At 47.3% G+C, this 576,716-nt stretch overlaps 7 protein-coding genes and 2 long non-coding RNA genes across 21 annotated transcripts; 5 read left to right on the top strand and 4 right to left on the bottom strand.

Moving 5' to 3' along the window:
* Positions 1–26,251: 26,251 nt before the first annotated feature.
* On the top strand, positions 26,252–35,447 carry TAGAP (T cell activation RhoGTPase activating protein). 2 transcript variants are annotated; one of them, XM_024552229.4, is made up of 10 exons: positions 26,252–26,370; positions 26,979–27,055; positions 27,144–27,197; positions 27,516–27,582; positions 28,896–29,062; positions 29,742–29,903; positions 30,413–30,522; positions 31,923–32,118; positions 32,683–32,800; positions 33,400–35,447. In XM_024552229.4, the coding sequence occupies exons 2-10, from the start codon at positions 27,029–27,031 to the stop codon at positions 34,653–34,655; spliced, it is 2,157 nt and encodes a 718-aa protein (XP_024407997.2). In that variant the 5' UTR covers positions 26,252–26,370; positions 26,979–27,028; the 3' UTR covers positions 34,656–35,447. The 2 variants fall into 2 exon arrangements, with proteins under 2 accessions (XP_024407997.2, XP_045044886.2); XM_045188951.3 differs by having other exon boundaries at positions 26,979–27,059.
* A 16,909-nt stretch (positions 35,448–52,356) lies between these two features.
* RSPH3 (radial spoke head 3) lies at positions 52,357–70,334 on the top strand. The gene is made up of 10 exons (XM_071219629.1): positions 52,357–52,404; positions 52,480–52,796; positions 56,326–56,413; positions 61,775–61,916; positions 63,502–63,647; positions 64,847–65,050; positions 66,794–66,956; positions 68,707–68,793; positions 69,178–69,483; positions 69,845–70,334. Exons 1-9 carry the CDS (start codon positions 52,357–52,359, stop codon positions 69,450–69,452), a joined length of 1,470 nt encoding a protein of 489 aa, XP_071075730.1. The 3' UTR covers positions 69,453–69,483; positions 69,845–70,334.
* Positions 70,335–147,626: 77,292 nt separating this feature from the next.
* On the bottom strand, positions 147,627–161,674 carry LOC123478863 (uncharacterized). 3 transcript variants are annotated; one of them, XR_006654259.2, is made up of 4 exons: positions 161,487–161,674; positions 160,031–160,233; positions 156,170–156,341; positions 147,627–150,017 (listed from the first exon to the last, which is right to left on the bottom strand). It is a non-coding gene; the product is annotated as an uncharacterized lncRNA (long non-coding RNA). The 3 variants fall into 3 exon arrangements; XR_008425535.1 differs by lacking the exon at positions 147,627–150,017 and adding an exon at positions 152,023–152,087; XR_006654261.2 differs by lacking the exon at positions 147,627–150,017 and adding an exon at positions 154,636–154,947.
* LOC123478866 (uncharacterized) lies at positions 153,415–158,217 on the top strand. The gene is made up of 4 exons (XR_006654263.2): positions 153,415–153,613; positions 155,708–155,924; positions 157,121–157,185; positions 157,290–158,217. It is a non-coding gene; the product is annotated as an uncharacterized lncRNA (long non-coding RNA).
* Positions 161,675–163,228: 1,554 nt separating the features above from the next.
* EZR (ezrin) lies at positions 163,229–208,630 on the top strand. Of its 2 annotated transcripts, none has more exons than XM_053913860.1 (14): positions 163,229–163,379; positions 164,236–164,328; positions 186,550–186,633; positions 190,385–190,480; positions 191,397–191,671; positions 192,303–192,386; positions 192,501–192,647; positions 200,081–200,177; positions 204,581–204,744; positions 205,007–205,137; positions 205,624–205,784; positions 206,110–206,202; positions 207,657–207,908; positions 208,083–208,630. In XM_053913860.1, exons 2-14 carry the CDS (start codon positions 164,317–164,319, stop codon positions 208,245–208,247), a joined length of 1,761 nt encoding a protein of 586 aa, XP_053769835.1. In that variant the 5' UTR covers positions 163,229–163,379; positions 164,236–164,316; the 3' UTR covers positions 208,248–208,630. The 2 variants fall into 2 exon arrangements, with proteins under 2 accessions (XP_053769835.1, XP_053769837.1); XM_053913862.2 differs by having other exon boundaries at positions 163,343–163,485.
* Positions 208,631–209,616: 986 nt separating this feature from the next.
* SYTL3 (synaptotagmin like 3) lies at positions 209,617–281,185 on the bottom strand. 3 transcript variants are annotated; one of them, XM_045188943.3, is made up of 17 exons: positions 281,068–281,185; positions 263,687–263,956; positions 261,829–262,445; positions 259,877–260,095; positions 248,942–249,006; positions 236,430–236,481; positions 234,782–234,851; positions 233,281–233,359; positions 231,050–231,174; positions 226,749–226,883; positions 223,112–223,290; positions 218,116–218,218; positions 215,914–216,084; positions 213,666–213,771; positions 212,696–212,801; positions 211,001–211,206; positions 209,617–210,041 (listed from the first exon to the last, which is right to left on the bottom strand). In XM_045188943.3, the coding sequence occupies exons 3-17, from the start codon at positions 261,936–261,938 to the stop codon at positions 209,932–209,934; spliced, it is 1,836 nt and encodes a 611-aa protein (XP_045044878.2). In that variant the 5' UTR covers positions 261,939–262,445; positions 263,687–263,956; positions 281,068–281,185; the 3' UTR covers positions 209,617–209,931. The 3 variants fall into 3 exon arrangements, with proteins under 3 accessions (XP_045044878.2, XP_045044877.2, XP_045044879.2); XM_045188942.3 differs by lacking the exon at positions 281,068–281,185 and adding an exon at positions 271,189–271,502; XM_045188944.3 differs by lacking the exon at positions 281,068–281,185 and adding an exon at positions 271,189–271,502 and having other exon boundaries at positions 226,749–226,880.
* DYNLT1 (dynein light chain Tctex-type 1) lies at positions 279,936–286,476 on the top strand. 2 transcript variants are annotated; one of them, XM_024552004.3, is made up of 5 exons: positions 279,936–280,045; positions 282,295–282,336; positions 285,163–285,286; positions 285,680–285,757; positions 286,045–286,476. In XM_024552004.3, the coding sequence occupies exons 1-5, from the start codon at positions 280,019–280,021 to the stop codon at positions 286,113–286,115; spliced, it is 342 nt and encodes a 113-aa protein (XP_024407772.1). In that variant the 5' UTR covers positions 279,936–280,018; the 3' UTR covers positions 286,116–286,476. The 2 variants fall into 2 exon arrangements, with proteins under 2 accessions (XP_024407772.1, XP_045044882.2); XM_045188947.2 differs by having other exon boundaries at positions 285,680–285,865.
* Positions 286,477–287,316: 840 nt separating this feature from the next.
* Positions 287,317–343,525, bottom strand: TMEM181 (transmembrane protein 181). Of its 3 annotated transcripts, none has more exons than XM_024552002.4 (17): positions 343,388–343,525; positions 322,382–322,485; positions 318,600–318,655; positions 316,817–316,907; positions 315,459–315,580; positions 311,819–311,929; positions 300,929–301,009; positions 299,419–299,518; positions 298,856–298,986; positions 298,564–298,655; positions 297,563–297,620; positions 295,213–295,315; positions 294,579–294,630; positions 292,680–292,762; positions 291,554–291,643; positions 290,669–290,735; positions 287,317–290,287 (listed from the first exon to the last, which is right to left on the bottom strand). In XM_024552002.4, the coding sequence occupies exons 1-17, from the start codon at positions 343,519–343,521 to the stop codon at positions 290,209–290,211; spliced, it is 1,554 nt and encodes a 517-aa protein (XP_024407770.3). In that variant the 5' UTR covers positions 343,522–343,525; the 3' UTR covers positions 287,317–290,208. The 3 variants fall into 3 exon arrangements, with proteins under 3 accessions (XP_024407770.3, XP_053769838.1, XP_071075758.1); XM_053913863.1 differs by lacking the exon at positions 343,388–343,525 and adding an exon at positions 333,713–333,864; XM_071219657.1 differs by lacking the exons at positions 287,317–290,287; positions 290,669–290,735; positions 343,388–343,525 and adding exons at positions 291,341–291,450; positions 333,713–333,864.
* A 12,790-nt stretch (positions 343,526–356,315) lies between these two features.
* Positions 356,316–559,247, bottom strand: TULP4 (TUB like protein 4). 4 transcript variants are annotated; one of them, XM_053914303.2, is made up of 16 exons: positions 559,118–559,168; positions 538,842–538,906; positions 501,985–504,175; positions 429,783–429,911; positions 418,499–418,660; positions 404,368–404,548; positions 402,694–402,828; positions 394,084–394,250; positions 384,384–384,608; positions 383,110–383,344; positions 376,742–376,886; positions 372,407–372,551; positions 371,308–371,401; positions 367,915–368,058; positions 362,772–365,269; positions 356,316–361,268 (listed from the first exon to the last, which is right to left on the bottom strand). In XM_053914303.2, exons 3-16 carry the CDS (start codon positions 502,234–502,236, stop codon positions 361,152–361,154), a joined length of 4,629 nt encoding a protein of 1,542 aa, XP_053770278.1. In that variant the 5' UTR covers positions 502,237–504,175; positions 538,842–538,906; positions 559,118–559,168; the 3' UTR covers positions 356,316–361,151. The 4 variants fall into 4 exon arrangements, with proteins under 4 accessions (XP_053770278.1, XP_053770279.1, XP_053770281.1 ...); XM_053914304.1 differs by lacking the exon at positions 538,842–538,906 and having other exon boundaries at positions 559,118–559,247; XM_053914306.2 differs by lacking the exons at positions 538,842–538,906; positions 559,118–559,168 and adding an exon at positions 557,590–557,749.
* Between the last annotated feature and the right edge of the window lie 17,469 nt (positions 559,248–576,716).

Genomic DNA, 576,716 nt, shown 5'->3' with positions numbered 1-576,716 from the left:
ATTAAAACTGAATCTGCCGTCTTTTCCCGGTGGGCAATGGCGTTACCCGCAGAAAAGACAAAGAAGCGATCTGGGGTTGAAGACCTGGGTTTCCATCTCGACACTGCTCTTCCTCGGCTTTCAGATTTTAGCAAAGGCCTTCCGGCTGCCTTGTTTCCTCACGAGAGCACCTCCTTGCCCGGTTGGGGCCCGGATTAAGTAAGATACTATTTATAAAGCCCACCGTGCGAACTCTCACATGGCGCACACGTGCCGATCCTTTCATACGGGTTATGTATGTTAGGTTCACATTGTGGTGTCTAAATGTGGGTTTACAGGAAAACCAACAAGAGTCCCAAGAATGGTCACAGACTCGATAGGTTTCCAGGTTTAAACAATAAGGTTATGGCCAGAAAACAGCCAAATGCCAGCAGTCATAGAGTTCAAGGATGAAAAGACTAAGAAGACAGAAAAGGAGAGAGGCATGGGGACACAAGAAAGGATGTGAGGGGAGGAAGTGATAAAGGGAGAGAGGGCACAAGCGAGAGAAAGGCAGGGGGGGGAAGCCAGCCTTCCCAGGTGGAAGACAGGAATGTGAGGGGTCGGGGCTGGGCCACCAGACGGCTTTTATACAAGAAGGGAATAAGTTCTTTCCCGCCTCAGGTTCCTTGCATTTGCCGCTCCCTTTCTCTGGAACATTCTTCCTGCCTCAGCCAACCCCACCAAAACCACCATTCTATCACCAAGTCCCCAGCTTTCGGCCCATCACCTTTGCAGGGTCTCCTCTGCCACCTTAGTTAGCTGTTGTCACGGGAAGGAATGAGTGAGTGAACGGCAGGAGGAAGATGCACGAGCAAAAGTGTAGGATGTTGAATTTCGGGTGTTTTACACACACTACTGTGATCAGTATTTTATTTTAGTTTTTTACTTTTAAACAAAGTGACAGATATCTCCACAAATAATTAACAATTCAAATACCCATAGATTTTTTAAATACAGGGTGGGGCAAAAGTGCATTTACAGTTGTTCCTATGGAAAATAATATAATAATTAATAAACAAGACAAGCATAGATGCTGCATTTTGCATACTCACAGCTGTAAACCCACTTTCGCCCCACCCCTTTTGTAGAGTCTGATATAATGTTTTTCTCTCCAGAGGCCCCAGTAGAGGTAGAGACTTTGTTTATTCGCTGACACCCAGCCCAGTTTCTGACACATAGTAAGCCCTCACCCAATACTGACTGAACAGAGGACAGTGAGACCAGTCTCAGCAAAGCTTCGGAGAGCTTCCGCCCCAGCCAGGCGCTGTGTCACTGCCGCGCTAGCTGTGCTTCCAGAGCACTGAAGCGCTGACGCCAATGTCGGGAGGCGGGTGACAGTGGGAGAAGCGGCAGGCAGATGCTCTGTTCCCGGTCACAGTCCTGAGCCACCCTGTGTGCGGCCAGGCGCAAAGCACAGCTCTGTGTCAACAGTGTGAACATCGCTTTCCTTTCTTCAGATGACCTTGAACGCTTTAAGGAATCACAGTGTACATTGATTCAAATTATTAATACTAAACTTTGTTTCTTCAAGTCTGACATTCAGACACCATGGTATATACATTTTCTCTATTGAATTCTCTAGTGTGCTTTTATTTGTTTGTTTGTTTTGCTTGTAAATGGAAAGGAAAAAGACAGAAGAAAAACACACAGGGGCATGGACAGAGCTTCTCCATAATCAGCAACAAAAGCCACAGTTGCCTTGCACGAAGATGTGACGCATTTCTGGAAAACATAATAAATGACACTCCACCAAAATAGGTCTCACCAAAATTTGTCCTTCCCATGTTTGTTTTTTGTTTTTAGTTATCATTTCTCTTTCCCTTCCACAACCCCTAAAGAATTTCTCTACTGGGTTCTTAACTCCTAAGTGGTTCTTTGCAAATTTGAAATCTCTGGGAGAGCTACAGTTTTGAGTTCATGGAACCCAATTCTTCCTTTCTAACAGAACCTTAATTGTGTTCGGCTGCCCGCTCCTCCCCCCAGCCCATGTTTGCACGAGGAACGGGAACTGCCTTTAGTCTGACTGGGGTGAACTTGACGGAGCCAAGGCCGATCCCTCCTCCCTGCAGCTGACGGGCCCAGGAATACACATGTGGGCGTGTGGTTCCATTCTCATTAATGAGATGCCAGATGAGGCATCTGGTCAAAAATGCCTCTAGATGCTCTACTAGAAGCTTCTGGGAAGGACCAGACTGCTCCATAGGAATATTCCCACAAGCAGTAACATCCCATGGAAAGCAATTCTTTGTAAAACTCAGTTCAGAATCCAAATCACCTTAAAAAACCAAAGGGGCAGTGAGCAAACATAAATGGGAAGAACTGGACACAATAAAACATTCCGAACAGATTCTAAATACGTTCAAAGCATAAGAAAAGAGCATGGGGCAGGGAGGGGAGGGGATAAATTAACCTCTCCCCAAAACTCACACAAAAATCGTACAAATTAAAGAAAAAGCATGGAAATGAAGTCGCAATAGGTGGGTTTAATAGAAAGTTACCTACAGTTGAAGAGGAGATGAGTGAATTAGAGTACAGAACTAAGGAAGTCACCTAAAGTGTAGTTCCGAAAGCCGAAGTGTGAAGGAGGAAGGACACAAGAGTAGAATGAGAAGGGCCAGGATGTATCTGAAAAGCATTCAAAATAAGAAAAGAGAAAGATGGAGAGGCAGTGTTCAAGAGACAATGTCTGAACTTTTTCCCAGAAGGGAGGAAAAACTGACTCTTCAAACTGTGTAAGTAGAATCTAGGGCAGTGGAGATAAAAGCACCATGGCACTGGGTGGTAACACTGCAGGATATCAAAGGTAAAAAATAAAAATCTGAAAGTTTTCTAAACTGAAAACAGACAAACTACAGAAGAATAATAATTAACCTGACAGTGGATTTCTAAGAAGCAATAATAAATGCCAGAGGTCGTGAGTAATACTTTTTCGGTACCAGGGGAAATAATTGTCATCACAGCAATCTAAAGTCTAGCAAATTCAACGTTAAAGTTTAATTCAAAGTTAAAAGCTAAATAAAGACTAAGAGAGTTGAGAGCCCACAGAGTGTTGCTGAAAAAATTTACTAAAAAGTGTATTTCCCCAAGAAAAAGCATACTGAATCCAAGAGGAGTGAGGGAACTTTATCCCTAAAAACAACGATGGCCAAAGAAATCAGTTCAATGAGCTGCCGAATCTAAGTAGTGACTGAGTATTGCTTAAATCAGGATGGAGCTGGTATAATAGATAACAATATTACAAAAGATGAAAGAGTTCAGAAGTTAAACCATTCTTGATGTGTTCAAGAAGCAAATAGAAATATAAATCACCTCTAGAAAAACAAAAGGTCAAATTAGTCATGTCACAAAGGAATGGATAGCTTCTAAAATAACAAACATAGAATGTATGCTTTCCAAACAGTAGGAGGGGAAAATAAGGAGGTAAAAGAAAATTTGATCAATTCACATGAGGCAGAAAGGGAGGGGAAAAGGAGAGCTAAAAAGAGGCAATTTTCTCAAATTCAGTCACAGTCCCAACCAAATATTGTGTTACCTAAAGACCAAATTGCAAGTTAATCTCCAACAATTCCCATTCAAAGTCATAAAGAGAAGGGGGAAAGGGGGGAATATGCAAATATGAATGTACACGTGTGCGCACACACAAAGAGCACGTGAGGAAGTGCACCCTTCCCTCCAGCGAGTGGGTGACATGCAACTTCCTCCCTCACTGCCCCCTCGGTGCCTCCTTGGTCCTCAGCCTGGGCTTCCATTGTTCATGTTCTGGATCTGATGCACCGACTCGACCCTCTGTGCCGAAGGGGTCCGAATCCTCAGTGGTCCTCGGTGTCTTTGCTGTCTTGGCTGTAGTTTTCAGTGGGCATGGAAGTACTACGGACAGCCCAGCAAATCCTCTGGGTCCCCCCCGCCCAACAAGCAAATGCCCTCTTGGGAACAGAATGCCCTACCCAGCCCGTGGGATCATGGCGGTACTCACACTGCGGCCACGCAAGACATCGGACATAAGACACGTGGATTTTTCCCACTAACCCAGCAATTTCTTCCACACCAGCCGGGTATCCTATAGTTCAATTCAACTGTGACACTCACTGGGGTTAGTGCAGACCCCGCGGGGGAGGGTTCAGTCCCACAAGACTGCCCCCACTCAGGTGTCAATCCCAAGTCTCAGGTTGCCACCTGTGCTGTAAGTCGGGTTTCCAGTGACCCCCGCCTCAGTTTTGATCATTTGCTTAAAGAGCTCACAAAACTCAGGGAAACACTGACTTACATTCACCAGTTTATTATGTGATAAAGGGTACAGGTGAAGATGTACCTAGAGCGAGACCCCGGAAGGGTCCCAAGCACAGGAGCTTCTGTGCCTGTGGAGTTGGGGCGGGTCACCTTCCTGGGACACGAATGTGTTCACCCACCTGTGAACTTTCCGGACCCCGTGCTTTTGAGATTTTAATGGCGGCATCATCACTTAGGCCATCATAATAACCTCTAGCCCCTCCCCCTTCCCAGAGGATGGCAGGGGAGGGGGGGAGGCTGAAAACACCATGTCTGAATCAAGGCTAGTCTTTCTGGTGACCAGTCCCCATCCAGGAACCCACAGAGGGTCTCCTCATTAAAAGAAAAGACACCCCTATCACCCAGGAAGCCCCACGGGATTCAGGATCTAAGCCCTGGGGTCAAAGACCAAATGTTAGAGTAAAAGATGCTCCTGAGTGCTCGTATCACTTAGGAAATTGCACAGACTTGGGAGCTCCGTGCCAGGAACTGGGGGAGAGACCAAGACGGATACTTCCTATGATTTCACAGGTAACCCCCTTCTTCTCCTTCGGGTTCCGGGGAGTGAGGAGCCCCGGCTGGTCAACTGGCGGTCCCAACTGGCAGTCCCGAATGCAGTCGCAACAGTCAACTGCCAGTTCCATGGAACCACTCAGGTCCCCTGGGAAGCATTCCTTCCTTATAAGCCACAATCTCCTAGAAGAGCTTCAGTTTGGGGCAACAGGAAGCAAAAATTCTAGAAGTGTGCTATTAGGTATAAGCATGAGATTCTTGACCCATGAACACTGACTGGCTAAGGCCCAAACGGCCATTTCGATGAAACCCCAGGACCCAGCCAGACCCCATTTATTCAAGTGGGGATGGTGAACCCACTTTACTTTTACCTATTTTCCCCTCCCAGCTCCACAGGCATTTCCTGCCCCCTGCCTCCGTTGTTTAATCAGCCTCACCTAGGGAAAACTTGTGAATAATCTACTTTTTCAAGGAGGTCTCCCTAGCCCAAGGGAATGCCAGCCTTGGCCTGTCTACATTTCTTAACCTCTTCCAAGGCAGCATAGCCGTCCAGCTGCCGCCTTCTCTTGGCAGACGGAGGACACCCCGTTGCACAACCCCCTGTTCTGGGGGTGAGAAAAGTATCTCCCAGAATAGCAATGCAGTGCTTTCCACGAGCATGTGAGAGCCCTTCCTGAGGCGCTGAGCTGTCTCTCAGCTGAAGACACAACACAGACTGAGTCAACTCCACATGGTGTCATAACTTCCCTGGAGTGAGGCAAGATGGCAGGCGCTTCAGCGAGCACAGCATCACCAACCCCACCCACCAGGGGGACCGTCACCCCGGGAAAGGCCCCATGCTGCTCCTTCCCCTGACCCAGGCCTTCCAGGTCCCTCCACTGGGCCACACGATTTAATGACCACACAGGACGTGTAGCTACAGAAGAGGGAGACAGTTTTCTTTGTCACTTCTGGCCCCCGCATCACTGCTTTATAGTCATACTTCATAGCCTGTGTTTTCATCTTCTGTCTTGGCAGAGACAGAAACTAAGTCAAAACCAAAAAAGGGCAAGAGCTGATTTGGGGGGATCAGCACCCCATCCTATTCTCCCAGAAGAGAAAACACTGACCACTTCTTGATTTTTTTTTTTTTTACCTGAACAAAACACATGGCATCTTGCTGGGTTGGAGTGTCTTTTGTCTTATTGTCAACTAAGTTTGAAGAAAAGGGAGAAATTATGTATTTGGCTTGTAGTTTGCACAGCCACCTAGAGACAAACCAAAATAACACAAACAAACACAAAATAGCCCAGGCAGCCGCTCCCTGGAGAAGGTGGTTGGCAGAAGTCTATCGCGAAGATCATAAAACACAGTGGCTGGTGTGGGCAGGCAGGGAGTGGGAGAAGAGAGAGCTACTGTTGAGCATCAAGAGCATTTCTCTTTTAATCCTCACCCAAGGACATTATTTTTTTTATTCCTTTTAGAGAGAGAGGAAGGGGGAGCAAGGGAGAGAAACATCGATTGGTTACCTCCCATTTGCACCCTGACTGGGGATTGAACCCACAACCTGGGTGCATGCCCTGACCAAGAGTCAAACCTGCAAAGGAGCATATTTTTACATGTATAAAGTTATAGAAGGATGGGGTTGTCTGTGGAGTTTGACTTTTAAAACACCCAGCCTCTCTTATTGCTCCTGACAGGCCACAGGCAGAGGGGAGGAATGTGTTACTTACAAAGGGTGCCCAGGCGTCAACCCAGCTCTCTTGAAAACAAAAATGTGCTAGGAGCAGGGGTGGCAGAGGCGGGGGCAGACAGTGCTGAAGACAGCTGTTCTGGCCAAGTCTGGGCCCCGAAGCACTGCAGCTCCCACAACGAGAGATTTGGAAGAAGACTCAGATGGCTGTTTGCTTCCAAAGAATAGTCCGTGCTCGCTCGGAGTGGGTGACCTGCAGGAGCACGAATCTGCACAATGATGAGAACCGTAGAAAACTGCGTGGCCACTTCTTCCTCAGTGCCTGAACTAGGGACGCTGCTGGCCACTGGTCCTAAATCTCAGCAGTCTGAATAACTGAGGGGCTGAGGGGGCCATGCGAGAGAAAAACCAAATCCCACCACAGTCCTTCTTTATTATCTCAAGCAAAAACTTGTGGTTGCAAACATACACACTTACAGCTGATAGGTCAGCCTGCCCTGCAGAGTAACTGGACTTTTTTCCAGAAGGCCAGAGAATCCCTTTCGATAATCTTTGGAAAAACTGAGTGAATTTCTCTGATGATCTGCCCCTATCCTCTCTCTCGCCCTCAACCACCTCTTCCTACATGCCAACCGGGGGTCTTCCCACCCTCCTGGTGCCACCAAAATCTGCTGTTGTACATCAGAGCTGCCGTGTGTTTCTGGGATGCTGGAGATGTTTGGAAAATCGGCTAAGGCTAAATGATCTTTGTGAGTCCCTTGTTTTGCACTTGCTATTTATCCCGTTCCTCTTCCTCAGCTCAGATCTGCTAGTCCAGATAAAGCGATTCTCTTCCTCTGTCAGAGGATCCCGAGGGCCTCGCCCCATCCCTGGCTCCTAATAGTTCACTCCCGGCCATGGTTGTTTGCCGTCCACAGTTCTCATGTTGAATTGAAGGAACTGAGAGCCCAGGAGTTAAGGGCTGTCTTGGTTCCGGGGTGAATATTTCCTGCATGGTCAGAATTTGTTTCCCCTGCTTTATAATAATCACCTTGTGGGACACGGTGGTGGCCACTAAGATGGAAAGGGGAACTTTCAAGTTCGTCCCTGTCAAAAAAACTGTTCCACCACCGGTGTGTACTCATCAGGCTTCTCTCTCTCTCTCTTTTTTTATGGAAGGTACTGGGGTGACACTGGTTAATAAAAGCATACAGGTTTCCAGTATCCAGCTTTATAACATCCTCTGCACACTGCATTGCACACTCACCCTCTCCCCCACCAAAGGCAGGTCTCTTTCCACCGACACCGCTCTCCCCTTTGCCCTCTTCCCGCCTTCCCCACCCACCCCGCCACTTTCCCTCTGGCCATCACCATACTGTTCTCGGTGCCTGTGAGGTTTTTTGGTTTGTTTAATCCCTTCACCTTTTCCACCCAGCACCCCTCCCCTCTGACAGCTGTTAGTCTCCTCTCAGTGGCTATGAATCTGTTTCTATTTTGTTTGTTAGTTTACTTTATTCATTAGATTCCACACATAAGTGAAATCAGATAGTATTTGTCTTCCTCTGGCTGACTTATGTCACTTAGCATAATGCTCTCCAGGTCCATCCGTGCTGTTGCAAAGGGCATGGCCAAGTAGTATTCCATTGTGTAAATGCATTGCAGCTTTTTTATCCACTTACGTCCTGATGGGCACTTGGGTTGCTTCCAAATCTTGGCTACTGTTAATAACAGTGAACGCAGGGGTGCGTGTATTTTTTCGATTCGTGTTTCAGGTTTCTTCAGGTATATCCCCAGAAATGGAACTGCTGGGTCATAAGGCAGGTCCAGTTCTCCTTTTTTGAGGAATTCACCATTCAGGTTGCCTAATCCGTAGTGATTCTTCCATAAATCTTTCTTTTTATTAAGTGCCCCCACCTGCCTGGCCTTGTGCTTTTCTTTTGATCGATCACATTATGCTTTTTCTTCACACCTACAATGAAGCTGGGCATCTCTTAACCATGAGGTCAGGGGGCTGTCCTTTGGCTGATTTTTGATGCTTTCAAAGAAAAGTAATAGTGAGGACAATCAGCTTCATTTATTGTTTTTATTATTGCTTTTATTATTAAAACACTTGGCCACTGAGTAAGTCATTGCATAAGGTGGGGACTGGGTAGGGACGGTCCCTCCTCAGCTCTCTCAAGGAAGCTGTACCCCTGGCGCTATGCCAAATCTCACACCCCAGTCCATTCTCCACTTGGAACTGGGAACCTGGTAGAAATCTCCAGGCATCTGTGCCAGGGGGGGACAGCTTCTTTCTGACGTGCATGCTTGCCGGTCCAGAAATGCTGGCTAGTGCTAGTCCTTTGCTCCTGGACAGGGTGTGGGTTCTGAAATGACGGCTCCTCAGAGGACAGCTGTGGATAGAAAAGGCAACAAGACCAAGCTTCTACACTGAGGCTGCTCGGGGACTCACGGGGTGTGGGAGGGGATGGGGGGCTGGCTTCCCTTGGAGCGCTGCTGCTGTGCATCAGAGTCAAAGAGAGCTGACAAGCAACATCCTTGTTCGCTTTTACCCAGGGCTGGCAGGAGCTGCAGGGGCCAACAAAAGCTGCCTCCCTCCGACTGAGCGGCTGTCTCCTGTGACAAAGAAGAAGAGCAGGGTGGGACTAAAAACGGGGACCTCATCGTCCATCGAGGAAATGTTCTCATCATCACGATGGCCTCTAGCCCATGTGTCCCCAGGTTTCTGTGAGCGCCCCCACTCTCAGTTGTGGGTTTGTGACACTGCAATCCTGACCCTCCTTTAAGTCGAGACTGTCCTCACCCAAGAAGCAGTGTGCGAAGCTGCCTTCTCCAGAGTCGACCGGGGAGGGTCTGCGTTACCATTAGCAGAGGGCTGCCTCGGAGTCTGTTTTTTGCTTTTTCCTGCATTTTATACCAATGAGTTACTTTTAAACAAATAAAAGAAGTAGCTTGGGAGCAAAGATAAGAAAGCAAACAGTTGATTTTGGGTAATTCACTACCGATTCCAGGGCTCAGACTAACTAGGAGTCTTACTTCCTTATAAAGTGTTTATGATACAAACAACAGCATTTCCTTTCCTTAGAGCGCGCCCGTGGGCCCACAACCCAGGGAGTGAGTCTGTCGCCCTGGACGGTCAGCACAGGAGCGAGACGAGGCTGCTCCCTATCCTGATCCCCCAGGAGAAGAGGCGGAGTGTTATTCTAACCGTTCCTTCCTTACTATGGGAATGCTTGTCCACGTCAGCTGTGCCATAGGGACAAAAACTCCACACAGGACAGCTCTTCAATGTAAGGCAAGCAGGTAACGTCGATGTAGGTCTATTTGTCTCCATCATTCTCTGCCCCACTGCCCTGCATAACCCATCCACATCCCCCTCCAGCCCACCACTTGCTGTTGGCCCAGCAGGCTGTCTACCCTCCCCATCCAGACCCCTGTGCTCTCGGGGGGGCTGCAGGAGCGGTCTGAGTGAGCCCCACAGGGTCAGGGCTCTCACGTCACCTCCCACCTCAGGCACTTGGAGTCCGATGGTCGCCCTCTGCAAACATGCTTTAACTGAAAACGGAAAATGCTGAAGGAATTCCAGCCCCTCTGGAGAAACCTTGTACCGTGGTACCTCAGTACTCATCATTAATTTGTCCAGAACTCGTGATGAGTGCCGAGACAAACGAGTACCTAGCGAGCGATGGGTGATGAAGCGTTTCTCTCTTGCTGGGCAGTGGCGTGACTCATACAAGTCCTAGCGAGTGCAAGGAGCCCTGAGGAAGTGCCGAGTGCTGGAACATTTTTTTCCCATCAAAATGTGACAAGTACCAGGTTTGACAAGGTCTGAGGCCGACGGGTGCCGAAGTATGGCTGACCGTGGGCGCCTCTCAGTGCGTTTCATCATCCATATCCATCCTGCCTGGACAGTCACGCTGACTCTGGGTCTCCCAGGCTGGGACTCTCTGAGGGCGTTCGGAAATGGCCTGGAATCTGAACCCAGGGAGACGGACTCAGCATCCCACACGGGCCTCTTCCTGCCGATTTTCCTTGGGCACATGGCCTCGCGTTTCTGAGCCTGGCCTTCCTCCCCTGATGCCTGGTGTACAGAATTCCGAGGAGGAAGAGATGAGCTGTGGGCACACGTAGTTTTGAGGAGCGAGGAGGGAGGCCGCACCACTTCCGAGCGCTTCGCCATACAAGAGGTGGCGCATTGTTTTTTTCTTGGAGGGGAAAATCCAGGTCATTGAAGGTGGGCTTCATGGCCAAGGTGGTTGACAAGGTTAGAATTGTCCCCCGAAGTTTCTGATTTCAGTCTCTGAAGGGAGACTTCAGAAACTTTTCAACAACCTCCCTACCTCCTTCAAATTGTTCTGGAAAACCACTTGCTGGCAACACAGGGATGGCAGTTTTGTGGAGTAAGCGCACTCACACACCTGCAGAAATGGGCCGGGAAGAGGGTTGCCTCTGCAGCGGGGGGAGGCCCGACGGACACCCTGGGTACTGACACGCGCACTGAGCACCACCCTGCGGAGCCAGGTCCTGCGAAGTCATAGCCACAGATTCGAGTCTCGGGAGGAAGCACTGGCGTTGTGTCACCTTCCTTTGCTTGCTGCAGTATTCCACAAGCGTGGTCCACCCTTCGCCCTTGCGGGAGGTAACTGCGGTCCGACAGACTTCTTAGGGCCAGCTCCCCACACGAGGCAGGGCCCAAAACTCATGTTTGTGGCACACTCCGCTGGCGGAGAAGTCTTAGGATAACATAGTAACACCAGCCAACAGTTACTCAGTGCTCAGTACGTGCCCGGAACCGTTCTGAGAGCTTCACACACAAGCCACGCACTTCCTTTCTGACACAGGCGGCCTGGTGTCATGTGAGGTAAGAGCCTTTGAACTGGGCGTCACCAACAGATTTTCTTTTTCCAGAACGGCTTCCTCTAAATCACAGAAAAACCGTTTCTCTTACTAAACTTGGAAGTCCCAGCCCATCCAATGCCAGGTGACCAGGGGATCCTGTGGTGTCACGCTGGGCCAGGGTAGGGTGCCCAAGAATGGCCGTGACCCTTGACTAGTTCCTTCAGCGTGGTCCCTGGGATATCACGAAATCATGTAACCGCTCTACTCGGTTTGCCCCAACGAATTCCGTTTGTAACGTCAGTAGCGGCCCACTGGCACATGCAACGCTTCTTTCTACGAAAAGGACCTTCCAGGCGCCGTGCCGCTGTGAGGATTCATGCGCGTGACCCTCCCAGCACAGAGCCCGCCACCTAACAGAGCTCGACAAGAGCCGAGCTCTTTCCACCAGTGACATAGAAGGACATTCCAGCGCAGGCAAAGGCTTGATGGGGATGCTGGTGACCTGGGAACACCAGGGTGTATGTCACTCAGGCCGCCACAACAGAGTACCGGAGCCCAGGGACTCAAACAACAGAGATTCATTGTTTCACAGTTCTGGAGACTTGAAGTTCAAGATCAAGGTGTCAGCAGGACCGGTTCCTTCTGAGGGCGGAGGGAGACCTGTCCCGGGCCTCTCTGTCTGCGTTGCAGTCTCCACATGGCCTTCCCTGCGTGCATGCCTCAGTGTCCCCATTTTCCCTTCTTATACGGACCCCAGTCATACCTGAGGCCCACCCTGGGGACCCCACTTTAGCTGGGTTACCCCTGTAAATATATGATCTCCAAAAAAGGCCATAAACCCTAGGGGGCAGCGAGGGGGGCAATTCAACCCATAACCAGGAGGTTGGTATCAGTGGACAGCCAGGGGAGAGTTTAGGCTGAGGGGCCAGGGGTGGGGGGAAGCAGGCAGAATAAAGATGAGACAAAATGATCCTAAAAAGCTAGTTGGAGACCAGACCCTTAAGGGCTTTAAATGATCTTCACTGAACACCATTATATCATCAGTGCTGACCTATGGAAATTCAGAGATAAGGAAGTCACGGCCCGACTCTAACCAGCTGCTAGCCCGGTGAAGATAGGCCTTGGAGAGATCACTTGAAAAATGGGCAATGCAAGCCAAGGAGGACAGTGGGAAGCAGAGGGGATGCAGCCCCTCCACCAGGCTGCCTGCAGGGTACTGGAGCACTGAGGACACCCCGCCATCCTGAAGTGACGAAGGGGCCTCACGCTTGGGCCACCCCCCATGGAGGGGAAGAGCCTCCAGGGAGGCCAAGCTTTCCTCCGAGCTATCACAGCCAAGTCCGGCGCTGCAGCACTCCGCACTCCCAGCCCTCCGCCGGCCCTGCAGGCCCTGTGAGAGCCTCGGCACCGCAGAAGGTGTAGCGAGAGACCTGGGGGTAACCGAGCTGGGGTTGGTGGGGGAAGATGCCCGTGCATGTGAGAAGTAAAACCCGGAGTCAGACTTGATGGGTCTCAAGGGAAAGTCGGATGCAGGCTAAGACAGTCCAGAGAAAGGCAGGGGCATAGTCTGCTGAGGCTGCCGCGACAAATCCCCACAAACCTGCTGGCTTGAAACAACAGATGTGTATTCTCCCACTGTTCTAGGGGCCAGCATCCGGAAACCGGGGTGTCTGAGGGGTTGACTCTGTCTGGAGGCTCCAAGGCAGAGCCCGTGCCAGGCTGCATCCTCGCTGTCTCGGCACCAGTGATCCTTCGCGGTGCTCCTGGCTCGTTGTCGCATCCACCCCACTTCTGCCTCCATGCTCACAGGGCTTCCCCTCGTGTGTGTCTTCTTGCCCTTATAAGGACACCCTTCTCATAAAGACACCCTACTCTGGGCCGAGCTCCTCTCAAAGTCCTCAGCTTAATCACATGTGCAAAGACTATTTGCAAATGAGGTGCCCTTCACAGGTACAGGTGGTTAGAACTTAGACATATATTTTGGGGTGACACAATTCAGCCCAGTACTGTCAGGCAACCTCAGCCTGGAAGAAGGAGGGGTGGACTTGGATGGGGAATAGGGGCATCTGCATGGGCTTTGCAGGGAGAGGCAGGATCGGGCCTTTGGAGAGGAGTGGAAAGGGCATAAAACCACCGTTCACACACAGAGGACCCCAACCTGGTCATTGGAGGGGGATGGGCTGGAGTTTGCCTCTGAGGGTCCCTTCCTTGCCCTTCCATAGTTACCCCCATCCTGACCGTTGTCATTGCCATGCCCAACACTGAGTTCAGCCATGTGACAGAAATGTTGAGTGAGGAGCTCCCCTCTCCCCCATTCCCAGCTCGGCCTCGCCCCGAGTGGCTTCGCTCCCTTACCGACGTTGTACTCAGTCAAAAGTATCCACGGAATCCAGCATGAGCCAGGAATAAGCATCTGCCTGCACCTCACCTCCACTGGGTACTTAGAGAGCATAAGGTATTGTTTGTATTAAGAAAATAGACCCTGGTGTCTTAAGGAAGAACCCACAACTGTTCCAAGGGGGTTTAAGGAAAAGGGAGTACTCATTCCCACCCCCCAGGTGTGTGGTAAGGAGCTCATTTGATAAAGTCTGACATGCCAAACGGAGAGCTCAGCCTGTAGGAAGAGCCACCCATGGAAGAAAGGCAAAGCCCAGAAGAGTTTGGGAGACTCTTTTGGACTCTCATGTGTGTGTGTCTCTTCATGAGAAAGGAATGAGAACAGCAGCCCAGGAGAAGGCCCGGGAAGTACAAGGATGGAGAGGCGGGCATGACCTCACCCAGACAGAGCTCACATGTCAGCCTGAGGGACTTCTGCTCTGTCCCAGGGCTAACAGGAAGCTGTGGGGAGGTCAAGGTTTAGTGCCCAGTTAAAGTAAAAACAAAGGATTCACAATTCTTCGGTGCCTTCGGGCAGGGTCAGTAACGGATGCATCCCACAGCCCGGCTTCTACCCCTTCCAGAGACGTCCAGGACTAGGTGGTACACAGCGCTCTCTGGTTGGAGACAGCTTTTTTTTTTTTTTGGCCACCACAAGGAAAGTTGATTTAGAAAGCTGTGTTTGCAAGATGAGCCATCAGACCTTGCTATCAAGACTGTCCTTTTCAACCAATCGTTTAGCTGCTACTCATTTTGTTACCCACTTGTGCTCTTACTGTTAAAAATTTGCTAGTTTCTTCTTTAAAGCCCACACTGAGTCAGACTGAGTTAACTCTGCCGTGGGCATTTCCATCGCTCACACCGAGCTTCTCAGCAGCAGCCGGAGGTGGGGCTTTTTGGCAAATGCTGTTTATCCATCTTTGAAATGAGACATTCACTGCAAGCAGATTGAAAAGGAAATTCCTGGAAAAGCTTTTTTTTTTTTTTTTTTTTCAATAATAGGCTTTGCGTTGTTTTGTCACTTGCCTATAACTTTCTGGAAAATTCTACTTTGGGCTGAATTTTCTCATTTTTGTTTTCAGTATAAATTTTTTTTTTTAATTAATGGAAAGTTCAAGGGGAAAAAATCCCTTTGGTGGCATTTGAGTTATGAGAATATGAAAAAATAAACTTTCCAATTAAAAGAAATCTTTGGCCTGTTTTTAAAAAATCAAAACCTTTGCATCTGAGGACTTTGGCAGACTGTACCTAAGCAGCGGTCCTCAGCATTGTCTTCACATTGGAACTCCTGAGGGCTTTAGAGGACACAGATGCCTGGACGCAAATATTCCAGAGAAATTGGCCTGGCCCTGCCAGGGCCTTGGGGGCAGGGAGCCCTGAAAGCCCTGGAGGGTCCCAAGTTCCAGCAGCACTGAGAACCGCAGTCCTGGAACACAGCCACGCCTCCAATCCCAAAAAAGGATGCAGAGGGCTGGAGGTTGCAGAAGGGGAAACTAATTCTTACTTGGGGATAGTTTTCTTCCAGTTCAGAGAGCAGTAGTTGTGCTCATTACTATGAAACACGTCCAGCTGTGAGAGAGACGGGAAGGAACTTCAGCTGCAAAGCCTTGGCTACGTGCTTCCCATACATGCAGATGCCCCCTCACCACTACTCAAGTGTCCCCAGCACATCCCTTCCTGTTGTGGGGAGAGGTTGGCTCCTCGATGCCAACCTAACAGGAATCCCTCTGTCCGGCTCAAACCAGGCATTTCTCTTCTTGCTCACAGGCATCAGGAAGCAAGAGGGAGGCCCTGGGAGCCTGGCATTTCCCGGCGCTGCACCCGCCTTCTCCCTCTGCTGGGGTCACCTCCTGAGCCCTTGTGAAAGTGTTCTGTACAACTGCTCAAGTGGGGCGGCTCGGGGAGACTTGTCCCCTCTGGGCACACCGCTCGTGTGACTTCTGGGATGGAGCACAGAGGAAACAAGGTGTGGGAAACACCTTCTCCCCTCCCAGTCAGTCCCCCAAACTGGAGCAGGACCAGCTTCCTCCTCCCTCCTCCCTCCTCCAGACTCTGACTCCGAGGCAACACCCGGGTGAGCCCAACCACAGATGCGCTGCCATCTGACCACCTTGGTCACTGTGAGCTGCGAAGCCATGGCTACATGCTTCACGCACACCGACGGCTCCTGTGGGGCTTCGTTTCTTCCGCAGTGATAACTGGATGCCCCGCATGCCAGCCAACATGAAGAGAATATCGATTTTAAGAAGACGCAGCCCCTGCCCTCACAGAGAGACAGAGAAGCGAATCACCACCCCCGACATCCCCAGGGCCTTGCTACCAGACTCGCGTGAGCGTCCGGGCCCCTGAAAGTCACAGGAAAGGGTTTGATCACCGTGAAATGTAAGTGTGTTGCTTGTAAGACAGCTGCAAAATTTCATGCCAGATCAAATCACCACAGGGTACACTCCCCTGTAGACAAGCACTGGTGGGCAATTTGTAATAAATGAGGGACTGACACTCCACCAGTTCTCTCTCTCGTCTTCAACGTGTGAATCAGGAAAAGGCCTCCGTTGTTGTGTTAGCAGCAGAGCCCCAGAGGCCTGTGAGGGGCCTCAGGCAGGCTCCCTGGGAAGAGGCTGGAGGATGCTCCTCTACTCTTGACAGTCGCACCCGTGCCACACAAGAGACTCAGGGACCCTGTGTGATGGTGCGCCCCAGACAGGGCTCCTCGGGGGGAGGGGGGGGAAGAGTAGTTCCCCCATTGAGAAAGATCAGTACAGGAAATATTTACATACTTTACTCTTCAGTGAGCTCTGAGTAAAATGTGTACGTCTTTATGTCTAGGGCTCTTGGCTGAGACACTGCAAGCTCCCTAACCCTTCCTTCTTTGACATCTTTTCAGCCCCGTCAGGACTAAAACAGACGAGCAATCGAACACGTGGAAAGTGTGCAGGAAGGCAAACGAACTGCAAAACTGAAACCCACAGGACGAAGATGTCCTGTCTGGGGCTCCTGTGGGACGTGGGGAGCCTCCACCCCATCTCCTCGCAGTGACTCCGTGTCTAAGGATATGAAGTTTCCATCGGGCCACTCCTGTGGACAATTCCAGTTGTAGGATCGAGATGCAGCATCGTCTCTCCATGTGTTCCTGGATAGGCTTCAACTCCTTCTCTCTTCCCACCACCAGCAGGAGGGCGGCCCCTCCTGCAGAGCTGGCTCCAGCCCTGTGGGGGGGGAGCTGCGGGCAGTTGCTGCAGGCAGCCGTCCAGAGAGCTCCGCCATGGAAGATGGGCAAAGGTCTGCTGGACTCACTGAGGAAAAGGTTCCTCAGGCACGAGCACTGAAGAGATTCTCCAACACAATCTGTTGTGTTTGTAAATTAATACATGTTGTCGGATTTGAGCAAACACCCTCAATCCCGCTCTCAGATTTCCTAGTTATCTGCAGAATTCCCCTTCTGTTAAGAAATGTTTTACATGTGTATCTGACATCCTGGCTTTTTATCTGAAATGCCTCCATCTACAGAAAATGGGAACTAAGTGGCTTCCATTTAAGGAAGCCCCATCTGCCTATATCACATTAAGGAGGGTTTTAAAAGGAGAAGGTAGAAAAGAACCGCCAAAAAATGTAATTTCCGCTTGGACGATTATTTCTGAATAGGAACTTGAGCAACCTCACTTGAGAGGGTAGGGTTTGTGCCCCCGTGAACTTTCCCAGCGGGGCATGAACTGGTGCCTGCCCCGGTAACCTGGCTGGCTGGGAGAAGCCCACAGTGGCTGAGACTGCACTCAGCTGTGCGCTCACCCCAGCCCTCCAGACGTCCGCGGGACTCCGACTCCGGGCTCTCCCGGTCTTCACCTTCAGTGACCTGGACGTGAGCACATGCCACTGCGACACCTGCCTTCCTCTCCTGTTTCTCCGTATCTGCAGGTTTTGACATGCGATGCGGAGCAAGACTAACCCCCTGACAGAGGCACAGATGCAGGCATACTTCCTGTCAGTGGAAAATGAAAATATATATGCCTATATAATTGTTTCATGGTACCTTAGGATGTGACTGTGTTTTCAGAGGCCTTAGGTAGGATGATGGAGTTAAAACGAGTCCATTAGGATGGTGCTAATGCAGCGTGGCTGGTGTGGGCACACAGAGAGACCCGAGGGGCACTCACGCACAGAGGAAAGACCATGGGAGGACACACGGAGAAGGTGGTCCTCTGCCAGCCAAGGACAGAGGCTGTAGGAGAAACCAAACCTGCAGACACCTTGACCCTGGACTTTACCCTGGACTCTAGAGCTGCGAAAATTTTGTTCTGTTGTTTAAGCTACCCCGTTGTTGGTATGGAGTTATGGTGGCCCTGGTGAATGGTGTGGGGGGGTGTAAACGTGAGAAGGTGATGAAATCTGAACGGCTAGTTACAAGGCAAAGCCTTCTCATTTAATTAATTCTAGATGCTGAATTACATGAACACATTGCCGAGGAGAAGCCCTTTGCTAGGTTGTTGGGTGAAAGGCCCCACTCCTCCCTGATCCGTTCTTCGATTCGCAGAACATTTGTATGGGAGCATGGACTCCCCTCCTTAGCACTGAGGAACCACAGGGCACTCCACCAGAGCTGGATCTGAATTCCCACCCTTAGGAGCGAGACGCGCACGCAGTCAGCAGCTGGTCACTGGGAACGCTGAAGGGCGGGCTAGGAACACAGTACAGGCTCCCTGAGTCTGGGAACTGTGTCCTTGTTCCAGTCGCCCACCACGCAGTAAAGCACCTTTCCCGCTGTAGGGTCTCAGAAACCACCCATTGACTGAGTGAGTACGAATAATTTCAGAACTCAGTTTACAGAAGTCCGCCCCCCCCTCCCACTCAACTGCTGGAGCCCTCAAAGAAAGTCGTTCTTTTCTGGAATTTGTGAATGTCCTACTCAAAGTTTTGGATGCCCTGCCCCTCAGTTTTGCACCTGAAAATTACTTCATACTGAATTTGTGTCCATAGGTGCTGATTTTGGAAAGCTTCTACCACTGATTGGTTTTTATTTTACATCTCTACAGTCTACGTTCAACGTCATCGTCGTGAACGCACCAAAAAACCGCACTGGGCCTCACCGTGAGCAATACTGTACCAGCAGCTCACCGAACTGCTTTAAAATAAAGACTCTAACTGAGGAAGATATTAAGTCAGTGGTTTTAAAAACATTCAGTACTGTCCTCGCGGCACATGTGAGAAAGTCACAGGAATGATGATGGAGCTGTCTGTTTCGGGCGCCCAGTTCTGAGAGACAACCAGCCCAAAACACAGTCTCATAAAACAGCAACTTCTGATTTCCCCGATTCTACTGGCTGAGCAGCTTCTCTGCTGGTTTTACTTGGGCTCCCTTGGGTGACAATGTTGAGCTAGAGTGTCGCCAAGGTCTGGGAGTGGACACCTGGCCTCTCCTCCACACAGCCTCTCAGCTCCCATACGGCCGTCTCAGGGCCACATTCAAGGTAGCAACAGAGGAAGGCCCAGAACTCACATGACGTCCCTTTCACTGCAATCTACCGGTCAAAGCAAGTCACGAAACCAGCCCGGCTTCAAGGAGTGGGGAAGTGGACTCCACCTTTCCATGGGAGCAAAGGATTTCTGCTCTGTTGACTCAGCCCCAAGACTGCAGCAGATCCAAAGTCACGACAACTCTCCCCCTTTGTGTGTGAGCCAACGGAGTGTTCCAACCGGTGCTCATCTACGGAAGGAAAGCGAGCCCCAGACTCCCACCTTGGTCAGGAACGCACCTGCTGCTAAGAGTGCAGGGGTCTACAGTTATAGAATTAAGAGATGTTTGCCCAGGAAGCTATTGCTGAGATCGTCGGTTCTCAGGTTTGGCTGCATATTGAAGTTCTCTGTGGGCTTTTCAAACCTGCTGATGTCTGAAACCCATCCCCAGTGATTACAGTTTCACTGGTGTAGGCTGTGGTCTGGGGATTGGGAATTTTTAAAGCTCCCCAGGGATTCTGATGTGTAGCAGAGTGTGCAAAGCGCTGGTGCTTACACTTGAAACTGCCTTTCCTCCTTAGGCGAGAAAGATTCCACTAGCACTTAATTATCCTGTCACTGGTGATGTGGAAGTGAAAGGACAACGTTGCACGCAGGGGCGTGCACACACATGCGGCTTGTTCTGATCGATAACGATAAAGAAACCTCGGCTTCGAGTGCTTGGCGATTTGCAGAAGTATCTCATGTGGAGAACAAATTCTTGATGAGGAATAGACACACCTGCGGGCAAACGGTTGGCGCCACGGTCCGCAAACGAGCCCGGGGAACTTGTGGTCCATTTGGTTTCCTCAGCCCAGGGCCACTGGAAGTGAGTCACCGACAGGGGAATACCACATTTATTTGTAAAAAAAATCAAATAAAATTAGCCAGGCCTGTTTCGTTAGACCGTGGGGCTGTAACGGAGCTGAGCACTGCCCGCCTGATCTCCGTTGGGCTCCCTAGGAAAGGTGCTTGGGATTCTTCGAAGACAGAAGTTTGCACTCAACTTTCCTGCTGGGAAGACGTCATGGAGCACAGTGCTCAGGAGCAGATATACCGTCCAGGTATCTGATAAAAGCAGAAGCAGGACCTCTGGCTGGGGGTTGTCATTTTACTCATTCTTAAAAATGAGCGTTGGTGAACTTCCTACTGTGGCTCCGGGCCTCGTCTTGGGGTGCCAGCATGAACTTCTCCATTGTCAGGGCTGCAGGCTGATCTTGGGGGCAGAGCATTTGTGGGAAAGCCAGCCAAGTGCTAAGACTGTAGAATAACCCAGTGATTCTAAAAATAGCACTAGGACATCCCCATGCCCAGGATGCAGGAGTAAAATGTGTTAACTCTCCACTTCTTCGGGGCACCTGAGCAGAAATCTTTCCAAGGTGGTCCCAGAGCACTTGGGCCTGGGCTCTTGTCAGGAATGCGCAGTGCTAGGCTGCTGCCAGGCCTGCTGACATGGAGCTCTGGGGATGAGGCGCACCCCTGGGTCTCTGGGAGCCCTGCGGCTGAGGCTGCTGAGTGCACCTGGACGACAGGTTGGAAAGGCCATTGATTGCCCTTTGCGATTCACTGAGGAGCTCGCAGAGAATGCTCCACAGGGACACGGCTTTGGGCTCAGTGTTGGGGTCTGCAGGTGTAAAATCTAAGAAAGTACAAGAATTTGTGATGTGTACGTCTCGTAATGCCTGGCATTCGGCATAATGGTTTATGGCCCAGAGGCAGGAGGGGAAGCTTGTGATTGTTTGTCCTGTAGGTAGGGCCCAGGAGTAGTAGGCGCAAAGGCAGACAGGGCCTGCTGCCTTCTGCCCCACACCGGAGGGGAGGGCTGAGCAGCTGTGAATATCAATTCTGGGTACAGACGGCCAGACGTTCTTGCACAGCCCAGCACTCATTTTTCCTCACTCTCTCAGCCCACGTCACTCACTCACTTTCTCTATAGGAGGCTATATGGGGCTTTCCCAGAATCATCTCTTTACCTTGACCCCCATCCCAAGTCTTTCTACACAGAAGATAACAGAAGCTTTACGCCATAGCCCGGGACTGGTCCTGGGGTCTCAGTCAGAACCAGTCTGGACTAGTGTCTCAGAAAAGCTCTCATTACCAGGAAAAAAAATCACTCCACAGTACCAGTCACTAAGGGGTAAGGAACGTGCTGAGTGGTTGGTGGTGGAACCTGAACTAAAAAGTGCAAATGAGATCAAGCCACCCAATGAACACAGTCCCCAGTCACCAACGAGCCTGTTCAGGCCAGGCTGGAGTGGGGATGGAGACCCTTCCTGCCCCGTGTCCCTGTGGGAGCTGCGTGAATGCTGGCCTTGCTGCCCATCTGAGGCCACACCACCCGAGCACCCAGTGCCCCAGAGCCAGAGCCACCTTCTGAGGCCACGCCTAGGAGGTTTGCTCAGGAGACACCAAATAAGGCACAGCATCTGAGAAAGGCCCACATGCATTCAAAATGACAAATACTTTTCTAAAATTTAAACTGGGAGGGAAAAACTCTGCATAATTTTTTTCATACATGAAAAAAGTACTCAGTAGAATTTTTTAAAAAGTAAACTAGAGGAAAGATTTCCTTAAAAGCCATTTAAAAAGCATGAGGCTAACTAAACATTTTTCCATAGTTTCTACTTTCTCGTTCAGATTTTTTTGTTTTTTGGCAAATGCCACACATGAATTTTGTAGACTGCTAACAAAGAACCTCAGTTTTCATAATTTTGTCCTAAAAAATCTGCTGAATTATATTGTAGTTAACTGATTTTAAGGGATACTTTTTGACGCAGTGTTTTATGTGCATGTGCAAAATTTTGGGCCAAAAAAACATGAGAAAGGAAGGAATCTTTAGTTCTTAAAGTGAGAGATGTGAGTTGGCACATTGCCCCCGACACTGTGGTCCTTTGACCATCGATTTACAGATTCTAATCACCTAATCTCAGGATGTCCTATTTCCAATTCTTCATCTTGATCTCAGTAGTGGGGAAGGCCGTTTAAAAGAACATTTTGTTCTAGCCTTTCTAATTCTCAAGGCAGCTTTCTGAAAACACAGAACTCTTCAAGTATTATTTTCTGCAATTTTGTATTTGGCTATTTTGTGTTCCAATACAAAGATAAATTAATTATCTCAAAGATCAGAGAGGCAGGTTTTAATATGCCCCGCTGCAGAGATGCAGGTGTTTGTGGGTACAGGGGATAATAACTCTGGGGGACACAAGGACACTGCAGTGTTTCAGGGGTGCTGTGGTCCCGGCAAACCCGGAGAAGTTCAGGTGACCCTCACGCAATGGCATGAGTTGGAGTTTGGCTGCAGGACAGCCCCTGTCCTTCCGGGAAGAAAGAAATGGCCTTCAAGGACGTGGACTGGACTTACTGTGCCCCAGACTGAGCCCCCGCCTGCCCCTGCCTGGGGCAGCCTCTGTGAGCCCTGTGCCCGGAGAGTTGGAAAGCTGTTTCAGCCCTCCCCCACACACCCAGAGACTTCCCTTGGAATTTCTCAGAGGAGAGGCAGGCGAGGAGTTTTACTGCTAATTCTCTAGGACCAACGTCACCATATAAAAAGGGTTTGGCCGATTCCCGAATCCCACGTCTGATCGGAGGACTGGTCAGGACAGCAGCGAGTTCATGGCACAGTTGACACTATTGTCCCCTCAGTGCTTTATACTAAGCCCTGGTTTCCAGGCCTCTGCCTGCACCCAGCCTGGGCATGGGACACAGAGGTCCCAGCCCCGGGCGGCAGGAGGAGCTAGAGGATCCAAGATGGGAACAACAGGGGCTTTCCTCCTCCATGAAGAGGGTGGGGCTTAAGGCCTTGGACAGAGGAGGCAGGGAGACAGGCAGGCGTGGCTGTGGCTCCAGGTCACCGGCAGAAGGCACTGGCCTGGACTCATGATGCTGAGACCTGTTGTCTCAAGCCGCTCTCAGGTGAGGCCTCCTTACTTCGGGCCAAACTAGGGAATCCAAGGGCTGAATCCTAAGGCGCTGGTATTAATGTAAGTCTGCTGATCACGTGGGCAAGGATGGAGGTCCTCCTCCCCATCCATGTCACCCCAATGACATGTGCCTGCTGCCCCACTGCCCCACCGTAGTGTCAAACGCTCCTGCTGTTGTCCAGGAAACGGCACCCAAGCGTGCTCTGTCCCCACCACTCCAGGCCACAGTGGGAGCCACGTGCCGGCCACACAGCACTAAGGATGGGCACTGTCCCCTCAGTCAGCCACCAGGGCAGCTGCTGAGGGTGGCTGTCCACCAGTTTCAAAACTTACTTCCTGATTAGGCGATAACTGTCCAGCTCTCCCAGGGGCGCCAAGGAGGGGACTTCCCTCAAGGACTTCCCATCAGCGGGTTCTCTACAAGAACAGCCCAAAGGCATTCCTGCTTTAAAAAACAACTGAGCCCTAACTGACTCCTTTCCATTGTGTTTGCAAATGACTTCCAAGCCCAGAGAGCTCGGCACCTCCCTCCCTTGCTAAAGCGGGGCGTGGTAAGTTGAAAGAAGAATACGCACCAGTGGAAAATGCTAACCTGTCCCGGTGACAGGTTTGTAGGTCATGAACCTTTGCCCTCTGTATTTCTTAACGGTGATGTAAATGGTATTCTATGTATTGTTATTAATGAAACTGAAGTTTCAGGACCTTGCCTCTAAGGGTCAAAAAAAAAGAAGGATAAAAAACTAGATTAGAGGGAAGTTTTAATTCAATATAATTGATAGCATTTTCATTTTAATCATGTTTTCAAGATGTCCAAAGTTACCACATCATTAACAAACATATAACCTATTACTCTACTTTTCAAAAGGGTTGTTACTGAAATGAATGCTATGTCTCTTTCTTGTTCCATTTTATGAGAAATTTAAAGGCATGAACCTCTACCTGAGAAAAATAACTAGCCCCTAACAACAATCACATCTCACTTAAAAGTTCAAAAAATTTTAGAATTACATATCCAACGGGAAGTGGCCCGTTTCTTATATATGACTGACTTCCTCATTCTTCCATCTGTCGACGGCTGAATTTATAGTAAGGGACGTTATCCCCAGAGGAACTGAGAAGTGAAGTGACCCCCACGAAGAACCCAAGACTCAGACTCGAGCAGATGGTAGAGGACGCCTTGGTGCCGCTGCCCCGGGAAAGGCTGCAGGTGGCAGGGCGGCGGACTCAGTGCGAAGAAAGGCCTCTTCCTTCGCCCCCAGGCACGTGCGACTGGACCATCAGACCTCATATCGTGAATGTGATTTTCACTGAAAATGGCCACAGTGAGTCCAGCTGAAGTAACAAGGAAATGACACACAGCGAGTGTGTAGAATTCAGTCAGAGGTTCTCAAACGTTTTGGTTTCAGAAACCCTTTTTACAAAATTATTGCCAACTCTAAAGAGCTTAACTTATGTAAGTGATAGCTACCAATGTGTACCTTGGGAAACACTAAAAGTGAGCAGATTTTAACACTAAATAGCACACGAGTGTGCGTTCCTGCAGCATCAGAGCCTCCCGCATGGGCAGCCCTGAAAAGCCCCACTCTATGATCTTGTGAGAACAGTTTAAAAAGGCGAAGAGCACCTCACGTTATTACTAAGGTCGTTATGACCCCGTGGACCCTCCAGAAAGGGTCTCAGGGACCTCCAGGCTCCCAGAATGCACTTGGGGAACTGCTGCTATAGAACAAACCTGTGGGCATTTGAAAGCTCCTTCGAGGGCTCCCCAGCTTGAGCTTGTCAGGAGCAGAGGCAGCAGCGACAGGCCCAGGGTCTTCCCACCTGTCACCCACTAGAGAACAGTTACTTTTTTTCTTCATATTTTAGTTACCAGTGTTCTAGACACATGACCTTCCTTTGAATATAGAAGTCCATGGAAAAAAATAAGCAGTTTTTAAATCACTGGTTGAATGTTTATGGTGGGGGACAGCACATGACAGAAAGAAAAACCCCGAAGGATTAGAGAAAATATAGTCTTCATTTTAAAAAAAAAAGGGAAATATTTCGATTGAAGATTGATGTTTTGGTTGTAAGAGCAGCATAAACAGTAAGTTTCTTAGAAGACCCCCAAAAGCATATCAGATGAAAAACGATTCATGAAATACGTATCAGCCGAGAGCATATTATAGTGACACATACACAGGAATGTTTACAGGTCGATGCATTTATTCGGAAACGACTTACTGAGTTCCCCCTGCATGCCCGGTCCAGCTAGATTGCTTCCCTGTTTCTGCGCTTTACAGACAGACGTGCGCTTTGGGGTCTGGCTGCTTCTGCACAGTGTCATTTTGCGAGGCCCAGCCCCACTGTTGAATGTATTTTGGGACCACACCTTCTTTGTGCTACGAAACACTCCCCTGTGTGGATACGTGACCGTCTATGTGTCCGTTCTACTGTCAGGGTATTCGAATCATTTCAGAGAGAGAGCCTTTCAGCCACGGGAAAGACCAGAGACGCTCTAGTATCCAGAAGGAGGGAGCCACAGGTGAAATTCACCATCCCCTTTCTCCTTGAACTTGGTCTGATCAAAGGAAGTTTTTGTTTTCCTCCCTTGTCGGCATGAACACTGTTCTGTGAATTCAGTGTTCATTCTGATGAGGAGTTAGGGACAGAGAAGAGGTTCCTATGACGACAAGTGCTCTGGGGGACTCTCCTCCTAGTTCCCAAGGAAACAGACCTGGCTTTGGGGGATGGCCATTTCTCCAAGGCACGTCTTGAGTGTCCTGGAGGGACAACATCCCACACTCAGAGAGTGACAAAGGTAGTAGATGGTGGGTGCAAAGGGAGATGGCATTCAAACAGGATACAGAAAAGGGGGGCAGCTGAAATTACCACTTTAGAAATAAAGTGATGTTTACACCCAGAATAACCCCACTTCTAGTCACACACCCCACCTGTGACATTAGTCAGAGCCTTCACCTGTAGCCACACGTCATCTTTTCCACCCTAGTAGTTTACAGATTTTTTTTCCTTTGAAATGGAAGGAGAAAAAAAGTGAAGAATCAGAGCTGCCCTAAAAGGAATGAGGAAGCGGGTGCTCTCCAGTGTCTGGCTCAGCCTGGGGGACAGCCCATGATGCGCTTTCCGGCCCGTCGGTTCTGAGTTTCCACCCCCTCACTTATAACGCAGAACACGTGAAGTCAGAGCAGTCCAGCTCCTGCTCTCCGCCGGTGGGTCAGCAGGAGCTGTGTCGGGCTGCTTCTCCCGCTTCCCACGCCTCCCGGAGGCAAAGGCACGCTGGCTGGAGGTCCTCCCGGGGTAAGTACCATAAACTCACAAGACAGGCACGTCAGTGGCTAGCAGGTCCTTGGTCTTTCAGCTCAGATCCGAAAGGAAACAGCTGCACCACGGAATATGCAACAGGGTTATAAAGATTCTGAACATGGGAAGCTTTGCTTCAAGGTGAAGCTTGTACTTGGGGGGCACAGGAATTCTGTGAATGTTCTCTTTGGTTTGAGTCTACCGTAAGGTGCATCCTGGGAGTGAGCTTTTCCCTTGTCAGGTTGGATGAGCAATGTCACGAGAAGCTCTTAATGTATTGCCTGGTACATAGTGAGCTCTCCGACCCTCCCCCCCCCAAGATGTTAGCTGTTATCATACTTGTTTTTCAAATTATCTCTTGATACAGAAATGTAATAAATGCATTACAAAATTTGGCATGGTGACGATATCAGGTTTAGCTAAGAAATGTGTGTTCAGAGGCTATTCTTAATAGTGTAAGACATCTGGAAACAGACAACTGTACTTTAAATGAAAACGTTTCTACCAAATAGTTTCAAACTTTGTGTTCTGGCAAAGTGGCACTGAAATTGGCTGGCTTATCGTGTATGTCCCTCCTAACTCTTCCCTGTGTGCTTTCTCCGTAGGCAGAGCCAAGGCCACACGGGAGTGAGATTCATCGCTGGCCAAAGTTCTCATGAAGCTGATAAGCAGCTGCAATGCCGTAGGTACCCCTTTCTCCTGTAGTTATGAATTCCTGTTTCCTAGACTCAAGTCAAATGGTTGCCTAACTTAATTTTTTTTTCTTTTAGTCAAAAACACTAAATGCCAGTAATATGGAGACATTAATTGAATGTCAATCAGAGGTAAGAAGGCAATTTTTTAAGAAGTTTTTTATCTGCACTGGGAGACGGTGGAAAACTTTCTGTTTAGTTGAATATTGTTTGGCTGATTTAATTTTTAGAGTAGAAAATTAATATCATAAATGCAGCATATTAAACACATCATGAGGAATCTATATGAAACAATCAAGACTTTGCTATGGATTGTAGAAGCTAGAAAAAAATCAGTGGACTCTCTTGACTAATTTTGAACATGAATAAAGTGTTACATGTGTATTTTATAGGGAAAGCCTGGTAGGTTTCTTCACTCATTATTTTTAACAAAAATAAACATATTTTTAGGGTGACATCAAGGAACATCCTCTGTTGGCATCATGCGAGAGTGAAGACGGCATTTGCCAGCTAATTGGTGAGTTTTGAAAACATACTGGTCTTTTATGTAAGTGCTAACAACGAATGTTCTTGGTTTGCAAAACCACAGGACATCACTCTACTAGGAATTTTTTTTAGTGTTCTTTTAAAGACCGCAGAACATTAACACTTACATGGCAGGCCGGCTCCAGCTTCCTAGGGCAGCAGAGTGCTCAGACGGGGCAAGCCCTCCCTGCAGCCACCCCCAGCTCTCCCCGGGGTTCTTCCGGGGGTGACAGGCCTCCCCGCTGTGGATGCTTTGACAGCGGAAGCATGCATACACACGAAGAACACAATGCCTTTTCCATTTTTTTCCTTTTCTAGTGGAAAGTGACTCTAACAGCCCATATAGCTGTCTCTGCTGATATCAAATTCCAAAGAACCCACGGTTCACTTTTCATTTTTCTCACAGTGCTTTCAATATAACGTAACCCTGACCCAATGCTCCTGAACTAGGAGGACAAGCCACTTCTCTACCCGTCTGCTTCCATTTACCAGTATAAAATGTGTAGAAACATATGCCAATGCATTCAGAAAATATAGGTTTTATAATTAGGGGGAAAAGGAGAAGGAAGGAGCAAAAGAAAAAGAAGGAAAACTGTGAGAGGCAGTATTGATTGCACACACGTCTTCGGGATTTTGCAGAGATAGAGTATCCTGGTAAGGTTCACTGATCATCTCCAATTGCCAAGCCTAGGCTCAGGCCTTCCTGCAGCACTGTGATCTCCCCAGGCTGAGGCTGAAACCCCAGAGGTGACTGCAGACAAGCTGAGTGATGTAGCTCCCTCTAGTGGCCAGTTGGTGCCAGTGTGACTGCAGAGGTTTAACAGCCAGCCCCAGCTAAGTGGCTTCAAAACGATCCTGTTGAGCAAGTCACTTCCTCTCCTCCTAAGTTCTGTTTTCTTCACTAGTCAAAGGAACAAATTAAAATAATATATTTAACATCAAAGATGTCCACCACGGTTATGAAGGTCAATATGTTAGGATGGTTGTTTTGACCTGCACAGTGAGGCCAATTTTCTGCAGCAGACATCTGGTGAAGGGCAAAACAGGAAAGGTGGAGACTTTGAAGAACTGTGGTGTTGTTGTTTAGGGGCTGGTTGCCCTGGTAACAATGTGGTTGTTTCTAGGTTGATTCTTTGGAGATTAAGAGGCACACCCTTTGCTTTCTCAGTTTTTTCAAAAGTATTTCCCCCACAGGGCACACCAGAGAGGACGTTATGTGACTGACAATACCCCCTGGTCTCACGGGACCTTTGTTTGTTAATATTTTAACTTAAATTTGCTCCTTGCCTTGTTCTCTCTCTGTAGAAGTTAAGAAGAGGAAGAAGGTGCTCTCCTGGCCCTTTCTCATGAGAAGGCTTTCTCCTTCATCAGATTTCTCTGGGGCTTCAGAGCCAGAATTGAAAACATCACTCTTTGATCAGCCCTTGTCCGTCATCTGCAGTGACGACGACACACTCCCCAGACCCATTCAGGTCAGCACACATTTGCTTGTAAACCTACCGGAGTTTTCTGCCAGATGTGAAAAGGCCTTGGGTAGTCCGAGTGCCATCCTCTGGCTGAACACGCTGAGGCCAGTCGTTAGCGTTGCCCCTTTTAGAAATGGCGTCCCCACCTACGAGTGCAGCCAGGACGACACCTGGCTGCCGACGTTCTAGAAATCAGTTCTATTTGCCCAGGAGCTCAGATCGATGGTCACTCTATCCTTGACTTCATAGAGTTAAGAATGCTGAAAACGTGTGGCTTCTGCAAAATCAACAGACCCAGACACAGGGTAGCATAAGCAATCAGAAATCCACTGTTTATATGGAATGATTTGCAAGGAGGGGGGCCCGACATAATTTTAGAATGTTGAAAAGTAGATCTTTCACAAGTTACCTCCTCTTAGAAAAATGGCAGGGTTGACGAAGGCATTTGTTAGGAACTAGACCACAAGGAAAGACTGGCATTGACGGTCACTTGTTCAGACTAACTTAGTGTCATGGAGAACTAATTCCTAGGGAGAGGATATTTTGTGACAGGTAGAGTTAGCTGCTGTTCCTATGCACTTAGTTCTCTTTCTCCTACCTAAACGTGGATTTCAGTGTACTGGGAGCAAAGTGTGTCTTCGCACCAAGGGTAACCATTTCCTATTCGCCCGCCTTTTCCTTATAGGATATTCTTGCTATTCTGTGCCTCAAAGGCCCTTCCACCGAAGGGATATTCAGGAAAGCAGCCAATGAGAAAGCCCGCAAAGAGCTCAAGGAAGAGCTCAACTCGGGGGGTGTGGTGGAGCTGCAAAGCCTCCCTGTGCACCTCCTGGCTGCCGTCTTTAAGGTGAGTTCACAGTGCTGGCACCAAGGAACCTGCCAATGGGCTCTAACGTATTAGCTCTCCGGATATGGGAAATGGGCTTTCTCTCTGCAAATCAAAGTAAACTGATCTCGGAGTTTAACTTTTATAGTTAAGCCTCTTCTTTGTTTATATAAACATCTGTGTTTCTGTGGTCCCAGATTCCAGCAGAAAGCGAGGCATTCAGTATCCCCACAATTTTGATGAGAAAGGCACTCGGGTTGTCCCGTGGCCAAGTGCACATCCCTGAGTCTGGTGGCCCTTTGGATGGTGACCTTACTGTGCCTATTACTAGGAAGTTGCTGAGAGACGATGAGAGAGAAAAAGAGAGAGAGAGAGAGGGATCCCCACAGTGAATCAAATGCAGGAAGGAGGGGACACGGCCCGTGGCAGGATGGGCACAGAATCCCTGAGAGGGAACCAAGTTGAGGTAAAGAGGCCAGCACCCCATACGACACAGAGAGGCCAAACTGTGCCCTTCCTTCCTCCTCCAGGACTTCCTCAGAGGCATCCCACGGAAGCTGCTGTCCTGGGACCTGTTTGAGGAGTGGATGGGTGCCCTGGAGATGCAGGATGAGGAGCACAGGATTGAGGCCCTGAAACGGTGAGTGGTCACGGCCGCTGCCGGGGGCCTGGCCCACGCGGCTGCATCTGGGCATTCACTACATAATGGTCAGCTTGTTTCGTGAAATCTGGAACGACCAGGGGATCGGAGTGGAACTGTGCACCTACCCCCAGAATAAAAATCAGGAGTTAGCCTGGACATTTACAAAGAGTGTTTTAGCCAAATGAACAGCAATGCTTTTCCAAAAGGTTGAACGTGAGCTTCTGTAGAAATCACAGGAGGTGGGAGAGTCTAAAACCATAAGTCATTCAAGAAGGTGTGAGACCGAATCACAGACGAAAGTTTCCGAACAGGCCAGACAGCCAGGTGTGGGAATTGGAGGTTATCCTTCACCCCCATAGAACGGTGTCCCGCAAGGCAGCCACCTCCCATGAAACATCCCTTAAAGTACAGTAGAACAAATCTGGAAGGGATTATTTTGTTCATAAAATTCCACAACACATTTCACATTCTTATAATTAACCAAAATAACAACTACATCAAACAAATCCCAGTCACAGCAAAAATAATTAAATGAAAGTGTGACCCGTTAGTGACCAGAGAATCTCAAATGCCTAACTTTAAAATATCAGCACTTTTGTTGATCCTGTGAAAGTGCACCTATATATTAGGAATATCCCACATGGCTGAATATTTTTAACAAAATATTGAATATTTATAGAATTGAAGGCATTCAAGTGTTCCAAAATGAAAATTATTTTCTACCTAAAGACATAAAGCTCTTTCAGAACAATAACTTCTTATGAAAAATGAAAATGATTCATATATTAGTCACCATTTCATTTTTTGAAAATGTAAAGCTTTAAAAATCAAATTTACTATTTGTTAGTAACAATGTTGCCATTTAAATACTGCCTTGGCTGCAGTTATGAACATGCCTTATAAACGGATTTCTTCTCCGTAAGGATTTCTCAGAATGGTACAAAAATGCCTCATCTCTGTTTAATGATCGCAGTTCAGAAAAAGGCAAATGTTTGTGTTTAAAAAAAAAACAGTCTCGCAGTATGAGACACAAAAACGCAGCCTACATGGCTGAATGATTCCTCAGCAAAACAGTTTTCAAAATGTTAACCTACGGTACTTATGGCAGGAGTTAATGCTTCCTAACCTAAGATCTACATAAATTTTAAAAAGTGGTGTTATTTAGTGTCCTGATTATAAAGACCAGTTTCTTATGTTGTCACATGTTGTGGTTCACCAGTTTCATTCCATGTCAGTTGCCACTGGAAGTGTCTGAATATTTCACAATGTTACTTGTGAAAAGTCACCTTCCTCATTTTAAAGGAAGTCTGGGTTAGCCGGAAAGTTTCAGCTTGCTCCACTGAAACCAGAACAACCAGCCGCCTCCTCTAAACTCTCCTCCCTGCACTCGATTCCAGGGTGGCCGACAAGCTGCCTCGGCCCAACCTCCTGCTTCTCAGGCACCTGGTCTCCGTGCTGCACCTGATCAGCAAGAACTCTGAGGTCAGCAAGATGGACGCCAGCAACCTCGCCATCTGCGTCGGGCCCAACATGCTGACCCGGGAGAACGACCAAACCCTGTCCTTTGAAGCCCAGAGAGACTTGAACAATAAGGTTTGTTCCTGTCCATTTCTGAGACACTCTCAGTGCACGATCACACTGCCTGTCTGCAAGGCGCAGGGATGGAACACCGCCACATCCCTCTGACTCAAGGGCACAGCAAAAATATGCGATCAGAACTTTCCATCACGTTCCACTCTTGAACGCAGGCCGTTAACGAAGCTGAGTCCACGCCCTCTGTCAGCCTGCAGCACAGAGCATGGGGCGGCTCATTTTTTCACCCCTGTCTCTCGGGACACAAGAGTCCTTTCATTTTTGTCCCTTGTGCCTCCCGCCGCCAGTCCAACCACTGATTTGAGAAGCTCCTTGCTTAAGGGAAAAAGAACTTTGTTACTTTAAAGCAAAAGTTTTTTAATTCTCAAAGGAAAAAACACGTCTCAAAAATAACTTTAAGATAGATGATTGTTACTAAATTTTTTGTATGGTCTTTTCAGACACACAAAATCTCTTCCGCTCCCTGGGGCACCTGCCAAACAGTTGACTCCCACCAAGTTGCCCCTCCCTTTAAGAAAAATAAAGATGTGTTGAAGCTGACAATCCGCTCATTTGTCCCCACAGGTTAAGGCTTTGGTGGAGTTCCTCATCGATAACTGCTTTGAAATCTTTGGGGAGATCATTCCAGCGCATTCCAGTGTCGCTTCTGAGGACTCCCTGGAGCACATCGACAGCAGTTCAGGTACAGAACGCGCGGTCCACTTCTGAGGATTACACCCCATTGGGACGTAAAGTGCCTCTGGTGTTTGGAGTGGCAGCTGCCTTCACAGACCACCTGACACAGTGGACTGTCTGTAGGGAGGTCGTTAAACACAAACACTTTGCTCTCAAATCTTCCTGCAATCTCCCCCCAGGCTGCAGACGGGCCTTCAGGCTGAGCCTGGAACTTTCCCCTCCCTGCTCAAAGTCTTAAAGAAGTGCTCATTTTGCTGAGTTCACTTTAGCTAGAAGGCTGGGGTAGTAAACGTTTGTTTCCACTAATGGGATGTAGGTCCATTAAAATGGAAATGGATCCAATAAAAGACCCATTCAAAGGATCCATTTTTAAATTTAAGATCAATACATTTTTGGTGAAATGCTGTTTTCTCTCTCTCTCATCTCAATATAGTGGATTTTGAAAAAAACAGAAATTTAATGTGGCCAATAACTTTCATTTCCAACCCCAAAGTAGCTCCACCCACTTACCTGGCACCACACCTGACATAGGTGGGGAGAACTGCACTAAAGTTCATTTCTAAAAGAATCGGAACAGAAAGCTCAATTGCCCTTTAACTTCTGCAGACACGTCGACCCTGCAGAATGACTCGGCCTATGACAGCAACGACCCCGACGCGGACCCCGGCAGTGCCATTGGCTCTCCAGGCAGGCCGCCCGCAGTGCCCTCGGAGCCCAGAGGCCTGCAGCGCCCCTGGCAGCCAGGCTGGGAGCCCACGGTCAGCACTGTGACCAGACTGAAGAGCAGCCTCAGTGAGCCGGACAGGAGGTACTCAGAGCCCAGCATGGTGTCCCTGCAGGGGCACCTTGGGAGCCCGAGGACTACCCCGAAACTGACACGGAGCGAGGATGACTTCAGCCGGGCCCGGTCAGCCTCTCGTCCGGAAAGTGAGGACGCCGAGGACCCATTCCCAGAGGAGGTGTTTCCTGCAGTGGAAGGCAGAAACCAGGGGCCACAGGACCTGATGGTGAAGAACTCAGCTCAGGGGTTGGGGTTGCCACGGGGACTGGCGCCCAAAGCCCCCTCCAGTGGCTCTCTGGACGCATCTCTGGACAGCTCACCCGTGGCTTCCCCTTCCAGTCCCAAAAGAAACTTCTTCACCCGCCATCAGTCTTTTACAAAGGCTGATAAAAGTAAGCCCAGCAGAGAAATCAAAAAGCACTCCATGTCGTTCTCCTTTGCCTCTCACAAGAAAGGGCTGAGCCGGACCCCCAGCTCGACCTCTGTCAAGTCCAAAGGCTTCTCCAGGGACCCAGCAGGGAAAGACTTCAAAAAAGAAAGCCAGCTTGCTGGGCGAATCATCCAGGAGAGCTTGTCTGAGGCCCACAGCCAGACAGCTCTAGACTTCAGCTCGAGGACCTTCACCCTGTCCGTGGAGGACATATTCCACCTGGTGGACCGGAGACACCCGGGAAGCCCACCGTCCTACGAGGAGGCTGTGCGGGGCCAGGCCCTGGGCCTCACCGCCTGTGGGAGCCAGACAGTCGGCAATATGAGGGCCAGGATGCTCAGCCTGGACGCTGGGCTGCCACCTCACCGACCTTCTCCCCACGGAGGGGACTCGGGAAATCTGTGTGGTCAAGAGCCACTTGCTGGGCACAGACTCCCCCCCAGGACTGGGAGTTGGAAAGAGAGCAGAGCTGTCCATGCTTCTGGGGAAACGATAGGACAAGCGACTGGCATTGGGAGGCCCGAGCTGCCCCGGCTCAGAACTGTGTCCCCGTCCAGGCAGAAGAGTAAGTGGGAGTTCCTGGCGCAGCGGTGCAGCCAGCTGGTCTTTGAGGCCGACCAACTGCCATATGCCAGAGAATCCTACATTTAGGAAGGCAGGCCGACCCCATGACACGGTCGGGGGGTCTCTGTGGTGCGTGGCTGCACGCAGAACTGCTCTCAGACTCTGTTTTCAGAAAGTCGAGAATAAGCTCCCTTCGAGAAGGTGTGTAGAGCCCTCCTCAGAGAGGGCAGCTGCCCAGCGGCCCTCGGGTGGGGTCTGTGTGCACCTGGGTCTGTGCCACAGATCGCAGACAGGCGAAGTGTGTTCCACCCAGGGCACTAAGTGCAAAGGTGCCTGCGTAAATACGTGTACATATTTGTTTGTGAACTTGGGGGAAACTGCATTGCTCTTCTCTGCCTCCTGGGGCATTTGTCTACCGGTTAGTGTTTAAAAGTAATGTTTTCTTGTCTTCACGTTGTCTCAAATGGCAGACCGACTTTCATGTTTTCCACAAGCTCCACTTAAGGGGAAAAGGTATCAAATCTCTGTCAGAAGTTGACTAAGCCGCAGTCTGATAACTAAGCGCCACAGGAAGAAGAGAGAAACAGACTGCAAGCAACAGCGTTCAGGGTCCGGAGTGATTATGGGCATCACGAACGCCGGGCAAAGAGAAGGCCGGCATGGGCAAAGTGCTTCAGTGGGCCCTTCGATCATCCGACCGGTCCTTGGGGTGGACGAGAGAACATGCGTTACGTCGGTATCACCTGTTCTGTAGCACTCTGGGTTCCCTTGTTGTTCAGTGGTGTCTTCGCCAGTGGGGTGGAGGAAACCACTTTCTACGCATTGGGTTGTACATGAAACATCAATGTAATCTCACTACAATAAATTGCCTGCCTTTTGCAAAGTAAAAATGTTCATTCTTTACCAACACGTTGCTTCCTTTCCCTCGGTCCACAGAAGCCCAGCAAGAAAGTCATTCACACGTTGGTTCTTTCCACGAGCACGTACAGCGTATGTGTATTTGTTATTCTAGACTAACAGGCAGAGCTGAGGATCTCGCGTTTAGGAAAAGAGAGAATCCCTGTGGTTCAGATGTTTGCAAAACCATAAAAATGTACCTGCTTTAAGCCATTTTTCCAGCAAATGGTCACTCAGAGGCCAGAAAATTTAGTACATAAAGCAAGAGAATGGGCATATATAATATATAACAGCAAATATAATATTTCCTGTTTTTTATGAATTAATATTTTTGTACTTTAAAAACCTTATTTCTATAGTGTTCCATTTGCTTGCTTATTAGCAAAAATAATGATAGAATGTTTCCCATATTTTAGAACTTTAATGCCCAATGGTTAAGGTATTTATTGAGCTCTTGGAGACACTTAGAGATTTTCCTTATTTTATCAACTTCTTTCGTAAAATGCTGTGTGTTTTTGATTTGCGAAAGAAATATTTCTTGTGCTGGCTACCAGATGGTGAAGACCTACTTTTTCAGAGGTGATTATTAACAATGTAACACAAAGTTAAAAATGTCGTAACTCAGATCGCTCCAGGCAGCAGGTTCAGACCCCAAAAAATCACTAAAAATACTTACCAACTAAGCACCTCCGCTAATGTATACATTTCAAGGGCAGACACTCTCCCTCTGACCGCTAACTTATGAAAAGCAGTCCTTTTCCAGAGTTGGATACTAGTAGTAACGGTTACAGTTTTCAGTACCTTCCATGTGGCCAGACTGTACTAAGTATTTCAGGGCCGAAAAGGAAATGTTCCACCAGGTTTTTAGCAACATCTCACTGAGAACCTGCGAATTCTCACCAATACGTGAGTAAGACCATGTGCAGGAAGCCTTTGATCTATGCCACCCTGCCATTGACCTGACGTCCACGTGACCCAACGCAAACCACGAAAACCCTGCCCCAAATGTCCTTATTTTAAAAAAGCAGGGGCAGGCTGGCAGTCTCCTCCCCACGACAGGAAAGTAGGACAGTTTGCCGGCCCGCGTCCGTGCACGTCTTGCAGTCAAGCAAATGTCGTCGTTGTTACGGGGTTTGAACAGTGGAGAAAAGGCGTTTCAGATGCCACAGCGTGGTCTTCCCACTTCTCTCCACAGCCCCACGGGCTTGAAAACAGGATTGCCCAGCCCTTGCCCAGCGAGGGAGTCAGCCACGGCTGCCGGAACAAGCGCCTTAAACAGCAGAAATGTGCTGACTCCGGTTTCAGAGGCTGGAACTGAAACCGAGGTGTCGGCAGGGCGGGTTCCTTCTGCGGGCCGTGGGGGAAGGGTCTGTCCCAGACGCCTCCCCTGGGCTGGAACGCGGTTGTCTCTCTATGTGTATCTGTCCCCGAAGTTCCCTTTCTTACAGGGACACCAGTCACATTGGACTGGGGCCCACTCCAGTGACCTCATTTTACCTCTTTAAAGTCACATTGTGAGCTACAAGGAGTTAGGACTTCAACAAATAAATCTGCAGGGGGTGGGGGCAGGGAGGGTAGGTGACACGGTTGAGCCCACGACACTGCATTTCATGGGACAGTGCCCTTAATGGTGACAGGATCACACCGACAATTTTTCAGACTTTGCCATGAACAGAGGGCCGCGCTTCAGTGAGAACTGGATGACACTGGAATGACACTTCAGTCAAGGACCAGGAGCACCAGAGTTCTGTCCCCCAGGGACCCCCTCAGGGCCATAAGTCACAAATGGGACCATCACCAAGGGACCCAACACCAATGCCAGGTGTATGGTAAAACCAGGCGGGAAGTCAAGGACTAAGGAGAGGCTTCCACCTAAATTCAGGTCTGACCCCCCAGCCTCCGAGCCCCTGACCCTCCCCAGGCCCCCCGCATTGCCTGCCTGGGCCTACCTGGCTTAGGAGACCCTGGCCCCTCTTACCAAGCGAGAAATGGGAAGCACGTCCAGTGAAGCTGCCCATTTGGTAAACATCCAGCGTTCGACATCCTGGGATCTGACAGACAGTTTCTTCCTCTTGGGGAAGGTAAGACATTTTCTCTGCTCCTATAAAGAGGGGGAGGGGTGGGTTGCCCCATACCATGGCCAGCATCCCACATGATATTCTGTGACACACTGTGACTACCTGCGTGACACGCTGCACCCACCCCCACCTGGCACCACCCAGGACTGTGTGCAGAAATGCTGACATGTGGATGTAACCAAGGTGAGGTGTTGGTGCCAGAGCTGAGCAAAAACTGTAGTCCCTCCAGAGCCCACACTAAGCAAGGACAACACAGATGGGACTCCGGGCTCCCTGGACTTGTCGTGCTGATAAAACAAATCAGTGAATGGCCACAGCGCTTCCCATGGCCATGGAGGAGAAGGTCCAAAGGGCGACAAATACTGTCGATCCTAAGGCTCGATTAAAAAAATAAACTCCGGCTGAATTTTTCTGATTGTCATTGCCCTGGAAGGACCAGCACCTGCCTTCCTCCTCAAGGGGCAAGGAGACGGAAACGCACATCAGGTGGGATCTCACATAGTTTGAGCTTTTCCATTGAATTATGTAAGAGCTTAACTCTCTCTCTCTCTCTCTCTCTCTCTGCAAAGGGCGGTTTACTGAGGAATCAGAGTGCAAACATTTCACTCGAGATAGAAACAAATCACTTTCTGGCCATAGTTTAACTGTAGCCTAAGACCTTGCATTGTGTCCCCTCCTGGGTACAAATTACGTGTGGAGCAGGAGAGGCCACTGGGATGAAGGGCTGCCCTGCTCCTGGCAGGGGCTATGGGGAAGGGTGCGGTGAGGCACACAAAGGATGCAGGACGGTGACGTCTCTGTAGGAAAAGAAAGTCAGGGTGTCGGCACAAGAAGGAGATGAGACCCAAATTCACGGGACCTGAGTCCACACCCTACACGTGATACCGTGGGTCAGGTGCCCAACTGCCTGAGCCTCCGTTCCTGCTTCCATACCATGGGGGAAATTGTAACCCCGCACCAGGGCTGGCCTGGTGGGCCCCTGGCATCCTCGGGCCCCTGCTTCTTCCACGACCAGGGCCAGCCGACACACGCTTAGAAGGGCCCAGTGCCGGGGTTAATACTCTGCTGCTATAACACATTTTCACTTTGTGCTGCCCCCTGCAAATTATGTAACTATCGTGTTCATGCTACCTAGCCTTCTAGTCCAGCATCCTCTCTGTGAGCATGAGTCTCTTCCTCCAGCCTTGCCTCCAAATTCCAGGCAGGAACCTTCTTGCTCAATCAATAACTTTGACCTCCATCCCAGCAGCCAGACTTAGTCACATGGCTACCCTTACCTGCTGAGGAGTCTAGGAAATACAATGTTTTCATCAGTACATCGCCTCCCCCAAACAAAACCAATTAGTAAGAGAAAAGGGAACAATGATAGGGAGGAGGACTTTTAGCCCTTCACACAAAAATCAAGTAAAAGAGATCATGGGTATGGTAGAACACATACTAATGTAGTTCCTTTAATGATAGAAAGAAGGATAAAGCACAGATTGTCTATTCAGTGTAAAAGACAATGGAAAATGTAGACTATGATATCAGATATATAAAGATAAGGCAGATAATATAAAGATAAAGCAGATAATAATCTTGAAGTATTTCAATGATTCATATGCACAGTGTGAGAATTTTATAATTATGTAAGAGTAGTTTTCAGTAAAATCAATTAACAAATGACCTCCTACAATGTGAAAGATACTGTACTTGCATAAGGAAGTTATAATCTAGTAAATAAGACACCTTTGAAGGCAAAGGTAAGTTCAAGACAAGTGGTGATGATGTGAAGAGAGCAGTAGAAATGATTTCTTCATGGTGGAATTAAATTTAAGAAGTTTTTCCAACCTAAAGGAGCTTCTATATAAAATTCCAGGGTCGGTAAAGAACAAGTTCCACCAGAGGCATGAGACGGTCCAGGGCGGGCGTACATTTGGTTGATTAAACTGCCTCACCATTCAAAAGGAAATAGATAAGACTTTTTTCCCTCCATCTTTGCTGAAAAAGGTATTTCTTACCCAAAAGTGTTTTGGAGACTACAAAATATTACATAACTGTTAAAAAGTGAGATGTTCCTCTCTTCAAAACAAACTTAGATCTTGTTACTTTCCTACCAAAGATCTCCAAGGGCTTCGTAATGCCATTTTTATCGAGTCTAAAATTCTTTGCCAGCCACTTACCATTCAAGGCCCACCTTAACCTAGCCCCATCCTAGCTAACCTAACTTATTTTTTTCCTAACTCTCAACTAGCTTTCTACATAAATCATGATGATGGTAACAGCTAACACCACCTTTCAGAACCTGAGATACAGCTGAAGCTGCATTCAGATGAAAATTTATGTGCCCATATTACCAATTTTCAACTGGTGTGCCACAAGAATTTTTAAAACATGCTATACCCAGCTACTTAGTCAGGGGCACTGATTCCATTCCCCTTAGGTTGTCAAATTTAAAAAATGACAACAGCCAACACAACAATAGCCCTCCAGTGGTGACGAATGAAAATTATACCTATTTTTTGTCAGATCAGCAAAAAATATATTTTGTGTTGTGCCACAGAACTTTAGTAATTAGTTTACATGTGCCATGAGTAAAACATCACTGCCTTATTTGATTCTATTAATAAACAAAAATAAAAATGAATGAATTTAGCATACTGCTCATGAAGTTAGGAGAGGAATAATAAAAATAAAGTTGAAATTAATAATTTCAAAACAAAAAGGAAAACTTATTAATAAAATCAAAGCTGGCTCTGTGAAAACAAACTCCTGCCTAATGTAGGCAAGGAAAAGAGAGAAATCGAGACCACACGGCACAAGAAATGATCATGGAAATTCACAGCAGAAACTGAAAGTCAAAGGACACCTTTGCTCAATTCCATGCAAATGCACTTGGAAATGTGAATGAGATGATCAGTTCTCTAGAAAAGTATAATTTACCCACCTAGTTCCAGAAGAAGGAGAAAATCTAAATGCGTGTATGTCTGCAAGAAACAGAGGAAGTCACCCGAGAGCCAGCCAAACCCTCCCCAGACCGCCAAGTGGGTGGGTTCTCAGGGATGTCTCCCATCTTTAAAGCGCAGGCTGTTCCAACGCCGTGCCACCTCCCTGGAACAAAGGAAAGCTTATAAGTTATGTTTTTAAGGCAAGTATAATACTGCTGCTGAAACACAGCAACAATTCCACACATACAGAAAGTGAAATTACGGGTCAATTTTATGGATATCAGTGTAAAACCCTAAATAAAACATCAGTAGGTGGAACATATGAAGACCAACTGCAGTTAGTACAGGAATACAAGTGTGAGTCAACGTAGGGCATTTACTAACGAAACCCATCATTTCAGTAGAAATTGTAGGGAAATAGAATCAGCTCTGCACATCCTAAAAGGCACCTGTCAAAATTTAACCCCAAGTACTAAGGTTCTTTTTTAAATCTTTAGTGAAATAGAACTCAGTAAATATGATGCCCTGGCCGGGTGGCCCAGTCTGTTGGAGCATCGTCCCGCACACCAAAATGTTTTGGGTACCACCCCTGGTCAGGGGCACGGAGGAAACCAATCGTTGTTTCTCTCTCACATTGCTCTCTCTCCCAGCGAGGATAAAAAAAAATACAATAACGAAAATTTAAAAAATAAGAAATGTGGATATTTTTAAAAAGATATCAATCTCCAATCAAAAGGCAACATGGGACTTGATGAGGAAACCCTAGAGACTCCCCCTGAAGTCAACAAAAAGTCAGGTTGGCACTATTTCCATTTATTATCCAACATTTTCAATTTCTCTTCTGAAATTTCCTAGCTTCTCCTTTACGGGAGCATTTTTGTTCATCCTACTGAGCATAATTAATTATAATTTGCTTTAAAATTGTTGCCTGACAGTTTCATCATTTCAGTCATCTCAGGGTGATTTCTATTGATTGTCTTCTCTCTTGAAAATATGTAGCCTTTTCCTGGTTCTTTATATTTTCAACAGGCTGGGATTGTACCCTGGACACTGGGAAGGTTATGTAGTCAAGACCCTGAATTCTGTCATATCGATGCCCCTGGTTATTTCATTTCAACACGCAGTCGACCTGGTCAGATTCAGCCTGCCCACGCTGTCTCACCTGTGGCAGGCGGCAACTCAGCTCTCAGGCCACACCTCTTCACCTCAGCTGCAAGCTGCCATGAGTCTGCCTTGTGCGTGTGTGGTCAGTGGGTCAGCGAGACTTGGGTGGAGTTCAAGCACAGAATTTAGGCCACCCCTTCTCAGGGTAGTCCCTCACTTTCTCATTGTCACAATGGCCCCAGGGTCCCCCTTCGGATTCCTTAGGCCAAAAATAGGACAGGCCTTCCATTGGGGTTGTGCACACACACACACACACACACACACTTTGCAACCAGGGCCTGTTCTTTGGCCAGAGCTGAAAACCAGGAACTCCCACCCTCCTCCAAGACTCAGCCCCCTCTGCCTGCTCTCGGTCCCTCTCCCCACGCCTTAGGTAGTTGTTTTTTGGTAGTTTGCCTGGGGTCCATAGTTGCAATGTCTGGGAGTGCTGGTCTGTTACGAGCCCACCCCACTGTGTCACTGGGTATACAGCTTCTTCAAAACAGCCCGTGGAATAGCTAGTGAAGAGCTCTCAGCCATAGGGTGTCCCCACTAGGCTTATAAAAGATAAAATGTGATCATGGAAAATTCTTTTGACATGTTAAATGCACTATCAAGTCCATAAGGAGACATTTAGACAAATGTAGAAACTGACCAGTTTCCAAAGATGCATATATGGCAAATGTTTTCAAATAAATGTTGAGAAAAAATATTAAAATCCTAAGGAACCAGAAACATGTCAAGAGGAGAACCCTTACCATAGAGTGACAGGGAAGCCATCTAGTCACTTCATTCAGGACCCCAATTATTTTTATCTGTGAATCTATAGCAAAAAAAAAAAGTAATGAGGTTTTCATTGTGGTTGGAAATCAGAAGAAGTGTAGCTTGCTTTCTGGCAAATTTGAAGGTGGTGTGATATTTGAACTGCCTATACTTAGTTCTTAAAAAATTTATATGGCAAGGCCTAGATGTCTAAACCTAAAGCTTTAAGGAACTACAAACACCCACAGACCTCAGGGGGCACACTGAGATGCATACAATCTAAATTCATTCCTCTCAAGGTTTTTGATTACAAGGAAAGTTCACAACTCCTTTAAAGATAGGAGTTGTTTGCATATTCAGCAAAACTTACAGCAGGTCCAAGCATCAAAACAATCTGTAAAATTAGGCATTTAGCCCCAAAAGAGATCCCCTCTCAAATTGCTAAAGTGGTATTGCTAAATCAAGCAGTTCTTGCCCCAGAATGCCGACAGGTGTTCATTTGCATGTGTAAATGGCAGATTGTTACATCAGTATTAAACAAGTCATTTGAGTCAAGTTCCAAGTCTAATTCATGAACATTGGTATCTGAGTACCCATGGCAGAGATGGCGGTAACTTTTCACAACTTTCAGCCATTCCTAGAGACTAGAGAATTAGAAAGCAGAAAGGCAAAATGTGAACCACAGTCTACTGGTCCAAGCTCATAAATGAAATGCCCCAGCTTTAAAAATATCTCATATCATATTCCAGCCTCCGTTGCCTTCCCCATGCAACTGGCCCGCATTCAGGGAGGGGAAGCCTCAGCTTTAGAACCCCACTCCAGGGTGTTTACCACCCTCCAACCCCGCCTTCTCGCCTGGCCCGGGAGAGAATGTCTGTCTGCTCCTGGGGCCCCCTCCATGGCCACTGTCATTACTCCCAGATGTGGCCCCTCACGGACTTGCCGCAGAAGCATGGCAGGCCAGGCCCCTGTGCTGCCTGCTTCTGACCCTGCCTACTCCCCGGGCCCACTGCTCCGGGCTTCACCCTCCCTGCAGCTCCCACCTGCGGGTAGAGCCGACCCCACCTGTGTTTGCTTCATTCCTTTTCCTCTACCTGAACTTGTCTACAGGGCCCACACCCTTCACCCCTGCCCTGTGGACACCTTACCTCCCCCGGGAAGCGCTCACTGAGCCTGCCTCCTCCCCGTGCCCCACGTTTCCATGGCCTTATTCTTTTCACGGTTTTCTGCCCCTTGAAGAGTCTAACTTCTTTGAGGGCAGAAGTGGGTCGCATTTCTGTTTGTTGTCCCCAGTCCTAGAAGGCTTCCTGACGTAGGTTTGATGTTCCTTACGTGTCCGCTGAGCTAACAAAAGAACAATACAGATGAATGGACATGAGTCTCTAATTGAACCCGAAAAACACCGCAATGGTCCCCCGTACGAAGCTCATCTGCGTACTCCTCGGCCTCATACAGAACTTCTGCTGGGTTAGGATTTCTCCAAGCCACCGTCTCTGAACTCCTACCACCGCTCCCTTCCACATCCATCATCCCCAAAGGCCCATGACTTCTCCCTTTCCCTGTGGTCCTTCTTTTCTGCGGTCTTCCAGATCCCTGGCTCTCTGGGAGGAGATTAGGAGATTTAAGGAGTTACTTTTTTTGTTGTTGTTGTTGTTTTTTACTTTAAGCATTTATTGAGACGTGTCTGCCTGCGGCTATAACTCAACAGGGAGTTCTTTGTTTTCTTTTGTTTTGAATTCACTGCTATCTCATTTAATTTCTACAACTTCATGAGGCGAATATTAAAACGCAAGTTTTTATAGATGAGCAGACTGTGTAACTGGCCCATGGTCACTCACTAATGAGAGATACCGTGGGCATTTGAACGACCATATTCTGAAGACTGACTCTTCTCCATCGCAGCACGTGGGATAAGGGGCAAATATTTGAGGCTGGTTTTATGTGTTTTCTGTAACAAAACTGTTGTATTCCACAGACCTGAAATATTTTAAAACCACAGAGTAGTTCCATCAAAACGGGTGATGTTTATCTCTGATCAGAGATAATGGCAAAGAAACTCCTGGCTTTAAATTAAAACCACATAAATGTGAGAGGAATTTTATTGCCCAAGTCCATGTTCCCCGTGTTTTGAAACCGTAAGACACCCGAGCACAGTGAGTGCAGAGGGCGCTGATGGGCTGCCCGCCCCCCCCAGGACTGAAATCACAGACAGACTCCTGGGTCGAATCACATCTGCCAAATTCATCTCCAAAAAAATCCACTCACAGCTCAGATCCTCTGACAAAAACAACTCTTATTTTTAAGAATAGGAAGTGTTAGGGGTTTTTTTTATATCTCTTCACAAGAAGTTTCCATCCACTGGCTTTGAATTTTACTTTTTATTCAAAAGCCCAGCATGTTTTGGTGTTGAAAACTTCCCAGGAAGCTGAGCGCCCTTTTCTCACACTCTGAGTCATGGGTTTACTCTGACTACCAGGTGAGCAGCATCCTCACGCTCAGACTCGAGAGAGACGTGGAAACCTCTTAGGTCGAAAGGAGGTGATCAGTAAACACCTCAAATCTGAACGCTTCAGTAGAAAGTGGGAAAACAGAGAAGCTACAATCCTAAATAGTAGCCTCAGACTTAAGTAACAGCTTCTCAGAAGAACAAGGATTATCTGGAACTCCGGCTCCTCGAGGTCAAACCCAGGTTTTGAGGGGCCTGGTCTGATAAAACTTTGCAGGCCTCTTGTGAGAAAAAGAATGCAAAATAACCAATACAAATTTAAGAATGAACACAAATATTTGAACGAGAAACAAAATCACACATTATACATTTAATGAAGTTGACATTAAATAAATTATAAATGTAATCAAGCTGTAGTTTTTTGGGGTAACAGAGAAAATTACATAATATTTTTATCAACACCCTTCTGAGAGAGTTCAATAATGCTTCTTTTTCTACAGTTTTTGGCTGCATACCCTTTTCAGTCACTTCTTTCAATAAATAAAGGTCTTGAATAGTTTCTGTAGAGAGAATAAAAGTTAAATCTTTTTTTAGCTTACTTGATTAAAATTTGGGGTTCTCTCCAACACTGAAAGTTTAGAATAATTTACCTCAACTCCTAAATTCATTATTGTAATGTCATGTGAATCTTTAAGATTATTGTCAAATTTGGAGAAACTGTTATCATGTCCATCTTATAAGAGCTGTGAAATCTAGGAAAAAATTTATACCAGCTACCTTCTGGTTTCGTAGAGGTCAAATCTTGTTTCTCCTCTGCCACCCACGTGCTTTCAGTATTAGGTTCTGTAAAAGTCGTCCTTATACGTGCTCCTGTGTAATGTCGAAAGCTAAGTGGCCCGTGGGAATATCTCTGGAAGCCCCTCCTACCCAGGACAGCACTGGTACCTTACCTATTCAAGGAAGTGACTGCAAACCACACAAATAAATCTCACCGAGCCCAAATTAAAAGTATCCATACATCAACTTCCCCTTAGCTCAGTCCCAAAATCCCCACGGTCACTCCAAGGTGTGGGGTAGGCGTCAGAATGGAAAGAGACAGCCATCTTGATTATAGTTAAAATACCTTTCGCAGATCTTGCAGGGCCACGTGGCCACGTGAATCCATTTTTGACCTTGACCCTCCCCAAAGCCTTAGGGGGAACCTGGGTAAGAGGGCCCCAGCTCAAGCCACCTTTGCATCACAGTAAAAGTCCCCTCTGGGCTCCCTAGTTTTTTAGGCTCTTGCTCTCCCACTTAAAAATCAGTGAAAACAGACATGCATGAGCTCTTCCAGGACTTCAGCTTCCAGCCCCCAGCCCCCTCGTCACCGAGGTTGTCAGATAAATCATGGAGGGTGGCAGAGGCAGGGTCCGGTCGGCCACAGACACCGGGAGACTGGTCAGCTTCACTCGTTCCCCACAGCCGCCCTGAGAACTACGCCTGCACTCAGACTGGGAAACAGGCCCCCGAGGTCTAAGAGCAGAGCCCACAGCAAGCCCCCTGAAGCCCTTGCTCTTTCTACTTTTGGTGGCTGCTTCCTACAGGTTTTTCCCCCTAAAGTAACACATGCTCTTTAGAGAAAACATATTCAGCATAGAGAAATAGAAGAATTTTTTTTTTTAATTTACCAATAGTTGCATTACCTAGCCACAACCATAATAAGATTTTGGTGTATTTCCGTGTTTTATGGAACACAGAAATTGAAATGATTACATGAAATGAACCTATTTTTCCTGATTTTTAAAGAAACACATTGCTTGTCAAAAATATTAAAAATATTGAAAAGTACGGTATAAAGAAACTAAAAGCCATCTGCATTAGTTTTCCGGAGCTGCTGTAACAAAACACCACGAATTGGGTGGTTTAGACAATGGAAATTCCTTGTGTCATAGTTGTGAAGTCCAGAAGTCCAAGGTCAAGGCGTGAGTCAGGCGGTTTCTTCTGAGGGCTGTGCGGGAGAATCTGTCTCACACCTCTCCCCCAGCTTTTGGGACTCCCTGGCCATCCTTGGCACCCATTGGCTTCTAGAAGCATCACATCCATCTCTATCTTTATCTTCACAGGGCGTCCTCCCTGTGTGAGGGTCTGTCTCTAAATTCCCCCTTCTTAAAAGGACACCGGTCCTGTAGGGTCAGGGGTCCACTCCATTCCAGTATAATGACCTCATTCTAATTTAACTAAGTCCATCTGCAAAGACCCCGTTTCCAAATAAGGTCTTCACCATAAGAATTTCGGGGTAACACAATTCAACCCAATTCAACCTATAACACACCATTCCCAAGCCTGAGTCAGGGAAATCCAATGGTAGCAAAGTATTGTCAGGAAGTTTTTTGAAAATATGACCACAAATTCTTTTGACACCCTTCCCACTGAAAGCGTCTTTCTCTCCGAGTCTAGGCAAGTTGGTGGCTGCTCCGTGCAGGGTCCTAGTATTCAAGTCATCACAGCCCAGGCACCAGACAGGGAGGGGAAGAGCTTCCAGATGGTTGAGCCCACAGCTATCCAATCATCCCATTTGAGTCTTAACCCGTTGAGTTATCAGTAAGCCTCAAGAAGCAAAGACAAACCATCCTCACTGCTTCCTCTTCCAAAATTCCTGACCCACAGAACCTGGGAGCCTAAGAAAATGGTTATTGTTTCAGCCACTTATTTCTGGGGGAACTAGTTACACAGAAATAACAACTAGAAATGTTAGGATTCTTCGTCTTTTCTTTTTCTGTGTCTTTAACAATATGTTTCTTACTGAAGTGAGTGAGTCACTAACTTCTTAGATCAAGAGGAAATGATAACTAGTTTATCTGAGATTCTGAGATTTTCTTCAAGGAACAGAACAGATCGGCTACAGTTCTAAACATTAGCATCCTGCGTACTAGTACAAAATGAAACAGGCCATAGGTAGCACGGTGGGAGGAAGATGAAGTGAAGCTTAAGGACTGATACACGGTTTACTAGTCTTACCCAACTAAAAGTAACACAAATCAGGCGAGCGAGAGCTGTAAAGATACAGAAAATACGCGACACTCCTGCAGATGAAAACGATCAACACCCTGAACCCTTCAGCTCTCGCTTTGAGAAAGGGTGCGCAGGGTTCTTCTGAGTATCGCATCTCAACCAGGTAAGTAGTTAAGCCAATACTAACACATACTGGAACAAATTTGGTTTTAAGTGGTCATCAAGCATGACATCTCTTCTGAAACACGGGGTAAAACATGTGGCACAAGAAATACATCTTCTGGGAAATGGCATTAGCCTCAGGAGGAATAGCCCAAGAATCCAGGCCAACAGAACATCTGCATTTCGGTCCGAAGTGAACAGGTTGGCCTTATAAATCCCGGTGGGTCATAAATTCCTCATTGCTGAGTTTTTAATTTTGACTGCTCTCTTGGGTAACAGAAGTGTTTTTTTAATGAGGGACAGGATGGTCTTGCAAATCTGCCTTGCCTCGAAAGACAACTGACTTGGTTCAGTGTGAAGTTGTTCCCAGCCTTTTCCCCCAGAATCTCTACTCGGTGTTTAATTATCTTCTGATCTTAGGTGCTGCAGAAGAGCGTAAAGCCATTGGGCTTTTATTCTTGAAAGGCAACTTGCTTCGTTTTGCCTCAATGCTGATAAGATCTGTTCCCTATATCCTCGTATAAAAATGTTGCCATTAGTTTTCCTTGGGATGTGGTGAACGCTTTGGGTCTATGTTTTCAAGTACTTTCTCAACTCAGGGAACACTTGTTGTACTGAGTCTTTAGTTGCTGTTTTCCTGTAGGAACCTCACATTCAATGTTATCCCTTCTCCTGTATGTCTATCACCTTCTGTGCTGGGTCAATGTTGTTAACCCTTTCCTGTAGATTCTGGGGGCATTTCTCAGGACGGCTCTCTAAATCGCTGATTTGACATTCAACAGCGTTCTCTAGAATGTTGATTTGAATTCCATTATTGCATCTTTAACTCCTTTGAATCCTTTATTTCTTGATACTCTCTGCCTCATATTCTGTCTGATGCAGACACATTGAACTCTAAACTCCTCACAATTCTAGGCATCCCCTCACCTTTAGGGCCTCACACACGGTATTCTTTTCCCCCGAACACATCTCCCCCTCACTTCATCTGGCAAACTCCCACAACTTCAGGTGATTTGCGCTCCAGCACCCTTCCCCACAGGAAGCTCGCCGTCACCCCAGTATGGGCTAGAGGTGCTTGTGCGTGTGCTGCGCCCTGGCCCACCCCATTATCACACATATCACACTGGGTTGTAGTACCTACCCCTACCCTCTGGCTGCCCCATTAGCCTCCCGAGGGCAAGAACCACGGTGATTTTAACTGTCATTGTGTTCTCAGCCCCCAGCACAATTCTTGACACTCAAAAGTATTTTTGCCCATAATGTCACTCCCTTTCAGTCACATCTAATCGTCTTCTTTACTTTCAAGAATTCTCCTTCTCATGGCTTTCTGCTCTTCTTCGTGGGGAGGGATCGTGCTTTTAGGGGTGCCAGTTTCACTCCCCGAGATCTGTCTTCCTCTGTGCAAATGCATGCTCCCTTCCTCCTGTTCGACTGCGTGTTTTCATAGATTTCACGTTTCTCCTCTGCTTCCTCCGCCACCTCCTCCTCCCCCTCATCCTCCAAAATGAGGAATGAACACAGACCTGGTATCTGCCAACAGACACAGCATCATAATTGCTCCTGGCCTCACTCTTTGTCTGCCTGGCTGCATTTTAAATCTCAGGTTGAAGCACAGACTGCTGTCCCCTCCCCCTGGTCTACATCTGCTAGACAGGTAGGGGACTTCCCGCTTCAGTCAGTGCCATTTTAAAACTGGAATCTCCGACCCTTTCTTTTTAAACAAATCTCAGGATCAAAGACATCTTTGAATAATTTAGGAAAGAATCCTTGAACACACCTTAGAAGACCTAGTTATGTCCTGCATATTACATTTGTTTCTTATCAAAGAAACCTGAATATTTAAGAATACTCACAGCTGAGGCATATATACAATGAAGTGCAATTCCACCAACGTTACAATGTTTTCAGGCAGCACATTAGCTGCCTGGAGAGGAGGGAGCTGCCCGCCTTGCTCCCAGGAGAGCGAATTGTCTCTGCTTTCCAGGGGGTTCCCCGTTGGCAGGCAGGGGGCTCACTGCAGGTGTCTCCTCTCCCGGATTCCAATATAATCTCAGGACTGGGAAGAGATTCCATCCCTTCAATACCAGAAAGTTTATTTAAAAACTTGTTTTCTCTTCTTGCTAAGGGAATTCAGGTCAGGAGAATTTATTTTCAGATAAAATCTCACAGATAACTAACATCACTTGTGATTGATTAATGCAGATGCAGAAAAAAATCAGTCATGGTACTACTTAAGGGTTTTTTTGTAAAAAGCAACTAATGCATTTGTTAGGAATTAAAAGAAGTTAAATATATGTAACTGGCAAGTGTGCCTCACAGTGTGGTGACATACGTTCCTGAAGAGTTATGTAAAAGTAGGTCTAGAATTAACATATGTTCCAGATCAGATGCCATTTAAAAGAATACCATGTGAGTTGTTTCAAATGAAGATTTGTAAAAAAAAAAAAAAAAATTCATACCTATGGTGTTATGGTAAATTTTCATTTTTTTAATCTCTGATTTCTTTATGAAGAAAAAGATAATAATGGAATACTGTCTAATTTTTTAAAAATGAAGACATGCAGACGCAAAGATATTAGACTGAACATTTGGGTTTTATTATTTTTTTCAATTTGAAGGTTAGTTACAACCTATGATGGCTTTTATAAATTCCAAATTAGTGTTTTCCTCACCAAAATCAAGGTGATTTTATAGCATTTATTTCTCCAGCTCTGGCTTCTCATCTTCTCAACCTACAGGATGACATCATGTGGATGTCCTACAACCTTCACAATATCAGAATGTTGCCTATTTTGCGGAGGAGGCAAGTTGGAGCCAAAGAGAGTAAAGACTTCAAAGCTAAAAAGAAAGTCGGGGGCTGCTCACACTGATGTCCTGCAAATCGTGATTCCAGTGGTGCCTGAAGCCCACTGTCCCCACAACACTGTCACTCCTGAAGTCACATGAACGACTCTGATAAATTTCAAAACATTCTCTTCTTGCCAAGCAAGTTCAGATGGGTTTCTATCATTTATAACCGGGAGTCTTCACCAGCACAACTGTTTAATATAATAGCTATATAAATCTAAAGCTATGCATAATTTTTATAAAACTGTTTTAAATCTTGTATGTACAAAACACAATTTTCTAAACACTCTTATGTACCTTACTTCTTTTGATATGCATAAATAAGTGGGTAATACTGGTAAAGCAGCAGCTATTATGTGCTACTTTATTGATAAAATAACAGAAATGTTGCCTTTGTCAATAAAACAAAGCATCAGTTAAATCTTGCCTGAGGCCACACAGCTAGCAAGTGCAAACCTGTAGTTAACTCCAGTCCCTGACTCCAAATCCAGTGCTCTAAACTCACAGCCCTGGTCTGGCCTGCTGATTCCTAGCCTGGGGCTCCAGGCGTCCCTTTACACCTGTGTACACCTGGCAAATACTCTGGCTCCTGAAAGGAAATCTTCGTACAACATAACTAACTACCTTCTAGTTGGTATACTTGTGTTGCAATTATTTCACTTACTAAACGCGAACAAAGAATTAGTGACACCTTGTGGCAGAAACTCATTAATTCATGTGCTACTACGACCACCCCTGTTCAGCTGAAAGGCTGCTGCAAATACCGTGTGCACGTCACTAAGTAGTGAAGACAAAAGCAAAACTCCTGGGAAGAATAATCTATGGTCATAGATTCTACTCTTCATCATTAGATCTTTCAGGAAAACCCATCATTTACACAAACAACAACATTGTTAACGTTGCTAATAGGAAAACCGAAGTCTCTGCCTATGTTTTCTGGTACAGACCCAACCCATGATATCTAATTCTTCGGAGCCTGGGGCTAACCGATTCAGGTATAGGGGCCTAAAAGAAAGACTCAACGAAGCGCCCACCCCAGTCCCAATACTACGTCCGTGGGGCGGCCCTGGTCGCTCCGGTCCTCAGAGGAGCCAGCGACAGAGCAGTGAGCAGAGACGAAAGGCGGGAAGTGCAGGCTAGGCTGCGGAGCGCGGCGGCTGCCCGCCCTGGGTGGGGAGAGGCGACGGTGCAGGGAAACACTAGGGAAGCCCCGGCGCGTAACGGAGCTGGGAGCCCGGGTGCCACGCGTGAGCGATCGGTCGTGCGTGAACAGCCTGGGGCAGCGACGCAGCACTAAGGCCGCAGGAGAAACAACCGGGGAGACCCCCTAAGGAGCGGGAGCATGTGGACCTTGGGGAATAGCGCCAGCACCAGCCCCGAAAGCCACACTCCAGAGTGTGACTAAGGATCGCCGCCTCGTTCCCCAAGGACACATCAGGGGCTGCCACGCCCCGCTTCGTGGTCAGAGAACTGCTAACGCGCAGGCGCTGCCGCGGAGGAGGAGCGGACGGGAGGGCCAAAGGTCGGAAGTGCGCATGCCCCGGGGCCTCTACGCGAAACCAGCCCCTCGGAACTGCCTGGAGGTCCCGCCCCCAGGCGGAACTCGGCGTTGCTGGGCAACCGGCGCCTGCTCCGCGGACAGGGGGTGTGCTCCTTAGAGCGAGCCGAGGTTAGCTCCCACTTCTACACCCGGCAACTTCCCGTCCCGCCGGCTTCCTCTCCTGCTGCTCCTCCTCGCGCCCCGGAATCCCAGCCCTTGGCACAAAGGAAGCCTCTCCGGCTGCCACGGCGCCTTAGCGCCCACCAGCGTCAAAGCCAAGTTCCATCGAAAGCGAAGTGCTTCGACCCGAGACGTGGCCTCCACCTTGCCTGGCCGCGCCTCTCCGACCATGAGCACCTACACCTACACCTTCACCAGCCGGCCCCGGGCCCTGCCCTGCCAGCAACGCCGTTACCGGGACAGCCTGGTGCAGCCGTGAGTGAGCCACCAGCCCCTGTGTGTCTCCACCTGTCCCCCATCCTGGCCCCTTCGCCCTCGTGAAACCTGCCGAGGCTGCTTTCCCTTCTCTACACGCTACCGAAATAAAATTTCTTCCCTAAAGAACTCTCTGGTGGTGTGAAGGAATGAAGGCAGAAGGGGCCGGGGTGGCCTCGCATAATTAACTTTTAAGGACAATGAATTGCTGACTTAACTTCACTAAGTGTGAGTCAGCTAATGTTTAATGTTGGCCAGCTGTGTCAAGCACCTTACTAGGGCATTTACATACATTTTCTTACTGAGTGCACAGGGCTGTGAATTTGGTTTTATAACTCCCTTATGCAAATAAGGAAGCAGGGACAAAAAGTGTCACGCACAATAATCGCATGTCCAAAATGGGAGTCGAGCCAGTCTTTGGTTGAGAATCAGGTGATTCTTTCGTGCTGGACCCCAAACTGTGTTTTTACATTAATGAGTATTTGTGAATATTCAACTATCCATCAGTTTAGAATGGACCATCATCGTTATGGTTCTCTTGAATTTCTTTCCATAAGCCTCAAATTTTGGACTCAGCAGAACTTCCCCAGAATGAAGGCTCCATGGAAGCAGGAACCATCTGTCTTTTTCCAGCCAGGACAGTGCCTGAGACTCAGGAACAACTAAGCACACATTGCTGAATTAGTGTTTGTGAACGTCAGCAATGTAACTCTGGGTGCTTATTTCAAAAACTGACCCCAAATTCATAATTACCTTATTCTGACAAAGACATTTTTAATAAGAAATGCCTATCACTTTTAAGAAAACCAAAGTAGAACATTTAAACTTAGAGGGGGATTATTTATAAGAGGATTCAATTTCAAAAGATATTGCTTTCAAAAACACTTGCCCTTAAGTGTTTACTTACAAATCATTACTATTAAATCTGACCAACAGACAAAATAAAAATCAGTAGTGGTTCATTAGGAACCTTTTTTTTTAATATAGAGAGTTAGTTGGTAAGTTGCAGGACCTTGCTTATATGGAACTGATCTGTTGATTCAAGCCATTGGAAGGAGTGTGGTATAAGTGTGTATATTTGTTTTTTAGTTTAAAATTATCCTTATTGGTGATTTTCAGTTTACAAAAGCAATAAATGCTTGTTGGAACAAATGAAAACTACAAAATAAGGGTGAATAAAGGCAGTGTTAATTATCTTCTGCCCACCTCTACTCCCACTTCCCTGTTGTAATCAAATGTAACAATCTTGTAGTATCATTCTACACCTCCTTGCTTGTACACAGATGTATATGAGCATGTGTATATTTAGACGGAAGGTTTAGTTCTGAAGTAGAATCAGACCGCACATACTAATCTGCAGTTGGCCTTTTCCCCTTTTTTATAAGCTCTAATTTCTTTTTTTCCCCTAATGTTATATATACCTACACAGTTATAGTTAATTCTATAGAAATTCGTGTATCATTTTGGATTGCCTGTGATTTATACTTGGGTGACCTCTTAGCACCCCATCACCTGCGCTTCCCCTCATACGCCTGCGCTTCCTCTCCTGCCCAGAAGGTAAATCACGTCAGTGGTTTGCGTGAGTGCTTCTGCACTTTCCCACACTTTCTCCAGGTTATGTACCAGTGTACGAATACACACATGCGTGTACACACATACAAGGGCTTGTCTACGTCATAGCGACGGTAACGTACACAACTCTCAGCATCTTCCTTTCACACTCAATTTTTTGTGGAAATCCCTCCAATTATTTTTTATAACATTATAGCCCCTTGTTAAAAATTTCCCACTCTTGACTGATACTCAGTTTGCTTCAAGTTTTTGCCACAAAGAAGGGGGTTTAAATAAACAACTTTATGTGCTGACCTCTTTATTTTTATAGGCCAGATTCCCAGGGTGGAATCATTAGATCAGGTATATTTTTAATATGAACAGATGGAACAATATACCTTTTCTCCAGGAATATTTGAACATACCCTTTCCCCCACATCTTCACCAGCAATAGATATTACGGATTTTTTTTTCTTTTTGGCTTTTGATAGTATAAAAACTAAATCAAAATTTGCCCTCATTATTAGATTAATTAACAATGGGAGGCTTTAATCAAGTAAGAACTATGTTTGGATTTTTCCATTCTAACAGATCACTGGCTACAACATTTAGAACAGATTAAGGGAGAAATTTTGTGCCAGACAGTTAAGAGACTTTTGCAATAGTCTAGTTAAAAGATAGTGGGGGCGATGAGCACTGGGTAGATGTGAAAAATAGTGGGGGTAGAATTCATAGGACTTGCTGGATGTAGGGAGTGAGGAAACAGAAAGTATTCTGATGACTCCCAGGCTTCTAAATTAAGCCAAGTGGGTGGTCAGTGGGGCCATTTAATCAAATGAGGGACACTAAGGGAGTAACAGCTTGGAGTGGGAGAATGTTCAGTTTAAGGTTGTCTTTGAGACATCTTAGTAAGATGTCATCAGATGTATCAGTTGGACGCGCATGCCTGGAGCTCACAGGAGAGTTCTGAGCTAAAGTAAACATAAAATTGGGAGTTTTAGGAATACGGATCGTAAGTGAAGCCTCGAGAATGGATGAGGGCAACAAAGGGCAAGAGAAGGCTGAGCCCCGAGCGAGTCCTCCAGTACAGGCTGGAGCCACCAAACACAGGCTGAGAAAGGACGATCAGGAATGGTGCAGAAAAACAGTTACAAGGATGCGGTTGTATCACAGAGGCTGAGAAAAGAGAGCTTGCCTGCCCGCAAGGCAGCGGCCAGCTGATCTGACCCTGCCCAGAGGCCACGTAGGATGAGCAGCACTCGTGCCTGGGTTTGACGTCATACAAGGTCAGGCCGTCCAGTCGTGGCGTCAGCGTGTGACAAGGAAGCACCTTCCTACCCCTCTCAAAGTCATTTCTGATAGGATACTGTTATTGGTATAGATGGACATTTGGTTTTGTCACCATAAGTAGAATATCATTTAAAGAACTTCGAATGCAAATATCAACTATTTTTCACTATTGATCATTATGCCCCCAAATTAACGCTTTATTGATATTTAAAACAATATAATTGTAAAAGATCTCTGAAGTTTAAGAACAATGAGAAACTTAACCTGTTTTATTTCAGTAAGCCTGATACTATTAATGTAACTTTTCAGTCCCTGAATCATACTTTCGTCAGTTCTTTAGGACAGCCCCTTTTCGGTCTTTAAGGTTAAGTAGCCTAATGTTTTACAGCCTCAGTCCAGCCGTGCCCCTTACTAGCAGGTTCCTTTGTGAGTTTACTTCCTCCTTCATCAAATGAGAATTACATTTCCCAACTTGCAGCTTATCGTGAGCAATAAATACAATAACGTATGGGAAGGGCTTGGCATGTAATAAGCATTCCGTAAGTGGCAGCCATTTCTCTCCTTATATTTTGGTCTGTGCTAAAACAAAAATCTATTTCCTTAAAATATTGCATCTCAGTCTAAGTCTTATTAAAAGTGAGTTGACTGCACAGAGACCAGCGGTCATGTAGAATTTGCCCTTTGACAGAGCTGAAGAGCCCATGCCGTACGCCAACATCATGTACGACAGGAGGGTGATCCGGGGCAACACCTACGCCGTCTACCAGGAGCCGCCTGTAAGTAGAACTTGAACAGAGCTTTTCACTCCGCGTGGTGAAGGACCCGTTTGCCTGTCTGCTTCTTTTCATTTCTGATCTGTTACACACTAGACATTCATAAAGTATTTAAAAATGGATTACTAGAAAAATGAATAGTCCTGTAACTATTAAGGAAATTGAATTTCTAATTTAAAAGTTTCCCCCAAAGAAATCTCCAGGCCCAGATGGTTTCACTGAAGAATTTTCCAAACCTTAAAAAAAAGAATTTGCACCAATTCTGCGCAATCCCTTCCAGAAAATAAAAGAGGAGGGAATACTTGCCAGCTTATTCTGTGAGGCCAGCATTACCCTGATACCCAAGCCAGTGATACAGATAACAAGACGGGAGGCTAGCAGCTGCCACGGGGTGTACACACGAAGTCCTCCACAAAGTAGTAGCACATGGAATCCAGCAGTGTTTAGAAAGAGCTGCATCCTGTGACGGAGCGGGATTTACTCCAGGAATGCACGGGTGTTCTAGCGTGTGTAATCAGTGTGATCCACCGCATCGGCAGGTGAAAAAGGAAAACCCCATGATCACGGTCACTGTTGCAGAAGAAGCATTTAACAATTCAACACTCATTCATGATAAACACAACAAATTAAGAGTTGAGAGGAATTTCCTCAGTTTGATGAAGAGCTTCCATAAAATACATACAGCTAACATCATAATTGATGGTGAAAAAATGAATGCTTTCCTTCTTAGACTGGGAAAAGGCAAGGATATCCACTCTCACCACCCTTAGTCAACGTAGTGCTAGAAGTTCTGGCCAGTGCTGGATCCAGGTCAGAAAGAAAGAGGTAAAACCGTCCCTAACTGCAGATGACATGACTGTCTGCATAGAACAGTCCCACTGACTCTCCAGGAAGACCAAGCACTAATAATTGGGGTGAGCAGCATCACAGGATACAAGATCGGCACACAAAGATCAGTCATATTTCTACATACTAAAAAGGAACATGTAGAAAACAAAACTTGAAACACAGTATCATTTACAGTCACTTCAAAAACCTGGAATACCTGGGTATAAATCAACGCATGCACAGGACCTGTGAGATAAAAACCACAAAACGCTGATGAAAGAAATTGAAAACGACCGAAAGAAATGGAAAGACATATGCCGTGTGCATGGGTTGAAAGCCTCACCATCGTAAAGATGTTAATTCTCCCCAAGCTGATCTATCAGTATCACAGTTTCTGTCAAAATTCCAGGAAGATTTATGTAGCTTATTTTGCCCTGACCACAATGGCTCAGTTGGTTGAGTGTCGTCCCACAAAGAGAAAGGTCGGGGGTTCAATTCCTGGTCAGAGCACATGCCTGGGTCACGGGCCCAGTCCCCAGTTGGGGCACGTGCAAGAGTAACTGATCAGTGTTTCTCTCACATGTTGGTATTTCTCTCCTCTTTTTCCCTCCTTTCCCCTCTCTCTAAATAAATACAATCTTTTTTTAAAAAGACAAGGTTATTCTAAAGTTTATATGGAAAGGTAAAGGAACTAAAATAGTTATACCATTTTGGAAAAAAAATAAAGTAGGAAGAATTACCACTTAACTCTACCCTATGTTAAGACTTACCAAATATGATATTAGTAATTGTATCAAAAAAGGTTGTATTGGTGGAGGAATAGATACATGGAGCATTGGAACGGAACAGAGAACTCAACACCAGTACACCCAACTAATTTTTGGCAAAGGGACAATAGAAGTTCAGTGGAGTAAAGACAGCCTTTTCAACAAATGGTGTTGGAACAACTGGAGGCCCCCCCAAAAAAAGTGAACCACCTTACACCATAACAAAAATTAATTCAAATGGATCGTGGACTTAAACGTAAAATGTAAAACTATAAATTCAGGAAAAAACCTTTGGCATCTAGGGCTAAGCAGAGCGTTCTTAGATATAACACCCAAAGCACAGTCCAGAGAACGAAACATTATAAGTTAGACTTTACCAAAATTCAAAACTTTGCGATGTGAAAATCCTTACAAGAGAATGAAGGGCTACAAGCTGGAACAGGATGTTTGCAAACCGCATGTCTAACAAAGCGCTTATATTTGGAATGTATAAAGAACTCTCAAAACTCAAAGGGGGAAAGAAACAACCAATTAGAAATGGTCGAAGTCAAATCATCTGACTTTGGGTGGTGGGCACACAGTGCAATACACACATGTGTCACAGACATGTACACATGACACCTACATGACCATACTGACCGACTCACCCCAATGAATTAATTAAAAATACTTCTTACCCTCTTTGATAATATTGACAAGGATAACCACCTTAGTGTAAAAAAAAAAAAGAAAATGGTCAGAAGACATGAATAGATATTTTACCAAAGAAGAGATTTACGTGGCAAATAAGTACATTAAAAAGTACCAACATTATTAGTCATTAGGGAAATACAAAATCCAAACCACAACTAAACCCGTGTAACTTTTAAATAGTTCCTTTCCTTCTTACAAAATAAAAAACACAACACAACTATACACCTGTTACACCGTAACTATACACTTATTAGAAAAGCTAAAATTTTAAAAATAGTGATAATAACAAGTGTTGGCGAGGACACATCCATTGCTTAACTCTCGCCCATTGCTTATGGAAATGTGAAACAGCACATTCACTTTGGAAGGCTGTTCGGTAGCTACTTGTGAAAACTAACAAGTACTTACAATTTGACTCCACAGTTGCACTCTTGGACATTTATTCCAGAGAAATGAGAAGTTATATTCACATATAAACCTGAGCATGAATGAACACTCATAGCAGCTTTATTCATAATAGCCAAAAACACATTCCAGTGCCTTTACAGGAAGATGGTTACGCAAACCTGGTACATCCACATAATCAAGTTCTACTTAGTAACAGAAAGGATTGAGCTGTTGATGCACGCAACAGTCTGCGTGGGTCTCAACAGCATTTTGCTTAATGAAAGAAGCCAGGCTTAGGAGATGGCATACTGTATGGTTCCTTGTATGTAAGATTCTTGGAAAGACTAAGCCGTAGAAATGGAGAACAGATCAGTGGTTGCCAGGAGACAGAGGTGAAGGTGGGACTTGGCAGAAATATAAAGGACTCCCCAAAGGAGCGCCTTCGTGGGAATGGAACCCAGACTGTGGGAGTGGTTACATGAATCTGCATCGGGGGTGAAATCACGTGGAACTGTATACACAAACACGACTCAGTGCATGTAAAAATGAGAACTGAGTAAGGTCTGCTCATATTTTACCAGAGTTAATCTCCTGATTTTCATGTTTTGCTACAAGTACATAAAATACCATACTTTGCCATGTACAATGTATTCTGTGTATAGTGCACACCCACATTTTAGCTTGCAGGGCCTGAGCTTGCAGGAAAATAAACTTCCATTTTAATTTCTTAATTTTTTATTAATATTTAGAAACAAAAACAGTTATATTCCAGGGTATTATTTTACACATGGATATTATTGGTTTCTAGAGTTACATTTTTAACACATATGCATAAATAAAAGAACTAAAAACATTTATATAGATATGGAATTAGTACTAATATATAGTGTGCATCCTTATTTTTCCCTCAAAAATATGAGCAAAAAAGTGCATATCATACACAGCAAAGTACAGTAGATATACTTTGGAAAACGCCACCATTGGAAAAAGCTGGGTGAACGGTACACAGGACTCTACTTTTGCAACCTCCTGTGAATTGTTTCAAAATAAAACTTTTTAAACAATATTTCAACTAGACCCTATAACAGCTGAGTTGGGCATTGTGTTTCAAAAAAGAATGCATTGCATTTATGCTACCCTGTCTCTGAAGAGCTTGTGTTCACGCAGTCACACCCTGCTGAACAACGCCATGCATTCTGACAATGTGTCGCTGGCTGTTCCATCGCCGTGTGAACGTCGCAGAGTGCACTCACACAAGGCGGACGGTGCAGCCGACACACCTGGCTCAGGCGGTAGGCCTGTTGCTCCTGGGCTAGAGACCTGGACAGCGTGTGGCTCTAGAAAATGACAGGGGACTAAACCAAGCAGGAGAGAAAATGATGCCATCAAGAGATGCGGTAAACGCGAGGCGTGAGGGGCTGCTTGATGCCGCACACCGCAGCAGACTTGTGGCAGACCTTGTTTCTGTAAGTGCAAAGAGTGCGCGCTAAACTGATGATAAGAAGTACTGTGTGGTAAGTACATGGGCCAGAACCACAGCCAGGTGCTACCGTTGTCGTGTGTTACGGCAGTGCCCAGTCATACGTCTGTGCTTTTACACAGCTGGCGGTGCAGCAGGTCCGCCGACCCCGGCATCACCACTAACACACAGAAATGTGCCACCGTGTTGCCATGGCTACAGTGGCACTGGGCGATAAGAATTTTTCAGCAACTTTGTCATCGTATGGGACCTCCATGGTATATGCAGTCCATTGTCAACGAAAGCATTGTTATAGCACATGCCTGTAATTCTGTTCCATAAGAAAATGGAAAAGAATCAAGCATGATGTTTATAATAATGTAGACTATGTACACAAAAAAAGCCTTCAGTAAAGGATCCCAAAATGATATATCAGTAATTAGGAAAATGGAATTATAGGTGGTTGAGGGGAGGGGCAATATCATTATTTTATAACAAGAGAACATGATAACTATGTAGGGGAGAACTGTTATGTGTCAGGGGTTGTGTTAGGCCTTGTATTTGCTTTGGGATAAGACAGATTTAACTAGAGAATTATTTCAAAATGAGATGCAAATCCGAAATCAGGGACCTCCAAGTGCGGAACTACTGGGAATAATTATAGTTATCCTTTAGTTACTGTTCTGTGCGCTTGGCCTGAGGGAGGAGAGTCAGTGATGCTCTAATAACTCCGTGTGGTGCCGGGTGGCACCAGACTTACCAGGGGACCACTGCATAAACTATATGATGTCTGACCACCATGAGGCACCCCTGAAACTAGTATAAGTAATTTTGGATGCCAGCTGTAATTGAAGAACTAAAACCACCTTAGTGCTTTTCAGTTTCTGAACTGCATATTATCATGCCTGAATGGGTGTATCAGTACACTAGGTTACTAGGCATGAGAGGAAGTCATGGTAAAAAGAAAATAATGAGGAAAAACAATTTATTGCATAAGATTCTGCATCCATTGATACCACTTAACAGTGGTACTTTGAAGTTACGTTTATGCGTGGTCAGACACCTTGCTAATTATCTGGCACAGTGCTGATAAAATTTGCATCACCAGGTAATCAAGAAGCCATAGATGACAAGTGCTTTTATGCTCTCCCAGAATCACTTTTGCAATGGTGGCTCTACATGCTTTGAGAAATATTTTCTAAACTTTACATGCCTTTCTGTCACTCTCAGCGCGGGCAGCTCAGTGATGTAGACATTCAGAAACACCGTCGGACTCAGAGGAGGGCTCTTGCCAAAAAACGAGCCCAAGAACAGCTCAGGCCGTGGACGCCGGAACCCGTGGAAGGCAGGAAGCACGTGGACGTGCAGACAGGTCTGTGCACATGCCATTGGCATCTGGCTTCTTGGTTTGCTCAGGTTTCTAAGCCAGTTCTCTTTCATTGGGCCTTAATGTTTGTTGTGTATCTGTTATTTATCCAGTACTCTCCCAATCACTTGATAGGAGAAGTCAGTTCATTAAAAGAATTAATAGGCTGTGTATTATTACTATATTGGGTATACATGGCAATGTGAAATGGGTGTGTTTTTTTAAGAATTTTATGACCAGATTAATTCTCTCTTAGCTCCTTTCACGTATTTATTTTGAAACTGGGATTGCTTCTCACTTTCTTTTTATAGCCTAACGTGAACCACTGCTGGACTTCCAGGAGAGGAGAGCAATGCAGTTCAGTTTTGACATTTTATTTGTCTCTTGAGAGGAGTAAACCCTTTCAGGTCCGAACCCTCCCCTCTCTCACCCTGGCCTCTTCTGTCCTCTCGCTTTGTTCTCCTCCCCCTCGCACTCTCCCCAGGCCCGCCGGGGCTCTCCTAGGCTGGTGCAGACTTTTCCTACTTGTCTAACTGTTCTCTCCTGGAGGGGCTTACCCCTCCAGCTAGATCTACAAGGTCTGTGAGGGGCTAGACCTATACGGTCTAGCTGTGTTGTTGACAGAATCTTGATAATCAGACGGCACTTGGCGTTCTCCAGGGAGCATGTAACTACTCAGGATGCACCTTGCACCTGGCCAAGGGGGTGAGTGAATTCGTCAGAGTTTTTTCTGGGAAGTAAGGGCAAAAGGAAGAAGACCATTCCACAGTTCTCCCCACCACCGAGTCTAGAATGAGTATGTCTGTGATTAGCAAATGTAGCTGTAATTCTGTAGAGATAAATTTTAATGTTGATTTATAGCATCAGAATATTAAGTGCTACAATAGTAGTCACCTTTTGTTGAGTATTTCCTAGATCTCAGCGACTGTACCAGGTCCTTTACCTATGTATCTCCTTTATTATTAAAAGACTCCACGCGACAGGGAGTTACGACCCCTTTTACAGACGAAGAAACCGAGGCCCAAAGAGGACGTGGCTCGGTTAGGTCCTGTGCTCAACACCCGACTCCCGTTCCCCTGTTCTTGGCGTGACACCGTACAGCCCTTGCCTGTATAAATTTTTCCTAAGGTGAAACTTGTTTCTGTGTATCTATTTATAATCTATAGGCTAGAGGAAAAATCAAGCAACGTCGTAACGTGGGGCAGAATTTTTTTAAATATCCAGGAATTTTCAAACCTTTATATGTTTACTATCTTAGGACTCAGTTAAATAGATGGATTATTAATGTCCCTTCCCCTATTTTACTTTACATCTCACCTACGCGCACACCTAAGATTTCAGTTTCACTTCCAAACGCAAAGCTCGGTGCTTTCTCGACATTCAGTAAATACTCTAGTTCCACCAGCTCTGCGGTCTTCCATACACACGAAATGCCCAGTGCAGCATGTGACTCGAACCCCCATCTGAGCACTTTCTAAGACTTATTCTCTGATCCGTTTAATTCTATTTTGAAGGAGCTGAAGTTTCAGATACAGATATATGCTTGAAATAGACCAGAATCTCAAACTCAAAGGATATGGTATTCTTTTAGAATTATACCTTGAAGAAATTGCTGACCGCGTAATAGAAGTTGATATGGAATGCCAAACAGATGCATTTTTGGACAGACCACCAACACCACTTTTTATTCCTGCCAAAACTGGCAAAGATGTGGCCACCCAGATACTAGAAGGAGAGGTATAGTACATTATTTGGACTTCCCTCTGTCTTCATCATGAATAGGTAAAGTTAGGCTTAGTTAAAAGCTAAACAGGAGTACAAACCACACACAGTCAGAAAGATTGTACTTACTGGATTTCTTTCTTTTTTTTTTTAAGTTTGGTTCCATTTATTATAGTGTCAAGTAGATTTACAACTACTGTACTTATTATAATTCTGTGGATAGAAGGCCAAAATTTAAGAGGATATTTTTTTCCAATAAAACTAAGTTTTCATTATCTTTAATGTAAGGTGTTAAAATTACACAAGGTACCCATGTTCTGATTGCCCCCCTTTGCTGATCAGAAATAAAAATCATTAGCAATATTTTTTATTTTTATGTGTCTGCATACTTGCTTAAATAGACCATAAGTAGATTTGTACCAAATAAGGAAAAATAATATTTCTGGTATAAAAGATTTTACTATTAGTTGCTTATAGATTATAGATTATCTTCATACCTTTTATGAAGATGACCTATGTTAAAAAGTTCTGAAAGTTATTACATTTCCATATCAATGTGGGATGTATTAATTGGCAGAAGAGAAAGCAGTGCTTATGTGTGTAATGTAATGATTTAAGTGAAGTTTAAGACCTGAAGGAACTTGAAGGAACTGCCGTTGAAATTTGGAAAGTAAGTCTTCATAAGCCACATAGAAGAGTATATTTGCTTCTAAATCCTAGAGATAAATTCACCATAATATCTGTTACTCTTGTTCCTTTGTTTTTCAACTGTTATAAAAAAAAACAATCAGTAAAAATTAAGTAAAAAAGGCAGGAAATAAGAAAGACCAGGATATTTCTCCTGGGTTTCAGAGTTTGGTCTGACAAGTGCCAAGTATCAGGGTTCGTGTTGATGACCGCAAAGATCTTTTCTGTAACCTTGACTCAATGGCTCTGCCTGCGAACAGAGCGCTCTCCTGTGGGCCTCGTGGGCTGTTTGGAGGGTTGGAAAGCACAAGTGAGGCCCAAGCACAGCGTCTGGCACACAGGAGGCACTCTGTGTAAAGCATCTTGTGGATGCTATCGCTCTGGAGAGTTTTTCATTGAACATTTGGTTTATGATTAAAATTTGATGCGTGGACTTGGGCAAAGAGGGGGGACATAGGGGATGTCTGTAATCATGTCCACAATTAAAAATTTTTTAATTGGAATTTGCTTTGTTTTGTGCATTTAAGCTCTTTGACTTTGATCTTGAAGTCAGACCGATGTTAGAAGTTCTGGTGGGAAAGACCATTGAGCAGTCTCTTCTGGAAGTGATGGAAGAGGAGGAGCTGGCTAACCTGCGGGCCAGTCAGAATGCGTATGAAGAGTTACGCAATGTTGAACTTGCTGAAGTTCAGAGACTCGAAGAGCAAGAGAGACGACACCGACAGGAAAAAGTAGGGAATTCCATCTTTCCCTCTTAGTCTTTGGCTCTGTAACACCTTGTTCCTTTGTCACAAGTGGTTTCAGAGCCTAAGAGCTTTAGAAATATGTTAGAAGACACCTATAGTCCTTGTTGTTCATGCCTCTCCTGTTCTATATGTCATAGAACCTTTGCGAACTGAATCACGTTTTTCAAATTCCAGCATATATAAAGGTACCTAAATAGAGTTCCCCAAAATTCCAAGTGGAATAATTTAAATTGTGTATGTCCCAGCTGAAAGGCACTCTTAAATATCAAGAGCCCTAGTGAAAGAAATCCATTGATTGCCATCAGTTAGTGGCAGAAAAGGTGGAAGGAAAGCGTGAACATATCCGAGATAGGTGGGGGCAAGAAGCAGAGGATCCGCGTAGAATTCTGGGTCTTTTCTCAGGGGCCAGACTCTCCTCTGTACCCTTCAGGATACACCACAGCCACCTGGGTCCATGCAGCATATTTTTTTAGATTATAGGGGTTTAGAACCTTTAATAAAGAAAGTTTTAGAATCCAAGTTTTTTAATCCTCACCCAAGGATATGTTTATTGATTTTAAAAAAAGAAGGAGGAAGAGAGAGAGGGAAATATTGATGTGAGGGAGAAACATCAGTCAGTTGTCTCTCACATGTGCCCTGGCTGGGTATTGAACCTGCAACATTTTGGTACATGGGACGAGGCTCCAACCAGTTGGCCAGGGCTGGAATCTGGTTTTTAAAATACGCCGCCAACCTCCAGTTAGGAAACACCAGGCTCGGCAGTCTTTCCGGGTGTTTCTGGGTCAGGCTGGTGGCTCTGCGTTGTGCGCTGAAAAAATGCATTGTACAGGCGTGCCTGGGTACCTGAGCCAGTTCAGATGGTCTCCCAGACAGTCCCACTTACGCCCCAGAAAGGCTGGTTGTTGGGGTATCCCACTTAACACCTAATCAAATGGACTTTCAGTTTCCCTCCAAAATGAATGATTAATTGTGTGGAGAGCCGGTGGCTTATGGTAAAGATTGTGCAAATGCAAAACTTTTTACAAATGTGAAATGAACACTGACAACATTAGCTTTGTTGAAATAATCAGTGAAGTCTATCAATGAATCCCTATTTTTTAGTTTATTTACTATTAGGAAATATGAAAAAAATACAAATCATCTAGATTTATATTTGCTTAACCGTTGACAGTGGACTGAGTTAGAAAACATAGTAATGCTCCCACTTGCATGTGGGCATGGAGAAGGCAGTCCGCTAGCTTTGTAGTTACGGTCTCTAAGGAGCAACAACAGGAAAAGGTTTTATAATTCTTGGAACTTTGTGACTTCAAAAATGCACGACAAATGAGACAATTCATTGGCCCAAGTTCTTCACTGAAGACGTCTAAGCAGCTATATAATTTTCATATCGGCAGTACTTTGTGATACTACTGCATGAAAATACGTATAACCTAATCCTCTGACATCACCCATGCAGTCAAACACGCACATCTTGGAATTGCTTTATTTGACAGTGGATCAGGAGGTGAGTTTCACCATAAGCTCCCTCTCTTTTCTGAGTTCAGTGCCTACTAGCTGTTGAAATTCATCAGCATCTCGATGGAAAACATGAGCCTTTCATAGGCAGACACCTTGCTGTCCACTTTTTTGATAGAACTCTGAGTCCATCTTCTTCCACACACTAGCGTCAGGACACAGGGAGGACGTGACAGCTAAGTCACCACGAACGACGGGGTTTTCTCTGGGCAGGAGCACCGGAAGCAGCAGCAGTGGGAGGTGGTGCACAAGCACAAGCAGACCGCAGAGAAAATCGCCGCCCGCGCCTTCGCCCAGCGCTACCTGTCCGACCTCCTCCCCTCGGTCTTCAGCAGCCTCAGGGATGGCGGCTACTTTTTCGATCCCATTGAAAGAGGTTTGTGGAGGGTTTCATTAGATTCATCTTATACCAAGCACCACCTAATGGTTCAGATTTATCTCCTGCTCACTTTTATTTTGAATTGGAATCGTCCTATCTCTGAAGCAAAGGGAAAAGTCAATTGTAGTTGTTCGAAGTCAGTACTGTTTCTAACAAGCGGATTAGGAGGACTTGATTTTAGAATGCTAGTTTGTCTTTATTCCGAAGCAACATTGGATCCTAGAAGGAAGTGTGGGCTTGACGACAAAACCTTTGGGTTTGGGACCCAGCTTCATCATAAAATAGCTTCATGGCCTTCATTTTTCGTACTGTGAAATGAGGATTGTTTGGATGTTAAGTGTCATAATATATTTGAAACTTTTGTAAACTATAAAGCACTATTTCTGTGTAAGTTATCACTTTTTCTCAGCTGATTTTCTATTCTCATCAAAAACCTCCGGGGGCAGCGACTGAAGTTATTTACTTATCGTTAGGGGTTTGCACCTTCCCCTGCGCTGTACTGGGTGTTGGAGATAGAAAAGGAGACATGGTTTCTGCCTTTCCAGAACCCACACCCACGCCCCCAGAGCTGTCTCTGCAGCTGCTGCAGCCAGATGAAGGGCCAGGGTCCCCGTATTCTCACTGCCCCCCTCCTTCCCGGCTCAGCAGTACCAAACCCACAGTGCTGTGCACACAGGTCCTGTTTCAAAGGACTCACAGGGTTTGGGGGCAGGCGTTAGGAATGTTCCTGTTCACTGGTTACATAGTTCCGACGTGCAGAGGGCAGATTGCATGCCTGTTATTAGTTTACGCTGATATGGTACTTTCTACTTTATGAGTGTTTTCCATACGTGATTCCAAGTGACCCTCCCAGGAGCCCTGTGGGGGTGGATAGGGTAGATTAAGTCCCGTTTTTCAGAAGTAGAAACTGCAGCTCAGAAGGGGAAATGCCTTAATCCCACCCTCTGGGGCAGGGACACCCCCAGGCCCAGACTGAGCCGACGCAGGCACAGCCCGCAGGCCGCCCTGCTGCCTGGCCACCCTGGTGCTCTTGCGGCCTTGCTTTCTCTTGGGATTTAGATGTGTGTACACAGATGTGTGCCTAGCTTAAAATTATTTATAGTAGGGCACGTACTACTCTATCACACTGTCGTCACCTCACTGAAAGGCAAAAAGGGTAGATGCCCACCCCCAGAAAAGCTGCTTTTGAACATTAACATGCAAGTGGTAGTGGACCATGTTTTTAAAAGGCTTACACAGCAGCAGAGTAGATGTCCATTCCCATTTGAACGAAAGTACCACTGTGGAAACCTCTAGTTTCTAGATGGCCTTCTTCTCAGATGCCCTCTGACCTGCGTCCTCCGGGTGGATCCGCCGCTATTAGGCCCAGGCCCCGGGTGGGGCACATGTTCCAGGGGTTGCTAGGTCCGGGGCCGGCACTGCATGTGGAGGCACTGCTGCTCCCATGTTCCCCCTGCCCCCCACCCTGCTGGACCCACCTCACACGCACCTGTACAGTCAGCTCAGAGACTTGGGCTCCAAGGAAGGCCTCACAGGTTTGAAAATACTGTTTCTACTGGACTGGAAAGGGAACGGACCAGAACACATAGAGAGAATATGGCAGAGGAATGCTGTGTGAGGCTATTTACCATTTTGTATCAAGAAAACAGTGTTGACACTGTAACATTAGCGGAAAAGCACAGATTCTTCCTATCTGTAGTGATTCATAAGAATTACTTAATGATTAAAACTAACTTTTTTATAACAGATATTGAGCTAGGATTCCTTCCATGGCTAGTGGGAGAAGTTGACAAAACCATGGAACACGGCATTGTGGCAAGGACATTGCTCAACAGTAAGTCATTTCATTTAAAAGGCATGTCTGAAATGTTTCAGTAGTAAGAGTAAATAGAAGAACATGTTGATTTTACTGTTTTAGCTCTTAACTTTTCAATATACCAATTATATTAACCAAGGTGCAAATTTTTACCTTCAGTATTATTTTTGGTTCTTCTATAACTTGGTCAGAATTAATATCTTTTGTCATTACTTTATGAGGATCTTGTTAAAATAGGTATTGAATATAACTCACATTCGATTCATTGGTGACTCAGAAGGTAAGCACATAACTTTATATGAAAGGCTATGATATTCAGGGAAGGGATGAGGTCCAGTGAATGTTTTATAACTGCTAAAATGCAAAAAAGTCACAGGGACTTGTGTGTGCATGCTTTTTCAGTGTTGATTCGGGAGGTCGTGGAGCGGAGGCTGACTATGTATGAGCGCAAGGAGGACAAGCATCAGTCTCTGAGACCCGAGAGCGGGCTCAGTGGTCCCGGAGCAAGGCGAAACCCACCAATGGGCCACGAATTCCAGGAACAGAGGCCCCTTCCAAGCCCAGACTCCCTGCGGAGAACAGAGAGAGTGCCATCCCAGGAAAGGGTGCTCAGGGAGGAAGATGATGAACCTATGGAACTGAGGAAGTCCTCCGGGAGGGAAGCCTGGGAGGCGTGAGACCCTCCCAGAGAGGGTCAGCACCGATCAGGTCAGGCCTGCTGCTGGGGGGTGGGGGGCGGGGTGCCGGGGTGGCTGCTGGGATCCGGTTGCATTGCGTCAACTTCAGCGTGGCTTTCTGTCAATGGGCCGGGCCTGTCGAGTATGTTGAAATAATAAAACCTAGTAATAAGTGAAGCTTAAATACTTCATTTATTTAATAGTGAAATATCTTTAAAGTTATAACTCTAATGAGAATTATGCTTAATTATAAGCTTCCCGTTATCACTATATATAACTAACAAATATATTTTTTCTTAATCTTTCTAGTTTGTGGGTTAGCGTTTTTTAGCGAATATGTTATTTAATGTTAGATGTTAGTACCGTCACCATTGGGCTTCTCTTCTCTCTAGGAAAACCACGTAACTTCCTCCAGGAAGAATACCTCGTTGCTGTGCGACCAAAAGCTGAAGCGTGCCCTCTTTTAAGAACCAAGAAATATACCTGTATTTCTGTAAAGTTAACAGATGGTTACCCCTTCCATCTCTAATGTTCAAATGAGGCACAAGGGATTCTATGACTCAGTAATATTCTCTCGTCCATTTTTTCCACATTCTTATTATTAAAAAATTTGAGACAATGCCAAAGAAGTTAAAATCCCTACTCACCCTTGTGCAAGTCCACCCCCGTCCTCAAAGATAACCGCTGTCATTAGTTAGGTATGTACCTGTAGGCCTTTTTGAAGATGTTTATATAGTTAAGCACCTAGAAATACATGGGTTGACTTCTCTTTACGTAAATATAAATGTATTATTTGCATAGTTCACCTCATAGTCTATCTTGGACCTTTCAACTTTGGTGCATATAAATCTCTTTTTAAAATATGGTAAGATATTACATATTATGACTATATTATAGTTCAGGGAATTCACATTTGACTGTTTAATCCGAACTTTTTAGACAATTTATCTGCACTCTTGAAAATCAGATATTTTATCTCTAAAGTCACGTTACTCTTAAGCAGCCACTGAAGTCTTCTGAGGCTTTAGGTGCATACAGCCTTTTCCCCTCAGAGTATTTGTAGATATATGAGCTGTAGTGATCTGAAATAACCCGCAGTTATTAACACATTTACCTTAATTTCTTTTTAAGTTAGGTACAAAAATATACCCATATTTCAGCAATGGAGAGAGAATGTCTTTCCGCAGTTGAAGAAGGACTTGTGCTATGTGACTGTGGCATTACATGGGCCTCAGGCCGTGTTCCATACGTCACTCTCCCGTTCACCCCTCACAGCACCCCCTCTGAAGTACGTGTGACAACGTTCTAATTTTCATCCTCTGTCACTAGTTCAGTCAGCCAGCGACACTACCTGAGAGCCTGCTGAGTGTCAGGCTCTGCGGGAGGCTGCAGGCACAGCCCAGCAGCGGAGCCGCATGTGGCAGGGTGCGGGTGAAAACGCAGCGGCTGGGGGATTCGAAGTGATTTGCCATCGCTGCCCAGCCTCCTAAGTGACAGGATGAAGGCTGGACCCCAGATCTGCTTGCTTCTAGTGTAGTGTGCCTTCCTCTGAGCAACCGTGAGCCCTGTGGGGTGTGCTCAAAGAGTAACTCCAAAAAAATGATTGCATCAACAGCATTTTAAAAATTGGAATCATACCTGGTATCCGTAGCTGGGTTAGTTCCATCTTGTTAAACAGTCTTCATGGTCATCCTAAAACTTATAAGATTAATTTTGGCAAGAAGACCAAAAAAATGTTTTAAATTAGGGTTGTTGCTGATCATTATTATGATGGATTTCAAAATACCTACAACTTTAAGAACGCTTTCAGAGTGGGTTTGAGGTTATCTTTTACAATTCCAATCCTTCTTTGCAATGATCCTGTCCCTTAAGCACTTTGCAGGTGCTTTGCTAGCCCTTCAGACCCGAGCTCTATAATTCCTGAAGTTAATGCACTTTCTGAAATGCAGGGCAATCTGCGGACCACCTCTCCACCCCACTACCCATTCTGAAACGAGCTGAGCCTGACTCCGCCACCCTGTGGCATTCTAGAGGGAACAGAGGGTGCCGTCCTGGGAAACGACTCGGAGAGACAGGCTGGTGTTGTCTGGTGCGAAAGTAGTGAATGGAAAGTTTGCCTTCTATCAAAGGTGATGAAGAATTTCTTCAAGCACTTGAAATATCTTATGGTAAAACGTAAGGCTTAGGTTCCAGGAGTCTGGGCTTCTGGTGACTGTAAGCAGCTCTGCTGATGGGTGGTTGAACGCACAGAAGCGTTCGAGTTGGCGTTGGCTTTGCCCACAGGTGCTAATCATGATTCTGTTCCTTTCTGTTGTTTGAACAGACACTAGGCTAGCAGGAGCTAAATAGTAAAAAGCTAGATGATATGTAATGAATTTATAGAGATTGTCACCTCTGACATAATTCCCGTATCACTGAAATCCATCAGAGAGGTAGAAGTAATTAGGCGTCCTGGCACCTGTGCCACTGTGACTTCTGTTGGCATGGCCTGGGGAGTCCCGTGTGTCTGTGTGTGCACATGAGAGCACACACATCCTCTAGCTCAAGTCATAGCCACTGACCTCGGGGTGCCTGGGATAAAGGCGCTCTGAAGAGACCCGGGCGTGGGTTAATGGCCCCCAGACCAGTGAGCACCTGCCGTTCTTGGCCGTAGCGCCAGCCTTTCCAGGCTTGTTCACAGGCGGAAACCCAAACAGGAATGTTACCAACAGGGTGGCACTGCCACTGAAAAGTATTGTTAACAGTATTGGATCGGTGACCATAATCCTCACTTTGAAGTGGGGCATATTTACCTTTAATTTTTAGTGACACTGACTTATAAATTAAATTTAATAGGTTGATAGTTTAGATGATACTTTTCTGTTTTTAATAAACCATGGAAATAATATAACTTAAATATATGAGTTAAAAGATGCAGTAATATTGTAAGTTTGCTTATAAATAAAATCAATCAAGATACTTAAAAGTTTGAAATTTCAGGATAAGGATATCTTAAAGATAACACTTAAACAATCTTAAATCCATTCAGAAGTAGAATCTAAAACCTGAGCAAGTTTTTATGACTACGTGAATTTATAATTTTTATAGATATTGAATATTTTTATTTTTATAGTAATTGTGTATATTATCTTCCTAACAATTTAGATTATATTGATTCCCATGTTTACCACTAGGTGTCAGTAAAACCCTAAGGTAAACTTGCCTCCAACTTCTTGCAGAATTTATTGACCATAAAGAGACTTTAGTAGACAGTTCACAAATAGATTGTATTCCTTGGAGTCTCTAGACTCACACTGAATATCTTATCTTGCCCTAACGTCACTTACCAACTCTGTAGGGATGCAGGGGACCCCAGCCTGTACCTCAGACTCGTAAAATGCGCCTTTCAGACTGGGCCTCAGCTGTCCTGCCCGTCAGCCTTCCACCCAGGGCAGGACCCATCACAGGCGGCCATTTAGTCCATGCTTAACTCCTGTAAGGGTGGGCCTTCACCTCACAAGCTGCTCTAGAATAGCATCTCTTTCTTCTTCAGTTTTGCGCCCCCCCAGGCCAAGGCTGTGGTATATGCTCAGTCAACTGCATTATTGGACAGTTCCCATTTCTAGAAATTTCTTTTATGCTGAGTCCAATCTGTCCCATCATAATCTATGCTTTTTAGTCATAATCATGCCAAATGGCATACTTATGATGGAAGGAGACATAATAATTTTATTACTATATCAACGCTATTCTATACTCCAATAAGTTTGTCCTTTTTAACAAGTTTTTCTTTCTCCCAATGAAATGCCACCATTCTTCCCACTTATTTCCCATGTGGCATGGTTTCAAAACTCCCTCATCCTCCATCCTGGTTACTGTTACCTTCAAACTCCCATTCAGTCCAGGTCACCTTAAAACACGTTTCCCAGAATGAGGTATGCTCCTGTCAATGAACTCCGACTCAGAGAGTATTGTCACGAGCATTGTCCCCCGTGGTCGGCATCACAACCACGTCTCCTCAGTTCAGATACCCAGAAGCTTCGTTTTCAGAACAGAGGAGAGAAAAAGCCGAAACGACTTCTGAGCAGTCACAGCATCACAAAGCCCACACACTGGGCAGCAGGCCGTGCAAACCCGTTCCCAAGGTTGCTCGCCAATTCGGCTATTTCTCTATTACCCGCACGGCATGTTAGAAGTAGCATATTAACGAGGAGAGAGGGCCTGCTATGGGAAGACCCAGGGGCTAACAAAGCAAAAAGGCGGGAAAAATAGGTAAGTCCAAAAACGGCAGTCTGGGACCAAAACTGAACCTTCCTCAGCAGGTCCTGAAGGCATCACTGTATCATAGCATAGTCGGAAGTTAACGTTTACGGAGGAAGTGCTTCTGGAATGGTGAAGTTCAGACCTCTGGATACCTGCTCCCCCGTAGCAGCTGTGAGAACACAGGAAAAACTGTCCCCCCAAAATCAACATTTTCAGAACTCTGGGAGTTTACCAAAGATTCGCAACAATGAAGAGCTCTTATTCAAGAAAAATGGCTGAATCTTATAAGAACAGTAAGCTTTGTGGCACTTGCCCTGTTTCTACCTCGTTCTTCCCAGCTAGCTCTGCATTAGCCTTGAAAACCAACAGACTCAGAACCACAGTGACTCAGAAAACCAGCAGCCGAGCAGCCACTGGAGGAAGCCAGCAGGCTCAGAGCTCCCCCAAAAGCCACATCCCCAGAAGACTGTCACTCTTTGACTTGTCTGGGAGCCCCCTGGAAAAGTCCATTTGTAGAACTTATCTTTATTTGACCCGACTCAGAGCTTGCTCAGTGAGGAAAGCCCTAACACGGGGGCATTTATTTAAAAAAAAAAAAAAAGGTGTCAGCAATTGTTTAATACCACAGCGGCCCGAGGCAGAAACACCAACCGGAACAAATCGGAGGCTGGCCCAAACCCGTAAAGGGAAATCAGGGGATTGAGGTATCCACAGGGGACTTGGAAAAGCTTCAGTACGTTCCTGGGAAGCTGGATGTAAGGGGCGTGGTAGGTGCGTGCCCAGAAAGACCTGAGAAGGCATCTCTGCTGAGCCCGAGGTTCTGCTCAGGCAGGAATGGAAACCTAAGTCAGGGCTGTAAACTGCTGAAATATTGCAGGCCTGTCCCAACTCACACAGAGCCCGTCAACAAAGGGTGAAAGACCTCCTGGTTTGGGGTATTTAAGGAAGTATCTGTCTGCTCGTTAGCTGGTGATGAAGCTGAGCAGAGGCTTCAGTGGCAGCCCACAACAAAGACTACAGAATTGGGTCAGGAAGGCCATGAAACAGAAAACTAGCAAAAACAGTCGATGGGACGGATGGTGCTTCAACCAACCGAGCCACGCCAACCAGGGCCCGCTCATGATTTGTTTTTAATTCTCAGTGACCTAGGAATAAAGGGGAATTTGTCAGCTTGATAAAGAATATCTCAAAAAAACCATCATGATGAGACACTTAGTGGTGAGAATGAGTAGTTTTCCCACTAAGATCAGGTGCAAGGCAAGGCTGTCACCTCTCACCATCCCTTTTCAACATCACACTGGAAGTCCAGTGCAATAAGACAAGAAAAGGAAATAAAAAGTATACAGATTGAAAATGAAGAAACGCTACTACCTTTTTTTAATAGATGACATGATTATCTATGTGGAAAATCTTTAAAATTTGACCAAAAAACACCCTCCCCAAAACAAAAAAACAGCAGCAACATAATACACATTCTTCTCAAGTGTACATGGGACAGGATAGATAATTTTAGGCCATAAAATAAGTTGTAATAAACTTAAAATATTAAAGTCATACAAAGTATGTTATCCAACTACAATACATTTAAATTAGAAATCAGTAATAGAAGTAAATGTGGGGAATTCACAAATATGTGAAAATTAAACAACACATTTCTTAATAAATGAGTCAAACAAAAATAATTAGGAAATTAGAAAGTAATTTCAGATGAATGAAAACAAAAATATAACTATCAAACTTATGGGATGCAGCTAAGCAATTCTCTTTTTTCAGTTTTTTTTATTGTTCAGTTACAGTTGTCCCCATTTTTCCCCCCTTACTCTCCCCTGCCCTACCCACCCCCACCTTCCATATTCAATTCTCTCCCCACCTGTTGTCTTTGTCCATGGGTCCTTTATACATGTTCCTTGATTTGACCTTTCCCCTTCTTTCCCCCATTGTCCCCTCCCCCTTCCCCTCTGGTTACTGTCAGTTTGTTCCTTATTTCCGTGTCTCTGGTTCTGTTTTGCTCGCTTGTTTGTTTTGTCAATTAGGTTCCACTTATAGGTGAGATCGTATGGTATTTGTCTTTCACCTCCTACCTAGTTTACTTAGCATAATGCTGTCCAGTTTTTAGAGGGAAATTTATAGCAGTAAAAGCCTATATTTAGAAAGAAAAAAGATCTTAAAATAATAACCTAAGCTTCCATCTTAAGAAACTAAAAGATGAGGAGTGAAATAAACCCAAGAAGAATGGATAGAATAATAAAGGACGGAACAGATGTAAATGAAATAGAGAATAGAAGAACAATAGAGAGAATCGATAAAACCACAGGTTGGTTCTTTGCAAAAATTAACAAAGTTAACAAACCGTTAGCTAAACCAGCCAAGAGAAAAAGAAGATTTAAATTACTAAAATCAGGATGAAAAAGAGGATATCACTACACATAATAAAAGGGATTATTATGGAAATATTTTGAACATCTGCATGCCACCAAATTAAATAATTAAGCGAAATGGACAAATTCCTAGAAAGACAAAAATTACGAAAACTAACTCGAGGAAACAGAAAACAGGGATAGATTTAAGACAAAGAGATTGAATTATTAATTTAAAAAATTTCCCACAAAGGGCCCTGGCTGGTGCGGCTCAGTGGATTGAGCGCCAGCCTACGAATCAGACGTTTTTTTAGTTCGATTCCCAGTCAGGGCACACGCCTGGGTTGTGGACCAGGCCCCCGGTAGGGGGCGTGCGAGAGGCAGCTGATCGATGTTTCTCTCACACATCAGTTGTTTCTCTCCCTCTTTTCCCCTCTCTCTCAAAATAAATAAATAAAATCTTAAAAAATAAAACAAAAAATCTTCCCACAAAGGAAATCCTGGACCCATATGGCTTCTCTGGTGAATTCTAAAAGCATTTAAAGAGAAAGTGATACCAATCCTTTACCAACTCTTTAAAACCTAGAAGAGGGAAGGCTTCTCAACTCATTGTATGAGGCTATTTCACCTTGATATCAAACCAAAGACAGCAAAAGAAAAGTACAGACCAGCAAACCTTAAAAACATAGATGCAAAAATACATAGTAAAATACTAGCAAATTGAATCCAGCAATATATAAAAATGATTATATATCATGACCAAGTGTATTTACCCCAGAGATGCAAAATTGTGAATTCTGCAAATCAATCAATGTCATACACCACATTAATAGAATGAAAAGCAAAGCTACAAGGTCATCTCAATAGATGCAGAAAGAACATTCGATGCGACTGACTACACTTCATAATTAGCCAGCGACGCTAGGACCAGAGGAGGGCTGCGTCGCCCCTCTGAAAGGCATCTAGGAAAACCCCACGGCCAATACCATTCCCAACACGAAAGGCTGGGCGTGTGCTGTGGGGTACGGAGAGATGCGGACATCAGTGCAACAGAACTGAGAGCCCAGAACTAAACCACATGCCCAAGGTCCACTGATTTTTGACAAGTGCTCAAGGCCATCCAATAGGGAGAAAACAGTCCGCTCAGCACATGGTTGCCGGGACAACCTGATACCCACGTGGGAACGAATAAAGCTGAGCCCCTACTTCACACCGTGTTCAAAACTTAGCTCGAAGTGGATCAGCTCATTTGGATTCAGGTCACAGGCGTAAACGTAAGCGCTCAAACTTTGAGACCCTTGGAAGAAAATAGGAGTGTGACTGCGTCACCACAAGTTAGGGAATGCTTTGTTACAGATGACATCAAAGTCCAAGTGACAAAAGAAAAGACAAATGGGATTTCATCCAAATTTAAAACATTTGTACATCAGAGGACACTGTTAAGAAAATGATGGAGGGATGGGGAGAAAAGGCATACAACTGTAATTGAATAACAATAAAAATTTTAAAAAAAGGAAAAAATGAAAAGAGAAACCACAGAATGGGAGAAAATGTTTTCGAACCAAGTATCTAATAAAGTATTTACATCCAGAATATTCAAAGAACCCTTACGACTCAGCAGTAAAATGGCAGCCCCGTGTCTGCCGCGGTCATTCAGAGTGGAGGCCGCGCCTGATTCCTGTCCTGCCTGATGCTAAGCCCAGGCTCTCAGTTCCCTACACTGTACTGCTCCTGGAAGGACCAATCTGTTTGGACTGTAAAATTTGACACAGACCTGTAAACACCTTAGGAAGGGCCAGAGAAGAGACGCAGGCACGGAGAGCCTGCATCGCCAGTGAAAGGAGAGATCAGTGTGGACTGCAGCGAAGTGGAAACCCTAAATGGAGAAAGGGAGGTGTAATAGGGTCTCAAACGGTGGTTGGTTTTGTATTGGCATTAAGGCAGGATTAAACTCAACGTTTTGGAGAGGAGGTATGGAGTTAGTAAGTCTATTAGACTTATCCTAGTATTTCATGCTAGAAACTGGTGTGAAGTTGGTCTAAAACAGTAAATTGGAGTCAGACTGGAAAACCCTGGCTACGAGGATAAGATATAGCTGTGTGTGTGTGTGTGTCTCACATTAGAAGCACTTTCCAACACCCAAGACACCTCACCGACTACAGCCCCATCCCTTCCATCCACCTCCTGAAACTCGGACTGCACTTGCCTCGCTCTCACCTCGTGCTGGTCTTTCAGTCCCTGGCAAGTGGACTTTGTCTTCACTACTGCCAGCAAGGGAGTCATACTAAAGTCTCCAGTGATTTCTCAAGTTTCAGATCCACAGCGCTGATCTTACTGCCTTCCACAGTCATTAACATCCCTAACCACTCCTGCTTCTATGTGCTCTTCTCCTTTCCTCTCTCTCTCTCTCTCTGTCTCTCTCTGTCTCTCTCTGTCTCTCTCTCTCAATAGTCAGTGTTCTTCAGGGTTCTCTTTCTCATTCCTCTCTCTGCAGGACCACTCCACCAACCCTAGGTAATCTCGCCAGCCCCCATGACAGCAACCCACCTCTGCCCCAGGGAGACCACTGTCCCGGGCCCCAGATCCATATCTTTAACCATCTCTGGACAGCTCTGTCCAAGCTGTAAAGAATCTGAGATTTTTATCTACCTCCAAGTTATCCAGTTAGCCTGCCAGGGTTTCAAGGGTGCTGGTGAAAGACGCAAGCCTCCTGAGTCAGAGGCAAAGGGCAGAGCATTACTCACAGCAGCGGCGGCAGCACACAGCACGTCGGCATTTGGTGCTGGCTCCCGGACCTTGGTTCCCACAAGGGGCGATGCAGGAGGTCAGGAGAAGCTCGCACGTGCAGCGGCTGCCCTACAGGAGAGGAGCCCTGAGCTTCGCTTGGTGAACATGAATGTTTCATAGTGCGTAGAAGCCTGCTCTTTGTCCCTACGTCTATACCAAAGTACAGGCTAAAAGCTGGAAAAAATGCGTGCAAAATAAATTCAGAAACCTCAACAGTTTAAAGACAATAAAACTTGTATCACCCCTACGCAAGCACAGCTCAGGTGCTCCCAGGAGGGGAGGGCCGCTCTCCTGAGCAGCTCCTTTCAAATAAGCGATCAAGCACCCAGGCTGCTTCTGTCTCGTGGTGCCACCATCCCGCAGCTTCGAGGTCTGCTTGTCACAACCCCATGGGCAGTCACTCAATTCAACAGGGTCCCCACTCATCATTTTTCTCTGGGGCACCTCTGTCTGCCTCACTTCTGCCACGGCAGCCCACCTACACTTTAAACCTGACTGCGTCACTTCCCCCCCAGGACCCCCTGGAAAACACTTCCTTACCCCTGTGTGCAAAGCAGCCAGGCCAGACTCCCGAACAGAACTTAACGCCCCTAGGATGGGGTCCCTTCCTGCCTGCCCAGGCTCGTTTCCCAGCACTCTCCCACGCAACACCCTTTGATCACACCAAGTCAATCACTAACTGTTCCCTGGTCTTCGTTTCTTCTTGCGCCTTCCCTGCTTTTGTCCCCATTCTTCCTCTGGCCTGTGTCTCTTGCAATGTCTCTTTAGAGTGGTCAAGACTGGCCTCTCAGTCCATGTGGTTGAAATGGCGTGAGAGGCTAGTGGAACAAGGAATGAGGCACCCTCTGAATTTAGGGAGGTGACCTGAGGGATAAGGAGCAACTCGTCCAGGGCTCCTCCATGCAGATTCACCTTCCAGAGGTGGAGCTGGCCTCCGGGGATCAGCACCCCCGGGGCCCAGACTCTGCTGCACGGGAACTGCTGCAGTGGGTGCGTGAGCTGGTGCGGTCAGTGCTGGCAGCGCTGGCAGCGGGCTGAGTGGCAGTCAGGGCTGGGAGTCACTGACCACCACGTTATGGAGCTGCAGCCACTACAGGAGGGCCCTGACGGCGCACCACAGCCCCAGGCCAGGCGACCCTCCCTCTCCCGGCCCGGGCACCCAGGGACCAGAGACAGGTGTACACAGCAAGCTGGGGAGACGGGGACAAGAGAGGAAGAACCCACCACACCAGCTCCAGTCCTCTACCACCCCTGGCAGACACTGCACCCGAAGCTGGCCGAGTCACCCAAGAGGGGCTTCGAGACGGATGAGAGTCTGGGTTTTGACTGTTACACTGCATTAGACCCACTTAATTACCAGACTGGAGGTTTGAGGACCTTACGAGTGACCAGAGAAGCTATAGAATCTGCTCAAGATTTCATCCAAGAAGCAAGGAGAAACAAGTCCACAGAGTAGGCCTTGAGCAGAGCTGAGTTCTGCCCGCCCCTCAGCAGCCCAGCGGGCCGGAGCCCACGTACACTGTCGGGGTACCACAGCTCCTTACGCGTTAGGGAGGCGAACTTCGGACGTCGCCACCCTGTACGGTTCCTTGTTTTGTCCCACAGTCGTTTATCTATCTCTGAGCACAAGACAAAGGGACGCAAACGCGCGTGTTTACAGGACATGGAGTTTCTAACAGACCTACGACCAGGTCGCCGTGTTGCCGTGTTGCCGTGGCAAACGTTAGCGCTTAGCAGCCAGCTGGGGCTCGGCAGGTCCCTGAATTGTCAGCGAAGCTGTGTCATCAGTAGAAAGTATAGAGTAGTGACTTCACACCCTTCATTCTGTATTACCATATCAGGGCAAGGATGAATTCAAGGGAGCAATAGAGATTTTAAGAAAGGAATGGCATCCGATTTGAATCTTTTAAAGATAATTCCTTATCTTTAAAGAATTTGCAAGTAGAATTTGGATGAGCTGGGAAACAGGAAGGGACAATTCCAGTGGTCCAGACCAGAGACAGTAAGGCATCGAGAGGGTGGCCGTTGGAAGTCCGGGACACTCATGAGCGGCGGAGCTGCGAGCGTGGAGATGAGCGTGTGCAAGCCCGTGACTTAGGAGTATATTGTTAAAACTTCTCAAACGTCCGGGATGACCTGCACAGACTGTCTGAGGACAAAGACAAACGTGCACTCTGGAGCACGCTGCTGCTCACGCGCCTGATGTCTCATTGCGATGGATGGCGTGCCCATCGCCACCGTCCAGTCGGTGCCACGAGGACGCCGTGCACCTGCGGCCTTGGAGACTCTGTGTCGGCACTTGTTTTCCTTTGCGTCTCTGTTCACACGCATTTGATGCCTTTTCTGAGTTCAAGTACTGTGCAGGAACTTGACCATTGTCACGGAGAAAACACCGACGGGAGCACCGTGGCAGGCATTGCCCCAGCTTGTCGGCACAGGCCTGCACACAGTGGGTGCCCAATAAATGTCTTTTGAACAAATGAGCAGCGTGAGGCCCAGCCAGGAGCTCTGGGCCCTTGTCCCAGCCCCTGCCGGTGGCTGTGGGAGGGGAGAGCTTTCAGTTCTCTTGTTCTCCTTCCTTCATTTGTCCCGTGAGGGCCAGGATTTGATGATCTATTTCAAGTGCCTCCCACATTTCTGATGACTGTGAGTGACAGCGTCGTGTTCACTCCTCACTGCTCACAGTCAGTGGTGGATGTGAAAGACAGTGTCACAAACCCCCACTATTTTCACCCAGGACCCTCCCGCAAATGCCGACTTCCTAAGTCACGACAAACCTCACCTGCCTCGAAGCTTCCTGAACGACCCCTGAGGAACCTCCCTTGCAGGGCTCGGATGGGCCGCACAGCGGGGCTCGAGCCACAGCACTGAACATGGCAGGGTCCTGGCTCCTGCCGTCCCAGACGTCTGCAACCGACCCTTAAAGGTGCCACCTGCCAGAAAAACAGCCACCAGTGTGGGAGGCTTTGTCAGGCGTGGGCAGTGACTGCTGAGCAGGTAAGAGTGACTGCTAGCACCCTCCCTGGGGCATGGCCACCTCCCTGAGGCCCCACGCCCCACAAGTGGTGCTCGCCGTCATCACCCCTCTTGATGCATGGGGAGCCGGGACCATGAGGCCACGTGATTTGTCCCAAGGTCACGTAGCTATCCTCCCCATACTGCCTCCCCATCAGGGCTGAGCAACGACAATCAGCCCCCCAGTTCCCATCTACTTAGGAAATTAGGAGCTTCACTCCAGAAACGAGGCTTATGCGCCAGTTGCTAGAGACTGACACTGCACCAAGAGATGTGTCAGCGGGCGGCTTCACAGGTCAGCACGGGGGCTGCTTCTCCGCTCCGCACAGAAAGTCTGCGTCGCTCAAACAGCGGGCTTCGTTAACTGTAGAGCTAGTTCCACATGGATGAGACATGACAATGGAATATCGTAACCTTCCCAGAAGTTAACAGAGAACAGTTTGGTTTATATGTGCATAATGCATGTTCCTTTTTATTTGTAGTATCCGATAAGTTGCTATGTGTGGATTTTCCCTAGAGGTATTCATAAACAAAGATGTCCCTAATTCCAATGAAATTTCATCATTTAAAATTTGTTGAAGATTTGGGTTCCTGGGAGAACCAAGATGGCGGCGTAGGTAGACACACTGCGCCTCCTCGCACAACCAGAACCGACAGAGAATCGAACAGCAAGGGGGACCAACACCAAGGAAACAGAAAATAATCATTCATCCAGACTGGTAGGAGGGGCGGAGACGGCACTGGGGTGGAGAGGACTCGCGTGGCTGTGGCGGGACTGAGACTGGCGGAGTGTGGGACAAATGGCGCAGGCAGTCCGAGCACTAGCAGACCCTGTGGTCCCACATTTGCACAGATAAACTCAGAGGGCCGGACTCAGAGTGGCGGAGAGTGGGGCAGGCAGAGTGGCGGATAGCACATTGCGGCACCACATTCGCCCACAGATAAACCGGACGAATGGCGGGCAGAGAAGCAGACCGCTGCACAACCCAGGGCTCCAGCTCGGGGAAATAAAGCCTCAAACCTCTGATTGAAAGCGCCCCTGGGGGTTGGGGCGGCAGGAGAGACTCCCAGCCTCACAGGAGAGGTTGTTGGAGAGACCCACAGGGGCCTAGAGTGTGCACAGGCCCACTTACTCGGGAACCAGCACCAGAGGGGCCCAGTTTGATTGTGGGTAGCGGAGTGAAAGACTGAAATCCGGAGGAGAGTGAAGCGGGCGCCATTGCTCCCTCTCGGCCCCGCCCCCACATACAGCATCACTGCGCAGCGACCAGCATTACCCCGCCCCGGTGAACACCTAAGGCTCCGCCCCTTAAAGTAACAGACGCGCCAAGACAAACAAACAAAAAAAATGGCCCAAATGACAGAACACTTCAAAGCTCCAGAAAAAATACAACTAAGCGACGAAGAGATAGCCAACCTATCGGATGCACAGTTCAAAGCACTGGTTATCAATATGCTCACAGACTTGGTTGAATCTATTCGAAAAACAGATGAAAAAATGAAGCCTATGCTAAGAGAAACAAAGGAAAATGTTCAGGGAACCAATAGTGATGAGAAGGAAACTGGGACTCAAATCAATGGTATGGACCAGAAGGAAGAAACAAACATTCAACCAGAAAAGAATGAAGAAACAAGAACTTGGAAAAATGAGGAGAGGCTTAGGAACCTCCAGGACACCTTGAAACGTTCCAACATCCGAATTATAGGGGTGCCAGAAGGAGAAGAGGAAGAACAAAAAATTGAAAACTTATTTGAACAAATAATGGAGAACTTCCCCAGTCTGGCAAAGGAAATAGACTTCCGGGAAGTCCAGGAAGCTCAGAGAGTCCCAAAGAAGCTGGACCCAAGGAGGAACACAACAAGACACATCATAATTACATTACCCAAGATTAAACGCAAGGACCTACGTCCAAGATTACTGTATCCAGCAAAGCTATCATTTAGAATGGAAGGGAGGATAAAGTGCTTCTCAGATAAGGTCAAGTTGAAGAGGCTCATCATCACCAAGCCCTTATTATATGAAATGTTAAAGGGAGTTACCTAAGAAAAAGATCAAAAATAGGAACAGTAAAAATGACAGCAAACTCACAGTTATTAACGACCACACATAAAACAAAAACGAGAGCAAACTAGGCAAACAACTAGAACATGAGGGTTGTCAATAGGGGAGTGGGAGGGGGAGAGGGGGGAAAGGTACAGAGAATAAGTAGCATAGATGATAGGTGGAAAATAGACAGGGGGAGGGTAAAAATAGTGTAGGAAATGTAGAAGCCAAAGAACTTATAAGTATGACCCATGGACATGAACTATGGGGGGGGAATGTGGGAGGGAGGGGGGTGGGCAGGATGGAGTGGAGTGGGGGGGGAAATGGGACAACTGTAATAGCATAATCAATAAATATATTTAAAAAAAAAAAAAAAAGATTTGGGTTCCTGTTCTTTAATTAAAATAGGCAACAGAAGCTCCCTGAAACAACTCCTCAATTTCTGGTTACTTTTTTTAAATCTTATTTCCTCCGTTTGGGAAAATTAGAATATTTGAATTAAAAAAATTTTTTAAAGGCTATGGATAGCACATTAAGAACAAACTATACAAAGAATATATAAATAAACAGATTTGTCATTTCTAATAGTTTCCCCTTCTTGTGTAGTATGTGCTAAAACTGTTCCTAACAGAAGCACACATCAGGGAGATATGTTTACAAAGGCACACCTATTATAAAATTATAAAATAATTTAAGATATCTAGAGATCACAATGTTGTAATTGCTTTAATATCATTCACGTATGCAGTATTGGCCATGATCTTAGTAGCGCCCCTGTAAGCTGGTGAAGAAGGGCTTGCCCTCTTCCCCTCGGGGCGCGTCAGCCACCATATTCCCGTGGGCTCCCTGGGCCGGCCCACTGTTCCAGTTCCTGAAAAGTGGGTCCCCTGGGAAGTCACACTGCTTGGTCTGTGCTCTAGATTTTTACAGTGAGATAACTGCCTTATAGTCAAGGGTGTTTTTATATGTTGTGTATATGTATCTTCACAGGGGACCTACCTGACCCAAGATCATTCTCTCTCCTTTGCCTGCAGAAGATTTTGACCACAACATTTTGAATTACCTGTTTATTTTGGGGATGGAGAAGGAAGGGGTAAATGAAAATGTGCAGATTTCTATTTTGGGGTTCACTTCTCGATTCAATTTACAGATCACTCCTAACACCCTTTTTCATTTGAATCAGAAAACTCACAAACCACTACCTACTCCTCCCAGAATGAAGAGAAGCCAACCTAAAAAGACAGCGTTCAATGAGAAAAGGCGTAAGGTCTCTCCTGTCAGACGTGGCAATTTCTGGGTGAGATGGTTGGGGAGAGGCCTGCTGCAGGTTTGAAGGCGGAAGCTGGAGAGCACGCCTGTGCCTTGGGGAGGAAACAGTTTGTTCTTTATCTTTGTCACTGACTTATCCCACAGATATTTACTTAGTGCCTACTGTGTATCAGACTCTGTTTGTGACTGGGACACAGTGGAAGACAAACAGATAAGGTTACTGCCCTGCATCTCCTGGGGACGAGGAAATAAAACCCTGCCCACCCTGTTTGCAAACTCTTTCAGCTCATGGTGACCGTGATGAGATACACCTGAAAGAACTTTTAAAAAACACTTCTTTCTTTTTATTTATTGATTGATTTGAGAGGGAGAAATATCAATTTGTTATTCCATTTATTTACTGCATTCGTTGATCGATTCATGTATGTGCCCTGACTGGGGATCAAACCCACAATCTACTCATGTAAGGGATGATGCTCCAACCAAGTGAGGCACCACACCAGGGAAAAAAAGTTATGTTTTAATTGATCTGGTTTTTTATTAGTGAGATAAATATACATATATTATTTTTAAAATACTCTTTACGTCCCATAGCTTGCTTTGGTTGAAAATGTAATTTTAATAAAAGGTAGTTTCTGAGCTCCTAGGTTGCTAACGCACCGTAAATTGTGAGGAATCCGGCAGGGTGGAGAGTCTCATGGCACAGGTAGTGTGCCTGACCAATCCTGACACTAAACCTCACACCGTGCTCTTTAAACCTCCCTGTGAGTCCTCGGATACGCCTGAGTGCAGAATACGGTAGAACCACTTCTGAAGACAGGACTCCTATCCTTCTGGATCGAGTGAGACCGAGGATGTTTTCACTGCTGTCTGGGAGAACAAAGGGGGAGGATGGAAGTCCTACTAGAAACCATTTGGAATCTATCAGAACCACTAACAAATTCCTTTTCTCCACTCATTCATTCCTTCAGCAAACATTCATCCAGCTCCTAGGCTTTTAAGATACAAGGACAAACTAGACAGCCTGGGTCCCTGCAACCAGAATGGAAAGTCGTGCCTCAAACTTCAGTGCGTTTCCCTGCAGGACAAGCCACATCCACAGTGTGCACGCGCTCCATTAACGGGGCGGGCGGGGTGGGGACTCAGCCCGTGTCCAGCCTTGTGAACGGAGCGAACAGTGGTAGACGGGTGATGTGGTAGTGGTCTTACACCATGTCCCTCTGGAGGCCAAGCACTGGAAAGACTTTCTGTAAACTTCCCACTGTGCTGTGTGAGTGCCTGACACCGGCACTGACAAACGCCTACCCCCAGGAAGGAGGACGCGTTGTCTGCGGCACGGTGCCGTTTGGGACACATGCAGGTCTAGGAGCGCGTGTCACGGGGTCTGGAAGCTCGCTGGCTGTATGTTGATTGCATCACCCACAAGCCTGTCCCTGCCCAGGGCCCCGAGTAAGGGGGCCTGGTGTTTCAGTCAGTCTTCGGTGGTGGGTCGCTGAGCAGAGAATCAGTGTTCAGGGACAATGTAAACCACCTGCTGGAACATTCTGTTGCCTCGGTCTCACTGCCCACTCCCTGGGACAGGGCCCTTCAGACCTAAGGGGCCACGTCAGGCCTGGAAGCAGAGCGGACCCGCTGATGCTGGGGAGCTACTCAACCCTGAACCCTTTTGCTGAGCCTCTGAGGGCTTGGGAACGAAGCCTCAGACAGTTTTCCCAGTCATTCCCAATTTCCTCTACGGAGCAAGGTCAGGAAAAGAACCAGTGGACGTTACCTGCTTCACTGCAGGGAGCACAGAGGGTGCTCGCCAGCGGGGCCTGGGGCCTGACACAGAGCACACGCTGCAGCCGACCACAGCGGCCGTTTCAGTCCTCGGGGCCAAGGACTCTGAAAGGATGGGGTGATGCTCTGATGAACACTTGAGTTGCTACAGATTTTAAAATAATGGAATCATGTTTATTAATTTACCAACAAGAGAAGTCTGATCCGTAGTTTTGTTTCATAGCAATTTTGTACATGTACCATTTTTTTAAAAGTGAGTTCGTAGTGTTTCTGGTACTGAATAAAAACAGTCAATAGGTTTTGGTAAAGAAGGTTGTTGGTCTAGAATTCTCAGCTGAAACCAGAAGTGAATTGCAAACATAGAAATGAAGTTTTCGGTCCGTTCCAGTTTGAACATGTCCAAAGTCCTGTCCTTCCCTGTCTTAGTGGCAGTGTGCGTTCTTGGGGACTGACGTCAACATGCTGGAGTGCTCTGCATGCTCAGTAGGAAACCTCACTTTGTCGTTCTGAATTGTTAATGCAAGATGTCATGGATACAATCAGCTATCGCAGATGCAGAAAATTAAACAAGGATTATGTACATTCCAAGATTACATTCTCCGCTGTATGATCACACAGTGTGACAAAGTATTTTAAACGAGGGTTTCCTGGAAAGTCCAACAGCTTTACTTTATACACACAATCAAACTTTTGTGCATTTTATATCGGAGACATTGTACTTCTAAAAAGAGCACACAAAACTGTGAGTGTTTTTTTCCCTTCTGGCTTACAAGTAATTGAATGTTCTAATAGAAGCAAATACTCTCATCTGACAACAAAGTCTTTGTGGGTTTTCTGCTTTTGAGAAAAGGAGAATAGTCCACACTTGAGAAACGCAACTCCAGTATGCAGACAAAACCACTCATTTTTTTAAAGGTTTTATTTATTTTTAATTTTTAGAGATAGAGGAGGGGAGGGAGAAAGAGGGAGAGAAACCTTGATGTGAGAGAGAAACACCAATCGGCTGTCGCAAGCCCCCAACCAGGGACCTGGCCCACAACCCAGGCATGTGCCCTGACTGGGAATCAAACCGACGACCTTTTGGTTCCCAGTCTCACTCAGTCCACTGAGCCCACCAGCCAGAGCCAAAACCACTGATTTATATATACTGATCAACTAGGTGGTAGTAGTCAAATAAAACAAACTTGTGACCCCTGAAAAGATTTCACTGGAGTTTTAAGTTTCCGTATATCTCAGCGTTCACATATCTGCGCCAGTGTTCATTGTTTTGTACGCGCTGTTATGTTTCTAACTGCTTTGTATGTTAGGTGAACTTACCTTGGATTTTCCATGCTGCCTAAGCAATCTACGCGAGATCAGTAATCATTAAAAAGTGGTGGTAAAGCCCTGGTCAGCAGGTGATTCAGTTGGTTGGAGCGTCATCCCACTCACCAGAATGTTGCTGGTTCAATCCCTGGGTGGGGCATGTACAGGAAGCAACTAATTGATGCTTCTCTCTCTCTCTCTCTCTCTCTCTCTCTCTCTCTCTCTCTCACTCTCTCCCCCCTCCCCTCCCCTTCCTCTCTCTAGGAAAAAAAATAAACATATCCTTAGGTGAGGATTAAAAAACCGTTTTTTAAATGGTGGTAAAGTTTCCACTTCTGGCAAAACTGAGTTAGTTTTTGAACCAATACGCCTACCAAGAACAATTAGAAAACCTGGACAGAATGTCACAAACATGGGTTTAAAGGTATCGGAGATCTCCCAAGGGAGTGCCTATCTTCCGAGCTAAGATATGAAGGAAGGGGAAGCGAGAGAAGTTAAGCCAACATCAGGGGCCCCTTCGCCCCCGTGGCAATCGTCGATTCCGAAAGCAGGAGCAGTGGCTGACAGGTTAAGAAGTGAGCAGAGCTTTTGGGCACTTCAGGAGCTGGGGGCTTGGACTTCCGGTCTATTCAGAAAGAGGAGCCCCTGTAAACAGCCTGGGTGTTTGGTTGGGACCCCTAAGTGCTAAATCCTTAGAATAAGAGTGAACCATGAAAAGACGGGGTCCAGTTACAAATCTGTCTCAATCTGGGACAAAAATCAGTGGTCTGCCCTTTGTCCAGATATCTGCCAAGAGCAAAGGCAGCTCCTGCTGGAGAAAGATCATATCACGCAGAGCCTCAAATTACGGCTAAATGTTTTGTACATGATGTCTGGCACTCGTTCAAAAATAACCAGGGCATAAATAAGCATAACTTGCTCCTAATCAAACAACCAAACCCAAATGGAGAACGTTTCTATAAAACAACTGACCTGTACTCATCAAAACTGGCCACACTATGAAAACAAAGAAAGGCTGAAGGAATGTTTCACATAAAAGCAAAGAGACACAACCACTCAACACAAGATGTGACTGCGGATCGGTCTGGGATAAGGAAAAAATATGAAAGACTGCGACAAAGCACATCAATGGGAAAATTGGTAAAATTTGAATATAGATTGTATTTTAGATAAAAGCATCATAGCAGTATTAAATTTTCTAAATGGGGGGATAGTTGATATACAACATTATGTTGATTTCAGGTATAAAATATAATGATTCAATATTTGTACAGGTTACAAAATGATTACTACAATAAGTTAGTTATAAGAACTTCTAAGATTTATTCTCTTAGCAACTTTCAAATATGCAAGACAGTATTATTAGCTAGAAGTTTGCGCCTTTTGGCTCCCTTCACCCATTTGACCACCCCTGCCCACCCCCTGGCTGCCTCTGGCAACCGCCAATCTGTTTTCTGTGTTTTTGAGGGTTTTGTTTGGTTTTTTAGATTTCACACATAAGTTAGAAAATATGGTATTTGTCTTTCTTCCTCTGACCTACTTCCCTTAGTATAATACCCCCAAGGTTCATCAGTGTTGTCCACAAATGGCAAGATTTTGTTCTTTTTCTGCTGAATAATATTCCATTATATATGCTGCCGCATTTTTGTCATTTATCTGTTGAGGGACACCTGAGTCGTTTTCACGTCTTAGCTATTTTGAATAATGCTGCAGTGAACACGGAGTGCGCAGGTCTTTTTGAGTTAGTGTTTTGTTTTCTTTAGATAAATATTCAGAGGTGGAACTGCAGGATCACGGGGTAGTTCTGTTTTTACTTTTTAAAGGACCCTTCATACTGCTTTCCACGGTGGCTGCGCCAATTTGCATTCCCACCAACAGTGCTCACGGGTTCCCTTTCTCCACATCCTCGCCAGCGCTCGTTACTTCTAGTCTTTTTACAACAGCCATTTTAACAGGTGTGAAGTGACATCTCCCTCTGGTTTTGATCTGCATTTACTTCTCGATTAGTGATATTGGGCATTTCTTCATGTGCCTGTTGGCCATCTGTATGTCTTCTTTGGAAAAATGACCATTCAGATCCTCTACCCGTTATCCAGTTGCATTGTTTGTTGCTCCGCTATTGAGTTGTATGAATTCTTTATATATTTATTGGATATTAATTGCGTATCAGATAGATGATGTGCAAATATTGTCTCCTGTCCAGTAGAGTAGCTTTTCATTTGCGGATAGTTTCCTTTGCTGTGCAGAAGCTATTTGGTTTGATGTAGTCCCACTTGTTTATTTTTGCTTTTTTTTTTTTTTTTTTGCCTTTGCCTTTGCTTTCGGTGTCAAATCCAAAAAATCATCACCGAGACCTATGTCAAGGAGCTTACTACTCATGCTTTCTTCTAGGAGTTTTATGGGTTCGGGTCTTATATTCAACTCTTTAGCCCATTTTGAGTTGTTTCTTCTGTGTGGTGTCAGAGAGCAGTCTCCTTTTATTCTTTTGCATGTGGCTGTCCAATTTTCCCAACACCGTTGATTGAAGTGACTGTCCTTTCCCCGTTGTATGTTCTTGGATTCTTTATCGTAAATTGACCATATATGAGTGTCTCTGTTTCTGGGATCTCTAATCTGTTCCATTGATCTCTGTGTCTGTTTTCACATCAGTATCATAATATTTTAATTAATTACTGTGCCTTTGTGATGTAGTTTGAGATCAGGGAGCGTGATGCCCCCAGCTTTGTTTTTCTTTCTCAAGATTGCTTTGGCTATTCAGGGTCTTTTGTGGTTTCATACAAGTTTTAAGATTCTTTGTTCTATTCCCATGAAAAATACCATTGGAATTTTGATTTGCATTGAATCTATAGATTGCTTTGGATAGTATGGACATTTTAACAATATTAATTCTTCCAAATCTACAAGCATGGAATATTTTTTTATGTTTTCTTCATTTTCTTTCATCAATGTCTTAAAGCTTTTAGAGTATATGTTTTTTACTTCCTCAGTTAAGTTTATTCCTAGGAATTTTATTCTTTTTAATGCAATTGTAAATGGGATTGTCTTCTTAATTTCTCTTTCTGATAGTTTGTCATCAGCATATAGAAAGAACTGCAACAGATTTCTGTATATGGACTTTGTATCCTAAGACCTCACTGAATTTATTTATTAATACAAACAGTTATTTGGTAAAGTCTCTGGGGTTTTCTATACATAATATGTCATTTGCAAATATTGACAGTTTTACTTCTTCCTTTCCAAGTTGGGCGCCTTTGATTTCTTTTTCTTGCCTAATTGCTCTGGCTAGGCCTCCCCTCTAATACTATGTTGAGTAAAAGTGGCGAGAGTGGGCACCCTTGTCGTGTTCCTGATCTTAGAGGAAAGATTTCAGCGTTTTACTGTTGAGTATGATGTTGGTTGTGGGCTTGCCGTGTAAGCCTTTATTATGTTGAGGTGTGCTCCCTCTATACCACTTTGTTGAGAGTGTTCTCTTTATCGTAAATGGATGTTAAATTGTGTTCAGTTTCTTGAATTTGATCATTGTGTTGTAGTTGTATGAAATTGTATCTTTGAGGGCCCATACTGAACTGCTTGGGGGTACAATGTTATGATGTCAGCAACACATTCTCAAATTTACTAATATGGATGTAATAAATGCAAACTAGCAATAATATGGTGAGGGAGAGAGAGAAATGGTAAAATGCTAAGAGCAAAAGTGGGTGAAGGGCTTATTCTCTGTATTATTCTTGCAACTTTCCTGCAGACTTGAAATTTTTTAACGTAAAAGTTTAAAAGTATATAAGCTAACTGAATCTGTGCAAATTAAGTAACACTTTAAATAACCCATGGATCAAAGAATAGGGAACTTAGAAAATATCTTGAACTGCACTAAAATAAAAACATCAAAATTTGTACTCTCTACCTAAAGTTCTTAGGAATATTTATAGCTTTAAATGCTTACAATAGAAAAAAGTTTGAAAATTAATTATCTACTTTTCTATCCTAAGAAACTAGAAAAAGAGGAGCAACATAAACTCAAAGTAAAAGAAAAGAAATAATAAAGAGCAGAACAACACTAGTGGAAAACAGAAGACAAGAGGAGAAAAGTCAATGAAACCAACAGTTGGTTCTTTGAAAAAAATAAATAAATAAAATTGTTGGATCTTTAGCTAGACTGATCAAGAAAAAAGAAGATACAACAGCAGAAAAAAGAGGAGACATCACTAAAAACATAATAAAGACCATTAAACAGTTTAAGAGAAATATTATGAAGAGTTTACATCAAGAAATTTCACAAATGACATGGAATGAACAAATTCCTCAAAAGGCACAATAAAACCCAAGAAGAAATTTAAAGATCTGAACAAACCCATATCAAGTAAAGAGTCTGGCATTCAAGAAACAGCAAGGCCAGTGTGGCTGAAATGGAGTGAACGAGAAGGGTAGGGAGAGAAGAGGTAAAAGCCGTAACAGGGCCAAGTCATGTGTAGCCTTGTGGGTTATTTGAAGGACTTGGTTGGCTTTCCTCTGGGTGAAATGCAGAGTTATTGCAAGATTCTGAGAAAAGGAATGACCTAATATTAGTTCATTTCAGTGGAATTTCAGCTTCTTAAAAAGGGCAACTTCTTAAAAAGGGCATTGTCCATAGGAAAAATTCTGACCAGGTGTTAACACAGAGAAGAATGAAAACTTATGTGTAAAAATAAACAAAACAGAAACAGACTCATAAGACATAGAGAATAAACTGATGGGGGTGAGGGTACAGGTGAAAAAAACGAAGGGGAATAAGAGGTACAAACTTCCAGTTATAAAATAAGTAAGTCTCCGGGATATAATGTACAGCATAGAGAATTTAGCCGATAGTATTGCAGTAACTTTGTGTGGGGACAGATGGTTACTAGACTTACTGTGATGATACTCTTGTAGCTATATAAATGTTGAGTAACTGTTGTATACCTGAAACTCATAATATTGTATGTCCACTGTACTTTAATAAAAATTTTAATTTATATAGGTTAAAATTAAAGGAACCAGAAATAAGAATAAGAACGGTTGGTAGAATTTGAGAGTTTTGGTCAGTGTGCCCCTCTGGCTGCCCCGTGGGCCTCTTTGGGGGCTTGGGCAGGAAGCAGAAAGAGTGCGTCGTCAATAAGCACGTTGTAATCCTTCTTGTAATCGCATGCCTATCCCCCTTGTTGACTGGCCCGTAAGAAGACAAGTGACCCAAGATAAACAAGTCACATTCTCTCTCACAGAAAGCTGGAATTTTGAAGATACAAAAAAAGATGTTAGTCACAGTAATGGCAGTGCCTTTTGAAAAGGACTTGTTCAAATTCCCTGAAATACCCTGGCCTCCTTCCAATAAATTTCATTTTCATTAAAAAAAAATTACAGGGTTGTTTTCTGACACTTAAAACCCAAACATAGCAATAACAAGCAGATTACTCCAGAGGAGTAAAAACCATGGCATGCAATGAACACAGAGGTCAGTGGGAGCTATGTCATGGCTGTTTGTAATAATAGTTTAATAGTCATTCAATGACCATCTCTCCACCTCCTGCCGTTATCTCCTCAAACAGAAATGCTCCACTAATCCCTCTGGAGAGCTGAAAGAGCACTCGAGACCTAGATCAAATGTACTCCCCTTTACTGCTCCTACTTTCCTTGTTTGTGTGTTAACACAATCTGATTATACTTTTATAGGAATTGTTTCTTAGTGACGATGGTCTGGCTTCTATTGTCCACATAAAAAACAACAGGAAGATATTGTCCTTGTTAGGTTGTTCAGCTGGTCACATAATCATAATGCTACGTGCCTCTCTCTACTTCTGACAAAAGGAAGTCTACACTATTAAAATTTCTGGCTACATTTACTGGATAAGAAGCATGAATTAGAACATCCCATCCAAAGTGTATTAGTTTTCCCATATTGGACCTTCATAAACTATGTGTGATCTGGGGTGGAGCCGCAACTCTGCCCGTGGTAATTGTTACCATCAGAGCAGCTGGATTTAGCCAAAGCTGTGTTCTTTCTTCTTGTTGCAGGAGCTGCTGGTGTGGGCAGTTGCGATTCTGCAGCAGCCGGATGTCATCTTCTCTAAAAACCAGTTATGTCAAGTTGATTGATGGTGTCAGTCATATCTCTACAACATCCTGATGGGGTGTCCAGCCCGTGGCCCAGGATGGCTATGAGTGCGACCCAACACAAAATCATAAATTTACTTAAAACCTTGTTTTTGCTCATCAGTTTTTGTTAGTGTTTGTGTATTTAAGGTGTGGCCCAAGACAACTCTTCTTCCAGTGTGGCCCAGGGACACCGAAGGGCTGGACACCCCTGGCTCTCTCAACTACTGAGAGAGGGCTGTTAGAGACCTCCAGCTGTAACTGTGGATTTTTCCATTTCTCTCTTTAGTTTGGTTACTTTTCGCTTTAAGCATTTTGAAACTTTTCATTAGGCAAATGCACACTTAGGATTCTTAGGTGTCCTATCATTAATTGATCCTCTATGGTAAAATTTCCCTCTTTCTTCTTTACTAACACCCTTGTCTTGTAGTCTTCTTTGCGGGCTATCGATATAATCATGCCACCTTTCTTACACGTACGGATTATACAATGTGACTTCTTCATCCTGTCACTTTCAGCCTGTCTCTTGTATGTAAAGAATGTCTCTTATAGACAGCATATGTTGAATCTTCCTCTTTTCCAGTCTGACGATCTGTAGATTTTAACTGGTTTTTAATCCATTTATATTTAATGTGGTTATTGTACAGTTGGGTATAAGTCTGTGTAATTGTCGATGTGACTGGATTTAAGTCTGCCACCTTCCTGTTTGTTTTTTAGTTGTGCCACCTGTATTTGTTTTGTTTTGGCTACTCGGTTCCTCCTTCCCAAACTTCTTTGGGGTAAATCAAATATTTTTTAGTATTGCATTTTGTCTTTTTAACCATACCTCCTTACTTATTTGACGGTTACTCTGAAATTACAATATTATCATGACTTACCGCAGTCCACGTGTAGTTAATGTAGTCCCTTCACGTAGAATTTTGTAAGAGTTAAATCCCAGCCCTTGCTGGTGAGGCTCGGTGGATTGATTGCCAGCCTGTGAACCCAAGGATTCGATTCCCAGTCAGGCCACATGCCTGGGTTCTGGTCCAGGTCCCCAGTAGGGGGCTCGAGAGAGGCAACCACACATTGATGTCCCTCTGCCTCCCTCCCTCTCTAAATAAATAAAATATTTTTTTAAAAAAAGAGTAAAATTCCATTTCCTTCCCCATTTTGTGCTATTATTGTCATATTTTACATCTATATATGTACAACCCACAGTACCTTGTTACTGTTTCTCCTGTAACCAAAAGTCAAGCCCACAACCCAGCATCCAACTTTGTAGATAAAGTTTTCCTGGAACACTGCTGTGCCCACGTGTTTATATATTATCTATGGCTGCTTCGTTGCTATGACCGCAGAGTTGAGTTGTTTTTCAGAGACTCTATGACCTGCAAGCTTAAAACATTTACTATCTTGCCCTTTAAGGAAAAGTTTGCTAACTGCTGCTTGATATAGTCAGGTGCTTCTCAGTGATTAAGGGAAATAAAGAAATAAATAAGTACTATTTTATACTGACCTACATGGTTACTATTTCCAGAGCTTTTACTTTTTCCCTATAGATCTGAGTTTTCATCTGATATCCTTCCCTTTAATCTAACGCACAGCCTCTAGAATTTCTCAGTTCAGGTCTGCTGGTGAGAAATTCTCTCATCTTTCATTTATCTGAAAATGCCTTTTTTTCCCCCAACATTCATTTTTGAAGAGTGTTTTTTACTGGATATGGGATTCTGAGTTAACAGTTTTTTTTCTTTCATGTAATCCATTATTTTTTGGCCTCTATTGTTTCTCAGGAAGAGTCAGCCATCACTGAATTGTCATTTCCCTGTGTGAAATACATAGTTATTCTCTGGCTGCTTTAAACTGTTCTTTTTATTTGTGGTTTTCAACAGCTCGCCAGGCCTAGGTGTGGTTCTCTCTTTGCTTTATCTTGTATCCCTGAGTTTCTTGGATCTGGAGATAAATGTTTATCATCAGATTTGAAGGATTGGGGCCATTATTTCTTTGAATGATTTTCATGCCATTTTCTTTACCTTCTTCCACTTGGTATTCTAATTACTTGTACTTTAGACTGCTTGAATTTGACCAACAGATTACTAAGTCTCTTTGGTCTTCAGATTTGATCATCTCTATTGATCTATTTTCAGATTTTCACTAACCCTTCTGCAGTGTCTATTAAGTAGTACAATTTTTATTTTCTATAATGTTCCTTTCCGTTCTAAGATTTCCACTTGGTTCTTTTTTATAGTCCCATTTCTCTGCTGGGATTCCTTTATGTTTACTCATTAGGACCATCTTTTCCTTTAAGCCTTGGGGTGTTTTTATATTAGCTGCTCAAAGCCCTTGTCCGAAAGGTCAAAGGGCCACGTCCAATGTCAACGTCTGCATCAGTTTGGGGTCTGTTTTTATTGATTTTTTTAAAGCATGGATTATGTTTTCCTGTTTCTTTGCATGTCTACAATTTTTTTATTGTATGGTGAACACTGAAAATAATATATCATAGAGCTTGGATTTTGTCATCTCCCTTTATAGGATATTGGGTTTTGTTCTGCCAGGCATTTAAATTGCTATTGTGTGCTTTTGATCAGAATAGGCTGGTATTATTTTTTGTTAGGCAGGGATCTATTTTGGTTTGGAACTGAGCCTGAGGGGTCACCCTTACTCTATGGCATCGTCCTCACTCCTTGTGCACAGCCTTCCTCGGTCCCACCTGAAGAGCCCACGTGTTCAGCGGGGTGTCTCTATTCAGGCCAGGCCGGAACTCCCACATCCTCTGTGATGCACAATTGCTCCACGACCGTTCTTCTCTCAGCTCCACAGCAGGCGCTCTCTCCTCGGCCTGCAGGGCCTCGTCTTGGACGAGCACAGCCTAGTCCTTGGTTGAGGACTCACACAATTAAGCCCCACGCAAATTTCTATCTCGGGATCCTGCATAGCTCCCTCTCCTCTGGTACCCGCTCCTGTAAACTCCAGCTGCTTCAGCAGCCCAGAACCCCGTCTGCGTCTTCATCCCAGCTCAGTCCCTGCTCAGCTGGAGTTCCACCTCCCTGTGCAACAGCCCACCGAAATCCAGGGTCAGAGTGGAACTCACGTCGCGTGTTTCCCAAACCTCAAGATCCTGGTGATGCAACGCCTCCAAATAGTTGACTCACATCTTCTGTCCATTGTTCTAGTTGTTTTCAGCAGGAGGACAAGTCTAATGCCAGTTTCTATTAAATGTCTGGAAGTAAACACCAAGCAGAAGTGACAATGACGATGGTTTTAGAACAGTGATTCTCAATGGTGACCTCACACTGGTGCATGCCCGGAGGACTTTCTTCTTGCGACCAGTGCCCCAGAGTGCATTTTACAAGCTCTCCAGGTAACCTGAAGGCGCAGCCAGGGTTGAGGAGCCGCCTAAAGCACGTCACAGTGTTTCTACGCTGGCTTCTCGCTTCTGTCAGCCTTAGGCTTCTTGTTCCGACGTGGGGCGAGGAAGTCCTTGAATCAGCCCATGAGAAGTTCAGATAGCTTCTTTTATGGCCAAGGACAGCGAGGGTACTGTCCTCCGTGATAAGACTTGCTTAGTCAGCTGCTTCTGGAACCTGTGCTTCCCAGTCCTCACTGGCTTGTTTAATCATTTACAGTCATCCTGAGAGTTGCTGGTTTTCAAGGTCATTTGTTAAACTATACCATACTCACGTGTTCTATCACAACACAGAGGTGATCGCTCAGCACTCTGGAGGTTCTCAGACCTGGGGCTGCTCCCGCAGAACCGAGACTGCGCACTGGATTTGTGGGCCAGAAGGCCCGTAACTGTCTTAGGACAAAAGTTGTTCAAGCAGTAGGCCGGGCCATTCCTCAGCCCACGGCCCTGTCATGGGAGGAGGGTGGCACCGAGGAGGCGGGAGAAAGTGCCTGGAGATGCGAGCGTCTTCAGAAACGTCCCTCGAGTCGGCGTCACCACTTTGTTACCTTCCATCCCTGTGGCTGGGTTTCCTAAAGTTATGTTTTATTTTCATTTGGTAATGGCACCAACGATCTTCTGTCCTCATTCAGAATTATGCATTAGAATTCATATTTTACCTATGTATTGTATACAATAATAAGATTTAATATTAGATATAAGAATTAATATTATATATAATAATATTGTGTAGAGAGCAGTGTGACTTAAAATAGATAATTTTTACATCAGTTTGAAACTTATATATATAGGTATATATATTTGGTTTTCAAGAAAAGCCACCAAAAATTCTCTTCTTGATGGGAGGAGGATAGTACCCAGGGGGGTGAGGAAGTGTCCAAAAATGAGAGCATCTTCAGAATGGCAGAAAACATAAGCCAACTTGGAACACTGTCTTTTTATATAAGAAAATAATGTAACTCATCTTCAAGTTCAATAATTTTTTAAAGGCTTTTCTACAAGAACTAGGGAGCATTTCTGTGGTATAAAAGATTTTCATAGCCATTTCCTATCATTAAAATCATTGCAGATTACCCTAGTTTAGCTATTTTTGCTCACGTATCTTTATTGCCGTATAATTGACATAAAACAACAGCCCACGATGAAGGTGTACAATTTGACGAGTTTGGAACATGCAGATGCTGGTACAATCATCACCTCAGTCAAGAGAACGAACACGCCTGTCACCCTCGGAAGTGCTTTCATGTTCGTTGGTAATCTACATGCCATCTACATGCCATGTGTGGTAATCTACACACCCAGGCTGCCGCCGATCTGCTTCCTGCCACCGTGGATTCGTTTGCATTGTCTCACTTTTTATAGAACGTGAATCATAGAGTACACAGCCATCCCTTGGTACCTGCAGAGTTTTGGGTCCAGGATCCCCTGCGGATACTAAAGTCTGCAGATGTTCGAGTCCCTGCTAAAAAAGGGCATCATTTTTGCATATAACCTACAGTAGCTTACAGGCTAGAGCCAGGTATGCCTACACATCCCTTCATCTGAGTGGATTCAGCCCAGTGCTGGGCACTGGCAAGTTCAAGTTTTGCTTTTTGAAACTTTCTGGGATTTTCTCTCCCTAAATATCTTCGATCCCCAGTTGGTTGTACCCATGGATACAAAAGCCACAGACACCGAGAGCCGACTGTGTACTCCTTTTGTCTGGCTTATTTTACTCCGCTTCATTATTTTAGGATACAGCGTGCTGTTGCACGTGCAGTAGGTGATACTTTTCTTGACCCATTACAGGTGCTGTCCCATTACCTGGCTACTGTCCATTCGTGTATCTGTTCTCCGCTGATGGGCCACGGGCTCACGGTCCCATCCTTCCCTGAGCTTCTTATTCCTGTTGGGTGAGTCCGTCAAGACAGGAATGATAGTTTATTTTTTCTAAGGTGTGAGGGGATGCTCGCATGTGGAATGGGGAACCTGCCAATACTTAGGGCTGATGTCGAGTGTGGCGTAGTATTCCTACAGACTCTCCACTTCTGCAAGATCAGGACCAAGCAGCCGGGAGGTTCCTGAGGGCAGAAGAACATCTCCTGGGAAGAGCCGAAATATCTTTGTGTTTGTTAATGATCCCCAAGCTCAGATGTGACTTTCTCTGGTCCTCTGTGAAGCTGAGCTATTTGTTATTTCTTCTAGAACATCTTTATATCCTGAAGGGGGGGAGGGAAGTGTGTGTGTGTGTGTGTATGTGAGAGAGAGATATTGTCTCGCAAAAATGCAAGATCCTGCTTTAGGAGATCTTATCACTGACCTGTCGTGCAGCCGCCAGTGGGCCCCACACAATGAGCCTGGGATGAGTTCATAACTCCAGTGGGTAATTTGATGCCGCCGTTTAATGGTCCACCGCCATAAAAGAGTCATCCAGGCAGCTCTGAGGCTATTGCTGGCGCTGGTCCTTACCCAGCAGTCCGGCAGATCCTCGCCCTTGGCGCCGTGGTCACACACCCACCGCTCCCGATGGCAAAGGCGAAACAGGAAGAGATACTCCCTGCACTTGTTTTAACCTCTCCCATCTGAGATGAACGATACATGGTAGCTACTTAATAAATACAAAGATTCCTGCCCCTGCGGGACAGTTTCCCCAGGAGCTGAAAGAGGGAGGCACAGAGGAAAGCACTTGGACTAGCAGACACCGGCCACTGTAGAGGAAACCACTTTAGAGGGGGCCCTACCCACCCCAGGCAGACCCTGCGTGACTGCCATGGAGACGCTGCATTTCAGTCCCTCTGCCAAACTCTCCGTGATTTTTCACTGATTCTGGCAGGCAGTCTCCTTTTCCTGCCTCCCCATGGGCCAGGCCGTCTTCTGGAGCTACTTCATCTCCTGTCCTAGCACCGAACACTGTGCCGCCATCCATCCATCCGGTGAATTTCCTCCGTTGCTCATTCGATAACGCTGGATTGACTCCCTGCCTGGTGCCAGGTGCTGCACCGGGTTCTAGAGACGCACGGGTGAACGAGATGGCCCGTGGCCCTCGCGAGCCTGCCGCGGGGCCTTCAGGGGATAGCACCAGAAGAAATGGTGAGAGACACCTTGAAAACAGCACATCCTTATGGAATTGTTTCTTGTTCCTCCCGGTCCCTTCCCATGGCAGCACAGGGGTTGGTTAGAGCTCACACGGTTGGAACGGAAGATGTACTCAGGCATAAATATCTAAATATTAATTCTAGGTATGTGGTACTTTATTATTTTAGTACTTGTTTAGTACTTTTTGTTGCCTGTATGAATTTTTAAATTTTTTTGCAATGAGTATGTAACACTTTTAAAGAAAAAAAACATTGCACACACATAAAAGAGCCAGAGAGAAAGCCCAACCAAAGGAATCTGTTTTCAACAGAGAAATTTCAAAACAGCATCTCTTTTCTGGGGTGGGGAGCTGTCCTCTCGGTCTCCTGCCACCTCCTGTCACACCCCCCTCCCATCCCCACGCACACAGCCAGGTCAGAGAGCCAGGTGGCATCTCGGTGAGACACATGGCTGCCATGTCCCAGCCTGGAGTCTGGGGTCCCCCTTGTGGTCCATGCCAGGGAGCTGGGACATCGGTCCACCACGTCTGTATCCAGCAGCCAGCCTAACGTTTGGACTGCTCAGAGGTGACACCCTATAAAAAATAAACACGAAGGAGAAACAAGGGACTGACTCCCTTGGATGACTCTTGACCCAGGAGAAGAGGCCAGGCCGTTCCCCAAAGGCAGTGAGGATGCCTGGGAACAGCCTCCGCGGGTGTCCGGGGCGCACCTGGAGTTCCCGCGCCATGGAGGAGCAGAGCTCCAGCGCACCTGCCAGCCTCGATGAAGAGCTAACGGCGCAGGTTGAGATGGTGTCGCCTCTTTAGTGGTATTTGGCATTTTCCTTTAGACTCGCTGACATTTTATGTCAAACACGTTACCAGTTGAGCTGAAAAGACTGCAAGGGGGCGACCCAGAAGGGAGGAGCAACCGAGGGTGGAGGGCTGGGTTTAACACAACATCGCACCCCTGGCCTGATCACCTGCGAACACGGGGCCACCCTGAGGACGCCTTTGACGCCCACCACTCAGGACGAGTGGGGCATTCCGGGCCTGGTGTAACCACTACACCTGAGGGAACCCGAAGGCCAGGAGGCCCCGCCCCGAACGCCCTTTCAACGAACCTTCCGGCCCTGACTTCAAACTTCAAACAGCTGCACGGACCCTTCGGGAACCATCCACTCACTCACTCGGCCTTTGGAAACGCAAGCTCTGCCTCCTGATGGGAAAGGTAAGCAGTTCTTCCCGGACTGCAGTGTCCTGGGCTGTTCATTCTCCATGGAAACAGCCTTTTTTGAGAACCACGTGTTAGCATTTACTAGCGACACAGCAAGTTCATTTCCGCCATGAAAGATCCCAAGTGTGCAGAGTTGCTTAAGACGGGTGGAAAACCTTAGAGCAAAATCACCTCCGCTTCCGAAGTCCTAAATTTCAAGTAGGGAAGAAGGAGGTGTGAAAACATCCCTAAGTCCCGTTTTAAACATCCGAAACCTGTAAGGAGAGGCTCCGGCAAGGGAAGAGGAAGTATTAAAATAAATGGCAGAGCAGTGAAACTTCGTGGCTCAGATGTACAGAGTAAGTCGCGTCTGCTCGGGGAATTGAAGCATCTGCCCCATTTCCTGAGTTCCACCTTGAGTGCAGAAAGTGACACAGACTCAGACCCTTAGAACTCATGACGACAACGGGCAGTTTAAGGACACGCAGGGAACGTTTGGCCTAGTAGGAGATATGAAGCACACAAACCGATACACAGACACACAGACGCCCAGGACCTGTCTGCATCTCTTTGTTCTGAAGTCAGTAAATAAGGCGTGGCCCTGGAGGAAGATCCGCCTGAGCCAGGCGGAGGGGTTATCCCTGTCTAGGAGCACTGGGCTCCTGCAGGGACTCTGAGAATGGGAGAACGGGAAGAAGGGCCTGTGGGCCACGCCCCAGTGGGTCCTCCTGACAGGGGTGCACACTTCTTCCTGGGTGAGCCTCAGCATGAAGACTGGAGCCAAGGTGTCCAGGCTGGGCTGGCTATTCTGTGAGTGCACGCAACTCAGATGCCCCATCCAAACATTGCGGGTACGCAGGGCACAGTCCTGGCCCCAGCTGCCACTGCTCAGCAGTGGACACCCCCAAAGTGCTAAACTCAAGCCACCCACTCCCCCGTCCCTGTCTCAGTGGCAGCCTCCTTCCTCTGCTGGGGTGGGGGGGATGGTGTGTGGGGGCAATTCCAGCCTCATGATGCCCTCCCCCATCTAGAAGGGTAATAAGACTATAGCCCAGATATTACAAACTAGATGCCTGGAAGCAAAATTCTAAGTTGTTTTGGGCCCCACTGGGTTTGTTTGCTTTTAGTACTTGCCAACACATTAAAAATTCTAGAATGTTCACATTAAAAACCCTACTTTCTGTCTTCTATTTAAAAGTAGGTGCCCTGACAATACCACGCCCCCGGTCCCACGGGCCCCAATAGCTGGGGCTGACTGCAGGGGGACGCATGTTGTCTGCTTGGCCACAGGGTCTGCCGTTCCCTGTTACCCAGCTGGGGCCACCTCTCAAACCCACATTATTACCTGCTGTGAGAACTGGATTTTGCAATCCTTGATCTAGGCTTTAGGGCACAGAGGTTTGGCTGCCTTTCTGGGAATAAGAAAAGGAACAATTACCTTTTCATTCCTTCGGATTCCCCAAAGAACAAGAGAAAACAATGTTTCAGTACTTTCCCTGTCCTTTCCCTCCATTTATAATGGCTCTGACGGCAATGCCCGGGAGAAGCTGACCACCCGCAACCTCAGACTTGCCACCCACGCTTGGCAGACAGACCGGTGCACCTGCGTGGGAGCAAACAGTTGTTCTGGTGCTTGTGAAACTGGAGAGGCAACTGCCACGACGGCAGGACCAGTGCACTGGGGGTTTGCAGCAGGGGAGAGGGGTTCCGTTCCCTCCAGAAACTACAAGGAAAAGTGGGACTTCGAGGCCAAGTTGTAGAGCCCGGGTCAGCGGCTAGGAAGTGACTCAGGAAACATCAGGGGTCTGAGGGATTCTGACTGAAGGCAGGTCCGTGTGGTCAGCTGTCAGTCCCCTGGGGGCTAGGGGGAGGGATTGGGTCAGATAGGAGGGGACGGGGATATGGAGGGTGGGCAGGATTCTGGCTACACTGATGTGAGGTCAGTCGCAAGGGTGGGCCTCAGAGAAAAAGTCTCAAAGGATCCTGGTGAGAGTCGGGGAGCAGGGAGACCCCCGTTGCACACCTCCCTCCTCACAGACACCCCCTCTCTGGAAGGACAGAAGGCTGCCTGTGCTCCTGCAGTTCAGGAGCTGTGACCGCCGGCGGGGACAGCCCAGAAAGCGGGGTCAGTCCCAGGGACAGCGGGAGTGGGGTCAGTAAAAGGCGGCACCAGAAGTGACCCAGGACTTTGACGATCTATCCCGACAGGAGGCAGGAGATCCCACCACGACTGTCCACCAAGGGCCGGTCCACACAGGAGTTAGATCACAGTACAGCAACTGAGGGCAGGGTCACATCACACGTTCCAGAAGAATATCGAAGGCGTGAAGTTTAAAGTTTTCTGGGAGCCCTCCTAGTACCCATCACCTTCCCTTAACCAGAATGGCGCTGTCCCCGAAGGCAGTAAGGGCTAAATTATCGGATGTATATGAATCCCAAGGAAAGGCCCCTTTCCTGGGCACCAGATGCGTGCCCAGCAAGAGAGCTCACCCCAGTGCCTTTGCACAGTGAGCAAAGTGTGTGATGAGAACCAGCATTGCTCCGTACCATGCGTGGTGCGGGCACTGGGGTGAGAGTCAGGAGGAAGGGCAGAGTGGGGGGAGAACCTTCAGGGTCCAGGCGGGGCTAAGGCAGTGCTTGTAGTGGGTGGAGGAGCAGATAAAGTGAGGAAAAATCACAATGACATTAGCTAGCATTTAGGAAGAGCTCACTCTGTAAAAGACTGCATAAGGCACTTCCAAGGGTTGTCTTATTTAATCTAATCCCAAATGAAGGAGGTGCTAGACTGCCCCATTCCACAGGAAGGGACCTGCGGTATGAGCGAGTTCTGTGACCTGTCAGGTCCGATGGCACTGAACAGAGTGCTGGGACCTGAGCCCAGGTCACGTGACTCCAAAGCCAAGAGTCTGGGCCTGCCAACCCAGGGAAAAAGGACAAAGAGCCAGAAAAACTAGAAGCCAAAGATGTCAAAGGGAAAACCCAGATGAGGACTGGAGTTTGAAGAAGGGAGTGAGCCAAGCACCTCAGCAGAGCTGCCCAGAGCCCCAGCTGGGGAGGCCTTGGATTCGCCCCAGGGACCAGCGGAGGGGAGACACTGCAATGGAGTGCTGGGCAGAGGCCCAACTGCAGGTGATGCATGGAGGGCCAGGTGGAGACAGAGCGAGTCCCAGCCACCGGGAGCCCACTCCAAAGGTCACCTGCCCACCAGGTGTTGCAGCTTCCTGGGCCAGGACCACCCCATCCCACCTCTGTCCCACTCTCCTGAGCAGCCCCCACCCCACCCCCCGGGGCTGTAGAACAAACACCTGCCTGGCCTCACGTTTGCCCTCCTCCCTGCTGGTGTGCTGAAGTCACGCCCCACGTGCGATCTGCTCGGCCGTGTGTGGCAACTCCGTAAGCTCGACCATCATTGCTCAGGTTCCCTAAGGTGCCGTGACCCCCGTAACCTACCCGAGTCGCTGGGGGCAGAGGCAGACTCGGAGTTTTCCTGAGGGGTTAAAGGCCAAGAAACTCAGTGACCAGAAGTCACAATAAAGATACGTGACTGGAGAGCAGGCTGTCTTTCTTCAAGCGTCACAGCCCCCTTCTCAAAGAAGCCCAGAGCCGAAAAGACAGAGACAACCAAGGGAGAGAGACCCAGGACGACAGAGAAGCGGGGAGAGAGCCTCACCGCTGCGCTCGCTGATGCTCCTCCGAGCCCGTCACGGGACACTTCGAATCCAAAAGTCAACATCTTCTTTTTAATGAAAATGCCGACAGTCTAACATGTTGGAGAACGAGGGTGAGAGAGACTTGAACATGTAAATTCAAAACCAGTGTGCCTAATGGAAGGAGTCAGAAACTCAGAGACGTGAAAGGAACTGAGATAGGTTCCCCTCATTCTTTTTTAAAACCTGTGCTGACGTCTCCCTGAAAAGGAGCTGGGGAAAGCATTAAACCCAAAGGAGGAGGGAGGGCTGCCTGGGACAGGGGACGGACCTGCCTGCCCCCCGACGGGGACCTCCAGGTCTCAGCAGTCACTGTGTTCCCACCTGCAGAGCCCATTGCCAAGTCCAAGTGCTCTCGGGAAGGTCAGTTAAGGTGCGGGGGTGGGGTGGAGGGGTGTCAAACTCCCCCAGCATTCCTGGGTTCACTGGCCGCTAAGTCTTTTTAGATGTTAATTTTATGATTCACCCACAGGCTTTCAAAAGAAAGAGGCTTTTAAGTAACGAAAGAATCAAATGGGTTTTAAAGCCCTGGCGAGCTGATTCGGATCAGCCTCTGGAAAGGCACAAAAGCATGCTGCAGAACTGGTTTGGCTGGGAACTGAAACCGCCGGGAGGAGAAACTGTTTGCAATACAGGGAGGCGTCCCTTCCAGAGGGGGCTCAGCGAGGGGCCGGTTTCCCGGTGCGGCTGATTTATTTAGCTCGAGAGATCTCTTCCCCGTGCGAAGATCGGTGTCGCCAGCGGCTGGAAAGAATCACCCCATGAAAACTCCTACATTTAAACATTTGAGATTCACATCAACGCAATAGAAACAGAGGCAATTTAAAAGATTAAGTTTCAGCGCAGACCTATTTTTAACCAGTCTTGTCCAAGACTCGGAGTCTTGGATGACCTATACGTAACGTTACTGTGGAATTTTCTTTTCACTTGCAAGGTTGAAGTGTGTAACAAGTATTTGCTGTTGAAGAGACTAACAAGCCCAGATGAGTCACTGAACTCCACAAGAATCACCCAACTGCCAAGATGGAGGGCAAGTGCAGAGGAGGAGGGGGTCCCAGGGCGAGGGGTAAAGGTTAGGGTGCGAGATAGCTCTCGGCAACAATGTCCCCCACTCCCCCCTCCCCCCCAGCTCCCCTGAAACCCCACACCCCCCCAAAGGCTGAGAATGGCTTCTTTGTTTCTTCTTTTTTAATTTTAATGAAGTATTTCAAGCATATACAAAGAAATAAAAAGTAATCCGATCAACACCTTTCATTCCCCACCTCCCAGGTTAGGAACGAAAACATCACAGAAATAGCTCCCAGCACAGCCCTACCCCTAACCTAACCCCCTCCTTCCCTCCCCCTCATTTCTATAGACTTCTTGTACTGTGTGTATATTTCTAAACACCATTTAGGCAATTGTTTTGTACATTTTAAAGTTCGTGTGAATGTTAAAAAAACAAAATTCAGCTGGGTGAATGTGAAGATCTAATTGGCTGTACTAAGGAACTCATGAATCAGGCAGCATGCCACCTACAACTAGAAGGAGGGGGGAGTTTGTACAAAACGGGAGGACTTTATGGGAAGGAGGGCGGGGCAAGGGAGCTATTAGCAAAAGAAAAGAAGGGATTATTTCTGGGCCCAGGCTCCTTTTCTTTGGGGGAAGAGGAGGGGGAGGGCTTTGATCCTGCCGTTGCCTCTTGTTTCCATGGGGGAGGGGGAGGGGGACCAGAGAATTCTAGACCGGTTGATTATCTTTCTGGGAGAGGCTGAAACTGCAATCAGACCAAAGTATTAAATCTAGGTTTGTTATCGTGCGCTTTTAGTATGAGTGACGCCATTTGGGGCCTGTGGTTATTTTTCTTTAATGAGTCCTACCTTTTGATCATATTCTCAGTTTAACTGAGAGATATGATTTAAAAAAAAAAAATTAAGGCATTAGCCCTGGTCAGTGTGGCTCACTTGGCTGGAGGAGCATCATCCTATACGCCAAAAGGTTGGGGGTTCGACTCTCAGTGAGGGTTGCAGGTTCGATCCCCAGTAGGGGCGCTTATGGGAGGCAACCAATTGATGTTTCTCTCTCTCTCTCTCCCTCTTCAATCAATAAACATATTTTTTAAAGCATTTTTTAAGTTAAGGCATTAGGGTCACTCTCAGCACCTGCTCTGTGGCTCTGTCAATCCTTCGTGCGGCACGACAGCTTTGCTTAATCTGCGACATTTGCAGGTCACCGTTCCAGGTTCATAGCCCTTAACTCAGTCATTCTCCTCACTCCCTCTGTGGCATCCCAGCCTAAGGGAGGTGGTTGGCTTACTAGGCAGTTAGCAGCCCAGAACCTGCACATCAGGGTTTTGGATAGAACCCAGCACCAGGGAGATGTTCATGAGGCCTGTAAGCAGGACCACTCCCAGTGTTCACTGTGTGCCCAGGGCCACAGACCCCAAGACCCAAACCAGTCACAGAAAGACCCCATGGAAGGCGTCGGCCTTCTGTGAACAGAAAGCGGCCACCCCGCACAAAGCCGGACAAGCTCCGGGGAGGCCTGCAGGGTGGGCCCTGCACACTCAGAGACAGAAATTACCCACATGGGATGGACTGAACATAAAAGTTCTTCACTAAAAGTGAGTCATGGCGAGTAGTCATGTCCTAGACCGGTATCTTCCCTGACAAAGGTCAATCTTTGCCTTAACTAAGCCTGTCTAGTGTCTTTTTGCATCTATGATAATACACCTTTGGAATGTCAGGGTAATTTCCTTTTTCCAGACCCCTGGGGCACAATCCCTTACCTGAGCAGGAGGCTACAGGGCCCCTGCTTGTGGTTGTCATCTGTTACTTGTGAACTGTAGTGTAACTGAGGCTCAACCTGCCCAGAAGCCTTGCCCCAGTCACAGCAGGCAGGCCGTCTGGCCACAGCAGACCCCTCCTCGCTCAGCTAAAGAATCAAGAGCCATTCTGTTAGCAAGAACCGCTTTGGTCAGAAAGTCTAAGGATCTTTCCTGGGTAGCTGATGCTTTAGCAATGGAACCTACAGTGTCTCCAAAACTGAAGGAGGGATTTCAGATCATATTCCCACTCATATCTATTCCTACCCAGGAAAATATGGCTCTGCCAAGGTTAGCAAAGCCTGGGTCACAGAAAGCCTAGTAGGTCTTTTCTGGAACAGTCAGGGGCACAGTTAAATCCTCCAAGAGGCATTGCCCAGCTGTGCGCGGAGGCGTCAAGAAGTCCGAGGCAAAGGATGACCGCAGCAGACAGGGCACAACTGCCAGCTCAAGCCAGGGGTAAGTTAGGTTTTCTCCGACCTGAAATAAAAAATTTTAAATTCCAGAGGTCACCACTTAGCCACGGCCTGGGAGATGTGGACGATGGCGCTATCTTTCCAGGGTAACACCAGAGTGAGGGGAAGAACGAGAAGAAAGGGCTTCCTGCTTAGCTAAGGGAGGGAAGTCTTGCCCAGCATCTCGGGCAGAGACAGTCCACGTGGGCGTCGGCACTTCTCTGCCCTGGAGATCTGCTGTGGAGGCCTCCGGCTGGTGTGAAGAGTAGAAGGTGAACCTTCTTGATGTGACATGTGTACCCAAGGCTCGACGCCTTTTGGTTCTGCAACAATGTCTGTGGTCACAGGTCCTTGGTAAGGTCCTTTTCAATGGGGCTCGAGGGCTGTCACCCTCTCAGGAAGCTTCCAGAATGCCCGCCACCAGGCTGCAGACTATAGCAGGCAGGATCACTTGAACTAGAGCCTGGAAATCTTCCTTAACCTGTGAATAATCAGCTTGAGCATAAGACACGGAAGGTTGACGGCAGCTGGCCGTACTGGTATGAGACGTCGGGGGAAATCACACAGTTACATGCCAACAGACGCTGGTCCACCAGGGACGGTGTCGTGATCCTGTGTGGTGTGCAGACACATTTCCCAACAGCTTCTTTGCCTCTGCGAGCATATGAGCCTGATGGCTCCAGCCCACCTGGGAAGCATCCATACTACAAGGACATGCTCATAACACACACTAAGTGCCCGCTGAATGCAGGCCAGCTTCACTGCACTAGAGTGGGTCAAGGAATACAGAAACCAAAACAATGGATTTTGCCAGGGAGCGTTGAAGACCAGGGGCGGCCACCTGGGGTTTCCTATAACGCCTGTTGTTCGTTCCTATTACAGCCACTGGGTACCCGTCTCGGTGGCTCTGGCTGAAGAACAGCCTGCTGCCCCACCTGTTACAGTGCATTCCACAGCCTGGCACTGAGGGGCCGTCTTGCTACTTCTTGATTGACAGTGCTTCCCATGGAATTTAACAGGTCTAGTGAGTTCAACGTCGCCCTCTTTAGAAGGAGAGAGCCACATTCTTTGATCTTTTCCAGGGTGCTCTCGGGATTCTCCAGGAGAATGCGGGGAGCATGGCTACAGCCCGGGGAGGGGCTGGAGGGAAGCCCTGGGGCCCGGAACGTTTTCTCTCTCCATCTGGGAAGCACACGTGGGCCTACACATGTAAAGCTTGATTGAGTTGTGCACTTAAGATGAGTTTTCTTTATGCGCTTTATGACGCATATGTTAAACCTCAGTAAAAAACGTAACAACTTTCTGCCAAGGTGTCCCACTCCCTGCCCCCAATACTGCCACCGTCACGCTGGAGCAGGCACATGCAGTTGTCTGCAGACGGGGCTCCCGCTGCACTCGGTCCTCGCGCCTCCCTGAGCTGAGCGCAGGGCTGGGCCCGCCAGCCTGCCATTGGAGTCCAGTGGGGACTTCCTCAGGCTCCTGGCTGCATCTGTCTTCACAAGGAGGCTAGGCTTGGTCTCTGTCCCTGCCCACGGGGAGGCCCAGTCTGAAATCATCCTGGGGCGTGAAAAAGGCAGTGAGGAGAAGCATGTGCCCTGGAGAGGGGTGGGGAGGAAGTGAGAGGCAGGAACACGGATACTGAGAGATCTAGTTCAAGGACTTCCCAAGCAGAGACAGTGGTTAAAGACCTCCCGGTGGACAGGTATAAAGGAGGCGAGTGCAGGAGGGAGGATAAGAGACTTAAAAGGTGTACACTGAAGTATGATAGGCTTATGGGTGATTTTTATTTTTTGCTTGTCTGTATTTTCTAAATTTTTTTACAACAAATGTGTATTAGTTTTTGCCACACAGAGAGGTGTTTTGTTTCAGCTTTACAGTATTTCACCAACACGCCATAGTGGGAATGGCACGGTATCAGCAGTCCCGACAGGTCCTGTTCAGTTCTGATCATAAGTCAACCCGCCCATGTCTTTTAGGTGATCTTAGGTCGATCCGCCCTGGTCTATAATCATCTTGGGTAATTTATCACCTTCAGGATTAAGCAAGCAACATGATTTTGTTGGGAGTTTCTTCTCTTGAAAATGAATTACTAGAGCCCTGGCACGCACAGGAGCAGTGGGCTGGGTCCTCTCCAGCCCTACGCACGGGTGGGGCCTGGGCCCAGAGCCGTGCAGGGAGTGGGTTACCTCGGCTTGCCCTGCCCCTCCTGCCTTTCAACAGGGGCCCAGAAAAGGCCCTGCAGACTCTTTTACATCGAGTTTAAGGCCCTTAGAGAGAGCTCAGAGCTTTCAGGTGGCTCAGAATCCGAGGAGGAGCTCTCTGGTTGTGATTTCTGCAGAAAGAAGTGCCTGCTGCCCAGGTGTTTGAACAACAGCATGGGAGGCCTGTGGGATACCTTCAACGTTAGCCCACACAAGCAGTCTCGAAGACCCTTGCCCACCCTGTTTCCCACCCCAGTCACTGCTCTTACTTCCCTGCTCTTGCTCGGGACGGCATGTGTTGTTGCCACAATTTAAAATCATGTCAGCATTGATTCAACCCCATTCTACACTTAGTTTGGTGACAAAGTTCTACTGAAGAGTAAGTTGGAGGTGGTCTGCGATGCTCTAGGGTGGGCTTACTAAGTCCTGGAAAGATGCAAGGTGTTGGGACAGGCAGGGAGATAGTTTGTGAGGGCTCAGAAGCAATGAGAAACCCATCTGGCTGGAGCAGAGAATGTGGGTGGAGCTCCTTCTCCCCAGAGGCTCGATAAAACTCAAGACACATTTATCGATAGGATCGTAGAATGTGGAAGGGCGAGCCAATTAATTTGGAGTTTACCTTGTAGGGGGTGATGAATCAACTACGTGCTCTGAGCAGCCCAGTGATAAACTGAGCATGTACTCTAGAAAGACGGATTTGTGTAGGAAGGATAAGGAAGGGAGAGCTGGGGATTAGGACACTAGACTGTAGGCTACTCCCCAGGAGAGAAAGGACTTGGCAAGGCAGCCACACACAAACAGACATTGTGAAATGAGAATCACTGGATTTTAGTTCCTAATTGGATGTGAACTTTCAAATGGGGAAAGAATCAAAGTCATCGCTGACTTACAGACCTGAGGAAATTTGATTCACTCTCCTGTCCCCTTCCCATCCACTCATTCACTGCCCATCAATTGGGCACTTACTACATGCAGAGATAGAGATGAACAGACAAGTAAGAGAGGCAGCATCTGCTCCAGCAGCGCATTGCAAGGGAAAACAGAATCGATAGTTATAAAAATGACCTGGAGACGCAGGACTGGCAGTTGGCTCAGGGTATTGCAGAGCATGGAGGAGGGTTATGACAGGTACTGCCACCAACATTAACGGCTGTTCCCGACACTGGCTCACTCTGCCATGGCTTTACATGGATGCAAAAACCAACATGCCGCAAAGGGCTGGGCGTTGAGTCTCCAGAATCCGTGGGAAGGACCGCACTGTAGATGGGGACCCCACGAAAGCTGTGCCCCTTTCCTGAGCATGAGAGGTGGGGGGACCCAACAGCCCCAGGTGGTCATGCATTTGGTTAGATGCCCCTGAGCTTCTCACCTGCACGCCTCCCAGCTGTTCTGCAGAGAACACTGAGAGTCCTGGATGTTGGCATTGGGAAAGGAAATTTAGTGCACCCAACCTTATTTTGTAGCTGAAGAAATTCCCCTGGCAGTGTTCCTCGTTCTTCATACTGCACCACTTGCTCTGCTAACAAGACTTAAGTATGCTGGGTCTTAGAAAGGGAAGTGATGAAAACACAATAACATGTTAATGAAGTCACAGAATGGTGTTAAGAGCTGGTAACCACTTAATACTGCTTCTAGGGTCATTTACATTCTATAACAGAAAGTTCTTAAACACTCTTAACAACAACAAAAACCTGTGAGGAATGCGTGCCCCCCACCCCAGGGGTCTCTGTGGGATGCTGAGGACTATCTTCAGAGGGGAGTGAGAGCTTCTCCAGTTTCACTCCCACACCCAGCTTGCTGCCTCCTTGGCCTTTAATGAATGCAGCTGACCCTGTACATCCACATTCTTCTCACGTGGGCCAAACTGATGTATGTATGATCCAATCAGAAGAAAGGAGCAGGTGGGAGATAACAGTGATGAAGGCGAGAGGACACCAAAGAAGCACGAGACTGGAGTGACACAACCCTCCACTTCTTTTTCCTAACATTGGGATTTGAAGTGATGTCATAAGCGACGTAAGGTATGTAATATCAGCTGCATATCAGAGATGTAAATCAGTGATTTGGGGTCAGAAACCCTGGGGGACATCAGAAGATGGACCCTCTGTTCCCAGTACTGACACTGACGAGCTGGGACCCACCTCCTCAGAACAGGGAGGCTGTGTTCCCCAGCCCCCCAACCTGACTTCTCCACACTGTGTAGAGAGGCCCACCCAAGGAGACAGAGATGCTGAGATCTAGGCCACGCCCCTTTCCCGAAGTCCAGAGTCATAGCCAGGTCTGTACCAGTCGAGAAAAGAGCACCGTGTTTTTAGTGGTCCGACCTAAGAAGTGTCTGTTTCTAATTTGAACGAGGGCATGTATAGGGTGGGGACATCTATCTGCCTCTTTCCTCTCTAGAGGCTACACAAGACGAAACCGATGCTTTTGGAAATAAGTAAGGTACCGCCAGTCCCTTCAAGGGCCCATGTCACACCACGCCAAAGAAGACACAGTACTGAATTAAAAGGAACAGAATGGAAAGGAATCCTTCCAAATCCCTAAAAGAGTGTCCACTATAACCTCTTCCATTCGACACTGTGCTGCAGGTCTTGCATAATGCAGTAAGGCAAGAAAAAGAAATAAAAGGCATAAAGATTGCATAGGGAGAAGTAAAACTATATTTGTAGATGACATAACTATAAACATAAAAATAAAAAAGTATTAGACTTATTAAATTATTTCATCAAAGGCACTGCCTTTTAAGGTCAACATAAGAATCAATCAGATTTCCACATATTGACAACAAAAATTTGAAATTGAAAAGAATTTAAATGCCAGTTACAATAGCATTTATTCTTAAATTAATTAGTCAGCAGTACTGAAAATAGAAACAGGGCTTCCCAGCCAAGCAAGGGCTTGGTTTGTTTTAAGTCCAGTGTAATAACGATACTTATTATCGTTATTATCTCCCTTTGGAGTGAAGGTCAGGAAGGCTTGCTGCCCATTATTGAAGATTTGGGTCCCCCCGGTCTCAGGGGTCCTCTACTGGGATGCCACCCTCTTCCTGCGCAGGTACCATCTGGTCCCTATCACATCATCTAGTAGGAAATGGGGCTCAAGGAACGGGTGATAGTGTGGCTGTGGCTCTTACGGCTAATAAAGTCCTGTGTCGCAGACCCAGGGGCCGGTGTCTTCTCTCAGCATCCGTGAAACTGGGACAGACTAACCTGCTGGCTTGAGAGGAGGGTCACACCTCAGACCTTTCACTGGCCCGGCCGTGTCATCAACAAGGTAACGCAGACATTCTAAGTGAGTGTGCACCTGACAACGTGGCTTCAAAGTCCCTGCAGCACAAAGTGATAAACCTGAAAGGAGGAACGCACAAATCCGTAATGACTGGTGGAGAGTTCAACACTCCTCTCTGGGCAATCAACAACAAGAAGAAAACCAGCAAGGATGCAGAACTTAAAAACACCATCAACCGACTAACCGGATTGGTGTTCATAGAATATTTCACCTGCTACATTCTTCTTGAGGAACATTCACCAAAACAGACCATATCCAGGGTCATAAAACAAACTTGGATCAACTTTTAAAAATTTGAAATAATTCAAAATATGTTTTAGGACCACAATGGAAATCAGAGATTTCCAAAAAGAGAAAGAGAACTGGAAAATCTTCAAACTTAAAAATTAACAGAACTTCTGGCTTCAGCCCTCCCGGTGGCAGGGGGGCAGTCTTAGAAGGACCCCACATTTTCATGGGTTTTACCTCCAGGAGACCCACCGTGGTTGCAGGCAGGGAAGGGAAGAGTAACCATTTTGAAAAATACCCAGTGAGGTTGCCGTAACAAAGGCCTTCCCTGTATGGGAAACTACTAAGGCTTATCTGGTTTGGAGGAATGGAATTTAGCCAACTCCAGCCCCCTTGCGACTTCTTGTCTCATGTTAGGGGATCAAAAAAAAAAAAAGGCTAAGAACTGCTTCTGAAGGTCACAGTACAAGCACTCAGGCCCACTGAAAAACTGCGATTTGATTGTACAATCAGAGATTCCCTGCCTCTTCCCCACGCTTCACTGCCACATCAGCCACCTCCAGTACAGGACAACAGGGGACCCCAACTGACAGCTGGCTGCAGAACAGACTCTATTGAAAGAACTCTTAGGAAAATCCGAAGACAACAGGGAAGCACCAGTAAACAAGGAAACCAGAAGAAACCTCTAGCTATAGCAAATAATAACCACAGGCCAACTCCTGGTCAGACTAACATAAAACTTCCCCTCAAAGCCCAATCACCCCAGCTCCTACTGCCCGATCCATCAAGTTTGGCGTGCAACAAAAAATTACAATGAATGTTTGACGGCAAGAAAAAAATACAGCCCGGAGACACAAGGCAAGCATCAGGACCTGACTCGGGTATGATGCAGAGTTTGGAGTTACCAGAGACGGAATTTAAAATAACTATGATACATTAAAAGTTACAATGAAAAAGTAGACATGCAAGATAGGTAATAAGTACACAATATGGCCAAGTGATTCTTCACAAAAGTCAATTTAATGGAAGAAAAGATAGTCATCTTAACAAAGGACTTATATCCAGAATACGTGAACTCACAAAATTCACCAGTTAAGAAAACGACCTGATTTAAAAGGGGTGGGGGAGGCAAAATGCTGGAACGGACCTTACCAAGGAGAGTAAAGGTATTGCGGATAAGCCCACAGAATGATGCTCAACAACTTAGCCTTCTGGGAATGCAGCGCAGAAGCGTGATGAGATTCCTCCATCACCTATTAGAACCCTGACGCAGAAACAGTGCTGATAACCGCGCTGGCGAGGGTGCAGCGCTGCTGGAGCTCTCACTCACTGCTGGGGGAACACGACGGTCCTGTCTGGGGAACCGTGTGGCACACGTGTACAGTTACACACGCACAAACGCCCCAGTTGCCCTCTCCTGGGCGCTCAGTCTGGAAACGTGAAAGCGCCCGTTTACACAAAAACCTGTACACAGATGTTCATAGCAGTGCAGATTGTCAAAAAGTGGAGACAACCCAGGTTCCCTTCAACGAGTGAATGCACAATGGTACATCCAGGCGGGAGACTACCACTGCGAGGGAAAAGGGAATGGCTACTGGTATGTGCAACACCATGGGTGAGTCTCACAGGGGAAAGATGCTGAGGGAAAGAAGCCCCACTCAAAACACTATCCACTACGTGATTCCATGTATATAACATTCTGGAAAAGGCGAAACCGGAGCAACGAAGAATAGTCAGTGCTTCCCCGAGGTCACAGATGAGGGAGGAAAGGGCTACAAAGGGGCACACAGGGGATTTGGGGAAGTGACAGAGCAGTTCTGGGTCCCCATCACAGTGGCGGTTACACTGTTTATACATGTGCCAAATTTCACAGAACTGTAATTTAAATACCCTCAGTGTTAATATATGCGGATTTGTATTTACTTTTAAATATTTTATTTATTTATTCATTTATTTATTTTTAGAGAGAGGGGAAGGAAGGGAGGAAGAAAAGGAGAGAAATGTTGATGTGAGAGAGAAACATGGATCCGTTGCCTCTCGCACCCACCTGACCGGGACAGAACCGGCACCCCAAGCAAATGCCTTGACGGGGAATCAAACTGGTGACCTTTCGCTTTGTGGGACGACACCTAACCCACTGAGCCACAGCGGTCAGGCTGTGTCTTGATTTTTAAAACAAAGTGAAGTAAAGATATTACAAGAAACTGAATCGGCAAGGCACAGACTGGGAGAATACTGTCACGATGCCTACCAAAGACTCCTATCCGGAAAATACGGAGCATTCCTAGAAATCACAGGGGAAAGATGGATGAGCCCAACAAAACCCAGAAGACTTGAACAACCATTTCACAAAAAGTTAAGCAAATGGCTAATCGGTTATTAAAGAGGTTCAACATCATCATTCATTGGGGAAATACAAACAAAAACACATGGAAATACTGCTACATACTTACCAAGAATTAAAGACTGCTAATGCCAACTGTTGGCAAGGACGGGAAGAAACTTAACTTTCACAAATTGATTCAACCTTTTGTGGGAACTGCCAGACAGTGTCTTTTAAAACAAAACACACATTTGGCACAAAAATTCTGCTCATAGGTATACATCCAACAGAACTGAGTCCATTTCTTCACCCAAAGACCATGTGGATGTTCACAGCAGCTTCACTCACACTAGCCAAAGACTAAGAACAGCCAACACGCCCATCAATGGTAGGATGGATAGACTAACGTGCAGTATATCCATACCATAGAATACTACCCAGCAATACACACACCGAGAGATGCAATGCCGTGGATGAACCTTACAGGTATTATTTGGGTGAAAGAAACCACAGAGCAAAGCAACTGCTTGATGGCGAACCGGCAAGCTGGTATTTATTAATAGAAGTCGGACCAGTGGTTACCTGCGGGGTGGTAAGCGTTGGCTGGGGAGGGGCAGGTGGAAGCCTGGGGGTAGAGAAATGTCTTATGTATCTTGGTCTGGGAGCTGATGACATGTGTACACCCACAAACGTTCACCCAGCTGTCCTCTTAAGATCTGTGCCGTTTAATTATGCGTAAGTTACACCTCAATTAGAGAGTATTAAGAAAGAGGTAGGAGTGACGGAGAACAGAAAATGGAGAGGACGTGAAGAAGAGAGGCAGTAAAGGAAGGAAGGGAGGGAGGCAAACAGAAGAAAAATGAACCTGATCACGGTAGGCGGGGCGGGGGGGGGAGCTCAAAAATTCGTTATTGGGCATGAACTGTTATCTGCATCTTAAAGACGGGGACACTCCAAGGCTTGCTGATGTGTTCAGCGTCACAGAGCGGGCGCGTGACCCGAGCAGAGGCCAGCACCCACGTGTGTACGATGCCAAAACCTTTATTGTTCCACCTGCTAGCTCAAAAGTCACCTCCTCCTAGAAAGGTGGCCCGAGAAACGCCTTCCGCCCGGAACGGATTCTGCCTGCCGGGCAGGGAGTCTGTCTCATCACCAGCGCCTCGGCTGGGCGTGGCCCTCTCTGTCTCCCACACGGGGCTGTGGCCGGGCGGAGAGGCTAGACCCCGGTCGGTTCATCTCAGACTCTCCTCCAGGGCATAGCGCCGGCTGCGTTAACGTTCGCCCTCGCGGGACTGGGGACGCGGTTCGTCTGCTCTTCGAACAGGCTGCGGGCGGCGCTTCCTCCCGAGGGGGAAGCCAGCGAGGAGCGGGGCGAGGACTTCGGCTGAGCCAGAGCCCAGCCACGTCAGTGTTATTCACACGGAAACTCCAGTTTCCGCGAGCGTTTCGAAGGAGCCTCTCACAAACTCCCCCGCCTACGTCAGGCGAAAACAGGTGCGCAAGACCCGCCCGGCCCTGTTCGAAGTGCCAGCACCGCCCCCCTCACCTGCGCGCGCAAACCCACCCCAGCTCGCGGCTCTGAGCCCGCCGAGAGGCCCGTACGAATTTATATGGAGCTATTTTGGTCGCGTGCCCTGATTGGTCTACTGCGAGTGACGAAACGCTCGCGCGCCGCGGGGCGGGGCGACATCCCGGGCAGGAGTGCCACTGAGGCGGCCGCGGCGCCGCGGGCTGAATGACAGCTGCCCAGGGGGCGTTGCTCTGCTGGCCCGAGGCCCCCGCAGACGTTAGGGGAGCGGTGGGGGTCTCCATTCCCATTTTTCAGTCTGTCGGTTGGGCTTTTCATGAAAGACCCTGTGTGACCGAGAAGCGTTGCTAGGAACCGAACACAGAAATCTGGGATTGAGATGCTGGATGGTGTTACACTTCTAAGCAGCCACAGGGCGGAAACGCGCGGCCTCGCGGGACCAGATGCCAGCCCCAAGCGGCATTTCCTAGCCAGAAGCGCTGTCAGCTACCTCTGCAGACTTGTCTTTCTGCCATTCGCGTACCTCGCCCTTAGCTAAATGAGACCTCTGTGGCCTACGTATTTCTCGTCCAGATTGTCGCCAGGCCTCCCTCCCCCTCTGCCAACAGTGCTGTTCTCCACCCATCTCAGAAGCCTGAGAGACAAAACACAGAAGGATCTCATTTCCACCGCATTCCCTTACGGTGATCCGAGCCAGGTTTGGCTTTCCCTGGATTCTGGCTGTCGGTCAGTCAGGTGGCGTTACTTCTGAATCTCAGGGTTCTTCAGTTTCTTTTGGTGACAAACTGGTTTTGAGCTGCTTTGGTAAAAGTTACTGAATTAATATCCAAGGTGATTCCGAAATACCTAAAATTCTGATCATACCTAAACAGATAAGCAAAAAAGGACCATTCAAAGCCATCACCCCCTACCGGATGCAAATTTAGCTTGAAAGTTCTGTTAATGAGTTCTATTTCCTCCTTAGAATCACAAGTATCACCTCTGGTTGCAAAGCCCACAAAAGCCTTCTAGATCTTCTGAGCTCACAGCCTTGAAGGTCATTTGTAGGTGGGTGCGGAAAAAACAGAACTTAGTAGCTATTGAACATGAACAACATCAATAAAAATTGTCATTTATTTTCTTTTCAATGTGCCAAGCCTTTTTGTAAATGCTTAACAGATGGTTCATTTAATCCTTACAAAATCTCCACGATTTGGATACCATTATTATACCCATTTTACAGAAAAGGAAACTAAAGCCCAGAGAGATGGAATAGCTTGACTATACATTGGTATGATGGTGGTGCCAAGATTCATAACCCAAGGTTGTCTGATTCTGACATTTGTGCCCTTAACCGCTAAGCTTTGGATAGTTTGATTTCTCCTGTCCTGTCTTACCTAATTGGAAATTCAGCCTCAGACTGGCACCGAAGGAGATGAGGTCAGTCAGTCAGTGTTACAAATCCTCAGGAAGATGTCTGTCCTGCTGCTGTATTAAAAAAAAAAAAAAAAGATTGCTACTAAGGGAAAATAATGGTGCCAGGGGTCTTAACAATCTCTACTTCCCCCGGACAACAGACCATATTAAACCTGCAGTACAAAGTTTTTGGAAAGACTTTTTATTCTGCTGTGTTCGTTGATATGGAGACTGGACCGTTTACAAAGTGGCCACACGTAGACCCGCTTGGTTGGTTAGGAGCCAGGAAGCAAACTTGTCATAAGAATAACTTTCAAACTTTTTGCCACCCTTTCTGCCATGCGCTACCAGAACCATCTGGTGATTGTTCCAGATACATGTACGACAGACACTGCAGTGGGGATTGCCTCCCGGCCAGGCAGGCCTGGGTGCAGCCCTCACTGTGTTTAGTGCTGTGTGGGATTCCACACTTTTCTGAACCCCATTTTCTTGATATGTAACCTACTTCGCTACAAGGATTGAGTGCTGTATATGAAGTTCCTGGGTGAGTTTGTGGTGTATATACACATTCACAAATAGTAGTTCTTTTTCTTGCCCCTTCCCCGGAATGTTTAAGAAGCAGCATGTCACTGTGATGCCCACATCTTTATTGTTTCCTTCATGGAGCCACGTGACGGCGCTGAATTTCAGTCAGGCAGTAATTTACGTTAAGACCGTTCGTCCTAACTTTAAGTGTCCTTACTGCAGCTTCAGCAGCGTCATTTTCAAATATCAGCTTCCATTTTAGTTGTGTTTGTCAATCATTTAACAAATAGTTACTGAAAACCTATTAGGTGTAAGACATAGGTTATTCTTTCACAGAGCTTCCTGAAGACCTTTCAGCAAAGTAGTCTGGCTCACAAACAGGCATTAGAGAAGTAGACTGTACTTCTATGGTAATAATAAGCTGTTCTTTCTCACAGGTCCCAAGCTCAACTTTGGCCATAATTCTTTCTTTTTTAAAGATGTTATTTATTTATTTTTAGAGAGAGGGGAAGGGACAGAGAATGAGAGGGAGAAAAACATCAATATGTGGTTGCCTCTCGTGTATCCCCCACTGGGGACCTGGCCTGCAACCCAGGCATGTGCCCTGACTGGGAATTAAACCCACAACCCTTTGGTTCCCAGGCTGGCACTCAATTCACTGAGCCACACCAGCCAGGGCTTTAATTCTTAATGAAAGTGATTTAGTGCGTCAACACACACACATGCACACAAAAGGAAAACAAACACAAAATACTAAAAATGGAAGTAGGCATTAATAAAAACTAAACGTGCTTCTTTAAAATATAATTTAGGGGATGTTGTTCACTTTAAAAGTCACTCATTTGTTCATTGGTCTGGCATAATCAATTAACAGATTGTTTTCATCACTGCTAGTCAAAGGGAGACTTTCAAGTCCTCTTTACCAGCATAAAGTTAAAAAATGTGCTGTGTGTGTTAACAGTGAATATTACTACAAAAATGAACTTCGCAAATCGTTATGCATCGAAATACATTTTAAGTGAAATGAGTTTCCAGAAACTTGCAAAGCATTAAGTTGAACTAAATAGTTTGAATTTAAGTGGAGCTATTTTTTCCTAATTCAAAAGTGTGAGACTTGGGCAACAGGTACTTGACGCCGCAAAACTTGTTTGGATTATTCGAGTCAGTCAAGTGAACAGCCAATTCAACAGTGAGAAGGTAGACAAACCCGCTTTTTCAGACCATGTTAACCTGTATTTTTAGATTTAGCAATCTTTAATAGAACTTATATCTTAGGGATGGGAAATTATCATATAATTATATATCATATAATATGGTGTGGAAAATTAGTATATAACCTATAATATGTAAGTTCAGTTATTCCAAATAACATGTTATTAGCTACAAAGATAGTGACATGAATTAAGCATGTAATGTAATAGATGCTGGCTGCCAATGTGGTTCATTTTAATGGATTTGATTAATTTAACTCCTTTCCTTGCCAGGAAGAGTGATTTAGGGTGCGATTGATTCAGATTTTTTTGGTCCTCCAATGAAGGGCCGCTTTTGAAACCGTCCTGCACCCTAACTCTCTACTCTTTCCCAGTACATCTGCTGTCCACAAAACTGAGGAACCAAACAGTAGCAGGAATGAAAATGCCTCTACTAGTGCTAAGCAAGCGATCACAGCCTCCTCCCTGGAACCTCAACCAATGAGAGCCTGCGTTTTAAATGGCCCCTTGGAGGCATTCATTCACTCAACGAATAATTCTTTATCTCTGTCTACAACCCAAGCAGACAGGTAATAGGAATAGGTCATGGTACCTGCTATGACTGGCTTATAGTCTAGAGAGGGTGAGAGATGAATTAGCAAATAATGCAGCTGAGAGCTCATCACTACAATGGAGGAATTTAACTATGTGTGAAGGGCACAAAGAAAATCTGGAGATTGTAGGCAACGCCAAGAACAACGGCTCAGGAGGTGGGCGTGCTGGGAGAGGAAGGCAGTCAGAGCACAGGGAGCCACACTAACGTATTTGACCACCATTCTGCAAGTAGGGTGGAGCGGAAGAGAAGTTAAGGGGATATCAGAAAAGCTGCTTCCAGGAGTCTGCACACCTGCTTCCCATGCTGCACCAAAGGGAGAGAAATGGAAGCCTCGGATCAGCTGCATGGTTCTTCTGACTGGCGTTCCTGCCGCCGTACTTGACACGGTACGGTATTTTATTGTCTCTGCTTTATCCGGATTACAACTTCAGGTGAACCTATAGGTTTTTAGGGAAATTGCTTTGCCTAACATCATCAGTCATTGTTCTCTGATAGTAAGCAAATGGTTGCAGCAACCTGGAAGATAATTACCACATTTAACTTATGTAGTATTATGGTATTATATTTATGTTATATTTTATTGATTATGCTATTACAATTGTCCTGATTTTTTTCTCTCTTTGCCCCCCTCCACCCAGCACCCCCTACCCTCTCAGGCATTCCTCCCACCATAGTTCATGTCCATGGGTCATGCGAATAAGTTCTTTGGATATTCCATTTCCTATACTGTACTTTACATCCCCGTGGCTATTGTGTAACTACTGATTTGTACTTCTTAATCCCCTCACCTCTTCCCCCATTCTCCCACACACCCCTCACAACAATCACAACAATCAAAATGCTCTCTCTATCCATGATTCTGTCTCTGTTGTTCTTGTTTGCTTAGTTTGTTTTTTATATTCAATTGTTTGTAGATATGTATTTTTTGCCATTTTATTGTTCACAGTTTTGATCTTCTGTTTTCTTAAAAAGATCCCTTTAACATTTCATATAATAACGGTTTGGTGATGATGAACTCCTTTAGTTTTTTCTTGTCTGGGAAGCTCTTTATTTGCCCTTTAACTCCAAATGATAACTTTGCTGGGTAGAGCAATCTTGGCTGTAGGTCCCTGCTTTTCATGACTTTGAATATTTTTTGACAATCCCTTCTAGCCTGCAAAGTTTCTTTTGAGAAATCAGCTCCCAGTCTTATGGGAACTCCCCTGTAGGTAACTAACTTCTTTTCTCTTGCTTCTGTTAAGATTCTCTCTTTATCTTAAACCTTTGGCATTTTAATTACGATGCGTCTTGAATGGGCCTCTTTGCATCTATCTTGTTTGGGACCTTCTGTGCTTCCTGGTCTGGTATGTCTATTTCCTTCACCACATTAGGGAAGTTATCTTTCATTAATTTTTCAAAAATTTTTCTAATTTCTTGCTCTTTCTCTTCTCCTAGCACCCCGATGATGTGAATGCAATATTGGGCCTCTTGAAGTTGTCCCAGAGGCTGCTTGCACTATCCTTGTTTTTTTGGATTCTTTTTTCTTCTTCTTGTTGTGCGTGGTTGTTTTTTGCTTCCCTATGTTCCAAATCATTGATATGATCTCAGCTTCATCCATTCTACTGTTATTTCCCTGTAAATTGTTCTCTATTTCAAGTAGTGTATCCTTCATTTCTGACTCGGTCTTTTTATGCTGCTGAGGTCGTCACTATGCTCCTTGGGCATCCTTATAACCAGTGTTTTGAACTCTTTATCTGATACATTGCTTATCTCCATTTCATTTAGCCCTTTTTCTGGAGTTTTGATCTGTTCTTTCATTTGGGCCATGTTTCTTTGTCTCCTCGTTTTGGCAGCCTCCCTGTGTTTGTTTCTATGTATTAGGTGGAGCTGCTGTGACTCCATGTCTTGGTTGTATGGCCTTATATAGTAGGTGTCCTGTAGGGTCCAGTGGCACAGCCTCCCCTATCACCCAAGCTGGATATTCAAGGTGCACCCTTTGTGTGAGTAAACCCTCCTCTTGTAGTGGAGCCTTCATTGCTGTTGGCAGATCAATGAGAGGGATTTACCCAGACCAGTCAGCTATAAGGACTGGCTATGACCACCGACCACCAACTTCCGCCCTTCATGGAGGATCAGCTGTGTAGGGGCAGGGTGGGGATGCTCCAACATGGTCTGTAGCTGTCCACTGGGTATGCTGGCCTTGGAGATTCCCAGATGATACAGGCCAAGGTCAGCCTCCACCTGTGTTTTGCCTGGGGTCACCCTGCCTGAGCTATAAAGCAATCTGAGATGGCTACTGCTTGTGCTGGGCTTGGAGATTACCATGGAAAGCCAAACTGTGATTCTAATCTGGCTGCTGCCAGTGCTGTCCTGGGGCTCCCTGAGGCCAGCTGTTGCTTGTTTGATAGGATTTAGGAAGCTGTGAAGCATGAGTAAAGACCAGCCATTCATATAGAAAAATGGCTTGGGTAGGCCCCTAAGTTGGGTGGGGCGGAGTCTCTGGGGACCTCCAAGGCAGGTCAGACAGTGTTAGCCAGGTTGATGGAGTCTCAGATATTTCACCAGCTTGCTGGCTCTGTGGGGAGAGGGTTTAAAAAAGGGACAATGGCCTCTGCTTGTCTTGATGACAGACACTTTCCTTTCCTCCTTCCATACCATTGGTGCCTTTCAAGCTGCCACCCCAGTGCTGGAGCTCACAGGGAGTGAATCTGAGTAGGTGAGTCCCTGTATAGGTTCTTTAAGAGGAACTGCTTGGGGCTTTAGCAGTTTTCTCCACTGACTCAATCATGGCTGGTTTTTACAGCCAGAAGTTGTGGGGAATTATCTTCCTGACACTGCAACCCTGTGCTGGCGGGCCTGGTGTGGGGCTGGGACTCCTTGCTCCCAAATTTTTATCCACCACATGTGGGTGAGGGACCAGCCTATTCCGCGTCTGCACCCCTCCTACCAGTCTGGATGGATGTGGTTTCTTTAATTCCATCGTTGTCAAACTTCCATTCAACTTGATTTCTGACAGTTCTGAGAGATGGTTGTGCTATATTTTAGTTGTAATTTTGATGTGGCTGTGCAAAGAGGTGAGCGTGTCTGCCAATGCTGCCATCTCGACCGGGAGTCCAGTGTTATAATATATTTAGACTTGGCCTTTTCTTGGAGGATTTCTTACTGACATTGCTCACTGTACTGTGAAATACACGATGAGGCTCTCTGCTGGCAACAACTAGGGAGTTTATAATGGCTCGTTCAAGGCCCTGGACAGTGAGTCTGCATTCCAGAACGCCGTAGTCACTACAGGGGCACACTCTACCATAAATACTCTTGGCAAGACGCAGGCTGACGGTTGCAGCCAAAGAATCAGCAGAGCACAAGAAATGCACCCCGTGCAGCCAATACCTGACAGTCAGTTCAGAGGCACACGTGAGCTAGGAGCGGCGCTGAATACTGATTTTTCAAGAATGGCTGTGTCTAAAGACTATGTAACTCAGAATCCTTCAGAATGAAATACAGAAGCCATTCGCTGTGCCTTGCACTGTGGAATCTTAATTATTCCCTCCATGCTAAAACTAAGGAATTATACCACATTGGGTGGACCTGGACAGGATGATCCCTGACAGTAGAAATTTACAGCAGGAATCCTAGAAATGCCAGGAATGCAAGATAAAGTCAGCAGTTATTAGTGACATTCACATAGTTTTCGGTCCCAGGGCCCTCTCCAAACTCACTTCAAATGACAGAGATCAGTGGCTGAAATATCGTGGTGATTGTTATGGGACTCTTGGCTGAAGGGAGATAGGTAGGTAGATACGCGCATGCATACATATGTACATACATACATACGTGATAGATAAGTCAGCTTCCCCAAGAGCATGAAAAGCCTGTTAGGAGGAGCTGGCTCACACAACTAGGAATAGGTTGTCCAGCTGGGCAGACCTTAAAAGCCTGGTGTCTGGCTCTCGTCTAGAGGTTTCCCAGGCATTCTCCAAGGACTGGAAGTTTCCAAGGGGGAGCCAGTGGCATTCATCCTAGACCTGGCACATGACCACTTACCTCCCGGTAGAAGTGTACCTTTCACAGTAATTACTCTACTAAGGTATTTCAAACTAGGTGCCCAGTACTGGAGTTTCTGGTAAGAAGGTGGACAATCTAAATTGAAAACACTTTCACTACAAAACACCTAAAAATACTGATTAGAACATAACAAACTTATCTTTAAATGTGTACATAAACTAGCAAGACCTGATAGTCTCAGTAACCTTGCATTAGGGAATACTGATTATTGGGGTTTGGGGATGTGTAGGAAGTCCCACTTTACTCCTATAGATAAAGTTTGTCACAAAATATGTCAGTGAAAAATGAAACAGATAAATCAGAATTTCTGGAGTCGGCTTCTTTAGCTGATCCATGTTGCTGAACCACAAATATAAGGTATATACAATCCATCATATTCCTATTCTCACAACAAAGCAAGGCATTCCTTCCGTAATAATTCAGTTCCAAACCCCTTGGGATCAGTGACCCACATAAAGGTGTGCTGAGCAGGGCAGTGGCCTGGCGGAGTCAGGAGCGGGATTTCATGAAAACAGATTGAACAAATATTGAGGATTGAACAAATATACCGAGGATGATAGCAATCCAGTTTTTGAAAGAGGAGTTACAAATATGGGAAGGGAAGAAGCCAGAATGGGCCAGGTAGTATTGCATTGGAATCGGAGTTAGTAAGATGTGCTGATGGTTTACAACGTGTGTGTGTGTGTGCACATACATTTTCTACTTCTGACTATTGAGAGAGACTAAAACAGTGGTCCCCCCAAAATAAGAGACACACTAAAATCACCCAGGGTTCCCTGATTCCAGAGCTGAGTCAGGGGCTAGAAGATGAACATCTTGTTGGCCTGGAAAGTAAGGAAGCCCTCAAAGTACAATGGAGATAAATCAAAAGGACTCAGAAGCTAACTTGAATGGGTTCCCACTTGCCCAATCTGGGACAATTCAAGCATCAAAAGTATATAATGATAGTAAAAGGTTATTAAACCACTGAATAAAATAGCGATGAGTCCCTACTGAAATAGATAGACATATAGAAGAGTCAGCTTAATTTCTAGTAGCATGCCAACCAATAAATGTAGATGGAATGATAGAATTAGAAAATCACCTTTTGGTAGCCATCAAAGTAATAACTTAAGGAAGAAACTTCAATGGATGCTACACCAAGTGAATGGAAGTTTGGAGAGGAATGAGGTATTTGCATAGTCTCAAATAACTCCTTATTTAAAACAAAGAGCAAATAAGTAAGTTTGTCGGTGGGAAAACCTGACAAATACATGGGAATCAAGTGTCAAAGTTCACATCCTTGGTGAGCTACAGTGCACATATGCCAAGTCCAAGAACTGCTCTGTGCACAACCATTTCCCAAAATGGCCTGATAGTGGCATCAAAAATCAATGAAGACATGAGTCTTTCAATGACAAGGACCCCAAATTCATGAAGAACCTGTGCTTTGCCAACAAGCACAAGAAGGGCTTGAAGGAGATGTGGGCAGACAATGCCAAGGCCGGGAGTGTGCACGCTGAGGCTTTCAAGGCCCTGGCAAAGCCCAAGGAGGTCAAGCCCAAGATCCCCAAGGGCATCAGCTGCAAGTTTAATTGACTGGCCTGCATGGCCCATCCCAAGCTCAAGAGGCTTGCTGGTGCCTACAGTGCCAATGGTCTCAGGCTCTGCTGGCCAAAGGTCAAGGCTCAAACCAGGCTCTGGCTCCAGCTCCAGTCTGCTTCTAAGTCAAGTTCCCTACAGGTGCTTAGGCTCCACAAAAGCCCTGGGGTGGAGAGACCTCCAAGGGCCAGTGTGAGGCCAGGACGACTGGTGTCTTCCTGGGCTGCCGTCTTCACGAGGCTGGTGTGCCCCTGCACAATTCGTACATATAAACCTGAGGCCAGCAGCGGCCAAAAAATTAACGTTATTGATAACGGGACAAATAAATCAGGTGCCACCTGATAGGATGTAGTAACAAAATGAAATTCCTACCAGAATTGCCTAACCTGAATCTAATTATGAGAAAACATCAGGCACACCCAAGCTGAAAATATTCTACAGATTAGCTGACTCCGTAACCTTTAAAATGTCAGTGTTTTGGAAGACACAGAAAGATTGAAGGAGATTAAAGAAGTTTAACAGTGAAAGAAGTGCCCAATCCTAGACTGGATCATTTGGCTATAAAGAACATCATTTGGCCAGCTTGCGAGCCTGGAGGGCGGCTGGTGGTAGCTGAAATGTGGCGCTGTGGGCGTCCTGGTCTGGGTGGTTAAACTGCAGTTACGGAGGAGACTGTCCCTGCTTGAAGTCCATTCATATGCACTGAAGTTTTAGGGGAAAGGGGGAGTCACACCTGCAACTTCCTCTCAAATTGTTCAAAAGTTCTTTGGATTATTCTTGCAACATTTTGTGTGTTTGAAATTATTTAAAAAATTCAAAAACCCAAGGCCTTCAAGCATGCTGGGGCTAATAGGTTTTTACCCCATTGCTACGAATATTCATTAAGCACGTAGCAGGCACCTGCTGGGTGCAGCGTGTCTGGCGCCCTTACTGAGCCCCTCGTGACCCTCCTGGGGAAACGGGCTCTGGGACCTTTGGCCTGGCAGCAGAAACTCACTTTTGAAATCAAGTGTCTGTTGGAGTCAGGATCTGTGGCACAATGAACACGAACCTCTCCTTCTTTCCATGGAAGCATCTTTACTGGGAGAAACCATGCTGGCTCATAAAATGCCTGTTGTCAAAGGCCTCCTTGCTTACTGCTCAAGATTAATGTCATTTTCAAATATACCCAGGGGCAGATCTGGGTTTTATTGATGCCCCCCCCAAAATAATATAAAATTATTAATTTAAAAATTGGCACAAGACCTCGGAAAGGGGCTGTGCAAGTGAGGGACCCTGAAATTCGAGCCCCGTTTCTTGTGGGTAAATCCATGTCTGACTCTGCATAAAGCAGACTGACCTACCTTGCTCTTGAGAATCAGGAAGTCCAGTCACTTCCTGGGTGGTGGTGTCTTTTAAAGCTGTGTGAATCAAGATTCTTCTAGGACATTTGTCTCAAGATAAACCTAAGCCTTTATTTGGGGATACCCGTGTAGGCAGCCTCTTGGTATCAGCAGAAGGACGGTACGCACTTTTGAAGGATAACGTGTTCAGTGGACACCCAGAGTTCTAGTGGCTTGTTAAGCAGGCACCCCATTTATTTGGGGTTGTGTTTCTAATGCAGATATCACAATGAGGCCACAGAGAACCACTGTGGACTTCCAGTGTGATTTGCGTGGCCAGTCTGGATGGAGAATGTCACAGGGTGTTAAGCCCACTCACCACTACCTGCAGTCTTTTCCACACCCACACCACGTAGGGAGCACCACCGACACGAAAGTCCACCCAGTCAGTGCCTGGACACACGTGGTACTGCGCTAGATCCGACAGGCCTTCCCCGACAGGGACCCCGGTGCCTCCACTCCCACTGCCTCCTGCCAAGTCTCAGGGCCCCGTCGTTGGAGCCCCATAGGCCTCAGAAGATCGCCCTCCCGCTTAGCTCCTCATCGCCCACAGGACCAGGTTCTGGCTCCTCGGGTGACTCACAGGGGCGTGTCTCCCCACCCCCAGCCCTGGGCCCTCCTGCATTCTAGCCAGCCCAGACTACTCTCCCCTGGGGGGGGTGGGGCGTCCTTTCACGCTCACCTCTCTGCCTTCATCGCCTTCCCTCGCTGCCCAACGTCCTTTCCCCTCTTCTCCGTCTGGTCTTAGTCCCTTCAGGCTCACTAACAAAGGTCCACAGACCCGGTGACTGTCAACAGCATTTACCTCTCCCAGTTCTTGGGGCTGGAATCTGAGGTCAAGGCGCCAGCGTGGCTGCGCCGGGTGAGAGCTGTCCTCCAGGCGCAGGGCTGGCGCCTTCTCACTGTGCCCTCACTGTGGCTGGGGGCAGGGACCATCATCTTTGGGGGGTTTATTTCAACATGAATTTGGGAGGGGGGACACGTTCAGACGTAGCACAGCCCAAATGCCCCTCCCCTGTGAGGTCTTCCTCACCTCTCAGAGGCAGACTCAGCGGGGCTCAGGTGCTTCTAGGGCACGGAGCCTGCCGTTCCCGCTCTGCCTCCGTCACCTTCAGTTTAATGACACCTTCCCTGTCAGTCGTCCTCAGTGGCCTGCGAGCAGCCGGAGGCAGGGCCACAGCTTGCTCATCTCGGCAGACCCAGCACCCGCGCACCGTGCCTGCCGTGTGGCTGGCACTCAATTGTTTCAACTTCAGTTATTAATAATAACATCCACAAGCACTCTATTTGCCCACTGCTTGTCCTCTGCCAGGTTCTTTGCTGAAGGAGCCAATGAGCCCAGCTGCTAAAATGCACCTATAACCCAAGGAGAGGGTGGGGCCTCTGGGGGACTCCTCCCTCCAGTAGGAGAGAGTGTGATGACTCAGTCGCCACCTTGGACTGAGATTTGGGATGAGGAAATCCAGGCTGGTGCACTTGGTCAGCCAGAGGTCACAGAGGCAGCCTCCCCAGGCAGGCGCCAGCTGGGGAGGGTTGGGCGGGGCCCCTCTCCCCGGGAAGGTGGGTTAATCCAGGTGCGCCACAGAGCAGAGGGGACCACACAGCTTAGTGAGGATGGGTGGCCTTGTATCTCTTCACCTCTAAAACCAGGGAACATCTTTGTGTGTTGGCCACCTCCTTGAAAGAGCAGTACGATGCACTAAAAATGGCCGTGAGAAACGTTAGCATTTCACACAAAATCCACGTGAGGAGAACAGAGAGCACGGCCAGCTGGCCTCAGGACTGTTTGCCCTGCCCTCTCAGAAAAGGGGAGGAGGAGAAAACAGGATTAAGCATGCCAGAGGCTTTGGAAACCAAATCGCTGCTGTTTAGATTCTGCCCGTTCCACCGACGTGCACAGGCGCTCTTGCAGAGGTCTGGCTGCGCTGGAGCTGGCAGTGCCTGGTACCTGCCCTTTATCTCTGGGGTGGTCTCTGCAAGGGAGCTGTTTGGGGCACGTGAGTGCCCCCCTCTGCTGCAGGCGCGTCAGTGACCACACTTGGCACAGCTCCTGGCCGCTGTGGAGGATGTTGGGGTGCGTGGCTCAGCAGGCCTCACTGAGACACCCGGTGTCAGAAAACCTGGCACCAGGAACCCCACCCGGAATCCAGCAGCACCTCGCCTTAGAACGCGTCCTGTGTCCTGTGACCGAAATAGAGAGTTTGCCATACGGTGGCCCTGCACCGTCACGACGGGGCGTTTAGAATATGTGGGAGCAACTTTTCCACCCACAATTTCGTCCTGAGCAGGGACAGTAAATTATGCCCAGGAACAGGGACAGGCTCTTGTCAGCCCTGGGGATGAGACCTTCTGTCCTCTTGTCAAGGTCATCAGTTTCGCTGTCCACCCCCCTGGGAGCTTCTGCCTCAACCAGGAGCCTCCTGTTTTGAGAGGTGTTGGCGCAGGACTCAGAAGTAAACAGGAAGCACACCTCTCCTTTGCTTCAGCTGTTTACAACGACAATAATAAAAATATGGACAAGTATTCTGTTCACCGCCTGCTTGTGCTGCGCCAGGCCCTACACTCAGCCCTTACGTGTCGTCTCCTGTAGTCCTCACCCCAGGCCTCCAGGATGCGCATCACTATCCCCATTTTCCAGGCCTGCCTCGTCTCCCAGCCACTAACTGGCAGGCTCCAGCTCCCAAGTCCCCAACCTCTCCATCCCTGCCGCTCCCCCAGGGGCACCTGGTCGGCCCATCCTGGTCCTTGAGTGGGGGGGCAGCTGCCGTCACCATGGACATTCATCCAGTCACCCCCCACCCTGCCTCACAGGGTGGGTCTGGGATGTCTGTCTTCCCCCCTCATCCATCTCACCTCCAGGAGCCATCGCAGCCCTGCATACTCCAGCAGGCACACGGACCCACCCCTCCCGCGTGCTCTGTGGTGCTCCTGGTACTAGGTACCTGAAGTCTGATCCACGGACCCACAGCCGTGGCACTGACTGGAGAAGTCCAGAATCTCAGACCCTACCCACACCCACACTTTCACAAGACCCTGGGGGACTCCGAGGCACCTGGACACTCTGTCAGCTACACTTCACCGCTTAGCCAGCTTCATACAGTTCTAGGCTGTTTGTTATGTGGCCCTTCGTCTTTCTGGAGAGGTTATGAGTGAAATGTGCATTTGCCTCGATCACTGAAGACGGTCCAAAGTGCACCTGGGAATAGATGTGATAATTTGGGGTCCTTGCCCCAGAGGGATCACGTGGTACGCCCTGTTGAATGGCCACCTGACCCTCAGTAGTAGCCCAAGGACTCAGTGGCCTCAAAGGCACCACCTCCCTTGGCCCTTGCTCGGGTCCTGGAGGATGTTTAGGGCCCTGCAGGGAGGTTCCTGAAAGAAATGACTCTGATTTTTGTAAAGCAGAAAGAATCCAGCCCCACTCTGGCATTCTCCCCCAGGGCTGTCCCCTCTGGCCCCACCTCTCAGGTGTCCCAAGCACACGCATTCCTGGCAGCACAGCCCCAGGAATCAAAGAGGGGCCCCCACCTGCTCCCAGCCCTGCCATTCCAGAGCCCCGCGTCTGAACGTCACTATCAGTTCCGGCGGCCACCTCCCTGAGTCACTGCTCTTCTGCGGGGCTGTCACTGCTCTCTAACAGCACCCGCTCATTTTCGTCACCTTTCTCACATGTGCCCCAGCCCTGGGAGAAAGGCGGTATATTTACTCTCTCTCTCTCTCTCTCTCTCTCTCTCTCTCTCTCTCTCTCTCTCTCTCTCTCTCTCTCGCTTCCTGTGGGCAGGGCGGGGCACAGCGAGGGCCGCTGAGTGCAGCTGTCTGATTCACTCTGGGAGCCAGGGCTTCTCCGTGAGGAGGGGAGGGACACGTGTGGTCCTGGAATGCAGGTGTGAGCTGTTCCTTCAGTCCAGGGAGAGCTGGAGGGAGGCAAGCCTCTTACATAAAGCACATGGAGCGTGTGTGGTGTGGGCTATGTGTCTAGTGTGTGTGGTGTGTATGTATGTTGTGTGGTTGTATGTGTGTGCCCCTGCCCTCCCCCGCCACCCGTCCCGAAGAGAGGACAGTCTGTCCCAGCAGCCTCTGGCAGGCCCGCTGTGCAGAAAGTTCTCTCTGTGAGGAGAATCAGCATCTCCTAGGGTGTGGCCCCAGGCTTGTCCTTGAGGGAGCACACCTCCCCCAGGCAGTGCGGTTGGCGGGCAGTGCCTTGCCTGGCTCCCCGCAAGGGCCAGTCCCAGGCTTTCAGGGTACAGGTCTGTGGAGGGGTGCTTGAATCAAGCCCAGGGAGACAGGGCCCGCCAGCACAAGCCCAGCTCAAGGATGAGGGAGCTCTGGGGCTGAGCCACACTCAAGCTTTGATGCGAGTGAGCCGTGCACCCCAGACCAGCCCAGAACAAGGCCAAGGAGAGACAGATATAGGAGGGGACTGCTGGGGGGAGAGTCCCCACCTGGCGTGGTGACTACTCACGGGTAGGACTTCCTTCCCCTGCTCTGTCTCAGAGTGGTGTCACGGAAGGATTGGGAAGTGGGTCTGGAACCAGCCTGTCTAGTTTCCAACGCAGTTCTGCCACAGACGAGAGGCAGAGTCCTGAGGCATGTTACTTAACCTCCCTGGGCCTCAGTTTCTTCCCCTGTGACACGGACAATAATGGCATCCAGCTCATAGGGTTCCTGTGAGGGCGAACGGGATGGTGCAGGCAAAGGGTTCAGAACAGTAGCCGGCATGTAGCAGGCTCTCAGTAATGACCGCTCCGCTTTGGGAACAAGAATCGGTGTCCTAAAGGGTGTCAGGGGTGGTGGGGTGGGGTGGGGAAGCACCTTGCTTCTGACACCCAAGAGACAAGATTTGTCCAAAGACTCTGCCGCGCCATCTGCAGAAAACAAAGCCCAGCGCACACGTCACTTTCTATTGTCAGACAGGATCTTTAGACTGTGTTGTGGGAGCAGAGCCCTAACTCGGCTTCAGGAGAATAACTCAGCCTACAAAAAATTAAACCTAGGGGCTGGCTCTCAAGTCTCTGGACTTTTCCACTTTTAGACTTAACTCTATGGTTTCTTAAAGTTAAATGAATACTAGCATTCTGAAACTACACCCAAGAGTTTTCCACTGATATTTCCACGTACAACATGATTTTATGCAGCAAGGGCAGGGTTCTAAACCAAGCATATGTGCAGGCCTGTCTCTTTGTACAACGGCTGCGACACCAATCACCACCGCACTGTTTTCGGAGCCTGACTTGACTCTACTCAAAATTCACGTAATTGGAAGGTGCAACGCCGTATTAAGCCTCGCGCACCCATCCCCTCATCAATCAACAAGCATTTATTCAGCATCGACTACCAGCCAGGTTCTATGTTACATGCTGCCGAGGCTGTCGGGATGCAGATCAGGGCTCTGTCTCGGGGGGCTCTCACCAGCACAGGGCACGCACACGCGGCACGCACACGCGGCACACTAGGAGAGACTCAGTGAAAGGAAAACAAGTACAGAAGATATCATGCCACACACACGTCAGGATTAGCTACCTAGTGTGCAATCGTAAAATCAACCCTGTAACATTTCTGAACGTAGACACGTAGACACGTTGTTCTCTGCTGAGGAGCTCAGGGGCACCTTCAGTCCTCATGTGGGGGAGCTGAGAGGCTCGGAGAAATTCACTCACAAGCCAGCCAGTGGTCATCAGCTGCGCGAGGGAAAGAACCCTGTCTGCTTGGGCCAATGATCTCTCAGGTGGCATCAGAGAGCAAACACGAGAATCTAAAAATGGACTAGCATTCCCTTCCATAAACACTGTTTACTATTATATCACGAATTAGTGTAAACTCCATGTGTACGTTTTGTACCAAGAAAATGCACTGCTCTCATAAAATAAAAAGGGCACCCTAGTCCTTCAGAGAAAAGGGATTGTTGTCACAAGCAACCTGTTGCCTAGCAACAAAACAGCAAGGCCTCACACCTTCCTCCCAGTCTGGGAGCCGCACAGCCTCACCCTCCTGCTCCTGCCTCCCCCGACTTGAAATGCAGGCTTCTTTTAATAGACTCTGTGGTCGGAATAACTGCACTTATGGTTCTAGTTTAAAACACCCGTCACTATGAAGTCCCGTCCGTTGCTGAGAATTTAATCACATGGTCAGAGCCTGGGAAAAAGCCACAACATAGTAACACAAGAGAAACAAGAGCACCGCTGGGCTGGTTCCTTTTTTTTTTTTTTTTAGCTATACTGAAAGTTTCTCAGGAGTGTTGCTCTTTTGCCCCTTAGCCAGGGGCCCCAGGGTGGTCCTGTTCCTCTGGCTGCCATGCTTCAGGTAAAAGGGAATCACGTGGCCCAGCGCTTCTTTTCAGAGTCCAAACCCGTGGCGAAAACCACGGTCCATTTCGATGACACACTCGTCGCACTGCCTGATGCTACGTCAGAGCGAGCAGCCCCTCTCACGTTCAGGTGCTGTGTGCAACCGCCACTGGACACGATGTTTGGGAGCCAGTTGCTAACCAACAAGCTGGAGAACAGAGTGTGTTCAATGATGTGACTCACCGATGAGTGACCCCACCCAGGTGGACCTCAAACCGGGCGCGCCGTTTGGTGCAGGTGACTCAGTGCTTAACCCTTCCACGTCTGGGAAAATTCCTCTCACCTTCTTTGTCCTCAAAGTGTCCCACGCTTCTGAGGTGGCAAGGCTGTGCGCAGGAGGGGACCTGCTGGTTAGGGAAGATGGTGGGACACCGGCTTGGCTCGTCTCAGAGCTGGACCTGCTGTTTCTCCATACACGTTTCTGCCACCAACGGGCAGGTTGATTATGGGGAAATGCAAATTTCAGCAATTCGAGGTAAAAACATGAGTAACAAATCTCTAGCAACGTGGACAGTTTTAGATTCAAGAAAAAGCTCGGTATTCCACAAGATTAAATATGTCTTTCCATCTCGTTCGTTACCCTTTTGAAACCGGCCTTTAACGGGTCTTTTTCTTCTCAGCATTCTGGGGTTTTCAGCCCCTAGTGCTGGTTGGTGGCCTGGAGAGAGGGGAGAGCTCTGTATGCTCCCCTCTGTGGACAGTCCGTGTAAAGGCTTGTAAACATTCTCTTGGCCCACGACGGGGGCCACGGGGGCACCCACACGGATGCATTCGGCTTCAGCCTTGGAGGACACACTCCCCCAATTGCGTCACGATAGGATGATTTGTCATTTCCTTCCAATCTTTGTTTTTTAATTTTGTTTTTATTTAATCTTCATTGTATTTTTCCCCATTACCATTCAGTCCCTATCTTTTCTCTGCTTAAAATCCATTTCGACAAGAGTCCAATGACTTGTGGGAATAGCAAAGGCAAAAATATTTGATTTGGGCTCTGAAACGTGAGTATGATTTCAATCTTGCTAATGGAGGGCTGATGATTTCTGCAAGAATTAGGGAGAATCTGGACACATGAGCTGACCCAAGGTAAAGAGAAAGTAGTAGTTTTTAAAAGACATTATTATTATTAGAGTATTCTTGGGTTCTCAGAAAAATGGAAGAGACAGCACAGAGATTTCCCATGGACCTCTGTTCCCACACATGCACAGCCTCCCTTGGTACCAACCCCCACCCCCAACTGCCAGGGCGCGTTTGTTACAGTATTTGAACCCACGCTGACACATCACGTCACCAAGGTCCAGAGTCCGCATCAGGGTTCACTGTTGCTGTTGTACATTCTGTGGGTTTGGGACACACATATAATGACATGTGTCCATCAGTACAGTGTCACACGGAGTGGTTTCGCTGCCCTAAATGTCCTCTGGGCTCTGCCTGTTTGCGTGCCCCTCCGCCCCACCAAACAAACCCCTGGGAATCACTGATCCTTTTACTGTCTCTGTAGTTTTGCCTTTTCTAGAATGTCGTTCAGTTGGAATCACATAGCATGTAGCCTTTTCAGACTGGCTTCTTTCACTTCCTAATATGCATTTAAGTTTCCTCTGCGTCTTTCCATGGCTAGGTAGCTCATTTCTGTTTTAGCAGTGAAGGCTATTCCATTGTCTAGGTCAGCAACTTTCAGCCAGTATGCTGCGAGAACTTTTAAAACATGTAACACCTAACCATTTAGTCAGGGGCACTGACCTCTTTTCCCTTAGATTGTCAAGGAAAAAAATCACAACAGCCAACACAACAATAGCTGTCCATGTGAATGAATCAAAGTCACACTATATTTTTTTGTCAGATCAGCAAAAACCATATTTTTGGGGTGTGCCTCAGAATTTTAGCAGTTGGTTTATGTGTGCCGTGAGATGGGAAAGGCTGACAACCGCTGGCCTGGACACCCCGCCGTTCATTCCTTCACCCACTGAAGGACGTCTTGGTGGCTGCCAAGTCTTGGCAACAGTGAATAAAGCTGCTATAAATATCCATGCGCAGGATTCTGTGGGGAAATAAGTTTTCAGCTCCTTTAGGTACATGCCAAGGATCGCAGTCACTGGATTGTGTGGTCAGAATGTTTAGTTTTGTAAGAAAGCACCAAACTGTCTTCCAAAGGGGCTGCACCATTTTGCACCCCCACCACCGATGAGTGAGACTTCCCATTCCACATCCTCGCCAGCATTTGGTGTGGTCGGTGTTCTGGATGTTGGCAGTTTTAATAGGCATTCATTTGAATTTGCCTTTCCCTGACAGCATCTTTTCACAGTCTTACTTGCTACGGGTCTTAAGGTTTGGCTCACTTTTTAATCAGGTTGTTCGTTTTCATATTATTGAGGGGAAATGGTTGTAAGGGGTAAGTTAATCTCTTCACCTAAAAACCCAGATATGTCAGCCGTGCCTGTGAACCCCACGGTGCATTGAAGCTCCGCCTCCCATATTTGTGCTCGGGCCAGCACAGCGGCTCAAGGGCTCAGGGGTCAGTGTGGGACACCCTGCCTCTGCACCTGTCCCGTTGGGTGACCTCAGGCAAGTCACTTCCCATCTCTTCTGCTCAGGGTTCTTTTCCAGAAAATTAAGAGCACAGCAGCCTTTCTGTCTGGACTAAGTCGCGTCGATGGAATAAAGTAGCGTTCGTGACGCTCTCGGCACAGGGCCCGACACACGGGGCACTCAGGACCCAGGGCCCTTCACTCAGGAGTGAGCTGCGGTGTGGGACTGCCAAACGGTGCTGGGTTTTAAGAAGGGCTGTTGGCCAGTCTGGTTTGTGTATCAGTTTGCTAGGAATGCCGTGACAAAACAGCACGGACTGGGCCTCAGATAACCGATTTGTTTTCTCACCGCTATGGAGAGTAGCAGCCTGCGGTCACCGCGGCAGCGGGCCTGGTTTATTCCGAGGCCTCTCTCCTTGGCTTGCAGAGGGCCACCTTCTCTCTGTGTGTCTCCCTTCGAGATTTCATGTATATACACAAATTATACACACACACACACACACACACACATACATAGAGTTCTTATAAGGACCCCAGCCATGTTGAATTAGGGCCCACCGTAATGACCTAGTGGTAATTTATTACCCCTTTAAAAAAGGCCTTGATTCCAAATATAGTCACATTCTGGGGGTTAGGACTCAACATATCATATGAATTTGAGGGGGACTGGGGGGGAGGGCATAGGTCGAATGGTAACAGTCTGGAAAACTTGTCTATTTCTGTTAGGCTTTTTCAGGGAGACAGGTGAGCTTTGCAGAGGCCAGGAGAGATAATGCTCTCTGCCCTGTGTCCCACACTCAGGACCTGCTGCCTGGCCTGGCCCTGGAGGGCTGGCCTGCTAGATGGAGCAAGTAGAAGCTGCCTTGTTAAATGGAACCCATGTGCACAGTCCCCTGGATTGTGGGTTGGATTGTGTCCCCCAAAATCCACTGTGAGAGTCCTAACCCCCGGTACCCAGAATGTGACCATATGTGGAGATAAGGTCCCCACAGAGGTGACCAAGGGTAAAATGAGGTCGTTAGGGGGGCTCAAGTCCAATATGACTGTTGACAGAGGGGAAGCTTGGCCCCGAAGACACACACGAAGGAAGGCGGTGGAGGTGCATGTACAAGCCCAGAGGGAGCCTTGGGACAGACCCTTCCCTCAGTCTCAGAAGGAACTGACCCTGTGAGACAATAAAAGTCTGCCGTTCGGGCCACACAGATGGCGTTCTTTGCCATGGCAGCACAAAGAGAACGCACCGGGCTTCCCTCAGTCACTGGACAAGCATTTCACAGTTTCCGTGTGCTGGACATGCAGCGACACATACGGCTCGTTTCCATCCTGGAGGCGTTTTTAGGCTTTAGGGGGAACAATTGCTTTAAAAACTCATTTGGGTACAGTGTGGCCAGCCTTCCGTGTCCTTGATTTTCTGGAAACACATGTTCAGCTTTCATTTTAACTTGTGCTAGAACACTGACTTGCACTAAGGAGGCGTCATTCTGTGCGGGGCAGGGGGAAGGTCAGGCTTCCCTCACATCTCCTGCCTGCTGCCCTCGGGGCCTCCACGGGGTCTTCAGAAAGGCAAAGCACCTCTTGCCACAGCTCAACCCCCACCCCACTGCCTGTGTCTGGCTGAACAGATTCCGGTGACTTCCCCTTCTCCAAAGACAGGCCCAGCTCCCTAGAATGGCGCACATCCCGGTGTGGTCTCCTGCTTCCACCCGTTGGCCTCGCTCCCTGACAAGGACCCTGGCTTGCTGGTCCTTGTGCCCGAATCTCCCTTCCCTCCACGCCACCTGGTCAGTCTATCTCCTTTCAGATCTTGTATACTCACCATTTCCACTGGAGACTTGTCCTTGAACCCCCAGATTAGGGCCAATCTCCCTAAATGTACAACCCTAACACCACATACGTCTATTTTCTGAGAACCAAAATTTTATTTTGTGCCCTTCTGTGATAACTGTAAGGTGTCTGAAGGCTGTCTGTACCCGTTCGCTGCTGCACCCTCAGTGCTTGGGCACTTAGTAGAGGCTCAATAACCACTGGTTGAATTAAAAGAGTGAGTGGGTCAGTACTGACCGTTAGCATTTCCAGTCTGGGGGGCAAGCTACGTCTTGAAAAATAGGAATGTATTAGTGAATATGGGCAAAGTCAGTACAAGTTTGAGGATTATTGTAGAAACAAACTTTGCAAAGTTGTTTATTGTTCAGAAACTCATCTTACCTGTGAAAATTAATTTCCTCCTCTCACACTTTGAATGTATTTCCTGAATATTTACCTAATAGACTATTCACTAGGTAGTCTCTCATGCACATGTAGAGAACTTTTAATCAGTCTAACCTTCCCTTTTTTTAAATAATCAGACACCTGCTGACTATGACAAGTTACTAGATTTCATTGCTAGACTAAGGTTTTTCCAGGCTTTTCGAACGTAATTTAAACTAATTGAATAAGTTTAAATTGAATAAACTAATTGAAGGGCGAAGATGTGTCTGCTCCATAATCGATCTACCAAATGAACCTTCCCTGGCTTGTGTGCTGTAAAGAGCATTGTGAGCCCAGCCCCGGAGGGGCCCGTGACCTCCCATGGGACGCGGAAATGTAAACGAATATCATGCAGCAAGATAAGGGCTACCAGAGGAATGTGAAAAATGCTGTGGACCTCACACCGCACGTAGAAGCCCAGAGACTTACACAGTGACCCCTCCTCACCCCATTTCAGCGAGGAGGGTCAGGGCTGGGGAGGGAACCCCACACTGAGGAGGCCAAGACTGCCCGTTAACAAAACAGACAATCTGATGGTCATCCCCACTGAGCTTTCAGTTAAAGGACACTAATATGCTTCCTTGTTTCGTCCGCTTTCTTGAGGAAATCCCTTGCTTTCTTCTTGTCCTGTCTGTGCACTCCTTCCCCTTCCTCCCCAGGGCCAGCGCCTTTCCCCAGAGCGTCCTTACAGCTTCGCTTCGCGGTTGGCCTTTTGGCACTGAGCTCCCTAAGGGAGGCAAATTAATAGTCCCTAAATCACCTGGCTTTTCAGCAATCCTCCTTGATTTCTGGCTTTCTTGAAAATACAAAAATAACAAATTTCCTGTTTAGATATTTAAGAATTTAGAGTGAACGGGGAAGCCAGAATCCTAAGATACAGATCCAGTCTTTCAGTTAGGTTTGGAAAATATATCACGCGTCTATCTAAGCAACGTGGAAATTGGGATAGGAATACAAATGTTGACCCATTCAACACCGGTGTTCTTTTAGCTTACAGACATAATTTTTTACTAGCTGCTTCTATTCCGACCCTAGTGGGTACAATTGCTCAGGTGAGTCAGAATGTTTTGTCATAATCTGATATATTTTTTAATCTGTCAGGTCCAATTAAGTTCTGAGAGTATGACCAAAGCTATTATAAAGCATCTGCATTCATAACTTATAGAGAGAAGAGTTTCTTGTTACCTGATTACTTAACAAAGGATGCCCCTTCCTGGGCAGGGCAGGGGCGGAGGTAGGGGGCGGGCAGCAGTAACTCCCTAGCCAGTGGCAGATCGAGAGTTGTGTGATGAGCCAGATGTGATTGTTCATTCACTCACTCGTTCAACTAATATTTATCGAGGGCCCTCGGTGTGCCAGGCACCACTCTCCTGGGCCCTGGGCAAACACCAGAGAGCACAGCAGGCAAAGTGCATGCCTGCCTGGGATTTACATTCTGGCAAGGAAAACAGACCCTACACATACAAACAACCATTCGCTCTACTGTCTGCTGGCATTGAGTGCTCTCAAGAAATGAAGCAGAGGAAGGGGTCGGAGCTGAGGAGCCGTAAGGTTTTCAATAGTGAACAAGGAGGGCTCCGAGGAAGTGACATGGAATGGGAGACCTGAAGGAAGCAAGAACCATGAAAGGTCAGGAAGAGGTCACTGCCTGCCTCTTGGTCAGGTTCAGCTCTTCCAAGTTCAAACTTGTCTCGTTCACAGTGGTATCCCCAAATCTGCCTGGTGCCTGGTGCCTGGTAATTTTTGTTCAGTAGTGAATGAACAAAAAAATTAAAGTCTGACCAGCATATGACCCTTGAAAAAGGACATATGGTCTTGTTGGCAGCTGACCTCAAAACAGCTACCTGGGCGATGGTTGGATGAGAATTGGGTAGGTTGGAATGAGAAAGCATATAGATTTTGTAATGTTTAAAAAGCCACATGTTAAACATACACATACATATCTAAACCTTCGGTTGAGGTGGACACAGTGAAATACATATTCTTTAGACCCAAAGAGGGTAAAAATATATATTTGTCACTTAAATACTTAGGCATAGGATGAGTCTGCGTTTGAAATGTCTGTGAAGATTGATGACACGTGAGCTGTCAGACACCCCGTCACGGGACAAAGGACCTTGTGCTTGTGGTTTGATGCTGTTGACTTTGCCTTCAGGCCACAGAGCTTTGCTCCTTGACCAGAGTCCCTGCATCGGACGGCAATGGCCCTCCAGCACTGACCACCCAGGGCAGCTTTGTGCTGCAGGTCCCCGTGCTCCTCTGAGGTGGGTTTGTCTAGGGACGAGGGTCACCCCTGGTCGCCGGAGCATGAAACTGGATAAGTGGGAACGGGGCGTGGGCACACGTCATACACTGCTCTGCTTTCTGGCCATCCCCATCTGGCTTTGAGTTTCTGGGCTCCAGGAAGGTAATTCTACACACCTGCCTGCTCACCCAGACCAGGCTGTTGGTGCCCTTGAACTTTTGCCTGTGCCATGCCTTCGGGCAGAAATGCCTCTCCACTCTTCCACTGTCCCACTCCTTCCCCATAATCGCCTAAAGACCTTGCCTATTAAATTTCTGGGCCCAGCGTGGCCATTACTTGGAAGAAGTGCAGGGTCTCGGACCCTCCGAAGACCCAATGATTCGGGAATGCTTTGTAACAAAATCTCCAAGTGATTCACATGCCCCTCCCAGTGTGAACAGCAATGTAGACAATTTCGACTCATCCTTCAGTATTCAGCTCAGGGGCCACCTCCTCCAGAGAGCCCCCCCAGACCTCCCACCCCACCCCAGGCCGCAGCAGGGAGAGCAATGAGGGCACCCGCTCCATTCGTGGTCATCTCTGGTGCATGAGTCTTGCTTTTCCCCTGGCTCTACACTGTGCTGGAGTGAACAAACCATTCCTGCTGGCATCCCCACCAACGGCATCATGTAAGCTCCACTCGGGTAGTAAATGAGCACACTTGGAAGTCTTCTCCCGGCACATGAACCCCTCCTGAGCCTGCCCTTGGAGGCCCTGGGGTGGGAGTCCCTGGAACGTGGGGTCACCCGACTCAGAGGGCCTCCAGGTGCTGGAGCAACAACGTGGCGGTCCTACTGGACGTGCCTGACTCCACACCCTCTTCCTAGGAAACCCAGGGCTTCAGTGCAGGTGATCCATCCGGGTCCTGCACCGAAAAGGCCCCCTGCAGAGCTTTTGTTCAGGTTCACTCTTAGTGCCAAATGACACGCAGGGTCATCGAAAAGGCCTAAGATCACCCTTCACTCCTTTCTCTGACCCTCAGCCACCCAGGCACAGCTCCAATGTCCTTCTCCGTCTCCGTGACGACCACCCTCACCCAAACTGCCCCCATGTGTCCCTGCCCGGCCCTCCCCTCCGCTCTTTCCACAGCCACAGAGATCTATGCAGAATACACACCCACCACGTCCCAGCTGCCACCTGGCCCCCCCAGTCTACACCCACCCTGGTGTCGGGGTTGGGACACTGCACCAAGGACTCACCTGTGCAGGGGCCTGCTTCCTGTCCCTCCCGGCGCCGTCAGCTCAGTCCCATTTCCCTGCCCCAGAAGCCAGGGCTCAGGCCTGCATCCTTCCTGTCCTTTCTGCCTGGAACATGTGGCCTCTCATCTCACCATAAATGTCACCTGTGGGGTGTCACCCCGTCACCCCCATTACCCATCACCCCGTTGGAATGGTCTGCAGAGCAGGTGGTGTCCTCCTCTGTTTCTTTGCCTTCACACCCGGGCCTTGCCCCTCCTTGCATGTCAGCTTGGGGCTTCTGGGGACCCTGGGCAGTCTCCCCATCCCCATGTCCTGATCCCTCCAGAGCCCTGGGGTCAGCACAGAAGCTCCAGGGGCAGTTACAGAGTGTGAGGAGGGTCTGAGCAAGGTGACAGAGCCCACACGCACTTGGATCAAGCTGGGTGTGGTGGTCCTCCTCCGAGGGCTTTCGGGCCCCCACCCCCGGGCCTGTACTCTGCAGGCCTCTGGGTGGCTGCCTGCTGCTCAGCAGGGCCTGGAGGACAGGAGCACAGGGGGTGGGGACAGGGCCCCCTGTTCCCCAGACAGACCCCACTGGGCTCCATGACGCCACAGGCCCTCCCACCCCCAGCCCCAGGGGCAGGCGCAGCTCCCCTCTTGCTGGCGCCCCGCCCCCCATCCTGAGTCCTGTCATGCTCGGAGGGGGCCTTCGTCTCAGCGTCCTCTCCGTCTCAGCGTCCTTTCCGGCTGCATTCGGGAGCTGTTTCCAGTGGGGTCCTGTCAGACACGCCCAGCAGCTCTGCTCTGGGTGAGTGACACAGGGACGGTCCCTATTCACAGACGACAGGCAGGCCACAGGTTCTTTCCGGGGACTCATTTATTGAAACTATTTGTTTAAGGTTGCTACAATGTTTTCTCATTTCCTTCGGGTTCAGAACAGCTAAGAGGACCCTGTACTTTCATTGTGTGCGTGTGCGAGAGAGAAATGCAGAGCGAGCACGAGGGCATGTGTGTCAGAGGGAGAGCGAGTGGTGGATGTGTCTCTGCCGCCAAGAGAAACCTTCTGTACTTTGCATAAAATTTAGAAATGCTAAACAATAAGTGGTGTCTTAAACATAAAGGAATAAGGTAAAACTATAAAGCAGGAAAGACATCTAAAGATTTCTAATCTATAAATTTAGGGCTAAACTACCTTATGATTTGACGGCTAAACTATGAATTCAAGACTAAAGTAATAGAAATGTTATGTAGTTTGAATGGGGTGTTGTCTGCCCTGTTCAAGTTTTGTTCTTTCTTTGTGTATGTTTTGAAAACCAACCCCAAACTTTTCAGATACTTATTAAGTTACTTCTATCGCTATGTGATAACAGCCCCAGCCTACAGTCACGTCTTTGCTGAAATCTCCACATCGAACTGAGACGATGGTTTGAGTAAGAATGGCCGTTTAAATCAAAATACTGTGCTTTCAGCAGGAGATTCTAAAGGGTCTTGTGGGGGATTCCGCACTCATGAGAATTACATCAACGAATTGATATTTAAGTAATGTCAGCATGAAGTTATAAAGCTGCGCGCTACTAAGAGCAATGGTGGCCTTGCCTTAGTGAGAGTGGCCTCGCTAACGAGGGGTCAATCAGAATTACTGGAATAGAAACACCGGCAGATGTTGTGTCCTGGGTGTGGGGACTCAAGGCCCAGCCGCTGTGGGAGCCGAGTCAAACCTGGAAGGTGACCCTGGATTCTTGAGCTCTTACTGCGTGACCCTGATCCTTCCTGGGGACCCAGTGACCCAGGGGACGGACTGGCACTTCTGGGACTCTGTGGGCTGCAGGTGGAGCAGTGGGAGCAAAAGGCCCACCTGGGAAAGGCTGGAAGGTGGACTTGGCCTTGGCCAGCATCTGCCTGTGGTGATCATTTTCTCTCTGTAGCTCCTGCAGCTTTCTCTCCATGTGCCCGGCTGCCCTCCGGGCTGCTTCGGCTCTTTCCCGATGGTATCGAATCTCCCTCTCGTAGTAGAAAGTGCTTCTTTGTAGATCCTGGTTCATGTCTCGGGCCATCTTCTTGTAGTTGTTCAGCATCCGGTAGGTGGAGTTCATGCTTCTCCAGTCATCGAGCAGTCTCTTCTCCATTCCTAAGCAGCGCCTTTCTGCCTCGAACAGCTGTTTCTGGACTTGGGTTAAACGATCTTCATATGTGTCAGGCACAATTTGAAGCTTCAGCTTCAGCTGCTGAACCTCAGCATTCAGGTTTGAATTTTCACGCTGCAGAGATGCTTTCTCGGTTCGCAGATTTGTTAGGTCTGCTGCAAGCGCTTTGTTGATTTGTTTTTGCTCCCAGAGTTCTCCGGCTCTTCCCTGATCTTCCTCGTCAGCATGTGGAAGGGACACATTGAGGTCAACATCACGAGGGACACCCTTGAGACCATCTTCCGACCTATGGACGAACTGATCCCCGTTCTCTGCTCCCCTCTGTGGTTCGGCCTGCATTGTGACATGAGCCAAGTGACCTCTAAGGACCTCGGGCCCGGGGCTGGTCTGCCCTGGGTTTCCAGCCATGGACACGGACTGGCTGACTCTGCCTTGCAGGACCGGCTCCATTGGTGCCTTCAACTGCTCCAGCCTTTGTTTCTCCTCCTCCTTCTCTTGGATCTTCTGCTTCTGTCCCATACTGTCGCCTCGGCACCGTTCTGGACTTTCCGGGTAACAAGTGTCCTTGTTCAAATTGTCTGTCATGTTCTTCTGAAGTTGTTCTCCATCAGTTCCCCATGCTTTGGAGGTGGGCTTCTCATCGGTCACGTGGGAACGTTTAGGAGGCTGGCTCTTGCGTAGGGCTTTCACTAAATCAGCCAGGTCCTGAAGTGACAACATCCTGCTCAGGTGCCTATTCAGTGCCTTCAAGCACAAGGTCTGTAACCTGAGAGGACTGGCCTCCACCTCAGGGGGCTTGGGGGCATCATCGGCCTCCATCATCGGTCCAGTATCCTCACTGCATCCTGCAGAGGCTTCATCGTGGGCAGGACACTTAGTGCCCAGTGCCTTCGCACTTCTGGAAGTGTGTCGTCTCTTCACCTTCAAAGACATCACCACCAGGACGCCCACCAGGATCCCCCAGAGGAACGCAGAGAGAGCTGGGACATGTCTCAAGTCCTCAGAAATGAGCAGCAGAACCGCACACAGATGCTCCAGGATCAGCTGGAACGTGGATGCGGTGGCAGTGGCCGGCACCAGGCCCTCCATGGCTGGCCCAGCTCACAGCTCTGCCACCAGCTGCCAGTGCCCTGTGGGCACAGATAAAGCACTCGGAACCCTGCGGAGTGTTCTGTCTCTATGGTAAACAGGTGCCTAGCAACCAGGGAGAGGGGAGGGGCTGGGGGCTGGGGGAGGGGTGGCCGGTGGGTCTAGAAAACGGTCCCCAAGAACTTCGACAACCATTAATATTAGAGAATACCTTTGTATATGAACTATGTTTTTTATGACATTTTCATTTTACCTTTTGAGGTTTTAAAGATTGCGGTTAAAAAATAAGGTACAAATGACATTCTTCACCACGTTAAGAGACAGTACAGTCGTGTTAACTGCACGCACGTCACCGTGGACAGGTCTCCAGAACTTTTCCTCCTTAGAAACTGACCCTCTGCACTCACTGAGTCACAGGTCCCTTCCCGCCCCTCCCGCCAGCCCTGGGCTGCCACCTTCCTCCTTTCTGTTTCTGAGAGTGTGATGACTTCAGGGACCTCATATAAGAGGAATCACTTGTATGCATTTCTTTTTATGACTGGTTTACCTCACTTAGGGTTCACTCGATGACCTCATACTTCATCCCTGCAGGGGTGTCCAACCGCTTGGCTCTCTGGGCCTCACTGGAAGAAGAAGTGTGGGCTTGGGCCACACATTAAATACACAAACACTAATGAAAACTGATGAGCAAAAAAAAAGGTTTTCAGTAAATTTACTATTTTGTGCTGGGCCGCATGTGGCCAGTGGGCTGCGGGCTGGACGCCCCCAATCCATGTTCACATGTGAGAGAATTTTCTTTCTTTCCTTCTTCTCAAGGCTGAATAGCATTCCACTGTCTGTGTACGCCACAGTTTCTTCACCCGCTTATCCACTGATGGACACTGATGTTGCTTTCCTCGTTTTTCTATTGTGAATAATACTGCATTAAACATCAGTGTGCAAATATCTCTTCAAGACCCCGGCTTTTGTTCTGTCAATGTATACCCTGAAGGGGGATTGCTACATCACGGGTTCAATTTTTCGAGGATCCACCATACTGTCTTCCATTGTGCTGCGCCCTTCACATCCCCAGCAAGGGTTCCCGTTTCTCTGCATCCTCGCCACACTGGCGACTTTCTGATTTTTGGTTGGCTTTGTTTTATGATATGGAAGTGAGGCGATTATCTCCTGGTCATTTTGATTTGCTGAAAAGGTATCGATGTGGTGTTCTAAGAGGCACTGTGGTGTTACAAATGTAACAGGTTTTATGAATGCGATAGTTGTGGGGACCTGCCATCACTACTGTCCATTTCCTGGCTGCCACGCAGCTCCAGAGGAAGTTTCAGGGTCTTTTTATTGCAAATTAAATGCTCTCCAATAGTCTCTGCATTTACCATATGGCTTATTGGTGAAATTATCGGGCAGCTCTTGCTAACAATTATGGTGGCTTCTGAACTTGAATTCAGCACTTTTACAACATTCTGCTCAGATGGCAGAAACCCTGGCCAAGGAAACTGCATGCCCTGAGTTGCAGAGTTCCACCTACCTGGGTGCGTGCAGCTGTGATCATCGAGCCAAAGTGGAAACCAGGCAGCTGTCTGCACAGAGTTCAGACCTGGGCTGCACAAGTTAGGGCTTGCTTTCCTGACCCGGCATCTGCTTCCTATGGTTTCTTCCTTTCTCTCTCTCTGGCCCTGATCTCTTCCATGAGAAAGAGTACGTCAGGTGCTCTTCTTATTGCCCCGAAAGGACACGGGCTCTTATTGACTGGCCTCACCACACTGTGTGCGGCGGGCCCTCCATGGTGCTGTGGTCTGGCGCTCTATGCGCATCTTCTCCTCGCCTCTCCTGGAGGAGATACATTTAACAGTGAAAGCTCTCGTGGTCTGCAGCAAGCCTCGGTGCCGAACACCACGTATGTTCCCTGATGCAGTGGCATCTGACTCTTAACCGTGTGGGTCCTGAATGAAATGCCATCACGATCTTCTTTCCTAAAAGTCTGCATGTACTTTGGTGTATCTCTCTGAAACAGTTCCCCTGTAGGCTCCAAGGAGTTCGTGGTGAGTTTCTCCCGGGGACGTATTTGCCCCGTTTACAGTCTAAGGAGGCCATATGCCAGTCCGTTTGTTCCTAAGGAAACAGAAGCACACACGTTTGTTGTGAATGAAATGTGGAGAGGATAGCGATGCCAAGTTCGATCCTGTGGTAGACGAACACTGGGCCTTAGACATCTTCCCTCGTTCCTAAGAGTAATTTTTCATTCCTTGTAAAAATGAAAATCACAGGAAAGCACAGCTGTGAGCGTGCTCTGCAAAATTTCATGGGGTTTGGAGATGCATCTTCAAGGATGAGCAAGAACAGCTGGCATTTGAATCATGTTCTCAGTGGATAAGGCAGGTTCTATCAGCTCCGCTTGATAGAGGGGAAAACTTCAGTCACTGAGGTCAGCCCTGCTCCTCCCAGACAGAGGTCTCTTCTGGACTCAGGCCTCTGGTTCTGTCTCCTTCACTGGGCCCCTTCCCCGCCCTCTCTCTGGAGGAGAATCTGGGCTTCCCAGAAATTGGGAGGGTCCCCAAACTGGAAGTCCTGTTCTGGCTATTGTCTTTCCCTCCAGCCTGAGTCTATTCCATCACAAAGGTGCGTGCCTCCCTTGGCTCTGGTCTCCGAGGCCTGCCCCTGTGCATGTGTACACAGACACACGGAGCCTGGAGAACAAAGGACAGGGTGTGGAGTGCCAGTCTGTGCCACCTCCACATTCCCACAGAGCCGGCCAGGACTCCGCACTGTGGGAAGTGGGGAGCCGGGATCTCCCTGCCACCCGAGCAGGGCCGGGCAGCTGCCACGTCGTCACCTCAGCAGTTCCCACGATGCCAAGGGACGGATAGATTCTCCAGGGCTTGTTGGCTGCCACTTCTTCCTCCCTCTGGGAAGCTCATCAGTTCAGGTGTTCTGAGGCCTGCCAATTAGTAAATATTTATTAGAGGAAGTGGTGACTACACTTGTTTATTGAGCAGCTGCCCTGTTCAACACACAACGTTAATAATCATAATCACAATTTCCTGGGTGCCCGCTCTGTAAGTGCAGCGACTCTAATAAACGCCATAATAAGCCCAGGTGTCGCGGTTATTTTCCCGATGAGGAAAGGCAGATGGCTGAGGGGCCTTGCTCAGCTTTGTGCAGGAGGGCGAGTGACAAACCCAGGCCTATTTCACTGCAAAACCACCCAGCCGTAGGCACGGGACCTGTGTTCACACAACACTCATGCCAGGTGTGAGGGGTTGAATTGTGTCCACCCCCAAAGACAAGTTGAAGTTCTGGTCCCCGGTAGCTCAGACGATGGCCTTATTTGGAAATGAGGTTATTGCAGATGTGATTCCTTAAGGTAAAATGAGATCAAACTGCAGCAAGGTGAAACCTTAGTCCAACAGGACTGGTATTCTTAGAAGAAAAGAGACAGAGAGAGAAGCGGCCATGTGACCCCGAGGCCCATACAGAAGAAATGCCCACACAGGCCCAGGAGCGCCTGGAGCTACCAGAAGTGGGAAGAGACAGGGAGGGATCCAACCCCACAGTTTTCCTACGGGTCTCCGAGGAAGCACGGCCTGGCGGACACCTTGGTTTCTGCCTCTGGCCTCCAGGACTGCGAGACAATACATTTCTGTTGTTTTAAGCCACCAAGTTTATGACACTTTGTGACTGCAGCCCTGGAAACTAATATGCCAGGCAGAATGACGAGTATTTTAACAGAGGTACAGAGTCAGTATCATAGGAAACAGGCTGGGAAACCTGGGAAAGGAAAAAGAAAAGCTTGCAGCCTTTGCACACAGTCCTGTAGGACAAGTCGGCTGCAGAAGGGAGGAGGCTGGGATGGGGGCAGAGAGCTGGAGCCCAGCTGGGTGGTGGGCATGCCCAGGCCCAGGCCCAGGGGCCAGAGGGTCTACCTGGGCCTGGGGGAGGGGCACAGGGAGTGGAGAGAGACAGCGGGCAACCCTGGGGGTGGGTAGCCCATGGGGGAGCCAGAGTCAGGCTGTGTCTAGGCCTAGGAGCCATCTTTCCCTGAAGCAGGCGTTCCTCTGCTGGACGCAACACCAAGCTACTCTCCTCCCCATTCCTGCTGATTTGTGTACCGTCACAGCCCTGCTCCCGGCCTTTCATGTTGCCAGGTCTAGTGGTGGGCTCTTCTGAGAGGCAGGACCCTGCACTGATCTGCCAGGCCCCTCACAGGGACTCAAGTCCTTCCTCCAACCTGGAGTCTGGGCCTGGACCTTCCCTGGTCCTGCGCCCTGCCACCTGGGGCTCCCCCTGCCAAGCCTGCTGCCCAGTCCCCCCGGCTGTGGCCTCTGTCCTGCTGGCCCAGCCTCTCTGGCTCTGAGGATGGCCTGGTGGCAGGTCCCAGGTCTCCCCCGCCACTCCAGCAGGAGCATCATGTGGTCCGGGCTATAGCTCCAGCTGCTGCGTCAGTGCTGAACTGAAAAATTGATCATATGGAAGCTGCATCTGCCAGGAACGGATGCGTAAGGAATGTCTGCTGGTCAGATGAACAGATGAAGGGGCAGCAACATGCAGATTATTGTGATTGTCCAGGACAGAGGCACGAGCGTGTCAGTGTGGCCTTGTCCCGTTTCACAAACAGACGGTGCAGGACAGGGGAGCGAGGTGGGGTCAGGGGATCATGGGTTCTGTGGTGTGCAGGAGAGAGCAAGGGCTTTGCCACCCCACATTCTAGCCTTGTGCTTCGGGGAATGACTGCACCCCAAGCCTGGGCGTCCTCCGCCACAGCGTGGAGATGCAAACACACCCCTGTCAGAGTCAGAGAGAAGGGTGACTGTGGAACGGGTGATTTTCCGGAAGTGGTCAATGGGCGGTAGTGCCTTCATCCCAGACCCTAATTCCTAGGGGGAGGGATGAAAAGAAGAAGGCATCACCCAGACTCCCCTTTACCTCCATCAGGAGCTCAAGCAGGGCTGCAGTCCCCAGGCCCGGTGCAGCATCCTGAGTGGGACTGACGCTCCCTCAGTGCGGGTGGCTGAGAAAACAAAGAGCACAGTGACAGCAGTGACAGATCGGGGTGCAACATGCAATCAAGAGGTAGAAACCTGGAGCCGGCTGGGCTGCTTGACCCATCGTGGTGCCAGATCCCATGGCGTTGCGTCCACACTGGCCCTGGGGCCGGCAGATGTCTGGGGTGGACCGAGTGGCTCTAGCTGGGGGAGGGAAGGGCTGTGGAGGCTGGAAACAGGCTGAGAAAGAAGAGATGGACCCACGTGGAGGCATCAGGAATTAGACTAGAGGACGTGGGCGGAAGGAGGAACGGAGCTGAGTGTGACGCAGACGTATGTCCAGTCTGCCTGAGAGTGCGCACTGAGGGCCTTCAGGGTGATCGGACCCGCGGCCTGTGGGGCAGAGGCCTCCGCACAGAAGCGGGGATTCTTGGACGACTCCCGAGTGCCTGGGTACAGAGAGGGTGAGGCTGCTTTCCAAGTCATCTCCACCCTGAGCGCACCTAGCCATGCATGCTGCACCGGGCCTGGGGACTGCAGCCCTGCTTGAGCTCCTGATGGAGGTAAAGGGGAGTCTGGGTGATGCCTTCTTCTTTTCATCCCTCCCCCTAGTCCTGGCCATGCATGCGGGGGCCCTGGGCAGCAAAGGGGCCCTTCTCAGACGACACAGCACGCTGTGTTCACTCTTCACAGGTTTATGCCAAAAATATTCACCGTAGTTATAGCTGCGTAGAAATGGAGCAGCTCAGCCTACCCTGGGTGGCTCCCAGCAGAGAGCTGCATGGGAGCCACTGTTTGTTATGAGACTTCGCGAAGAAGATCTGAAGATCTGAGTGGAAAACAGGAGCAATGAGGGGAAGTGGCCGTCCTGGGTATCAACACACGCAAACGACAAAGCCACAGGGCAGTGAGATGCAGGAAGGCAGAGACTGGGGCAGAGCAGAGAACGGGCCGGCAGACGCAGATCCACGTGGGAATGTCACACTTGATAAAGAGGACGCCGCAAATCCGTGGGAAAGGACAGGCCACAAAGTGAGTGTGGAAACAGCCTCTCTGTGCAGAGAGATGGAAAACAGCCTCCCTCCTGCAATCCACGTTTGGGGAGGCCGCTCTCCAGGGGGTTAAGAAGCCATTTCTGGAAGGGGACGCTAAACAGTCAATGGGAGAAAAGGAAGGAGAACGTGTTTCTGAAGTAGGGGAAAGAAAATGCTTCTGACATTGAATGTCCAGAACACAAAACAATAAGGCAGAAAAAAAATGGATAACTTTGAGTAGAAGGATCAAATCCAACAGCATGGACAAAATCCATTCAGCTGGCAGAGAACATGTTTGCAATGTCTAAAACTGGCGGGATTAATAGCTAGGAAACAGAGGGAACTCTTGCAAACAACAATAAAGCCCCAACAAAACAAGGCAAAGCAAAGGGATAATTTCCAAATAAGGAAATCTGAGAGGCCAGCAGCAGCATGGAGACACGCAGACGTGTGAGTGGAGGGAGAAAAGCAGATGGCAGCAGTGATGTGGGATTTTGTCGTCCCGGTTGCAGCGCCAAGTAAGCGTGGTGGGATGGGGGGATGGGGACCCCCACGCTGCTACATCTCAGTCCATTTCTACACAGTCAAACTTTCAACAAGGCTGACCCTGTATCTTGGTCGGCCTGGGAGAGTCATGGTTTATCCCTCTTGTCCTGGTGTCATTATTAGTAGTGTCCCCTTTATGCTCTGACTTGTCCTTGCTTGGATGACGTTATATGGCAACCTTCCGAGGACCCAACTCTTTCCCTCGTGGTTATTTGTCCCAGTGAAATTCTTAGGTCCATGGGGACATGTGTGCAATACTTGTGGCATCTGTGGAGGTACTTGAGTGTCCAGCGTAGGAGGGAGGACAGGTGGGACGTGGTGGACCAGACAAGTGGGACTACGCAGGGGCAAGGAGCAGGTGTCAGGTGACCCCGCAGCAGCGCGGTGGATAATAAAGCAGACCTGCTGAGCTGGCGGAGAATCAGAAGGAGGTACACGCCTTACCTCACTCATACAAATGGAAAGTGGGTGTAAACAAAGCCACCGCATTTTGCAGAAAATAACATGTAAACAAAGACATATTTATTCAACACAGGATGAGGAGGAAATAGAAAACGGAAAGAAAAAGGAGCAATTACAAGAAAAAGAGCTGGATTCATTTTAACAGGAGAACATCCTGAAAGTTCTCTGAGGATGAAGGGTCAGTGAGCCGCCCCTGGGCTGTTACCACTTCCCGAGGACCCCTGGTGCCGTGGGGAGTGGTGGGGAAGGTGCCAGGTCCCGGCAGGCACACCCATGGGACAACGCTGACCGAGCGCTGCCCCGGGTCAGACACTGAACAGACCAGAGAGGAAGGACATAACCAAGGCTCTGCCTCCCATTAGCACACGTTCGCTAATGAAACATTCTCTGTGACGTAACGAATCAAACGTAAGTACCCGGACCAAGTATGTCCAGGTGTAAAGGTTTGAGAGTCGGTTGGTACAGGCCTCGGGAGAATGGAGCCCAGTTTGTTATTTAGGGGAAGTTGCTTCCCAAGTAGTGTCTGCAAAGAGGGACGAGGCACAGTTGCTGTGATCGAGGTCCCAATGGGGAAAGGGAGAGTGGCCAGGTGGGCCGGCTGGTGGCGCTCCGAGGGGCTGGGGGTGAGGGGCACGCTGGGGCAGAGCAGACAGCAGGCGCTCGGACTCTGCAGGGATCAAAACCACCGAGACAGGATGCCTTGCTGGTTGAGAGCTCCTCCAAGTCTCGGGTAAAAAGAAGTCTTCCTTTGTTTCAGTTCCGAGTTGAAGAAGGTGAGCAGGGCATTCATGGCATCGAAATGACCCTCGGGGATGGCCATTCTTGTTACCTGGCCTGGAGCGGCCTGGGAGAGAGATCAGAAGCCCCTATGGCGGTTGGAAGGCACCTAATAAATAACATTCCCCTCCTCTGCCACAGCACTGAGAGCCATACACAGCCCCGACCTGTGCGTGAGCGGACCCCGTGCAACGGAACCGCAGCACCAGACAAATGTGCCGCTTCGTGGGAGGCTGCCTGCCCTTCACAGGCTCCCTAGCAGGCCAGGCCCTGTAACACGTGTGGCCTGAAGGGCCAGCACCACACCCTGCAGGCAGGCTTGCTCCCCAGAGAGAGAGAAAGGAAGAAAGAGAGAAGGGGCTGGGCTGCCTGAGGCCAGGTTATCCTTCCAAATGCAGCAGGTAGATCACACGAGACCCTTTGCACTGAGGGGACACAGAGGGTGACGTGTCCCCTCCACCCTCCGCGGCCGGGAAACAGCCAGTCATCCGCGTGGAGGCTGGGTCTTTCTCAGTGACCAGATCTTCTGAGTGGTGCCTTCTAGAAGGCCAGGGCCAGGCATTGGGGTAAAGGGAAGAGAACAGGGGACACCAGAATTCTGAGCCTCCGGAAATTCACAAAACCGTTTCTCTGTGTTTCTGTTGCACCTGGTCGGCCAGCTAGCACACACCCTAACGTCTAGGAGACAGAGGGTGACAACCCTGCTCTGGGCCTTAAAATAGCTTTTGGATTGTGGGTGGAGAGTTTCACTTTTCTTTCATAAAAATAATCTCAAAGTGAAAGCAAGTCTTAGGAAAGCTCGTCTAACATTAGTCCCGTGTTCTAAGGTGGCCAGGTGGCCTCAGAAGGGAAAGCTGCCTGGGTGACTCTGCGTCCAACACCTGCACAGCATTCACAGTCGCCTCCGTGGGCTCTCGGAGCGGGTTGCAGCGGCAGTGATGAGTGTCACAGGCCGGTGACGAGGCCGTGGGACATTGCTAGCCTAGATGCAACTGTGCTGGCGAGGAGTTGTGCGGGAAACTGGAAGCCTCTCTTCCTTGTTGAGTGAGTGCAGAGCAGGGGCAGGGTGGGCAGCAGGGGCTGGTGGAGGCCTGCCGGGGAAGGTGGGCCAAGGCCAATCCTTCAGCATGCAGGGTCCACCACGAACGAGGGGACCTTTCCCTTGAACATCCCTTAAGTGCAAGAGTGACAATTCTCAGAACAGAAAGCACGACCCTCACGACTGACTTCATGTGTGTGCAGAATGGGAAACTGGGCTGGGGGCAGCCGGTGCATTTTCTACTACTTACAGAAACGTGGAGAGCAATGTCACCATCAGGGCAAGAGCTGGCCCACTATGACAGCGCTGGGCAGCGAAGCGGGTGTCACGTGGCACGGGGATAAGCCGGCCTGTCAGACGGATAACACAGTGCGTCCGGTCTGTGGAACACAAGGCCGCCAGGGTGCCCCGTTGAGTCTGGCCTGCAGAGTGTTTTGAAAACAATTCTAAATCATTGGCAACATTTAGGAATTGGGGAATTGCATGTTAAAATCAGGATTTCAAGCTCGTCTTGAAAGTTAGAGTGTGGTAGGACAGGGCCCACATGCCAAATGTGGCAACAGCCATCAGCAGAGGCTGAGGGTGGCAGGCCGTCCTGCCTCCCCAGGGACCGCCTGCCCACAGTGGGCAGCGTCCTTCCTCCAACAGCCTGCTGCCGCCAGCTTTGTGTGGGGCGACACACCCGCATTCCCCATTAGTGGCGGAGTCAGGGCCAGCTCCAGACTCTACAGCAGTCTACACACTCCCTAATCAAGTTGCCAGGGGTCTCTACAGCAGTCTACACACTCCCTAATCAAGTTGCCAGGGGTCTCTACCGCAGCCTACACACTCCCTAATCAAGTTGCCAGGGGTCTCTACCGCAGCCTACACACTCCCTAATCAAGTTGCCAGGGGTCTCTACAGCAGTCTACACACTCCCTAATCAAGTTGCCAGGGGTCTCTACTGCAGTCTACACATTCCCTAATCAAGTTGCCAGGGGTCACTTGAGGACCCAGTCAGAGGAGGTTGGCCCAGTGACATGGCCGATTTTATGGAAATTCATGGAGAATATGGTAGACCCCAAACAGCCAAAGGCCAACCTTTAATGAAGTGTAATTTCAGGGGTTTCATCTGCCTGGCTCCCCCCCACAGCTCAGTGCCTGACAAGGGGTAGGAGCTCAATAAATATTTGTCCAATGAAGTATGTGGCCCATGTTTCAGCCTACAGCATTGCTTGAGATGCAGCCAAGATGCTTTCGTTCGGGAATGGCTCCTTTCACTGTTCGGTAAGGTCCACGTGGGTCAGATAACATTTATCACCAGTTACAGAAATGTGTTTGCGCTGTTATCAAACGCCTTTAAAAAAGTTTTTTAATTGCCAATTCTCCAGTTCACATGTCAAACCTCTGGGATCCAGAAGACTGATACCTAGTAAGATACTGTCGCCACAGAAAATATGCAGGGCTACAACTTCGTTCAGTTCGACAAAGACCCACTGAGCTCCCACCACGCGAAGGCGTTGCTCTCGGCCACCAGACAGGGGCACCGGCCTTGCCGTCAGGGAGCCCACGGCTTGCACAGATGGCCGTCCGAACGGAGGCCAAACCGGCCTGCACAGCGCTGGGTGTGGGCTGCTTTATCAAGTTAGCTTTCACGGTCCAAAGAAAGAGAAGAAAGATGATGATTTAAAAATGTTTCCTGTTTGTATTTTGCAGCCAAACAGCCAATTAATACATCTAATGTATTTGAGAGAGAGTTTGTCCCACAAAAGTGGATTTTTTTCATGTGAAACTTAAGCCCTGCTTAGAGAAGATGCAGCAACTTGAGGATTTTAAAGGAAGGGCTCGCCTTGCGGGGATGAGGCAGGCTGGAGGGCTTTCTTTTTTTCTTTCTTTTCTTATCAAAAAACTCTAAAGATAACGTGCTGACCTAACACTCCTTGTTAGATCTGGATCGTGGGTGTGTAGTTGTATTTTGAATTATTTTCCAAAAACATTTTATAATTTTTTTAAAAATTGCACCATAACCTATGCGCTGAGAGTACAGGGCAGACACACCTCCCTTGTTTCCTGCGAAAACTACCATGTGATCACAGCACTGCCCTGGGCTCGCCTTCGTTCCAGGCTCCGGGGCCACGCAGACCAGGCCTCTCTGGGCTGTGGACCCCTGGTCACCTGGCCTTTGAGCTTAGCTCTGCTCTTCGCTGTCAAACAGACTGCTGTCTGGGCTTGTGCCTGTACCTCCCACTCTCTCCTAGCCTGCTGTGCCTGAAAAGGGCTAATCGGACCTGCGGGAACCCCACCCGATAATGGAATCAATAAACTTTCAGAAACCTAGAAAGATTCTAAATAGATGGGTTCCTTTTTCTTAAAAGTACTGTTTTCCGTCTCTGGTTTTCGACGGTGGTTCGCACAGCTGGGATACAGGTGAGTGAAGCGGTTCCCTGGTGGGCCTTGCAGCAGACAGCAGGCAGGCAGACGGTGGTGTGCGGGAGAGAAAGCTAACCTGAGAAAGTGGCTTGGTGCTGACTAGTACTGCTTTCGTTTACTCGACACCTACTTACTGGACACCTACTAGGCACCAGGCCCTTTAGCTGCTGAGGCCCTTTAGCTGCCATGCCTGTGGGGTGGGGGGCAAAATAAAGACTCGAACAAGCAAGACCATAGCGGCGCAGGTGAACTGGCAGGATGGTGGCACTTCCCATGGCGAGGTGGGAAGTGCTCTCAGAGAAGGTGGCATTCAGGCAAAGACCTGGGAGAGTAGGAAAAAAGGGCAGGCTGGCAGATGGGAAAGTGCTTTCCAGGCAGAGGGAACATGGAGTACGAGACCCCTGAGGCCCAGAACAAAAACTCAAGCGGCTGGAGCAGAGGCAGCGAGCAGAGGGGGAGGCAGGAGGAGGGTGCAGCTGGGGAAGCAGGGGGGGCCGGATCCCGCAGGGCCAAGGAAGGGGCTCCAATCCTACTCTAAAACCCACGGCGGGGGTGGGGGAGACCCAACCTGATCTATTCCGAAATGGGCTGTTAGGCTGTTGGAGTGGGTGTTGGAGGTCAAGGGAAAGAGAGCAATTCAGGCTGACTTCCGGGTGTGGGGCCAAGCGCCGGGGCCTATGATGGTGCTGTTTGTAAACTGAGAGACGGGGAGGGTAGAGCTTTTAGAAAAATCAGGAATACGGAAGACACGCCACGTCCACAGTTGCTGGAGAGAGAGGCCAGGGCTGCGCATGTGATCTAACCCTTGGGATCAGATCAGATGAGCTCGGAAGGGAGAGCACAGATGAGCGCCCTGCAGTGGGAACCATATGGGAGAGCCGGCCTTGCGGGAGGGACCAGGAGAGGGGGGAGGGGAGAAAACAGAAACCCTAGAAGCAGAACCTCCCGGGGGAGCATCCCACAAGTCAGAGGCGGCTGAGGAGGACTGTAAGATGAGGCAGAGAAGTGTGGTGTCTGGACTTAGCAAGATGGACGTCACCGGCGACCTTGGTAAGAGACGTGTGGGTGCAGGAAGGTGGACAATGCATTTAATCTCTACGGGGCTCTCTCCTGTCTACATGGAGGAGGGTACTAAAATAGATGGTACATAAGGTCCTATGCACTATTCACTATTTCCCCACCCCACATGCTTTCAAGCTGAGACAAAAACTCATAAAATGATCACGAATAAGACAAAACGTCGTAAAAGAAGCTGGGCTATTTGGGAATTTATTCGTTAAACAAGTTCTGTGGTCATCAGTGCCCCCTGACCTAAAAACTGCTCTGGCTTTTTATGCAAATTATTTAGAAACCAAGGAAACAATTAAAATAGAACAACTAGTGGCCAGAATTTTTCCTAGAAGACCCAAATTATACAAGGTGTATCATCAAAATAGTACCTAGAGGCTCCTTCTAACTTGTTGTCCTGTGAAGACCCTTAGTTAATTCTGGACACGGGGCAGAGTGGCCTCCTGCCGGGCTGTGTGAGTCCTTATTCATTCCCACGCTCTCCCACCTTCGTGCAAGGACCCTGTCACCCCTCCAAGGTCGGGAAGGAATGTGAAATTGTGCCAGGGATTTGCATATTGAGATCACAGAGCTTCATAAGATCACAAGAAACGCTTACTTTCCTTCCACTGATCTCTGCCAGTGAAAAGCTTACCTGATGTCACATGGGAAAGACTTTTGGTAAAATATTTCAGACCACAAAAAGGCACAAAGGGCACCAGCAGGGGCACTGTGGACCCCCCTCCACTTGATAAAATGTCACTACTCCAGCAGAGGCCTTCCTGTGGCTTCCCCGTTGCCTTCGTCCTCTCCATCATCCAGTCGCCGTCTCGAATTTTCATCCACGGTTATGGAGCCCTGAAAAATACCCCAAATCCTTCTTTTGCCAAAGGCACTTTATACTGTTGCCTATGGACTGTCCTCTTGAAGTGACTGAGTCTAGAGATGTCACACTATTTGTGAACCTCTCTTTCTGGGTTGGGATTAGCCTGGCACCAGTGTGGAGACAGGCTCCAGGGCGATCTGATAGGAGGCCTGCAGGCAGGGGAGGTGGATGTTCCAGGTGACAGTTCCTGTCCTTGTGGCTGCTGCCTCGAGGGCTGCCCTGCCTCACTGTAGTGTCACCTGCCCGGAGAGCTCCCAGCACTTCACCACCAGGCTCACGTATCCACATGATTTCCCTCCTCCAGCCGAAAAGCCCGAACCTGCCCCAAGGAGCCCGCCATCCAGGGCCAATAGTCTACAGCAGAGCAGGGGAGCGTGTCCAAGACTCCCGGCTCTAGGTTTCCTCGCTTCCTTCCTTGGCGCTGATTGTCAAATGTGGACAAAACTGTGACTTACAAAGACAGGGGAATAACTTCACAAAAGGAGGAGGAATGGAGAGACCAAGCAACTACTATGTGTTGGGACCCTACCACCTTGGACCCTAAACCAAGGGTTCTCAAGTTTTGATGTAGACTTGTTACAGATGTAGATCCAGGGTTTACCTGGGACTTATTTTTTTTTTAAAGATTGTATTTATTTATTTTGAGAGAGAGGGGAAGGGAGGGAGACAGGGAGAGAAACATCGATGTGGGAGAGAAACATCAAGGTTGCCTCTTGCACACTCCCAACAGGGGACTTGGCCTGCAACCCAGGCATGTGCCCTGACCGGGAATTGAACCGGCGATCTTCCGGTTCGCAAGCTGGTGCTCAATCCACTGAACCACACCAGCCAGGGCTACCTGAGTCTTATTGACCCCCAATTCCTAAGGTGGAGCATGAGTGATTTTTATGCACACCAAAGCTTCCGTACCACTGTCCTAAACAATTCTTACAGATTCATTGAAGTTGTCTTCCGTGTGTGTTGCGGGGGGTGGGGGTGGGGGTGGGGCAGAGGTGGCTGTGTGGTGGGGTATTAGGTTCTATAATTATGTGACAATAAATTACCATTGGAAAATCACCTGAAACCACTCATAAGATACAGTAAAAATGTTTTTTCTTGGGAGAGGGCTGTATAGTAGCAAATAAATACAATGTGTAATACTTCCCTTAATGTATAATTTATGGGAAATGCATATGCAAAATAGGACTCTATACTATTTTAACTTAAGCAAGAAAAGTAGACCTACAAGTCGAATTTGAGTAAGTTAAACGCTTCACTCCGTGATGAGAACAAGATCGCCTCCATTCTACGGATGAAGAGGTGGGAGCTCAGGCAGGCGGAGACACTCGCCCAACGTGACCGCTGTAAGTGCTGGGTCTAGAATTCAGACACATCTCTTTGCTCCCGAAACCTGTGATCTTCTCGTTTTTCGGCATTTCCCTGAAGGGTAAAGTTCAGAAATAAAGGTTGTGGGCCACTGCTATTCCAAATCTCTGGTTTAGAAGACAATATGCTGAGATGAAAGACTGGGGGCATAAACTCTCAGCAGAGTTAGACTGAAAGTGGCTAGCAAGGCTCCAGGTGGTGAGGAGAGGTGGAGGTAGTGTCCTGGAGGAAGCAGTCCGGTTCAGAGGGAACAGACTTGCCCACATAGAGGACAAAATATCAGGAAAGGCCACCTTCTTCACCTGGAACGCTGAAATGCCCTGCACCTGCAGGGGGAGAGGGTCACAGGTGCCCACTAACAAGGGTGCCTCAGAAGCATCCAGCTCCTGTGGCAGGTTAGGCACCACCAGGAGCCCCACACTGTGCTAAGCACTTTGCACACCTGATTCCACTGAATCCCCACAAGGCTCCATAGGAGGGTGCTACTCATGTCTCCAGTCCACAAACTGGGAGAGTGTGGTGCTTTGCCCCAAGTCAGCAGTCACTCTGTACAGGGGTAGATTTGAGTGCTTCTATGTGCCAGGCACTTTTCTAGGCATCTTACATGTTATCACCTCCTTTAATCCTCATAGCCACCCCATGAAATAGGTGCCATAATTACCCCACAGGCAGTTAGTGGTGAGCCCAGGAAAGGAGTTCCAGAGATGCTCTGGCCTCAACCCTTAGTCTACATCGCAACCACCTTAAGGGTTTGAAGACATAGGCTGCTGGGCCCCTCAGCCCCAGAGTTTCTGATTCCTAGGTTTGGGGGAATTCCTGGAAATGTCCGTTTCTGCAAATTCCCAGGGGATGTGTGGCACTCCAAGTCTGGGCAGCATGTTTGGGAAGCACGGCTCCAAACAGCTCTCTCAAATCATGGCGCAACAAACCCTATTGGCCACCAAAGTGCATGTGTTTTTTTAAATCCCTGAGAGCTACTTGCAAAAGTCTTAAAAATAAGTCCTTGCATTTCTCCCTCCGGAGATTTTGTTATAGCTCTGTGCTACTCAAGTGAAACGAGACCACCATGTGCCCTTAAATGAGAGTGTTCAGAGATCCGCGTCCTCACGCACTTGTCCTTCTGGGCCGAATCCGACCAGGCTGGCCGGCCACGTGCGCTGGGACACAGCTGCCAGATAAAGTCCACCCCAGGTTCCAGGTTCTCAGAACCCGGCCTCGGTCCCGGCGCAAGGACAAAATGACCTGACCACGGGGACAGCCCCACCCCAGAACGGCCCAGCACTTCCACTGTGGCCACCGGTCCTCCAGGTTTATTTACATTTTCTTGATTTCCCTCGGTCCGCGGTCGGGCAGGCAGTCTCACACTTTACACCTGCAGTCAAAATCGGCAAAGTTCTCCAAGGGCAAAGGGACAGTCAGCGAAGAAGGAAAGGTCTTTACTTTGAAGAGAAGCTGCGGGGCGGGTGGGAGCTGGAATGCGCCTCCACCCGGGTCTCCGCTGCCCGGGGGGAGCCGGGCGGGGCGGGGCGGGGAGGGGCGCGGCGGGGGGGGGGGGCGGAGAGCGCCGGGGGCGTGGGCAGTGGCCGCAGCCATCTTGCGCGCGGGCGCACCTCGCAGGTCGGGCGGGCGGGGCGGTTAGGGGCGCGGCCCCAGGACCCCGCCCCTCCGGGGACACTAAGCTGCACCGGCCGCCCGCACTAGCGCCGACGCACCGACAGCGGAGGAGCTCGGAAGACCTTTGCACGCTCCGTGGGTGAGCCGAGCGAGCGGCCGTAGTTGGCGGGCGGAGGGGTCCGTCCGGGCCGGGGTGTTCGCGACGCGCGCTCTCCGGAGGTGCAGTGGCTGGGGCTCGACGACAGGTGTGGCTGGGCCGGCCTGGAGGAGGGACGGACCTCGCTCGAGCCCCGGGCAAGACGTCCCCACGGGGAGCTGGCCTCGGGGTCCCGGGGTCCTGGGGTGTGCGGCCCGCAGGGTCCCCGCCTGGCCCCCAGCGCACGGTTCTTTGGTTAGGCCCAAATAAACGGCCGGTGAGGCTGAACCTGCCAGTGTGGTCGCGCCGGCTGCTCCGCGCGCCACTTTCTTCTTGTCTCTGCCCCCTCGGGCCCCCTGCCGAAGTGCCAGCGGAGCCCGGGCTGCGTGGACGCGCCCCTGCCCGCGTCCCTCCCTCCTCGCTGGGCCGGGCGGGGACAATTTTTAAAAAGTGTTTCTCAAAGGCTTGACGGTTGTGGTTTCAGCCTTGGGGCAAACGGTTGCTTCACAAAGTGAAACTTGTTTCTGCTGGGCTCCCCGCTGGCTTCCTGGAAGCCCCGAAAAGTACCCGCGGGACCCTCGCCCGGCCGCCTCCGCGCCCCCGTGCCGCCCCGCCCGCGCTCGGCGCCCGGGCCTCCGACCCTCCCGGTCCGGGTCCCAGACCCTCGCGGCCCGGCCCGGCCCGCCGCCTGGGTCCGGGCCTCGCACCCCTCGGCGCGCGCCCGCCCGGCCCGTCGTCACGGCAGATTGGGCGGTGACTCACCCCGAGCGCGCCGCCCGCCCGCGGGTTCTTAAGCCGCCGCGCGCGGGGCGGGAGGAGAGGGGACACCGCGCGCTCTGACGCGTTCGCCTGCCTCCAGGTCCCGAGAGCCGAGCCGTCTCAGCTGCCGCTGGCGACTAGTGTTTCCTGAGAACCGAGGAAAACCCACCAGGAACCGAAAATGCCGAAACCGGTAAGTAAGCAGCCTCTGAGCTGGGTCTCACCTGCGGGCTCCGTTTCCGAGCGGAGTTACTTGGGGGAGGTGTTGGGACGGCTCTTTGTAGAACGGGGTTCTTTCTGAGCTGCCGAGACGGCGGGAGCAGGTCGTTTTGTTCCTTGCGGGTCGTTTGGTGAACTCGAGGAAAACACAATGAGGGTGCTTTTTCTTTTGCGACCCTCCCCCCCAGTAGTTATGGACTTTTCTAAAAACTAGAATCCCCTACTACACTGCTTCTGTGTGTTTAAAAAGTGGATTCTAATGCAACTTGGTTCTTGAAAAGAAGAGTTGTCCAAATCGCAGGGAGAGCCAGGTGGCTTCCGGTGACGCACACAAACTCCAGTCCCTGCAAGTGTCCGGGACAAATTCGCCCGGAATCTGCCTGTGGCGCTTCCCAGGGCGTCTGGCAGAGGGAGCAGGGTTGTGGCCGGCACTCGGGCCGTTCCCCCGGCCCGCGAGGCTGTGCTCGGTCGCCCCGGGAATTTGCTAGTGCAGCAGGATTCCTATCTCTCCGAGAGGGCTCGGAATGGACTTAAGTGCAGATGAGGGAGGGCAGTCCTGGAGTTCGATAAGGCGCGTCCTCCCTGGCCTCTCTCGGGCGGAGCCGGCCTGCTGCATCCCATAAATAAACATCAGCTCATTAAAGTGCTGCCCAGCCGCACCTGTCCCTGAATCTGAGCGTGTGGCCATCTCGGTGCGGCTGCTGGCCATGCGGAAAGGTGTTTCGGCGTTCTTTTGAGCTATGGGAAGAAGGCAGGTCCTTTGTGCGGAGCATTTCTTAAAAAGTTGTATGTCTTTAACACAGGGGACCTGGCGACTAGGTACTGGGGAGAGGATTTACAGTTTTTAAATTGAGTTTTGAATCACGGTGGAGAAAATACCTGGATTCATTAAAAATTGCCAGAAAAGATACATACGGAATTTATTTCTAGTTTTACAAACAAGTTTTACTAGTAGTCAGTGCTTATGTACTTTTTTACTGTTAAATGTTAGCTGTTCTAAAAGGAGCTATTAGTTAATAAAGTTTTATTTTCCTGTTAGGTTAAATAAGTTACTGTATTAATATGCCAATAGAGGCAGAAGCTAATATATTTTTTGCCTAAGTTACATCGTGAAGATAGTTCATTTGTGGTGCAAAAAGTTATTTTCCCACACAGAATTCTTTTTTTTAAAAATTTAATTACTTTTAGAGATAGAGGGAGGAAAGGAGAAAAAGAGGGAGAGAAACAGCAATGTGCGAGAGATACATCCATCTGTTGCCTCTCGCATGTTCCCACACTGGAGACCTGGCCCACAACCCAGGCATGTGCTGCCCTGGCTGGGAATCGAACTGGCGACCTTTCGGGTTTGCGGGCCGTAGCTCAGTCCACTGAGCCACACCAGCCAGGGCCCTACACAAAATTCTTCACTTCAAACTTGCAAGGGGCACGTGACATCCAGGCTCTTTCTGATGAAACTGGCTTGAACACAGGCCCTCACTCAGGGCACAGCCCGTGCGGCCACACACAGCTGTCCTCGGAGCCGACCTACCGGAAGCGTGGTTGTCTGCATTTCCGTAAGAGAAAGGGTGCACACGTTCAGCGTTTACCATATCCCTCAGAAAACAGCCAGCACGCCAGCTTCCCGTCATACTTCTCTTTCTCATTTCTCACATCGAACCCGACTTTATCTCATTTTTCTGTCTTTATTGTAATAAAATGTACATGTCATCTTACCAAACGGAAACTCTGTACCTAGTAAACACTGACTCCCCATGCCCCTCTGCCCTGGGCCCCTGGCAACCACCCCCTCTTTCCTGTCTCAGTGAGTGTGACTACCCTGGGGACCTCAGGAAGTAGAAGCACAGCATTTGTCCTTTGGCGTCTGGCTCATTTCACTCAGCATAATGTCCTCAAGGCCCAGCCAGCCTGCAGCGGGTGTCAGAATGTCCTTCCTCTTCAAGGCTTTTTCTCCTGGCGGGTACATTTTAACTTCATTTTGCTTTCGAGGTCTTTGGTGATGGATCAGAAACTTAGGAAATGTTTTTCTGACAAAGTGGTTGTTCAGTTGGTAAGGAGTGGTAGTAGCCATCATCCCATGTGGTAGGGTCCTGATAACCGGAATCACATTTTGAAACACTGATTTCATATAATATCCACAGCTGTAATTTCAAAACAGTGTTGGAGGCCGGGCTGGGGAGCTCAGTTGATTAGTGTTACCCCAATACGCTAAGGTTGTGGGTTCGATCTGCGGTCAGGGCATGTGCAAGAATCAAGCAACAAATGTATAAATAAGCAGAACAGCAAATTGATGTTTCTCACACCGCCCCCCCCCCCCCCCCCCCCCCCCGTCCTCTCTAAAATCAGAGCAGTGTGGGAAGGTCACCTTTTAGGTGAACCACTTGGGGAAGTCCTAACTGCCTACTTTTTGGTGGTGTTAGAGTGGTTTCTTGGAGATTTTGCCTCATAACACGCACGCACGCACACGCACACGCACACACAACAGCCTTTCTTCACCTGAACTGAATTAGGTGGCCAAGAAGAGCCTAGGAACCTGCACACGTTTGGATGTGCCCTTTGGAGAAGGCTCATTGATTCTTACGTTCAAGCCCAAGCTGAGCGTTTTGTCGGGTGGCTCCGATTCTGACAACCGGGCCGGGCGGCGCACGCTTCCCTGCAAAGACGGCTACATCCGAGTCCGTGGGGCTTGGGGCCTCCACCTGGCCCTTGGAATGTTCGATAAGTGTTTGTGATTGATTTGTCTAAACTGAGTCAGTGGATGACTTACTCATAAAACAGTATAAATGAAATGATAGGTATTTGCTGCTTTCTCCCAACGCTGCTTTCTCCCAACACTGCTTTTCCAATCCCCGCATGTTAAAAAGGTAGAGTGCTCACTCGGCCAGCAAGGCACCGGGAGCCCGCACAGGTGGGCAAGCCACGTCTGTCCTGGGGAGTGTGGTTGGTGCACGCTGAGGGCCCTCCAGGGGAAAACGGGCTGTGGCACAATGAAGAGGAGGCCCACCCGACGGGGGGAAAGGGTGGGCCTGGTTGAGAGTAACTCTTCAGCTGAGTCTTGCTCAGGTCCCTGGGAAGGGACTGCTGGGTCTTGTCAGCTGGTTTTGCACCTCCACCCTGCGCAGCTGCCTAGAGACACAACTCCTGCGTGACCGGTAGGCACCAGGGAGGCCGGTTGGAGGGCCAGCAGCCCCACACCCTCTGCTCCGCAGCAGCGCTCCCTCTCCCTGGGGAGCAGCTGGGGGTTGGTTTCCAGGCTCCTGGCTCACAGGAAGCAGCCTTTGTGCCCACATTCAGCCAAGGGTGACCCGTGGTGCTCCTTCTCCCCTCCTCCCATCCCCCCACTTGCTGTCTTCATTGTGATGGAAAGGCGGTGCGGGCATTAGAAAGGGAAACCACTGCCATCCAGCGTGGGCGTGGAGAGGGGGCGGCCGCAGACGCCAGGCTCTGAAAGCTCCTCTGAGGAGCTGAGGGCTGAACTGCCTCGGAGGGGCCCCAGCAGGGCCCCAGCCTCTCATTCCTAAAGTGTTGGTGTGGAAGTTTCTAATAGAAAAGTAAATTTTCCCTTCAGAGAGACACTCGGGAAGTGTGTTCAAAGTTCTGCCCCGTGCCAAAATTTTCAAATAATTTCTGAGCTCACCTTGGCCCTCTGGGAGTACACAGCTTTTTCCACTGACATGGTAGCAGGGCCGGAGTGTGCTGAGTGTGCTGGGGCGGTGTCCGCCCTCCCACCCGCGGAGGAGAACACGTGGCATGTGTTTTCTGTCCACCCTCCTCCCTCAGCGCGGGCCGAGGGCCAGGTAGGCAGCTAAGACTTTCCCATGTGGCGGTGGGAAGTGCTGGCTGGGGTTAGTCATTTGTCCTCGTCACACTTTCTGTAAGGCACAATGAGTCTGTCTGTACATGCACCCATTAGTTCAGGGTGTGCTGACTCCGTCACTGTGCTAGATGTTGAGGCTGCCGAGCTGAGCAGCCACAGAAACAGCTCCCCCCGCCTTCATGGTGGACTCACACTCTGGTGGGAGGGGGGGACCGACGGTAATCACCGGTGACTTGAGTCTGTAATGCTGTGTGCTGGTCAGGGAGGTGAGGGGGGCCCCAAGGAGATGGCTGTGCTGAGCAATGTCGAGAATGAAGGCGCCTTGGCTAGGTGGAGGTGGAGGCGGCGAGGACTGGGCCAGGCCAGGGGCGCCCTCTGCAGAGGCGCCGTGGGCGAGGGAATAGGGTGAGTTCAGGGTTCCTGCTGAAGGCCGGCGCGGAGAGAGAGGACAATGGAGGCCAGTCAGGCAGAGCCTTCCTCGTGGGCCGTCGCAGCCATATCTGGGGCTTAACTCTAGGGGAGGCAGCGGAAGGAGTCGCGAGACCAGGTCCCCCTTGGGCAAGGTCACCGCAGCTGCAGTGTGGGAGTCCGCAGGAGGCAGGGCGCCGAGTGTGGGGACAGTGGGCCATGGAGGTGGCCCCTGGTGGTGGTGGTACATGTGGGAGACATGGACGCGTGTGGGAGGTGAACTTGTTGGGCTCAGTGGTGGGCGGGTGAGCGGGCTGCGTCGGCCTGACTGCGGGCGTCTGGCTTGCATAACTGGACGGCTGGTGGTGCCATTCGCTGAGATAAGGAACCTGGAGAAGGACCAGGCGTGGGAGGGAAAGTGGAGGGTTTGGTTTGTACATTTGTTAACTGCCACTGATGACAGAAGCCCTTGCCTTTTTTCATTATTATAACCACTGCCTCCCTAAAGGTACACAAACACGGGACTAAACTGCAGTGCAAGTTTAATCCACGTGAACGAAAAGTAATCTAGCAGCTTCTTACATTTCTCCTGAGTGTTTCTCACACCACACACACACACACACACACACACACACAGGGGTGAAAGTGAGGGTTAAGACAGCGTGGTGTTCTTAACCTTGGGTGGCCATGTTCATGTGGAGACTCAGAAGTTCCTGGGTCCCACACAGCGCCACTGAATGTCCACCCCCACAGCCAGCAGGACTGGGCACCTGTGCTTTAAGAAGCTTCCCAGAAGGTTTTGATGCGCCCCAGAGTCTGGGGACTACTGATTTCACCAGAAAAAGGGCAGCTTCTATGTGTTCGTTTCTCTTGGACCCAAGCAGTGCAGTGAAGCCCCAGACGAGCAGATACTGGTGGTTTTGTGGGTGAGCAGAGACCAGAGCCCCTGGTGTGCTGGGGGAGCAGCGACTCCCAGTGTGGTCCCAGGGCATCGGCGCAGGCTGGCAGGGGCGTGGCTGCATGGTCGCTTTCTTCAAGGTCCCGCTTCAAGGCCACGGTGCCATCATTGGTCTTGGAGCTTGGCCGGGCTGGGGAAGAGGAGCTAGCTGGACGGCGTCGAACTCCAGAAAGACAAGGCCAGCCGAGGTGGATGATAGCATCTCTCTGATTTGAGCTGCTCTGTGCAGGGAGGCCGGGCACAGAGGTTGTCTGGGAGTGACCAGGGGCTCCCACTGTTTGGCTCTCTTTGCTTTTAAAGGGAAAAGGGGGCAGAGTCTTTCTGTCAAAGTGCAGGGAGGAGCTGGACCCAGTGCGCTTCCCTCTCTTTGCTCCTTGGTCCTTCCGCACTGACCTCTTTCGTTAGTCCCTGTCCTAAATCATGAAATTGTGACTTCTAACAAAAATTGAATAATAGTATTAGTACCTATACTTTGGGAAGGTAAAACAGTACCACTCTTAGCAAATTATTATAATGTTTCTTAATCTTTTTTTACTTAAACTTTTGTGTATCATTGACAATTTGGAGATTCTTAGGATGATTCAATATGCCCGCTTTGTTAGTGTGCAGTCATTCTAATTCTAATCTGAAAGAGTAAACTTCAAAGCCTGCTTTCAAAATCAGTGAATGTGTTTTGAATTATCCCTTATGCATTCCCCAAATACTTTAATTAGTTTTTAATTTAAGCCCTAAATGTGTTTGCCACTACTAATTAAATACGGAATATTTATTGAAGAGACCAGAAAGTGGAATTATTTTCCTTCTAACATACTTGACCATCCATGCCTGTGGACATAAAGAATAAAGATCGTATTCTGGACTTCTGTAAATCATTTTTTAGAGGAAAAAAAAATCAACATTGCTCCATAAGGTGACTAAGAGACTGTTATTAAAACAAAATGCTTACTATAGGTACATATTTTTCCAAATACAAGTATAGATAGCCATATAAAGAGCAGTTTCATAAGCAACCACTTAACCTGTGCTTCGGCAGCCCATGACGGGGTAAGTGAGAGGGTGGGGGCACACACAGAAGAAGATGAAGTTCTGTCCTGCAGAGCCGTGAGGGGCAGGTGGGCGTGCAGGGGTGTGTAGGAGCTCACCAGGGCACAGGGCAGAAGGGCACGAAGGTAGTGGCAGGGGTCACTTCCGCTTTCCTCTGGTTATGATTCACATTCCGTTCTCTAAGCCTTTTTAACATTTTAAAGGTAAATGGCAGTGCTGTTTCAAAGGAAATGAAAACTACATTAACATAATTATCTTTTTAATCTGTTATATTTGAGAAAACAAACCTTAAAAGCAAGATGGAAGTTCTGATCTTAACCTGTTATTGATAAAATAGGAACAAATACCACCTAAAGATCAAACTGTAGTAGCCAAATGTGTCCGATTTTGCTTATCTTTCGTTAAGTTTGAAGTCACTTTTCACATCCTAATTTTTTTTTATTTTGCCCAAGAGATCAGTGTAAAACTGTCTATATCAAAAAATTGTCATAACAGATATTGCAAATAATTGTTTTTCCTTGAGGATGGCGTAGGCAAAAGCCAAATCTGGCTGTGGCCGGTTTCTGTGTGGGCCCCCAGCTGGAACCAGGTTTTACATTTCTAAAAGTTGTTTAAAACAACAAGAACAGTAATATGCGACAGACTCGAACGTGGCCTGCAGAGCCCAGAGTACTTGTCTGGCCCCTCACAGAAACCCCTGCCAACTCCTGCCTTAGGACAAAAATAATCATTGCTAAGCATTTGTTAGACCTTATATACATTTTATGACTAAGCTGATAGTATTTGGAAGCATACCACTCCACTGTTCCCAGTTAAAAAAAAAAAAAAAAATCCCAGGCTCTGAGCCTGGACACGTGTTGGGAAGGCTCTCCCAGAAGCAGGCACGGTTGGTGCCGGGGTCAGATTTTAGACAAGGCTGGTGTTGGTGGCCCTTGTTTCTGTTGAGAAAGTCATAGTGTCTGGTGTCACACTGGCTAAGCCATTGTATGATGACAGGGTTTTGGCATATGCTTAAAAAAAGCAGTTTGTACCTGATATTTGAGTTGGAAGGTGAATGATACTTAAGTAAGTTGCTTTTTTCCTCGTCACTGGCAATTGAAAATTAACTTTTGACCTAACATCGTGTGTGTATGAGTTTCTGATGGTGGATAGTCGTACGTCAGTCCCTAATTTAGACCACTCTGTCCAAGCCCCCCTCGCTGCCCACCCTGCACCCCTGCTCTACTTTATTTCATAGAACTTCTACCCATAACGATGTTAGATGCTTGTTTCTGCCTTCTGTCTTTATGGCTGCAACAGCGGGAGGCACAGTGGTTTGGGAAAGGAAGCATCGGGTTCTGCTTCTAGAACAAACTTGAAATCCTTGCTTTATTGGCAGATGAATGGAGGGAGGCGGATGACCGAGATGGTGAGCGTGCTGCCTCTTAAGTGGGTGCTCTGGGGCAAGTGTCCCTGCTTCCTCCTCTGGGGCACTAGGTCCAGGAACCTTCCCTGGCGGTTCTGATGAGGCAGACGGGGCAGGGCAGCAGGGGGACGCCCCTGGACCTGGTCCCTGTCGCCGCAGAGGACAGAGTAAATTCTGTAGAAGACCCCACTGGTAATTATGAAAGCCTAATCTGATGAGTAAACTTGAGTTTCTCAGGACGGGCCCTTGCTTCCTGACTTGGCCCCACAGTCAGTAGGTGTGACCCCACTTCCTGTCCTTTTGTTACCACCAAGAGCACTGCCTCGTCCCTCCATGAAACTCATTCACTCATTCATTCATTCATTCATTCAACTCATTCATCCTCATTTGGGACCCGCGATGGGTGGGGGTTGAAGCCGCTGAGACAGTGTGACGGCTCACTGCTTTGCCCAGGGGTGCCAGCAGTCTTGTTCTCTGTCTTTGCTGGGTGAAGAGTTAAAACCAGCGGGCAGAGTGGCATCTGAGTGGGCAGAGCGTGACGTGCTTTTGTCTGCTTTTTGCATCCGGCCCGTCACTCATACGTTGGACAAAGAACCGGGGCGATAGCTCCCCGAGAGCCTGTCCTCACCTGGGTTCGGTGGGCACGGTGGCCACGTGCTCCCCACTTGGGGCCTCCCGTCGTTTCTCTGGCCTGAGTTTCGGGGGGATGGGGGGGGGTGCTTTTTCAGATAATATTCTGCCTGCTGCACCATCACTGCATCTATGCGTTTCTTGTAAAATAGGCCTCCGAAGGATGTCCAGCCTTGTTTCTTACGCTTTTAAATAGGAAAGTGACCACAACCCCCTCAGTAAAAGCTTGGGCCGTAACTATTGGGGGAAATGCTGTGTATGTTAGTATTGATAGCGAGCGTTTCGTTGCCGTGGTTAAATAATTATGGATGTTGCTGCCTCCGGTTGCGGTATCTGCTTACATCACACATTGCTATTTGGGTGAGACTCCTAAGTGGGACTTAGGTGGGGAGAGAGGGTGGGGACACTTGGTGTTTGTTATTAAGGAACTGGCCCAACAGGGCGGTTTGGAAACACAGTGTGGTGACGGGCCGCAGAGCACACTACCTGATTTGAACAGACCCGCTGTGAAGAGTGTTTCTGATGCAATGGGGGGAAACTGAATACTGATTACGTTCGAACTATTAAGGAACAGTTTTCAATTATGTTGGAAATAATAATGGTGGGAGTGTGTGTGAGTATCCAGTAGGGCCCCATACTGATGTTTTTACAAGTGAAATGATGTATGTGACGGCCTTAAAATACGCCAGCAAAAAATGTTTTGTAGCGGTGGGAAGCAGATGAATCCAGAATGCTAGGAAGTTAGTGGTGTCAGAGCCAGGTGAAAAATTCATGGGGACTCATTAAAAACCATTTTCTCCACTCACATGAGTGTTTCAGATTTTCCAAAATGAAGAGTTTGTTTTTTTTTAAAGCTTATTGTAAGGGCAGATGGGAAAGATGTCGCATTTCCAAATCACCGAATGCTGGGGTCCAGTGAGAGCCAAAGCGGGAAGGGAGGTCCCCTTCCCGGGCCCCGAGGCCGGAGACGCGTAGAGGAGGACCGAGACCCGGCTCAGGGGAGCCTGTGCTGCCCACGGTGGGTCCGGGTGCACCCTTCTCCATGGGTCCCTAGGGCAGAGCCACGGCTTCTCGGAGACCTTTGGTGTTCTGAGCAGCGAGGGACTGATTGACTCCCACCTGGGCCATCGCTCCCTTCACACACAGGTTTTATCAGAAGGCGATCTCTAGTCGCAATTGCAGTTGACTTGGAACACACAGAACTGTTTGTTCCCAGCTAGCTCCGCTCTTACTCTGTATTCCCACGATTCTTGTGGTGGGGGAGGGGGAGAGTGCTGTGACCCGACTGGAAATAGGTCATTGTCTCAATAGCAGCATTCTCAGAGCTGAAAACTTGAAGCGAGCAATAATAAATGTGGGGCCTCGCTAAGTGGAATTTCATGCAGCCATTTGCAGAGCTCAGTGTGGTGTGGGGCTGGGGGTGGAGCTGGGGCAGGGTGGGAGGGGTGGGCCCTGAGCCCGAAGGAGACACACCCCCTGGAGCTGCAGGACTCGGGCAGGCGATGGGCCTGTAACGCACACACCAGAGGCTCCGGGCCCACCGGGTAACCGTGCACACAGTTAGAATCCCATTCTGGATGTAACACATTTGAGTGTGACAAAGCATAAATTAAAGAGGTTTTTATTTTTAACTTAATATAATTTCAGAAATACAGAGTGGTCAGAAGTGTAAGTTTTATTGAAGTTTGCTATTCAACAGACTTTGTAAGCTTACTGATTTAGTTAAGGTTTTTAAAAAACCTGCCTGGGTCTCACTCTTCATTTATGATAGATGGCAGAAGTAAAGACTTCTTGGTCAAGTTCAAATACATCTTGTCTAAGCTTGTCACGGGAGAAATGTTCTTTAGCACTGCAGCCTATTTCTGCACAGGTGATGTTAACTAGGGGCGAAGATTTCCATCGGAAATGCACAGGATTTAAGTGTGGTTTATTTTATGCGTCTTTCCTTAAAACAGCAGGCAAGCAGAGAGGCGTGTCGTTTCGGCATTCACTTTTTTCACCTCCCCACCCCCCTCACACTAGATTAGAAAGACTCTTGACAGACTTCTAAACTTACAAAGAAAATAGTGTATTCCAGGTGGGTAGTGGAGTTTAGTCTATGTCTTTAATTTCCTATGTTTTATGAGCTCGGAATTAAAAACCATTGTAGCATGTGGTAGCCATCTTGGCCCCGTCCCTCGCTCTGTCTTTGACGGGACCCTAAGGTTGTGGGTATAGTTAACCTCACTTCAGTGAGCTAAATTGGTGCTGAAGTATGTATGGCAGGGCCGGGAAAACTGGAGTCACTCCTTCCGGAATCGAGACCTCAGGCTCGTTAGATAAAGAGAAAGTGACCTTGAAGGATAGTTTCTTCTGCCTGCCTTGAGGTGGGGGAGGAGGAGGTAGATTATTGGTTTCTGAAAAGCAATAGTTGCCTTTGCAGAGCATAACATTTTTTTATTACTTCTTTTCCTTTCCTGTGTAAAGTAGTGTCCACACGTTCTGGTTTCGTTCCCATGGTGAAATTATACACGGTGTACGTCGTTCCCAGTGCAGGGTCAGTTTCCACTTGGAGACGCTCACAAAGAAAGATCTTACAAATGGGCAGCTAGTGGGCATCAGAACTATTACCCTTCCCTGCGGACCGCAGGGAAGGAAGTGCCCTCCGGGGTGGCTCTGCAGCACAGACCTGGCCCTGGGGTGAGGGTTGCAGCCCTTCCGTTTGTCCCGAGTCCCGGAGTCCCGGCAGTGTCAGACCGCCTAGGTCTCCTCCCCCCCAGGAGCCGCACCTGAGCCTGGGATCAGCATGGACGCGTGCCTTATGGTGGAGGGGACTGACCGCTTTTAAATGCAACTGCCCAGACCGGTCTCCTCCAGCTCTCAGCTCTCAGGGCCAGATTTCCTCTGGCTGTAGTGAGTACAAATAGGACTGGTTTGTCCGCTTTTTGCGTTGGTAAGAGGCCTTGGCTGACAGGAAGTGGATCTGGGGGCAGGAAGTGGCTTTCTTGCAGAGGCAAAAGGAGCTATTTAGAAAAATTTGGGATCTCATTACATGTTCTTGAAATTATGGGATGAATATTAGTTGATGTGGTCATTTCCTTACGCATAATTTTATGTAATTTTTCACCCCGGAATTTGGGAATACAGACTTTTCAAAAGTTTAAAACCATTGACTATATTGAAAGATAAAACTTCAGGAATAATGAATAATGTTGGGATGGGGGTTTTTTTTAATATTTTTAAAATTTATTTTTAGAGAGAGGCAAAGAGAGGGAGAGAGAAGCATTGATCTGATACTGGGGATTTGACCGGCATCCCAGGCATGTGCGCTGGCTGGGAATTGAACTGGCGACCTTTTGGCTTGCAGGCTGGTGCTCAGTCCACTGAGCCACACCAGCCATGATAGGAATGATGTTTAAGAGCTATACAAATATAAATATTTTTAGGAGCTGATTACCAGAAGTTGAGAAAGTAGTGGAAACCTTTCTGGGCCTCAGTTTCCCCAGATTTTAAAAGCAGGTAGTCAGGCTAGGATAGCTTTACACTGCTCACCAAGCATTCTTGTTTAAAATTACCCTGCAAAATAGTTATACCTTGTCACTATTTTAATTATGCTACTTATAACATATACTTGTAAAACAAAAAGTGATATAAATGTAACAATGTTACATTTTTATTTTGGCCTATTATTATTATTTATTTTAAAGAGAGAAAGGGAGAGAGAGAGAAACATTGATTTGTTGTTTCACTTACTATGCATTCATTGGTGGATTCTGGTATGTGCCCTAACCGGGATCGAACCCACAACCTTGGCGTATTGTGATGACTCTAACCAGCTGAGCTACGCGGCCAAGCCTGGCCTCTGTATCCTTCAATTGTAACATAACCTACCTGAGAAAAGTTACCAGGAATTCCAAGACCCAGCTTTCGTGTTCATACTCTGCCCTGTTGTCATCTACTACATATTAAGAATTTAGCTTTTGAGTTGTGAGCTTAGCCTAAGGGCGGTGGAGGACAGCAGCCCAGAAAAGGGGGTGAGGGCATGCAGTGTTCATTCCCCTGATTAAGTGACCCTCACAGCTCCTTCAAGTGATATGGAACCCCGTGAAACGAGGCGGGTGCCCACGCCACAGTGTGACAATGCTCTCTGTGGGCGAGAGACATGAGGCTGAGCAGGGGGATGGCACACCCACCCCCATTCCTCCACGTTAAAATTTATGCCCACACTTCCTAAAACGAAATAAATAAGGACTACGCTTAAACTGAACTGAGAAACTCCCCTAGACAGCCACTTGGTTTATGCCAGTTAAGTTGGCTCCCTTGAAGTTGAACTCTGTAGTTCAGACCTTGCTTTTCATTAGTAATCAGCACCTTGGGCAAACCCTAACCAATGACGACCTTTTTACACCTCCATCAAGGGCAGGGGGCAGGGGAGCGGCTGGGAATGTTCCAATGCGAAGGGTAATGACTTGACTCGGCCTGAGCCAGAGGCACCAGGTTGTGGCAGGTTAGCGTAATTTCTTGACAGATACCACCTGCCAGGAGAGTCATTCAGTCCCTGCCAGCACCTGTCCACTCGCATCCTAGCTTGGATTTTCCTTAGGGGGAAATACCCGCCATCGCGAGGGCCAGGTTTGCCAGGAGCTCTGTGCTGGGCACCAGGGGACCAGAGAGCAGCTGTCCCGGCACCACACCGTCCTCCTTGGTACCTCCTGTTCCCAGAAGCAGCAGGCCGCCCCGCCGCGATCCCTAGGCGAGTCAGAGGGATGGATGGCTGAGCCTGCGGGCCAGCACTTTGACCGTATGGGAGTTGCCCGAGTGGACTCTGTCAGTGCTAACATTTGATGGCTGTGTTATCCCCACGGCCAGGCAGTAAGAGATGAGACTCTCACCCTGGTGTTGGGTAATTGCATGAAAACTCGATGGGCACACACGTTCTGTCTCTGTCCTGCCTGTGTGTCTTCGTCGGACGGTTGTGCTACAGGCAGAGGGACGGGAGGGGTTTCACCGCCTTGCCTGACTGTCTGTAATGTGTCGCTCCACAGCCTTGTCACACGGTCTGTGGGGCCAGACACCGGTTCTCTCCAGCACCCGAAGTCTTCCTGAGCCTGGCTGGCCAAGCTCCTCACCTTCACTGTTTCCTTTTAACCTTGAAGGAGAAGACGCTATCAAGTGATACAATTGTGTGTCATTTACACTTAAGATACAGAGGAGCTTGAAAGAAAGGAATAGCAATAGTGTGTCATTTTCCATTAGTTTACAGACCTTCCATAGGACTAATTTATTAGTGAGGTATTTTTATTCGGTTATTTTCACCTAAAGGTCAGGAAGCCTCAAGGAGTCTGGTGTTAAGAGCTAGAGCTTAAGCACGTATCCCTGGAATTTCTGCCTTTGAGGCCAGCCTGTGCCGGGCTCCCGAAGACGCAAGGCTACTGCCGGTGGTGGGACCGTGTTGATGAAGGGACGTCTTGCCTGAGGAGCAGCGTTGGTCCCTCTGCAGGTGCAGTAGCATCGTGTATGGGGACTTCACTCTGTCCACTGAAAACTCGTGTTGTAAGGACCACGCTTCTCTTTGACTTCTTCTCTCCGAACGATAGTGGTGTTTTGCTATGTTGATAAATGCCATCCTTAATGACGGGCTGGCTTTTTTTTTACTTTGGCGCCTCCATTAGAAGAGTTGTGCTCGACAGGGTGGTTTGGGGACCGCCTTTCTCGCAAACCGCCCTTCTTGGTAAAAGTCGGACGATTCTAAGTGTGCGTTAAGCAGCAACTGGAACAGTGTGACATAGGTCATTGGCTTTTCAGTGGCAACTACTTTTATATGCTCTTGTTGTTTACGTAAACACTTACTGAGAGCAGCATTGTGAACTAAGACAAAGGATCATTCTATCTGGTAGATAGAAACAAAGTTATCTTTTAAATAGTAGCCATTACTGTAACACCCTGAGAAGGGTTGGTGATATGGAAAGGAGCTAAAAACAAAAAACCCACTTGCCTTTGGGACTTTCCAGCATTGCCCTCCTTGGCTGAAGTGCCGTGGCTGCCCGTCTACACTCAGCCAGCGAAGTTTGCTCAGTTAATGGTGATGTTTCACAGAGGGTGGCTCTGGGTTAGCCAGCCTTTGTCAAAAGTGACCGCAGCACTTTACTGCGTCGGAGTGTTGTACAGAGGCTGGCTTTTCGCTCTCTCAAAGGCAAGGAGAGCAGCGTCCAGAGAGGGGACTAAAACGGGGACCCATCCGTGGGGACCCAGGGTTGCATTAAGGAATACCTGCCTCTGTGAGTTTAGATCTGTACTCCATGACTGTGAGTGACACTTTAGTGAGCCACCTTCCTTCCCGTAACAGAGCCTAAATACTAGCAGTAGGTACGTTTAATCTGCCAGAAGGAGTTGGGGCCTTTTGCAGGTTCAGGATGCTGCCTAGTGCCTGCGAGCAGCAGTGGTCTGGGTGTGGCCTCACCTGTGAGGGCGAGCAGTAGATTCATGGGCCTCAATCCAGCCTCCTGAGTCAGGATCTCGGCCTTGGGAAACTGTTTCAACAGGTTCTCCAGGCAGTTCTGCACATTCAGGTCAGAGAGGCACTGCCAGCCAGGGAATGGCACGTAAGGGGCACTGGCCATGTCTGCCAAAGGCCAGCAGACGTCCCAGAGCAGGCCTGGGGTTGCCACGTTTCCTTGTGCAGCAGTGAATGGGGCTCAGGAGCAGTTCAAGTCACCCAGCAAAGCCTAAGATGTGTAGGAGATGATCAGTGAAACAGGTAGGGGCTTCGGGCACTTAAATCGACCACCAGCTGTGGCGTGCCTGGCACCATTGCGATTAGATGTGTAACAAAAGACTCAGACCCTGCTTAAAATTTCAGGACAGGACATGATTTGCTTGGGAGGACCCTGAACAAGAACTGGGTTCTCACCTCTGCTTCCAGTACCTGTCCCTCGTTTCTGGTGAAGGTGTGGCTGGGGCGCAGGGCGGCTGCAGTGACTTCCGGCTTTGGGGAGAGCCGGCGGGCGAGGGAGGCTGGGAGACAGCATTCCCACCAGGTTCATATCAGTTCGCTTGGCAGCGGTGCCTCCTCCCTGAGAGCACGGACTGTTTCTCCTTTACAGCTTGAAAACAGGGAACTGAAATTGAATGTCGGTTTTTGAAAAGATTTATTTTCTTTCATTGTTGTTTGCCCCTAATTTTTTTTTTTCCTTACCAATTTGGCCGTAGATCATCTAGTGCAAAGCTCACTGACAAAAGCGGTCTGAGCAGGCAGGAGTGTTATCTGGCAATGAAGAAAGGAACCCATCCCTGATGCGCTGCAGCAGGCTGGTCTGGGAAACCCCGGGCCTCGGGGCCGAAGCAGGTCGCACTGGCCGAGCTCTGTGTGTGCAGTGTCCAGGACAGGGAGCTTGGCGGAGACAGAACCTGCATTTGTAGAAGCTGGGGCTGGCGGGCATGGGGTTTCTTCGGGGGTGACGAGATGTTCTAAAATTAGGTCGTGGTGTTGGTTGTGTTACTCTGTGAAAATGCTAAAAAAAAAAAAAAAACCCACTGAACTGTACATTCTGAATGGGCACGCTTTACGGCTGTAGATCATATTTCAACAAAGCTGTCATTTTTAAAAAGTATATAGTAACGCAACATGAAAGTCAAAATACAGTGTTATCTCCATAATCAACTAAGTGAACCAAACTGGCATCTGAAAACGCTCTTCCACTTCATTTCTCCTTCACCGTGAGACGGTGCCTTGCCGTCCGCCCCTGCTTTTCTTCCGCCTTTGTGGGAGAAAGTAGACTGTAGCTGCTTCCTATCAGAGCGTCTCCAAGTACTTGAAAGGTCTTATCCAAATATTTGAGCTGCTCAGAGTTGCTGAAGTGGCACCTTGGGAAGAGGGCTGGCATGTTGGAAAACAGCGCTGACATTTGAAGTGATTAGGAAAGGTCAAGCTGTCAGTGTAATCTCCGCGGTGCCTGGAGAGCCCCGCGCGGACTAATTTTTGAGTAAATGCAGGTGTGATAATATAGGGATTAGTCTGTTATTACAGAATCTGGTGCCTGAAATGCAAACATTCGAATGTTACCATTTGAAGTTTCCTGTCTATTTGAAATGGTCTCCCTGACTCTTCAGTGAGCACCTAGAGAAACCACTGTAGCCCTGCCCTCCACCCCCCCACCCCCCCACAGTGCCCTGACCACCACTAACCTGAAACCCAGCCTGTCTACGAGGATCGGATCGGATCGGATCGGAACGGAACAGGACGGGACGGGACAGGACGGGAACGGCTGCTTGTCTGTCAGGTGTCTGGTGGGATTGGTCTGGAACTTTTCCCTCTTGGCTTGGTCCTTGGTACAGTTTGAATTTATTCTGTAAAAGATATGATTGGAGAGGTAATCTTAAACCAAGTTTAAAGTGTTTCAGGAGGAAGCGGACACCACCCAAAGGAAATATTACCCAATATTTACTTACGAAAATGAGGAAAATAATAAAGGGAGATAATTTGACAGTGAAAAACTCAGCTGTCTGCATGGGTTAGAGGTAAAATATAGTATTTCATTGTTACCTCCATGTCTTTTTATTTTTATAAGGTCTTAGAAGGCATTTTAGATATACCATTTTGACAAAGTTAAGCTGGGAAGACTCAAAACCCATGTTTTTGAGAGCGTATTCTGAAAAATACTGGTCCTCTGGGATAGTCCATGGAAAAGCACCCTCTGGGGGCAGAACAGTCTGGGAAACTTAGACTGTGGCCCCATCCTGGGATTTCACAATTTGCATTAACACAGCAAAGCCACTCAAAAGCCTTTCAGTTAAAGAAAGAAAAGAAACAGAGAGTCTCAACTTCTGTGACCTCGAAATACTGCCGTGCCCCCTCCTCGCAGTGTATCACCTCTTTGTCACTGTCTCTTTATGTGCAGATAAGATACTTTGCAGAGAGCTGCACAGCCACCAAAAGGCACGCAGGTAATTTCTGAGTTTCAGAATGTTGGTGTTGGAAGATCCACTACAGATACAGTCCTTTCTAGCTACGAACTTCCAGTGGGGAGGAGGCCTTCTTCTGACTGGAGCCTGCTGGGGCCAGCCCGGGCCAGTCTGGGCCAGCCCGGGGCTCCTGTCCACAGCCCTGCCCTCAGGCCTGCCTGTCTGAGGATCCCTCCACTGCTGGAGGGAACCAGCAGAGCAATGGATTTATTTAGTGTCAGCAGGGTGCATTGTTACTGGGTTTTGTCAAAAAGAAGATTGGGGTATAAACACCTCTAGTTCTCTTTTTTGTTGTTGTTGGAGAATGTCAGCTGCATTGGAGCAATAAAACCTGCACTGCCGTACTCCCTTCCTCCCTTCCCGGGGAGAGCTCTCCCCCCTCCCAGAAATGTGAGCGCCAGCCGAGCTTTTCTTTGGTCCAGGAAGGCAGTCTCCTGGCCACCTGGGGATGGCATTCCTTTGTTATTTTCTGAGGTCCTCCTGGACTCTCAGCTCTAATCCTCAGCTCTAATCCTCTCACTGGGCCTCTGGACTACAGACCTCACATTCCAGAGCTAGAAAGGACTTCAAGGCATCTGGTCCCAAGCTTTTTTTTGCAGAGAAGGGGCCCGCGGCCCAGGAAGGGAAGTCACCTGTGTGAGGTCCTCAGGAGGTTGCAGCGTCAGGTTTTGAACCCAGGCCTCCTGGCTGCCAGGCTCCCTGCCCGCTGTTCAGTGAATTTGGCCAGCCCTCAAAATCACTCCAGTGGCTTTGAAAACACAGGTTCTTAGGCTGAGGCCCAGAAACGCAAGTGTCTGTAAAGCTGCTGTGGGGACTCTAGCAACTGGTGTGTGACAGCTACCTGAGGCCCGTTTCTGCGTGTCCAGCCGTACGTGGCTCAAGGGCTGGGGCGGTCTGACTCCCCTCTGTGTCCCCAGTGGGTATTCGATTGGTGTTTGTAGAGTACATGAGCCTCGGGATGCCAGGCGTCTAGGAGCCAGGGTGGGCCGGGGCTGCAGGAAAGTGGAGCTGTGGGGGATGGTTCAGCAGTGTGTAGGATAGTAGCCCTTCGTAAGAACAGCAAATAAAAATTGTATTTAAAAGATTTTATTAATTTTTTTAGACGGAAGGGAGGGAGAAACAGAGGGAGAGAAACATCAACATGTGGTTGCCTGTCAGGTACCCCCTACTGGGGACCTGGCCCACAACACAGGCATGTGCCCTGACTGGGAATCGAACTGGCGACCCTTTGATTCTCAATCCACTGAGCCATACCAGCTAGGGCTCAAATAAAATTTTTTAAAAAGTAGATTATAAAGCAGAGGGAAGATAATCAAGACTATGACAATTAGGTTTTCATCATCTCCATTAACTAAGGCAAAGGAATTTTTATGTGTCGAATCGTGAATTCGCTTAAATCCTGTTTCCTTAATTGCCAGAGCCTGAATTCTTCTAGAGCCCCTGGATAAGTGGGCCAAAACAAAACGTGTGTGTGTGTGTGTCTGTGTGTACATATCAATAAAAGGTCCAGTCATCTGCGTAAAAGTGCTTTATTCTCAATATTGTGTGAAGCTTAGGCTGTATTTCAGCACATTGTTAAAGACCCATGAAATGGAAACCAGTTTCGGTCGTCTCTTTAAACGTGTTCTTGACTGAGGCACTACCATGCCGTCTGTGGTCCTTAATTGGGGTGGGAGCCTCCCCGGTCTCCCCAGAGCGTTCAGAATTGTGTGTGCGTGGGCGGGGGAGGGTTACTATTAGACGTCCCAGTGACTGGGGACACCTGTGTTGAGTTCTGTGTTGAACATTCCGCGGTCCTGGAGATGGTCTTGCAGAAGGAAGGCTTGGGCTGCCCTGAGTGCCCGTTGCGCCCTCGGAGAGAAACACCACTCGCTGATGAGCGTCGAGCAGCCTGGCCAGTGGCCACGAACGTTGTTCACGTTGTTTAGATTTCACGAGCTCTCCCGTCTCAGCCGTGTCGGTTGTGCAGCCCGCCCTGTAGCTGACATACACATACACGGATTGAAATTAGCTTGGCAATACAGCAACAAAAGGTACTGAGATCGGGATATTCAAAAGTTAAACAATGTGAGTTTTCTGCCGTCCAGCCTGATACCAAACAAACCTCCACAGCAAACACACACGCCGCATTGGAGCAGAGCAGTGCCGTTGGGCGGCTTGATCTAGAGAAGCACTGAGAACCCTAACGTTTAGAATTAAATCCGGACGTGTACAAATGGCAGAGCATTCAAAGCAAACGTGGAAAACGAGATGTAAAAGCAAGGGTTGTTTTCCGTGGGAGGAGATGACTTTATACACATTCAACACATGTCTTTTAAAGGAGGAATATATTCACACACACACATGCACATATCTATTTAAATTCAAAAATAACAGGTTTAGAATATATATAGGATTGTCAGAAATTCAGTCTCAACAATAACATATTGCATATTTGATAAGGTAATACCAGAAAAATGATTGTGGAACAAACACTGTATGTGAACATATGCATATACTGATTAAAACCAACTTGATTGGGTAATCTTAGGGGAGTTTCTGAACTTAAATGTCTGGGACACCCCAAATCAGAGCTGGGCATTTCTCCTTTTCACAGGGCCGGTGTACCGGGCGGTGGAGAGAAAGCCTGTTTGCTTCCTGTGGCTTGTCCCTTTTTATTAGGTGCTGCAGTGTCAGAAGAACCTGGCCTGACCTTTGGTTTGCCGTCTCTGAGGGTCTGTGCCGGCCTTCATGACTGCCCTTGGGTGCCGGAGCACAGGAAAAGGAGTCTGGAAGGGCCAGGCAGCCTGAACTTGGCAGAGTGGCCTGTGTGGGAGCTGCTGACGGCCGGATGGAGTCCCCCTGCTGGCAGGTGTAGATGGTACAGGCTATGCGGACCTCTCACTACACTTAATTTCTAAGAAGGCCGCCGCCTTCATACTGGCTTATGATGTCCACCTGCAGGGAAAGGATTCCTTTTACCAGTATCTGCTTTTCAAAGAGTTGTGTGAGGTTTTGAGTCACATATCAACCTGACTCAGAACTGCAAAACAGATTTTTCCAAATTCCTTTAATCATTTTGCAAAGTGGTTAAAAAATTGGTGTGATGGTCACCTTTTTCTGTTAATTACTAACTTTGGTTTCCGGAAGTGACATTTCCTCACTGGTGGTGAATTTAGAAAGAATCAAGATTTAGAATTTAGAGTCTGAAATCTCCTAGTCCTAAACTCTGGTCCTTTCTATTGGTCTTAACCAGGGTCGCGGCATCTGGTTCAGTTCCTGCCTCTGTAAATAACAGAGAGAGAAAGCACACCTGAGGCCTTGCGTCCGGCAGCGGTGCCCCCACCCCCCCACCCCTCCCCGCTGTAGCTTTGAGTGTGATGTTCACTGTGGGCGTAGCTGTCAGTGAGTGATCTGGAGCTGCGTTTGTTACTGGAATAGTCGACTATGGGGCTGCCTTTTGCATCTCTAAGTTCTTCCCTTATCTTATTTTATGCTTCATAGCAGCCATTTTGTGTTTTTAATTTTTAATTTAATACCTGGGGCTATGTGTATTAATCTGAGAGAGACAGACAGATATCAGTGTGAAAGAAACATTGATTGGTTGCCTCCCATAATGACCCACCCGGGGATCGAACCCACGACCCTTTGGTGTACAGGACAATGCTCAGCCCACCTTAAGAATTCAACATATGCCTAATATTCCTCCTCAGCAAACTCCAGTGATTTAATTTGTGGATTTGAGATTGGAGGGAAACTTGTTAAGACTGTGGAAAGTGATGCCCCACTTTCCTCTGCTAGTAATGTCCACTGAAGACCCTTTCAGACATGCCGGGTATGCATCCAAGCCCCTCTCAATTCCTGCAGCCTCCAGTGCTGGAAAGAAACGTGATTCGTAAAGGCCGATCTTGTTCCGGGAGTCAGAACTAACGTGAAGCATCGTGCTCGGGCCAGAGGCCAAGGCTGGTCCCTCTACGTCTTCCTCCCACCACCGTCGGAGAGAGGAAGCATTTGGCCTGCGGCTCCCATGCTCTTCTTACCTGCTTTGCGCGAAGCATGGCAGGGAGCCAGCATCTCTTGATGCCGAGCGTGGCCGCTGCTGGGTGGCGGTGGTGCTTTCCTTTGGGACGGCGATGTAGATTTGTGTTTTTCATGTGCTAGTGAGTCTGGGTTTTCTCGAGTGATGAACTTGAAGACTACCTTGAAATAAATGTTTTTAGAACAGCTGTGTGGCAGCATCAGAAACACGTGAGGCCCGCGCGTAACCACGCGGCTGTTCTCCTGGATCTCTTACTGATACTTCCTCTTCTCATTTCCGGTCCTGTTTACATTGATAAGGTCTGCTCGTCAGGTTTTCCGTTTTTGAAGCAATTTTCCGTGTGTCTACTATCTTTGTAATTACCCCTTCGGATTACTCTCTAACCCTCTGTGCTCTTTGCTGTGGTTTCCCTGCTCACTGCTCAGATGGTTTCCCAAGCTGCTGTACAAACTTTCTGGCACCTACCGGGCGAGGCAGAAGTAGGTTTACAGTTGCGAGGCCACGAGACAGTTCACTCTAGCACGATTACGTATTAACTGTTGTCTTGTTTTCCGTGCAAACAACTGCGCCCCCGCCTTCGCTCCTCCCTATAGATCCTGACCCCCGGCTCTGGCTGAATCCCCAGACCCCGCTTGGCTGCTGTAAGGGCCCGCAGAAGGTGGTACGGGAAATACACTAACCGTCATCAAAGCATTTTTGTAGAAAAACGGCCTAGACTGAAGCGTGGATGTGCTTGGCCAGAGGAGGGCGTGCGTGTGAATGCCCGCTGGGTGCAGGTGCTGAGCCCCAGTGGTTGTCGCCCATCAGCTGTGTGCACGTACGCACGCGTGTGGTGGCCAGCGTGTGGAGGGCTGGCTGTTGGAGAGGAACGTGCTCTTGCACATTGCTGGGTAGCTCGGCGTGAAGGGGGAAGGCTCAGGGGACGATTAAGAGAAGAGACACTCGGGTAAGTGTCATTTGTCTCGTTCTGTCTCCTAGATCAATGTCCGAGTCACCACCATGGACGCGGAGCTGGAGTTCGCCATCCAGCCCAACACGACGGGAAAGCAGCTTTTCGACCAGGTGGGCTTCTGTGAACTCGAGAGAGAATTCTTGTTTAGAAAAAGTGTTTTACACCATCACCATAATTTGTTTGCTAAGCATATTCCTTGGCTCGCTGCCCGCTTCTCTTTGTAGAACAGACCCTTTCCCCTTCCCGCCAGGGGGCCCACACTGTGAGCTCCCCAGGGTACCCCTCCTTCACAGCCCCGAGGGGGAGCTTAGGGGACACTGAAGTCTTCGGCAACACAGAGCTGCACCCAGAGCTCTGGCTGCCCTCTCCCCCTGGGGTCTTCGTGGTCACCCTGGCTGTTTCCTGCCATCTGGTCTGTGGGCTGGGTGCAGTGGGGGTCAGACATTGCCCAAGGGCCCCAGTGGACCCGAGTGGGCCACAGATTCTGGGGTCACCCTCTCCCCAGCTCTCTGAGTGTGAACTCGCTCAGACTCTCGACCCTGAGTGGGGCATCTTCTTGTGGATTTCTTCTTGCGGCCTGAAGGCGAGCACGGAGGTTTTAAAGAGAACTGTGAGCCACCAGCAAGGCTCTGATAGCTCTTCCGAGGGACAGGTCCTCAGAGCGAGACCGACTTTCTGGGCTAAGTCAGTGTGGCTCTGGGGCCGAGGGTCCAGTAGGGCAACAGGACGGGATGTGAGTTTGCAAGTCCCTTGTGTGGCACCTGCGCTCCTGAGGCCCCAGTCAGAGGAAACCGATGTTCTGCATCCTTGAACTAGCCTGGAAGTTGGACGGGCTCTGGTGGGGAAAACCAGGAGGTAGAGTTCTAGCAAATGCAGAGCATGTGGGTGACTCCTCTGTGCTGGGCGGGACCTGGGACCTGCCTCTCATTCCCCCACCCCCACCCCCTGGCCGAGCTGCCCCAGGGCGGCAGGTGACAGGGTGTGTCGGTGCCTGCAGGGTGGGTGGACACTGCCTCAGGTCTCCCTGGCTGTCCTGGTCCCTCCCTGGCCCTGCCTCACCCAATAAGGGTAAAAATATTTACTGCTCTGGGTGGGGCTGGACTTAGGGTGAAATTCTAAAGGTTTCTCCAAAGAATGACCCATAGCTGTGGGCCCCGGGGTGGGGATTGACTGTGGGAGCAGGGGAAGGGTGGCCAGGGGAGAGCAGTGGGGGAATGAGGACATCTGTAGTAGAACAACAATTTTAGAAAATAGAAACCCAGAATGAATGAATGAATGAGTGAATGATTCTCTTTCCTCGCAGTAAGTTTGGTGGAGCCAGCTGACCTGCAGGGGTGCAGTGGTCAGGGCACAGGCGCAGTGGGAGGCCCCGGTGCTAGTGCTGGCTGTGCCTGCAGCCACCTGTCCCCCGTTGCGGAGAGTTCTCGTCTGTAATGAGCGGTGGCCGACCTCAAGCAACTTATTTGTGAAGCAGAGCTGGGAAGCTCTGTGTTAGGAAAGCTGGAAAGTTCTGGTGTGTCAGTCACTTAGCTTCCCTCCCTGTGTTGCTTTTTGGAGATGGCGTGAAGAGGCCAGTCAGAGCTTACAGGGCTCGCTGTGCTCCCTGGGGGCCCCTGGCCGGGGGGCGGGCTCACCACCCAGCCCCTTGCTCTCGGGCCTCAGCGCCACGTGGTCTTTTCTAGCTGCGCGCCTCGGTGCCAGGCAGGGAGCTGCACCCCTCACAAGATCATCTCAGCTTCCTGACCCGAGGGACCCTGTTGGCAGAACTCCATATATCCCTAAAAGCTGCATAATTGTAGTTAGTTTGGTGTTTATGTTGGTTTCAAGCCAGATGTTCTTCTAATATTAGATGAGCTGCTCTCTCCCCGGGAACGTGGAGCCTGGGGTTAGCAGGTGTGTCCTGGCAGACCTGGGCTCAGCCAGTAGAGAGAGGTTATTTTAAAAATCTAAACACATAAACCCAACCAACATGGCAAGGTTTGATAGGCTTTGCATCCAGATTATCCCGAAGCTCATCAGTGTCCCATCAGCCACCTCTGCGAGCGCTGTATTACTCTCCCCACCCCCCGAAAACAAAGTCCCCTGAACCATAGGCTAGAGAGAAGGCGGGGCCGAGCCTCACTGTAGCCAGCACCCCCAGCGTGGCCCTTCGGTCTGCATCTCAGCCAGCCAGCCCCTGAGACAGGCGTGCGCTCCCACCACCAGTGAGAATTAGAGGCGGGCGCTCTCTCGCAGAGTTCCGTTTAGTTTCTCTTCAGTTCTGTGTATTCCTGATGGAAGAGTGCCACGCACCCCCAAGGACACTGGGGTTGGTGCGGACCCGGGGAAAGGCCAGGTCCCCGTGTTGTGAACAATGGAGGCTCCGAGAGGGACTTGTCCACAGGCACACAGCGCTGGGAGGAGCGGCCTGGCTCCCCTGCCTCTTCACCCCCCCCCCCCCCCCATACACTTGCCTTCTTGCAAAGCCCAGGCAGGCTCCCAGGGGTTCCTCCCGCCCCCTCCCCTCCTCCCAGCAGCAGTTGGGTGTGTGTTCTCCTGGGTGGTGTTTAGGGTCTGTGGGATGCACGGGACTGCGTCCTTTCTCTGTTGCTGCCCCTACGCCCTTCTAGGTCTGGGAAGCTCATTGACGGCCCACCCGCCAGTCACTGAAATGTGGTCCTCCAGTGGACTAGGTCGAGAGTTGGTCTCACCCCCTTCCTGTACCCCGTCAGTCACTGAAGTCTCCTCAGCAGTAACCAGCCTGCAGCCCCGGGCCCCCACGGTAGCCGTGTCTGTGACTCTGACCTGACGGAGCATGTCACGGTGGCCGGCAGCCACACAGGAGACAGGAGTGCAGCTTTTCCTTTGGGGGGGCAAGGAGGGAGTATCCCAGTGACCGTGTGTGCCCAACACTTCTGTCACCAGAAGTGAGGAGGCAGGCCCGGAGCAGGAGTTTATTTTGAATTTCAGATTTTTTTCTAAGAAATGCTCCAGGTTTCTTGACTTGTCATTTCTAGTGTGTTCGCTCCCTTTCCCCTTTAAATATGATAGAAGCCATGTATCTGAAGAGTGGGATTTGAAACTATACAGCAATGCTCCTGGACTCAGTTTCCACGATGTTTGGCAAGTATCCAAAGCAAGTCGCCTTTCTGTTTCTAAGACACATGAGCCAGCAGGGCGGGGCCACAGGAGACTTTTTTCTGTCCCCATGGAGAACTTTCCAGTGCAAAATCCTTTCTGTGACCTGTGGGTGAATTCCACTGCTCCGTATCAGGATTTGGAATTTCTGGAGGCTGAGTGAATGTTAGTCACCCCTGGGTGGGTGTGAGCTGAGCGCTCCCCTTCCTGGCAGCTGGCCACTGCCTGTTTCCGTCTCTCTGGGACTGCCGGGTCCCTGTTCCGGGGGGCCTGGGCCTGGGCCTGGGCCTGGGCTGGCAGCAGAGAATCAAGGAGGGGCAGCCAGAGGAGGCCCAAGGGTTCCCTTCTTCACGTTGGTAACTTCAACCTCTTTTTCACATGGGCACACCTGACAGGTGACATGCACACCTGACAGGTGGCACACACACCTGTGACACACTGGTGCCTCGCTGGGTCACGCACAATCCCTGTGCTCGCTCGCTGCCCCTCGCCTCGTTGTCTTCACTCAGGAGAGCATGGTGGAGTGAAGAGGGGCAGGAGTGAGATCTCGTGAGATCTGAAGATTTTGTAAGATTAAGGTTAACCCTCCATCGCTCTAACTGCTACTAAAAATAAACCGTCCGTGGCTTTGGGGTAACAGCCCGAGTCAGTGCCGAGCTGTTGGAGACGTGCAGGCCGGGCCCGTGCAGTGTGACTGCTCCAGTCTCATGCCCCTTCTCCCGCCCCGCCCCCTGTCTCTCACAGGTGGTTAAGACGATCGGCCTGCGCGAAGTGTGGTACTTTGGCCTCCAGTATGTAGATAATAAAGGATTTCCTACCTGGTTGAAACTGGAGAAAAAGGTAAATCCAAGTTAACTCTTTGCAGGCCATGGGTTGGGTGTCGGCACTCGGCACTGACGTGGAAATGGGAGCGCCTCACCTGGTCTTGGATTTTTATTCCTTTTTGTTTGTGTGAACTGCTTCTGCAGCCTCTGCAGGCAGAAAGGTGGCTCCAGTGAATGGGGCTGTGGGTCGGGAACTCGATCCTGGCGTGTTCTCCTCTCCTGTTAGTCATCGGAGTTCATGATGGCTACTTGTCAGCGTTTAGGTGACCTTAGTGTTTTTTCCAAGGAGGTGATTAATTGTGTAAACCATGAGTCATCCACTGTTTTCCAAGGACCTGTCCCTGCTTCATTAGAGCCTGGCAGATCCTCTCCCAGCTCTAAAGACTGGATCAGTCCATGAGCGATTATCAAGAAAAGCAATCAACTAAATTCGTTTTCCCCAAACAATTTGGAAAATGTCCCTTTTCCAAACCCCTGCTTCCCCCCCACATTATATAGCAAGTCAGGAGGGCAACTGGAGCTGAGAAAGAGGGAGGGGCATGAAGAATTACTCCCAGTGAGTTTCACGGTCCAGGGCTAGACCTGCTACAGGGACAGACTCCCAGCTCGAGGGTCAGCAGGGCAGGTGTTTCCCAACTGAGAGCTCCCTGGCATGGACCGCAGCGTCCCTGTAAGATCCGGGCTGCGCTGGTGGCCCTGTGGGTCAACACCTGGCTGTTGCTAGACTTCCAGCTAAGTGTGGGAGTGTAACAGGACTTTTTAAAGGGGCCCTTTTTTGTCTTATAGGCTAAGAAGGTGACTTTCAAGGTAAACACTATCTTTTAAAAAATTGGCCCAAAGGGCCCTTTTTGAGTCTGTTTAGAAACCTGAATTTGGGAAGGTGGGTCTTTGTCTTCTGAACTTGTAGTGAGCGTGTGGCTTTTGTCGTCCAGGTGTCGGCCCAGGAAGTCAGGAAGGAGAATCCTCTCCAGTTCAAGTTCAGGGCCAAGTTCTTCCCTGAAGACGTGTCTGAGGAGCTCATCCAGGACATCACCCAGAAGCTCTTCTTCCTCCAAGTGAAGGAGGGCATCCTCAGTGACGAGATCTACTGCCCTCCCGAGACAGCGGTGCTCCTCGGCTCCTACGCCGTGCAGGCCAAGTTTGGGGACTACAGCAAAGAGACACACAAGTCTGGGTACCTCGGCTCCGAGCGGCTGATCCCCCAGCGGTGAGCCCGCAGCCCGGCCTGGGGAGGGGCGGTGGGAAAGAAGCAGCAGAAGCACGAGGGCTTGTCGAGGGTGGGTGCTCCTTGAGGCTGCACGCTGGCCATTTCCTCGTCTTTGTGTTGGCGATCACACGCTCTGGCCACCAGCAGGCACTGACCTGACACAGCCACTCCCCTACAGCAGCAGTGGCCCGTCCACCTGGTCGCAGCAGGGAAGGGGCCATGCTTCATGGGAGCTCGTAAGAGCAACTGACTGCATTAGTGGAGGATCTTCTAAAGCAGCCACATTTCTCATGGCCTCACGGCTTCGGTCTTCATGGTGTGGAATAATTTGGCCCCTGTTAAGTCTGTTTTTACCACAAATGGTCACATACATTGCCCCTTGGAGCACAAGAGGCCTCTTAAAATAAAAGGTCCCTTGAAGTCTTTTTCTAGCAGGACCGAGTCTGTGTTGTTCCCAGTTCTCAGTCATCCATGTTCTTGGTTGTCGTAAGCAGATGGCGGCTCATGGGGAAGTAGAGATGGGGGCACTTCGAGGTGAAAGCCAAGGTTTGCATGAGGGTGGGCAGCAGCTGTCACTCACCTCACAGCCCTGTAAGGTGACGGTGCCACTCCCTCTTCCTTTGCAATCCAGAGTCATGGACCAGCACAAGCTCACCAGGGACCAGTGGGAGGACCGCATCCAGGTGTGGCACGCGGAGCACCGCGGGATGCTCAAGTGAGTGCTGGCCAGCGGCTGTCCCATGTGCCCCCCCACCGTGCCCCCACAAGGCGGAGGCTGCCCTGGGCATCACACGCACTAACGGGACCCACATTTCTTCTCCCCGACTAGAGACAGCGCGATGCTGGAATATCTGAAGATTGCCCAAGACCTGGAAATGTACGGAATCAACTATTTTGAGATAAAAAACAAGAAAGGAACAGACCTTTGGCTTGGAGTGGATGCCCTTGGACTAAATATTTATGAGAAGGATGATAAGTGAGTTGAACTTTATAACTACCTGCAGTCGGTGGGGGAGGCAGTGGCAGCTATGAATGCGGGCTGCTTTTGCAGTGTTTATCTGGCAGCTCAGTGGTCCCATGTGATGCGGCCGCCCCAGAGGTGGGCTCAGAGCTGTACACCATCTCTCTCCTGTTGCCGTGGCCTCGCATGTGCCGAGGGGTCCAGCGGGGAGACTGCCGGGGTCAGTGACCCCAGCCCCACCCCCACGCAGGCAGCCTGGCAGTGTTGGCCGGCTAGAGGTTGGTGCTAATCCAACTAAGACTATTCCCGGTACTGTCAGAAACCTCCTCCCTCTGCAAACAATGGCCTTTGTGTGCAGACTGCAGAGTCGATCCTCTGGAACCCGGGGGGGTCTCCCACTGTCCCGGAGGGTTCTGTCTGTGGAGTACAAAGCCAGCACGTAAGGGTCTGCGGGGGCCTCCCGTTGACTTGCTGTGCCGCCCCTGTGGTTGCCGACACTGACATAGGTCTTGTTTCTGCCAAGAAGCTGGCCACACAGAAGGAAATCCTTCTGATTCAGTGAGAGCAAGCTCTCTGGGGTGACTCCTAGAGCTCGGAGGCTAAGCCTAAGTTCTGGATCCTTCCCATCAGGAGCTGCCCTGTCTCTTCTGGGATGAGGGGAGAGGCTCCTTATTGTCCCTGAAAGATCCCTCTAAAGGGCTTCCCTGAACAAGCCCTGCTGAGGGTCAGCAGGTCAGGTCCTAGTGGAGTATGGCAGCAGGTACGGCTGAGGGAGCCAGGCTGGACTGCTCCTGAATCCTTTATGCCAAGCCAGACCCTTCGGCCTGGGGTCTTGCTCCCACAGACATGGGGCAGAGCAGCCCAGAGTTCCGGCACATTCACAGGCCCCTGCACCTAGCGTGGAGCCCAGGCGAGACCGCTGCCCTGGGTCCCCTCCTGGCTTGCTGTGCCTCCAAGTCCCATCGGCTCTCCCACATGTCCTACTTGTGCCCCACCCGCCCCACCTGTGGCTCCCCCACACCCCAGGCCCCCACCAAAGCCCCTCTCTGGCGTACCGGAGGGGCATAGCACTGCTTTTGACAAATGACCCCACGTAAAGAGTATCTGTACGCCCAACCACGCGTATTCTTGCCAGAACCCAAAGGGCAGATGCAGTGATTTGGGCCGGGGCCTGGGTCCGGCCTGCCTAAACCTGCCACCTAGTGCCCGAATTAGACAGCGGCGGGCCTGGGTCCTGCGAGGAGGATCTCCACTGGGGAGTCCACGTGCACCATGTGGCACCGTGGGCTTGTCAGGGAGTCCCAGGAGCTCTTCCGGAACCTGGAAGTGAGTTCGTGGGAGCTCAAGGGTGGCTCGTCCCCCAATGTGCGTGGGTACGGGAGCGGGAGATGGTGGCTGGTCCACAGGGCCACGTCTGGGAGCTGAGCACAGGGGTTATGTGTGCGAAACTGCCTCTTCTTTGAACTGCTTTCTCCAGTGACCAGATTTTGTAACCCAGCTGTGACCAGAGCTGTCCCAACAGGTTTTTCAAGCTGCAGGGAACAGCCACAGGCAGGAACTTGTGATGTCAGCCTGTAACTACCCCCAGCCCACGCAAATGTGCGTTTTTTCCAATTAAAATCGGAGCTGCATGGCTCCTTCCGCCCTCCTCCTGTACCCCTTGCCCCCAGTTCAGCAGTGACACTGGCAGTCCCCTCAAAGGTGTCTTCTCCCACAGAAAATGCTGGCCCGTGGGATCAGCCCTCACCCACCCGCCTGCCTGTCTGCCTCCCACTGTGGAAGGCATTCCTGTCCATTGTGAAAAAAACACTCAAGCAGATGCCCACTCAGTCAGTGGACCCAGCGTCTCCTTTTAAACAAATATTGACAACTCAGTTACCAGGATAAGCAGGGGCTTGTGACTCAGGTCCAAGGAATGCCGTGACGACTCTTAGCCGTCCCGTGGTGACTTATTACCCTTAGCAGAGCTCAGAGGGCGGTGTTGGAAGTTCTGAAACCATCGTTCAAATGAAAGAAGTTGGCTGTATTGAGTATGCGAGTTGGGTGATGAGAGACTTAGTACACCCTGCAAAGAAACAAATTCATCTTCATTTTACTGAAATGCTTATCCCCACTAGTACTGAGTAGTGTGCCAGGTTGGGAAATGTCTCTTGGGGTCCCTTCTTCACCATCCCCATAACCGTTACGTGGGAGCAGGCAGGACGGGTAGCGCTCGTCCTTTGGCAGTGAGAGCTCGGGTCAGAGCAGGAGGGACCGAGGAGCGGGAGGAGGTTGGAAGCCCGGGGCCCTTCCCTGAAAAGCACTATCAGCGTGGGGACAGAAGGCTCAGCCTGGCCGAGGTGTCATTCTAATGGCATCCTCGGACCAAAAACAAAACAACAGAAACGGGACAAAAACCGAAGGGAACCCGATCCTGCCCCAGGGTCTTCAGTCCTGGGGAAGCACGCTGTCCCTCCCACAGGGCCCAGGGCGCTGTGTGGTCCTGCTGTGGTGACTGTGGGCTCAGGCCCCCCGGGGCCCCCAATTAACCCTTCAGGGGAGTGTGCTGGGAAGGGCTGTGGCCAAGGTGGGCTTGAAACAGAGCCAAGTGTCTTCTTCCCTTCAGTTCCTGACTCAGGGCTGGGAATTCACTTTCGAGATGATGTTTCAAGCCTATTATAATAAAGCACCTATTGTAGAGAAATTATTTCCACTTTCTAAAGTTAGACTCATGAGACAGCACATGTGACAGTTTTGGCTTTTATAGGTGGAGCCTTGGGCTGCACGTCTGTGCTTGTCCCCAGTGCCTGGCCCACTGGGCAGGCGGCCAGGAAGCAATGTGTCTCCAGATGCGCTGGGGTCGCAGCTGTCAGACTCTCTCCTTTCTGGTCTTTGGAACTCTCCCTTGAACGTGGAGTATCCTGAGTCACTTAGTCTCTTATGGACGTGTGCTGTGGCAATGACTGCGGTTGGAACACCTCTAGTGAGAAGTGTAAAAGTTCGCCTCGGATCTACAGAGGAGAGGTGGGCTTGTGGTCCGACACCCGCAAGGAGCCCTGGGAGCCCGGCCCTGCAGCAGCAGGGAAGCGGGGGAGAACTCCCGGCGGGCCGGCCGGCCAGCCAGCCCGCCAGCCAGCCCGCCCTTTCCCAGCCCCACCATCTGTGCCCCACGCCTGCCTCTGGGCTGGGGCTGGGCTCTCCTTACCCCTGTGTAACACAGTGAGGTCCAGCCCATCCCACCACCCCAGACCTTTGCTAGGCGTTTTAAATAACAATTTTCAAACAAATTGCGAAATGGAAAGGATTTTACAGCAAACGAACGCCATGTGCCTGCTGCCAGGGTCCATCCATGGGCATCTCCCTTGCTTGTCTCCCACCCACTCATCACTGCACCCTTGGGCCCTCCCTCCCTCTCTCAGACATGGTTCCAAGGGAAATCGCAGGCGTCTGCATGCTGCCCTCGAAATGCGCGTTATTTACTAGAGTGCAGTGGTTCCGTTTTCCACTTGATGTAAAGTGTGAACACAATGAAATGTGCAGCTCTTAGTGTTCATAAGTTTGGACAAACCCAAAGGCCGGTGAAATCCAGCCTCTTGCCAGGATGTAGGAGGACGCTGTCATCACCCTCAGGGGCCTCTTTTGAACTCTTGAACCGTTCATATTGAAGTCATTTCAGACTTTCCAAAGGTTTCAGAAATCATGAACACAAAGGAGCCCCTTTGGTCCTTCGCCCAGCTGCCCCAAACGTTAACATCTCACGTAGCCCCAACCAAGCATCCATCAGGAAGTAGCACTGGTGGGAGCCTGCTGACCCCCTGCAGCCCGCATCGCCATGGTAGTCAGTTGTCCACTGGCATCCTTCTTTTGCCCCGGGGTCCCCCCTGGCACGGCACCCACACTGACTTGGCATGCCTCCCTGTGTCCTGCCATCAGGAACGGTTCCAGAGTCTGTCTCTCTGTCTGTCTGTCGTGACCATTGACTTCATAGAAAGTCCCCAGCTCGAATCTTTTTTCCCACAGTTACATTAGCATATTGCACTCTTGGCGAGGACCCCACGGGCGTGCCCTCTGTCCTGTGTGCCCCCCTGGGTCTGTGCAGTGGCATGTGGTGGTGGAAGGTCTTGTTCCCGGTGGTGCCTTCTGGCTTCTGCTCGCAAAGTTACTATCCTTCCCTTCCGTATCGACAAGTGCGTTCGGGGGAGGCACTTTGAAACTATAAATATCCTGTTTTTTATGCTTTCATCTATTAATGCCAACACCCTTGGTGCGTCTTGCATGAAACAGTTATTACTCTGGTATTCGAGAAATGTTAATTTAAAAGAAATCATTCATTTTACAGGTGTTATTGGAATGCTAGTGTAAGGAGAATGTTTCTCTTCTCCATTTTTTTTAGTTATTTCTGTTAACATGGACTCATGGATATTCGTTTTATTCTCTGGGCTATAAGCTAACACTTATTTTGTTGCTGAAATTGTTTGAGATTTGCCTTTACAAGCCCTCTTGAATTATCTACTGTACCCTTTTGATGTGACTCCATTCTTTCTGGAGTACTCCTTCTTTTTTACTCCAGAATATCCCAGCATCGTCTTGTACTTTTCCCTGCCCCAGGCCTGGAGCCATCTATTTCTCAAAAGAGCTCTGGTCCTTATGATTCAAGAATCTCACTTTAAAAAAAAAAAAAAAAGACTTTAGTTATTTACTTTGAGAGAGAAGAGAAGGGAGGGAGAAAGAGAGAGAGAGAAACAGCAATGTGAGCACATCCGTGGGCTGCCTCTCCCACGCCCCCTACTGGGGACTCGGCCCACAACCCAGGCTCGCACCCTGCCTGGGGATCAAACTGGCGACCTTTCGGTTCACAGGCCGCTGCTGAACCCACTGAGCCACACCAGCCCACAGGAGGGGTCACCTGTTTGATTCCCTGTCGGGCACATGCCTGGGTTGCTGGCTGGGTCCCTGGTGGGGGGTGTGAGAGGGGCAACCACACACTGATGTGTCTCTACCTCTCTTCCCCCCTTTCCCACTCTAGAAATAAATGAATAAAATTCTTTTTTAAAAAATTCTTTAGAAATCTTCTCTGTGGGTCCTTCTCTGTTCAGGTGCTATGGGTGAACTCTTTTTTACTTATTTTTTTCTTTTTTAAGAGAGAAAGAAATCCTTGTAGGCTTTAATCTCCTAACTACGGTCAGGCATTGGAGGAGGTTCTTGGACTCTGCTGTGCGTCGGAGCTCCGTGTGGAGTCCTTGTGTTCTGACACTGCAGCGGAGCTTGTGAAGGCTGTGAGCTGGAACTGAGCTCTCGGAGCCTTGAAAAGACAAACTCTCGGGGCACACTGGAGAGCAGGGGGCTGGACACCACGGCGACAGGACCCCAGTCCTGGAGAGGAAGGTGCCCGTCTGCCTGCGGGGCCACGTGTTCCTGGGTCAGAAACTATTTTGAGAAACCCGAGAGAAGGTTCTCACCCCTTCGGAGGTTGGAGGTTGACTGTATGGCTGAGAATCGAGCAGCCGTCCCGTAGGCCCTCTGTGGTCACGTGTGTGGCTCCTGTGTTTGGAGGGCAGCACCCTAAAACAGCAGGGGCCTTCCCTGTGCAGCCCCTGCGTGTGCGGCTGCAGGTGGGGTTGGGGCGGGGCCAGGTGGTGCCCTGAGTTTCTTCCCGGTGCTCAGGGCCCTTTGCACAAGAATTACCTCTTGAAAAACTCTTTATCCCCTACCTGAGGCAAAAATGCCACACTATACACCCCACATGTGTGTTGGAGTGCGAAGAAGTGTGTCGGCCAGGTGGGCCTCGGTGGATGTCGGCGATCCTGTAGGACAGGACCCTGAAGAGGACTTGGTACATAGAACTGCCGCCCGGGCTGTGTCCTGAGGTCATTCCTCCAGCTGTGAATGCCCGCTGTGTCCCAGAAGGGCCATCTGCCAGGCTGAGACGGCTTCTCCGGCATTCAGAGGCAGCCCCTCCCCCAGCACACACACACACACCCTGCTGTGACCTGGGTGCCTTTGTCACAGCGAGGCCTGCATGACCCCTCAGATTTTATGTGACATGTGTTGGTGGCAGGAGATTCTTGCCACCCTCCTGTTCTCCAGATTGGAGGATTTGTGGCACCTGGGTGGGGACTGTTTTCGATGCCGTGTCTGTGAGTGGCAGTGTGAGGAGGGTCTGTGTTCCTTCTAGAACGGTATCCATGGTGGGACGTGCTGAGAGAACGGGGGGCTTGGGAGGTAAGCAGAGCAGTGTGGCCTTCAGATCGTGCGCTGGACTTTTCCGGAAATGCTTATTGAAACGCCAGTGTCTCAGCCAGGCGTGGACTGCTCCCACGCATGCCAGACGGCACCGGGGCCCTCGTGAGGTGTGTATGATCATTCTAGGCCGTCTCAGATCTTGGAGGGTGACACAGGGAGGAAAACAGCATCACGAAGAAGCAGAGTTCATCAGGAAGGCACAATTGTAGACGTATACGCACCCAACGCCAAGCACCTAAATGTAGTAAGCAAATCCTGACATCGGAAGGAAAAATAGAGACCACAGTGCTGTAATAGTAGAAGCCTTCAGTACCCCACTGTCAGCGACGGCTGGATCACTAAGACGGAAAGCCAACAAGGAAACGACAGACTTGAACCTGACCAAGCCCTTTTCCGTTCCATCACTGAGCAGCCGCTCTCAGTATATAGCATGTGCCTTTGCCACAAGAAAGTGTACCTGCCTGGCTTTGGAAGAGCTGAATAATAATGCAAGGACTTAAATAATACAAGGAGAGTCGTTTGTGTAGCCTAAGAGGCGTCAGGCTGAGAGGGGGAAGACCGGAAGGAGAGAAAGTGAGCTGGCTGGCCTGGTGCAGGTCCCAGCCAGGTGGGGAAGTGTCTTCCAGGTGCCTCAGTGACCTTGTGTGGCAAGGGTGGGTCGAGCCAGAAATGGGCTAGATCGGGCGCCTCTTGGATGCTAAGCTAAGGACTGTGGATTTCACCTGGTAGAAACAGGGGAGGGGATGTAGACGTCTTTAAAGCGGGAAGTGGGCTGACTGAAAGAAACATCAGTTGGACAAGGAACTTGGGTGTGCTGCCCCGCCCTGAGAGGCGGGTGTAGGGTGGCGGTGTGCGAATGGCCTGCAGAGATGACTGCGAGAGACATCTCAGACCAAGTGTGCACGGATGTATGTGGCCAGGAATCGAGCCGACCTCAAGGTTACAAGCCAGGGTGACCGGACACGGTGCGGCGCCCGAAACTGAGACAGGCTCAGCAAATGGGAATGTGTGGAGTGTCCCAGAGCCGGAACCTCAGGAACAGCCACCTGACTTGGCCTAGGACGGGTAGGAACCACTTGGTAGTGACACATATATTACACGTTGTGCTTCCTGGGCTAGCTCTGTGCTGTTTAAAACTGAACAACAAAAAAACACCTGGGAATGGATTTGCAGACCTCTCGTAGCCAATGCAAGCCCACCTAACCATCTGCCTTTTTTAATCTCAGGTTGACCCCAAAGATCGGCTTCCCGTGGAGTGAAATCAGGAACATCTCCTTCAATGACAAAAAGTTTGTCATTAAGCCCATCGACAAGAAGGCACCTGTAAGTTCATGCGGAGCCTGCGCAGGGCTCGCTGTGTCTCGTTCGCACAGCCAAGTGTGTTCTCGGGATGAGTGTGATCTCTGCCTGGGTGACGAGGGGCCGGTGATACTCGGAGTTACGTGCGTGTGCACGTGCGTGTTGGGGGAGTCGCCAGTGGGTCACAGGGAGGGTCAAGGGCTTCTTAAGACACGCGGCTGGCCGCTGCAATAGGAGGCTATTGCGGAGGCCACATTGTCTGTCAAAAACTAGTCAACTCTGTAACCTGTTGTCAGATGTCTTCATTCATTAGGGAGAAAAGGGCCATTCTGTGACGGTGACCTTTGCCATGTGATACGCATTTCCAGGGTTGTGAAAGTTCCTGGGGAAACCAGCTGGCCCCCGAACTGTGCCGCTGGGGTGTGGGGCTCCTGCAGCATCTCTCCGGCACCTGCCTGGAGCACGGTGGTGATGGCCACCGGCCTCGGGCCTGACTGAGACTCTCAGAGCTGTCCTGGCAGCTTGCCCGCCCTCAGGCGGGTCAGACCCCTCACCCCCAGAGTGCTGCTGCCCCCACAGTCCCGCCCCTCCACTGCCTCTCCTGTGCGGATGCGGCCTCCGGTTTTCTCCAACCCCTCGGCCCCTTGAGTGACCTTAACGCATGCACCTTCCCGTGGGTGCCGGGGTCCCAGAAGTGAGACTGAAGGGCCGTCACCCTGGGAGCATTAGCTGGACACGAGGCTTCCTGTCCTGGGGTCTGAAGAATGTCGTGTGCTCGCCAGTGGCCGCAGAGGCTGCTGCATTGTGGAAATTCACTTTGGTCTCATTATTTATTCTCCTAACACTTAAAATTTCAGCCTTTCTTTGCTCGGGAGATTTGAGACACACACACACAGACACACACACTGCAGTGTGGTGGAACCATGAGGGGTGTGTTTTCCAATCAGAAATCTGGTTCTTAAAAAAATTGCCACTTGAGAAATTCTGTCGCCCTCCTGAGAAAGTCTTCTTTTTCGGTGAAAACGTTCCCTGCTCTTAGCAAACCCTTCACCCCCAGGCCGTGTGCAGCCGCACAGACATTTAAAGTGAAAGCGGCATCTCACACAGACTCCTGAGCTCCGTGGTACCGGGCGCATCCCGCTGTGCCACGAGCTGTTGTCATTGTGCGCCCGTGTGGCGGGCGTGAGGTTGCGGTGGTTAGGAGAGCGAGGACACCCTGGCAGCCCTGGGGGCTGCTTTCTGCTCAGGGAGATACCTCACTGATTTTTCAGAATCTTTTTTTTTTTTAATTTGACTGACAGAAGCAGGAATTCTAGACTGCACTTTCTAAGAATTAGATTGTTGTTTGAATTTGGTGTCAGTTCAGCTTTTGCAAAGCAAAGACAGTTGTAATGCCTCTGGGTGAGGCATCCAGTGTACTCCGGCTGCACAGGGTCCTGTGTGAAGCTGTCACTTAAAAGAGAACACGGGAGAGCAATGTGCTGGTTTCCTACTGCACCAGGCGGCGTGAACAGGGCGGGCCCCGCCCTCGTGAAGGCTCCATTCTCGAGGAGGAGGAGGAGGTGGAGGATGGAAACCAGGAGAACCAGTCATGTGCTTTTGGGCAGTGAATGTAACAATGTAGCTGTGATTAAATAGTAAACCAGGGTATTTGCTGGTTAAAGGAGACACGAGACCAGGACAGTGTGGTCGCTTCAGGTGGCTGGTTGTGCAGGCCCCACCGAGGAGGCAGCCTTTGCTTGGGCTCCCTGTCATCCTGCAGGGAGTGATGGGAGGAGCTGCCGAGGGATTGTGTCCTTGGGCCCTCTGCACCTCACAGGTGGCCTCAGGCTTTCACCTGGGGCAGTACAAAGTCAGATTTCCAAGTTTAAGTTTTTCCTTAGAAGACTGAAAAGGAAACCGCAGAGGCCGAGTGGGCTGGCCCACGAGGCAGGGGTTCCTCATCTCCCCCCGCACCTGCACTTTCTGCAGGCGTCCCCGGTGGGCATGCCGGCCAGGCCCCGCAACCAGGCGACTCCTTGTCGCAGCTGTCCTCCTCCCTGCCAGCCGGCATGCTGCAGTGCGGGCGGGCTCACAGCCTGCCCCGGTGGCTGCGGCAGGGGCGGAGACCTTGTGCACCAGGCCAAAGGCTCTCGGGCACCTGACTGTCTAGCAGCTTTTGAAATATCTGAGGAATGAAAACTTAGTATTTGACTGAGCAGCTCTGTGCTCAGCTTCTTTCCTCATGACCTTTGTCCCCACCCCCAATCCCTGGGCCAGGGAGCCCCTGGTTGGGGCCTGGGGTGGGGGACCGTCCTAGGAGTTCCCCTTGTCACTCCTTGACCCTTTCCAAGGTTGCTTCGGGTTCGTCTCCTTGAATGTCGCTTGGGCCTAGAGTTTCTGTTTTTAAGATGTGTGTTCTCTGCCGCGTTCAGAAGGCCGGTCCCGGGTCACGCCGGTGTTGTGGTTTTGCACGAGGACATTGGCTGGACACTTGAATGTAGACACTTCTAATCGTTAATGTCAGCTTATAGCTTTCACCTTGAGGTCAGAAACTGTCCTCCTGAGGAGCGGGGGCTCGCTGGTGCTCCCCGTTCCCCGAGGTCCTCGGGACTCGTCTCCGGGAGACGGGATGCCAGGAGGGGATCTCACCTGCAGCTCCTGTCTCTTGATCTTTTTTAAACCGACATTTTACACAGAGGAGTTGCTGCTCAGCAGCTTCCTTGCCTGGCTGGTGCTCGGGAGACACAGTCGGGACCCCTTTGGGTAGTCCGTCTTCTCTTGCGCAGAAACAGAGTTGCTTTCTCGTGTGTAACGAGAGACAGGTGGGTAATAAAAGCACCTGCTTCTTCCAGTGTGACAGACACCTCTGGGAAACCCGATGACTTAGTGACAAGGTGTGAAACCCCAGGGAGAGCCCCACCCAGGAAGTCGTGGGCTCTTGGGCTTGACAGTCTCTCCCCAGCGTTTCTAGAACAGGTGGAAAGAGCCAGAAGCTAAATAGGTCCTCCTTAGGCGTGTGGATGAGCCGGCCCGGCACATATCGGGAGGTTTCTGAGGTCGCCGTGGGCTGTGTCGCTCTGTGCCTTCGTTTCAGCCACTCGTGCCTGGCCCAGGGGCCAGCACCCCAATGGGGGGGGCCGTGGTTGGGAAGAGAAAGGGAAGAGGAAGAGGAAGCAGGCAAGCATTTTAAATAACTTTCAGCAGGTGTTTCTACACCATGTCCAGCTTTCTGTCACTCTGTCACCGGCTGATCATGGTGGTAGTGAGGACCCACCCGTGTCATCCGTGTCTTGGACCTCTGTGGTCACTGGTCATGCAGTTCTTGGAGTGGCGTTTCTCTTTTTAAAGAAGGCTTCTCTGATAGCTGATTTGTAGGGCGGCCAGCCAACCAAGTGAGCTTTTTGTGTATCAGCCAATTTGTGTCACGCCAGACAGCATTCTGAGTCCTTGCAGGCATGACCTGGCTCCATCACAACAGCCCCGTTAGGTAGCTGTCACCCCCCTCGTAAAGTTGAAGACGCTGAGGCTCAGTGACCAAGTGGGGCTTGGATGTGGCAGTGCCGCATGAACTGCCAGTCACCTGGCAGGTGTTTATTGGGCGCCAGTGATCACTGAGCACTGGTGTGGTTGGAAACACAGAGACGAATGAACGTGCCCCTACCCTCAAGGGGGCTGGCTGCCTGGCAGGACAGAGAGAGTGCCAGCAACACCGCAGCTGGCTCCAAAGGCAAGGGCAGCAGGCACAAAAGAAGGGCTGGTTTACCGTGGGAGGAGTGGAGGTCACGGAAGCACGTGAGATGGTGCCTTAACGTCGTCCCATGGCAGTGCCATGTCCTCAGGTACATGGCATTGGATGTGACATTCCAACTAGGAGAGACTGTTCGGGGAAGTGCTCACAGGTTTGGAAGAGCACAGGGCAGGTAAACAGGGTTAGGCTGGGGCCAGATGGGGGTCTTCAGGTGCACCAGGCCACAGTGTTTGAACCTGGTCCCAGAGCAAACAGGATGGCATTGAGGTCCAGTGGTTGCCTGATAGATGTGCGAGTGGCAGTGGGAGGCGGCCGGTTGAAGCAGAGGAGACAGGAAGCTCAGTAGGAGAACTTGTGGAAGTCCAGGCAGGAACTGGGGCTGTGGCTGCGGGACTTGGGGACACTGGGCTTCCTGAGGCCAGGCAGCCCTCGCTGTGGGGCTTTGCTTCCACATGTGTGCCCACACACACCCACACACATGCGTGCCCGCACACACCTCCCTGCGCTTGCACCTGCATGGCACCCAGAACGTGCACTACTGGCATCTCGTCCCTTGGGGTCAGTGGCCCCATGTAGAAGAAGCCTCTTCTGTCCCTGCTCTGCACTCCAGAAGTCTTTCTGGAAACAGCATCTAGCTCTGTGTGCAGCCAGGTTTGGAGGCAGGAGCACCCGAGTCAGCGCCTGTTCTCTGCTGCAGGACTTCGTGTTCTACGCGCCCCGCCTGCGCATCAACAAGCGGATCCTGCACCTCTGCATGGGGAACCACGAGCTGTACATGCGCCGAAGGAAGCCCGACACCATCGAGGTGCAGCAGATGAAGGCCCAGGCCCGGGAGGAGAAGCACCAGAAGCAGATGGAGCGGTGAGCAGGCTGCAGGGTCCAGCGGCCCCATCAGGAGAGCCTCGCTGTGGGCTGGGGGGTGGCAGAGCCCAGGGTGGGAGCACTCGGGGGAGCAGGGGACAGCAGGCGACCAAGAAGCAGCTGGTCCTTCCGATGGCTGCATTAGAGACAGGCTGGCTTCAGGCTGGTAGCAGCCGGGCGTGTTGCTGGGATGACTGCGTGTTGCTGCGTGTCTATAGCACATGACTGCCCAGTCTAAGCCCCTGTGCCCTCTCGGTAACAGGCAGCAGCTGGAGAACGAGAAGAAGAGGAGAGAAACCGTGGAGAGAGAGAAAGAGCAGATGATGCGGGAGAAGGAGGAGCTGATGCTCAGGCTCCAGGACTACGAGCAGAAAACCAAGAAGGCCGAGAAAGGTGGGCTCATGCTCGCCTGCGGCAGACCTCTGGACAGGCGGGGCGCATACACACCACCAGGGAGGGTGTCCACCCAGTGTGGCGGCCAGAATAGAGACTTGTAGAGAGACGGGATGCAATGCGCGTTGGGGTTGGAGATGGTTCCAGACCCCGTCACCATCTGTGCTAAATGCTTTCCGGGCATTACCTTTTTAAAAGTTCCCTCAGCCTCCGGTGGTGAGTACTGAATTTGTCCCATTTTTCCTTAGGAGGATGTTAAGCTTTAGTAGGTAGAATAGGTTGCCCAAGATCACAAGGCCAGTAAGTGAGTGCCTGGCAGCGGGAGAGGGCCAGGCCTGGCAAGCACTGCGCCCTGTAAACACAGAGGGCAGGGGCGCGAGAAGTTCCCTCACCCTGAGACTCGGTCCACCGCCCCTGCCCCTGGGAGTTGGGACAGGACTGCAGGTCAGTGGCTGGTGTGAGCAGCTCTGGTGCTGTCCCCTCCAGAACTCCAGGACCAGATTCAGAGGGCCCTGCAGCTGGAGGAGGAGCGGAAGCGTGCTCAGCAGGAGGCTGAGCGCCTGGAGTCCGACCGCCTGGCTGCTCTGCGTGCCAAGGAGGAGCTGGAGAGGCAGGCGGCAGATCAGATAAAGAGCCAGGAGCAGCTGGTAAGGAGTCCCCCTGGGTTTCACGGTGTTGAATTATGGAGAGGCTGCCTCTGGGGACTGAAAAAGTGACACCTGCCTGACCATGATTTCTGTCTGGGCTGTAAAGTGATCTGCCTGCCCGTGTCAAGTCGCTGGCGGGGAGAGGCCCTGCTGGTGGCCGGGCCTTGGCAGCCCTGGCGGTCAGGGAGGGCGTGGCCTCTGACCCACAGGTGGGCAGGTGCCAGGGAAAGCGAGGGACGCTGCCTATTATGAGGGAGACCGTTCATTCACAAATGGACTCTGTTGAAAGCGGGCCAGAAATCACTTTAGCTTCGCCCCCTCGCAGGCTGCGGAGCTCGCGGAGTACACCGCCAAGATCGCCCTCCTGGAGGAGGCGCGCAGGCGCAAGGAGGACGAGGTCGAGGAGTGGCAGCACCGGGTGAGTGCCCCAGTGCGGGGTGGAGCTTTCGGGTGCACCGCCCACACCCGCAGGCCCCCATGGGGGCGGGGCCAGGCCGGGCCTGCACTAGACTGGCAGGTCGCATCAAAAGCCCTCAGGATATGTTGCAATGCTTTGCCGATACTAATTGTCCTTCTTAGAAATCCCCACGGGAAGGGGCTTGCACCTGTGCACCGGGGAGCACACCGTTGGATTAGCGGGGCAACAAAGAACCCCTGTTCCCTCGCACCCACTGTGCTCTGGCCACCCCGAACTGTCCAGCCCCACCAGGCAGCCCCCACCGGGACCAGCTTTAAATCAGGCTAAGTGGGTGCCCCTGGCAAGGAGCCACAGTGCCTGAGACAGCCCTCTCCAGTCCTCTCCCGACTGCTGGGACATGCACACTGGCACGGGGAGATGACCCGGAGCTGGGGCGTCTCCAGGCTGGGGGGAGAGTCTAGGCTCCTCCCCTCATTTGCTGTGTGGCCAGGGCGAGCAGCCTCACCAGTCTGAACCTTATTTTCTTGTTGAAGTTGGGGGTCAGTCCCCCAGTGGTAAGGCTGCTCTAAGGGCCCTGCAGAGAGGGGTAATAAATTAGCCTTCGTAGTGAGAACGTGTTCCACACCATGTCCAAGAGCCTCTCTCCGTCTGTGAAGCTCTGGCCTGCCCTGGCCCTCCCACCTGCCCTTTTCCACGCTTCCCCATCTGTGGCACCACCTTCTGGGGACACCTGGTGCCTCCCCTTCACTAGTCTTCACCCCACCCCCACCCCCCAACCCAAGTTCTGTGCAGAAGTCTTCATTCAGGCCTTAGGTTTTTGGAGAAAATGCTTATTGTAAAGAATTAGGTGAGACAAGTTGGTTACAAAACAGGTACAAACTGAGCTCATCTGTGGGGCCAGGGCAGCTGTGCAGTGGGTGTGATTCAGGGTAGGTACCTGAGAAATTGCCGGAAGGAGTAGGGAGGTGGGTAGGAAACTCCCTGCCCGTGGTGCCGGCGGGCGGCGAGGAGCTGCGCGAATGGCGGCCGCACACCAGGATGCAGCGGTGGCTCTTTGCAGTAGCCGGAGGATTTTTTTCTTTAATAATTTTTTTTCAAAGAGATGTACAATGAGCATAACTAGGATTGTAGACAGAAAAAAAGAAGTTAATGATACTTGGGAAAATGGCAAGCCCCTGGCGCGAGTTCGTCTTTGCTGTGGGCACAGTTGGTCACTACTTGGAGGACCGGGAGCCCCAGGCCCGGCCAGGGGCCCTCGAGATCAGCCATAGTCCCCCTCCGCTGGCACACACTGTGGGCAGCCTGCCAGCAGAAAGGGAGAGGACGGGGTGAGAGAGTGGCAAATCCTTACTAGCAAGTAGAACGGGTTCCTTCGTAAAGAAATAGTGGTTCGGTGGTTCGCAGGTAGTGGTCCAAACACGAGGTTCTCACTGTCTGTTGATTTGCTTTTGAAGGCCAAGGAAGCCCAGGATGACCTGGTGAAGACGAAGGAGGAGCTGCACCTGGTGATGACGGCGCCCCCACCCCCACCGCCCCCCGTGTACGAGCCCGTGGGCTACCACGTCCAGGAGGGCCTGCAGGAGGAGGGCGCAGACTACACAGGCTACAGTGCTGACCTGTCCAGCGAGGGCATCCTGGACGACCGCAACGAGGAGAAACGGATCACCGAGGCTGAGAAGAATGAGCGCGTACAGCGGCAGCTGATGGTGAGGGGCGGGGCGGGGCGGCACAGCACGGACCCCACCTTAGTTCTCCGGGACTTCCTTGGCTCCCAGCCGGAGCAGGCAGCCTTCGGGATGAGCCTCCCCCCGGCAGCCACTTCTCTGGGGAGGGGCGCAGTGGGGAGTGTGCAGCCTGACCCCTGCTTCTTGCTATTGCAGACTCTGTCCAGTGAGCTGTCCCAGGCCAGAGACGAGAGCAAGAGGACCCACAATGACATCATCCACAATGAGAACATGAGGCAAGGCCGGGACAAGTATAAGACGCTGCGGCAGATCCGGCAGGGCAACACCAAGCAGCGCATCGACGAGTTCGAGGCCATGTGAAGGCCGGGCTGAGACTGGGCGGGCGGGGCCGCGAGCCTGGGCTCCGCCGAGCATCACGCAGACTCAGAACTCGTACTTGTAGTTCTCAAAATCTAGACCCCTCCTCGTACTCGGTTCCTTTAAAGAGAGAGTAGCTGTCTCCGTGGGAAAATTCTGGGGCTGGGACCAGTGGAAGCTTCCCTGGTTATTTTTCCCATATGTATCATTGTGCCAAACGGGCCTGATTTTTATTATTATTATTATTATTATTGAATCACTTCCTGTCTTGTGCTTGGAGCAGGGCTGGTTGAATTAAGGAGAGATGCCTGTGAAGTCTGAGTAACAAATTCCATGCTGGCATGTGCGAGACCAGATTCCATACAATTAAAGAAAACCACATCGTGGCTTCTGTTCTGTGCCATACTTTTTCCTGTATTTGCAATTAGCTCAAATTGATTTGTACTTGATTCTGTCAAGGATACTTCATTGTATGTTTGTTTCCTGAGGGGGGAACACGGAGGCTAAGGCACTCACATGCGTGCACGCAGCGGGTTCCTCCCGCGCCGGCAAAACCCTGTGGCTGCCCGGGGCGAGCGCCGCAGGAGGGCACGCTGCTCTTCCACCCACTTTTCTTGTTTTTCGTTTTTTCACAGTTAGAAGGCAACAGTGTTGGACTTACACACCTAATGGAGGATCAGCTTTAGAGTACAGTATTTATATATAAGCAATAACATGGGTTTGTAACAGTAGTTTAAAAGAGGGAAAGTTTTGTTCTGTATATTTTGTTACCTTTTACAGAATAATAAAAGAAGTACGTATGAAAAACCATGGCACTTGATCTGATCCGATGTGAGCGTAGCAGTGAAGCTGGCTGGCTGCTGCACCCACATCTGTGAAAACGGCCCTTCCACACTCCTGTGTGCTTCGTGCAGGGAACGGCTCTGCCGGTTCAGTTTCCGTCCGCACGTCTTGTTTGGAAAGTGCGCATGCAGGGTGGATTCGCACTCCGACCTGGCCATCGCAGGTGCCCCCACAGGAACCTGCTCTGTCCCTGGGGGGCCGTGAGCATGCCAGCTGCTGCTGCCGCTGCTGCTCATTTGTGCCCTTCCTCGCAAGCTCTGCGTTGTCGTTTTCGATTAAGATGCTGTGTGCGGATGAACCCCCCCTCCCCACCCCCCGCAGACGTGAGCAGTGAGGCGCAGCATAGTCCATGTCTGCCTGCTGGTCCGATGCAGTCCTGCCAGCGACGTCTCGTGGGGCTGGGTGTCCCTCTGGGGGACCGTAGAGCTGGCCCACCCACAAGGGGAGTCTGCGCCCCCTCCCTCCTGCCTCCCAGCTCTCCATGGGGTTGGCTAACCTGCCTCCAGAAACTATTTTGCAGTAGAATGGGAGGGATCAGATACGGGGTGGGCTTCTTTTTATTTTCTTGGAAACATACATAACCAGGCCGTAGTTTTTACTGATTGATAAGCACTGGGAGACAGAGGTGACCAGCATTTACTTGAAATTGGGCCACTTCCCACATCCCTCAGGTAACAGTGATCATGCTCTAAGTTAAATGTGCACAGAGGGCTCTGGAAGAACCTTCCAGCTGCAGGTGGAGAGGCGTCACCCTCCAGAGGGCCTCCGCCAGCCGCGCGGCCACCGTTCTTCAGCTGAGCCGTGGGTGTGCCACGGGGACCCGCCACTCACCGGCACCTGGGCTTCAGTGCAGCACGAGGGTCAGATCTGTCCACAGGTTGGGGCTGGAAAGAACCTTCTGCCACTGAAGCTTGGAGTGTGAGCCCGAGCCAGTGCCGCCGGAGGGGTCTTCCTCTGTGATGTACGTGAAACAAGGGTTAGGACCCCGGGCCTGGAGACCACCACCCTGCCCCTCGGCTTGTCCAAAAGGAGGACCAGCAAAAACCGTATAAAGTTATTTTTCTCCTTGACTTAAGACCATATTAAAACGTCCACCACTGGTGAGCAGGAGCCCCCCCGCCCACCCCCTCAAAGTGTGTCCAGAACAGGACAGCTCGGTCCCCTCTCCAGGGACTTGGGGCCTCAAAAACCTGGAGCTGTTGGCTTCCTTGTTAGTGAGGAGTGGCCGGGTGGGGTGGGGTGGTTCCTAACACTTTACCAAGTGTGGGCATCCCAGACGGGTGCCAGGTTTGCTCAGGAGTCCCTCACAGGAAAAGTTTGCTTTGGACACTCCTAAAACAAATTGTAACTTAATAGTGAGTCCTGTTTCTCCTGGTCCTCGGTTGGCCTTAGAGGGGAGTGCAGGTGTTTTGCTCGTCACAGTGTTTGGGGGCCACAGCTGGCAGTGAGCAGGAGGGCTGGGGCCCTCAGCCCAACAGGGGTGTCCCCCACAAGAGGCCTGCTGAGCAGCACAAAAGCATCGCCTTTCTGCCCCACTCTCAAAACACTTTCTGAATCACTGGTTGCGTGCCTTAATAAGATAATTTCCTTTAGAGAAATAATCCTTTTATGATTCATGCCAGGAACAAAAGCAAACACTGTACCCCACCCATTTTGAGGCCTCTTAATTTTTGCTTCTTTAGCAGATCTTAAATAAATCTGATTTAAATTGTTGAAATACTTCCTTGTATTATTGCTCCACAGCACAGTGAGAACTGGTCAGTATTCTCCACTTAGGGCAGGGGAGGCAGCTTCAAGGCCAGTTAAACCACCTGCCACGGTGGAGTGTGATTTCTCTATTACTGGCATTTGTAAGACAGTCTCTGAGGACCCACGACACACTTGAGCCCAATAAACATCTTAAACAGACTTACTGGAACCAAGCCTGGCCTCTCCCAGCAAGCGGTCGCTCACACCGAAGGCAGCCTGGTCCCAGACGCTCAGCTCCAGGCTGGACTGCCTCAGCTGGGCAGGGCTCACCCCATGGAAAACAAAGGAGTGCTTCCACTGGGGACACGCTTGCTTCTTCAGGACGGGGGACCTCAGCCTCAGCTTTTGCTTGTCCGGCAGAGTGAGGCAGCTGCAGAGGGAACAGACGCAAACCCTGGGTGCCTGGCCTGCACAGTCCCCTGCCCTCTTGGGACTTGCTCATCTGTGAGGCTGTTAGTGCTAAGAAAGGGGCTACGTCGACCATAAAGTAAAAACTCAGCCCAATGAAAGAGAGCAGGAGTCCCGGGGTTGGCTAAGTGATCTCCAGCTGGGATGCTCTCGGTTTTGAGCTGAATTCTGCTCCAGGTGTGAGGGTGATTTGGGATTCGGAGGCCCTGTGGTCCTTACCTTAACCCTGCTCCTTGGTCGCCTACCACCAGGCGGCAGCACACTTACTAGACCTGCCACCAGGGAACAGGATGCTGCCCCCCGTTATATATCTCATTTTACCCTCGGGAGAATCAATTCAGAAGGGCCAAGTAACCATACAGATAAATACCAGGGTTAGGACCACCTCAGCTCTATCTCGACTGGTAGGCAGGCCCCCATTCCCTCAGTGGCACTGACTGGGATTCAGCCACCCTACATCACAATGGTGTTTGCCTCCCTTTTGAGAACAACACACCTGCAGTGAATAAAAATGAGAACGAAGTCCGCTGAGTCACCCACCTTATCGTTTCTCTAGGGTAGATGGAAAGCTGAGGAAATAACCAGGGGGAACCCAAAAAACCCCAAGTTACCTCCTGGAGGGCGGGCCCCTTGTAGTACAGACTTCCCCCGCTACGTGGGTGTTGGAGGAACCATCTGCATCAGTGCACTAGGTTGTGAGAGGCTGCATTTGGCTTGGCTTCAGTGTTTTGTTTTTGTTTTTTTTTTTGAAGACTTTGATTGGGTTTGCCTATTTCACGATGGGTGACTGACAAGCACACCTGCCCACACCGCCACTGAGTGCTCAGCAGTATTTGACCAAAAACGGCCTGACCCCCTGTTCCCCACCCTCCCCATTCACCTGATCTCACCCCGAGCAACTTTTCTTTGTTCCCCTGATGAAAAAAGTCCTCAAAGGGAAATGTTTTACTGATGTGGAAGAGGTGGAACAAAAACCGGCAGAAGCACTAAAAGGCATCAAAGTTGATGAGTTCAGAAACTGTTTTGAGCAGCAGAAAAAACGTCTCAACAGGTGTATTGCATCAGATGGAGAGTACTTTGAAGGTGACTGATGTTTCAACATGTAACAATAAATACACAATTTTTCGTAAATAAATCCTGGTTTGGGGGGCCCCCCATATAAACACAACTTTTTCCATGGTCCAGCTCAGTCAGTCAGTGCTGACTCGCTGCTCCAGCAGGACTAGTAAGAAGACCTGGGTTCCAGGTGAAAGTGTGGAGTTCTGAGTGTGGTCTCCACGAGTTCTTGGAGATCAGAGCCCTTAACATGACAGGTTGGATTTTTGTAGGAAAGCTAAAATGCAACAAGTTTCCAATGGCTACACCACTTGGTGTTTCCCGCAGCCCCGAGGACCATGCCTCATGTATCACAGGTGACCAGTAAATAACACTTGATTGAATCTAATACCTACCCCTTAACAAAAGAGTTTAGGGTACCATCTGACCGCACAGGCAGATTCTTGGCTCCCAGCACCACCAAACAGAGCCGACCGTCTCGTGATGGTTCCTCTCCTGTCCCTGGAAGCAAAGCTGGCATTTGAGTCCACCCTCCCGCACACTGTGCCACACCACCCCCAGCTGGGAGCTCAGCAAGAACAAGGGTGATGGGAGAGCTCAGACCCCAAGATAGCAGCCGGGAAGGGGAGCAGGGCCACCACAGGAGGCTCTGCGGGCCCTGCTCCCACACTTGTCCCGCTAAATGGTCAGCACGGAGTGCCAGGGCAACAAGCTGTAAGGAGTCAAGACCGGCCCACGGAAAGGACGGGTGCCGAACTTCTAGTCCAGTGGGAGCCAGTGGTTTGGGGGAAGAGGGCTTGCTGCTGGTCTGCTGGTGCAGCGAGCTCTTCCAGTCCAACAGGAAATCCCTAAAACATGGGGAATCGCACCCTTCCCCCGTCTTCACTGCCCACCTCACCTTCCCGCAGGCCCCACATCATTGACGTTATTTAACAAGGACGTGGCGTCAGCTGGTTCTCTTGCTGGGCAGCAGTGGCTCACGTGAGTGGGAGCCTGGGCCTGTTCGCATGGAGCCTTGAGGCCTCTGTGTCTCCCAAAGAGCCAAGAGGGCTTCAGCGGGGCTGTGTTCTCCAGGGTGACCCTCCGAGCCAGCCCCTTGGGAGGAAGCGTCAGGCTGGGGTCCTGGGAGCCTTGTAGAGCAGGCAACACAGGCTCGGCCTGTTTGGGGTCACTCAATTCCCTTCTAAGCCATGGGTTCCGGAGAGCCCATTTCCCAGGCCTGGCTCCATGACTCTTGGCGGGACCAGTGGGTGGCAGACAGGAAGTGCTAGGAAACTTGGCCCACCCCTCAGCCTGCCTGCACTCCAGGCTTTGGGGACAGGGACCCAGGGACAGATGAACATTCATGGGGCTGGAAGCCACTACCTTCTTGAGCCTCCTGGAGCTTGCTGGGCCCTGCAGGGAGCACGAGCTTGGCCCGAATCTTGAGTTCACTGTGGTTTGAAGAACTGCTGTCTTCGTACTTCTCTGCCTGTGGGCGAGAGGCAGAGCTCGGAGGCCGGCATCCCCGGCCCCAGGACCTTTTGCAGCCCTCTGGCTGCCCCGGCTCTGTCCATAAACACCCCCTTTCCCATCCACCTTGCCCCTGCAAAGCCTCAAAGGCCTTGGAGAGCCCTGAGGTGGTGTGGACATGCCCAAGGCAGGCTGCTCGTCATTCTGTTTGTGGGAGCCTTGCTCCCACCGTTGCCACCCTCAGTGTGGGAGAGACAGCCCAGCTGCCCAGCCACCCAGCCGCCCACCCCTCCAGACACAGAAGGCCCGTCAAGCAGAGGGGCTCCAAGGCCCCAGCACATTCCCACAGAGCAGTGCTAAGAAACCTGGACACAACCTGAGTTTGAAAAAGTAAAGACCCCCCAGGGATTCCACTCAGGTCAGTAAAGATTCGCTCTCCCCTTCCATGCCAGGGGCACCGAGGGCACCAGAGACTGACAGGGTTCCGGGCTCAGTGCGCAGGGCACAGGGATGGCCCTCCAGTCTGGGGGACTCAGCCCCTCCCTGTCCCCAACTCCCCGCAGAGGACCCTCCCTGCCTACTCAGGTCGTTTGTCTGGTCACGAGTGATTGTGCCCAAAATGAGTGACGGCAGGGCTCGGAGAGCCAAGACCGCCCTCTGCTGGCACTCTCTCACCCGTGGGGGGAGGGAGGGCATCGGAAAGGGCCTCCCTCACTCAGAACCACCAGCGGCGGGGAGCAGGCTCCCAGCGTGAGCTCCGGAGTGTGGAAGCCACTGCTGCCCCCCACTCCGTACAACTCTCTGTGGTCTCCTGGCTGCCCCTGAGGCACAGGGGGCAGGAGGGGGCCCTCGGTGCCAAATGTGATAAGGCTGCCCCCTTCCTCTGCTTCCGGAAACCTGTGCCAACCCCACGACAACCACATTGCCCCTCCTGTCAGGACCCAGGTGGCAGGCCTGTGAGCAGACACCCCAGATCCAGCGTCAGGGTCACGTCAGGGGGGACGCCTGCAGCCTGTCACTTTCTGCTTCTAGCCCACTTGTCAACAGAGGATGAGTCCCAGTGGCACTCCCTCTCGTCCTGAGCGTGGAATCCAGGGGACAGAAGTCAGGCAGGGAGCCCCGGCACAGGACCCTGTGGGGAGAACTCATGTGGCGGGGAGCATCGGGGAAGCCTTCATGGGAGAGGCGGGACTTAAGTGAAGTCTTGGGCAGACCTGGGGCCGGAGAAAGCATCGCAAGTGGCTATTCTAGGTGTGGACTGAGGCTCTGAGAAGAGAAAGTTCGGGCACCAGGGGCTGCATGGACCACACCGGGGGTGAAGAGTACAGGACGGGGAGGGGACGGCCCCCAGCTGAGCACCTACGCAGGGGCATTGCGACTGACAGCCTCTCTGGCTTCAGAGAGGAGACGCCGTGAAATGGCGGGGCCGGCACCTCTGAGGCCATTTCCTAGGAGACGGTGGAGCCCACCCTTCCTCCCCCTTCACTGTCTCAGATGGACTGTCTTCCGGTCTTGGATCTTGGCATAGAAATGTGCAATGTAGCCCCCCAAGAATCGTCAATCTTTCCCACACCCCTCTCCCTCCCTCCACAGCCAGTGCCTCCTGGCCTGTCCGACCCCACCCCGAGCTGGACCGCAAGTCCCCACTGGTCAGTGTGGCCTCTGCTCTCCTGACAGCGGTTGGTCCAGTTGGGTGCACCTGTTGTTCTGGGTGTGCCTGGGGTGAGGAACTTAGAAACAATGAGTTCTAGCCCACACGAGGAGGCGTGGGCCCATGTGGGGGCAGGCCGACTGGCCACGGTGCCATGAGAAGGCCGAGGCCACCTCAGCTGACACTGTGTGACCCTGTGCAGGGGAAGGCACAGACCAGCAAGGCCATCTCAGGACGGCTGAACACCTGGCCTGACCCCGGCAGCCATGTGGGCCACCCTGAGGACAGGGTGGCGCGGATGCTTGAGCAAACCTGAGCAGGTGGAAGTCACTGGACCGAACCCACCCGAAGAGCTTGGTGTGGGCCTTTTCTCCCTAGAAAGCTCCTACCTAAAAGCCTGGCGAGTGCGCACCATCGTTTTGGGTCTCAGGTTTCCCAGGGCAGGTTTTCTCATCTCGGGTCCCTCTGTAAAATGGGAGTGGGGTCACCCAGTCCCAAACCAGACATCACCTTGGCCCGTAGCGGATGCCAGGAGAAGGCCTGTGTTGTGCTGTCTTTGAAGTCCCACGTGGCCAGAGGGATGATCACTTCTCCAAGGAACACTCTCCGGGTGAGCGTGCCCAGGTGCCACACAGACACCTGCAGGCGCCGGGTCGCCAGCTGGGCGGGCTCCACCTGGTACTGCAGAGGCAGGACAGGGGCATCAGCCTGGGCTCCCAGGCCCACTTCCCAGGGTGAAGATGTCCCAAGGGGTAAGCACCCTGCTTAGAAAACTAGACGGGACGTTCAGGTTCTAGAGCCTCAGCTGTCACGCGCCCTTCTCTCAAAGCTGGTGGACAATGGCCCCTCCACCTGGAGTGTCACCAGGTACCTTGCCCCAGGCTGTCCGGCCCCCCCAACTCCCCCCCACCCCACCCCATATCCCCCTCCCACCCACCTTGCCCCAGGCTGTCCAGATCACTCCCACCCCTGCCCCTCACCTCGCACCCAGCTGTTGAGCCCTGGCGCACTAAACAAGTGGTGATTGGAAATACTGATTTCTGCAAAACCCTGAATGATCGCTCAGCTTCCCCACCTTCCCGTGTTTTCTGTCTTATACTACTTATGTTAAGACTACATCCAGGTGTCCTGAATTTAAAACAGATTGGGGACATTGATTCTTTTAAATGTCTCTGGGAAGTTGGGAAGTTTTCCAGGACCACCAAAATATCCACAACATACTAGATAAAAGCAATGTGTAAAATTTTTAGGTGATTTCTCCAAGATTCTGTGTCCATTTTAAATAAGTTAAACCTTAAAAATCAAATTATATAATTAAATATTCATCTAAAATGTAGTCCACCCTCAATTTTACCTCATTTCATAAAATGTAAAATATATATCTACTTCTGTTTAGCCCTAAATACCTTATTTAAACTTACGGGCAATTTTAGATATCAACTCAAAATGTATGAAGGGGACAGAGAGCTTTTCAAAAAAATTTTTTAAGATTTTATTTATTTACTTTTAGAGAGAGAGGAAGAGAGGGAGAAAAAGGAGAGAAACATCAATTAGTTTCCTCTTGCCTGCCCCCTACTGGGGGCCTGGCCTGTAACCCAGGCATGCACCCTGACTGGGAATTGAACCGGTGACCCTTTGGTTCGTAGGCTGGCACTCAATCCACTGAGCCACACCAGGCAGAGCTCAAAATCCTTTTAGCAGGTCCATGAGCAAAACTACTTGCTTCCAGAGGGGCCCCAGGCCAGCTGCATCTCAGGGCCCGGCCACACCTGCTGAATTACAGTCCACTTTTGTTTTTTAATCCTGTGGGGATTCCTGTGCACACAAACTTTGAGGACTGCCAGTCCACTATGAGTTCCATAAGCCTCAGGTTCCCCTGAGTAACGAGGGTAAAGGAGGACCCTGATCCCTAGCTCAGGGGGAATGTAAAGCACTTGGCCACAACAGGGGCAAAGAAAACAATCGCTATTATTATTTAACAAATGGGACTCTTGTACCAGCTGCCCAGATAAATGCCCCTTCTCACCAAGGGAGTCAAACAAAGCCCTGTCCTTTCCAGTCTTGACACATGGGGTTCCCAGGCTCCATGAGTCTGGACTGTCCCTCCAGGCCGGGGCCTCCCACACTTCACCTGCAACCCCCACACATCCTCCTCCGTCCCGGGCCGAGGTGGCCTCTCCGCATCTCTGCCCTCAACCACACATCATAGTTGCTAGCGCCGAGGAAGGTGAAAACCCAAACAAGTCCTCTAGAAAATTCTTTTCATAAAGTGACTATTTTTTTTTCTGAAAACAAGAAGAAGCCTGAGTTTGCCAGATCTTACACTAAAGAAGCACTTTTGCAAAGACAGTAGCCAGTAGTTTAATCCACAGGGCCTCCGCTAGAGAGCGCCTCTCGGAGGGCTGTAATAAAAACTCAACCGGACAAACTGATTTTAAACATTGAGAGGAGCCAGGTTCTTTTCGTTGTTGTTGTGGTTACCTTGTACTTGGGAATCATTAATCAAAAGTCCTGCAGACTCTGCACTTCTCCAGTACAAAGGCTGACATTTATTTTTTTACCACCTCGCCACTGATTGACAGAGCCCCGCAGGATGTGTTAGCGCGGATGTCTAATGCACGCGGCGTTTGGAAGAAGCTGCCGCTGGACTCTGGCCCCGTGCGCCCGGCCCAGGGTGGGAAGACAGCACGTGACTGTTCGTCCCCCAAGTACCTTCAAGGTCTCCTGAAAGGCTGGGTCCACCGTGTTCTTCTGGACGCCAGTCTTGCGCTTGCCCTGGGAGGATCTGTCAGGCAGCAGATAGGTCTTCACGTACCTGGCAGCCAAACGCAGACAGGGCAGGTGAAGCTCAGCGGGAGGCCGGCGGGAGGAGAACGCTACGTTTACGCTGTGCGCTGCGGCATTGCGCGTTGACAGAAGGGGCTTGGTGGCCCCCACAGACAGTGAACAATGACATGCTGGGTGCCCAGCTTCTGCTTACACTGTCTTTGGCCATCACCTTCTGGAATGTCCCTGGGGGAGGTGAAGCTGCCTGCTTTCCTTGCGCCCCACCCCTGGAATCTACAAGGCCAGTCACCAGCCCCCGGGGAACAACCACGGAAGCAGGGGCTCTCAGGGCTCCACGGTGGCATATTCTTGGACCTACCAGGATGTAGAGGCCATGTGCCACTTTGTCCTTCCTCCACCTGTCACTTCCAACCACCCCTCCCCCCAAAATAAGTGCACATGGAAAGTATATGCCTTACCCTTGGCTCTTCCCTCGTGGAGACTCCCAGCCTGTCCTGCCTGCCGGGGCCCAGCGTCCCTGACTCCTCTCCGCTGACCCTGGGGGCCATGGCTCTGCTGGCAAGGGCAGTATGAGAGAGGCCATCTCTCCACCAGCACCCTGCCCAGCCCCGGAAATCCTGTTCTAGGTTGATCCCTCCACTCAGGTCCCAGGACTGCCCTTCCTGGCCCCTCCAGTGGCTTTAGTGGTGGCCATGCCCCAACTCGTCCAGGCCCTGTCCCCACAGGCTAGGAATGGGCTCGACTTTCCCAAAGCAAAAAAAAAGAACAGTCACCCTCCCTTGAGCTGGGTCCCTCCTGGAGCTCCAGGCTCAGGCCTCTTCTTCCCTGTCAATCAAAGTTCTCGGGAAAGTACTGCAGGCTCATCGCCACCGATTCCTCACTGTTCATTACTCTTAACTAACTGGTCATTATCAGATCTCACACAGGTAAAACAGGATGTATAAAACATGCCTACGTCACTTACAGGATTAAAAGAAAACACACATCCAGGCATTGAATTAGCTTCTTGTGCCAAGGCGCCTGTTTCCTCACTTACCGGCTGACGGGGTGCTCTGTCCGTCACAGAGGGGAGAACTGGCGTCTCCAAGTATTCCTGCAGAGCTCTTTCTCCCTAAAGCTGTCAGTGTTCGGCTTCACCTGTCTCGATGGGCTGTTCTAGGTGCATAGACATTTATAATTTTGTATCCACTTGCTGTGGTAAAGCTTTCATTAATATAATATACCGTCCTTTATCTTTTGTAGCCTCGTTGACCTAATTTTGTCTGACACTTGTATCGCCCCCGCTGCTCCCTTCTGCTCGCTGTCTGCGCGGAATAGCTTCTGTTTGTGTCACTGATCATTGATCTGCGGTCAGCCTCTCGTAGCTGACGTAGAGTTGGATCCTACGGTGCTTATCCATCCTGCCAATGTCTGTCTTTTGACTGGAGAGTCTAATTCACTTACAGGCAAAGTCCTTGCTGATACGGCTGTACTTACTTCTGGCTTCTGTTACTCGTTTCTGCGTTCCTTACTGCATGTGTGCTCCTCGTTTCCGGCGTTGTTCTACTCTCGTGTCTTTAGCCGATTATTGTACAGTAAAATATTTAAATTCCTCTCTTATTTCCTTTTGTATATGTCCTACGACTACTTTCTTTGTGGTTACCAAGGGGATTGCATTTACTATCCTAAAGTTAGACACTCTACTTTGAACTTATAGCATTTTAACTTCAATAATGTGCAGACTCGGCTCCTTTTCCGCTCCATCCACATCTCTTTCCACTATGGATGTCATACAATGACATCTTTATACACCGCATGACCCAAACCACAAATGAATTCTTTTAAATGCGTTCGTCTCTTAAATTATGTCAAACACCAAATGTGACATTATAGAGCAAAGTTACAATAATAAGAGACTAATAATGTTTTACTCTATCAGTCCCTTTAATCATGGGGAACACAAAAAAGTGGAATTGCATACAGGTCCTGTTGCCACAGTAACACTAGCTTTCAGGTCCTGTTGCCACAGTAACGCTAGCTTTTATAATTGCCTGTGTTTTCACCTTTACTGAGACCTTAATTTCAGACAGTGTCCTTCCATTTTCCCCTGCAGGACCCCCCCAAGCACCTCGTGCAGCGCAGGTCTAGCAGGGTCACAGCCCACCAGTTTCCGTCTGTCTGAGAACGTCTTCATTTCTCCCTCACTTCTGAAGGACAGTTTTGCTGGATATAGGATTCTTGGCTGTTGGGGTTTTTTCTTTCAGCTCTTTGAATATATCGACCTCTGGCCTGTGAAGTTTCTGAGGAGAAGCCTGCTGACGGTCTTCTTGAGGACCCACTTCTCCCTTGCTGCTTCCCAGAGTCTCCCTGTGCGTCTTGCAGAAGCCTGTCGATGATGTCTCGGCGTGGGTCTCTTCGAGTTCATCTTCCTTGGAGTTCAGTGGGCTTCTCTGACGTTTATAGTCATGCATCTCATCAAATTTGGGAAGTTTTCCACTACTTCTTCAAATATTCTCTCTGCCTCTTGCTCTCTCTCTTCTCCTTTTGAGACTCTCACATGCCTCTGCTGGTCCCTCAGGTCTGTGAGATTCTGTTTGCTTTCCTTCAATCTTTTTTCTGTCTGTTTCGAAGACTCAGTAACTTCCACTGACCTTTCTTCAAATTTACTGATCCTTTCTTCCCACCGGCTCATATCTGCCTTCCAACCCCGCCAGTGAATTTTTCATTTCAGTTATTTGCGTTTCCAGCTCCAGCATTTCTTTCTTTCTTTTTTTTTTTTTAGGTTTTCTGTCTCTTTATTGATATTTCCGCTTTGCTCATACATCATTTTCTTGACGTTCTCCACATCTTCCTTTAGTTCTTTGAATATCTTTAAGACAGTGTTTTAAAGTCTTTGTCCAGTAAACTTGCCATCAGATCTTTTTTAAGGGATTGTCTCTTTTGATTTATTATTTCCCTTGGAATGGGCCATACTTCCCTGTTTCTTTGTATGTCTTGTTATTTTGGTTGAACACTGGACGTTTGTGCCTAATAATGTGTTAACTCTGGAAATCAGAGTCTCCCCCTTCCTCAAGGTTTGCTGATTTTTGTTATTGTTTTGTTTATTGATCCTTGCCAAGGATCAGCCTGAGATGTAAAATAACGGTCTTCTCAGGTTTTTTCAGAGACTGTAGCTTTTCCTGGGAATGTATTTTCTATTTATTTTCTAATTTTCCTTTTATACAAGGTGTGTCCAGAAGGTATCCAGCCATGTCATATGAAAAATAAAGACATTTATTGAAGAAGATACAAGAAACATTGTACACAGGACAATGGTGTGTCAGTCCCCTTCAAAGTGGGCGCCTTGGGACCTCACACAGTTCTCCTAATCTCCATCAGCTGCCCCGTCGTATTTTCCTGAATCTCATCAAAGGTCTGAAATCTCTTTCCTTTCAAAGGTGATTTTAGTTTGGGGAAAAGCCAGAAGTCACTGAGCACCAAATCTGGGCTGTAGGTGTGCTGAGTCAAGTGGGTGATTTGATGTTTTGCCAAAAACCTGCAGGAGACGTGATGCATGAATAGGCACATTGTCATGATGAAGCTGCCAATCACCCACGGCTGCAGCCTTCTGAATCATCCGAATAGTTTCCACAGAGGAATGTTCAAGCTCAACACAAAGCTGCATGCAGATTTGTTGCTCTACTCGCTCAGTCATTTTGAATGCAATGGCCACACGGTACACCTGCTCACTCAATGACGTCTACCACCCCCACTGACTAGTACAGTGAAGTCGTCATTGTTCACACGTGCACATTCCAGTCCACTCTCCTTGGCTGCCAGGTTACATCGATGTTGCACAAGCTGTTCTGGTCATATTAACAATGGTTGAACTTTTTCAGGACAGACCTCGTATGAAGTTAATTTTGAATGCCCTAGTCTGTAGTATCTGGCTTCCAAGAGGAGAAAAAGAGAAAAACAAAAAAGGGAGACAGACAAGGGCACTGGCCCTTCAAACCCCTGGGAATTGCATGGGTCAGAGGAGGGCCGGGGCTGCCACAATGGCGGAGATGGACAACAGCTGTGTGCCTCTCTGTCTCCACCCGCTGTGGTCAGAAGCAGCAACCAGCGATGGGAAAACAGAGCCCTGCTGGCTGGAGCACAGGATCCTTCTCGCCCAGCCCAGCTCCTGCAAGCTGCATGCAAGCTGCTCCAGGAACACGGGCACAGCTGCCTCCAAGGGGTCCGGGGTGGGGGTGGGTACCTGCTCCTGTGCCAAGAGCTGAAATTGACCTATATTAACTCCACTTAACCATGGAAGCCTTCCACCGCAAGCTGCAAGCCTTCAAAAGACTCAAAATCATTACATTAGGCGATTCTGCCAGCGCAGTCATTGTCTCTGTGGGCAGAGGGATTCCTGATGCCTCTTGCCTACTCTGCCATCTTTCAGAGGCAGGAAGTCCACAGAAGGGAAACCCTCAGTGGCTGACACATGGATAAAAAGTTGTTTAACTTGGTTACGACTCAAGGAAATGCATGCTAAAGTAATGATACAATACCATTCATATCTACCAGTTGGGAAAAAAGTTAATCTGTTTATGGATTGTGCAAAGCAGGATTTTAATTTTATTTTTCCTATATGGAAAGTCAAATTTCCCAGCACCACCTGGTGCAGCTCTTCTTTTCTGCAGTGATTTCTGACAGCCTCTTGATTGCGCAAGTTCCCACAGATGCTAAGGTCTGTGTCTGGACTTCGGATTCTCCTCTACCAACCTGCTTGTCTAGCTTTGCACAGTAACACATCGTTGGAATTACGGCCACTTTATAATGATTCTTCACATAAGTCTGTTTATTTTATGTCTCTCCTCATTTCTACAATTGTCTTGGTTATTCTCGGACTTTCCATGTGAACTTTAGAGTCAGTGTGTCTATCACCTTAAGTCAAAACTCAGAAAAAGAAACTCACGGATTACACTTTTTCTTCTTCTCCTCTCCATACGCAAGGTTCTTGCAGGACTTGATGCAGACTTCTAGAGCGCGGGATTCGAAGCAGTATCGAAGGGCCAACTCTATTTCTCCAGTGACGTTAGCGTTGTCAAAATTGCCAGTCTCAGAGCAAGTGCTGTTAATGCTAATTAAACTTCCCTGGAATAAAAATGACAGATACAATAAATTACTTCATGGTTAATCAATTCTTTTGCAGTTTTGATTTCAAGATATGAGATAAATCAAAATGTACACCAAGCATGCATCCTGACTCACATTAAGTTAATAGTGTACTGGCTCGTTCTTTGCAAAAAAGTTGCCACGTGCTCTGTTCTAACAAGATGGGAAACCTTCAGAAGGTCTTGTCTTGCCCACATATGATCTCTGCCTAGCAATAAACTCACACAATCTCATTCTTTTTTAAAAAAATTTTAATCATTTCCCAAGGATATGTTTTATTGGTTTTAGAGAGAGAAGGAGAGAGAGAGAGAGAGAGAGAGAGAAACATCGATCTGTTGCCTCCCTTACGTGGACTGGGATCGAACCTGCAACGTTTTGGTGTACAGAACAAGCTCCAACCAACTCACCCACTCTGCCAGGGCTGAGCTGTCATTTTAAAAATTTGCTAAAATGGCCCCAAAATAGTGCTTGCTTTAATTTTGCACTGATTTAACTACGTGGGGTGCTGAGTGTTCCCCCTATTTATTGCCCGTTTGTGCTTCTACTTCAGTACTAATTAGAGATTTTGTAAGCTTTTCCTGTTCCTCAGAAAAGGGAAATGTCCCTCAGGGGGAGGACGGTGTCTGTGTCTGCGGGCAGCAGCAATCCTCAGTTGTTTGCTCTGTGGGCGTTTTGTTTTCTCAAACAAACACTGCCTGGGTCTAAAGGGAACAGGTCAGGGTCAAGTGCACGATTCAGTCTCATGGGAGGAACGCTGGGGGCGCACTCAGAGAGGACCAGAAGAAAGAGAGAACAGAGGGTAGAGGCAGACTCTGAGATGGACACACGCCCCCCACACCCCTCATCCCAGCCTCTTCCCCGCTGACTGGTAAGGTTTGCTCAGTGCGCACCGCCCCAGATGAGTGAAGCTGGACCAGGGGGTGGGGTCAGTTTAAGAAGTCAATCAGCCCCGGGGTGGGGGGCGGGGGGGGGGTATCTTACAAAAAGCCTGATCTTTGACGCCCGCTGTAACCCTATGTTCCCTTCTGGGAAATGATAATGGCCCATAGGAGACTTGCAATAAATCATAGCTATGACAAGGATTAATCCAACCTTTCCACAAATATTTAATGGGTCCCATGTAAGGAGCAGGCGCTGCTCCCGGCGCTTGGAAATCACAATGGATGGTAAACAACAGGTAAGCTGATTGCACAGCCAAGGTGATAAGAAGATGATTAAACACAGAGCAGGTGAGGACAACGGGAGAGCAGGGGCTGACCTCCCTGAGAAGGTGACCCTGGAGCAAAGACTTGAAGGAAGGGAGTGAATGAGCTTGGGGCCTGGGAGAGGGAACAGCCACAGAACCGCCCCAAAGCAGGTATGAGCCTGCCAGGGCCAAGGGCCAGCGAGGGGCCAGTGTGGTCAAGGGGGGTGAACAGAGGGGAAGTGGGGACAGCTGGGCGGGACTAGCCCCATCATCCCATGGACCATCAGTGGGGTGATTTCCAGCACACGGACACAGGACTGGCCAGGCGGGGAGCTGACACTCCAGTCTAGCAGGACCCCAGGCAGTTTGGGGACAGCTGCCCCTTGGGTGCCCTCAGAAATGTTCGCCTCTGCGGTCAGTCTTGTAAAGGCTCCAGGTGGCCGGGACCCATGGGGTCCTCCGTCACCTCGGCAGAGGCAAATGACCTGGGATCTTACAAGAGCCTCCCAAAGGTGGCCCCTATGGTCTGCCCATCTCACACCCACCACAGGCTTCAACCCTAGAAGAGAATGTTCTGGAGCGGCCCTTGCCTACCTGGCCCTCAGTACCTTGATCTTCCTGAATTATTCTCAAGTATAAACAGCACCTCATCCTGAAGAAAGATACCAAGCCACCTTCCAGCACACACTCCCTGAGATACCCCGGCAGCACAGAGGCCTGGGGTATCTTAGAGAGGCGGCCTTAGCGACTGGCACGAGTTACCCCGTGGGTAACTGCCGGGGCTCCACCAGGGTTTCTCAGATGTCACCACGCTCGTTAAACTGCACATCCTGACCTGGTAGGGCGAGGGGCCAAGGGTCTGATTTCCGACAAGCTCCGGGGTGACTCGGAGCTGCAGAGCCCACATTCGGAGCCATGGGGGTGTCACAGTGGAGCCGGGACGGGGCAGGGCCACGGGTGAAGGCGAGGGATGGGAGACACTAGCGAGCAGTGGATGGAGTCACGGACGTCGGCTGTCCTTCATGGCACGGGTGGCCTGCTCCTGCCAGGGAGTTCAAGGTGCCACTGGTCATGCATGTAGACGGGGAGAAAGTGTCATTTTCTGAAATAAACACCATTTTCCATAGGAAACACAACCCCCAAGGCACAGAGAGGTCCAAGGTCTTATCTGGGTCCGCACTCCTTGACATTGAAGGAACGCGAATGCAAACCAAGAAGGTGGTGTCTGGAAGCCGAGTTCTTAGCCTCAGTGTTATGCCCCGAAGTTTTTGCATTCATTGTGTGCTCACAGCCATCCCGTGAAATAGAAAGAGCAGTTGTGGTACTCGTGTCCTTGAGGACGGCTCTGGGGGTTTGAGAGACTTCGTGCCCAGGTGAGGTCACTTAGACACCTGCTGTCATGGAGGCCGAGTGACCCTCCCCGAGGGTCTGTCGGCCACACCCTTACACCACAACTTCAGGCATGAAGTAAGCACTGGTCTCATGCTTCGAATAAGAAAACAAATAAATAAAAGGCCTGCCTATAAACAGACACCACACTGAACACATCACAAAGCGACCTGAGAAAGAAGACGGAGGTTGGGATTAAACTGCCGATTTCAAAACTTCCAGCAAATCGATAGGAATCCAGACAGGGCAGCCTTGAAGTTCAAGGCCAGACAAAGGGGCAGCAGAGCAGGACAGAGAACCTGGAGAAAGTCCCACACTTTTTCCAACCAATCCCCGCGGTCCAGGGAGAAATAAGAGGGGGTTTTTTTGTTGTTTTTTTAATGGTGCTGGAATAACCGGGAATCCATAGGAAAAAAATGAACCTCCGTCTGTACCCTATACCATTCACAAAAAAGGCCTATGCATAAAAGCCAGACTTTTATAACGCTTCTAGAAGAAAACATAGAATATCTTCCCAGTCTGTGAGTAGCCAAGACAGAGAAATAACCATGAAAGAAAAAGTTGATTTCATCAAAATGAAAAACTTCTCGTCCAAAGACACCATTATCTATTATCAATTACTCTCTGTATATATATAAAAATGTGCACAATAAGATGTTTAAAAAAGGAAAGGCCACCACCCAAGGACGGCGGGGTTTCCCCAGCTCCCAATCTAAGTAAAATAACCTTTTCAGGCCCTCTGCTCATGCCCCACTTTGCCCCACACAAGACAGCACTCCCTCCGATCTTTGCCCACCAATCCGATTCAACTTCGGGACGACAACCACCTCTCCTGTGCCAAGGGCATCAGACGGAGACTCACCTGTCTCAAGCCTCCTGAGAATAAAGGGGCAGGCGTTGGATGGGGTAAGAGATTTTCTTGCTTTGAAACAGGGTTAGCAGGGCGTTTGGGACTCTCTTGATTGAAAGATTGGAGGATGTCTGGCACGCTGACCTTCTGGAAAAGAAAATACAAAATTAATAATACAGTCTGCACCCCCAGTGTGACCTTGTTCCAATGTGGTGACGTCAGCAAGTACAGCCTGCTGCCGACATCTACTGCCGGACGCAAACCCCCCGGGTGCTGAGCAAGGAGTACCCTTCTGGCAGGCAAACGAGCACGCACACGCCCGAGGGGCCTCAGGCAGACCTCGTCGAGCTTTGGGATGTTCACGGACAGAAAGGGGTGGGTTGCCTACGGGTTAGTAAAAGTCTTCAAGAAATTGAAGTCCATGTTTTGGACTTAATAATGACCCTGGCATTTAATCACATGAAATCTCATATTCACCAAACAGGCAGAGTTTTAGCTCAGAGAAAAAGGGGGGACAATAAAAATACATCTCCAAATCTTACAAAAATACTTCTTATAAGAAGTGGGCCCTTCTGTAATGGACACAGCTGTGCTCTCCCATGTGGTAGCCACTAGTGATATGTGGCTATTTAAATTCCAGAAACAATTAAATGACATCAAATAAAATGAATAACTTCAGCTCCTTGGTGGTAGTGGACATGTTCTGAGGGCTCGGTAGCCTCATGTGGCCACGGCTAAGGAGTTCTGTTAGTGCGAGCACAGAGCAATAACCACAGTGGGCAAGGTGGGGAGAAGTCTTTCTAGCTGAAGATAGAAAGTTTCTGAATCCCGACTTTTTTTTTTTTGCTGGCTTAGAAGTAGAACTTGAAAATACAACAGTCACACCACAGTCCTAATTTTCAGGAATAAAAAACAAAGTGAAAGGTTTAGAGAAGAAATGAAAAAAAGGATTGCCTCCAAATTATTGTTTTTGCCCTCACTCCCTCCCCAGGACATGGGCTCAATTCCGTCAGACATTGGTTGAAGAGACCACATCCAAACCCACCACCCAAGTCCTGGGTGCAGGGCTTAACGTGAGCACTCACTCGAGTATCGGAAAAATACCCAGGCTGGGCTTGGCCAGTGAGATGTGCTCTGAGCAAAGTCAAATTCCAGCTGAAAAGTAGAATCCCTCTCCTGGGGACATCAGAAAGATCTCGATGCTCCTTGGATCTGAGGACTAGGTGCTTTCACAGTTGAAACCTAAAGCTGCTGGGTCCCTTCTCCAGCTGCTCAGCCTTTGAGGCGTGGCCAGCAGGTGGCGATGTGCAGGGAGCACCAGTCCCTGGGGCTAGGGGGAGGGGTTGGGGGAGGGGGTTTAATTTCAGGTGTTGGTGATAAAACATCACATAACACAACTGTGCATACAATGAAATAAAGTCCACTCCATCTCTGTCCTCAGTCCCTCTTCCCAGACAGAGCCCCTCCTAACAGATTTTTTTTTGTTCCTTCCTGGTTAATGAGCGTATGTTTTTATGGCCCATACAAATCAATAGGAGGTACAGGAAAATCCCCTGGAATGCACACGAAACCTCGAAGGACAGGTAGGAAGAATCCGTTTCTTGAAGGACCCTGGCCCAGCCACTTCATTTTCAGAACACACAGCTCGAATTTAAGTGACACAGGCGAGATCCTGAGCTGTTTTCTCAGTTAACATCCTGGAGTTTAAGAAAATCAGCTACTATTTCTGTGCCTCCTTGTCAGCACCTGCAAAGCGGGCACCGACATCCCCTCCACCCAAAGGTCACGGCGCCGTGTGCTCAAGGCAGGCAGGAAGCGCCGTGGCATTCCGGCAAAACGTGAGCCCCGTTTCCGTGGGCTCGCCGGCCAGGGCGGGTGTCACTGCAGTCTGACCGACGTCCTATTTAGAGATGTACTCTTCATATTTCAACCCAGGAATTACTCAGCACGCGTAAATCACGCCATGACTGCCAAGCCCTTCATAAACATCGGCGAAATTGCTCCTTAAAACAGCCATATCCTCAAGTAGGTGGGGACAGAGATGCCTGCAAGAAGTTGTGAGCATGGCCAGCCAAGTGCGTGGCAGTGGCGTGGGTGCTCACAGGACAGAGCGGGGCCTCTGCAGCCGTGGCCTCTCTTGCCCCTCCTCCCCGCTGCCCTTGAGCTCCCTAGTCCTATCGGATGACCTTGTAAGTGCCCAGCAGGCTCGTTCCAGGTGCACATGCAGCAGGCTGGGTTATGTCTGCTTCCCAAAGCCAAAAGCGAAGCGTGGGGATGCTCGGGACATTCCATCATGTCGCAATGACGTTAGAACTGGGAAACAGGCAGGTGCCCAAACTTTGCTGGCGCCTCTCCTGGCAGATGCTACAGGTGTGGCCCCTGTAGTGGGCTCTACCTGGCCCTGCCCCTTCCTACCACAGTACAACCTCGGCCGTCTCCCTGCCCTGGGTCCTCATCTTTGATGGGACACTAATAGCACAGACCTCACAGGGCTGTTTTAAACCTGGGAACATGGTCTCGTACGCCCTTGACCCTTGTGTTAGCTTCGGAGGCTCTGTCCAGCCCAGACAAGGGAGAGAACCATGTGTGTGTCCAGAACCACCTTTCTGGACCCTTCTCTTCAGCAGCACCTCCTGTGCCCTCCCTGTAGACGTGAAGAGTTTGGAACCTGGAATCACACAGACCTGAGTCTGCTCCTGGCCCCGCCTTTAGGAGCTATGTGACGTTAGACAAGCTGGTTCAGCTGTCACTAACACTCAGGTCCTTGATCTGCATCACGGGAGGAACGCTATCTTTCTTGGGGTTCTTGCAAGACTGACGTGTGGTAAGCATGGCACGATCGACGCTGTCGCCCCCAGAACGCACAGTAACCTCTCCTTTCTGCTGAGGGGGGACGGCCGCCGGACGGGGCTGACCATGCCCTGGCAGGCCGACAAGAGCACGCTTGTCTGCCCTTTGAGGTTGCAAAGGCCTTCTGCATGCATGTCCACTCTCCAGAACCTGCGCCTACGGTGAGGTCCAACGGCCAGCAGCACCTGAGCTCCTTAGAGAAGCCTCGGAGATTCTGCGTCTCACGCCCACCCCAGGTCAACTGATCCGGAGTCTGCTGTCCCGCTCCCCAGTGACTCAAAACACCCGGAAGTCCATCCTCCAAACCAAAGCTGCCCACCACTTTGTGGTTACATAATCAGGGTCATGTGACATAATCTCTCCAAGCCTCAGTTTCCCTAAATGTAACAGAAGGGAACGTGGAGCCAAACACCTGCCCCATGGGGTGGTGTGAGGATAAAATGAGATAGTCCGGGTAAAGCTGTTAGTTCAGAGTCTGGTGCAGAAGAACAAACACTGGCCATTTAGACCCTCTATTTGGGTAACTTAGGTAGCAATTCAGATTCCATATTATCTCGAGGGTCCTTACAAGAAGCCGGTGCCCTGCCAGGACAGGGGGCAGCCTGAGGCTCAGGAGCTCGCGGGCCCTGCCCAGGGTGGAGGGGAGCTGAGGAGGGCAGGATTGGAAATCCGGAGCGTGTGTGTGTGTGTGTGTGTGTGTGTGGTGTGTGTGTGTGTGTGTAAGACCCCGCAGGAGAGGGAGGCTAACCTCTGCCCTTTTCCAAAAGCAGTCTGTCTGCGGACCTCTCAGATGGAGTTGCAGAGAAGGGGGACCCGTCCACCAACCAATGCAGTAATGTCAGCCCTGTCAACAATGAGCTGGTGGCACCTGCCAGGTCACCTCCACTAGACTAGCACCTGGGGTTTCTGATCTAAAGTGTCTCAGGCTTGGGAACCCCAGTGGAAAGCCAGAGCAATTCTCTCTCCAAAAGCCCTTCCTAGGTGACACCTCTCCTGTGGTTTAGAGACCGGGAGAGAGTCACCCTCGTGGCTGCGACCGATCACACAGCACTAGGTTTCAGCCTTGACTGAGACCAGGACGGGTCTTTCGAAGAGGATGTTGGAAGCAGGAAGGAGGACTCCTTTGGACTCTCAGGGAGGGATCTGCTGACCCTGGCACAGCCGGGCAGTCTCAGCCCTGCGGGGGCCCTTTGCATGGCTGTGGCCCTGAGGCCAGCCGGGAGCTCCGGGGACATGAGGAAGCCCCAGGGCTCAGAATTCGGCTGGAGCCTTCCCCTGTTCTGAGCTGTTTTCTGAACTGACCTTGGATTCTCACCTTCACTTGGCCTCTGCACAGAGAGGGCTCTACAATGGTATCTTTCAGACTGCTTAATGTTGTCTTGTAAAAGGAAAAGAAAGATAAGTCTCTAGAGGAAATAGGCTAGAGAGCAGTTTCGAGACGGCCTGGTGGCCCTGGGGAATACCCTGGTGGTGACATTGATGGCCGTGTCAGACTGGCTCCTTCTCTCCGTCCGGCCCGCACCCTGCACGGGGCTCGTGCTCAGGAGCTGCTTGTCGGAGGTCACGTCGTTCTGGGACTTGGAGAGATCTAGAAGACAAGTACAAGGGTGACAGGTGGGCACACGCAGCTTTGCCGAGACCGAGGGTCCCTCCTTGGGGAGCCCCTCAACCACACAAAGAGAGCCCATGAGCACAAGCAATTGCAGGGGGGAGGGCGGTGAGTACCCAACACCGAGCTCCGGGCCCTGGGGGGAGCAGACAAACCCAGGAGTCCCCAGGCGCTGCGTGCTGGACTCGGGGCCACTGCGGTCTGCCGGGGCAGAGGAGCTGGATTCCCAAAAGGCGACTGTGGACCACCGCCTCTGTGGGCTGAGGGCCACCCTCAGGGTGGGAGTCACAGGAGGACCCTCCAGGCCAGCCCACCTTGCACCTGGGCCGTGCGTCAAGGGTACAATTGCCCAAACACAGGGAAGGCGGCCTAACCAAGCAGCCAGGTTTTTAGGGGCTCCTCACGAAGATTTCACAACGCACTACAACTTATTTTGACTTTTTGAAGAGAGGTATCCTTGTAACTATTTCAGTAAGCGACGCCTGAGAAGAAGACCTTAGGTTGGGCCGGTTTTGCCGTGTAACAGCGGTCTGAATGAAGGTGGACGAATGCCCGCAGTGACAGAGCCACCTCAGGGCGAGTCCCGCCCCAGCACCGCCTGCCTTTTCCCACGAGGCCCTGTCGCTCTCGAACGGCGACCTTGAACTGTCTTTGGAGCTGTGCTGCCCACAATGATTCGGCTCATGTCATTCAAATGTTCTTGGGGCAGCATTTAAAGAAGGAAATGGGAAAAGGTAAGATAATTTTTAATATTATATTTCATTTAATGAAATATATGCGCATATTGCTAAAATATATAATTGATCTTAAAGTTATTAATGGAATTTTAAACTAAGTTTTTAATACTAAGTTTCCAGAATCTGGTGTGCGTTTTACTTTTCATGCAGGCAGGCCACTTTCACGAGCCTCCTGTGCTTGGGGCCACTGTGCCGGACAGTGCGGCCCCAGAGCCCCAGAGCCCCAGAGCCCTTCGGTCTCCTGAGCTCCCCCTGCAGGGGGTGCTGTGTGGGGAGAGGCTGTGCCTCTAGAAGGTGCTGCAGAGAAGTCGGCTTTGGTGTCAGGGGAGAGGAGCTGGCTGCCGAGCGCCAGCAGCTGCCATAGTTGGAAACCGTATCTCAGGGCCCAGCCGAGCAACGGGGTGACTTTAAACCTCTGAGCCCTTAAAGCCAACAGGCCATGAAATTCGGCTGCTCCCCGTTCTGAGCAGAGGGGGACAGACTGTCACAGGACACAGTTACCTCTCTGCTCATCTGAAAGGCAGCTTTTACTTGGATTGGCTTCGTGAAACAGCTCCATGAAACAGCTTCATGGGAAACACTGAGGACTAATTCAAATCAAATGATAAGGCTGTCCCAGGCCAAGAACAGCACCGAGACCACTCACAAGCCACTGCAGAGACGACAGATGAATGGAAGCCACACAGAAGCAGCGAGAGAGAACAGACGCCCAAGACCCCGCTCCCGCTAAGAGCTTCTCCAGGTGCCTGGGCTGCTCTGCTCACCTCGGGAGCCCCAAGGCCGGGCCTGTTCATGGACTTGAGTTTTAAGATAAACAGGAAGAAATAGCTGAGCAGAAAGAATGTTGAACGAACAAGATTTATAAGCAGCAGTTCTGGGTTCCTTGCAATGAGCGTGATTACTGCTCATTGAAGGAAATAAATTTACCAAAGAGAACAGGAGACCTGGCAAGTAATTTCAGGCAAACGACAGCAACAGGGCCCCGCCCGGCCTGAGAGGTACTGGTCTGGGATGCACTGGCATCGCATCTCTCCGGTTTCACGTGGGTCCCTGGGAGAAGCTCGGGCGTGGGCCCATGCTGGCTGTGAGCTCCGTGCCCTGATGCACTGACTGGGGCAGGTGTGCGCAGGAGCAGGGGAAAATGGAGCCAGCCTAGCGAACTGAAGGGGGTCTCCTCTTCCCCAGGGCCCCAGAGGCCTACTCTGTGGGTGGAGGGGTGGGGGGCCGGGCGGCTGTGGCTGTCCCCAGAAGCCGGAGACAGGGAGAGGGGCCTTGTCACAGCCTTGGCCCGTGGGCTTGACCACCCCGGGTGGAGCTGGGAAGAACACGGGTGGAAGCGTCCACTTACTTTTCATGTGGGTGGTAACAGACAGAAACAAATTTTCCACGGACTTATTAAATCCTTTAAGCTGACTGAGTTCCTGTAACTAAAACAGAGACAGGAGGAGAGAGAATGAGAGTTATGGGGGACGACCCGTGTCCACCCCAAGCGGCCTCCAGGATGCCATCCCCCCAACACTGCAGGCAGGTGCAGGGGTATGTGTGTGGGTGCGTCTGGGCGTGGGTGCTCGGGGTGCGTGCGGGGAGGGGTGTGCGCATGTCTGGAGTGGGGAGGGCTCTGCCCTCTCAAGGGGCTGGTGTCCTCCTGACTCAGCTTTTCTCCTCTGAGCTTTGACACTGTATTAAAGGGAGGAGCTTCATCAAGGGGCTGTCGACAAGGAAATAACGAGCTCTGAGAAATACTGGCTGACATTTCGTTGTCTTAAAGAGTGTCCCCAAGCAACCTGCTTCTTTACCCTCACCCCACGGCCACGCAGAATGCAGGTGTCCCAGGGCTGACTGTGGTACCAGCACAAGGTGACCGGCCTGGAGCCACGGGTTAGTTCTGCCTCCCAAAGCAGGAGAGAGAATAACAGAAAGAAGATCACTTTCCTCTGCAAGCCTCATCCATCCATCCATCTGTCCAGCCGTCCATCCATACATACATACATCTGTCCATCCACTCATTCATCCATTTGTCCGTTCATGCATTCATTTGTCCATCCGTCCATCCGGCAAATATGTCCTGAACACACGGGTGCTCAAATTGCTTTGAATTTAAAATCTCAAGGAGCAAGTGCAGCAGGATTTTGAAGGCATATTTTCTCTCGCCAGCAGAGGCACGTGTCCTTCTATATGTGCAGTCACCCCCTTGCACTCACAGAATGCTCATAGTAATGAAAATAATCAAGGCCACACGTCTCCACGGCAGTTTAGTTTGCAAGCACCAGCAGAGGCATCATTCCTTTCGTTCCTCACACCAGTCATGGAGGGGAAGCCAGGTGAGTGGAACCAGTCCCACCTCCGAGGTGGGAACCCAGGGAACACCCCCCCAAACCACATGGCTAGTTTCTTTGGACAGACACGGTCCTGGCCTACACCCACACCTGCAAACAATCAGAAGACACACCTGCATCTCCAGAGGCATCCCACTCTCAGAGACCTTGGGTCCTTTGCAGGATCCAAGCCCAGCAGAGCCCACACGCATGGGCGCAGTGCCCACAGAGGGAAGAGATGGGGATAGAGTGCAGGTGAGGATGTGGGGTGCAGGTGAGGACATGGGGTGCAGACAGAAGATGAGTCCATTGTCAGTGCAGATGGTCCTGGAGTCCCCAAAGCCCAGTGACGGCAGCACAGACACTGGGCAGAGCCACACACTTTCCAACCCCTGAGCGGCCCCTCATTCTCTGCCTTGCTTGAGACGGCTCCAGCCATAGGGGACTCCCTCTGCCACAAGGTCCTCAGCCCAACCTCCCGGCCCCCCTTTCTTCCTGTGGAAGCCCCCAGAGTGGATAGAGTGGACACATTACCCTGCCAGGGCTGCTGCTGCACCAGCTTTCACTGAGCGGAGGCGGGGTGGGAGGAACCACGGAAATTTTGCTGCCAAAGAAAAACACAGGAATGAGAAATGGGTTACAAATGAGGTAAGGGTGTCTTACAAATCACACAACTCATCTCATCCTCTAAGTCAAGTTGTCCACCTTTGGTGTTTTGTTTTGTTTCGTTTTGTTTTACTTCCTTATTTTTTAGCAGGATGCCCCTTGGGCAGGCTGCTCAGTGAAGGGCATGAAGTCCCGGGACCGGAATATGGAACCAAACAGCATGCAGGCCAGTGTTCCGCGACAGCTGGCGAGCTCAGGGCCCGGCTGGCAGCCTGGCTGCTCTGGAACCCAGACACCACGCGCACGGTGCTGCATATGGACTTGCTTGTCTTCTCAGTGGAAAGCACACGGGGGGTGGGAGCACCAGAAATGTCGCCGATGTAAAAATCGACCACGAGAGGAACTACTGGGGTTGGCCAGAGACTGTGTTTGGTTTTTTCTGTAGGATGGCTCTGGTAGTGCTTAGTTGCCTTTAACTTCATTAGAAACAATTTTGTTAGATTATATTGACAGCTGTCATATCAGCATGTGTTAAAAAACAAACATCAATATTGGTGAAGTTTTGTACAATCATTTTAACATTGAAAATGGAAGAAAACACGTAACATTTTCTGCATATTCTGCTTTATTTTTTCAAGAAAGGTTGAAATGTAGAAAAAGGATTTGTGCAGTGAAGGGAGAAGGTGCTGGGAATGACCGTATGTGTCAAAAGTGGTTTGTGAAGTTTCTTGGTACAGTTGACATTTTGGCCAAATAATCCTTCACTGTGGGGCCGTCTCATGCATTGGAAGGTGTTTAGCAGCAGCCCTGGCCTCTCTCCACTAGAAGCCAATAGCGGGAGATAGCCGACATACTCAAAATATCCAAATCAACCAAGTTATTGGTGAAAATGAAGAATGTGTGTTTTATTTTGAGAAAAAAACTCAACAGACTTTTCGGCCAACCCAGTAGAAGCTTGTGTGAAAAGAAGTCAGGAAAAAGTGGGGGAGAAAAAAAATGAAGAAGTCCTGAGATTGCAAAATCTCATCGTGGCCCAAAAAAGAACTGCTGGGGGAGGGCAGAGCTTCCAGTAACACTCAGTAAATTCGGAGGACCCAGGTGTGCGTGCACTGCCTGTGTCAAGAGCTCGAGGTGTGCGGAAGTCTGGGTAGTAAAGCTAACATTGCTCTGGCCCTTATTCAAGTCCATCGATGTTTATCCCCCCAGTGTCTCCCCGTGTCAGGCCGGGCAAGATGCTGGAGAGACGAATGATTCATAAAAGCAAGGGCCGGGTTTAGAATTTCACTTACTGTGCCATCAAAAATAATATTTTGTTTTCTTATGATACTTCAGGAGAATTTAAGAAACAAAATATTTAGTGAGAAAATACGACGCTAGCTTCTAGAAGGCTTTTCATAAGAACTTGGAAATATCTGTTTCAATTTTTTCCAGGCACTTCATCATTTAAAAACAAAACAAAACAAAACATTCCAGAGCAGTGACCTCTGCAAGTCAAGAGACCCATCACTTCTCAAGCGGGCCCTTCCTGTTCCAGGGCCCGAGGGCCCAGAACAGCCTGTCTTTCTACAAAACTCACCTCAGTTTCTGATAAGATTGCAAGAGCTTTGCTCCCGCTGTCTCCTGTCTGCCTGCAAGAGATATCAGTAAAGGTCAGTATTAGTAAAAATATAACTTAGAGGATGCAAGTACAGGAAGTAATAAATTAAAGTGATTATTTTTCTAGTATCACTTCTTCCGAAAAAAACGTAGGATATTGGAATCCTACCCACCCTGACAACGATGCTGTGAAATTAGTTCGCGGTGACGGCCGCGTAGCTGTAAATTTACTGAAAATCATCATTCACTTAAAGAGGTGAGCGAGATGCTACATGAAGTGTGCCCCACCAAGCAGCTGTCACACACCCCCACACACGGTGAGAGGCCCTCAGCACTAGGGATGGCGGCTTTTATTAAAAGTTGGTGTTGGAGTCGATTTTCTAAATCTGGAGAATTTGAAAAATAGTTCAGGCTCCCAAGCTTCTCTTTGTTCTTTGGAAATATTTTATAACTGAATGACTATATTCCTTTAAATGTTCCTTGTTCTGGAGATTAAGTTAATCTTTAAAAAATGTAATCTACTTATTTCTAGCCATAGAGGCTAATTTCCTAAACAAGGAGGCATCTAATATAGTGCTCTTTTTGTTTCAAGGAGAGGGGATTTATGATGAATTAAGACCCCAAAATAAAACTTCAAGTGTTCAGAGCTGGGTGGCCACAGCTTTCCTGCCCCAGTGCAGAGGGGGAGGCCAGCCCGTCCAGCCGAGAGGCCAGAAGGCGGAGTCCCCTGCTCAGGGCAACGTCCCCAGAGGGCGCACGCTGCCAACTTGCAGCCTGGAGCCACCTGGCCTGCCATTCTAGGAAGTCCCTCTAGCTCCTGCTTCCCTTGTTCTGGAGGTTTTAATCTACTCCATAGAAAGGCGCATATTCGAGTCCTCTCCATGAGGCAGGGACAGAATCAGAACAGGCAGCAGCTTTGCAAGGGGGGCTGACAGCATCTGATACTAAGCCGACTCCGGGCCTGCCAGCAGACTCTGACCTGTGCAGCCCCAGGGTCCTCAACTGGGCGGGGCTCGGGGACCGGCCAGGCCAGGCCACCATCTCAGATTCTGAGCCTACCTGCCCAGGCACATCTTTCTGGGGTTCCTGGCAGTAACCCTTAGATTCTAAAAGAAGGCTGTGTGCCCTCCGCCCCGTGACACATGCTCCCCGAGACAGAGCGACACTGGCAAAGCCAGCTTGCAGTGGTGAAGCCGCCTCTGCAGTGGGAAGAGAAGGTCTCGGCCAGAGGCAAACAGACAGCCAGCCATCCCTGCTGCATCCTGGCGGGCGTGACAGCAGAGGAAAAGAGGGAAAAAAAGCGACATTGTTTATCCAGCCTGCCCCGGGCCACAACGCAGAACCCAAGGCACAGTGCGTCCCGGCCCTGAGCCCTGCCGTGGTCTGGTCGGGCTGTGTCACAGTGCCCTGTGGCTGCTCTGCCCCCACCATCATCAGTATCATCATCGGTGACCCTGGACTGTTTGCTACAACAGCGTCCCTGAGGCACAGCCACCAGAGGCACAGCTGTCCCCCCCAGGTGTGATGCTATCCCTGCACGGGTCCGAGCCCTGCGTGGCAATCCGGGGCCTCCACACCCCTCCTGGGCTCCCCTCTGTGGCCTGCTTCCCACCCTCTGCACACCTTGTCTTTTCTGCTTCAACAGCAGAAGAGCTTCTTACTGCCCTACTCACCCTGGGCCTTGCTTACTTACTCCTACTCACCCCCACTTCCTCTCCTGCTAACTGCCCTGGCGCTTCCACCTCCAGCTGTACCTCCACCTTAAACCTCAGCTTAGCACCTCCTCTGCCTCATTTCTGAATACCCCACCTGAGGTCCAGGGAAGGCCTGGCTCCCAACTGGACGGGAAACAGCTCTCTGCTGCCCCCTGCTGGCTACTGCACCCTTGGGCCTGTGGGGTGGGTGCACCCCTTCTATGAAGGTCAATAGTAAGCACTGTCCCAAGTTCTTAACTGCCCTGTGACAGCAGTCATAGACAATATTAAAGGGTGGTGTGTCTGTATGCTGATAAAACTTTGGGACATTGAAATTTGCATTTCATGTAATTTTTCATGTGTCACAAATATTCTTTTCACTTTTTGGACATTTAAAAATGTGAAACCCATTCTCCACTTACAGAATGTACAAAAACAGGCAGGGAGACAGGTCTGGCTGGTGGGTACTAGTTGGCCCCGAGTCCTTGCTCCTTGGGTGTGGGGCGGGGTCTCCTCCAGAGCTCTGCCCATGAGGCTCTGCCCGCTTCACCGTTTATTTCCCTTTTTCTTCTCTTCTATTCCTCAGTTGTTTCTTACCAGAGGCTTCCTTAAACAGCAGTAAATACTTACTTTTGTTAACATTTCTAAATAAATTCCTGTAACTGCTGGGAGGGAATGCTCAGAGAAGGGTGTCCCTCCAGGTCCCTCAGAGGCGGGCTGCTTGGCAGAAGGCCCCCACCCTGTCCTGCTCCAGCCGCCTCATTAAGGAAGTGGCTTTCCTGGGCACAGCGGTGCAGCGGGGCCCCCGTGAGAAACGAGGGTCCCAGGCCACATTCGGGAAAGCCCCACTGACACTTAGGAACAGCGGACTGCATGGGGTCATCACCAGCCGTCATCCCAATGTTGTAAGTGAAAACTGAGGCTCAGGGACCCAAAGTCACAGCTTACAGATGACACTGCCTCTTGCCTAAATGCCGGGCACACAGGAGGCAGGGCGGGACTGCCACCGAAGCGAAATGGGGTGACGGATGGGTGACCGGTGCATGGGGGGTTTACATTCTACTCATGCTCATGTTTAGAAGTTTCCGTAACAAAAAGCAGCGGGGAAACAACACATACGTATAAACCAATGACAGAGCCCCTGGAAACTCTGCCCCAGCACATCTCTCTGGGTGACGCTGCTCCCAGGGAAGAGGGAAGGGCACCTCGGTCACCAGGCCGGACCCTGGTGCTCGCAGGGGGCTGACGGGCCTCGCATCCTGCCAAGGGGGGGATCTCAGTGGTGAGTCTTCTTCCCAGACACACCCCTAACTTCCCCTCCTACTGTCGGTCCCCAAGCAGCCCGTCATAAGGGGACTCACACCCCGAGAGCAGTGGAGTTAACCGACAACAAGGCCACGGAGCAGGTGGCGGCCGGCCCACAGCCCTCCCCCTGCCCCCCACTGGTGCCCACAGAGTAGAGCAGCATTGTAGGTAGGAAACCAGACCCTGGAGGTCCAGGTGTGGCCCAGAGCAAAGCACAGGCAGGGTCCCCACACAGAGCCTCCCCAGGAATGTGCCAACAGGCCCCTTCCTCAAGGCGGCTCCTGTTCACCCCTAGGGGTTGGCCGTACGTAATACACGGCGCATGTCAGAATGACACCCTGCGCTGCATCTTCCAGAAGAACCACCGCAACGCACACACAGACGCAGGGTGTCGGTGCCGTGAACGGCACCCTGGTGGACGCAGCTCCCTGGTGCGGGGCCGACCACGCAGCTCACGGTGCCAGTCCTGAGGGCCGGCTCGCACTCGCACTCGGGCTTGAGGCTCCTCCCACTTGCTGGACACAGGTGGACGAAACGAGGGGTTGGGGGCGGGTGGACAACTGCACTGTGTTTCAGGACAGCATTCCAGCTTTCTAAACCAATCTTTGGCTCACAGGTGCAACATGGAAAGTCTCTCAAAACTTTTGACCTCGAAATCCCTCGCCATGTAAAGAATCACGACGCGCTGCCCTGAACGGTTTCGGGTCTGGACTCCAGAGCCTTTCTAGGCGTGTCTTAGTCCTTGAGAGGTTTCGAGGTTAGAGAGCACCGGGGCCAAGGCACTGCCCCAGGATGAGGGAAGATGAAGCACACACCCAGGGTTCAGCAGCTAACGCCTCCCGGAGCACGGAAATCAGTAACAGCCGATGTCCAAGCCCGTGGGCAGCAGCATGTCTCATCCCTCAGCTGCCCGTGTAAAAGCATAAAACTCTGAAAAGTCACTTGAAAGACTAAATCACATGCGCTCCTGGGAGGAGGCAACAGTAGTTACTTTCCTTCACGATGATTAGACAGAGTAGCATCCTGGGTGGTTACCTAATGGATCTCTATCTGCTATCAGGGGCTCTGTTAGGGGGCGGTCCTCCCAAATTACTGTATTTCCCCGATTACAGCAAAGTGAAAGCCACCATAGATTGTTTGTACATTGCATCTGAGAAGTTTTAACCTGAAAAAGTATTAGTGTTGAAAGTATTAATATCGTCATCCTGCTTTTAAGCTCAAATACCAAGCAATAAAAAGTCATGGTTGTAAAATACTGTAAAATATGTGCACTTACAGCAAGGAGCCACAAGAGGGCACTATCTTTACATGCTGAGCAAACACCAAGAGAATTATGATAAAGATTGGTTTTCATTTTCAGTTTTCTAGGTTATCAGTGATGGAGAAAATGACCATCATAATTGTGTACTAACTTTGCTACTTTACCAGTGACTCTCAAACTTGAAGTGCATAAAAATAATTACTTGGGAACTTATTAAATATACACTGTTGGGTCCCACCCAATTATACTGAGTCAGGAACTTTAAATTTAAAATACTTCACAGCTGACCCCGGAGCCAGGGTCCCAGAAGCCCCTGTGGAGACTGCCAAATGCCTAAGGGCAGAGGAGTGGGAGGTGACAACACCGGATGCCCAAAGACACGCCTGGAGACCCCATGAAGGCTCCTATGTTCCGACTGTTCCGGTGCCACAGCACAGAAGGAACTGTTTAAAGACGACAAAACTACATACTGAATTTTAAAATCTTAGAGGGAAAAAAGCCAGTCTATAGTCAGAAAAAAGAACTTTTTTAAGGAACGTAAAATATTTAAAATACTTTATGAACCACGTCCCTGCAAAATAAAGAATTTCGGTTCAGCTTTCTTGTTTTTTAATCTCCTTTAATGGTTGGAAAATTAGCACAACCAACTGCCACGATGAATGGTATTCTTCTTTGCATTATTACTTATGCCTCGTCCACTTTCCAGGACATTGTGGGAGCATTTATTTGAAATGGCACATATTCGATAACATCATTAAAATACAGATAAGTAAAAGCATATTAAAAATCGAATGACAGAAGGCATACTGATTCCTGGAATTACTTTAATAGAACTCCAGATTTAGCCAGCTCTAGGTTTCTAAATGATGCCAAAAAGGAAAAGAACTGTAACACTCCATTTTTAGATGCCTCCCAGGTGCTAAGCTCTGACAGTGGAAACTGCCACAGAGAACATCCCACTTTATCCCCTGTGCTCACTTTTCCACTCACTCCCTCTTCTCCCCGGAGCGCCTACTCTCAGGAGCTGAACATCTGGTTTGGACCGACAACCAAGGGCCCCAGGGGAGCAGTGCGGCCGCAGTGTGGTGCGCAGGTGACGGAGAGCCCTGGAGCTCGGGGCTCAGGTACAGGGTGAGAGGTGTCCAGAGCCATGCAAACAGATGGCCCTGGGCTGTAAACCCACGGGAAAGGGACTCGCTGCATAACAAATGGTACCAGAAAAACTGATGATTGGGAGGAAAAATTAGATCAGGCCTCCTCATGCATTGTAAAGACTTAAATGTAAATAATACTATAAAAATTAGAGATACCTGTGGATATGTTACCTGTCATAGGATGAGGACGACGTCTCTAAGCATGAAAGCAAAACAAAGTTGTACAGAAGGTAGATTTGACTACGAACAAGAAAAAACCTCTGTATATCAGAAAAACATAAAGATACATGGTACAACCTACATGACTGCAAAGGGCTAATAGCCTTAAGGTCTAGAGACGATCGGGGTCATAGAAATATTCAACCACATCAGTGATTAGATGGGTTCAAATTAAAATAACAAGAATCCACTCAGGACTACCAATGTGGCTTCACCACACTGACACAGCTCTTTGTTTTCAAGGGCGGTTCCTGCTGGTGATAGAGGCACATGCCTTCTGGAGGTGATGCTCCTAACTTGTCTCTTCCCTTCTGTTTCTAGAAATATCCACAGACATGCCAAAGACTGAACTACAGGGAGGTTCACTGCACTTCATTTACTATTTTAATAATATTATAAATTCAAAAAATGTAATAGCAAAACTGGAAATTCCCTAACTATCCAACAACAGTGATGATGTTTAAGGATAGGGAGATTGAGACTTCCGGTCAAGATGGCAGCGTACGTAAACAGAGCTCACCTCCTCCCACAACCGCATCAAAATTACAACTAAACTATTGAACAACCGTCATTCAGAACCATCAGAAATCAAGCTGAGTGGAAGTCATACAACTATGAAATTAAAGAAGAAACCACATGTTCCACAGTGTGGAACAGGCTGGTCCCACACCCACGTGTAGCAGATAAAAACCAGGAAGGGTATCTGAGGAGCAAGGGGTCCCAGCACTACACCACACTCACCAGCTCAGAGTTCTAGTGCCAGAAAGATAGGTATCCATAACTTCTGGCTGTAAATATCCAGTGGGGATTGAGGCTGTGGAAGACAGAAACTTCTGGAGTCCCAGGCAGTTCCTCTCAAAGGGCCTTTGCACAGACTTACTCAGACTCACTCCCTCTGAGCTCCACTGCAGAGGAGGCAGATTGAAAGGAATCAGAGATGTATGGGGTGGAACTGAATTGTCCAGCGTCAAGGCAAGGGATGAGGGGGCAGCTTTCTCCAGGACAGAAGGGCTGGCAGAGGCCACTGTTGCTTTTCTGAGCCCTCCCCCTGCTCCACAAGCCACAGAGCTGGCAGCTGGCACCATATCTGAGACTCCATCAATCTGGCTCACACTGTTGGCCCCACCCTGGTGATTCCCTGAGGCCCTGTCCCCCCAACTTTCAGGCCCACCCAGGCTGTTTCCAGTGGCTTTTCCATACGAATGGTTGTCTTGTCCCATGCTTCAGATTTTCCTAAATTCTCTCAAACAAGCAGCAACGGACTTTAGCGAGCCCCTTGCCTCTCACTAAGTTTCCCCAGGTCTGGCCTCACAAGTTCACAGCTTGACCCCACCTGGGCACCTCCAAGCCCAGCACAAGTAGCAGCCACCTGCTGACCACTTTCTAGCTCATGCTGTGTGACCCCAGACAGAGTACAGGCAGTGGCTGACCTTGGATGTGCCAACAGCAACAAAGGCTATAAGAGGAGAGTGTACTCAGCCCACATGGTGGGCTCACCTCGAGTACTCAGCTTGGGGGATAGGGGAGGCTGTGTCACTGGACCCTACAGGACACCTACTACATTAGGCCACACTACCAGACACAGAGTCAAAGCAGCTCTACCTAATACATAGAAACAAACACAGGGAAGCTGCCAAAATGAGGAGACAAAGAAACATGGCCCAAATGAAAGAACAGATCAAAACTTCAGAAAAAGAGCTAAACAAAATGGAGGTAAGCAATCTGTAAGATGCAGAGTTCAAAACACTGGATACAGAGAGGGTTTTGATGGCTGCCAGACAGGAAGGTGGTGTGGGGCATGGGTGAACAAGAGAGGGGATTAAGTAGTACAAATAGGTAGTTACAGAATAGCCATGGGGATGTAAAATACAGTACAGGAAATGGAGCAGCCAAAGAACCTATGTGCATGTCCCATGGATGTGAACAACGGTGAGGGGACTGCCTGAGGGAGTGGGGGTGGGTGGTGCTGGGCAGAGTAGGGCAACGGGGCAAAAATCAGGACAAGTGTAATAGCATAAACAGTGAAATATCATTTTAAAAAAGGATAGGGAAAATGCTCTTTATAAGTTATTATGTGAAGAAATACCAGAATATAAGTCTGTATATAGAATTTGATCCCAATTATGCAGAAATATTATTTGACTCATATTTATTTGACTCACATAAAATTTCCTCTGTTCTTCATTTTTTACCTAAAAATGTACATGTTCACTCACAAACATAGGTACAAATATTCACCAAAGAACAGAAGTGATATATACCCAATTATTAACAGGGTGAAGTCACTGGGTAATGCTTTTCTTCATGTTTCAATTTTTAAATGCATACATATTACTTTATATTCCGAACAAAATCACAAATGTGATTGGAAACTGTGTCTGAGGGGATAGGCCTCCCTGGGGCCAGTGTGTGGTGCGAGGGTGGCCCGAACACCCTGCCGGGGTAGTGCCAATAGGCACAGTTCCCAGGGGTATTTGGCAAAACATGTCAAAGTCTTTGAAATGTTCACACTTTTGACCACTCTCGCTTCTTCTAAGAAGCTACCCGAAGGAAAGAGACAGAGGTGCCAAGGTGTTCGCCACAGACCTATCTGTGATGTGAAAACCTGAATGCGGCCCCTGCGGTAGGTACCTTCTGCTGTCATCAATGTATGTTGGAAGAGGTCTAAATAGCATAGGCAGATGTTTATGCTCAACTGAATTTTAAAAACAAGCTGGTGCGGCTCAGTGGATTGAGCACCGGACTGCAAACCGAAGGGTCACAGGTTCCATTCCCAGTCAGGGCACATGCCTGGGTTGCGGGCCAGGTCCCCAGTAGGGGCTGCGTGAGAGGCAGCCACACATTGATGTTTCTCTCCCTCTCTCTCTCCCTCCCTTCCCCTCTCTCTAAAAATAAATAAGTAAAATCTTTTAAAAAAATAAAAGCAAGACAGAAACCAATTAGTCTGATCACAAATAATAAAATCAATAGTTCCTGCCTCCTGACATTCACACCTGCACAGTCCCCTCCCACCCGCAGGGCGCTGCTGAGTAACCACAGGATGGAGCAGAAATGACAGGTGTGACGTCTGAAGTGAGGCCGTCAAAGACGTTGACAGAGACAGAAAACACAAGGTAGAGCAGAGGTTACTAGGGGCTTTGGGGAGGAGGGGGGGAGAGGGGGTGGGGTAGGAGTCATTGCTGAATGGGCGCACGAGTGTCAGCTGGGGAAGACGCACAAGTTCTAGAGACGGGTGATGGACGCACAACAGTGTCCATTTTACCACCGTTGCATCGCACCCCTAAAAATGGCTAAAATGGTCAATTTAATGTTATGTATATTTTACCACAACAAAAATAATTTGTAAGGTATTGCAGGGCTCTGTCTCTGTCTCCCTAGGGTCACAGGGTGGAGGCCAGCACCTGCTCAGACCCCCTGTGGAGCAGTCCAGGTGTGGAGGGACCTGCCTCCCTCCCACGGCACTAACTGGCCAGTGTGCACGTGAGCCCCTGACCAAGCCGCCCCCGCTGCCCCAGGCAGCGTGGGTTGAAGACAACAACTCTGGGAAATAATAATGCTCCCTGAAGCCACCCAGTTTGGAGGACTTCGTTGTCTGGCCCCAGGGAACTGGCACATAGAAGGAAGCACAGGTTTGAGCTGTCTGAAGCCTCTGTGGCTTAAACGTCATCTTCCTTTCACCTCTACTTGGGATGGAGAGGGCCGAATGGAGCCGCATACACACCATCACAACAAAAACACCAGGTGTTACGCAGATGCACAAATGTTCTCGAAGGTGGCAGAGATCCGAGGTTGTAGCTGCCTCCCTTTTTGGACCCATGGGTGGGAGACGGGGCATCGGGAGGCAGAGGATGGGTGGAGTCAACCGTTCCTGTCGGCAGCCCTGGGTGCTATCTGCTCCCTGCCGTTGCCATCCCCCGGTCCTTTTTGCCTTGCCAGTCCTCTGATAATACCTGTTTAACCAATTCCCTGAATGAAATTCACCGCCTGGTTTCTGTTTTCATAACTGGCCCTCAACTGTTACAAAACACCAACAAACTCAATTCAACTGGTCAGTGACTGAGCCAGGTTTTCTTTGAGGGGCACAGACGCAAGTCGGGGGGGCCCCACCTGCGCAGGGGAGGCTTCGTCACCTGACCCTGACGGCCTCTCCTGATGCCCCACCCCCACCCCGTGGTCTGGCTCACAGCATTACCAGGGACCCCACTTCTCCTCATCTCTCACACCTTCCCAGCCCAACTTGACTGAAACCCGACAATGGGGAAATGAGATACCTCAGCACTTGAGGAAACATTGCAGAGGAAGAAGGAGTGTTTAGTGCTTTGTTGTTGGTTTGTTTTACCCCTGGGAAGAAACAACAAAAGCAAAGAGAATGAGTTACGTTTGAGCTGACTTTCACTGCTCGAATTTTGTTTTTCTTACTGACGTGTACATTCTTGTGGAAAGTCACAGGATGGGAAAGAGGAGGTCGGCCTCACCTCCTTCCTACTCCCCTACTTATCTCAGGCAAGCCGCCCGGCTGCTGCTTCTTCCACTCAGGAGAGGAAGCGTGCGGACAGGGACAGGGCTGACCAGTGCCTGCGGGCAGGTGCACGCATGCACACAGTGCATGTACACAGGAGCGCACACAGCACACATGGGAGCACACACCTCACATGCACAAACAGAAGTGCACATAGCACGTGCATGCACATGTGTGCACCCATAGCACACATGCAGGAGCACGCACATCACACACAAACGAGTGCACAGGGCACATGCACACATGTACATACACATTCATGCAGCACACAGGAGCAAACAGCATGCATACACCGGAGTGCACACACGAACGCAACATGTGTGCATGTACACCTAGCACACCTGCATGTACATGGGAGCACGTGTGTGCACAGCACACACCAAGGAGCACATGGGAGCACACATGTACACACACAGGTTCTGGTCTGCACAGTAAATTTACTGAACTGAAATAATGATACCAAAACTTCCAAAAATGTATTTTTAAAAACATCCAGGAGATGTCTCCACAGCATTGGTATTGAGAAATCACAGGAAAAAATACAATTAAAATTAAAAAGTAAATACATAAATGGATGAAAAAACTAATAGGCGACAAAGACAACCACAAAAATTGCAAGACGCTTAGTGACTGAAGCTGTTCGTGGCAAAGGCTGACGTGTGCTGAGTGTGTCCCATGCACTACGGGATATAATGTACCCACTACTCAGTAATGCAAATGTTACACTGGGTGGGTATTATCTAAAAATCCGAATAAAATCACAGAAGTTTCACTTGCTACAGCTTTATCGCCTATGAACTAGAACCAAGTGAGAGAAATGAGGCTCTCCTACCACTCGAACACACCAGCCCCCAGCAAACACAGTGTAAAGAAACGGGACAATTCCCCCAAACTGAGAGGTGACCCCTCTGCCATGGCTGTGCCCCAGCCGTGCACTAGACGGGCTGAGAGCCCAGGAGCCCTCGCAGGACGAACACAAACACACCTCAGCTGTTACAAGGGCCAGGGGCACGCTCCCCGGGGCCGCCATTCCCAAACAGGCCTGCGGTGTGTCTGGAATGTTAGACTCCCCTGCACAGGCAATATTTAAGAAAGAAAAGTGTTAACAAGGCTGCTCGGGGCCCAGAGAGGGGACAGGAACAGAAGCAGGACTGAGAAGAATGGTCTGCAGGAGCTCCCTCTCACCCCAGCACCCCTAAGAGTGAGCGGTGTGTTTTCCCCCAGACTTCTGGTAAACCCAGCAGACGCACCCTTTGGTCTTGAGTAAGAAGAGTCAGGAATAGAATCCAGGGGAGAACTTTGAGCCAACTGAATACGAACCCCTGTTAACAGCATCTTTTAGAAAAGCCGAGCGTCCACACTCAAGCCAGTGCTGCCTGTACTTGACAACATATTTCTGGTTGATATAAATGCCTTATTTCTCTACCTCAAGCCATCACTTTTTCCGGGGCAGCAGGGAGAGCATTTCCAGCAGCCCCATTCCCTCTAGGGAAGCACAGGATCCCCTGAGTGCAGTCTCCGTGGTGCACATCACAGGGGGGCACCCACCCGTGTCACCCCCATAGATGGGTGTGGTCCACGGAGTGCACTGGCCCCACTTTATTTCAACAACACGTGTGTGTACCTTGTCTGATCCGTTATGCTCTTATCTGCACAGTGCCCATCCTCTGACATGGCACCCCCGTAACCACAGCACAGTTAGTTGTCTCCATGGTTTCGAGCCCCAGCTACTGATCACACCATTACATCGACAGTGCGAATGTTTTATGAGACATTCCTGGCCCCAGACCAAACACAGCCTTCCACTCACATACTCGTGACATGTCACTTCATAATCATGAGCGTCTGCTCAGTTCTAATGCTATCCACGCGCTGTGGCCTTGGGTTGTGCGGGCGATTTTCTGGTCAGGTGCTCTGAACAAGGGGCCGTGCTCGGTGCTGGAAGGGGCTAACAGGGTTTCGAAGCGCAGGTTCTGCTTATGGAGAGGAGGGGAAAGAAGTGCGCAAATCGTGGCATCATCTACGGCACTTCTGACGATTCTGGGGGTGGGGGGGACATGCAGACCAGAACTGCTGGTGTCTCAGGGGTGGAGGCATCTCTCCCAGAAGCAGGGTGTCAGGGGAATGGGGGGAGGGGGGAGGGGGAGGAATGCTGCCTTTAAAGGTGGGAACAGCAGGGGGCGCAAGCAGGAGACTGACAACAAGTGGGCCAAGTGGACGGGAGCCAGAGACCTGTCTCCCTCACCCTGTAAAGTGGTTTATAGTCAAAAGTTTAAGCCAAATATTTAAAAACTAGGAATATATCATTTTTAATGTAGTAAAGATTTCGAGAGCATGTACCTTCTGTTGGAAACTTCTTGGCTCGTTCCTCAAAGAACCATTCTCCAGTTTTTATTCTCACATTTCTGAAAAGCAAGCAGAAGGAAGCGTCAGAAGGGGGTGTGGGTAGTGCTGGACGGGGCTCATTACAGGTACGAGGAGAGTGTCACACAAGACCAGTCTTGCAAAGGACCTCGGGGTTCCAATTCCTGGCCCGACCCCTAGCTTTGCTGGTTTCCCAGAGAAGTTAAGGGGTTTGACTAGTTAGCAGCAAAGTGGGGAATCCCTGCGTGGGTACCTCTTACCTTCTGTGTTACATGTACATATAATATACACACCTTAACCCATGCATGTGCCCAACACGTGGTAATGCTTAATGGTTTCTGAATAAACATACAAGGAGAACGAAAATTGCCATCAAAATAACATGTTTAATTGAGTATACAGAGGTTGTATTTTAAAGTTTTATACCTGCAATTTATATCCTGTTATTACCGAATAACATTTAATTTTAAAAATAAAATAAAAAACAGCAATTTATCATGTTTATGGTAGGAAACAATGGCATGAAGGAGAAGCTACAAAAAAAAAAAATTTCAATGCTGCCTGTTTGCTCAGAAGTTCATCCTTAGCTTAGTTTAGGGTGAGCCTGCGTTAACCATAACCTTTACCAAGAGCCACCAGAGAAGGTTCCTGGAGGGACTTGAAGTCTAGAAACGGGGCCCATGTGCTTCCATGGAGATTTGGGGGGAGCGTGGGTCCTGGTGGAGCACAGGAGAGACAGGTAAATGGCTTCTTGGGCAGCTGGTCTGGCAGGGGCTCTCCAGCGTGCGTCCCCTTCCTTCCGTCTTAGTCACACGGAGGACAGCAGGGGGCGCTCTATATGTGCCCTGTCCTGCCCAAGTGTGTTTTAACTCTGGACAGTTTCCAAAATCCTGGTGAAAGCACCCTCGACCTCCAGAACCTCGGAAAGGTAGCACCTTCAATAGCCTTTTAGGAGGTAAAAGGGTAAATGCACAGAAGCTGTAAGTTGTTCCCATCCTTGAAACAATGGGCCACAGAACTTGTCAATTCCTTGGTTATTTAAGAAACATGGAAACTTCCACTTACGGCCAGTTCTCTTCTATCAAGTATTTACTGAGGGTGGGTCTCCATTAGGTTCTTTGAAGTTGTATGCCGACACCACGGGATTTTTTTAAGTTAAGGCTTATAAATGCCGTTACCGTAAGTAAATTAACAAACGCATGCCAATGCCCGTGTTTTAACTAAAAAGAGTCCTGTCTTCTGCCGTGGAGTTCCAGGAGTTGTCAGGGACACGAACCGGCTGTCTCCCCTTCATCTGGTCCGAAGCTATTCCGGCCTCTGGTCACTGTGTCCGTGATTCTTTCCCATGCTGAGTGACCGGGACGGGAGATCTTACAGCAGCATTTACAAATTGTGGTAACCGGTCACTACCACGCAGAGCCAAAAATACATAGACCGTTCAACCATGCCGTGTCTCCAGAGAGACCAGGGAAGTTGGCCACCATAAACCCAGAAATGCGAATATCCGATCTACTGAGCCAACGGAAAACACGCGAAGGGGAGCTCAGGGTCTCAGCAGACGTTCCTTCTGGCCCATGAGGTCCAGCAGAAGGTCCCAACCCAGGGGAGGATTGGACAGATGAGCAGGGTGTGACGTGTCACACCTGCCATTGTTCTGTTTCTGAGGGGACCTCCTTCGTCCCCGGAAGCACAACAAGGTCTGACCGTGGGACGAGGAGGGTAGGACAGCGAAACCAACGGCAGCAACAAGGAGCCTCCCTCTGGTAAGCACACTTCACTGCCACAGTCCCCTTCCCCGTGGTGGCACCCCGTCCCAGCCACCCACACTCTCACACCCTCCAGCTCGTTACCCTGGGACCACAAACATCACAACGTGGGACAGGTCTGGGGACCGGGTGAGGCCTCACACTGGGAAAGAGACCAGAATTCAGCACCAATCAATCGGTGACCCTCTCTGCAGTCCCTGAGCTGGCCAGTCATGGGCCGCCGTTGAGAAGCAAACTCACACACAGACACACAATCATGAAAAATGAAAAATGGTGAAGGGGAGTGGAGAGAGGAAGGCGAAAACTCCTGAGGAAACCACCACCACAAATGATCACCAAGCCCTCCTCTAGCCCTGCCCCCCGAACCTAGAACAGGAGGCAGGCAAATTAAACACTAGTCGCCTCGTGCCAGTGTCTCACATAACCTCTAACCAGTCACCTCGGGCTAGCCATCTAGTGGAAACTTCTACCCACCTCGCCGAACCCCTTTTTCAAGCTGATGACTTGCAAAGTTCCAGCAGGAAGGATTTGGCCAGGAGACACATGGCCACAAACTCACAGGCCTCCCGGGCTTTTCTGTGACGAAAGAGTGGAGGGAAAGTACCTCGGTCCTAGACCGGGTGACCACCAGCACCGTGCATGGGAGGCTGTGTCCTGTGAGAACGCGGTGGGTTTGAGCTGCGTCTCCGTTAGCACTTACGCAGGAGCAGCCATTTCGAGAACAGCGACCCCTCAACACCTTTCAGTGGGGCTCCCTGTGCACACCCACCCCACACTTTAAAAGGAGGCCCTTACCGCTCTCACGTTCTAAGGTGGCTGTGCAGACCATGCCGTGGCTCTGTGCCCCTCTGGGCCCACGCAGGGGAGCCGGACTCAGCAGCCAAGGCCAGCCTTCCTTGGTTCTTCCCAGGCGAGTGTCGGAATCTGACAACAAGAGCTTCGGGGCAGTTTCCTGAGCTCAGCAAGAGGTTAATGTGCTTATATTTCTCAAGCAGAAACATGACTTGCTTCCTTAAAACTTTTCAAATCCATCAGTGTATCTTGAAAAGGGAAAAGCAGGGTGGCAGAGCAAGCAGAGGAGAGTCAGGAGACTGGATGCCCTTGGGGTCTGACCTGCCCACGAATTGCACGAGAACCCTGGAATCGTAGCCACAGCTCTGGCGTGCGTGGAAGCCCTTGGCACATGTCTGGCGGTGCCAGCTGCCATTTCCACAGCCTGGAGCTTGCGGCTGCTGCAAATGCAGCTTGAGCGAATGAGAGATACTGGTGAAAAGCACTTTGCAAAGCCGAGCACACGAATGTTCAACGGCACGATGACTGGACAACCCTTAAAGGGTTCGACCTCATTATGCTCAGCAAGCGGTGAGCCAGACTGTCCTGCTGGATGCATTTTTACTCTGCATCTGGGTTACTCGCATCTGTGGCTAAGCAGTCCACACTTTGTGCTCCAAGAAGTCAGCGTGATGTCCCTGGAGTTGCTCAGTGTATTTCCACCACTCAACGGAGAGAAGTGGGAAACCGATCTGTAAGTCAGGGTCCTTCGAGTGGCTGAAAAAGCTCAATCCCGAGGAGATGTGCTCCCCAGGCAGTGCCCTGACGGCAAAGAAGCCTCCAAAGAGCCTGGTGGCTCATAAATGAAGAAGCCGCGTGTTGTAAAACCGAGACCAACCTAACGGCTTTGCACTAGCTTGTCCAATCGCTAGGAGATTCCCAGCTAAAATGGTCCTAAGCATGCATGCCATTGAAAACTGTTTCACTTCAAATAATCTTGCATCTAAGATGGTTTTTACTTACAAAGCAAAATAGTAAGGTGTTTTTTTTTTTTTTTTTTTTTTTTGCACCAGCCCAGTTGATCTGATTGTCTGATTACAGCATCTTACAGGAAAAAGGACCGATGATTGTGATTAAACCCTTGGTAACTGGGAGAAGAGTCAGAACATTGAGATGAAGATAAGGAAACAACTTTATCACGCTGCTACCCGCCACTTCGGGCAAAACGTCGATAACTCTCCTTTACTTGGCCTCAAACAGAAGACAGATCCTCTCTGTGTCACATTCGGTGTGACAGTCACAGCCCCAAGCATGATGGAGGCCTGTGGCAAGGGCCAGGACATATATGTGGGTTGGCGGGTGAATGAGCATCCCCATGCCTGCAGGGAGAACCCTGAGAATCAAAGGGATAAGGTGGGACCCAGCCTAGGCTGAGCCCCGTAACAGTGTGCACGGAGGTCACGTGGGCGTCCTGCCCTCTAAGCGGGTGGGGCGGGCTCACCCCCTGGGGCTCCCGGCGGCACCTGTGAATGAGGGTGGTGGGCTGGGGGTGAGACAATGGCGAGGTGTGGGCGCTGTGGTGAACCGGATGCCCCAGGCATCCGGGCACTGGGATGACAAGTATTAGACGTTATGCAGGCTGAAGGAACAAGATCACGGGTTTGTGACCCTCGGTTTGTCATATCAGGTCTCTGGCCAATGACAGGAAGAAGAATTCTGCAGCCGGACAGAGCTGTACTTGCAGAGGCCTCCACAGTGAAAATCTGGTGAGAGGCTGCGTGTGCCCCTGTGGTGCCCGCAGATCTCAGAAGGGATCCCCCACCATCAAAGGGAGGCCATGAGGGAGGCAAAGGACAAGGAGTAGCTATTCTCTGTTGACAAAACTTCAACCCGGACATCTGAGGCGTCAGCCAAGAGCCTCGGACATGATGCCACAGGCAGGAGAAACTGGTCCCGAAGCCCCGGAAGCGCTTACCCAGTGCACCAGGAAAAGTTCCAGAAAGCGGTTAGTCTTCAAAGACAGATAAGACCCGCTTCTATCTCTAGGAAAAGGAGACAGAAAGACAAAGAAACCAGGCTGAAGCAAAGAACGGCAGACTGGAGTGAAGGAAACTCCTAACGAAAAGTAGAGCGAACAGCGTCAGCAACAGAAAGGGCAGGACCGGGGAGACTGGGAGGTGGGGTCAGTGAGGTTGACCGAGCAGAAACACTGCTCCAGAACACGGCAGGAAAAGGAAAAGACACTAAATGTTGAAGGACGAGATAATACAAGTGGAGGACAGAGAATGAGGCCAACCTAGGCATGAAAATGCATGTCCGGAGAAGCCAGGGCGGGAGTGATGTGAATCAGACCTGATTGGAGAAAACGGCGCGCAGTCAAGAAACAAGGCAGCCCCCACCTCACACCCACTAGTGACCACTAGAAACAGACAACAGCAAGTGTGGGCGCGGGTGTGGAGAAACTGGCACCCTTGTGTGGGGCTGGGGCACGGAAAGACAATGGTGCGGCCGCACGGGACATGGTGGGGCAGTGCGTCCGAACATCAGACACACGAGTAGCATGTGATCCAGCCATTCCTCCCCCGGGGAAACACGCAGAAGACTGATATTATGCGGGTAGCACCGTTACTCACAACAGTCAAAGGCAGAAACGACCCGAGGGCCCACCAGCAGATGGACGGATTAGAAAATGCGGTCTGTCCAGACAACCAAATGTTACTCAACCTTAGAGAAGAAGGAAATTCCGACTCGAGCTGCAGCACAGACGGACGTTAAGGACCTCATGATAAGTGAGATAAGCCGTCACAAAAGGACAAACGCTGTAAGCTTCACTTCTGTGAGGTCTCCAGCGTAGTGACAATTCATAGAGACAGGAACTAGAGGGGTGGCTGCCAGGGGCTGGGGAGGAGGGAGGAATGGGGGGCGTTTATTGGGGACGGAGTGTCTCTCTGGGAAGGTAAAAAAGTTCTGCAGACGGAGGCTAGTGCTGGCTGCGTCATAATGCGAATGTGCTTCATGCCGCTGAACTGTACACTTAAAAATGGTTAAGATGGTAACTTTTATGTCGTGTGTATTTCACCACAGTTAAAAAAATTAAACAAGCAAACCCAAGGGACAGTTAGCTCAAAGGAACTGTCTTTATTTCCTAAAACTCAATGTGGAGAGACTCATACCCAGACAGGTACTAGAAACTGTTTTTAATTACGAGGATATAGAAAAGAAACAATCTATTTCTGGTACATAAAAACCAGATGATAAATTAAAAAAATATATAGACATGAAACTAGCCCCAGAGGTCTCTGTTACATTAATTTCCAAAAGACAACGAGACCGCGTTACTACATTTTGAGGTCAGAAGGGTGGGACTCCAGATTTACTGCCCACTGAAGTCATCCAGCTCGTGGGGAAAGGCCCCCAAAGGCATCTGCAAACACGCAAGCCTGGGACACACACCGCCCATATGCTCTTCTGGGGGAAAAACCTTAAATCAAGATGAAGAAGCTGCAACCTGGGAATCACTGTCTCAAAAGGTTGGTGATAAGCCCTTGGATCAGTTCAGATATAGGGTTGGTTTAATACTTGTTGTGAATATAATTATAAAACCATGTAGGTGACAAAAATAAATATTGGAGGAGACTGCCTAAAAGGAAAAGTAATGTAAAAGAATATAGATATTTTAAAATGATTGGCGAATGAATAAAATTGTTTATAAAACCTTTCGGTCTCTGAATTTGCCTACTCTAGGTACCTCGGGCAAATGGAATAATACAGTATTTTTCCTTCTGTGGACGGCTTATTTCACTTAGCATGAGGCTCGCAAGGCTCCTCCATGTTCCAGCATGTGTCAGATCTCATTCTTTCCTATGGCTGCACGATATCCTGCCCTGTTTATACACCACGTTTTGTTGGCCCATTCATCTGCTGGGAGACGCTGGGCTGCTTACACTCTGTGACTGTCGTGAATAATGCTGCCAGGAGCCTTGGCTGATGGGTCGCAGCACAGTTTGAAAGCTATGACACTGTCCAAACCAACATTAATGTCTTCACGTTGCTTTCTTCAGGTGGGAGAAGCTTCAGTAAGACACTGGCTCTTAGGGCCGCTCAGCATTTATTACAAGATTCAAACACTCATTCCCTAAACAGAACTCGACATCAACTCAGATGCCCCAACCACATAAAATCATGTGTAATGCACCTCCTGCCCTTTTTCTAAGCATTGAGGTAACAGACTTACCACCCTTCGCTTGCAGGGCCTGATAACTCATCAAATTAAATTAAGTGGTAGCAGTTCCACTGTTAGCGAGTTTTCACAGTTTTAAAAGGGAGAAGGAACAACTGCTTCTTATCGGTGGACTTCATTTCCTTAAATTACCAAAGTACTGTTTATATGAGTAGCAAAGTTCATGGCAGAATTAGGCAGACTTATTACTTTCCTTTTAAGAAGCAGTTTTATTCATTTCCTTTTTTTAAAAAAAAAATCATTATGTATTGCTCTGCAGCAATAATTCAAATTCTAACCTGAGAAGTAAGAACGTGGCCATAATGCCAAGGTCAGCATCAGTTTGGAACTGAACAACTCAAGTTTTTCTTCAGTGGTACCAGACATAGTACAGCAGAGAAAATGTGAGCAGTCCAAGAAATAACCCAGAAATCGACCATACCACCTGCCGTAGTTTGAGACTCTAAGTGTAAAACCTCTGTTCTAATTATTTTACAAGCAGTAAAATGTTCCTAATAAAACAGAGAAAGCATACCCATGAGAATCTGAAGCTGAAAAATAAATGATTTCTTGTGGTCAAAGCCAACGACAAAGCAAGAGAACAGTCACTTTTTGAAGGAAAAAGTCCCAGGCAACTGTAATTCCTCAGCAATCCATACGGACTTTGATGTTACTGCCTAGTGTATGATTTTGAAGGGGGAAAAAATCAATGTAAACCTAAGTCGTTAACTTCAATCTTTGTTTTAAATTAAGCTACAATAAAATCAACCAAATATAAAGCTTTGGGACCTCCTTGACATTTCAACATAGTTGTTAATTGGGGCCATTTCACTGCAGAAATTATCAATAAATTCTAATGGGGAAAGTGAACCAAGAAGCGAGAGTAAGTTGACGTTTCTGTCTCTCTTCTCTCCTCCTTCTCCCAAATCACCCTCTTCCGACGGCTCCCACTAAGGTCGCCACACAGCCCTCAGTACTGGAAACAGTTTCCAACCAGCTTTCTTCTTCCAAGTCCTTTCCACTTGTGTTGGTTTTCCATTCTCTCTGATGCCTCTCCTTTACTTTTAATTGTTTCTTTTAGTTTTTCTGATGCTCTACGAGCAGGTTAAGCATAAAAAACTAGTCCTCAGAACCGTTTTTGACCTTTCCCTCCCTTTCATCCCCCATAACTAAGCTCCACCACCCCTCCATTGAACTGTCACATTTGCCGTCTGTACCACCACCAGCCTCATCACCTCGTGCCTGGGTTCACTACAAGGAGGTTCACAACTGCCCCCGTGGCTGGTTACCTTGTATTTTTCCTACTGAGTCCGCCCTGCCCCACAGCCAGCGTCTGTGTGGTTTTCTTCCGGCAAAATGCACATGTCCCAGATCCAGACCCTTCTGAGTGACTCTGGAGAATCTGCACTCGTGGGGGAGTCTCCCAGCAGACAGGAGGGGGGCTCAGGGCAAGAGGGGGTGGGGCTCTGAGGGCCTGGGTTCTAGTCTCACTAAGTTCATGGCCGTGGGCTAACAGTCTGGTATCTCCAACCCTCCATACCCTCATCTATAAAATGAGGATAATAGCAGTGGCTGCCCCGTGAGACTATTTGAAGATCTAAATAAGACATTCGGTATAAAGAAATGCTTAGCCCAGCACCTTGCATGTGGTGAGTGGTCACCACTCATTCCCACGTCGCTTCCTCTCCCTGACAGTGTCCGACCCCATCTCTAACCCTGACACTCTTCCAGGAACGCCCCAACTGCGGACGTTCTGCGAAGCCACCTTGAAAACTCCGCTCTGGAGGCAGAACACTCAGCTGACTCCTGGCACGCCACACAAGACCCACCCACACAAGCCTTATGCTGTCTTGCAGCAACCTGTCTATTGGATTTGCTTTTATTTATTTTCTTAATTGCTAGCCGAGAGCTTCCCCCTTCCTGGCTTTAGGACCCTGTTTCCCTTGTCCTGTCCCCACACAGATCCACTTGTGCGGGGGGGGACAAGTCTCAGGCTGAGGGAGAAGCAGGTGGAGGAAAAGGATTGGGCTCAAAGCCCTTCTCCAGGTCCCAGTTCAGCTACGAATGTCAAATACTCTAAAGTTTCCCCCTAAAATAGGACACAGCCCAGAGTGGGCCAACCAGAGCGAGGCTGGAGGGCTTTGAAGAAAGCAAGCAAAGAGTGGAGGGGGGGCCGGCTGTCAGCAATGATTTAGCAGTCCCATACTGTGCCCCATGCGGGCACCCACAGGGTTAGGCAATCGTCTTGGGTATTTCAAAAAACATCCTTATTTCAAAATGAGGAAGCTGGGGTTATAGAAGCCACACTGGGTGTGCTCGGAGGGTAAAGTTTCAATGCCCAGGGTGCGACACCTCTCGGGCAGAGATTTCCACATGGCTGGCATCCTCGGAGACTGGCTGAGCCCAGTTCTCCTGTTTTGATTTTTTGCTTATAGTTTAATTATTAGGAGGAAAAAATGCTGAAGAATTTAATGTCTTACCAAGCAATGTTTATCACTACACTTCAAATACATGTGGTTGATTAAACCGAAGGAAGATCTTAAGATCTGGTTTTTGTCTATCCTTACCCGAAGACACGATTATTGATTTTTAGAAAGACAGGAAGGGAAGGAGAGAGAGAGGGAGAGAAATATCGATGGGTTGCTTCTCACACATGCCCCAACTGGGGACCAAACCAGCAAACCAGGTAAGTGCCCTGAATGGGAATTGAACCTGCGACCTTCCAGTTTATAGGAAGATGCTTCAACCAACAAAGCCACAGGGCCTGGGGAATCTTAAGATCTTCGGAGAGATTATTTGGAATGGTCACCTACCCTCTCAAGATCCTGGACCTGCACGAGGACAAGGGTGGCCAGGGCCCGTCTCAGTAACTCCTTGCTTTTTCCTCTCAAGCTGGGTGAAGCCTAAGAGCACGGGCTTCCACAAACCAAAGACCCCTGAGATGCACGGAGGGGGTTCTGATGGGAGTGGCGTACCTTTGCAGGCCGCCTGAGAAATGGGAGGTGTGCGACTCAGGACGGAAGAAATCTGGCTGGACAACTTCACTTTTCTCTGGGGGAGCGATCGCAACGATCAGGCCAGGCAAAGGGACTGGAAATTTTAGGAGATTAGTGTCCTGGTCCACAATCACCATAATCCTCCCAAGTGAGAGGGAGAAGAAACCCAGCCTCGACGCACACCCCGTGAGCACCTCTGCCGGCCTCGGCCGCCTCTGCAGCCATACTGAGATGCCCTTCCCAGACTTCAGGGCTCTGACTGCACTTGGAGATTAGCAGCAGGTGACTGCTGCTCACATCCCCTGGGTCCCGCGAAGCCTGGGGCACGCTGTCCCCAGCAACCAGAAACACATTCCCATGGATGTTCGAGGACTGATGACCAACCTGTGCTTGCTTTGAACAGAGGGAGCCCAAGCCCAACGTGGGTAGTTCATTTTCCATTTTCAAAATGGGTAGTTCAAAAATACCAATTCTGCCCCAGCTGCTATAGCTCAGTGGATTGAGCTCCAGCCTGCGAACCAGAGTCACGTGTTCAATTCCCAGTCAGGGCACATGTCTGAGTTGCCAGCCAGGTACCCAGTAGGGCGTGCGTGAGAGGCAACCACACATTGATGTTTTTCTCCCTCTCTTTCTCCCTCTCTTCCCCTCTCTCTAAAAACAAATAAAATGTTTTAAAAGAAACAATTCCATGTTAAAATTGTTTAAAAAAAATCACAACACCAAAAGATTAAAATAAATGTAGGTTCAGTCTATCACTAACAGGAAGCGTACCCAGTTCTTCATTTGGGGGCCCAGTGAAGGCTCGCTGGCTTCCATCCAACAGGCCTTATCGAAGACCTACAGGGTCACGATACCGCCCCCTGCTACCCCTTCTCCTAGAAGAGATACTTGAAACTCTAAGAAAACTAAGGTACCTCCTCAAAAACCCAAACGAATATTAGCTCCCGGTGAGCCCATGCTTAGCCCTCACAAACAAACTTTGGTAAATTAAAAAAAAAAAAACAAAACGAAACACCTTTTTTATATAATAAAATTGATTTTTGAATTACAGCGACCTCCAAGTCTCCAGAGGGAACTCTGTGGCAGGCCCTCTGTAAACATGTACCTGCTGGGCTGGAGGTCGCCCCGAACCACCTGCGAGGCGTCCCGCCATCCTCACCTGCCCTCGTAGCACACGGTGCACCTCCAGACGCAGGTCCCACTCAGGAACACGCGGCACTCGGAGCACACGCGGTGGCTGCAGCCCTGGCACACGGCCCCGCGGTTCAGCAGCAGCCCCAGCACTCGCCTGCAGCGGGCGCACGACTTCTCTCCGTACTCTGGGCCCGGGCTCTTCGCGCCCTTCCACCGGAGTTGCTGCAGGCGTGTCTTCAGTTTCCTGGGGCCCAGAGAGTTCAATAAGAGCAGACTGAGCGGAAGGACAGACGCCAGACCCCTCCTCCATGGCCGGGGCCCCCGCGGTTCCTCAAGGGTAAGAGAGAAGAGGCTTTGGCACCCAACCCCCTTCTTCCCCTCCAACCCCCCGGGCTCCACCTTGGCTGGACAAGAGGCTCAGAGGTTTTCTCAACTGTGGAACAGAGAACACCTTGCCTCCCAGGCTGCTGTGAGGATTGAAAGGCAAAGCATAAACAGGAGGCCTGGCCCAGAGGAGTCAGCTGCTAACTTGTTCTAGGTTCTTCCCTTCATGCCCGAAGGGTACTACAATGGGAAGCAAGAACAGTGATAGAAGAGAGGGAAGAAACACGCAGAAAACGACATTCATTCTCATACGCGAGGTGTGGAAAGATGCACACACACACAGCGTACGTGCCTGCTACTGCCGTCAGTGACCTAATAAAATTATTTCACTGCTGCTTTGCTCTGCTGTCTTCTTATGGGTGCTCCAGCCCCCATGCCCCAGATAACAGCTCCAGTGCAAAGGGGCCCCCGAGATGCACCACTGACCAGGACACTGAAATATCTCTGCTATCTACTTTTAGAAAAGAGAAGCCAATTCCAAGAAGCAAGCTTACATCCAACTTTCGGGACTGGCCCCAGAATCAGTCCCCTCAGGGACAAAGCATCCTCACCACAGCTTCCACATTCTTTGTTGACATCCAAAATGAGGTGGTTTCTAAGTCACCGAAAGATCTTTAATCATCAAAGAACCCCCCCCCCCCCCCCCCCCGTGGTCAGTGTGCTCTCTTTCTCTGAGGAAGAGAGTGTCAGCACAGTTAGAAAGTTTGGGGACAAAGGGTGAGGGTAGCCCCGGCTGACCAGGACATTGCCCAGTCCTCAAGCACTTGGTTGTCCAAAGCTTTGTTTTACAGGTGCAGTTTTCTTAGCAGACTCTGAAAGAGTTCTGCCCTTGCAAACAAACTGACCCCCAAAGCCCGCTGCGTTGCTTCTCTTCTAGACCCCACGTCCTCCATGAACACAGACAGACAAAGCCACAGCAGCTGTTCAATCTCCTGAGTCTGTTTCGAGATGGATGACAGCTGACAGTGGACAGTGTTTGGGTACTGCCCAGCCCTGCTTTATTAAACGCTAACGGATGCCCCACAGCCTGTGTGGCTTGGAGACAGATGAGCAAAGTCACTCCCTATTGACAAACCAGCCCAAACAGGCCCAGCAGGTTCCTGCCTTATCCTCCGCTTTCCTCACAGCCAACCTGGAAGCCCAAGCGAGCAAGAGAGAGAGAGAGAGAGAGAGACAAAGAAATGGATTCCAACAGATTTGCTGTTTCTAAGCTGCTTTTTTGCTTCTCTTTGTGCCTTCAGGTATCACCAAAGATAATGTAGGAAACCCTGAACTGGAGGGCTTGCCCCGGAAACGGGTGCAGGAAGCCTGGCAGCGTCCCCAGAGTCACTCATGCCAAGTGGGCAAATTCATCACAAAAAAGACACCATTTTAAGTGAAGAGTGAAAGCAGCCTCCCGTGTCCCTTCCCATCTGGGAAGCAGAGCTGGACAGTGAAGGTAATCCCCACCCACCACCTGTCACTGGGATGCTTACAGAGCAGGGGCTGAGGAATCAGCAAGGAGTCACAGAACAAGTTCAAGTTCCTAGAAGCATGCTCCTAGCAGAAAAAGCCATAAGCCCACAGGATTCCCCCATTCGAGGGACGGCATACCGTATCCTCTCCTCCTCCATGTTTTGAACCGCCCGGTCCCGGTACAGGACCGGGAGAATCACCTCCCATTCTGATTCCTGGAAGGAGCTCAGGTTGGCTTCTTGGGCCATTTCCCTCTTGTTTCTGAGACCCAAGGTGAGGTTTCACTCCACGAGCGAGCGCCGGTCCTGTGGATGAGCTCGGAGTCCAGCAGCAACCGTGCGTTCTTAGAAGCACTCCGCTCCTATTTCATCGGCAACTGTGTGGCCTGTGGCTCTTCTGTCCCTTTTTGAACGGTGTCACAGTACTCAGGAGAGAAAGCCCCAGAAGGCCCTCCGTCCCACTGTCAGAGGCTCCAAGAGCCTCCAGCCGCCTGGGGGTTGGTTTCACCAGGTCTGGCCCCAGCCTCTGACATCCGCCTGAACAAAAGCGTATCTTCTTCTGAGGCTGTGCCGGAGATTGCTCTAAGTGATGTGTGGGTCCAAACAGATCACGCTGCGCAGCAGAAGTGACCCCCAGTCTGAGGAAACCGAGGAACAGCAACGGGGAGAGTACCAGTGACTCACAGAAGCTAATCTTCCCCTTCAGACATTTTTAGGGCCCCAGGGTGACAACAGACAGCCCAGCCAGCTCAAAGCCTGTAGAAAAGACAATAAAAACAGCGTCTGTTTTCCTGGCCCGAGAGTTGCTGCAGCGTTATTTCAGAAAAGACAGAACGTTCTCCCCAGACAGACATCTGCATTTTCTGCCATGGTGACATAATAAGATTTTAAATTTTATTAAATTGGTCTTCTCATGTTTCTAAAAGCCTCAATTCCCGAACTTGAATTTTCCTACTCTGAAGTCTGCGTCTCCAGCGATTAGAGATGGAAAGGTCTGTGTTTAATGTGCATCCTCTAACTGAAAACACGTCAGCAGAGCCAGCCCTCAACTGCTAGCTACTACCTTCACAATTAGCTCCGAAACCCCCCAAAATGTGACCGGTTAGCAAGGTCTGAAGGGACGTCAGGCTGCCCGTGCATGGGGCCTTCTTTCTATTTAGTGCTAGTTGAAAGCTTTGCCTACATTTTTCCTACTTTTTTCCCCCAATCAGTAACGTTTGGGCGGCCACCACCTTCAGTCTGTTCCTCCCCCAACCCAGGAGGTGGCTGTGAATTGATAAAACTTTGGGTAGATGCAGAATAATGGCATGCAGAGATTGTAGCCAATGGAATCAATATACTTTCTAGAATGCCATTTTGTTATCAAATTGACATGAATTCCTTAGTCCTAAGACTTCCTTTTATTGCTCAAGAAGCTAAACTCCTTTTGTTGAGCTTCAAAAAAAGCCCACACTACACTGATGTGTGGTCCATAGCAAATCGGTGAGTGAGAGGTTAATGAAGTCTGAAGGGATCGTCCTCTTTGAGCAGTGATTCTTAACCTGGTTTTGCTAATCTTTGTATGGAAAGATGGATAACCTTGTGTATTTAAATGCATAAAACAAAACACATTGAGTTACAAAGAGAATCAATTATACGGAAATATTTTTAAAAATTATACTACAGTCATGTATGTGTTCGTTCTCGCCGGAAATGAGAGCCAGCAGCCATCTGACTACTGTAATTTCAAAGCGCTAAGGACTATAAACAGTGCTTCGAGATGCCTGTAATGTTCCACGGGGCATGAGAATATCGGATCTCTGTCGGCAACAGTCACAAGTCCTGCTAGTTCCCTGTGGTTCGATGCCTTTCATCACTGAAGGAAATGCTAAATGTTAGAGGTCAATAAAGGGGTTATTTTTTTTCCCATCTAAGTTCATGGACTTAGAGGCTGAGGGAAGGACCCCTCTGGTTGTCGGCGTCTCTATTGTAAGAGAAAGTTAAAATCCATCACTCACCCAAGGGCGGAGGTTGCCTGAGGAACAGGAAGTCCCTGAGCTCGGAGTAGGGCTGCTCTTGGCCTCGGGTCTTCTGAAAGTTCTCACATGTGTCTGTTCTGAAAAGTAGGTGCTGGGAAAACGACAAAGTGACAAGGACTTTGGGCTCTACCTCAGCACGGCTGGTAACACACTGTGCCACCAGGGGCAAAGCCTCGTCCTTCCTCAGTCCCCAGTTTCTGGATGGACAGATGGCACTCGCAGATCTTGGTTCCCCGAGGTTCTGAGTCCCTGGAAAGAGGAAAGCCACGTGAACCGGCGTGCAGTCAGGGGCAGAGTGGCGAGGCGCCCATCAGCCATCACGCCGCCAATGTGCAGTCTATTTCTTCTCTACTTGCCCTCGACTCTCCTTGCTGTCTTCTCATCTCTACTCTATGAACCATGCCAATGGACCGAGAATTACCCGGTTTGTTCCCCAGTTTTCTGATTCTCAAGTACTTTATTTTATTTTTTTAATTGTTTTAAGATTTTATTTATTTATTTTTAGAGAGACGGAAGGGAGGGAGAGAGAGGGAGAGAAACATCAATGTGTGGTTGTCTCTCATGTGCCCCTTACTGGGGACATGACCTGCAACCCAGGCATGAGCCCTGACTAGGAATTGAACTGGTGACCTTTGAGTTCACAGGCTGGCACTGAGCCACACCAGCCAGGGCTGATTCTCAAGTATTTTAAATGAAGATTTTTGCATTGGGCTCAACACAGGTGATTTGCGCACCAAGCTTCTGCTCACTTGGCTTTTGTGCTACACAGTCCAGCTCCGGGCTTCGTGACTCCGCCAGGCAGGACCGACGCTGTAGAGGGCTGGGCGTGACGACCAAGCACACTCACTGGGGAATCCCGGAGCACTCACGTGCTCACCCATTCAGGTGGCTACTACGTCTTACCCAGCTCAGAAGCTCAGGATTCAATTACCATCCAAAAACGTGACTCCTACTCTGCCAAATCCATGCCTGTGGGCCTGAGTGCCCCTTTCACGGACTAGTGGGAACTCATCCTTCCCTTAGTGGCCACTCACTGCTACTCACAGACAAGGGAAACTCAGTCCACTTCCAGACCCATCCGTCCGTTCATTCACTCAGTAACTGTTAAGCACCTTTCAAGTGCCAGGCGCTGCTCAGGGGCTTAGGGCGCGTGACTGGTGAGGTACACCCAACCCCCCTTCTAACAAGAATACGATGCAGCTTACAATAAAAGCGCATAGAAGCTCAATTAAAATAAAGTCGGAGGAACACCAGCAGCCAGAGTGAAAAGCCACTGTACCTGAGTGTTAGCTGACCTGCCTAGTAACCAAAGCAAAACAGAACGAAACGAAATGGTCAAAGCGGTGTCTACAGTCCCGACAAACTGAAAGAAAACAAGAGCAAGGCTCTCGGGGTGAGAAACGCGGAGACCGAGAATCCAGTGCGCTCTGCGTGTAAACGGCTGACGACTTCGCTGCCTGCCAGTACGGTTTACCTAGACGCGTAGCTGTTACAGTCTCGTAATGTACTCTCCTTTTGTCCCCCCCTTTATCACAGCGATGCCTTTATTATCATCATTAGTGCTGACAGGTTATATTATATCCTACATCTAGCCTATCCTTCCAGTGAAAGGTGACCTACCAACTTTTCCTATAAAGACAGAACCTTCGCTCTCATGATGTATGAGCCACTAAATTAGAGGGTCCGATCATTTCTGAGGTCGCACACAATACATGGCCCTTGTTTGTTCTTCGACAGACCACCGGGTTGGTAGGGAATTGAGGCAGGTGGATGGAGGGTTGGCTGCTGTTGTTTTAGGTTGTGTTTTCGGTTGTGTTTTCGGTTGTGTTTAACACTAGGCTTCCCTGTGAGTGTGGTCGCTCGTGGAATCCCTGGTCTGGTTTCCAGGTTATAGCTAAGGGCTCAGAGTTGTTCTTTCACTAGAAATAATCTCAATAATTTCAGCCACATCTTTCAATCCTGCCGCGCAGAGCGGGGAGCAATTGTCACACCTGATCCGGATAGACTGCTGACTTAGAGATTCTCCTCTGTGATCCGTCTTCCAAATTGCTCAAGAACGAGTCCCTGAACCCATTCTTCCCTCATAGTCTATTTACCCAAGACAAGGTGCCCCTGATCCATGGCAATAATTTACCTTGTGTAATTTTTAAAAAATATTTTATTCATTTATTTTTAGAGTAAGGGGAAGGGAGGGAGAAAGAGAGGGAGAGAAACATTAATGTGTGGTTGCCTCTCATGCACCCCCTAGCGGGGACCTGGCCTGCAACCCAGGCATGTGCCCTGATTGGGAATCAAACCTGTGACCCTCTGGTTTGCAGGCTGGTGCTCAATCCACTGAACCACACCAGCCAGGACTACTTTTTGTAATTTTTAAAAAGTTGTATTGTTGTTTAGTGAACTTCTTAGTTCATGCGGGGTTCTAGGGCTGCAAATGGAGTCAGTTAAGAAGCAGGTAGGCCTGTGGTAAATGCCAGGACAGCGAGAGAGCATTCCATTCACCTCCGGGCATCAGCAGGGTAAGGTGACCTTCACATGTTTCATGTCTGGTCACCTATGCTAGCTGGACATTAGAAACCACGCTGAATTGTTCTTATAGTCTTCAAAACATGGGCAAAACAAATACCCTTCTCTCTTGGATGCTTTCGATTTTTATGATGTTTTGGAGTTGGAGATGGCCGTAGTGCGAGAATTCTACGAACCTGATCAACGAGAGCAGGTGCAGTCCCTGCGCCGTGCCACATCGCACTGTCCAGGATGACAGCGAGGAGTGCAGATGGCATCTGAAGCGCTCACAAAGTGGTGACGGGGACAGCTGGCAGGGTTCACAGCTGGCTGTATCCAGTAGCCAGCACTCGGCCATAGGCAACTGGGGGAGCAGGAGTGATGGGACCGACGGACAGGGGTCCCAGGGACACTCGACTCAGGACAGGACAGGGCAGGAAAAGTCACCTTTTTGTGGCAAAGGTGACTCCGCTGAGCCTGGGAGGAGCAGACTGGGTCTGAGGAATGGGAAGGAGGCCGGAATGTATCTAGGGTGAGGGACAGTATACTTTACAATGTGGAGGCAGGAACACATCATCCTTCCTCCGGTACAGGGCCCAGGTTCTCCAGAGCCCAGAAACAAGCCCTGAAATGTGACCATGGCATCGACGGCTCTCCCTGACCTGTCTCTGACTCCTCCGTGCTCAGATCCCACAAAGCATCCAACGCTCCCGTGTTGAATGCATTAGAAACTGTTCTGAGAACACATCGTGCCCTTTTCCTTTTCCTCCCGTCTGCTCCTGTTCCTCCTCCTGCCTGTCTGGAAACCCCGTTTGCTGGGAGGCGAGAGGGGCGGTCGGGGAACAGGGTTTGGAGCCCAGCTGTCAGGCTGTGCAGTCCCACTCTGCCCCGTGCTGACGACGGAGATGCTGGCCCCTGACTTCAGCCCTGGAATAACTTCCTTCTCTATAAAGGAGAGAGAATTGCACGCCCACTTCTTAGAGCTGTTGTGAGGATTAACCGTGTTGATACACATAGCGCACTTCGGTCAGAGCGGCCAGCGGACAATAAGCCGTCGGTAACGCATTGAGAACGGATTGGCAGCTGTCAGAGTGTGGGTGTGGGTGAAATGGGCAAAGGGGGTAAAAATATAAATTTGCAGTTATAATATAAATAGGTTATGGGGATGTAATGTACAGCCTGACAACCACAATTAAAAATACTCTATTATGTATTTGAAGTTTGCAAAGAGAGTAGATCTTAAAGTTCTCACCACAAGAAAAAAATTCTATAACTCTGAGGAAAATTAACTAGACTTACTGTTGTGTCCTAATAAAATAGTGAACTAATAAAATAGGTCATTATTGTTAGTCATAGTATCATCATTAGGATTGCTCTCTTTCAAGGCCCAGATTAATTGTTACCTAATTCAGGAACTTTCTCTTCACTTCCCATCAAAATCCCTTGCCCCTTCACTATAACTCCTTCTACTTTGCATATTTCTCTATTGCTGCCCTCACTTCATTCCGTCTTGTATTCAAGTGGCGACCTCGGGTCTCAGGGATCCCTCAGCACCCAGCACGTAGGTGCTGAAGGTCTGGCTTGGGCTGGGAAACCCGGTGACCACGGTGACAGGCGGGTTAGCTGGCCAAAGCAGGACGTGCGGATTCAAGCAGACGAGGAAGTAAGGACTGTCAGGTGAGCGAGCGAGCACTCGTGTCCAAGGCTTCTGCCTCCAGAAATCTGACAGCACAGGAAAAGTGGAGGCTTGCCGAAGCACAGAAGCACAGAAGCATTTTCACGATCTCGTGCAGGAATTCACAGTCTCATAGCTGAATAACACAGCCTCCTGGATGCACTCTTCTGTGACTGTCTCCCGCACCCGAGCGCTGGGGTTGGGCTCTGTCCTCCCCCCCACCTCCCTCTTCTACCTTCGCATTAGAGCATCCCACCCAGTAGTCTAAGCTGAGTTAACAGTGAAAACGTAAGTGACGCCTACACCATAGCACCACTCGGAAGGAGAAAGCCTCCCACAGCCACGTAGAGACACTCCACACCAAACTGTCCCATCTCCACATGTCATGGCTCTGGGATCAAACACCGCTTCCAGAATCATCTAGGGACAGCTGGAGCAACAGCTAGAACAGAGCAGGCAGGACTTGGAAGTACAGGGTCCGACAGAGGGAACGCCACTGAGTGGGGTTGGCGGGGGACGTGCGTGTCTCACACGAGACGAACAGCAGTTTGAATGTTTCACCTAAAATGTCACATGGTGTGCTTGAGTGTGATGTTATGTTACAGAATGACATACTTATGAATTTGTAATAACAGAGTTTTATGTAAGAAACAGGGGCGTTATTTGTGCCGGACCCTGTAGTCTCCTCGTTGCTCCGTCTTTCCCTTCAGGAAGGCCCCCAGCAGGAAGCCAGGTCGTGTGTCTGGGATTGATAGGCACGCAGGCAGCAGGGTGGGGGCTGCCCTTCTAAACCCAGCATGAACTTCCCTGCACGCTCTCCCATGCTGTCTGCACGCAGACACATTGGACCCAGGGGAACTTGGGCCTCCGAGCAAACCCCGTGTGATTCAGTGTTCAGTGCATCGTTTCAACGGCCCGAGTGCCTGGGCCTGCTCTGGGCCGAGCCCGTGGCAGGTGTTGAGGATCCAAAACAAGACCAGTCTCTGCATTCAGGAAGCTCGCGTTCCAGCCAGAAAATGAATGACAACTTGGTAGAGAGAGCAGAAAAACCCCACGGCTCCACAGAGAGGACCAGTGCTCAGGGGAAGGCTTCCTTCTCTCCAGAGGCGCCCACAGAAGTGGCCGGGGGTCTGGGCAGGCGCCCCAGGGGAGGAACGGGTGGGACCACCTTGCCAGGGGAGCCAAATATCCCATCACCTGCTGCATTTTGAAACCACGTGCTTTCCTCCCTCAACCTAAGAGTGAGGCACGCCTGTGGCTTTTGGACCCGACGAGGGGGGAGTGCCAGAACTGCAGAGGGAGGGTGAAGAAGGGACGGGAAGTGAACGTGTGACCGGCAGGCTGCAGTCTCCCTCCGTTTCTCCCAGGGATCCGTCACCTCTGAGCAGGAGATCAGAAGAAAGAGAGCCTCCCCTCCCATGGTGGAGGGAAGTGAGACTGTGATGGGCGGGAAGGTGGCAGGTGGCTGCGGCTGCCTGTGTGTGAACAGGCCCGTCATCGCAGCCCGGGCTGCACGGGAAGCTACAGACGGCCCTCAAAGCCTGGAAGCCACAGCCTTGCAACCGCTCCCAGCACTGGTCACCTCAGGGCGGCCGTCCCCGCCCCCGTGGGCCTCACCACAGCCGTTTCCCTGAGCAGCTGCCGTTCAGAACACAGCCTCACACACGGAGTGGGGGTGAGGGGTTGGCGCAGGGGACATCCAGTGGCTACAGCGGCCTTATAGCACTGCTGCAAATGTCGAAGGAAGGGGAGGCGTGAAGACCAGCTTTCTGAGCCTGAAGTTTTGGCCCACCTGGGCTCTGACTCAAGGGCTCGACAGATACACTTTGGCGAAGGTGAGATGACACGCACGCATGTCCATCGCGAAGTCGGACCCCCGATGGAGATGCATGCTTGTGAGTTCCTTTCCTCCCTCGTTACTTCACCTGAGGGGGGCATCTGAAGGCCAGCGAGCTCAGGCCTTGCACCCCTCCCCCGCACGGCACCAGCCAAGGCCCGGTACCTAGGTCCGATTCGTGTTCTGAGAGGATTCTGCACACGCTCTGCCAGCTTTGGGTCCCTCAAACTCAGCCCACTATCCGTGAAGCTGCACGCATGCGGGTTAGAGCTAGAAAGCGTGACACTGCCCGAGATGGGAGAACGTGAGCAGACATTTCATCCTGCAAACTCCCTGCAGATTCACTGCGGGTTCTATCAATACTCACTCCTCCCCAGTCAGGCAGCTATCCTGCCACCAAACCAAATCAAACCAAACCAAACCAAACAACCCCAAAACTCTAGTTTTAGAATAAAACACTATCATTGAAATAAAACATTGCCATAGAAGTCCATGATGTTCGTGGCTTAACCTTGACATCTTCTTATGGAAGGCTAAAGAAATGAGAAGTAATATATTGCTACAGGTACTGCTGATGATGGTCATTCTTTTTTAGTACCAGCCGCTATGGTTTACTTTAGTGCTTCCTCTGGGCCAGACCGTGTGGCAGGTGCTCTGCGTACATTGCCTCGATCCTCATTTCAACATACAACATTATGGAGGAAGTACACCCATTTAACAGATGAGAAAAGAAAGGCTTGGAGAGATCAAGTAATTTACCTGAAGTCACATTCTAATCTGGGTCTGCTTAACTCCAAAGCTGTATGCTTTGTTTAGGCAGAGAAGTTAAGAAGTTAGAATCTCACACTACCTTGACTGAATAATTTTTTCTACACCAATTCTAACTTAATAGACCCTTAACAGCTGCTGTGCCTTTTCCTCTCATAATCCCTCCTCTTGCCAAGAAATTTGTTTGGGTGTTAAGGAAGCTTAATTGAAAGAAATTTAAATTAGACACCAGCTAATTTAATTTTTCATTTTAAAATTATATTTCTGTTTCTTCTCCAAATGGACGATTATGGGCAATCAAAGCCAACTGGATTTATGCAGTAGAGTCAGAGCGGAACAGCAATAAACTATTCATACAAAACCTTACAAGCCAAGGAAGAAGCTGAACATCCTATGTCACCTCCTTAAAGAAATGCACACCATAGAGCTTTTGGATAGTATTTTTTGTTTTGTTTTGGTTTGTTTGTTTTTAACTAACTGTCAAGTACCTCCTCCATTTCATTTAAATCATTATTACCCTGAATTTTTAAATGTATGCTATTCAATAAAAATATGTTATCCTTTGTCTAATTTACCACTGTTTCTGTTTCCCACCTTTTAAAGTCACCAGTCTAAGAAAAGTTCCCAGAACTGTAATCTCCACCCACCCCACCCCCAAAACAACCTGCCTGAACGGCTTATACTGGATGCCCAGCCTACCTTTGAATCAGCTTCACTGGGGAGAGACCAGGACAGTCTGTTCTGAAGAGAAGGAAGTCAATTTTTCTTTGTTTTAGAACTACTGACGTATTTCTCTTTCCTTCCTGTTGGGCACGAGGCTGGCCCTGAGTGCCTCTGTGGCTGCCCCCCATCACCAAGGACCCCGAGAACAAAGGCCCCCCCCAAAACCACATGCAGGAGCTCTCACACACCGACAGCTCACATTTCTCATGAGAGTTAAGACCAAGCTGCGGCTGCTGAAGTTGCTACTGAAATGTTTCACCCCCATTGAGAAAACCCCCCACAGACGGCAGAGGCTCCAAACATTCAAATGTTAACACACTTGAAGGAGTTTCACAGTAACCTCTGGTGTGAATGACTGACCACATCTCAAACGACAGCTGCCAACTCAGCAATCACTTTAGAACAGGACTGGCGTGGACTTTGGGGGCTAAATGTCGCCGAAGTTCAGTACACACACAGAACGTGATACGAGTCACCAGCACAGCTTGGTATCGTTTCCCAACCTGAACACACTTCCGTCAAGACACCGAACTTCATCAGCATCCCGGAAGTTCTCACTGGAGGATCAGATTTTATTGTGTGACCATCAGAAAAAAATCCATCTGTTGTACTATTGATGGGCGTTGGTGTGACTCATCATTTTTGGCTGTAATGAACAGCGTGGCTGCGAACATTCCCCCGTAGTCTCTTGGGTGAATATTCGTACGTGCTTCTGTCAGTGATGTGCCTAGGAGCGGAGCTCCTGTGTCAGACACATGTAGTGTCAGGGATGCTGCCCACACTTTCCCTAAGTGCTCGTTCTCACACCCCTCACCAGCGCTTGACATTACCTGCCTTTCTGATTTTCCCCACCCCAGTGGCTCTGTGGGGGTATCACATTGTGGCTTTAATTTCATTTCCCCGGTGTTTTGTGTAGCTGAGTAATCTGAGGCTCATTTTATATGTTTCTTGGTCATTTGGAGATCTACTTTGATGTTGGGCTTGTTCATGTCTTTTGCCTGTTTTTCTACTGGGTTATCTATCTTTCTGATATTGCTTTGGAGGAGATTTTTAGCTATTCAGGACATGAGTGCTTTGTCAGATGTTTAGATTGCCGATGTGTTTTTCCCACTCCATGAACTGGTTTTTTCATTCCCTTAATGGGCTCTGCTAAGGGTGTCAGACTCCCTCTTGAGGGTGAACGAGTGTGGCCTCTAACTAAGAAGGCGTGATTCAGGCAGCAGGCTGATGCTGCGTGGCCCTGGGGTCCTTCGAGCTCTCTGAATGCTGCTGGAACCCGGCTTCCTCATCTGTAAGTGTGCTTCGCTTTGATTGCCCATTTGGCTCTCCGGTTCTAAAACCTCACTCTTCCCTGGCCGGAGGACCACAGCATGAGATGGTGACTTCCACCAGGTGAGAAGCAGGAGTGGGTGGGAGGGGATGGTGGGCTGGGAAGGGCTAGAATGACAAAAGGGAAGAGTGAGTTAAGGGAGCAAGTTCTGGGCTGAGAGAGACCGGAGTGACCCTGAGCAAACCACTCAGCCTCTCTGGGCCTGCTACCTGGTGTAGGTCCCAAGGCTTCGCTCCTAGTTCATAGTTCATTCAATTCACTTACGAGTGTTTAAGTGCATCTACTAAGTCAGGCACGGCCAGTGATCATAGGGTCCCTGGCCTAAGAGGATTCTTAATAAATAGTACTAATATTACTATTTTGTAACATAAGATACTGAATAAATCCATTCAGGAATGTTTGGGGAACAGTGTTCTAGAAATGAGGGTAAACTGGAATAATTACTATTTTGCTAAGGATGTTGTAACGCATATAATAGACTGGAGAGCTAAATAACAGAAATTCATTTTCTCATAATTCTGAGGCCTAAAGCTCACGGTATTGGCAGGGTCAGTTCTTCCGTGGACATCTCCCCCTTATCTGTGTCCGATCTCCTTTTCTTACAAGGACACAGCCATCTGGGTCAGGACCTGCCCTGACGATCTTATTTTAACTTAACACCTTAAAAAAAAAAAAAAACTTTATTCATTTATTTTTGGAGAGAAACATCAATGTGTGGTTGCCATTTGCACACCCACTACTGGGGACCTGGCCCACAACCCAGGCATGTGCCTTGACTGGGAATCGAACCAGTGACCCTTTGGTTCACAGGCCGGCGCTCAGTCCACACCAGGTGAGCCATACCAGCCAGGGCTTAACTTAACACTTTTAAGAAAGATTTCCTTTATTTATTTTTAGAAAGAGGCAAAGGGAGGGAGAAAGAGAGAGAGAGAAAAATCGAGTGGTTGCCTCTCGCACGCCCCCAGCCGAGGACCTGGCCTGCAACCCAGGCATGGTCCCTGACCAGGAACCGCACCAGCCACCTTTCAGTTTGTGGAACGAGGCCCAGCCCGCTGAGCCACACCCATCAAGGCTAACTTAACACTCCTCTGAAGGTCCTATTTCCAAATACAAAATGTCACATTCTGAGGCCCTGGTGGTTAAAACTCCCACATTTCAAGTTTGGAAGGGCTGTAATCCAGCTCATAACAGAATATACTAAAAAATATTTAGAACTTCTGTTTTTTTAAAGCTAAAACTTAAACTTTATTGTTTAGGAAATGGATTCCTAGTTTAATATACCGCAGTTGAAATAAACGCACCTCTGGGTTACACGCTCAGAAGTTGTTCCTGCACCCCAGGTCCGATGGCAGCACAGGTGCACACGGCTCGCCTCCTCGCACGACCACATCAAAACTGCAACTAAACTATAGCACAACCATCGCTCAGAACCGTCAGAAATCAAGCTGAATGGAAGTCTGACAACTACGGAATCAAAGAAACCACATCCATCCAGGCTGGTAGGAGGGGCAGAGACACGGGACGGGCTGGTCCCACGTCCACATGTGGTGACTAATCAGGAGGGAAATCTTGGGAGCAAGGAGTCCCAGTCCCACACCAGGCCCCCCAGCCCAGGGTTCCAGTGCCAGGAAAATAAGTCCCCGCAACTGCTGGCTGCAAAAACTAGCAGGGATTAGGTCAGTGGAAGAAAATTCAGGAGTCCCAAGCAGATCCTCTTAAAGAACCTACACACGGACTTACTCATACTCGCTCTCTCTAAGCTCCAGCACCAGGGTAGCAGCTTAAAAGGTACCAGTGGCACACAGGGAGGAACTGAAGTGTCTGGCATCGAGGCGAGAGCTGGAGGACAGCTTTCTCCAAAGATGGGCAGAGGCCATTGTCCCTTTTCTGAACCCTCCCCCCAACAGAGCCACAGAGCTGGCAGGTGGGTGCCTTATCTGAGACTCTATCAACCTGGCTAATACTGTTTGTCGCACCCTAGAGGTCCCCTGAGAGTCTATCCCACCCAACTTACAGTCCCACCTAACTTGTTAACAGAGACTTTTCCATATGAATGGCTGATCTTGGGCCAGGATTCACAACTTCCTAAATCTTATCAAACGAGAAGCTGGCCTCAGTGAGCCCCAGGCCCAGTACCGAGCGTTAGCCAGCCTGGATTCACCTGGGATTCTCCAAGCCCAGCACAAGTAGCAGCCATCTCAGATTGGCTGCTACAGGTGGGGGCTGACTTTGGCCTGTACCACCTGGGTCACCCCAGAGCCTGCACACCCAGTGGACAGCTACAGACCATGTCTGAGCACCACCACCCTGCCCCTGCACAGCTGATCCTCCATGGAGGGCAGAGGTTGGTGGTCAGTGGTCACAGCCAGTCCTTGCAGCTGACTGGCCTGGGTAAATCCCTCCCATTGACCTGCCAACAGCAACCAAGGCTCCACTATAAGAGGAGGGTGTACTCAGCCCACACAAAGGGCACGCCTTGAGTACCCAGCTTGGGTGATAGGGGAGGCTGTGCCACTGGACTCTATAGGGTACCTACTACATTAGGTCATGCTACCAAGACAGGGAGTCATAGCAGCTCTACCTAACACATAGAAACAAACACAGGGAGGCTGCCAAAATGAGGAGACAAAGAAACATGGCCTAAATGAAAGAAGAGATCAAAACTGCAGAGAGAGAACTAAACAAAAGGGAGAGAAACAATCTACCAGACGCAGAGTTCAAAACACTGGTTGTAAGGATGCCCGAGGAACTGAGTGAGGACCTCAGCAGCATAAAAAAGATCCAGTCAGAAATGAAGGATTCACTAATTGAAACAAAAAGCGATTTACAGGGAAACAACAGTAGAGTGGATGAAGCTGAGAATCAAATGATTTGGAACATAAGGTAGCAGAAAACAACCAATCAGAACAACAAGAAAAAAAAGAACCCCCCCAAAAATGAGGGTAGTGTAAGCAGCCTCTGGGACAACTTCACGTGTTCCAACATTCGCATCGTGGTGCCAGCAAGATATTGGAAATCTACTTGAAAAAATAATGAAAAAAAGTCCCTGATTTGGTGAAGGAAATAGACATTTATGTCCAGGAAGCACAGAGAGTCCCAATTATGATGGATGCAAAGAGGCCCACTCCAAGATACATCATAATTAAAATGCCAAAGATTAAAGATAAAGAGAGAATATTAATAGAAGCAAGAGAAAAGCACTTAGTTACCTACAAAAGAGTTCCCATAAGACTGTCAGCTGATTTCTCAAAAGACACTTTGCAGTTAGAAGGGGTTGGCAAGAAATATTCAAAGTCATGAAAAGCAGGGACCTACAGCCAAGACTGCTCTACCCAGCAAAGCTATCATTTAGAATCAACGGGCAGATAAAGAGCTTCCCAGACAAGAAAAAAAACTAAAGGAGTTCATCATCACCAAACCATTATTACATGAAATGTTGAAGGGACTTATTTAAGAAAAAGAAGACCAAAACTATGAATGACAAAATGGCAAGAGTACATATCTATCAACAATTGAATCTAAAAAACAAACTAAGCAAACAAGAAGAACAGAGACAGAATCCTGGATCCAGAAAGCATTTTCATGGTTACCGGATGGGAGGGGTTGGGGGAGAATTGCTGAAGAGATGAGGGCATTAAGAAGTACAAATAGGTAGCTCCAGAATAGCTGTGGGGCTGTAAAGTACAGTATAAGAAATTGTGGAGCCAAAGAACTTATACACATGACCCATGGACATGAACAATGGTGTGGGGATTGCCTGAGGGAGTTGGGGTGTTGGGGGTGCTAGGGGCAAAGGGGGAAAACCAGGGCAACTGTAACAGCATAATCAATAAAATTTCTTTTTATTTATTTTTTAAATTTTTATTCAGTTACAAATTGTCTGCATTTTCTCCCCATCCCTCCACCCCACCCCAGCCAATCCCACCATAATCAATAAAATTTTAAAAATAAACAAACTGTGATGGTAAGCCCCCCCCACCCCCCAGTTATCTAGTGCTACATTGGGCACAAGGAAGAGCCTGCAAAGACGGGATAAGCCTGGGTGTTGACATGGGACGGGTTCAATTAGATCACATCTGAAAGTAAAGTGAGCTGACATGGGGTTGGCCCGGGAACTACAGTGGACAGCAGTGGAAGTCGGGGAGCAGCCGAGTGGGTGCATGGGCAGGAGTCAGGCGAAGAGAGCGTGGAGATGCTGAATCACCCAGGGAAACCTCACGCGTGCTCCGTTCGGCAGGTGGCAGCTCTCCTCTCCCTTAGGTGTCCCTGCCCTGTAAGGACAGGAGTGGACGAGAGACTTGCTCCGGACAATGAAACATGTGCAGAGGTGATACCTGTGGCTGACAACACGTCCTTGTGGTCATCAAAGACCAAGAGTCTAGGGTCTTTTGTTTCTGCAGCTGAGCCTATGCTGATGGACATAGTGTGAGCATTTGTTCACGAACCCAGCACTGTTACACTATTTAATACCTATTACAGCACAAAAGTCCACCAGTCAGAAGATATGCCAGCTGAAGGCTCCTGCTTGTGCCTCAAGGTATCCTTTAGTGGTTAATCTTGGGGATGGGGTCCCAGAGAAGGGGCAAGGTAGCCAGGACTGGGAGGAGAGGGACCCAAGGGGCTCCGAGCAACCATTTCCAGTTGGTACAGAGATATTTCAGTCCCACTGTGTTTCCCAGCTGACATCATCTTGTTATCATGTGATTTCTCAGTTTAGGATTCTCACTTTAGAAATGTGTCAGCCACTGGTTTATTTTCTGTTCCCAACAGCATTCAATTGCTGAAACTAGGGTGTTTTAGTATTACTAGCTTCATTGTAATAGTAGTAGTAGTAGTAGTAGTAGTAGTAGTAGTAGTATTGACTTAGCATGGCTCCATGCTACATTACGGTAACGCACTCCCAGGCACAGAGAAAGGATGGAAAACTGGAACACCCACGGGGTGGATCTGGATGGCGAAGGACTGCGCATCATAAACTACCCGGGGGGACCCAACCGTGGCCGTTGATTTATTTCTTGAGGTGACATGGCTAGGATTATCAGGCCCACACTTGCTAAATAAAGGCATTGTCAACACCATTCCCTATTTCTAAAGAGTCTGTGGTTAGGAGACTGGACTCGAAGGAAGAAGCCACACTCTATCTTCCAATCTACAGCTAACTCCCAAATTGAAAAAACAAACCCAAGAATCACTCCACTGACTTACTGTGCAGCGACTAAACATTACTCTGAAATATGGCTGAATCCCAGCGATTCATGAGCAGACATGAATCTGGTGGACACTTGTTCTTGGGCAATCGGGGCTGCTGGGAATGGCAGCTAGTGGACCAAGTGCCCCCCGTGACTTGAAATGCCTCCCCTAGCGTGCACATTCATCGGGCAGAATATAATGCCCTATGGCTGCATCTCCCCAAGCAGTAACATCACTGAGCCTAGAGAATTCAACCTCCCGCTTACAGAAAAGTAGTTTAAAAAATCTCCATAGAGACTATATCTTAGTCAACTTTGTAGCCTCGGGTCCAGCGCAGAGGCCAACATAAAGTGAATGCTCAGTGAATGTGTGCTGGGGGGAGGGGGGGGAGTGAAGAAATCATTCAGAAGATAAAGAGACCAATTTACCCACTTCTGGGGCAGACACAGTATGCCGAACACCATAAGCGTTTCATGGACGTTCTTTGGTAGTTAAAAATGGAGTGATACCCAATGCATATAGCGATGTCGTGCAGGTCTTTTAAAATCCACACTAACATGTTTTCTGTTGATTCGTGCACATGCGGCTGGTTTTCAGTCACACCACCACCAGGCCTCTGCATTACCAGTGCACTATCCCAGAGTCACTCGGGACCTTCGTTAGGATTCAGAATTCTTAAAAGGCTGTGGAGCAATTTTTAAAATATGTCCCAAACCTCGCGGTCTTTCATTGCAGATGCTCACCTGTTCACTCTTGCTTTGCACATCCCTCTGAGGCACTTAGCTCCTCCAGGTTCGAGGCAGAGGAGAAAATTAGAAGAGACTGAAAAGGCCCCTGTTTGGCTCAGGAGCGTGGGGACCCCGAAACCCCAGAAGCAGGCAGGTGGGGTCGAGTGACAGAGAAGACCACCTCAAATGATCTCAGGGGAAGCTGGGAATGTCAGGAAGACAAAACAAAGACATGTGAGAAATAGAATCACAGGTACACTGAGGCATGAGCCTGAAATGTGGGAACAGGAGAGTTGAAGCCAGATAACAGGAAGAGAGCAAAACTTAAAACGTAAAGAAAGTTCAGAATCCGAGAAGCAGGAACCAGGTGTGGGAGAGCACTCTGTCCCCACCAGCAGGCCCCCTCGCTCAGGCCGGTGGTCCAGGGCACAGCAGCCTGTGTCCTTCACGGCTCTGCCCTCCTTTCTCCACCCGTTTCCCAAAAGGAGGCGAGCGACTGTATCTTCCTCTGGGCCCCCATTCTCTGCAACTGGGGATGAGGCTGAACTTACACTTGTGGGGAAAGCATGCTTTCACTCAGTGAATTTTCACTGTGCACTTACTATGTGCCAGGCACAGTTGAAGGGTCAGGGGGTGCATCAGTGAATAAATTAGATTCTTTAGGGCAGAGACAACAAGGGCTGCTGATGGGTTGAATGTGAGCTCTGCAGCTTAATTCCACCAGGTCTCAGGGTCTTGTGGCCAGCTCTTCCTGGGGGGAAGGGAAGTGGGTTTTAGCAACTGTGCTTTGGAGAGGTAAGAAGTGACAGTTTGACTTCAAGGGCGTGGTAAAACCAGAAAAAAATGGTCGGCAAAGTCACAGATCTTAGCCTCGGAGTCGGTGCAGGCAGGCACGTATATCCCAGCCCTTCTTGGAGAACATTGCACCAGAGCGCGGTGCAATGACTAATTTTCATGAAGACCCCTGTATACAAGTCAAGTGTACGTTTAAGTCATTCTGGGTAAGGTGGCCAGGAAGTGTGCAGCGTTTTACAAATTTTCCAATGGTGCTTAAAACTAAAAAAAAATTAATTTCTATGGAAAACTTTCCTCCCCAAAGGAAATTTTCTAGCAGAGCTGAAGTTTCCTAACCCTGGACCCCCAGAGGGACTGTAACCAACATCTCACACTGCCCATCAAGGTTCCAAGTCACATTACAATTTGTTAGGAAGTGTCCGAGTCTGTCTGAATATTCAAGAGAATCCACAAATCCCAGTACAAGCTGGAGGAAGGGCCCAGGCCGACTCTTCCCTCCCGAACTGGCCTTGTACATTTGTTTTGTTTCGGTTGGTGCGGTCCAGTCCCCTGCCGCTCAGCTCCCGCGACCAACGCCCGGGGAGCACGAGAGGTGGAGATAAACCGGAGTCCCCGCCCCGCGCGCCCTTTTGGCAGAAAGGGGTAGACCAGGTCCTGCGAGGGCCGTGGGGGGCACAGAGGGGCGGGGCACAGGGGCGGGGCCTAGGTGCGCCGGCGCAGTGCGCTCTGCTAGGGGAGGCGGAGGCGAGGCGCCGGAGGAAAGATGGAAGACTTCCAGGCTGCGGAAGAGGTAACCGCCCGGTCGGCGACGGGAAGGGTAGCGGCCAGGAGCCCAGGCCCGGGTGGGCAGGGGCACCCAAGGACGTGTGTGGACACCTGGGCCGCGTCTGGACGTGAGCAGCGGCCGTCCACTGCGCGGGCTGAGGGCCGAGAGCTTCACGGTGACCCGGCCGGGCCAGCTCCGGGTGTAGTCGACCTGCCCGGGGGGCGGGGCGACGGGCGGGGCCCCGGCGTGGCGCACGCCCTGTGCGCCCCACACCCCTCGCTCCGCGTCGCCTCCGTCCCGGCTCCCGCTCGCACCCCGGGCCGCCGGGAGTGCAGTCAGTCGTTCCTCAGTGATGCAGACCCCACTCCAGAGTGACAGACATCTCTCAAGTCCCCTCACAGATTTGACGCTGGGCCCCCTGCAAAATGTAGACGTGCAGGGTCGGAGCGCCTGCCTTTGTCTTCCGTTCCGCCCCTCGTGCTTCGGTGCGGGGCTCACCGCCGCTGGGACCACCGCCGGCCGCTCCAGTCTGAGTTTGAGCCGGCGGTGCGCCAGCTCGCGTGTGTGTGTGTGTGTCGGGGCGGCGGGGGGCGCATTTCATTGCCCTAAAGCCGACGGGGCGGGGGGGGCAGGTAAATGTACAAGTATTTGCCAAGCAGAAGACACCGTGGTGACCGTGTGCTGCTGGAATGGCTTTGCTTCGGGCCGAGAAGCTGCCGGGCACTGCATGTAGCTGGTGCGGCTGCTGCTACAGAAGAAGAGTGGCCCGTTTTCTTCCTGCTAAATGAGTCTGGGTAAAATCCACATAAATCGAGTCTCACGCATTATGCAGCTTGTCAAAAATAGAAACTGTAGGCAAATTTGGTAGGTTCGATTTTTTGGAAATTTAGTTTAAGCAGGCATGTTTCGAGGGGAAAAAGTGGTTAAGTCTTAAGGACTGAGCCTGGAGCTTTTGTTGGGATCTAATTTCTGAGCCAGCTGGTCGCCGCCCGCGTCCCGGTGCTGGCGGTCGTCGGGAGGGGCGGCCCGCAGAGCAGAGCCCTTACCTGAGATCTGGTGACTGGCGGGGTGCTGGGCGCGGCTGGTGGTGTGGGGAACGGCAGGGCAAGGGGAACCCTGCAAGGACGAGACCCACTCTGGGGTCCTTACTGACCGCTGCGCTGCAGCCCCGTCTGCGCGCCGGGCCTCTGACTGCCTGACTCCTCTCCGCCCCGCCCCGCTCACCTTCCCTGCGGCAGCCGGAAGTGCCGGGGACTGTGTGCATCTGCTGGGCTTTCCACTGAGCGGTCACGGAAACGCCCCAGGCCCCTTCACGTGTTGGCCACACGGCAAGTTACACAGGGGCTTTCCTAGGTGGCTCAGGACCACTGAAGTCCCTTGGAAGGACCCTCTAAACTTTGAGACGTAATTTAATCTCCACGATACTGCGAATTTTCAGTAACTGGCCGAGTTGGCTTTGTCTCCAGCACGTGAGAGGGCTTCGGGCGGTCAGCTCCTGACCCTGCCTGACCCTGCCGGAGAGAAAGGCGCGCACTGCGAGACCAGGATCTTGGTGCTCAGCGCCTGCAGGGTGAAAACTCAGGGCCAGAAAGCAGCAGGGCTTCCTGCCTTCACTCCCCAAGTCCCCCAGGAGGGCCCGCTCTCTGGGGGGCATGGCCGGGACCCAGTACTGTTCCCGGGGCTCAGGGGGAACAGGCACCACGTGTGGAAAGAAGAGACCATTTATAAGCTCCTGGCACTAGATCGCCACCGGCAGCCCACCTCCCCCATCCCCACCTTCTGTGGCAGGCCGGCTGGGCTGGCAGCTGGGTGTGTGGGCCCACAGTAGGGCAGCACAGAGAAAGGAGAAGGACCCCAAACATCAGTCTTGAGTTTACAGCAGGGGAAGGATCAGTTAATTTATACAAAAGTCAAGTAACTCATTAGACTTTGATATTTGTCAGTGATCCTAGTGGCCAGTTCAGATGAGTGGAGAGATGAAAGTGTAGTTTAAAGTCAGCTTTTTGGATCACGGCTTGAGTACAGCAAGACACCTTTGAATCCTACGGACGTGAACTGTAGTCTCCTGATGCCACTCCCAGCTCTGTGAGCATCCGAGAGAGCCAGCCTCGTAGTGTTTCTCTTTGTGATGCTTTCTTCGGTAGAAGAACGGTCTGGTTAGATTATTTCCAAGGTCTTCATTTCCAAAGTACGTTCATTACGTAAATTTACATTATCCGTGCTCCAGTGGATGTGAATCTCAAATCAAACTTCGCTCGTTTCCTTCCCTGCAGACTACGTTCGTTGTTGACGAAGTGAGCAACATTGTGAAAGAGGTAAGAGGGGAAGTGCCTGCTTTTTAAACTATTTGATTAATGGTTTATGTGAGTGAAAATAATGTGTTTTAAGTACTGTCTTGGAATTGTTTCAACTGAGCCTGTGTTTTGGCATTTCAAATAACAGTTTTTACTTCAGTGAATATCCAAATAAGAATTACTCCCATATTATGTAAATTATATATTTTAAATCAGACAGGAAATTTTATACACTAGCATTATTATTGAATGTTACAAGGCTTGAGTCTGTAACCTTTTAGGATAAAAGGCCCATGGTATACAAGTAAATGTTCCCAAGGTTTTACAGAGAAAGAGTGTTGAACAACTCACTTACGACCTGGTGGTTCTTTTTCTTACATTCCTAGACGGCCCGATATGGTCAGTATCCCTCAGTGAGAAGGGGAGACAAAAAAGGACATTTGTGCTTCACTCATTACAGAAAACAGTACAGGCTGAGTGGGAGTGCAGGAGGTGATCCTCCAGGAGTTTCCAGTATGGGGCGGGGAAGGCGGGCGCAGATCAAGTAACCGCACTGGAAAACCCTGGAAAAGACGAACTTGCACACCCTGTGGGTGCCCCACCCAGTGAGGCCAGGACTGGACCCCGGAGTGGGAAGGAGTAGCGTTAACTCAGCCAGGAGGGGCGAGGGTTCCAGGGAGCGGACAGCCTGTGCAGAGGCCCTGTGGCAGGGTGTGGACTAGAAGGGGAGCCGTGAGGGGACCTAGAGGGTGGCCGAGACCTGGGCAGCCTGAGGCAGGAGGCCAGAAAGGGTTTCCCCTGGCTGTGTGAGTTGAGCGGATAGTGAAGCCAGCTGGCTAAAAGAAGGTCATTAGGTGATCCAAGTTTAACGGTGCCATCTGAGGTCACAGATGTGCTTTGGAAGTGATCCTTCTGCCAGAGTGATAAAGCACCACAACCTATTTTTGTGGACATCAAAAAACAAAATGCTTTTGTTCTGCCACATTTTTCAGCATCGGGCATGACTTTTTTAGTTGCCTTTCATCTTTTTCTCGATGGTGTTTCTCAGGGAAGGGATGTGGGAGCAGGAAGTGGGTGGGCTGCACTAGGCCTGTGGGAAGTGGCATTGGCTACGGTGCATCCTTTGGCCTCACTTGTTTTCTGTGTTAGGTGTGACTCGGTCACCAGGCCGCAGGACCGTTGAAGGCGGACCTCCCCAGTCTCCCTGGGAGCACCAGTTAATGTCACAGTGTTACTTCCCGGGATCACGGGCCTCCCCCGTTTTCCTCTAGTGAAAGGTGAACTGTGAACTCCAGCTAGTTTAAGTGTTGGCTACCAGTAAGTTTGGGTGGGTCCAAAATTGCAGGCAGGTTTTTCCCCTTCCCAGAAAAACAGTGAATCCCTAAGTGTGTGTGGAGGGTCCCCAGATTTAGAGCTTTAGCTTGAGCAAAGGTCCCTGGACAGTACCCCGATCTAGTAATAACCTGTCCCCTTTAAACCAGGGGCTCCCGTGCTCCCAGCCCCACCGTATGTGCTGAGCTGGGGAGGGAGGAGGGCGTGGTGGAGGACCAAAGGAGCTGGTAAGTGGGTGGTGGGGTGAGAGGAAGCAGGGCACCAACCAACCTTTGTCAACGCGACTACTCGGGGTCCCAGGATGAAAGGAATTTCCACAGGTAGAAATCAAGGTGTGGCTGTAGGTAGCTTTTTGTTCCTCAAAGCAAGATCGCTGGGCGTATGCCCCAGGCAGTAGCCCTTGTCACCAAGGGGCGCGACTCAGGTCCTGGCACAGTTTTTCTCTGCGGGCCTCAGGGCAGAGCTTGGCGATCGCTTATTTTAGGTCATAACTTGTCATAAAAACTCGGCATTCTGGTTTCTAGCCCAGAAGCTGGAACAGGGGTAGAGAAGAAAGCTATCAGCAGCAGGCACGCTGGCATCAGCACAGAAGGCCCAGAAAATCACCAGATGGGAATGTCCTGAGCTTGAACAGGAGGAGGAGCGGGCACCAGGTGTTTTCCTGAATGACCTCTGATGTGTGTGCGCAGCGTGACCCCTCCTCCGCGTGCAGCACTGAAGAGGCCAGGAAACCCGCAATAAAGAAGAAATGCAGCAGAAACTTACATGTTGGAGTACATAGGCCCATTCTTTAGTTATGTGAAAAAAATACTTATGTGGTAACGTATTCCCAGAAAATGCTGGATAAAGGAAGAATTTATAAACACTGATTATTTGGAGAGGTTTGTACGTTGTTAATTGTGCAAGCAACTGATGCAGATTCCCCTATCTTTAAGATACTTTTAAGAAAGGAATAGAAAACAGAAAATATTTCCCAGCGTCATCAGAAAAGTGTTGCTATTCTCCAGGTACTAATAGCAACAATAAACACTAAATTCAGTCAAAATGTTGGCAGACCCTATCTAACTATGAATTCTTAAAAACAAATATAAAACTATTTCCATATGATACTGTTAAACAAAAGGTATACAGTGGTACCTTGGTACTCGTCGGTAGGCGGGAACTCGTGAGGAGTGCTGAAACTGCCGAGTACTGAGCGGTGAGACAGCTTCTCCTGCGGGCGCTGCGTTGTGACTCATGCAAGTTCAGGCACATGCAGCTGAGCCCTGAGAAGCACTTAAGTGCTGAAACAGTTTTTTCTCGTCAAAATGCTACAAGTACAGGGTTTGATGAGTTCTGAAGCCAAGTACTGAGGTGTGACTGTATTTGCAAAGGAGTCCTTATGGACACAAATAAGCTTGTATTTTTTGCAGACTGTATTTCAGCAGTTCTCAGGGCGATGGACCTCAGGAGGAGTAACTGCAAGGTGTCAGGGTGTGTTCTGCTAAAAGAGTGTCTCTGTACTTTGTCTCCTAGGCTATAGAAAGTGCCATCGGCGGCAATGCCTATCAGCACAGCAAAGTGAACCAGTGGACCACAAATGTGGTAGAACAGACTTTAAGCCATCTCACCAAGCTGGGAAAGCCATTTAAATACATTGGTAATGGACTTGTGTTTCCTGTCTTTGTCTGTGCTGGGTTTTGAAATACTGATCAGAGGCGGGTCTGGTGTCAGGAGGGAATGACTGTGTCGCTCTGGTGCCCAGCCTCAGAGTTCCCTGTAGAAGTGTCACATGTGTCGTCCACACTGTTTCATCTTAGGGTGTACCTGCCATAAACTGGTCAGTTTGGCTGCTGGGGCCACTAGGGTTTCATGGGGTTTCAGCTCAGGCGTGTTGAGAACAAGTGGGCGGTGAAGGACCAGGACGTGTGCCATCGGTCAGTGTTTATAGGGCCAAGCGACCCACTCTTACAGTTTGCATCATGAGCACCAACCGTGTGAGCAACGTATGCTCCAAGTGGGCAAAATGAAATAAGTGCTGTTTCCATTGCAGTGACCTGCGTGATTATGCAGAAGAACGGGGCAGGGTTACACACGGCAAGTTCTTGCTTCTGGGACAGCTCTACGGACGGTACGTCCCATTCCCTAGGTCCCCGAAGTTTCTGCAGTGCCTTCCTGGCCCACGCTGAGATCGGGCTTAGCCAAAGCGGTGTTCTGTGAGCTTGGATGTTTCGTGTCTGTGAGTGCATGGGAATGCATTTTTTTTTTAATCAGAGTCACCTTTTAAAACATTTTGTAGAAAAGAGACTTCTCAACCTTCTTTATTTATGTACCACAAAGACGTAACTCCTTGCGTGTTTGGAGAAGTCAGTGTCAGGTGGCCCCATCTTGCTGACCTTGGTGCCGTCTGCCCCGCAGGGAGCTGCACCGTGCGATGGGAGAACAAGACCATGTACTGCATCGTCAGCGCCTTCGGGCTGTCCATCTGACCTCGTCCGCCCGGCTCTCCCTCCTCCTGTCTCAGCGTTTCTCTTCCATCTTCGTTACCCACCAGCCGTGAATCCAGTGCACACCTTTCCTGTTCTGTGTTTTCTGTGGCGTGCTCACAATGTAGAGAAGAAACCAAATGACCACACCGTTCCACGATCAGCACACCCTCGGTCAGAGGACTCGTTCTCCTCGGGCAGCCGAAGGCTGGACAGCCCCTTGTCTCATCTCTGAACCTCTCTGCTCAAAGGTGCTAAAACTCCAGTCTGCTAGCGTGAAACTTTCTCTACTGTCTGAACTGATCCAAACACACTAGTTTTCCATACTTTGTACTTTTGTCAGAATAAATTAATCCAATTTAAAGTTTGACTTTTTCTTCATAGTCTAGCATCACAAATGACTTCTTCATATTTGGTTAGTGGCTTTAGCACCTGTAAAACTGAAAAATGAAAACAAAAGCTGCAGTCCGGCTCTGGTCCTCTCCAGTCCAAGGGTTTGCTGGCATCGCCCCAGGACCAGGATCCTGACAGCTTCGCTGTGTTCCGGGTGGAGTTCTGTCTCCTCTTGGGCCTCACACCCTTCCTCCTAAACTTCCCCCTTTCAGAGCCTCAGGTGGGAAGTGGGCAAGCCGACTCCTGTTCCGCCAGCCAGAGAGCTCTAATGCGCACACGTGGCCCAAATCTGCCGCTCGTTCTCTGGTTGTCAGTAACCCTCACACACACAAAATGTTGCAGTACATCAGGGCTTGCAGATGCCTTCACAGTCATTCGTTTTCTGTCTACAGCAGTTAACACCATTACAGGAAACATGTTCGAAGGTTTGATTGATTCGAAGTCACATCCAAGTAAGTGAGGAGGTTGGCCCCTCACCCGGGTCTCGGGACTTCCTCTTTGTGCTCATCCAGGGCCACATTACCATGGGAATAAAGACACACTTCCATGTCCACCTGCACTTGACCCTAAAGCACTCACGTCTGGTCAAATCAACTCTGCATGCAAAGAGCAAACGGTACACATTAAAGGATCCCACATTAAAAATCGATCAACATTTACCAGAAAGGTAGTCTCAGAATGAAGCTACTCCCAAAGTTTGCCATAAATAAACATTTATTCACTTGTAATAATGAATTATAATGCTCGTTCTGTGACTGGGTTTGCTGTGCTGACCAACACAGCTCTAATACATAGCTTTGTCCTTTTGAGCTTAAACTTTGTTATTTTACAAATGTTTACAGTCTTTTTGTAAGAAGGCAGTTTTCAGTAGCAGAAAATCCTGTGGTTCTTGGTATGATGGGATAGTCACCAGTGTATCTAAAACACGGGAAGTCGAGATAAAACAGGATAACTGAGACGTGACAACCGAAGCAACTTCCCTTTCGCCCGGGGACAAGATTTTTTCCCAAAGTCTAACCTCTAAGGCAACTGGTTTCTAAAACCCTCAAAATTTAAGTCTAGCCTTCCTTCACTAGATGTCCCTTTTAATCACCACTTCTATGAAAGTGTGTTTCCCGTGAAAAGGATTCCAGGAAGTTACCGCATTATAACCTATGTAATGTAACTATACCTTTAGTTCAGGAATACTTGAGGCTGGTGACATTCCATTTGTCTTACAATCTGCCCCCTGGGCGGGTTGGGCCTACGTGATGTGTCTAAACTTACTGTACTCTGTAGTTACCTAGAGGAACGACCTCACAAATCTTGAATGTATTTTGTATGTCCCCTTTTCTAGCCTTTCAGATGGGGCTCCAGAGAGAGAAAACCGCATCACTTCACTGCTGTGATGATTTAGTAATAAATCAAGCAGAACCATCATCCACGTGGGTAACGGAGCTCTCCCTGGAGAGACTGAAGTACCTGTGGTCATCTTCCAGGTCCCCCTGGGCTTGACCAGTATAAAAAATTATCCCGAAGATGATGCTATTCAAGCTGGTGCCACAGAAGAACTGAAGTTAGCCCTTTGAATTGAGAATTGAAGTTTGCAAAACTGTGATGCTCTCCAAGAAAAAAAAACTTTTTTGCTGCTGTCAAAGTTGCTGGCAGATTTTAGTGTTTTAGCCTGACACCTAGGGCACATAAAGTACATGCTAAATACACTTCACACGAACTTTACATGGAGTATGCAGTACGTTGATGTGTACGACACACCAGGAAGAGAAATTGAAAATGCATGATTCAATAATTTTCCCCTTAAGTTTTTTTTTGTAATTTTTTTCCAGCTTCGTTACAAAAAGAAATAGGCCCATAGTGTTCGTTTCCGTGACGGAAGCCATGAGGAGTCAATGTATGAAGATACCGGTCATCAGTTTACAACCGCACCACAGGCCAAAGTCAAGTTCTAAAAAGTTCTAAGCTGTGTGACTAGATGCCTCAAATATTCTTACATTTACTGATAAATAACAGCATTCCAAATTATGGACAATTATTTTATAATGATTAAAATGTAAACTATATCACATACTAGAATACATTAATCAGCACAAGTTTTTGTAGTTGGTCATAGAAGTAAAATTTGGTAACAAAATTTTGTAATATCTGAGTATGCAGAATCAAAAAAAATCACCATCGCAAATGTAAAAAACCATGTAAACTTAAATTACCCTTGCAATAATGCAGTTGTTTTAGTCCAAACATTCATATTTACAGGGTCTTAAAAACATGTAAGTGGAATCCACATTGTAGGTATGTTACCATCAGTGTTTAAAAAGGAAAGTAGAGTCAGCAGGAGCGTCTCATGAAGCGCTCTGTGAGGTCCCAGCGCCACCTAGAGTGGGATGGAGCTTTAGCCACGAGGGTAACCGCTGGAGAGGGAATGCATAGGTGGGGGAACTCGATCCTCTCTGAGACCGAGAGGGCGTCCGGCAGGATGTCTGCTGTGGTCACGTGCTAACAGCTCTAACAGCTAGAGAGAGACATGAGTGAGCCAATCAGCAAAAGCAAACCAGGTGTGTCTACCAGAGGAGGGGGCAGTCTCCAAGGCCTGCCAAGCTGCCACAGATTCGGCAGCTCCACGCGACTTCTCCGTCCCGCAGGGCGAGGCCCCCGCTGCCTGGCCACCATGTGAGACGTGCCCAACGAGCCACCTCTACCGAAAGGTGTGCTTCCATCAACCATCTCAAATGCTTTACTCTCTTTCATCTAGTTTCCCAATAAGAAACAAAAACTTTTTGGCAGTAAAGAATCTATAATATATCAGTCATTTGTTTTACTTTTATTTTAAAAAAATAATAAAGCTCTACTGGGTGTCACTTGTAGCAGAGCTGCAGAAGTGCCTGCTTATTGGAATTCAGTGGATACACTCTCCCCCCGCCCAGCCACAGGGACGTCCACCCACACCCACGTGTGTGACGCACACACGCACACACGTGCAAACCAACTCTTGGAAAACTGCGTGGCAGCAAGACCTTCCCCACTGGAGCCTCAACCTGTCAGCACTCTTACCCTTTCCTCGGAAACCGCATCGCGCCCTCCTCAGAACTCCGCGAGTTCTGCCGGGGTGGGGAAGGGCTAGAACCTGCTGCTCCGCCATTGCCCTCACAAGCTGTTCTGTCCGCATTTCACAGCAGGAGCTGCCGGTCAACTGCGACGCCTGGTGGCCCGGAGCGCAGGCCACTCTGTGGGGAGGGCTCGCCCTCGGGACGGAGCTGCACAAACTGGCTTCGCTGGGGGTCATAGGGCAAAACCGGAACCACGGGGCAGGGGAAGAAAGGAATGCCACAGGGCTGTGGGCCTTATTCGGAAGGGCTTTCCATGAACTGGGAGTTAGTAAATTACTTTTTAATCAGTACATAATTCTCTACTAAAAACAGGAGCAACTGCCTCCCTACCACTGAAAACAAGCTCTCATCTGGAATCTTTGAAAAAGAACTTGGCCGTTTATCAGCGCTTCTCTTCCCAAACAAACGCAACCACTCTAAGGATAAATTCGGCCCAGCGTTGAAGGCTGTCCTCAGTTTTGGTTTCCTTTTCCAAATTATGTAAACAAACAAGGACCAGGAAATCTCTGCTTGTAAGACAAGTGTGAAAGCAGGCAGGTACGGAAGGCCAGGGTGGCCACTGCAGAGCAGGCTCCCCGACGACTCGCCGGCCCGCCCGGAGCTCAGTCGCTGTCAGACCCCTCCTTGTACTGGGCCCGGAGGGCCTGGCCGTTCTGCAGGGGCATTTCTTCATAGTCACTCCTGTTACGAGAGAGACCTTTGATACTCGTCCGCTTCGGACAGCTCTTTACTCTCTCCCACACTGGCATGCCATTCGGACAAGAACACATTTCACAGCCTCACTCTTCATTTCCACCACCAACTGGAAGTGCCTGCTCCTCACCCCCACCCATCACCCAGGAAGAACTGGCCTTCCTGAGGCTACCGCTTGCTGGGGGTGTTCAGCAAAAGGAAATACCATTCACTCTGAAGGTCGTGGAAATGAACCACAGACTCCCGTGACACTGCCAGCTAAAAGAAGGACCCTAATGCTGTGCAAACCGTTCCAGAATGATGAGCCTCCTGGTCAGTAGACACGCAACACCAGGCCGAGTGCTCAGCCTTCGCGGGACAGGGACTTACCCATAGATGACATCGTCATCAGAGTCATTGAGCATGGAGAAGGCGGGATTATCCTTCAGCTGGGACTCTGAAAGCCAACAAGAGCAGTTCTGGTGTTATTACCCTGGTGGGGGGGGAAGTGCTGTCCTAGAAGGACAGGGTCAGAAAGGGCTGGATTCGAATCCCAGCGTCCATGATGCACTAGCTGTGTGACCGGAGCAAACCATTCCGGGCCTGAGCGTGTTTTCTCACCTACCCACCAGGGCAGCATCACAATCGGCACCTGGGGAGCCCACGAGCAGGGTGGAGCTGTCCCGACCTTTCCCTGAGTGCACATGGGCAGGGGGACAGCGGCCAGGGGTGGGGAACAGTGGGGGCCTGGGTCCGCCTGTCCCTCCCTGCCCTTCCTCCGCCTGCAGCCAGCCACTGTGTGTCAGTTTCATCCTCCCTAAATGGGAGTGTCAGGAACTTTTTGTGACGGGTCTCACAGGATGTGGGGGTGGTCCTGACATGGGAGAGGCCCCTGCCAGGGTTCCAGAAAGAACTCATCCTGTTCACTCCCTGGGCGACTAGGCTGTTCTGCTGGTTTGGGCTGTGCTTTCTGGGAAGGAGGACTGCACGTTCTGACTCTCTCCTGCGTGGTCATGGAACCGTATTCAACAGTCTGTGTTTCATGAGGCTACTGGACACACTTGTGCTGGGCCCGGCTTACCCAGTGTGCTCATCTCCTGCTGTAGTGACACAGCCCAGGCTGCGTGGTGACCGAGACTCGGAGCTCACCATTAAGGCAACCCTGTTCCTCTCTGCCAGACAGGAGGAAGGCAGCACGAGTCAGGCCCCAGCACTGACTGGGAACCCGGGAGGTGCGCCCTGAACTTCCCAGCTGTCGGACCCCAGGTGGCTTACCATACAGGGCGGTCTTCGATGGCGAATACACAAAGGCCAACGTGTAGAGGTAAAAGTTCAACAAGCCATAGAAAGATAAGAATTCAGCTGGTGATGCTGTCAAGGGAAGCAAGCAGGCCCGGAACACTCTGCATTTGGACATCAGTCTGTCTGCTTTCAGTCTGTCCACTCTGCAACCGCCTCTCGTCCCTTCTACCGCTGACCCCGAGTACCTCAGGGCCTGTAACCCAGACCTGCAGATGCCGGGGGGTGAGCCCATGGCCAGAAGTTACGATAACCTTTCAAAGTTACCTGCAAGCAACAGGTTAACCGTGCTCTGCCACCTGTGGGAGCCTCTCGAGGTGGCAGGGCCCAATGTGACCCAGCAAAAGGCAGGAAGGCCCCATGCACACAGGTGAATCAAGAACGAAGAGCTGGAAGCAGACCCTCCGACCAGTCATTCTCCACCTTTTCTGGATAACAACAGACCCTTTGAGAGTCTGATAAAAATTTAGTGTGAAATTCAGCCATAAAAATTTGAAAAGCCGTGTGCTAATTCTAAGGATACCAGAGGCCCCAAGGAGAGAACCCAAGAAGTCACAGATTAACCCCTGAGCGACCCCTGGATGCCCTCACGGCCAGGGCGACTGGAAGACACACCCTTGATCTCTCAGGCACCCAACGGAGCCCACTGCAGAGGCCACGCCTGAGGCGCCCATGCAGGGACACACGGAGGCCCTGCAGTTGTAAGAGCCCCTCCTGGAGACAGGCCTCAACTGCCCTAGTCACCACCCCCTCCCCCTGTGGTGTTGCCGCTGGACACCGCGGGGTGACAGTGCAGTAGGCTGATAGCGGCCACAGACACTGGGTCCCTGGGCATGAACCCCCCCGCCCCCCGTAATTGCCCTGGGGGCCGGCCTCCCCCTGCAAGCCTGAGCTTCTGCCTACAGAGGGCCAGTGCATCCTGGGGATGTGGGGGCCCAGGTGAGCACGTATCTCTGCAGACAGGTGGGGGTCCCCCAGGGGCTCCGTGGTGCAGGCCACAAGGAGGGGACCTGCCTCTTCTGGGTGCCCAGAGACCCGACACGCCACCCACTCTGCCCAGAACGCACTCCTGACGCCTGCTGCCTTCCCGTGAAAAGGATATAATTCTGGTAGTGAGTTGACAATTCAGCTACAAAATTGTCTTGCAGTGCTTTTGCTCCGAACCTTAAATAAAGGATGACGATGCTGGAAAAAAGGAGGGAAGCGTGTAAAACACAGGAAGAAACAGCACGAGCTCCGTGCACGTTGTTGTATTCACCCCGTTAGCAGTCACAGTCTCGTTACCATGGCTTCCACACGGCAACATGTGTACACACACACACACACACACACACCCCGACCTATGCTGCTGGGCGTCTGGCCTCAGACCCAGGAGCCCGCTGCTGGGCCACAATCAGCTAGCGCTGATGATGGCCAGGCCAGTCTCAAATCACTTGCCCTCAGCACACCCCACTCCTTCTCTCGCTCCCTTAGTTCAAGTTTCACGAACGTCTCCTACAATTACAGCTCCCCTGAGGAGTCTGCTTCTCCACAATCACCGGTCCCCACTCAGCACAGTGGCTCCCGTGCGCCTGCTCAGACACCTGCCACCGACACACAGTGACGGAGGTTCCAATAAGGTGGGCTCTGCCCCGGCCCCCGCTTTCAGGTCCCCTCCCCGAGGTCCATGCTCCACCCGCAGCTGAACACCTGTGAACACACATGTAAATGAGACCCCCTCTCCTGTGGCCTAGACCCTCCATGGGGGCCCCTCCAGAGAAGAGCACCCTGACCTCTCCAGCGGCCACCCTCCCTCATGTCCTCATCTTCTGGGACACTGCTGGTCCTTCTACTCGACAAGCCCGCTACTGTGCCCACTGCCCAGGCAGCCAGCCCCATGTATTTTCAGGCCAAATGTCACCTCAGAGAGACACCCCCTACCCACCCCGTCTAATGCAGCCTCGTCCCTCACGCCACTGTCCCCTCAGTTGTATGTTCATTACAGCCCGTGGGCTGCTCATTTACTCCTTCGTCTCCATCTTCCTGCGTTGGAAGGTCAAGGCCGTGACAGGAAGGAACCTGCCTGCCTGTTCTCCAGCGCAGGGACTCTGTGAACATCAGGGGACACATAAGGGAATCCCCTTGAATCTTACGTGACAAAAACCAAAAAGCCTCACAACCTCTGAGACAACTGTGGAGAGCAGACAGCAGCCCTTGGGCTGTGGGCTGGGGTAGCTCAGGGGTGCAGGGCATGAGGGCTGTGAGGAGTGTGAATGTGACAGGGTGTGTGTGCGACAGGGTGTGTGTGCAAGAACGTGAGAAGTTTGGAGACAACGTGTGTGCTGTGCGCTGCAGAGACCGGCTAGTGCAACGCACGCTCTACTCCTTTCCGGTGACGTTAATGCCAAACGACATTCCCAAGTGCATGCCGAGCCCTCACACTTGAGTGGGCACGCTGCCCCTGCGGGGGACGGGGCCTGGCCGTGGACGCCACGGGGGCCCTCCCACTCAACAGGGGAGCCAGCCTCTGAGTCCCCAGGCAGCTCCTCCCAGGAAAAGGGCTGCTGGCCACTTACTTGCCATCTGAACAACCCAGAAAGAAATGCAGAGAACTAACAATTTCCCCCCTCTGGATTTTGATTTTGGGAGAAAGACAAACCATGAACAGCCAAACAACGATCTGGAACTCACTCAGAGACAACTTCCAGCGCCCCCCAGCCCCCGTGGCCCCAAGTCTGCCGCAACCTCAGGCCCTGCCCTGTGGGTGCGCAGTGCGGTGATGTCTGTTACAAGGACCTTAAACAGAGACGCTCCCGCTTGGAGTCCTGTCCTGGGGGCACCAGCAGGATCCCGGGGGCCAAGAGCATCATCGCAGGGGATTCTACTCTTAGACACGTGCTGACCGGCCCCACCTCATGACAAACATCGGAGCAGGTCGGTAGCTGAGCCAGTGCCGGTCAGCGCAACGTGGCCAAGGCCCTGCACCCCTGCACTGCTCAATGAAGAAATGAAGTTTTCTTACCTAATGACAAGCACTACAAAAGTCAATGCAGTCAAAAATTTTAACCTGAGATCTGAAAAAGACAGAGAAACTCCCATTACACGCCCTGGAAGTACATTCCACTTCCACCTCGGACAAAAATAAAGCAACCCCCCTGAACAAGACCCCTTCTTCTCCCTGAATTTGAAACCTGTCTGCACGGAAGCCCAGGAGAAATGCTGTCCCACCCCAACCCAGAGTCCAGGAGAGTGGGGTCCCAGGGAGGCCATGGCCACTGTGATTTGCTGTGCCAGACTGGGGGGATGGACCCCATGAGACTGGATGACGTCCTGACTCAAGGGCTAAGAAAACCACCCGGCTGGTGCCTCTGCAACGTGCGGTGCCAGAGGGACCCAGGCAGCTCCAGCAGGTATGCTGGGCCCAGGGGCCTCCCTCCTGCTGGCCCAGGGCTCTGTCCACAGAGCTATCCATTCAGCCCTGTCGTGGCTCCCCGGGAACCAAAGGTGCTGGTCCCCAGCCTGTGGGAAAGGGACAAGTCCCTGGGTCTTCCCCCTCCAGGTCAGGCCACTTGCCTGGTGGCCTCTGTCCACCCTGCCGCCCGGTGGCAGTTCGCCCCTGATCCCCCCGCCCCAGGCACCTGGGCAGCAGCGCTTACCTACGTAAGGCATGTGGCGAAGCTCAGAGCAGGCCCGCACTATCAGGAAGAAAAGGTATAAAACGTACACAGCTGCCACCACCTCGAAGAAAACCTTCATCCCCTAGAAGGAAATGACACGGGCGCTGGATAAAGGACAGGGTCGCAGTGCGGCCTGCCTTCCAACACCAGACCGCAAGGAGGAAAGACAGCCTTTTTAAAAGGGACCCAGAGCCCTGAGGGTCGCTCCACAAGACAGAACAGGAAGGTGCTCCTGCAACTCTGACTATGCTTGTCCAGGCTCAGCGTGTCACCCTTTCTGTGAGCACAAGTGGCCCACTCCATGGGGACCCCCCAACCTTGCTAATCGGCTGAAGAAGAACCCAAATCCTTCCCTCGCACACGGAGATCCCCCGGGCACACGGACCGGGCACTCTGCCCCAGGGTAGGCCAGCTCCCCACCCTGCCGACAAGGGAAGGTAGTGGCACATGTCAAAAACTCCAGGCCCAGATCCTGAGAAGTCCTCAGGCAAGTCTCAACTTTCTGACCTCAGTTTTCTTATCTGTAAAATGGGGACATTGAAGGAAGTCGTCCAGAAGACATCAGGTATAACACCCACAATTCTGCAGTTTTGCTGCAGGGAAAACAAGAACACTTTGCTCTGAGGTTAGAAGCCGTGGCGGGGAAGGCAGGTATGGATGAGGATCGGGCTGCGCAGGAGGGTGGCGCCCCACCTGCCCGTCTCCTGGCATCCCTCTGTGTCACAGGACTGCTGCTTCTTCACGCTCAGACCCTGCGACCTCCGTCTGTTCTTTCTGGGGGGCTGCGATGATTCCTGAGCCCCTGCTTCCCCACTGCCTGACCAAGGTGGGGCACACAGGCGGCTGTAACTGTGGTGACAGGTGCCTTCCTGAGTCCCCAGTGCTGGCACAAGCGCCTCGTGTTCCTTGTGTTAGCACTCACAGCAACTCTGCAGGGAGTCTCCCAGTGCCACCCCATTGCACAGACGGAAAAGAGAGGACTGGCCAGGGGGAGGCTGCGCACCAGGAAGGCTTCTCCCCTCAGGGGTCTGGGAGCCCTGGTGGCCTGGGCGCTTGGCTTGCAGCTCCTAGCAGGGGACCCAGGGCAAGAACCTTCGTCACGCCTCGGCTTCCTCACATGAAAAACGAGGGGGCCGAGCCGCACGAGAGCTCTGCTAGCAGTAGATTAGCATGAGTCTGTGTTGTTTTGTCTAAATCCGGGGTTACGCTCAACCACCAGCCTCACAGGGGATCCGTCCCCAGGGTCTGCAGGACCTGCCCTGAGGAGGCGGCACAGCAGCCCCTCCCGTCTCCCTGGGCCCAGAATGCCCCTCCACCACCTCCCCAGCTTGGGGTGCAGCCCCTCCACCACGAACCCTATTCCAGCACTCTAAGGCTAATTAAAAGACAAAGAAAAAGGACAAAACACAAAGATGCCGCCTCCCCACCCCCACCCCATCACTTGGGGCGCTCTCCCTAAGATGGCCTGGCGGGCCAGTGCGCCCCCCGGAGATCCTGGTCTCTGCCTTCTGTGCCTTTTCTTTGAGGGCAAGGTCATGGCAGGCGGTTCATAAGGTGCATACCACGCAACCTCCCGAACTCCTCAACCTGATAAGTATGGGACTGGGAAGGCTCCAGGCACCCCCTTCTGGGCACCCCCTTCCGGGATTCGGTTAAGAACCAGGTGCTCACACTGTCTCCTGAGACACGCACAGTCTCAACACAAGTTCAGCACCTTCTCAACACACCCTCGCTCACTAGCCTGCCCTCTTCCTCAGCGGCCGTCCCCACCAAGAACCCCAGGCTTCACCCCTTTACAAGGAGCTCTGCAAAGCCACGCAGAGAAGCACGCGATGTTGCCGAAGGTCCGAATTCAAGGTCTGGGGCTGCCCCACGGCACCCTCAGGAGGGCTAACTATGCTCAGGCGCCCCCCCCCCCCCCCCCGCGCAGGACTACAGGGAGAGCCACATTCAGGGCTAACTGTCACTTGTGGGCCTCTGTGTGAAATGAAACGCTTGCAGAATTTCTGGACAGCGGCAGCCCCAGGCCCGTGGCTGCAGGCCCAGCCCCGCCATTCACCTGCTGGAGACCTCCTGCCTCTTTAGAGAATTAACAGAAATGTTTTCCTCATGGTTCTACAAGGCCTGGGAGTAACAACACAGTTTTTGAAAGCTCATTTCTCATACTACCCAAACACATTTTTCTAAATTTTCCATGTGAACTTTCTATAGTCCTTCCCAGACAGCCAGTTAGCAAGTTCGTATCAACAGCACACTTTAAGTTATAAAATTCAGTCATTTTTAAAAAACAGCATAAAAAAAATCCTCGTGCTTCACGAACGATCCTCACCTGAAAATTTCCTGTGTCAACTCGATACTGGTACATTGGATCATGTAACTCATTAACTCTAAAAACGTTATAAAAACATAGGTTAATAACTAATTCACTTATTTTATATTTCCACTTACATTTTTAAAAAATTACTAAACTACTTGCTAACCAACAGTAAGGAATTTTTTAAAAAGTAACCCTAAATTTACAGGGAATCCTAAATTTCATACCAACAACGCATATGATGTTATCAATGTAAAGTGTCCACGGTTACCACCCCTGGGAGGGTGAAGCACTCTTCATCACAAAACCCCCTGGCCTGCGACTCCTGCAGCTTTAAGGGCTGTGCTCCAGGCCCCTCTCGGTGACAGGCATGGGCACGCAGATGGATGAGCACACAAGAGGAGCGATGGAAGTAAACGCAAACTTCCCGGACACCCGCTGTGAAGTGAGGCTGGACCGCTGAGATGACCAGCAGGCAGGGAGAGGGGGCGGAGAAGGGTGAGCTTGGCCGTATCACTATTGTGCCGTGAAGTTCGGACTGCCACGTGCCAAAATCATGCCCTAAAATGGAACTTGTTCCTGCAGAAAATCCATTAGAGGCTTCTGCGGTGGCACAACTTTACAAAAGCACAGAAAAACTAAAAAAGGAAAGCCTGGGAGGTGGGGTGAGGAGGAAAGTTTACAGACGCAGCCAAAGGAGGAGCTAACACGTCTGGTGGCCGGTGGCAAGCCAGGGGCGACCGGAGTGAGCGTCACTCCGACCGACGACGTCTCTGCCTCTCTGACGGAGGACTCAGAAGTGACATGGTCTTTTCCATTTTCCATTTTAGGTCAGAAGAACTGTGTGTATCTCTATGTGGCATTAGGGCAAAAATGAACCTTCAGTTCACACTACCCCGTCTTGAAACCCCGGGTGACAGAGTCCTTCCGGGTGAGCTCACTTCATATAGCTGGACTTCAGGTGACAGTGCCAAATGCTTTCCAGGACAAGTTCCACACGTAATAAAATTACTCACGTCTGCCATATTCCTAGTGTGACAGAAGCCAACCACAGCAGTCCAACAATGAAGAACTTAGGAAAGTAGAAAGTCAAACACTTCCTTTCTCCCTAAAAAGAAAAAAAGAAACAGTGAAGTTAGTAATTCTGGCAAACCCCTAACCCTAACAGACCACGCTGGATCACAAACCCTCGAAGCACGTCTATAGGCGTGCGCTCTCCTCGCGGCTACGAGGCTGAAGACACGCTCCCAAGGACAAGCTCACCTCCAGGACGCTCCCCGAGGCCGACAGGGGCAGACAGAGGCTCACCTGAACCCGAATCCCATGGTACACGCACAGCCAGAAGAGCAGCAGGGCGCACAGGAACACGGACTGGAAGAGGTCGTCCAGCGTGCCTAGGACCCAGCTGTTCACCAGGAAGGAGAGGGGGAAGAACGGATCTGGAACGCAGACGGTGGAAGACCTGCTGGAGGTGGCGCACTAAAGGCTGTTTTGTTTTTCAAAACCCTGAAAGCCGGTGAACAGATGGCCCTGGTGACGGTTACAGAGCACCGTCTGCCCGCCACCCGTTCCTCCCGCAGGCTTGGGGATCCCGAGGCTGTGCTCCGGAGCGGGAGGGGAACAGACAGCAGTGTTCACCACCTTCAGCCAAGTCCCAAGGAGGCTGTGTCTGTGGCCCTTCCAAGTTTCGGCCACCAAAGCAGTCACTCATTTGTGAAAGCTCCAGGCACCTTCTGCTTCCTGGTGCAATGCCCCTCACGTGCTGAGGGGCTGCCACCAGCTCCTTCAGGGGCCCCGGGCACTTTGGGAGACTCGGGGTGCCTCCCAGCTTTCCATTTTAAAGGGCGGAGCTCCTTAAAAACAGCACCTACCATTGTAAAGTAGCAGCAGAGGCAACAGAATGGACATCCACTTGTGCTCGATGCCCCAGTCCCTCAGGGAGAACTTGCGGAGGGAATGTACAAACAGGCACTGCAAAGCAAGCCAGCCTGCAGTCACTGCGTGGGAACTGAGGCCGCCCCTGCTGAACCGACTACAGAGACCCTCGGTGACAACTGAGACAAGAAGGTACACTGCCAAGGGGCCCGGATCAGATGGTGACAAGCAGTTCTCAGGGGGTGGGCGGGGACCAGGAACAGAATGGAGTCACACAGAGAACTGCCCCAGGCTCAGGCCTCGCGCCCCCCGGCCAGGCAGCACTGACAGGCGGCGTCAGGGCCCCCGGGAGGACAAGCTGGGAACAAAGCCCACAGCCATGGTCAGGGGCGGGCTTATTTTCACAAGCCCCAGGAGGAGGCATGGGGGCCTATGGGAGAAGTTTCTGTAAAATGCTTTAAAATGTTATGTGATTTTTGATTCAGGGGCTTGGGGTTATTTTTTGTTTTATTTTTCTATAATCTAATACAAGCCAATAATTTTCTGGGCAATTGGGACTTCCTGGTTGACGGACCATTTCTCCTAGGCTACCTGTTCTATGCAGGCCTCTTCTCCTGCGTAAGAACAGGTGGCAGCAGAATCCCTGGCACCAGAGATACTTCCAGAAACACTTGTGACTGACCAACTAGAAATGGTGGTTTTCCATTGTCCCGCCGTCAGTTGACTAGGGAAGCCCTGGGCACGGCCCGAGACCACAGTCCCCAGCTCTCTGTGTACTCCAGTGGCTGTGTCCCATATCCACCCCCCCCCCCCCACTCAGGTCCCAGCCACTGCCGTCTGGCACTTTTCTCGTGTCCCCTACGAGTGGTGTCCTGCTACACATGGTTTGTCTGCAAGGCACCGGGTGTTCCTCGGGGGGCAGCTGGGCTGGACAACACCGTGGGACCAGACACATCCCCTGAATGCCATGGCCTCCATGCCAGCAGGACGCAGGCAGAGGCTGCCCTTCAGATGGCGATGAACCCCCTTCCTCTTCCTCCAATCCATCGATCCCCCGCTTCCCGGCCTGGGCTGCTCTGGGGCCGCCTTGCGCTGTGGCTAAGCACCTCCCCCCAGCAGCCTGCACCCCCCAAACCACCCATCTGGGCCTCACTCTGGAAAAGCCCGGGGGCTAAAGGTGTGATGTGACTTTCCAAATGGGAAGCCCCAGCAGTGTCTGCACCTGAACGAGTCAGGCCGCTGCCGCACAGGCAGGTGGCATTTGTCACTGCACGCGGAGGAGAGTTTACAGGTCTGTGACTCCTACCCCACCCCACAAGTCCTTGCTAAAAAGACCACATCACTCTTGCCACGTGCAGAGAATTTAGTAAGAGCAGGTTGGCTCCGGGGTGGAGCGCCTCAGAGTCCAAATAAATCTGCAAGGTCTGCACTTAGGCAATCGTGATTCACAAAATGACCTTGCCCTTGTTAGGACCTGCTGTGTCCTGTCGGGTGGGTGGTACTCACAGTGACAATAAAGGTAAGCACCACGAAGACGAACCGGAACCAAATTTCCAACCGGGAGAATGCAGGGTTGTAAGTCTTCCACTAAAATGGAAAGTGGGGCAACAATTGAAAAAAAATGCTCCCTAAAGGCACCACAGCACAGGGGGTTCAGTCAATAATATTGTCATAACTGTGTGTGGTGCCCGGTGGGGACTGGAAACATCGGGGCACCGCTTTGTAAAGTGCCTGGTTGTCTCACCACTGTGCTGTACACCTGAAACCAGTACATATAATACTGATTGTCAACCACGACTGAAAAATAAAATCCAAGTAAACAATAAAAAGGAAGCACACCGGATTATTTATAAGTTATCTCTAGATAGGAGAATGCAGGTAATTTAAACTGTTCTTTCCTTACACTTTCTCACATGTTCTAAAACTTTAACACTTAGTACACTTTATTTTTATATTAAAGAACAGACTTTGAAAAATTAATTACCTAGAGCTGAAAATAGTTTTCAATGGTATTATACTAATGATGAATCTGGCAGACAGCTTATTCTATAATGATAGCAAGAGCATTTGGCTTTTAAATCTCGTATCAAAATCAACACCGTCGATCTCTGTATTAGAGAATGCCAAGTCTTCCACGAAAAGAAACAGAGAAGAGGTGTAAACTGGGAGTAGGTAGGACGTTCTAAAGCACAATGAACTGAACAGGAAAATAGGAACCTGAAACCAGAAAGTACAGTGGAACCGGCTGTCAGCTCTGCGGCCATCTGAGTGGTTTCATGGGGGCCAGCACACCCCACACAGAGCTGCGGACGCGGGGGGCGAGTGCTGGCGGCAAGTGGCCCTTCCACCCTGGGTCAGGAGCCAGTGCCACCGGCAGAACACTGCACTGCATGGGGCCAGCGAGCTCCGTCACTTACAGCACGGAGTTAAAATCAATCCAAGCAGCTTTAAAACCCCACTTCAGAACAGATACAGAGTCACCGACACTACGTTTAACTTACTCGCCAGGAACATTAAAAAACACACACACACACACAATTTCAGAAACTAGAAATGAGGCCATGAAAGATAATAATCTCTGGCTGATGGGAGAGAGGCGCACCCTCTGGTTGTCCAAGGCTGGGAGACCCCAAGCAGAGCCCAGAGGTCTCCCTGAGCTGTGAACACTTGGCTAGGAGTCCAGGGAGACAACTCACTGGTGATGATTCACAGGACAGAGTGCTGAGAGCTATCCAGAGAGAGCAAGAGCGAGAGCGAGAGCGAGAGAGAGAGAGAGAGAGAGGGCACTCGCACACCTGCCAGAGGCGTCCCCTCCCACCTTTACCTGAGCCCTGATGGCAGGTGGGTGTGGGTCGCCACTCAAGGCTGGGAAAACCCTAAAAGGCTCACTGGCGCCCACACAGGCCAGTAACAGTGCCCGCCCCACAGCAGTGAGCTCCAAAGGCCTTAACCTCAGTGGGGGGAAATTAGCATTGATTTTAGACTCTGTGCTGCTTTGGGCCCACCTAGTGAAGTTTAAAAGCAAGGCCCCCCAAAATCAAACCATTTCCAAGTAACTTTACAACATCCCTGAGCGAAGCTCAAGAACATTTTATAAGGACACAGGATCTAACAATCACTAACACCTGGCACCGAGTTAAAAACACCAGGCACGTAGAAAAAGCAAGAAAATACGAACCGTAATGACAAAACAACAAAGCAATCAAAACGGACCCAGAAATCACTGCTGGTGGAATTAGCAAGTAAGGACATCAAGAAGCCAGGGGAAAGAGGGAGCCCGGGAAGCAGAGACACGGAGAATGGTCGCCACAGAGCAGACGTGACGGAGGTCAGTGACGTGGAGATGCGGCAACAGGACCGACCCAGCGCGTGATGGAGGGAGAAGCGAACTGAGCACCGAACTGAGCACCGAACCGAGCACCAAAGGGCTGCGAGGCGACTTCAAGTGGCCGAACGGGTGTATATCTGGAGTCCCTCAGGTTTCTACGGAGGGTGGGGAGGGGCAGGAGGATGGAAAAAATATTTGAAGGAATAATGGCTGGAATTTTTCCAAATTTGAAGAAAACTGTAATATCACAAATCCAAGAAGCTCAAAGAACCCTAAGTACAAGACACATGAGGAAAAGTACAACAAGGAACCACAATCGAATTGTTTAAATAAATACAAGAGAAGATCTTGGAAGTTTTACAGAAAACATTGTTACAGAGAACAAAGATAAGGACAGCAGATCTCTTGTCAGAAAAATGCAAGCCAGCAGACAGCATTTCACAGCACTGTAAGCGAAAGCCCCGATGTACTGTGACACCCCTACACACCTATTAAAACTGAAGACACGGCCATCCCAGGATTACCCGGACGACAAGCAACTGGAACTGTCGTGACTGCTGGTGCAGATGTAAAACAACACAACCACGCTGGAAAAATTTGTCAGCTTCTTAAACAGTAAAACACACCCCAACCAGGTGACCCAGCCATTCCGTTCCTAGGTATTTACCCAAGAGAAGTGAAAGCACATGCCCAAAGGTATGTGCACGGGTGTTCACAACGGCTTCATTTACAACAGCCCCGAGCTGGAAACAATCCCAACGTCCATCGGCGGGTGAATGGATAAGCCATTGCTGCTACAGCTACTCAGTGGAATGCTACTCAGCAATGAAAAAGGATAAACGGCTGATACACCCAACCTCATCAATCAATCTCAAAATAATTATGTTGAGTGAAAGAATTCAAATACTATGATTCCATTTATGTAAAATTCTACAAAACACAAATGAATCTCTAATGCAGACAGACTGGAGGGGCCCTGGGGGTGAGAAGCCTTGAGAGGGTGGGTATGCTTGTTATGTTGTCATGGTGATGGGTTCCCAGGTACATGCATCTATCAAATGGAACACCTTTGTATTTTACATATGTGCACTTTACTCTATGTGAATTATACCTCAAAAAAGCTATCCAACAAAACCCCACAGTTACCAACTGATGTCCACCATGATTCAAGGCATGTGAAGTTTGAAGGCAGAGACTCAGGTTCAAGTCCCAGCTCTTGTTTCCTAGTTGAGCAACTTACTTAATCTCACTAAACTTTGGGTTTCTCCTCCTCAAGATGGGGATACTATTAATTACTCTGCAGAGTTATTGTAGCATTTCAGTTAGATGATGCATATAAAAAGCGCAGACCAGTGCCAGCAAGTAGGAAAGGCTCAGTGAGTGACAGCTATTACAAACCCAGAACACCACAGGACTGTGACACTGCTAAGTGTGAGAGTCTCCCACGGCGTCGCTCACAGAGCGACCACAGCAGTGACTGCGAGCGCCCATCGGGACTCCCGTGCACGTAACGCTCACACAGGAGAAGCATGACGCAAATGTGAGTTGAAAACATACTCTAAGGCACAATCGAAAAGAGAAAAAAGATGTGTCAGCATCAGGAAAAAACTCACAACGTACATTTAACGTAGTAGCGAACAAAGTGTGTATTTTTACCTTCACGGGACTAGAGTTCTTAGGAAAGAAAACCCCTCGGGTTCCTATCCTAAGATTCTGTCGGAGCGGCACAAAGCAGCCGGCTCACTCACTTCAAAACCAGCCCTAGAAACAATGCTGTATTCACACGCGTGGCTCGCCCTGAGATCCCCGTCTGAGTTCTCAAATGCGAATTAGTTGAAGGAAGGAGCAGACGGCGCGGCGTGGGGATGGAGCAGAAGGCGCTAACTCGAGCTTTCAGAATCGGACCCGTGCCCGAGCTGCCACCTGCGGCCCAGTGGTGCCCAGTGCCCGTGTGGCATCGATCCAGTCTTGCTTCCTCCTGCGGTTCGGCCCCATCCTTCCTGCCCGGTGCAGGGCAGCCATTTCCACAAGAGACTCCTCTCAGGGAGGCCGCCTCTGTCAGCAGCGGCCGAGGGGTCACCTTTGTGTTCCTCTGAGGCTGGCCCAGCCCTGCGGCTCACTCCGGCACTTGCTTGTGCCACAGGCTTGAGAAGTCTTTCTTTCCTCTTGCGTGAACCTGAGAAGAAAGTGTGAAGCTCGGAGAGCAGGTGATGGCCCTCCGCTGCAGACAGTAGCCCCGCGGTCGCCGGGATCCGGTGATGCCGGGATCCGGTGATGCCGGGATCCGGTGATGCCGGGCCGGAGGAGGAAGTTCCACAGGGATTCTGTCCAACAGCTGGCCTGCCTGCACCAGCCTGTTACTAGGACAGAGGCCACTGTTGGGACCTAATGCTATGGAACTAGAGGGGTTTGTTTCTGCATTTGTTTTTAAACACCAAATGTATATCTGAAATGTAAAAAAGTAAAAGGAAGTAAACAGTAAAATCCCAGCAAACGCTCAGGCTTTAGACATTGACTTTGACATCCTAAAAGCTGTCCACCCTTCTCGGCCTTTGTGCCAAGGTCCCTTGGCGTTCACAAAGCTGCCTTTGTCCTCCAGAGACTGGGCTCACCCTGTCGCACCGTGCACTGACATCTGGAACCAGGTTGATTTTAGGGCCTCGGTCACTTCGCCCTAATTAAAATCTACAGGTTTCTGCCCAGTTCCTCCATTCGGCATTTGCTGAGCACCCACTCTGACTGTATGTAAGCAACTACGATGTCAAATCTTGGGCAGACATGCAACAATTAAACTTAAAAAAAATCAGTCAGTAAACATGCCTCCAGAGCTAATTTTTTGTCAGAGACGAAATGTGTTGAAAGACCCTGGGAGAGTCCTCTGAATAGGAAAGCCACAGGAGCGCGGAGGGGCAGGGGTGTCCGGGAGCTGCTCAGAGCCCTGTTCCTCCCGGAAATGAATTGGTTCCGGCTCAGACGCTCAAAGCGCTGCCAGCTGCCGGTCTTCCCAGTTCACGGGGAAGCAGAGGCGTCCACTGGGTAGAAAACTGAAGCACTCGGGAGCATGGGCTGTTGATTCAACCTCATCCCCAGGGAAAGGCAGCGGCTTACGAAGAAAAAGGAGGAAGTGAGATGTGAACAGCTGGCTAGAGTCACTCAAGAACCAACCTGAAGAGCAGTTAATTAGAGGCGGAAAAGCCCAGCTGAGCTGTGAGGACACACAGAACTGATGTGATGAGTGCAGGGCAGATGCTCGCAAAATGCAGGAGAAATGACAGAAAAATGAGCAGAAGCAGCCTGCATGGTGTCTAAAGCTCACACCCGTTGTATATGCAAGGCATGGCCAATGAAACAAACTCTTAAAAAAAAAAAGGAAGATAATCAGTATCTTCTTAAGTACCTGCAGGGCCTGGAGGGTGGTCTTGACTTAAACAAGGCCACGGGAGTGGGCAGGACGCACTCAGAAGAGTAAGAGTTGATGAAACAGGCAGAGGGAGAAGGGTGCCTTGCTGCTTCAAAAAGACAGACGTTCAAGTAGAAGTCAATGAACCAAACGATCACAGGATATGGACTGAGGACAGGAGGAGAGGAAGCCAGCTTCTCAAATTAAGGGGACATGGCGACAAGGCCAGACAACGCCTGCGCACAGGCTGAGGCAGGAAGGGGCACCTACCATCCAGATGCCTGCCTCTGGACAGACACATGCTGCTGAGGACAGAGCACCCGGGCACTCTGGGCTTGCCCCGGTGATGACTCTGCCTCCCGGGAGGTTGGAGACACAGCTGGGGTAACTTTAACCCTGAACTTGATCTTCCTCAAGGAAGAACTGGCAGGTGGAACGAACAGTGACACGCACAGGGGAAGGGCCCATCTGGCCTTGGAGCTCTTACAGAAGAGCCAGAGGCACCGCCGCCCACGGTGAGAACGGCCTAGACGGTAAGGACACAGAACTCAAAACTCCAAATGCCGCAGGTTTCTGAAGAGATGCCAAGAAAAGGAATAGAAACTCTCAAAAGTCCAATTCTGTCAAAGACGCAAGAGCTGTCTAAAGCAATGCCTGTGATTACACAGGCGGCACCCTGACGAGCTCTGATTCTTACAAGTGCGATATGTGTTTTGCTTTTACTGAAAGATAACACACTTACCAAAAACGGCACACACATCCTAAGTGGGCAGCTGGATGAACTGTCAGAAACGGAACACACCAGCGCAGACACATTCTGATCGAGAAGCCCCTCCCTTTATGGCCCCTTCAAGTCACTCGCCTCCCAAGAGTGACACTAATCCTGATTTGACAGCGTAGACTTGTTTTGTCTGCTTCTAGAATTTACGGGAATGGAGCCACACACCCTGTACTATTTTTATCTGGCTTACTCCATTCAACATTTTGCTCACGAAAGTCATCCATGATGTTGCACGTAACCGTGATCACTCACTCTCGTAGCTGTGCAACAGCCCCTTGCAGGAACGTTTCACAATCGGCGTGCCCACTGTGCTGCGGAGTGGCCTACCGCCTGCAGCTGCTGAGGACCGGGCTGCCGTGATAGGAACATTTACACGCACACCATCCGGCCCACCTATGCCTCTATTCCCACTGCGCCAGCTCACATTCGCACTAGCAGGGCGCCTAGGCGAGTTCTGAGTGCCCACACCCCGGCCAACTCTGGCATTTTCTTCATTGTAGCCATTCTGGTGGGTGTGTAACAGTGTCACTGACACACCTGTAAGGTGTATTTTATTTCTTAAACTTTGTTTACTTCCAAAAAGGAATGAAGGCAGCTTATAATAAAAAGCCAGACTCAAAAGGAACAATTTTTAAAGTTTTTTAAAGAGTAAAAATGTAATGAAAGAGGGTAAATAATTATACCACAAACCTATACCAGGATGCTAGTAATTACTCCAATTCACATGAAACCTATTTCTGAAATGTCTAGCAGCTAATGTCAAGAGAGAAATGTGATGAGCTATACAGCTTTCATTCTCTAATAAAAAGACTTATAGCAAGTGAGCAAAAGGAGTTTTGTCTGGAGGGTTAGATCAAAGTTCACAACATAACTGATACTGTCTTCAAAAAGAATTTTATCAAAGATGCAAAAACACTTTAATGCCTCTCTAAGTGGTGGACATAATGCTACTTTGTGAGTGAATGGCTAGTGTATCCTGGACTTCCCCTTGAAATTTTGGTTGTCCTAGGAACCTTTTTTTAAAAAAATATCCTTACCCGAGAATATGCTTATTGAGTTTAGAGAGAGGAAGGGAGAAAAAGAGGGAGAGAGAGGGAGGGAGGGAGGGGGAGACAGAGAGAGACACATCAACATGAGAAACATCAATCGGTTGCCTCTCATGTGCACCCCGACTGGGGATCAAACCCACAGCCTAGGTATGTGCCCTGACGGGGAATCGAACCTGAAACCTTTTGGCGTATGGGATGATGCTTTAACCATGGAGTCACCCAGCCAGGGCCTTAGGAGCCTTTAAAAAAGTAATTTCTCTTCTGATTATAAAGGAAATAGGAGCTCATTATAAAAAATAGAAGAAAAAGGGAAACAAATTAAACATTAAGCCCACTACCCAGAGACATCCTCCTAGACAGTTTATTAAAATATTTACCACAATCATCTGTAATAGCCAAAAACTGGAAACAACGCAAATGCCCGTCAACTGATGCTAGATACACAAAATGCAGTACAAGTACCCACAGTGAGATGTTGTTCAGCAAACAAAGGAATGAAGTACTGGTACAACAGCAGCATGGACGAACTTGAAAATGTTACATTAGGGGAAAAGTCACTCACGGAAGACCACACACTGCAGGACTGCACTCATCTGCGATGCCCAGGACAGGCAACTTCGCAGACACAGAAAGAAGATCAGCGATTGCTAGAGGAGGGGGCGGGGGTGGGGGAGATGGGAAATGACTACTAACAGGCTGCTTCCGGGGTGATGAAAATGCGTCAGACAGTGGAACTGGGTGCACAACTCCGAACAACCTAAAAACCACTGAATTATCAGTTTAAGAGGGTAAATTTCATGTACTGAGTTACGTCCCAATAAAGCGTTATTTTAAAAAAGGAAGCCATTAGGACCCTGATGTAACAGCCACACCTTGATGAGGTAGCTGTTTTACAGATAAGGAAGTGCAGGCTTGGCAATGTCAACCAGTAAAGGACTGGGTCGAACCTGAACCCAGCTCCCCGTCCAATCTGAAGTCTATGTTCCTGGTCACTGGGCTGGTTATCCTGGTGAGTGGAAGGAAGGAGGCTGATTTCAGGGGACACGGGAAAGCGACGGGAGCTGCGCCACGCCAGAGCCTGTGGCTCAGCAGCGGTGCCGGCAGGCTCGGAGGGGGCAGGCTCGGAGGGGCACTCGGGGCCAGAGGAGGAGGCCCTACCTTCCTAGGGAGGGTCACCAGTAACCTCCTCACCACTGTTCCAGATCCATGCTGTTTCTTTAGGCTATTCTTGATCCCACATCCTTAAGAAATTACGGTTTTCACTAGTTAAATGATATTCTCAATGATCTCGGTGAGAACGTCAATGAAGTGAGACAGGAAAGACAACAACGAGAAGGAAAGCAGTAGAAATCACCAGTCAGAAATACAGAACACACCAACTGAAATGAAGAATACAGTACGGGGAAGCAACAGTAGAGTAGGGGATGCAGATTTAGAAGATAAGGAAGCAGAAAACACCCAATCAGAAGGGCAAAAAAAAAAAAGTGAGAGTAGTATAATGAGCCTCCGGGACAACTTCAAGCACGCCAACACTTGTATCATGGGGGTGCTGGAAGGGGAGGAGAAAGAGCAAGAAACTGAAAACCTATTTGGAAAAACAATGGTAGAAGACTTCAAAGGATTGGCATGAAATATTCAAAGCGATAAAAAGCAGGGACCTACAACTAAGATTACCCAGAAGAGCTATCATTTAGAATCAAAGGCCAGATAAAGAGCTTCCCAGACAAGAAAAAGCTAAGGAGTTCATCATCACCAAAACAGTATTACAAGAAATGTTAAAGGGCCTTCTTTAAAACAAAGAGGGAGAAACAGTAATAAAAATATGAGTAACAGGCAATAACTATACATCAATGCTTTATTTATTTTAAAATTATTCTTGTTTATCTTATACAATTGTACCAATTTTTCCCCCTTTGCCTCTTCCACCCAGTCCACCTCCTGCTCCAGAGTCAACCCCACACCATTGTCCATGTCCACGGGTCACTCATACATGTTCTTTGACTAATTCTTTCCCCTTCTTTCCACCATTCCCTGCTGGCCCCTCCCCTCTGGCAGCTGTCAGTCTGTTCCATGTTTCCACGTCTCTGGTTCCGTTTTGCTTGTTAGTTTATTTTGTTCATTAGACTCCCCTTTTAGGTGAGATCATATGGTATTTGTCTTTCACTGACTGGCTTATTTCACTTGTTATAATAGTCTCCAGTCCCATCCATGCTGTCACAAAAGACAGGACTTCCTTCTTTCTTTCTGCTGTGTGGTATTCCGTTGAGTAAATGCACCACAGTTTTTTGATCCACTCATTTACAGGTGGGCACTTAGGCTGTTTCCTGCACTTGGTATTGTGAATAGTGCTGCTATAAACATAGGGGTGCAGAAGTTCGTTTGAACTGGTGTTTCAGGGTTCTTAGTGCATAGTCCCAGCACTGGAATCGCTGCATCAAAGGGCAGTTCCGTTTTTAATTTTGCTGCATTCCCACCCACAGTGCAGGAGGGCTCCCTTTTCTCCACATCCTCGCCAGCACTCGTTTGTTGATTTGTTAATGACGGCCACTCTGACAGGCGTGAGGTGATGTTTCATTGTGGTTTTAATTTGCATCTCTCTGATGGCTAGTGATGCTGAGCATCTTTTCATATGTCTCTGGGCCCTCTATGTGTCTTTAAATGTAAATGCATTACTTTACTTTAAATGTGAATGGATGAAATGCTTCAATGCAAACACACACAGTGGCAGAATGGATAAGAAAGGAAGCCCCTTACAGGGGCTGTCTACAGGAATCAGACTCACCTCAGGTGGAAAGACACACACACACACACACTATAAGTAAAGGGACTGAATAAGATATTTCATGAAATGGCGGGGGAGGGGGGAGAAAGCTGGGGGAGCAGTACTTACACCAGATAAAACAGACTTTAAAACAAACACTGTAATAAGAGACAAGAAGGATCCAGCAATTCCACTTGAGTATTTATCTGAAGAAACTCAAAATACTAAACCCAAAAGACATGTACATCCATATGTTCACTGCAGCACTATTTCCAAGAGCCAAGATACGGAAGCAACCTAAGTGTCCATGGGTAGATGAACAGATAAAGAAGTGGTACATGTATACAGTGGAATATGACTCAGCCATAAACAAAGAATAAACTCTTGCCATCGGCAACAACATGGGTGGGCCTAGAGGGTACTGTGCTGAGTGAAGTAAGTCAGACAGAGAAAGAGAAACGCCAGATGAGTTCACTTCTACTGTGTGGAATCTAAAAACCAAAGTAAATGAACAAGCAGCAGAGAAACACACTCATAGATAAGAGAAAATTCTGACAGTCGCCAGAGGGGAGGGAGGTTAGGAGGATGGATGAAAAAGCTGAAGGAATTAGGAATCAGAACAGGTAGTCACAGAACGGTCACAGGAGTGTAAAGTGAAGGAAATACACAGGGAATAATACAGGGTGGGCAAAAGTGGGTTTACAGTTGTGCGTACATGGAACACAGTTTACTCCATATTATTATTTCTCCACACGAACAACTGCAAACCTGCTTCTGCCCCACCCGGTATCGTAATAACTATGCAACTAGCTACTGTGCCGGGCAGGTTCTAGATTCATCGGGGGTTTTACTTCCTTAGTATATAAATATCTAATCTCTGGGTTGTAAACCCGAAACTAATATAATACTGTACATCAACTGTAGTTGAAAAGTAAGAAAAAGAAATAATTGTCCTATAACTTTTTAAAACTGTACATGTCTTCCATTCCCCAAATAACACAACTTTGATCACTCAGCAGAAGAATGGAAGCTGAACAATGGAGCCGGAAAAACACCCGAGGCCAGCTGCATACTTACTGTGAAGTCCACTTTCTTGATGGGTACCTTGAGGTGCTCGAATCCCACAATCACTGTATACTTCGTGTAATTCAGGTAGCCGAGGTGAGCGACGATCATCTCTGCACACTTCTGCAAACACACAGAGAGGCATGGGGTCTTTAAAGCAGGCAAGGTCCCCTCTCCCTCCAAGTGACTGTGAAGTGACACGTGTCAACACCAGCGACCTGAAATGACCATCTCCAGGGAACTCAGCAGAAGCCTACACAAATGCAGGGGCCGGCCAGCCACACACCGTTCTCAGAGAGAAAGATCCCAGGGGGTATTTTTAGAAATAAACAAAATGACTTACGGTCCTTAGACTCTACTTGGGACGATTCAAAGTAATATGCAGCCGCCTAAGGAAGTTTCCAGGGTAGCACACACCCGACACCTCCACAAACACACTCGTGTGTGGGGAACGTAGCTGAGACACAACCAATCAGACCCTCGGCTCCCTTTCCTCCTCGGGCCAAGTCTGCAGCTGCGGTGAGCGGACCGGCGCTCGTCCCTCTCCCCACCAGCCTGCGGTTCCTGACACGGAGCTGTTGGCAGTCTCCGTTAGGCCCGGACGCACCCACGGCCAAGGCTGTGTGAATGACAGCTACTGTGCTTGTGTTGGGTGCGTGCTCAGTTCTCCACCAGGAGCCCCCTGCTCCTGTCCTTTAGAATTAAGAATCAAGCCTCCTCAGGGCTCCTTTCGGGGGGCGAAGGGGGCACAGAGGCGTACTTGTGGCCAGGTGGACAGAGATCCCTTCCCACAGACCTCTGCCCGGCCACCCCACCCGGCCAGCACGCTCCTCCGGAACTTCCCGGCACCTGACGGAGGGCACTGTCTGCCCAGAACTCACAGGCTCCTGTGGCTTTCCCGGTGGCACCTGCTAGCACTGTGGCTCTGACCAGGGCACAGTCACCCCTACTGATAATCAATCAGAGGCTTCTTGAGCCAGGAACGTCTGAGGTCAGGGTAGGACACTAGGTCTGCGTGCCGACTCAAGGAACAGGAAGGACGGCAGAGGAGAGGCGAGTGCGTGAGCCATAAAGGCAGTGTGAAGGCACAAGTCCAAATCTCTCAAAACCCTCAGGTTGGCTGGTGATGCTGGGCTTGCACTGAAGCCCGCCGTGACGGGTGTGGGGAGGGACCCATGGGGACCCAGGAGTTCCCCATGACCCCAGACCCTGCTCTCCCACAGCTGACACATGAGTCAGCGGCTATTTATGCCCTTCGTCTCCCACCCAATCAACCTCCCTCATGGGCAGCGGCCACCTGCTCTCAGGGCACATTTGTGGGGCCCTGGTCCCAACAGAACCAAACCCACCTTTCGTCTCCAACAGTGGGGCACGGGGTGGTGCACGGGGGCGGGGGGCAGCAAAGCGCTCCGCGTGATGCAAAGGCTTGCATCAGTGACTGTATCTGTGCTGCACAGATAAGCACTTCTCCCAAGGTAAGAGTCTGTCTGGATTGAGAGGGAAGCCTCAACCAACAAAAGAGTTCTGTGTCAGGCTGTACATGTCTTCAAGTTTAAAAAGCTATGTCAAACCACCTGAGGCTTTGCAGGCCCCAAGTTCAAGCGGTGGTGCGTGTGCTGATTACAAAGGCCCTCTGAAAACCGCTTTGTCAGAGTGCTACAGCCTTCTCACCTGCTTCGGGGGCAGGCCGCCTGCTCCCCGAGGTAGACAGTGTCTTTCTTCACATCGAAATAAAAAAATGGAATACGAAGGGGTGGTCACTATCTCTGTGACGCAAAAATCCCACCTTTTTTTAGGTCAGCGTTAGAAAGAGACTTGAGCAGAGAGAGAACCACAGAAGGATGAGCCCCCACAGGTGGCATGGTGTAAACTGAAGTGAGGCTACCAATGGGAGAGGGGAGAAACCACGGCGATGCACGAAGGACCGCTGTCCAGGTGTGCAGACAGCACGGTGACGCTTCCAAGAAGCAGCAATGGGGGCAAGTGGCCCCATGGGGAGGCCGGCTCTAGTCAAAGCACAGGCTTTGGGGGGCGGGGGGCAGGGCAGCAGTGGTTAAGTCATCACAGTCCCGTGTCCTGGGACTCCCTTTGGTCCCAGATAAACCAGCAAGACCAGTCACACTAGCCTCAGGACTAGGTCACAGACCACCTGTCCATCACCTGCTCAGTCCGAGAAAAGAGCAGGTGCTGAGGCTGGACCCCCTGCCGTCTGCCTATGGGTGGAGCCGTGGTCCTTTCCGACTCCACACCTGCCATCCCTCCTATCCATTCAGCCGCACCAGTGGAGCACCTACTGTATACAGGCACGGTGGGGGTTGGGTGGGCGCCTCCTGCTGGCACAAACACTGCACGCCCCATACGACATTCAACCTGATCCCACGGTCCACAGACAGGCTGGGGAGGTGAAGCCCCACTTTACTGACGATGAAACTGCAGGTCAGAACCTCCCGGGCCTGCTCACAGTGATGAGTGGAGGCGGACGACAGCGGTGCTTCCCCACGAGACAGCTGCCCGGTCCACCTGACAGGCCAGCCCAGCAGGGCCACTGCTCCAGTGCGGGGTGGAGGAGGACATGGCAATGACTTGGCCAGGAGAGGGAGGCACTGCCCCCCCCTCAAAACCCACCCTCTTCAGGCCGTGGCTCTGATCCATCCACAAAGAGTGGCCACAGCCAGGGCCCACACTGGGCAGGCGCCCTCCCCTCCCTCTACCCCCACACTGGGCAGGTGCCCTCCCCTCCCTGCACCCCCAGGGCCCACACTGGGCAGGAGCCCTCCCCTCACTGCACCCCCAGCCAGAGGAACATGCCGCAGGTCTCAGTGCTCTCAGCGAGGTGTACACATGGGCTCTGAGGGCATGCTCTGCAGAACGGAAGAATGTGGGCTGAAACCCTGTGCCCCTCTGAGACTGTGTTTTGACCTCTCTGAGCCGCGGGTTCTTTGTATACAAACAGGCCCTAAGGAAGATCCTACCCCGTGGGGCTGCTGGGAGGACTGAAGGAGGGGCCTGGCTCAAGGCCCAGCAGGGAAACCGCTGTCCCCACCCTGAATGCAAACGCACGCTCTCTGGTGCCCCCACGCTCTCCAGGCCACTGTGCAGTCCTGAGGGCACGACCTCGCTGCAGAAGGGACCTGGTCTGACCCTGCCAGCTGCGGCAGACACGGTGCCGACAAAGTCCCGGCTGTGGGGCTCCCGACCGCACAGCCACACCCTGCACCAGAAATGGGTGCTCAGGCACAGGTCACTCTTTCCAAGCGGCCTGGCGCTCTCAGGGCCCCCGGACAGATCAGGGCAGGCGTCACACGGCTGGGAACAACCTGGCGCCCCACGCAGAAATGACCGCAGAGCAGCGGTGGGCCTCCACCTGTGACAGGCGGCCCGTCAGCAGCCGCCTAGGGACACAGCCGGCAGTAAGTCACACAAACCAGTAAAGTACACATCACACATACTCGGGGTGTGTGGTGTGTTTGTGTGTGTGTGCTTGTGCATGCACGTGTGTGCACACGTGTGTGTTCACGAGCATTCGTGAGGGTATCGGATATAAAGTCATAGAGTTTTCCTTCCCATCTGCAGTATGGATTTTTTTACCTAAGAAAGCGAGTCTGAGATGGTGGAGCGTGAGAATGAGCACAGGCCACGCGAGCGCACTCACCCCGGTGCATGTGAGGGTCCGCGTCCGATTGTGAGCTTTGTTATGGATGAACCTGGTGGTCCCATCTTCAGCTACCCCATCCACTTTAACAGTCATGGAAAAGTTTGTCTGAATAGACGTTTCTACAAAACAAAGAAAGCCAGTGTCAGGGACCATGTCAGGCACGTCACACCGACCAAGTGCCTCCTGGCTCTGTGACAACCCAGGGCTACAGCATCTTTGAAAACCCCGCCCAGCCAGCAAGGTGAGGACGCTGTTAGCGCCACCACTCCCCACCCCAGGGGCCATCAGAGCCCGCAGTTCAGCTCTGTCGGTCACTTCCCAGAAGGTCGAATGTTTCATGGCTAATGGATCATTTGTTATTTCCCACAGATCTTTAACTTAACTTTATACCAATATTAAAGAATAGATTCATAGTATTTTTTCTAATATATAATTTATTTTTCTGATTACATGCTCATTGTTCTAAAAAATTCAGAGGAAAAAGACTACCAAGACAGCATGAAACACTCTAACCCCACCCCCTAGAGAAACCGTAGTACCATGTACGGTCCGGCCTCCCAGGCCCTCTTCTAGACCTGCACATACACAGTTGATACTGAGTTTATTTATCTTCTTAAAATGTTACCCAAAAGGGGGCTGATTGTTTTCTAATATGCGTCTTTTTTTCACTTCATTTACTGTGGTCAAGGGTTCTTTTCAAATTCTTCCTCAACCAAAGCACCTCACCCGGATCACAGAACACAGAAGATACCGTTGTGGCCACGGTCTCAGCCCTCCGGGGCCGGCACACAGCCAGTGCCATTCTAGGTGAACAGAGCTCATCCACTGTACGCCAGGGATGCTTTGGGGAGGGTTTTTCAGCCTTGGCACCACCGGTATGCTGAGGCCACGTGGTTCTTGGCTGTGGGGGTCTGTCCGGTGCACTGTAGGATGTTCAGCAGCACCCCCTGGCCTGCACCCACTAGACACCAGCAGCGCCTACTCCTCCCCGGTTGTGAGAGTCAGAAAGTCACAACGGCTCCAGACACTGCCAAGTGTCCCTGGGGGACAGGTCTATGGCCTCAGGGCATCAGCACTTAATTTCCTCCAGAACCCCCCTGAAGAGGGCGGCAGCACCTGTGCCAAGCAGCCACCAGGCTGCGCTGACCGGCTCTCCCAGAGGGCTGTGTTGTCACCTGCTCGGGAGGACAACGGAGAATGCAGAAGGGGCTTCCAATCTGTCACCGCTACAAAGAGCAAAGGCCACCTGTGTAATCTACCTCTGAACACCTTTTCAAAGATTTTAAAGCCCTTTCAGCTTTTTAAATATGACGCTCTGTACAAAGAAAACTCAGAGCGAGCGTCGGGCTGCATACCTCGTGACTGATTCAACTCAACAACACACGCCAGCCACAGTTGCTGGTTGTAGGCGGACAGCGGATTCGAATGCACTTTGATTGCCTTTAGCTGAAGGAAAAGGAGAAAAAAGTTAAGCAACCCACGTGACCTTTTCACTGCATCTTACCAAATAACTCACCTTAACATCCCAAACTTACATTTAGCAAATAGGTTCGCGCGTTAGTGCCGAAATAGTTTAGTTTTCCTTTCGACGACGTAAGTGAAATTCTGCCTTCCCGAAGAAGGACTGACTCTCTGCCACAATCCCCTCTGCCTCTCACGCAACCCTCTCCGCGGGAGGCTCCCACCACCCGCAGCCTTGGGATGACACTCCTACCTAAACACCCAGAAAAGGCAGTCTTGGAGAAAAACACCGCAAGTGCGCGTGATGGGACATGTAATAACAAGGACACCAAAGGAATGTATTTGCGGGAATCTTGATTTAGTATCAATATGCTGGGCATGTCACTGTTTGATGGCTCCTTTCAGCTTTAGAAAAGTCTTAACACCCTTGGGGAGAAAAATTAGAGGGGACCACACAGCCAGTGGCGCTTCTGCAGTGTCTCTTGGGAAACACGGCACTGCTGTCCAAAGGCAGGGGGTGAGGAGGAAACCGCTTCCGCAGCCCACCCTCGGTCCCAAAGAAAAGCACTGTGTGCGTGCAGTCTTTGAATGCCACATGCGTCTTCTGTGCTGTGACGCTTACGGAGGCCTCTATAAAGCTCTGTGACCAAAGGTGTGCCCCACGGCCACCTGCACGAAGCAATCTACTGCAGGAAAATCTGTCATCCTTCAGAGGGGAGGGTGACCCTTCGGAAGCACGTCAGCCCTGTGGGCCAGCTGCTACAGTCAGTGTCTTTACAAAGACTGACATCTGGTGAGACAGAGCGTTTAAAGATCCACCTACGGCCCGGAAGGCCATGGCTGCACCTCTCCAGACCAGAGACACAGGAAAACAAGGAAATGCCGAGAAAACAGGGTGCACAGGGGGCCCTTTCAAGCTGGCAGGAGCAAAAAGGAGAATTAAAAGGTGTAAGTTTTAGGACATTTTCTTCCTTTTGCCCTTTTGAAAACTGTAAAGGTGGAAATGCAGCAGGGGGCTGGGAGAACAGACAAGGGGATCTTTGAGGTCAGATAATCCGAGTTAAACCATACACGTTACGGTGCCCTGAGGCTGCAAGACAAGTGTGTTCGGTTCACAGATGAAGATTATGTTTGATATGCAGAAAAAGAAACGGGCTTAGTGGTTTGGGCTCTCACAAGCTAGCATTTATTAAAGAATACCGAAAATCTCCAGTTGGAAGGACTTCTGGTTTTTTTCTAAAGGCGGTGAAAAATCAAGGGAAATTTAAAAAGAAAAGAAAAAAGGATATTTAATTTAAACCAAGTTCGTGCAAAGAATACCAATCATCCAAAAGAACTTTACTGTTGGAAACCGAACCTGGAGGCCATGTCTTAGCTGGAGCTACAACCAAGAGCACGCAGGTTGTCAGAACCGATAACCAGGACGAGCCTAGCGGCCTTTGGAAATGAACTGCTGCTCCCTAGGCGTTTCCACCCCCCTCCCTTCTCAGGCCCCAGGCATGTATGATGCAGAAAAGGCCCTTTTATCAAATGAGCACCTGGGGGCCTGCCGCTGACAGTGAGGTAAGAAACACCGGTGGCCTGAGAAGCAGACTGCAGGGCCCCCTGAAGCGGGCCATTTCCTAGGGACCTGCAAGTGCACATGGCCTGTCGTCCGCCACTCACACCCCATCTTACCTGTTTGCTATTATTTAGTGAAACATAAGCTTCAGAAGTCTGGATCACTTTGGGCCCTAAAGTGTAACAGAGAAGGAAAAAAGTAGGTTATAGTCTACGTGGATAATTAATTTATTGGCTTTTTTCAAATGCCAACGCAGACATATATTACATGGAGGTGATCTTATTCTCCTGGTCTGTCTTAGAGGTGTCACATCTGTGTGAAATGGAGAACCACACGGACACGCAGCGCCCACTCCGCAGCGTGCTGTGACTCCCCGACACGGGTGAGCCCGGTGTGAGCGCCACACGACGTGCACAGTGCGCACAGCGTCCACCTGGGTGGGAGCCTCTCCTTCACTCTGGGCGGCGCTCTCGCTGCGCTGCACGGCCCCGAAACAGTCACGGTACCGTGAGCATCTACGTGGTTTATAAACTGCAGAGACTTCTGCTGAAAACTAAAACACATTTATCCATTCATATAATGAATCCAGTCTTCCAAAATTATTAAGCAGAGGATATTAAAAGAACATTATTGCTAAGGCTTTATACCTAAAAAACATTATACCTAAGGCTTCTCCTGAAATAACACATACAGAAGCTTCACAGAACTGTACGCTGTATTTGTTTAGCTTCAGCCTTAAAAGAAGTGATCCAAGGAGACTGTGGATCTGGTTCCAGTTTGATTTTGAACTGCGTTTGTTCTGAAACTAATCGCTCTCAGCTCGATGCCAGCTTCTGGAGCTGCTTCAGTGACGCTCCCCAGCCTGCCGCTGGTCCTGTGTCGCTGGAGAACCGGAACCCAGAATGTGGTTCCACAGGAACAGAGGAGTAAGGATGAGTTTCCTCCTCCTTGGTTCTGGGGTTTCTGGGACTGGCTCTCTGCCCTGCTTTGTTTTAAAGATGCTAATGAGCCTGCGTCCAGTAGTGAAGAGAGCAGACAGCCCAGGAAAACAGGCAGAAAACCTCTGGCGGCTCCTCCTAATCAACCACTTACAAGCAGCAAGGAGCTAAGTGGCTCTGTTTATGACACTTCAGGACGTTTGTTAACTAAGAAGTGTAATGAGGTTGGCTGAACCTCAGAACCAACCCTCTTTGTTTCTAGAAATCTAACTGGACTCAAGCCCCACAGGCCCCTAGAGGCAAAGTACAAAGGGTGACCCAAAAGGAGGTGTGCTACACCCCCAAAACTACTTGAATTCTCTGATCTACACTGACAGAAATCAGAGAAGGTGAAGAGGAAGGGACGTGAAGTTGGATCGGGCTGAACAAAGGGATATGGGCCCACGACGTAGCGATTCTTCATTGAAAGCTGCAGCTCGGAGGTTAGCGAGGGCACTAACAGTTTGGTTGTTGGTTGGCTAAAGCATGGTCTGGAAGGTGGCCCCCAGTAAGCGAATTAGAAATGCCGCACCTGCCTCAATTAATGTCGAGGAAGGGATTCCGAGGCCTGGGAGACGGGCCTGATAGGGTGGAGCTGTCCTTTAAGACCTACTGGGAGTGTCCAGAGACCTACCACCGCCCACATCACTGCCAGAATCTGGTGAGGGGCCCCCAGCATCCTCAAGCACGCTCACAGCTCTACGGCAGCCCTTCTCCTCTGTAGGCTGGGCCTCACTCGCTGTGGGCACTACGGTCCCTGAACTAGGAAAACACTATAACTGATGGTACAAAGGCATAACTGGTAAGACTGGGCATGGCATCACTGTGACCCCTAGTGACCCATCCCCAACAATATTTGCTTCTTGTCCCCTAGAGGTCTTGCGTCCACCAGGAGACACAACAATGTCATCACTGAACTGGAAACCTAAGACTGCCCCTGGCCAAGGTGGGCTCCTCCCACCTCTGAATCAGCAGGCAGAGAAGGGGGTCCCAGAGCTGGCCGGGGGCCTGAGGCCGACCGCCCAGGGGACGGGACTGCTGGTTCACAGTGGCGGTGTGCCCAGGAGACAGGAAACGGCTCAGGGTGTCTCCTGGTGCTGCCCTGCCCTGCGACTACGGTCAATGGCAAACTACTTACGGCCCAATCCAAGGGCGACTAGAGCCCCAGGCCCTTCAGGAACGGAGGTCTGGGTTGCCCCACCAGGTAAACAACCGCGACCACCTGAGATGCCTGCTGAAGGCAAAGGGAATGTGGAAAGGGTGGTGGAATGAGGAGTTATACATCCCAGCTGGGGCCACGGAACTCGTGACAGAAACAGGACTGCCACTGTCACGAGCATCTCCTCCTCATTTTGTCATGGATGTGTCTGTGTGTGTGTGCAGATACATACATTAGGCAAACACCTCTGTTTTCACCCCTCTCATTCCTGTATCCAGTGACACAAGCTGTATTGACATTGGTGACTGGACAACACAGCACGTAAGTACCGCTGACCCCACATCACAGTGCTGAGGTGTCAGGAGGTGAAGAAGAGCAAACGTCACCCCAGGACCCCACCTGCCCCTCTGGGGGAGGGTCCGTGTGTTCGGGCTGTGCGCGGGACAGCTGCGTGATGTCCCTGTTACTGTCTTCAGGACTGGGGATCGATCGTGGTTTACGGTGATGCCTGTGGAGGCCGAGCAGACGAGGGGTAGACTTGCGATGGGGAATTTTCTGTGTCAGCTCGACTGGGCCACAAGGTGCCCGGCCATGTGGTGCGACGTCACTCCACGTGTGGGGGTGAGGCTGTTTCCGAGCGAGGTGAGCGCTGAAGGGGGTAGGTGAGTCAGGTAGGCAGACGGCCCTCCCCAGTGTGGCCGGACGGCAGGCATCCAACTTACTGCAGGCCTGAACAGGACAAGAGAGGCTGAGGAAGGGAGAATCTGCTCCCTTCGCCTGGCTGTCTTCGAGCTGGGACATTGCCCTGCGCTGGTCTTTGGGCGTGGACTCAGCCCGGAACTTAGAGCACCAGCCATCCTGCTTCTCAGGCAGAGACCACATTGTGCGCTTTCCAGGGTCCCCATCGGCCCACGGGCCAGGTCCTCACAGCAAACCTGGACCTGCGCACACCCTCTCGGTGCCGTTCCACCCGTGGTCTGTGTCTCCGAGAACCCTGACTGATACCAGCACTCTATGGAGGAAGGAAAGGAGTAAGAAAACCCTGCTGTCGTTTTTCTTCTCTCAGCCTTGAGGCCTCACTCTTCACGCCTGCAGGCGTGGAGAAGAAGGTCAGATGTGATCCTGGATGTTTGAGGCAGTTGGTGCTTAAAGAGTCAAGAGTTGGCTGAGGTCCACGAGACTGGAGACCTCGAGGACATTAATGCCCCCCTACCAATCTGACGGGGCAACTGTGAAAATCAAGGAAGATAATGGATGTGTCCTGTGCTGTGATTCATGCAATTGCGATCCCTCGATGGGACACCTGGGGCCCTGAGGACAGGGCTCCCTCCTGCCAATAAGTCCCACGTCAGCAGAGCAGCCTCTTCCTGCCCTGTGGACACCCCAGCCCCGAGCTCCCAGCATCGCACACCCTCCCCAGCACTCGCTGGCTGGACTCTCTCCATGGCCCATCAGCCAGCGTGCTCTGGGTTGCCCAGTGCCCAGCAGGGGCCTGGCACACAACCGTCTCTCCAGAAATGTTTGTCCAGCAGAAGGTACATGGTCAAGGCCGCCTGGGGCTGCCGCACTGAACTCAGGCCCTGGCTGCTGTGTGGGGCAGGACCAGGGTCAGCCCTCCACCTAGTGGATGCAGAGAGGAACGGCTGCACCCTCCACGATGGGCCCTCGGCGGGTGAGAGCAGGTGGGTACAGCTGGGCCAGGCTGAAAAGCACTGCCCCAAGCTGACCGTGAATGATAAAATGATCCCAACCTGTGCCTTACCTTTGATCCCAACGAAGATGGTCAGGCCAAAACAGACGAAGAAGACGACAAACACGAGGACAAAGTGGCGCTTGGAGAGCGTGTACAGCCGCATGGGGGCCAGCCTGCGGAGCAAAAGCCAGTGGGTGGGGGGCAGCAGGGAGCCGGCTCAGGCCAGGGGGGCCCTCCCCACCTGCCAGCCCTCCCCTCAGAGTCAGACCTACTCTAAAACCAGGTGACCCATCTGGAAAAACAGTCTGGATAACCTCAGTGACCACTACAGGGGTGGGTGACATTCCGGTGTGCTGGGAGTCAAGCACTCCGTGAAGAGGCCCTGCCACCCTGGTCTGCACAGCACCAGCGGCACCCCACTCCATGTGGCGGAGCAACGCGCCGCTGTGTCTCCCACACCCACTCAGGGCGCATGCCCCCCACCCCATCAGCAGGGGCCGACCTCCCACACATCCCACCTCACTCACACACACACACACACACACACACACACACACACACACACACACACAGTGGTAACTGCTGGCTGTCACGACCGGGCCCAGACCGGGAGGGCGGGGCTCCCAGCATCACAGCTCCCTCTCTGGTCTTCCCGCCAGCCCCCAGTTTTGTTTCCTGTCCAGAGCCCCGCACCATCTGAGACCCCCCACTCGCGTCGCCCATCGTGGCGTACTTCGGCCTGACCTTCCCTGTGGGGTTTGGTTTTGTTTTGTTTTCAACCCTTACCCAAGGATATTTTTTCATTGCTTTTAGAGACATAGAAACATCCATGTGAGAGAGCAGCATTGATTGGTTGCCTCCCCTCTGTGCCCGGGCCAGGGATTGTCTGCACCTAGACCAGGGATGAAACCTGCCACCTAGGCATGTGCCCTGACTGGGAATCGAACCCACAACCTTTTGGTTACAGGACAATGCTCCAGCCAACTGAGCCACACCGGCCAGGGCTGATGCACCAAGCAAGCTGCCTGTAGTCGTCTGTGAGTTAATGTCAATATGGACCCTGTCCTCACAAGGACCCTCTCTCTGGTCCCTGCCAGGTCTCCCCACTGTGTCCCTGGGTCAGGAGAAAACCGTGGTGGGGCAGGTGCCATTTTTTTTAAAACTCCCTCCATCAGAGGCAGGGAAACTACGGGAAAATCTGTGAAGGACCAGAAGATACATGTTTGAGGCTTGGCGGGCCACGTGGTCTCTGTCTCAAGTCCTCAACACAGCCCCAGAGGTGACATAACCAGTGTACTGTATGTGGCTGTTTTAATTCAGCCCTCCCACAGAGAGGCGGCTGACCTCTCCCCTAGAACCCTTCTGGCCTCGGCAGCCGGGACAGCAGGGAGGAGTCTCTCCAGCCTCACAGACAGAAAACAATACCCCTCTGCCCAGCGTGCCACTGGGTGCCACTGGGTGTCACCGGGAGGGGGAGGGACAAGGTTCGAACCACCCACAGAGGATCAGGTTGTTTGTTTTGTGGCCTGAGGCTCACACGGCTGTGTACACACACACCCTCTCCCTTACAGGGCGGGGGACTCCAGTTCTGTAGCAGGAAACCCGAGGACCAAGGACGGTATCTCAAGCCGCTGTCCCTCATCCCTCTGATGTGGCTTTGTTGGTAGAAGGTCAGCGCTCCCCAGCAAGACCTACCAGGGCACGTGACCGTGCTGACCAGGGTCACAGTGAAGAAATAAAGGAACAAGTGTCTCAGTCCTCTCCTTTAGGACTCAGGCCCAAAGGGTGGGCCATGTGTGACCCTGCCATGCATGAGATGAGCCGCCCAGTGGGTTAAGTGGCCTGAGTCCAGCGAGATTCTAGACCCAGAGATGGCGAGGCCCAACCGCCCCAAACATCAGAGCCAGAAGTTACCTCAGGGGAAGCCCAACCCCTCCCATTTGCACACAGGGAAACTGAGGTCTAGAGACACAGGACACTCGCCCAAGATGTCACGGCTCCTGCCCCTTGGCAGGAACTGCTGCGCCCTGGGAAAGGGGCTCCAGGAAGCAGGACAGAGCCGAGGGGACCGGGCTCCATGAACGCCCTTCTGGGAGAGCCCTGCGGAATACAGGGCTGGCAGAGAACAAGGTCTCCTTTGTCACTTGCCTGTTACCTCCCGGTGTCCGGGCTGTGGGTACTTCCTTCACGGGTGTTAAATACCTGCCTAACACTGCCGAAGGGAAGACTCCCACACAGTGGCACGGGGCCTTCTCACACAAGCTGAGCGGACTGCACGCCAGGGAAATGCAGAGAGTCAGCGGTCGGCAGCGGGCTGATCTCCGAGTTCTGATGGATGTGCTCGGCCCGGAGACGCGGACGCCGGCATATGGGCGGCAGGTGTGCGGACATGCTCTGCACTATCCCGGCCACTCGCCTGTCAATCCAAAGTCCCTTGAACAACTACACAAGGCCACGCATGGTGCCCCATCTGCGGCTCTCAGGGTAACCGGCCCCCGACGAGGCCGAGGCTTTGAGGACTAAGGACTCCCAGCAGAGGTGAAAGCAGAGAGATCAATTGGGAGTAGAGAAAAACAGAGTAAGAATAGTGCTATTTTAAATTTTTTTTTTAGATTTTACATATTTATTTATTTTTAGAGAGGGGAAAGGAGGGAGGAAGAGAGGGAGAGAAACATCCGTGTGTGGTTGCCTCTCACACGCCCCCTCTACTGGGGACCTGGCCTGCAACCCAGGCACGTGCCCTGACTGGGAATGGCACCAGCGACCATTCAGTTCGTGAGCCGGCACTCACACCAGCCAGGGCAGAAGAGTGCTATTTAAATTTTTGATTTTTAAAACACATTATCAATGATTGACTATAAAAGCACAGTTATTTAGCAGGTGAGAAGGAATGTTGAAAAGTGACTTAAGAAAGGGATCATTTCCCTTTCCTTAAAATTTCCTCTTAAATTGATTTTACTAGAAAATTTCCCGGTTCAGGGAATTAGAAAATATTAGAAAATCAAGCATCACTCAGCTCAGAGGAAGATACAGGGAAAAAAAAAAAAAAAGGCCCTGCTTGAGCAAATGTCAGCGGCCCAGCCACCCCCACTGACCAGGCTGCTGGGGCAGGGCGGGCATCGCGCCTCACTTCTGCGGCAGCTTCAGTTTCCTGACCAGCAAACCTCTCCAGGCTTCCTCACTCTGGGAGGTCTGGGGTGCAGAGACCCTCTCCAGCCACCGGGTGCCATGATAGGGGACAGCACCATGGCACAACTCCACGTGACGATGCTTCCCTGGCCACCGTCCTTTCTGCGCTCGACTTCTCATCTCAAAGCTTCGAAGCAGTTCACCAAAAAACCAGAGACTCTGACACCTCAGGGACACCATCCCATTCCAGACAAGTAACAGGCCTACACAGCCGTACGAAATGACAAAACTCCGAGAGGGCCACATAAAGACAGGATGAGCAGCCACAGCAGCAGCAGCAGCAGCAGCAGCAGTGAGAAGTCAAGGCCACAGTGAGACTGGCTCAAGACTCAGGACAAGTGTCCCTGCCGGTTCCCCTCCGCATCTGACACCCCCAGCTGCCTCAAAACACACTTCCTGCCCCGAACCAGGCACCTGGTGGTTTCTCTGCCTACATCCCGGTTCACCTCCCTGCCGAAATGCCAGTGAGTTTCCAAAGAGCAAGCTAACCTATTCCACCAACAGCCCTGCGCGTCCTGGTAAGCAGACAGCTTTGGCGCTCTGTGCTCAGGCCACGGGATGAGAGGAGTATTTTTGTAAACGCTCACAGGCAAGACTGTGACGCGGAAAATTCCCACAGCGAACCCCCAGGAGGCCGCCTTTTTGTCACCAGATCCTGGCCCCAGATCTAAGACATGGCACTGTGTGGGCTCTGACGCTGCGGACCCCCTTCCCCTTTAACAATCTTCCCATCTCTGGGAACCACCCCTGACCCTCCAAATCACTGCTTCGTCCTTCTGACGTGAGTACCACTAGCACCCCCACTCCTCACCCCCAGGTGAGAGAGATCAGGTGAGAGAGATCAGGCTTGGGAAGGCGAGATCACAAAGCTGCTAAGCGGCAGAGAAGCAGCACGTGGGCCAAGCGTCGGGCTCCTGGGCTTACACCCCACAGCGCTTCCCGGCACAGCAGAGCCAGACCCAGGACGAGCCCACTCACACCCCTGATGGAACAGCTTCTTCTGCCCCCACCCCAAACTGTCTCAACCTGACCCAGCATCCATGGCTCACCTGTATGTCCCACCTGCCACGAAGCTTTCCCCCACTTCTCCATCTCTCATGGAGGCCCATGGGTCTTTCTTAAAAACTTTATTTATTTATTTTTAGCAGAGGGGAAGGGATGGCAAGAGGGAGAGAAACATGGAAATGAGAGAGAAACATCGATCAGTTGCCTCTTGCTCGTACCCCAACTGGGGACCCGGCCTGCAACCCAGGCATGTGCCCCGACTGGGGATCGAACCTGCAACCTTTGCTTTGCGGGATGAGGCTCATCGAACTGAGCCCTGCTGGTTAAAACCATTACACCACACGTGGTCTGCACGACATAGCTTGATGCCTGAAGACAGAGTGTCAATCTGTCTGCACGGGCACCAGCCTCGTGACAGGCATTTAGAGAACGTCTACTCAGCTTTCACTGGTTTGCTTACAAGTGTTCACGTTGTTCCCTCACATTGGTGCTGAGATGCCCAGGAGCTGGGAAAGTGCCCCCCTCCCATACACCTGGCCAGGCCTAGCACAGCACCTGATGAATGCACCCAGAGGACCAGAGCAGGAAGCCTTCCTGCAAGGCCCTGCCAGCTCGGCGTCTCTCGACTTCTCCTCCTAACGACCCACCGTCCATCTCCCTCCCGGGGCCTGTGCGCCCTTTCACAGCGCGCACCTAACACTCATACTCCACAGTTCCGGCCTGGCCAGAGCCCCCAGGCCCTCGCCACGGACAGACTGTCCCCTTAGGGCCAGCTTGGACTCTTTGGGTCCCTTCTAAATTAACTCCACTTTCATGAATGATTTAAAATGTCACAGGCACATTTCCTAGAGAAACTAAAAACACTCCTATTGGGAAGCCAAGCCCAGGACTGTGGCAGCTGTCTGCCCTGCCGCCCTCACTGCGCATATTCATAACCACGGACCCAGGGCCCACTTCCCAACAAGGGCAGGTCTATGGAGACTGCAGTTCCAGCGAGAAGACACTGGAAAACTGTTCTGCGGGGCTCTCCTCGCCAAAGACCCCCACTGTCTCCCCGGGACACGTATGCACAACGCTGCCCGTCGTCTCTCACTCCCTTGGCGGCCCGCATCCCGTTTCAGGCTTCAGAGAAGAGAACACATGAGCAATTCCACATTCACGTCTCAGCCCAGCTACGCTCCAGACTTACGAGAAAGGCCTGCCTGGTGCCTGCACTTGGGTACCGGGTCAGCATCTCGAGTGTGATGTGTCTAAAACCAGACTGCTGATCTTCCGGTGACCCTGACCTGTAGTCTTCCCCCTTCAGGAAGTGGCCACTCCAACCTTCTAGGTGCTCAGGCCAAAAACTACGAGTCATCTTTGACGTCTGTCTTTCCCCCACTCCCCACATCTGATGCATCAACAAAGCCTTTAGAACATGCCGCGACCCAGCCCTTCTCCCCTCTCCCGGCCCCGGCCATCTTTCACTGGCCTGCAGCAGCCTCCGCTGTCTTCCTGCTTCCACCCTCTGCACCCGACTCTGCGCTCCTCCCAGCCACTCCAGGGGCAGCCAGATGTGTTCGTTCTCAGTTCAAACCGCTCCAGTGACTTCTCCGTCACTCAGAGTGATGGCCAAGCACTTCGCGACCAGCTGCCACTGACACGCCTGTTACCTGTTCACGCGTGTTTATTTATTTCTGTGGACACAACTTGCCCACTATCATACCTACTTCACTCTAGAGAAGGAACAGGAGCCACGGGGGATGAAGGGCTGTTCTTGGGGCAACACAGAAGCACCTCCACCTGCTGTGTGTCCAGGGCCACTATCTGACCCACTCCTACCTGGTCCCCTGCCAGCAAGACCAGCCTCCTGTAACAGAGGCCAAAAATGCCAGACCCGCGCCTGCCCAGCCTCCTTCCCCACTACGGTGCAGGGCCTGCGGGAAATCTACCAGGCACTGCACGACAAGGTTTCCCCACCTAACGCAGGGATGGATGACAGGGAACCAACCCTCCCCCGGCTCCAATGCACACAACTGTGTCCATAGGCGCTGCCCAAGGGGCTGCAGCCACAGCGCATGTAAGAGGGTGGACACGGCCAACAGGCCCGGGATGGAGAGCCGCATGACGGAAACCACCCAGGGCACCAGGGACATGGCGGCACCGAATCAACCCTGGATGTGCCCTGCTCAGTTTCTGGATACCCTGACGCTCTTCATGACACATTCAATCAGGACTAAAGGCCCCCCGTCGATGTGCACACCCACACACTAAGTGAAAGTGAAATGAACTCAGGATGCCAAGTGCACAGGCGCAGGAGCTGCCCTGTCAGCACATGAGACAGTCCCCACCCACCCCTGTCACTAGGCGGTGCCCTTCCTCCTTCCACCACATGTCACTCATCCTTTCCTCCCCGCCCCCCTCCCTCTGGCCCTTGCACCTACCCTTCCCAGCCCACTCCACTCCAGCCTCCCAGCCACTGCCACAGCAATGGTCTCCCTGCCTGCAGGACAGGAGGGACTCATCCACTGCTGGTGTCATCGTGGGTGACAATTGTTCACATGCTTTCAGGCCTCCCGGTCGTGGAGCTCCCTGGCTTCTCAGGGCTCAGTGCTGCACCTTATGAACGGCAGGTGTTCGTTCAATGACAACTGACTCCTTTCCTACCCACACACTCGTCCCTGCTTTTACTCTGGTTTCCTACACGTTATCTTCCCTGCTATGAGAAGTTATCAACCACCAAATCACAAAATTTAACCGTCTTCTCCCAAAGATGTCTTTTAATGTTTTCACGGTGCTGGCCCTTGCCCTCGATGCCTCACATGGGCCACAGCAGCCCCAGGCAGGTGCCATCTGCCAGCACAGTGGTCCCGCAGGCCGCGCACCCTCGGTCACACGGGCCTCCCTCCCACTCCTGCAGCGGGAGAGCCAGGGAGCCCACCAGGGTGGCTCAATGCTCCAGACCCGCTAGAGACAACCTGTCGGTTCCCACTAGGCACTTCTCCCCCAACGTGGGCCCCTAAGAGGCACTAACACAGCACTAGAAAGGAGAGTGGGGAGGCGAGTGCTGAGTGAGCCTCTTCCAGGGCCTGGGGCAGGGTGGCCGCAAACAGACACTGGGGTGAACAGGAACTGCAGGAAAAGCCCTGCACGCGCGGCCCTTCAATGACCTGGGGAAATGGGAGGGACAGCCGGAACCAACAGCCCTGCTTTTTACAGAACCCCGGGGATGGCCAGACGCGGCAGGGCAGGAGGAAGCTGCGCAGGGAGGCCGAGGGCTTCACCAGCACTGTCTATCCCGTCCCACGAAGTCACGGCACAGTAGGTGGTCAGGACTGACAACTCATGGTCACAAATTCTGCCACCTGTTCCAACTCACAGCCAGAGTTCCCCTCAAGAATTAAATACTAGACTCGGGCCGTGGAAAGGGACTTTCACTGCCAGTCCCCTCTCATTTTAGTGAAGATTTTATTTTTCTTGTAATCTATCTAAAAATAATCCCTTCTCCTGTGGTCCAAAGTGCCAGTCAGGTGCCAGTCAGCCTGGGCTCCAATCCTGGTCCCCCCACTTCCTAGGCAGGTGAGCATGGGCATCCGTGTGGTCACCCTGTGTCAGTAAGAGACGATCAGAACACCCACAGGGCGGCTGGGAGGCACAAGTGCAACAGTGACGCACTCAGAACAGCGCAGTAGGCGTGGAACTCGCGCATGATCGTTGCTAATGGTGGTAGTAGTAGTGCTCTTCCCCTCCCCCCACTTTGTCTTTTTTAAGAAGTCTGTTTTCATCCGACCAATATCCCTGAAGATCCACTCTCCCGTCTCTAGTTCAGAACCCAACCAAGCAGAGGGAAGGGCAGGAGCAGCTGGCATTCCCCACGCCCCTCCCTGGTGCCAGCCAGGCGCTTCCCCAGGAAGCAGGTATTGTCAGCCCATTTTACATACAGGAAATCAGAGGCTCCAGGGTGGGTGTCTCCCACTGAGGCCCCAGCCAGCAGGAGGTACAGGTGGGGCTTGATCCCACAAGGGCAGGGGCAGAAAGGTGGCCCACCGCTCCCTCACGCTCGCTCCTTGGCCCCCTCACCAAAGGCTTTCCTTTTTAAACCTATCATGGGCTGGGTTTCCAGAATAAACTCTGAGGGGAGGAACAGAATAAGAACTCTGAAATTTCAGTCAACCAACCTGAATATATTACGAATAATTTATCTGCAGCTATTCAGAAAGGCCACTAGGCAGACAGCGAAAGCCCAACAAGCTCTGAAGGTGTTTTAATAACAAGCCATGGATTCATGTGGCGCCCTGCTAGGCTGCAAGCCCAGTGACTCACTCCCGGGAGCATGCTGGTTAGGTGACCAGTAACCTGCCCAGGGCAAGCAGAACAGGCAAGCAGGCCGCACACTGGCCAGCACAGGGCCACGAGGCAGTGCAGTCCAGTGGTTAAGAGCCTGGGAGCTGGAAGCCAAGGGCCTGGGCTGCAAGGCCCCTTCGCAACTGACCAGCAGTGTCACCTGGGGCGAGGGCCCTTACACACTCTTGGGACCTCAGGTTCCCAAACTGCAAAATTCAGGAAGCTGAGGGACCCCCTCCTAGGATCACGTGACAAATAAACGAGTTGCTACGTGAAGGCCCCTGCTCAGTCACCACCACTGGGACTGAGTGGCAGGAGAACACACGCCCAGTGCGGGCTCTGGAGCTGACTGCCTGGCCTCAGCCTCGGCTCTGCACCTTACTGGCATGAGCCAGAGAAACTCATTCGCCTTCCCATACCTCATTCTCCCATCTGCCAAACAGACATAAGAAAAAACTTCTTCAAGGGGAGGGGGGCTGGGAGGATCCCATGAAACGATGGATATGAAGCACTTGTAACAGCACCTGGTACAAAGTCAACACTCTGTTATCTCTTATTAGTTCTAGAGATCATTTTGGTTCAGAAAAAACAAAAATAAAAACAAAAACAAACTATTCTAAGGGAAACACCCCAAATAACTCTGTGGTGGCAGGGCCAGGACACTGACCCAGGCCTGGAGTTCCCTCCAGCACCGAGATGAGCCTGGGACACAGAAGCCACCGCAGGGCTCCACGGTGGCCATTGGTCTGTGCCACCAGGAGGGAGTCTAGTTAACACACATCTTCACTTAAATGCCCCAGGATGAGAGAGACTCGGAAAACACACTCTTTAAAGATGGGTTGTAAAGACCGAGCAACACACACACAAAACGCCAACCCTGTCAAGTTTGCAGAGAAATGCTACAGTTGGAGCAAAGCAGCCAATGGCCCTGGGAAGCCCCAACTCCACTCCGTGCCACCGTGGCTCAACAGGAAGTCCTGAAACACCCGGCTGAGACTGCATCCCTCCCCCTGAACTCCCAGCAACTCTCACTTCCCTGGCATTATCAGAAAAGGAATGGAGCCTGCAGGGCACGTGAGGGTAAAGCTTTCAGCACTGGAAACGCTTTATTCCAATGCACTTGGACAGCCCTCTCTCCTGTCCTTTTAAACAGAGTAGGCTGGCCGAGGGGAGCAGGGAGTCCAGGGCTGACTGTGGCCCCCACCTCCGTTCTCTTCCATCCTCCCCAGCCCATTCTTCCTCCTGCTTCTCTTCCTGCTCCTGTAGCCTGTCCCCATTCTCAGCGCTGGACTCTCAGTCACATCTGACAACGTCTAGAGCACTTTGACCCCACTGGGCACGCAGTCCCGTGCACCCTTCGGACGTTCAGGCTGGTTTTCTCCTCCGATTTCTATTTGCTGCCCAAGACCTTTCCCCACTGCCAGGTCGGTGCCATTCTGAAGACTGGGCGACGGTGGCTGGGTGGCTGGCTGGCTGACTGACCTCCAGACAGCCATGTCCACCACTCGGCCCCTTCCTGGCTCCACAGCGCCTGTTGCACCATCTGCAGGAGCATCCGTGCTGCCCCCACCCCACAGGGGACAGGCGGCCACTCAGTCACCGAACGGACAGCACCGGACTCCAGCAGGAGACCTCGACTGCGGTCCTGGCCGCCACCCACACCTCATCAACCCCTCTGCCTCTCTGCGTCCTATGAAAAGGGTTAAAACCACTCCGCAACAGGCAAGGGCTGCAGGGTGGACCCAGGGAGATTCCTGCGACAGAACCTCCCAACCAGCTGGCTGTCACTCCACTACAGGGTCACGACCCCGCACAAGGGCAGAAGGCACCCTTCCAGCAGCAGCCCACGTGGCGCTGGGCACCCAGGAAGGAACAGCGCTCCCTGAACTGGTGCCAGGCAGCAGTGCGGAACCGCCTCCACCTGGGGCTCAATTCAAAGACCTGGAGCACCTGTGGAGTCTGGTTTCCTGTGTGGTGCGAAGGTCAGAAGCTTCCGAGGAAGCCAGAAGAAAAACCTGCCTCCCATCACCTGGGTTTGCGTTTGGGCCACAGCCTAGCTCTTCCCTGTGTTCGCAGAGTGATCAACAGAGGTCACCGCAAACGCTGGGGCCGCAGCACCCCGGGAGCAGAGAAACACGGAGCTCTGTCTCGAGGCCGCCCCGCACGGTGGGCACCCGCCCCGCAAAGCCGTCCCCGCCGCGGTCCTTCTCCGGGACGCCCCGCTAGACTCAGGCGCTAAACTTCTTTTGAATTCTCCTCCTTTTCTGGCTGCCTCCCTGAGGACACCCCGGGACTGCCGCGTCTAAAGCACGCTTTAGGGACTGCGTCTCCGGGGCCCCGGACAGGTTTTTCCTCAATAAAAGTCCTGAACCGTGGACTTCTAAGACTCGGTCTCCCAAAGATCCGAAGGCGCGGCGGCAGGCTCCCGACCATCCGGAGGCCGCCGGCAAGCACGGCGCTTCCCCCGGCGCGGGCCCTTCCTACAGGGAAGCGACGAACGGCCGCCGACCCATGCGGAGGCGCCGCCTTTGCAGAGCGGGCTGGGCCGGGGTCGGCCGAGGGGTCCCAGGAACGGGCTGCCCGGGCGCAGGACGGGGTCACCGGTTCTGCAGAGCATCCCGAGGGGCCTCCTGGGCGCGCTCTAGCCGAGGCCGCTCCCGGAACCCGCACCCAGTCTCCACGGCCCCCCGGGCCGGGCGGCCCTTAGCCGGGACCCCCCATCCCACCCCACGAAGCCGCCAGCGCCTGCTCCCGGGGCCCCACGGGAGCGGAGAGCCCCGCGGCAGAGTTCCCGGGAGCGAGACGCCGGAGCCCCAAATCCGGGCCCGGGCCCCCGGGGAACGCTTCGCCTCGCGCCTCCCATCTTCCCGGGTTCGCACTTACGGTTCCATCGCAGCACTCCGGGGCCCGCGCCAAGCGCGCGCCCGCGCCCGAGCCGACCCTGCGCGGCACACGGCGGCGGCAGCCACACGCGCAGCGGGAGCGACAGCGGCCCGGGACAGCCGGCACCGTGAGCTCGTCAGAGCGATGCGCGTGCGGTCACGTGTGCGGAAGCGGCCGGAGCGGCGGGGGCGGGGCCGAGGGAGGGGCCTGCCGCCGACCAGCCGGCGGGCGGGCAGGGGCCGGGGCCATAGCAACGAGCTGGGTGTACGAGGTTGGGGTGGCGGTGCCGCGAGGCCGGGGGCTGGGCAGAGGGGGAGGGGGTAAGTATCCCTGCCCCTCTCCTCGAGAGCACAGAGGCTGGCCCTGAGCCAGGGCTCAAAGGTTCGCGAATGAGTGAAGGAATGACTGGACCCTGACTCCCTGTCTGTAGTGGGGCGGGAGACACACACACAATAAATAACTCACCCACTCCCAGGCTTCCAGGACGTTGTAATGGGGCGTAAGAATGGAATCCACGAATACCCTGCGGTTGTCTGCAATACTGTGGTGCCTGCATTTTTCTGGAAAGAGCATCTATAACTTAATATGAAAAGTTTTAAAATTTTATAAAAGATTTTACTTATTATTTAGAGAGAGCGGAAGGGAGGGAGAAGGAGGAGAGAAACATTGATGTGAGCGAGAAACATGGATTGGTTTTCTCTCACACGCCCCCAACCAGGGACCCTGCTGACCGGGAATCAAACCAGCAACTTGTCCGTTTTCAGGTTGGTGCTCAACCCACTGAGCCACGCCAGCCAGGGCTTTGCTTTCTTATCATTGTACTTGTTCCCCTTATTTATTGCTGCCTAATAAACTTCCTTAACATGTAGTAGCTGCATTAGTTATCTATTGCTTCATAATAAATTACCCCGGAACTTTGTGGCTTGAAACAACATTTCTCCCAATTTCCATCCGGCGGGAGTCCAGGTGCAGCCTAACAGGGTCCCTTGGCTCGGGCTCTCTCAAAGATTTAGCCACCACAGTCACACAGGTGGCAGGACCCAGTGTTGGGCAGAGGCTGCTCTCAGCTCCTTGCCACGCAGGCCGCCCACAAGGCAGCTCACGACATGGTGGCTTTGCTGCATCAGAGTGAGGAAGTGAGCGGAGCCAGAGAGAGTGAGGGAAAGACGGAAATCACCTCATCTCACAAGTGACCTCTGTTCCTCTCTCTACAAGCAAGCCACAGGTCTACCTGACAGCCAAGGGGTGAAGACCACACAAGCTTGTGAAAGCCAGGAGGTGGGGAGGGTCATCAGGGCATTGTAAATGAATGGCACCTACTGTGGTGGCTTGTGTTTCCACATGGTGATAGAGCTCAGCGCGGTGGTTCCTGCTGGGGGTGGGGTTGGCCTTGAGAATTCGGTGAGGTGGTGTCTTGGGGACACTGTCCTCTGAGAGCTCACGTGCCCACAGCCTGAGCTGGGGTGGCTGCAGAGCGGGGCTGCTCCCAGGCTGCCTCCCTGAATGTGGCTCCTCCACAGGCTTAGCCCTGGCTTCCTCCTAGGTCTTGGGGAAGTCAGATCTCAAATGCAGGGCTGGTTTCTCCTAGAATGGATGCTCTAAGACCCCAAAGCAGAAGCTGAGGGGCTGCTTGTGACCCAGCCTCAGGCATCACTCAGCATCGCTGCCACCACGTTCTTTTGGTAGAAAGACAGAGCCAGCCCAGATCCGAGGGCAAGGGACAACACCGGCATGAACGCTGTGGGGGAGCAGCTCATTGGGGTACCATCTTTGGAGACCAGCTATCAGTCTTGCTACATGTTTGCTTCCTGTTTCCTTCATCTCCAAAAACAAGGTAACTATGCACAGAACTTCAAGTCACTTAAAGTTTACATACAAATCTCATTCCACCCTCTCAGCGACCACTGACACAAACGCCCCTCCCGCTCCGTACCTGTCGGTTTCGGTACCTGCAGTAATGAAAGCTGGTGAGCAGCCCAGGACAGCGCGGCCATGCCCACCCCAGGCTACCTTGGCCAGCCCAGCCCTTCCTCATGGCTGCACAGGCTCCCGCTCACAGGGACGCTGTCTGGCTCACCGCTCCCCTCCACCTGCTCTGCCCTGGGCAGTCTGGGAGTCTTTACGTCTCAGTCCCCGTTTTTTAGAGGGAAAGGTCTTTTCTTTCATTCCCAGTATGTGAATGGTACCATCCCATCACCATCCCCGTGCCAGCCTTTATGCCTCCTCTGCTTTCCTGGGCCTGGCCTCCAGCCTGGTACAGAAAGATGCCTGATGCGTGTATTGCACCAATGACAACTGGACTTGTTGGAGGACCGGAAATAGGACCCAGTGTATTTCCTAATCATCTAGGGAATGGGGGATACCTTCCCATGGAAGGAAAGGAAAGGGACGTGGGGGCCGTGAGACTGTCAGTTGGAGGGGGAAGCTGAGCGTGCTCCTGCCCTCGGCGAGGGCGACCACTGGTCTGGTTTTCCTGAGTGGTTCTTGGTTTCATGAGGGAAGTCCCACGTCCTAGGACCCCTCGGTCCCAGCGCACCAGGACACATTGTCACCTTATTGGCAGTCCACATTTTATTCTGTGACTTAGAGGGTGAAGTTGTCTTAACATGTAAAGAACATCTCCAGTTGGTTCCCTCAAAGACCGAACTGAGGCGAACATTTCCGTGTCAGCCTGGTGGGGGGCAGGTATGATCCCCAGGGACAGGGGACAAGGGTGTGTGGCGGGGGCTCGGAGAGTGAATGTGAGGGAGGGCAAGCTGCCCAGCTTCAGCCCAACTCAGCTGCTTGCTCCGTCTTGCAGGGTCGCTCCAGAGACAGGGACAGAAGTTATTCTGTTTGGAGCCACTCTGTTGGCTCTGCCTTGCCATCTGCCACCCACAGGTCAAAGTCTGACCTACATGTCTGGTAGGATTCTGGTCCCAGCCAGCAGTTGCGGGGAGGAGGGGGGGCGCAGTGGGCCGGGGTCTGTGGTCGAATTAGCCTCCTTCCTCAGCCAGCAGTGGGGGCTCCTAATAGCAACAGATCCCTCCGAAACCCCTCCTTTAGACACTCCGTAAGTCACTGTGACACCCCTGGAACATGCCGGTGGCAGCCTGAGGCCAGGGGAAGAGAAACAAAGCGGACGTCCCCACTGCAGAAATGTGAACACTGGAAACTGGGGGGCACACCTCAGACCCGGACAAAGCGGTCTGCTCTTTTGAGCCAACACACACTTCCCTTCCCAACCCAGGTCCTGGTCCCCAAGAAACAGAACATTCCCGTCCTTCCAGGCCAGGCAAGGGTGTCAGAGGCTCCGTCGCCCGACCCCGGCCACGGGCCCACCGTCCTCCCGACTCAGAGTGAGACCCACCGTGAGAGCAGACGCCACAGGCTTCCTCTCCCGGTGGCCTCTCCGGTTGAGAGGCTCTAAGACTGGCCCTGGACTTGGATTTAAATGTTGAATCTCACCTGAGTATTCTATTTTCTGGACCATATAGCGGATTTAGAAATGTCCCCAAATGTCCCTGAGTCTGACCTGGCTTCAAAACACTGTCTCAAGGCCAAGACAAAGAACAGGAGTTCTCAGAGGTCACAGAATGACCTGGAGCAGGTCCAGATGCCCTAACTGGGGGTTCGCAGGGTGACGTACATTCAGTGCCACCTCCAGGCAATGCACTCCTTGAGGACTGCAGGGTGTGAAGGCCTGAATGGGACAGAGTGGTGTCCAAAAGTCCAAACAATAAATGGGAAGAGCCTGCTGGAGAAGCTTCGAGAGCATGGAGAGGACAAGGAGGTAGGAGCACAGGAGAGAAGGGATCACTGCAGCCCCTGCAGGGACCAAACCGAGTCCCAGTTCTGGCCATATCCTTGAGGACTGCACAGTGCAAGGGCCTGAAAGGGACCGCTCTGTTTGACACCAGAGGTCACCAGCCACATGGGCAAGGGCAGCCGCAGACCTGCTGGTGAGTTCGAGGTTCCAAGGGGGCCAAGGAAGAGAAGGGACCACCAGGTGGTGGCATTGTGCAACGGCCTCTGCGGGTGGCACTTGGACAGGTGCACAGCGGGGAGGCCCCTCTCAGCAGGAGGCCCTCCTGACACCATGGCCAGGGCCACCACCCAGAAGGGGAATGGGGCACGGGAGCTCCCAGGGGAGAGGGGCATCACAGATGTGAGTGGTGTGTCCAGTCACTGAGCCGCAAGGTGGAAGACAGTGTCGTGGATCTCCCTGGGGTTGCAGCAGCCGGGGTCTGGGAAAGCCACCAGCTCTGTCACATCTGGCAGACGTTGGGTGCAGCTTCACAGGTATGCAACCTCTAAGTGGCTAAAAACTATGCTTATGCAGGCTGCACGTGAAGCAACTGGGTGTGTAAGAATTTGAGTGAGTCACTGGTGGGAGTGAGTTAGGCCGCTTCTGTGGAACAAGTGCAGAAACAATCAATAGGAAGCCAACAAACATGCAGAGACCACCTTTAACCCCTTTGTGGGACAGCAAGTTGGGGGGGCAGGGGCGGGGCCAGACCAATGTAGGTTGCTGGCTGCGGATAGTGTGGTTGCTCCCCAAGGAGGCCGAGCTGAGGGAATTTTATCTGGACAGGGTCGTGAGTGGATGGGAAGACGTCAGGGTTGAGGGAAAGACTTGAGACACGAGGACAAGTGGGGACACCTGAGCCACCTGGCCCCCTTGAAGCCTCCGTCTGGTCCCAAATAGAAAGCAACAGCACGAGCCTGCAGGGCTGTGGCTGACTCTCAGTTCCCGGGCACGTAAGTTCAACGGGCTTCTTTGTCTACCCTTGACGTGATGGAGATAGAGAAGCTGGTTCTAAAATCACAGTCTCATCAGAGATACTTATCATCCTTCCAATCAAAAAAGAAACAAAAGACAGAGAGAGATGTCAGAACTCCACAGTTACAACGAGTTGTTTCCACAAACTTGCAAACAAGGAGGAAGGCAGGCCCGCTGCAACCCGAACACTGAACCCGGAACGGATGGGTAGCGTAGAAATGTGCAGGCCTGTTAGCCTGCCTGCAACCAGACCTGACGTACTCATCCAAAGCGGAGCCCGGGGAGCCTGGAAGCACGGAGAATCGGCCACGCGACCATGACAGTGGCCACTGAGTCTTGTGAGTGCAAGAGGGAGCCCGGACGAACAACCCCACTATTCCTGTGCCCAGAGATGTGGGTGCACTGGGCTTGCTCCGCCCCACACTCCTAACATTCCGCTCATCCCTCCTGGGCTCTCTGTCTGGGCTAATGAAATCAAAATCCTCAGGGGAGGGCCCAGGCATTTGTATTTTTAGAAGCTCCCCAGGGTAACTGTGAGACAGGGCCAGCGTTTAGAATCCCCAATTTAACTGATCCCCGGGCCCTGACACCCGGCCCTATCACCTGCGTTCTCATGGGTCTGCCTAGGCCAGTTGCACCAGCTGGCATCTGACTATGCGCAGTAGCCCTGGGCTCGGTTCACAGCCACCTTTCCTTGACAGCAGGTTCTGTCCGAAATAGGCTGGTGAGACAGAGGGCCAGCCCCTGGGCCTGCGGAATTCACCAAGGGGAGGAAACGTGGCTTCCGGAAGCCTCTTGGGTGAGGACCCCCTGGGGCATCCCTTCACTGGCCGAGGAAGAGCAAGCCCAACTTTGTCGCTCATCGCTGGTGTATTTCACAGACGTGAAGTCGTCACACAAGAAGCAGGCGGGGTCAGCGAGATGGCCGCCCCAAAGCCATCGAGCACTCAGCTCTCCAGGGGCGCATTTTGCCGTGTAGTGCACACTTCTTTGCCCAAATTTTTGAGGGGAAAATAAGGATGCCCATTATACATGGGTAGTACTAATTCTGTATCTATATAAGTGTTTCTAATTCTTTAAAAAATTTCTTGTACCTTGTATCTGTTCTTCTGCTTTGTTAATTATTTGTTATACAAAATTTCTTGTACCATAATGTGTTAAAACAAATAAACGCTAAAATTCCTTTGTAATACAAAAACCAAGTATCTAAATATCAATCAATAATTGAATTAAAAAATTAAAATGAAAGACTTTTTCCCTAAATAATTGGGTCAAAAACATGAGTGCACAATGTATACACGACGGAATACAGTATCTTCTGTACCTTGCGTTTCTGTAGCTCTCCCCCGTTTGTGCCCTGGGTGGAGTCTGTCGCCTACCTGGCCCATCCCCCACATCTATTCCTAACAGAGCCCTGGTGTGGTCTGGCCTTCTGCCACCCTTCCCCACGGGAGACTGGCCCTCCAGCCCCGGGCGCTCTGGTTTGCTGAGGCTGACCCTGCTCCCTTGCCAGTACATGCTCAAGAAAATGCGAGGGCCCTCATGTCATTGATGAGACACAGGAGCGAGTTTTCTTTTCTGCTTTCTGTTGAGACAGAAAAAACATACGGCCCTGGCTGGTGTGGCTCAGTGGATTGAGTGCCGGCCTGTGAACCAAAGGGTTGCCAGTTTGATTCCCAGTCGGGGTGTGTGCCTGGTTTGTGGGCCAGGTCCCTGGTGTGGGGGTGGTGCATGAAAGGCAACCACACATTGATGTTTCCATCCCTCCCTTCCCCTCTGTCTAAAAATAGATAAATAAAATCTTTTTTTTTTTTTTAAGAAATAACTTAATACCATCTAACCCTCTGGCTCAGTCCATTGCCTTGCTGTTTTGGCTGGTTGCTTTGGCTCTTCTGTATCTGCATCTAGAAGCATCTTTAGTGTTGTCTTCAGAAAGCACTTGAGCTTCACAACATCCTTGCTTCACTTTTCCAATGTGGAAAATTAACCACCAGTGAAATTCAGTGATTTCCCCCAGGCCAGGGAGTCAGCAAAATGCAGAGTTGGGACTGGAAGCTGGGATTTCGGCCACTCGTCCCACCACTCTTTCACCTGCCCCGGGCTGGCCCCCCTCTCCCCAGCGGCGGTACAACTGTCATCTCTCGTCTTGTGAAAGTGACTGTGAGTCCTTTGATCACACAGCTGCCACTTTTCCAGCATGACAAATGACGTAACTGATATGCAGAGAGCCATGCCAGCTAGTGTGTGGGGGGGGCGCCCGAAGTGGTGGGGCAGCCATCTTTTGGAAACAGAGCATTAGCAGCTGTCTCTTTGCTGTGCCCCGTTAGGAGGAAACTGCCTGCTACGTGAAGGGAGTCCCCAGCCCTCCAGGAAAAACGGCTGGTGAGTTTTAGTCATAAATTACTAAGGCGGAAATGCAGGGGGTGAGAAGAGTAGGAGCAAAAATGATAGTAGCAAGCTTGTCTTCCAGCCAGACAGCTGCAGGAGCCATAGCTCTCAGCTTCCCAACTGAGAAACCCAGAGTGTTTCCCTGAGTTTTGTGCAGGTACAGCCGTTGATTGACAGGCGCACTCAGGGGCGCAGTGGAAGATGGTTCAGGGACCTGGGGCCTCTCCCCACCGTGAAAGGGGCTGTGATTCAGCCTCAGCGCAGACACACGGCACTGCAGAGCATCCTGCTGTGGATGTGTCCCCACAGCAGGGCGCAGCTCTCATTGCTGTCCCCTCCCAACCATGGCAGGTTGGTCCTCAGGAGCCACCTTAAATAATGAAGTGGCTCCTGGAGCAAAGACTCAAGTGCTCACTGTGGGACAGGCAGCAGACAGCTCCTGTCACGTCCTCCACCGAAACCCTCCATTGGCATCACAGTGGAACCCTAATCACCCTCAGTCTGGCCTTCAAGGCCCTTTGTGACCTGGCCCTTCAGTTTCTGACCACTAGTCTCCAGACATGCTGGTCTCAGGCTATTCCTTGAACATACCACGTTTGTATGGGCCCGGGGATCTTGCACTTGTCCTTCTTCTTCTGGGACTTTCCTCTCCCAGCTCATGGTCTAGGGAGCAATTCATTACTCAGTTCTCACTCAAATGCCACCCTCTCAACAGCAGAAGCCCCAGCACCCGTTATCACATCACTGGGCTCGTTGTCTTCCTGGCACTCATAGCAATGTGTGACCACTCGCTTGTCACCCACAAGCCTCACGGCAGCCAGCAGGGGCCGCTCAGACTCACTTGCTACAGCAACCCCACCTTCTAGAACAACAGCAGAACCATGGGCGTGCTCAATAACCATTTGCGGAGTAAACAGGCGAGTGACAAGGGCGGTCAGATTGTGGATTAACCAATGGCGTGACGCGGAGCTCTTCTCTGCTGCCTGCATTTGGCCACTTCACTGTTTACCAACTCGTTTGCCAAAGACATGTTCCCAAGAAACTAAAATGCAGGGAAAAGTAGAGTGGGGGAAATTAGTGGGAAAGGAGATTGGAACATATCAAAAATAGGATTTGAGCCCTGACAGGTGCGGCTCAACTGGTTGTGCATCATCCCCAAAAGCAAAAGGTCACTGGTTCTATTCCCAGTCAGGGCATTTGCCTGGGTTGTGACCCAGTGGGGGTCACCCGAGAGGCAACCACACATTGATGTTGCCCTTTCTCTTTCTCCCTCCCGTCCCCTCTGTCTAGAAATAAACAGAATCTTCAAAATGAATTTAAAAAATGTAATAACAATTTTAAAAAGGAGAAGATTTGAAACAATGTATGGGTTGCTGGGTTTTTTTATACTGCCCACCCCAGGAGGCTGCAACAGACAGACTTTGAGGCACATCCAAAAGCTACACCATATGATCTTGGAGTTACATTTTTTTACAGAATCCCTTAATAACTGTGGCCTATATAGTGTTCAGCAATCAAGTGTAGGTGAGCCCAGCGATGCCACAGAGCTCTGAAAAGATGTGATACATGGGGAAGGGGGAGGGAGATACTTGTTCTCCCTGCCATGCACGATACACTTGCCATCCCCAAGTGCAGAGTGAGCAAACCGTGACCAGAATCCCAAGTCTCAGAAAGCCTTTACTTTCAGCTTCCCACGTCAGTATGAGGGAGGTTGGAGAGCAGAGCTAGCCGGGGACCTCAGAGTCTCAGAGGTGGTTGGCAATGCAATCGATCCAGACCTCAGTTCCCAGCTCCTGGCAGGGTCCTTCCCGCACACTGGGCTCATCTGCTAAGTCCAGCTATTGGCAGCAGATCCCTGAGAACAGCGAGCTGGGGAGGAAGGAGCAGGGCCCTGCGCTAATGTCTGTCAGTCTGCAGCTGCCACCTTGGATACAGGAGAGGGGCACAGAGATGGACACGGACAAGCCCCACGCAACAGCTCCTGTGGGCCCTGATGCATGGCCTCCCAGAGCCTCTGCACGGAGGCGCTGCGCAGCCCGGAGGCCATCTGCGCCCCATCCCCAGCAGCCGCCTCGAGTTTCCACCGAAGCCCAGGGGCTGAGGACCACGGAGGAGAGGCCAAGGCCCTCCTTGAAGGGAGTTATACCGACAGACGGGGCGTGATCATGGCGCCAAACCCGGACCCAGTGAGGCCTCAGCAGGAGGCGGCGGAGGGGGAGGGGAAGGAAGATGGGAAGAAAAGGGCGAGGGAAGTGGGGAGACAGCCCAGCGAGCTCCTTTCCGTGGATACGGGAATCCCGGCGCAGGTTTCTAGGGAATGGAGACAGCTCCTCACCCACACGCACCCCCGATCCACCTTAGACCCCCCAGGTGCAGGCGCCACGCAGCCACACTCCGTGGGCCTGCCGCTGCCACCTCCTTCCCTTCCGGGGGGCCGCGCCGGGCCGGAGCTCAGCCAAAGCCCCAGCGCTACGCGCCCGCCCGCCCCGCAGGCCCGCCACAGCCGCAGGCCCACACCGCCCCACCTGCAGTAGCAGTGGTCATCGCGGAGCGGCGTGAGGTCCTCCGTCAGCTCGCGGTACGCCTCCTGCAGCCGCTTGCACAGGTGCTTGAGCTCGCTGCAGAGCGGGGGCTCCAGGGCAGGGAACTCGGAGTCCATGCCGTGCCGCCCGCCCACGCCCGCCTAGCGACCCCTCCTCCCGCCGCTCCGCTCCGCCCTTTGTGTCGCTTCCTGCACCCCCTCTCGCTTTCCAGCTCTGCGGATGGGGATGGGGGCTGCCAGAGCGCTGGGTGGGGCCGAGGAGGAGGAGCGGGTGGCGGGAGAGGTGGGGAAGGGGCACGGAGGAAGGTGGGGCGCCGTGCTCAGGGAGCAGGAGCCCACGGGCTTGGGGTGGGATGAGGTCCCAGCCCCGCCGCCCAGGGAGTAGGAGAAGGAGGGGGTGGGTGACCCCAACACAAGACTATCTGCCGCCAGGACAAAAATATAAAGAGCCGCACTCGCTAGTGCTGGGGAAGAGAAGAAACGGGGTGAGGGACCGACGGAGCGCCATTCCTTACTGGGAAGGTCAAGGCCGGAGCCGGCTCCTGCTTTCAGCACCACGGACAGCACCCAGAGTACTTGCAGCCGCCTTCTTGGATTCCACTTGGCCTAATGCGAAAACACCAAATCAATCCCATTGCCGTTATGTCATAATAAGTATTTTTTACGATAAAAGAATGTGCCCAAATGAGATGTCTCTTCCACACGTCCCACAGCCACCAAAATAACCCCACAATCTGGGCACTGTCATCCTCTACAAAGTCAGCATCAATGTGTAAAATAAACTCACAAGTCTGCACATTTTTCATGGATGAGGTCAAAGGTGATGTCCTCTCCTCTGTGATTTTCTCCAGTAAGTGGAGAAACCACTGTTCCAGGTGACGTTGGTGCATTTCCACCTGAATCCAGGTCAGGCTTCCACGCAATACTGATCTCATATGCGCAGCAGGAACCTTTTACAAATACACATTTTGGGGGCCCAACTTACCCTGTGGAATGTAAATTACATAATATAGCCCCCAGGAACCTGAACGTTTCCAAGGTCCCCAGGTGAGCTGGGGTCACTCAGGTTTAGATATTGTCCGATTTCCCACATTGTCTGCGAGTTTTACCTGCACTCTAATTTCACCTGCTCTTCCTTGCTCCTCATTTTCATGGTCATATTTTAGTTCCTCCCTCCCTTTTCATCTTAGAGCCAGCTTTTGTCTGCTGGCCAAGCTCTTCTGTCAGGCCTTGCAAACATTCCCACAACGTCTGATCTCCCTGCACGGTGCACAGTGAGGTTTTACCCTTCACTCACTAACATGATCCTTCATATTTAATCCTCCCAGGAGGTCAAAGAGTGGGGCTTGGAACTGGCTATCCTCAAAATACAGTGCAGAGAGGGGGACCCTAAGAGAAGCTCCTTCACAAACCCACCTGCTGACTTGTTTTCTATAATGAAACAGAGACAGTGAGACCAGAAGGTGCCATATTTCAAATGTTTCATAATTGGCTACAGAGAGCTTATCATAGGAGAACTATTAACCAACATCAGTGGTACCACAGAACACTTAAACATCCTCTGGGAAGCCTTTCCTACCTCTCCAGCCTAGGCTTCCCCCACCCCCTTAAACTACCGTAGCCCCTCGAGGACAATGCAGGTCTTCTGGCTCCAGCACTGTGGGTTACTGGTCTACTTTGTTACCCCTTTCCCCACAAAGAGATGCGCTAGATAAACTACCACACACACACACACACACACACACACACACACACACACACAACACGACTGTGTAAATGTTACACACAGCCGAGCCATACAGTATACTCTAATTACTTTTTCTTTTCTGCACATTTCATTTGCATTATGGTTATGCCATAATAAATATTATTTTTAATTATAAAGAACTGTGCCCAAATGAGATGACTCGAGCCACCAAAAAAAAAAAAAAAGGGTAACTTGTGTTATCTCTATAAAACCTTAGGTTAATTTAACTTATTCCTCCTTTTGTTTGTAACTAAGAACACTGTGAAAACTGCCAAACCAAGGAAAATTCAAGTAGATGAAATAATAAATGGGACCGTGAAGGCAATCTTAAACATTAGACTGGTCTGCTTAAGTTTTCCTGAGTGAACCCAAAAAAGGGTTCGCTTAAGTGGCTACATCCTGGTGATATGAGATTGTTCTTATCTTTATGTGTTTCTTTCTTTTTCAGAAAAAATTCTGCTACTTTTCCCAACTCTGAAGATGTGTACTTTGCTAACTAATTTAAGGCTATAAATTTACCTCCAAGTGCTGTTTCCATGGCGTTTCACAAGTTTTCATTCATTATCATGCAGCTCTTCTCTGCTCTGTGGGCTATTTAGAATTCATTTCAATATTTCAAGTGTTTAGACAGTTTTACGTTTCTCAATATTGATTCCTACCTTAATTGCACAGTTACAAGAATACCGTCTAAGTGATACAGATTCTTGAACTTCCGTTTCGTGGCCTAGCATATGACCCTTTTTTATACGTGTTTCGGGTGTGTTTCTTAAGTTTTTTCGTTCTCTAGTTGTCTGTTTATGTCCACGACATCAAGCTTCTGACCGTTAGTCCATCTAAAATTGAAAGGCACGTGTTGTGAGCTCCTGCCACAGTGGCAGACGTGTCAGTGAATTCCTGTAGTTCTACCGGTTTCTGCTTTATATATTTTGAGGCCATTTAAAACATATGCTATGGAAATTCTCACCCATGCTCAGACATAGCATCTGGTAAAATGAAGCCCTTCACCCACGGCCTGTCCACATCCCCACCCTCTTCCACCCAGCTTCAGTTATAAACACTTCGCCATTCTCGTTTCATGTACTCCCCCTCCCACCACCATTTTTGCTCTTGCAGCATTGTAAAGCAAATCTCAGATATACCACTTCCCTCCAATTCTTTGGTGTGTTTCTCTAATACATAAGGACTTAGAACACATAAACAAATACATCGAGGCTACTATGGCAGGCACCTGCAAGTGGAGGGTGCTCAATCTCAGGTCCACCTTTGGGAAGCTGACTCCCTCCCCGGTTCAATCTTTTCCTGCAGGACAGAGTCAAGGTGTGTGAAGCCTCTGCTGGGATGTCCTGTGTCCGGTGGTTGCTTAGGGAGTGTTTGAGAGAGCTCGCTACCCAGCTGGGATCCTTAGGAATGGCCTCGGGGAGCCCAGCCTGCTCAACAGCTAGCAAACCCTGCAGGTAGGACATGTCGGCCAGCCCCAAAGTCTTGAGAGTCTCCTGTTCTTTTCCTGCCATGCTGAGCACTTGGCAGAGGCTGGGCAGGGCCCTTGGCAGTTTCGGGAAACTGGAGTTACAGGGTGGACGCTGACGCCTACCCCGTTCCAGGCATGCGCCAGGCACGGGATGCTCTTGGGGAGCTCATGCTGCAGGTGGGACATGCACTGTCGTACGTCCATCCTAATGAATGTGTGAGTACCACGGGGACACTCGCTCTAAAGGAACATGACAGACCTGGTGTAGACGAGGGCAAGGGAAGGCTTTGCTGTGGACGTGGCCTTGAAGAAGCTCTGAGGGATGAGCTGGGTTCAAGGTGGAGCAGGGTGGGCAGCGGGACGAGCCCAGGCAAGGGCCAGTGTGCGGGGAGCCCAGTGCAGAGGGACCAGGTCTGGAGCACAGAGCAGCGGCTGCGTGAGTGGGCAGGAGTGGGCGGTGGGGGGGAGGCTGGCCTTCACGTGACAACGAGGACATGGATGGTGACACACTGTGCTGAGCACCTCACGTGCGCTGACCCACACAGTCCTCCAGACCCTCCTACTCCGTGGGCAGTGGGTTATCCTCACCCGCTGGTGGGGGCCACATACAGAGCTGCTACATGATCTTGCCCCCGACACCCAGCTAGTGAGTGACACATGCCCTCGGGCTGGATCTGGAGGCCATGCCTCCTTATCATGCTTGGCCACCATGAAAGGGGTTTCAGCTGAGAATGATGTAAAAACAAGGCTTTAAGTTGCTCAACACCCCTCTGGCTGCTGAGTGAAGAGTGGTCTGGGGGAGGTGGGAGCTGACAAACTGGTCAGGAGGCCACTGAAGGAGCCTAGGAGAGAGGTGATGGGGCTGGCGCAGGGCCAAGGCTGGAGTCGGGGAGAGCTGCGGAGGCACTGAGGGCTCCAGGAAGGGGCGAAATGGGCAGGACTTGGTGGTGGATCACTGTGGAAAGTGGAGAGGAAGGGGTCAGGGGTCTGGCACAACTGGGAGCCCTTCTGCTGGGCTCTGCAACACACGGCGGCGTTGCATGGGGAGGATGAGCTGACCTGGGAGAGGGGCATCCAGCAGAGTCTGGCAGGTAAGAGAATTGGCTGGGAACTTGTGGTCCGTGAGGCAGGGTGGGGTCTCTATTATGCACCATGGGGTTACCTGTCTCTACAAGCATCTAACTCAGTGAGTTTCAACCAGTTTGCCACAAGAATTTTTAAAACACACAGCACCTTACTCTTTAGTCAGGGGCTCTGACCTCCCTCTTCTCCCATAGATTGTCTAATAAAAAAAGATGGCAACAGCCAACACAACAATAGCCATCCAGTGCGAATGAATCAAAATGACATCTATTTTTTTGTCAGATTGGCTAAAACCATATTTTTTGGTGTGCCGCAGAATTTTGGTAATTAGTTTCATGTGTGCCACGAGATGGAAAAGGTTGAAAATTGCTGATCTAAGTGATTGGCATGTAGTAGGCAGTCCTTAAGAATTTGCTGAATTAATGGGAAAATGACAACAAAATCTATACGCTGAGCCCAGTAGCCAAGTGGCTCGGGTGAAGCACTTGGCCTTCCTACATTAAAATCCCTCCCCGCCCTGCGTGCAGCCTGAGCCTGGGCTCTTCTGGCTCTGAAACACCCACCCACCCACGGCCACAGCCAGGGATGTGCTGGTCAGCGTGTGGGCTCATGACAGCCAGTGGTTAACTTTTCAGAAATCCTGAGAGCTGATTGTCAAACACAGTCATTATTAAACATTAAATTGCTACTTACTGAGAATGTCTTTCCAATTCCTCATTCAGTGGCATTATGTTGGTTGCTTGAAATTGGCGCTAGCGGGAATATTCACACGGTGGAAATCAGCAGAAGCTCTCAACTGGGGGCTGGTTTAGCTTTGTCCCTTGGTTCACGTCTAGACCCTAGACAAGAAAGTGATGGAGGCAATGTTAGCAATGCAGCGTCGATGGAAACGTACACCATGACATCGTGAAAAGCACGGAAAATATAAGGAAATTTTCTCCTTGTATTTGAGAACTATGATCCAATGTAGTGAAGAAATCACTCACGTCATTAACGTGCGGGTAGAGTTCTGACGTTTCACTGAACACGTCTTGATTGTTTTACTTTGGTTTTGCTCACAAATGTAAAGTTCAGCCAATGTTTATGTAGGAACTACACCCGCTTGTCAACTGCAGCCACTGGTTGGCCATGGATACATGCGCTGGGGCAAAAACCAACAAAACACTCTGTCGTAATAAACAGTATTGTATATTTTATTTGACATTGTGTGCTACACATGCTTCGTGCCATTACAATTTATAATGCTTATGTCTGCAGTTATGCACTTGGGGTTTGGTTCGTTCCCGGAGAGCTGGTTGTTAAACATTATCAGCATGCTACTGCATTCCACCCTTCGCTGAAAGTGTAGTTTCCAGGACCAGGGCAGGGAGGAAACGGTGCCCACACCAGAGAGCGCTGCGTGGGCAGAGGTGGGATAATCACGTGTATGGGGCGGTGGGGCCCACACAGGATGAGTTATGTCCCTCCACCCACCCGTGGGAGTGCAGAGGAGTCAGAACTGGGGTGAAGTTGCCATTTGCATTTTCTCCTTCCCACCTTCTGCAGGGAGCTGGCCTCGCAGGTTCTCGCAGGTCTGGTGACTGAAGCGGTGGCGAAACAGGTGCTCCAAGAACTTCTGACAGCTTGTGCTGCTCAGCTCTGTCAGACGTGGGGGCCCCCAGCCCTCCGGCCCCCCGTGGGACTAAGTCTATGTTCCTCCCCTGGGTGGTGGTATTATTTAGAGGTGGGAGAATTCTTATTTAAACATTTCAAAAGCCCGCAACTTGGTAACTAACTGAACAGCCCTGTTAGGGGCGAGCACGTTTCCCTGCACCAACCTCTGTCAGTGAAGAGAGGTGTTGTGCCCATCCTGCCACAGAAAATGTGAAGCTTTCAAGGACACACCATGAGCTGCAGGGACTGTTTCTGTGTTCCTTAGGGGCAAACGAAGGCAATGAAATGAAAATGAGGCTTGTGGTAAAATGCTATTGTAACGTGAACATGATCTGCAGAGAATTTCCTGACTATCTCCCTCACATCACTTCCAGGGGCTCCTGGAGCCTTCTCCCCGTGCGATGGTTTCGGAGCGTGCGTGGTTCAGATGCCCTTTCTGAGTTTGCAAAGTCAAGGTAGAAACTGGGGCAGGAGGCACGTGTTCTGGGGAGCACTGGTTTCTTCTTGTGCATTTAAAGGTGTAATTGTGCAATTGTAAGATATTTTTATGCATTTATTCGCGGGGGTAGGTCAGTTTCATTCTCATGATGATAGAATTCAGGAAAGTTGGACATTGGCTTATTTAAACTGAGAGACCGAAAATACAGGAGAACAACGGCCAGACCACATGTGACAAGTCTGACCTACAGTCTGCTGTCACCGGCCCGGGACACCAGCCTAAGTCAGACTTACCGGAGGTCGGACTGCCATCTCTTTCGACAATCCAGGAAGTCAAACAATACCCTCTGTAACAATCGGCCTCAAATGGCTGGATTTGATTAAAAACTGACAGCTTCCCTGGTTTCTGTCCCACTTCCAACTTAGAACCAACCGAAGAAAGCCACACCTACACTCCTAATTGATCCCAGGGCTGCCCGACCTCTAATCAGCCGCCTCCAGCTTCCCAGCCCACAGCCTGTCAGGGTGCAGCTGGGCCCTCCGTGTCCCCCACTGAGAAGCTCGCCCCCTCCTCCTCCTGCCTTTGAGTCTCTGCCAAACCCAAGTGATGGTGGGGGAACTCTCCTGTTACAGCAACCTCTGAATTAAATAGCCTTTTCTTGTCTGTCTGGTTGGTCTCCATTTATTGCCACAAAAGAGAGCAAAAGGCACCTCTGGATCATCCTGAGGCAACCCTGACCCCTGGGTTGTCCCGCTGGAACGGGCACAACTTAGCATCGTTCTAGTGGTGCCTTTCAGGGCCACCAGCACTGAGCATCTCCCAGGGAGGTGTCTGAGAGGCTTGGAAACCGCCCCAGGAAACACAGTGAGGCCCAGTTCCCCTTCCATTTAGGCATCCCCAGGTGGGCAGCAGATGTTCTCCTGCATTTGGGTGTCCCCAGGTGGCTGCCAGCTTTCAGGAGCTCCCAGAGGGCATGATTTGTTATCTGACTTTCAGGCCAGATGAACATTCTTAGCCCTGGGCTCTTTATTTTTGGCAACTGAAATGACAAGGCTTTTGCAAGAGTTCAGAAGAGACATTGACTTTGCCAAGCACCTACCCAGCCAGGGGGAGTTCTCTTCAAGACCACATTCCCAGATGTGAACTCCCAGTTGAGCACGCAGACCTCAGTGTGGCCCTGGTGTCGCCCACTGGCTTCACTTGGCTGAATGCTTCATTGGCCCTCGCTGGTTCTCTTCTCTACATTGAGGAAAAGATGATGCCCAGGGCCCCCAGATAGAGGGAGGCAGGAATCACAACGTGTTAATCAGGCACAGAAGATGAGCTAGGCCAGACCGAGTCTGCCCTCGACCTCACCTGCCTCAGGCAAGACTGCATTTGCATGAGCGGGAATTGAACGAGCTAAACGTTTGCATCTTGGTTGGCTGCAATGGCCAACAGCTCAATCCTGCTTCGGTCAGCTCTGCTCTGTGAGCAGTACAGTGTAGAAACAATACAGCTTTCCACCTTTGCTCTCAACACACCCTTCAGACTCCAGCGAGGGCCTCTTGTCTACTCAAGCAAAGCAAAGCAGACAACCTTTTCTATCGCGGCAGAAGAGGGAGGAAATAGACCCGCTTTAGGTTTTCAATTTCTTCCCCTTAGTAGGCATCATGCACAACACATCAGCACACTGAAGCTTCTGGAAAATCCCACAGTAAACCCGTTTTAACTTTAATCAGTGTGCACAATTGCCAGGAAGTATGGAGTATGCCTTTGGGAAACACTTAGTGCAACCTCTTCACTTTTCAGTTGAGCAAACGGAAGCCCCGAGTTGAGTGGCCTACGAAGGTCCCGCAATTTTGGTGACAGATGCAGGATAAGCTCTCCTGATCTCCCGGCTTTCCAAGCAGGGGTCTTTGCACAGCCCCGGTTCCTCCTCTCCACAATCCCCTGGCCCGGGCCTCATCCCACAGGCCTTCTCACTGGCCTAGAACCCCTTTCATATCGTTAGTGTGGTACTGTCATGACTCGTCCGAAGAGCGGCCCAGCCTTTCCCCAGGGCTTTCCGTGCGAGTCCGGTCCCAGTCAGAACCCCGTCCTCCAATGCGCAGAGGCAGGTTAACTGCATTTAGCATGATGTTTGTTAAGGGAGGTACTTGAGAAGTTTTTAATAAAATCTAAACTGCTTCTAAGAAAAATGCCTGGGCGTGCATGCCCAAAACCTGCCAACTTATCCCATCACTGCAACCTGCATCCTTGGGTTCCAGCGATGGACGGACAGAGCGCCTCCCAGTAGAGGCACCAGGTATGGCCAGGCGCTAGGTCTGAGCAGGGGCTGAGGAGTTGGGGCACGGGCCTGGGCCAAGGGAAGGAGGCCTGGAACTCTGCAGAGCATGGAGCAGCCTGAAGCAGACCTCTGGGCAGGGCAGTCGGGCCAGGCCTCTCTCTTTTATCTCACGCAGCTCTCTGCCCTGCCCCTGAGGGAGGTTGGAAGGTAGGACTCTTTCCTTCCCTTAGGGAGGTGGTTGATGTGGAAAACTGGGGATACTGTCCTCTGTACTTCTTCTCTTTGACCAGAGCCCCTTCCAACTACTCCGTCAGTGATCTCCTAATCCCCCGGCCCCGGGCGGGTCTGCTGGCTGGCAGCTCAGGCTCTCCAGTGAACTGTCAGTGGTCCCAGAGAGCAGCTTCTCTTCTCTGGATTTTGACTCAACTGTATCTGTTCTCTTCCGAGATGTTCAGGTCATGGCTTTGGCTTTGGAGCAAGGTGTCCCTCCTGGGGAGCTAGCTGCCTTCAAGGAGAAAGGCTGAGCGCTCATGTCCAGGCCAGCTCTGCGGTCTGGCCCTGGGCACTGCTGGGCAGTTGTTCCCCTGGACAGAGCTTCTACAATGAGACGCTGGCTCCCACTCCCGGGGGACAGTGCTTGTTCTGTCATTTATGAGGCTCCACAGCAGCCCCTTTCAAAGAGGAGCTGTGGTTTGGTGGCCCTGGGACGTGCTCCTGGCTCCTTTCACACTGCCTGGCCCAGGGCACTGCCATATGGGGCTTTCTCCCTCACATTTGCCCACCTCTAAAACGGGGCCAGACCGTCCCACGAAGGGCCTGTGAGGACGGACTTTCGACATCATGAGAGGCACTTTCCCATGGGGTTGCTGAACTTGCTTTTATTACGGGGTTGGGTTGTTGGGGGTCATTTTTACCAATTTTTTGGGGGGATACTACACATAACCCATGCAGCCTTGTACTGCACCACTTAGATGACTTTAGCTAGTTAAATTTTTAGCTGTCTCTCTGGCACACTGAGGGGAAAAAAATAGTACCAGGCTCCCGGTTAAAGTCTCTTGATACAAATGCACTCATCTCTGGCTGGTTTATAAAAATTACTATTTTCAAACCCAAGTTTACCAGTCCTTTATTCTGCATGGAAAAACCATGCTTTTCAGGCAGCATCTTAAGACCCACGTGGTGAAAACGACATTAAGAAAGGAGATGCTGGGTTGGCGCCAGCACCCGTGTGGCTGTCACTACCTGGAAGGGAGGGGTTGCTGGGGGCGGTGGGGGCGGGGCTGGGAAGGCAAGTCAGCCCTCCCTGCCCTGGCCACGTGTGAGCTCATGGGCCAACAAGCAGTGGTCCTTGGAACACAACCTTCCCCAGTGGCTGGTGCGGTCTGGTCTAAGGGTTTGCTGGGAGTGTTTGTGGAGAAACTTGGCTGATCCCCTTAAAAGTCTGTCACACTCACTCTGCCTCAGCCTCCCAGGAGTTCAGCACTCATTGGAGGTGTGGGTGCTGGAGAAGAGAAAGTGTGTCAGCTCACCCCGTGGGAGAGAAGCCGTGGCAGCCAGGGGGAGATCCACTGGGGTGCGGCCGACAGGAGTGGAAGGACTGGGATCCTAGGCCATCAAAGGAAGCATTTGGTGTGTCAGCTGGGGTGGCCGTTCAAATGGAATGGATGGAGGTGGTCTCTTCCTGGCAGAGGGCTGTTTCCTCTCAGGATTAGAAACAAAAGAATTTTTCATGGCTCAGAATCTCGGGACCGAAGAGCCTCTTACAGTCATGTCAGAGCAGATTCTGGTGGGAAGTGGGTTGAGTGGGGCTCCGAGGGCCTGGGGTAGGGCTCAGGAGCAGGAATAAATGACCGACTGGAAGCCACTCTTCCTTCCAGGACAACCTTATGCATTAGCGTTTCAAGTACTGTGGTGTCCTGGCTGCTTGCCCATTCACCAGGGACAGACCAGGGACAGACCAGGGACAGAGGAAATAGAGTGGTGGTGGAGCCCAGGTTTCTGTCCCGCCAGCTGGGTAAGAGCAGGGGTTCAAAGAGTTCCCCTTTGATAACAGGGACCACGACAGGGTTAAAGTGTGGGATTTGATATGATAGGTGGTGCATACAGACCTGCAAGGTGGTAGGTACCTGGGGTGGCAGAAATGCAGAGAACTCACGGGAAAGGAGAAACAACGGACGTTTAAAGGAGCTGGAGGCCAACCTGAAAGACGCGGTGAAACCTAGGTTCCCTGCATGCAGTGAGAAGCGTTGTCAGGACCACCCTATGTTTCTGCTTTTTGGAGAAGGGTGGGAACAGTGAGCTGAAGGTCCCCACACCCCATAATGGTTGAAGGTGGGGAGAGGTGGCTGGTGTAACTGAGACAACTTGATTAGCAGTTTGAGAAACTGCCACATGCCAGCCTGTATCATCTGAGGCCCCCACCTGCCCCTCATCTTTTTGAGGGGCGAGAGAGCTACAGTTGCACATGCACTGAAAATGGGCTCAGAAAGGGCCTGCGCAGAACAAGAGCAGGGAACCCCGGACAAGGAAAGCACAAGGGATGAGGTGTAACTATTTCCCTCCCTTATCTGACACGCAGCTTCCTGCTGGGGTCCTGCTGCTCCATGCTGCTGCAGCTTCTGTGTTGGAAGCATCATTCTAACAGAAGCTTTAAGTATATTTAGGCAATGAGTCCATTGTTCACGTGGATGGTTTGTCTTCAACTGTTTCTAAGATATGCAGAGAAACAAATCTGCGGACCTGCTCCTTGGTGGCACCTGGGTAACAGACTGGGAGCCACATGCTCACTCTTTCGACAGCTCAAGAACCAGGGCTCTCCACTGCAGGGAGGATGAGCTCACCTGCTGCCCATGAGGGCAGCCCACCTTGATGCTGCCTTTCTCGGAAGATGACTAAGTGTAAGCTCATGGCTCCTTATAGGCAAGTATCATTATGCAACACCAGAGTGAGAAGCTGGGAGTAAACTAGGTCTGTTCATTAATGTGACCCAGAAATCTTGGATTCTATTTCAGATCGTTTCTTTCTCTGTGGAATCCAGAAATCACTTCAATATCTCCATGCTTCAATTTTCTCCTGAAAGGAAAGGCAGGCAAAAGGTACCCACTACATAATGGAACTTGGAGATTTAGCAGTGCGCTCTTGGAAAATCGCAATGCAATCTCCACAAGGCAGTCATTTCTTTCCTACAATGAGTTTTTGGGGTGAGGGTACAAGAGCTAAACAGATTCTCTCAGTGCTACCAGGAAAAGAACACTGAACACTACAATAAAAAGAGCACACGTCCTTTTCAAAGTAAGTTTGTAGAAGGAAAGAGATTTGCTAAGTTTTCTTCCCAGGGCTTTAAAAACAAATCTCTTCTGGAGATGCCGACTCGCACTGAATGAATGGCCCCAAAGCTGACCGTGTGGCTGGTGGGGACAGTGGCCCTAGACATGGATCCTTAGCAGAGACCCAGCCCCAGCCTGCTGCTAAGGTGTTGGTCCCTTGCTTTTTAGGGGAGGAGGAAAGTGGGGATGTTATTTTCCACCAGGTTTACTTACTACCAGGTTTAAGTGATAAAGATACAATGAATATTGACTTGAATCTCGCAAACTTTCATAATGAGATATTTTGATTCTTATACAAAATTCAGGCCAGTTAGCCTCGTATGACTGCTACTACTTAAAGCACAGATTTATAGTCCCTATGATTATTTTAAAACTTAATGCATGTGAATTTGAGCGCTGACAGTGGTTTATAGTTGTCTCCCAAAGCTGAGTGACTGCATGTCCGTTGTCACCTCTGAGAAAAGCAAGGGGGTAGTTCTGTAAGTTACCAGTGTCCTGTGTCTCCCGATGGGCCTCCTGGGACCCTGAGCCCACCTCCCTCCCCTGGGCAGAATGAGGTGGGGCCCTAAGACTCATCACTAGTAAAAACAGTTAGCAGTTATATTAGTACTTATAGACCCAGACTTATTATGTGTGCTACAAAGTAGCAAAGAAGGTGTCAGAGTTTCAACACCTCTGATTTTGTAGGTGCTAGAACAGCTGCACCCTGAACGGGTGGTCCTCTTTTACAGAAGCACGAAAACACAAACACAAGCTGGAACCAACTCATCAGTGAGAGAGCCCAGCCCCCAATCTCCCCAAAAGAGCAGCAATGGTAAGAATCTCAGGGTGTCGCCACTGGCGGTAACCCAGGGATCAAAGAGGCAGTTGGGGGGGGGGGTCATGCCAATGGAGACGGGTGATTTCTACACACAAGCAATCGGATTTTTTTTTGATCTGCAAAATTTTATTAAGCAATAGCTGGACAACTCTTACAATTTCAAATCATCAAGAAAAAAATAAGATTAATCCATTTCGATAATAAAGACAGAAAAGAACCTGGACAAACCGCACCATGTTAAATGCAAACCATGAACGCCTTCTAGAACATCTCCCTCACAGTCGAACACACAAAATGCGTAAGAAGAGAGGCAAATCGGGGTGAGCTCATTAGAATGCAACTGGGCACCTCAACGGATCTTGCGTGGAAAGTAAAACAGAGTGGGATGCGGGGTGATGGACTGAGAACAAACAAGCCAGCGTGAACAGGCAGCACACCGCTCCCAGGGTCTGGACGAGAACGGGCTGGTGGTCTGGCCGGCATGGGGCCTGTGTGCCTGCACTGTGCACTCACAGTTAAAAAAAAAACAAGGGGAAAGAAATGGCCAGTAGTGAAAAACTCAGCAATTATGTCCAAATTTACAGTACCAAAATAATGCATTTATAAACAAACGCAAAACCAATACCCCTTTGGTAAATAATGTAGTGCCTTTTTCAGTCAAACGCATAGCCCATGCTTTTCTACAACAGCAAAGAAAACATTTTATCTACAATAAACGAGATCTTAGAACCCTACCCCTCCCCTTTAAAAGAACTTGTAAACAGAAAATATAGGTACAAATTACAAGAAAATTGCACAAAGCCAAAGAAATGAAGTCAAAATAAGCTACAACCCTTCAGTTTTATCAGCCGGAGATAGAAAACACACAAATGATGGTTTTGAGTTGTGTTCTAAGACGAAATCTCAAACAACATTTCTGACACATTTATCTCAACTAACTTTGTTCACAACCATGGACTTGGCCAAGTGACAGATGGCCCACACAAGGACACACGGGCTCCTTCCCAGGACCTCCACTTGAAGAAAGTCCAGCACCACAGCACGCACTCACGTGTCCAGGACGGCCTCGGCCTACACTCCTTCATCTTTTCTCAACCCACTCCGTGGTCTTTGGAGCAGGTGGTGACTTTTTTTAGGGCTGTTCCCAAGGGCGGCCACTGAGCAGGGTGCACCTGTGGGGAGGCCCCTCTGTCTTATTTGGAATTGGTGCTTTTGTGTAATTTTATGAAAACAAACACAATTCCAGACGCATTTTTCTAGAGGTGAATCTTCTGAAGATATTATTTTAAATGCCCTGACTTACATTCAGTAGACAGCTCACTAACATACGCAAAGAAACATTTCTCCACAAAAGGGCCATGTTTTGAAACATGTCTTCTGAGTGTGGACAGTGGAGGGAGGAACTGGACAGGAGTTCAGAAACTGTGCAGGCTGTCCCTTCATCTCACAGATGGACAGAGGGGGGCCCACAGTCATCCTCCAACTCCGTGGGGGTGGGGTGGGGGCGGGCGGGCTCGAGCCTGAGTCTCCTGACTCTCTGCTCTGAGGGCAGGACTAACGGGACACTTGACAAGGGCACAATGGCCGTGGATGAAGAATGCTACCCGCATGGCCCTGAATCACACTGCCATTAAAGCTGTGACATTTCTGCTTCCCATTCACCGTTTTTTTCAGAACAGACATTCAGTGGAGGCCGTGTATACAAATCTGTGCCTTTGGTTTCATACAGTTAGAGTTAAAACAAATTTAAAATTGGTTTTTATGTTTGTTAATATATTGCTTCCCTCAAAAAGGCATGGAGTTTTCATGTAGTTGACTGTTTACTGGGCTAATATTTTTAAATGTAGGGATTCAATGAGGTTTCTTAATATTCACAAATTGCTACTAATAAACATAAAGCATGCAGAATTCTGCTGCTGCAAGTACTGACTTTAGTAGTATTTAACAAACTGAGACTGAAAACTATTTTTTTTAAGTAAGTAAAGGCATCACCATTACATCTGAAATTACCTGCTCCTCTGGGCCGGGGGAGCGGAGCGGGTAGCTGCTCACTCAGAGGCTCACTCGCGTGTGCAAAACATCCAAGATGGAGGCCTCTGTCTCCGGGTGGGGAGAATGCTTGTTGGGCAGTCGGCCACGAACTTAGTTAAGTCACTCATGTTTTCTTCCCATACATATTTGTAGTAGCACTAATTCCAAGGATTTCCTCCTATATTTGATCTTATTAAGAGAAGTTCTAAAAAGTATCTCCTTTCATGGTCTTTATATCTCAAAAATCAATCAGAATTTTATTTATTTAAATTTTTAAATGTATTTTTTTTTAAGATTTTTAAAACTTATTTTTGGAGAGAGGGGAAGGGAAGGAGAAAGAGAGGGGGAGAAACATCAATGTGTGGTTGCCTCATTGCCTCTCATGTGCCCCTTACTGGGGACCTGGCCCGCAACCCAGGCATGTGCCCTGACTGGGAATTGAACCAGCGACCCTTTGGTTCACAGGCCAGTACTCAATCCACTGAGCTATACCAGCCAGGGCTCAATCAGAATTTTAAAAACTGAAACTTATTACTAATAATTCCTTCTTTTGCTAGTCTCATTCTAGTAAGTTTTCTCTCATTTCATATCACCTTTTATTTTTAATTAAAAATAAAATATTCAAAAGTAGGGAAAATATTTTAGGATATATTATCTCAAAGAAATCTCCTTTGTATATAATCAACATCACAAAAAAAGCAAAAAGCAAACAAACAACAAAAAAAACCCAGAAAAAAATTTTCCCAATTAGAAAAAGTTAAAACAGTCCAGAAAAAGAAAAACCACAAAAAACCAAACCAAAAAAAAAAGGAAGCTCTATTGTATCCTCTCTATTTCTTGCAGCAAAATATACTGCTACCAAGTAAATCATTACAAGCAAACTATTTTCCTAAATAAATAACAGCATGGGCATAACTCACCAGTACATAGTAACAAAGTAATTCCTAAGAACACTATTAAAGCAAGATAAATAATTTTCTCTTAGACAGTAAAACAGAGAATTGCATTTAAATTATTTTAGAAATAGGCTATAATCATATTGCACAACTAATAGTAACCACTGAAATGTCATTTCATACTACAAACTCACATAAAAGAATTATTTAAATCTGAATGCATTACTACATTATTTTTGGAAGAATTTACCCACCAAGAGTCAGGTTCTCTATTTTAACTATAAGATGGGAAGCTCCGGCCCTGGCTGGGCAATGTCCTCACTCTATTTAAATCCTCCTCTGTGTTTCTTAGGGGGCTGGAGAGAATGGCGGGTGATAGACAGCAGGCTGCTCTGGGAAAAGAACGAAACAGTTTCTCTTCTAATTTTAAAAGCAAAACAGGGAATTAAAGAGATATTTTTAAAAAATTAAAAAATATTTTAAAGTCAAAGTAGGGAATTAGAAGAATTTTTTGAAATGATTTTCTGTAGTATTTCCCACTTGTCTGTTTTCAAGCAAAATCCAAACTTAGGGTAGCTCTTGTGCTTCTGCCCTAAACAACATCGCAGACTGAATAACTGGAAACAATGAACTGGGTCTTGTCACCAGGGCTGGACACTGCCCAAGGTGTCCCCTGAGGACGAAGTGAGGTGGGAAAAGATAACCTCAGTGGATTTTTGCAATTAACAAACAGTAGTCAGCCAACTACCATAAACACTAATTTTAACCTTACTGCCTCAGTGGTTCATCTCCTTAGTAAATAGTCCACACAGTTAACAAGCAACTTTTTCCTAGGGAAGATGGTGGGACTTCTGTGAAAGAGTTCACTGTAACTCTCTCCCTTCATACCCTGGCAAATGCTGAAGATTTTTTGCTTACATTTCTAATCTGTTGAAAATATTTCTAGTCAATTGAATTTTAATGTAGCTGAGACGAGGAAAGGAGAGCTTTCACAGTGGCACCGTCAATGTTTCTAGAAGTGTAGGACAGTGTGGTCTGGTGGGAAGGATAATGTTTACAGTCACGTTTCCAGATCCAATGATAAAAGGGAAAAGAGATAAACACTACTTCTCAGCAAGTGGGCCCCCAGTGACTTCCTGTGGCTCTCACTGAGAAAGCTGCTGTCCCCCCACATGCTGGGACCGGTCCACGCCTGTCCCCTGCCTTCTCCAGTCAGACAGACGCACCAAACCTGTAGGATTTTGATGTGTTATAAAACTAGTGGAGTCTTCAGTGTAAACACCCTCCAGAGAGGAGCATAGCCCTTGTACATGTGCAGGGGATTCTTCCTCACCTGCCACCCCTTCCCTTCCCTTCCGCCACACCATTAGGAGCACGTCGTGTTCACACCTGGTAACAGCATCCCCATAAAAAGCCTATTTTTATTAGTCAAACAGTGCATTTGCCAAAATACCTTTCATTAACCAAGCCACCTTTGGGGGAGTGACATAATATATATGAATTAAATGTTGGCCCCCAAGAGAACCTGTACCTTTAAAATTTTTGGTTGTGTTTTTTAAAAAAGTTTTTTGTTTTTACACTAGGGACATTGTGGAGAATGAAAAGAACGCACACTCCTTGTGTCCGAAAGAATAGCAGGCTATGTAAGGCAGTCTGTCTTCCTGCTGGGGGCCCCTGGTCCGTAGCTGGCGTAAGCAAACTCAGTGGGATATGACCACAGCAATTACATTTCTAAAAAAACACCAGGTGCCTGGCCCCTTTGCTTCTATACACCACTCTCTGTACTCTGTTTTGCTGATTAAAAAGAAAGAAGAAAGACAATAAAGAATAATAAAAGCCCAAAGAAATGACAACGCTAAAGGTCAGTGCCCTCCCCTGGGCCTGACAGACTTTTCCAGTTGGCTCTTGTCTTCTGGTCCCCCAGGCACCCGCACCCCACTCGGGCTCCTCCAGCATCTGGACTGGACCTCTCTGAAAAGGGTCCTTTGTCTCTCGCTGCACCACGAGCTGTCTCTTCACTTGAGGCGCTGAGTTACGTTGGCCAGGGCAACCGCAAAGGCCTGCACAGCTGAGAAGGGGTACTGGAAGTCCAGAATGTACGCGTTGCCGTCGATCCTTCCAAACTGCATCACCTGAGGAGGGGGCGGGGGTTGAAGCAAAGACATTAAAGGAAAACCAGGTGGGACGGGGCAACCAGGTCTGTGGGACTCCCGACAGAGGCAGACAGCACAGTCTGTAAGGCACTTCCGCCAACAAAGTAACTGCAGCAGGCTTCTGCATCTAATTACGAGTTTATCGGAAACCAAGGAACAGAAAACATGTTAAACAACACAGTGGGGAAGGCGACGAGCAAAATTCAGGGTGTGAGAAGTTCCATCAGCCAAATGAAGTGGTTTTCTCACCAAGGAAAGACAGGAAAAAGTAGAAAAAAGAATCTATAGATGAAAGAGGCTTAAGAAAAATATCAACTGTCATTGCCAAATGTTACTGCTCAGAGAGACAGAACCCAGCACACCTCCTTCCCATTGCGCTTACCTCCAGAGCCTGCTTTCCTCTGTCCTTTCGGGACTTACAGGGACCACTACATAACTGTGACAGGATATTACATATATTAATTTGTTTGTGACCCTTTTCATTTTAAAAAATTTTTAAAGTGATTTTTAGACAGAGAGAGAGAGAGGAAGGGAGGAAGAGAGAGATCGAAACATCGATGTGAGAGAGAAACATTCATCGGTTGCCTCCCGTACATGCCCTGACCGGGGATCAAACCTGCAACCTAGTTATGTGCTCTGACCTGGAATCAAACCAGCAGCCTTTTGGTGTACAGGATGATGCGCCAGCCAACTGAGCCACAGGCCAGGGTCACCACAAATACTTAACTCTGCTGCTCCAGGGTGAAAGCAGCCATGGAGAATACTGAAGTGGATGGGTGTGTCTGTATCACAAGAGAACTTGATAAAAAGAGGAAGCAGAATAGCCTGTGGGCCAGTCTGCCAATTCCTTGCTTGGAAGATTGCCGAGCATATAGCAGGTGCTCAATAAATACTTGTTGTGTGAATTAATGAAAATGAGATTTAAATATGAGAAGTGAAGGGAATTCCCAGGATAGGGGAGATGGGTAGTCCCAGAGAAATAGCTCTCCGGCAGGGCTACAGAAAGCGACCAGGACGGAGCAGGAAGAACTGACAAATTACCCACAGTGTTTATACCAAGAGGAGATTTACATGCTGCCACAGAACCAGGGGATGACTTAACAATAAATACATGGAGAAATAAGCAAACACAACTGGGTGATTATTACGTCTGGGGGAAAAAGGCTGTACAATGAAAAAGGAATGTAATTAAACCCTACCATGTGGCTCAGCTGGAACGTATTCACTGGCACAAGGTAACCGGTGACTACTGATAAAACAGAGAAGAGTGGGAAGGAGGGTAAGCGTTCATGCCCATTGCATCCCCAATTAGCCTGGCCCCATCTAAGAGGATCAGTTATTTTCCACATTTCCCAGATGGCGTTTGGAAAGCACTCCTCAAAGGCCAAAGCACTGAGACCCTTCATGCAGTATGAAAAACCCACAGAGACCTGCTGAAGACCAGGAAGTCGCGATTCTGGCCAGACCCTGGGCCACCCTTACCTGCCGCCCCTCCAGCTCGATCTGGAAGTTCTTGGCTGACTCTTGGGTCACACGTCCCCCGAAGTCTAGCTGGTACACCTGGGTGGCTTCATTCCAGAGAGGCTGTTTGTTGGCCATGATGTACACGAAGCCCTGGCTGCCCAGACGCCCATCCTCCCTCTCACTGGCTTTCCGGCACTTGAACTCCTCCAGCTCGCTGGCCGTCCGCAGGCTCCTCTTGCTCTTCCAGCCCTTCTTGCTGCCCTGGCTCTGGTTCATCAGCTCATCCCCACTGATGAACAGCTCTGGCTCGCTCTCCGAGCTGTCCTGGAACTCGTTTGTCTTATTCAACTTCTTCGACTTCAGCTGGTCTTTCTGACTCTTCACTTTCTTCTTCTCTCTTCCCAGGCGGGGGCTGGAGATCAGGGAATTAAAGTCACTCAAAGTCCGAGCCTCCTTCTTCACCTTGCCCTCAGTGATGGCCTGAACGTTTCCTTCCTCTGCCCGGCTATCCAGACGCTTCCGGTTCTTCTTCCCGAATTTCTCTGTCCGCTGGGGAACTGGGCTTTCCGTCAGGGAGAGAACCTCCTGGAAATTGTCTGTGGTCTCTACCATCACCTCTGCCCCCAGGTGGCTTTGGAGGTCAGACGGTGGTGGGGACACAAGGGGCTTCTCCGAGAGCAAGTGTGCCTTGGTGGGGAGAGTACCCTGGGGGTTCTGCACGGGCGGGCACGTGCTGTAGGAATTCCAAGGGTGCAAGGCGATGGGTGGCAGCTGTAAACTTGAGCACGTGCTGCTTCCAGGATACATGGGGGGCAAGGTGCAGTAGGACAGGCTGGGTGGGTAGGCCGGCTGCAGGACCACAGCAGGCTCCTGTTGTGCAAACTGTGTTGGAGACAGGGTGCCTTTTGGGGAACAGGGAGCCTGCACTCCTGGCAAAGGAGGGTTGGTATAGCTTCCTGGATACGGCACTCCCATCCCATAGCCTGTTTGGAAAGTGGCAGTAGGGCTGGTGGGAGACTTAGGGGGGACAAAGGGCACTCGGGACATATCCAGGTGCTGGCTCTGACCTACCACCAGAGGGGGCAGTTTCAGTGGGTTGGATACTCCAGACTGTCCTGTCCTTTCCTGAGGCACCCAAATGTCTTCCCCCAGCACAGTGTCCCAATGGTAAGGGGGTGGCCGTTTCATAGCCACAGTGGCTTCAGGCAGCAGAGGGTGCCTCAGGGGCTTCTCCACTGGAGAGTGTTGGGCTAGGGCCTCGTCCTCAGTGAAGGCTGAGTTGACATAGTCTGTGCGCTCGCGGGTGCTGTCGGGTGGGCTCAGGAGGCTGTAGGACGACTGAGACTGTGAGGCCAGTGGGGAGGCGCCAGCTGCATGAGCGCCCCCTGCGCCTGGCTCGGGCCGCCCCGCTGCACCCCCACTGCTGCACTGGCTGCAGGTGTAGAGGGCAGCTTGGGGTCGCACAGGGAACTGCGCTGTGCCCTTGGGCTTGGCCGGGTGCTGCAAGGATGGGTGCTGTAGCAGGGTCCGTGGGGGCTCAGCTGGAACTGCAGCCTTGAGCACCACCTCGCGGTTATTCCTGCACAGCGTGGCATGGATGAGGCTACTGTCCAGCCGCTGTGCTGCCACCCGGCCCGGGGCAAGTGCTCCAGCCAGGTCAGGATACGGGGGTGGGTCTCCAGCGGGGATGGAGTAACGCGGGACCGTCAGACGGTTCAGGGTGGCACTGGTGCAGGGCTGGGGCACCTTCTTCTCTGTGGCGGTAAGCCTCAAGGTGGCCGAGCTGCCGGGGCCAGGGAGCGTGTAGGTGTTCTGCGAGCACAGCATCCGCGTCCGGGGCCGGCACACCTCCTCCACATTGCCGCTGCTGTCGAAAGTGGTGATCCTCTCGTAGCCCAGGGGCGGCTGGTAATGCACCGCAGTGGGGTATAGTGAGAAGTCACCCTTCTTCAGGCACACATCCACAGGGGGCTGCGGGGGTGGCGGCGCTGCAGTGGTGGGGGCGGCTGGGATGGTTCCTGGGTAGGGGGGTGGGGGGTTCAATTTGGCCACCTGGACCTCCTGGGGGGCACCAAATACCACAGCGTCCCCCTCGGCAGTCAGCTGCGTGGGCCGCAGCACCTTGGCTGGCTTCTGCAGGTGCTCGTGCTCACGGTCTCCGAGCTCTACCATGGACAGCGGGACCGCCCCCTGCATGGGTGGTGGCAGGGGCAGCTGTGGGGCACTCGGGACCGCACGGCCCATCTCCACTCCGCCAAAGATCACCTGTCCAGGGCTGGAGTAGCGGTTAGAGACTGGGTACTGGTTGGCATTCTCACTTGCATGCTCAGCTGTGCCCACGGTGGTGGTCTGATTGGTCAGGACATCCAGCTGCACGTTCTGATTGGCCAGCAGGGACTGCACCAGGCCAATGCTCTGCGTGGGGGACATAGCCTGCGCGGAGCTGTGGATGGGTGCAATAGGGATGTTCACGGTACAGGGTGGGTTGTTCTCAGGCACGCCAGATGCTCCCGTCACTGGAAGTGAGAAAAACAAGCTGCTTACAAAATTGTGCCATGAAACTGGGTCTGAATATGAAATGCCTCTCAACTCATCCAATCTTTTGCATACAAAGTGAAATTGCTATAGATGGAGATGTCTTTGCTTGGGGAGAGCTGGACTGTTCACACAAATCACATAAGGCTTCTCTGGTGTTTCTGGAAGGGCACCGAGGCAATTGGTGGGTCCTGCAGGGCAACCTGCTGGCTGTCCCTTAGCTAAAGGCATTGTCAGGGCTTTCCAATAACACACTTGAGTCTTCTCGGTTTGGTACCATGTGCTCAAATGTACCGTGGCAGACACTTAATTGTTTAAAGACAGTTTTTACTCATGATATTCCAGGTAGGTTTATCCACGGTGATGGACTGGTCACTGTGGTATGTGACTGCAGCAAACTGCATAGTTGTATCTGATAATCCTATGTAAATTAAGTTCCTATAAATAGAACCATGTGAAATGGAGTGAAGAAACCAATGAAAAGAATCCTTTGCAAATCTACAGATTAGGGGAAAGCTTATTTCCTAATTTATCTGTTTTCAGCATTGCAAACAGTACATGAGGTGGAGCCACACTGAATGAAACCCTGTGAACACATCTTGTCCGCTGTGGTGGGAACTTATCACACACTTGAGCAATGACCTGCACACACGGGCAAGTGCTTAGGAGCCCCTATTCTGTGCTGCCCTATCTAAAGTGCCCATCGAGCAACTTGTTCACCTGGGCCTCTGAGTGCTGTGTGGCAACTAGTACTAAGCAGCACAAAGGACTTAACGGGGTAATTTTAAAGGCTGGATGACCTTTCACCAGAAATACAGAATGAAGCCAACTGGTTCATCAAAAGCTGAGCCCACCCTTGGTGCCTGTAAGAGATTCCCACCCCGCCCCCCCAACTGTGGTCCACTAGTGACATGTACTCCCACCTGGGTGCATGAGTCTGGGCCCTGTCTCAAGTTTTCTATTGTCCCTGTTCAGACCCCTCTTCCTCATGTCCTCTCCCTGGGAGGGCAGGCATCTTCCCTGCTAAAGTACAGTGTCTTTGCCATGTCCCTAGCATTAAGTGTAAGTCCTGAGACAAAGTGATGCCTCCTCTCCCTGGGACCACAGACAGGAACAGCAGCAGCAGGAATGGCAGAGCAGGGAGGGCGTTCAGGGGATCATGTAAGAGAGACCTCCACATCCAAGATGCTGAAACAGCAGGGGACCAGCCATAAAGCTCAGGTGGGTGGGGCTCAGGTGGGCAGGGCTCCGCTCCACTGCAGGTTTGTGTGGTTGCAAACCTCTCACATTAGGACTGTGGTAGTCTAGAACACGGGTTCCACCTATGATGGCTCCTGTCAGGAAGCACAGGGCAGATCATTTGACAGGCAAAAACCTGGGCTGAGAGAAGGTAAGCCACTTCCCCAAGCTCAGAGCCTAAATGGGGTGCGTGTCCCCTCCTGTCCCATTGGGAGGACCACAGGTCCTCTGTTCAAGAGCACCCAAACAAAGGAGAACGCAGGGTTCCTCTGGCTCAGAAGCCAGAGCCTCTCAGAACCTTGCCTGGATGAAAGTAGAGGAGTCTCTCCAGTATTTATACCACTGACGGTGGACTTTCTTGAGAATAGTTACATACAAGTAACTGGCAGACTAATTAGAAATCATTCTAATCTATTAATCAAAATAGGGTCCCCCTCTAGAAATCACTACAGATATCTGAAAATTTGTAACCTGGGATTTTAAAAACGTGTGCCAGATTTCACCTTTAACTCAGACCAGGCTTCTGTACACTAGGACGTGCACTCCACGCTGGGAGGTGTTAAATGTACAGGCTTCTGGCCTGGAGACACTGGGCTCTGTGGGCAAGCAGGGGCTGTAAGGATGAGGGCTAGCCCAGGGTCAACGAGACCGGGGCGCCGTCATGATTTGTGTCCTGACTTCTCTGTGCCTGTGCCCGACCGGGGGCTGCTGTGAGGCTGAGACAAATGGCACCGGTGCTCCGTGAACACGAGGTGTATGGCCACCTTAGTCCTTACTCTGGTCGTGTCCCTCTTCCCCCAGCAACTGATGGCGTGTGGCCTTTTTCTCCTGGGTTGTGCCACCACACCCAGCAACCTCACTGAGAAGTCATACCTTTCCCAAACAGAGGCAGCAGACGCAGGCTGGCATACTGTAATCCCGTTGGAGGTGGTCCAGGAGACAAGACCACCACCCGCTGACCTGAGCTGGACCCAGGCAACTAGAGGCTCCCCGCCCCCACCCCCGGAATGTGCATTCTCTTTGCCTTTCCCACTCCTAGAAGCTACTGGAAAGATACAGCCTTGAGATAGAAATGTGGCTTTGAGACTATCTGGATGGTGTATGTGATTGATCCCAGTTAGGGCCTCCATACAAACTTTCAAGACTCTGGCAGTGGCTGCGGAAATCTACCAACCTTACAGCTGCCCAAATAAGCCTCGTCGGTTCCTCACTCACTAAGGCTGCCACCCATCCATCTGCAGTGGCCTGCCTCTTTGGTCTTTCCCTGCCGTTTTCAGATTTCTCTTGGGAAGCTCCCAAAGAGGCTGTGAAGCAACAACTACTCTATCCCCATCACAGCCCACTAAGAGAAGGCTCATGACAAACCAGGTAACACATGTGGACGCACCTGGTAAGTCGTCTTCATCTTCACTGAACACATTCGGGTTGAAGACGGGTAAGTTCACGAAGTCCATGGAAATCTTCCGAACCTCTGGGAGATAAATGGTCATCTGCCGCGGCTGGAGGTGCAGGAGGCTGGTTTTGTAGATCACTGGCGGGAGGAGGAAGGACAGTCAGTAGAGACAGGAGGATGACAGCCAAGGAGTCGCCAGGATCACAGCAGGAGGAAGGGGCGGCGGTTTCCCTGCCTTGAGAGCACAGGCGTGAGCATGCAGGGCCAGTCTGAGAGACACTCTCCGCCTCTCCCTGGGCATGCCTGGCCGCCCCAGCCACAGTCTGGGTTCAGGGACACCAAATTCTCAGTCTAGCCCAGCCACTTTGCCAATGGTTTGTCTGCTGAACCACACATTCAAAGTGTCAAAAAAAACCCTACAAATTATTTTTTTGTAAAGAGCTGGGACACGATAGATATGGTTTTTTTAAAAAAAAAACCTCATTTGTAAATCAGAAGGATAATCTAGTGAAAATAGTTTTAATAACCAGACTGCCAAGCTCAGGGCAACCTGGGGCCACCAAGGAGCTGTTGGAGAGCAACTATGAGCTAAGGGGTGACATGGATCGGGCAGGAATAAAACGCTGCCTTTACTCAGGACTGGACTCTTAATGTCTTCCATTTCGATTTCATAATCAGTATAGAGATTTATCAGGAACTTCCATGTGATCTCTTTAAACACTTAGATTCAACTTGAATAACAGGGATATTTAAAGAAAAAACCCAGGTTGCAACTAAAATAGTTAGAGGAAACAAAATAAGTTAAAAAAATAATGAATCTAAATTTAAGTTTCACAGTAGGTTAAAATCAGGATGAAGTTGCCTGTCAATTTTTATGTTCAATACTTTTATGTTCAATGCTTTCCTGTGAGCTATATAGAAGTTCTCTTATTATTGCTGCTAGTTTTTCTGCTCTGTTGAGATGAGCCAAATTCTCTCTCCAGAGCTACCACCACTGAAAGCCCGGCAGCCCACTGTGGGCATTCCCACGGCACAGCAGGCCTTCTTTTTTGAAATCCTGTATAAGGCTGGTGCTTGGACTGGAGTGCTCTGAGACAGACGGCATTCTGACCCAGTGGCCATTAGAGGTTATTACTCATGTGCTCTCCTCTCTTGCCACAGAAGAGAGTGTGAATTTTGGTTTTAAAATTCGGGATGGTTTCATATAGCTTATGAGCTAATGTGTTAAAATGCTATTCTTTGTCACTCATATTAACAAAGAGAAATAAAATTAAAAATCTTCAGAGGGTCCTGCCCAGTGAAGCTCAGCTGGTTAGAGCATCATCCTTTAAACCGAAAGGTTGCGGGTTCAATTCCCAGTCAGGACACATGCCTGAGTTGCAGGTTCAGTCCCTGGTCAGGGTGCATAAGGGGTGGGGGTACCACTAATTGATGTTTCTATATCACATCGATGTTTCTGTCTCTCCCCCGCCATCTCTAAAAAGTGATGAAAAAATGTCCTCAGGTGCAGATAAAAAAGGAAAATCTCAGGAGGAATCAAAAAAATAAGATCAGTTGTCTCCAGGGTAAAAAAAGTAGGTGGCTGGGGGTAAGAATGAGAGAGATTTCACTGTACTATTCTATTCTAAATTGTTTGAATTTATTCCATGTTTTTAAAATTAATAAATACAATGAATTAAAAATGAAAAAATTACATGGCCAATTATTTTAATTGCAGGAAACAAATTATCCAGTATATTGATAGCACTTACTTTCTAAATCCACTAGAGGGTCACAGATTATTTAATAGGGTGCTGTATGCAATGTACTTTCCAGAAACCAAGACTTAATTTCCTTTCTTCAGTAGAATCAAATGGAAAACTCTTAGCTTGACAAATGAGTAGTCATAGCCCGAACACTCTTTTTAAAGAGGTCAGCGATCCCGACAGGGATTCCACTGCAGCCCCGCAGACAGCTTTGGTCTCGGGTGCTCAGATTCCTCAGGCGGGAGCAACACAGGCTTTAGAGGCACTTACAAACCCTCCCATCTGAGGGCCCTTGTTGACGTAGTTGTAGATCTGCCCAACATCCAAGGACAAGGGCAGAATGAAGAGACCCACTAAATTAGTTCTGATCTCCATTCCTTTCTTCAGTGTTTGCTGGGGCGGATGGCTAAGTTCTCGGCTTACTGATGTGGGTAATCGTGCCCCCTGTACCGTGACGGTGAGAACCAACTGTACACATTAGTAGGGCGCTGAGTAACTGAGGAACAGCCTTTGTGTTCATCAGAGAGTTTGCAGGTGTTTGAAAATATTCTAAGATTTGTCTGCATTATGTACAGGGACAGCCTACTGTTATTTCCTAGGCCAGTTTTGTGTTTTATTTTTATCTTCTTTTCCTATTAGCTGAGAAACCTCAAAATGGAGAATCCAAATGCAGGACTAGTAAGTCTCTAAAGAGGGAGATACAGCAATGGGTCTTTTTAACATCTGATTTGCAAGAATATTTTAAAGGATCTAGAAGTGTCTGAAACAACTTTTAGACAAAGATTCAGAATTTTTCAAAAATCATTTCTAGTAGGTTACACAGTGCATTCAAGACAGGGCCACCAGCCACAGGTGGACCTTGCCTGGCTAAGCTGGCTGTCCAGGGACACATGTGCATATTAAATGACTAGGTAGTGTAGCAAGGTGGGGGCACAACACAGCTCCTGGGCCCACAGGATGTGCCTGTCAGGAGGAAGGTGCATTGAAAAGGGCCTCCTGCCATTCCGCACCGTCCTGTCTCTGAGCACCCACGATCAGCCAGCATTTCTCACTCCAGCCATCCAGAGCACGGATGGGAACGCAAACCCTGGGTTCTAGCCCAGTTTTGAACTCCCTTACTTCTTTCTTCCTCACTGGCCCACACTTTCATGGACAGGACATTTATTTGGTACTTAGAAATGACATCTATAAAGATTTGCCACTAAGCTGTGCTCACAGTCAGCCAGGATCTTCTTAGAGTCTAATGCTTTCTTCAGGAATTTCTTTTAACTCAAGAACTTAAAGACACTGGTACCAAAATCTGCCAATAGTGAAAGGCCAGAAATCAAAATAGCCAGAAATCTCCAAGAACTTTGATAGAGATTTTGGCTATTTCTGTCATTTTTTTATAAGTTGGGGATGATATTTTTAAAAAATGAAAGCACTACTGGCAAAAACAAACAAACAAACAACCAATCTGAGTGATTATTCTACTTTTTGTTTAAGTCACAATGGCTGCAGTCAAAGTTTGGAGGTAAGACGCATGCTACTTTTTTGATGTCGACGAGCTCATTTTCTACTTTAGGCTCCCGAAGGTTGAAATTGTTTTTCGTGGTCTGAGTTCCAAATGGGACAGCAGGCAAAGAACAGAATGTGGTCTCACCTGCACCGAGGTTGGTCGGCAGGAAAGGAGCCAAGCCCACGATCTTAAATTTGGTTCCCCAGATGTTAGACGTAACCTGAGCAAGATAGTTGTGCTGTGGGAGGCAAAAAGGAAAAAACATCACTATCTCTTTCCGTATTTCCTATTAAATAAACACTTATTGCTTGAAAAGCCACAGGTGTTCACAGGCGGAAAGGGACATTCCCTACTTCATTCCATCTCTTTGAACGCCAGAAGCAAACTGCAGCATGTTGGACACCCGCTTTTACATGGGGTCTCACCAAGCTGCGCTTCTCAGGCTGGGAGTGTGAAGCAGGCGTGTCCCACTGTGTCTGCATGTGTGTCATTTCAAAAGGCCACAGTGGGTTCGGGGCTCCTTTACCTTCTCCTCTCCGTTCCCACGCTCACTGGACTGGAGAGGGCATCTGGCTCTGAATCCATTTTTATCCTTGATGTTTCTCCTGGAAATATCAGCTACACTGATACTACCCTGAAACTACCCACTTATCTGTTTTCTCAGTCAGTGAAGTCAAAAGAATTTAAAAAGCTATCACTGTGCCCAGCCATGCCTGCACGTGTGTGTGCAAAGGCAGTAAACAAAGCTGAATGAAACACAGCTCCCCAAAGACCCTGTGCCCCAATGGCGAAGATAAGGTGGGTAATTGTTTGCATACAAGGAAGTCACTGAGAAACAAGAGGCTTTGGAGTTACTGTGGATGAGCCAGGAAAGGAAGCCTTCCCGGAGGAGGAGGTGAAGTTAGGTCTGGAAGCGTGGAGGCTTCTAGTGACCCAGGCAGAGCAAAGGCACAAAGACAAGAAGAAACCAGGGGTGGCTCTGCCACATGGGGGGTGAGAGATGAGACATCTGAGGTTGCAAGTATGTCTGTGGGATGTGGAGCAGAGGTAACGGGCCTGCCTGGAGGCAGGGGTGGTAAGGAGGACAAATAGGCTCTAGTTATCTATACCAGTGCCTGGAGACACAGGGACAGGCACACAGAGGCGGGTAGCAAGGGTCCAGCCACCCCCAAGCACTCACCAGGAGGGGAAGAAGCACTGTGGCGCATCAGTGCACGTGACCAACCCAGAACCCAGACCCTACCTGAGTGATGTCTTCAAAGGGAAACTCTCTTCGTGTCAGGCCAGGTGAGCTGACGGAGGGCTTGCGAATGGGCAACCGTGGGGACCTGGACATCTCCTGAGCAGCCCTGGACAGCTTGGGAGACTTCCGAGCCTCGATGTTGATCCTGTGGAGATGAGGCAGGAAGGTCAGGTACTCACAGCAGGGAAGGCACGCCTGGCACACCACTTCATCTTCCAGCAGTCACCCATGGGTATCACATTCTTAGGAACCAAGCCCCTTAATTTAACCAAGTCCCTCCTGCCTGTTTTTGCTATATGAACAGGAAAAAAGAAGGACAGAGTTGTACACTGAATGACATTTAAAAATATATACAGTGAGATCAGATCAAGTGATTCATTTGTATGGAACCTCAAGAGAATTAACTATTTTTCACTTTCTCCTGACTTTTAATAAGGAAATGGCAGGTGGGAAGGTAAGAGTCATTTCTCACCTTATAGCCACAATGATTTTATAATCCCAGTACATTTGGATTTCAACAGACTTATGTAGAATTGCATGCCTGCGATATTTAAATCGAATGAGTTCTGCTGCCTTTTGATCCTTTGTTCTATCTGTGGTCCTCAGTTCCTTTGTCTGTAACATGGGGACACATGTGCTTACTGTCAGATGTCAGTCTACCCCAAAGAGAGTGTAATAAACACGAATACGGTACGGCTGATGACATTGTAGGAAAGAATAGCATTAAGCCTCACATACAGTGTTGGGCCTGGTAAGACATCTCGCACGCCCACAGGAGAGGAGGCCAGGAGACTGAGCTGGTTAAAGCTCTGAGTGAGGAGAGTAACCAGCCTGCTGCATGTGGGGGATTCAACGCAGGGAAGGACAGAAGGAAGGGCTAATTATGGGGATAGCAACATCCAGAAACCTTAAAAGGGCATTCCCAGGTGAAGGATTTAGTTGCTTAATGTGTTACATGTCCTCTCTGCTTAAGTATTGATAATAGGAAAAGCTGAAACACCACAGAGTGTAGGAACATTCACAATTTTATTTGTAATTTTAACAAACTTAGAACAAAGATGAAAAAGTAAATCAACCAGATCGCTGTAGCAAGTGGATAGCTATATGGGACAGAATGAACATTTACCTCTAACTCCCACTATACACAAACATTAACCTGAGATCTAAGTGTGAAAGCTAAAACTATAAAGCTTCTGGAATGCCTCCTGACCTCACAGTAGACATAGATTTCCTAAATAAGGCACAAAAAGCACTAACCACAATAGAAGAAATCCACACATGTTTTAGACTAAATGGCAGTATATGCCTGACAAAGGAGTCACAGCTAGAATACAGAATCTTACAACTCAATACAGGCAAAACTACTCTACAAAAAATGCACCGAAGACTTCAACAGACACTTCACAAAGGAAGATGCCCGAATGGCCAATAAAGATATAAAAAGCTTCTTGGCATCATCGATCACTGGAGATATTAGGGTTAAACTACAACGAGGTATCACTGCACACCCACTAGAATGGGTAACATTACTTTTTAGACGTGACCACTGCAGGTGAGCGTGAGAGCAGCTGGCACTCTCATGCACTGCTGATGGGGACTCACAACAGCACAGGCACTTGGGAACACTGTTTGGCACTTTCCCCTAAAGGTAAATATGTATCCAGCCCATGCCCTGCAGCTTCCCCTTCTAAGTACATGTCCACAAAAAGACGTGTATAAGGAGGTGCACAGTGGTTTCATTCATCACAGCCCAAAACTGTAAACCACCGAATATCCAGGAATTGGAAATAGCACAAACTGTAGTACATTCACTACCATGGACTTCCATAGCACGAAAAAGGGAAAACTACTGATAGACACAACAGCGTGAGTAAACCTCAGAATCATTATACTGAGCAAAAAAGAGAAAAGAGGACATATTGTTTAGCTCCATTTATGTGAAGATCACGAGGAAGCAAAATTAATCTATGGTGACAGAACTTAGGACAGTGATTAATCTAGAAAGCAGGTATCAGGAGTTCTGGCCAAGATGGAGGCGTAGGTACATACGCTTCACTTCCTCACACAACCAAAAAAAGGATAACAACCAATATAAAAACAAAAAATAACCAGAGCTGCCAGAAAACTGAACTGTATGGAAGTCCGACAACCAAGGAATAAAAGAAGAAACATTCAACTAGACTGCCTAGACTGCACCACAATACAGTGAGGTGGGGTGCCCCGCCCTGGTGAACACCTAAGGCTCTGTCTCTTACAATGTAACATGTGCGCCAAGACAAATAAATATGGCCCAAATGAAAGAACAGATCAAAACTCCAGAAAAAGAACTAAGCAATGAGGATATAGACAACCTATCAGATGTAGGGTTCAAAACACTGGTAATCAGGATGCTCACAGAAATGGTTGAGTATGCTCATAAAATAAAGGAAGGAATGAATGCTATACAAAGTGAAACATAGAAAAAATACAGGGAACCAACAGAGAAGGGAAGGAACCAGGACTCAAATCATTGATTTGGACCAGAAAGAAGAAATAAACATCTAACCAGAACAGAATGAAGAAAAATAATTCAAAAAAGTGAAGAGAGGCTGAGGATCCTCTGGGACAATTTTAAATGTTCCAATATCTGAATCACAGGGGTGCCAGGAGAAGAGGAAGAGCAAGAAACCGAAAATTTATTTGAACAAATAATGAAGGAAAACTTCCCCAATCCGGTGAAGGAACTAGACATGCGAGTCCAGGATTTTCAGAGTCCTGAAGAAGTTGGATCCAAGAAGAAACACACCAAGACACATCATAATTAAGCTACCCAAGACTAAAGATAGGAGAGAATCTTAAAAGCAGCAAGAGAAAAGGAGACAGTTACCTACAAAGGAGTTCCCATGAGACTATCAGCTGATTTTTCAAAAGAAACCTTGCAGGCAAGAAGGGGCTGGAAAGAAGTATTCAAAAGTCATGAAAATCAAGGACCTACACCCAAGATTACTCTATCCAGCAAAGCTATCATTTAGAATGGAAGGGCAGATAAAGTGCTTCCCGGATAAGGTGAAGTTAAAGGAGTTGATCATCACCAAGCCCTTATTATATGAAATGTTAAAGGGACTTATCCAAGAAATAGAAGACAATCAAAAACTATGAATAGTAAAATGAAAACAAATTCACAACTATCAACAACTGAACCTAAAAAAAAAAAAAAAGACAAAAACAAAAACTAAGCAAACAACTAGAACAGGAACAGAATCACAGAAATGAAGATCACATGGAGGGTTATCAGTGGGGAGGGGGAGAATGAGGGAAAAAGGTACAGGGAATAACAAGCATAATTGGTAGGCACGAAATAGACAGGGGGAGGTTAAGAATAGTATGGGAAATGAAAAGCCAAAGAACTTATATGCACGACCCACGGACATGAACTAATAAGCAGGAGCCGCAGGGAAATGGTGGAAGAAGGGGGAGTGCAGGGCAAAGGGGGATAAGGAGGAAAAAAAAACGGGACAACTATAATAGCATAATCAATAAAATATACTTAAAAAATAGGGAGCAGGTATCAGATGGGAGGGGCACAGGAACTGTCGAGGATGATGGAATGTTAACTTCAACTGGGTAGTGAGTACACTGCCTTACTGAATGAGTTATGTGTTTATAATCTGGACAGGTATGTATCTGTATGCCAACTGTACTTTCATCTTGCACAGCATCACAGAATTTAGAGCTAGAAGGGGTCTTAGTGAAGATCCGGTCTATCATGAACTTCTACAGACAAGGACACTGGTCTAGTTCAGGCTTTGTCCATTCACGCAGGGGCGGAGCCAGGATGAGAAAGGCGAAGCTTCTCATCTGTGACACCACAGCCTTTCCACTTACTCTGAGCTCTTCACCATTCTTTAAAACAAACCGTTAGGGCCTAAAGTTTTCTTTGGTTTACTATTTTTTCCCCAATTACAGCATTAATGGGCATTGAATTTGGCATTCTCTCCAACACATTATTTATACTGTAAAACCTTTTTCTAATTTTTCTCAAACTGGAAGAAAAAATAAGTAAGCCAGGGAGCTCTGGCCACCTCATGCCACCTACCACCAGCTCTGACCCTTAGAGTAGTCCTGGAGTTTAGCAAACTTCCTACTGGGTGTCTTTTTCTGCCCCGGAGAACTGAGAAAGGAGAGCCGTGACCACTGCAGGCTGACCTTCCCGAAGAAAGGCAGGGATGCGGTTTCACGGTCTCGTGGTCTCATGCTCTCCTGCGGTTGGTTTCAAGAGGGTTCTGCTGCAGGCACAACACAGGTACACCTCCAGGGACACAAAAAAGAGGCAAACACCCCGAGAAGCAAGATTACCGTGGGAGTTTGGGTGACTTGCTCGCTTGGGAGATTTTGGGAGATTTCTTGGCAGCCCAGTCATCGCTCAGTTCGATGTCACTGGAGTCCGAGCAGTTACAGCTGTCGACCACGGTAGACATCAGGCTGTTCCCATAGAGTTCATCTGGGAAGACACCAACCGGCAAGTTTAAGGGAAGTGACGTTAGAGCCTAATAATGACCATTACTAGAAACTAAAGGGCAGAATGACTCTACGGGCCATCATTTTAAGTTTAGAAAGTGAAATAGAAAGGAGTAAAAGCATTGTTTTCCTTTGACATGTTTACACAATTATTACACTTTCTAAGCAAAGGTAGGCAATTACTTCTACATTTATGAAAATGGGCATGGTATTTTAACGCCCTGGAATGTACCAAATAGTCTGGCACTTTACTGTGCCAATAGCTGAAACCAAAACGGCTTCATAGTCACCTTCACGACACACCAGGCGTCACAGGCTTTCAGGCTGCCCAGAACCCGAGTGAGGGGCCTACTGAGTCACTGACTGCTCGAAGAACGTGCTTCTGACCTGGGACCTGGGAAGGTCCTTGTTGGCTCTGGGCCTGCTCTAGACCAGAGACCTGCCAGAGCTGCTTATGTCTGCCTTGCAGTACAGTCTGCTGCATTGCCCCGCCACAGGCCTGCTATCCCAGGATGAAGCTGCCTGCAGTGGCTGAAGGGAAGTTCTGTGCAGTAGGACGTTCAGGGCAGCCTGAGTTCTGCTGAGAGTACCAGTATAGGAGACACTCAAGCTACCTGTGCGAACTGACCATCAGGCGGAGGATGAGAGGCCCCATGGCAGAAGGCGATGTGCACCAAGGTGGAGCCATCACAGAACTGCTAAGCAGACAAAGTTCATGCCTGACACCCTCGTCGAAACCCCTTCTCCTTTGCTCCCTTCCTTCCTCATACCCCATCACATCCCTTCACTACCCAAAACCCTGCTCTTCCCTGCCCCCCAGGTCTGCCCTCACTGAAAGCACCTCATTCTTCAAAAATCACTCTCTTTTGCTGACTAAAGCTTCATTCCCTCAAGGCTCCAAGAACCTTACCAGGAAATAAAAAAGACAAATCAATCACAGTGAAATAATTTATAGGGGAGTGAATTTACCAGTCAAAAGGTCTGCTTGCATTTAAAAGGATGAGTTTGTTAATCCAATCTGATCTCAAAATTTCTGAACATATGGAGGTGACACCTGTGAACAGGAGCCTCTCTGAGGCCACTGGAGGCAGGGCAGAGCAGCCTGGCACAAATGTGGAAGAGGCTGGCTGGCACCCAGTCACTGGTACTACAGCAGCCCTTGTTGAACCACCCACCGAATCAGAAGGCACAAGTCTTGGCTCCAGCAAGCGACAGTGGTGTGCCTCTGAATTTGATCAAAAAAAAGGCTTCGTTCGTGTGTCCTGAGCAGTGCTTATTTAGTTAATTCAAGAGTCACTGGATCAGAGGAAGCTTGGCTATAATTCAAACATGCAGGTAAGGCCACAGAATGCTTCCATATGTCCATAAACATAGAGCCAGTCTACCGACTTGAGGAAATTCAGTAGGGCGTCATCTACTTACTCCCTGACCTTCTTGCTAATGCCACAAATGCTATATGCCATACCATTGCTCTTTTCCAATGGTATGGGGCTGTACACTGTTGGGGCTGCTACACATACTGGGCAACTTACAAACAACAAAACTTATTTCACACAGTTCTGGAGGCTGGAAGTCTGAGATCAGGGTACCAGCATGGTCGGATTCTAGTCCATGAGTTGGGTTGCAGACTGCTGACTTCTTGCTGTGTCCTCACATGGCAGAAGGGGCTGGCATCTTTCTGAAGCCACTTTTATGAGGCACTAACATCTTGATTATAAAAGGTCCATCCACCCTTATGATCTAGTAACCTCCCAAAGGCCTGACCTCCAAATATGGTCACATTGGGCATTAGGATTTTCCACATGTGAATTTGAATGGGGGGAGAGAGAAGCACTCACCACTAATTTCTGGTCTGTCTCCCCAACTAGTGTGTAAACTCCCCGGAGGAAGGAGCTGCTTGTCTTGCCTTCTGCTGTAACCACAGAGATGAAAACAACTCCAGGGACTCGATAAATACTTCCTGACAGAAAAATGTGGTCCGTGCTGCTGCCTGGCTGCATCCCACACCAACCGCAACAGAATCCTGGGGAGTGGGGGTGGGCACTAGTGACTGCTAATGCTCCCAGGGGGTTCCCATGAGCAGGCAAGGCTGCGGACCAATCATCTAGGAGCCCGGTGAGGACCCCCCCCACAGAATGGACTTAAAGGGGTACACGAGGAAAGACAGCGGCTCTCTGCGCACAGGCCCTGAGCCCTGCTTGTCTGCCACCTGCCAGAAGCCAACACTGCCAGAAATTCAGTGCCCCACAGCACAGCCACAGGCCAGGGGGCCAGGGCTGGCACCCAAATGTGTGTCTTGGTTCTACAGATGCAATGTCATCAACTTATTATGGAAATTCTGGAACAAACATCCGAGATGGACAAAAATGTACGTCGGCATTGCTGTTTGAGAACCCAAGTTTGCATTACACTATGTGGGGCTTCACATCCCAATTTTGTCAGTTTTCAAGAATGTGCTTTTTTCATCTGGGGTGGATTAAAGGCTTTTCAAAATATGCGACGACCTGAATCAGATATATTACTAGAATTTTAAAAAGTCTTTAAACACAGCTTTAAGTACTTCAAAACATTTAAAGTTCTGTCCCATAACAAAACATCGCACGTTAGAGGGCTTCAACAATGGTGCGGGAGGCTGGGAGCCTGAAACCCAGGTGTCCGCACGGTGGGTTCCTGGTGAGGGCTCTCACATGGAAGGGATCTCTTCCTCAGCGTGTGGGTGCATACAGAGATCTCTCTTCCTCTTCTTACAAGGTCACCAATCCTATTGCATGGGGACCCTGGGCTTACAGCTTCATTTAATTTGAATTACCCCCTAAAAGCCATACCTAGAAAAACAGTCACATTGAGGGTTAGAACTTCAACATATGAAATTGGAAGGACACAATTCTGTTCCCAGCATATTGCCCCTATTTCCCCCTCAAATCCAAGACTTCTGACAGCCTCCCTTCATCTCCTCCTATGTGGATAGGAGAGAATTTTCCAAATCTTCAAATTCTAGTTCCTTTTCTTAACAATCCCTTCTTTGATTTGTCTCTTTCCTTTTTCATTTTACTATAAGCAGTCAGGAGCAATCAAGCTACTCTTTCAGAACTGCTTAGAAATCTCATCAGTTAAAAACCCAGTTTCACTGGTTTGTAAGTTTTACCTTCCACAAAACCCCAGAACGCAGTTCAGCCAAGTTCTTTGCTACTTGGACCATCACTTTCCTCCAGTCTCCAGTAACATTTTTCTCCGTTCTGTCTCAGACTTCACCAGAAGCTTCCCTAGCGACCATATTTCTAGCAGGTACTGGAAAACTCTTCATTCCAGCCTCCTTTACCCAGACTCAGTTCCAAAGCTGCTATCACATTTTTAGGTATTTGCTACAAGCTGCACCCCACTTCTCAGTAAGAAAATCTATTAGCTGGGGTTCCCACAGAAACAGAACCAATGGGAGATAAATATCACCCCCCCCCATACACACACACAGTGAGAGAGGGAGAATGTAGAAATGGCTGTGAGATGATGGAGGCGATCAGGGGCCAGCAGGGCTGGGCTGCAGGCTCACAGACACACATTTCCCCGCTCCGTGCTGACACGGCCTTTGTGATGGGTACGTGTGGAAAGCGGGGGAGCTCTCCCTCTTTCTTTTCTTGTAAGGCCACCAACACTACTGGATTAGGACCCTACCCTTATGACCTCCTTTAACCTTAGTTACCCCCTAAAAAAACCCTGTCTCAAAATATAGTCACACTGGGTTAGGGATTCAACATGTTAACCTGGGGTGAGGGTGGAGGGTGGGGGGGGGGTTGTGGGGGAGCATAGTTCAGTCCATGGCAAGCTCTGACGGAAGATTCCTTTCGAAAATTTGTGGATTTTTGCCAAAAAATGTATTGGGATTCAGGTTACCTATTATAAAAATACACACTGGTGGTTTTGAGGAACACATTTGTTAAGTTACTTGGAGGATACTGACAACAGTGGAACTCACACACTAGAGCACAAGTCACCTGGGCACCCATTAAGTCACAGACTTCTAGGCGTACCCCAGCCCTGCTGAATGGACAGACATAAGGGGCAGGCCCAGAGCATCCCAGGTGACAGGCAGGGAGGTGGGGGAACAATGACGTGGAGGCCTGACTTAATTGGCTTCTGCCGATGAGAAATTTCTGGCTTCTGAGAGTCTGGAATCTTATCCTTCCCTGAACCAGCTTCCATATACCATTCAGTTGGCGATTAGTCATATTCTGCCTTGTGATATGTCTTCTATTTTTGTCTTGAGGTATTTAAATCTTGACTTTTTTATTAAATTTCCCAAGTGTTAAGCTGTCTTATCACCTAGAGGGGATTATAAGTGCTTGAGAGCAGACACCTGGCATTTCTTCACGACACAGGAGACTCAAGGACAGTGTATAAACCAGCACTGAATACGTATTGTTGATTTACTCTGCTTTACACTGTTTCCATGCTTTTAATTACAAAAACAAAACACCTTTTCCCCAAGGACTGTGAGCAATCAAGGCAGGGTGTGTTTGCAGTGAGCTGAGAGAGTGAACACTGAAGAGGTGGTACTGGGGCCAGGCTCCCGCCCTGGCTTCAGTGCCCTCCAGCACACCTGCCTGCCTGTCCTGCCCTGTTTTTAGTGGGGACATATGCCCCCATGGGGACCGAAGCAAGCTCTTCATGAGGGTTGAAGGGTTTCCTTCAATACTTAATGCAAGTGCAGGTTTCGTGAAATTGTATACACGGGAGGAACCTTAGCGACAATGACATTGGATGAGAAGGCGAGATGCATGCTGCGGTCCGTTACCTTCCCACATCCTCCCTTCCTTTGGTCACTTCCAATCATCAACCCTCCTTTAGTCACCTCTAATCATCAATGACTCCCCTCCTCCTCCATCTCCCAAAACCACATTTTCCTTCTGAGTTCATACCCACTGCCTTCCTGGATTTCTCACTTTGCTTCCTTCCTTCTGAATCTCCTCTCCCCTCTTTTCCACCTGCCGCCCTATCAGCCCCCATTTCTTCTACTCAGTCTCCCTGTTCTTGGTACAAATTCATCACATGAGTCAAAAAACAAAAAAAAGTCCAATTAAATACTGGAATGGGCAAGTGAGCCCATGGCACTGTGGCACTGGGATAACTCTGGTCATAACACACGTCACAGCACCTTCAGGGACGTAATGAGGGGCACAGGCCAGTCTACTGGGAAGGAGAGTGAATGGGAGTTGAGGTGTGGGAAGGGCCAGTACAAAACTAATGCAAACAGCCCTAGTTTAACTCTTGTTATTTCGAGGTCAGGCGCTTGCCAGGCACTGGGGGCACAGAGATGACTTGGTTCCCTCCCTCCAGGACCTCAAGATTTGGGGGCAGATAGAGCCCCAGAAAGACTACTGTGTGCTTCCCAGGATCCCAGCAGCTCAGTTGGCAGGTGACAGGCACAGATGACAATGTTCAGCCTGTTCTTGGGGCTGAGCAAAATTTCACAGGGGGCAGCAAAATGTTTGAGCTGGCAGGTACTGCTGACGGGCACTCAGGCCTCAACAATCACTGGCTGAGGACAATGGGCAGGCATTGCTGCAACAAACGAAAAGGACAAAGTCCTTCCCTCTGGAAGCTCTCAAAGCAGAGCTGCAGAGACACATGCGCAGTGAGCACCTGGAGGACACCTGAGTGATGATGTTCAGGTAGAGGAGAGGATTCTAGAAGGAAGGACTTACTCATCATGCAAGATCTTTACAAATAAGTAAGGAATTTTCTTTGGTAATCAGCTAAAAAGCAGTCGACGGTCTAAGGGATAGAAGCAAGACTGTACCAGGAGGCTGAGGAGCAGGCTGCAGGTTAGGGAGTTTCGATTCTGTCATTGGCTGGGGGTAGGGGACAGAGACCAACCTCTCTGTGATGTGCAGGTCGTCTCCACAGTACGCCCAGGCCCTCACTGAGCACTATCCCCTGGAAGAGGAGGCTGTCGCTCTGGAGCCCTGTACCAGCTTCCCCTTCACAGATAGCCCCAACCACAGGAAGCCTCCTGAAATGCTGTTAAAAGTCCCATCAAAAAGTACACTTTAAGCACTGTTAACCTCAATAGGATTTTGGAAATGGAGTATTTCTGAGGATGTTCCATGCTAGCCCACACAGGCTCACATTTCAAAATTGGTCATTCTCGTGTCATGGGTTATCAGGAACCACACCTGACAACTAGGTCGTCAGGCAGTGAGGGGACCCACCTGATTTACTATCCGTCCGGGGGTCCATGATGACAAACTCTGGCCGCAGCTTGCTGATGCGCCTCCCCTTGAGGATGGGCACAAGCCCACCCAGGTACTCAAGGTAGAGGGTGTAGCATGGGCCGCCGACCTCTGGGTCGTCCTCCGTGCGCTTCATGGTGCAGTGCAGACGCTCATTGCCAGCCGAAGGGTAGCTGACAAAGTCTCGCATGTTGTTGGGGTCTGGAATTGGGGGCTGGAGGCAGAACATGATAGAAAGGAGAGAGCGTGGGCTCACTGCTTACTCTAACAAGCACTGCCTGTCAGCCTGACTAGGGGTGGTTAACTACGTGCATTAAATAGTAATTTATAACTGTGGGTGGACGTCAGAATAACGTGGGAGCTCTAAAAAAAAAAAATACCTGAGCCAAGATCCCAACTCAGACAATGAAACTGGAATCTCTGGGGCATGGGCCTCAGCATGTGTATGTTCTAAAAACTCCCCAGGTAATTCCAATGTGCAGCCAGGTTGAGAATTGCAAAGCAAATTGAAAGAGAAAAAAAAAAATCACAAAGAGACTCTAAAACTCTGATGTTCTAGGAAAAAGTAATCAATGAGTCAATCTAATACTTAGAAGCAGAGACAGAACACAAAGAAAAGAATGCAGAACAGAACCTAAGGTTAAAGGGAAACCCACACCTGAACAGCCCCTGGCAGGTACATACCACACACTATCATGAAAACAGAGCGGTTTTCAAGTTACGATCAGTATGCAGATGGCTGACAGTGAGTGCTGGGTGGGGGCTGCTCCTCCTCAGCACAGAGGTGAGGGTGGCAGGCCCTAAAATTGGACTGGGGTTCAATCCTGCCCATTCCCCTACACAGCTATGGAGAAAATCACTCAACTTCTAGAAACATGTTTCTTGCTTTTTCAAGTGGGAACAGCAGGAGAATCTGCCAGGAAGTCAGGACTGAATGAGACAGACTGACCATCAGGAGGACACAGCACTCGAGCTCAGAGGCTGCCTTTGCCAAGACACAGCCAACGCCCGCCTCACGAGGCGAGTCCCCCATGGACACACTGAAGATGATGCACATGTGGAAAAATGCGGCGGAACTCTGCAGGGCCGCACGCCTTCTCTACCCAGACTCTTGTCAAGGGGAGACCATGTCTGTGCTCCTGCTCTGGGATTATCAGCCGCCTTCCCTGTCTTTGCCCTCCTTTCTGCAAGGGTGGAGAGGAGGAGGAGGAGGAGGGGGAGTGTGAAAGGGAAGAGAGGGGGGAAGGCTCTACCTTGATAGTGGGGATGAAGGCAGTGGAGAGGTAGGAGCAGAGGCGGGGGGGCAGGGCCAACTTGCTGACATCCTTGTCTTCTCTCAGGGCACTGGCAATGGCCTGCTGGCACAACAGCTGCAGGCTGGACACCCGGTGCTCCACACGTACCACGTACAGGGCCGGTCCTGATGCCATCAGCAGCCTGGAGTCCCGGTGGCCCCAGCAGATGGAGATGATGGGGCGCTGCCAGAAAGTGAAGGGAGACCTCATGTAAGCTTTTGCTCTTAGAAGCAAAGAAAGATCATGCACGCTTGTCTCAAGCAAAATAAAGTGACCTAGTAGTTTTTGAGAATATTGGTTTTAACAAGTACAAGAGAGAATGCTTAATACTATACTATGAAAACTCAGTACTTTTACTGAAAAATGCTTAGATCCTAAGTACAGAGTATTGGAATAGTTTTACAAAGTTCTTTTACATTTACTATCTCATTTAAGTTGGTGCCACAAAATCTAACGTAGCTCTGTGTAACAACATTTCTACCAGAAGATGCAATCAGCTTAGTGCTCAGTAATCCACATTCCTTACTAACAGCTGTGATTATCTGGATCTCCAAATAACCGGAGGTGGTTCCCATGGCTTGGGCTGGTGGTAAGGATGTGGACCAGATGGTCCTTCCCTTTTTTCCTGATAGGGAGCATTTTAGAGTCAAATCAACACTGGATTAGGGGCAGAAGCTGTGTGACCTGGGGGCTATTACATAATCCCTGCAAGTCTACTTTCTCATGAGTCAGTGGGAGCTGTGAACATTAGAGATGAAAGATGTCAAAGAGTCCCTGGGATCTAACCCACACATCAAGTCCCCATTATTCTTCGCCATCACCGAGCTGATGGGGCCGAGAGAAAGTGGAGAGCTACCTGGAAGGAGGAAAGGGAGGAGAGCACAGTTTCTGGGATGGCCTCTCTGGGGTGTGAGGCCATCACCTGCTCTGCAAAGCCAGGCTGACATACAAAGGTGCACGTAGAAACGGCTTGTACCAAAAATCTCGAAGCTCAGGGGAGCCATCTCAGTGAGATCAGCCAAGGAAGGAAGAAAGAAGTGAAGGGCTGTGATAGAGAGGCAGTGAGAGAATTTGTTCATTATGATCCAGACAGATGGAGTTCTGGTCTTGAGGGGTTTTAAAGATCAGAAGTGGGGATACCAGATCTTTTATATGAATGACAGATAGGACCAGAATTTTCACAACATTTTAGTGACAAACATCAAGATAAAAGGAACACATGAAGATATCTGCTTAAAATAACCCCCAGGGTCAGCTAATCCTGGTTTCAACTTCAAAACAAACTGCCTGAAGATAATTCCACTCCCATTCCATCAGAGAGGGGCAGGACAGCCACTGCGTGGGGCAGACAAAGCCCCTGGAGGAGGACCCTGGAGCCTGGGGCTCAAGTCTGGGGGTTTCCAGAGTTCTTCCAAGATGGGCCTATGTACAAGAGGATCCAACACAGAGGGAAGACCCTACAGAGAGGCCTGTTAATTCAGAGCAAGACTACTCACTGCTGAACACAGTGCAGACAACACATAAATGCATAAAACTTTTTCTTTGGTATCATCAACCCCTGTAAGTGCAGATCAGGACAGAGGTTCTATTAATACCAAAATCATGATTACTAATCTTAAAGACATGCTATCTCCCCCAATCCCAACCCTGTGCCTCCTAAGATATTTACAACCTAGAGCTCAAGTTGACGAAGAACAGTTTTCAACTAGCACAACCTCCCGGATGGGAACTGGCTACAGAAATACCAGACGCTTCCTCCTCTGACTTCCCTTACTCTGAGTCCCTCTACCTGCCATGCCAACGGTTACAGGGCAGGGACCACACATATTCACCCTCAAGTCCCCTCCCTCCTGCTAGTTCTGCTCTCAGTAGTAACCATCTCTGTGATGTGATTACATGTTTTGGGAGGGTCTTATATAAAATTGTCATTATGATAAGTACGTATCTCTTATATCTTTGTACAAAGGTACTTAAACCAGGTATATAGACCTTCAAACTGGATAAAAACCCTGTTACATTTACATGTATTATCACTACCTATCATAACAAAAATAACGATTGTGTCTTAAAAACTACATTCCAATAGCACCTTCAGTTACATTAACAAGCACGCACATTATCTCTTTCAACCCTCTCAGCCTCCTGCGCAGGCACCCTTACTCCCATTTAACACAGGAGGAGCTGAAGTGGACAGCCGAGGAGCCTGGTTTCCGTGGAAGAGCTGGCCCTTGCTCGCCCTTTCCCTCAGCTGACGCTCCTCTTACTGCCCCTGGTGCCAGTGTGAGGCCACAGCCTGGCACACACGTGTGATATCCCACAAAAACTTAAACTGCCAGTCACAAAGAAAGGAGCTCAGATTCTCCCTCAGGCTGTCCTTAATCCTTCTGGTCAGGCTATTTTCCTTAGAAGCAAACCAAACCACATATCTGTAGAAAAGGCAAATAGACCAGAGGGGACAGAGGCTGCATGAACAGCAAATGGATAAGGACAGGAATGATTTATTATGGCAGAAAAGAACCCACAGGTCACGGGGGCCCACAAGCGGAGAGAAATTAGCCAAGCAGCACTCTCAGCTGAGCACGAAACAGCATGGGGCACATGGAGAGGGTGAAGAAGGGCTGTGCCACCCCACACTGGGCACAGCATTAAGGAAGAAGACACAATTCTTTACAAGGAGGAGTGAAAGGACTTGAAAGGACTGAAGGCTAGGACCAGCAGAAAAGGGCTGAAATCCTTTAGCCTGGAGAGGTGAATCCTGCAGGGCCTCACAGGAAAAACTGTTATTTGGAGCATGGTCACCAGGAAATGCTATCTCCTACGAGCAGGGCAAGGATACCTAGAGAAGCACTCTGAGGCACAGCATTTACCAGCTTGCCCAAGCCAGTGACAGTTCATTCCAGCATGGGGCAAGAGGGCTGCTCATTTACTTTAGTGTTTTTGGCATGTCTTCCCTGTATGACAGTAAGGAATAAAGCAGATACTGGGGCCTTTGCCATAATTCAGGCTGTATTAGAAAAATAAGGAAGAATTCACAAACAGTGCAAGCTGCCCCTCTTGTCTGAAGATTCTGACATTTCTCTGGTGTGAAGAAATTGATTATTGTAATGACAGTGGAGTCCAAGGCTGTGTTTATATTAATAAGCCACAATCTCAGGACCCCGTTAAGTCCTCTCACCCTGTAGAAAGTCCTTTCGCATGGGATCCAATGCACAGCATGGTGTTACAGTTATAATATACAGGCTATGCACTCACAGTTGCTGAGAGAGATCTGAAACTTTCTCACCAGAAAGAAGAAATGGTGGTGATGTGATGTGAGGAAGGTGTTAGGTAACATAAAGGTGGAATCGTGTCGCAATACGTAATTGTATCAAATCCATGTGTTGTACACCTTAAACATGCTTAGCGTTAATTATATTGCAATAAAGCTGGGGGGGGGCAGAGAGAGGGAGACATGCATACATGTAAGTCCTTTTATCTTGTATCATCTTACTTTTCTAGTCTCATTTCCTGTTGGTGCTCACTTTCCTATGCTGTTTTCTGGTACTCCAGGTGGCAAAGGCCTGGCGACAAAATGTTCTGTTGGGGAAATGCGAAGACTCTAAGGACCAGGGACTACCTGTTCTTGCAGATGTGGGGTGTGGGGCTTTTTTCCACAGCTACGTCTTGACTTCGCGCCCCAGTCAGCAACTTCTGCTACCAGGTCCTCTAGGACCAGAGTCTGCTTGCCCGTGGTCTTCGCCCACAGAGCTCTGTAACTCCCTAGGACTCCCACCTCCGTGGATCACTTTCAGAAGAGAAAGGCACCAAATGGTGAAGTCTAATAAAGTCGGGGGCACTCCGGGGGATATATACACCCAGCGCCCACCAGTTAATGCTTCTGTCTGGACAGCTGCTGTGTGCCAAAGGAAAACTCAGGTGTAGATCTGTGGGCAATCTTTCTCAAATCACACAAAAGAACCATTTTTAGGAGTGATGGCTAGAACTGTGAAATTGAGAAAATTAAAACCTTAATTTGTGTGGGAAAGTTCACATATTTTGTGCATCCACACTGGAGGCAAAGGGCAACAAAGTGAGCTGCCTGTTGGTGGGAGTTAGCGAGGCAGCCATCCAGTGCTTTCGCGAATGTGATGGAACAGCACGGGGCGTGAGCCAGGTGCAGGGGAAAAGGGTGAACACACAGGCACATCTCAGAGGTACTACAGGTTTGGGTCCAGACCACTGTAGTAAAGCAAGTACTACAATAAAGAGAATCACAAGCGTTTTGCTGGTAGAGCGTCTTCCCTTGAGTTTGTAAAAAAAAAAAAAAAAATCTGTGAAGGTCAATAAAGCGAAGCACAAAATAGCGAGGGCTGTGAAATGAGGCATACCTGTTGTGAAGTGCCCGTACTTCCCTCTCATTGCCAGTGCTGGGCCATTTAAAATGAGGGCGGGCTAGTTTGCTCCTGTCACTCCCCTGACGTAGCACGATGGAACGGAGTGGTCAATGGCCAGCTTCAACTCCTTATGGCACCCAAAGACATGCTGAATCCCTCCTGACCCTATCTCCTGCCACGCTGCGAGAGAGGCTGCGCACCCGTCCAGTCACTTATTCAGCTATTCTGCTGCCAGTCAGTCATTCAGTACAGCTCTGGCCAACATGCACAATGGGCCAGAGAGACTCCGGGTGTGAGAAAGAGATTCCCGCCCTGAGGCGCTGACATTGGGAGGGAGCAGAGGAGAGAAATATCTTAATATCTGTTGGGACTATTCTATAAAGGCAGGGTGTGGAAATGCTGTGAAAAAAACTAGGTTAGAATAAGGGGCGAGAGGAAGACCAGGGAAGTTGTTTCAGCACAGGCCCGACTGAGATGAGGGAGCTTATTTATCTAATTTTTAATTGGAATGAAAGCTTCCTCACTATTTAACTATTTTCATATACGGTAGTGAATTGAATGAAGTCTTCTAAAAATTTAAGGAAATACAAAGCAGGGTGTCCTTCCGATATTAAAGTTAAGCTGATCAAGCAAAATTAAAATCAATAGACAACAAAAGGGTCAGAGAGAGAGAAAACGAGGCCACCCAAGTGCACGATCTCTTTGGCGGGGTGGAGGGTGGGGGGATGACGGGACCAGAGCTGAGGCCCGGCTGCCCAGCCCATGGAGGGGTCCCATCCCTGTGAAGGTCACAGCAGCCTGGCCCTCCCTTCTGCAGCCCCCTCTGAGGAAGCTGGGGATGTCTGAGACCATGCATAGCAATGGTCTCAGAGCCCCCAGTAGAAGAGGACATTGAATGCTTGCATGAGAACGCGCAAAGAAGGAAAGCTTTCTAGAACAGTAGTGCACTTTCAAACTAACTAAGCTGGTGACTGGTCACCAACAAACTGTGTTGGTTTGGCCACCAATTAAGTTACAGTAATAAAAACTAGCTCGGGATTCACTAACCCAAATCTCAGTTTTAAAAGAATACACCACTTTGTATTGTGTAAGCAGATAACCCGAGGAAGGAGTTTCTCATCAATGTACAACAAACAGCTACCTACGGCAGCTGCGTGAGAACCGGTAGATTTAATCCTCAACAAAAGGAGGCAAACATACTTTTTCTAAAGGATTCTCCTTCAAGAGTGTAGAAGTCTATGACCATAAATGCAATCTCTTATTGATTTTTCAATTCCCACACCTACCTTCTTCTTTCTTCTCTCTTAATTTATTTTTATTTATTGACTTTTAGAGAGAGAAGTGGGGTCAGAGGAGAAAGGGGAGGGAGGGGAAGGGGAAGAGAGAGAGAGAGAGAGAGAGACGGAGAGGGGGGGGAAGAGAGAGAAATAGCAGCTGGCTGCTCTTACCTGTCCAGGCATTCATTGGTTACCTTCTGCCTGTGTCACCTTGGTGGATCAGGATGATGCTCCAACCAGCTGAGCTACCTGGCCAAGACCCTTCTCTCCTAATTTTCTACCCAGATACATCAATAATTTAACTGTATAGAATAAAAGGGGACCCCTCTCACTTGCCTTTAATGCAAGAAAAAGTTCAACAACCCAGACCCAAGCTACCGAAGTCAGCAAGTTTCAGTCCATAGTGCTAACTCTGAAAATCTGTGCCAGATGATCAGATATACTATTATATATAGATGGTCACAGATAATAACTAATGAGACAAATTACAGGATTTTAAATTACAACAGGTAGACAGGAAAGGAAAATAAATTACAGTACATTTCCTTACAAGAGTTTCAGCCACAGGCATCGCTATTATGAGTAAATCAGGAGAACCCATTTTAGAGCTGAGGCTGCCACAAGTTTGTGCTCAGCCATGAATAGCTTTGTATGCAGTAACCTACAATCTAATTAACTTGGAAATTAATTATCCATTCTCAACTGCATTTCTTTTTTATGAACAGCTCAATAAATTGCCTAACTTCTTTCCTGCTATAAAAATGTCTCTGCCTTTGGACTCCTTGAATAGCACAGCACAGGTAATGTGATTTTAGAATCATTCCAGCCAAGAGTAGGTTGGTGCTATATATAATTAATATTGTATTTGATTTTAGTGGCATAATTATTTAAATTTACATTATTAAGGCAATTTTTTTCAATGGTAGAAATGGACCTTCAAATGAAAAAGAAAGAATCAGTGATTTATTTAAAATGCTGAGACACTGGATGGATATTTTGCCCCAAAGGAAGATAAGCCAAGCCCCTCCTCTTATCCCCAGACCCAGGCAGTATAAATACAAGACCCATGACACTTTCGCATCACAGCTGACGAGATCTTTGGAGGGGTTAAGGCCACTGAGGCCTATTACATTCCAGGCATAGCAAAAAATTGAAGAAAACATGGTCTTTCACTTTAAGAAAATAACACAAGTGGACAGAAAAGTGTAATACATTCCAGAAGCATTCAGGAGGAGCCCAAAGGTTCATGGAGAGGAAGGGCTAAAAGCGCTGGGCAGGTTTACAAAGGAGTGTGGCTGGCCTGGCAGGAAGGAGGGTGGCTTCTCCCCAGGTGAGACGGCAGGACAGGACTCTCCCTGTGGAGGGAGCAGAAGGCGGCCAGGAAGGGTGCCCTGAGTCAGAGAGAAGAGCAGATGCTGCGGGCACTTGTGTGCTTCAGCACGACGGTTCACAAATATCCTAATGAACACAAAAGCCTTGTTCCCTCAGAAAGAGCTGAAAATTCCCATCCTCTCCTGCTTGTCTTCCGTTTAGGCAATAGGTAGAAAGCTGGAACGAGACCTGATGAGAAGGGCACCTGGCCTATTGGTTCAAGTGACCAAGAGGAACAACCATAAAAACCATATGCTGACAACTGTCCATCCATCAGTCCACTGGACGAGTGCTTACTGAACACCTACTATGTTCCAGGCCATGCACTAGCAGAAGGGTCAAACGGTAAACAAAGTCAACTCTCCTTTAATCCCAATTCTACAGGGACTCCGGGACCTACGCTTATTTTGCCATGTAATTTGGCCTCACACTAATGGCCTCACCTCAACTCCACTTCAGCTCTTCCCTGGTTTGTTTGCTTCATTACTTCAAACTACCTCACTTCTAAATTAGGAATAGGGATTTGAATTTCTTATCTAACCACAAATTCCCATCCTGTTTTCATCACTTCCTCTTGAACACGCTTTATCAGGACTTCACACTTCCTAGTCTCAGGTCATAAAGCATCCATCTATCTACGAACCCACCCAATTTTCACAACATCCCTAGTAGCCCCCTCAGTCTTCTTCTGGGTTTTGTCTTTCTGCTGTGTTAATCTTTCCAATCCTTCACTTTAGGCAACCTGCGCCACTTCTGCCGCTAGGGATTGTAGAGAAGGCATGGACAGCATTGACTCACTTTCCAGTCACCCTCTCAAGCTCGGGCTGGGACTTAATTTCAGCTTATTGTCTTACTGGTTCCCGGGTCATGTTCCTGTACATTAGCGCTTAGGGCTTAGAGCTCAGTGCCACACGGCAGCCCCTTAAAATACATTTGCTGGGTACTTGAGCGAACAAGTTATGCTTATTTGCCCACAGAGGACACTGCATTGTCAAAAGATACATTTAAATCCTGTAACTCAACAAGAAAACAAATAATCCAACAAAAAACAGGCAAGACATCTCTCCAAAGAAGCACAAATGGCCAGTAAGCTGATGAAAAAGCATATCAAAGGATGCTCAACATAATTATCAGGGAAATACAAATCAAAACCTCACACCCATAAGGATGGCTACTATAAAAAAACACAGAGCCCTGGCCGTGGCTCAGTTGGTTGGGTGTTGTCCTGCAAAGCCAGAGATTGATGGTTCGATTTCTGGTCGGGGTACCTGCCTGGGTTGTGGGTTTCATCCTCTCTCACATCAATGTTTCTTTCTCTCCCTCTCTTTCTCCCTCCCTTCCCCCATCTCTAGAATCAATAAAAGAAAAAATATTACAAAAACATAGAAAATAACAAGTGTTGGTGAGGATGTAGACTACAACTTGGACACTGTTATTGGGAATGTAAAATGGTGCAGCTGCCATGAAAAACAGTATGGCGATTTCTCCAAAAATTAGAATTAGACTTACCATATGATCCAGAAAGTCTATGGGGTAATTATCCAAAAGAACTTGAAGTAGTATTTTAAAGACATATTTGTATATCCCTGTTCACAGCAGTATTATCTCTAATAGCCAAAAGGTAGAAGAAACCCTTTATATACATATATAAATAAAATGGCATATTATGTCAGTCTTAAAAAGGAGGAAGATTCTGACACATGCTGTAAGGTGGGTGGACCTTGAGGACACTATGCTCAGTGAAATAAAGTAGTCACAGAGAGACAGGCACTGTGTGGCTCCAGTTATACGAGGTATGTAGAGTAGTCAAATTCATAGAAACAGAATGGTATCAAGTTTCGGTTTTACAAGGTAAAAAAGTTCGAGATTACACCACAGTGGAATACACTTAACACGACTAAACTGTACCCTTAAACATAGTTACGACAGTAAACTTTATGTGATGTATATTTTACTATAATTTTAATAAAGATATATTTAAAGAACTAATGCCTGCATCTAATTACAAAATATCCCTATCTGGCATACCTGCCTCTCTGATGAGCTGGGAAGGTTGGGACATAGGTCCCTTATGTATTATCATCCCCAGCAACAGTCACCTTGCTCACAGCTCTCTCTCCAGTACACCCACTGAGAATTCACTGTACCTGACCTAGACAAGAAGTGAGCTGGTCTGAAGATTTCTGGAACATAAAAACACATCATAGAAAGGGGCCCACTTGTGCACACTTTCTTAAAGACCTTTAAGCTTTTAAACATTGTTAACAATAACTTAGTTGAAATACAGAAGTATATTACTGACATAACAAGCATGAAATCAGAGTGAATAAATGAAGATTCAGCTTTTACTTCTGCATGTTTCTGATTGCTACTTCAGACTGATGATAAAAACCAGGTCCCTCTGCTTACTGTCCACTCACTTGACTGGGCAATGAAAGAAAATATTTTGGTTAAAAGGCAAAAATGTCTTTCATCCTATTTTTCCTGGTCCATACCCCATAATTTAATTAAAGTCGACAAAGGATTAAAATCCGTCCAAGACAATTGCAGTGAGTGACCCACCTCACGAGCATTTAAGGGAGACTGAGGGCGCACTAACACAGGGTATCACCGCACATGCCCCACGCACATCCTTACTTGCACAAGAGTGTCCAGTGTGAAGATGTGCTCCCCACGAACATTGTAGAACTTGACCAGGGCACTCTTCAGGAGAGGGCCGTTGGGAAGGTCACCGAGCTGCGTGTGCCATTCCATACCAGCGACTGCCAGGAGGTCTCCCTGCGCGCACCACTGGGCCACCACCTCTGAAATCACAAGGAAGAAACGGTTAGATAGAAGACTTGACCCTCTCTGAACACTTACTTCAGTAGTTTAAAAACAGAGGTGCTGGGCAAATGCAATGGTGGTTCTCCCCTTTTCTCTCTTGAAGACATGAGCTACCCATTTCTCTGAAGACAACAGAGACTCTGTTAAAAAACAGATGTTTATTACTTAGATAGGAACTGCAGTTCTCCTGATACGTAACTAAACCAGGTGAAGATCATATATGATAAAGCTGGCATGTTAATGATCTATCTCTAAGCCAGCATTTCCATGATAGGACTTGCAAAGTCGGGGAGAGCAGGGAAGATAATAAAACCTATGACTGTATGTCCTAAGTGCTCTTGGAATGCCCACTGCTGTGCCCCCTACTCCCAGAGATGACTCAAAGATGTTAAAAACGCCAAAAGTAGAAAGTAAATCCAGAGCAAAGCCTAATTTTATACTCATTTGATTTCTGTTCACCACCAGGCAGATAATGTAGAGGAAAAGGTATATCTGCATATGAAGGCCCCAACTCCTATTCAAGTTGATGATGTTGCGGGGCTTAGAGAGAAGACAAATACTTCTGTCGGGTGGTAGTGGGTCAGAGAAATGTCCACAGTGGGGATGCGATGCCCTCCTCTACCTTCCAGTGCCTACAACAAATGGCTCTTAAACAGTGTGCCTAATCCCAATGTGAGCCAGTTACTTATTCTTGCCGGTAAAACAAGCTGTTAGTACTATAAGACTTACAGTATAGCTTTTCTTCCTCAACACCCTACGACCATACATGGCTTACATAGAGTTCCCTGAAGTCTGGAATGCAGGGGCCCACTCTGCAGAGTCTGGACAGGGACGTCCATGACAGCTGGGGCTAGACTTCGACAGCTCCTGGGCTCTAACAGGTCGCAGGCAATCAGGGCGCCCCCCCCCCCCATTCACGTGTCCCACTGATGCTGACACGAACACCAACCATTCAGAGGTCACCGAGGTACTTAACTTCCCTTGGAGACTTCCCTTGGTAACCCTGGGACAAGACAACTCTCCCGACCCAGGGAAGCCAGAGCTTGCTTGTTGAGTCGGCCACAGACAGAAAGTCGAGACAGAGGTAGCAGAGGGCTGAGTGGAAGTAGCTATAAACAGGCACCAAATGAAAAAAACTCTAACTTCAGAGAGTGAAAACATCAATAAAAGGAGTTTTTTCCCGCTTTTTCTTATAAAAGGATATGAATAAGGTTGAGTACAAACCAGGAAATGAAAAATAAAAGAATCAAATACATAATGTGGAACAGATTTTAAAAAGATGACAGGGGAAGAGAGAGGGTTTGTGCCCATGCGCAGGTGTGCCCCAGACGCCTCAGGGCCCGGACTGCTCTGGTGGAGAGCCTTGTCCCTAGAACGAGACTGAAATGACCTCCTTAGGAGGTACATTTGGAGCACAAGGAAGTCCAAAGGAGGAGCCTAACAAAAAAGAATGGAGTCTACCATTGTTTAGGGTGGAAACGTCACTGCAATACCGCGGAAATAAAGACAGAAGCACTGAATTCCCAAGGCTCCTCAGCTGACCCACTCTGGTTAGTGGGTGAATGAATACCTGAATCATTCTTTTTTAAATTCATTTTAATAAGAATCTTTGCATTTTGTCTTTTTCCAACAGGAAAGTGGCCTGTGGTCCCGCAGGGTTGACTCAGACACATAATCACATTCAGAGGCTGCTCAAAGACAAGCCCTGAGCACTCGAGGCGGTTCTGTTTAGTAGGTGGGGGCCACCTGAGTTGAGAATGAGCCCAAGTCTTTACAAGCAAACGCTCGGGGACTTCTTTAACACAGTTGAGGAACAGAGTAAATAAATTAAATGGAGTCACTGTGGTCAAGCAGCTAAATTATTCAACAAAGTAGGCTGAGGCATAAGGAAACGACTCTACTGCCGCTTTAACGAGTCTGGGAACTTAACCTTCTGACTGTCCAGTCCTGCATCGATGCCTGAATGCACCTCGGGTCGCTGTGCATCAATGCCTGAACACACATCAGACTCTCAGATGACCATCTGAGTGACCTCAAGAAGAAACTGTTCCACTGTCCAGACCACCGCGCATCTGAAGATTAACACGTTGGGCCAATGCAGGGGTTAAGAATGCAGGACCGGTTCTTTGCAAGAACATACTTTTTACTATAAGAACCACGAGCTTTTCTTTCTCTGTCGGAACCGTCTAGGTATCGCCTAGCTGTGTTTCTAATTTACAAACCCTAGGACCCTTGAATAAATCTCCATCATTTACTTCTAGGCAAAGCCTCCTGACCCTTTCAGAGTGCATTTGAGTTATAAAGTTATCCTGAGACAGTTACAGTCTACAAAGGCAAGTCAGTCTTTTAAAAGGAGTAAGTTCCATAACAATCAGGCCATATCTTGTTCTAGCACTTGTACTACTAACGACATCAAGGGACACAGCAGTGTTTGGGCCCTCTGACAGCATATGTCAGTCCTGATACACACGACAGGGACACTAGGGAACCTATGAGTAGGTCCCCTCATAACACCTTGATGTAAACAATTCATGAGTAGGACTAAGAAAGGAAAAACTTGGGTTGTTAAATTTCAACCAGGGGTACAGGAGTACTCCAGGGGCTGAATTCCTAGCCCTGGAGTTTTAAACTGGAAAAGAATGAAAGAAAAATAAAATGTTCATTCAATTTCTGTATGTCACTATAATGAGGAAGAGGCAAGGACACAGAAGCCCAGGTGTGGTCAGGACAGAACCTTTGTTGTACCAGAAATTTTGGTTAAGCTATGCCTGACTTATTTTCAAAAACAATCCCCAATATCTTTGCCTGATGTCTCAGTAATAATTTCATTTTTTGAATCTCTAAGAAAATTTTTTTAATATAACTTAGAAGGAATGAACTAATGCTTTACCCAGGAGCCTCTTTTCAATATTCCTTAGCATAGTCTCCAGGGATGTGTACAGTCCGAAGCACAGAACATGCCCCTCCTCCTCAAACACCCAGTTTTCTTGATGATTAGATTATGAGGTGTGTGTAGATTTTGGTCTCTCAAACATTTTACACAAAGAAAATCAGCAAAACTACACTCCTCTGTTGTACTTTGGCCAATCTTATGAATCTCTTTTTGGTAAAAGCCTGGAGGGTCAAAATTATATATGCAGCCAGCGATGAGAAATCTTGGTTCTTCTGTGGTCACAAGAGCCCCTGTGTGGGACTGCTGCTGGGTGGAAAAGAGGCAGTCAGGCTTTGGTGGGCAAAGAACCGCATTTCTTCCAGACACCACATGTACTGGAGCTGCCAGCTGGGAGTTTGAGGTTCACTCAGGTCTCTCCCCCTTAAACGTCAATGTTAAGGTTCTCCTTTTTGTTAGTCATTTGATGTGTGTGTGCATGTGCCATGTATGTCTGTGAGCAGACAGAGAACAGGAGAGAGGAGCAAATTAGTGTCACATGTGATGGTAAAATAGCAGGTGAAGTGTTTTCTTTAATAAGAGTGCTGGTAGTGAGCAGAGTAAGGACTGAAAAAAAAAATCTATTGATGAGGACAACCAGAGAAATCTTACGAGCCAAAACTGTGGGAGCAGGCAGCTCCACTGACCAAAACCTCCGAACCTCAAAAACCTCCTCATGACTTTCTCAGTATGCTCAATGAAATGATGAAGAGAGGAAATTCTGCAAAACAAAGAAAGTCTAGAGTCTGAATTCCTTTATTTTAAGGGAAAGTGGGCGAAGAGAGACATGCTTTTGAAAGCTTACTTTACTACTAGAGACACACCATTTCCATCAGAGAATTTCTGAATTCCTGACAAAATTATTTTTATTTGAAGGGTAGCAGATGTGCCACCCAAAATATGTCTTACTGGCACAAGGATTATTTTGAGAATAAGCAGATACAAAACAAGGTCTCTGCCTCTCCCCATTTGCCCAAAAGCAAGACCTAAGTTTGTAAATGTGTGTGACCTGCCACCAGGAAGGACATAAATTAATACCTGGACACTGATTTAGACCCTTATCAACCTGGAAATGAAAAATAACTTAAAAGAATCAAATACATAATGTGGAATCAAATACATAATCTGGAGAAAGCACCAGAAGAACCTACAAAACAAACTGTATGAACTAGCCCTTACCTTGCATTAGTTCCCACCATTTGCTGCCCTAGAAATTTAGTCCTTTTCCTTTTTGTCACTTCTCTAAAATGTATTATTTTTTTAACATGCTATACAGTCCCATGTTCTAACCACCCTTCTGAGTTATTCATCTCCGAGTGCTTCCCTGAGTTGAGCACAATGCCCAAGTCAAATGCTGTTTGCTTTTCTCTTGTTTGCCTGTCGTTTGCTGGTCTACTTTACAGGGTCCCAGTTGCAGAACCTCAGATGGGTAGAAGGAAAAGTTTTTCCTCTCCTACGAAGTTTTTCCTCTCCTACATCCTCAAGAAAGAGTAAAAGTAAAACAAGACAAAACAAAAACCCAAATAAGGTAAACCAATCTATGGTTCATTGAATGATAAAAAGAAGTCCCCAAATTTGGTCTTCTCAGGTTTTTCGTTTAGGTACAGCTTGTTCAGGAAACATCTACAAAGCAAAATCATCCCTCACCCCCTATACACATGGAACAGAAGGGTCGGGCCAGATGTCTGGGGGGGCAGGGCCAGAAAGCCAATCCCTCTCCCCCATCGCCAGAACGAGGGGGTTACAGAAAGTGCCAAATGCAGCCCGGGACTGAAAGGACCAGGGGTTTGACAGGCTTCCATGTCCTGGTGTAACAGGGTACAGCCTGGGGGGCCCCAAATGGGGATTTGTAATGGAATCCAGAACTCAGGGTGTCCAGGAAATACTAAAAAAAACACATGTAAGATGTCCTCTCCCCGACAAGTCTGAGCTGGGGGATGGGACACACAGAGCAGGGCCATTGAGAGCTGTCATTTAACATGGTCACACCTCTGGCATGGTCATTTAACATATCTATAACTTTTAACCAGTTTCATGGATGTGTTAAATAGCTGTGGCCATGCTTTGAGCCAGGGAGATGGGAGTGACTTCCACCCAGGATGTAACTGGGAAGCAACTCCCCCTGATTATAGCACCTGTGTGAAAGCTTGTAGTTGGTTGGGACCACTCAGCTTTTGGCAAGAAAGTTGGGACGGGACCACGTGGCTTTGGGGCTCCCTTTGCCACACAGCTTAGGAAGCTGAAAAGCAAGATGTAGCAGATATGCAGAGAGCAGTTCGGAAGAATGCAGGAGAGACACTGCAGGAAGGAAAAGGGTGAGAGGACTCTTGCTGGTGGGCCAGGAGAAGGTGCCATGTGGGTTTGGATTAAGAACTGGAGATCGTGGCAGCGATAGAGCTGATGGTGCTGGGAACTGTGGGAGGCCTGCCAGCTGAGCACGGGTTACTGGGAAGAACTGGGGGGCTACCTGAGTCATGGACTTCTATTTCTTTTCCTGAGATACAGTGCCCTGGACTGGGCCAAGGTGGGAAGGAAAGACTGTGTGTGTGTGTGTGTGTGTGTGTGTGTGTGTGTGTGTGTTGGAGACATTAAGTCATTACTCTAAAGTCTGTATAACCTTTGAATAAATAATCCCTTTCCTCTTTACCTTTCCATTCTCTCGCATTGAGAGACATCATTCCCCGGTGGCGGGCAAGGTGAACCTAGTACAGAAGGACCCCAGGAGAAGAAGGGGGGGTCCATTCGGTAGTAGTATATTTTGTTCGCACCCCACAGGTCTGTTCTGTAACACTGGGGCAACTATAAACAAAGGCTGCACAGAGCCTCCATGGGCTGCGGGGCCAGATGCCCCACCTCAGGCCAAGATGCTTGCGCTTCTATGTGTGGCTGTGAAAACTCCTGCCCCCTTCTGGAAAATGGCAGCTGAAAGAAGGGCAAAGACTCTGTAGGGCTGATAAACATAGCAGACACAGGTCCTAACTGGTTAGGATTTGGACACTCCCACAGTACGCAGGATTTGGGGGGAAAGATTTAAACGGTGGGTGTGCAGGAGCTCGCTCTCTTCCTCGTCCCTGGTTAGGGTGGGGCATGAAACGTTCATGGACCCCACAGGCACACAGATGCACGGGCCGGGAAAATTCCTAGGCACCAGGGTTGTGAGCAGCCTTGCACGCTAGGGCCCAGAGGACTGAGCCTCTAGCATGACCAGCTGCAGGGACCGGGTAGGGCGCCCTAGTCCTGAGAGAGAGAAAGAGAGAGAGAGAGAGGGCAGCTAAGCGAGGCAATGGTGATGCTGGAACCCACAGGTGCGCACCCCAGAGAGGGAGAGCCTGAATGCTAGAGAGACAGAGACCTGTTTGGCAGCCACCTGGGGCTCCAAAAAGGACATATAATCATGATGGGAAACTTCTGGGCATGGGTTTGGATTTGTGTCTTTCTGGGAACAAGGGAATTTCTGTGTCTTGAGAAAGACGTTGGCTTGGAAGGGCACGCCCTCCCCCCCAACACTGGGTACCCTATTATTAAAAACCTTTTTCCTTCTCCACCAATCCTCATGCTATGTTTGTACACGGAGGCAGGTGGCCAGACCCCAGGTCGCTCGTTTACACACACACACACACACACACACACACACACACACACACACCATGAAGGTGGAATGTGATAGGTGGCAGGGAAAAGGGCTGGTCACAGGGACCATGAGCTATGGGGCATTCTAAGTTCCTTTGCACATGACATAATTATGGTGTTGGTGATAAACTAAAGAATATTGTAAGCACCATTCTTCACTGGGAGTTCTCTGATGATAACTTTTGAGACAGTGACAGAGAAAGACTAAGTGGATATAGGATAGGCATTAGAATAAAACTCAAGTCAAAAATTTCACATTTGGGAGGGCTACTTTGGGTCATCTCCCCAAATCACATGTGTTCCCGATCCTTTGCTGCAAATTTGGTGGGAATGTGTTGAAAATGCTGCTCCAGTACAATCTAGTCTGATAAACAGAGAACAAAGTAATACATTCATGGAATAAAAAATAAAGTTTTCATAGGTAGGCAAGTTAGTAAAAAAAATCAGAAGAATTCGCCCTATAAAGAATAAAAAGGAATTAAGTGGTAACTGAGTTCTTTTTAGCCCTGATCAGATACTTAGTAGAGAACAAAGTCCAGGATTCCAGACTAGAGGCTGGTTCTGATTAAATGAATAAACTTGGCTAAAAGTTTTGAAAATAGAATTTTGAAAGAAAAAAGTAGAGTTTAAATTACTAAATATGTGGGAGAACTTATAATTTATGATGACCATCCCTATATTTGAGCTCCATAAAATACAGAAAAATTCAGAAAAAGCCCAGGAAATTTGAGCTCATCATCATCACACACACACAAAAAATACTCAGTTCCTAATGGCCCATTGGTGGTATAAAGAAAGACTTCTACGTGGTTTGCATTCCTAAGGAGTCTACAGGCTAAACAATCCATACACTTACAGTTTTGACACAGCAAAATGGGATGCCCACAGATGGAGTATAATTTGCTCCTACAAATATTCTCTAGTTTAAAAACACAATGACTAAGTGCTTAGGGGCAGGGAGATGTACAGGTGAGTATGATGCATTCCAGCCAATCAACAAACAGTTAGGTATATGGACTTAATTTTCTATTTCCCTGTGATTCCCGAACAACTCAGCCAGGTTACAGCGGCACGCAGTCATGACTCTGTCTGATGGCCAGTTCTGAATGACAGTAGCAAGTTGAACTGAATGTTCTGATGTGCCCCCACCTCCCACTCAGATTATGGTCGGTCCCTAGAACATCAAGGACTAAAGGAGGCCCAGGAATTTCTATTTACGTTACACCGTTCAACCCTGAAAAGAGAATTATTTTTCAAAGAAACTCATCAAGGCCACACAACCACTAGTATTCTCAAACTGGAAAATTCAGACCCCTCTAAATGCCTATGGACACTGCTTTTCTCTTGAGGTAACAGCATTTCACAATGGCTGTCAGGAAGGTATCAGCATTTGACTGCTGACCTTCACATCAATGCCTCAGTGTGGCAATTGTGAACCTCTGTAAGTCTGCCAAGGTAACTTTACCGCACAACAGTCCCTTAATAAGCCTTCGAATTATAAGGGCTTCTGTGTAAATGTGTCTCGTGCACCGTCTGCTGCCTCAAGAACAGCAGGTGCTGCTGTCCAATACTCTGCAGACACAGTGTCAGCTGGAGGCAAACACACCATACACTAGGGAGGGGACCACTCTTGTCGTAGTGGGAGAAGATGGAGAGTGACGGTCAGCAACTCCTCTTCTAGGCAACACTAGGGAGCGACTTATCAGGTAAGTAGAGGAGTGAAAGGAAAGGGCCTTTACCAACAGACTGCCTTAACTCAGAAAGAAGTCACTGCAGGGGATGAGAATCTGGAAGTACTGGGTGTGTGACACCCAGCCTGGAAGGCTGATCCTGGGGACTGGGATCATATGCAGCCTCGGTACCTTTCAGTCCTGAGCGGATGACAGTAGGAGACAAGTCATCATAGTTGTTCATTAAGCTGATGTCCCCCGAGGTGAAGCTGACAGTGAGCAGTGGTTTGATGTTCTGCACCGGGATTGGATATGCTGCTGGACCATCTGTGGGGACAAAAGTACTGAATGAAATTGAGACAACAAGGACACAACTGGAATCCAGGGCCACAAAGCTACAATCTTTGAAAGGTCTTGAAAACAGCCTGACATTGCAGATTGGACACTGGACTGGAATGCTGCCAAATACAGCACCATTGTACACCACTTGCAACCTCACAGCCCTCAGAGGGTGCTCACCAAAGACCCCTGGGATGGGTGGTGGTGAAGTGTGTGAAAAGTGTATTAACTTGGGTGCTAATGTGTTATATGTCTCTAATGGTAGGCAAATGTAACATTTGAATGTCCTATAACATACAGGGTGGGGCTAAAGTATGTTTACAGTTATTTGTATGGAAAATTACACATTAATTAATAAATAATACAAGAATGAACTGTTTCGTAAACGTACTTTTAGGTTTAGACTGTACACCAACTTTTGTCCCACGTTGTAGAAGAACAGTGAGGAGAGGGATGAAAATGTTTTCTAATCCTGGTCCCAATGGGGCAGGTGCTGATGAGGGGTGACTCTTAAAGACTTCCCCAAAGCAGCCCTTCATGGGACATCCCTTCATGGGACGAGTCATGGGAAAGGGCAAGCATCGTGCAGCGTGTGCCTTAGACCATGAAGGGCATTGAGCATGCAGCGTGAGCACAGCTGTGGAGGCCGAGAGTGTAAGTCCTGCAGCAGTGTAACCACTTCTAACTGGGCAGTTGTCCCTTCCACTATTTCATAACATGATTTCGGTTTATAAAAAATAAAAGAGGTGGCACAGGGAATGGGACACTGAGGAGGAGCCAGGCCTTGGGCCAGCCAGTTCTGAGCGCTGACACTGGCTGGTGATGGCCACACCAAGGGCGAGCCTTTCACTGGGCCTGTCACACATTTACGGGTGAAACATTGCATGGGGTGAAGGAGGCTGGAGTCCAGAACCATCTCCACCAAGTCTGAAACAACCTTCCATTACTGGTCTAAATGTGTACAAACTCAGATGCCAACTAATCTGGTTTAATATCACTGTGAGGCTTATGGGGGGTGGAGGTGAGGAGGTGAGGGGGTGGGGAGGTAGGTTCTTCTGAACTGAGAGAGGGCAGAGCTTCTGCCCAAAATAAAGACAGGGGCATGGATATCTGTCCAACGTGCTGGCCTTCATTATGGGCAGAATAATCCTTTTCTCACACACTAAAGCTTCGGGCTTTAACAGCATCAGGGATGTGGAACACTACATTCTAACTCATTGTAATAGCATGGCATGCTTCATCTTCAGCTCTCTTTATTCTCATCACTCCCGGGGGACCCAGAAAAGGCCATAAAGTCTCACTTTCTAGCTAGCAAAACCTAAGCCAATGGCACTTCACCATCCTGACCAGCGAAGGTGAGAAAGGGAATGGCAGAGAGAAGATAGTCAAATCGAGAACAGAGATTAGGTGGACCGGCCTTGCATTTCGCTCACGAGAACTTCCCAGTAAGTTAGGGCATTGGGCCTGTGGCAGGCCTTTCCCATCTGTCCTCCAAACAGGTTCAACCCCCTCGGAGCAGCGCGCTACCTTGGGGAGGGGAGTAGTCATCAGAATCCGTGTCACTCTCGCTGCTGTCCTCCACCAGGAAGGCAGGGTAGTTCCAAGACATGCTCAGGATGCCGTCAGACTCGTGCAAGAGGACATGGGCCAGCATTCTGCCGTGGCAGTCCATGACGATCACCTGCCCATCGGCCGTGCCAAAAAGCACCTGCAAGTGAGGACCAGGACTGCTGATGACCAGGGAGCAAGGGCCTCCTATTCCCAAAAACCTCATCGTCTCGACTTGTTTAGAAATGCAAACTATATTTAGAACTAAAAACACAAGACCAGTTAAGTAACTGAGGGGATAAACAAAGCTTTAAGTAGTGAAAATTTAGCTGGTCGTTACTGCAAGAATTTTAGTCCTCTCTAATACTGAAATGTGACTAGTAGCACAATAAACATATTCGTTATGTCATATGGACATTATCAAACAGTATTAGCAAAATCCCAGTTTCACTTTTTGTGAGCTGTTTTGTTTTCTTGGGTTGGAGGAGGAGAGTTAAGAAGAGGGTAATACTTACCTAATTTTCTGGAAAATAAAGCAGCAGCAGAGGTTCGTCGTTAAGAATTTCTCAAATTTAGAAGATAAAACTTAGGTATATGTTTAACCCAAGAGAAAGTACATTTTGTTATGTAAGCATGTTATCTAACCATACTGGGAAAAAAGATGATCCTGAAATGGTTTGTCTAACATTTTATTTCACTGTGAATAAGAATGGTGTTAATGTATTAATAATTAATGTTACAATGTATTAACAGTATTAATATCTTCATTAAGTGCTGACTTTGTGCTAAGCACTATACTGAAAGCTTTACCTTATTACCTGTCAACATAATCCCGAGTTAAGTATCAGCGATGCTGGAACAAAGCTCCCACAGCTGTGCTGAGGCTGGCCGTAAGGAATGGCCCTCACGGCCATGCTGGGGGAGGGGACAGGTCTAGGGCAGAGCAGGCAGGGCAGAGGAAGGCAGGTGGGGGTAACGCCTTCTACCAGAGCAGCCCAAAAGCATCTCCCAGTGGCTGGAAGCTCCCTGACCAGGGGTACTAGCCAGTTGATGTCCCCAAGGGGAATCCTGGGGCTGGGAAGCAGGACCTCCACAGGGAGCACGCTATTATCTTCTGCTTTGTGTGGTGGGCCTTGCGGTCTACATCTACTGCCATTAAAGCTTTCTATCTTTTGTGTCTAATGAGATCTCTCTACCCTGAGCAACTCATTGTGACAACCAAGCAAACTATTTCCATTTTACAGATGCAGAAACAAGCCGAGAGGGGTCAAGTTGACAAAGTTAAGTGGTCAAGCCAGGGCTATCTGATTGGAAAGATGAGGACTGAAGGCTTTTCACATCCTTGCCTCTTTTTGCTATTAAAATTATGACACTAAGGCCCTGGCTGGTGTGGCTCAGTGGATTAAGTGTCAGCCTGTAAACCAAAAGGTTGCTGGTTTGATTCCCAGTGAGGGCACATGCCTGGGTTGCAGGCTGGGCCCCCAGTAGGGGTTACATAAGAGGCAACCACACATTGTTTGTTTCTCTCCTCTGTCTCCTTCCTTCCCCTCTAAAAATAAATAAATAAAATCTTCAAAAAAAATTAAAAAAACAAAATTATAACACTAAGCTTGAGGGCAAAGACTGTTTACAGCTGTTACCTCTGGCATCTTGCTTTGGGTATACAATGGACACTCAATAAGCACTTTTTCTTAAATGAATTAAAGTCAGTAACAATGAAGAGGCAAATTTTATTACTAGGACATAAATGCTGATGATTCAGATCGATTCACTGAGGGAGCGTTGTCCATTTCTCTATGTGGAAGGACGCTGGTGTTGAGAACTCAATGACCACATCTTCCAGGGCTTTGACAAAACCTCAGACGTGTGGCCTCCTGCCTAAGCATCTGTGATTCCATCTTGTTGGAGCCGTCCTTGTGTCCCAGGGGGCTGCAGCCTCCTGTAAGTTTGGTGCGGCTGAAACAGGGAATGAAGGCACACGCAGATCTCTACAGAAATTATGATTCCAGGAAAGATTTTGAGGAGATAAGGAAGGCTGGTATCTTTCAGAGAACAAAATGATCTTGGAATGTCTTTGGGGTGAATTCCATGGAAGTTTGTCACTGACGTGTGTTCTGAACTATGAAACATGATTATGTGAGCTAAGGAATAGTTTCTCTTGATAAATAAACAACTAAGAAGTTTAAAAAAATTAATTGCAAGGGAAGATATATTTAAATAGTAATAAGCTCACAGAATTTACAGAACTGTTAAAATAAATCACTTTCTATCAAATATTCCTTTAAATGTGATCTACATTTTAATGACTGAAAGCTAAAAAAAAAGGCTAAAACTTTCCCCAGGGGCAGTGATGATTTTATTAGCGAATGCCACTTAAAGAAAACACAGGCAAAACCAACAGGAACTCTGCTGAAACTCTGGAAAGGCAGACGCTGAATGTGCTGGAAAGCAGTTTTAAATAATGATAAATACAGAACATGACTTCCTGTAACTTCTAACTGAAATGTATAACTTATATATTTCAAATTAAAAAGATATGCTGGAACCGCACCGTAAGGCACATAGCACGGGTGACTCACTTATTTGTTCAAGTATGTTCTGAAGAGCAGTTCTGTACCTTGGTGCTGGCTGAGGGGTCATTTATCATTTATCACTTACAGCTGTTTGTTTTAATTTCGACAGCTCATTAGCAAACAGTCACTCTTCACACAGACACAGGAAAGGAGTCCCCTGAGCCCTCCGAGTTGGTTCTCACAGTGCCCACGTCTTCTGGGGCAACCATCACCACTCCATCTGCACTGAGTGACTACTTGGTCTCTGACTGCCACACTACACAGTAAGCTTTTGAGGACTGGACAATGCCTGCTCTGCTCACTGCCATCTCCCCAGGGCATGTCATGGTAGATGACACATGGCAGGAAGTATTTGTGAAGGGATGGTGGAAACACCTCTGCACTGAAGCATCTTTTGAATAACACCCACATTTTTTCATTTTAGAGGAACAGATGCCAGACGATAGAACAGACACCTAATTCCTGGATAAAGGGCCAGTGACTTAATGAGTTACCAGTGCTCAACATTACACTAAGGTAAAATGGAACAAAAGGCCAGCTCCCCTCTCCAGGTCCCCACCATTAACCAGGCCCAACCACAGCTCTCTTGGGAAGATGATACGCTATAAAATTTGAGAGAAGGAAAAAACCAGCACTACCAGTCTACTTGTGAAGCAATGACAGAGGGAGTTACTCTGTTTTGGAACAAGTATGTCACAAATAACTGAAGAACATGAATACAACCCGAAATCAAATTTTTAAAAATCTCCACTACGACAAGTTCTTTTCATGACTAAACGCTTCTAATGAGATAACCTTAGTCGTGTGTGATGTATACACACGTATATATAGTTCAGCCTTTTTAAGGCGGAATAATGCGTGGATAAACCTCAAGAACATTATGCTAAATGAAATAATCCAGTCGCTGAAGGCCAGATATTGCATGATCTCACATGAGGAATCTAGAACCATCAAACCCACAGAAGCAGAGAGCAGAAGAGTGGCTGCCCTGGAATGGAGGTAGGGGAACCAGGGAGTTGCTGTTTAATGGGTCTAAAGTTTCAGTTACACAAGATGACTACGCTCCAGAGACCTACTGCTCCACGCGGTGCCTGCAGTTCCCAGTGCCGTGCTGGACACACGACAGTTTGCTAAGAGCGTGGATCTCATGTGAAGTGTTCGTACCACAGTAAAACAATGTAGTATATTAGGGGTCTACATTTATTTTAAAGTCAGTTTCTTGTGAATTTAGTGTTGCGTGCACACCATGTTTGTCCAGATGGCTGAACTCCAAACCGAGCTTACTAGGGTGGCATTTCTAAACCACGAATGCATTTCTGCTCTGACAACCCTACCCTTGGCATTGAAACACATCCTTGTGTCACACTGGAGGGAGGTGACATGTGTGCTACTACCAGTGACAGACTAAATTCCAGGCAGCCCCCATTGAGCCCTCTTCTTGACTAGGCCTGAACTTTGGCCTAGAAAACTACTGCAATAGATCCTCATCACAAATGATTTCACACACACACACACACACACAGGGACTTGAACAAACACCTGCATGGTTCTGTCGACTCAAGGCTGTGTTGCCAGGGATGACAATTCCAGCCCTGTTAAGTTCTTGCCTGGAAAAGCTCAAGGCTGCCAAAAGAATATACTGTGTGTTCCAGACAACACCTGACAACAGGCGCCCCTGTTTTCCGGTCTCTGTGGAAGGGTAGGTCCCTAACTTTGATAAGTACTGGTTAGCAAACCCAGATGGCCTAATCATATTGGGGTACCTGCCTCCTGCTTTTTGTGAATTTCCACTCTGCTTGCATCCCTTTCTGCCTAACCATGTCCTACTCCCTAATTCTCCCTTTAAAATGCCCAATCACCTCTGCACAGACGGAAGTTGAGCTCAGTTCTAGCTCGACTCTCTCCCTTTTGGAGTAGTTATTCCTGGTTATAAGCTTCCCTTACCTCTAACCAGTGTTGGGCTTGCTTTATTTTTGACACCAGTCACAAGTACTGTTGGGTTTGCTTCCATTGCTCTGTACCCTGACAGCTACTGGCTGGTCAGAAGCCTTTTCCTCTTAGACCAGGAAATTACTTCCTGTTAGCCCTTTTGTTAAAAAATTCATTAGTAGGCACAGGAAGAAATTAGTATTTTCATATATTGAGAAATACATATTATTTTTTTTGTTGATGAACATTTAGGTTGTTTCCACACCTTGGCTATTGTGAACAATACTGCAATGAATATAATGTGCAAGCATCTCTTCAAGACCCTACTTTTTTTTTTTTTTTTTTGCCTTTTCTTTTTTTTTTTTTTTTAATTGTTATTCAATTACAGTTGTATGCCTTTTCTCCCCATCCCTCCACCCCACCCCAGGTGAACCCACCTCCCTCCCCCCTCTCCACCCTCCCCCTTGGTTTTGTCCAGGTGTCCTTTATAGTAGTTCCTGTAATCCCCTCTGCCCACTGTCCCCGCCCCCACCCCCCCACCCCCGCCCTGGCTATTGTTAGATTGTTCTTAACTTCAATGTCTCTGGTTATATTTTGTTTGCTTTTTTCTTCTATTGCTTATGTTCCAGTTAAAGGTGAGATCATATGATATTTGTCCCTCACTTCCTGGCTTATTTCACTTAGCATAATGCTCTCCAGTTTCATCCATGCTGTTGCAAAGGGTATAAGCTCCTTCTTTCTCTCTGCTGCGTAGAATTCCATTGTGTAAATATACCATAGTTTTTGGATCCACTCGTTTGCTGATGGGCACTTCGGTTGCTTCCAGTACTTGGCTATTGTAAATTGTGCTGCTATGAACATTGGGGTGCACAGATTCTTTTGGATTGGTGTTTCAGTGTTCTTAGGGTATAATCCCAGCAGCGGAATTACTGAAGACCCTACTTTCAATTCTATTGGATAAGTACCCACAAGTGGGATTTCTGGGTCATGTGGTGGTTCTACTTTTAATTTTTTAAAAAATCTCCATTCTGTTTTCCGTAACGCCTGCAACATTTTATATTCCTATGAACAGTGTACAAGGGTTCTAATTTTTCCACTTCCTCACCAATGTGTATCTTGTTTTTTTGATAACAGCCATCCTGACAGGTCTGAGGTGGTATGTTTCTGATTTTGGTATGTCCTTGCCCAATGATTAGTGATGAGCATCTTTCACATATTTGTTGGTTACCAGCATGCCTTCTTGGGAGAAATGTCTACTCTAATCCTCCTAACCCGGCAAGTGCCCTGACTGGGAATGAAATCATCAACTTCTTGCCTTGCAGGATGATGCCTAACTAACTGAGCCACACTGGTCAGAGCTTGTTTTGCTTTTTGATTTTGAATTGAAGGAGCTCCCTACATATTTCAGATATTAACTGCTTATCAGATACATGGTTTGCTAGTATTTTCTCCCATTCCAGAAATTACCTTCTCACTGTAATTGTTTTCTATGCTGTGCAAAAAAATTTTAATTTAATATAGTCCTACTTACCTCATTTTGTTGTTACTACCTAGCTTTTGGTGTCATATCCAAGAAATCATTGCCAAGATCAATGTCATCAAAGTTTCCCCAGTGTTTTCTTCTAGGAGTTTTACAGTGTTGATGTCTTGGCCCTGGCTGGTGTGGCTCAGTGGATTGAGTGCCAGCCTGTGAACCAGAGGGTCACTGTTTCAATTCCTAGTCAGGGCACATGCCTGGGTTGCAGGCCAGGTCCCCAGTGCGGGGCACATGAGAGGCAACCACACACTGATGTTTCTTTCCCTCTCTTCCTCTCTCTCAAAAATAAATAAAATCTTAAAAAAAAAAAAGACAAGGCTCAAATTTCACTTTTCCCCATGATCATATATAGTTTTCCTAGCACCATTTGTAAAAGAGACCATCCGTTCCCAATGCGTATTCCTGGCACTCTTGGTGCAGATCATTTGACTGCACGTGCATGGGTTACTGTCATGGTTCTACTACTCTACTGGTCCCTGCGCCTGTATCTATACCACTACCACACTGCTTTATTTAGTGCAGCTTTGTATATTTTGAAACCAGGACATGTGATTCCTCCAGCTTTGTTCTTCTTTCTCAAGACCGGCTATTCTTAGTCCCCTGTGGTTTCATTTAAATTTTAGGATTTTTTTTTTACTTATGTAAAAAAATGCCATTTGGGTTTTATACGTATTGCCTTGAATCTGTGAATCACTTTAAGTAATATGAACATTTCAACAATTTAAGTCTTCTACTCCATTAACACACAAGATGTCTTTCCATTTATTTGTATCTTCTAGAATTTCTTTCATCAACATTTTGTAGTTTTCAGTGTATAAGTCTTTCAGCTCCTTGGTTAAGTTTATTCTTAAGTATTTTATTATTTTTGATGTTATTATAAATAGTATTTTAATTTCCTTTTCAGATAGTTCATTGCTAGTGAATACAAATGCAACTAATTTTTGTATGCTGATTTTGTATCCTGCAACTTTACTGAATTTATTTATTCTAACAGGGATTGTGTGTATGTGTAGTCTTTAGGAATTTCTACATAGAAGATAATGTCTTTTCTTTTTTAAAAGTTATTTTATTGTTGTTCAATTGATAATGTCTTTTGCAAACAGAGACAGTTCTACTTCTTCCTTTTCTATTTGAATGCCCTTTTATTTCTCTTGTCTAACTGCTCTGGCTAAGACTTCCAGTCCTATGTTGACTACAAGCCGAGAGAGCGAGCATCCTCATCTTGTTCCTGACAATAGAGGAAGAGATTTGTTTTTCACCATTGAAGATGATATTAGCTGTGGAATTTTCATATATGTCATTTATTATGTTGAAGTCTTTTCTTTCTATTCCTTGTTTGTTTTTTGTTTTTTTTTAATCATGAGAGGGTTTTGAATTCTGTTAAATGCTTTTTCTGAATCTATTGAGATTATCTTGTGGTTCTTGTGGTATATCCTGTTAATGCAGCATATTCATTTTCATATGCTGAGTGTCCTTATATCCCCAGGATAAAACCCACTTGATTATTGTGTATCATTCTTTTAATGTGCAGTTCAGCTCAGTTGCCTAGTATTTTGTTGAAGATTTTTGCTGTACTCAGAATACATGAATATACATATATTCTACTTCTGTTCAGTATATTTCATCAGAGACATTGGTCATTTTCTTGTTCTTATAGTGCCTTTGTCTGGCTTCGGTATCAGGGTGATGCTGGCCTCAAAAAGTGAATTTGGAAGTATTCCTTTCTCTTTGAGTTTTTGGAAGAGATTGAGAAGAAATGGTGTTAATTCTTCTTTATATGTTTGGCAGAAGTCACCAGAAAAGCCATCTGGTCCTAGCATTTTCTTTCTTGGGAAGCTTTTGATTACTAATTCAATCTCCTTACTAATTATAAGTCTGTTCAGATTTTCTATTTCTTCATGATTCAGTCTGGTAGTTTCTATTCTCTAGGAAATTATGTTTCATCTAGATTATCCAATTTGTTAGCATATAATTGTTCATAGTAGTTTCTAATGATACTATTTCTGTGACATCAGTTATTATGTCTCCTCTTTCATTTCTGATTTTATTTGAGTCATCTCTTTTTTTAGTCTAGCTAAGTTTTTCAATTTTGTTGCTCTTTTCAAAAAACTCAACTCTTAAAGTTTTGTTATTTTTTCTATTTTTACATATCATTTTTTCCTGCTCTAATTGTTGTTTCCTTCCTTCTGCTAATATTGGGCTAAATTTGTTCTTCTTTTCCTAGTTCCTTGATGTTTAAAGTTGGATTGTTTGAAATTTTTTTTTTATATATCGTGTTTATTGCTATAAATTGTCCCCTTAGTGAGGCTTTTACGATATTCTGTAAGTTTTCGTATGTTGTGTTTTCATTTTGTCTCAACATTTTTCTACTTTCCCTTCTGACTTCTTTAACTGTTTGGTTAATTATAATTTTTAATTTCCACATACTTGTGAATTTTCATGTATTACTTCTGTTAATAATTTAGTTTCAATCCATTTTGATAAAAAAATGTACCTGATAGGCTTTCAGTCTTCTTAAATTTATTTATTTTTAATAATGTTTAATTGTTGTTCAAGTACAGTTGTCTCCATTTTCCCCGCCCTACCCATTCCTGCCTCCCACCCTTTGTTTTGTGACCCAACACATGACTCATCCTAGAGAATGTTCCTTGTGCTTCTGAAAATAATGAATATACATATATTCTACTTCTGTTCAGTATATTTGCTAGGTCCATTCGGTTTATACTGTTGTTAAAGTCTATTATTTCTTTATGGATTTTCTGTCTGAATGTTCTACCTCCATTGAAAGTGAGGTACTGAAGTCTCCTACCATTACTATATTTCTCCTTTCAGTTCTGTCAAAGTTTGCTTCATATAGTGTTTTATATATCCAGATGCTGTTACATGCATACATATTTATAATTGTTATGTCTTCCTGATCAGTTGATCCTCTTACCATTATATGATGTCTTTCTTTGTCTCTTGTGACAGTTTTTGACTATAAGTCTCTTTTGTCTGCTATAAATACAGTCACCCTTGCTCTTTTGGCTACCATTTGTATAAAATATCTTTTCCATCCCTTCACTTTCAGCCTATATATGATCTGAAATCTAAACTGAGTCTCCTGCAGACAGCATACAGTTGGATCTTGCTGGCTTTTTAAAAATCCATTCAGTTACTCTATGTATTTTGATCGAGGAGTTTAATTTATTTACATTTGAAGTAATTATTGGTAGGAAAGGACTTACTATTGCTTTTTTGTTGTTTTCTGTGAGTCTTATAGTTCTTTGTCCATCTTTTCCTCTCTTGCTATCCCCACTTGTGTTCCACTGATTTTTTTCTTTTTGTATTCACGTGCTTTCATTCCTTTTTCTTTCGTGTATCTTCTATAGGTATTTTCTTCGTGGTTACCACGACGCTTCCAAAAAACAACTTATAGTTCTCATATTTGGGAAGTTTTCCACCATTATTTCTTTGAATAAGCTTTCTGTCCTTTTCTCTCTCTCTTCTCTTCCTGGGAGTCCCAAATGCATATATTGGTCCAGTAGATAGTGATCCCAAAAGTTCCTTCAGCTTTCTTCACTGTCTCACTTTTCTTTCCTTTTCACTCCTGGGATTGGATATACCGGCCTTTGTGTTCACTGATCTTTCTTTGCTTTATCTAATCTGATGCTTGATCTGATGCTGAAGCCATTTGTGAATTTTTCATTTCAGTTACTGTATTCTTCAGCTCTATGATTTCTAATTTTGAAAAAATGTTTTGTCTCTGTGTTGTGTTGAAATTCTCACTTTGTTTATGCATTTTTCTTCTGACCTCATTATGCACCTTTGAAATTTCTACTTTGAATTCTCTGTCATAAAAATCATGTATCTCTACTTTATTGGGGCAAGCCTCTAGAGATTTATGTTGCACCTTTGTTTGGGACATATTTCCCTATTTTTTCATTTTCCTTGATTCTCTGTGTTGGTGTTTGTGCATTAAGAAAAAACAGCCACTTCACCCAGCTTTAATGGACTAGCTTTGTATAAAAAAGTCCCTCCCCAATCAGCCTATTCAGAGATTCTGGAGACCTCTTAAACCACTGTGCTAGCCCAAACCACTGCCAGGGAGACAGACCTCAAAGAGAAACCAAACCTGCCAACACTTTCATCTTAAACTTCCAGCCTCCAGAACTGTGAGAAATAAATGTCTGCTGTTTAAGCCCCACAAGCCTGTGGAAATCTGTTATGGAAGCCAAACAGACTAAGAAGGAATCCTCAGCTACTATGTAAACTCCAATTCAGGTCACATGCCCTTCTTGCAATTTAATGAGAGATAAATTTAGCCTGAAACACATCCGTTGAAAAAATTAGCTATGCATGTAGATGAAATTAAGAACATGCTGTGAGAAATAATTTTGTTTTTACAAAGGTTCCTTCAAACTCAGCAAATATGACATTATACACATTTTAATGTGGTTGAGTATGAAGAATATGATATCATCTATAAAGTACCAAAATTGTTTCATCCAAATCTAATGTAGATCTACCTTATACTTGATAGGAAATACAGATGCTAGAAGTTAAATGATACTGAGTAAACAGTGAAACCCAAAGCATGGAACATTCAACAAGGTAACCACACTGAATTCATTATAAAGGCAATATTACAAAATATTTTCAAAGAGAGGAAACTATTCTAAAGATATAATAACCAATTGCTGTACATAGACAAAACTGATCCTGCTTCCAAATATCAAAGAAATGAAAAATAAATTGTATAAAATACATTCTTGTAACAGCTAGGAAAATATAAAGATAGCCTGATATCAGATAATATCACTGCTAATTTTTAATTGTGATAATATAGAGTGACCTTAATCTTAGGACATGCCTGGTAATACGCCATGATGACTACAACTTACTTCAAAAACAGTCCTACAAAAAATGTATATGTGTATATAGAGGGAGGGTGGAGGGAGGGAAGAGGGAGAGCACAAATACGGAAATGTTAGCTGTTGAATTTAAGGAGGGTATATTCTTTCAAGTTTTTTGTAATGTCTGAATATGTGCATAACAAAAAGTTGGGGAACATTACCCCAAATGTCATCTCCAAACTATCTGGATCAGGATTTGAAGGGGGAGAATCCATGGATAGAATCCTATGAGCTTCCAAAATTCTCTGCAAAGTGATACATATAATCATGAATGTGTATGAGCAGAGTTTTCCAGAGTATGGGTTCCCAATTTGCATTTGATATTCAGAGTTGTCCGCAACTTCCAAAGAGTATATAAATCACCATTCCAGAGAAAAGAAAATATGTGACAAATAGGAAAAGAGCAGGATTTCAAATTCACTGCTTATAAAACAGTACTGTTTATATTTTAAAACGTTAACGGAGAGCAGCCTAAAATCCCTTTACGATCAGAGCTATCTCAGGATGTGAGGAGGCGGCTTCGTCCTGGAAGCCTGTATAACTCTACACTAAGGGCAGGAGGCTGTCCAGGGAGCTGGAAGAGACACAGTGGCCCCTTGCACTCCGTACCTTGAGATTCCAGAGGCACCACATTTGACATATATTACAAACTTTAGGCTGTCTTCATATTCTCTTTTCATTAATAATTTTCAAAACAAGAAACAGAAATGAAAGTGACAAAGATGATAAAAGGTGTATTATTTTTCCCTGTCTCAGTTCAAACATGACCAACAAGAGTATCCCATACCTCTCTTCTCTGTGTTTAGTTCTTCCAAGAATCTTCATTGATTCAGGATCTTTTTAAAAAAGACAATAAATACTTTCCCTGAACAAGTCTTACCTATAAGCCCTACGTACAGAACCAGGGAAGGCAGCCATTGGGACAGAGGCTGTGGGCCAGGAGACCAACCACCAGCCAAAGCCACTCTCTCAGCTTGCCAATGGGTCTAAAGGGCCAAGTCCCAGAGCCCGGCTTGGAAGCTGCAGCCCATCTTCCCTGCCACACCCACAACACCACGCTGCCTGCCACCTTAGCGACTGTTCCAGGCCGCAGCACAGGATGCTGGGGTCTGTCTCCTCAACAAGTCCCTTATACCTCAAAGGCAGGCACCAAGTCTTATTCGCTGTGTGCCCAGCACCTATGGGTCTGACACCTGTCACTCTTCAGGTATGTTGTCTGCTGGGGACACTGGCTGGCACAGGTCATCAGGGGGACTGTGACAGGAGCCTCACAGGTTCTGTCACACTAGGTGAGGGCAAAAGGTGAGGCCAAGACTTCCACTTATCTGTTGTTAAGTGACCTCACTTCTGTTCTCTCTTTTGATCGCTACAAAAGTCCTAGGAATTAGGCAGGAAATGCTTCACAGCCCTCCTCCCAGAGGAGGAAACTCGGGGAGGTTCAGCGCCCATGCAAGCTTACACAACGGAACGTGGCACATTTCCCTTTCAGGAGACTCGAGGGACAGTAAAAACCTACAAAACTAAATGTCATAATATGTAAATCCAAATGCTTCCTATGGATACCTGCATATATAACGAGATAATTAGAAGCCTTTGGGGAAGGGAAGAAATGTAGAAATGAGAAAATCTTTCTATAATTCTCTCAACACTAAGCTAGAGAAAAAGAAAAAATATTGGCCATTTTACTTAAAAAAATGGAAACATGAAATGTATAGTGACTAGAAAAAAAGCAATTTAGTAAAAAAAAAAAAAAAGTGGCTCAAAATAAAAAGTTATGGTTCCATATTACACTGCTTGCTTTTACCAATATTACACTGTAACTTCTGGTATAAAATTTTTTGGCATTTTATGGATTCTGCTGTACTTGGAAAATATAAGTTTTATATTTACAAAGGTTTTAACTAGTAAATACTATATTTAAAAATCAATTATCAACACATAATTTTATTAGGTTATTATATATTATTTTATCATGAAGGTACAACTTGCACTAAAGAAAATTTTTTGAAGTTAGATTTTTAAAAATGACTCAGAGGCTCATTACCATAAAATCACAGTATGCACATGGCATTTGGACTCCCTTCCCATTTCTCCTGGGGGTTTATGATGTGGTAATCATACCACATATACTGCCTTGAATTATGACTTTTCCCCTTAACGTTATACTGTAAGAGCTCTTCCAGATTATTAAACCATCTTTGTAACCACAATCTACAATTTACGGAACTACTATGTAATACTTCAAGTGTTTACTTAACCACCCTATTTTTAGATAAGTAGGCTGTTGCCAAATTTTTACTATCATAAAGAACTGTTATTTTCTTCCCTTTGTTTCTTTTAGATAAATTCCTAAAGTATATTATCAGGTCAAAGTAGATGATAATTTTGAAGATTTTTGATACTCTATACCAATATTGCTCCCTCAAATGACTAAAATATACATTGTTACTAGTAATGAATGAGAATACTTATTTACTTACACTCTGTTTTAAAAGATCTTATTTATTTATTTTCAGAGAGGGGGAAGGGAGGAAGGGAAGGAAAGAAACATCAATGTGTGGTTGCCTCTCATGTGCCCCTTACCGGGGACCTGGCCTGCAACCCAGGCACGTGCCCTGATTGGGAATCAAATCTGCGGCCCTTTGGTTAGCAGGCCCGCACTCAGTCCACTGAACCACACTAGCCATGGCTGATTTTACTCTTATCAATAATCACTACAACATCTGTATCAGTTTATTACTACTTTTGCTAATAAGTAAAAATATATCCTCACTATGATATTTTGCATTTTTTCTGAGAACACTTTTCAACCATATAATTACTGACAAGTTGAACTTCTTTTGTAAGTTATTATTTATGTCCATTATACACTTATCAATTGGCTATGTATGTGGATTTAAAACTAAATTTGTCTCAACATTCCATAATTATAGTGTTAACCAAATGTTTACCATGTTGGCGAAATGTTATCTCTCCAATCTGTGGTTCATCTCAAATTTTTGTTTTAATATTTACCTGGACACTGTCACTATTCTTTTCCCCTTTGTAATTCTTTAAGAGGATTTGGAGCGAACTCCCCACCCCAACCCCTTCTTCCCTGTGTGATAATACGTAACTAATTTCCTCCTCAGCTCTCACAGTTTTAGCATTACACACCCATATTCAAGAGGCATTACCTGTTGGTCATCAGGAGTCCATATGCCACATGTGATTTGACTTTCCAAGTTGATCTCAGATGACCAGTGTCTCTGTCCACTGACAGAACCGACCAGGACAAATCCATCTCGATATGAAATAAGCGCTTGAGTCCCATCGTGGCTCCAAGTGAAATCACTCACCTTTGAGACACACACAGACAAAAGTGGTCAATTTGTAATCTTAAAGGGAAAGTACTTTTGTCAAAGACTGCATATAATCACTAACTTAGCCTTTGGCTAAGATCAAGATGGCTTTAAAGAGAAAATAAATGTATATAATATATGTATTACACTATATAATGCAAAAGACATCATTTGGAAAGCACATGTCAGTGTGGTGCTAAGTGCTTCACACAAGTTAGTAAACCTCATAAAGACCATCAGTGGGAGGTATTATTTTCATGTCCATTTTACAGAGAAAATAAGCACATAGGATAACCAAAATCAGCAAGACCTTTTGTAGACAGATGGTTTCATTCCTCTTGAGTAAATACCTGAAAGGAGAATTAATTGCTAGGTGGTACGTTAAGTTTATGTTGAACTGCATAAGAAACCACCAAACTGTTTTTCAAAGTGGTTCTACCATTTCACATCCCCAACAGCAGTACAAGGGAGTGCCAGCAGTACCAACACTTGGTGTTGTCGGTCTTTTGATTTAGCAATCCTAGTAGCTGTGTAGCGGTATGCTGTGTTTTAATATGCATTTTGAAAATGACCAGTATGTTGAGCATGATTTCATGTGCTTATTGACCATTTGTACATAATCATTTGGACGTGTCTGTTCAAATTCCTTGTCATGCACATACATTTACATATATGTGTTCATATCACCTATATATATGAGGTCTGTCCAGAAAAAGTCCAACCATTGTTAACATAATGAGAACAGTTTGTGTGACATTGATGTAACCTGGCAGTCAAGGAGAGTGGACTGGAATGCACGCGTGTGAACAATGATGACTTCACTGTACTAGTCAGTGGCAGTAGACACAACTGAGTGAGCACAGGTACTGTGTGGCTGTCACATTCAAAATGACTGAATGAGCAAAGCAAACAATCTGCATCAATTTGCGTTATTAAGCTTGAACATTCCTCCATGGAAACTATCTGCATGATTCAGAAGGCCCCGCAGCTGTGGGCAACTGGTGATTGGCAGCTTCATCATGACAGCACATCTGCTCATGCATCACATCTCATGCAGAGTTTTTTGGCAAAACATCAAGTCACCTAGGTGACTCAGTCCCTCTATAGCCCAGATTTGGTGCCCTACGACTTCTGGCTTTTCCCAAAACTAAAATCACCTTTGAAAGGGAAGAGATTTCAAACCATGGATGACATTTAGGAAAATATGACAGGCAGTTAATGGCAACTGGGACAGCTGTGTGAGGTCCCAAGGTGCCTACTTTGAAGGGGACTGAGGTGTCATTGTCCTATGTACAATGTTTCTTATATCTTGTACCTTCTTCAAAAAAATGTCTCTATTTTTCATATACGTGGGTAGATATTTTCTGGACATACCTCATATGTCAAGAAGTTGGCCTTGTGTTGTAAAAATTCTAAATACAATCCTTTATCAGAAATGTCTGCTACAAATAATCTCTCCCACTCTGTGGTTTGCCTTTTCATCTTAGTTATATCTTTCAAAGGATAAAAATTTTAAATTTGATGAAGTCCAATATCAAATTTTTTCTTTTATGATTCATTCTTTTTGTGTCTAATCTGAGGAACTTTTACCTAAACTAGGGCTGCAAACACAGAGTTTCTAGAAGTCTAACTTTTACACTTATATCTATAATTCCCTTAGGATTAATTTTTGTGAAGGGTATGAGGTAAGAATCAAGGTACTTTTTTAAAACAATACAGACATTCACTTGTTTCAGCATATTTGTCAAAGACTTCTTTCCCACTGTTGAACTACCTAGGCATTTTAAAATTACCTTTGACTACCTTGTCACTTACTTTTTCTATAGTCATGTCCAACTTTTCATTCATAAAATAGTTTAGGTTTTCTCTTTTGTAATCAGTCTTGCCAGCAGTTTGTCTATTTTGTTAATTTGTTTCCAAAGATCAAATTTTGTATTTGTTGATCTTCTCTACTGTATCATTTTCTTCCTATTGCATTAATTTCCACTTTAAAAAAATTATCTTCCAAATTTCATTGGATTTACTGTTGTCCATTTAGTAACCTTGTAAGGAAGGTAGATACGTATCTGGCTGATTATCCTTACATTATAGAATAGTTTTATTTCTTTCTAATATAAATAACTAAAGACATATATTTGTTTCATATCACCACTTAAATCCTGTCTCACAAATTTTATATGTGATTTCATCATCATTCAGATCTAGGATTTTATAAATTTGTTAAATGTATTATTTAACCCTTGAGTTACTTAACAATGCATTTTAAAATATCAAAATATACAAAAATTTCTTCAATCTACATTTTTGTTATTAACTTCTAACCTAGCTGCATTGTGCTCAGAAATCATGGTTTATAATCACGATGCCTACCCAGTGAATTCTGTTGAGGTTTTATTTATGCCCTAAAACAGGGACTAGCGAACTATGGCCAATGGGCCAACTCAGTCCTGCCACACATTTTTGTATAACCTACGAACTAAGAATGGTTTAAAATGGTTGAGAAAAAAACAAATAGAAAAATGATATTTTGTTATATATGAAATTATATAGCAAACTCAAACTTTAGGATCCATAAATGAAGTTTTAAGTTTTATCAATAAAAGTATTCTGGCCTCATCAACAAATGATGTTGGGAGGTCTGGACAGCTACATGCAAAAAAAATGAAACTTGATCACCAACTTACACCATACACAAAAATAAATTCAAGGTGCATAAAAGACTTAACTGTAAGTTGTGACACCATAAAAGTCCTAGAGGAAAACATTGGCAGGAAAATCTCAGACATTCCACGCAGCAACATCTTCACTGATGTATCCTCTAAAGCAAGGGTCATAAAGGAAAGAATAAACTAATGGGACCTCATCAAAATAAAAAGCTTCTGCATGGCTAAAGAAAACAGCATTAAATGAAGAGAACCAAGTATACGGGAAAACATATTTGCCAATGATACCTCGGACAAGGGGTTGATCTTCAAAATATATAAAGAACTCACATGACTCCACTCCAGGAAGACAAAAAACCCAATTAAAACTGGGAAAAAGACTTGAACAGACACTTCTGCAAGGAGGACATACAGAAGGCCCAGAGACACATGAAAAGATGCTCAGCATCACTAGCCACCAGAGAGATGCTCAGAATGGCCATTGTAAACAAATCAACAAACAAGTGTTGGAGAGGATGTGAAGAAAAGGCAACCCTAGTACACTGTTGGTGGGAATGCAGACTGGTGCAGCCACTGTGGAAAACAGTATGGAATTGCCTCAGAAAACTAAAAATGGAACTGCCTTTTGACCCAGCAATTACACTGCTGGGATTATATCCTAAGAGCCCTGAAACACCAATCCAAAAGAACCTATGCACCCCAATGTTCATAGCAGCACAATTCACAATTGCCAAGTGCTGGAAGCAACCTAAGTGCCCATCAGCAAATGAGTAGATCAAAAAACTATGGTACATTTACACAATGGACTACTACACAGCAGAGAGAAAGGAGGAGCTCCTACCCTTTGCAACAGCATGGATGAAACTGGAGAGCATTATGCTAAGTGAAATAAGCCAGATGGTGAGGGACAAATACCATATGATCTCACCTTTAACTGGAACATAATCAACAAAAGAAAAACGCAAGCAAAGTATAACCAGAGACGTTGAAATTAAGAACAATCTGACAGTAACCAGAGGGGAGATGGGAGGGGCTAATGGGGGAAATGTTTTCAGGAACTACTATAAAGGACACATGGACAAAACCAAGGGGACAAGGGTGGAAGCAAGGGAGGGAGGTGGGTTTGGCTGGAGTGGGGGAGAGTGATGGGGAGAAAATGCAGACAACAGTAATTGAACAACAATAAAATAATTTTTAAAAAGTATTCTGAAAATCCATTTTCTTTCCTGTTATACAGTATTTACATAATAGCCTCAATTTTGGCTCCTAGTCCACAAAGCCTTAAATATTTACTCTCTGGTCCTGGCTGGTGTGGCTCAGTGGACTGATTGCAGGCCTGCAAACCTAAAGGTTGCCAGTTTGATTCCCAGTCAGGGCACATGCCTGGGTTGTGGGCCAGGTCCCCAGTTCGGCGTGTGTGAGAGGCAACAGATCTTTGTATCTCTCACACATCAATGTTTCTCTCCCTCCATTCCTCTTCTCTAAAAATAAATAGACTTCTGGCCAAATGGAGGTTTGGGCTGCCTCCTCTCATGACTTAAAAAAGGACAACAACAAATTTAAAAACAAAAAACCAACCAGATCTGCCAGAAAATCAAACTGTATGGAAGTCCAACAACCAAGGAGTTAAACATTCATCCAGACTGCTAAGAGGGGCAGACAGGTAGCCAGGGTGGAGAGGACATGCGGCGAGGCAGCAGCTAGAGGACTGAGCGAGCAAGGTGGCAGCTGGCAGTCCCATATTGCCGTGTAGATAAACCAGGAGGAAGAAGTGGGCAGCGAGACAGACTGTGCAACCCAGGGTTCCAGTGTGGGAAAATAAAGTCTCAAACCCTCTGTCTGTAAATATCTGTGGGGGTTGTGGCAGCGGGAGAGACTCCTGGTTTCACAGGAGACTTCAGTGGAGAGACCCACGGGGTCCTGGGACGTACACAAACCCACCCACCTGGGAATCAGCACCAGAGGGGCCCAGTTTGCTTGTGTGTAGCGGGGGAAGTGACTGAAAGCCAGGCGTGAGCCAGCAAGTGGCATTGTTCCCTCTCTGACCCCTCTCCCACATACAGCGCCACAACGGAGTGATATGCGTTGCCCCACCCTGGTGAAAACGTAAGGCTCCTACCTTTATTATGTAACAGATATGCCAAGATAAAGAAATATGGCCCAAATGAAAGAACAGATCAAAGCTCCAAAAATAGAACTAAGTAATAAAGAGATAACCAACCTATCAAATGCAGAGTTCAAAACACTAGTAATCAGGATGCTCACAGAAATGGTTGGCTATGGTGGCAAAATAGAGGAAACAGTGAAGGCTACGCAAAGTGAAAAAAAGGAAAATGTACAGGGAACCAACAGTGACAGGAAGGAAACCGGGACTCACATCAACGATTTGGAACAACAGGAAGAAATAAATATTCGACCAGCACAGAATGAAGAAATAAGAATTCAAGAAAAGGAGGAGAGGTTTAGGAACCTCTGGGACAATATTAAATGTTCTAACATCCGAATCATAAGGCTGTCAGAAGGAGAAAAGGAAGAGCAAGATTTTGAAAACTTATTTGAAAAAACTATGAAGGAGAACTTCTCCAATCTGGCAAACAAAATAGACTTCCAGGAAGTCCAGAAAGCTCAGAAAGTTCCAAAGAAGTTGCACCCAAGGAAGCACACACCAAGGCACATCATAATTACATCACCCAAGATGAAAGATAAGGAGAGAATCTTAAAAAGCCGCAAGAGAAAAGGAGACAGTTACCTACAAAGTAGTTCCCACAAGACTATCAGCTGATTTCTCAAAAGAAACCTTTTGAGGTTTCTTGCAGGCAAGAAGGGGCTGGAAAAAAGTATACAAAGTCATGAAAAGCAAGGACCTACATCCAAGATTACTCTACCCAGCAAAGCTATCATTTAGAATGGAAGGGCAGATACAGTGGTTCCCAGATAAGGTCAAGTTAAAGGAAGAGTTCATCACCACTAAGCCATTATTACATGAAATGTTAAAGGGACTTATCTAAGAAAAAGAAGATAAAAAATATGAATAGTAAAATGACAACAAACTCATCACCATCAACAACTGAACCTAAAAACAAAAACAAACTAAGCAAACTACTGGAACAGGAACAGAATTTCAGAAATGGAGATCACATGGAGGGTTATTGGCGGGGAGGGGAAAGGAGAATGGGGGAAAGGTACAGGGAATAAGAAGAGTAATAGGTAGGTACAAAATAGACAGGGGGAGGCTAAGGATAGTATAGGAAATGGAAAAGTCAAAGAACTTATATGTATGACCCATGGACATTAACTAAGGGGGGAGAATGCTGGGGGGCGGTGCACCGTAGGGTGGAGGAGAATAAAAGGGAGAAAAAAATGGGACAACTCTAATAGCATAAATCAAGAGAATATACTTTAAAAATAAAAATAAATAAAATCTTTAAAAATATTTACTATCTGTACCTTCATAGAAAACTTCATGGAACCCTAGAATATGATCAATTTTTGTAAATGTTCTATGTGTGTGTGAGAAAAATGTATGTTCTCTAATTTGTGGATTCAGAATGTATACATATCCAAAAGGTCAAGCTTGATGTGTTATTCAGGTCTTCTATATTTTTGCTGATTTGTGTTTTTGCTGAAACCTCCTAGTATATCAACGAATTTATCAAATTTCCCATTCAGTTCTATCAGTTTTCTTCATATATTTTGAGGCTGCTATTAGTAGGTGCGCACATATTTAAAATGGTTTGCTCATAAACCACAGCTTTTATCATGATGTGGTTGATAATTTTCTATAAACCAAACATTGCTTTCTGTGTTTTTAAAGCCTATTTTAGCCTATTTCGTCTTTCTTTAGTCCTTGATATTTGCCCAAAATCTTTTACATTCTTTTACTTTCAACTTGCATATTTAAGTTTTAGTGTGGTTCTTAACAGCATACAGCTATGTTTTTAAAAATATAATTTGTCGAGTTTTATCTTTTCATTTGTGAATTTAGTCCATTTATATTTATTCTAATTATTGTTGTATTTAGTCCTGTTTCTTATCACCGTAAGTTACTTTCTTAGTTTATATTGCCTTTTCTTTTCCATCTTTTCTAACTAAAAAAATAATAATTGGTATTTATAGCGTTCACTATTGTTTATACTTAAAAATGTTCAACTTTTCTTTAAAATTTGTGGCATTACTTGGATATATCACATTTCAGATAATAATAAAATAAATGCACACACATCGAGGGGATGTGAACTTTTTGCTGTTTTCGCAGCGGGGTCGTGAGTTTACGCTGAGCGATCAGCCATGTCTCCACCGTGACAATGGCAATGATTTGGGAGACAGCTCTTGAGCTGCCAGCTGGTTTGAAGTTACTGAAAGAAGGTTCGTTAGGTAAATTCAAAATCTTGGTTTTGCCCACTTTATGTTTTGACGAATTACAGTATCTAGTTTTTCTTAAGAACTTAAAACACGTTTTAGAAACATGTTAAGAACTTAAAACACATTAATTCTGCAATAAAATTTGAAAGTTTTCATTTTGCAAAAATAATGCTCTTATTTACATGCATTTTAACTCATTTACCTTGGAAAATACTTGTACTAAAAGGAAAATCATCTTAGTAATGGGCTGAAACATGTAGTCAGTGAAAAGAATCTTGTCTAAGACACATCCAATCTTACATTCACAAAAAATTCTAACAGGATAGGTACACGAACTAATTTGATTTATTAGATCAGGTCAGCACAGAGTGATAAGAATATTTTACAACTGCAAAAACAAAAACGGGAAACTCAGTACCAAACGCTGTAAAGAAAGTAAGCAGCGTGCCCCTTCGCTGGCCATCTTTCAGTTGAGGGGGCCACAGCGCCCCTGCTCCACTGGTGAGCACTCTCCGCCAGGCCTTAGTGAGGCCGAGCAGCAGCCTGAGGCAGCTTTTTATCAGACCATCCTTGGTGACTAACACTGAAACTGTGCATGCACTGTTCCAGACGCGATTTTGAAATAAAGGACTCAATATTTCCTAAAAAAGAGATTGTTAAAGTGGCACTTAGTTTTTGCCAGATGTTCGATTACTTTGTCTCAAGGAAAGGAATGCTATATAATAAGGATCTCCTGTCATTTCCTCTAAAAAGTATTATTTTTCTCTAAGCAGATCTCAAGGACATTCCCGTTCCAAGTTATAAAATTGTCCCTCTTCCCACCAGACACTGTTTCAGGTGTGTAGAGTTGCTGCGTCTTTGACCAGTTGATTCATCACCCCCAGAATGGATGTTCTTTACTCAAATTAAGACTTGACTTCAACACAATTAAAACTATATTAAAAAATATGAATCAGATCACAAGATACAGTGATTACATTGGTAGAACTCACAGGCACAGGCATTTATGAGATTCTAGGTGCTTCCAGATGTTCTATGGTCCAAGTAAGGTCATTTACCTCCAGGTCTGAATTCATCCTTCCTTTCTTTTTTCTATGCCTGTTTGCACCAAACTCTAAATGACAAGCAAAGCTGCGTAACAGGGAGGCAGCAGAGACCACACAGCTGCTACAAAGGTGACAGAAGGTTTCCTCCTCACACAGGCTGCCTGGCAGGAGGGAAAGGGCGGTGATGGCTCTACTTGGCTGCTGAGGCTGGACTCAGTTCTGAAGCCTGAGCCCTTTTGTGTAATGTTCAACTTCAACAAACAGCCAGCCAGATATGTTTATTTGGGAAAAACAAAGAATTGCAATTCCTGACAAGCAGTCTAGCAGTGAACCACACACAGGTCTGGAGAAACCAAGGAGAGTAAGGCAGCTCTTTCAGGGATTTGGAAATGGAGTGAGGCTGTTGTAAACTAAGATTCCATTGGAAGAAACTGGAAGTTCTAAGTGTTGTGACTTCTCATGGGCTGAGCTATGACTGCCTCCCATTGGCTGAGCTGTTCCTGGGCCAGGAGGACTCTTCCCTTCCTCCTGCTGATGCAGTCAAGGTAGGATCACCTCCTGTCGGAGATGCAGATACCTCTCTTCCAGTGGGGTCAGTCCTGTGCATTAAGTGAGCTATGCATGAAAGTTCTTTCAAGCTCTCAACTCCATTTTAAGTGAAGTTTCTGCTTATTAATTTTCACATTTCCCCCTTTTGATCAAGATCTTTCTCCAAAAGTACTGTTGATCAAGAGTCAAGTTTCTCCAGATTCAGTGGTCTTTTGTCCCTTGATGCCAGAAAGCACCTTTCCTCTGCATTATGTTCCATGTCAGAGGGAAAGAGCACAGACTGGTACCCTACTGTGGTCACATCTGAGAAACAAGGAGGGGCAGGAGGGAGATCTCTCAGGCATCTCCCATGTAAAGCCTATATCTTAGAATATGGAATATGCCAAGCGTACACTCAGAACTGAAAGAATTAAATAAGACTTTGGGAAGTCACAATACAGGAATAAAAACATAAGCCAATTAAACAGTATTATTAGCTCAAAAAAAAAGTTTGGAACCATACGTCTTATCAACATACCATAAATATACACACTTCTAATAAAGCTAATAGAGCAAACGGTTTCTTGTTGGGTAAGAAGACAGTGTGTGTGATCGCGTGTTTTGGACTGAAACCTGGGTTCAAATTCTGGCTTTAGCAAGTTACCGAACCTCCCTGACCTGTTTTTCGGCCCCCATTAACTGAGAACAACAACAGCTTCTGAAAAGAGTTCCTGTGGAGACAGAGAGAACACATGCAAAAGCCAGGCACTGAATTGGCATCCCTAGCTCCCCTTCACTTTATTTCTCTGGGTAACACTTTAAAGACTTCTTGCCATCCCACTGAAAACAAGTCTCACCTGACCACTGTGCCTTTCTAGGGAAAAGAGTTCATTCACATTTTGGTGGACAGAATTATGTATGTAGACACTTACAGCAAATTCAGATAAGTCTCCACCCTACAGAAAGCCATGAGAGGTGCTGCCGCAAGACCTGAAGCTGGTCTTTGGCGATGACGTTGTGGCCACTCTTCTAGGGCAGGCCGGGTCTGTGTGTGGGTGCTATGAGGTAGCAGTGCCTCATAGTTCTAGAGACACTCTTAACAACTCCTGGTGACTCTCATTTGCAGAAGTGCTATCAGCACTTTCCATATTCAGTCTTATTTAGTCCTGGTGATCCTCTGAGGTAGGTTATATTACAGTCCCTATGTTGCAGATGAGGAAACAGGCACAGAGAAATACATTCCACTAAGAAAGAAGTCACTGAGTGAGATTCTTGACCTATGCAGTCTGACTCCAGGGCTCATGCTCTTGACCAGCACCCCCCTCCCCGCCCATGAACTTCTCATGGTCACAAAGGTTTCCACATCAGCAGCTCTGTGCCGAAGGCTAATTAGTGGTCACAGGGTGGGTTCTACCTCTTCCTTTTTCACTCTGTGGAGGTATTCAGGAAACTGATACGACCTTCGCAGAGTCAGTCAAAATCATTACATTTACCCGACCAAATAAATACACTCACAAAAAAGGAAAATTCTAATCTTACCCAGAGGTAGGTTTATCTTCTGTGATGACATCTTATAAAGATCCTCAGTCCGCTAATAATAACTGCTGATGATATCTTCACTCCTTGCAATTTTATGTCACTTCACTGATCTCTATCCTTCCAACATGGGGAGCTCGTAGCTTATTTAAAGCAACAGATCGGACAGAAGAGGGTGAGAATCCTCCTTTCCTCAGACATGTATAAAGGCTGTCACAAGGAAGCCATCCCAGGAAAGGAGAACAGTTTAAGAAACCCCTCATCAATAAAGGTGCCTGCGGACTCGGTTCTGAAGCCTTCGTTGGGTTAAATCTCTGGGCTGGGACTCGAGTCCGTAAGCACAGGAGGGGCTCCGGGGCCCATCCTCAGGTAGGAGGAAGAGCAGAGCCGCCCCAGCAGCCTGAAGACTCTAGGGAGCCGGTTTTCAGAATGGCACAGCTCAGCAGGCCGTCCCTGGAGCAATTGTTTTCCTCTGAGCCAGACAAACTTGTATCAGAAAGGAAGAGCTGAGGGAGGACCACAGGTGGCCTCGCTAATTGAAACCTGACAGAAGAAAGTGTTGAAACCTCAGCTTGGTGAGTGGGTTGTGAGGAACAGTCATGTGGCGCTCCCAGTGAGAGAACCATGAAGATTACAGCACAGGGAAAATACCTTGTGAAAGGGAGCAAAAAGCGATGTGTCAGAGTACTTCAGAGGATCCGAATTTAACAGGCAATCACAACGCTGGGTGTAAAAATGATTTCACAGATTTAATTAAAGCTTTAAAACTTACAGCGGTTCCACAACAGCAGCACAGGTGAGGAGAAGGAAGTCTGATCTTTCTCTTTTTATAGCGATATACTCACGAAGCATGAAAAGCGGGGTTCTAGTTTCATTCATTTCTACTCCACCTACTTCTGGAAAGAGTGCTCATTTGCCCTGGAACTCATGGTCTGTGCAGTCTCTCTGGCAGCCTGTCCCTGGAGGAGGTTGTGGCCCACTCACCTGAGCCCCTCGGTCATTGACCAGTTCCACAGACCACCTTCCTTCATACTGAATCCACACAAATATCCCTCCGTCTGCGTCACACGTGGCCAGCTTCTGGTATGGCTCATTCCACCTCACCAGCACCACCTAGAAACAACCAAGAAGATGGTTACCATAGGAAGTGAGCCAGCGGGCCAGGATTACGCCCACAAAGAGATCAAACCTCAGAACTAAACAGAATGCATGGTTGAAGGAAAAGCCTGGGGGAGGATGTGGAGCTCCGTGGAGGGGACAGGGCACAACCCACACACCCGGCAGAGTTGCAGGGAACCAGACCCACATAAAGGCTTCCTGGCAAAGAGCAGACACCTGAGCAGACGGTGAAGTAAGCAGGAGAGTGCCCATCACTGTAAAACCAGAGGCCCCGAGGCCATCTGAACCCTGCCCTGCCTCTCACAAGTGGAAGGATCTCTCATCTGCCAGTCCCGAGTGATGGCAAAACATTTTTCACAAAATCTACTGTGTATTTCATTTGAATCAGAGTATTACTTATTTAGTACAGAAGGAAGAAGGGATGAGGCCTATTTAATTTCATTTTCCTTCCAATGTGAAATTTTCCATATCTTTTCTACAATGCTATTTTCAAACGGTTCACCATCTAAAACATGGCCAATTTGGAAAGCATACACATTTAAAATATCTAAGTTGTTTAGAATTTACCACAGAGGAAATAGGAAGAAATGATAAGTTTCTAAACATTAGAGTATAAAAATTTAATTTTTAAGTTTGAGAAACTCTGAATCTGGATAACTTTCATCTTTCCTAACTATCACTCCCTCATCTAAAAGGTAGACCCTCTGGCAGATGGCTGCCTGACGACGGCCCTCACAGAGCCCAGGAACACCTCCAAGGACTCTGAAGGGAGCCCAGGAGCCACAAAGCCAACTCCCCACGCTCCCTGTGGTGCACGTTCCCTGAGTGTCACTTGACTGGCCCACACTGGTGATCGTGTCCAATTAAGTCCTTCAGTCAGACACTGAGCTCACACTTAGGCTCATACTGTGTGATGCTGTGACCTATACGAAATTGGAGAAGACCTGGCCCTGCTCTTGGGAAAAGTCCAGCTGGGAGCCAGAACATCCACAGATATGTGGACATATACTGACACGTGTCCGTCGAACTAGGACTATCATTAAGCAGCAAGAGCACACCTAATATTCATAAGAAACCTTTGAATCCATCTCCTCCCAGGGCTTTGTGCCTAGTAAACCAAAAACTATTGTGAACATGTGGCACCTGTGTAAATGGTCTCCCAATTCTAACTTACACAGCTGACCCTTGAACAATGAGGGGGCTAGGGGTACCAACCCCGCTCACAGTCAAAAATCCACCTATACCTTTTGACTTCCCAAAAACTATTCCTGGGCCGCTATAAATACCAAAATCCATGGGTGCCCAAGGCCTCTATATAAAATGGCACAGATCAATCCATACAATTGGCCATCTGTATCTGTGGTTGGTGGAACCTGCGAATGCAAAACCTGGGAGATACCTAGGGCTAACTACTATTTATTGGAAAAAACCTGCCTACAAGTGGACCCATGCAGTTTAGACCTGTGTTGTTCCAGGGTCAACTGTACAATGACAGACTGTCGAGGACCCACAATGACTAGACCCCTCCTCACGCCCGTGTGTGTCCAAAACACAGACCAACACAGATTCCAGCCATTTCTCAAAGTCGTGCCACAAGCACCGTGATTTTAGGTCTTTAAGTCTGTTTCCAAGGCACCAGAGTGTTAGGAGTGGTCCCCAGCCGTGGTCCACCACAGTGCAATTTAGTATCAGTTGTAAGATGCATAATAAAATCCTCAAAGTTTCTGAGAGGGAATGCTTACCTACTTAAAATGTAAGAATACTGTAGCTGTTCTTAAAATTCTGCAGAAATCAGAGAGCTGCGAGGTTGCAATCCTGAGACATGGCAGTCACCAGTCAAATCTAACCTAGTTGATGGCTCCCATGCCAAAGGCAATTTCCACAGATGCGGACACCCACACCTGTCAGCACTCCCATTCATCCACCCCTCTGCTGAGAGTGCTGCCTCGCTCAGTCCCGGCTCTGCACACGCAGCGCTCACCCCCTCCACCCCCCGTGTGGGTGGTAACTGTTGCTGCACACACCCCTCCCTGCTGAGCTGTGCTGCGTGAGGAAAGGGACAGAGTCACGATCATCTTTGAACACCAGCACACAGTGATTTTGAATACATTGTGCCAGAGTAATACATAATTAGAAGTTATGATCCTTATTCAGTAATGTCTTTGAACTATAACACGTTATTGAGAACTATTTCAAGCATGTTATTTTCGGCTCCCAAAGGCTTTTTAACAACAGCTAATACTGCCTGCCTGCCTGCCTGCCTGTTATAGAGTGTTAGGTGCAAAGACATATTGTCCTTGTAGAACTCAGTTCACCAAATGGACAGAATCTCGTGCTCTGTCGTCAGCGAGAGTTGTGAACACACACAGGAGGACCCTCGACACAGGAGGATGGGGGGGCGGGGGGCAACAAATCCAGACTCACCTTTTTAAGTCTAGTTTTTAAAATTCTCTAAAGTACTGATCCAATTTTTAAAAATAGTAAAACCAACACAGCAACAAAGCTTTTAGATGCAGTGAATGTGTCATCTTTATAAAGTTCTTTCAGACCCAGCGAAGATCTGGCCTTGCAATCCACAAAAGTGCATGCTGCTACCATTTGGTCCCCAAGGCCACAGGTTCAGCATGTACGCCCACAATCATTAACAGCCTCCAGAATGACTGCCATAGGATGAATACGACAAACAACACGATATATTTCTTCTTACCAGTTTTGAACTTTCTTAACACAGTGACCATTCATCTGCTATGACCTTCCTTATAAAACAGCACTTGGTGGCAAGGCATCATACTTGAGAGCACAGAGGTTAATCATCTTTTCTATACTTTTGCCTTGTTGCTTTAACATCTAGGTAGGGTTCCATATTTGGTTCACATCAATAATCAAACCCCTCTTCTTCACGAAAACAGCCGGCAGAGTCACAGCGTGACAAACACGAAAGAGCAGAGGTAAGCAATATTTTTAAGTTATTTCTAATGTCAAAGATTTCCTGGTCTTATGAGAACACAGTGGTAGTTGTAGGGTAAACCAGAAGTTCAGACTCGGTGAATCCTTTTGTAATTCCTGACCAGCTGAGACGCAGCAGTAAGAGGAAATGCAGTCCCCATACACACTTCTTTGCTGTGAGTTCTAACGAGTAAAACTAAGTAAGTGGGTGGCACCCCTAAATTAGGGGAAAAAATCTTTCCAACAATTCTGGGTTTAAAAATAAAGTCAAGCTGCTAATGCTGTTTCCCTGGATTAGTGTTCTCATTTCCTCTCTCCTCTACAGTTTGTAGCAGCCCGCCTTATCTCCCAGCAGCCTATTTCCTGTTCTTCGGATCCTTCCAGTCTATTTGGCAAAGTCAGGACATACCAGAGTGTTGAGGAATTACCAACTAGCAGGCCAGCTGGGTTCTCAGGCGCCCAAATTATGTGGCAGAATGCAGGATACCCAGGCATTCTAAGGCAGAATTTTCCTTCCCTTTTAAAGGAAAGTGGGGCTCAGGTTTACACTGGGCACAGAAATGTTTAGGCTGTTAACTGAAAGGCGTCTTCTTCTATTAAAAAGACAGAGGACAAGCTAAATTTTGACCTAGGTCTTTGATTTAAAAAAAAAAAAAAGCCAGCCTGTTGCTTTCTCTAATGTTAGATATTCTATCATTTCATAGGCATCGTTATAAATAAATATTGAAGACTATTAAAAGTAGAGAAATCTATACTAAAAATATAGGGCAGGTCTGCTGAAAGCCTATCTGGGCTGTGATCATTAGATCACCCTAAATAAGTCACTTCACTTCTGACACCTAAAACTATTTTTAGGGAGAACAAAACTGTGTCAGTTAACCCAACTCAGGGATGTTCATCGTTTTAAGCAAGAACCCTTCAAATGGTGTTGATAAATATGAGTATCATTTATAGTATCATTTATGAGTATCATTTTATAGAAATACATGAGAAACCACCTCAGCGAACAGCCAGTATTAGCAATATTCAGAGATATCAACCAAAAAAGAACGTAATTCGAATGAATGCTAAATACAAACTGTTCAAAAAGTAAATCCCTGTAAATGATTATTACCACTTGGTTCTTCTTACTCTGTAATTTATTAGGTGAAACAGCAATAAGTTCAATTGTTCAAGAAAAACAAAACGAGTGCCAGTTTATTTGGGGATTCATTAAGTCATTTAAACAAAGAACCAAGAGCATCTTAGAGTCTGGAAGAAGTTCACTGGGAACAGTGGTTTCCAAACCAGTGCCACCAGCAGGAAGGTCCTGGGACATGGCGTGGCTGCGGGCAACAGCGGACCTACTCAGCGCCCCTCTCTGGGTCGACCAGGGCTGGGGAAGAGCAGAGTTGTGAGGAGTACAAGAAAGGACCTGAGACAAGTGCCAGGCACACAGCGCACATTCGATCAGTGAGAGCTCTGTATCACTTACTTGTGAGCTAAGACTTCCAAAGCACAGTATCTACGTCTACGGTTCCTTCTTCTGACAAATGATCTGAAAGACAGTCCTCTCCAGACCTGCATTCTGCCTCTTGCACTTCCCACCCAACCAACTCTGTACCTTAAACGCCAACTCCCCCCCACACTTCCTGCCATCTTTGACCCAGAACACCTCTCTGGACCTTGGCACCCAGTTGTGAAGGCTTCACTGATGGTCACATAACAGGTTCAAGATGAGTCAGGGAACAGGCCAGAGACCCAGTCCCTTGCTCCTCTTTGGAACACTAATCACCATTACCAAATTCAACCACACTGGCCACGACCATCAATCACTCAGCACCACCTGCTTGCTCCTCACGGTGACACGTGCAGGTGGACGAGATGCCTTGCCCTCAAGGAGCACCCGGTGTGAAGCTCAGAGAAGCCATTTCACTTTTTCTTAATGAGCATATATTCTTGTCAGACTTCTGCGACGCAGAAATGTTCTGAAAAACAACTGTACCAACAAGTTCTTGTTCTGAGAGAAAACAAAAACCATGGTAAAAAGAAAAAAAACTTAATGGCGGCTAGTGGTGGTGGGGTTACTGTGATTTTTATTAGAATTTTCTATATTTTCTGGCCCTCCCACAATGGACATATTCCAGCTTTTCAAACTTCTTTGACAGGGACTTCAAACAATTTCTTTTAGCGATAGTAATTAATGGTTTACAAATCATTTTCACATATAGTCACTTGTTTTACCTTCACAAATATCTTAGAACAAGGTATGACCACTGATATAACCTCCCCATTTTACAGACTTAAAAAGTAAAGCTGAGAAAAGATGACCATCTCTTCAAACTTAAAAAGAACTTGAAAAAAGTGTTTTGGTAATATTTATGATATAAATAAAAGTTTAAAGAAAAAATTCACCCCAAAGTATTCCCCTCATTCAGCTTATGAAAATATCAGCAGGATTATCAAGAGTGCCGTGTGTTCCTCTTACACCTCAATCCCCCTCCTCAGAGATAAAATGCTGTTCTGGCATTTCATGTCCTAAATTCAAATGCATTTTTATACCTATATATTACATATTATGGATTCTTACTTCATTATTTTGTATTTCTTTTCAAATTTTAAGTATTATAGAAAAATGTTAACATACACCAAGAAAAGAACTGGGATATAATAACCTTCCATGGACCCATGCTCTAGCTTAAAAATGACCATTAATGCCGGTTTTTAAGCTTTAGAACACTCTGTGCAGTCTTTAACTCAGCAGTATGTTGTGACAGTCACACTATTGACAAGTGTGGCTCTAACTTGTGCATTTTTACTACTACACAGAAGCCAGTGTCCAAACATACCATAATTTACTCATTCTCTTAACTTTTTTATTGTCCTCCCCCCCAACTTATCTTAGTGAACTATTCCAACTCTATCTAATACCTCTCCCTGGATACCTAAGAGATAACACAGCTAAGCAAGTCCGGAAGAGTTCTGTGATCTATCTTCCCCTAAGGCTGCTCCTTCCCAGGGCTCTCCGCCCATATTAATGACACAGTCTATTGCCTGAGTCCAGGCCAGCCAACCAGGCTTCCCTCCCTGCCCTCAGGCCCATCAGCTCTGTGTGTGTGTGTGTGTGTGTGTGTGTGCTGGGGGGCAGGATCTGGGTGGAAACACAGTGCTGCCCCCCAGGCTAAGTGAAGACTTCAGCAGTGATGGTGGTATCTGCTGTGGTGTATGAGCTTAACGTTCATAGCAAAAATTAATAATAATCCCCTTGCCCAACTAGAAAGTAGAAAAGAAATTCAAAGACAGAAATTATAAATGTGTTTGAAGACACACTGATGCACTATATAAACATTAGCTCTTGGAGTCATTGCCAAAGGGTAAAACAACTTCTTAGATTTCTAATAAAGTTTAAATTTTAGAAGAGCTTTAGAAAATTTCCCACATAGAACAGTGATCTCGTATGCCCCACACCAAATCCCCTATTATTAACATCTTATATAGCCTAGTTTATTTATTGCAATTAATAAACTAATATGGGTATATTATAATTCACTAAAGTTCATCCTTTACTCAAATTTCCTTAATTTTATTTTTTAATATATTTTATTGATTATGCTATTACAGTTGTTCCATTTTTTTCCCTCCCCTCTATTCCTCTCCACCCTGCACCCCTCTCCCACCAGCATTTCCCAGACCTTAGTTCATGTCCATGGGTCATACATATAAGTTCTTTGGCTTCACTATTTCCCATACTATTCTTAACCTCCCCCTGTCTATTTTGTACCTTCCATTTATGCTTCTTATTCCCTGTACCTTTTACCTCCTCCTTCCTACCTCCTCCCCACTGATAATCTCCATGTGATCTCCATTTCTGAAATTCTGTTCCTGTTCTGGTTGTTTGCTTAGTTTGTTTTTGTTTTTAGGTCCAGTTGTTGATAGTGTGAATCTGTTATTTTACTTTTCATATTTTTGATCTTCTTTTTCTTAGATAAGTCCCTTTAACATTTCATGTAATAAAGGCTTGGTGATGACGAACTCTTCCTTTAACTTGACCTTATCTGGGAAGCACTGTATCTACCCTTCCATTCTAAATGATAGCTTTGCTGGATAGAGTAATAATCTTGGATATAGGTCCTTGCCTTTCATGACTTTGAATACTTCTTTCCAGCCCCTTCTTGCCTGCAAGGTTTCTTTTGAGAAATCAGCTGATAGTCTTGTGGGAACTACTTTGTAGGTAACTGTCTCCTTTTCTCTTGCGGCTTTTTAAGATTCTCTCCTTATCTTTCATCTTGGGTGATGTAATTATGATGTGCCTTGGTGTGTGCTTCCTTGGGTGCTTCTTTGGGACTCTCTGAGCTTCCTGGACTTCCTGGAAGTCTATTTTCTTTGCCAAATTGGGGAAGTTCTCCTTCATAGTTTTTTCAAATAAGTTTTCAAAATCTTGCTCTTCCTCTTCTCCGTCTGGCACCCCTATGATTCAGACGTTGGAACATTAAAAGTTGTCCCAGAGGTTCCTAAGCCTCTCCTCCTTTTTTTGAATTCTTGTTTCTTCATTCTGTTCTGGTTGAATGTTTATTTCTTCCTTCTTCTCCAAACCCTTGGTTTGAGTCCCAGTTTCCTAACCTTCACTGTTGGTTCCCTGTATATTTCTCTTCACTTCACTTTGCATAGCCTTCACTTCTTCCTCCATTTTGCAACCATACTCAACCATTTCTGTGAGCATCCTGATTACCAGTGTTTTGAAGCATGCATCTGATAGGTTGGCTATCTCTTTATCACTTAGTTCTATTTTTGGAGCTTTGATTTGTTCTTTCATTTGGGCCATATTTTCTTTGTCTCAGGGTGCCAGTTATGTAAGAAGGGCCGGAGACTTAGGTATTCGCCAGGGCAGGATAACCTGCGTTGCTGTGTTGTGGCGCTGTATGTGGGGGAGGGGTCCGAGAGGGAACTGTGCTGCTTGCTCAGCTGTCTGCTGGCTTTCAGTCACTTCCCCCACTACCCACAAGCAAATTGGGTCCTTCAGGTGCTGATTCCTAGGTGGGTGGGTTTCTGTACGTTCTAGGACTCTGTGGGCCTCTCCAACAAACTCTCCTGTGAGGCTGGGAGTTTCTCTTGACCCTGCAACCCCCACAGGTTTTTACAGACAGAGGTTTTATTTTTGAACCCTTATTTCCCCACTAGAACCCTGGGTTATGTGGTCTGTCTCACTCCCCAGTTGTTCTTCCTGGTTATCTGCATGCAAATGTGGGACCAACTGGTGCGCCAGCTACCATGGTGCCTGCCCAGTCCTCCAGGGGCCCCCTTGCCTCAGAGGTCCTCTCTACCCTGGCTGCCTGTCTCCGTCCCTCTTAACAGGATGGATGAATGTTTCTTCTTTAACTCCTTGGTTGTCATACTTCCATACATGTCGATTTTCTGGAAGTCTGGTCATTTTTTGTTTTTAAATTTGTTGTTGTCCTTGTTTCGGTTGTGCAAAGAGGCAAAGTATATCTACCTATGCTTCCATCATGGCTAGAAGTCACCAAATTTTCTTAATTTTAATAGTGTCCTTTTCCTGTTCCAGGATCCCATCTACAATACCACATCTAGTCATCATGTCTCAGGCTCCTCTTGACTATTACAATTTTTCTAACTTTTCTTGTTTTTGGTGACCTTGACAGTATTGAGGACTCCAAGGTATTTTGCTGGATATCCCTATTAGGCTTTGTCCGATGTTTTCTCATGATTGGCTGGAGTTACGGGTTTTGGGAGAATGAGCACAGAGATGAAGTGCCCTTCTCATCCCATTGTATCAATGGTACACACTCTCAACATGACTTACCACTGCTGATACTAGCTTTGCTCACCAGGCTGAAATGGAGTCAGTCAAGTTTCTTTACTCTAAAGTCGTTCCTTCCCCCTTTCCACACTGTACTGAAGTGACTACAAGCAGCCACACCTGACAGAGGGTTATCTACCCAAATTATAACTCTTCTGCCAGTGAGAGTTGTCTATTCTCCATTACACTTATTTTTATCAGTGCAGACACATGGATATTTACTTTATAGTTTGGGGTATAACCCAATACTACTTCATTTATTTTGTTGCTCCAATTGTTCCACCTTCGGCTACTGGCAGCTCCTTCAGTTGGCTCCTGGTATCCCTTTGACATGTCCCCTCCCTTATTTGATGTTTGTGTTTATTGTGTGTGTGTGTGTGTGTTTTTAGCACTACCTTACTTTTCTGACACTATAAGATGTTCCAGACTCTTCATGTGTATTTCCTGCCCCGCTCTTCAAATTAGACACTTCTCCACAGACAATGGTATGAGAAACCAAGATCTGGGTGCTAGACTCAAGAAACTAAGATCTAGCTATGCTCGTTGCTACTACAGTGGGTCACTAGCTGTTGATGTTAAAAAAAACCCAACATGTTAGATAAGCTTGGGACATCTTATTATTCCGGATAGCAAAACGGGTACCAAAAGGCCTCTAGAACCAACCCAAAGGAGCTTCCAGTGACCAAGGATGGGACAATTTGAGCACCAAATAGAATTAGTGCAAAGCATTAAGACAAGTATGCTAAAAATTCATGTCTGCTAAAAACCATGAGTTCATGATGATCCTAAAAAATTAAATCCTCACTATTAACCTTTGAAGAATGGTGCAGAATTTATTACTCTGGAAACTGGCAAGAATAGAGAAAAATATAAACAAAACCCACATTTATTCTGGTATTACTTACAAAAAGTACCTTATAACCAAACAATTGATGAGGCAAAGTTTCCTCGCTATAAGTACTCGAGTAAACAAATAATAAAGAATTGGCAAATCTAGGACATCACCATTTGGTAATTATTAATGAAACAATGGCTCTAGGCAAAGCTTTTCAATGGCTACTAAAATCACTAGGTGAAAGGCTGATGGGCTGTCATGTGAATGAATCAAATAAGCCCTAACTAACTGATCAATTTTAATATCACAAAAAAAGGCAGATGATCATATTATGTACCTCCTGATGGATGTGAATGATACTACCCATGTAGTACCAAAACAATACCAAAAAATAGAAAAGGAAATCAAGCTTGAAGTCTCTACACCCAAATAACTAGTTTACGGAAAATACAGAGGACGGAAAAACATATTAAACAACATCCTGGGGATGTAATTAGGAAAATCCATTTATCCTATAAAATTTCTCATGTTCTGGATTTTCCTAATGTAAGAAAAACAATAAAGAGATGAAGAACCTATAGATGAAAAGATTTAAAGACATATCGACCTGTTGCAATGCATGTAGATAAACCTGGTTTGAATTTGACTCTTAGAACTAAGAAATAAAAACAACCTATTCTTTTCTAAAAGGTAGAAGATGTGAATGGACCCTTCACATGCCTGTGTTGCAGGATAGGCTCCCAGTTGGGGACGTAAGAGGTAAGCACACATTGATGTTTCTTTCCCTGTCTTTCTCCCTCCCTTCCCCTTTCTTTAAAAATAAAGAAAGAAAAACAGTAGGTACAAAATAGACATTCAAATAAATGGGATTCAAATAAATGATTTGGAACATAAGAAAGAAATAAATATCCATTCAACTAGAACAAAATGAAGAAAACAAAATTTCAAAAAAATGAGGAGAGTTTAAGAAGACTCTGGGAAATCTCCAAAAGAGCCAACATCTGAATCATAGGGATGCCGGAGAAAGAAGAAGAGTAAGAAATGGAAAACTTATTTGAAAAAATAATAAAAGAGAACTTCCCTAACTTGGCAAAGGAAATAGACATACAAGTCCAGGAAGCACAGAGATTCTCAAAGATGTACACACCAAGACACATCATAATTGAAATGCCAAGTGTTAAAGATAGAATCTTAAAAGCACCAAGAGAAAGGCAGATAGTTACCTACAAAGGAGTTTCCATAAGACTATCAATTGATTTCTCAAAAGAAACCTTACAGGCAAGAAGGGGCTAGAAAGAAGTATTTGAAATCATGAAAGGCAAGGACCTACATCCAAGATTATTGTATCCAGCAAAGCTATCATTTAGAATGGAAGGGCAGATAAAGTGTTTCCCAGATAAGGTCAAGTTAAAGGAAGAGTTCGTCATCACCAAGTCTTTATTACATGAAATGTTAAAGGGACTTATTTTTCTTAATTATCAAAACTGTGAGCATTAAAATGACAATAAACTCCCAAGTATCAACAAATGAATCCAAAAAACAAAAACAAAAACAAACTAAGCAAACAAGCTAAGAACAGAAACAGAATCATAAATATGGAGATTATTTGGAGGGCTATCAGTTGGGAGGGGGAAGGGGGAAAATGGGGCAAAAGGTGCAGGGATTCAGAAGCATAATTGAGGCCCTGGCTGGTGTTGCTCAGTGGAATGAGCACCAGCCTGTGAAGCAAAGAGTTGTGGGTTCAATTCCCAGTCAAGGCACATGCCTGGGTTGCAAACCAGGTCCCCTGTAGGGGGTGCGCAAGAGGCAACCACACATTGATGTTTCTCTCCCTCTCTTTCTCCCTCCCTCCCTTCCCCTCTCTCTAAAAATAAAGCATAATTGGTAGGTACAAAATAGACAGGGGGGGATTAAGAATAATATGAACTAAGGGGAGGGGGGAATCGCTGGGGGGAAGGGGGTACAGGGTGAAGAGGGGCAAAGGGAAAATTGGGACAACTGTAATAGCATAATCAATAAAATCTACTTTAAAAAATAAAATGATCTAGTAATTAAAAAATGGACTTATTGTTTGGTTTTACAAAGGGAAAGGAAAAGAAAAAAGGCATCACGTCTGCTATTTTGCCCATAGTACAAGCACTTTCCTGTGTGTGTGATTTTCTCATCTAGGCAGCTTCCCTACTCGGATGTCACATTTCCCTCCCCGTGTGCCTCCCTCTCAGTCCTGTGTTCCCCCAGCACTGCTCTGGGTTGAGACGCCATTCTAACACCTATTTCAGCCTACCCACTGTTTAAGGGTTCTGGGATCGGGAAGGGTTATTTCTAATTTTAGGAAAGGATTCTCTAAAAACAAAACAAACAAAACTTAGGTGTCAATACAGCTGGCAAACAAAGCAAGTTACTTGAAGTACCAAAAGAGTAGAATCAGGTAACCTCAAAATAGAAAGTAAAATGTTTTGAATAAAAAAAAAAATTAACCCCATAAATTATTAGCAAATAGTATTTTCCCCCTTGCATTTAGATTTAATTTTAATTTGCAGCAGGAATACCAATTCAAATCATGAAGTATATGGTGTTAATTTAAGCCAACAAATATGTTTAGCCTCCACAATATAACTTATTTATTTTATTCTTGAATTTCTTAAAATCTCTCTCCTGTTTCTATACTAAATCTAAAAAAGCACAAACTAAATTGTCAATCAACCATATTCATGGGGTTTCAAGACTTGCCAGAATGCATCATCTGTTTTTACATCATTGTGTTTTGTTACCCAAGCCCCTGCTAAGTCATCATATTTGTAATTCATAATGTCCCATTCTGCCCTGGCCAGGTAGCTCAGTTGGTCAGAGCATCATCTCAATATGCCAAGGTTGCAGGTTCGAACTCCAGTCAAGGCACATACAAGAAGAATCAATGAATGCATAAATAAGTAGAACAACAAATAGATGTTTCTCTCTCTCTCCCCACCTTCTCTCTCTGTCTCTCCCCTTCCTCTCTGTCTCTAAAAATCAAATCAATAAATTTTTAAAAAAATGTCCCATTTTAAAACAAGGGAGTTAACCTCTTACACGTGTGAAGAAATGGGTAGACTACCAGAGGATCCAATTCTCAAAGGACCCCATGGCCTGATGCCTGCAGGAGGCATGATCATCTTCACTTTACAAAAAAGGAAGCAGATTCGGAAAGGATGGCTGCCCCAAAGTACTCAACTGGCAAGAGGCAGAGCAAGGAGCCAGGAGCCAGGCACTTTCATCCCTTGTCCCGTATGTTTTCCTAGTTAAATAAATTAGGGCACAATGATTTGATGATCCTATTGTTTTAAATTAGAAAGTTCTAGTCTAAGACTTTTGACTGCCTAAAATAAACTATGAAAAATGTTCTGCAAAAACAAAAACAAAATCTTGGGACAGAAATAGGAGACATAAGCACAAATTATAAGAAGCCCTGTGCTCACTAAGAAAGGGAACTTTCTAACAAGGGATGCTGTCTGTCAGCGGGAGGGCAATCTCCAAAAGCTGCCTGGAGCACTGGACAGGGTTTAGGCAGAAAAGCCTGACAGTCAACTGCCAGCGTGCCTGGAAGCATAGGATATGATCAGGGGGTTTACTGGGTTCAAACTAGAGGACCTCCATATTGCCATCCAACTCCAAAGACTACAAATTAAAATGAAATGTGCTCTTGATATCAGTGATGGTATGGCTTCAAAAACAAGTGCGTAGGGTGGGGGCAGATTGCTGATCTTAAGCTTTTCAGTATTTGTGTATCTACCTATTGCTGAACCTCTACTAAATGTGCTAAAGGAAAATTCAATTACAAAAGTAGTTAATGGCTATTTGATGAAAAATTTACATTTTAAATATAATAATCTTGCCAACCAGGTATGTACTTTCATCATCATTTACATTTAATCTACCATATTAATTTTCAAGATGTTCCTCTTCAGCTCTCAGAGCAGTTAAGACAGCAGGATTCTCAGCATCCTGATCTTTAAAACCCCTCTTAGTCAGGCACATAGAGCACTTGGTCAGGAAATGGCATCACTCCAAACACTGCCCCCACCTTCAATCTCTAGCCAAGGCTGTTTCACTACCAACTGAAGATGAACCCTTAGCTCTCCCTCAGACGGCCCAACTCCAGCCCAGCTCCCAACCCAGCCTGAAGTTGGCCTCCCAGCTGAGCAAGCAGAGCAAGGCCAGGACAGGGACACCGTTCTCAGCTGACAACAGCACATTCAAGTTCCAGTCTGGGCTTTAGCCCTCTGAATCTTTATTCTGTCTGAAACAAATCAAGTTGGCCTAGGTATTTCCAAGGATCCTTCTAGCTCTAATATTTTGATACACTGGATTCTATCTGGTCAAGTACAATGTGCCCATTCCAAGTGCAATATCCCGCAAAGCTTAAAAATTCACCCCCCCAAAAGAAAAAATCTAGCACATCATGACATACCATATTTTCCATTTCTTGCTGAGGGGACCTATACAACACCTTAATCCAAATAAATGTGTGTTCACCCTCCTCTCACTAATTGCTAAGTTCCTCACACCCCCTTCCAACAATTCCATTTCCTGTCATCATCTTTGCACACATTAATGTTTTTAAATGATTTCTCATTTTGGTATTCTGTATTTAATCTAAACCACAGACTCATGGACAGAGAGAACACCCTTCTTTTTGCTCCTGGCCGAACATCACAAGACCTGTTGCTAGGGAAGAGTGGCTCCTTAATACAGCTCGTATGAACCGACTTGGACTTCCCTAAGGAGACTGACAGGAGCACTCCTTCACTGACACCACAGACAGATCTTCAGTGGAATGCTTGCACAGCTTTCCTAAAGGTCTGTCTCAATCAGAGAGGGCATGAGAGCTCCAAGAACTGGCACAGCTTTCTGTTAGGTGAGGGACACTAGGGAGAGATTACTGCATGAAGGCACGAGCCAGCTGCTGCTGGCTGCTCTGTCTGGTGGCACAGAGGTGACAAATCCATGCAGAGGACCCCCTTCAATGTGCAAGCTGCAGCTGAGTTGACCTCCCACAGGAAGCTTTTCCTGCCAGGATAGCCTGTGCCCCTGGTCCCCACCACACTTCTCAGTCACCCTCCCCCAACTCAGCTGTGGCACCTGTGCCACGCTGTGCTGGAAACCTTAGAGCCCCTGTGCCTGGCACAGCTCTCCCCACTGGCAGTGCTCAGTTGTTTGAACTGAAAGAGTGGAAAAGGGCACATGGATGGAGTCACAGATTCGGTTTTTCTTGTATTCAATTGGCAGCTAGTGTTGACCACGGTTACTTCTTCAAAATTATCTGTATTACAAAATTGAGTGAAGAATGACATCCGTGAGAAAACAGATATGAAGATGGTATATTCCGCACAGAAAAATCATAGTCATATTAAAATTAACTGACCTTTCTTTCATTTCCCAGTTAAAAGGTGGGGGAAACTGGGATTTTAAAAATTATTGCTGGAGTATCTGTGATACCTTGAAAACAATGTACATTTGGTTCCATTTCAGTTTGCTAAAGACATGTCTATTAGGAAGCTAATACCATATGGAAGGTATGAATCATCTCTGGGAGGGCCACTTAGAACTAGATTTCAGGTAGTGTTTGTGCTTTGGAAGCTCAAAGCAGCTAAAGAATTTTATTTAACGTCTCCACATAATATCCATGGGAGCTTTCACAACATTCTCATCAGTCAGGGAGCATTTTGCACAGACAACATACACCAAAGTTTTATGTAACATCTTTCTATAACTTCTCTGTAGAGCTACCACTAAGATTCAGGCTCCTAAAAATTAGTCCAGAATACCATACTGCTTTTGAGTGATTAATTTCAACCACCCTGGGAAACAGATGGAGACACTTTTACAAAAACCATACAGTCACTCTGAATTATGAAGAAGTCTTACACATGTTAAAAATGAAACAAAAGAACAGAGTGAGGGGGTGTAGTCTCCACCTACTAGGACAATGGCAATATGCAGTACAAGTTAGAAGACCAGCACTTGAAACGAAACCAATGAGCAGGCCCAGCTTCGGTGAGCCACAGGCTGAGGATGAGTGTCTAGGACAAGGAGAGCTGACTGCTCAATGCTGCAAAGGCTGCACCCCAGGGCTTCACTCCACACAGGGTCTCTGGAGTGCCTCCAAATGAAAGAGGCCCTGCAGAGCTCCGGCTCTGCCCTTCATCACTGGACAACATTTACTTGTCACTTCTTAGGTTCTGGGACACTTTACACTTTGGACCCAGAACATGTTCAACAGGTGAAAGTAAACAGCACAGTACATCATTCACTACGTTTTATGCAGTACTTGTTTATTTCCAAAAACAAACTGGTCATCCTGGAACTACCTGCAGGTTTTCTCAATAAAAGGGCCTCATTCAGACCTTAGTTTTGTTTACTTCAGTACATAGCCATACTGTCCCATCAATGGTTCTGTGTTAAGAACTGAACTATCACATTATCATTCTTTTTAAATTATACAATACACAGAATATGCAAAATAAATACAAACTATGAGAGCAAAGATCTGGCTGTTTTCTTATCAAATTCAGTATAATTATTTCATAGTTTAAAAGGCCAGAAATGAAATTCTGCATCAGCAAAATTATTACCAGGCTGACTTAAGTCATTTCTAACAACACAATTACTTACTAAAGTACTGGGTTGGCTAGACTACACAATTAACAGGCAAATGACAAGGGGCTACACCCCAATTAAAATGGAGGAGTCCAAGGTACTTCTTATATTTAACAAGCATTCATCCTACACCAGGCGCCATGCTGGAGCCAGAGAGACGGCTAAGTGTGGCACTTGGCTCAAACACCCTGAATGAGTGGGGGTGGGAGTGGTGGGCACTGGACAGGCAGGTAAGTAATTACACAATGAGCTCAGCTTGATGCTAGGAATGCATGCACAAAGCCCCAGAAGCAGTGGAGAGACTGTGGGGAGGCTTCCCGAGTCACAAGTCTCTGCAAGAAAGGACTTGTTAGATGTCCCCACACACCACAGCCAGAGGAACCAGAGCACTCCCTGCTAATGCTAATGATCCAGAATCCCTTCAACAGGGCAAGCAACTTTTATTCTGCCCAGCTTTCCCTTTTAGAGTGAAAACTGGAGGGAGCTTATTAACAGCTACAAACAGAAAATTGTGTAGAGAATTACACATTCTCTAACATATGTAACATTCAGGATTCTCTCTTCAAAATACTTGTTTGATTTCCTGTGTACAGTTGATCCTTAAACAACACAAGGGTTAGGGGTTCCCACCCCGATGCAATCGAAAATCCTCACGTAACTTTTGACTGTCCAAAATCTTTACTAATCGCCTTACTGATAACATAAAAGCTGATTAACACATACTCTTTATGGTCATATCTATTATATACTGTATTAAGCTAGAGAAAAGAAAATGTTTTTAAGAAAATCGTAAGGAACAGAAAATACATTTACAGTATTTATTGAAAAAAGTTTGCACATTAAGTGGAGGTTTCCAGCCTGTGTTGTTCAAGGGTCAACTGTTTATGTGTTTCTGCAGTACAACTCAACACTGGCCCAGTTAATAACTTCAATTACCTGAAATAGATCTTGAGCTCTTTGATAACCTAAATTCCATTAACAACTCTATTTGCATTTAGTTGTATGTCATTATTTATCAAAGCTCAACTTTTTCCCACTTTGCTGAAGGATCCATTATCCCATAGACATCTGCATCCTGCTGACAGATGCAACCACAACATTTTTTTTTGAAGGGAATTATCAAAAACAGCTTGAATGACCCAAAAATTCAGCAACCTCTAAATTGTAAAAACAAGAGTCAATTCTATTCCATCACGAGTATTGTTGATCAAAAATGGGACACACAGCTGAGTGAGTTACATAACCTCCCCAAGCCTCAGTTTCCTCAACTGTCAAACAGGGGACTAGCACCTAACTGACAGGACTACTGCAGAGAGAAAAACTGCTAGAGAGAGTAATTACCATTCATTCTGGACTTGCCACTGCTAGGTTCTTCACTGTATCATCTCACTTAATCCTCATGCAAAACCTCTGGGGTAATTAGGACCATCCTATTGTAAAGACAGTAAACTGCAGCTCAGAGGTGTTCATCACTTTGCTCCAAATCTCTCTGCAAGTGGGGGGAGAGCCAGAAATGACCCTGTTTGGTCAGACTCCAAAGCCCATCTTACACCATACACAAAACTTGGTTCAAAATGAATTGAAGACTTAAATGTAAGCCTAAAACTATAAAACTCCTAGAAGAAAACATAGACAAGTAAAACTCCTTGACATTGGTCTTGGTGATGATTTTTTGGACCTGACTCAAAAGTAAAGGCAACAAAAGCAAAAATAAACAGGTGGGACTAAGTCAAACTAAAGAGCTTCTACACAGGGGAAAAAAAAAAACCCTACTGAATGGGAGAAAATATTTGCAAAGTATGTGTTTGCTAAGGGGTTAATATCTAAAATACATAAAGAACTCATACAACTCAATAGCAAAAACCCCAACTTTCAAGTGAGAAAATATGCAGTCATGGGATGTAACGTAGAGTGGTGTACTGCGTATCTGAAAGTTGCTGAGAGAGAACATTACCTTAAATGTTCTCGTAACAAGAAAAAAAAATATTTTTTGTACTTATGTATGGTGATGAATGCAACTAGACTTACACTGTGATTATTTCACAATATATACAAACATAGAATCATTATGTTGTACAGCTTAATGTATGGTGTACATCCGAAGAAGGCGGAAGGCCTTCAGCTAGTTTGGCAGGGGTACTAGGTACCTGGGAAGTCTGCTGGCAGGGTTCAGGACACACTACCCCAATATATGCCACATGTTGACACACTGAACATTTTAAATGGAAGGAATCTGAGAAACAACAGGTACAGGAAGGACTTTCCTGACCTTCCCTCATCCTTCATTCCTAAAGCAGGACCCAAGAGCCCGGTGAGAGGTGCCCAGAGGAAAGGGGTGCCCTCATGTCAAAAGAGGAGGGATGTGGGAGAAGTCTGAGAGGGCGGGGCTTGCTGAGTTTTTGCTAAGTAGGTCCCCTTAGCACATGGCCCTTCTGTCCTGTATCACATTTCCCTCCAGTCCCCACACTTTATCAAACCCACTAGAAAAACACCCAGGTTAAACCACGTCTTCAGCTCTCATTTCCTTACAAAGGCTATTGTGTCCTACAAAATGTGTATTAATAAAATGTATACATGTTTCTCTTATTACCTGACTTTTGTGAAGAGACCCAGCTGAGAATTTGAGGTAGGTAGAGGAAAGACACTTTTCCTCCCCTACAACCCACTGGACTTGCTGGACCTAATACTTGCTAGTCTTCTGGGATCGGATCTGCCCTCACTACTCAGCAGAACGTTTATATCTATCTTTTTCACTTTCAGAATTTGACTTTCAAATTGTTGTGATAGTTCTCATGTAGTACACTGTTTCCATGAAAAAAACATCTTACTGTTAAAAATTTCTCTCCTGCTAAGCAAACACAGTCTCACTTTTCATGATTACATCCGCTCCGCAATCCCACCATGATCCACTTTTCTCAATCCCTAGTTAATGTGATGTAAAAATAGTGCAGCCCGAAGCCTCACCACCTCTGGCTGCGCGCCCATCAGAACACATGGAGAGCAGGCTCAGCCCAGCTCTCTGGGATTCTGAATGACTTTGCTTAAGAAAAAGGCATGTGCATTTCTTGTGGGGAAGTTAAAAAAAGGCATTTTGCTTTTGTTTTAAAACAAAATCTCTCCTACTTGTGGCTATGTAAGTGAAACATCTTAAGTTATATTATAATATATGTGTGTATACAGAAAGGCAGCCAGCAAGTAAATACCCCAATGTAAACAACAGTTTTAGCTCTAAGAGATGGGATTACAAAAGATATTTGTATTCTTCCTGTTGCACACTTTTTACAAAATAATTTATACAATTCATATATATAGATGATTACATAAAAATTAGAAAACATTAAGTTCGGTCCCTTCAGAATATTTTCCAAGGATCCATTTCATAATAATGACTCCTTTTGACTCTACCATTTTAAAAGTACTGCACCTGATGTAAAGCAAAAGCTGATTATCACAGTATTTACTTGATTTGTAAAAATGATCCTGTCTCAAAGTCATGCAGAGTTAAGCTTCTTGTAAATGTTTCTTAATCATCTGAGTTGCCTATAAGCAAAAATGACTCTTGCCAAGAACAAGCAAGTGATGAAGTTACTGTGAGAACGGAAGGGGAGAGGGAGCCAGGGCCCTGCTCTTCACATGACAGATGTGACGGGGCGGGCTGGAGGGCGAGAGAGTGCTAGTAATGGTCATAGTAACAACACTAGTTCACTGGGGCCAACACTCCGCTTGGCTCTAGAACAGTATTACAAGCATCTTCTCATTCAACTCTGGGGATTACTCTACTGGTTAATAAGTATTATCCCTACTTTTAGCAATGAGAAAGCAGAGGCACAGGAAGATTTCATAATTTGCCCAAGTCTCACAGCTGCAGTGGCTGGAGCCATGATGAGAAGCTGGCAATTGAGTCAAGAGCCAGCACTTGTATACCTTTCCCACATCACATTTCAGAGCAAATCCAGGAGGACTAAGCAAAGAACAGAAACATCCAACGCAGCCCATCTGCATAAACCAGAACTGTACAGGCACAGCATCTTTGAACACTCACAACTGCCTAAGCTTTGAGGCAATGGGAGAAAAATCAAAGGACAGCAGACTCAGCTGCAGAAATACATGCCTGCGGCTGGCTGGGCCTGCAGCAGACATCCCGGTTCCTCTGTGCCCAGCATTCTTGGGGCCCCCAGAGGAGGGAGCCACCGCTCCTCCTCCCGCTGTGCTCCCGCCAGCACTGCCCAGCATTGTGCCTCCTGGCCAGCTGGCTGCCAAAAGAACCACAACTCAGGCTGGCCAACGGTTGTCGCTACTAGGGGAACTCGAAACGTCAGCTGTTAGGGACAGAGGGTCTCCTTTTTACCTGGCACTGGGGGCTTCTGGGGTCATGGAAGCCTGGGTCTATCAAAAACCACCTACTGTGGAAGAAGTCGACCAAAGAATACAGTCAACACATGGAGAAAGAGGAGCTGAAGACACCACCCAAGTGTGCGGACTGAAATGTGCCCAAAGCCAGATGAACCCAAGGCTTTTCAGTTACAAGAGGCAATAAATTCCCTGTTTTAGGATATGCGAGAAGAGATATAACTAGTACTAACTAAAATTGCTAAATTAGTAAAAGTTCAGAACAAAATAGGGAAAATGCATCTATCAAATATAGCAAAGAATTAACAGAAATTGCTAAATAAATAAATACTAAGGGGAAATGCTTGGTTTCCCTAGTGAACAAATACGCATGTAAACAAACAGGTATGATGGCAGTGTAGAATGGGGAATGGCTTACCCATCATCCAATCCCAACCTGCTACATCCTTGTCAACCTCAGCTGATTTCCAAGCCCCCTTATAGTCAGGGTAGGACACATGACAAAGTTCTGGCCAATGAGATGTGAGCAGAAATCTGCCAAAGCCACCAATCTAATGTATTGGAGCTAGAAGTGGCCTCTACCTGTGATCATGAGGAAAAGATCAAGAGAACCACAGAGATGCTGCTGAGCTCAGGCGTCTGAAAAATAGCAGCAGCTTCTTACCTCTGGGCTTCTTATTATGTGATTCAAATCCCTATTTGTATAAGGTACAGTTAGGCACATGCTTGTTACTTCACTCAACAGAGATTTACTGAGTACCGGCCACATTCCAGGCAATGTTCTAGGCTCTAGAAATACACGGTGTGGGGGTGGGGAACCCTGCTCTAGAGGCACTTCCTTACACTGCAGGGGGAAGCACACCCAATCCCTACAGATAAAGCTAAGCATCTATTCATACGCAAAAATAACAATAACAACAAAAGTCATCACAGTAAGTAACGCCCAGTGCTGGCAAAGACATGACAAAACTGCCACCCTCAAACACAGCAGTGTACACTGCAAAGCAGGAGGCCACGTGTATCGAGGCGGCCCAGCCTGGACCTGATTCATTTTCCTTCATCCAGGAACTCCAAGTCTTCTCCGCCAGGTATGGAAACACACTTCAAAGCCTCTGCTGTTCAGTATTTCTAGTATATTCCAAATTTTATGTTAAGGAAAAACGCAGTCACTAAGAGAAAGAATGCTTTTAACAACACTGGACAAATTGCTAATGACCATTTGACTGAAGCCACAGCCCCTTGTTACCCTCTCCTGTGGGCACGAGGCACTTTCTGCGAGCAACTATTAAAAGGCAGCAGAATAACTGCTAAGGTCCTTGCTGTATACAGGGCTGTGCATTATCCAATTCTTCAAGATACAGCTACTTTACTCCGTTTCATAATAAAATACTTCGTTATGGTTTTTATTTTAAATTTTACAAAAGCAAATACATAGCAACACTCTAATCTCCTACCCGTCCACAAACATAAATACACACATGGACACCACGCTACAAAACCCTTATGTTATAGCTGTGTCCATGCTATTTGTTTCAAATATTTCCATTTTATTCCTATTTTGAAATATCGTACCCAAAGTAAAAGAAATGCAGTAGTTGAAATTCTTCACTCTTGAGTTTTCAATTTCCGCAAAACCATTCCACAAACGGTTTTTTCCTCCCCTCAATCTTCTGCTGTGCAATTCCGTGGTACACAGGCCGTTCTGTTTGCTCCTTTTCCTGCTATAATTGAATTTTCCCATCTGGTAGGCAGAGTAATGACTTTTCCTTATCTAGGAAACTGTTGCATAAACCCCACCCTGTAGATGGTCTCTAGAGGTACTCCAGCTACAAATATATTCCATGAAATGGAGTATAAAGATTGAGAGTTAGGCCCAATTTACCATGGGGGGGTCAACCTTCTGTTCAGATGAGGTATGAACACTTAGGTGTATAAAGTTAACTGTAGGAAGAACTCCACAGTGCAATAATGTAGCTATTTGTAATAATGTAGCATAAGCCCACAGCGCAATTTGTAGTTATTTGCTCCTAGCTAGGAACAGTTCTCATACTGTAGTAACTGACAAAAAAAATACTAGAGTTCAGGTTGTTGCTTTTTTTAAAGTTGAAGATGATAACAAATCAATAAGGACAAAACAATGTAAACATCGACCCATACATGGGGAAATAATTAAATAATGGTACATTCATTTATTTGAATAACAATTTTTCTTTCTTTTTTAAAATCTTTTTTTCTTTTATTAGTGTACCGACAGGCAAAGAAGTTCACATACAGTTTGCTTTATCAATGGCTATTTCTCCAGATATCGAAGAGGACATTTCACTTCACAGGCTTTATTTCTCACTATGCACATGAGTGACTTACACAATTAAACATGTTGTAACACTATTAAAACAAACAAAGAAACAAAAAAACCCTACCCAGCCTATTTGCTGGCTCATGTGCAATTTTTGTTCAACAGTCCTGAACCAGGCTACACTCTCCAACAGAAACTCTAAGCTTAAACCAAAGGGTCTTTCTACACATGAAGTAGGAGGGGTACCGCTGGGCTCTGGCCATCTTCTGGCCAAATCCATACTGAAAAATAGGCATCTTGTCAAAAGCACTGTTTGCCAACTCCAAGGAAAGATGCCAACCACATGATTCATATGACCTTTTATAGAATTTTGCAATTAATTAATTAAAACCTAAGAAATGATTTGTACAATGAAATTCCCAAGTGCACTTCTTCGATCTTCACATAAAACATATACATTATTTTTCAGACTATAATACGCACCCCCCAAATTTGGGAGGAGATGGGGATGCGTCTTATGGTCTGAATGTAGCTTACATTTACATTGGTGAAATATTATGTTATTTATGTTACTAAATATTTTACCACATTTTTTGCTTCAAAAACTTTTTTTCCTATTTTCCTCCTCTAAAACCTAGGTGCGCCTTATGGTCCAAAAAACACAGTAGTTTTATGTATATGGGAACACAGGGAGAAAAAGCTGTCATTTTTATCTCAGGGAAAAGTTGGCCTTTATTGATTTTAGTTTCAGGAAGTAGTGAGCACATGAAATCTTTTGCCTATTAAGTAAGATACTTTCAGCAAAATATACCCTAGCTGGCAAAATTATGAAATTTTTTATTTAGGCTTCACATCTCTTTTTAAAGCTATGACCCAGCAAAGCACATCATCTTGAGTTGGTACACTCTTTTTCAAATCTCAGAAAAGGGATCAGAGAAACAACCCTGGACAGAGTGACAGAAAGCCTGTGTCTCCACAGTTGCCCGGTGATAGGAAGTGTCACCTCTGCCACCACCACAGAACTCAGAGAGACAGCAAGCCCGTCTAGTCCAGTCTGTGCTCTATTGTTCCTAGTAAGATTTCAACTATGGTACTAACTGGACATGATTTACAGAGTTAATTTACCTCAATGACTTCAGAAGGCTATTTAGAAAATCTTATTTTTCAGGTGTTTGCCTTGTTAAACAATCAAGTAACTATACCTGGGATAAGGGCTTTGTTTGATTCATCAGAAAATGAGTGTATTATTTTTTTCTGAGCATTTTGTATGATAGATAAGACCAATTTCATCACCAGTCTTCTATATAAACAAAATTTCAAGGCTAATTATTTGCTAATTAAGCATAGAAATTTCTAAGTCTTATACTGTATGAATTAGATGGAATTCAGCAATTTGCTATAATAGCTAGAAAACAAGAAAGATGTCATTATTTATATTTACTCTGGCTAAACCATTTTAGATACTTGAATCTCTAAAATTCTCTCCAAGTAAAATGTTAAAAATGTACTAAATAAGACAGCAGAATTGATGAACTATAGAATTTATTTGTTGGGGAAATCAGTTTGAGTTGATCACATGCATATCATGAATATGGATGAAAACTAAGTAAAATTTGCAAAGATTCAAGAAAGGCAGGTCACTAAAAAAAGATTTCAGTTGAATTAAGTGAATGTGACACAACTGTCAAGAATTAGAGACAATAACCTGGAGACTGTGCACTTTGTTACCTGTCCTTTCCCAGAGGCTTCAGAATCCTGCTCATAGTATGTGAGAACTTTCAACAGGTAAACTGTGTGGGATGTGAATTACATCCATGCATACACGTGTGTGCACACGTGAGAGGAAGACAACCTGAACTCCCATCAGAGCCTTTCTTGAGTAAGACGTTGGCGGTGCTGTGTTTCAGGCCAGGTAGCGTACTCCTTGGACAACAGAAAAACCATCATGGCACCCATGTGGTAAACACGTGGAAACACTACTTACTGGTTATCTGCTACTCAGAAAGGATGGCTTTACGTTACAGTAAAATGTATAAGGTGTCCATGCACCCGTGGGACTTTGAGGTGGGTGCTGAGCAGTATAAATAATGATCCAGGACGAGATGGGTTGAATTTTGTCCTAGATTCAACACAATCTGCCAAACTGCTCCAGAAAATGCTTATTATAACCCACTGGTGGCTAAATTAGCTGTGATCTTGATTCTTGAACCCGACTTCTCATTCCATTTTGGGCACTGCCCCTCTTTGCTTCTCAAGATCTCCTTTTGACTTCACAAGATTATGGTACTGGACTTATGTATGTGAAAAGGACATTTCTGTAATTAACAGCTCAACCCTTGCTGTAATGACACCTCAACTTCTCTAGTAAATGCCAGTGACAACTACTCGCTATCTCATGGCACACGAAAGAACTGTCAGTGATGAACGAGAACCACGGTCACCCAGGCTTACCAAGTGTCATGTCCTGTACTACATTATCAAAAGTATCTCACTTCATCCTGACTGCAGGCCTGTGAGGAAGAGCATATCTACTAATCAATATCATTTCAGAGGTGAGAACTGGCTCAGAGATTTAAGGTAAGTCACCAAAAAGAAACTAATAAAGAACGACACATCAAGGATTCAATCTCTGGTCTGCTGGGATCCAAAGTTCCTTCTCACCCACTCTGCTGCCTGGACGACTATGGCAAATAGGGAAAAAGAGCAGAAACTCCATCACGGCGAGGTGTGCAGTGCTGGAAGGCTAGCTTTCCAATTCAAGGATGAAGGAAGTCCCCATAACTTCAGAGGGCATGGAACCCAATTTCTTGCCCTCCACTTCTCAAGGATCAGTAGGTACAGGGTCCCCAGACAGAGCCCCAAACTAAATAGACACTTACAGGTGTAGATACATTTTCCTAAACCCCAGAGCAGTCAGCCAGTCAGACGACTTCCCAGAATCTGTTTCTTAAAAGTTGTGCTCAGGACAGTTAGTGAGGTAAGAGAGCACTGTGACATCCCTGGTAGGTTCTGAAGAACATATGAGGCCGGGATGCACAAGCAGCAAGCCAGAGCAGTATTCCCACCTCCTCCTCATACTCCTGCTTCTCCTACAGACACATACACGAGTAGCCACTATGCCAGTGACAAAAAGAGAAAATTCCAGGTTCCCTACCCATAAAGAGATTGCTGCCTAGTAAGGGAGACATCACTATGCTGCACACGCTCAAATGTGGTGGTGCCGAATCCAAATAAACACAAACTATAAAGAGACACTTCATTCTTCCCCGAGTTGCACTAAGCGTATTTCATAATTTGAGCTTTCAGAAAGATAAATGAAACTATACTATTACCGTTACTAAGGAATAGCATACCTGAACTGGCCTTCTTGGTAGCAATTTATTGCTATAGCTCAGAACGTAGAACTCACCCATAGGCAAGTCACAAACCCAGTCACTTCACCCCCACATCCTACCCTAATGCCCTATGGCTCTAATGAACATCAAGTCCATGAAAGATGAAGCAAATAAAAAGCAGAGTTCTATGTTTGGAATGTAAGTCCACAATCAAATATCCACAATTCTGAACTCTAAAAATCTCTGAAAACCTAGTATTTTTCACTAACTCTTTTGATGACAAAACCCGAACTGATTCATCTGGCTACAAACACTGTGCTGAACTGGCACACAGCTCAGTTAGACCTCCATCCACCACACTTAGCAAGTTTTGCTGAAATACTTATGTCTGATCGCAGGTATTACCCAACCCTGTGAGGAGACTTTCACACTCTGTGGTGTGTGCATCATACACCTTCTAAAATCCAAAATGCTCACAATTCAAGAACTGAGCCGCAAATTATAGTGCTGCATTTGCTTTTTAGATGCATAGAAGAAGTCAGGAAAAAAATACAACTTCGAGAGCAAAACTCACTGTCAAGTAAAAAAAATGAAGTACCTATCTTTCTGCCTGCAGTCATTCCCTGAAATCACCAAGAATCAGAGCAAAATGTGCAGATGAGGTACAACATGCCACCTTCAGGAAGCCATCTCCGAATCCGACCCCCGCAGGGCCCCCCATGTGGCATGCCCAGTTTTCCTCACCCAACAAGCTCCAGGGCAAGCACGGCTGTCGGCTTTGTCTTTCTCTGTGGAGCCTGGCACAGTGCCTGGACTCATATCAAACAGAAAGTCATTCATGTAGCCCCAAGTTCTATTCAGTCATCCTAACTCCAGACACAGACAACCCGTTCCAAACTGCCACGTCCTTCAGAGCAGCACTGAACCACGCAGGCCAGGTGCGTTTTCCTGACAATCTGCTCTGTGAGAAGGTGTGATGCAGAACCAAGGAAGTTATCTAAGGCATGGCTGCTAAACTCAGAGAGGCTCTTTAAGGGCTAAGAAACATTTGTTCAGAATAACACTTTCCTAACTTCACGTTATCGCCAAAGCAAAGGAGTCAGTGGTTAAGTTAAACATAGCAAGGCTATAATTTTAAAGACAGAAAAACACCCTGGTAAGTATGTAAACACACCAAAAATAACCTTAATAAGCAAGCTACTCCCAGAGAATGTTACACTTCAGATCTGTTTTAAAACAAAAATATATTTGAGTCCTAGGAGGTAATGCTCATGAATAAATTCACTGCTGACAAGCTGAAACCAGAAACTCTTATGTAATGATAGCTGGTACAGGATGGTATTTCCTCTGCTCATTGTATTAGTATTGTTGGAAAGGACAATGCACCTATAAACAACTCTGACCACTTCTAAGATATTAAAAGTAAAACAGTGAGTATTGGGAACTCCATGGAGAATTTAAGGAATAAACGGTGACTAAGTCATTAGCAGGCTGAAAGCAGAACTCCTGACCTCCTCATTGGTCCCTGTGACAACTCTGCTCTCTTCCCTGGCGGAGCTCCCATGATAGAATCCAAAATTGGGGAGCTGAACCTAGAAGACTGATAAAGTAATTATCTCCTTTGAATTTTAAAACTCTTCACCCAATTTCTTCCCTTTTTTCAGAAAATCAATGTAACCCACAAAACACCACTCATATCTGCAATACATGCACACTACCAATCCACTCCTGGAGAACGTCTGCTATTTCCTTCTAACCAGCATCTGCACCTCAGCAGGCCTCTGCTCTGTTCTGTCATTAATAGTAGCACAATGACATGCTAAAGCAAGCCCAGAAACAGTCTGCGCAGACAGGGCTCCGAAGCAGCAGGACAAGCCACACAGACATGCCCAGTTTCCTAGTTTGATGTGTCTTACAAAATGAAAGAAAAAAAGCCTTTCTCATGCTCATCTCTGAACTGTATGTGCTATTCTCATTTAGTAAGATCTCCTCATCTCTCTACCCACATGGAACCTACCCAGTCTTGAAGGACCAGTTTGGTCTTAAAATCTCTATCTCTGATGAGCAGAACACAGTAGGGTTCAATAAAAACCTGACGAATGTATCAACTTGAAAAATAATTAAAAGCATGCCACATTATAAGGCAGTTGTGAAGTAAGTATTACAAACAAATCCTAAGGAAAAAGCTTTGTGGACCAAGGAGGTTAAAGGCAGCTCCTTGGAAGAGTTAACTATTCAGATACCTGGGGTTACCACAACCTATTAATCCAAATGTCCTTTCCTTGAAAAACATTAATTTCATTAAGTATTACCATATGGAAATAAATTCCATAACTGTAAGTGGAACTAAACAAATTGTTCTTCAAGAATTTCCCACACTGTCAAGGCTGGTGTGGCATTCAGGTCTGGTCCAAGTGCAAAGCTACCCAGGACGATGAAGACGAAGGTGCATGCTGCACTCTAACCATTTACTCAGAGTCTCCATGGCAGCAGCTCCCCTCTGCTCTCTGGCCCTGAGGCTCACCAAAGGAACAGCCTACTTGGGAGGCAGGCAGGCGGCAGTGAGGAGCTCTAGCACCCCTCTCGTCATACTTTCCAACCAGGTGCCTGGAGAAAATCGCCTCACAACCCCATGCCTCTGCTGCCACATGACGGGGTGGTCATGGCGCCTGCCTCCAAGGGCTGCTAAGAAGATTCGGTAGGTTAGTACACAGAGAGGGCCTAGCACAGTGCCTGGAATATAGTGAGAGCTATGTAAGAAAAACCTATCATTGCTGTAATTCCTCTTCCGACCATTATTAGACTCTACATTTTCTATCAAAGAACTTTCTCCATAAGAACCTCACTTACCATTTATTTACAGTTAAGCTCCAATCCTACTCAACTAATTATCTACTTCAGTCTTCAGGTTCTTCCCATCTGAGCAGTGTCTCCAGTGTATCAGTGGAGCAACCTAATGCAGTAGAGCAAGCTGACGCAGAATGCTATCAACAACGTCCATTATTACTGCATGAAAATAATCTATCACCTTGATTTCCTACTTATTTATATTTATGCCTAATGTTTTCTCACTAATTTACTACAGATACATTTTCAGAATCTAAAAGTAATGAAGCAATGAAAAACAAGAACTATGTACTGTATACTGTACTTACTGGTAATAAAAAAACCCAACACTTTAGAAATATAGTGTTTGGGATAAGATGATCACAGAGAAATCCTAAAGGAAAAAGTGTCGAGATTATTGCAGATGGGGGCCATGAGCTCCATACTCATTAGAAACCATTTTATTTAAAAAATCAGGTTAGCTAGAGTGTACACAATGCCTGTCATTTCAGAGTTCATTTCTGTTTATTAAGAACAATGACTCTCAACCATTGTCAAAGCGCTCAGGGCCTTTTAAATTATCTCATGCTACTCAAATTCTCGAATTAGAAATTGATTTTTAATTAAATTTCATCTGTAAAAAATATTCCACACTGCACTTTTAGGAGACTGCTGAGGTGTCAGAAAACCAACAAAGATATTTGTGGTATTATATAGTCCAGTAGGTTCTCTGGTTCAATGTTAGCAGTTTAAATATTTTTGTTTCTCTATAGTAGCTTGATCGTCTGATTTTTCTGCCTCGGAGGAGCTGAAGAAGAAGGAAGGGAAGGTAGTCAGAATCCATACAGTCCTGAGGGGTTGTTATCTTCTGAAGGGCTGACCAGTCCTTGCTTGTTTTGTTACTGCTGAGTTCCTGGTTTGTTTTTATAAGTTACCCAACACAGATTTTTCTTTTTTAATTAGCAGATAAAATGCATTTGTTATTGTTTTGTTTTTGTGAAGTGTAAAAACAATAGGGGATTTAAATTAACTCTAAAACCTGAGTACAGCTAGTGCTTCTTGGCTGTAGTATGTCAAAGAGACTTATATTTTATCTTAAGAAAGTATTTGGCTTTGAAGAGAAAGAGTATATTTGTGTCAGGCTAAAAAAACTATATACCTGGTTGTAAGCACTCTTGCAGCCTCTATTTCACCTGAGAGCAAACTATTAGAGAAATGGGAAGTGACCTTCTGACTAAAAATTACCACTGAGTGCTTTCTACGTGCCAAACACCACACTTTATAGATAAATGTCATTTAATCATCCAGTAATCCTAAAATTTGAAGGCTGTTGTCCTGTACTTGTTGGGATTTCGTTTTCTGACATATGTGACGAGAAAAAGACAGAGCCAAAACGTGACTTGATTAGCTTACATAAGTGAGGAGTCTAGTCAAGAGCCAGAGCAGAATGAGCTCTAGGAGCAGCCTGAGTTCAGGTCCCACCTGTGTCATTCCAGGCTCCATGCATTCCTCCAGGTTGGCTTTATGTCCAGTTCCTGAGGTCAGAATGTGGGTGACTGCTGCTCCAAACCTCACATCCTCTTCTCATTCAAGTCCAGGGAGAAGAACAAGAATTTCACTTTCAGATGTACTAACCAAAGTCATGACCCCATTCCTGAGCCAGTCACTGCTGGCCAGGGAACCGCAAGCTAGTCAGGTCATGGAACACCCACGGCTGCACTGGAACCCTAGCAGGGGTGCAGCGGGGGGAAGGCCGACAGGAAGGGTGGGTGGACACTGCACGTCAAACACAACACATGTCCACCACATTCCCATTTTCTAGAAGAGAGTGCCGAGACTTAGAGACTTAAATAAATTACTCAAGGCTAGAGCTGCCATCTTACTCTACCAACATCTTGTCACCGCCGCACCATTTCCCACAACCAGAGGCAACCATGGTTACCCAGTGAGTCTTGTATTTCCTCCCAGAGATAATCTATGGGTGTAAGAGCATACATGTGTGATATTCCAAAACCAAACGGCAGCATTATTTATTCTGCGCCTTGCTTTTAAAAATGTACTAGAAACTCACTCAGCTCCCACCTTTCCAAGTCCCAAGCAACGATGTCCTGATGCTAGAGATGACAAAGTTATCCACTCAGGTGGATACCCGAAGTCTCAGGATCCTGTTCCTGCCCTAGCCTCCCCTGATGGAAAAGGTTAACTAAAAAGGCCTCTTCATACTCAAATTTCCTCCTTTGTAAAATTCATCATAAGCCATTATAACAAAATAAAAGCTGTACAAACAAGGGCTATCCTGAGGTTAAAATCATGGCCTTTCAATGAAAATATATTTGCATTTTTAATTGATTTAAATAAAATACAAAAGGAGACACTGCAATTTGGCATCACATTTCTACAATGGCTCTTTGGCACTACAAAATAAATTAACAAGTACCTTCAGATCAGATAAAACCACATCATGGTACAGTTTTATGCAAAGTTATGGTCACACAGAGACCTAGAACCACATGGTAAGGATTCTTTGTATGTTATGAAATGAACAAATCTGCTGAATACTGCACAAATACTGCAAAGATAAAATCTTATTTAAAATTTAACTCCTTACCTGTCCCACCAGGGCAACTATATAATTATGTACTTGAAAAAAGGTGTATGTACTTTAATGAAAATGGTACTGACACACGCACTATGCTCCAGTCATGCACCAGGAGTTGTTCTGGTAATAGCAATGTGAGGGTCCACTCCTCTTTAGGGACCAAGGCTGTGCTCAGAAAACTTAAAGAAATTAACTGGCTGACCCAGGGGCTGAAGCAATACTCTGCTCTCTCAAACAAAGCGTTTTAACCAACTAAGCTAATTAGCCCAATTCACAAATGCCATGAGAGACTATTAGATGAATTCCTGATATGCTTTAACCATAGGACAAAAGGCTTATCAGATGCTGTTCAAGAGGGCTAAGAACATGACGTTGAATCAAGCAGTTAAACTAAAAAGAACAACTCAATTCTGTTACAAATCATGTTAGCATTAATGATCATTAATTTCTCATGCAAAAAAATTCTAATGATTTTACAGATGGTCTTTTATTTTACAAACAAACCAATCAAGAGGAAACAGACTCATCAACAGGAAACTCACGGATAGTTCCAATTTTCCCTTGAGATGTTATGTTACTTTTGATGTCAGTTTTGAGGATGAGGTATTCTGAAGGCCAGGTAGCAGCACCTCAGTGTGCCAGTCAGGGGCCACAGTCAGAGGGCAGGCAAATAGACACTGGGGCCCTAGCAGCTCCACCTTCTCCTCCTGGTCCCCTGAGGGCCCATCCTGCCCCCATTATCACCTACACTTCCTTGGCTTCCTTCCTTCCTTCTGGATGCCAGGCCCTCACCACCTCTTCTCTAGCAGCACCTGGTTCTCTAAACACTGGAGTCATCTGCAATTCCTTCTTCTGCTGAGAAGGGCAATTGTAAGAACCACTGGACTGGGATCAAATTTATAGATCCTCAGAATTTCTGCTTGCCAAATTTAATGTGCCATTTGTAAAAGTTTTAAATTCTTCACACTAATTTTAAAATGTAACCATGAATGGCTCAATGTTACTTTTATTAAAATATGGGAAATGTTTCAGTTTGTGTTCAGCCTTTTTGTAAGTCTGTTTTTTAAAACAGACTCTGACCTCCAGTTTTAAACAGATACCATATGGCTGCTTCCTTGCTTATTTATTTTTCAAAAAACATTAATGGCAATTTTTGCAGTTCTTCATTAAACATTATTTGTAAAACATAAACAGCTCCAGTGATTACCCAGGAAGAGATTTCAGAAACTTGTATAAGTAAATTCTAACTCTTTCTGACTGACCCCTCTCTATCCCTTTTCAAGTCCCCTTTGGGCCTCGCTGGAATAGCCACATTGCTGGAAAACATATTACTACTTCCTAGTAAAAAATGAAAACAAATCCTGGGTTCTTGTTTCTGGAAGCATCCAGGTGTCTGAAGTCATGCAGAGGAAAGGAGATGTGTGTGGGGAGAAACAAGGGGATAGCAGCCAGTGGGTCAGTAAGAACTCCTATGGGTTACTGAGATTGTGCTTTTGCTTTTTCCTACAAAAGCACAGTCCAGCATGGACTACAATAACTGAGAAGGCAAATAATAGCTGGAAAAATTTCTGCAGAGGCCACAACACTTTGGACATCTTTTTAGATTAATAACTCATGAGCTTGTTTGGCGCAGATCTATAAGGACTAGGAAGTAATTGGGCTGACTGTAATGTGCCAAACACCTCACTACCAGGTAACTTCTTTCATTGCTGCTGGTCCACAGGGAAGTTAGAATTTTTGGAACTGAAGGGACCTTCGAGATTACTTAGTAAAAATGAGGAAGCTAAGAATTTGTGGACAGGATGCCTTCTGAATTCAGGTTTTAAATACCACTCACTACTGCAAATGTAGCAATGGTAGATAAAGTATTTTTAGGGAGGGAGGGAGAGAAGAAGGGAGGACATCGGTCATGTTCACAAACGAGAGAAACAAGACACATAAACAAAAACAGACTGGCCATAGGGTAGAGGCCTGGGGTGGAACTGCAGCCAAAGGCACAAGCATGGCTGAACAGGGTAAAGATGAGGGCAAATGGTTGAGGAAGACTCAGAGCATCAAACCACACGGGCTGGATGAAGCACACGTTATCTGTGGAAAGAAGGGCTTCTGTGACCACTGTTGGGGGTTGTGGCTGAGATAAAGCTGACACCTGGAACAGCAGGAGGAAGCAGAGCCTGCAATCTAAACCTGGCCAAGGGAATAGATCTGTCTTATCCTCGGTATCAGAAGTAAGAGCTGAACCTCCCAATTAAGATCTGCTTCAAAGCTGAGGGCCTGGTGTGGGGTTGCAACAACAGCAAAACCACTACATAGGTAGAGGAGAGGGCAGGGAGAGGGACAAAAATTCCCACTTCGGACAGGCTTCTAAACAAGAGGGAAACGAACTGCAAGGAAGTCTGACAAAAACTCAACAATCTGAAAAAGTCACTCCTAGCAAGATGAAAACATGGCAAACTGAAAATGACTTTAATATTAATGCGTTAAAACCTTTAAAGAAACACAAAAGAAAAATATCACCCCCCAATGTTTTTGAAACAAAATCAGTCAGATAATAAATCAAGTGGTAGATTTGAAAATGAAAATCTATTTGAAATCCTGAAAATGAAAAATATGGTCATTAGAAACTCAACACAGCACAAACAGAAAATCAAGCTTCTATGTAGAAGCTTGCTTGGAGTACAGAAGAAGAAATAAAATACGAGGTCTATCCAGATAAAGTCCAATCACTGTTAATATAACAGGAACAGGTTACACGACATGGATGTAACCTGGCAGCCAAGGAGAGTGGACTGGAATGCACATGCATGAACGATGACAACTTCACTGTACTAGTCAGTGGGGACAGTAGACACTGCTGAGTGAACATATGTACTGTGTGGCCATTGCATTCAAAATGACTGAGCGTAGAGCAATGAATCTGCATCAAATTTTGCACTGAACTGAAACATTCCTCCTCAGAAACTATTCAGATGACTCAGAAGGCCACAGCCACGGGCAGCTGGTGATTGGGAGCTTCATCACAACAACATGCCTGCTCACACACCATGTCTCATGCAGAGTTTTTTGGCGAAACATCGAACCACCCAGGTGATTCAGCCACCCTACAGGCCAGATCTGGCCTTTTCCCAGAACTAAAATCACATTTGAAAGGGAAGAAATTTCAGATCATTGATGAGGAAAATACAATGGGGCAGCTGATGGCGACTGGGAGAACTGTGAAGTCCCAAGGTGCCCACTTTGAAGGGGACTGAGACATCATTGGCCTACGTACAATGTCTTTGTGTCTTGTATCTTCTTTAATAAATGTCTCTATTTTTCACATTACATTGCTGGATATTTTCTGCACAGACCTCTTATATACCTGTTAAGTTTAACAGGTGAGAAGAAACATATTCTAAGGGTATTTCCAGAAATGAAGCTAGAAGGAATGGTAGTGGAAAGCAATATTAGAACTAATGCTAACAATCTTCCAGAATTGAAGAGTCATTTCCATGACTCTTGGCACTGAAAGTGCACAGGTGTGCCAAGCAGACTGGATAAAAATAAATATCTTCTAGTTAGATTATAGTGAGGCTGAAAAACATCAAAGATAAAGAGAAAATCTTCAAAGAGGAAAAAAAAAAGAAGAGTTAAAAGGAAATGATCATTAGACTGTCAGTGCACTTCTTAATAGCAACAATGAATAGTAGGAAAGCAACAAAGTCATAGTTTCAAAGTTGAGGGAAAACCACTGTTAACTTAGAATTCCATACCCAGAAAGAGTGAGGATGAAATAAAGGCATTTTCTGAAATATAAGAACTGAATTTACCTCCTATAAACAGTTACTACAGGAAATACTAAAGGGGTGTGTATGTGAACAAAAAATATTTTAAAAAACCCAAAGGGGCCCTAGCTGGTGTGGCTCAGTGGATTGAGCGCTGGCCTGTGAACCTAAAGGTCACCGGTTTGATTCCCAGTCAGGGCACATGCCTGGGTCGTGGGGCAGGTCCCCAGACTGGGGGTACAGGAAAGGCAACCGACTGATGTCTCTCTAGCATATCTATGTTTCTCTCCCTCTCTTTCTTCCTCCCTTCCTCTTTCTCTAAAAGTAAATAAACAAAATCTTTTTTAAAAATCCAAAGGTAAGGAAGGTAATTGAAGAAGCTAAGAGAGAATAAAAGACTTATTTTAGATTTTACAGGTAAGGCTGAGACAAATAAGAAGCCTGATATGTTGACTCCCAAATCAGTATTCCTTCCTCTAACTCTCTGTGCCAATTAATTTTATATTTTTATATTTAACTTCCAGCTAGATATAAAACCACAAGTGGACAGCTCCTAAATATTATCAAAATATTTTTCATAACACTTGAACTCTTATTCACCCTTTCTAAATTTAAAAACTCCCCTGGAATGTGATTAGAATAAGAAAGAATTCCAAGAGAAGATTTTATTAGCCAATGCACTTACTGTGCATTTCCTTGGTCAAATTACCTGGACCTCAGCAATGTGTTCCATTTCCTCCATGTTTAACACAAAATTATGATTTTGTTCACCTATTTTAAAAGGTAAAGTTTTAGTAATTCATAATCACCTTTGATTGGCACCTAAATGAAGAGAAATGCTGTGCATCTCTAAACAAAGCTGCATTTTTCTTTTAGTGTGACATTATGTCACTGTTTTAATATGCACTCATTAAAGTAAGATGCCAATACCAATGTGTACAGACTTAGTAAAAACAAAATACATATGACTGTCACATCTTTAACCCAAATGGAAACAGAAGCTGAAATAACAATAGATAAAAATCTAGCTAGCATTCTTAGGTGTGTAAAAAAAAAAAATAGGTGCTCTCAAAAATGTAACAGTAATTCAGATGCAGCTATTGGTTCCTTTGTACAATCTGTGATATGTTAACACATTCTCTAATGAAATCATCTCAGAATTTCTGCATCTCAGTCCCAGAGCAATTATCTGCCTACTTTTAGGCTCTGCAATTTGTTGTAACCTTCTACATATTACCAGCAAGAGGAGGGTCCGCAGTTTTTCATGTGATAAAACAGACAACAAAAGGGGTATTACTTTCAAACAGCATATAGTTGGGAAACACACCCTGCTCCTAATACAGAAACTATGACTTAGCATCTGACTTTCTTTGAGCCTGATTTACTACACAACACTTTTTGTATACAGGTTAAGTGCAGACAGACAACCAACCCCAGGCACCAAAAACCTCAGAGAAGTATAAAGTCAATTATGAAAACCCCTCAGTGTCAGCAGTCAGACCTGCATAGACACCATGCGCAGCCTGTCTGCTGTGCAATCCGGGGCTACAGCAGTATCAGACTTCACTGGCACAGGCTTGATGTTTTCTATAAGGGATCATTTGGCAGGACATACTGGAAGCCAGCCTGTGGTCAGAGTCAGTACCAATAACCAAAAGACTGCAGGTTCATATCCCTGGGCAAGAGCTGATGCTACTCAAGCATTATTTTTAGACACAGGACAGTTATGCAACAGAGCTATTTCAATGTGCTATGGGATCTCCTGTGTAGAACCCAATAAAAGTAATCTCAAACAAGATGGTCAACCAACTGAGAAATGTTCAGAGCTGTACAGCTTGAATATTCTTGAGGCAAAATGAGTAAGCCACCTACAATTTTTATGTTGGTGACAGGAAAATGTTCTAAGCCATAAAGAGAAGTATATGGAACAAACAGACTCATCTGTAAGTGAACCTCTAAAGTCAGAAGGAAATTTGTATAATTTGGAGTATACATGCTTTGTTAGAAAGAAAACATGGAATAAATGTGGAAATGATAACAGTCAGCCAGCTTCTCATGTACCAAGAGACTTCCTTACCTTTAACTTCATACATTTCTGTTCAGTTCCCAGTCTTTACATAGTATAATTTTTAAAAAGAAAATAAGCAGTTTGCACCTCTAAAAGAGGTAAACACTTAAAATGCTAATAGATTTGAGGAACAAGTTATAAACTAGGGATTCACTTTTCATTAAATTAAATATAACACTAATCCACCAATTAGGGAAAAACTAATGAAAAGTCAGGCAATCCAGAATATTGATTAAATGGCCTTTTGAAGTTCTCTTTCAGGGATCTGTGGTTCATCTCTCTCCATATTAAGGGGCAACACATGGCTCTTTTTAAACAGCGAAAAACACTCTGCTCATCATTTTATGAAAACTATAATTAAATACTACTCTATTCAAACAATCGGTGGATCTGGATGTACTGTCAACAGCAACAGCTACTCATGACACTTCTCTGCTCAAAACCCACCAACAGTCCCAATCTCACTCAGTAAAAGGTGAAACTCCATGGCAACAGCAGTATGACTCAGAGAGGGATAAATGGAAACATATTCTTCAAGGCTCCTGTATTTCATCCAAAGTCAATACTGGAGTAAAGTATGTTGTGATAAATCCAAGATGATGCCATACAGTAGTTCTTCCTTATATGCAGGGGAAATATTCCAAGACCTGCAATGGATGCCTGAAACTGTGGCTAGCACTGAACCCTATATATGTATTTTTTTCCTATACATACAACCTACGATAAAGTTTAATTTATAAATTAGGCACAGTAAACAGAATATAACAACACACTGTAATGAAAGTTCCATGACTAGCTTACAGTTCTGTACTCATTCTTCCTGTGATGCTGTGAGATGACACAGTGCCTACATGCCGAGACGAAGTGAGGTGAGTGACACAGGGATGGTGGCGTGGCGTCGGGCTCCTACAGGGGTTACTAGAACTCAGCACTGTGATACTAAGTGGCTAACAGGTGGGGGGTATATACAGTGGGGAGAAGCTGGATAAAAGGATGATTGACATCTGAGAAGGAACAGAGTGGGATGGTGCAAGATTTCATCACAGACTCAGAACAGTGAACAAATTAAAACTTATGAGTTGTTAGCACTATAATAACTTTCACGGTGACAGAAGGTGACTTGACTTCTTATAGTAATCACTTTATGATTACATAAATATTGAATCACTGTGTTGTGCACCTAAAACTAATATCGTATTGTAAGTCAATTAAAAAAACCTTATGAATTGTTTATTTCTAGAATTTTCCATTTAATATTTTTGGACTGCAGTTGACTAAGTTTAATTAAAACTGTAAAAAGTGAAACCATGGATAAGGAGAGGACTACTGTAATCCCTAAAACAACCACTGGAAAAAATACAGCAAAGAAACATAACTGAAAACCAACAGAAAAGTTTAAAAGACGTATTAAAATTTTTTTTCAGGCCCTGGCTGGTGTGGCTCAGTGGACTGAGTGTTGGCCTGCAAACCAAAAGGTCGCCAGTTCTACTCCCAATCAGGACACAAGCCTGGGTTGCAGGGCAGGTCCCAGTTGGGGGCGTGTGAGAAGCAACCGACGGATGTTATTATTCACTTTCACGCATTGATGTTTCTCCTTCTCTCTTTCTCCCTCCCTTCCTCTGTCTCTAAAAATAAGTAAATACAATCTTTAAAAAAAAAGGAAAAAAAATTTCAGTTAATAAAAGAGAAGGAAAGAAAAGAGGTTCAGAGGAACCAAATAAAAAGGGGGTAAGACAAATAGAAAACAACAAAATGGCAGACCTTGGTCCAACTGTATCCATAATTACATTGAAAGTAATTCTGCAACATAATTGCAGTAGCAGGCTGATTGCTGGTGGGGAAATGACCACATGGGCTGCATCTTTTACTAGACCTCTTTACTGAATAGAGTGTTTCACTTGCTCAAATCCCATTTTGCCTGCTCAGAGCCTGTGAAATATTATTCTTATAATCTCCCATCTCTTCCAGCATTCAGTAAATGTATGAGCAACAAACACCTGCCAAATAAATATTGATGGCTTTCTTTCTTCCTCTTCTACCCAATTTTCTGTTATCACTACCCACTCACTTTGTAGCAGAACCCAGTTCTTCATAAATGCCACATTCTAGTTGCTGCCATTGCATGCCAACAATATTCTTTTTTATTCCATCCTCTACGTCACACAGAAAGCTGTATCAACTTGAAAGAATGATTCTTAAGGCACATGAAATATAGTAATACATCCTCTTGGGCAGAAGAAGGTAAATTGAGGTAGTATCAGTTCCTAGAGGTTTCCATTTCCTGCCAAAGACTCCAAGATGAAGAGATGGACACCAACAATGCAGAATGTGATAACAGAAACAATAAACAGTGCCACTCAGGCACCTTGTGCTGGCATGATATATGTAATTCCCAGCCTCACATTTTGGGAGGAGAAAAAAAAGAGAAGAGGCGCAAAGCCTTCCACCACTCTATTTTATCAAAATAAAAAAGTTAGTTTTAACCCTTAGTCCAGCAGGGCTCAATAGTTACCATGTCCCCAAATCCAGATGAAATGAACAAGCAAAGGACAAGAGCTGAACAAGAAACTAAAAGATAATCTGCAGGAGTCAAGCCCATAGAGAAGTATATCACATAATTAGACAAAATGTAAACCTTTACTGTCAAGGTCTATTAACCGAGAAGAGAGGATAAGTTCTGGGAACTTAAAATTTTTTAATTTACAAGTTAGAGACCATATTACCTGCCTTTGATATACCTAGGAAGGAAGAGAGCAATAATTACCAAAGAAAGATTTTTTTCCTATTAAAAGAAGAGGAAGTGTCTCCCCAAGTTCCATCAGCAGGCAACACAAAACAGAGAGATGCTATTTTCTGTTTGCCCTAGGTACATGGGAGCAGACAGGGGGGACAGCACCGAAATCCACACAAATGAAAATAAATGAGGGCAGCTGTGCCTCCCACCCTCCAGGAAGAGCCATGTGAGTACAGAGCCATTTCTCAGGGTCTTTTGCTAAGGAGATGTGACTTGCCTATAGAGGGCACTTCTTTTACTGCAAGAACTCAAAATTTGTTATCTCTTGTGACCCAGAATGATGCTGACAAATGCTTCACCCTGAAGATCTCTTTACAAAACAGGTGCTGCCTTAGCAAGGTATAAATACATGTGAGTCAGTAAGTTTTTCCCAAAAAGATCAATTCAAATAAAGTTTTGTACACACACACACACACACACACACAACCTTGAGGACTGACAGGCTTATTTAAAGAAATAAAATATCTTAGTAGTGACAGGGTAGAACATTATGAGCACAATTCTGCCACAATAATCACAAAGCACACTTAAATATACATTTAAAGTGACTTTTGCCTCTAAAAAGAGTTCATATAGCTATATCATTTTCTTAATTTAACCAAGTCTTTTTAAAATTAAATTTACTGAGGTGACATTGGTTAATAAAATTATATAGGTTTCAGCCCTGGCTGGTGTGGCTCAGTGGACTGAGCACCAGCCTGCAAACCGATAGGTTGCCTGCTCGATTCCCAGTCAGGGCACATGCCTGAGTTGCAGGCCAGGTCCCCAGCTGAGGGGGGGTGTGTGCGAGAGGCAACCACGCATTGATGTTTCTCTCCCTCTCTTTTCACCCTTCCCCTCTCTCTAAAAATAATCTTCAAAAACAAAAACAAATTGTATAGGTTTCAGGTGTACAATTCTATAATACATCATCTGTATATTGTACTGTGTGTTCACCACCCCAAGTCAAATCCCCTTCCATCACCACACGTATCCTCCCAGTACTGTCTTCTACCTCCCTCTACCCCATTTTCCCTCTGGTAATCATCATACTGTTGTGTCTATGAGTTTCTAGTTTTTGGTTTTGCTTAATCCCTTTACCTTTTTCATCCAGCCCTGCAACCCTGCTCACCTCTGACAGCTGTCAGCCTGCTCTCTAAGACTCTGTGTCTATTCTGCTTGTTAATTCAGTTTGTTCATTAGATTCCACACATGGGTGAAATCATATGGTGCTTGCCTTTCTCTTACTGGCCTATTTCACTTAGCATAATGCTCTCCAGGTCCATCCATGCTGTAGCATAGGGTAAGATTTTCTTTTTTTTTTTTTTTACAGCTGAGTGGTATTCCATTGTGTAACAAAGTCTTTATTTTAAAATAATTATCAGGCCCTGGCAGGTAGCTAGATATCTCAGTTGGTTAGTGTCATCCCTTACATGCCAAGTTTGCAGGTTCGATCCCCAGTCAGGGCACCTATAAGAATCAATCAGTGAATGCATAAATAAGTGGAACTGCAAATCAAGGTTTCACTCTTTTTCTCTGATTCTTTCCTCTCCTCTCTCTCTCTAAAGATCAATTAATTAAAAAATCTTTAAAAATTATCAGAGTTTCTCAGGACCAATCGCTCTTTCCTCCTCCACCCCCACCCCCACATGGCTTTACAGAGAAGATGCTGAGAAAGTGATCTTGAGGTGGCATGGGAAGGGTTGAAAAGATGAAAATCAGGGTCTTATCAGAACCTTTAACAACATTAAAAACAACTAACATTTGTGTGGTGTTTGAAATTTTTCAAAGCATGTTGCTTGGACCCTCATATTTTGTGCCCATGACATTCCCATGTGGAAGGCAGGACAGTCACAATCATAACCTGGCTCCCAGAAGTGAACACCACATGCAGAAGGGTTAGTGGTACGCCCAACCTCACTCCTCACTAGTATAACCAGGACTCCAATCAATGGATCTCCAATGTGGATCAGAAATCCACATTGTTTGAATATAGCAAATAACTAAGGTCCTACATCTCACAAAGAAATCAATCAGCAGGTGAGGGAGTACAGCAGGGCAGCAAAGATGGTCCTGAAAGCTCTCTGCCTTGTTTTGCCCAACTAACCCAGCAACCAAAAAAGGCCAGGCTGCAGGGAGCTCCTGGAGGGCTGGGCCAGGCAGGGCTCAGTGCAGGACGGGGCCAGGCCTCCAACCGGAGAAGCATGTGAGGTTCCAGAAGAAGCTTCCTTCCCTGAGCACAGGATCACAGCAACAAACGCAGCTCTCAGGGCCAGTGAGAAACCAACAGCAGAAACCGCAGCTCTCTCTCTACTGATACAATGAACTACTGGCATCTGGGGTCCTGTGGTCACCAGTCACATAGGGTCTCAGCTGGGTTTTACAGGCCAGTACAGAGTCCTGGAGAGGAGAATGTTCTCAGCGCAGTCCTCAGACAAGAAGCTAAGGTTTACACTTCAAACACCTGTTAGGTAAGGGACCAGAGAAATGACTCCCACATGATAGTTCAGATTGAAGCCTGATTATAAGCCCTCTGCCCAGCTCTCCTGGGTACACCAACTGCTAATCCTTTCACTTATTTTCATTAAAAAAAAGCACAGTCTCATGGGAAGGGGCAAATGGGTGAATATGATCAGAGGGTACAAACTTTCAGTTATGAGTAAGTCCTGGGGGTGTAATTTAACACATGGTGACTACAGTTAATCGTGTACTGTATATTTGACAGCTGCTAAGAGAGATCTTAAAAAGTTACCACCACCAAAAATAAAAAAATTGTAAGCGTGTGAGGTGATTAATGTGTTCGTTAACCTTATTGGGGTGATCACTTTGCAATACACACACACACAGGTATGAAATCATTACATTGTACACCTTAAACTTATACAATGTTCTATGTCAACTGTATATCGGTAAACAAGGGAGGGCAAGAAGGCATATTCTCAGGCAGAAGGCTCTAATTTCTAGCTAAACAAAACCTTTATTTGGAGAGCCACAAAGTCAATCACAAATACAACTCCTACCAATCTTACCTCCATTGTGTGTGGGTCACAGATGGGGATCAAGCAAAGGGCTCGTGACATCCCCCTTCCTGGATGAGGTCCCCACTCCCTGGATGTTGGGTACTGCAGGTGGTGACTACATCCACCAGCATGTGAAGTAATGCCTCTTAGTAACCCGATTGAAGAAAATATTAACCTGGTTATCTAGTTATCTTGCGCAGTATTGGTGACAAAAACCTGTTTTTCCAAAAAGCTGGACACAGCTGGAGAAATGACAGCCTCTCCAGTTAGAACCCCTAAGAGGTTGACAGTTGAGAATTAGCTCTTCTCAACTGTCCTTTACTCATCCTTGGCCAGGTCCCTTTTCCATTGTCTAGAAGCTATTTCAAAGTTTCACCATGCCCCTTACTCCCGCTCCCTGCCTTTCATGCTCATGTAAACAGGTCTACATGTACATCCATCCACCTTTATACTTCTGTCCCTCTGCTTCCAGAGAAAGGGACTGAATCCCTGTTTCAAAATCTGACCCGCTGTTCTCTTCAGGGCCTTGCCCATCAATTCCCTCTACCTAAAATCTGGCCTTTTCTACCAGAGACCCTCTACGTATAAAAGATAAAAGGATCTTGAAACTATTAAGAATTGGACCCTGACTTCCCCAACCGTGTACCTGCATTGTTTTTCTGGCTGCATTCTCAGCCAAAATTCCCTTCCAAAGAATGGCCTGCTTTGTCTTCTTCACCCTTCAGTGGTTTTACATCAGCATGTGCAATCAACCACCATGACACTGAAAAAACGACTTCCAAACTGCTAAATCCTATATAGTTCCTATCTTGATACCTTTGCAGTGATTGAAACTTCTAGCCCCCTCCATCCATGGAATTCTTTTCCTTGAATTCATGTGTCTGTCCTTTGGTTCACCTGCACCCTTAACCCTAAAAAGGTTAGGGCTCTTCCTTCCTCTGGTGTCCCTCATCTTTCAAGGCTGGTATGCCCCAGCTTTCTTTCTTTGGCCCTTTGCATCCTCATACTTGGCCTAGATGATCTCATCCACTCCTAGAATTGCAACACCAACCCAAACCCTTCCAACTCCCAAATGTTTACTTATCTGTAGTTGAGGCCTGTCTCTTGAACTTGAGTTTTTAATCAACTTTATTGTTGTATAATTTATGTGCAATAAAATACACATATTAAAGTGTACCTTTCAATGAATTTTAACCCAAATATGCTAATGCACGTCTACCCACTCAATCCCCCAGACCACCAGTGATCAGCTGTCTGACACTGGAGACTATTAGCGTTGCCTTTTCTAGAGTTTCATGTGAATGAAACTGTGCACTGTGTATGTAGCCATTTGTGTCTGCCTTCTTTCACTTGGTATAATGTTCTTGAGGTTCATCCATTGGTTGTGTATAAATTTGAACCTGAGTTTTTAATAGGTATCTCACCCGATCCTCAAATGCATGCCCCCCCAAATGAAATTTACATATTGTTTACCTTAATCAACCACATCCATTCAGAAGTTTGAGAATCATTCTGAGTTTTGCCTTAATGGTCATCCACATCAACCCTATCAACAATCCTATATTTTGACCCCCTCCATATCTTTGAAATTTACCCTCTTTATTCCATTACCATGGCCTGACCATACCCCCTCTGTGCCTTGATACCTGCAAAAGCGCGAGTCCCAGCTCCCAGTCCCCCCTCTCCTTCAATTCAGAACCTACGCTGCACAAACAGACCTTTTGCAAATGCAAACACATTCGCATCAGGCCCTGCTTTTGCTCCTTCAACTGCTCCTTCATCAATGGGACAGCACTGTCCCTTACTTGGTACACAAGGCCCCACCACTCCTTCACCTCCTCCCCTCCAAGGCCAACTCTCAGACAAACAAGTCTCCTCACAGACTTCTAGGTACCCTTCAAAACTGCTCGTAGTTCAGCTGGCCTGAACCACCGCCTGAGGAATTCCCTCATATTCTCCTCTGGGCTTCCAAAACACCTACACACCTCTACCCATCTGTTTCATTGTATGGCAATTTTATTTATACTTGCCAATGAGCATCATGAGGACAAATGTTTTATCTTTTTTCACATTTATAGACAACTTGCCTCAACAAGTATTCTGGTGGGTTTCTTTTTTTAAGTGATAAAATAAGAAAACTGACACTCTGCTAAGTCTACCTACTACATACATTCCAAGTCTGTCAGAAGACAGAGCTTCATATTTGTTCATGGTGGTAACAGTCAGCAAACGTGGTAAACTGATGTACACAGAGTGGAAAATGTTGGCCTTTTACACACCAGGACGTACACCATGGCCTCTACTGCTTAGTACTGACGTCATGCAGTTGGACTCTCCAAATACCTTAGAGATGAACTGACGGAAGTGAAAACACAAAAAAGTTACTCACACTTCAGCTTCTATCCTGCTAGCTCACTCGTTCTTTCTGACAATTACCAATTATGAAATACTTTTCTCCAAGGATGCAAATACTGGGGGAAATAAAGATATAATAACCTCTAGCATTATAAAATCCCTAAGGTACAGTGGTTATATAATTACCCCCCAAATCCAATAGGTGCTCCTTAGCAGACAGCAGTGGTAGAGCGCCCCACCCCAAACGACCCTTGGGGTAAGGACACTGCATCCCCAGGGTCAATGAAGGGGCTCTCTGAAGATTCTGAAGCCAATTTCTATAGCAACCACTGCAGCTAATTCAGACGGTGAAGTGCCCACATAAAATAAAACTACTTCAGAGAATCCCAGAGTCAGAGGCTTTATTTACAAGAGTTTTATTGTTAGAGAATTCACATTGTTTCCATCTCCAGGAAAGAAGAAATTTTAGTGCTTATGGGGCTTTAAGAATCTCAAGGATCTAAAATTTAAAGACAGAAAATACAAGTACCATTGTTTTTGAATATGTTAACAAATGAGCAACTCAGCATTTTAATGTTCTTGTTATCCATCTCTACACAAACAGTATTCAACAAAGAGATGGCTGAACTTACTAAAGAAGCTACAAACTCACAGCTGGAAGTTGGAAAAGTATTTTCAGGTAAAGAGAATGCATGACAAACTTCACTAAGCACACTGGCTTTCAATTTACACAGTACTAATATATATTGAATGTTTATTGTTCTATGACTTCAAAATTTTCAATTAATTATATATAGCTATAGGACCTACAAATGAAACTATAAAGCAATCACATCTGCAGTAAGAGTAATTTGGGGGCATTAACTTAAAGTAGGACTTAAGCAATCAAAAAAAAAATTATAAAGCCCTAATGGGAGTTAAAAACAAATGGAGAGATACATGAAGATTCTATCTAGAATACTAGACGTAGCAGGGGAGACACATGTCCAGCTACTGTGTAGGTGTGAAGCATTATCAAACTCTCAGTGGAAGACTATCGGCAGTGCCAAGGCAGTGGGGAGGGGAGAAGCAGCCACGGTACTACAGCCAGGTGGTCTGGAGCAGGCAGACCACTCGCCACAGATCAACACCAATCCCGTGTAAAGATTCCCGGCTGGCTCTTCCTTATTTGGGACCTGAAACTGTTTTCCCCATCAGCAAGAATCTGGTTTCTGCAGCCCTGATTAATAAGAGCAAAAAAGTGATAGTAAAATTTATCAGGAAAATTAAATAAATACAAGTACCAAAGAATATTTTGAAAGGAAAAAATCTTTTTTGCCTTTTCTTTGTTATTTAAACCCAATATTTTAATGGGTGGAGAACACGTGATGAATACAAATATAAAAATTTACTAGATGCCAAAAATTAAAGCAATATCAGTCTACATAGATGACACACTGATATTATTTTAAAATTTCAACCCAGTTACTGAATAAAGAAATGAAAACTAAAACCATAATGTACTACTTTATACCCTTCGTTAGCCCCCCACGTGACCTAGAAATTCTAGACTCCAGAAGGCTTCTTAAAGATCTGGTGTTCATCATTTTGCCAATCATTCTGGGGAAAAAATCTGGAAATATATACAACCATTTTTTTTGTCCTCACTCAAGGACATTTTTTCATTGATTTTTTTAGATGAAGGGCAAGGGAAAGAGAGAAACATTGATGTGCGAGAGAAGCATTGATCAGTTGCCTCCTGTACAGACCTGGACGGGGGATCAAACCCAAAACCTAGGTGTGTGCCCTGACAGGGAATCAAACCTGTAACCTTTCAGTTACGGGACAATGTTCCTACCAACTAAGCCACGCCTGCCAGGGCACAACAAAATTTTTTAATAACTCAAATCACTAATCCCTATTAATCCGATTTTTGAAACCATAGCTCCAAAAAACAATCCCAAAAAAATTTATACGAAGAGAACAACACATATTCACTCATGGAAAACTTTCAAATATTTTTAAATGCTCCCAATGAGCAAATGCTTAAACAAATAATGGTACAGCTATATGAAAAGATGCTACTTAATCGTTACAAATGACAAATTCAGCTTTGTCAATGCAGACAATCCCTGAATTACCTGGGGGTCTGAAGTCTGGGGGTCCATAAATACCACAGTAGGTCTCAGTTATAAACGGGAATGCATCTACCAAGCGTCCTTCTCAGGAAGTGCCACCAGTGTTTCTTCATCTCTTAAGAACACAGTATGTATAACCATCAATTATATGAAATGCCACCATTGTAGCTTCACAGCCAGCCTTCCTCCCCCTGGGGCTAATCTGCATAAGCATGCTGCTCAGCATCTCAGCAAGAGAAGGGATATTATATACTGTAGAAAACACAAATGTTCAAATGAGAGAGAATATCAAGAAATAAGTCCAGGTAGGAGAGTCTGAATTTGATGAGATAATTTAGAAAGGCCTTCTAAATTCTTAACCAGAGAGATACTATAATCCAAATTTTATCAGAAAAAAATCTAATCAGGATAGGCCAGAAAACAGAAGAACGGGTAACTCCTGACTTGGTGGTCAGGGACAGCCTCTCTGGGGAAGCAACCTTGAATAAAGTGGAATCTAAGTGTGAGAAGGACCAACTCACAGGAGGACCACTGGGCTCAGGCCTAGAAGGAGGTCAGCATGCAGCACTGTGCCTCAGGGAAGGCAAAAGGAAGTGAGAGGCAGGGCAGGGCAGGGGCTAATCAAGTCAGAGAGCGAGGGGACTTCCTAATGTTTGGAAATGTTGTTCTGGCCACCTTGTGCACTAAAGTCAAGCCCAAAGAGAAGCGGGTGACCAATTAGGTCAGTGTGCTAACCCAAACCAGAGCCTCACGGGGCCTCACACCAGGGTTTGCAAAATGGAAAGAAGCAACTGAATTAGGAATGTATGCATATATTTTATATTCCTATATTCATAGTTAAAAATATGTGTTAATGGGCCATGTATTACTTTTTAAATGGGAAAGTTCTCATATATATGAGATATACAAATCTCTACTTTTCAATTAATTATAATGCAATAAAATGAAATGAACTACAAAACTGTTTAAGATAATCTTTTTTTAATGACTCAGAAAACACTTTGGAATATTGTAATGCCTTAGCAGCATATCATTAATGTCAATTACCCTTGCAGTACAAGAAAATAAGAATTTCCAATTTGTGGGAAGCTGTATAAACCATATTTTATTGTAATGGTTTACTTTAGGAAAAAAGGTACAGCAGAAAGTTAGTTTCCAAGGAAAGGAAAAAAAATTTACCCGACATTTCTACATTCTGGAATTGCATAATGAACTTTATCTTGCATGTTTGCTATAGCTTGCATGTTTGGTCATATTTTATTTCTGAATTTAGAAAAACATGCATGCACATTTAACTTACAAGTCCAATGTCGTATTAGCACATAGCAAAGATCAGAGTATTATGGAACCCTAATTATCTCAGTGATGAGGAAAGGGTGGAATGTAAGCCCTATTTCAGGATAGAAGAAGGGAAAGGAGTGACTAAAGGGGTTTTACTTCAGCAAAAGCTGAAACTCTAGGCCACTCCTGAGTCATTAAGTACTCTGCCTTAAATGAATCTTTAGGACCCCTAATACTGGACCTTCTGGTGCTAAAGGAAGACCACACAGATCCTTTTTATATTTGATGAGCTAGACAGAATGCTAGGAACAACTCTCATACTTTATTAGTATTTTCTCCACAGACTTCATGTTATTAGTGTTTTCATTTTAAGTCAAACTGTTTGTCCTGACAGATAGTGAAGAGTCTTTAGTCTTTTCCTCATCATGCTCCTTGCCACTCCCTAGCATTACCCTAAGCTATGTTTTGTTTGATTAGAAACACAAAAAAAGAAAAAGCACACCAACAATGAGTTAACCAGCCAAAGTTTGGAGAAGTAAAATCACCACCATCCTTTTGGACCAGATTTCAACCAGAATCTGAGCTCTACTTTAGCTCAGCCCTTTGACAGGAGCTAGAACAGACCTCACCTCTGGAGTCAGATCCCCGCCCCTTCACAGACAGCATCCAAACAAAGCCCAGCCTCGCTCACAGGCAGCTCCAAGTCAGGCCCACTTACGTGGGCACAGTTCATGCACAACTCCAACCCCCTGGAGTCAGCTGTCCGTGAGCCTCTAGGACACAGGGGGCAAACGCAAGGCCGTGGGCCGAATCCAGCCCTCCACCTTGTCTTATCCGGCCTGGCACCTCGTTTCTACCTGGCAGCAGCGCCGAGCTCTCACTTAAGTGTTAAGGAGTAGCTACATTTATACAGTCCTAAAATTACATGTGGCCCTTTGAAAGCAACCGGGAGGCTGATGTGGCCCCCCGTAAAGATGAGTTTGACACCCCACCAAGAGTGTGCCATGGCCGAGAAACCCCCTTTCCCACGGCTGGCCTGGCTGCAGTGGGCCCAGCTTCTCCCATCACCTGGCGCTGTCTAGTGGCACAGTCCTGGAGGAAGAGGGGCTGGCAGCAGACACAGTTCTATGTTCGCGTATATGCACATCAAACCCATATTTTGATCATTTTCTGGAATGATAATTGTGAAGAAGTATCCCCAAATATAAAATTTTAGCCTCAAAACATAGTTTACTTTTAACTTGTTCACTTCAGGAAGACTGGCAGTTACCGTTTATTGGGTATCTTCTCAGACTCAAACAATGCACCAGATACTTTATATATGAGACAAGCATACATTATCCTACTTAATCCTCACAACAGCCCTATATGATTTTACAGTCCCTGCTTCACAGCTAAGGAGCCATGTTGAAGATTATACAGCTAATGTTAGAACTAAGAGTTGGTGCAATATCTGTCTGACTCCAAATCCTAAGTTCTTTATACCACGTGCCTTAATTCACCCTGTCAAAATGTTAGTAATATGAGCACTGAACACACTGGACTACACTTTCACTTGAAAGTATCAAATATAAAAGCTAACACACAGCCCTGACTGACGTGGCTCAGTTGGTTGGGCATGGTCCCACAAAGTGAAAGGTGGCCGTTTTGATTCCTGGTCAGGGCACACGACTAGGTTGTGGGTTCAGTCCCTGGCCGGGGCTCATGTGAGAAAGAAATATCAATGTTTTTCTCTCACACTGATGTTTCTCTCTCTCTCTGTCTCCCTCCATTCCCAGAAGTAAGTAAGTAGAACCTAATACATATGTAATCAGTTGTTTCCTTATTCCAGGAACCCTACATGCTAAAGGTACCAAGTCAGCTGTGCAATCACTTCCCTGAATGAATCAGCCACATGAGATATCTTTCCTCCACAGATAATCCAGGCTATTCAAACAGATCACCAGTTTTCAGAATTCAGATCTAAAGTATGTGCAAATGAACAACAAAGTGAAGATGTGACTCATGTTGGTAAATAATACAAGCTTATGCACATTAATCTTTTGGAAGTACAGCAGTTTCTCATGCATGCCTTTAAAATAGAGATAGTCTTAAAACTTGTTAACTCTTCAGTCTGACTTCATTCCTGCCATCTCTAGGAGCTGAGCCATCCCTCCAAGGCTCTAACTCAAATAGCAGAAACCAGGGAAGGGTGGTCATAGAACTCACAAAGTAGTGAGTTCTATGCCCAGCAAGTGCTATAAGCAGTAAGTGATGAGTGACTGCAGAGTCACCGAGTGCAAAAGTGGGAGGTCTCTCTGGGACCATCAGTCCAATGGCTGGGGCATTTCAGGGAGAAGAAAGGACTAAGCAGACTCCCGAAAACTGACATCAGGTATCCAGGTCATATGAGAGAGAGGCATGTTCACAGAAAGCGCAGGGCCGTCTCAGCTGTGGTAGACGGTTGGGGAAAAGACCCAGGCCCCTCTGTGAAACCACTTCCTTCCTATAAGAGGAATACCGCCCACATGTGTGTGCGCACACGCTGCACATGCACTACTCTGCCCTGGCTCCTCCCCAACACGCGTGCACACACAGTAGTGGGTATGGGGAGAACATTCAGAGACTCGGGAACAAACTTAATAAAATTAAATTTATGAGGACTTAATTCAGTAAACATAATTTGTACTCAACAGTTACGAGCAGTCCTACATTTGAATTGTCTACATTACTGTTTGAGGTTTGTTGAGTCTAGAGGCTAAATAAATACAAAACAGTCTGTCAGAAAAATACATTTTCATTAGTCATCAAATTACCGAGATTCCACCAAATGAACTTACAAATCTCTGAATATTCCTACTAGTGGCCACTGCAGTTTCAACATCATGGTGGTGGGGACACAGAGGACAAGCAGATACTCCCAGGTCCAGGCCAGACCATACCCTGCTTCTGTCCTCCCCACGAGCTCCATTTCATGCTGAGATCTGCCTCAACTAAGCTCACCTGGCCACTGGATTAACGTTCCCTGAACTCCGTGACACCTCTCAGGACAGTCCTTGCAAGTGAGCATGGGGATCCTCGCCCACCTGGGAGTGCTTATTCCTACATGAGAAAAGCAGTGCTCAGGGACTCCCATGAGGGGAGATCTTAGATGAATGAGGCAGTGCTCCAGTCAGGAGACACCTCTGTCATAATCAAGGCCAACCTCAAAAGCCACATTGTCCAGGAATCTTCTGTAATCTCTCCTCCATCTCCAAAGTCCCCTCTTCCATCTCTGGTCCCTTTGCAGTCCTGGCTCTGCCTTGGGGCAATGATTTGGGTCCCTGTACATACCTCATCTTGCAGCCAGCTCACCTCTCTCCCACACAGAAGGTGCAACATACGGTGGCTGCCTCAATGCCACGATACTGAACCCACTCCCATTATACAGAAATGTAGCGTGTTAACTGCTCCCAGGTATGTGGAGGTGAGATGTCACTGCCCAGCCTGTGCGGCCTCCGAGCATAGACCTGGCCCAGAAGAAGCTGACAGGTACTGACTCAACAAGTTTGCTGCGTGAGACAATCCAAAATAAGGTTAACTGCTACACTCCTTCATCAAATTATGTTTTCTTTAAATGTGTAATTTTAAGTGTCCACTTTTTATTTGTTACACTTTAAAGTAAGACCTGTACAGAAGTGCTTCTGTTGATGCTCCCACGTTAGCAGGAATTTTCTCTACCACAGCACGTTTATGATCATTGCTGTTGAAATTCCATCTTCCTCCACTAGGCCGTGGGCTAGGAGGGCAGAGGCTATGGCAGGCACTGGTAATTTGTGACTCCATTCATTCCTTGTTTCTAGGGCAGAGCCTTGATTTTCCCCTGGGAAACACCAATCCCTGCTCTTAACCTTCATGATGGAAAAGGGATGATTCCACCCACCCCCATGGCTCAGGCCTGCCAATCAGAGCTTTGCCTCCCTTTGGCCACAGTAACTGGTTCAGGTTTGGGCACACGACTAACTCCATATAATAAGAGTCAAACCCAGCACTTTTACTGGAGAACAACAGTCTGTCTTTTTCACTGGAGGGAAAAATAGGAGACTGTTAGCCTGAGGTTCCCAAGGGAACCATGCTGAATGAGCCAACTTGTGAAGCCAACATAGATGTAAAGAGATGGAGAGACACGAGGTCCCATTGGGTCAAGTAATGACTCAAGCCTGATATCCCTTGGATGGATGGTTTTAGTTCCATGAGCCAATATATTCCTTTTACTAACTGCTTAAGTCAATATAAGTAGTTTTTTCTGTACCTGTGACTATATCCATCACAATCAATAAAACATGTTCAATCTGTGTGCTCCTATAACCACGGCCTTTAGCATGGCAGCTGACACACAGAAGATGCTTAGCATTTTTTCAAATCAGTTGAATGAAAACTTAGGGTGAAAATATCTTCCACAGGTTTTTTAATTTTTAAAAATGTCAACAGGAAAACAATTGCCACAATTCACCTTCACTAGAAAAAATATGAAAAGTTGACTCTCCAGGTATAACTCTATTCAGAAAAGAAGATTTCCATTTATAGTAGTTATTGTAAGTCCTTGGAACTTAAATGAACTCATACTACACGGAAGTTTTGTAATCCCCTTCCAGATTAAACTAAATCTATGATAATCATTGACTGTTTATGTGGTAACACAAATTGTTTTGTTCTCTTGATCATTATGAAAAGGGATGTGGGCTACATCTAGAGAACATCTGGCTCTGGGTCATATCTTTGAAAATTTAATCGGCTCTTTGTCCATATAGGAAAAATAAAATAGCTGCTCAACAACAGAGCCAAACATTCCTAATAAATGTCAGACTGGCAGAAAATAAATTTTCTTTTAAATAATTAAATTCTCTATTCTTCAGACATAAAGAAAATCCCATCATACAAGTGAAACAGCAGAACATCAGCTGGGGGGCCTAGGATGTGGAGACATACAGAACATGGTTTTCAGTATGAATTCATTACCATATTTTAAGTGTTTTTTTTTTCAAGTTGCTGAAATGGATCTGTAAAGATCAAGCCACGCTTCCCATCCTTTCTACACCCAACAATGAATTTTCATGACCTTTGGCCATAGTTACAGAAGGTGCAATTTAGGGCCATGAAACAGTCAAGTACTGACATATGTGGTAATAAACCTGAAACACTAAGGCCTACCTCAATGTCACTAAGCCCCTAGAATTGTTTTCCCCGTCTAGAATTAAGACACACCAAGTAGAAATACACTATTTACCTTTTATTTTAAGGTGTCAAAACCATGTCCCTGCTCCCATGGAACTTACACTTAAACAGAAATGACAAAATGTCAAGTGCAATCAAATTATTTGAGCAATATTCTATTTTCTTAATCCTCACCTGAGGATATGTTTTTTTAAAAAAAATGATTTGAGAGAGAGAGAGAGAGAAACAACAATGTGAGAAAGAAACATTTATTGATTGCTTCCTGTACATACCCTGACCCACAACTTAGGTATGCGCCCTGACCAGGAATTGAACCCACAACCTTTCAGTGTACAGGATGGTACTCCAACCAAGGCACTAGACCAGGAGTGAGCAATATTCTTAAAACCAAAAAGTGTTTAAAAAGAAATTTTTAGAAAGATGTGAAGTTTGATTTTTTTAAAAAAAGCAACAAAGACTCAAAACTATAAACTCACTGCTCCCTGGCCCCCATCTTCATTTTTCACTACAAAAGTGCTTAGTAGTTTGGATAATGTAACAAATGTATTAAAAGTAGAAAATAAACTAGAAGAATTTAGAAACTTAGAGCTGGAAAAAATTCTTATAGACCACCTGGTTTTTAAGACAAAGAAAACTAAAGGACAGAAAGTAGATGTCGAGGGTCACACATCCACTGACCGTTAGAGCTGGAAAAGAAGCCAAGGCTTCCTCCTCCTTTCCAGTCCTACATCGCATGGGAATTTAAAAAGACAAGGGCAGCCCTGGCTGGTGTGGCTCAGTGGACTGAGTGCCAGCCTCCAAACCGAAAGGTCACTGGTTCGACTCCCTGTCAGGCACATGACTGGGTTGTGGGCCAGAACCCCAGTTGGGGGTGTGTGAGAGGCAATTGATCAATGTACCTCTCATACATCGATGTTCCACTCCCTTTCTCCCATCCTTGCCCTCTCTCTAAAAATAACTAAATCTTTAAAAAAAAGACAATGGGGAGGAGAACCAAGATGGCGGTGTAGGTAGACACACTGCGCCTCCTCGCACAACCAGAACTGACAGAAAATCGAACGGCAAGGAAGTCCGACACCAAGTAGATAAAAAAGAAACATACATCCAGACCCGTAGGAGGGGCGGAGAGGAATCACGTTGCCGTGGAGGGACCAAGACTGGCGGAGTGTGGGACGAACGGGGCAGGCAGTCTGACCACTAGCAGACCCTGCGACCCCACACTCGCGCACAGATAAACCGAGAGGGCCAGACTCAGAGTGGCGGAGAACGGGGCAGGCAGAGTGGCGGGTAGCACCCCGCGGCCCCACACTTGCGCACAGATAAACCGGGACAATCTGCGGGGAGCAAAGCAGACCACGTAACCCAGGGCTCCAGCACGGGGAAATAAAGCCTCACACCTCTGATTGAAAAGGCCCGTGGGGGTTGGGGCAGCAGCAGGAGAGACTCCCAGCCTCACAGGAGAGGTTGCTGGAGAGACCCACAGGGGCCTAGAGTGTGCACAAGCCCACCCACTCGGGAACCAGCACCAGAGGGACCAAATTTTTGATTGTGGGTAGCCGAGGGAGTGGCTAAAATCCGGTGGAGAGTGGAGCGGGCGGCACAGAGCAGCAACCAGCATTACCCCGCCCTGGTGAACACCTAAGGCTCCGCCCCTTTAAGTAACAGACACGCCGAGACAAAAAAAAAAATGGCCCAAATGACAGAACACTTCAAAGCTCCAGAAAAAATACAACTAAGCGAGGAAGAGATAGCCAACCTACCAGATGCACAGTTCAAAACACTGGTTATTAAGACGCTCACAGAATTGGTTGAATTTGTTCAAAAACCAGATGAAAAAATGAAGTCTATGCTAAGAGAAACAAAGGAAAATGTGCAGAGAACCAACAGTTATGCGAAGGAAACTAGGACTCAAATCAACGATGGGGACCAGAAAGAAGAAAGAACCATCCAACCAGAAAAGAATGAAGAAACAAGAATTCGGAAAAATGAGGAAAGGCTTAGGAACCTCCAGGACATCTTGAAATGTTCCAACATCCGAATTACAGGGGTGCCAGAAGGAGAAGAGGAAAAACAAAAAACTGAAAACTTATTTGAACAAATAATGAAGGAGAACTTCCCCAGTCTGGCAAAGGAAATAAGACTTCCAGGGAGTCCAGGAAGCTCAGAGAGTCCCAAAGAAGCTGGACCCAAGGAGGAACACACCAAGGCACATCATAATTACATTACCCAAGATTAAAGAGAAGGAGAGAATCTTAGAAGCAGCAAGAGAAAAGGAGACAGTTACCTACAAAGGGGTTCCCATAAGACTGTCTGCTGATTTCTCAAAAGAGACCTTACAGGCAAGAAGGGACTGGCAAGAAGTATTCCAAGTCATGAAAGGCAAGGGCCTACATCCAAGATTACTGTATCCAGCAAAGCTATCATTTAGAATGAAAGGGCAGATAAAGTGCTTCTCAGATAAGGTCAAGTTAAAGGAGTTCATCATCACCAAGCCATTATTATATGAAATGTTAAAGGGAGTTACCTAAGAAAAAGAAGATAAAAAATATGAACAGTAAAAATGACAGCAAACTCACAGTTATTAACGACCACACCTAAAACAAAAACAAGAGCAAACTAGGCAAACAACTAGAATAGGAACAGAACCACAGAAATGGAGATCACATGGAGGGTTGTCAATGGGGGAGTGGGAGGGGGAGAGAGGGGGAAAGGTACAGAGAATAAATAGCATAGATGATAGGTGGAAAATAAACGAAGGGTAAGAATAGCGTAGGAAATGTAGAAGCCAGAGAACTTATAAGTACGACCCATGGACATGAACTACAGGGGGGGAATGTGGGAGGAAGGGGGTGGGCAGGATGGAGTTGAGTGAAGGGGCAGAAATGGGACAACTGTAATAGCATAATCAATAAGTATATATATAAAAAAAATAGACAATGGTTCTGCATCAACTCATTGCTCTATAAACTCATTGCTCCCTGGCCCCCATCTTCATTTTTCACTGCATGAAAATGAATCACTACGTTACAACATTATTTTCAATTATTCAGTAGCTGAGGGGAGCCTGCTCTCTCCCAGCCTCTGGACTGCTGTGAGCTCATTTGGAAGAGGGGCCCTGTCACACAAACCTCTTACCAAAAAAAAAAGGGATCTGAGGACGTATGTCTGAGTCCCCCGCCTGCTCCACGCAGAGAGGTAATCATTGTTCCAAGCCTCTCACTGAGTCTGGGTCATGGAGAACCAGCTAAGAAAAGTCATGGCCTGCAACCTCTCTCCAGAGAGCCTTGGCCCTGCGGTAACACAGGCAGAGCTCTAAGTAAGACGTTGATGAGACCGGCAAAATGCTTTGTGAAATCAGGAAGAACCCCCTTAAACAGAAAGACCCACTTAACAGACCAGAATCTCCGAAGGAATGGATTGATTGGTTTTAGGGATGAACTCAAAACAGGAAGAAATCAAAGGTGTTGTTTTTTTTTTTTAAATGAGTTACACTTTCAATTCTGTCACTGACTGAAATTCTAACTTTATTTAAATGGCAATCTCTCTGTTCTTTAGTTTATCTCCTTGCAGAAGGAATTTAAAACCCATCTTGCCTGGCAGGTCTAACAGCACTTAATTACCATTTGTCCTGTTGTAAGCAAGTCATGGATGAAAGATTCCACAACAAGAACAAAGGATATGTTGATTTTCTTACTAGCAGTATTTTGTCACAAGTCTTTTCCTGAACATAGAGAAAATATGGGTGAATTCCTCTATAGCCAAGGTATAGAAAAAGGCTTTCTAATTGTGACTCAAAATCCAGAAGCCAAAAACCTGGTAAGTTTGACTAGATAAAAAAAAAATTGTGCCCTGGTTGGAGTAGCTCAGTGGATTGAGCACGGGCCTGCAAACCAAAGGGTCACCGCTTCTGTTCCCAGTCAGGGCACATGCCCGAGTTGTGGGCCAGGTCCTTGGTGGGGGGGATGAATGAGACGCAACCACACACTGATGTTTCTCTCCTTTCTTTCTTTCTCCCTTCCCCTCTCTAAAAGTAAATAAATAAAATCTTTTAAAAATTGTAAACTTCTGTGTGGCAAAAACATAATAAGCAAAGTCAAAAGATAAATAACAAACTGAGAGAAAACATTTCTAACCCATATCACAAATATAAGACTAACATATCCCCAATAAACAAAGACCTTTTAAAATTTGAAGAAGGCAAAGTGATTTAAAATCCGATAGAAAAATGGATAAAAGATGCAAGTAGACAATTCATAAGGTATAAAAATGGTCCTTAAATATTTGAAAATATATTCAACTTCACTTATAATAAATGATATCCAAATTAAAACTATACTAAGATGTCATTTCTTTTATTTTTTAAGTCTTACCTCCCCAGTATCTTATTACTGATGAGAGAGAGAGAGAGAAACATCGGGGTGAGAGAGACACATTGATAAGCTGCCTCCCATACATGTCCCAACCAGGGATCAAACACAAAACCTAAGCATGTGCCCTGACCAGGGATCAAACCTGCAATCTTTTGGTGTTCGGGATGACCAACCAAATGAGCCACCCAGCCAGGGCAAAGATGTCATTTCTTATCTAGCAGATCGGCAGAAGTTTAAAAGCTTGATAATATTCTCTGTTAGTGAAACTGTAGGAGAAAAGGATATTTTCATACATTGCTGGTGGGAATGCAAAATGGTTTAATCATTATGGAAGGGACTTGGCAATATCTTAACAACAACACATGCATTTTCACACTTCAACATGGCAATCCCATTTCTAAGAGCTTACCCTGCAGATATCTCCAACACCACGAAAATACATATGCACAAATTATTCACTGCAGCATTATTTAAAATTACAAACTAAATATGAGACCTGGTAAACTAAATTACAATCCCTAAATATTTGAACTTGGAGACTGAAGAAACTCTGGTGCACACACAACGGAGCGCTGTGAGCTGAGGAAATGGAGGAGACTGCCTTCGCGAGCTGACATGGAGTCACTGCCAGATGTTCAGGGGAAAGAAAAGTATAAAAAAGCACACACACACGTATGCGCATACACATACACACATGTTAAACTGATACAATATTATATGCCAAGTATATCTCAATAAAACAGGCAAAATAACACGCATATATTATGCTCTCTTTCGTCGACATACACACACACACACACACACACACATTACAGAAGGTAAGTGAAAAAATAAGCGAGAAAGGAATGAAGTATCTGTAAGGTTGGTGGAGGGGGTAGGAGGAATAAGGGAAGGAGTGTGAGTATATCTCCTTGTGGTTTTTTTTTACTTTTTAATGTATGTTAATGTTCCACGTATCCAAAACATAAAATTAACAGGAAAGAGGAAAAATCCAAAATCTGAAACAAAAACACAGCAAATAAACCCAACTGCATTTCAAATAAACTCATTACCCACACTGAAGAAGCAGAGAATTAATCTCAGCAACTGAAGCAGCAACTGACCCCTGCTTCACCATGAACACCTAGTATTGTGGGAAGAACTGCGGGCAGATCTGAATTCTTGTCTTAGCTCAGGCTGCCACAACAAAATACCATAGACTGAGCAGCTTACATGGCCAAAATTTTATTTCTCATAGTTCTGGAGGCTGGAAGTCCAAGATCAAGGCACTAGCAAGGTAGGTTTTACAATGAGGCTTCTGGATGGCCAGTATCTCGCTGTGTGCCCACATGACCTTTTCACCATGTGCTGGGGGCAGAGCAAACCCTCTGGTGTCTCTTCTCACAAAGGCACTAACCCCACAATGACAGCCTCAACCTCATGACCCCACCCAACCCTAATCACCTCCCACAGGTCCCACCTCCAAACACCACCACACTGGGGGTTAGAGCTTCACATACAAATTCCAGGGAGACCAAGGTCCATGAGATCTCTTTAGTACATTAGTTTTTAGTATTAGTATGGTGAAGAAGTTCTGAAATTATTTTTATGTATTATGAGAATGAGCAAATTATGTAAGAAAAAACCACAAATATGAAATGGGGGAGCCTGGGGGTGATTTGGAATTGGAAATATTGGTGTAAGACTCATGATATCTAAAATATACATATATGCATGTGTACATGTATACATATACATGGTAATCACTTTCCAACTCCAAGTGTCTGCTCTGTAATAAACAGAGGAATTCAGTTAAGTGTTTCTCCTTTAATGTGAGCACAATGTTAAGTTTTCTTAGCAGAGGGTACTGGAGGGACACTGCAGGAAGACAAAGGCTTCCTGCAATCCAGGGGTCTTGGGGTTGGGGGATGCTGTGTGGGTGTGAGGAAATCCAGTACCACCTGCCCCAGCCACTGGCCCAAAACACATTCCCTCCTGTGACCAAGCAGCTTTGGCCTGGTGACCACCTTTCCACAGTGTCCCAGACACAGAAACCAGAGCCCCTGACCACCGCCTGTATTCCCAGCTGGCCCATGACCCGGAGGCTCACACGGAGCAATCACTCTTCTGCAAGCCCCCTCTTCAAAAGCCCTACACAGCACTTTCACTCTGAGAGCCCTCTGCCCCTGGAACCCCTGCGTACCACACCACCAGCTGGTGACAGCCTACTGCTCTCCCTACACTCCAGAGGGTTGTTTATCTCTTGCTTCCAGACCAGCTCCAGTCTGGCTGTCTGTACTATTAAGATGAACTGTACCTCCTCTAATGAGATCTGAACCCCTTCCAAGCTCATCCTTCCTTGTGTCCTCTCCCTCAGCCCTAGCGAATCACAAAGGCTCTCCTTATTTCTTACAGTTACTCAACCTGCTGTGTGGTCTCTGTCTCCTGAGTGGGCCAGACCTCTACAATATGTATGTATGTATGTATGTGTATCTGTAGGTATGTATCTACAGCAAGGGCCTAGTAGCAATGATACCCCAGAAACAATGAGCACACCTAGAGGCCAGATCTTGGTTTCTAATACCATACTCCTCCCACACACAAAAAAAAAATTATAAAAAGCATTTCTCCTTGGAGAAACGACTGTTAGCAGACCTGGGGCAGGGTGAGTACAAGATCAGGCTAGAACATACTGCTATGTCAGAAAGAGGCACCCTCAATGACTGGAGTGCATTAAAAGGACACATCAGCCAGAAGAGTCTTCTGATGGCCAAATCTGGAACAATTTGAGCAAAATTGGGTACAAATAATTAAGTTATTAAGCACTGAAAAAAAAGAGAAAACCAGTAAGTTCATACTGGTTAGGAATGTGGATGGATGGATAGATGGCTGGATGCATGCATGGATGGATGGATGGATGAACAGACGAATAAATGAATAAACGAGGGAGAATGGGGAGCTCGTGTCCACTGGCAATGTTCTATGGAGGGAGTATTGAAGCTGAAAATCACCATTCTGCAACCATTATAGTAAAGAAGGTTTCAAGCAAGAATCATCAATGGCCAATAAACCTAGGGAGAAAATTTTGATAAGCAACAGAATATCTGCATGGTTTTAAAGTGTCCTCCCATAGAAAACATATTTGCCAATGACAACTCTGATAAGGGGTTAATATCTAAAATTTATAAAGAACTTATAAAACTCAACAATAACGAAGATAATGCAATTAGAAAATGGGCAAAAACCTGAGTGGAAACTTCTCCAAACAGGACATACAGATGGCCAACAGACATACGGGAGACAACAGCTTTTAAACTCTTGTTTTTAAACTCTGTTTGAATAAAATACATTCCCCAAATCTAAACATTAGCTTATATTATCTTAAAAACGAGGCCATTAAACATTTATTTCTGCTACCGAGTTTACAAAATATGCCTTACTGACGATGTTGTTTCCAAGGTTATTTCCTATTTTAAAGAGCTGATGAACAAATACTTCTTTAAACTCTAAAAATTTAAGAAGCTTAAGAACCATATGACTTCACTCATATGTGGGATATACAACTGAAACTCACAGACACAGACAACAGTGTGGTGTTTACCAGAGGGAAGGAGGTGAGGAGGATGATAAAGGATAAAGGCAGCCATATATACGGTGATGGAAGATTATTTGACTTTGGGTGGTAGGCGCACAATACAATATACAGATCGTGTATCACAGAAATGGACACTCGAAACCTATATGATCTTATTAACCAATGCCACCCCAATAAATTTAATTAAAAAAATTAAGAAGTAAAGAAAGAGAAGAATAGAGCTAAGACAGACAGCACTGGTGTTTGTTTTGAATACTGCTGTTAAGATTATATACAGGGAGGAGAAAGAAATTGAACAGGAGGATTATTTCAGAATAAAGAAAGGTCCCTAGGACAAGACAATTTCCCCTGTATTTGAGTAGATCAAATCTATCTAGGCCAAGTGATAAAAACACAAATGGCAGTAAGAATTCCATAAAACAGCAACAATGAGGAAGAAAAACCAAATGTAGGTTGCCAGAAGGTACAATAAAAATACCCAGCAGTGTAATGTTGGGCAAAACACACAGGCGTGTTTGTTTTGGATACTCAGAGTCAAGAGTGTGGGCGGAACCAATTAGAAACACCCAACTGCTTGCACAGCACAGATTCCCTGTTCTCGCTCCCTTCCCACCCTCCCTACCCCATCCCACACCATAGCCTGAAGATATGGGATCCTGGGAGGGATGACTTGAACCAACTTTAGACAAAAACCTCCGGTTAGAATATGGCATGCCCTGCGCAGTGCACTACAGATGCATTTCTGCGTTACACCTAACAGCCGCTCTGTTGAAGGGTGACCAGATGGCTCCATGTACACCTGAGTCCATGAGTCAGGTTCTATGGACTAGGATGGAAGTAGGCAGGATGAATGAGCTCTGCTTGAGACGAGTCAAGAATGTCTTGCAGATACAGAAGTGACACAGATGAGGTGCCTAGCATCCCAGAATCCCAAACTTGTAATAAAACTATCAGCACAAGCCCAGCCTCCTTTCCTGCTGGAACACCTTGAACCCTGCTTGTAACTGCTCACCTGCCTCCTGCCTCACACTCCATTCCCATATTTTGCAATCAAGAAGCCATTTCTTAGCAGAGAGGCCATGACTCCACTGTTTCGGCCTCCAAAAAAAAAAAAAAAGCAGGTGACAGAGAGTCTAAACAAGAACTAAGAAAATGAGCTGTTATCTTGCAGTCACTACAAGCAGGTTAGGAGGCAGGTGTTACATTCCCATATAGATAAGGTAACCATGCACAGAGAAATATATGACTTGTCCCAACTCATACAGAAAGGGGCTCAGCTCAAACCCAACCAGTTTGGCTCAAGAATCCATAGGTTCACTTATTAATAAATCATAAACAGATGCTAGAGTCAGGGAAATATTTATTTGCCCAGGACTTCAGTAATAACCTCATTCATCCCCATTTTCACATGATGCAGCTTAAAGCTGCTTCCCTAGGAGACTATTACCAAAGAAATTACTGCCTTATACCACATCCTTCTCTCATCCTCACTATCAAAAACACACCCAAAAGACAGTGTTTTCCATGTGTTTAAGTTACTTTCAGACATAATTTACTACTATTAGGGAAAAAAATCAAACAAAACAAATTGCTAAAGAAAAAATGAACAATGCTATTATTTTGACAAATTCTATTTTCCAAATAAAATATAATTCTATTATATTCTGGTTTTGTTTAGGGAAATAAATCTACTTTCAATGCCCTTAAGAACCTTTTAAAATACCTTAACAGGAGAATTCTGATTTCAGATGTCAAAATAAAGATGATTCCACTCCTTCTCTTAGACACTACTGCACAAGGAGCATGAAAACAAACACAAAACCATCTTCAAGGGTGCCCAGGCCACAGCATAGAAGCCAGAAAATGGAGGAGTGGCAACTGGCTTCACAGAACGGAGTGAGGCCTGAGTGCCTGCAGAGAGGTGCCTGGCAGAAGCAAGCCTGGAAAGGCTCAGGAATGAGGCTCCAGTTCTGGAAGAGGCAAAGGTTGGGCTTAAACCAGAAGGTCTGGGTGGAAAGCCACTCACAGAACAGGCTAGCCCGGCACCCACACAGCTGGATGATGCCCTCTCCCTCAGAGCCATGACAATTGTAACATAATCAGGCAATTCTTCCCCACAGCACCAGACACTGAAGGCTCATTCCCCTGGCAGAGTGACCCACAGAACCCAGCCTTGGGGACACTATACACAGCAAAGGCTGTGACAAGAATGAACACAGAGGTGATTTTCTGAGACGTTAAAAGTGCAGAATCTGAGGAGTTCCTGGGTTCAGTCTCAGCTCTGTCAATTAGGGGAGATGTGTTACCTTGGACAAGCTGCTGAAGGTCTCTGTACCTCAGTTTCCTAATCTATAAAATGACAGTAATAGTAGGTGCAGCCCTGCACGGTGTGGTTCCATTGGTTGGAGCAGTGGCCCCTAACAGAAGAGTTGCAGGTTCGATTCCCGGTCAGAGCATGTAATACCTAGGCTGCAGGTCTGATCCCTGGTCTGGGCTCATATGATCCCTGGTCCAGGTGTGTCTAGGAGGCAACCAATTGATGTTTCTCTCTAACATCAATGTTTCTCTCTCCCCTTCCTCTCTCCCTTCCTCTCTCTTTAAAAGCAATGAAAACAATGTCCTCAGGTGGGAATAAAAATAAATGTAAAAATAAATAGGTTCAAAGTCATAAAGTTGACATCAGGATTCAATGAGTTACAGCTCTCAGAATGGTATCTAACACACAGTGAGGAATCAGTAAGGATGAGTTCCTCCTTGTCCTATCACTACCTCCCCTCCGCGTACTCGTGTATGCACGCACGCACACACACCCTGCCCCACACCCTCAGAATGTTGGCAGCGGGAGTAAACGTGCAAGCATGGGATGGAAGGGCCTCTTCTAGAAAAACTAAACCAACGCAAAGAACCATGCTTGGATGCTGACATTTGGCAGTCCGCAACAACACAGCTGGTTGTCCCCCCACTATTCCACAATAAAGCCCCCAAGCTGAAACTCCCCCCCAAACATACACAGAGGTGCCCAACAGGTTCACAGTACATGACTTTTAAACATCACCACAAAATTTCAGAATATCTAGGAAAAAGATCAGAAGCCAAAACTGCAATTATTTTAAAAAGGTCACATGTAAAGGATTTTGAATAATAATATGTGGCCAATTTGACAAAGTTCTCACAAGTTCTAAGCACTGTTCTCAATGCTTTACATGTAGTAACCCATTTAACCATTAAATCAATCCATATATGAGGAAAGTACTATTTATAAACCCATTTCACAAATGAGATGATTATAGCACAGAGAAATTAAATAAGGTACTTAAAGCTAGGATTCAAACAGAGTCTGGTCTGAACTCTTAACTATGCTTCTCAAGAATAATTCTGCAGGTTTGAAGGTTATAAAAAAATGCCTTCAAAATTCTGAAGGAAGCAACCTGGAAATCGATACCTAGCCAAACAATCAACCAAGAATGAGGCAGAATTAGACATAAGGTGGCTCTTCAACAACATGGGAGTCAGGAGCCCCGACTTCCTGGAAGTCAAAAATGTACATGTAATGTAAATCAGCCCTCCACATACATGGATTCCCAACAGCAGATCAAAAATATATATGAGGGGGGACCCCAGAATATAAAAAATTGTATATTTATTCTTACACATTGAAACTTCAATCACCTTCCAAGTACTCTCTATTTGATGCAATACAGCTATTGAGAAATTTTTTCCACTGCTCAAGGCAGTTTTTGAACTCATCAATTTTGATGCCTTTTAGTGCTTCTGCCGTTTGTTTCACCTCTTCCATAGCCGTAAAACGTTTCCCTTTGAGGACCCTTTTCATCCCGGGAAACAAAAAAATAAAGTCACTGGGGGTGAGATGGGATGAATAGGGAGGGTGGGGCACAGGGATCATGCCATTTTTGGTTAAAAACTGCTCAACACCCAGCATAGTGTGGGCAGGTGAGCTCGTAAACCACCCATCACAAAATGGGCAAATGCAATGAAAGAGTATTCAAAAAAAATTCAGAGGTCAAACGCAGCCTCTCACAACAACACCAACTAGTACATTGATACAGATGGGATCCTAGAACACTCACCTAGCCGGGAAGCCTGTACTACAGGGGTCCCGCCCTCCAGAAGATAATTCTGCTTTTTTTCTTTTTGGTCTTCCCTCATACAAGTCTTAAAACTCATGACTTACAAATTCTTTCTTAGATCCTGAAGAGTGTAAGTATACTCCAACAAAAAAGAATTTGTTAAACCAAGAAAGACAAAGATACAAGATACAAAAAATAAGGGATCCAGCAGAAACAAGGGACAAAGGAATTCCCAAGGTGATGATGAAAGGAAGTTCAGGAAGTCAGCTGCACACAGGCCCACTGGTTGAGGCCCACTGAGAGAGCAGAAGGACAAAGGACTCCAAGATGGAAGCCTCCAGGAAAATAACAAAAAGAACTGATAAATCATCTTATTGATTTGAATGTGTAGAAATATATTGAAGATGTAGGAAGATTCACAGTTGGTAAAGAAACAAAACCACTGCAAAAACAAAACAAAACAAAACACAATTTTTATCATGAGAAAAAAAAGCTGAATAATAAAGGAAATATAGCCATAGTACTCTACTTGGTTCAAATGGGCATAATATTGGCACTGTTTAAAAATGTAAATACTAATTATGAGTTAACCAATTATTACAACAGAGTAATATTGGGAAGATTAGGTAGTGGGGCAAAGTTGGGTTGAATGACTTAGAAAGAGGAGAGCCAAATATCCACTTCCCAAGATAGGAAAATAGTCAGTAGCCCAAATCCCAAAACTGATTAATTGACAAGATAATAATATAAGCCCTTGGGAGAAGGGAGACAGGAAGGGAATGGGAGTTAGAACCCTGCTATTTTTTCATTATTAACATTTATTCTTGTATAAGTATTACTATGATAAAAATTAACTCACTACTGAGCTTTGGTATAAAAACAGATTAAATCAGTTTAGGTGAAACAAAATTCTGACCTTAATATACTGAAATACTCCTATTTCTGCCTCTCTGCTAGACCAGTTCCCTAATCAAAATAAGAGTTCATAAAATACATTTAAAAGATCTGTTTCTCCATCTATTAATAACTGGTTACACTTTTGTCTCAAGAGTCTAACTAGGTGCATTCATACACCATCATAGAATCATAGTAACTAATGTTTATGGGCTATTTCTTGAAAACTATTATATCCATAATAAATTAAAGACATCCAATGCTATCAACTCTCAGATATCCACAATCGTGGATAAATGCACTGAACTGAATAATAATTTTTATACTCACATTTGATTTTTTTTAACACTTCTATTTGCAGACAAGTCTTCTAAATCCTAGAATGCAACTCAAACCAAAAGCACTGCCTTCTTTCATCCCATGAACATTTATTATTGTTTTCTTATCACGACTATTCCGAGTATAGTCCCCCAGCCCAGCTTTGCCCTGCACTACCCTCCAATGCCTCGCCAAACCCTTAACTGTCTAAAACCCACGCTGCAGTCCCTCCTGTTTCTGGGCCCATTATGATTCGCCTCTTTCAAAGCAGTGTCTCATAGAATGAAAAACACACAGACATGAGTTGAAACCTGGGTCTGCCATCTTTGTCATCCAGCTCTTACGCCTTGGACAACTTCCATAATATCCCTGAAAGTCAGATTCTTCAAAGGCATAGCAAGGATAATAAAACAAAACTGCAGAGAGTCGTTATGAGGTTAAACAAAATAACACACATAAAGAAAGCACTTAGAAAATTGTGGCCATGTAACATCTGGCAACTGTTGGCAGCAGCAACATTACTTCCATGCAACCCACACATCCGTCCTCTGACACGCAGGGCAGCTGGGCAGAAACAGCTCCTCCTTCATCGCTATGACACCAAAAAGCCTGGCAGAGTCCAGCCTCGCGTGGGCTCTCAGTGTTTACAGAACTGAAGGAGTTTTAAGATCCAGCTCCTGCCCCAGGCCCCCCAACTGGCACACCGCCCCCCAGAAAGCTTTGTGGTGAAAATCTTCACCCTCAATTCCTCCAATAACCCAAAGCTTTTTTCCTGTACTTAACTGAAATGCAAATGCTGAAAGAGATATCCAGGCCCACCTCACCTTCACTGCTGGGCTATGGACTCCATGAGGCAAAATCCATGATTCATCCCACTCCGCAGTGGCAAAAGCACATACATTCAGCACACATGTCAGAGATATGATCAGTTATCTGCTGACTGCCTATGTGTTCAAATCTTAAGTGTGAAACAGAAATAAAAAAAACATCGTTCCTGGCTTCATAAGTCAGACTGGTAACTGTAATTAAGGGTATTCATGGTATCATAAGGATTGGAAAGAGTGTAATTAATAGGTTGTGAGGTGCTTTAACATCACTATATACATGGCATTCACCATTTTCAAAGCTCATTAAAAATTACATTCTCATAAATTCTCAAACAACTCTGAAATGAAGGAATTATTATTTAAATTTAACCGTGAGTAAACTAATAACTTACCCAGGACCACTCCAACTAGTTAAGTGATAGAGCTAGAACTTCATGGAATACAGATACAGAAAACCAGGAATGGGTGAGGAGGGGGTGGTGCAGAACACAGTTCTCCCTTACAGACATCACTATGGCACAAGTTTACTAAAATTCACTTTTTACAAAGAATGTATTAGAAGATAAAAAATTTGCAATGACTTTTCTGTGGCTATAATCCAAAATTAGCCAAATTTTGTCACTAGAATTAGTGTACAGATCCTTAAATATGTTAAACCCTGTATAAATGTTTTAAAATCCAAAGTGGTTTTCAAATCTCTCCTAAGTTTAAGAAAGTTGATTTTCACCAAGCACAGTGATGCAAAGACAGGACCAGGACTGGCAGTCCACAGTTGCTCTGGGTCTCTAGAAAGGAGGATGAACCACAGAAAGGAAGGCAAACCACAGGAAGGAGGGTGAACCACAGGAAGGAGTTGAAGGACAAATCCAGGTTTTCAGACTTATCATGAACACAACAGAAACCTAAGATTCAACTGCAAAAGAGAACATTCTTATCACCTAGAAATTCCACTCTTTCTGGAATTGTGACATATGTCATATAGTGTTTTTAGGAAAGAGAAAGGATAAAGTACATTAAATTTTAAAAATTATTTTAACACTCAAGAAACTAAATATAAATATATACTCTTAAGCAGAGCCCTCCACAATAGGTTAAGCAGCAGAGTTTAAGACTGAAGACCTATGAAGATGCATGAGGAGAGAAAGGTAGACATGTCCCAGATATCATTTAGAAGTTGGATACAGCAGGCACCGCGTCTAATAACTGGACTGGGAACAGGGGAAGGGCAGGGTGACTTCTGTGTTGCAGCTTCACTGGCTGCTCTTGGGGAAAAGACAGAGGGTGAAACAGGTCTGGTGGCTGAAGGGGCAGAGGAAAGTGAGTTCTCTTGGGTTACCTGCAGTTTGAGATGCCTAGTAACTGACATCCAGTTTTATATTTCACAGGTCAAGTTGAAGAATGGAGTCTGGAACGAGAGTCTGAAGGTAAGTGGGAGATATAAATTTGGGAGTCACAGGGTATAGGTAGATTCAAAACCAGCTTAGACCATCCAGAAAAAGATGCGTGCCTGGGGCCCTTAAAAAGGAGGTGGAAGGATGAAAAGCAGAGGGCATAAAAGTATGAGGAAAACCCAAAGAGGGTGGTGTCCTGGAAAGCAAGAGACAGTGACATTTCAACTCCACTGAACGCCACCATACATCAATTGCAATCAAGTGACCTATGGGTTTATAGCAATGTGAAGTCACTGGGAATGCAACCATTTCACTTTGAGGGGTGGGGGGAAAGCCACACTGAAGTGGGTTAATGAGGTAAAGGTAATTAAAATAAATGACATTTAAAGAAAGGGAGGTGAGGAAGTTAAGACCACAAGAACAGACAATCTTCCAGTAAGTTTACAGACCCACACAGCAAAGCAACTGTCATTACCAGCACACCCACAAAAGGCTGCTCAGAGCGCGAGGGGCAAGCAGGGATGGGGAGCAACGGAGGAAGAAACAGGGCCGGGAGAACCTTCTCTCAGAGAAGAACTGACCATGTCCAAGAATCCAGGTGAGACCATTCCTATAGTGCCATGACCCTATAATGAAATTGAAGCAGGGTGCAGCCAAGAGGAGGGCCCCAGGAAGGGATTTGTAATGGGGTCCAGGACTCGGGGTGTCCAGGAAATATTAGAAAAATGTATGTAGGATGTCTTCACCCCCACAGGCCTGAGCCAAGGGGGATGGGACACATGGAACAGGGCCATTCAGAGCTGTTTTGGGTAGCAAGAGCTTTGCAGCTAACCCCTGTCACAGTCATTTAACATATCTATAACCTTTAACTGGTTTCATGGATGTGTTAAGTAGCTGTGGCCATGCTTTGAGCCAGGGGGATGGGACGAAATTCCACCCAGGATGGGACTGGGAAGTAACTCCCCCTGGTTACAGGGCCTGTGTGAGAGCGTGGAGATGATTGGCTCCATGCCATGGGGCCACACCTGCCCAGACTTACTATGGCAGCCCAGTAAAGCTGGAAAAATACAGGGATGCTGGCAGGTGTAGCTGACTGTAGGAGTCAGAAATGGGGCTGCAAAGGAAGATGGGCACTGGGATTTAAACCTAGGCCCGGCAGCCATAGAGAGAAGAGACCACGCGGCTCCAAAGTAGTAGGGAGGACCACAAGGTTTTGGGGGAGAAAGAAGAGACCACGCGGCTCCAAAGTAAATAGGGAGTAGACCATGCGGCTCTGAAGGAAGGAGTGAACCACGAGGCTCTGAAGCAAGTAGATAGATAGAGGTCCATGTGGTTCTGAAGTGGGGAAAAGGACCACGCAGTTCTGAAGGAGAGTAGAGAGGACCACAAGGTTTTGGAGTGCTTCTTCTTGCCACGCGGCTTAGGCAGCAGGAGAGACTTTGCAGCCATAGAGAAAGGGGAGAAAGGACTCTTGCTGCTGGGCCATGAGAAGGTGCCACATGGCTTTGGATTAACTGGAGATTGCAGCAGCCACACAGCTGATGGTGCCGGGAGCCTGAATCACGGACTTCTACTTCTTTTCCTGAGACATGGTACCCCGGACTGGGCACAGGGAGAGGGAAGGACTGTGCATCTGTGGGTATTCTAGAGGACTTTAGTATCTTATTGAAGACATTAGGTCATTATTCTAAGTTTGTGTAACTTTTAAATAAACAATTCCTTTCCTTTTCACCAGTCTCTGGCATTGAGAGACATCTTTCCTCTGGCGGCGGGCATTGCGAACCTAGCAGGTGGGCGTGGGGGAAGGAACCTCCAGAGACAGAAAGGGGGAATCCTTTCTGTAATAATTTATCGTGAAGGAACCACCCCCTCCCCACTCTGCTCTGTAACAAAATCAGTTCTTCCACCAAACACACATGACCACCTATCTGCTCCTAAGTAAAGGAAATCCCCTGAAATAAAAAAATCAGTACTAGCCATGACTAACTTGCACGACAGCAATAATATCTGTAAGAAATAGTTTTCCAAGAGAAAAACAGTCCCAACTTTTCCACTTGTGACATCAGCACATCATTAGAGCTGACATCACAACTGAGTCCTGCCCTAAGGCCAGGGCCCATTCACGACCCCCCAACAGTCCCTCACTGGATGTTGCAGGGCATGTCAGGTGGAACATGGGGTTTGCTCCTTGTGGTGGAAGGGGGTGAAGATTTGGTAACTAAGCGATGGGCACTGTGTCCGCCCTAGCACTTTCCACCAAAACACCAAAGACAGAAGTCACTTTGCAAAGTCTCACTTGGCAGCAAATCTAAGAAACTGAAGCAAAGTAAGTTTTGAGTCCATGGAAGGGGGGAGGGGGGGGATACTCAAAACTACCTCTAGAAGTGACCAAACAGTGAAAGGAAACCCCAGCTCACCTCACTATTGTGGCCTCGCAGGTTGAAGTTAATTCTTTGTGGAGTGTTCCTGTCCCGGCGGCAGTGGCTTGAGGTGAAGGTCACGCCCACGACGCCCCGGCCGTTTCCCGTGGCCAGCCAGCCCTCCTCATAGTAGCGCCTCCTGCACACAGGCTTTTCCTTCTCGCTCTTCGGGACGCGCCCCTTCCAGGACAGGCAGAGGATATTAGAGTCACTGCAAAGGACTGGCCCCTGTTCCACTGCTGCATACATACTTTTTTCAGTGAACTATTTTACTTAAAAAGTAATGCTGAATGCCAAAAAAATTTAAACCAATTCCTTTCATTGATTTATTCTATTTTTGTGGTTGGCTTGTGTTGTTTTCCCTGACCCACTTTAATTAAGATTGACCTGGTTCTAATTAGAAGGTCAGTGTTTTATAAAGATCCACCAAATGCATAGTGAAAAAATTCCTCTATAAAAGATGATGGCAGTCTGGTAAGAAAAGGTAATGCTTAAAAAAACTTGGGGTCCACTTTTATTTTCAAGTCCTTGGAGGAAGAGTGGGCTGACCCTTTGGAGAAAGAGCGTTGCTAATATGTGGTGATCCAGAAACCGAGTCTTCTTCTTTTTACTCAGCTTGGTTATTCTCATTCAGCCTGAGATTCCAGTTTAGTGTAATATGATTCCAGAGACCAAGGGTTGCAAATACATAGATTTCAAGTAACTTAAGGCTTTAAGAATCCCTCGAGCTGGAATTTTCTCTTCAAAAGTTCAGATGCAGAGAGAGAACATGGGATCATCCTCTTTCTGAAGCCATCCTCTGGCATGCTTTCTCAACTAGACAAATTTCTGCTGCTAAAGCTGAAAAAGATTGCATAAAGGGGAAAAAAAGGCACACAAACCGTGCAAAACAACCAGAGTTTGTGCAGACAGCAATCCACTCTTAGGAAGAAAAGAAGACTTTCCCACTCTTCAGAACCCAAAACATCCCACCTCGGAGCCCAACCAGACTTCCTGGCAGGTCACCGTGTCCCAGGGGGCACTGGGCTCTATCTGACTACCCTTCCACAGGCCCACGCAGCCCTCAGTGCCATGGAGGTGTAGAGGGAAAGCCCCTTCACTCTGCAGAGCCAGAATGTTCCAAAGCCCTGAAAATGGTCCAAGTGTTTGCCTCAGATGAAACCTAACTCCTCTTGCTGACAAAATGAAGCCTGGCTGCAGGATTTCGTCTGTCTCCTTCCTCCCTTCCCTAGTCTAGCTTCTCCCCTTTCTGCTTCTAAAAATCACATATTTTTTCATCTTGAAGGAAATAAAAACTAAACTCAGAATTAAGTCCACCAAGTAATCCTCCCCTTATATATGCAAGTCTTCTTGGACTCAACAGAAAAGAGTGTCTTAAAAGAAAAACCCAAGTGTGGGCTGGGTTCTTCCCCACGTTTTGCTGATGGGCCCTGTTCACATTCAGAGAATGTTTCCAAAGTCCACATGGACAGAACAAGGAAAAGAAGCTTTGCCTGGATGTTCCTTGATATTTTGTAATTACTGGTTTCAACTGCTACCTAAGATATTATCCTTTACGGAAAAAGAAAGGGAAATAATAAATTAAAATTTCTTGAACACAGTCAACTGAAAAGGGAAAAGGAACCGGGTCACCGTTCTAGCTTGTCCCGTCACACCTGAGCCGGCTCTCCTCCAGGCAAATTCTTACAGTAAGAGTCCCCTGTCAGTCCAGAACTGTAGTCTGTCCAAATCACCAGATCCACTGAAAAATAAAGTGCAGAAACCACTGCCTGATCCCACCTGCAATGTGTGAAATCACACTTCTCCCTTAGCTCCTTCTTTAAACTGGAGAGGTATTTTTGAGGCTTGATCTGTGCAAGTTTTTTTTTTCTTCTTTTTGCAAACTTTCTTTACCCGTGAAGACCACATGGAAAATTGGCCATTAGTGATGTATTTTTCTCCCTGGGCTCCTGAGCCCAGTGGTGTCAAGTTGTTCCATCTGATTCTTAAATTAATTTTCATTAGTTGTAAAATGCTTCAGGTGTGCACCAGAATGAGCCTGTCTTCTTGAATAAGTGTGTGTGCATAGAGAGGTTTTAAATATACACAGACATACACTCTTCAACTGGCACACAAAGTGTCTGCTTTCCCAGTCGTTTCAGGAACCATCTGATTAATCACAGCTTGAAGGCCCTGGAGTCTTACAAATCTGTAAAACAAAATAGATATAAAAAAAAAACCTTAAAAATACTGAAGAATGATGCCTCTAACAAAATAATTGCTATAACTGAAATTGGAGACCCATCTTTATACTTACATATACCGAATGGAGCTAGTGATTAGTAAAATTCAAATAGCAGAAGGGTATACACCTCGCCAACTTAGAGACAATGTACAACATAAGTCTGGGTGCCATGTACTGTTTATTAAATTTGCCAGTAGCTAGGAATATCTGAATGAGATCACTGCCTCTGTACTCCCACAGCTTACCATCCTTTCTAAGACTCTGGGCCCTGAATGTGCAACCTGACCCATCATTCTGGTTAAGCCAGCAACATCCCAAAGAAGACTGAAGAGGCTCAGGCAAGTTACCTGAATTGTTTTTTTTTTATTATCAGTAGAAGATATTCCCTGAACACACAAGGCAGCAAGGGCCTTTAAACCCCCTCCCTCTCTGATTGGGGCCAGGTCACAGAGCAAAGCACAGCTGTTTTCTCAGCTTTTAAACTGTCTAGTAGCAATAAAGTCCTACAAAATCAACCTCCAGCAAATCCATCCTCTCTCCTCCTTCCTACTGCCTTCAGTCCAGACCTGCATCCCATACAAAAACGCCGATGACTCAGTCCTTAACTCCCCCACACCATCCCACCTTCCAAAGGACCCTCAGAGTGACCTTTATAAAATTCAAGGCTGCTCAAAGAGCCTTGACTGTTCTCTTCCTGGCCAGGGCAGTCACCTAGAGGGCTAGAGAAACAGCATAGGCCCACCCAAAATACCTGACCCTAAAAGTCTAGGGCTGGGTCCAGGTATTTGCATTTCTAACAAGTTCTCAAGAAATGCTAATGCAGCTGGGTCTGGGAACCAGGACTTGAGAACTCACTGATCTATGGGATCAAGTGCTAATAAGACGCTTTCTGATCTGACTTCAATTTGTCCTCTTCTCCTGCCACAGCCTCCATATCCAGCCTGTGTTACTGTCATCATACCTGGCCATTCCCTGTCCCCCAAAGTACTGTGTTCTTCCTTCCCATCATTTCTCCACTCCTGCTGTCCCCTTGCCAGGACGGAACACTTCCTTTAAAACCCACCTACGTGCCCTGGCAGGTGGCTCAGTTGGTTAGAGCATCGTCCTGATACACCAAGGTTGTGGGTTCAATGTGGGTTCAATTTCCAGTCAGGGCACAAACAAGAATCAACCAACGAATGCATAAATAACTGTAACAACAGATCAATGTCTCTTTCTCCCCCTACCTCTCTTTCTCTAAAAACTAAAACTAAAAAACCCACCTACAATGGCATCTCTCCTGTGCCACTTCCCAGAGCACCTTGCACTAACTTCTGTACCAGCTTTATCGCACTGCATTCTAACACCCTGCTCTGTGCTCCCAGAGACAGGGAACCTATCTTTCTCATCCCTGGAGTAAATCTTAGCATAAACTCAGTGCTCACCAAAAGGAGGAGGAGGCACGCAGGAGCAAGGCAGCAGCTACACAATTCAGATACCTTAAGATACCTAATTCAGATGAGTCATTGTGTGTGCGTGTAATGTGTCAATGAATCAAAACAACCAAAATCTCTCAGGAAGTGTTGCTGGAGGTGAGAATGGCACCAGGTGTTAGACCGGTGGACTCAGACCAAACCTGGGTTCAGCAACCTCGTGGTACTTGTTCTGACTGTAAAGAATTCACAGCCAAGACTCAAACTCTAAGAGAAAATTTAGAAAGTCACAGAGTTTTCAAGAAGTGAGCAGTAGAAGAAATGGGTTCAGGAAATAAGTTACAGAGGCAAAACAAGGGCCTTTGGAGCTTAGGAGAGAGGAAGGTAATGGTAACTCGCTGGGGGGTGGGGGGGGGAATAAGAAGGGAAGGGGTAAGGGGAAAGGTGCTGGGGGGGGCAGTATGCTGGATCCTGCTGGGGAGGCAGTATGCTGGATCCTCTTTCCCAAGGACTTTTAAGAGTGGCGATTTTAGGGGAGGTCCCAAGGGAGGATCTCAATAGACTATTCATCAGCTCTCCGAGTGTGTCCTTTTCGGGTCCTGGTCTCCACTGATTGGTCAGCACCAAGTCATTAGTGCAGCTGTTCCTAAGGTCACCCTTGGTGTAGTTTGTCTGGTTTTTCGTCTTTTCTAGGCCTGGAGCTGAAACATAACTGAGGCCTAGATGTTATCTCCAGGGAGGAAAAGTCGGGGGATCTAAACCACATGACCAGGGAAAAGAAAGGTCGGAGATTCTAAACCAAATGACCAGTGATATGCTAGGGGAGGAGAGGCTACCTTGGGGGCGAGGTCCTTGTTTTCCCATTTTGGTAGGCACCTGGGGCTTTCCACCCTGGTGACCTTCTGTATCTACTGCACAGACCAAATTTTTGGCCAACCCAATATCTCACAGTAAACAGGTTTAACAAGCTGTGAGCTATGTTAGGCACCCACGCCTCTGGGATTTTTTTAAAACAAATTACTAAGAAGAATTTTAAAAATTATTATATCCAATCTAGAAAATCCCAATAAAGTATCAAAAAATGTTATTTTAGTTCTCAAGCTTAGCAGGTAATCACAAAGAAAATGCATGTTAATAATAATAAATAGAGATAAGAGAATATTTGATAAGAGAAAATTTCAGAATATATTTCTATTTCTTTCTAAAGAATAAAAGTTTAAAAGTGGTTAAGCAGAAGATTGAGATGAGAAGCAAAAAGGTACATTAAAAAGAAAAACTCATGGACAGACAACAGCATGGTGATTACAAGAGGGAATGAGGGGTGGGTGGGGGAGGTAGAAGAGGGTAAAGGGCGGGTAAGTAGCAATAAGAATGAGAATTGACTTGGGGTGGTGAACACATAATACAATATATACAGATGTCAGGGATATTATAGAAGTGAATACCTGAAAACTATGTAATTTTATTAACCGCCCTAGTTATGTGGCTCAGTGGATCGAGTACTGGCCTGCAGCCAGGTCAATCCCAATTAGGGTATATGCCTGAGTTGCGGGCCAGGTCCCCAGTTGGGGGTGTGAGAGAGGCAGCCAATCACCGTTTCTCTCCTTCTCTTTCTCCCTCCTTTCCTCTCTCTCTAAAAAATAAATCTTTAAAAATTTTTATTAGTCGATGTCACCCCAATCAATTCAATTGAAAAAATTTTAAAAGTTCACTCTTAAAAAATTGTTTTAAAAAGTAGATTTTAGGGAAATATATACAGATGTTAGATGAACACAGAACAGGAAAACAGTAGAAACTTTTCCAATAAAATCTAAACTTTCAGCTTTTTGTGGGTTGGAGAGAAGGGGAAATGAGTTTTCCTTGTTGGTGATATACATTAAACACATCCTACTTTCTACTCTAGTGATGGCAGCTCTGTGGCCACAATCAGCTACTGTCTTAAGATTCAGCTCTACCCCTGGCAGGGTAGAGGGAGGGGGCTCTCTCCAACCCCACACCTCCCATTGCTTCCCCTTTCCAGGTGGCAACAGATCCTGAACTCTACTCTTCTTTTTTAACTGAAGCCAACTAAGATGACCTGCCTCTAATTACAGCTACTCCTTCCCCTGGGGGGTTTTCCACAACCCGCAAATATCCAGAGTCCAAGGCTGTTCTAACTGGTTTGGAAGGAGTTTCGTTAGCTGCCTAGAGGCGAGTTCACATTTGCCTTCCAAGACTGCCTTTTAAGGTGGCTACCTTCATGTGTAGGAAACAACACAAACGCAGACATTTCATAACACCCCTGCAAAGATAATGGACCTTAATCATAACTGTATGTCTTAATAATGTGTGTGTGTGTGTGTATACTTATCATTCTCAAAACATGATAGTGAGAAAATGACTAAAGACATGCAGGGATACCCTGGCCTGTGTGGATCAGTTGGCTGGGTGTTGTCCCACAAAATGAATGGTGTCCCTTTCGATTCCCAGTCAGGGCACAAGCCTGGATTGTGGGTTCATCCGTGGTCGGGACGTATTATAAGGCACAACCAAGCAATGTTCCTCTCTCACATTGATGTTTCTCCTCCTCTCTCATTAATGTTTCTCTCCCTCTCTCTTCCTCTCTCTCTAAAAATAAATAAAATCTTTAAAAATAAAAAAGACATGCCTACATGGTTATGCCCAGGCTTATTCCAAAGATGCATTCTTACTACAGTTGTGTCAGTTATCAAATCATTTTCCCACTGGCCTGCACTGTAAATTTTAGAGCTGTATGCCACCAAAAAGTTGTCTTAGTCAAAAACAGCAGCAGCTCCTTTAGATACGATACACTGAAGCACTCTGCAGGCTCACGTGTCAAGGGTCTTCTCTGCCTGTGATAGAAGTATTTTTCTGTTTAATTCATCATACATACTAAACCCAAATCTCCCAGACTCTAATTTTTACCTAGCAGTACTGCATTTAATTAAGTGTTCGATAAGGCACTAAGCATGCTACAGAACCCCCAGCAGTCTTCTAAGGAAAAGGTAAACAGTAGATGCTGACTAAATGAGGTTCTCTATGAACCCTGGGTCAAGACCAACCATTCAGAATCTGGGTCTCCTCACATCTGGGCTGACAGGCATTGCAGCCATGTGAGTAAAACAACTCAACGCAGAAGCCGTGGGTCCACCACAATGCTCAGAGATCAGCAAAGAGGCACACTTTCAGAGAAAGTTGCTCCCTCTTTACTTTCTGCACATGGTTTCAATAGCCAGTTCTGAGAACCTAAGCACCTAATTATCTGTACATGGACAACAGGGAGAGAAGGGTGTGGAGGCTGTAAAATAAACAGCTGGATTGCTAGGCTACAAGAGAATGGGGGCTAGATACTTCTAAGAATGAATCTACTCCTGAAACTTGGGCGGTGAAACACTGTGGTACCATATATAGCACTCAATGTTATCAAAAGTCATGTGCCTTAATTTAAAAAGGAGGACATTTCGTTTATCAAAGTGACAAAGACTAAAAGAAATGATAATTCCCAATGTCATGTAGGGTGCAGAGAAATGAGAGACCTATTTGGTGATATAACTCAAAAGGCATAAAATGTTTCAAACCTTTTGATTCAGCAATTCTACTCCTGGAAATTTATCATAAGGAAATAATCCTGGATTGTACAGAGATTTAGACAAATTTTCACCTCAGCATTTTAGATGTGAAAAATCTGAAATAACCTTTATGTCCAAAATGTAATATTGGTTCAGTAAATATTGGTACAGACATAAAGCACACTACTAACTGTACTGTAGAAGACCACAAAGTGACATGGGACATGTTCTCAATAACTTAACAAGTGAAATTATAGGTTACACTTCCAGGATGTTCTGAAGGGCCTGCCCACTACTACAGATCTTGGGTAAACTGCCACAATCTGCTGGACTGACAAAGTACGAGAAATCTCCAGGGAAGGCACATGACACATGCGTAATGCAAGGACAAGGCCAGCCCCATCAGCTATCACGGCACCATTTGCCGAGCAGGCCTATGACCCTGTTAGACATGACTGACATTTTACTCTTCTGAGCTTGTCCCCAGGACTGGAAATTACTGGAAGCCAAGAACAGAACTAACCACTCCCTACAGCCACAGGCAGAAGATAACATCAGAACAAACTGCAGTAAGTTTACAACACTCCAACAGCCCAGGGGCCACAAACCGGCAACCCCCACCCCTTTTTTAATCCAATTATAATCCAATGAAAACTCAAAGCCCCCACCCCTCAAGGCTGATGTATCTCTCCACACCATGCCCCTCTCCTTTCTTGGAGTGTGAATAAAATCTTTATTCTCTATACTTCCTTCACTTTGTGAATTCTTTCGCTGACCCCACGTCACTGACCACGTTAACAATAAACATATGAGAAAGTCAGTTATCCAGCAAATGCAGATATAAGTTTTTCCAGAACTGTCTGAACAAATGCTGATATCAGCACTGGAATCAGAATTAGGGTGCCTAATTGTCCCAATTTACCCAGAACTGTCCCAGTGTTACCACTGAAAGTCCCACATTCCAGGAAACCCCTCACGTGAGAAGAGTTGTAGGCTTACCAGCCAGTGGGTCACCCTATCACATCTCCAAACTGGGTTCAACCTCCTGGTGGAGGGACTGAGTCCTACAAATTCGGCAGGGCCCACAGAGGAAACTAAAACTGTCCCAGTCTCCTAGGCCTCTGTGGTTCTAGGTCGGAGCAATGCAAATCTTGTCTGAGGGAAACATTCCCAATTTAGGACCTAAGGATTCCCACAGATGAGGTTCAACCAAAAATCAGTTACAAATCAAAAATTTGTTAACATACAAAAAAAAAGTCATCACAGCTTAGCAGCAGAAATAACAAATTTAGATTTCAACCCTTCAGTAATTGAAATGAACATAAACAGAATTTAAAATCATTAGGTTTGGATTTCTGGGTTCTGATCTGACACATAACCTGAAAATCACAACTGTACCCTAACAAGTTAAAAACTGGGAAAACTAAAAAACAGAATCAATTCTTCTTAGATCTGTAACGGGGCAAATACTGGAGATGGCAAAAGACTAATACAAAGAATTACATTTACCAGAGCATAAATCAATAAGCTAAAACCTATATGGGAACCAGTCCCAGCGCAGGGAAACTGTAACTGATAAACTGTAGCAGGCTTACAGTTGGCAAATCTGAGAGAGAAAAATTTAAGGGAGACCCAGCCACTGGGGCTCCTGGAGGTGAGTTTTACCTCCAGGAGTTCACCAGGTCCTCACAGTAAATACTGGAGAAAGAAGTCATTCTAAAATACACCAGAGCATTCTGTTCTTTATAAGAAGGCCTACCCTCAATAAAAACTATTTAACCTGGGCCTAACCACTTGGGATTTTATCAGAGCCTAACTGACCAACACCAGCTCCCTCTAGCTTACTCATCCTACCTAAGAGGGGGTGGGAGAAACTACGGAAAATACGTGACGACAGCCCAGAAACAAAGGTGCACCAGCACATGACACCCAAGGTTCTGAGGATGTCATGTCAATCATGGTAATTACGGTTAATGATACCACCATATACTTGACAGTTGCTAAAACAGTAAATCTTAAATGGTCTCACCACATAAAAGAAATGGTAATTATGATAGGTGATCGAGGCATTAACTAACCCTAAAAAAAACACAAAACATATCATATCATCTAGCAATCCCACTCACGGGTGTATGGGTGTATAACCAAAAGTCCTGAAAGCAGGATCTTGAAGAGATATTTGCATACCCATGTTCAGAGCAGCATCATTCATAATAGCCAAGAGGTGGAAGCAACCCAAGTGTCCATCACTAGATAGATGGATAAACAATATGTGCTATATACATAGAAAGGCATATTATTGGGCCTTAAAAAGGATATCCTATATCCTAACAAATACTACAACGTGGATGAACCTTGAGGACATTATGCTACATGACTAAGCCAGTCACAGAAAGACAAACACTGTGTGATTCCATTTGTATGAAGAACCTAGAGCAGTCAAATTCACAGAAACAGAAAGTAGAAGGGTGACTTCCCAGCACTAGGGGAGGGAAGAATGGGGAGTTGTTGCTTAATGGGTATACAGTTTCAGTTTTGTAAGATAAAAAGCTCTGAAGACTGGTTGCACAACAAATTGAATATACTTAACACTACAGAACTGTATGCTGAGAAATGGTTAAGATGGCAAGATTTATGTTATGCACTTTTCACCCCAATAAATATGTTCACACACACACATATATACAGATTGAGATGTAATCGTAGGACCGTATAATGCTTCCCCCCTTCCCTCCACACCTTATCACATTACTAAGACCCTATTTACAGCAGTTCCTTTTAATCAGTACATCATGTCCAGCTATCAAGGAAAATATTACAAGGCATACTAAAAGCCAAAAATTACAGTTTGAAGAGCCAGGAGTAAGCATCATAACCTGACTCAGAAATGGCAGGGATGTTGGAATTATCAGACCAGGAATTTAAAACCACTACGTTTAATATGCTAAGGGCTCTAGTGGATAAAGTAGGTAGCATGTGAGGATATATGGAAATTCTAGAAAGAAAATAAAAATGCTAGAAATTGAAAATGAAGAAGTGAAGAAATGAAGAATGTCTCTGACAAGCTTATTAGTAGACAGGACACAGCTGAGGAAAGAATCTCTGAGCTCAAGGACATCTCTTACAGAAAACTCCAAAACTGAAAGCAAACAGAAAAAAGACTGAAAAACAAACCACCAACCTAGAATTTTGTACCATGCAAAATTACCCTTCAAAAATGAAAGACAAAGACTTTCTCAAACAAAAACTGAAAAAAATTTGTTGCCACTTGACATACCTTGCAAAAATGTTATAAGAAATTCCTCAGAAAGAAGAAAAATGATATAGGTCAAAAACTCAGATCTACCCAAAAGTGGGGGCACTGAAGAAGGAATAAGTAAAGGTAGAATAAAAATATTTATTTTTCTTATTCTTAATTGACCTAACAGATAACAGTTTAAAATAATAATACCAACAATGTACTCAATAATAGTCACATACATGCTATGCATGCTTATTTATAAGTGAGAAAATAAAAGCAATGATACAAGAAACAGGAGAGAGGAATTAGAAGTATTTTGTTATTATAAGGTACCTCAACTATCTGAGAAGCAGATGTCTCTCATACAAGACATACCTAAAACCTAAGATCATGTTAAGAATGAAAATAAAAGGATTAAAAAAGAAGTTGTACCATTTACACAGAAAACAGAAGAAAGCTGGGGTCATTATCCTCATATTGACAGGTGTTTTAAGGCAAAGGTAGTGAATACAGAATAAAGGAGGGAGCCACAGAGTATAATAAACAGTCCTGTTCACCTGGAGCATATCAGAACTCTTACCTGATAAACACCTAATGAAATAACCTTGAAACATACAAAGCAAAAATTGACAGCAAGAAATGAGTTATCCACCATTAAAGTAGGTTTGAAATTTCAATTAGCTTTCTCAATTACTTATAGATCAAGGCAGAAAAAATAGTAAACATTCAGAAAATGTGAATGTCACAATGAACAAACTTGGTCTTGAAGAGCATACAGTATATAGAATCTTGTATCCAATTCAGAGGATGTATAGTCTTCTCGACATTAACAAAAATTTACCATCTAAAGAGAGTCTCAACGTATTTCAAAGAATGAGTGTTATACAGACCTTATGGTATGACTACAAAGCTATTAAAGGCAATTACAAAAATATAAATTATAAAACTCTTACAAATTTTTTAACAAGCACATTTCTAAATAACTTATAGAAGAAATCATAATGGAAAGTTTAAAATACTGAATATTAATTAAAACACTACATAACAAAACTTGTCAGCTACAGAAAAAGCACTTTGCAAAAAATTCCTTATATGTTTATAATCGAAAAGAAGAAATGTTATAAATGAAGGAGCTAAATGCCCGATGAAAATAAAGTACAGCAAAAATCAAAAGACAGTAAAGAAAAAAGATAATAAAGATAAAAAACAGAAATTCATAAAGTAGAAAAAGTAACATTAGAGAGTCTAAACAAAGCCCAGTGTTGACTCTTCAAAAACATAATCAAAGACACGAACCTCTGGCCAGACAGATGAAGAAAAGAGAGGCGAATATAAGCAGCGCTGGGAATGAAAAATGGGGTGTCACTCTAGGTGGAGTGAAGATTAAAAAGACAGAAGAATACCATGAACAATTTAATGCTAAAAAGTTTGAAAATATATTAAATGAACAAATTCCTAGGAAACGTAATTTAACAAAACTAACTTAAGAAGAAAGCTAAAGTTTAAATTGTGTCATAACCATTAAAGAAATTGACTCAGTAATTTAAAATCATCCCACAAAGAATACATCAAGTCCAGATATTTCACAGAAAAGTTCTACCAACATTTAGGAAACAGATTATTGCAGAACCACACAAACTCGTCCAGAGAAAAGAAAAAGTGGTAATACCCACAACTAATTCCATGAGGCCATTATACCTTGATGCCAACACCAGGTATGGAGAGTGTAAGAATAGAAGGTAAAAGGGGGATAAATGGTAATGGGGAAAAATACCATAATCAATCAATAAATAAAATATTTTTAAAAATAAAATTAAGGAAATATCATCCATGAATAAGATGCAAAAATCATAAACAGAGCATTAGCAAATCCAATGGCATATATAGGAAGTATTAGATTGTAACCCAACTGGGTTCACCCCAGGAGTAATATTCACCACATTCGACCTTGTAAACTGCCTAAAGATACCTTCCTCACCTTGGCATTCAAGGCCCTTCACAGAATGACCCCACACCTATCTGTAGAGCCCATCTTACATCCCTGTCTGCTGTAAAAATTATGCTCCTTTCAAAGTATAATTTCTGCTTGTATACCAAGCCTCAAGTTTGTTCTGATTACAAAGCTCACCCCAAATCACCCAATTTTAGCCATCTTTCCTGATGCATCTTCAAAACCACCCACTCCATACATCATTGCCAGCTTCTCCCTACTGGGTATGGATTTGTTGAATTCAATCTTCACAGTATTCTCTTCTATTTTTCATAAGCTGCTCATTCACTTTTCTACCATATTACAGATATCTGAGCCCCTATTTTCCCTGCTTACCTGGTAGTTACTTGAGGGTAAGGATTTTCATATGCCTATTCATCAAGGTATTAATTCAATAAATGTATGTTCAATCGAAGTGTTTTTATTCTGTACATGGTGTTAAAAACCTTTTCCCTGAAGAACAAATGATGCTATGTAAGAATAAAAATGTTTCCCCAAGAATGTCATAAATCATAGTCTTTTATAGGCCAGTAAGCTACAGGAAATCTTTCCACTGCCACAGGCAAATAAACAAACTCATGCGTGCATTTAACTCTGGTCATACAAACGCTAGACAGAGTTTAATACAATTTCATTCACCCCATAGTTTGAATTCAGGTCTACTTGGATCCCAAACCTGTACACCCCCAAACTGCCTTCCCTGAGATTTTCTTATCCTGGTCTACCTTTCCTATAATACTGTGAACCTTCTGAGAGCAAGAAATGCACCTTAATCACGGTATTTTCACACCTAGGAAAGTACTCAGTATTTGCTGAATAAATAACAATTAAATGTAGGAAGAAGCCCAAAATGCTACCTCCTTCCAAAAGCTTCACTGTGTCCTCATGAAATAAAGAGATGACCCTGAATGGTAAACTACACGTTCTATTATATCCACTATCCTCTAATTAAAAAGGAAATTGTTTATTTTGGAAATTTTCCATTTAAAGAGCCCTTGAAAATCTGGGGCCCTTAGAAGGCTAAGCTCATCTAAAACATGTCCTCTGGATGACAGTAAATACATCAAATAAAATATAATAAAATTTGTCTTGAAATACTAATACCATTACAATACTGAGCTGCAAGAAGCTAAAACTATCTCCTAAGCTCCTGCCAATGTCCCTTTTGCAGTGTTCAGGGGACCTCACCATCTGAAGTTTACTAGGAATACCAGGGATACAGGATCTTTTCACAGATGCACAGCAACAGAGGAAACTCAAAACTGGTTACAGTCTCGCACATAGAGAAGAATAAACAAGTTTAGGTTAGTGAAGAAATTACCCTCTTGGTCACTGCTAAAATATAGCAGTAGCAAATGAAATACAAAATATAAACAGCTTCCTTTACAAAAAAGAAAACACATAGAAACAGCTGTCAGAGAAAAAATAAAGGATGTGGCAAAATAACTGTGTGTTAGTTCCACGACCCCATTCCACTTTCCCCAAAATTATTGTATTTGTACAAAAAAGAAAGAGCACAACTGATTATAGTAAATCTGATTTTTAATATGTCTTCTGGATTATTAAAACTTTTAAAGCTTATTTTAATTCTAACATAAATTTCAGTAATTGTTTTAACTAACAAAAAGTTCTTTTCAAAGAACTAAATTGGATTGTAACAGACAATGGCAGTTTGTTATTTTTCTTAATTTTTTACAGCCAAATATTTTCATGAATACCTATATATTGTTCAACTAAAATGAAAACAAAACACCAATTTACATTATGATGAGAAAATCTGTTTTCACATCTGCTGCCATCTTTTTTACTTGCAAAAATAATCCTCTGGCATTTCCACGTCTTTCATACAGAAAGGGCTCGAATGGATAGCTGAAACGCAGCCAGCCACTGCACAGACAACAGAGTCCTGGCTAGGTCCCAGCCTCAGCTGGGTTCGATGGGAGGGATACCTTTCATGGATTCCATCCTGGTCCCAATGGTAAGCCCTCCAGCCAACAGACAGACAAGCATGCAGACAGACAAGGTGGACAGAGAGCATGCCCAAATGTCTATACAGGTCATGCACTCGGGCATGACAGCAGCGCAGAGAGGCAAGGGACCAGAGCTAACTGATGGCCTAGTGCCCGTGCAAATGGACATATTCCCAATTCTGAACATGTGCTTGGGGCCACGCAGAAGCAGTCGTGAGGTATTCAATAATCAACACACTGAGCACCCCAGCTTAGTGAGGGGCACTCACAAATGTGCCTTGCACTGAATGAGTAGCCCTGGGCTGTAAAGGAAACTGCAGCAGGAAATCAGGTAGGATCCATCTTTACAACCAGGGAGGGAAAGAGCAGGAGACAGAAGTTTACATCACAAAAAAACAGCAGAAATGTTTTCCCACTTCTACATAATTCTCACATAATGACCATAATACCTCTTTGGACAGAAATATTTTCATTTCCTCATAACGATGGCATTACATGTTTAATCAGGCAACAACAAACAAGTATTATAAAACAGCTACCGAGTAGCTGGCCTAAGACTAGATAATATGAAGTTAATATAAAAATACTATACCCGGTCCCTGAATTTAAACGGTTCACAGTCTACCTATGGAATCAAATTCACAAACATGAAATAATCAGAAGACAATTAAGAGCAGAAGTGTGAGACTCTGTGTGGACTTGAACAATAAAAGATCTCATGGAGTCAAACCAGCAGCAGAAACGCATTTAGTCTGAAAATCAGCAGTACTGAGTCCCTGGACCATCTGTGACTTTTAGGGGCGTGGGAAGGAAGAATAGGCATGTTTACAGAAAACGATGGTACTATTATCCCCATTCTAAAGACAAGGAACCTGAGATTCATACCTTGGGCATTAAGTAAGTGGTTACCTAAACACTGTGGTCTCAGTTTTTTTCATTTGCAAAATAAATGAACTGACATAAATCAGTGGTTTTCAAATTGGTACTGGCAAAGCACAGGGTTTTCTGGCAGTGACTCAGAGCCCTAAAGAGGGCAGGTCCTGGGCCAAGTGTACAAATCCTCTGGTCAATAGCCCAATATTCATTTCCCCATAGAATGTTGTGCTATTATAACCCAGCACTGAGATTAGTGCCTAGCACATAATGAGTGATGGGTAAAAATGTGAGGAATTAATGGATGAGTGGATGGAACAAATGACACATAACTGACTTGAAGGTGACTCTCATTTCCTTAGTCATTTTTTTTTCACCTTGCTCACATTTCTCATAATCAGTGGGTTGTGGGGGGCTTTGTTCTAGAAAGGATCTGTGTTTACTTCTGCCGAGCCCTTGGGTGCCTCCAACCCAGAAGCAGTAACATGAGCATCTCAGCTTGGGGTTTCTAGACCACACAGGTAGCATAAATTCAAATCCCAAACCCAAGAGATTCAAGAGACTTTTTATTTAAAGCTAAAAAGCCTCCTCCCTTTGCTAATGGATGTTCTCTCCTCAACCCAACCCTCGCCCTTTAGAGAGGTTCAGCTGAAACTCTGTTCCCTGAAATCTAGGTCCCTGGTATCAGCAGAGGTCCCTTAGTATCACTTCTCTCTCTCCCTCTCCCTCTCTCAGGAATGCTCACTCCTTTTTCTCTTTTTTTTTACCACTTGGTAGGTAACTTTTTCTTTTTTTTTTATCAGTTTTAGAGAGAGAAGGGACAGAGAGATAAGAGAAACATTAATATGTTGTTCCACTTATTTATGCATTCATTCATTCTTGTATGTGCCCTGAGCAGGGATCAAATCTGCACCTCTGGCATATTGGAAGGGTGCGATTAAGTTACCCAGCTAGGGCCCCACTTGGTGGGTTTCTCATTTTCTTGCAATAAATATGACCAAAGGATGTTTGTTTTATCTTCTCTAATATTTCTACTGGAAGTGGTTATAGCTAGATGGGTCCAAAATATCTGGTCAGCTCCATTTCCAGGAGGGTTCCACACTCTAACCGCTATCACCTTCAGACGTGGATTTACAAATCACCCCAAAGGTGAGCAAGAGCTGAAACCAAGTAAGTAATCAAAGCAGGGGATCTCAGAGCAGGTGAGGGAAGCATAAGCAGCCAACACGAGAGCCAGGCTAGGACAGGCTGGAGAGAAAAACAATCCTGAGGGATGCGGCAAGGAAAAACCTGTGGGAGCAGAAGAAAGGGCAGGAGCTTATTTCATAATGATAAGGTGACCAATCTGAATTTCAGAAATTAGTTCTGAAGGATGACTGGAAGATTAAAGAACATATGCTTACTTTTATTGGTGCTTCTATCAGTTAAAGAAGGTAGTTTAGGAATATAGTACTATCATCTGTGTAATGTATCTTAGCAGAAAGATTCATGACAAGCACACAGATTCAAAGTGAAATCACATTCAAGTAAGAGATCTGGCACAGGAAACGTCATGTACGGGAAATGAGATGAATGAAGTAGATGTTCCATTATTGGAAACAAATTAGCAGTTGTGCTATGCTACAATGAAATCGTAAGATTCAGAGCACAAGCCCAATCTTGTCGAATTCTATATCACAGAGCTGTTTTCCACAGGAGTTTGGTTATACATACAGATCAGGAAATAAGTGAACCATCACCAAGGGCTTGGAAATGCTTATTATTCTAATTCAATTATTATTGAGTGTAACCAGGCATAATGCTTCAAGATTTTTTTAATTACTTCCTTTCATTGTAACAATGACCACATGTGGGAGAGTTACAAATTAGCAAAATGAAGCTCATAGAAGCTGGATTAGGACCTGCCACACCACTCACTACCCCTCAGCACTTACAGATGCACATCTCTATAGATTTTCATGTACTAATATAATGTCCTGTATATGAAATCGCAGGAGGATCCTAAAAGGATCCAAAATTGAGATAGGATGGACATGAAATGGGATTCATCCCCCACAGGAATCTAGACACCTTGTTCCAGTGGGTGTTGCTACAATAACACTAACAAGAGTGAAAAGTGGCAGGAAAGTCCAGTTAATTCATAGTCCTGCCAAGCAGTTGCACAAATAAAACATGAGAAAAGGAACTGCAGAGTTTAAATCTCCACTGTGCTCCTATCTGATCAATGAAGCAACCCTTCTTCCTAGAAAACTGCAAATAAAAGAAAAGACACTGGGCAGCAGGAAAAAGGATAATGATCCAAATCTTCCCTTAAACCACATTTCAATTAAGTGCTATCATCATAGCTGGAGCTAATGAACATGAGACTTCATTTCAGGCAATGATTTATATCACCCAGGTCCTCAGAAGGGATTCAGTCATTATCAAAAGCTTAGCTTTTCAAAGAAACAAATCAATTGTTTCCTTCAAGTTTTTATACTACCGCATCGAGGTCTTAAATAAAATAGCATTTGTATACCTAAATTTAGAGACATTCAGTATGGTGCAGGACTAAACAAGAAAGAAAAATCAACAGGAATTAGTGGTTAAAGAGGTTGTAGTGTCAACAAGCATTAAACTCAAAGCAAATACTTAATGAATAATGAATATGTACTACTGTTTTAATCAAGGTATTAAAAACATGACTCTCTCCAGAAAGAATTTAAAGCACTTTTTAAAAAGTGCATACAGAGAACCAAGATGGCGGCGTAGGTAGACACACTGCGTCTCCTCGCACAACCAGATCTGACAGAGAATCCAACGGCAAGGAAGTCCGACACCAAGGAAATAAAAAATAAACATTCATCCAGACTGGTAGGAAGGGCGGAGACGGGCAGCCAGGGCGGAGAGGAATCACGTTGCCGTGGAGGGACCAAGACTGGCGGAGTGTGGGACGAACGGGGCAGGCAGTCTGACCACTAGCAGACCCTGCGACCCCACACTCGCGCACAGATAAACCGAGAGGGCCAGACTCAGAGTGGCGGAGAACGGGGCAGGCAGAGTGGCGGGTAGCACCCCGCGGCCCCACACTTGCGCACAGATAAACCGGGACAATCTGCGGGGAGCAAAGCAGACCACGTAACCCAGGGCTCCAGCACGGGGAAATAAAGCCTCACACCTCTGATTGAAAAGGCCCGTGGGGGTTGGGGCAGCAGCAGGAGAGACTCCCAGCCTCACAGGAGAGGTTGCTGGAGAGACCCACAGGGGCCTAGAGTGTGCACAAGCCCACCCACTCGGGAACCAGCACCAGAGGGACCAAATTTGATTGTGGGTAGCCGAGGGAGTGGCTAAAATCCGGTGGAGAGTGGAGCGGGCGGCACAGAGCAGCAACCAGCATTACCCCGCCCTGGTGAACACCTAAGGCTCCGCCCCTTTAAATAACAGACACGCCGAGACAAAAAAAAAAAATGGCCCAAATGACAGAACACTTCAAAGCTCCAGAAAAAATACAACTAAGCGAGGAAGAGATAGCCAACCTACCAGATGCACAGTTCAAAACACTGGTTATTAAGACGCTCACAGAATTGGTTGAATTTGTTCAAAAACCAGATGAAAAAATGAAGTCTATGCTAAGAGAAACAAAGGAAAATGTGCAGGGAACCAACAGTTATGCGAAGGAAACTGGGACTCAAATCAACGATGGGGACCAGAAAGAAGAAAGAACCATCCAACCAGAAAAGAATGAAGAAACAAGAATTCGGAAAAATGAGGAAAGGCTTAGGAACCTCCAGGACATCTTGAAACGTTCCAACATCCGAATTACAGGGGTGCCAGAAGGAGAAGAGGAAAAACAAAAAATTGAAAACTTATTTGAACAAATAATGAAGGAGAACTTCCCCAGTCTGGCAAAGGAAATAAGACTTCCAGGGAGTCCAGGAAGCTCAGAGAGTCCCAAAGAAGCTGGACCCAAGGAGGAACACACCAAGGCACATCATAATTACATTACCCAAGATTAAAGAGAAGGAGAGAATCTTAGAAGCAGCAAGAGAAAAGGAGACAGTTACCTACAAAGGGGTTCCCATAAGACTGTCTGCTGATTTCTCAAAAGAGACCTTACAGGCAAGAAGGGACTGGCAAGAAGTATTCCAAGTCATGAAAGGCAAGGGCCTACATCCAAGATTACTGTATCCAGCAAAGCTATCATTTAGAATGAAAGGGCAGATAAAGTGCTTCTCAGATAAGGTCAAGTTAAAGGAGTTCATCATCACCAAGCCATTATTATATGAAATGTTAAAGGGAGTTACCTAAGAAAAAGAAGATAAAAAATATGAACAGTAAAAATGACAGCAAACTCACAGTTATTAACGACCACACCTAAAACAAAAACAAGAGCAAACTAGGCAAACAACTAGAATAGGAACAGAACCACAGAAATGGAGATCACATGGAGGGTTGTCAATGGGGGAGGGGGAGAGAGGGGGAAAGGTACAGAGAATAAGTAGCATAGATGATAAGTGGAAAATAGACAGGGGGAGGGTAAGAATAGTGCAGGAAATGTAGAAGCCAAAGAACTTATAAGTATGACCCATGGACATGAACTATAGGGGGGGAATGTGGAGGGAGGGGGTGTGCAGGATGGAGTGGAGTGAGGGGGGGAAATGGGACAACTGTAATAGCATAATCAATAAATATATTTAAAATAATTAAGAAAATAAAAATGAAAAAAAGTGCATACAAAATAAATAACAGTATCATTTTATAAAAAGTCAAGGAAAAAAGAGCAAGAATGTTAACACTCAACACAAAAACCTTGGCCTTCAGTGTGCTTGCAATCAGGCAAAAAGGAGACTGAAAATGTCTTATAGAAATCTTGTTATCAGAAATTAGAAAACTGTCTAGTCACCCAGGAAAGCTAATGTTTTCCCTATTATTAAATGCTGAAAAAATTTCAGCACCGCAGCATACTACAGAGGGCCACCAGATGATGGAGAGGATAACGTCTATGACAATTTCACATGGATGTGCAACAGGACTTCCACTTATTTCCTATAACAAATACAAATAAAATTTAATATTAAAGGGTAATTCAGTAAAAATGATTTTTCGAGGGCTACGGTCATAAGGTGGTCCAAAATGTGCTATGCCTCAAATAGACAGAGAGGCGTCCTTCCCATTCTTCCTAAAAAGCATGGCTCTCAATCAAACTGGTTAATAAACAAGACAAGGGCCCTACAGCGTGCTCTCGATCTCCCTACCGCCTTCTGTTCACCTGTGAAATGCTCCCATCTGTCCCTGCATCCCTTTGGAGTGCCCGAAGGGTAAAAACCAGGATGGGAAAGAAGACCTCACTACTTAGGCTGGTTCTGTAATTACGGAAATTAAGGCAGGGACTTCAACTTCGGAGTCCAAAGTCTGAATTACATCTTTCAGATACCAGTTAAATGCATGGAAACAAATGAGATTGTTTCTTACTCCTTCTGCCTTTTTTCTGTTTTAAGTTTAAAAACGTCTAGTCTGTTTAATCTTCATGATACATATTTTGAAAAGAGCCTGAATTTATTTTTTTACATGGAAATGACAGCTGTAACTAGGTGAAATGGAACTGACAGGACACCATTCATACTTGAAAACAGTGGTCAGTGGAAGGGAAGGCTGGACCCTGAAAAAGTACTCAGTCAACACAGCAAGAGCAATTAAGAGACCTGCATTTGAATCCTGGCTCTGCCTTTTCGGAGCTGTGCCTCCTCTGGCACTTCAGGTTCATCAATGGGGGACAATTTAACATCTACTCCACAAGAATATTGCTGGAATCAACTGAGGCAATGGGTGTAAAACATACAAGTCACAGTGCCTGGCATACAGGGCACACAGTAAACATTAACTGTTATTAGTTCTTAGGATGCGAACAAAAAGTTCTCTCCGTATTCAGACCCTAGTGTAAATGCAAAGAAATTACGGAAGGCTAAGCCTCAGTCCCAGCTCTCTAGGAGTCAGAACTTGGAGATTTGCACACACCACAGACAGGGGTATGCTTTAAGGTAGGGAAAAACTCCATAAAGTATCTCGTGCTTCATTTAACCTAAATAGTACAGGCTCTTCACCCTCTAAGTTATTTATAACATTCCAGAACAAGCAGTGAGTCCAACAATTTAAAAACTAAGACTACATGTTGTTAATTTCTGACACCAGTCTTCCCAATCTGGCGTTGTGGAAAAGCCACGCCTGCCCCCATTTCAGCAGAGTGCACTGTGCCACTAGAGGAGTGTCCAGAACATGACGTGGATGAAGAGGCCTCTGAGGAGACGGCCTGTAAAGAAAAGTCTAAGTGACTTAAAATATTTGTTCCACCTCCTTCCACCCTGAGAATTAAAAGCAGGATGGAGGCAAACAGGTAGAAGATGAAGCCACAGAGGCTGGTGAGGCCGAGGACGCCAGCTGTGGCCCACAACAGCGCTGGCCCTGGGGTCTACAGCCACTGAGGCCCACAGCTCTGCCCCACACAGCCACCTCACTGGTGAACTCAGCCCTCCCTGGACGGCCACGCCAGAGGCCACTGCACCGGCCAGGGCCCAGCGTCAGCTTGCTAGCGGAGCTGGGAAACTGAGGCACAACCACTAGGCATCCCCTCAGACAGTGAGGGGCAGACTCCTGTGGCACCAGCCTGCTCTAGAGACTACTCTCCTGCTTTCTGAATATCCTTTCCAGAACATTCTGAAGCCGAGATATGCCCCACATGATAATCCATATCCCTCCCAGTCACTTACTCAAGCATTCGAGTACAAAGGATTCAAAGTGGCTATTTTTCTCAGATTTAATATATTGCTACTGTTTCTCTTCAAAGACAATATTTAAAAAATAAAAACCAACTACTTATCCATACATCTGTCTATTCATTCACTGAATAAACATACAGTGCCTTACATCTGGCCTCTGTGCTGAACAGTGGAGAAACTACGGATGAAATACACCCGTGACTTTCTCATTTAGATGACAAATGACAGTTTCTCTCTCCAAATTTAAACAGTTAAAATGTGCACCGCACGATAACCATGCACCTTTCAAATACCATTAGAATGTAAGACTGTCTCCTGCTAACCTGAAGATGGCTCAGGGCCTCAAATACAAAATCACATCTTCAATTAACTATGGCCACCTTCCTAAGAAGAGCTGGGCTTTTGGCTCTGTCCGCACAGCCAGGGCCTGTGTCAACAGTTTCCGTAGTGACACAGGCACCAAGGAAGCCATGCAAGAGGCAATCAAATCGTGCAAAGACTCCTCCTGACCATGGCTTTCTCCCTCGGCACAAAGGGAGAGTTTCTAATTTCACCGAAGAATGTCTATAAGAAACTAATTTTCATAATAAAAATAAAATCTACATACAGGGAGCCACTTATTCCAAAAAGCTAAGAAAATGAATTCCTGGTGAAGAAAAATGAAGATGCTTTTCAATAACCAGGAAAAATAAGGTAATAAATGACCAGTGGAAAGTATCAGAAATTAAAAAGCTACCCCCCCCCCACCAAAAAAGATACAATGGCATGAAAGCATAGTACCATGCACTTGGCATGCCTTCAGTTATTCATTTTAGAATATACAAGGCTTCCTTTCTTTAAATGCATTCCTATTACATTGGGCTTGCTACCACAAGATTAATGTTGCAGTACAGTCCCAATTAAAATTCACACCAAGGGCTACCTCTCAACAACAAACATTCAAGTTGTTAAATAAAAGGACATGAAAGAATATATAAGAAAAGCATGCCATTTTCTCACTGGCTAAATTGTCAATTTTGACCCCCTAGTTACTGAGAAAGCCAAACCCTTACATCTACCACGACACATCTCCTTTCTGCCCCCACGGTTAATGCCTCACATTTAGCCTGGTCATAAAGCAGCATCACCTAATCCACAGCACCATCTGAAATAACAGTCTACAGTCCAGGGAATGACTTTCTAGGTACAGAGGTTCACATGCTAAATTCCAAGCCAAGCAAGTATTGAGTGTTCACAGCTGTTTGCTGCATCTTAGAGCCTTTTGGATGAGGGTGAGTAAGTCTGCTGCACATCTCAGCAAGATCACGGGGGACCCGCACCGTTCTAGAGGTGGGGAAAGAAGATGAGCCAAAGACACTGTCACAGTTATGCTAGTGCCAAATGACTGGGCAGGGAGAGGTAAAGTCTCTGTCTTTCTTTAACATAATTGTCTGAAATTAAATACTAATGAAGTCATCTGAAACTAATTTTTGCACCGTTTAAGACATGTGTTAAAGACGTTCCTCATGGATCTGAACAGAACAGCATATGCTTAAGCTAGGAAGTGTTTACTGAACCCATCACTACCAACTCTGTTGTTTTATTCCCTGACAGTGAGATCCGAATGGAACAAAGAAAAGAGCACATCTTTCTACCATACCTGGGCTAAATCATGTTTATATGTACATTCATAGTATCTTTAAAAAGCTCCAGCTAGATGGCAGAAAACATATATTCTGAACAACTATTAATTGTTCTACATTATCAAAAACCATGCCCAGCGTGTCGTGTGTCCCCCCCCCCCCCCCGCCCCAGTCTGTGGAAAGGAAAGCTAACCTCACCCACACAGCTCCCTAACACAGAGACTGGGACCTACCCCGCCCTTTCACCAGTCCCGATGTGGTGTCCTCGGGTATTTGTTCAACTAAGTGTTTAAAAGGGGGGGGGAATCAGAATAATAAATAGATAGGTAGATAACCAGGTCCAAGAAATACCTGCTGGCATCTATTAAAAACAAAATAAAGTAATAAAACAGGTAAAATGATCAAGAAGAAAAAACTCTTACTATCAGAGCAACTGTTCTCCTAAACCAATGATACAAAGTTTTCTCAAATTAAATCAGGCAAAAGTGTTATCAATGTAAAATGCTAGGGAAGAACTAAGTGTATGTCTTTAAAATTAACCATTTCAATCAATTCAATCAACAGAAGCATAAATACCATCTTTTAGTTCCAATAAAAAAAACATCTTTTGGAAAATGTTGGATCATTTTACATTTAAAGCAAGGGGCAAAAAACCCACAGTATTTTATTCGGCATCCTCCCTCTAAGTGCTCTTAAATGTACTACACCAGCACCACTGAAGGGAAAGGCCCGGTGCTGGATCTGGCTGTTTCTTTATGAAGCTGCAGTGTCGATGCAGCTCACTGTCCTGCACACGAAGACTGGACACCCTACACTGTCTCACAGGAGCTGTTGTGAAAACAGACCCTCCTCTTTCCCCAGTACTTCACCTAAAGCAAGTACAGTGCAGCCCACTTGATTGACAATCAACAGACTTGAGATCCCTTCTAGCTCTATCACTGCACACCTAGGATAATGAACTTAGCACAAGACCAGGGAGCCCACACCTGCCTCTTGTTGAGAAGGCCCAACACAAACTAGGGCCCAAGGATTAAAGGGTGTGGGGAGCTCCAGGAGGTAGGGAAGTGGGGGCTGGGGGCGGGCTCTGAAAGGATGGTCTCCCCGAGTGAAGAAAGCAGAAATTGAGATAGCCCAGAAAAGCCACAGATTACTGCTGCCAGAAAAAGAAGGGACATTTCTGGTACCCACACACCTGGGACTATTGCAGAAAGCAGTGGATAGTTTCAGAATATTGGCTTTGCTGAAGCAAACTCTCCACAGCCTGAGAACCATGTGAGGCGCACTGGTATCAAATCTGGACTCGAGGTACAGAGCAACAGTCCCCACACAAATGCCGAACGTTGTTCTCCAGGCCACCAGGAAGTCAGAACCACCAAGCCCAGTGTGACACCAAACTAAGTTCCTACATGGTCCACATGGAGCTCTCCCACAGCTGGAAAAGCAGCAGAGGAAGAGGCAGTTGGTTCTTGCATCCATGGCCCACTCCTCGTGGCCCTAGTATGAACTTCCCTGGTTAATCTACACACTACATGGTTAACCAAGTCTGTTTGTTCATAACTATGACTGAACACTTCTAAAGAGGTAATGTCATAAGCATTATCACCGCTACACAGGCCAGTCCATAAAAGCCATTTTAACCCACAATGTACCTGGCCTCTAACTCCACCAGTACTTTCCCCAATACTCTTCAGTGTGTAAGAACAAATCTCATTTCCCTGACCTCCCTAACTGTGGGTAGGTCAAGGTGACATTCAGGAATGAAAAAAGCCAGGTAAAAGAATATTTGTAGATTCTGATAACTTAGGCTCTCACTATTTGCTAATAGAAACACCTCAGTACTTTTGCTGAGAAAGTGCTGCTTTACACCCATCACTTCCCAGTTATTCTGAATTTTATTTTATTCTTTTAAAGATTTTATTTACTTATTTTTAGAGAGAAGGGAAGAGAGGGAGAAAGAGAGGGAGAGAAATATCAATGTGTGGTTGCCTGTCACACACCCCCTCCTGTGGACCTGGCTTGCAACCCAAGCATGTGCCCTGACTGGGAATCGAACTGGCAACCTTTTGGTTCACAGGCCAGCAGTCGATCCACTGAGCCACACCAGCCAGGGCCAGTTATTCCAAATTTTAAAACAAAGATTGCTGTGGGAAGGGGATCCTATGGTCTGAGTTTTGCAAGTTGGGCCCATCTATATGGATTTACTATTACCTGTCTAAACTATGAGCTTAGGACCACAGAACAATTGAAGCAGTCATTAATTAGGGTCATGTTTATCCTCCCATTGTCAACTAAGAACATGTGGTTTTTGTTGCTTTAGAAGAAAGGTCTCCCTAGTTCATTACAGCCTTCGCCCCTGCTCAGTGAGAGATAACAAGCTCTGATCTGGAAGGTTTGTGTGAACTGTGAATGGCTCCTCCCTCATCTCATAGCAGGGGTCCACCCTCAATCAGTGCTTCCACAGAAAGACAATTCTCTGGGAGTCACAGAGACCTAAATAAGCTAATAACTCATTGTCCTCCACAGCAGAACTACAAACAAGACCTTAATTAATTTGCTACTAGTTACTGCCTGTTTACTAAAATTAGCCCAAATTCCATCTTTTTGCTCACTATAGAAATTCTCATGACACACATTTCTTGGACCTCATCCTAAGAGAATGGGTCACCGAAAAAAGTAAAAGAACTTGCCATTAAAGCATCCCTAAGGACAATGACAGAGCCACAGAGGGATAGGGCAGGCATCAAGAAAGAGCTAAAGAAAGTCGCGACTGACTGTCCAGATGTCTTGAGTTGGTGTTTAATTTGTAACTCAGAAGCAGGATATTCAAAGTTGGTGAGTGTCAGACTGGGGCCTTAAAGTCACCTAACCCATAACCTTTCACAAGCAGGGACAGGCCAAACACTGTCAGGCCCAGCCTCATTATGGTGAGTACTCCTCCACATGGCTTCCTTTCACTGGCCGCAAAAACCCCAGCATAACCGTGGCGTTGGCAGTAGTGGTCTCATAAGGTTCAAGTTCTGTGGTGCATAAGGAAAAAGGGTAAGTTTAAGAGTGAAGTAACTGAAATCGCAGATGTAAATGCCCCAGAACTCTTGTAGTCTGGGTGTTCCAGAAGTGGCAGAACTATACAAGCATTCCACTGCTTAGTGGACGGCGGTGTTCCAGTCCAAATCCAGATCTTTTGGAACTCAAAACACATTTTCCAACTGGAAAACATCAGGTCTGTAATGCAGTCTAAAATTGAACCTGTGTTTGTTTCTTTCAACAAGTATTTGTGGAGCTCTAGCCCACAGGGAGCTTACAATCTAATGGGGGGAACAGCAGCAAAGGGAAGAGATATAAATAATAAAGTTATTGCCATTGGCAGTAAGTGCTGTGCAGAGAAGAACCCTACAAGGCGTGATGAGGGAAGGACTCCGAGAAAGGACTACAACGGAGACCAAAGAAGTATGGAGAGCAGGGGTGGGGAGCTTCCCAATGGGGAATGGCTGTGCAGAGCTAAGAGGCAGGAAAGACTCGGGTGGGACAGTGGAAAACAAGGGCATAAGATAAAGTGGCGGGGGGCCTTGTTGATCACAGAAGGGAACTTACATTTAACTCTGCGTGCAGTGGGAAGCCACTCAATAATTTTAAGCAGTGGACTGAAATGTTCTCATTTCATCTCAGGACCAGTACTGCTGAAACGTAGGAGAAACCTGCAAGGGGACAATGTGAACGCAGGAAAAAATAGGTAGAGGACTGTTGAGGAGATCCAGGGCAGGCAATAGTGGCCTGAACTAAGATGCTCACCAGACAGAGGGAGAAGAGAGCAGCCTGGAGGTATGTCTTGGAGTTAGAATCAGAATTTCTGATGAATTATATGTGGGACAGGAAATAGTGGAATCGCCTCCTTGGCTGTGAAATGGGGCACAACACACATGCTCCATCTGCAGGACTGTACCCCCAGCTCCAGCCACCACTTACTGGCCAAGGGACCTTGAGTGCTGTGTGAAGTAAGTGAATCAGTGTTCCAGTTGCTGATATTATCTGTCAATCTGGGATAGTAATAGTATCTACCTCATGGATTTGTGAGGACTCAGTGAGTTAGTATTTATAACATGCTTAAAACGGTGCCTGGTAGGTACTAGGAGCTATATAATCTACTCTTATTACTATTACTACTATCATCATCTATCTCGCAGTACTACTGATTGAGTTCATTCATGTAATGCCTGTTAAGGAGGTGTCTGGGACATAAAAAACTCTCAACAAACGTCAGCTCTTACTGTTATCATCATGAATGACTACCAGTTGGTGGCGGCGAGGTGAAGAACTGGATGGGGGCGGATTGCATGGGCCTATGGAAGTAGTTCCACTTGAAAGGTTAAGTTTGCATTGTCTGTGAAACAGCCAAATATCAAGCAAGAAGCTGGACACATGAATCTGAAGCTCAGAAGAAAAGTATGGACTAGAGTTAGTAACTTAAAGGTCACCCACCGGAAGATGGGTTCACTACAGAGAACAATGAGTCAGTCAGAGAGAGGATGAAGATGGAGAAGAGGGCCTAGTGGTGAGCCCTGTGGGACCCCAACATTCCAGGTCAGACCGAGGTGGAGAAGCCAGCAAAGGAGACAGAGAAAGAATAGTCAAGCGAGGAAGAAAGCCAACAGGAAGTGAAGCCCTCACAGCCAAGCAAAGAGCGTGTCTGCTAAGAGGTCAAGATGGATGAAGACTCTGGATGTGGCTCCATGGAGGTTACTGGTGATCTTGACAAGTGCGTTTCTAGCATCTTATATATTCCTTCCAACTCTACCTAACTTTCATTAGCAACACTTTAAGAGAAAATGAGTTCAAAGGGCAATGTGCAGTGGGAAAAACTCTGACCTTGGAGCCAAAAGACTGAAGTTCACATTGCAGTGAGGTCTTAGGGAAGTCCCTCAATAGCAAAGGGCACTCATTCTCTCCACAGGTAAAATGACAGCTTGACCAGATTCCCACACATAGGTCCTGAGTTCCCCATGTGTCAAAAACCCACTAATCCAAGTCCATAAGCTACTTTTCAATATTTAAAACATGTGCTGTTGATTCTCGGCCTGCTGGCTAAGATGAAGTATAAAACATGTACCGAGAACTAGGTATCTACCCAAGATAAAGTTACACGAAGCAGCACAGTTCTTTGTCCTTGGCTGAAATTACAACTGGGTGTGGCAACACTTGTGAACTCGGGAAGCAGCAGTGGTGAAGAAGGAGAACTCTGGATGGAAATGCCTGACTTCAAATCCTGGCTCCACCATTTATTCCTCGCTGCGTGACTAGGGCCTATGCTATTTAACTGTTCAAGGTCTGTTTCCCGACCTGTAAAACTGGGATTATGACACTACTATCTCATACAGCAGTTAGGGGTTTTAAATAAATTCTAAGATCTTAGCAAGAGCTCCCTGTTGGCTTTCCTCCTCCCTCCTGAATGCTCTTTCTGTCTCCTCTGTGGCAACTCTTGGCCTGACCTGGAATGCTGGGGTCCCACAGAGCTCACGACCAGATCCTCTTCTCCTCCATCTCTATCCTCTCTCTCACTGAGCTCAACATGAAGCATCTACAAGCACAACTGACCCTTGAACAACACAGGTTTGAACTGTGACGGTCCACTCATATGTGAATTTTTTCCAGTAAATAAATACACAGTCAGCTCTCAGTATCTGCGGGTGTTGCATCTGTGGATTCAACCTATCACAGATAGAAAAAAAAACCCTGTTTTCAACCTGTAGTTGGCTGACTCTGTGAATGTGAAGGGCTGACTGCAGAATTTTGGGGGAGTCAAAAGTTATACACAGATTTTCAACTGCGCAGGGGGCAGGGTTGCTACCCCAACCCCCTCATTGTTCAAGGGTCAATGTACAGAACAAACATGAGCTATTAATACCATTTCCTTACACTGAACAAAACTTCTTAGCTATTCATAAGATCACAGTCATTTCTGAGGCAAGAAGAATATGATGGTGAAATGTTGGTGACCACTGGTAACTCCTAATGCAAAATGTATTCTCTGGATTCCTAAAACACACCTGCCATCTTCATCACACAAAACTCACTAAAATCTAGGGGATAAGGCTTTGCTCCCCTACTAGACTGTTTACCCCCCTGAGGGCAGCATCCACCTGTGACTTACTGATGGCCTATCAACAACTGTTGAATTAATCCCTTGGAACTCTACCCTGTTACTTCTAAATTCCACTCCTAAATTTCTAACTTAGAAATAATGGTTCTAAATTGTTTTCTGCAAATACTTTTCAAGTCTCTGCTGTACAACAAATCCTTTCAATGACTTACCCTACCCCTGCTCCCTGCCCTTTGCACACACTCTTTGTCTCACCTGAAGCACAAATCGACAGATTCTCAGACGTACGTAGCCTCCCAACAAGTTTTCCAAACATAGGATCATTTTCACTGGTTTCTAAGTTTAAAATCCAACTTTTCAGAACCTTTTTTTTTTTTAACTTTGGGAGGATAGTTATACCTGAATGAGAGCTACTCTTTCAAAATTTCTAGAGAAAAAAAAAAAAAAACTGAGCTACAAGAGACAAAGCATATAAGTTAAACATTCCCCTGTCCTTCCTCTTAAGTGACTCACAACACAACCCTGAGGAAGCCAGACCTAAATAGCTACCCACCTGATAAGGACTCAAATGCTTTCTTGATACCACAGGATAAGCAACAATTAATAAAAGAAACAAAATAGGAAAGAGCAGAGACTACCAAAAAACTGTTTGTATTAAGTAAACCAATCACAGATTTTATTTACAATCAGCTGGTATATATAAACTGAGACAAAAAGTGAAGGCAGCCTGAAAATGAAGTTCAAGGGAGGCTGGCATACATTAGTTGTAATTCAGACACTTCATCAGTGAAGAAATATATAAAGCTTAGGAAGGTTTTTTTTTTTTTAGAAAAAAGGCAAGCATCAAACCAATAGATAATGTGTGGTAATTGTAGCTGCAAGAATACAAAGTGAATTACAAAATGAGGAAAGCAGCCGAGGGACATGCAAGCAAGAAGTGTTCGCTGAGTGTCCAGCACCGGCTCAGGCCCGGGTTGGGGCGAGCAGGCAAAGTCCAGTGAGGTTCAGCACCTGCCCAGACAAGCTCCCTGTACAGGTGGGAGGAGATGGGGAACAGATATACTTCAACGCCACCAGATGAATGCTGTAGCCATCAGCCAACAAAGTGCCCTGGGGCAGAGCTGACAGACTCTTGACTGAATGACTGATTCCTGGCAACAAAAAGCCAGTGTAGGATCTTAAAAAGATGGTGTAATAGCAAAGCAAAAAAAAAAAAGAAAGAAAAAGAGTTCAAACTTGGGCCAAAGAAAGGAGAATTTACTGGCGTGAACAATACTGAAAAGAATACCATAATGATATGGGAGCAACCCAAGTGTCCATCAACAGATGAGGAAATAAGCAGAATGCTGTATATCCATAAAATGGAATATTATTCAGCCTTAAGAACTGTGGACAAAAAGGGGCTCCATAATAAATCTAACCAAGAGCAACCTCACAGGTTGATCTGATCACATGTTCTTACCTGGGCAGGTCATGGGGGGAGTCATTACTCAGGCCTGTAACTTCCCTAGTAAGTATCTTTGCCTTAAGCAAGCCCTGTTCATTGTTTCTGTGCATCTAGGTTAACACACCTTTGAAGTGCCTTTTTCAGACCCCCGAGGAAGCAGAAGCTCAACCATCCTCAAGAAAGCACATAATCTTGTTAACAGTCCTGTAATACAATCCCTGCCCACTTTCATGTAATCTTCCTCACATTCCCCCTCAATTCCAAATACATAATAGAAGCTGCACACTGTCATAGGCAGGATTTTTCTAACTCTGTTGAGATGTTAATTACAGGTTTGTCCTCTGTTTGGTGCAAATAAACTATTACTATAAGTTTTCTATAGATTTGGACATTCTTACATCAACAGAAAGACATTCTGACACATGATACAAGATGGATGAACCTTGAGGGCATTGTGCTAAGTGAAATAAGCATCAATAAAAAATGCTGTGTGATTCTACATATGTGAGATACTCTGAGTAGTCAAAATCACAGAGACAGCCCTGACTGGTGTGGCTCAGTGGGTTGGCTGTAATCCCACAAAACAAAAGGTCGCTGGTTCAATCCCTAGTCAGGGCACAGGACTGGATTGCAGATTGATGTTTCTCTCTCACATCAATGTTTCTCTCCCTCTCTTTCTCCCTTCCTTCCCCTCTCTAAAAATAACTAAAATCTTTTAAAAAATCAAAGAGACAAAAATTATAATGGTGATTGACAGGAGCATGGGAGTGTATTGTTTAATGAGTACAGACTTCAGTTTTATAAAATAAAAAATATTTTTTAACTATCACAATAATACAGACTTAATTATAATCTTAGAGTTAAGCCAACGTTCTACATAAATAGTAAAAGGTTCACATCTGGATGCCAATTTCAAGGAGGAATAAATAAAATTATACTGCCTAAGTAAGAAAAAAGTCTTAATGCTACAGATTAGAATGACCATATTCAAGAGATATGAATGCTCTATATTTGGCACTTGCTGTCTAACATCATAATAATTAGCTTGTTTAAAAAATCAGCTGATGTTTTCTACATCACTCTATCTACAAACTCACACACACACGTGCAATAGAATGGGCTTTAGGAACATACAATAAGGGAACCAACTCTTCAGGACCACGAAGGTGGTCCAGTGGCAGCAGCAGCTGCCTGTTCAGCTCCAGAGTCAGACTGCAACTATGTGCAGCCTGGGCCACACTCCTGAACTGGGTGACCTTTCTGTGCCTCAGTTCCCCATAAAATGGGATTGTTGGGAAGACTACATAAATGTATACAAAGTACCTTAATTACCTTCCTGCCACATAGTTATAATTGCTCAACAGATATTAGATATTGCTACTGTAATTTTATTTACATTCTACCCATTAAGCAAGTTTAAAAATCTGGAATAAAGTAAATTACTAAAAGGACATGTAAAAGCCCTGGCTGGGTAGCTCAGCTGGTTAGGGCATTATCCAGATACACCAAGACCACAGGCTCAATCCCCAGTCAGCACACATACAAGAATCAATATTCATTCTCCAACCCCCCATGCTCCCTCCCTTCCTCTGCCCTCTAAATCAATATATAAAAATAAAATGAAATGAAATAAAGGATATGTAAAAACAATTATCATTCACTCCAATTTCAATTTGAAAATTAAAATAGGACAAAGAATCATAGAGAAAAAAGGTAAAACTTTATCTCTGATTAAAATGAAAGTCTACCAAAATCCCTGCCAATTGTTACTGAATGGCCTTTGTATGTTAATGAGCCACTGGGGAAAAAGAGGCACAGAGCAAGAACTAATGATTTCTGATTACGAAGGGCCCACTTCTCATCTTACTCCACATCCACAGCCTCCCTGTGAGATAGTAAAATCCCCATTTTACAAATGATTGAACCAAGGCTCAAATAGTTTCAGTTGAGCTTATCAAACATCACCAGGCTATTAGTAATAGAGTTAATATTTGATATATGACTCCAAGGCCCATACATTTTTCCACTAAAAACTGTGTTGCCAGGATTAAGAGTAATTTCCACTCTACACCGGTGTTGCTTTGGGATAGGAAGGGAAAGTTATATATACTTATTTGATGTGAATAATAAAACGATTTATGAATCTAGGCCAACTCTGTTATCATGCACTCCAGAATTTCTAGAGGAAATAACAAATGACCAAACCCAAATTAAATGTTAAAATGAAAGGACAATTAATAATAGCAGCCTTCCCAATACTCTGGTCACTCAATACTGAGGATGTGGGTGATGTGCACACTCCAATTCTAGTCCATCTTTCCAGAAAGCCATTTGGCAATATGCAGAAAGTAATTAAAACCAACAGTGCTAAAGGCAGTCTGGCTAAGGTGAGAATTCATCAAAGATGTCCACCAATATGTTGTTCAATATCACTCTAGAAATTCCAGGAAGTACATTATAATGGGGGTGGGGGGAGAGTCATATAAAAGAGCCAAAAATCATTGTATTTATGAATAATATAATTTTCCATCTGGAAAACCCAACAGAATTGAATGAAATTAGTACTATTAAGAGAATTCAGTAAAATGGGAAAATATAATACACAGAATAAATTCAAGATGATGAATGAGCCCTATGTTTACTATTCTCTCTCCCAAATCCCCATTAAAATGATCAAACAAATATAAAATTACAAAAAACAATCTGCAGTAAACAAAGACAGGCCTTGGACGGGCCCTTGAGGAACTTCCAAAAGACACAGAGCAGATGGAGTTAGACTGATAGAAAAGTACCAGAGAGCCTTAATTGAGCCAGGCAAACGCAAGCACACCACCTTCAACTACAGGGCTAATGGCTTTGGCCGTCCACCCCGGGCCAGAGAGGAAAACGGGAGTCTGACCTGGCAGGCCCTCTTGTACACATCCATGGGCAGCAAAGCAGCAGTCCAGTTAATGCTGGACTGCCACAGCAACAAGCTGACTGGCAAAGGGGTGAAATTCCCTAATGATCTTCAAGATTTCCTATCAGATTTCCATGACCCGTACACAAGGCCTAACCTACCAGCAGCAGAAGGGAGGGAGAGCAGGACCTCAAACTGAGGACCTTCTTTTGAAATCCTCTTTGGGCCTTCCCTTCCCTCAGTCTAACAACTGTTTAAAAAGCGTGTGAAGTCTGCCTTTGATTATTCTGTATGAACCCAGACCAATTTCTCTTTTCACTCAGTTTGTTTCGGTTTTCTGTCCGATGTGTTGCCATGCCAAACTGGATGTAAGATCTCTGCGGGCAAGAGTCACATTGTTCATGCTCGCTCTGTATTCACTGAGGTGCCAATGATTCACATGGATGAAAACAGGAACAGAGATAACAATTCTTCCCCAGAAAGGCCATTAGGTCTTATGAAAACCACAGTTTTGGCACTGCACATGTTTCATTCTCACAGTGTATCATCTGTTATCGGGCCATAGACTCTACGTGAATGTTGTTTTGAGATCAGTTCAACTGCTGGAACATCAATCATTTCCGACAACACGCACCACTGCACCAGGGTCTCTCATTGAAGCGGCACTCTGATGGGTGACATAAGAATTCTTTAGATGGCACTTCCTCGCTAAGTTAAAGCATTTTGTTTATCTTTAAGGCATTTTATTACACACACCTATATTCTCTTCATCCAAAAGTTCAACCTAAACTCTAAGTAAATAGCAAACAAAACTGAACATCAGTATTTGTATAACCCATTCAAAATAAGGACAAAAATTAGCACGATTATCTATTATATCTTTTAATAGCCCAAAATTAAAAGCAACCCAAATATCCAATACTAACCAGTGATGTATATTATGATTTATCATAATATAAATGCTTGATGAATTATTATATAGTCTTCAAAAAAGTATAATCATCCAAGTGTCCACCAACACATTAATGGATAAGTAAAATGTGGTATATAAATACAGTGGAATATTATTTAGCTTTGAAAAGAAAAAATTCTGACATGTGCTATAACACGTGCTAAACTTGAAGATATCATGCTAAATGAAGTTAAGTCAAACACCAAAGGGCAAATACTGCATGACTTCACTTATATGAGGTCCCAGAGTAGTCAAATGCAGATACACAGTGGAAGGGTGGGTGCCAGGAGCTGGATGTGGGGTGGTGGTGGGCTAAAGTGGGAAATTATTATTTAACAGGCATATGTTTCCAGTCTGGGAAGACAGCAAAAGCTCTGGAGGTGCACAGTGGCGATGTTTTGCACAACAATGTGAATGTTCTTAATGACACTTGAACTGTACACTTTAAAATGGTTAAAATTGTAAACTTTGTTATATATATTTTATCATTGTAAAAAATATAATTATGAAGACCATAGAAACATAAAAAATTCACATAGTATGTTAAATTTTAAAAAGCATACAGGTGTTTGTAATTTTGATTATAACTATGAAAAAATGTGTATGAGAAATAAATTCAAAAGAATGCTTTACTTAAGTGTTCTAATAAGGGTGGAAACTACAGGTGGATTTCCTCTATTTTGCAAATGGACTGCAATATTTTGCTGCTTTTTATGCTTAAATTTAGAAGAAAATCAAAAATTGATGCACTAAGTATAACACCAAAAGAGCAAAGCTAAGGTAACCACAAAGCTCCCTTACTTGTTACTCCTTTCTCCATTCATACAATCCTAAATCTGGGGCTCAATCCTAAAATCTGGTGGCGAGTTCTGGACTCCCAGAGGATTAAACTTTAATCAAATTAACAGTTTTCCTCTTATCTTCATTTTTGAAATTTAATAAGAAACTCACTCCAAAATTTTCTATCCACCTAACTTCCTTCTTAGTCATTGCTTTTAAGCTACCTCAACTCTTTTGTGGGAGGGGGCTGGGCTCTAAATAAGTAAATAAATTTATCATCAAATAAAATTTCTTTTAAAAGGATTGGTGGATAAAGTGAGATGGAAAATGAATCTGACCAGGCACCAGAAGCTGGCCTCTGGTCAGCCCCGCTAGGTAATAGCTAGGAGACCTCAAATGGTGCACAGCTTCTCCCACACTCAGTTTCCCATCTGTAAATGGATGATTTTTTGCTCCATCCTTTATCACCTTTATCAACAAATAAAGGTCAAAGGCGACATTTATAAAAAGGCTCTTAAGAATGTAACATGCTTTATAAGTAAGTTAAAGGTAGTGCCCTGTCAAATTTACAATATGAGATTTTTTCTGTATTGTCAAAAGGGACCACATGTAACCTTTTTTCTGTTTTTACATTATTACTTCTGATGTCATTTTGAAGGCACTGGGTTTCCCCAGTCCTCAGAGCTCCCTGGCTCTGCATCTTTAATGAGAAGTATGGCTCAAGACAGCCTACTTAAGACGTGACATTTCCGGGGCATCCCTCATGGTACGGAGAAAGAGGTGAAAGAGGTCCACAGAAGAACAGAAAGGCCACATGGGATAAAGGGCTTCCCACAACCCATATGCAGCACTCCCCATTTTCAATCCACAGCAGAGCTCTTTCTGAGCTAGTTTATAATACCACTTGGTTTTTATGTCTTTTAAAGCAGTAACAAACATTTCCTATCCTTTTGAAAGTAGGAAATTTAGTAGAGTGAGGGGCATGTGAGAGAGCCTTCCAGAGGTGTCTTCTGTTGCAGCAATGCTTACTCAGGTGCTCATCTGAATCCCCTCAGCTCCAGTAATAAGTCATCCTTCCATATAATCCACATGTTCTGTGGAGGAAAAATAGTTTGAGTTGTAATTTTAAATACACTAATAAATCAAATGGGTACTAAACCACCTTTATGATATGTGCTCATAAGTTCCCAATTAGCACTAATACCTAGAGTCACCAGACCACTCTTTCGCCACGGTGCACTCACTAAGTGAAACTTTCCTATCTCCTTGGATTGGTGCATACAGGCTCCCGATTCACATGGGGAGTTCAATCTGCACTGAATTTCAACTCACAGAGGGTTCTCAGATTCATATGGGGGGATGTGAGTATGTGCCCACACAACTAAAAGAGGAACAGCTCCTTTCCATTTCCTCAGAAATCAGTGCAGCATGTGATCTGCCGATGAACTGGTGACCCAGACGAAATAATGACAGCCAGGAGGGACAATCCACTGGTACTTTTTGATCTAAGTGAATGGGGTGCATGAAGATTCAAATTTACAAAGTTCAATTAGTGGATTTTACAGGAACATTTATAAAAGGATTCCTTCTAATAACAGGAATCCCATGCATTTAAATAATTTAATTAAAAATATTTTTTTTATACTTGAGTTTTCAGGAATGTATCTCCCACATCAAGTTACTGTATTTAATAAAACTTTGGTGACAATTTCTCTGAGTTTAAACAATGCTGATATGAAAATAGGCTACCATTTATTTTACAAAAAAGGATTTAATTTTTAAAAAATTCCACAATTTGTTTAGCAGGTTCATTTCCTCAACCTACTTGGCAGTGGTGGCGGTAGTGTTGTGTTTTGGTTTAGCTGTGGGCTTTACTGCTTTGCTTTGGTCTCATTTCTGATGCAAAGCTTAGCTGCTTTCACAGCCTGGTCCTTTCATGATTGTTCACCTCACACTTCTATAAACTTGTAGCACAGATGTTCTTTTCTAACTGCTCCCAGCCTCCCCATGCTTGCCATAGGAATCACCACTTTGTAAGACCACTCATCACTTCCTCCCAGAATTCCAGAATTTTCTGGAACACAGAACAGTGTCTCTTAGAACACTTGGGTCATAACATTAAAAAAAAGGGAGAGGGGCATTGGCAGCCATGTCCACCTCGTGGGTTAAGGACTTGTGGAGACCTGTCTGTGCTAAGGGAAGCTGAGATGGGGAGAGAGGAAGGAAGGAGCTTTTCAGGCCCATCCATATAGTGTTCCACGCTCTATTTCCCTGCCCAGCTTTCAGCAGACAGCCCAGAATCCTCCCAATAAGTACCACCCCCCCCCCCCCCGCCTTGTTTTGGATAGGTGAGTTCAGCTAGCTCTTACTTGTAACCAAGAATCTCCTAAATAATAGAGGGCTTTACTTTACAGTTTTTTCTGTTGACTCTTTTGAAAGAGGCAAGGTAGAAAGCTACAGGTAGACTGAACCCAGCAGGGGCTGCAAGCCAGAAGGAGGCAAGTGATACCTCAGAACCCACTTCTGTGGCCCAGGCTGAACAGGGTAACTCCAACAAACTCATGCATCCTCACCAGGACACCACAGGCCAACTCCTCTAGTTAACCGACCTAATAATGCTAGCTTAAGGGGAAGTTAGCTGTTCTCTGTTCCACACCCTACTTTAAAGTATAATTCAGAACAGACAGCACAAAGTTTTCAGATGCCATCAAAACTCTGTGTGTTTGGAGAGCAGAGCTTCCCAGGTCCAAGAGCAGCAAACCAAACTCAGAGAAATGGGGGCACAGCATCTCCACTTCACCTCGTCAACTCCCACATGGAAAGAAAGTGAACTTGAGCTTAAAACCCAAAGGGACGGGGGGGGGGGGGGGGGGGGGGCGGGGGAGAGAGAAGGGGAGAAAAGGCATACAACTGTAATTGAATAACAATAAAAATTTAAAAAAAAATCGAAGCCACAAAAATAAATAAATAAATAAAACTTATTTAAACATTACAAAAAAACCCCAAAGGGACATCACATTGGACAGAGCATGCTGATGGTAGTTTTATATGCTTTATATGCACAGAAGGAAGCATCCACTGTTTTTTAAGTCCATACCAACTACTGAGAAAATCAGTAGATCATACTGGAGAGCCTCCAACCGAGTTACGAGTAAGTCAGTAGAAACAAAAGTTTTATAGTAAATTTCCTACAAGGAAGAGTCAGTCTTTTTTTCCCCATAGTCAGCCCTCCACACGCAGAGGTTTAGCATCCATGATTTCAACCAACACGCAGACTGAAAATACTTTTTTAAAAAACATCAGAGTTTTCCAAAAAGCAAAACTTGCCCTGGCTGGTGGGACTCAGTTGGTTGGAGTGTCATCCTGTATATTGAAAGGCTGCAGGTCCAATTCCCGGTCAGGGCACATGCATGCCTAGGCTGTGGGTTCAGTCTCTGGCGGGGCATGCACGGGAGATAACCAATTGATATTTCTCTCTCACACCAATGTTTCTCTCTCTCTTCTCCCTCTTCCCCTCTCTCTAAAAGCAATGAAAAAAAATGCCCTCTGGTGAGGATTAAAAAAAATAAAAATAAAACAAAAACTTGAATCTGCATACTACAAGTACTACGATTAATCACGAATGAAGTGACTGTAGGCACACCCTGCTGTAGCCTACATACAAACATAATTTATATGCAAAACCACACCATTCTACATGAGGAACTTGAGCATCTGTGGGTTTTGATATCTGTGGGGTCCCTGGAGCCAGGCCCCTGAGGGATACCAAGGGACAGCTGTATGTAGAAGTACTTGGCTGAATACCACCAGGATAGTCGCACAACAATATAAATGTACTCAATTCCACTGAACTTTACACCTTGTGAATGATTAAAATGATAATTTTTTGTGTATTTTACAATTTTAAAAAACAAAAAAAATATGACACATTAAAAGAGTTACAGAGGCAGGCTGGGTCTCCTCGGTGTCAAGCACTATGCACGATGCTACATCTGACAGTCTTAACAAGGTGCTCCCTTGCCATGGGCAACTTAGTGCAGAACTGGGGCTGACCTGGGTGGGCAGAAAAGAGCTGTGGTTTTGGGGGGTGGGATGGGGACTGTTAAACTCAAACAGCTGTCTCTTGAAATTAGTAATAATGAAAACACTCCACACAGTCGATTTCCCCTGGCCTCCCAGTACCTGATCAGCATGGTCTTAACATTACTAATTCCTAAGTATTTCAACATAAACTCCTCCAAAGTCACTGCTGGTTTCCTATCAGCCATAAGCAGATGGCAACCCAGAAGAGTCCTGTTCCCATCATGCTAACTTGGCGGGAAGCTCACCTGCCACCACCTGAAACACAGATCCCTCCCACCTGTACACAGAAGGCTCCCAAACACAACTAAAATCCTGCCCAGATGCCCACTGATCAGCATCCTTGAAAGCATGGGGGGAAAGTCTCATTACAACTCCACTAATTAATAAACATAGAGAGGGACTACATCACATCCTGATATAATTACAGGAGTACTGCGCTTCCGCTGCAGTTCCACTCTATGGTTCAAGCAGGTTCCCCGCCGGACGACACTGGGATGTAATCCAGTTTTCTAATATATCCATATGTATCAGAATCAGAGCACATCTTACTATTTCAAACCTGGAGAAAAACCTTTGGAGATGCTAGAAGTTCAATTTCAGACACATTACTTACATCCTTAGAATTTTATTTACAATGAAGCCATCCATCCTATTTTTATAAACATAACATAGATTTCTTGCTATAATTTTTAACCTAAATAATCAAACATTAAGAGAATGACTGTTCACAAATTCACCAAAGTTAGAAAACATCAAAGGTGTGTATATATACACACACACTGGCAAGAAGAAAAGAATCTATATTGTTGACTTCATCAGATTCCAAGCAGAGATGCTCCTCTGTGCTTTATGGGTGCACCTGCTAATCACCAGGGCCTTAACCACTGATGGCTCCTTGCCTGCTTAGCAAATTAAACTTGACTCTGGAATGCTAAGCCAAGGTTTTCTTTTAGAAGGGGCAGCTTAACTACATAGCTCACTGTCCTCCTGCCACACCCCAGTATTGAAACCTTCAAAGGCTCTACTCTTGCAATAGAGAACAAAATTCTTAAACATGGGATTAGGAAGCCCAGCATGAAAAGGGATCTCCCTTACCAAACTTCCCCATTTTCTCAGCGAAGCCATCTCTGACCTCTCTGACTAGATGAAATTCTACCTTTATACCCAGTACTTCTTCATGGCAACACCTTGGCCTTGGTTTCCTCATAAAATAAGAAAATGTGTGCTTGACATAAATGGCACATATAGAAAAAGGCTTGGTAAACTAAGTGTTCTACATCTGAAAGGAGTATTACTTGCAATGAAAAAAGCTACATGCCACCAAGAAAAACTCTGGGGGGAGAAAAGACTGACTCCTATTTACAGACACGTCTACTGTAAAAATTCTATTTCTGACTTACTTGTGACTTGGTTGGAGGCTCTCCAGTATGCTCTACCAATTCTCTCCAATAGCTGGTAAGGACTATATCAAATCTACAGAAATGGCCTTAGAGGTCTGTAAAAAAGCAAAGCCAGAATCCTCTTCTCTGCCCCCTCACTGAGTGACCCCTCCTGCTCAGGCATGCACAGCATTCCTACTCTCACTGCTTTCTACTCGGGGGAGGGCGGGAGCATCCAAGGCAGAAAAGGTTAAGAAAGGAGAGAGACAGATTTGAATGCACAAGTAGAAGCTATCAGTTACCCAGGAGAAAGCCCAGCACAACTCACATAGAGGAGTGTGAGTTGTGAAGCTTGTAGATAGATAGTGCAGAGGCATCTAAGGCCTTCCTGCTTTTGCCATTTTTTATCAGGCAGTGTAGGCATGAAGCTACCAAAATGGCTTTCATTCTACCTAACTTCCTGCCTGGCCTCCCATCCTCTTAATTCTGTCGATCTGTCTCCACCTAAGGCAAGGGCAGAGATGGGCGAACAAACCGCAGAGTTTCAAACCTATCTAAACAGTAAGACATGCACTTACGCATGCCAACCTCTTTTTTTTCTCATTAGATACAACACGCTTCATCTAGGCAATAAAGTTAGAATTCCTCCAGTGGCTCTGGAGAGTGAAAGTAGTGAGACTCTGGGGTTTACTTTGATGTGAGCTTCCTCACAGTGAGGAAGCCTTTCTCTTCAAGACTTAAACTCAACAACATATCCTGACATCCCACTCTGGCCCAGGCAAAAGAAGAATGTGGAAACAGTGCGAGAGCAAAGACATCTCAGGGAATCACAGTGCATGGGAAATGGAAACAGCAACTGACAGTTTGGACAAGTTGCGGGTGGTCCCACACACGCAGAACTGTTCCACCGCCAAGACAGATCCTAGGGGCAGATGTGTCTCATAAGACCAGTGATCAAGAATAATTTCCATATCAACTACATACTACAAACTATCACACCCTACACAAATGCAGTATTCTAAGCACAGCTACTCGACAGACCATGTTGCTATTAGTTTTTCAGCCTCTTTAAATCCACCCCATTTAACGCAGTTTGGCATCCTAGAAAAAGGAAATCAGTGGAAAAACTGGTGAAATCTTAAAGAAGTCTAGAGTTTAGTTAAGAACAATGCACCAATGTTAATTTCTTTATTTTTTTAAAGATTTTATTTATTTTTAGAGAGCGGGGAAGGGAGGGAGAGAGAAATGGAGAGAAATATCAATCGGTTGCCTCTCGCACATGTCCCAATTGGGGACTGGCCTGCAACCCAGGCACGTGCCCTGATCAGGAATCAAACCATGACCTTTCAACTTGCAGGATGACGCCCAACCAACTGAGCCACACCAGCCAGGACACCAGTGTTAGTTTCTTACATTTTGACTAATGTACCATAGTTACGTAGGATGTTAACTTTAGAGGAAACTGGATGAAGGGTATATGGGAATGCTCTATACTATCTTTAAACTTTTTCTGTAAGTCAAAAAGTATTCCAAAATAAAAGTTCATTTTAAAAAGTTTAAAAAACCTATCTGCTTAAAAGAAGAGAGGAGAAGTGGGGAAGAGAGGGAAGAGGTGGGGGTAGCAGGAGAGAGGAGGGAGTAGGGGAGAGGAAAAGGGAAGGGAATGGAATAAAAGGGAAAAAATATCTACAGGAAGACTTTCTAAGCAAACCATCAAAGTAGAAACTATGAAAAAAAAAAAGACTGACAGATCTGACTACATAAAAACTTACTTTTATTTATCAATATATATCACAAGCAGAGTTAAGAGTTGAAAGGCAACCAACAAACTGGAAAAATATTTATTACGCACAAGAAAAAGGGTTAATATACATAACACAGAAGATTTTATTAAGGAGGTAGAGGCTACATGCCTAGGTGCTGCATTTGCTACAATTACTTGCACACATTTCAAATCTATGACTTGTCCAAACTCGAATTCAGAGTGTCCTTGAACATGGTTTCCCCTTTCCACTGATTCTCCCTAGTCTGTGAGCTCTGCTAGAGGAAGCAGATCTTCAATGAAGCTTTCCCCAGAGGCAACTCATTTCTGTTTGTTTGACCACTGTTTAACCAAAGTCTCCTTTCTAGAATCCAAACTCTCCTCCTCTTTATGAGTCGAGTACGTCAAGCTTACCTACTCGGTGCCCACGATAGTGAAAATAAGTCAAACCACAACCAGAAGTGGGAATCCTAAGAAAAGACTTAAGGTGTGCAAAGACCTTGCATGTCAAACTAGACTCAAAGTTCTGCACCAGTTAATCGGATGAACAGAAAAAAAGAAGCAGAAAAGCATTCGCCACAGGTGGGGAGTCACGTCCCACCTGAGGCCTCTTTTACCTGGATTTCTAGAGAGACTCACCTACTCAAAGAAAAAGCATCTTTTAAATAAAATAGTTACATCTAACTCAGTTAGTAGTTTATATTACAACCAACCTACCTTAGTAATGTTTTGGTTTTTGTTATTTTTGTATTTTTAAGTTTGGAAGGGGACCAGAGAATTTTAAGAGAGAATATATTTCATTCAAGATGCCCCATATACTAATAGTTTATATGAAGACAGAGTTAGAATCATATTAAGAATTAATATTAGGCCCTGGCTGGTGGGGCTCACTTCGTTGGAGTGTCCTACTGTAAAACAAAAGGTCACAGGTTCGATTCCTGGTCAGGGCATTAAGCCTAGGTTGCAGGTTCAGTCTCGTGGGGGCGCATGCGAAAGGCAAACAATCAAAGTTTCCCTTTCGCATCCATGCTTCTCTACCCCCCCCTCCTTTCCCCTCTTTCTAAAATCAATAAGCATGTCCTCAGGTGAGGATTGAAAAAAAGAGAGAAAGTTAATATCAGTTATATTACCATGTTAAAAATTAAGCAGAAAATTGTAAATCTCTTGTGACACTGAAAAGCTACACATAAAACAATATAGAGACCAAGAAACAAATATTTTTCACAGAGAATAGTGTGACCATGATTAAAACCATGAGACTAAAAATTCAGTAGTTGAAAGTTTGCATCCCAGTTTATTTAATATCTTCTTCCAGAAAATTAAGCAGATTTTTATTGCCTTACTTGCCTGGAGTTTCCTATGCTACAATATAGTTCAGTTTTCAAAATAACATTACGTGGTAACGGACAGTACTTAAGACCAGATAAACACAATATGAAGAGAAAGGAATTATATCAAATCTTTACTTCTAAAAGCTTGTTCATGATTTAATTTGTGAATGAGTCCAGACTCCCCAGTATGCCTCCTTCTCCAGACAACTTGGGTCCACTTAACCTCTTAAAAGAACCGAAAGAGGGTCAACTCAAACCAATTTTGCTAGTCATTAACAATCTAGTAAAAGATTCGGTAATAACTGACTGAAATTAAAAGGTTGAAGTAACTGGCTTAAACTGACGTCCAGAGATTACTGGTACCTTTCACGTAACAATCTTACCCTATTTCCCACAAAAAGTTATGGCTGTCACGTATATACCAGAAACAGATCAATTCCCCAAAGCCATGCACGTGCACACCTTTCTATGTCACGTGAAAGAGAAAGAACTTCACCATCTGAACACAGGCAAAGGACAGCCAAGGAGATTCCATGTCTATGACCATTTGTCAGCCAAAGAGACCACGATTATTTGCAAAACACAGAAAGCTAAGAAAGAGAAGACCCTGATATCCCATGGCTCTCCCAATTAAACATGATACATCATTTCTGAACCATCAGTCAACCTTGAGTCTTCTCTACTGATTTACAATTTACAATAAATTCACAGAAGGCTGATTTCAAAGCACTTTATAAACACTGTTTCTGCTATTGTCTAGCTCTGTAAAGAGAAGCATTTTCAGCCTATGAAGGACTTAAAATGGTACTTAATGTTTCCCTATCATATGTCTCACATATAAATACATATAAGATACAAATCTGATTCACTATACTGTACCACAAATTTTTTCAAAACATGAAATTTAACTTATCAAAAATGTAAATAAATCTACACCATACAGTAATGTAATCAGTGTGTTTGTCAATGGTCCAAGAAAGGTTCGGTAGTGATGAATTAAAATTAAAGGTTGACATGATCATATAAAATTGAATTATGGCAATTTTTTGTGGACTTCACGTATCGGCACTTTGCTCTCCACTGATCTCTTTGCTCTCCCCTTCAGAGTCCTGGCTGCTGAAGCCGTTAGAATGGTGAGGAGGAGGGAGGTACAAGATCAAACACAACAGGATGCCAGAAAGCCAAAAAGGCTGGGGACTGATGCTCTAGGAAGCTCTGTGGGGGGGACTCTGGGCAGCACCCCAATCCTACACTTCCTAATGTATCCCCAAGTCCCTCAGAATCAAAGCTGGGTAAGGAGATGACAGTATGTGTGCCACCTGCATTCTCATTTGTGCCACGGTGTTAAAAATTACTACTATTGAAATAATATAAGAAAACTGTGAGATTTCTATCTTTTGGCAAGAGTTGCGCTTTATTCCAAGTATTTAAAAATAGTACAGAATTTATTTCATTATTCAGATATCAAAATTAATTCAGAGAAGTTAACTTTTTACACAGGAAACACAAAACTGAGTTTCTCGTTTCATGGGGAAAGATGCCAAAAACGAGAATGCAGAAGGTTAAACTACTGGTGAGCAGGGGAAAACATGACCTGAGTGTTAACCACACTCACCCACCTGCTGTCCCTCCACCCGTGCTATCACACTCCTTTTGCTCAGGTCATTTGAACCTAAGTATAACTTTTTCAAGGTATTCTTCTCTAACCCAACAAATCTTCACACACAGTTAAACTTTCTGATTATCTGACAATTTGAAACACAACTCTGACCACCTACAATGTCAGCTCTGGCTGACCAGGGTTTTCATAGACAGTATAAGCTAACTTCATACGATGCATGTTTTGATATTCTAACCAATGGAGTTGAATTTGTTCATCTGGTTTTGTAGCTGAGAGGACTGTCTGAAACTTAAGGAACTGACCATGTTCAAAGACAATCCTATATAGTCTCAGCATATGGTCACATCACTACTGATCAACTTTTTACTCATGTTAACACTGTCCCAGTACTAACAGTTCAGCCTGCAGCTCCTCTAGGACCCCTGAAACTACTATTATCACAGGGATCGATGAACAATGCCATGTGTTCCCCTAGGGCGGTAACGTACACTTTTAATAGCCAAAGGTGAGGGAGGGGACAACAGCATGGAGGAAGGGTTCTGATAGGGTTTTCTACACTCGACTCTTGATTCTCCTTACCAGAGACTGAAAATTACACACACACAAATCAGAAGTAACTGCCTCATAGTTAAACCAATCTTCCTTTTGTTTCACAAGAAACTGGTAAAAGAAATAGTCAGCAGGATGAGAAAATTATGAACCCGGCAAAGTCTGTCTAACACATTTAAGTGGAACGTAACGGTGAGCAACAATTTCTGAAAGCAGGTATAAAAGTGCCAACCAGTAACTACCCAGGTCAACAGCTGAGACTTAACAGTAAAGGCTGAGACTTCTGTCCTAAAAATTACTAACGAAAAAGCCCAACTTTTTAGCCCTAACCAGACATGAACAGCTCTGATACAACCAACTTTATACTGAGAGAAAGTGTCCAAGTATTAAGACTGCCAGAAGGACGACCAGCAGAAATATCTGTAACAACATAATACCTTGTATTACACATTTCTAAATTCTTTCACATCCATCAAGGTCTAAATTGAGTCTTTAAATTTTAAAAAGTAAGAAATTAGTATCTTAAATTATAGTGTGTTATCTTTCTCAAAGCTCTTTCACATCCACTGGACTCAAATTGTGCTATGATTAAAATAATAACAGCGAGAAAGATATTCCAGTAAGTCTGTATTATCTGCACAGCACCTCTGCACACCTACAGAATAATTTTCCACATTGTACAACCTACTACACCACTACTAGTGGAGGCTTTCCATAAACACTTTTTAATTCTATTCTTAAAATATTCTCTCAAGGGTGGGTATCCCTGACACCACACAAGTACAAAGACTTGTATTTCTATTTACTGATATCGGAGAAATATCTTTGGTTCTGAATTAACCATATTTAAAAGGAAAAATATCATATTTTAAAAATCCATGAATACTACAAAATTTTAATTTTGACCCATCATTTTCTAAGAAAGCAAGAAACCAAATAATGGACCCACTGGTACAGGTCCTAAAAGCAATGTTGAAAGAAAAAGAATGTACAAAATTTATCAGAGTTTACAGTAATTTATGGAGATGTGGCAATTAATTCAACATTTCTGAGCAAAAAATTTATTTAATTTTAACGGAATATGCAGTGGGGTCTATAACCATACCACCCTGAGCGCACCCAATCTCATCTGAATATGTAGTGGGCACCTATTTCTATGTCCTTTGAAAGGACACAGCCAGCCCCATTTGCTATTGTGGCACCATTTGCCGAGCAGGCCTATGACCTTGTTAAACATGACTGACATTTTACTCTTCTGGGCTTTTCCCCAGGACTGGAAATTACTGTTAGCCAAGAACAGAACTAACCACTCCCTACAGCCACAGGCAGAAGATAACATCGGAACAGCTTCCTCCTCCTCCTCCTCCTCCTCACCATCTTCTCAGCCAGAAATCAGACAAGTCTCTCTGAATCTCAGGACGAAAACATCTTATCAAGAGTGACAGCTCATCTCCCCCACCCCCCACCCGCCCATCCCTGTCTGACTGCTGTAAACCCCAGTACGGGTCTATCACGTACGCAGGGTTTCAGCTGGGAAGGCCCCCTCCAGCCATCTCCCTGCTGGTTTAGTCTGTCTTCTGGGCCCAGGCACACCTGGCTCTGAGGCAGAACCTTGTGTTCAGTCTGCCCTCAGGCTTGAGGACGCTCAACTCCGGCAGCAGACCTCTAGGTCATTTGAGTTGGGGACACCCTTCTCAAACGTTCCCCACCCCCCACTCTCAGCTGTTCTCATCTCTAAGATATCCTTCTCTTTCTTGTAGTTCTCACCACAGGCAATGCTCAATCGACCCACCCAAGGGCTCCCCATCGGGTTGTCTACTTAGGTAAGAACTTGAAGGCTCTGGGACTTACCAACCTCAAGCCCAAGTGCTTGATTTTCTATGGCAGCACGGCCTGGCCTCAACACAAATTGGGTGACCAGGAAGTCTGGCCCATGAATGGACCGCGTAACTATAATAGTATCACCCAACCTGACCCGTACGTACTGTTGTCGCCTTGAGAAATGATGAGGTTCCTTATGTTCAGGACTTTTTCAAACTCTTGCCATCCTGATCAATGCACTTCCTGTCCCATAGTCCTACTTATACATACTTCCCTTCCTCCTCCATCTTCCCAAGATTCAGACCATCTCCCCCTCTTTGCACTTCTTCCTCCATACCCATCACATGACTCTTCAGCACCCCTTCCATCTCCTCTCCCTACTTCTCAGACCTCTCTCCCTGCCCGTCTTAAAACTGGGTTTCTCCCAGCCATACCTGTTCAGGCTGTCTCTTTCAGGAACCTCCTAAGCCTGCAACCCAGTTCCCTCTCCATGAGGTTGCTGGATCGGAGAGCATTATTCAGGTCCAGGCTCCCTTTTCAATGTCAGACCTCTCCCAAATTGAGGTCAGACTTGGCAGTTTTTTGGCAAACCCAGCAAAGTTTACAAAGGAGTTTGAATATCTCACTCACTCCTGTGACCTCTCCTGGAGAAACATTCATATTATCTTTTCTACATGTACCAACTTGGGAGAGAGAGGCCATATCTGGGCCAAGACACAGGAGTATGGGAACAACCTAAATCAGAAACAGCCTAATACCTATGCCCCACTGGCACCATGGCCGTCCCTGACCAGGACTGCTGTTGGACGACCAAACTAATGCCCCAACCGTAGTAAACAGGATCCCATGCTCCCCTGCCTCACAGAGGGAATGAAGTGGTCACTACTAAGCCTGGTAACTACGGCAAGGTTAAGGGAATCACTCGAGGGCCAGATGAGAACCCTGCTCTTTCCCTCTCTACACTCTCAAGGGCTTTTCGCCGCTACACTAACCAAGACCTCAATTCCAGGGAGGGCCAGACTATCCTAGCAATGGACTACATCTCCCAGTCAGCCCCAGACATTCAGCGCCAAGTCCAAAAGCTAGAAAAGGGCCCTCAGACCCCACGATCAGAGCTCGTTGATCTGGCTTTCAAAGTCTTTAACAATCGTGATGAGGACAGACAAGAAAAGGGAACGAGATCAACAACATCCCAGGAGCTAAAAAAAAGTTTTCCAAATGGTAGCCTCAGCAACTGGGGGGGCTCTACAGGGAGGGACCCCTGACGCAGCAGCAGGGCATCCATCAGCGGCACTGGGGCCCTGAACCTGCTTCAACTGAGAACAAAAGGGTCACTGGAGCAAAGAGTGCCTGAAGGAAAAGCGGCAACCACTGGGACATGCTCATTTGGCACAAAGTTGGGACCCTGGAAGGAGTGCCCTCTCCTCAAGGGAGGAGATGGGACTCCCCTTCTGGAACCAGCAGGCACTCCTAGAGGGGCTCCCTCTATACCCTCAGCCCTCCCTCCTTGTTCTCCTATAGACATGGATTGAACACCCCAGGCAGGCTCCACTCTGCACCACCAAAATGGTCAAGCCTGGGTAACTCTCAGTTGCAGGAAAGCTAATCAATTTCTTAACTGATACTGGAGCTACTTACTCCGTTCTCCCTGAGTTTTGGGGCCCTTTGTCTCCCTCTCCTATCTCCAAAACAGGGGTGAAGGGAAGGCCTCAGGCCACCCTACAAACCCTCAGCCTCTGCACTCTGGGAGGGCTGGTCTTCCCTCTCTCATTCTTAGCAATTCCTAATTGTCCCACCCCTCCCCTCAGAAGAGATTTAAGGACTAAGCTAGGTACTCAGATCCTTTTACACCCTCAGGCTTCTCTCCCAGGACTGTTGAGAACTTCCTCAACCCCAGTCTCCCTCCCGAACTCCATTCCCTCTGAGGTTATAAATAGGAGTGTCTGGAACACTGACATTCCTGGGATGACACATCACATACAGCCCATCACTATCGGCATGAAAGGTCCCACACACTTTCCTTGCCACTCACAATACCCAATTAAGCTAGAGGCCCTCAAGGGACTCAAACCCCTCATTACCATGTCTCTCAAATCAGGCTTATGAAGAACCACCAACTGTCCTCAAAACACTATTCCCCTCATCAGTAAGCCAGACTGCTTCCATCTACTAGTAAAGGACCTCAGAATCCACTCCCAAAATTATGATGTTGGCCAAGACTCCACTATTTCCTTCCTTCAACTGGGCCTTCAATTCCTCTTCTATCCCAGCTCATACTGCATGCCTACCCCCACTGGAGGGAATGGCCCTAGCTACCACCTGTTAGGGGAGAGGGCACTGAGGCAGCCAGTAAAAAATTATCCAAGCCCTACCTCGATATCATGATTGACATTGTCCTAAACTCAAAAAACTACACCTACTTCTTCTGTGGGGATAAGGCCTATCCCTGCTTACCTACTAATTGGACAGGCCCTTGTACTCTCGCTTATATCATTCCCAAGCTCACCCTTGTCACCAACAGCATACCTCTCCCCTTACACTCCCAACCCACAGGAGTCAAAAGGGGGCCTTAGCTATAATTATCATAATTGGCATTCTAGCCGGAGTAGGAACTGGCATCAGAGGCCTTTAAACTCCATTTTCATGGCCCAGTGACTATCCTTAGAAGTAACTCAACAGATAATTGACTGTAGCCAACCAAATTAATGCCCTACAAGAACAAATCACTTCCCTAGAAGAAGTAATCCTACAGAACAGGTGAGCTCTAGACTTACTAGCGGCTAACCAGGGATTGGTTATTAAGCACATTTTGCTGTGCTTAATGACCAATCTGGAAAAATACAAAATAATGTAAGAAGTATCATTGACAAAGCCAACAAATTCTATAAAGAAGGGACCACAGGAGGATTTAACTAGTGGGATTTTACAATCAACATCTGGCTCTAAGATATCTTACGTCTTTCATCCAACAAAGTGTCCAAGCTCTAGGAGACTCCTTTTGCAAATGACCCCCGACTACAGCTCTCGCCTTTTGGTCTGTCCAGTTCCACCCTCTCCCTCCTAATGACCCATACCAGGATCCACAGGCAGGGGCAACTCCACATTCACAATCTGCAGGAAGTAAAAGAGAAACTTACAGAAAAAGAGAACTTCATCCCTACTCCCCAGAACCAGAACCAGACGAGGTCATTAAGAATAAATTCATCTCAAAACCAGAGAGGGGAATGAAAGGACAAAGCCAGCCCCATCGGCTATCTCGGCATCATTTGCCGAGCAGGCCTGTGACCTTGTTAGACATGATTGACATTTTACTCTTCTGAGCTTGTCCCCAGGACTGGAAATTACTGGAAGCCAAGAACAGAACTAACCACTCCCTACAGCCACAGGCAGAAGATAACATCAGAACAAACTGCAGTAAGTTTACAACACTCCAACAGCCCAGGGGCCACACAACAGCAACCCCCCTCCCTTTTAAATCCAATTATAATCCAATGAAAGCTCAAAGCCCCCACTCCTCAAGGCCGGTGTATCTCTCCACACCATGCCCCTCTCCTTTCTTGGAGAGTGAATAAAATCTTTATTCTCTACACTTTCTTCGCTCTGTGAATTCTTTCACAGCCTGCCTCATGGACCACCTTAACATCCTTGTCTTCCCTTTTTTAGTTAAAAGCACCTCCAGCTCTCTTTGCGACTCCTCCTCCATTCCACATGGTGTTTGTGGGACTGTCAACTGAAAGCAATTCCATACACACACACACACACACACACACCCAAAAGGTGGGCAAATCACCCAAACTAGGCCAATCATACTCTTTCTCCAGGGAAACTGCATCTTTTGACCCATGAATGAGACCATGACAACTGAAAAAGACTTTCCATTAGATGATTCCTGAAGCCTAGAGCCTTGAAGCCCTCCCTGGTTCTTGGCCACCAAAACCTAGCTGTTCAGCATGTGCTATGTCTATGTTATATGTAAGTGCTGTGCCCCAGGCCTACAATTCGTAACCTCCCTTTTTCATTCAATAATATATCATGGGTATCCCTTCCAGACTGGTTAATATGGATCCGTATCATTACTTTCGATGGCTGCATGCAATGAAAGTACCATAATCTAATTACTCAGTTCCTTACTTAAGATTATTTACTATATAACTGTATATACTATTGTAAATCATTCTTTACTATATACATATCTTTTTGCTAAGCTTCTTATTATTTCTTTAGGATAAACTCCTAAAAGAGGACTTGCTGAGTTAAAAGGCTATGCAAATTTTACATTCTGATACATAATAGCAGCTATTTAAAATGATGCATTAATTTATACCTCTACTGAAACTGAAAGTATACATTTCCCTCCATCTTCACCAGCCCTGGGAATTACTATCATCCTTATTCACATTGCAAACTGGGAAGTGCCCAAATATTAAGATCACTGAGAGAAGGATTACCAGAAGTAATCACAACAATATAATACTTTATGTTAAACTTTATCAAATTGTTTCACAACTAGCAAGGTCTAAATTGAGTCTAAATTATATTACGAATATAAAATTTGAAAAATATTTGAAAATATTTTATCATCTTTGGCTTGCACTACCATAATAAATACCATAGACTGGAATGGCTTCAATAACAGAAATTCATTTCTCACAATTCTGGAGGCTGAGAAGTTCAAGATTAAGATGCCAACATGTAGGTTTCATTCTGAGGCCTCTCCTCTTAGCTTGAAGGCAGCTGCCATTTGGCGCTGTGTTCACACAACCTCTTCTCTGTATATGACCTGTGGGGAGGGAGAGTAAGGGGTAGGGGACAAAGGCTCTCTGGTTTCTTTTCTTACAAGGCCACTAAACCCTCATGAGGGCTCTACCCTCAGGACCTGACCTAACCCTAATTAGGTCCCAAAGGGATTAAGCTTCAATATATGAATTTGGAGAAGACACATTAAATCTGTAATAAATGGTACCTTATTTTTGCTTTTAATTTCATTTCTGTAATTACTAGTGAAATTGACTATTTTAATATGCTTATTGGTCATTTCTTTTTCATTTTTTTCCTCTTATAAATTGGTCTGTTCTGACTTTGAATCTGAACAAGAAGGGTACAAGGTGCCTGAAACATACATACCAGACAGAAAGCAAGGAAGCTACCACAGGTTACTAGAGGACTTGAAGCCAACCTGACTAAGCCTACCTGCCCAAAGATAGGGCAATCCGAGCATCAAAACGACAATAACTGAAAGGACTGAAACATCACATATGCTAGTAGAAGAGTTCATAAAGATACACACACACAAAAAGAAACCAACCCTCATCCATCACCGCAGGAGGATGCTAGGGAGCTGACTTATGATTTGGGGAAATACAGGGAAATAATCAGACATTATTCCCACCCTTCCCATACAATCTATACTACCTCGGGGTAAGTCCCATATACTCTTCCACACAGCAAACACATCAGCTGGGAAACAAAAAACATCACCTGCATGAGCCATAAATTTCAGGAAGATGTACCATATGTCACTATCCACACGGAAGGGAAATGATGGGACCCAACAAGGACATAACATACGTATTAGTTTTATCCCCAATGGGTCCTATATTTTAAAAGGGACTGTGCATTAACTAATAACTTGTTTGTTTTCCTGTTTTAATTTAACAAAGATATCTATAATTTGCAGTGAGAGCTCTTATCATCATGAGGTTACCGTGGTTGTTAACATTTAACATGTTAAAATGTAAAATGTTTATAAACAAAACAGTATGCACATAATGGTTTATTATTCAGCCTTAAAAGAAAATTCTGAAATATGAAAACATGACAAAACCCACAAGACACCAAACTTAATGAAATAAGCCAGTCACAAAAGGACAACACAGTAGATTCCACTTCTATGAGGTCCCTAAATAGTCAAACTCAGAGAAATAGGTTGGTGGTTGCCAGGAGCCAGGAAAGGAGGGGATGGGAAGTTACTGTTTAAGGGGTACTAATACAAAGTTTCAGTTTAGGAAGATTAAAAACTTCTGGAGGTGGATGGTGGTGATGGTTGGACAGCAATGTGAATGTACTTGAGGCCAGTGAACTATACACTTAAAAGTGGTTAAGATGGTAAATTTTCTGTTATGTACGTATCTTATCACAAAAAAATTTAGTATGTTTAGTATGTTAAAGTTTATTAACTAAATTAACATTATCCTAGCCAAATTAAAAGAAATTTGACATTTTAATTGCACAGGCCCTGCAGTCTCAGCGGTCTCACTAAGGGCAAATATATAATTTCAGCAAAGCTTTTGGTAATATTGAAACTACTTCGCAGAATCCTAAATAGAAACCTATGCAATAACTAAATCAAAGCATTTAAATAAAAAATTTTGCCCAATCTTTAATGCATTTGATGAATCACATGCATAGTTGGGCCATTCAATCCATGTTCAGTCTTTCTTCATCCACAGAACAGGAAACACCACAACGGACATGGTAAACACAGTGGCACAGATGAAGAACAACGTCCTACGTTAGCCGTGCACAAGACAGGCACTCACTAACCATTCCTGAGTTCCAATACTCAGCGAATCTGGATTAAACCCCAACAGAAACCTGGGTGTCACCCTCTGTCATATACGCCACCTAATGAGAGGGTTGAAATCAGCCTGAAGGAAGGCTGCCGTCTCCAGGAGTCTTTCCCTACTTGGGATCTCAGTCCCAATGTCGGATGGTTCAATGTTAAACAGGTTTCATGTACCAAATATCATTTTACGGGTTAAAAAATTTTTTTTTCTACCTAAGAGTTTTGGTGGGAAAAAGTATGAATAACCTAACTGCCGCTCTTATACTTCCGTATGAAAACTACAAAGTTCCATACGGTACACACACCTTTTCTAAATGAAGAAGTCATTGTTTTAGAATATATAAAAAGCAAACACATTCTACTATTACGTGTCAGGCACAGAAAGCAATCCTGGCCTTCCACTCTGCGCCCAGTCTGAAAGCTCCGCTGTGTTCGGATCCGGGCCCTGTAGGATCCCTCTCACTCCGCGACTTACATGCTTCTACTCCGGAGGTCAGCACCGCCCCTCCCTTCACGGAAGGCGCTACTTCGCAGCCCTGCGATGGAGCGCTCGAAACTCTTAGAGGAAATTCCCATTCTCCAGCAACTCTTTCATACAAATCCAGCGCTGGTCTTTAATCTGAGGAACTAAACACCAGGTGTGGCTACAACGATTCACTTACATACCCGTTTCCGCGACGGTAAACTAAGGAGAAATGAAGCGCGGATGCCTGAGATCCCACGAGTCTGAACGTGGCTCTCACCGCACAACGTTGACATCAGCTTGCCAAGCGCCCTGCCAGACGGCCAGCCAGGAGGGCCGCCAGGCTGGACGCGAGGTGGTGGCTCTCCGGACTGCGGTGTGGCTCTGTGCAAGGTGCCCTGTCACTTCACCTCCGCCACAGCCCCAGCCCCGGCAGCCAGGCGCTGCGGCCCGGCGGTGAGCACCCTCCAGGGCCGCAGCCCCACTCCCAGGGGCCTTGCCTGCAAGAGACAAACTCTGACCACTGAGAACCGGAGACCGGAGACCCGGAGAAAGAGGCGTGAAGAAAGGGACCCCCCACTTCCCGCAGAGAGGGGTATTTACTTTCTTCAACCCCTTAGCAGTAACTGACTTCCCCTGTGCTTTTCAACAGCCCTGTCTCCTGGGTATCCTTAAGTAAACCCGCCGAACTACCGCAAAATACCAAGAGGCGGAGTCCCCACACACAGAAATCCAGGAAACGCTCCAGGCGAGGGGAGTTCATTGTCCCCAAGAAGACAAGTGTCAGGACTTCCTGCTCACCGTGGCGACTTGGCAGGTTAAGCCGCATCCCCCCGGCAGGACTGGGTCGCCCTCCTTCCCTCCCACGAAGCCGGGAGGCCCTCCCCTTCCCACCCTCGCGGTGCTGGGGCAGGGGAAGCAGACACCTGGCGCCGTGGCGGCCCGGGCGGGTCCAACTTCGGACCCAGCCCGTGCACTCGGGCCGGGCGTGCAGCGCGGGGAAGGGGAAGGGCTGCCGCTCTGCGCGGAATCCCCGTGATTCGCCAGACCAGGCGGCGGGAGCGCCAGCATTTCCAGGCAGCTGCCACGACAGGTGACCGGGCCGCTGTGCCGGCGCCCCGCTCGCCCCGGGCGCCGCGGAGGTGGGCGGCAGGAAGGGGACGGGGGAGGGAGGCGGGCGGCCTGGAGGACGCCAAGGTGGGCTCGGGCTGGAGGGACCGCCGCTCCATCCAGACGCCGGGGAGGAAGAGGAGGAGCACAGCCCCGTCTCCCCGGGGAAACCGTGTTTAAGGGATTTTCTGGCTCCACAAGTAAGAAAAAAAATGGCTTCAAGCCAACCGCCTCCTGATTTACACACACGCACACGCACACCAAGCTCCGCTTTCGCCCCATTTTCTGATACGCTGAAACAAAAGGCGAAAACGGCTCAACAGCGGGCAGCGCCGCCCGGAGCACGGGCATCCGCCGCCCGGTCCCCACGCGCCACCCGGAGAGGCCCCGAGACGGCCCGCCACCGCCCCCCGCCCGGCCCGGGCGCCGCCCGCCGTGCTCCCGCCTCGCCCCCGCGCCCGGCAGAGGGGCCCAGGCCGGGGCTTGGGTGCCCCGAGCCCGCCTCGAGGGGACAGGCGCTGGCCCAGCGCGGAGGGCGTCCCGGGCAGCGCTGGGCCCCGCCGCGAGTCCTCGAGCGGGAGGGCTACGGGGACGGCGGCCCCTGCCCGCCTCACGCCTCACCTCCGGGCTGCCGTGCGGCGGCTCGGCGCCTCTCCGCCTGCAGCAGCCCCGCGCCGCCGCCGCCGCCTCCCCCCGCGTCTCGGGCGAGTCTCCGCCTCCCTCAGCCGCCGCTGCTGTTGAGCCGGGCTCCGCGCCACGTGACCGCGCCACGTGACCCTCGGCGGTTGGCAGGCGCCTCACGCCGGCCTCGCGCCCTCGCCGGGCTACGAACCCCCGGCCGCCCCGGCTCCGGGCTGGGCCTGCGGCCCGCCGCCCCTGCTCGCACGAGGAGGGGAGCCCCACTCCACAGACCTCCAACCCCCATGCACACGCGCAGCCCTCGCCCACGGCCGCGCCATGGCCCGGACTGCGGGGGGGCGGGGGGGGGGGGGGGAGACCGAACTAGCCCGGCCTGACCCGCCGCACGTGGCGGGGTCTGACCGCCGAGCGGCCCTGACTTGGTCGGGCCGGAAGTGGCGCCCCCACAGCCTCCACCTGTGACCCGCTGGGGGCCGGCCCTGCTCGGACCACGACGCCCCGCGCCTGCCCGTGGGGACAGTGGCTGAAGTGTGTCTGGTGGCGGTGGTCGCAGCGCAGCTCTTTTCAGTCTCTAGCTGGGGAAAGACCCCACAGCGGCCTTCCACCGCGGACAGGGGGGAAGCGCGCATGGCCTCCCCCACCCCGCTCCGTAGACGGCCCGCCGGGACTGGAAACTTTCCGCACAACGCCCTTCATTTTCCTTCGGGTATCGGAAGTAGCGAAGCCGCTTGCCTGGCTATCCACACGGGTGCAGTGCTTTTTCGAGATAGGCGGCATCACCACCCCTTTCTTCCTCGATTTGAGACACAGAATGCCCTATGCAGTTAGGTGTAGCAGGCGCTCTTTGCAAGGGATCCGAACTTTTTCCTGTTTTGTCTAATTGCCACGTCTCAAATCAGCTTCAGATGGAAGAATTTCTCTGAAGGTCTGGGTGTCAGAAAGCATCGAAAGTTAGACTGAGTCCTTAAATTCTGAAATTCCATGCCCGAGATTTCACAAGTGTTGGCGTGTGCTACCTAGATTTTTTTAACTTTTTAAAAACATGACTTTTACACTTGCAATATTTGCCTAATGCATGTGTGCACATAAATATAATGTATTTAATAGAAGTACTGCTATCAGCCTTATTTGATAACAATGACACCCCTAAAATTAATTTTGAAACCTTTAAGAAAAAAATACAGTTAGGTCTTGATAATTCTATCTTAAACATAAAAGATAATTCTTAATTCAGTGTGTTGAGTATTATGCTTCAACTGAGAGCTCAGTATTATGCTATACATGGTGGAAGGGAAAGAGAGAAAAACATCCAACCCACAACCCATGCATGTGCTCTGACCAGGATTTGAACCTGCGACCTTTTGTTGCATGGGCCACACCGGCTTGGGCAGGACTTGGAGAAAAATTTTAAAATCTGACCCTACTGTCGGACTGTAAAGACTTACTAAAAGGAATAAAGATGAAAATATGCATTGGAAGAACTTTCTTGACTTAACAGTCTGTATAACGGTGTAGAAATTATGTAACAAATACCATGGGGACTGAACAACACGGGTGTTCTTTCTTATGCGAAATGAAAAGTATTAACCTTGAAACCACTCTTCCCCCGATCGCAGTTTCTCCGGAGGCCCACGTGTGCGAAGTCTCTCATAGTCCAGCACAGTTAGGCGCACAGGCAGCGAACTCCCAGCTCGCCAGCAAAGGCCCGCAGGCTTGTGCCCTCCCTCCCGGGGTTCCCAAGTGCCTGTCCATGGTTATGGGAATGGCCTTTGGGGCATTTGGTGTCTTCCCCCAAATCCTGCTTCCGCCACTGCCCAGCAAGTGGCAACAAGAACAGGAGGCTTCTTTCACTACCTCACGGGGCTGTTGAAAGAACTAAATACTTTACGTGAGTGCTTCATATAGTACCTGGTACACAGTAGGTACTCAGTCAGAAATAATAGCTCAGGTTTGTGAAACGCTTACTACGGGCCCAACACTGTGCCTTACTGGTTCTTATTTTCACTAGTCTTTCTGTTGCCCGGGAGTCTTGGTGGGTGCCCTCCAGCACCCGTGTTACCCACCACCCCCCCGCTAGGGATCTATTCTCTGTCTGCCTTTCCAGGGTGAAAGTGGTTTCCTTAAGATATTTTAACGTGAAGGCTCATTTATAGCAATTCATTAAATATGTTGTGAATCTACATTTGAAGCTTTAAAAAAGTCTTTCTAATTAGGAAGTGAAAATGATTGCCTCTCGTTTGGAGATCTGAGGCAACTGGGAGCCATTAGGAAGGAGATTTGGCAATGGGGACCCTTCCACTGGCCTTTGAAATCCCACTCATCCAACAATTCTCATTTTGTTTTATTTAAAAGACTTTTAAATATTAGAAAATTTGGCAACACATTTGAAGAAATTAAATCAATCCATAATGATGGTTAAATAGTAATCACTAGAAGCAAGTGTCTCTCATTCACGACTGGGCTTATTAACTGGATATCCTTTAGCCCCACATTCAATTTTGAGACAAACTTCTTACTACCCTGATCAAGCTCTCAAAACTTCTGAGCGATGTGTGACCTTTCTTTGAAAACGATGCTAGCTTCACATCTGCCTTGGCTGGCGTCAGGCAAGGAGCTCCGAGCTCACATTGGATCTGATAGGCATCGTGATAACAGTCTGACGATTAGGTTGTGATGTAAATGTTTTATGCTCATCAGCGTATTTGGCCGTGTACCTAGGAAAAAGTACAGGCCTAGGGTGGCGGCTGGGCACCGCTGCGTGATTCAGGCTGGGCCTGAAGTCACGAGGCATCAGAAATCACAGCTGGGTGCCCGGGCTGCTCTGTACAACCTTGTCCCCCCTTCATGTTACTCTAAGACATCCAGATACTGACAATTCCAAACTCTTCTTTCAGGTTCTCTTGCCTGCCTTGCTATCACCCAGCCTCCCTGTCCACCTCTCCTCTGCTTCCTGGTGATGATATAACTCAGAGCCCAGTTTCTGCCAATTCAAGCCCCTCAGCCACCAGGATTTCCAGCACAGGGAGCAGGAAACTGGACCCTGGATGTAGGAATATGGAAGGTGTCCATGGCAAAGGAGCTAGAGCTTTTGGAGAATAGGCTGCAAGCCTTTTGTCTTTGCACAGATCCTGAGAGCCAAAAATGCCAGTGTCAGCTTAGGTTTCACTAAAAGAAGACAGCGTTCAGGAGGAGGGGGAACTGCCTGTGGCCCCCTGTACTCTGCACATCCAACTGTTCCTCTCAGTTCAGCACACGACCGCAGTTGCATTTCGAGAAGGATATTAATAAGTTGCAGCACAACCCAGGAAGGGTGACCAGGATGGGAAGGACCCCAGAAGCTGTATTATAATGTTACACAGTTTTATAAGCAGCTATTAAAGGCATTAGGAATGCTAAACCTGGAGAGAGGCAGAAGAATAGGTGGGTGAATATGATCACATGGGCATACTATCACTTTTTAATTATTGAGCTGCTACTTTGGACCAAGCACTGCCCAAATCAAGAGGCAGTGTGGGAGGCAGTGTGGAAGGGGGTTTGGTTCAGATAGGAAAGAGCCTTGTGACAGGGTGGTCCACCAGGGCAGTGGTAGCCTTGAGCCCATGTATGCCTCTGTTTTGACTCTGGCAAGCTGGGCTGGACACCCGGAAGGCGATGACAGGGTCTTCCTCAGCCAACTGCCTCCTCTTCCCCATCCCACAGAGTGCCTCCTGAGCAACAGTAACGCCCATGCCCACCGTCTAGGACCAGGAGTACTGCTTAGCTCACTCTGAAAGGGAAGATGGGAAGTATCTGCTCTGCTGTCTCAGGGCCCTCGCATCAGAGACCTGCAGAGAAGAGCAGATGGACTCTGTGGCCTGTACCCGGGACTGGTCAGCTCATGACCTTTAAAAAAGAGAGTTTTTAGAGTTGTCTCTTTCTCCCCCCACCAACTTGCCCTCCATCCAGGAGAAGCGGTGAGCAGGCTGCCATACTTTGTCCCCCAAGCAAAGCTCCATCCTCCTTCCTCCAAATCCTTTCCTCATTCAGGTGGGCCCTTGAGGTAGCCCTGAGTTCTGACCAGACCCTGTCTGAGTAGGTAAATGTAGTTGGGTACCATTTTTCTTTAAGCAGAATACAATGGTCTTCCCAAAGGGACTGTGGTAACCTTAGTTCAGCAACTATTAAAGCAGGTAGACACCGTTGTCTCGGGCAAACTTTTCATTTTTCCTGGCAATGTCCTGAGACTGCCTCACTGGTCTCTGGGAGGAGGAGGAATGACTTGTACAAGAGATCAAGGACATACCCTCAGGCCGACCAGCTGGCCCAGGGCTGGGAGACAGCAGGGCAGATAGAATCTGTGGTCCGCATCTGTGACTGGTCGGGGGAAACTGGCCTGGCTGTCCTGGGGCCGTGCTAAGGCCACGTTTGACGCAAACCTCAGGAGGCTGACTCCTCTCCGAGAAGCTGCTGGAATGAGAGCCCTGGCGTTGGGAGCAGAGGGCAGCTACGCTTGGGACTGAAGCCTGTTGGGGTGTTAAGGCTCCCAGCTGAAGCATAAAGAGTGAAACCTTCTTCACTCAAATATCAAACACCTCAAACACTTCAGGCTTGCCTGTTACTTCTCTGTAACCTCCTTGTACCTCGTTTCTGTTATAGCCGCCACATGCAAGGGCTAGTCAGAACTAAAGAACAGACAGGGTCACAGGCCTGGGTGGTCATCAGACCACCCTTGGTGGCTGTGAGTGTGGGCACAATACTCCATCTCTGCGGCCTTCGTTCCTCAGTCTGTAAAGTGGGGAGGGAGGGAGTACTGGTCCTCAATCCTTTCCAACTCTAAAATTCTACATCTTTTTCCATGATATTGTTATAGAGAGAAAGACATAGGGCCCTTTCCCTAACCCGTGGCTTCTCTACTATTTGGAATATTTATACGGGCCTACCACGAGGAATATTTCATCTTACCAAGCCATGTGAACGTGAAGAACAAGGTCAACTGCAAGGGGCTCTGGGGCTGAGCTGCATGCATTTTTAGACCTCAGTACACTTCTGAAAATGCGAAGTAGCAAAATAAGTTTGCAGGGGGCAGACCTCCCCAGTTACATGTACTGCCTCCACAGCAAACTCATCCGTTTTAGGTTTCCTAATCCAGGAAGGCTGTAAAGGAGGAGAGACGGCATTTTAAAATTAAATTTCTATCTCTACCCCATCCTTTCCTTTTCTTTCCCTCCTCCCTCACTCACCCTTTCCCTCACTTGCCCATGAAACCAAGATGTACTTGATAAGCAGTAAAGAGTCACTAACAGGACCAATATTAAAGTACTCCTCTATTTTGGAGGAGTCTAACACAAGGAGTCTCTTTCTGAGAAGGTAAGTGCAACAAACACAGTTGTACCAACAGCCATTCTCCCTCCGTGCCTGCTAGTGAACCCCACCTTACACAGCTACCCGTGTCCTCCACACGCCAGTGTGCTCCAGGAAGCCGGGCCGGCCCTGCCCCCGGACTGGTCTGAGCTGCTGGTTCTCACAGGGCGTCCCTGGACCACCAGAAGCAGCACCTGGGCATTGTGAGATATGCCCACTCTCAGGCCCCACCCCGAACTTCCCGAATCAGAAAGCCTGGAGTTGGGGGCCAGGCAATCTGTGTTTTAACACACTCTCCAGGTGATTCCAAAACGATGACGGAATCATGAGCACAATCCCATCCTGCCAACTCAACTCTTCCTTCAGACACAGGCAAGTGATAAGTATATACAAGGGTAGTCTGCTAGGGAAGGCTTCTGGAAACAGCTTCTCAGTTCTAAAAAGGAAATACAAGGACCTGCTTTTCAAGGGATCTGAGGGGTCTGTGTTAAAATAATACTAAGATGCCATTTGCTTTTTTCATCTCATCCTGACTGTGTACTGGTCTTTTCCAGAGGTTACGTGATGTACAAGACCCAACAGGCCAAGTGCAGAAGCAGACATGAGAGCCTACCCGCACTCAAGTAAGCTAGAAGTCAACAGCAATTTATAAAAAACTGTAAAACAATGCCACTCTTCTCACCAGAGTTTTTAATTTGGAAAACAGTTGTCTCTTTTTTCATGAAAATGTGTGATTTATGTTAACACATAAAAGTTTATTATAATAAATGAATTAAGCATTTTTAAGTTTTCTCAGTTTTAATTTATAAAATGGTAAACATGAATAGACATAACCTACGTTATTTTAAAAAGAAAAGCTCTCTGGAGCTTTGGGGTCCTAAATTTTTAACTGGGAAGAAGTCCTGAGTAAGTCCAAGGGCCGTTTCTCAGGATGTGGATGTGGTGGCCGGGGCTGTTGCTGCCATTTTGTGAACACAGGAGGAGAGGAGCCAGCCTATAGGGAAAACAGAGGCCAGGGAGAACTGGCCTGCAAGGCAGCTTTGATCTACTGAAGTCCCAACCCTGGTATGTATTTACGCACTTGTACTGTCTTAGATCTTCTTGTTCTCTCTGATGAGACATTCCATTCTTGCTTAAGCAATTTTAGGTTGCTTTTCCTCTTACCAGCTGAAAAATCTTCCCAGATGTTTACTTATAGGACCAATGGATACAAATATGAAGTCATACCTATTTACTTAAGCATTAAGCCCCAAAGAAAATTACTTCTTAGATACTTAATAACTTTTGTTAATATAAAAAACAACTAGGTAGAGGAAGGGAATCTCTGGAAGATTTATGTAGTTAAGTACTATCTAAGTATCAGACTAGAGATGAAATGAGTCCCAGCAATGAATTACCTACATTGAAGTAAACTTACTCAAAAATAATGCAAGTTTGGGATATTGTAGCAGAGATGGGTAATTGTTTGCCTAAAGCCTTTCCATATGGTAAGAGCGGTAACTAGGAAGTCTCTGCCAGGACAGAAACAACATTCCCTAGAGTCTCGCACAGACACATTCGCCCTCCCTGTCCCAGGTGGGGCCGTGTGACTGATGCTCACCAATGGAATGTGAGAAGCAACGTGTGTCACTTCTTTTTTTTTTTTTTTAATTTTTATTGTTATTCAATTACAGTTGTATGCCTTTTCTCCCCATCCCTCCACCCCACCCCAGGTGAACCCACCTCCCTCCCCCACCTCCACCCTCCCGGGTGTCACTTCTGACCAGAGTCAGCTGAGAAGTGCATGTGCTTCTCCACCCTGTCTCTCCCCCTGGCTGCCAGCCCGATGCAAAGAACTCAAGACCCCAGAGAACAAAGCCACTGGATGGAAAGGGCCTGGGTTTCTGAATCTTTCCTGACAGAGAGCTGACCGCCAACCAGAAATACCTCCGTGTGACTGCTACTGGAGTACAAAATGAACTTCGTTTTGTAAAGCCTCTAGAAAAGATTGCTGGTATTTACTATTACATCCCCATCTCTAGTGCCTAGAACAGTGGCAAATAGTGATGATATGTGTGAGGACTCGCTGAATGAATGAATAAACAAAATTGTTTATTGGATGGATGGATGGATACATGGATAAATGATGAATGAATAGAAGTTCTTGTGAAATCTATAATGGTTTGGAATAAAAGAACACTAAACATGTAGAAAAGGTTCACATGTTAACTAGCATTTATTTCTGGATATTTTAAAGTAAAGGGATAACTAGAGGTATTCAAGAATAAAGAGATCGGGCAGCTACTTGGCAGGTGTGTGAGGCGTGATAGTGAAGGCTCAGGTGGAAAGGTGACTGCACTAATTTTGTCTTGATATTCTCTGATCTTTTAAATAAAGTCATTAATAAAATTAAGGATTTTATCATTATCTATTTTAATAATTAGTACTACCTTCAGGTTTTTAAATTATAATTTTAAGAAGTAAAAATATGAGATGAAAATTCCATATCTCTAAATGGTTTTCATATCACATACCGAGGTATGTAATTATTGCAAATTCAGTACATGTAATTATAGGTGAGATACCCGACAGGAAATCATCAGCTTCTGGAGTTCTGGGCTTGCAAATCTAAACACATACAGTGATGATAATGAATGTCAATTGGTAAGCCATTATGAAAAATATTTTGTTTTGATCTTAGTTTTAAGAAAAACAGATCTTATACGAAAAATTTCAGAGGATAAGAAAGGAAGTTCACAGTGACATCCATTCATTTCTCTAAAGAAAAATTGTATCAATCTCATCTGTCTTCAGAAGACTGAGAGATGGAATGGGAAGTTGGCTTGGAGAAATAAGATAACACAAAGTCCACAGATTGGACGGTTTTCCTGGAAATGATTCTATTAGATATATATGTGTGTCTTAACGGGCACATTCTTTCTGCTAACCTTCCTACATCTCTTGAACAGTACAAGAGATGCTGTGGAGAAGTAGACTAGTTGCCTAGCAACCTGAAATTAGTGAGACATGTCCCCTTTCGTTGACTTGATTTTAAATCAAGCTCTTCAAGGACAACGATGAGATAAATGACAAAAATATAAAACTCATAATGCTAGCACTACACAAAGAGCTTTAGGAATGAAGATACATAATAGGATATTGGTGTTGGTTGGGAAAATATTACTTTTAGTCTAAAATACTCTATAGTTTCCCTGCGGTGATCAAACTTATCTACAACAGCTCTTGCTAAAGTGGAAACTATCTGCAGAGATGGATATGTTAATTAGCTCAAAAGTGGTGATTATTTCACAATGTATATGTACATCAAATCATCGAATTGTATACCTTAAGTATATGCAATTTTTCATTGTCAAATACACCTCAATAAAAACGAAAGCAGCACTTCTGGAGACTACCTAAGTTAAGAACAAATCAAAAGAAAACAGGAAAAATATTTTGAATTCAATAAAGACAAAAACAGAACAACAAAAATGGCACTTGCTGATGAAGACGGCTCTCCAGAGTGTGTGTGTGGGGGGCTTTTATTTCTGTGTAATGGTGAGGGGGGTATGGAAGCGCACGGGTAAATGGGAGGTCTGCGACCAAAAAGGTCTTTGTCGATATTTCTATACAATGGTCTCAAAGCAAGAAAAAGTACATAATGATACTGTTTGTAATCCCCAAATGTGGATATTCATAAAGTAGAAGATCACCCCTGCCCCGCCTTTTTTTGCATTATTTCTCTGGTAAAAATTAAGTCTGAAATCTAAAACCAGTTCATTTATCCCAATTACTACTTCTCAGAAAAATGTACAGTTTGTAGCAGCATTTTATTTCACTGATATGACACAGAGAGCAAAGGAAGGACAAATGAATTCCAGGGGATGGAAGGTCTAGGTCCCCCAAACGGAGACAATGGTGCCTGTGCTTTTCAAACTCTGGGTCAGAGCTCCACCTACTGGAACAACTCATTCAGTACCAAGATAGCAGACTCCGTGGAGACTGAACATTTTAATAGCTGTTGTTACACAGTGTCACATGTTCAATAGGTCACACATTCCTTCTTTGTGGCGGGGGAGAGATTTCACATGAAGTGCTAATGTTTAAAAGTCCATATTGCATCTTCCATTCACGTTACAACTGATACGTACACTGAGCTTTGGGTTAACATTTACCCAGGACTTGCGGCCTACCTGGCAGTATTCTAAACGTTTAAAAATACTCATTTAGGGCTTCCAGTCACGATGGCGATGTAGGTAGACATGGCTCCCCTCTTCGCACAACCATACCAGAGTTACAACTAAAACACAAAACAACCATCACTCAGGAACATCAGAAATCAAGCTGAATGGAAGTCTGACAACTACGGAATTGAAGAAATCGCATCCATCCAGACTGGTCAGAGGGGCGCAGACAAGGAACGGACTGGCCCCACACCCCCACAGATAAAAACTCGGGAGGGATATCTCAGGAGTGAGGAGTCCCAGACCCACACCAGGCCACCCAGCCCAGGGTTCCAGTGCCAGGAAGATAAGTCCCCACAACTTCTGGCCATCAAAACCAGTGGGGATTGAGTCAGTGGAGGAGGCTGCTGGAGCCCTAAGCAGCTCCTCTTGGGAAACCCACACATGGACCTACCTACTCAGACTGGCTCCCTCTGAGCTCCAGCACCAGGGTGGCAGCTTGCAGGGCAGCAGGGGTATATAGGGAGAGACGGAAGTGTCTGGCTTCAGGGTGAGCACCAGCCATTGTCCCTTTGCTGAGCCATCCCCCCATACAGAGTTGGTAGGCTGGTGCCATATCTGAGACTCCATCAACCTGGCTAACACTGTGTGACCCACCCTGGACATCCACAGAGGCTCTGCCCCACCCCCAAGCTGCTTTTCCGTAAGAATGGCTGGTCCTGGCTCCTAAATCCTATCAAACAAGCAACAGCTGGCTTCAGTGAGCCCTAGTGGCAGCCAGATTAGAGTCACTGCTTGGCTTCACCTGAGAATCTCCAAGCCCAGCACTCATAGCAGCCATCTCAGATTGCTTTACAGCTCGGGCAGGGTGCCCTGTTCGAAACACAGGTGGGGGCTAACCTTGGTCTGCACCACCCGGGAAACCTCAGGGCCAGCGCACCCAGTGGACAGCTACAGACTACTTTGGAGCACCACCACCCTGCCCCTGCACAGCTGATCTTCCAGGGAGGGTGGAGGTCAGTCTTTGTAGCTGACTGGCCTGGGTAAATCCCTCCCATTGATCTGCCAAAAGCAACCAAGGCTCAGCTATAAGACCAGGGTGTATTCGGTCCACAAAAAGGGCACACCTTGAGTACCCAGCTTGAATGATAGGGGAGGCTGTGCCACTGGACCCTACAGGACACCTACTACATTAGACCACACTACCAGACACAGAGTCAAAGCAGCTCTACCTAATACATAGAAACAAACACAGGGAAGCTGACAAAATGAGGAGACAAAGAAACATGGCCCAAATGAAAGAGCAGATCAAAGGTCCAGAAAAAGAGCTAAAAGAATTAGAGATAAGCAATCTATCAGATGCAGAGTTCAAAACACTGGTTATAAGGATGCTCAAGGAACTTAGTGAGGACCTCAGTAGCATAAAAAAGACCCAGTCAGAAACAAAGTATACACTAATTGAAATAAAGAACAATTTACAGGGAAACAACAGTAGAATGGGTGAAGCCGAGAATCAAATCAATGATTTGGAACATAAGGAAGCAAAAAACAACCAGGCAGAACAAGAAGAAAAAAGAACCCCCCCAAATGAGGATAGTATATAAACAGCCCCCAGAACAGCTTCAAGAGGTCCAACATTCACCTAATAGGGATACCAGAAGGAGAAGAGAAAGAGCAAGAAATTGGAAATCTATCTGAAAAAATAGTGAAAGAAAACTTACCTAAATTGGTGAAGGAAATAGACATGCAAGTCCAGGAAGCACAGAGTCTCAATTATGATGGATGCAGAAAGGCCCACTCCAAGACACATCATTATTAAAGGGCCAAAGGTTAAAGAGAGACTCTTAAAAGCAAGAGAAAAGAAGTTAGTTACCAGAAGATTGCCAGATGGGGGCGGGGCGTGGGGAGTGAATGGGTGAAGATTAAGAAATACAAGTAGGTAATTACAGAGTAGCCATGGGGATGTAAACTACAGTATAGAAAATATAGTAGCCAAAGAACTTGACCCATGGACATGAACAATGGTGGGGGGATTGCCTGAGGGAGTGGGGGGCACTGAGTGGAGGGGAGCAAAGGGGGAAAATTAGGGCCACTGAATAGCATAATCGATAAAATATAATTTTAAAAATAAAAAATAAAATGAAAAAATAAAATGAAAAAACCCTAACAACTATATGAGGGAGGAACTGCTACGATCTTTATTTTATAGGTGAGGAAACTGAGATATATGATAAATCTATTTCCTATGTTTTGATATTTTAATGTTATTATAAATCGTATTTCTAAAATTTCATTTTTCAGTTTTTCATTGCTAGTATAGACAATTTTTATTTACTGACCTAGTATCCTATGACTTTGTTAAATTCAATTATTGCCCTTTTTTTTAGATTTTATAAGGTTTTCAACATAATTGTGTCTGTGAATCAACAGTTTCACCTTTTCCTTTACAATGTGCAATGCCTGTTATTTCTTTTTCTTGACTTATTGTACTGGCTAGGACTTAAGTATAATAATGATAAGAAATGATAAAGGTGGATATTCTTGCCTTGTTCCCAGTTTTAGGGAGCAAAGCATTCTCTTTTTTTGCTAGTATATATTAATTATATTCAGTAGATGCACTTATCAGATTGAAAGAACTCCCACATTTTTCTAGTCTGTGAAGAGTTTTTTTTTAATCATGGACAACTGTTAACCTTTTTCAGATACTTTTTCTGCATACATTTGATGATCATATGGTTTTTCTCCTGTATCCTATCAATGTAGTAAGTCATACCAATTGGTTTCTGAATGTTGAGTAACCTTGCTGCAATGACCATGATGTGTTATCTTTGTTTTATATATTGGTGATTTTTTAAATTGATTTTAGAGAGAGAGGCAGGTGGAGAGAGAGAAACACTGATTTGCTGTCCCACTTATGTATGCATTCATTGGCTGATTCTTCTGTGTGCCCTGACCAGGTATGGAACCTGCAGTCTTGGCCTACAGGGACGATGCTCTACCCAACTGAGTACCCGGCCAGGGCTACATTGCTGATTTTAGAAAATAAACATCTCCTTGTTGTACCTTGCTAGATTCCATTGAAGGATTCTCTAAGGACTGCTGTGTCTATTCTCATGAGAGATTTTAGTTGATAATTTTTCTTGTGGTTTGTCTAGGTTTGGTGTCAGGATTACGTTGGCCTCGTAAAATGAGTTGGGAACTGTGTTCACCTCTACTATTTTCTCAGAGTTTGTGTAAATGGAATAATTTCCCCTCTAAATGTTTGATTGTATTTCAACAGGACCTGGAGTTTTATTTTGGGGAAGATATTTTAAATTAAACATTCAATTTCTTTAACAGTGTAAGACTGTTCAGCTTTTCTATTTTATATTGTGTTGGTTCTGATAAGTTTTATTTCTTCAAGAAATTTATGTACTTCACCTAAGCTTTCAAAATGGCATAAAATCCTTTGTAAATTTTCTTTACTATGCTTTTAGTCCACAGACTCTGCAGTGATGTCCCCTCTTTCATCCTTGATGTGTCTAATTTATGGGTTTTTTTTTTCTGTCCTTTGCATTTTGTTGAGACTTGCTTTTTGAGCCAGCATGTGCTCTGTGCAGTGACTTGCATATGCACTTGAAAAGAATGAGGATTCTGCTTTTGTGGGGAGAAGTGTTCTTTAAATATCAAACGGACTGACCGAGTTGTCAAATCTTCTCTATCCTTACTCACCTTACACTTTCTCTGCTCCAGCTCTGGAATCAGCTGTTTCTTCAGCCTCTGGTCTTTTTAGTGCACGACAGCATTTAGAGACCAAGATCTGGGGCTTTTGCTAGGAGGGAGTCATCGCTTCTAGGCCCTCTCAGGAGACAGAGGAAATTTATGCACATATACATACATTGATAATTATTTCTAAAACTATCTGGATATATTATAGATTACATGTTTATCATGAGTTTATATCATATTTCCAATTCCAACTAATATTCCTGTGTGCTTTCTAGCCTTACCCCTTTCCCTGTTTGTAAATCTCTTTTCAGACAACCTGGCTCCGTTATCCTCAGCGTATTTACTTATTTGCTCAACCTGTTCACTTGCTCAATGTAGCCAGTTCCCAACCACTTTCTCCGCCTCCCCTTACCACCTCTGCGCTGCTGCTTTCTCTGCCACCAATGCCTCTGCATGACATCATTCCCTCTCTCCCCCACATCCTCAGCCACCAGGGCATCCCACGATGGCCTCTGCAGTGTTCCTGTCCCTCTGCCATGCCACCTTCTGCAACCCTGGGGCACCCTGCCTCTCTCTTCTGTGCACCACGCCCCCTCTCTCTCAGCCTGACCTCCTCCAGTGCCAGAGTTTCTGTGCCGGGGGAAAGGAACGACAGGACGGGAAGGGAAAAAAGAACAGCAATATTTTGAAGGCCTTTTATATTTGTCCATCTATTTACTCTGTCTGTCTGTCTGATGCTCCTCATTCCTCCCAGCAGGTCCAGCCTTTCTTCAGGTGTATTCCCCTCAGTCTGAAGAGCGTCTTTTTGGATTTCTTGTAAGACAGGTCTGCGGACGACAAGTCTCCAAGCTTCTGTCTGTCTGAAAATGTTTTCATTTTGACTTCAGTCTTGATGGATATTTTTAGAATTCTAATTTGTTCTTTCACTTTCAACAATTTAAAGATGTGTTTCCATTGTCTTCTGGCCTTCATTGTTTTTCAGGATGTATGGGAAGAGTATGTTTTTCCCTCTGGTTGCTTTTGAAGAGTTTTCTTTATCTTCGGTTTCAGTATTTTGACTATATCGGGCATAAGTATGACTGTTCTTTGTATCTGTCCTGGAGTTCTGTCAACTTCTTAGATCTGTAGGTTAATGTCTCTTTAGGTGTTCTGAAACCGAATTTCAGTGTGGGGAGAAAGGGTTCCCCACGCCAATAAGCGATTCTCAGTTACCAGCCGGGTGTCCAAGAATTTAACTCAATTCTGACACTGTCTACCCAGAGGTAGCCTCAGGTTCCACAGGGGGAGGGCTCAGTCCTGCTAGCCTGCACACCTGCCCGCCTCCACTTCAGATGTCCGTCACAAGTCCAGGGTGTCACCTGTACTTCTGACCGACTGGCTATAAATCAGAGGTTCCCGTAGACTGCTCTCTCTGGGTTCAATTCACTTGCGAGAGCAGCTCACAGAACTGCTGTGTGAATGACAGTATGGAAAAAGAGCAGTGTACACAGAAAAGTAAGTTGGGCCCAGAGAAGGGCATGCCCTTCTCCTTGCACACCACTAATGGAGGAGGGGAAGACTGAGCGGAACTAAGCGGCAGATGGGCCAGGACTGGGCTTTGTAGCAGCTTTAGTTAAGACTTTCCACTGCCTTCAGTGTTCTGAGATCAGAATCAGGGCTCTCCTTTTGATAAGGCTTGGAGCCTGAGCACCAGTGAGACTCCACAGATCTCTTCGTGCTTGGCAACCCAGCCCCCAGCTTCTGGAGCCCCAGGCCTGTGTGCCTTATACCTAAACACTAGCCTAGCTGCCAGCTTTGGGGACGCTGGAGGGTTGTTTTTTCTCACACTCCGATCCTGGCTTTCTGTGTTTGGGAGTCCTCTGTCCACCCTGCCGCCCTAGCCCGTTTTCAGAAGGCCACGACAGTGCCCTCGGTGAAGGCACGAGTCCATTGGAGAGACGCCTTCCTGCTGGACCCCCAGCTGCTGGTGGGTCACTGCACGCTGAGTAAAGGCTCTGGCCCCTGCCCTTGTGACCAGGTGGCAGGCGGGCCAGGCTTGCTGGGGGCAGGAGCTCAGTCCGTGGCTCCTGCCCACACGCAGCACCACCCGTTCCTTAAAAGTTGGGCTGATTTCTCCGTACTCCCTCAATGGCAGACCCCTCCTCTTGCCACTAGGCCAGGAACAGAGGGAAGAACAGGATACATTCTGTCATTGCGTCTTTGAGATCCTTGAATGATGTCACTTCCCTGACCTGCCCGGCCTGAGGGACCTCGAGCGAGTGGGGAGGCAGGGGCCAGTGGCCAGCGGCCCTGCAGGCCTGTCCTCACTCTCCTGCACTGCGGGTTCAAGGTCGCCCGGTGCTCAGGCCCTGCACAAGGGTGTTCTGCTGACGGGGTCAGTGGGACAGCACTCCTGTGCAAGAAGGGGCGGCTTTTTCTTCACCCAACAGCTCCATCAGCAGCAAAGCCAGGCACCGGCCTCCCTTTTCCCAGTCGCATAGAGGCCACGCACGGGGCAGCTCTGTGCTTTCCGCCTGTCAACTGAGACATCTCAGAATTTCTGTTTCTTTTACCAACAACTCAGACCCCATTTCCTGTGCAGTAACGGGCCTGGCTTTATTTTGGCAAAGGTGCATGTACCCCTCTCCGGACCGGGTGACCTTAGAAAGCCTCTTCACGGCAACACCACACCCAGGTTGCTCCCGGAATTGAGGGCGTGGTTCAGGTCACTCGCTTGGGAGGCACTAGGGTTCCAGGGTGAGCACTGGGAAGACCCTCTTTTGACTCTTTAAACTGCTCTTTCTGCGGCTCCCCAATCAGCTTCCAAATCTCTCCCTTGTCCCAGAGCGGCTCCTTCACCGACGTCCGCCTCCAACTTGAACATGTGGAGGAATCCCCCAGGAAATGCGCTGAAACGCAACTCTGATTCAGTTTGAAGGGGCTCCCGGGGAGGCCGAGGCTGCCCACCTGCACACCAGCCCTGGTTTAGGGAGGCTCTAGGTCCTCAGATACCTGTGGTGGAGGTGGAGAGGGAACTGGGGGATCCCCAGAGAAATCTGGTTCCTGGAGGAGAGGGAACTTGCTCGGGTGGGGGCCACTGCTTCTCAGAGTGGACAGTGGATGCAGGGCGGGGCACCCAGGAAAACGAGGTAGCGGCCAGCAGCTTGGCTTTCCCAGCAGAGGCCTCCACTGCGGTGAACCTGAGGCTCCTGGCTGTACAGGCAGAAAGGGTGGGGGAGGGGGAGGGGGACAGAAAGCATTCTGTTCATCAGACAGGGCTCGTGGATCCTGGGGGTGCTGAGGACCCTTAAGAAGGGGTGCTCACCTGGAGAGTGCAGGAGAGGACAAGGCCAGGTGCTCCCTGTCCCCGAAGTGTAATTACTTTAAAATGACCCCAACTGGCTTCTTGCGCACTTGGAAGTCTCTCTACCGGGCCCTGCCTGCTGGCACCTGTGGCTCTACAGGTCAGCTGTCAGATCCCGTTCTCAGAGCGGATTGGAAGAGTTGGTGTGCTAAGCGGATTTTATTCTACAGGGTGGGGGCAAAAGTGGGTTTACAGTTGTATGGGAAAGTTTATTTCTGCGTAGTTATTGTATTACATTTTCCACACGACTGTAAAGCTGTGTTGCCCCGCCCTGCGGGAGTGCGTGCTCTGTGAGAAGTGCCACAACATAACTGCATGAGCGCGGGAGGGCGGGGGGAGGACTCCCCAGACAGAGCGCACCCACCGTGATGTGGGCCACGTGCTCTCACGGTGCGTGTCGCTTTATCCTGCTTGATCTTCAAAACCACCCCGAGAAGTGTCATCACGATTATTATTACCTACATTTTAGAAAATAAAACCACGAACTGGAAAAATTATCACTTGCCACAAATAACCAACTATTCAATGGTGAAACTGAGATTCAAACAGAATTCTTGATACCAAAATTCAGGCTATTCAACATGATAACACACTTTTTTTTATTGAAGCAAATGTAGGCATATTCTGTACTAGGATGTTCACATTCAGAAACTTTTGATGGAAATCTTCATGGACATGCAAGAGCAGACAGAACGTTAATACCAACGGCAGACTTTACACAGACTTTCGTAGATTTCAGCTAGCGCCCCCTCCTGTCCCCGGATCCCATGTGGGACCCGGCTGCAAATTTAGTCGCCATCTCTCCCCAGCCTCTTCTGATCCATTTTTCAGTCTTGCCCTGTTTCCATGACCCTCACGGGTTTCGGGAACACTGGCCATTGTCCCGTAGAACTCCCTGAAATCTGGGGCGGCCTGATGCTTTTCTCACGGTAAGACTGGGGTTACTGTTCTTTAGGAAGAAAAACAGGTGAAGTAGCCTGCTTTTTTTTTTAAAAAGTAAGTTTTTATTCTTTTTAAAAAAATTAAT

This window comes from Desmodus rotundus, chromosome 11 (assembly GCF_022682495.2).
Source record: "Desmodus rotundus isolate HL8 chromosome 11, HLdesRot8A.1, whole genome shotgun sequence".
NCBI lineage: Eukaryota > Metazoa > Chordata > Mammalia > Chiroptera > Phyllostomidae > Desmodus > Desmodus rotundus.
Note: the sequence above shows the minus strand (reverse complement) of the source record. Positions and strands in the feature narration are given on the sequence as shown.

Bases quoted from the DNA above. Each gene is read 5' to 3' on its own strand.
- TAGAP (XM_024552229.4), top strand. From the start codon at position 27,029: ATGAAGCTGATAAGCAGCTGCAATGCC. The intron at 27,583-28,895 runs GTGAGTTTTGAA...CTCTCTCTGTAG, and splicing joins CGGCATTTGCCAGCTAATTG to AAGTTAAGAAGAGGAAGAAG. The intron at 32,119-32,682 runs GTTTGTTCCTGT...TTGTCCCCACAG, and splicing joins AGAGAGACTTGAACAATAAG to GTTAAGGCTTTGGTGGAGTT.
- RSPH3 (XM_071219629.1), top strand. From the start codon at position 52,357: ATGCCCCGGGGCCTCTACGCGAAACCAGCCCCTCGGAACTGCCTGGAG. The intron at 52,797-56,325 runs GTGAGTGAGCCA...GCCCTTTGACAG, and splicing joins CGGGACAGCCTGGTGCAGCC to AGCTGAAGAGCCCATGCCGT. The intron at 66,957-68,706 runs GTTTGTGGAGGG...TTTTTATAACAG, and splicing joins TTTCGATCCCATTGAAAGAG to ATATTGAGCTAGGATTCCTT.
- EZR (XM_053913860.1), top strand. The intron at 204,745-205,006 runs GTGAGCAGGCTG...TCTCGGTAACAG, and splicing joins CACCAGAAGCAGATGGAGCG to GCAGCAGCTGGAGAACGAGA. The intron at 206,203-207,656 runs GTGAGTGCCCCA...TTGCTTTTGAAG, and splicing joins TCGAGGAGTGGCAGCACCGG to GCCAAGGAAGCCCAGGATGA.
- SYTL3 (XM_045188943.3), bottom strand. From the start codon at position 261,938: ATGGCCCAAGAAGCCAACCTGAGCTCCTTCCAGGAATCAGAATGGGAG. The intron at 233,360-234,781 runs GTAATGTGTCCA...TCTCTGTTTTAG, and splicing joins GCAGCAGCAGCCCTGGCAGG to TTACAGGAACTCAGTCAGCT. The intron at 216,085-218,115 runs GTACTTGGGGGA...CTGCCTCTGCAG, and splicing joins CCTTTCAGGAGACCTTGAAG to TACCAGGTGGAGCCCGCCCA.
- DYNLT1 (XM_045188947.2), top strand. From the start codon at position 280,019: ATGGAAGACTTCCAGGCTGCGGAAGAG. The intron at 280,046-282,294 runs GTAACCGCCCGG...CCTTCCCTGCAG, and splicing joins ACTTCCAGGCTGCGGAAGAG to ACTACGTTCGTTGTTGACGA. The intron at 282,337-285,162 runs GTAAGAGGGGAA...TTTGTCTCCTAG, and splicing joins TGAGCAACATTGTGAAAGAG to GCTATAGAAAGTGCCATCGG.
- TMEM181 (XM_024552002.4), bottom strand. From the start codon at position 343,521: ATGGACTCCGAGTTCCCTGCCCTGGAGCCCCCGCTCTGCAGCGAGCTC. The intron at 322,486-343,387 runs GTGGGGCGGTGT...TTTGCTCCGCAG, and splicing joins GATGACCACTGCTACTGCAG to GCTGGCCCCCATGCGGCTGT. The intron at 316,908-318,599 runs GTAAGATGGGGT...CTTTTCCTTCAG, and splicing joins CACTAAATAATAGCAAACAG to CTAAAGGCAATCAAAGTGCA.
- TULP4 (XM_053914304.1), bottom strand. From the start codon at position 502,236: ATGTATGCAGCAGTGGAACAGGGGCCAGTCCTTTGCAGTGACTCTAAT. The intron at 368,059-371,307 runs GTGAGACCACAT...TCCTCCCGCCAG, and splicing joins GCCGACCAACCTCGGTGCAG to TGATCTACAAAACCAGCCTC. The intron at 365,270-367,914 runs GTGCGTCCACAT...TCTCACTTCCAG, and splicing joins AGATGAAGACGACTTACCAG to TGACGGGAGCATCTGGCGTG.